We start from the raw sequence: 565356 nt of genomic DNA, 5'->3' as shown, positions 1-565356 counted from the left end.
GTGTGTGTGTGTGTGTGTGTGTGTGTGTGTGTAGGTATGCTATGTTACATAGAGAAACTAACATCCTGTTCTTCTGGAACCAATTTCATTGTCTTCTAAATAGTATATGTTCCAAGCATTCGCTGGGGAGACTTGAATGCCAGAGTTTATGGTAATCATCATCCTTAGTTTACATTTATTGAATGTTTACTACATAACAAGCACTATCCTAGTTGCTTCACATTTATTTTATTAATTTGTATAATCTTCTTAACAACCTGGGAAGTAAATACTATCATCCTTATTTTACAGACAAGTAAACAGAGGCACTGAGATCCAGATCACACCTTAGTAGATCATAGAGCTGACATTCTATCCAAATCAGCCTCACTCTGGTCCTGTGCTCATAACTGCTATGTCATAGTGCCTCTTAAAGGCTCCATGAAGACACTGTCCAAAAATAAATTCTTACATTTGTATATATAACATTACAGTGTATAAATGGCTTTTATATTAAAATGCCCTATTAAATTAATGGTTAAGTTACTATTATTCTTGTTTTACAAATGCAGAAAAAATTCAAAGATTAATGGGCTTATTTACCAAGGTCATTAAACTAATGAGTGGTGAATCCACATCTCCTTCCATGCAAAGAAAATTTAGATCAGAAAATCGTTTTCCCATGGGCTCATTCTGTGGAGATAAATGTTTGAAACTTTGATGAAAATAGCTGGTGAAACTGATTCTCTGTAACTTTATACCATAAATGGCATCCTCTGGGCTATCTGAGGGACATCAGCATTAATGATCAATTAATATCATTATTTATTTTATTTTTATTCTTCAAATTGGTACTCTGGCCTCTGCTGAAATTGTGTCCTTCCTTAAACACACTTTGATTTTCAAAATCATTACTGCTGAGTCGGACTCCATAACTGGGTGGGTGAGAATATGAGGAGATTACAGCACAGCGAAGTAAAGATAGAAGGAGATTTCACCAATTCTTTAACTCACCTCTATCTTTTCTTTGTCAAATCACAGGTAATAGAGAAATAAACCCAGGCTTGGCTTTTTTTTTTTTTTTAACTGGGAAAACAAAGGTCTGGCTTTACACGACTCTTGATTCTATAAAGATTCACACCCTCACCAAACAAGCAAAACAAAATACCCCTTGTTATGGGTTGAATTATGTCCCCCAGAGAGATATGTGGAAACCCTAACAACCCCCAGTACCTCAGAATATGACCTACCTGGAAGTAGAATGGTTGCAGATGTAATTAGTCAGGTTAAGGTGAGGTCATACTGGAGTAGGGTGGGCCCTCAATCTAATACCACTGCTATTCTTATAAGAAGAGAAGGAGGACAAATAGAAGGAAGATGACCATGTGAAGACCAAAGCAGAGATTGGAGTGATGTGGCCACAAGCGAAGGAACACCTGGGCCTCCAAAGAGTGAGCAGAAGCAAGGTAGGATCTTCTCCTGGAGACTATAGAGAGCATAGGCCTACCATCACCTTGATTTTGGACTTTAGCTTCCAGAACTGTGAAAGAACAAATTTCTATTGTTTAAAGCCCCCACTTTGTGGTACTTCATTATGGCAGTCCTAGGAACGTATCACACTTTTTTTGTCTTCACATTCCTCCTTTTATTTCCATATTCAAAATATTTTCAGAGTATATAAATATATATATAATAAATACATAAGATGTATTATATAACATGTTAAAAATATTCATAAGTATTTCATAAAACATAGAGTATAAGATTTCAAGAAGAAGCTTTGGATTCAGGCATAGAGAAAAAGAATGAAAATTTGGAGAAATGGTTATTTATAATTTCACTTTTGACAAGGAATTAATAGAAGCATAAATCTCAGAGCACCTGGGTAGCTCAGTCTTTAAACGTCTGCCTTCAGTTCAGGTCATGATCCCAGGGTCCTGGGGTCGAGCCCCGTGTCGGGCTCCCTGCTCCGTCGGAAGCCTGCTTCCCCCTCTCCCATTCCCCCTGCTTGTGTTCCCTCTCTCTCTGTGTCTCTCTCTGTCAAATAAATAAATAAAAATCTTTAATTAAAAAAAAGAAGCATAAATCTCCATTTAAACTCACACAACGGGGGGCACCTGGGTGGCTCAGTCAGTTAAGCGTCTGCCTTCGGCTCAGGTCATGATCCCAGGGACCTGGGATTGAGCCCCGCATTGGGAATCCCTGCTCAGTGGGGAGCCTGCTTCTCCATCTCCCTCTGCCATTCCCCTGCTTGTGCTCTCTGGCTCTCTCTATCTCTCTGTCAAATAAATAAATAAAAATATTTTTTTAATTTTTTTTTAAAAATTAAAAATAAATAAATTCACATAACTGCATATTTTATTTAGTTGGGGGGAGCCAATGACAGTATTCAAGACAAAGTCCTAGATAAAATTACTTTAATGACTTTGAAAGACCCCACTCTTTTCCCTAGAACTATTTCTACTTTATTCCTGCTGTGGTTTTTTTTTCCCTGTAAAATTAGTTTCCTTCAGAATAGCCAACCTTTTTTTTTTTTTTTTTTTTTTAAGATTTATTTACTTATTTTAGAGAAAGAGAGAAAGAGAGCATGAGCAGGAGGGGCAGACGGAGAGGGAGAGAAATTCTGAAGCAGACTCTGGGCTGCGTGCTAAGCCGGATGTGGGGCTTGATCTCAGGACCCTGAGATCATGATCTGAGCCGAAACCAAGAGTCAAGCACTCAACCGGCTGTGCCAACCAGGCACCCCAGAATAGCCAACCTTTACAAATAGACACTCTTTGCATTCTTGATTTCAACTGCTTGATCTGAAAGTTAGGTAATGAACAATGCCCTTTAAGCTCTAAACCAGACTGATTTCTGGCACCATTATTCAGCTTCCAAGATCTTGACTCCCACCCCTCTTTGCTCACCCATCTTTCTTCAGCCTGTGGGACAAACAGCCCAAACTTGATATGATCATTAGACTCTGAGTGTACGAGAGACATATGGGCATCATAACAAGCAGTTGTCTAATTTGAAATTGGTCTATGAGAGTGCTACATCCTGGCCTCACTGCTTCTATTTTTTTTTACCTACACAATATGGGAGAACTATTCGATGAATACACTGCATTCCCTCCTGCTATAGCAAGCAAGATGCCAAACATCCTTCTTTATGTTAGCCAAACAGTTGAATTTTCTCTGTCGATAAAACAAATAAAGGCTTTAAGCATTGGACTCATCAGTTCATAAAAATCAAAAGGGGTTGCTTGGTCTCATTTACATCAAAATTGGTAACATCTGGTAGGCATCCTCTAATGTTTTAAAGACATTTTCAAATAATACCATTCAACAGATTTAGGTATGTTATGTGTATTTTGCAGCTAACTCTTGCTGGCAAGGTTATCAAAATGTAGTTCTGCTTAGAAACTGGACTTTCCACAGGTAGAATAAACATTTTCTGGCTAATTCAAATCCATCATGCTCCGTGGTTACATTAGCTAGGCAAATAGCAAGATTTGGAAAATATATTGGCCCTCTCTTCAAGTGCTATAGCTGCCCATGACTTTGCTAAAGCACACAGTGCTTTCTGAGTGGATGAGAATGTAAGCTGGACTCTCAGAACAATTGTGCCTCACTCCCGTCTATGGGTTTCTGGTTCAGAATTGTATCCTGAAATTGACTGTGATCCAGCACTTAGAAACGGCCTGCTTAAAGCATCTGAAATTTGAGAGAGACTGCCCAGGGGATTTGAAAGCACTTCCTTTTCTAGATTCCCCCAGCTCTATGCCTGTATTAAGCCAGATCTTCAACAAGTAGAATACTTACACTTTATTATCTGAGCCCCCTTAGGAATGCCTTCATTGAGTAATGGCTTAATATCATATCCTCAGCTTTCAAAGAGGACTGAATCCAGAAGGGTCAATTTGAACAATGTTTCTCTAAGATGAAGCTAGAGTTGAAGACATTGTTTACTTTATTATTAAAGTCCCCATACAAGGATCCACATAAAAAAGTCTCTTTGAATTTACATCCTAAGTTTTTTCTCCATGTATAGGCTTGCTTGTGGATTAGACAATGAAAGTTAGGTAATGAACTTATTTCCCTCTTGCCTTAGATACCAAAAAATTTCAAATCAATTCAGTTCAATGACCAACTAAAGAATTTGTTTATTTACTATGCCCAGTGATATAGCACCTCTGTTCCTTTCTATACTTGTTTTATATAGCTGTTCATATTTGTCTTATCACATGTTATGATTCTGTTTTACAAGGGTCTTCAAAATATTTTGGATATAGGATGGTAATCAATCTCAAAAACTAGAATGCCTCTCTCTCTATTTTTTATTTCCTTAAAAAAGGAGTTCAGAAGATCCTCCGGGGGACTACAAGTAATAGTCTTCCCTGAAAGTACAGTGATAATGGAAGAACAAAAATTATCCCACTACTGTATTATACAGCCAAGTAGCAATGATAACACTAAGTACCATGCCCTTTTTTTTTTTTAATCTATTTTTTTGGTCTTGGTAATTCCCAGAAGTATACAAAATTCAAAAAGAAACTGAAGATAAACTCATGCTTTTTGCTCTCTTCCATAGAGCATTAATAGCTTTTGGAATTGAAATTGTTTTATTAATTTGATTAGGTTGAAGGAAAATCCAAGGCTTTTATGAATAATTCAAGTTTCTGTCAGATCCTAGAAAGCTTTATGGAAAGTACTGTTATACCTCAAAAATGCCCTCACAGTAGACCATACATTTAATTTTCAATAACATTGATTTATAGTTTTATAAAGAAAAATAATAAATATAATGAATTACCTCCATATTTCCTGATCTCAGTCACTATAAAATAACTGCTGTAGTTTTACATTTCCAGTGTGAAATATTAAATGCATAAATCAAAACAAAATTATTTTTCATCTTAGAGAGACTGGTTCCTGAGACTGACAAATTCATTTTATTTTAAAATTAATGTTTTAAGAAAAAAATCTTCATTGAATCCCTACCAGCTTTAAAAAGAAAAAAAAAAAAAGAGCTTACAATTTACTATTTTGCCTATGATATCTTCCACCACAGGCATTGTGTCTAAAAAATTATTAAAGTCCCTAAAACTCCAAAATTTATCAGGAGCCACATTATACTTCCTTACATGAATCATTTTCCTTTCCCACTTCCTTTCTCAGGGCTTTTCCTTTTTCCACAATTGTCTTACCCTAAGTTGCCACCCAAAGATAAGCGTCATGCACAATTCTCTAATGCCGCCAGCCTGGCACTTTTGTAACTCACATACTCCTTTACAGCTACTACTAAGTCATCATGTAAGGAGAAGAACAATATCAAATAAGAACAATTCAAGAGAGATGCAGATTTTCCAACAGTCAGAAACAGATGCATTTACTTTTACATGTTCTCAAATTCATCCCCTAAATTTCATTGAGAACAAGAAACAGTATTTTGCATCCTTGATTAAAAAGAGTAAATCTAATTAAAAGTATTCATTTTCACATTTAAATACCTCTCAGCTTTTGTGAGTGTTTGACATTCAACCACAAGAAGTGTTCAGAAGGGGTGATGACGGCTGAATACTAAAGAGTGCCAAATCCTTGAATAAATGGGCAACTCTGAGCTAATAGGCCAAGAAGAAAAATTAAATCACCTAAGGAGCATGATATTGGAAACCTGCAAACAGCGTAAGTGAAATATTGTCTCTAAGGCTCAGTTTACATGCTAAGAACAGATGCACTGAAATCAACTTTGTTATGGACTTGCAAGATTCCTAAAACCATCATATACATTTTTTGGTCAATTATGAATACAGTTCACTCATTGATTATAAAACCACGTAAGCTTATAGACAAATCTTCTCACTTAAAAAAATTCTCTTTGTCATGTGGCTAAATACAAAATAACTCCTATTAGAAGAGAATTAATGTGAATGAGACAAGAAATCAATACCTTTATTTTAATCTTTACAATAACTCGTGTAGCTTTAATGTGGTGTGTTTTCTGGGGAAGTTTCATAAAGAATCTCTGGAGTCTTGAAATAACTGTCTGGCAAAGATCTGAACAAGCCTCTCTAAAAATAACAATGGGCTGTAGACTTCATAAACATTTTTAGAAATTAAATAGCTGCTAACTTGTTCCATATGGAAGCAAATTCACAGAGTCCAACATGTTGTTCGTTGAGATCATCAGAACACATATACCAAAGGAAGAGGCAAAGTTGTGCAGCCATTCACGAAAAGCCAGCGGAAACAGATTGATCCCGAAACCTCTTAAAAAAATAAAAAATGAAAAGCAAAGGGCTCTGAAAAACACATGATACTCTTGCCCTAAAACTCCCTAGAGTTTCTTAGGTCAGGCAGCCTTTGAAGATCTCCAAATAGTTATTATTACTCATTAAATAAGGGCACTAACAAAACTGCTAACAATTTTGGGCAATAGTCATAAGAGCTAACCCATAAATGAAGTTAAATATCTTTATTCAGACGGGAGCGGTCATATGTCATAAGTGTACTTGCGTAATATGCTGAAGCCGTGAAGAAGCTTAGAGATTTAGAGATGCTGATGAATTGATTGTTTGCCTACAGAGTTATTCAGAAGGCCCCATTTGTCCTTTGACTCTGAATTCTAAATAGTCCCGAGTAATCTTCCCAAACCCTGTTTCTGTTTTTGTTTTTGTTTGTTTATTGTTTCGTTTTGTTGTTTTGTATGCTCCTCGTATAGTAAAAGAGAATGAGGAGGCAGAAAACGCCCAGCACATGCTCGCATCTGTTGGTCTGTTTACCAGTGTTTCAGCGTCAGCTCATGTACGCCGCGGGTTTATTCACCCCAGCGTTATGTGAGTAAATTGGGAAAATTGGTTTCCTCTGGTAAAAAACACTTACACTTCAAAGTATTTTCCCTACATTCGTACTCCTAATTTTCCCTTTTTGATCTTTACATCTGTTGTCGTACAGATCCAAAAGCCCCAAGATCCTGACTTCCCCTCCAACCATCCCAAACACATGGTTAGTATTTAGCATCCAGAACTTCATTTTTGTTTTTACTACTTATAATTTGGAATGAAACTATCACACGAAATGAAATTCAAAGAAAAGATAATATCAAATATGTCTTTAAGACTAAATTTATTCAGGGTTTTATATTCAAATCAAATTGGTTTTTCTATATAAAAGAGGGGTTAAATTTCTGAGGCTGTTGCCTTGGAGAAAAGTAATAGGAAAAATCTATAGGAAAGAAATTTAGGAAGTCTGGTGCAGCTGATTGCATTCACACTGGGGAAACACAGCAGGGCTGTGATATTATTACCTATATGATCGCTGTAGCATTATTTGTTCCTGGATACCAGCAGAAGGATAGGAAATATGTCTGAAGAGAAGGGATAAGATAAATATGTAAACCTTTGTTACGAAGATTAAAATTACTCAGAGTTAAAATTTGCTCTGAGTTACTGTTTGGATGTTTAGCTCAGCAACAAAAAGCTTAAATTAAACTACTTTGATCTGATGGTATAGAAATCAAGTGGTTGGTCTTTTGTGGGGTGCAGGGTTGAGACAACTTCTCAATGTTTGTTTCTCAATTTCAAGACCATTTTGTAATAGTTGGAATCGATGGCCACAAAACTGTGAAAGTGTATAATTTGAAGGGAGCATTCTCTGTCTTAAAATATTTCCCCAGCAGCTACTGGCACCTGGAATTTTGTCATTAAAGGTTGATTTTATATAAGAGCCTTATAAAAGTGTTTACTTGTAGGAGGTGTAGGAGGTGATATAGAATATATACATATTCTTCTTGGTGTGTATTATTTTTATTTTGAACCATGTGAATGTATTACCATATATTACCTGTTAAAAATAACATTTTTTCAATTAAAAAAAAAAGATTTTCTTGAAACTGTGAAAGTCCTCTGGAAGTTCCACTTGAAATGTAAATGCTTCTGGGGAAAAAAGGCACATGTTTGCAAGAATTAGCTGATAGTGAGCTGGGAATGAGAGGAATCCTTGACCCAGAATGATCCTTCCCTATCTTTGAATTCTTCACTTCCTTGCAGAGCTTGCCCAGCCAGCCTGATTCATCAGAGCAACCCTGGATAGCTATACTTAGGACTATGGATGTCATAAACAGCACAGTTTTGAAAGTGAAATAAGAAGGCTTGGTAGTGGGCAAAGAAATAGATGAAGGGGTCACTACAAGGAGAGGTAGAAAGGAAGCCGCCCGCTCTACTCCACTACCTGTAGCTGGCTCCGTCTGGGTCCTCCTCGTGTATATAGATACTGTGGGTACACACACATACACACATACACATACACACACTCATATACCACATAGAGTGCTCTAGAATCCAGTGGAGAACCAAAGTCACTTCTAGGCAGAAATGTATGGTCTATTTTTAGCACTTTCTGGTCTCTTTCATAAGCAATGCCTCCCTTGCTAAGTGTTCACTGATCCCATCACGATCTAGCTGCCTTCTTCCCCATCGAAGCATGTTCTAAACAAGTCTTGGAACAAGAGAAGAATAGATACGTTAATATAGATGTCTCTGAGTCTTCAGGAGTTATACTAGCTGCTATAAAAAAAAAAACAATCCCCGAATCACAGTGGCTTAACAAAATAAAAGTTTATTGGTTGTTCACATCACAGTCCAAAAAAGTTGGGGAACTTCCCTAGGCAGGTCTCCCCTGAGTAGTGGCTCTGGGATCAAAGTTCCTTCCATCTTTGTTATGCTACTATCTTCCATTTTCACCAAGGAAAGAGAGAACATGGACAATGATACAGGAGATTTTATGGCCAGGGCTGGAAGTTGCACACATCATATTTGCCCACATACTATGGCCCCTAAATAACCTCAAGGGAGACTCAGGGGAGACTAAAAATGTATTTTTCTTTTGTACTTAGGAGAACAAAACAGGATTGATGAACATCTAATCAGTCTGTTACACAGATTCCTCTTCTCTGTAATCAAATATCCATTTCAGTCTTCCTCCCACACTATCTTCTGGTTACTGCATTAAGTGCAGAATCCTGCATCTCTGGGCAAGCACAGTCCTCTCCCCAAGGCTGGATATGACTAATGTAGTTGCTGCTGCATATGAACTGAAAAGACAAGTTATCTGTTCCTGATAGGCACATTCCCTATACAGTGATGGAACAGGGGCAGGATCACTGCAATAAACCACTCCCTTTAGAAAGAGGGAGAACGGGAATCAGAGAGTAGTCCTTAATGGTCCTTTCCAGTCCCAAAGTTCTGCTAAACAGATGGAGCAATTCCTTAAATTGGCTTTGATTCTGTTCACTGGGAGAACTTCTTTGTCACTTGATCCCCAAGGCCCCTGATTCCATCTTCTGGGAAACCTCTTCTTCCCCTTGTCCTCCTTGGAGACATCTGATGAGATGTTCCGGAGCATGGCCTCTTTGGAGGCTGTAGAACATTTGAAGCCTTGCCTGCTATTCATGGAAGGTGGAAATCTGTCTTAATATGTGTTCCCTAAAAATTAGACCCTTGCTCAAGGATTTAGTTGCAAGTACTTTATCTGAGAGGTAGTCTCAAGAAGCACAGTAGACTAGTGGAATAGTAAGACATGGAAGGAAGGAAAAGTTAGTAAAGGGAGCATTTAAGAGTAGGTGGCCACTGGAGAGATTTTCATAGAGAAACTGGAGCTCAAGACCTCTGGGGACCCTCCAAGGGACTGTGGAACATGATTTCCATGAGAGATGCAGAAACTCCTGCCTGTCATTGATTTAAGGTGGTTCCTGGGGCATTAATTCCAAAAAGTCCTGCAGGCAACCAAGTCCCCCAGAGTAGAGAGGTAACAGTCACAGGATGTGTCTGCGGTGTCCCGGGATAGGCCAAGGAAATAAGCTTGGTGCAAGGACAGCATCTGCTTGCTACAGGTCCCAAGAGTTACTTAAAATTCAGCAAAGGGATCTTTTAGTGTAGATTCATTGTTTCTTTGGCAATACAATTCCCTCAACGACTTAATAGGCTTCCCATACACTTGCCATGAATAGGTAAATTTGTAACTTTCTTTCTGAAATACAGTTCCTTAATAGGCTTTGTTGCTTGGCTTTCTCACCCTGTACCGCTCTCCTCCAAATGAATGACGGCTATCTTGAGGCTATCTGCCACCTGGAGGATGAGGTCATCTTCCTTATCAGTAAACCACCAGCCACAGTTAGTTGATAGCTAAGGGAGGCACACACTCTTAATCTGATCTGTGCCCTAAATTACTTAATTCAGCTAACAATTTTTTAAACGCAATTTTTCCTGTGTAGGATTTAGAAGCAGCTTTTCCAACCAAACATTTCTGGACTCCACCTAATCCCTCTCATTTATGCTGGTACACCAGACCGTTCTTTCCTGAGCCCACCTCTTTTTGTAGTGCCTTGGAAAATACAGCCTAATCTAGCCAGCCCACACTAATGCTCTGATTCATTTCAGCTATCACCCCTGGAGTTGCAGGCTGAGTAGGGACTCATTCTGACCTCCAATTTATTGACAGTTGTATAAATATTTTGCCACTGTGTCACTGGACAGCCTTCGTTCACTACTCACCTATCCATAGTTAAGTCAATGCCTAGTTTAGCTTTTCAATGGCAGTACTTCACTTCTGATATAAATGTCTCTATTAGGAACACAAACATGGCTGCTATAATAAGCAACCTTAAAATCCCCAAGGCTTCACAATGAAACGTACATTTGTCATCTGCATGCAGTCTGATGTGAGTGGGAAGCTTCCTAGGGTGAGCTCTCGGGGATTGTGGCTGCTTCCATTTTGTAATGGCACCATCTTCAATATAACCTTCTCAATCACCAAGGTAGGAAAGAGATCTTGGAAGACTGAGCAGGGTGTTTTAGGTCCAGGCCTGGAAGTGGTAGGCATCCCTTCTACTGACATTTCTTTGGTCCACACCTAACTGCCAGGAAAGTTGGAAATGCGGGTTTACATTACCCAGAAAGGAGAAATGGGGGTTCATCTGGCTACAGTCAAGTACAACAGGGCAAGACTAACCTTAAAAATAAAGAAATTACTATCTTATCCAAAAAACTCCACATTGATTATAAACCAGATTTGGGGGATAAGGGATTTCCTGACATCCTCTCAATTACCCCACAGTCATTTAGATTCTCATTCAATATTTAAGTCTGTTCCTTTATAAACTATCTCGAGTCTCATGGGAAGTAAATAATCAAGAAGAACTGAGCACAGATGCTCACTTATTTGGGTGACCTCTCTTAAAGTAATGGCATATGTAGGTTTTTTTTTTTTTTTCTGTTAATCTCCTAAAATGTGGAAACACTGCCAGTCTCCCTTAAAAACAGATACGGATAAGAGAATATCTGTTTTTACTTTCTTAGAGGTACCTTTGTTAAAACTGCTACTCAACTGGCTATAGTATTAAAAACGTTGGAAAGCAAAGTAGCCACATGTTACATCACCTTTTCCCTCTTCCCTTTCTTCTGAAAAAACATATTGGTCTTTTGGTGTCATCCTGCATGAAAAGGTTTGCAGGCTAGGAAAAAATGATAGAACATGCGGCCCAAAGAATAGAAATAAGCCCAGGTCTAGCCATGGTTTTAAGAATCACATAATAGGTGCGTTTAACTTAAGTGAATTCAAGTATCCACACTGAAGAATCAGTTTTAAATACTACAAAATGCTATAAAATTACATTTTGCATTTGTGCTATTTTTATATACTATTTATTTTCCATATATCGTAAATATACTATGTAGGGTTGCATGCACAAAACCATCTATATTATACTTCATGAGGGATAGAAGGGCTTTTTAAGGGCAATTTTGACTGTAATTTTTCCAAGTGTGGGGTTTTGAATCTAATGCCCCAGTAAAATACAACTCCACAGTAATCTTTCTGCACCTGACCTGCCTCCTGACTCCGCCTCCCTGCACTCTGACCTTGTTATCTCTTTGCTGGTTCATCTTCTGTCCTGATCCTGGGCCCATCTCCAACTTAGAAACAAACATCACTTTTTGGACAATCCTTTTGTTTGACAGCCTGGTTTGGGCATTGTGTAAAACAATATACCAGCAAAGACTTGAACTTTGTCAAGTGTTTTCTAAGCCAGTCATTTCCTACAGAATGGCAAGATCTTGTCTAAAGCAGGGGTGTCGATGGTGCGGTAGGCACATCGGGCATAGCCCTGGGGCTCGGAGCCGTCTCGGAGATCAGCTCAGGCCACTACCGCTAGAAGAGAAACCACTCCTTGGCTGCAGCTGCGGGGTCCTCATCAGCTGCTCTGCTCTTGTCCGTTTGGGTCTCTGCCATACTTTTCAAGGCCCTCAGGACATCTTACCATAAACCTTCCTTTGCGAGAAGCAGCCTTCATTTTCAGCAGCAAGAATGCACTTGACCATGGTCTTTCAGCTCCCAGTTCCAGCTTTACCCAGGAGTCTGTCGGGTTTTCCCTTTTGAATCAAGAAAAACTCAGGATGTTAATAAAAACAACAGCTCCCACTTACCGAGTGCTACTACGTGCCAGATACTATACTAAGAGCTTCCCATGTATCAACTCATTTAATCATTACAACAACCCTGTGGGGTAAGCAGTATTATTATCTCCATCTCATGAATGAGGACATCAAGGAAAAAGAAGTTCAGTCATTTGCCCAAGGACACAGTGCCTGTAATAGTGGAACTGGGACTCAAACATTCTAGCTCCAGAGTCCGTGCTGTTACACATTTCCGCCTTTATGGAAGACTCTAGTTTTATCCACTTGTTTGTAGTAGCCCTAGGATTGCTGTTGGCTATAACAAAAATAGAAGGAAATTAGCATTTTACCTAAAAAAAACACAAAACCTTCCTTTCAAGATTGATACCTTCTGGATTTTTAGACCTGAGTAATTTCTAGGATGTTTTCACATTGATTAACTGAGGGTGATCACTCAGTCCCGCATTATTATTTCAAAAATTACTTACAGCTATTTACTCTGGCAGAAAATCAGTAGGAGTTGTCATTATTTAAATCTTGTTGCTGAGGCACTACACTCATGGAGCTATTTCCTGAGTGGGTGCTCAATGAGGAAAGACAGATATTCAATCACCTGGACCCCAGAAAACAGAAGTGAAAAATGCAAAGTTGTGTAAGACTAGGTCACAATAGATAAGCAATTAGCTTTGGACATCTATCCCTTGAATTGTCTATACAATGGCAGAAAAAAAAATCTGTTAGTTTGCTCATTCAAATCAGTCAAAAATTCAAAGTATGAAATTATAGACTATTTAGTAGCACGTAAGCATAATAAGATAGATGATAGATAGATATAGATAGATGATGATGATAGATAGATAAATAGATAGATGTATGTGTATATATGTTTATTCACAAGACTTTGTAACTGTTTATTTGGGTGTTTGAGAAATTAAAGAAACTTAGAATATCATTTCTACAGGGGGTTTCATGTGTTATCGTTACATGTGTGGGTGCTTTCATTCATATCATTTGGTGGTAGAGAGAAGCACCTCACAGAGAAGAAATTTTGTAAAAAAAAAAAAAAAGTGTCCAATTATGGAGAAAGTAAAATAAAAACAGCACAAGGACAGTGAACTCAATTTAAGCTCTTACTATTCAGGAGGCAATTATCAGAGTGTGTTCTATTTAGGCTCCTGGGTGCTTCTTCCTGTAAGCCTGCCCTTGGGACAATACTTGAACTCCCACCAACAGAGTTCAAAGACAGGGGACAGTAGGCGGTTAGCTGTGTGATATAACCTGAAAGATATGACAGGTATGTTTGTACCGAGATATCTGCCCTCCCTGTCACCCACACTCTCCCCATCATGAAATTTCTACTACTTGCCTTACTTTTTCTGCCAAAGTCATGTCTGAACACGGACTTTATTCAACCAAATGCATTACTTGTGAGGTATTAAATCTTAACTCTGTAATGGTCATTTATACAGTTACCCAACGTTTACTTAGCAGACCAGATAACATGTTTCCTGGCAGAGCTCCAGGTTCTGAGGGAATGTGACGCCAGGCAGGTCTGTTTGATAGGGAGGAGAGGGGAGAAGGAAGAAGGGGAGTAATGGGAGCCAGCCAGAACATGCAGTACTGAGCTTGGGCATTGCTAAGGGAGAGGACCGTCAGGATCTAGAGGACAACTCCAAAAAGGGCCACCAGAAGGGTGCCACATAACTCAGCTAGGTGGGGGTGGGGAGAGGAGGGTTTAGCTCCTGACTGCTGGATAATAGAGGAAGAAAGGAAAAATACATGGAAAAAATATACAGTTTGTGAAACTCATTCTAAAGTTTTACTGGGAAAGAGATCAGAATATAATGATTAAAAACATTAAAATTCATTATCTTCAGGTCATCCACATTTTTATCTTCATGAATGTATTCGTTTCTTTGGGCTGTCATAACAAATTACCACAAACTGGGTGGGATGTATTCTCTCAGAGTTCTGGAGACCAGACGTCTGAAATCAAGAGGACAGCCAGGCCGGCTCTGTCTAAGGCTCTAGAGGAGAATCTGTTTCATGCCTTTTTCTTATCTTTTGGTGTTGCTAGTCATTGGATCAGGGCCCACGCTAATTGAGCATGACCTCATCTTAACTTAATTACATCTTCAAAGACCTTATCGGCGTGTAAGTTCGTATTCACAGGTATCCAGGGTTAGGACTTCAGCACATCTTTTGGGCGGGGTGGTGGGGGGAGACACAATTCAACTGACAACAATGGGCTTTTCCCAAAAAGCAACCATATTTAAGCGTTGGTTATCATTCTTCCCAAGTTCAGCCTTCCCACAGTTCAGATGGGATCATTCAGCAGAGGAGCAGTGGCCACTTCACTCAGGGAGGAAAACTAGCACTGTCATTATGAGATTGAACAGTCCCTAGAAATGTAAGACCATATTCTTATTATGTTCTTCCATTTGGAGCTTTACCAGTGTCAGCGCTTCCATAAAGTTTTCAGAGTTTCACCCTTGGCACTAATCCAACCCATGAGCACAACAGTAAGGCGTTGTTGGCACAGAGGCATGAAGGACCATTGTTAGGATGAGGAGTGGCAGCCGAGGAATAAGGAAGAAAGAGAAGAGCTAATCTCAGAGGCAAAGTAAATTGCACACTGAATCAGTGATATCCATAATACCAAACAAAGGGAGGCTTAAAAGACAGGTTCTTGTTTTTTAAACAAGAAAGAGAGAGAGGTTTTGAATAAGCTGACAGCCTGGATATAACAACTGGATATAATTAGCATGTAAATATAGTTTTGATTCTATAATTTTACTCATCTTTAATTTTTACTATACATGTACCTGGGTTCCAAATAATGCAAAGAAACTAATTAATAAATTAGTCATTGAATAAATGAAACTTGGGTTATCCATGGCATCCATTGAAGATGGGCCAGCATAGCTAGAGAGTACCATGCCGAGTGAAATGAGTCAGTCAGAGAAAGACAAATAGCACATGATTTCACTCGTGTGGAATTTAAGAAAAAAACAAGCAAAGGGAAAAAAATAAAAGAGAAAGAGAAAGAGACAAACCACAAACAGACTCTTAGTTACAAACAAACTGTTGGCTACCAGAGGGGAGGATGGTGGAGGGATGGGTGAAACAAGTGATGGGGATTAAGGAGGGCACTTGCGATGAGCACCGAGCACTGGGTGATGTATAGAAGTGTTGAATCACTATAGTGTACACCTGAAACTAACAGAACACTGTATGTTAACTAACTGGAATTAAAATAAAAACTTAAAAAAAAATGGGCCAACCTTAATACACCTACACATCCACACCAACCACAATCAGCTAAGACAAATCAGTCTACTGCCCCTTAATATTAAAGATGTCTAGCCATTGGGAAGTTTCAGAACAACACTCTTAAGTGAAATGGAGGTACTATTAAAATCAGAATTGTTTATTAACAGTGCAGTTTCATCACACCTAAATTAGAAAACCTGAGAAACTTTAAAGGTCTTAAAGGTAAGAGTGGTCTCTCAACAGTTTAAAATTGGATAGGAAAAAACTTTAAGATCTGAATCTACACATTAACTGATAATATTGTAAGAACTTAGGCTGATCCCCCAACTTTCAATAAAACTGGCCCTTATAATTTTTAATTTATGAACTCATTAATGCTAAGGCCACTGGACATTAAGTCCTGAACTGCTTTCTCTGGCTTCATTGCCAAAAGACAACAAAACTTGAGGACCTATTATGTGCCACACACTGTTATATAAGCTGCTGATTCAAAAATAAACAAGGCAGAAAGTGTCCTTACCCTGTGGAGATTACATACTAGTGGGTGACACTGACCAGTATGTCTCATCTCAGAAACAGGTGTCTGATTTGGGGGTTTTGGCTTTTTTCCTACTACATAAGTATTTTAATATAAGCTACTTCTAGTAACTAGAAGTTCATTCTGGACTTTAGCATCCTTTTATAGGCACCATAGAAATAAAGGTAAAGATGTTACAATATGTTTCATAAACTATATTGGAAATCTTGAAAAATAATCTTAAAAGGTCAAAAATTTTGACATGCTTTCATTATTTGGTGCCAAGAAAAAAAATTAGCAGTGTTTCAAGTGGAAAAAGTCACAAGCCATGAGACAGGAAGACCTGTGTTCTCAGCCTCGACCTCTTCTGTCTTCCCAGATTCCCTCACTGGGCTTTAATTTCATCATCTGTGATACTGAGGATTAATTTGATTCATCATTTTCAAAGAATTATTCAGATATTCCTCAGAGAAGCTTTGCATTGCACAAGTTTTTTTATTTAAAAACTTAATTTTTCGGGCGCCTGGGTGGCTCAGTTGGTTGGGCGACTGCCTTCGGCTCAGGTCATGATCCTGGAGTCCCGGGATCGAGTCCCGCATCGGGCTCCTTGCTCAGCGGGGAGTCTGCTTCTCTCTCTGATCCTCCCCCATCTCATGCTCTCTCTATCTCATTCTCTCTCTCAAATAAATAAATAAAAAATCTTTAAAAAAAAAAAAAAACTTAATTTTTCAAATAACTTTAAAACTCTTTTTAAGATACAGTAAAGCAAATAATACAGTCAAATAATGTCTTATGCCAAATTTTAGCCCATTGGAAATGACCTACCAACATGATAATTTATGCATACAGGCTAACAAATGTTTGTACAGGCCTCATAATGATCTCTGTGCATACATTTGAACTTCTTGAAATTGGATTATTGATAAAGTAGGTTGTAGCTCTGACCTGGCCTCTCAATAAATTTGTTCCTTCCTACATGCACTTTGTGAAAAATGATTTGAGGAAATACCTCGTGTAGCACAGGCTGTCTGTGCTCGGTCCATGGCAGGCCAGACTCAGCCAGATCCGTTTGGGGTACCTGGGACGTACACCCCAGCCACAGCATGAGTCAGCTAGGAAATGATGAAGAAGCGTAACACATATCCTGTCATACCATAATGTAAGTAATCTTCACCTTTTCTTTGTTTATTGCCTTCCTTTTATATTCATCATAAAGAATGCAAGTATGTTAGATATTGATAAGAATCCAAATTTGTAAAGATAATTAACCGTTGCCCCACTTTCAAGTTTCTAGGTCAGTTTATTGAGGAAAATCCTGAGATTTCAAGGTGAGCTGTTAAAATTGATTACCATTTGCACCTATTTATTGGTGTGAGTCGAGATTTTCTTTTTAATATTGTGCAAACAAAGCAAAATACAAAAATAAAACTGAAGACTGAGACTGCATCTATCATCTATAACCCAGAGTTCACATTTCTGTGATCATTAAAACAGCATCATTTTTCTCTTAATTTGGCTTTATAGTAAGCAAATGTTACAAAAATGAACTTTTACTATAATTTTTCAACAGTAGCACTGCTCTCACCTCTTATGTATGTAAGGGGTTTTACATGATAATGAGTTAGAAATGATTCTTTTATGAAAAATGTTTTATAACTGTTCTAGTCCGGGGTTGTTGATTTTCAAGAAGCAGAAACCTACCCAAGCTAGCTCTAGGTAAATAGAAACAATTACTGGACTATTATTATTGGAAAACCCAAGCAATTTCAATTTGCCTGTCTGTAATGTCCTTAGCATGGCCTTCAAAGCCAGGTGTACTCTCCCATCTACATACCTCACTGATCTCAAATTCTACCAGTCTCCTGACTCAGTCTGCTCCAATCAGGCTGACTTCCTTGCTCTTCCCCAGTACCACCTTTGTTCATGTCCTGGCGTTTTCTGGGCTCTCTCCTTGGAACTCCCTTTCTCTAGCTATCAAGGTAGCCTACTTTCTCACTGCCTTCAACTGTCAAATGTCACCAAAGAAACTCAAACCTCAGTAGCCAATAAAAACACCATCACCGGCATATATATTTCCGGGTCATTGGCCTTTGACCATTCTACATTTTTCTTCAAAGGAGTTCTAATTCTCTCTCTCTCCATATATATATATATAATATTTTTTTTCCTTCATTCTTTTCTTCCTTCCTTCCTTTCTTCCTCCCTCCCTTCTTTCCTTCATTCTTTCAGTTTTCACTTCTGAATTATAAGCTGCATGACAAATGTATGAACTTTGTTTACCACTGTATCTGTAGAACCTAGAACAGTACAACACAGAGCCCCCAAAGAGGTTGCTCAATGATTATTTGTCAAATGGACAAATGAACAAGTGAACGAGTGGGTGAAGGGCCAAGCAGGACACTCAGTCGAGTTACCGAAGGAGTGAAACTGGCAAGTCAGAAACTGAGATGGTTTCTTTCATCTGTTGCAGAGCCCCATGTGGTTGTCGTCACTGTCTTCTTCCTTCTGGGGCTGCTGCTTCCTCTCTCTCTCTTTCTCCTTTTTTTTCTTGATGTTCCTTCTGCAAACTTGCTTTTTCTGTGTATTAGTCACTTTGAACATAGCTGAAAATTATCTCCAGACTCAACACCACCTGCAGTTCAAGTGCTCGTTGTTCTCTTGTTACAATTCTATCCTGTAGTGTAAATACTCAAGTGAGATAAAACATTGGCTCAGCTTAGCCTCTGGATTGACTCAGCCTTTCTCAGGTCCCCAGAAGCGGTGCCAGGAGCTCAGTATCACTTGGAACCAATATAGCCTTCTATGTCCACCTCTTTGGCAGGTGTCATCAGGGAGATTCGTGGCAATTTAAAAGTAGAGCTCCTGCTGGGCCCAAGTAGTGTCTGCTAAAAACAACAGCAACAATAAAACATCAAGGAAGATGACTTCAAATCGTCCCACCTAACTTTGACGCCTTAATGTCACAATAGGGAAGTTAAATATCTTTTAAGAACTGTATTGCTTTGTTTCCTTTTCCACTTATTTTCATCTTTAGGATCCTTTCCATTGCAAATTATTGAAGCCCCAATTCAAATTTGCTTACGCAAAAAAATGAAATCTCCCGGCTCATGTTATTGCATTAGACAGAGGTATTCTGGATTTAAGCAAGGAATGCTGCAGAGCTGGGATGGTTTTACCCATGATTGTTTTGTTAGTAGCTTTGTTTTTGTTTTTGTTTTTCACCATTTCTCAACTCGATGTTCTCTATGTTGGCTCCATTCTCATGACTTCAAGCTGCCTGCCAGAAGGTCCCATGGCTACACCCTCGTAAGTATTCCAAGTATTCCTCAAAATCCTAATGGACTGATATAGGTCACATTTGAATGTAAGTGTTAAAGGAATGTGATATGTTGATTAGCTTAGGTTTGGGTCACATGCTCTACTGCTGGAATTGAGAATGCAGTCAACTCTACCAGGTTCCCATGAGCTAAAATTAGGGGAGAGGAAGTTCTACCAATGTATAACCTGGATGCTAAGCAGCAAAACAACAGATTTTCACCATAGTTGAATTTGTACTCATTTTTGTTGGATACCTGGAAATAATTTCATACAAGACAACGAAATCTTTAATCTTCTGATTTTGCTCTTCTAACCTTACATGAACAGATATTAACTATCAAAACCAAACCATTTTTTCAATGAGCTGTAGATAAAACATTGTACACTTCATATTCATGCTTTAGCCTTTACTTTTGGCTGAATAACTAATTCTACCGATCAACCCTCAGTAAAACACCCGCATGACCTACTCTCTAGACATGTGCATCAGGAGGGGAAGTGAACATTTAATCAATTAATATTTGCTGGCTAATGCTTTGACATTTACAAAGACTGGACACATCTGCATGAAACTCTAAAATAAAATTAGGAAAGTGATCAAGAATAAGACTTGATGAAAAGAAGCCAATTGAACCCAAAAAATAGATGCATTGCTTAACTATTATGAAATTTCAGATGATACTCACTGTCTCCCCATTGTGTGAAAACTGTCAGTTCATTCCACCCGCCACCAACCAAATAACTCCATTTCGTGGACTCACGATCAAATGATTGGGGAAATATTTCAATGTTCAACAGATTGTCTAAGCATTTTGTGGAACTATGCCTAAACAGACAGAAAATTCAAACCCCTATTTATTTGTGCTAAGACTACTTTTAAAAGAGCAGTCGGCAATTTTTACGTAGAGAGGAAATATGCCATAGAGGTTGAAAAGTTGGGCTCTAGTGTCAGACTGCATGAGCTCCAATTCTAAATCTGTACTTATTCATCATGCCTCAATTTCCTCATCAGAAAAAAAATGAAGATAATAATAGTAGCTGTCTCATAGGGTTGCTGTGACGATTGAATGAGTCAATCCACATGAAGCTCTTAGAAGCTCCTGGCAAAAAGGTTGTGCCCAAGGGTTGTTGACTATAATCTTTTTGTTTTTTCCTTTCTCTGTCTCTGTCTCTGTCTCTGTTTCTCTCCCTCCCTCCCTCTCTCTCTCTTCATTTTTTCTTCAATTAAGAAGTGCTATTAAATTGTTTTATGGACACCTCACTTCTATACAATGCACACTGCAAACTGGCCCAGCCATAATTGAGATATAATCACCAAAGAGATGCCTTTGACAGAGATGGAGTAGCTGACAAGTTGCTAAACACAATGTTAAATTGTTTGTTATTGTTGAGGAGTGGGAAGCTTCTCTTTTAAAAGACTCCCAAGTTTAAAGCCCACGTGATTAATATTCACAGCAGACAGACTAGTTTATATAGCCAGAGACACTGAGGTCAGCCTGGATAATGGAAGAGCGTGCTCATTCCTGAGCCTGTAGTGACATATCCTCACATCTCTACTGAGCCCAGCCATCTCAGGCTTGTCAAGAAAGGGTGTGTCCATAAGGTTGTAAAGATCTGAACCTTACAAATGCACATCATGTAGTCATAAGCATCCGGATGAGTCATGGCTTACTTTATGGGTGTAGCTCATCCTCAAAGAAAGATTGAACTGACCATGAACATCAGATCATGGAACATAAGCTTTTCCAAAGGCTCCTCATAAAAAATACAATAAAAATAAATACAGTTATTGCCTAAAATTCAAAGTCTCACACAGATTTATTGTGAATTGGACGCATCATTGCTCATCTTCTCTTTCTGGATATCTATACCACTGAACTCAGTTTTTAAAATGTTGATAAAGCTGTGTGTGTTACTGTACATAATCAGTTATAGGAGACAACCTCAGCGCAGCATGGGACCTGGGAGAATTGGAAAACATTTGCATTTTCACTAGATTTTTCAATTTTCATCTATCAGGAATCTTGTTGACATATATCAGTTCTCGGCCCCTCGATATGTAATCTGACATGACATGACCTCAATAATACCCACGCTTGAAGTGGCCAAAATGCCAAAGATTTCAAGATAAAAACAAAAATGTATTTAGGTAAATGTCTGAGGGTTCTCAAATATCACAGAAATTCGAAACTTTTATTTTTTTTCACCAAACTTGCATTAGTCCCTCACATTTGCCTCCTTAGGTGTTATCTTCAGCTCTCAGCAAAGAATACAAGAAAATAGCAAAAATAGTCAAAGTTCGAACATACATTTTTTTCAATGTGTAGTCCACCCTGAATTTTCTCAAACTAGATATGAAGACCATTTTCATGAAAAATCTAAATGCTGTTTTTGATAACTCTCAGTAAATATGAAATCAATACATACTGTTTTAGCGTACCTTTTACTACCCCAGCACCATCTAGGTTCTGCAGGAAATTTAGAATAGCTATGAGAGGCAATCTCTGCACCCCAGGAGCTTACATTTCCACGGGAAGATTATACTATGTGCAAACAACATCAAACATCGTAAGGTAGGCGATAATTTAGTGGAGTTTTTTTGGTATAAATTATTGTCAAGGTTTAGAGGAGAAGAAGAGCAAGGACGTAAGTTTGGTAAAATTCAGCAAAATTACATGGAGAAATGTCTTGAACTGAACTAATGGATTCAGAGGAAAGGTGAACAATGAATGAAGTCTCTTGAGATGGGATGCCAATAGGGTTATTTAAGAGATCAGTCTAAATAACAATAACATTTTCAAAAGATGAGTAAAGAATAGAGTCAATTCTAGGGGCGCCTGGGTGGCTCAGTTGGTTAAGCGACTGCCTTCGGCTCAGGTCATGATCCTGGAGTCCTGGGATCGAGTCCCGCATTGGGCTTCCTGCTCAGCAGGGAGTCTGCTTCTCCCTCTGACCCTCCCCCCTCTCATGCTCTCTCTCTCTATCTCATTCTCCCTCTCAAATAAATAAATAAAATTAAAAAAAAAAAAAAGAATAGAGTCAATTCTTAGAAAAATCCTCTGCTTTCCTTGATTAAACAAAAGCCTAAGTCGGGAGTAACTCCACTATTTCAAATGTGGGTAACCTGGAGAAGACCTTTATGAGAGACACGGGGAGTTAGAAAACAGAGCTCAAAGGCAAGAGAAGTTTCATTTAAAAGATACTACATTTGAGGGGCGCCTGGGTAGCGCAGTTCGTTGAGCATCAGACTCTTGGTTTAGGCTCTGGTCGTGATCTCAGGGTCATGGGATCAAGCCTGCCATCAGGCTCCGTGCTCAGTGCAGAGTCTGCTTGAGTTTCTCTCTCCCTCTGCCCCTCCCACTTGTGTGCTCTCTCTCTCTCTAAAATAAATAAATCTTTAAAATAAATAAAAATATTACAGCTGAGATGACAGTTAAGATGTCTCATTGTTAATGTCTGGCACACAAAGGGAAGCAATACTGAGAAGAGTTTGGGAGAGAGAACTGAGAGTCATAAGATGAAAAGTATAATAAAAAACTCTGTATATGCAGCTTACTCAATAGTTTCCAGTCTCTTCCACCATGCCCCGAACAATACTAGAGTAACTTCTTTTTAAATGAGATGCATCCTACCACTCTGAAATTATTTACATTTTGTCTACATCTAGAGTTATTTAACTAGCGAATTATAGCCAATCAAGCCATATTTTTCCAAATATCCCTCTCGCCCAGTACCCATGGAGTTTTTCAATATCGTGCATTAGATATGCCAGACTTTATGCTTTCTATGATGCCAGGCATATTACTATCAGCTCATCTAGTGTGATTCTGAAGCATTGATATTTTACATACACTATTATTTCATGTAAATATATTAAAGCACAAGAAAATTTCCATGTTTCTAGTTTTTCTTATTCGTATTTTTTGAGTCTTAGCAGTTATGCTGAAGCCATTTTATAACATCCCTATTATTGGGGCACCTGGGTGGCTCAGTTGTTAAGCGTCTGCCTTCGGCTCAGGTCATGATCCCAGGGTGCTGGGGTCGAGCCTCACATTGGGCTCCCTGCTCAGCGGGAAGCCTGCTTCTCCCTCTCCCACTCCCCCGGCTTGTGTTCCCTCTTGCTGTGTCTCTCTCTGTCAAATAAATAAATAAAATCTTAAAAAAATAATAACATCCCTATTATTAAAATCTAGAATGTGTACCCCCCAAATATACAGAGAATTATTTAAAACTATATTGTATTTTCCAGTCCTGGCCGATTTACTTGAACTTCCATTAGATACTCAGAAGAATCAGAGATGGATGCCCTGGGTGGGTAAAAGCAAACTAGGGGATTTAGTGAATGTGGGCAAGGATTGGGGAGAAGAATGTCATATGAGCGGACCGTAAGTAAAGCATTTTGGCAAATAACATTTCCCCACATGCTTTATCATGGAATCTTGGGCTCCTGGGCTGAAGGGTACGTTAGAGATCCTCCAGTGCTCACATTTCTTAGGAAGGATTCGGCCTGGGGCAATTGCACAGGGATTCTCTCAGTGGAATATCTTTCCTGTGCTGTTCTGCTCCCACTTTTGGAACGTAAAGTTAGGCTTTGTATTGGAGTATTTGGAAAAGATAACATTCAAAAATTACCACAAGGTCCTGGTTACCACTCTTTTCCCTAATGAAACTCGAAAGGGTTTTTAAAAAGAAAGAGGTCACAAAAATAGGAACAGAATCAGTAAGATCATTGTTCCCTTTCATAGTTGACACTCCTAGAAGGCCTTGGAAGGAACTCTGGCTACACATGGATAAATGCAGGGCAACTGTCTCTAGCTAGCTACCTGCTCAGCCTCTCTAGATCTGTCTCGCCTCCGTTGAGCTAGGTGCTCTTAAGTTCATATCTAGCACCCACATTCTATAATTCCATGCATATTTTCAGACTGTTTCATGAAACCTGTCAAAAGGGTTTATGATGGCAGATTCCTGATTCACTTTATCGCCAAGACTACAATTTGGCGATTTTATGGGCATGTGAATTACTGTCAATGCTTCGATGATAACTCCTGAAACTTAGAGAAGCTGCTATCCAAAGCATTATTTAACATTTGATTAATTCATAAGCATTATATAATAATCCATGAAAACAATGTGCATGCTGGAAAAAATTAAGTGTGTCTATTAACCTACAGATGGTAATTTTGATCAATAATATATAGTCCTATGCAGGCCTAAGAAGGAACTTATTGCCATATATTTTAATTTCACTTTCAGTGAGGCAATTTGCTTCAATATCCAAACCATGTCGCTAACTATAGCTTGCAGGTTTCTGGGCTATTTGTTGGCATTTAGGAAAAAAAGCAAATTGGGAATATATTCAATTATTCAATTCCTAGAAGTTCCTTTTTTTTTTTTTCAGGACCCAAACCACTGGTTCTGTAATTGTTAAATAAACTCCCTTCTCCCCTGCATCTACTAATATATTCTAGGGAAAATTATAGAAACCAGGGATGGTAATCATCACTAGAAGTTTTTGTTTATTCATTTCATTGCCTTGAAAACCAGATTGCCAAATTAGGCCCTTGAAGTGTATTCTTAACATGTGTCAGACCAAAGAAACATTTGAAAATAAGATTCTGTATTTCCCTCTCCTCAGTGGTTCCCAATGACAAGGGACCCATCTCCAGCCTTTGAACATTTCACATCTCCATGGCACTTGCTGGGTAGCAGCTGAGTCTGCGAAAACGGCCATGAGTCATAAGAGTAAGGGAAGCCCTGTGTCAGCACACGCCGAAAACAGCAGCAGCTGAATTCCTGTCCACACTGGTAGTAAGACAGACTACGCTGGAAAAGTGTTTTACCACACCCTGGTAGTTAGCCCTGCTGACTAAAGGTCAGCTTTTGCCTGCTCGTTCTCTAAACTACAAGGCATGCTATGTCCAAAGAGCAGTTTCTTCCTTGGTAGTTTCTCTGGGATTCTGGAATGTTTTGCAGTTACTTCCTCACCAGAACAGGCAGAAGGGCTACCAGCACTGTTCATCCTCTTGAATTTTTAAGTCAGCTCAGGGAGTCTCTTTCCTCTTTAACACACTTTCCACAATTTTCTGACTGGTCTCTTCTCACTTGGAGCTTTTCAATTACTGCAACCCCTAATCTATCCACACCTATCTAAGTTAGGGAAAGATGGGTTTAAATGGTGAGCATCTCTCCAACAAAATCATTACTCTTCGATATTGAGCAAGAACCAATAAAGTAGACGGCCCATTCAGGCTCAAAACCAATGTCTGACAAGGACAAGCTTGCTCCAACTCAGCTCGGATGATGATAAACATGGATTTCGACATTTTAAACTCTTGAATCTGGAAAACAACTCAGCTGAAATTTATATACAGTGCGCCGTGTGAAGCTTGGCTAAAAGCAAAGCTGCCCTTGGAAAAAGATAGACGACTTTAAACAAGGCTAATTTAAAAACCCAAATCAAAGATAAATCAGCTCTCCGAACTTAGAGGCACAGCCTCCAAAGCAGAGGTCCACGCAGCCCGCCCAGCGGAGGAAGGAGTCTCGCTCCCTCCCTCCCTGCCGAGAGCAGAGGCCGGGGCAGCGGGAGGCGTCCTCGGCGAGCTCTCTCTGGATGCGGCAAGGTGGCTCCGGCCCTTGTAAAAGGCATTCATCACATTTGGTTCCTTGTACCTGAGAAAAAATAGCAATCTCTGGGATCTGATTTTTTGTGTTTCAAACTAGAGAAAGCTTTTATGATGTCTCTTGATGAAATATACCCACTCTCTCATTCTAAGCAGCCTCTAAATTCTTAAATGTGTGTAAATGGAAAACATGCTGTGGGTCTTTATTCCACTGAGCAGCAAGAAATAAATCAGAACGCCCCCCTCCTGACACCCCCACTCAGTCTCTCCCCTGATACCTCACAGATGTGCAGCGTTAGAGGGAAGAACATAAATGCTTTATAAAATTAATATGTGGAAATTGCTTTATTTACCATAAATGCCTAGCCTGGGGCTTTCTCTATAGGGCCCGGTCAAGATACTAAGCTGTGTTCTTGCCTTCTGCGTACCAAAAAGTCTGCCTTCATTTCTGCCACACAAGAGGGTCTCCGTTCTCCACAGAGAAGAGGCAGTTGGTGGCAGTGTGGTGTTCACCGTCCAGGGTGAGGTGGTTGCAAGTGAGAGGTAAACAAAACATCTCATCCATGAGGTGTGAAATGGGTAAATCATTTTAGGACCCTGCTGGGTTCAGAGGCCTAAATAAATATATAAATATCCGTCGTTACCATATTTGATATTAAACTAGATGCCGTAGACCCAACAGATGAATGTAAATGCTGGAACTTGCCTCCGCGGTTCATTCATATCTAAAAATATGTAGAAGATCTACCACAGAGCTCATGAAAGGCTTTTAACTGATTTTAATAGCAGTCATTACATTAGAAAATGAGACTTCCCCTTGTAACAGAGATGAACTGGGAAGAAACAAAGGAGGAGAGGTAGCTAGTGCAGCGCCCCAGTGCCCTGCCAGGATTACTGCTCATCATTCTTGCTTTCAACAGTTAGCCAGCTCCTTTTGTCAGAGACTACCACCGTCTAATGAAACAATTAGGGCTTGACAGTTTAAATATGCTATTTTGTTCTTTTCAAGCATAAGTGCCAGCCACTAAGACAAACGATACCCACCACCTTCCTATCAGCGGAGCCATTGTTATCCCAGATAGAATGCCCTAAAAATAAAATCCATTTTGTATGTGAAGCTTCATCAAGTCAGGTCATGTCTGCTCCTCAGGGCAGACTGCAGTGTACTAATTTCATTATGCTATTTTTAAATGTGGCCTCCTTGGATCTTTTAGTATGGCCTACATAAGCTCAACAAGGCCCTCAGTGAATGTTCAGGGCTTCCTTGCTAATCACCTCTGCCCACCCTGCCCTCAACCCCTAACCTCAACCACTTCTCCAGGCCTGTAGGGTTAACGAGAAATAGGCACACTTGTGGTGTGTTCACACTTAGGTCAGCATCACCTACTGGGCCTTGTCCAACACGTGAGCTATTAGAAGTTCAAATTGGCATCGGTGTCTTCAGTTCATTATTAAAATTACTCCAGCTTTTTAAAAAAAAATTCACCAAAAAAGAGAGAATTGCTTTCTCAGAGGTCATCGTACGAGACTTCTGAATCTCCGTGTACCTATTTCTATTTTGGCTCTTGTATCAGGTTTATGTTTTTCAGTTGTAAAATGAACACATTCATAGATACATGAAAAGTGTAGAAGAAGGGCAAATCATTGTTCAGGACTCCTCTAGTTTCAACTCACAGAAACTCAACTCAAAATTGATACACAAAAAAGGGATACATTGTTCATGTAACCAGAGATAGAAGTGGCTTAAGGGCACAACTGGATTCATTATGGTTCAAATTAATTCCGTTAAGGATGAGATTTCTCTGTCCCAATCTCTCAGTTCTGTTTTCCCTGGGTCAGCCCGTATCTCCAAAGGCACTGCTCTCCTGGTGGCGCATGGACAGCCCCAGGCTTACATCTTAACAGCTGAGAAACGCGGATGAAATGACATCTCCTTCTCAACTGTTCTAGCCCAAGTCCCAAAATTAAGTCTCAATAGCATGGCTTGGTGTGTGCCCATCCTTGAACCTATCAGGGTTCAGTATGGCTAGAGAAAATCTCTGATTGAGCAGATTTCTGTTATATGCCCACTCATAAAGCCAGAATTTTAGATCAGCCTCAGATAAACCATTTGCTCTAAGAAGGAGGGAGGAATGGTTCCCCAAAAGAACACCAGGTTTACCATCCTAAGAAGGAGTAGATGCAGAGCAAATAACAACAGACGTCTGTGATAGAGACTTTTGTCCTCACAACCTGAAACAAGAGTCACAGATACATATTTAATCCTCAACGAGATGGAAGGTCCAGAACTATTTTTGAAAATGTCCATGAATTTGTACTAATTGAAGTAGTAAAATATGTCCCTCACAAAGATTCGGAAATTATCAGGAAATGACAATGTGGTTAATAATGAGGAAATCATACAAGATATAGAGAGAAAAACAAACATGATGTGAAGTCACTGGAGAATAACGTCTACAAATTCCAGTCTCCTATTGCACACTCTCACATTGAATATGGTGTCCCGGTGTGGCCTCCATTGTTTCTACCGAAAAGCTAGTTATTAATCTTATTGGAGTTCTCTTGTACATGATGAGTCATTTTTCCTTTACTGCTTTGAAGATTTTCTCATTTTCTTTGGCTTTTGACATTTTAACTATGATGTGTTTAGGTATGGCTATCTCTGTGTTTGTACTACTTGGAGTTTGGAAACATAATGGCTGAAAACTTCCAAATTTGATGAAAAATACACTACATGTCCAAGAAGCTCAACAAATACTTTTTTCTGGCAATTTCTCTCTCTCCTCCTTTAGTGCTCCCTTTACACATACACTGGTATATAGATGATGTCTCATATTTCTATGAAGCTCTGTTTATGTTTTTGTCATTCTTTTTGCTCTGTGTTCTTCAGATTGTATGCTCTCTATTGATCCCATTCAAGTTTACTGATCATTTCTTCTGCCAGCTCAAATCTACTTTTGAGTCCTTCTAGTGAATTATTTGTTTAGGTCCTTTCCCACTTTAGAATTTCCATTTGATTCTTTTAAAATTGTCAATCTCTTCATTGATAGTCTCTATTTAATAAGACATTGCCATCATACTTTGCCTTAACTCTTTAGACATGGTTTACTTGAGTTCTTTGAACATATTTTTAATAATGCTTTGAAGTCTGTTTCTGTTAAGTTCAATATCTTGGCCTCTCAAAGGCAGTTGCTGTTGCTTGCTATTTTTCCTGTGTGTATGTGTGTGTCACACTTTACTGTTTCTCCATACATCTTGTGATTTTTATTGAAAACTGAATATTTTAGGTAATATATTGTAGCAACTCTGGATACTGGTATCTCCCAGGAGGTGGTGGTGATTGTTGTTTGCTTGATCATTTTTTATTTGTTCAGTGACTTGGTTGATAACTCTAAAGTCTATTTCCCCTGTAATATACAGTCTCCAGCGTCTCTGCTCAGATTATTTTCCCCTTGTTTTTATCTTTTACCTTAGCTTCCTACAGGTGGCTCCTGAGTCTACTTATTGGTCAAAGGTTATTTAAACCCCCATGGTCAATTAGATTTTACCCCTTACCATTGGATCTGTGTGGGGTTTGGATGTGGCTGCTATCATAATTCACGGCTTACATTTTTGCCCCACAATCAGCCAGGGACTAGTAGCTTAGAAGGTCCCTCTCCAACTGCTCCTGAGATGGTGTAGTGTGGGGCATGCACACAGTCTTCCAAACTACCAGGGATGCATGTGATTTTAAGCCTGGCTTCCTAGGAGTTGCCCCTGGACCAGAACAGCTTATTGTTCAGCCTTCATTCGGTCAGAGGTTGTGTTTAATTCCCTTGTGCCTGTAAGGCTTCCACCCTGTGTTGATGGATCTGTGTGCAGCTTGGGGAATGGTTTCAAATCAAGCCTCAACTCCTCCTCTGATTGCTTCTGAGTAAATATGTAGCTTATGGGCACAGCCGTTCTGACCCACAGAGTTGGCTGTGATTCCAGGAAGGTTATTCTTGGCTCTTTCTATGGTTTTCTTTATAAAACTTCTGGCTGTTCTGCGGTTCCACTTCTTGTTGCCAGTATCGTGGAACTACCAAACCCTCGTAATTGTTCTGCACCAGTATCTCCATTGTTTCCAACAACACCCTTAGGCCTGGAATTCTGTAAGTTCTCTTCCAGATACAGTCTGTCCCCTCCCAAAGAGCTGTTTACAGACTGCCTCTCACCCTAGCAGAACCTCTACACTGCTGCACAGGAGCTGGGAACAGGGGACAGTGACCTGCCTCTCCCTAAGTGACACCTCTACTCTATGAGTGGGTGATGGAGCAGCTCGCCGCCCACCCCCACAGCATGGAACCTCCACACTGCTGGGACCCGGGCAAATGGGGCCCCAGTATTCCCGGCTTGCCACACTCAGAGTAGAGCTTGTGCACTATGAGCAGCGGCCAGTAGCAGATGGGAGCCTCAGGCCTTCCAGCCACACCTGCCCTAACTAAAGGTTCTCTGCGGCACAGAGTGGGGAAGATAATAACCGGGACCTACAGACTGCTGCTCACAGGGTGGAAACGTAGCCCAAGACTGGGAGCTGGGGGAAGAGGGAGCCCCCTCCTCTCCACTCCTACACACCTTTGTCTTCTTGGCCATACTACCCAGAGTAGAAGTCCCAGGAAAGTTTTAAACATGGAGCTGAGGGGGAGGAGGAGGGAGCCTATAATTTAAACGCCATGGAGTTCCACTGTTCTTACTGAGATTTAGTAGATTTTCTTGAATAAATGTTTCTCCATTCGCTATATGCCCTTCAGATAATTCCCAGAGCTTTGTAATGATTTTTTTAAAATAATTTTCATCAATTAAATGGTTGTTTTCCTGGGAAAATGGTCTGCCAGTCTCCTCACTCTGCCATTCTGGAAGTTCCCCTATACTCACATTTAACTACAGTTGCTGTTAGTTACAAATCCACGAGTCATAAGCCATTCAAGAGCTTAAAAAGTTATCTAGTCTATTCCTTCTGCCTTTGAGCAGGATAATACCTTAGCCAGCCCAGATAGATGAGAATCTATACCAGTTTTGAAAACCTCCAGAGAAAAAAAAAAATTCACAGCCTTCCTTAATAACCTAAATCAGTGCTTAACAACCCTCCCTGCCAGGAATTCCTTTCTTGCATATAACCTAAAGCCCATGTGGTACAGTTTAAAGGCCTTTGCTCTTCATCTGTCCTGGAGGAGATAAAGAACAGCTGGTCACCACACAGCACACTTCCTCCTCGGGAGGTGCAATCTCCAGCCTCGTTTTTAAAAAAATCCTTCTTTGGCGCTGTCATTGGAATAAAAAATCTTAATACTTCCTCATACTGTTTTTCAATCTGTGGACAACCTTTGTGCCCTCCTCTGAAATCTTTCCATTCTTGCCATTATCCTCTTGAGACTGGAAATATTTCCCAAGTGAGGTCCGAACGCTCTACACACAATTCTCTTAAGAGCTCTTGTTAACTATGCAGATTCCCCTGCTCCACTCTAGACTCAGTGAGTCATAATCCCGGGAGGCTACAGATCTGGGAATCAGCATGCCTATCCCATTTCCTAGGTGATTCTGATGCACTGAAGTTTCCGATCCTCTAGCTACATTGCAGCCTGTTCTCTGCCATTGGATCACAGGTTGCAACACCGTGTCAGCACAAAAGAATCACGTGGGAGCTTTTAAAAATCCTGATGCCCGAGCTGTACCCCAGTCCAGTTAAATCAGTCTCTAGGAGCGGCACCTGGGCCAGCAGTCCTTTTAAAGCTCCCCAGGTGAATTCCAAGGGCAACCCAGGTCGTCAGTTTCTCCAAGGCAAGGGCCAGTGGTGTTTGCCTCCCAGCACCTACTAAGACAAAGCCTAATACAGAGAACAGTAGTTCTCAGTGTTGTGAAGATAAATCTTGTTGTTACTCTTTGTCTTGGAGAAGAGTTATTGGAAGACGAAGAGGAAGGGGGCAAGGCTTCTAGCTGGGAACCATACATGATGGGAAACGCTGAGGGAGGCCTGTAGGTAGACTGCCGCTAGCCATTGTGAGGCCGGGAAATAGGGACGGTGAGTGCTAACATCTTCACAGTGACTGATGTTAAGACTCATTTCATGTGCCACTTCTGATCCACTTGGCCTATCCTGACTCTCATTCCATCATCCCCCTGTGGGACAACTTGCAAGTTCTCCTGGCACCACCAAGCAGCGTGTCCCTTTAAGCCCACATCATAAGCCCCTTTCCTCCCACCTGAGGCTCCCCCGGATGACCCAGAGAGAAGGGATAAGGCAGACCCCCTCGGCATTCACATCTGAGACACCCTGAAGTGTGAAGAATATAACATTCCAAGTGGCAAATCTTGGGAGATGAGTTTGTCCCCCTTTCTCCACAACCTTCCAATCCCCATCATGTAATGAGCTGAAACAAAGGTTATAAAGCCCCTAAAGAATGGTTCCAGGGAGGGGGCATCATCAGTTACACTTAACATTGGCCAACTCAGTAATATTTCCTTGTATTTCTCCTCTCCTACCCTATTTCATTGCCCCCCATCCCTCATTCTTAATCCCAAGGATCATGCTCCCTCTCAACAGTGGCAGATAAGGCCCAAAGGCCCAAGTTAAATAGATGGTGTTGAGGTATGTCCTTCATTTTTATATCCTTACCTATCGGAGTGCCTGCCACAAATTTGGTGACCAATAAATATAAACTGACGTGGAGCCGAAAACTGGATAGAGGAAGGAATGCACCAGAACTGTCCATCGTGAGAAAGTGTTTTGGTGAGAGAATAAACAAAAGATTGTGACTAAAATTTCCCCACTATTAGCTGTGAGGCCATAAACAAACCAGCAACCTTTTGGATATTCAACTTCCTAACTTTATAAAATGGAATTCTGAGTTGTAGCTAAACCTCATGAGAAAATAATGATGGTGGTTTTCTGAAAATGATAAAATGAAAGTGTTAAAGTTACTGCTTTGGTATAGTAGGCTTATATGGTAGCTTTTTTCCCCTTCAGACATGAAGGCAGCTCCATATGTTAGCAATTAACACGCATTAGAAAGAATTTTGAATAGCTGTATGAGAATGAGATAACCATAATAAAGATTGTGATTACCTGAAATGCACATTTTCATTTTTGCTTCATGCTATATTTTTTCAAATACACGATACAGCATTATTAACTGTAGTCCATGTTGTACAAACCCAGGACATAGTAACTTTATAACTGGAAGTTTGTACCTATTGACCACCTTTGCCCTATAGCCCACCCCACACTCCCAACCCCTGCCTCTGGCAACCAGCAATCTGGGTGTGTGTGTGTGTGTGTGTGTGTGCGCACGTGCATGTGGGTGCACACGCACACACACACACGTGGATATGTATGGTTTTTGTTTTGGGGTTTTTTTTTTAGATTCACTAGTCTTTATCTTTCTGTGACTGACTTCACTTAGCTTAATGCCCTAAAGGTCCATCCGTGTTGTCACAAAAGGCAGGATTTCCTTTTTTATGGCAGAATATATTCCAATTCTATATGTATATACCACACTACTTTATCCACTCATCTGATGATGGACACTATGTTTTCATATCTTGGCTATTATAAATACTGCAGTGTAGATAGGAGTGCAGCTGTCTTTTTTGAATTAATGTTTTTATCTGTATAAATACCCAGAACTGGAATTGCTGAATCATACTGTTTTCCTCCATACAGGTTTCCATAGTGGATGCACCAACTTAAATTCCTATCAACAGTACACAAGGGTTCCCTTTTCTCCACAGCCACATTTATTGCTTCTTGGTTTTTGTTTTGAGTTTTTAAAATTTTACTGAAGGATAATTGATTTACAATATTGACATATAATATTGTACTAGCGATTCACTATATGCATTACAAAATGGTCACCACAATAAGTCTAGTTACCATCTGTCACCATACAAAGTTGTAATAATATTATTGACTATACTCCCTATATTGTACATTATATCCCTGGGCCTTACTTATTTTATAACTGGAAGATAGTAATTCTTAATCTGCTCCACATATTTTGTCCATCCCCTTCACCCCTCTCCCCTCTGGCAACCATCACTTTATTCTCTGTATGTATGAGTCAGTTTTATTTGTTCATTTGACTTGTTTTTTACATTCCACATATAAGTAAAATCATATACAGTATTTGTCTTTCTCCGTCTGACTTATTTCACTTAGGATAATACCCTCTAGGTCTATCCATGTTCTCACGAATGGCAAGATCTCGTTCTTTTTATGGCTGAGTAATATTCCAGTGTGTTTGTGTGTGTGTGTGTGTATGCTACATCTTCTTGATTCATCATCTATTGATGAACAGTTAGGTGCTTCCATATCTTAGCTATTATAAATATTGCTGTGATAAACATAGGGGTGCATATGTCTTTTGGATGAGTGTTTTCATTCATTTCCTTCAGATAAATATCCAGAAGTGGAATTGCTAGATCATAAGGTAGTTCTATTTTTAATTTTTTTGAGGAAACTCTATAATGTTTTCCCTTTTTCTTTTTCTTAAGATTTTATTTATTTATTTGACAGAGAGAGAGCCAGAGAACACAAGCAGGGGAAATGGCAGAGGGAGAAGGAGAAGCAGGCTCCCTGCTCAGCAGGGAGCCTGATACGGGGCTCGATCCCAGGACCTTGGGATCATGACCTGAGCCACCCAGGCTCCCTTCCATAATGTTTTCCATTGTGGCTACACCAACTTACATTCCCACCAACAGCACACATGGATTCCCTTTTCTCCACATCTTAGCCAACACTTGTTATCTCTTTTTGATACTAGCCATTCTGACAGGTGTGATGTGAAAACTCATTGTGGTTTTGATTTACATTTCCTTAATGGTTAGTGATGTTGAGTATCTTTTCACACTCCTACTGTTGGCCATCATGTCTTCTTTGGATTGTTTGGTTTTTTGATACTGAGTTGTATTCTGCATATGTTTTAGATAATAACTCCTTACTGGATATATCATTTGCAAATACCTTCTCCAATTTAGTAGGTTGCCTTTTTGCTTCATTGGTTTCCTTTGCTGTGTCAAAGCTTTTTAGTTTGATGTAGTCCCATTTGTTTATTTTTGCTTTCATTGTCCTTGCATGAGGATGTCTCCTCATGCAAAAAACATTGCTAAGACGAATGTCATAGAGCTTACTGCCTATATTTTCTTCTAGGAGTTTTATATTTTCAGGTCTTAAAATGAATCAAAGACTTAAATGTGAGTTTATTTTTGTACATGGCATAAGTGGTCCAGTTTCATTTTTTTGCATATAACTGTCCAGTTTTCCTAATATCATTTATCAAAGACTGTCATTTCCCTGTTGAATATTCTTGCCTCCTTTGTGATAGATTGACTATATAAGCATGGGTTTATTTCTGGTTTCTCTATTCTGTTCCACTGATGGATGTCATTTTATGCCATTGATTACTAGTGGGGTGTTAAAGTTATCTACTATTATTGTATTACTTCCAATTTCTCCTTTTGTGTCTGTCAATATTTGCTTTATATATTTAGGTGTTTCTATGTTGGGTGCATAAATATTTATAAATGTTACATCTTCTTATTGAATTGGTCCCCTTATCATTATGTAATGTCCTTCTTTATCTCTTGTTACAGACTTTGTTTTAAATTCTCTTTTTTCTGATAAAAGTATAGCTATTCCATCTTTTGATTTCCATTTTCATGGAATATCTTTTTGCATCTCTTCACTTTCAGTCTGTATGTGTTTTCAGTTCTGAGGCGAGTCTCTTGTAGGCAGCATATAGAAGAGTCTTCTTTTTTAATCCATTCAACTATCTTATATCTTTTGGGGTTTTTTAAAAGATTTTATTTATTTATTTGACAGAGAGAGGAGAGAGAAGAGAGCGAGCACAAGCAGGGGGAGTGGCAGGCAGAGGGAAAGGAAGAGGCAGGCTCCCCACTGAGTAGGGAGCCCGATGTGGGGCTCGATCCCAGGGTTCCGGGATCATAACCTGAGCCAAAGGCAGATGCCTAACTAACTGAGCCACCCAGACTCCCCTATCTTAAATCTTTTGATTAGAGCATTTAGTTCAGTAATATTTAAAGTAATTATTGATATGTATTTATTGCCATTTTAATTGGTTCCGGGTTGTTTTTGTAGTTCTTCTCTATTTTCTTCTCTTGATCTCTTTCCTTGTATTTTGAAGACCTTCTTTAGTGTTATCTTTGGATATCTTTCCCTTTATTTTTTGTGTATCTATTACAGGTTTTGGATTTGTGGTTACCATGAGGTGCATATATAACAACCTATGTATAAATAGTTTATTTTAAGGTGGTGGTCACTTAAGTTCACACACATTCAAAAAACACTTGATTTTTGACTCCTCCCCCCTACATTTTAGGTTTTTGATGTCCTATTTCATATCTCTTTGTGTATTCCTTAGCTCATAATTGTAGATCTAGATTTTACTGCTTTTGTCTTTCAACCTTACTATTAGCTTTTTAAGTGGTTGATATACTACCTTTATCATATATTTGCCTTTATCAGTGAGATGTTTTTCTTTCATATATTTTCTTCTAGTTATGACCTATTCTGCTTAAAGAAGAGTATTTCTTTAATATTAATATATCTTCTAACGTCAAATTAGTGGTGATGAACTCCTTTGATTTTTTTTTTTTTTTTTACATATCTGGGTAAATCTTTATCTCCCATTCAATTCTGAGTAATAACCTTGCTGGAAATTCTTGGTTGGAAGTTTGGAGGTTTGTTTTTGTTTTTGTTTTTCAGCACTGGCTATATTATACTGCTTTATTCTGACCTGAAAAATTTCTGCTGAAAAATCAGTTGATAGTCTTATGGGAATTCCCTTATACAGCACTAATTGATTTTTCTCTTGCTGCTTTTAAGATTCTTTCCTTGTCTTTAGCTGTTGACATTTTAATTAAAATTTGTCTTGACCTGGATCTCTGGGTTCATCATGTTTGGGACTCTTTACTCTTGGACCTGGATGTCTGTTTCCTTCACCAGGCTAGGGAAGTTTTCAGCTATTATTTCTTCAAATATCTTCTTCCCTTTTCTCTCTCTCTTCTTTTTCAGGGACCCCTCTAATGGAAATGTTGATATGCTTGATCTTGTCCCTATTGTCAGATTTTTAAACTCTTCTCTATTTTTGCTGTTCATTTTGAGTGATTTCCAACGTACTGTCTTCAGGGTTGCTGATCTATTCTGCATCATCTAATCTGATGTTTATTCCTTCTACTGTATTTTTCATTTGTTAATGTATTCTTCAGCTCTGATTGGTACTTTCTTATATTTTCTGTCTCTTGGTTGAAGTTCTCACTATGTTATCTATTCTTCTTCCAAGTCAGCATTTTAATGACCATTACTTTGAACTCATTACCAGGCAGAGTGTTTATATTTATTTCATTTACTTCTTGTTTTAGGTTCTCTCTTGTTCTTTTGGTTGGAACATATTCCTCTGTCTCCTCATTTTGCCTAGCTGTCTGTGTTTGTTTCTATGTATTAGGTAGTTCAACTATGTCTCCAGGTGTTCAGAGAGTGGTCTTATATAGGGGATGTCCTGTGGAGCCCAGAAGTGCAATCCCCTATGACCACCAGAGCCAGGTGTTCGAGAGAGATGTTCCCTGTGTGGGCTGTGCACGGTCTCCTATTGTGGCAGGGCCATGGGTGCTGCAGGTGCACTGATGGGTGGTTCTGGCTATGAGGCCTGCCATTGGATTTTGGATAGAAAGTGCATTGAACCTGTAGATTGTTTTGGGTACTTTGGACATTTTAACAATACCAATTCTTCCAGTCCATGAGCACAGAATATCTTTACATTTATTTGTGTCTTTTTCAATTTCTTCAATCATTGTCTTAGAGTTTTTTAGTGTACAGGTTTTTCACCTCCTTGGTTAAATTTTCTAGACATTTTATTTCTGATGCAATTATAAATGGGATTGTTTTATTAATTTCTGATTTTGCTAGTTTATTATTAGTATATAGACACACAACACTCTCTTGCCTATAGATGTTGTATCCTGCAACTTTACTGAACTATGATTGTTTTCAACAGTTTTTTGGTATAGAGTCTTTATATATAATACAATGGCATCTGAAAATAGGGATAATTTTACTTCTTCTTTTTCAATTTAGATGCTTTTTATTTCTTTTACTTTCCTAATTGCTCTGCCCAGGACTTCCAGTACTATGTTCAATAAAAGCAGCATGATTGGGCATTTTTGTCTTTTTCCTGATCTTAGAGAAAAAGCATTCAGCTTTTTACTGAATGTGATGCTTGCTGTGGGCTTGTCACATACGGCCTTTATTATGTTGTACATTCCCTCTATACCCACCTTGTTGAGAGTCTTTGCATACATGTAAAGTTTTGTCAAAGGCCTATTAAGATGATCATATAATTTTTATCCTTCATTTTTTAATACGGTGTATTACATTGATTTTGGACATGTTGAACCATCCCTGTCTCTTGAATACCACTTAAATATGGTGTGTGATCCTTTTAATGTATTGCTGATTTTGATTTGCTGATATTTGTCGAGGATTTTTACATCTATGCTTATCAGGGATATTGGCCTGTAATTCTCTTTTCTTGTGGCATCCTTGCCTGGTTTTGGTATCAGTAATGCTGACCTCATGAATGAGTTTGGAAGTATTCTGTCCTCTTCCATTTTTGGAAGAGTTTGAAAAGGATTACTATTCCTTAAATATTGGGCAGAATTCACCAGTAAGCCATCTGGTCTTGGACTTAAGTTTGTTGAAATATTTTTGATTACTGATTCAATCTCCTCACCAGTATTGGTCCATTCAGATGTTTTATTTCTTCATGATTCAGTCTTGATAAGGTGTGTGTTTCTAAGAATTTTTTTCTAGGTTGTCCAATTTGTTGGCATATAATTATTCATAGTCATCTCTTATGATCTTTTTGTATTTCTGTGATATAACTTGTAACATCTTCTCTTTTGTTTCCAATTTTGAGGTTTTCTTTTTCCCTTAGTGAGTCTAGCATATGGTTTGTCCATTTTGCTTATGCTTTCAAAAGACCACTTCTTCGTTTCATTGATCTTTTCTATTGTTCTTTTAGTCTCTATTTCTGCTTTGACTTTATTTCATTTTCTAGTTCTTTAAAGTGCAAGCGTAGATTGTTTGAGATCTTGTTTCTTAATGAAGGCATTTATATCACTATGAACTTTCCTCTTAGAACTGTTTTTGCTGCATCCCATAAGTTTTAATATGTTGTATTTTCATTTGTCTACAGAAATTTTTTATTTCTGTTTTGAGAACTTTTTTTGAGAACTGTTTTGCCCCATTGGTTGTTCAGTAACATATTGTTAATCTCCACATATTTGTGAATTTTCAAGCTTGATCTTGTAGTGCATTTTAGTTTCATACCACTGTGGTTAGAAAAGATGTTTGATAGGGCTTCAATCTTAAATTTGTTAATATTTAATAAATTTATAAATTTATTAAAATCATTTTGTGCCCAGGGTGCCTGGGTGGCTCATTAAGTGCCCAACTCTTGGTTTCAGCTCAGGTCATGATCTCAGGGTCCTGGGATCGAGACCCACATCGGGCTCTGTCCTAGGCATGGAGTCTGCTTGTCCCTCTCCCTCCCCCCTGCTCTTCCTCCTGCTTGCTCACATGTTCTATCTCTCTCTCTCAAATAAATAAAATCTTTAAAAAAAAAAAAAGATTGTTTTGTGCCCTAACTTATCTATCCTGGAGAATGTTCCATATGTAATTGAAAAGCATGTGATGTTTTTGCTTTTAAATAGAATGCTATATATATGTCTGTTAAGTTCATCTACTCTAAAGTGACGTTTAAGGCCAGTGTTGCCCTACTGATTTCCTGTCTGGATGATCCTTCCATTGATGAAAGTGGGCTGTTAAAGTCCCCTGCTGTTATTGTACTGCTGGCTATTTCTTTCTATAAGTCTGTTAATATCTGCTATATATATTTATGTTGGGTGCATATGTATTTACAATGTTGATAAACAGGTCAGTCCAGCAATGGCCTTTGTCTTTTATTACAATTTTTGCCTTACTCTATTTTGTCTGATATAAATATATCTATCCAAGCTGTCTTTTCGTTCAGTGTTGATGAACTATCTTTTTCCATCCCTTTACTTTCTGTGTGTATGTCCTTATATCTGGTGTGATCTCCTGTAGGCAGCATATGGTTGCAGTCTTATTTTTATCCACTCAGCCAAACTATGTATATGATTGGAGGATTCAGTCCATTTACATTTAAATTAATTATTGATAGGTATGTACTTACTCTCATTTTGTAGTTTTCTGGCTGTTTTTTAACTCCTTTGTTCCTTTTATTGCTTTCTTGTGATTTGATGATTTTCTTTAGTGTTATGTATAGATTCCTTTGTTTTTTTGTGTATGTACTATAGATTTTTGCTTTGTGGTTACCATGAAGCCTACATAAAACAACTTAAAACCGTCTCTTTTCAGTTGATAACTACTTAAGTTAGAACACATTCTAGAGGTGCCTGGATGTCTCAGTAGAATGGGCATCTGACTTCGGTTCAGGTCTTGATCTCGGGGTTCTGGGATCGAGCCCTGTGTCTGGCTGTCCCCTCAGTGGGGAGTCTGCTTCTCCCTCTCCCTCAGCCCCTCCCCCTGCTTGTGCTCCCTTGCATGCTCTCTCTCAAATAAATAAATAAAATCTTTTTTTTTTAAAGAACACATTCTAAAGCACTGCACTTTTATTCCTTTCACCCTTGTTTCATGTTTTTGATGTCCAATTTTTTCCTTTTTTCCCCACTTTTATTGATATATAATTGAAATACAGCATTCTATAAGTTTAAGGTATACAGCATTATGATTGGACTCCCATATTTTGTGAAATAATTACCACAATAAGTTTAGCTAACATTCATCATCTTATAATGATACCAAAAAAAATTTTTGTTTTTTTTTTCCTTGTGATGAGAACTCCTGGCATATACTCTCGTAACAACTTTCAAATACACCATACAGCAGTATTAACTGTAGCTATCATGATGTACATTCTATTCTTTGTATTTATTTGTTTTATAGCTAGAAGTTTGTACCTTTTACCATCTTCATCCAATTCCCTCTCTCCAACTCCCCACCTCTGATAACCACATATCTAATATTTTTTTATTACTTTTTAAAAAATATATTGACTATTTGAAATCTTATGGTATTTGTCTTTCTCTCTCTGACTTACTTCACTTAGCATAATGCCCTCAAGATCCATCCAGTTTGTTGTAAATGACAGGATTTCCTTTTTATTAGCTATATAATGTTCTATTGTAAGTGTGTACCACAAAATCTTTATCCATTCATCTGTTGGTAGACACTCTGGTTGTTTCTGTATCTTGGCTATTATAAATAGTGTGACAGTGACCATGGGGTGCACGTATCTGTTCAACTTGGTATTTTTATTTTCTTGAGAAAAATACAAGTGGAATTGTTAGATCGTATGGTAGTCATATTTTTAATTTTTTGAGCAACCTCTATACTGTTTTCCATATGACTGTACCAGTTTACATCCTAACCAGGACTGCACAAGGGTTCTTTACTCCACATTTACGCCAGTACTTGTTATCTCTTGTCTTTTTGAGAATAGCTATTCTAACAGGTGCTACCTTGTGTTTTCAATTTGTATTTTCCTGACAATTAGTGATAATGAGCACATTTTCATGTAACGGTTGAACATTTGTATGTCTTCTTTGAAAAAAATGTCTATTTAAATTCTCTGCTCGTTTTTTAATCAGATTGTTGGGGGTTTTTTTGCTGCCTAGTTGTAAGAATTCTTTATGTATTATGAATATTAACCTCTTATCAGATATGAATTGCAAATATTTTTCCCACTCTGTAGTTTGCTATGTTACTGATGGTTTTCTTTGCTGTGCAGGTTTTGTTATTTGATGTAAAGAAGTTTGTTGCTAATAAGTTTTTCTAGGAGTTTTATGGTTTCAGGCATTGGACTGAAGTCTTTAATACATTTTGAATTAGTTTTTGTATCTGGTGTAAGATAGTGGTCCCATTTCATCTTTTGCATGTGGCCGTCTAGTTTTCCCAGCACCATTTATTGAAGAGACCATCCTTTCCCCATTGTATATTCTTAGCTACCTTGTCATAAATTAATTGACTGTATATGTGTAGGTTTATTTCTGGGCTGTCTGTTCCACTATCTATGTATCTGTTTTTCATGCCAGTACTATACTGTCTTACTATAGCTTTATAATACTGTTTGAAATCAGGAAGCATGATGCCTCCAACTTTGTTCTTAAGATTGCTTTGAGGGATGGCTGCCTGGCCCAGTCAGTCGAGCATGTGACTCTTGATCCTGAGGTCATGAGTTCAAGTGTAAAGCTTACTTATAAAAAGATTGCTTTGACTCTTTGTGGTCTTCTGTGATTCCATACAAATTTTAGTATTGTTTCTTCTGTTTCTGTGAAAAATGCCTTTCGAATCTTAATAAGGATTACACTGAATCTGTCAATTGTTTTCAATAGTATGGATATACCAACAATATTCTTCCAATCTGTTAAAATAAGTTTCCATTTACTTGTGTCTTTTTTTTTTTTCCATCAATGTCTTAAAGTTTTCAGTGTACAGATCTTCTGCCTCCTTGGTTAAATTTATTACTGGGTATTTTATTCTTTTTGATACAGTTACAAACAGGATTGTGTATTTCTTTTGATAGTTTGTTATTAGAGTATAAAAATGCAATAGGTTTTTTAATACTGGTTTTTGTATCCTATAACTTTTCAGAATTAATTCATTCTAACAATTTGATATAGTCTGTAGGGTTTCCTATATATAAATAATGTCATCTGCAAATGTCATGACAGTTTTACTTTTCCAATTTGTATGCTTTTTATTGTATGCTATTTATTGTATGCTATTATTTATTCTAATTTTGAATATTAACACCTAATTAGATACATGGTTTGCAAATATTTTTCACCATTTTGTAGGTTGTCTTTTCATTTTGTTGATCATTTGTTTTGCTGTGCATAAGTTTTTTACTCTGATGTAGTTCGACCTGTTTATTTATTTTTTTATTTTGTTTCTTGTGCTTTACATCAAAAAACACCTATCAAAAAACAATTGCCAAAACCCATATAAAGGAGTTGGTTCATATGTTTTCTCTTAGGAGCTTTTGTGGTTCCTAATCTTAAATTTAAATCTTAATAATCCATTTTGTCAATTTTTGTGAGTAATGTAAGATAGAGGTGTAGTTTCATTCTTTCACATGTGAATATCAAATTTTCCCAGCACCATTTATTTAAGAGACTATCTTTCCTCCATTGAGTATTCTTGCCTCCCTTGTCAAATACTAGTTTATCCTATTTGCATGGGTTTATTCCTGTGTTGCCAATTCTGTTCCATTGGTGTATGTGTCTGTTTTTATGCTCATACCCTCCTGTTTTTAATAGCTTTATAATACTGTTTACAATAGCTTTATAATATAGCTTGATATCAGAAAGTGTGACACCTCTGCCTTGTTCTTCCTCCTCAGGATTTCTTCTTTAATTTCTTTTATTAACGTCTTGTAGTTTTTAGTGTAGAGATATTTCACTTCCTTTGTAAAGATATTTCTTTTTTTTTTCCCCCCAAGAGAGAGAAAGAGAGCAGGGGGAGGGGGAGGGGCAGGGGGAGAGGGAGAGAGAGAATTTTAATCAGGCTCCATGCCCAGCATGGAGCTGGACACGGGGCTTGATCCCATGACACTGAGATCATGACCGGAGCCAAAATCAAGAGTCCAACACTTAACTGACTAAGCCACCCAGGCACCCCAAATATTCCTAAGTATTTTTTTATTTTTGATGCTATTGTAAATGGGATCATTATCCTTACTTCTTTTTCTCCTAATTCATGTTAGTGGATAGAATTGCTACTGATTTTTGTGTCAGTTTTCTATCCTACAACTTTGTTTATTAGATCTAACAGTTTTTTGTACAGTCTTCAGGATTTTCTGTATATATTATTTCATCAGCAAATAGAGCAAATTTTACTTCTTCCCTTCCAATTCTGATGCCTTTTATTTCCTTTTCCTGCCTGATTGCTCTGGCTAGGACTTCGAATAGTTGAATAGGAGTAGTGACAGTGGGCACTCATCTTATTCCTGATTTAAAGGAAAAATATTCAACTTTTCACCATTGCGTATGATGTTGGCTATGGGTTTGTCATATATGGCATTTATTATTTTGAGGTATGTTCCTTCTATATCTAATTTAAGAGTGTTTTCATCAAGGAGTATTGAATTTTGTCTAATGTTTTTCCTATATCTATTGAGATAATGTGATTTTTTTTCCCCCTTGCATCCTATTAATGTGATATATTCATTTTGATTTTGCAGATGGTGAAATATTCTTGCTTCAAGAGGGATAAATCCCACTTGAACTTGGAGCATTATCTTTTAAATGTGCTGCTGAATTCAGTTTGCTACTATTTTATTCAGAATTTTTACATCTATATTCATCAGAGTTACTGGTCTATAGTTTTCTTATAGTGTCCTTTACTGACTTTGGTATTAGGGTAATGCTGGCCTCCTAAAATGCGTTTCAAAGTGTTACTGCCTCTTCTGTCTTCTTGGAAGAATTTGGTAAGGATTGGTGTTCCTTAAACGTTTGGTAGAATTGACCAGTAGGCCCTCTGGTCTTGAACTTTTGTTTGAGAGGTTTTCTCTTACTGATTCAATCTCCTTATAGTTTTAGTCAGTCCAATTGTTTTCTGTCTTCATGATTCAGTCTTGATAGGTTGCATGTTTCTAGAAATTTATCCATTTCTTCTAGATTGTCCAATTTGTTGGCATATAATTGTTCATAGTAGTCTCTTATCTTTTGTTGTGGTATCAGTTATAACATCTCTTTCATTTCTGATACTATGTTTTTCTCTTGGTGAGTCACAGCTATGGGTTTGTCAGTTTTGTTCATCTTTTCAAAAAATAGCTCTTGTTTATTTTATTTTTTTTTTTAAGTTTTTATTTATTTATTTGACACAGAGAGACACAGCGAGAGAAGGAACACAAGCAAGGGGAGTGAGAGAGGGAGAAGCAGGCTTCCCGCTGAGCAGGGAGCCGAGCAGGGAGCCCAATATGGGGCTCAATCCCAGGACCCTGGGATCACAACTTGAGCCAAAGGCAGACACTTAACGACTGAGCCACCCAGGCACCCCAAAAAATAGCTCTTGTTTAAATTACCTTTTCTATTTTCTTTTTAGTCTCTATTTTATTTCCATTCTGATCTTTGTTATTTCCTTCCTTCTATCTTTGGGCTGTTTTTTTTTCTTACTCTAGCTCCTTGTGATGTAATGTTAAGTTGCTTATTTGAGATCCTTCTTGTTTCTTGATGTATACATTTTAACACTATGAATTTCCCTGTTAGGACTGCTTTTGCTGCTCCCCATGTTTTGGTATATTGTTTCCATTTTCATTGTCCAGGATAGTTCTTTATTTCCCCTTTAATATCTTCATCGATCTAATGATTTTTCAAGAGAATGTTGTTTAATTTCCATGTCTTCTTGCATTTTCCAGTTTTCTTCCTTGTATGGATTTCTAGTTTCATACCACTGTGGTCGAAGAAGATACTTGATATGACTTCAGTATTCTTGAATTCACTAATACAACATATGGTCTATCCTATAAAATGTTTCATGTGCACTTGAGAAGAGTGTGTATTCTGCTGTTGTAGGATAGAATGTTCTGTGTATGTCTGTTAGGTCCATTTGGCCTATAGAGTTATTCAAATCCACAGTTTCCTTACTGATTCTCTGTCTGGATGAGCTGAGAATGGGGTATTAAAGTTCCCAATCATTATTGTATTTCTGATAATTTCTCCATATTGCTTTTTATATTTTCTGTACACATTTAGGTGTTCTAATGTTGTATATATAAATACTTACAAATGTTACATATTCTTGATGGATTGACACCTTTATTATTATATAATGGCCTTTGTCTCTTTTGCCATTTCTAGTTTATTTATTTATTTATTTTTAAAGATTTTATTTATTTATTTGAGAGAGAGAGAATGAGAGACAGAGAGCATGAGAGGGAGGAGGGTCAGAGGGAAAAGCAGACTCCCTGCCGAGCAGGGAGCCCGATGCGGGACTCGATCCCGGGACTCCAGGATCATGACCTGAGCCGAAGGCAGTCGCTTAACCAACTGAGCCACCCAGGCGCCCTTGCCATTTCTAGTTTAAAATCCTTTTTGTCTAACTACCCTTGCCCTTTTTTTTTTTTTTTTTTTTTTTACATTTGCTTGAGATATGTTTTTCTATCTTTCACTCACAATCTGTAAGTCTCTTTAAGGCTAACATGAATATCTCATAGACAGCATATCTCTGGATTTTGTTTTTTAATCACTTCAGCCTTTCTATTTCTTTTGATTTAAAACCTTAATCCATTTATATAAAGTAATTATGATCATTTTTTTTTGTTTCTGACTCTTTTGTAGATCCATTGTTTCTTCTTATCCGGCATGTGTGTGTTTTGATGTCTTTTGGTATCAGTATGTGGACTTCTTAATTATTTTTTTGTGTGTAATTTCTACAGGTTTTTTCCTTGTGGTTACCATGAAGCATACACAAAATATGTTAAAAATATAACACCCTATTTTAAACTAACAACTTAACTTGGATAACAATTCTATACCTTACACTTCTACTCTCCTCCCCTTCATATATTAGGTTACTGATGTTACAGTTTACATTTTTTTTTTTTATATTGTGTGTCTAATAACAGATTGTGATAGTTATGGCTATTTTTTACTACATTCAGTTTTTAACTTTTAAACTGAAGTTGCAAGGCAATTACACACCACCATTACTGCATTACAGAATCTAACTCTGACTATATATTTATCATTACCAGTGAGTTCTAGGCTACCTTCTTAAATTTTCATGACCTAAATTAGCATCCTTTTAGTTCTACTCAACAAACCTCCTTTGAAAATGTTTGTAAGGCAGATCTAGTCTTGATGAACTCCCTCAGCTTTTCTTTGTTTGGTAATCATCTTGCTTTCATTTCTGAATGATGGCTTTGCTGAGTTTAAAATTCTTGGTTAACAGTTGTTTTCTTTCAATATTTTGAATCTGTCTTCCCATTCTTTCCTAGTCTGAAGAGTTTCTGCTGAGAAACATGTCTGTACCTTCATGTGAGGTGGGGGGAGAGGGGCTCCCCATATTTAATTTCTCTTTTCCTTCTTTCAAAATTCTTTGTCTTTGAATTTGACAGTTTGTCATGTGTCTCAGTGTAGCCCTATTTGGGTCCAACCTATTTGGGATCCTTTAAGCCTCATGGATCTGGAAGACCATTTTTTTCCCTCAGGCTTGGGACATTTTTAGCCATTATTGTTTTAAATATACTTTCTGTCTCTTTCTCTTTTTCTTCTCCTTTGGAATTCCATAATATGTGTAGTATTTCTTACTATTGTGTCCAATAGTTCCCATCAGGTTTCTTCACTCTTTTTCATTATTTTTTCTTTTTGATCTTCTCACTGAATAATCTTGGATGTCCTGTCTTCTAGGTCATTGATTCTTTCTTCTGCATGGTTGCATCTTTTTTGAAGCTCTCTCTGAGTTCTGCAGTTCAGTCATTGTATTTTTCAGCTCTAAGATTTGTTTGGTTGTTTTTTGTTTTGATGGTTTCTAGTTCTTTGTTGAACTTCTCATATTCTTCATGCATTGTTTGCTAATTTCATTTTGTTATCTGTATGTTCTTGTAGTTTATAAAACTTCTTTTTAGAAGATTCTTCTGAATTCTTTGCTTTTTAATACGTATTCATTAACAACTAAAACTATAGTTCTAACTATATAACCAAAACTATGTAACTATAATTATAGTTATTTTACTACTTTGTCTTTTAACCATCATACTAGATTTATAAGAGATTAACCCACCACTTTAAAACATCAGATTATTCTGAATTTGACTATAAATTTACCATTACCAGTGAGATGTATACTTTCACATATTTTCCTATTATTAATTAGCACCCTTTTGTTTAGCTTTAAGAAGTCCCTTTATCATTTCTTGTAAGTCCTATCTAGTGGTGATGAGCTCCTTTATCTTTTGCTTGTCTGTAAAACTTTTTGTCTTCTTCAAATAAAGGACAACTTTACCTGGTCGTGTATTCTTGGTTGGCAGTATTTTTTCTGGGAGTACTTTTCAGGACAGAGGGGTGGCATGATATATGCAAAGTTTCTGCTGAAAAATCTGTACATAGTCTTATGTATGTCCCCTTGTAAGTAACAAGTTGTTTTTCTCAATGCTTTTATGATTCTCTCCTTGTCTTTAACTTTTGACACTATAGTCATAATGTGTCCTGATGTGAGTTGCTGAGTTCATCTTATTTTGAACTCTCTAGGCTTCCTGGAAATGGATGTCTGTTTTCTTCCCCAGGTTAGGCAAATTTTCAACCATTATTTCTCCAAATGTGTTTTCTGCCTCCTTCTTTCTTCTCCTTCTGGGAGAGGTAAGTTTTGGATTCTCCAACATCACCATCTTGAGTCAACTCCTCCCCCCACTTTTTTTCTGAGGCAGATAGAAGAAGTGCTTAACAAAAAATATCAGGAATGGAACAATTTCTCTTTATTCTTTTTTATTTTTTAATTTTTTTTAAAGATTTATTTATTTGAGAGAACACAGAGGAGAGGGGCAGAGGGAGAGAGGGAGAGAAAATCTCAAGCAGACTCCCTGTTGAGCACAGAGCCCAACTCGGGGCTCAATCCCATGACCCTGAGATCATGATATGAGCCGAAACCAAGAGTCGGATGCTTAACCAACCGAGTCCCCCAAGCACCCTCTTGATTCTTTTTTAAATTACAATTTTAAAACTTTGGGTAATAAATCTCCATTGGATTAAGCATGGAAGTGGGACTGAATCTTTGTATTTGCACCTAGTAGCAATGTTTGCTTGCTTGCTTTAGTTTATACCTATTATATGTCTATTGAACAAATGAATAAATAGATTGAGTGATTATGCTATGATTTTTGCTGGCTGTTACCAAATGCTTTTTATGGTCAGGGGCCATTTCATTAAGTGGCAAAAGGATGGAAACAATGTTGAGTCAGAAGCATGCAGAAGGGCATAACAGGCATGGCAGAAAACTCTGCACAGTGTTAGCAAAAATTTGGGACCCATACCCCTACCATAATTAAAGATGTTCCTAAGTGGTAGATAAACCTGACATTAAATAACTTTGAATGCCATATGAAGAAATGCATTTCCCTTACAAAGGTCTTTAGGCTTTTAGAAAAACAGTTGAGACTATAATGTCTCTTCCAAACTTGTCAATTTATCTCTCTCTCTCTCCCCTCCTTTTTTCTCTTTCCCCTTCTCTTCCTCCTTCCTATTCCCTTCCTTCCTCCTACTCTTTTAACAAATAGTAAAGCTAGGGCTTAGAGCATTTGACAGCAAAACTGCCCAGCTAGAATTTACTAAAATTGGTTTAGTTTCATTATATTTACTCTTATAGTATCTCAAGACAAGTGATAGTGATTTGTCCCTTTATAGTAGTAACATAAATTTTCCTTTAAAAAATATATCCCCCCAAAAAAATAAAAAAATAAAATAAAATAAAATATATATATATATATAAAATCTCCATATCCAGATTTTTTTAACTAGACCATTTAAGGAAAAAATAAGCAAATAATACAGATGGTATATAGATTTTAAAAATTTGGAAGTAGTCCAGGACTGAAGTTGAGAATCATCATGTAGACCTCAGCAGTGTGCCTATGCTCCTGTTCTTTGGCCTAGAAAGTAAATGAATGCAATCTTCCTTGTTTTCTATGCCTGTTTCAAATTTTAATATGAGTAGTAAGAAAAATAAGGTTTTTTAGCATTTACAAATACATAAGTTTTCTTTTCAAATCAGTCTTAGAGAGGTTTCAGTTAGAGCTTTTATGGATTGCATCTATTAAGGATAGCACCTCATTGATGTGCATCAGAGAAAGTTCAGAATAGGAATGCATCTGGTACTCTAGGCTTAATTGGATGAGGACCTCCATCATGTTCTTTAATCTATAAGATTGTGCCTATAATATATACACCTAAATACATATTATCATTGTTCTTTCTATGTCTTCTTTGCACTCTGACAATTTATGTACAGAGATCTACAGAGGCTAATATGAAATAATAAGGGAAATTTTCACAAGCTACTAGCTGGTATAGAAAAACATGTTAGGGAGAGGTGATTAATTCAAATACTTTTTTTTCAGACCACTAATGAAATAACTATGTGCAAAACACACATACAAAATACAAACTTATGTGCTAAACCATACATGTATTTATTTATTCCTTAACCACTTTTTTAATTTCTCTCCTTGTTTGAAATTTACATTCTTACTTGTCATGTGTCTTCTATCTGGTCATTTAAATATGCCAGATGTCTTTAAATAGACCAGAATACATGGCAAATAAAGTTATTCACATAGCAAATAATTACAGAAACAAATTTTTATCAAGTGCAAAATCTGCCTGAACCAAACAACTTTTTTATCAGTAAATCTAGACAACTCCGTGAATAAAGAAGCAGTTTAGTCAGTGTTATGAACCACCTCAGAGATGGCAAGATTAAAGGATAGATGGATTATTTGGAAAACCAAACGGAACAGTTGAAGTACTTCTAAGAGTCTAGACAAAATAAAATAACAGAAAAACTGCCATCACTTAGAAGAAGATGAAGGATGAAGTAGTAAATGAGATATTTGGCCTGATTATTGTAATCAATTACTGATGGTGATCAAATTCACTGGACGAGTATCGACATCATTTTTCTAGTACAGATATAAACACAAGTTCCTATGAAACCTTGAGTAAGAAGACCTACATTGAACCAGGATTGACTTGGATGTTGCTACTGGTGGTTTCCATAATCCTCTTTATGACAATTATTGTGGGATTAGCATTTTGAGTTTAAACCCTCATGGGATATAAACTGGAATCACTTATTTAAAATTACAAAATTGTGAAAAAGACCCTTGGAAGTAGTTTTTTGTTTGTTTTTGTTTTTGTTTGTTTTGTTAAGCCAAACCACATTTATACCAACCTGGAGAGTCCGACTAAGGGCTGCCATGAATGCCTAGAACGCCCTTGTGTAAACAGACAACGGCGCTTTTTCCAACGGGTTTACGCAGCTCCGTTTCACAGCACCCACCTAGACAAGTGGGGTGTAAGCTGGATTTCAGCCCTCATTTAGTCCCTCCCTTAGCCAGTAACGTGCACAACTAACTATATGGAGAAGCCCTGAACAGAACCAAAGAATTCTAAACCACCATAAAGAAATATGTATTTGTGTGCCCTTTTTTGACTGCTTGTTTCAATGTTTAACAACAAATTTTATCAAAAAATTTTTTTCAATAGTTAACAAACTACCTTAACAGTCACTTACCTCTTTATATATGCTAAAAAACGCTCCTAATTTTTTTATTTTTTTACAAGAAACCACTGCTGGTCTCTTGTGAAAAGGGGATGCCCTGTTATGGCAATAATCATTGAAATTTTCCTCAAGGAAAGCAATGATTCAGGACTTGAAATGATTTCATCATTGACCCAGTGGCCGGGGAGCACAAAGCCTCAGATAAGGGCAGAGCTTATGTGGCAATTCAATTTCTATCAGGTGGAATTATACTGTAAGTCCAAAAGACAATAATGGTTAGATCCATCGAATTAACATCTATGACAATTAATACAATAAAAACATCTTTTAATGCAATTTGCTCTGCCAACCCAGGATGCAAATGTGATTGATTTTAAACCTAAAAACATCCTTAAAATTAGATTTTAGGAATTAATTCTACAGTTCCCTAAAAGTAAAATGGGGGAAAATAGATTTAAAATATTTTGAGCTGATTTAGATGTCATTGAGCATTGGATATATTTTTCTTTGTTCCAGATCATTAGGAGTCTCAAAAACATTTTTTTGTTAAGCAGGGGGGAAAAAACAGAATCGGGAAAGGAGGTGACCTTTAATTTTAGAAGGCTAGAATTACCATATCATGTGGTGTATTAAACTTGCAGAAATGCAATGTCCTCATCTGGCTTGCTTTTGGGAAACTAGTAATCTATAAATTTGACATTATTTGTATAAAATACATTAAAACAAAAAAATGTAAGCTGAATTGTTATTAAATTTGTGCAAATGCAGTCACTAAATTTTAACAATCAAGCATTATTATGCAAATCGGAGCTAATTTTACAATATCTCTATCTAATTGTTTACAGTGCAGTAGAATTATGGCACTGTTAAGCAGGACAGGATGTGTGAAAGAGTGTGTTTTTAATTTGAACCATTTTTACTTCCTGTGATTTTTTTTTTTTAATAGTAAGCATGGAAAAGGGATTTAGCATGGAGAAAGCAAGGGCAGATGTCTCCTACATTGTGTACTCAAGGACTTAGCTAATTAGTATTCTCTATGTACTTGCCATGCGGAGATGGAGATGGGCTCTCTTCAGAGGTGCACAAGCTTCCTCTTTTCAGTCTTCATGAGATGTCAGATAGAACAGTCGACAAAGATTCACGCCAAGAAATAGTTTTAAGAGATTTGTTTTGAGAAGAAGGGCTACTTGAGAGTGCAGCATCCTAAGTGGTCCTAAGCTTCCAGCTGTTCCTTAGCAGAAGGGGTTACAGAAGACTGCTGCAATGTGACAGTACAGAATTAGATCGGAAACAGCACTTAAGGAAAGGTTTAGGGAAGAAAGCAAGACCACTCTCGATCCAGTGGAGAAATCACATTGAATAAACAGTTTCAGCAAGAGGTCAATGAATGCAGCCTCAAAGGAAAGACCCTTCATCTTCTTAGATAAGCAAAAATCAGTGTCTGGGATTCATTTGTGGAGGGTATACTGCTTCCTGTTTCCCTTACAAGCCTTATTTTATCCTCCTTATTACTCAGCGATTTCATATAAGCTAAACTGTCAGCATATGAGAAAGCTCTCTGCCAATGAGATGACTTTTTTTTTTCCAGAAAGCCTTGCCAAGTTTATGAGCCAAGAAATAGCTGAATTATAATGGCTGGAACTTCAGAGAGAAAGAAGATTGAAAGGTATTATAATATTTTTGTAAAATTCCTGACTCTCAAAATCAGCAGGGGCTGATCGATAAGAGAATAACATAGTAAATTTTATGGATGGGAAAGGGAGGGAGGGGTCTTACTATCTGGTGATAAGAAGGTGCCCCCAGGTGGAGCCTTCCTGCCTAGTTATTCTGCATCCCTAGAGGGAAAAAAAATGTGACTATAAAATTCAAAGGAGAAACATGTCAGATGAACAGGATTGTGTTGTTTTTCTTTTGCTTAGCACAATTTGTCCTGCTGATGCGACCCACATTTTTTTGTTTTGGAATCTTCCAGAAATCTTAATTCAAAGTCTCTTGATCACTCCATTTATATGAAAATGACCCAGTGTATTAATTATCTTATTAGTTGTTTATTTGGTGTGCTCTCCGTGACATCTACAAGTGCCCTTTTTTCCACTTTGAGGACTTTTATCTCTACTTTTGCTCTCCTTTGCAAAACCTGCTGTACCTAAATGACCTTCAGCTCAACAATGTTTCCTCTCCCGGGGGACTTTGCTCTTCGAGAGAGATCAAAGCTTAAGACAAACAAGACTCACTGCCTTCTAAATTTAGACAGTAGTGAGTATTTTACTTCAGATCTCAATTAGGAGCTACATCTGACTGCTAGTAATAGAGATTAGAAATAACAATGGCTTAAGTAAGGGAGTTTCTCTCCCAGAAAGGAAGTCCAGTGATAGACAGTCCAGGGCTTTGGGTGCTCCACAGTCAACAGGTGACCTTTTCTGCCTCTTTATCTGAAAGTATAATTTTCTTCCTGAAGTTGACCTCATGGTCTAGGATGGGCTCTGTGGTGATTCCACATCTAGGCAGGAAAGAGGGCAGGGAGGGTGTGGAGCTAGAAAGGAGTCCGAGCCGACTGTACCCTTTTATGCTGTTTCTTCAGAAGTTCCCCCAAGCAATTTGGACTTACATCTTACCAACTGTAATTTTTAGCTTTGGAATGTCTCTGCCAAAAATAAATACAAGGGTTTTGAAATTAGGAAAAGAGGACAGTATAATTATTAGATAGATGACTAGAAGTTTTTGCTGTCCCACTTAAATGCAAACTCCTTGAGAGTTACCTACCTACTTTAGTTATGTCCAAGCCCAGTCCTCTTTGTTGGTCCATTTCATCTCTCTCTTTTTTCTTTTCTTTTTTTTTTTTTTAAGTAGTCTCCATGTTCAACATTGCAGCCCAGTGCAGGCCTTGAATTCACAATCCTAAGATCAAGACCTGAGTTGACATCAAGAGTTGGACACTTAACCAACTGAGCCACTCAGATGCCCCCATCTCTTTTTTAAAAGAACTGAATTGTAGTTAATCTATGGAATGAAACAAATGGTGCCATAATCAAGAATGTGGCTCATCCCTTATTCTGTTTTATTGAGAATATCCAGTTGAGCATATTTATTGCTCATTAGTCTTTCATGATTAGGCAACCCTTAATTTTTCACAATAATGGGACACTAGATTATCATGGGTAACAACAAACAAAGGCAGCTGGAGAAATGCCCAAATTAAACGGTAATTTTCAGAATTAAAAAAAAATTTTAATTGTCAGTCGAGTTTCACACATATGAAAGCAAATGAAGAAACCAAGTAACTTTTCTAAATCTCAAATTCTGTGCTGGTAGACAAACCTATACATGGGGAAAAAAATAGTTTGTGAAAATTATAAGTGAAAAAGACAGAAGGAATTTGTGTTGTTTAAAGGAAATTACAAAGAAAAGTGTCTTAATATTTTAGTGTGCTAATGTGAATTATGTAGCAGCTAGGGATAAACAACTAAGGTAGTATCTTTTGAGTTTCTCTCTTTTGCCTTTTCCTGTTTAGCATAACAAAGTGTGGTTAGAGAGGGACCAAATGATAAATTCCAAAGAGAGCCAGAGTCAAAGACTGCCAGAAAGAACATGGGTAATGATAATCCAAAGGAGCAATGAGAGGACTTACTCGAATCTACAAAGTGTTTCATTAACAACCATGAAACTCTTGGATTGGCCACAGAGTATTATCGAATCTTCCCCTTATTCAATTAAGACCTCTCCAGAGGTCAGTCAGTGACTTTGGCTCAACCCAGTTTGAGTCACCAGGCCCTTTTGGTAGATTCTGGATTTGTGTTCACACACAGCTGGCTTCAAGTCCTGGCTTTACTCCTTAGGAGACTTTGGGCAAAGGACCCCCAACTTTCTGGGGCTCAGAGAGACAAAATGAGGGACAGACTTGGCACATAGTTGTGGCTTGAAAATTTGTTAGGTGCTAGAGAGACAAGAGGAGAACTGGAGACCAGTTGGAGACTTAAAGACAAAATCTTATGTTCTTGTGCCTTTTATGGTTCCCTGGTGGGACATGATGGTCAATCATATGTAATGATTGAAATTTGTTCTATATACTGTACATGAATCATCAACGTGAATGATCAATTTTGAGAGAATGTAGTTAAAATAAAATATAGCTAATGCCACAGCTATAATGAACATCATTTTAAATTAAGCTATAATTGATATAGAAGTTTCAGGGGTACAATATAATGATTTGATATTCATATACTGTGAAATGATCACCACAAGTCTAGTTAACATCCATCACCAAACATAGTTTTTTTCTTACAGTAAAAACTTTTAAGATCTATTAAAAACTTTCAAATATACAATACAGTATTATTAACTATAGTCACCATGCTGTACATTATATCCTTGTTACTTATTTTATAACTGGAAGTTTGTATATTTTGACCACCTTTACCCATTTCACCCACCCCCTAATCCCACCACATCTGGCAACCACCAGTCTGTCCTTTGTATCTATGAATTAAGGTAGGTTTGTTTTGGCTTGGTTTGGTTTTTTAGGTTCCATATGTAAGTGAGATAATAAGATCTTTGTCTTTCTCTGGCTTATTTCACTTAGCATAATACCCTCTAGGTCCATTCGTGTTGTCTCAAATCGCAAGATTACATTCTTCTTTATGACTGAGTAATATTCCATTGCATGTTTTATGTATGTGTTTCTATGTATGTGTATTTATATATAAACCTCTTTGTCTACTCATCTATCGATAAACATTTAGGTTGCTTCCACACTATTGTAAATAATGCTGCAGTGAGCATAAGGGTACATACATCTTTTCAAATTAGTGTATTTTCTTTGGCTAAACACCCAGAAGTGGAATTGCTGGATCATATAGTAGTTCTATTTTTCATTTTCTGAGGAATCTCTGTACTGGTTTTCATAGTGATTACACCAGTTTATCTTCCATCAACAATGCAAGAGGATTCCCTTTTCTCCATATCTTTTCCAACACTTGTTACTTATTGTCTTTTTGATATTAATCATTCTGTTAAGTGTGTGGTAATATTTCATTATGTTTTTTAAAGATTTTATTTATTTATTTATTTGAGAGAGAGAGGGAGAATGAGCAAGCAGGTGGGGGAGCAGAGGGAGAGGGGCAAGCCAACTCTGTGTTGGGTGTAGAACCCAACATGGGGCTCGATCCCACGACCCTGAGATCATGACATAAGCCAAAATCAAGAGCCAGACGCTTAACCGACTGAGCCACCAGGGAGCCCTTGTTGTGGTTTTGATTTGCATTTCTCTAATGATGAGTGATGTTGTGCATCTTTTCATGTGTCTGTTGGCCATCTGAAGGTCTTCTTTGGCAAAAGGTCTATTCAGGTCCTTTGCCCATTTCCTTTTTTTTTTAACACTGTGAGCAAACAGTTCTATACATTATGCAGTATTCACCAAGATAAGTGTAGTTACCACCTGTCACCATACAATGTTATTACAGTATTTTTTTTAAATCTTTTTTTTTTTTTAAGATTTTTTTTTTTTTTTATTAGAGAGAGAGAGAGAATGCACAAGCAGGGGGAGCAGCAGGCTGAGAGAGAGGGAGAAGCAGGCTTCCCGCTGAACGGGGAGCCTAATGCAGGGTTTGATCCCAGGACCCTGGGATCATGACCTGAGCCGAAGGCAGACGCTTAACAACTGAGCCATCCAGGCGCCCATGTTATTACAGTATTATTGACTATATTCCCTATGCTACACTTTTCATCCCAGTGATTTATTTATAACTGGAGGTTTGTTCTTATTAATGTCCTCTACCTATTTTGCCTATCACCCCACCCCTAGTAACTACCAGTTTGTATTCAAGAATCTGTTCCTGTTTTTTTGTGGTTAGTTGGTTTTGCTTTTTAGATCTCACATATAAATGAAATCATATGGTATTTGTTGGTCTTTCTCAGTCTAACTTACTTCATTTAGCATGACTCTCTCAGTCCATCCATGTTGCAAATGGTAAAATTTAATTCTTTTTTTGTTTTGGCTGAGTGATATTTAATTGTATGTGTTTCTATGTATGTATGTATATGCCACATCTTCTTTATCCATTTATCTATCAGTGGGCACTTAGGTTGCTTCCATATCTTGGCTATTGTAAGTAATGCTGCAATAAATACAGGGATGCATATATCTTTTTGAATTAGTGTTTTTGTTTTCTTTGTGTAAATACCCATCAGTAGAATTCAGGTCCTCTTCCCATTTTTATTGGATTATTTGTTTTTTTGGTGTTGAGTTGTAGGAGTTCTTATTTTGGATATTACTTTTTATCAGATATATCATGCACAAATATCTTCCCTATTCAATAGGTTGCCTTTTTGTTTTGTTAATGCTTTCCTTCACCATGCAAAAGCTTTTTAGTTTGACATAGTCCCAATAGTTTATTTCTGTTTTTGTTTCCCTTGCCTGAGGAGACACAGAAAAATGTTGCTAGGTCCATTGTCCAAGAAAGTATTGTCTATATTGTCATTTAGGAGTTTTAGGGTTTCAGGTCTTACATTTAGGCCTTTTATCCATTTTCAGTTTATTTTTGTGTATGGTATAAGACAGTGGTCTAGTATCATTCTTTTGTTGTCCAATTTTGCGAACATTATTTACTGAAGAGACTGTCTTTTTCACAGTGTATATTCTTGCCTCCTCTGTCATATGTTAATTGACCATATAAGCATGGGTTTATTTCTGGGCTCTCTATCGTGTTCCATTGATCTGTATTTATTTTTGTGTGAGTACCATACTATTTTGATTATTACAGCTTTGTAGCATAGCTTGAAATCTGTGATTGTGATGCCTCCAGCTTATTATTAAGATTTCTTTGTCTGGGAGCATCTCGGTGGCTCAGTTGGTTTAAGAATCTGCCTTTGGCCTAGGTCACGATCCCAAGGTCCTGGGATCAAGCCCCGTGCTGGTCTTCATGCTCAGCAGGGAACGTGCTTCTCCCTCTCCCTCTGCCTATCCACCCCCTCTCTGCTCATGCTCTCTTTCTCTCTCAAGTCTTTAAAAAAAATTTCTTTGGCTGCTCAGAGTCATTTGTGGATACATACAAATTTTAGAATTATTTGTTGTAGCTCTGTGAAACATACTATTGATATTTTGATAGAGACTGCATTGAATCTGTAGATTGCTTTGGGTAGTGTGGACAGTTTAACAGTATTAATCCAATCCATGAGCATGGTATAACTTTCCATTAGTTTGTGTCATCTTCAAATTATTTCATTGTCTTATAGTTTTCAGAGTTCAGGTGTTTCACCTCCTTGGTTAAATTTATTCCTAGGTATTATACTATTTTGATGGAATTGTAAGTGAAATTGTTTTTGTAATTGCTCTTTCTGATAGCACATCATTAGTGTATAGAACCGCAACTGATTTTTGCACATTGATTTTGTATCCTGCAACTTGACTGAATTTGTTTATTCTAACAGTTTCGGTGGAGTCTTTTTTGTTGTTGTTTTAAAGATTTTTTTTTTTTTTTTTTACTTATTCATTTGAGAGAGAGAGCGCACATGCATGAGTGAGAGCACAAGCAGGGATAGGGAAAGGGAGGAAGGGCATCCTTGTCTTGTTCCTGATTTTAGAAGAAATGTTTTCACCTTTGAATGTGATGTTACCCATGAGCTTGTTATATATGGCTTTTTTTAATATTCACCTCTATACCCACTTTGTTGAGAGTTTTTATCATAAATGAATGTTGAATTTTGTCAAAAATTTTTTTTCTGCATCTATTGAGATGATCATATTTCTATCCTTTACTTTGTTAATGTGGTGTATCATATTGATGGTGGATGTTGAATCATCGTTGCATCCCTGGAATAAATCCCACTCATGCTGTATGATCCTTTTAATACATTACTGAATTTGGTTTACTGGTATTTTGTTGAAGATTTTATTATCCTTATATTTAGCCAGGATACGGGCCTGTAATTTGCTTTTCTTGTAGCATTCTTGTCTGACTTGGTATCAGGGTAATGTTGGCCTTATAAAATAAGTTTAGAAGTGTTCCCTCATCTACTGTTGTTGTTGTTTTTTTGTTTGTTTGTTTGTTTGTGTTTTTTTTTGAAAAGTTTGAGAGGGATTGGAATTAATTCCTCAAGTGTTTGGTAGAATTTACCATGAGAGCCACCTGGTCTTAGACTTTGGTTTGTTGGGAAGTTTTTTCTTACTGGTTTAATCTTACTAGTAGTTGGTCTCTTCCATTGTTTTATTTCTTCATGATTCATTGTTAGTAGGTTATCTGTTTTTAGGAATTATCCATTCCTTAGAAGTTGTCCAATTTGTCACTTACAACTGTTCATCGTAGTCTCTTAAGATCTCCTGTATTTCTGTGGTATCAGTTTTAATGTCTCCTCTTTCATTTCTGATTTTGAGTCCTCTCTTTTATTTGCCTTGGTGGGTCTAGCTAAAGGTTTGTCAATTTTACTTATTTCCCAAAACCAGCTATTAGTTTCACTGATCTTTTCTATTGTATTTTTAGTCTCTTATATTTATTTCTACTCTGATCTTTTTTATTTCCATCCTTTTACTATCTTTGGCCTTCATTGTTTATTCTTTTTCTAGTTCTTTGAAGTGTAACGTTAAGTCATTTATTTGAGGTCTTGTTTTTGTTTTTGTTTTAAAAATAGGCATTTACCACTTGAACTCTTAGAACTGCTACATACCATACGTTTTGGTATGCTATATTTTCATTTGTCTCAAGATACTTTATTTTTTTTATTTCTTCTTTGACCCATTGGTTATTCAGTAGCATGTTGTTTAATCTCTACATATTTGTGAATTTTCCATTTTTCTTCTTGTAATTGATTTCTGGTTTCATACCATTGTTGCCAGAAAAAATGCTTAATATGATTTCAGTCTTCTTGAAACTATTAAGACTTATTTTGTGGTCCTTACATCCTGGAGATTGTTCCTTGTGGGCTTGAGAAGAATGTGTTTTTGGATTAAATGTTCTGTGTATATTTCAAAGGCCATGTGGTCTAGCATATCTTTTAGGGTCAGTGTTTTCTTACTGATTTTCTATCTGGATCGTCTATCCATTGATGAAAGTGGGGTATTGAAGTCCTTTATCTACCATTATTATATCACTCTCTGTTTTTCCCTATAAGTCTGTTAATATTTGCTCTATATTTTTAAGTGCTCCTGGGTTGGGTGCATATATATTTACAAATATTATATTCTCTTGTTGGATTGCCCCCTTTATCATTATGTAGTCATATTTATTTCTTACTATATTCTTTGTCAAAAAGTCTATTTTGTGGGATGTAAAGTATAGCTACCCCAGCTTTCTTTTTGGTTCAATGTTCATGAATTATCATTTTGCATCACTCCATGTCCTTACATCTAAAGTGACTCTCTTGTAGGCAGAATATAAATGGTCTTGTTTTTTATACATTTAGCCACTCTTTTGATTGGATAATTTAGTCCATTTACATGAAAATTACTGATAGGTATGGAATTATTGCCATTTTTTAGTGCTTTCTGGTTGTTTTGCAATTACTCTGGGTTTTGTTTTTTTTTTTTTCCTGCTCTTGCTCTCTTTGTGGTTTGATGATTTTCTGTAGTGGTATACTTAAGTTCGTTTCTTTTTCTTTTGGGTATGTATTATGGGTTTTTGGTTACAATGAGGCTTACATAAAACAACTTATAAACAGTGTATTTTAAGTTGATAACAACCTAAGTTTGATTGCATTCTAAAGTTGTAGATTTTTAATTCCTCATGTTTTGTGCTTTTTGATGTCACATATTTTTATTGTGTGTATCCTTTAACAAATTATTGCAGTTATATTTTTTCCTACTTTGTCTTTTAACCTTCCTACTAGCTTTATAAGTGATTAACCCACCACCTTTAACACTGGATTATTTCGAATTTTACTGTATATTTACCTTTACCAGTGATATTTATATTTTCACTTTGTTGACCAGTCTGGTGGTAAGGAACTCCTTTAGTTTTTGCTTGTCAAAAAAACTCTTTATCTCTCCTTCACATAAAGGACAACTTTGCTGGGTAGATTATTTTTGGTTGGCATTTTTTTCCTTTCAGTACTTTGAATATATCCTGTCATTCTCTTCTTGCCTCAGAGTTTTTGCTGGAAAATGTGCCCATAGTCTTTTTTTTTTTTTTTTAAAGATTTTATTTATATATTTGAGAGAGAGAGAATGAGAGACAGAGCATGAGAGGGGGAGGGTCAGAGGGAGAAGCAGACTCCCCGCTGAGCAGGGAGCCCGATGAGGGACTCGATCCTGGGACTCCAGGATCATGACCTGAGCCGAAGGCAGTCACTTAACCAACTGAGCCACCCAGGCACCCCAAATGTGCCCATAGTCTTATAGGTATTCCCTTGTATATAACAAGTTGTTTTCCTCTTGCTGCTTTTAAGATTTTTTCCTTGTCTGTAACTTTTAACATGTTAGTTATAATGTGACTTAATGTGAGTATCTTGGGAACATTTTGGTGTGAGTTTCTTCTTTGGAACTTTCTGGGCTTCCTAGATGTAGACATCTGTTTACTTCCCAAGTTTAGGGAGGTTTTCAACCATTATTTCTTCAACTAAGTTTTCTGCCCCTTTCTCTCTTTGTTTCTGGGGCTCCTAAAATGTCATCCCATAAGCCCCTTAAGCTATCTTCATTCTTTTACATTTTTTTCTTTGGCTGCTCTAATTGGGGGAGTTTCATTGCCCTATCCTTGAGTTCATTTTTCCATTCTTCTGCTTCAACTATTCTGCTGTTGAACCCTTCTGTTTTTCAGTTTAGTTATTATATTCCTCAGCTCTATTACTTCTGTTTGATACTTTCTTCTGTTTTCTATCCCTTTAATCAAAATTCTGACTGTTCTCATCCATTATTCTCACAGGCTAAAGGTGAGCATTTCTATGTTTGTTATTTTGAACTAGTATCAGGTAAATCACTTACCTTTGTTTTTAGTTCTTTGAAATCTTAGCTGGTTCTTTTTAAAGGGACATTCCTGTTGTTTGATTTTCCTTGACTCTCTGTGTTGGTTTCCCTGCATTAGATAAAACAGCCACCACTCCCAGTCTTGAAGTGGCCTTGTATAGGAGATGAAATTTAGATTCAACCTTGCCCTAGCTCTTGGTTGTCTCTCAAACCTTTGTGATTGTTTAAGCAGCCTACTTTATTTTTAGTGGCTCCCAGTAGTTGAGAGTGAGCCAAGACCTGTCCCAAAGGCAAGGATCTCAGTCAGCACCTAGATTCAGGCCAATTGGAAGCCAGACTCTGAGGCATCAGCTTTTAAAGCATGCAAAAATACCTCTTTTAGGGGAAGACTGAGAGATGAGCATTTCTATCTATTCCCCCTGCACTGTTCCATGGGGTGATCACCAGATAAGAACTGTTTGTTTTTTACCATTCCATTGAACTCATGAGCATTAGACCCACTGGCCAGGTGATCAAGGGGATTTTGTGTGGTACACAAAAACCCAGGTACCATATATAAAAATGGGGGTACCAGGTACAGGTACAATCTCCTTTCTGGGCCTTTCTGGTGCTCTGTTAGAAGGAGAAAACAAAGATAGCACTTGCCTTCTAGTGGTCTCTATAGAGAGGATTATGGTCAGCCTTTAGATATGTGTTAAAACTAGAAGTTTCTCAGGACACAGCTATGAAGATAAGCTAATAGGCCCTTTTAATAGAAGGACTGGGTGCCTTGGTTTGTTGCCTCTGTGCTGCACCCTGAGGGTAGTAGCTGATAAGAACTTTATCCTTTTTTTTTTTTTTTTACAGTCTTGCGGGACCTGCAAAGGTAAACCCTGCTGGCCCCCTAAGCCATGTGATCTGGAGGTGTCCCCTGGGTGATAATGTAAAAATCAGGGTGCCAGATGAAGGTACTGTTCCTTTCTAGGAAATACTGGCAACCTGGAGCAAGACAGAGAAAGTGCAAAGATGGTACCTGCTGGCCTCTGTCTCTGGACAATATTTCAGTTGGTCCCTCTTTGTGTGTTACATTAGCTATCTGACACTGAAGCTAACACTTTAAGAGAAGCAAATAAGCCTCTTTCATAGAATGTCTGGATGCTGTTCAGTCAGCTGCCTTTGCCCTTAGTCCTGAGGTGGGAGAGTCCACCCATGCGAGCCCTTTCAGCACTGTTTCTCAGTTCACTAGAGCCTTATGGGTCTCATGGACATGTTGGCTTTCAAAGCTAGAGGTTTTGGGGGGTCCTTCTCTCAGATGCAGGTCCTAAAAGTCAGCAAACCAGATGTGTGCTTCAGAGCTTTGATGCCTCAGGGAAAAGCTCAAGATCCAGTTCCCTTCTGATTTGGGGGTCACAACATCCAGGGCAGGGTTTATGGTGAGATTGTGTTTCAGTCTTTCTTACCCCCTTGGATATGGGTCTTATCTGCCCAACGTGTAGGAGTCAATCAGCTAGTTTTTGGAATTTTTTTTCAGAGGAAATTGTTCAGTGTACATCTGTAGATTCAGTGTGTCCTTCAGAATCCACCCATGTTGCCATCTTGAACCAGAATCTCCATCATTTATTTATTTATTTAGGATGGGTCATAAAGTATGTGATCCTGTACAACCTTGGGATGACCATGATTATAGGAGATTTTCATTGTACTGCCCAGATAAACTGGTTAACAAAGAATTCTGGTTAATAAGATGCCCTGGAATGGAAGTTCGCTATTTTCTATGTGATCTGCTTCCCTGTGCCTTGCAACTATTATTAACTAGTTTCTAGGCCAAGATGTTTCCATTAGGTCACAAGGACTTTTGCACAGCATATAAAATGCACATCTTGAGCTGATGAAAAGAAGAAGTCGGATCCATTCCATAGTAAACATTCTTAATTGCTGAATTTTCACACATTTTTCATTACTTGGTATACTACAGATGTGAGAAACATTGCCATCTCTGGGTTTATCAGGGTGACTATAAAGTGATGACTGATGATTGTGTGTGTATATATGTATTTTAAACAAACACAAATGGAGTTAAACAGCCAAAATAGTTGTCCTTCAAAGGAATAACTTTTGCGTTGGTGGTATAGTGGTGAGCATAGCTGCCTTCCAAAGGAATAACTTTTGAAACCCATATTGATCCCAGAAATACTGAATTTATTCAAAATATCTTTGGACTTTCTCTCGGGAATTCTTAAAACCCATGCAAGAAAATTACACAGATGCTTTACAAATTACATCTCATTTTGCCTAAAAACAGTACTACCCTGATGGGTCACCCTCTATACTTAATTAGTTTTGCTTTCGAGGACTTTTGGCTCTTTCTCAAAATTAAATGCACCTCCAAAGCACAAAAATTAATCATCACTGAGGACATTGAAAAGCATTTTAAAGCAATTACAAAAGGAGAATGTTTTTAGAAGTTTTGTTTGTTTTTGTTTTTTAAGATTTTATTTATTTGGGAGAGAGAGAGAGAACCATTGGGGAAAGGAGCAGAGGGAGGGGGAGAAGCAGACTCCCAGCTGAGCAAGGAGCCCAGTGTGGGACTCGATCCCAGGACCCTGGGATCACGATCTGAGCCAAAGGCAGGTGCTTAACCAACTGAGCCACCCAGGTGCCCCTGTTTTTAGAACTTTTTTAAACAAAGTTAGCAACATGGAGAGTATGGCTAGGGCCTCCAGAGGACTGTTTTGGAGCAAGAGACTCTAGTTTGGAGAGACAAATTCTGATGGGTGTCTTTTTATAAAGCTCTCATCTCAGGTATACCATCTGTTGAGCCTTCCTGATTGTCTCTGGAACATTTTCATCATTTCCTCCATTTTTAGGGAGTATGAGAAGTGATAGAGACTAGGGTAGAATTTGGGAAAGTTATACATTTGCATCTCAGGTTAAAGAAAAAAGGAAGGTAGAGAAAACAGGTGAAGATACACAGTAAAAGGCAGTAGAGGGAAGTAGTTACTATGTTCAAATATTTCAGAGGTATTATTTCATATGTTCTTGTGAGTGACAGTTACTGAGCATTTACCGTAAGCATATGGCCATGCTTATTACTTGACATACAATAACTTCTATAACTCTTCCAATAACTACATTTAAAGTAGGTGTCCTTACCACCTCTTCATGGATAAAGAGGCAGAGAAATTTTTTCTTGTAAGTAAATGACCTAGACCAGATTAAAACTTATATTTCTCTGATTCCAAAGTTAGTGATTTCTGCAGTTGTACCAAGAATCTAACAGAAACCAGCATCTCACTCATGATTTTTAGGAAGACAGCAAGTTTGGACATAACTAAGACACTCTCTCGGGAGATCAGAACAAATTTTTTGTCACACTGAGCCTATCTCATGTGATTTCTATTGATTCTACCAGGTACTTGTATTTTAGACTTGGCGCATCTTTTGAGATCTCAAAGCAGATGCTTCAGATCAAGGGACTCACAATCAGGTTGAAACCAGTTTACCATTGTGGTACTACATGGTAATGTTTTATTTGATTGATTAACTTTGTTCTGTTTTTTTCCTTAAAGATTTATTTGACAGAGAGAGAGCACGTGAGCACAAGTAGGGGGAGGGGCAGAAGGAGAGGGAGAAGCAGGCTCCCCGCTGAGCAGGGAGCCCGTCTCGAGGCTCTGTCCCAGGACCCTGGGATCATGACCTGAGCCGAAGGCAGACGCTTAACCAACTGAGCCACCCAGGCGCCCCTGATTAACTTTGCTTTTAAAACTGCATAAATTTTTGCTACATAGGTTGTTGGTCCATGTCTGTTATTCCCATGACCTTAATACATCTATGCCATGACAGGCCACCATTAGGAATTATCTTAATTAAATGCCTGTCAGAAATAGTTGACATAGACTAGCACTAATATTTCCCTATAGATCATTATTGCCTTGGGTTTTCCATTCTCCCCCCTGCCCCACCATCCCACACATCCCTTCCCACTCTTCCTTTGAAAACTGAGATGAAAAGAACAAGAAAGCAGGAAGTCTTCCTTCTACTAAATTTTGGACCACAAATAACCACACAAACAGCTTGTTTTAATTGTCTGGTTTCCTCAAGTCTCTGTCAGGGATGCTTAATCTGTGGATTTAGACATCAAGTCTTTGATAGTAGAACTCATGTCCAACTAAGCATTACACAAAGCTCTTGACACAATGCAGTGACCTCCAGCTGACCAATTGTAACCATGCTACACTTATCAGAAGCAAAAGTTGGGCCCCGGGTTCTGCTCTTTGTCTTAACATTGTGATGTTTTTCTTTTTTTTTTTTTTTTGTCCTATCAGCAATTACTGGACAAAGTGGACAAGTATATTGTTGGGGCTCCTGGTCTATTAGAATCAGATACATTGTAGGGGCGCCTGGGTGGCTCAGCCGTTAAGCGTCTGCCTTCGGCTCAGGTCATGATCCCAGGGTCCTGGGATCGAGCCCCGCATCGGGCTCCCTGCTCAGCGGAAAGCCTGCTCCTCCCTCTCCCACTCCCCCTGCTTGTGTTCCCTCTCTCGCTGTGTCTCTCTCTGTCAAATAAATAAAATCTTAAAAAAAAAAAAAAAAAAAAAGAATCAGATACATTGTAATTAGAATGTACCTACCTAGATCTCAGCTTTTGCTTGCCATTAACCTTTTTGTATTGTATGATCAAAAATAGAAGGTTGCTTATTTTTCACTAAGAGACTTGAGTTTTTGCAGCTAGTAAGGTAGCATGGGCAGGGATTTCCTTCGAAGGCTACTTCTTAGTCTCTTTTCTATTAGGATTTCCTTCCTCTTCTTTTCTCTCTTCTGCTTTTTTCCTTTTGAGCTCTAGCTCTGTTCCAAATTCCCTGGGGAGGCAATACAGGGTCTACCCTGTGGGAATCCAGTTTCCAGTGATTCTTTTTGCTCTGTGAAACACCTATCATCAGTTCCTCAGATTTTAATATCTAGACAGATATATGTGCTCTATTAAGGGAGAAGTGCTGTGGAATGTGATGTGTTGTGTGCCAAGACTAATCTTCTATTCCGTAGATGTTGGTACTCAGTTAGTCTTGGTTGACTGGGCAATTCTCATGTAGCTTTTGCTTAATGTCTGAGTAATTGGAGGGAGAAGGACTTTGGTCTGTCTTTGTCCTTTTGTGACTTCCTCTTTTGCACTTTATTTGAGATTACGAGTGAGTGTGATTTCAGATGAGGAACACTTAACAGTGAGTCAGGGAGATGAAATTTCACCGAGATGCAGAACACAGGAAGAGAAAATGTGTGAAAAATCACGTTGATGGGGTTGTCTTGGTAGCTAGTAAAGCAGAGAAAGGAAATTCCCGCACAGCAGGCTTTAATAAAGTTGGCAGGCAGGGATGTTGGACTGTGTGAGAAGACTGGTGAGGAATATAGAGATGGAGAGCAAGTACAGCAATCATGGGGGCCTGTCGGACATTCTTTCTCTGCACCTAATTTACTCTTTAAATGAGTCTCCAGATAAGAATTGTTTTCCCATAAATTTGCATCAGTAGATTTAAGAGCATGGTTGTGTACTTCCCAATATGGGGGTAAACCAATTACCGAGCGGTATTATGGTTTGGTATTAAAGATTTCCAATCCCAAGAATAGTTTATGAAAAATGGACATTTATGTGTGTGTAAACCATACTTAGTGTGTAGAAATTCAGATTCCCAAAGGAGCTAAAGCAGGACATGGTCATCACTTAAGGAAGGGATTCATCATGTAATTCTTTTAAAGACCTACATTCATATAAACACTGCTGAAGTGCTTTAAAAATCATTTGATTTTCATGTAACTTTTCTGGAATGTTCATCTACCACATCAAGTAAACCCTATTACCAAGATAAGTGTAGGGGTGCCTAGGTGGCTCAGTCGGTTAATTTTCGGGCTCAGGTCATGATCTCAGGGTTGTGAGATCAAGCCCCACTTCGGGCTCTGTGCTCAGCAGGGGTCTGCTTGTCCCTCTCCCTCTGCCCCTCCCCACGCTCGTGCGTGCACACGCACTCTGTCTCTCTTTCTCTCAAATAAAATCTTTAAAAAAAAAAAAGTGTGGAAGTACTATTTTCTTGTTGCCTGGGCCACTTTAAGGATCCACCATGTATGTGTTTGTTTGGCTTGTTTTGTATGTTGTCTTTCCACCTACAAGTGTGTCAAATTCTTGTGAAAGGGCCATTGTTTTGTTTTGTTTTGTTTTGTTTTGTTTTGTTTTGTTTTTCTTCAGAGAAACGCCATACATGCTTAGAACATTTCATGGCATATAATAGGTGCTCAGTAAATATTTACTGACTGAATGAATCATCTTGGGAGATCGGGGAAAGTTTGCCTTACATGAGTAAATCACCTAAGCCAAAGGTGGCAGCTAGCCCAGAACTCCTTGATCTAACCCCCCATCATGTCAGTGGCTGTCCTTTGAGGCCCTGCCAGGATTTTCATGGGGAAGGGTGGTTTGCTCACAGGGCGGGCCGCAGGAGGCCAGGATCTGGGACATAGAGTGTCCCTACGTACCAGGGCCTGGCCGGCTCACATAGGGCTTTATTTGCCTTCAACATGAAATACTGGCAGAGGTAACAACTTGAACGTTTACCATTTAGAAACCTCTGCTTAAGGCCCTCCTCAAACTGAGGCTGGTAGCTGGTGAGATAGTCTGCAGCTTTCAGAGCCGGCCCAGCAACTTGAGCCTCCACCAGCTGCTCTTTAACTAGTAACTGGGTAGAAAAGGCAAAGCAGCAGGGTCTGCCGGTGACCCACAGCTGAAATCACTACTGCCATTAGAAGCGGAAGGTCGCTTGATGGCGGTGTCCGTCCCTCTGAACTTCCTTTGCCTCCAGAGGAGGCCGTGAGCTTAGGCACAAAGTAGGGATAAAATGCCTATTTTAGCTGATGATATCTGTTAAAAGAAGGGAGGAAAATAGGCTAACCCTCATGCCCCTGCTTTGCCCTTGGTTCTGGTAGAGAGGGAGGAGAGACCCTTGGCTCCTGCTGTTCTCAGTGGGGTCCCTCCAAGAGCAGTTCTTGTATTAACCACTTCACTGTTTTGTCCCCAGCTCGTTATCTGTTCTTGTTAGAATCTTATTATTCATGGATGCAAAAAAAAAAATCCCATCATTAAACCATCATAAATATTCATAACACTTTGCAATTGTGTGCATTTCATTTAGCCACTTGGCAAAACTTCTCTGAAGTACCAGAGTTTTAAGAAAATCTGGCTAATGAGACCAGAGCCCAGGAAATGCAGGGTGGCTTTTCTACTTTATGTTATTTGATTTTAACCTGAAAACAAATGTAGAGTATAAATAACAATTAAAAGAGATAAGCAGGGGAGGCGTTCCCTTGCAGAGAGGAGCCACACATTCCTCGGCTTTGTCTTGATTGTGCTTTTGTGTCAAGCAAAAGATAAGGGTAAACACTGTACTACAAGAGAGGGAATCATGAGGCTGCAATGCTAATGGGTTTATACAGGAGCCTACAAAGGCCAGATAAACCCCCTGCTTTGGTTAACGGGACCTCTCTTCTCATGTTCTGTATAATTACTGACGTCAGGTTGGAGTTGAGATAAGCACGGCCCTTTTCTTGGACTTACTATGGCAGGCGGCCATCCCGTTTTTAGTGTCGAAGGAAGAATTATAGACATCTCTCTCTCTCCTTCTAATCCAGTTTATCTAAACCGTACAGTACGGAGAGCTTTTCACGGGAGTGAAAGGGAACCCCGCAAACTGCGGCAGCCAGCAGCCAAGTGGAATTGCAACAATGTGCTTCCCCACGGCCACCCCCTCCCATTCAGAGCGCACAGCTTTAAACCAGTGGGGGCATTCTTTTTGTTTTGTTTTGTACCACAGATTCATGCCTTGAAACGTTGCTTTCCTGTCTTTTCAGCTTGAGGATTGTCACCACTAAAAAGGATTTTTTAAACAGTACGAGCTTGTAGAGAGAAAATATTTACACCAATATGTGTTGTGGCCCTTGCCTGCACTTGTTTAGGATTTCTCCATGCCATTACTGACGGCATTTGTGTTTGATAATGAGACGGCTTCCCGGCATAACGGCTAACAGGTGCTGGAAAATATTGGTAACATTCAAGACTGCTCAGCAAGTTCTGCTTTCCCCCCGAGGAGCTTATGCCAAGTAGAAACAAGTTACTGCCAATCCAAGTATTAGACTAGCTGCTCGGGTACATCACTTTGTTAGGAAAGGTCACATGCTAATGGGAGAGCACTCCAGGTTCCCAAGCAGAGGACCAATTAAGGGAAGTTTGCCTTGGTCCCCACTCCTGTGGAATTAGAGTGGGTCCCGTTTTTCCACTGTTTGATCCTTGAGCTCATTTGTGGTGTGTGGCCTTCGTCTCATTGTTGGTCGGCGCATCTCGAATACTCTCTAATTAGAGTCTTACTCTGGTAACTACTCCCTGTGCCAACTGATAGGGGAGACCAGCAGGGAGAAGGGGTTCTACTCACCATTTATTTCATATTTGACGCTGTCAAGGAAAAAAAAAAGTCTGCATCTTTGAGAAAATCAAGTATGTCATTTTATAGAATTCATTGTGTCGATTTAGATGTAGTGACCTTTGAAATACGGCAAATTTCTTCAGTACTGTAACATACTGAAATTCAAAATCAGGTTTTTAAATTCTAGCAGTGTTAATTACTCCCTCTGTGCTTCCACGGCACTCTCTTCATAGCCCTCTTATCCTATCATATTTGTTTAATAGACTATTTTGCTTGCAAGGAACTTTGATTCACTCAGGCTAACTCAAATAATGAGGGCTTATTTTAAGGCTGCCTATGCCAATAATGGAGTCAGAATCTCATGAAAACCTTAAAATAGAAGCCAGATAATGACCAGGCATTATAGTGACTGGAACTGGAAAGTGGTTCTGGGTTTCAGCAAAAACAGCTCTGTGGAACTGAGCAGGTACAAGTTAGGGCTTTGCTAGAAGAAATACGACGAAGAGATTTTCTGTGTATCTGTTCCTTTTTTTGTGTATCCCCCTCTCTTCTGACTCATTCTATTTATATTACCTCTCAAGAGGGACATGCTGATTGTCCTGGGTAATTACAAAACAGCAAGTAAGAGCAAAGATATCTTTTCCTGGCCAGAACACATACAGGATGCTGATGAGCCTGCGGATTGGTTGCCCCTGAGTCAGGTGCCCACTCCCTGTCCGTTCAGCTACGAGCACGGATGTGATGGCGTGGTATATTACGTGGCTTCCAGGGCTGCCTCTTTTCTTTTCCTTAAAAGGGACTGTGTATGTGACAAGCTCCTGAACTGATGTGTACAACCCCATAATGACTGGTAGCTTTAACTGGGTGAAGCCAGTCTCCTATTAAAAATGCCCAAAGTGTTTAGCACAGGTTCTGACATATATTGGGTGCTCCATAAATTATAGCTAAAAGAATAAATGAATCTTGGGATGCCCGGGAAGCTTAGTTGGTTGAGTGTCTGCCTTCGGCTCAGGTCATGATCCTGGGGTCCTGGGATCGAGCCCCGCATTTGGGCTTCTTGCTTAGTGGGGAGCCTGCTTCTCCCTCTCCCTCTGCCCCTCCCTGCTGCTTGCGCTCATTCTCTCTTTCTCTCTGACAAATAAAATCTTAAAAAAAAAAAAAAAGAAGAAGAAATGAATCTTTATATTCTTCCCTGCTGCTGTGGGTGAAGTGAAGTAACGTGGAATCTGCATGTGATTTGATACCATTTACTTGCCAACAGCAGGGAATTAGAAGGTTATATATTCATTTTAAGACATGGGGTATCTTACTTTCCCTCTGTGGTTGGTAGATTTTTTTTCCTTGATCTCTAAGAATCAAGCCATTGTGGTAGAGACAGTAAGTCAGTGTTCTATGAGGCTCTCTTAGTCAGCTGGAACTGCTGTAACAAATATCAGAGACTCGGTGGCTTATACAATAGAAATTTCTTTCTCTCAGATCTTAATCCCAGACTTCCTAGCCTCCAGGTGCCAGAATGCCCAGGTTCTGGTGAGAGTTCTCTTCCTGGTTTACAGATGGCCGTCTTCTTGCTGTGTCCTCACAAGGTGGAGAGCAGAGCGCTGGCGTCTATCGTGTCTCTTCTTGCCTCCCATCACAAGGACTCCATCCTTAGGACCTAATCACATCCCAGAGGCCCTAACTCTAAATATCATCACATCAGGGATTAGGGTTTCAACACAGGAATTTTGAAAGGCACAAACATGCAGTCCCTAATAAGGCTAATTTGCCTTTTAAGAAGAGAAACTAGCTGTGCCTCCAGCTCTCCTCTCTAGTCCTCCAGAATCGCCCTCTGTAGGACACTATAGAATAAACCCACTAGCTTCCACAGGAAAAAGCTGTTTTTAAGAATACCGGTTAGTATTCTGGTTTCAAGTGGGTCTGGGACTATTTCTTGAGAGGGAAGGCTGGAGATCCCTCCTCAGAATATGAACTCTTTCCACTAAACTGTGAGTTCCTCAAGGCCATGGGCAGACATCGCAGAGGTTGGGCGTCCAGGTTAGGACAGGAGGCATATGTCCGCTCCCTCTCATAGGGACTGCAGGCACACTGCATGACTACTCCGGCCCGTCTGTAGATTTCCCAGTAGGATTGTCTCCAAATGACAGTAGCACCAAGATTCTGTAACCACAGTGGGCAGTGCAGACGTGCAGCACCAAGTACGGGATTATGCTGGACAAGAGCCTCTTCCTACCTGGGCGTTCCTCTGATCACATAGTCGTCACTCAGTTGTTCCTGCCTGTGTATCCATAAACCTGATCGGGGCAGAGAATGGCCATAGAAGCAGAGGAAATATTGTAGTGATTGGAAAATCAATTGTCCCTTTTACAAATCTCCCACCAAAAAAAAAAAAAACAACGAATGTCACTTCCTTTGAGGTAGGTTCTTGGTTCTTTCCACATTGCTCGAAAGGAGAACTCTCTAGTACTTGGAGGTGCTTCTGAAAGACCGTACATACCTGTTGCATATAATAACTGGGTCTCCTGATAACAATTACCTTTGCTTCTTTATCCACTGCCTCGTTTGCTTCCTTCTAGCATTTGGGACAGTTGTGGTTGATTTCTCTGGAGAGGTAGTGCTCACCCACATTTTCTTCCTCCTCTCTATGGAGCGGTCAGAGTTGGGGCTAGAGCAGTGTGGTATGTGAGCCCGCTGTGAACAACGTAGTAAAGGAGGTTGGTGTCCTCCCTAGACAGAGTAGATAATAAGTCTTGTGGGCAGGATCGATGATAAGAGGAGGGGGAAAAAAGCAGAACTAAGAGACGAGGACGGCCAAACAGATTCCAGCTAAAACTGATTCAGCTTGCTAATGAATCCACTAGCTAGTACTGAATTCTTGATACTCTCCTCATTTCTCAAATCAAGTTAAAAAATTGATTCCATGCCAGTTACAAGGGGCAGAGCTGTCACTTACCAGGGAGATTAACTTGCTTTGTTGAATACTGACAGGGACTAGAGAAGGGCAAGACCTACACAGAATGCAGGGCACTCCAATCTGTGATAACCTCAAAATCTGAAGTAGAAGTAAATTGGGGGTTTGTAATTTGCACCAGTGTCCCGCCTAATAGGTAAACCTACAGAGGGAATTTAAGGAAGTCCCAAACCAACATGAATTTTTGTCATCTCTGTGGATCCTTTTGCCCAGACTGGCCAGCGCTTTGAAGGTACAGATCCTTGCACTCCAGTGCTCAGAGTCTGCACACTCACACTTAGCGGTCTGCACTGATCAGGAAAGGTGGGGCCCAAACACTGGTGTAATGGCTCTGCCCGGTTCTCGAACACTGGGGAACTGTGTGGGTGGGGAAGTCAACTGAGTCGAGGAAGAGACACCAAGGATTCAGAATACCAAGTGTTGCTGCCCACCAGTGCAGACAGTTTTTTGTTGACAAATGGGGCTCTAGGAAATTCTAAACACTGTAGTCACATCTGTGAACACCACAGGGCCTGGCTGGCCGTCCCTTAGCTGGATTGCTTTTCACCACCACATTTCTGCCCTATGGCTTTAGATATTCATCAGACTGATGTTTAAATGTATCTGAAGTGACCCTCAGTGTCCTTCCAAGTATCACACTGCTCAGCATAGACAATGCCAAGAAAAAAAAATGCTGTGAATACATCACATTAGAAAACATGTAGGAGTGTGAGTGTGTGTATGTGGGGCAGGGGAAAACTGAGAGAACTGACGATACAAATTGTTCATCTCTTAAATTCTACCTAAATTTTTAGATAAGTTTGTCTATGCACAGAAACTGAGGCATCCTGAGAAATTACAGAATGAAAGTTACATTTTATAATAAAACCACTGACTCACAGACAAAAATTGGGGAAGTTGCCCAGTGCCCCTCTCCCAACTACATTGCATTTGAAACTTAAGTCGGGGATAATGCATCATTTGTTTTCCTGAAGCTGGAGCTCTTAATCAAGTTCTTAGGAATGAAGAGGAACAGACTGGAGGCCTTTGTCCAAATCTCGGATCAACTTGACTTCGGTTCTTTCCCTGGGCTACCTGAGTTAAGTTGCTTTCTTCTCTGTTTCTTCAGGGAAGAATGATGACAATCCTCCTTTCCAGTTAATTCTTCCCAAGCTTGCTGGAAAGAGCCATTAGTTTATGTTTTATTCTTTATGCTTGTGAGATCTTGGGATGAAATACTCTCGATAAACCACTAAGCCTATTACTATTTTAAGTACCTGCATCTTCCAGGAGAAGGAACACGCTGGAGAAATAAATGGAGTCAGCTTTCTGGCTGGCACACTGTCTTTAGGAAAAAAATAAAAAAAGGCACAGATCTTCTTGTTCTGTCTACTGCAGAAAATGTGTCCAGATCTAGTAAAGCAAAGCACACATTTCAGGAGAGTTACATGTTCCACATTCTGTGCTACACAAATTGGTTTTTTGTTTATTTTTTGGTCCAAAAGAACAAGCTTTGAACACAAAAAGGAGAGGATACTAGGGTGTTGATGAAACACGTTTTCTAAGCTGGGTGTAGGAAGAAACATGTTCTTTCTCATTTTAGTGTCTTGTTTTGTGGCTGTGAAGGAAAGAAAGTGATGTCGGCTATCTACATCTCAAATGTTCTGTGCAGTTTGTGGGAGCACCTGCTACTTCTGAACAAAACAGCATGCAAAAATATTTTGTTCTATTTTCCCATTGTAATCACTCTAAGATTTTTTTTGTTTGTTTTGGTCCCTCTCTTTGTGTTCTTGTCAAGACTGACAAGCATCCATGTGTTACCCAGTGACATGAAATTCTTGCTTGAATAATCATGACTAAAATCCAGGATATTTCAAAACCTGTTACTGACTCAGACACCCACTAGATTGGATTCTTACGAGTTAACTCTGACTGGCCACATCAGTGAGGTAGTCCTTGGACCCCAAACTCTCAAGGCCTCCCTTGTCCCTGCTCCAGCTCTGGTGTTGGCATCCTCATCCCCAGGGCGTTATGATATGGGTGGTGTTGCTTAAAAGGTTTCTTTAATTAACGTTGCAGAAAACCCCACAGTTAGGAGTTAAACCAAGTCAAAAAGTAGACCACAAGAAGGGGAACTGAAAGGAGGTGGGTGGACTATTCTGTTGACTTTGCCTCAAGGTGGACCCTAACTAATACCATTGCTGGGTGGAGGATCGCAGAACTCATGGGACCCTTGGAATGGAGCTGGGGATGGTTGTTAATAAAAAGTAATGAAATTGTGTTTTACTCTCAGCATGTACTGAGGTTCTTGGGAGGAGAGAGTGATAGTCTTTGATGGAAATCATCGAAAGAGTCGTTGCATTGGGATATGCTGAACATGAGGCCTTTAGACCCTTCTCTTCTGCCTACTTCTAAGGGGTGGCTCCAGAAATTCTATATGAGAAAGGCTTAGAAGCTATGTTCCTTTTGGGAAATTCTACTTGCTTAGAAGTAGAATTTGTAAGCCCTTTGTTTACTCAGATGCTATGTATTTTTTTTTTTTTTTCCCTTTTTTAAAAGCGTAGTTTGGTTAACCACCCTTCCCTCAAAGCAAAGGAACCCTTGGTGATACCCTTAACCAATTCCTTGGGCAATGTGATTCCCTGCCTTTTTCTCTCTCTTTCTGTCTTTCTTTTCTTTATTTTCTTTCTTTCTTTCTTTCTTTCTTTTCTTTCTTTCTTTCTTTCTCTCTTTCTCTCTTTCTTAAAGCTTGTGCACTCATTTATCATCTGTATAAAAAAAGAAACACAGTTACTGCAAATTTCCTGCTCACAGGGTCTATCTGCAGTTACAACTCCATTTTAATAGGCACACAGAGGGGCACCTGGCTGGCTCATTTGGTAGAACATATGACTCTTGATCTTAGGGTTGTGAGTTCAAGACCCACATTGGATGTAGAGCTTACTCAAAAAAAAAAATTAAAAGAATAAAAAAGGCACACATATATATTTAACCACTGAATGATTGGACTTAATATAGCAGAATGTGTCAAACTAAAAACTGATAGAGGATATTGGCCTGATTAGTTATTTATAATCATTTTCTAAAGCACTTGTTTTCCAGAGGGGCTGTGTAAAACTCATAATGCTTTTCACAGCATTTTTGCCAATGCTTTCCTGAAGAATGCTTCTGTTATCAGAATATGAAAGTAAGCTTTGCAAACGATCTCTAAGAAAATGTTTTGCAAACAATTCCTAAGAAACTATTAGAACAATCAGTGAATAATCCATCAGAATCACCTTGAAAATTTTTATGACACCTAGATTTCATACATTCCCATAGTAAGAGAGGTGATTCTCATCATTATCGCTGAGATAAGAGATCCAAATACAGGTGTGTTTTATTCACTCAAATTCACCCTGTGATTTTTTATATAGCACCTTTGATGACTCAAGTATTCTAAATACTTGTTGCCAAACAAATTGAAGTGTGGTTCGTGCAGCACTGCTCATAGTCCCATCTCTGGTCCAGCCTGCTTTCCCATTAGAGTGTGCAGCACTGTCTGTTGGGAAGTGGCCTCTTCATCAGGGAGTCACCGTCACTTTGAAATTGTATTAGTCCCCGATGTTACATGTTCTACACTTTATCCCTTTCCTCTAATCTGAGTGTTATATAGCCTACCCTTATGCTGAGGTCCTAGACCTCTCACAGTCTGGTGTAGATACCGTCTCAGATTCAGAAGAGCAGCATGAGCTTTGTTTAAGGCAGAATCTGAAATTGTCATCTTTTCATCACTTCCCTCCTCTGTTAGGGCACTAGGGTGATTTCCCTGTACTAGTATCTTCATAATTTGCTTCAGTGACACTTCACCATTCTCTTATTAAAGCCCACAGTAGTTTTTAACTCACCAAGTTTCCTGTTTTGTAAGCAGCTCCTAACCCCCATTTTGACTATTTGTAAAGATGATTTACTTTCGCTCTAAGCTTCTTAATCTTCAAATCCCAATCCCCTCTTACTTATGCATAATATAAATGTTTGAACTTTAGATTTCCTCTATGAATAGTTACTATGTTATGCTTACACATAATGTCTGCCTTTTGTAAACTTTGAAAGTACAAATTGTAAACATTAACTTCATTCTGCACAGCACTGAGCACAATGTCATGATCACTTAAATGCTTTTGATGATGAAGGTGAAGATGATAATGACCACGTAATGCTGTTCTGGTTTGAAAATATCACATAGGCAGTCCAGTACACCTTTTTCTTTTTCTTTTTTTTTTTTAAATATGAGTTGTTCCTCATTCTGTAAAGCTGTCATTCTTCATTAGCAAAAAAAGGTTACAGTAAGTTATAATTAGTGTTTAGTGCCCTGTCAACTAATTAAATATAATAAAAAGCTTTCAGTGAGTTTAATGTTAACATGGTATAATTAAAGCCACGTCTTGAAATGCATTAGGTGTCTATTATATCAGATATTTGATGCTTTCCCCCTCTACAGATGAGATTTTCAAATTGTGCTTATAGTAATGTCATCATCAAAGACAAAAACTCACATGACTGAGATGCCAAATGGGCTTTGCGGTGCCCAGCAAGGGCAATATTCAGAAAACCAAATCCCTTACATAACTCTTATTACTTAGTGATAGGGAAATGGAGTCCCAAAGATACTGTGTGACTTGCACAAGGTTACATACCGGTAAGTTAAGTCTTCCTTGATAGCACTAACCTTCAGTGTTGTACTGAAGTGATTACTATTACTGTCATTATTTCTCTCTGAAGTATGGGATGTTTGTTGGAAAAATGCTTATTTTGTCTTTGTCTTGATGGGGTGAAAAACTACAAAGTGAAAGAACATAATTTTGTACGTAGCTCTTGGATTTAAGTGGTTTTAGGATGCAGGGCTTGCCATAGTGCCTATTTTAAGGCTCAAATACAAAGACATGGCTTGAATTTCACCATTTTCTCATCAGAATAACTGGAATGTGCCTAGATACCGGGCCATTTTCTAACCCTGCATTCTTTGAGTTTGTCTCAGGCCTTCTCTTGTACGTATTATCTTCTCTATCCACAAAGATTTGGAAAAATCAGCAGAGTATAAGTAGCCCCTGAAATAAAGGCGTCATTCAAGGAACAAAGAAGTAGAAGGAGGGCTCCAATTAAAATGATGAAAATCTTTAATTTTTATTTAGGTATACTTGTACGGACACGTGTATATACAAATACAGATTGTATGGGTTGGTTTGTGTGTGGGTTTTTTTTTTTTACATTTTTTTGTTTTTTTTTTACGTTTATATAATGTCAGCATTTCAAAACAGCACTCGATGAGTAAGTGCAAAGGAACTGCAAAGCAGGGCAGTACAAGCACAGGACCACACAGAGCTGGACTTCACACCCAGACGCACACACAATGAGTGGCTTCAATGGGGTGTCAAGAGTAAGCATGGAAAGCGGATTTTGACTCATGGGTAACCTCCAACATGCCAGCATCTATTAAACTGTACAGACAATGGGAGCAAGCCCATTGTAGGGAGATTTGTCTCACATCCGAGCAGCTCTTGGGCAAATGCATGGGAAGAACTCAGTGATGCCAAACCAGAGACAGACCTGCCCATTCACGGTTCTGAAGGAAAATAAAACGTGGGAGGAAGGCAAAAAGACAAAAAAATAAAATAAATAAACGTAAGAAATAAAAGGGGGGGTGGTGGTAGGCAAACGGGGGTGTTGGTGGAGGTGGTTTTCAAAAGAAAAACGACTGACCACAGCTCTGAGAGCAATGAATGGAGGGGAGTTTAAATGGTTTAATTAATTTTGGGTAAACTACTAAAAATGGCTGCTGCCGTTGCTAAGGCACCAGAGAAAAACAAAGTCCCTGAAAATCCACAGGTACTGTACGACTCTTCCTTTCACAATGGCAGAGGGAAACAGCCCCCATTTAACCTTCCTAAATGGACTGGCTTGAAACCTTTCCCATGCTTGGGCCGCGTGTGATACTGGCAACTCTTCCTGAGGAAAAAATGAAACCATCTATGAAAACCACCACAAACAGAAAATCAAACCGAAGTACAGAACTGTTACCAGATTCCCTAAACCTTTTTAAACCAACATGCCGGGGGAGAAAAAACACCACAGGGCTCCAACATCAGACCTTGAAAACATTGAGGATAAAATATGGATCAAAAAAGTCATGTTGTTCCAGGTCCCAAGATGGTGGAGTCTTAAGACTGGGAGGGCGATGACCGCACATGAGTCCTGTATGGAGCAGTGTCTTAGCCATTTGTGACTCTTCTCAGCTACGTCTACAGTGGATGTTTCAAAGCCTCAATGCATGTTTTGTATCCTGAAAGATTATTGTTCTCACTTACAAAAGACATAAGAATCAAATTAATACTTTATTATCAAACACTATATACAACAGAGGTCGCTAATAATACAGAATTTAAAGAACGCAGTTTTTTTTTTTCTTTTTAACGTTTTACTTTTCTTTCCTCTGCCACCCAAGAAAGTACAGTACAAAACAATAGTCTAAACTAACACGAACTGTTACCTGGTCTATTAAAGGATACACGGTATCCACTAAACAGACAGATCCTTATTTCCCTGCTTCATGTTGCAAAGACCTTGGCAACCAGGGGCAAAGGTCGCTGGGGTTTGACTTACTGGGGCTGAGAGGCAGCTAAGGCTGCCCTTCAGACTTTGAGTTGTTGTTGTTGTATAATTAAAAGCTGCTACAAAATTGCATCGACATTCTCCTAAGCCCCCGGAGGGTTGTAACACCACCATAAAAGGCCACCAGCACTTTCTGGACAAGATGAAAACTCTCTGATACCAATCATTGTCTTGGAAACTCTGTGGCAAACATTACCTACAATTCCATCACTTAACGGTAGAGAAGCACACTGTCTACTGGTGTGGATAGTCTTGCCTTTTTTTTTTTTTTCCCCAAACTTAATTTGTAGTGGCATAATGAAGTAAAGGGGTCTAATTTCACTGTGAAAAATGAAAGACAGTGGCAGAGAGGGCCATGAGTAATTATTTTATCATTTGTTAGAGACGAATGCTAGCAAAACCACAGAAGTCACCATTTCTAAAATGAAATTAGCACTGCTAATGTAGTTATGACTAACTGGAATCTTTACAGGATCATTCGATTTCCTTGTGGTTATAGAACATGCAGTATTATTTTGGTTCTATTGATCCATTTTAGCAGGTATCCTCCCCCCACCCCCACTCAAATCCCACTGGACCAACAAGCCTGTAACTATTAATAAAAAGAAGTATTACTGGATATTACTGAGAGTACTGAGCATATAAAGAGTTAAAGGAAAAAAGAATCCAATGCTGTGAACTTCTGTTCCAGTGAAATGGTGGCTGCCTTCTGTGACAAGACTCGGTCACTCCAGAGGAGTTCCTGGTGTCTGGGGAAGCAGCACTGATTGTGTCTGTGAGGCCGGCGACCCCACCCCCGGGGCTCCAAGCGCAAAGAGACCCAGCAGTAACGTCCATTCCAAATGGATCAGGTAAGCCCAGATTACATGCCAACATGTGTACAACTCTCCAGGGTGCAAGTACCTTTACAGCTGCCTTTCATTCACACATTTTTCTAATTCAGAACTACTCACAATTCGTAGCAAATTCCCATTCACGAAGTCTGTGCATAATATGACCCCTCTCTTTTTTTCATATAGACATTTTAAAAAAACAAATATACCTATTTTTAAAAAGCCTTATTTTGCTGGAATGCTTCCAATTTTTTGTAAGCTACATAATCACTGCATTTATTTTTTGCTCTGTTCTGAAAGGCATGGTTCCTACTGACATGTCGTGCAATAGTAAAAAGGCTAGATTTCTTTTCCATTGGTCTGACACTTTTCCCTGTCTAGGCTTTTGGAGTTCAAAGTTGGTGACAGCCTCACCAGTAGTTAAGTAACCCCCAAGGCTTGATTTTCCTGGTAATCAACTGGAAATGGCCCTTGTTGGCCATGCTAAGATTCCTCAAACAGGGTCGTCTTGTGTTTATTCTCCTTCTGCCCCACCCCGACAATGAAACAAGATAGCCCCCTATATTTCTAAATGTATCAAGGGATACCACTTTTTTTCTCACAAGTTTAAATAGGACAAGCATATATACTCACTCTCAGCATAAAGTATATCTAAATAATGTATTTTCTATTCTAGTGGATTTTTAAAAAAATATTTTGTTAAAGTCTTTGGGACTCCATCTTGTTTATCTCCCACAGATAAACACATGTTCCCCCTACGCTTCAGGCTGTGTCAGAAAGGGAAAGAATATAAAATCAACACTTGAATTTTTTATTCCAAACTTTGGAATTTTTATTCCAAATTTCCCTTTAGCCCTCCCAAGTAGTGCTGACTGACTCTCCTGGTGACAGGGGTGTGTGTCCGAGCCCCTGTAGTTGTGGAGTGTGGAGCGACACGTGGGTACTAGGGTGGGAGTCGGGGAAAGGCCACAGCACACTGGCGCTCCAGCAAAGCCAAATCACATCTCCTCTGGCCACTGACCTCCTTTCCTTGGTACATATTGTCCCCCAGAGGAGTATCCAGAGCTATTCCATTATACACTCATCAACCCTGGCTTGTCAGCCTTGGGGAAGGTCACTTTATTCATAAAAATGCCTCTTTGAGTTTCTTTTTAAAAAAAATTATTGTAGCACCATGGTGATCTGTATTCCAAGGGAAAAAAAATCTGGTGTGCATTGCCCAGTCACCAAAAAAATTAGAGGCACTCACACATACACACCCCCACCAAACCTAGTTTTCTCTGTTTTCACCCTTGCTCTGTGCTAGCTAGCATTCCCGCACCCGACCTGCTTTCTAGAAAAAAAGGCTTCTTTCATGGAGCACAAGTTTTGCTGTCAAGAGTGCTTTAAGACAGTCATCGTAAAAAATAACCCCCAAAAAAACAAAAAAAACCAAGAACCAAAAAAAAAAAAAACCCAAAAAACAAAACAAAACAAAAAAAACCAGTGTCTCAACCTTTGGGAAGCCTGTTCATTTATGTACTCCTAGAGGAAAGGGTGTAATATTATATCTATCCTTACTACCTCCCCTCTGGACTTGACATGGTGACATGATGCCCTGCACGATCATCTTACAGTCCTGAATGAGAAGGCATAAATATTGTATGGGAGAGGAAAACCCCCCTGGGCCTTGCCATCACTAGCCGCATCTGCCACCGTTCCTCCTTGTCCATAGACCGCTGTCACAGTACACTAACGGAGGTGGGCTCTTAGAGGAGACTGCACAGGCGCTGACGACCACTGGTGTCACTATTGACAATTGGGCATTTTCATCTGGAGTCCATTTAATTTGGAAGGGATGAGAGAAGGCAAGGGCAAGGGCTGGGGGCGGGGGGTAGGGCAGGGGAGCAGCAACTACTTGAGCCCCTCCTGGCCCCAAGTTGTTGCTTAGAATTCAGGCTGAAAGAAAGAAAACAAAAAATCTGACATCTGCCAAAAAACCAATAACAAGTCCCTTCTTAGGATGAGCAGTTAGGTGGATCTCCGGTGTTCCAAGACCCTGATGCTTTCTGTGACAGGTGACGGGAGGAGACTGTGCTATAACGTCAAAAGCATCGCCAGGAGGAACAGTAGAATTGCCAAAAGGCGGCTGGGTATCCTTGGTGTTTGTGCCGCGTTCTCACCGCGGGATGGCTCGGCTGACTCATGTACGGTGTCATCTGTTCAAATAGAAAGCACACATTCCAATGAGATTTCACATCCTTAATAACTCTCGCAGCAGCCTGCTGTTAACAGACCTCGCCACCCTCTGCAAAGTAGGGTAATGAACCTTGTGCCACCATTGACTTTCATGTCTGCATAATCACTCATTATTTACAGCAAACAAAGGAGAAGCAGAGAAAATTGGACTTTTTCAGCAATATTATTACATTCCTTAAAAACTGAGGGGAAAAATTGTACATAGACTGTAACCTTTGGTATGTGTTTACTACTTTGGTTTGCTAGCAAACACACCTTGCACAAAGCCGAGATGTCTGAAGGTCCCTTTTCAACCCAAGATGCCATGGAGAAGCAAGTGACATGTTGGTGGGTGTGTGTGTGTGTGTGTGTGTGTGTAGTTACATTGGCATGTTAGTGGTTGATCAGAATGGGGCTGCCCGTTTTTCTCTTTGCACCTGTTTCACGGGATTAGTGTTGAATGTTTGGTGGTTGGTTACCTACATAAATTTTCAATTAAGAAAAATTAAAGGCCAAAACCGCATTTATTTATTTTTTGCCAGAACGGCATTTTCAATTAACTATACGTAATGCCCACTAGACCTCAGTAAGTGGTGCCCACTAGTTTGCCTACAATTGGGAATCAATGATGGTGCTATTTCCATTCCAAACCCTGTATCCCCAGGATTAAATTACTTGAACTTAACTATTTTTATTTTTATCAGGCTGAAGCTTGGCACATCAATTATCGGCGTGGATGCAAATTTTCCTCTAAATAAAAGGGCTTAAGGGAGGTAAGCTTCTTTTATTTAGCTATAAAGTGTTCTACCAGGCTGCCTCTGACTTTGGATAGCCTTCCTGATCTGCATGATTAACAGGCTTAACTTTGAAACAGGAACTCTGCAGCAATTAGTACCCAAAGATAGATGGGAGTCTTGCCTACGAGCCATGCTTTGCTCCAGTGTTGCCGGTCTTCTTCCTTCCTCCTGGCTTAACTTGTGCTTTCAGACTACATGTTCTCTGAACCACATGTTCTTGGGGCCCAGGGTGGGGTTCAGTGGTAGATTTTTATTTCAGCATCAGGGGACCTTCCTGTAAAAGCTCAGGAGACTGTCATCTTATATTCACTCAACGGTCAGAGAGTGGAGACAAGTGAGACTCTAGTGAGGTTTCTCAATTTTGTAGACCTCAAAGGATAATCCCTAAGTATCCCTACATGACCCACTTAGAACCCCTTAATGGACCGTTGAGTTCAAACTCATTTATATCTTCACACCACATGTCACAATAAGGATGCTTTCTTTTTCACTATGTATCGTCACACTCCCTATCCTTTGTCTGAAAGTGGCCACTTTGCAGGTGCACGGGCTGGCCCCTGCTTCGGATATGTGCAGGTAGGCTATCTCTGTTTATCACATCCATTCCCAGTATGAGCTAAGCGATCTATCTGCTCCGTGTTAAGGCTTCTGCCCTGGAGTGCTCTTTGCCTGTCCTCCCGTAGAAGCTGCTGCATTCCTGTGTCTGATTTGCTCCCCTCCCCTGGACCTGAGCAAACCTGTGTGGGGTGGCGATCGGCTTAAAAGACTAGAGAGAAGGTTAGGGAGCAAGAATGCAAAGTTAAAGGAATGCAGAGGAAAAACTATAAAACCCCCCCCCCCCCCACCCCCGTGGTGCCAACTACTTGTGGTCGCTTCTCTCTGTTCTTCTTCAGCCTGGCAAATGTATTCGATCTGGAGGTAACAGGAATTAGATATAAATGCCCTGAAGAGCCCTGAAATTAAAATCCAGATCACCTTAAGAGCATCAATATGTTGTCAATCAGAATAATAGAGTGCTTTGGGTTTAATTTGTAAAAACTATAAACCCTGAGGCTTCCTTCCAGATTTCATTTTGAAATACCATTTATATTTATACACCTGAAATTACATCAGCTCTTGGGTTCTTCTCCATCTTATTTTTACTACCAAATTACCCAATCCTCTTCCTTGTAAAGTCTGGATGTGTACTGATAAAAGTTATTCCAGTCCTAAGTAGGTAGTCAGTGTGAACTGGAGGGCGAGATGCCTCCCTGTCCTTCCAGGATGCTCAGCAAGGGCTAACCATTGCTCCAGGCAGCGCAAGACAGGGTGAATGACCTTGCGGGACACGGAGAGGAGGAAAGCTTTCGTTTTTCATACAAGTGAAGCATGAGGTTACGTGTACTTTTCAGTCTTCTAATCATGGATGATTTTTCAGAGTAACCCTCTTCTAAGCAACCAGCCGGTAAGTGTCATTTTACCCTCAAAGGGGGAAATCTGTCCCACTAGGGCCATACAGTTCTTCTCTGCTCTCTGTAACATGCTGGTCCTGGCTCAGGATTCTACAAAGCATCCTTCAATTCTAACAGGGCCTCAATGTTGGAAGATTCTACGGCCCCTGAGAAGCAAAATGAGAAACTAGCTGTCATTTGGGTAAATCTGAGCAATTTCAGAATCCTAAGGAAGAATTCATAAGCAAAATCTCGCCCAGTGGAAATTATATCTAACCATCAGAGACTTCCTAAGACTCATGATGGTAAATGTGGCTTGAAGGAAGAAAATATTCCTCCTCAGAAACCAAATCAAGTCTTGCCTCCTGCCTCCAGGATTCCACAGTCTGAGGGTTTCAATGGTTAATTGAGAGAACACTAGCAATATTTTGGAGCATATTCTGTGGCATATGTCTGCCCTGAGATCATCCTGTATCCCTGATGATAGGAAACTGGCAGGCAGAGTGTGCAAGCAAACAAAAAAGACAAATACATTCCAAAGACAGGTGAGTTAGTACACATTGCCGAGAACATGCAGTGGAATCCTTTCAGGCTTTCCGGATTTTTAAAGTCTAGGTCTATACTCCACCATCCAACACAGCGGTGGGTGTAAAGCCACACGTCTGACTGAATTTTGTGAGGAATAGGACAAAGTACTCGAATTTATTATTGCATTCCTACAGCCAGGGATGGTAGCTCAACCTCGTCTTACTTTTTTAGCGAAGATGCTCACAAGAAAGCCTGTAAATACAGTCTTGACTGACTGGAGGAGCTTTTCCTGCCTATGTACCCATGCATGTGCACCTGCATTTCCACTCCCCAACACACACACACCACATTCTATCAGACTTCTGCAAACTTCCATCAGTTCTATGTGCATAGATTTGGGAGCCATCAAGGATTTTAAATGCTCAGGGAAAAAGAGCCTATTTCCCAAAGACAGTGACATATGCTCACGTACGAATGCATCTTAATATCTTGCATTTTATCATTAGTTGAATTCAAAGGTAATTTTCCTAGTGTCAGAATAGTCCTCAGTGTATCTCTTGATGACCAAGAAAAACATGCAATCTGTTGTTTCTAAACAGCCTCTTGCTTTCTTGATAGGCAATGGAATTTACCTGGAAAAAAGATTATTGGAAAGATATGCCTACATTCTACCACAACTTGCATCAAAAAATCGTAATTCAGGATAACTTACGTTTACAACACGCCTAACTCGGTCCGTCATTCTACACATGACTTATTAAATTTCCAATAAAGTTCTCTTTATGAAGATCTACGTGTCTACTAATGGTAAGAGAATCCTCCTTTTCTACTCATGTTGGAATGGGAGTCAAGAAATTTGAATATTAAACCTGGATCAGTCTCTTACTAGTGATGAGGCCTGGGCAAGTCTCAGTTATCAAGGGGAAAGTGTAGACTCTGTGGGCCTTAGGAGAGACCATCTAACTCAAAGATCCTAAGATGGACCAAGTCTTTGAGCTTTGGAAGGAGTCTGGTACTTTGAAAAGTCCCAGTAATGCTTCCAGATTTCCAGGACTCAATTAAAATATCTCCATGTCAGCACTCATTCCTTGCAACTTTCTAAAGCAGCTAACTGATCCCTGGGGAGTCAAGAAGGCCTCTCAGAGCTTTATTGTACACACCTCCCATTTGTGCTGGGGTAAGATGCCTGCCTTAGGTTTTTTCCCCAAGCATTCTTGTTTTTCTAACTCTTCCTGTCAGTTACAATGTGAAAGCTATTGTATGCCTGAAGCACCGCATTTACTCAGGGTAAGTTTCCCTAAGGCTCCCTGGCTATGTCCTAGTAACAATACTCAAAAGATAAAGTGGACTTCACAACCCTTTAATTTCTAGGGCCATAAAAAAGAGAAGTGCTGCTACAAATAGATGAAAAAAAAAAATCTCTGTTCACATAAGGTTGGGGGGGGGGGCTCACATCTTTCTGTGAAGAAGAAATCATTTTAATTCCATTAAGCTTTGAGATGGATGCGGGAGTTGGGTAAGGAAACCAGTCAAGATCTCAAGCAGGTAGGGCAAAGAGAGGAAACCACAGGAAGGTAGGTATACAGGGGCATCAAGGCACGGTCCTCAGTGCACAGTGGATAGAGAGCTCCTATCCTAGTGTCTAGTTGAATTTCTAACCAAATGGATAGTACAGGGCCACTTCACCCACAGTACACTACAGTGTAAATGTTTCAATGAGTGCTTGTGTGGGTTTTAGGTTTCTTCAGTGACGGGAAAGTTTGGGTGTGTGGAACGTAGGAGTAGAAAAAAAAATTTCTCCTTAATACTTATTTTGCCTCAGCAGTCAAGGATCACATTTGGTTGGACAGACTACTGATTCATTTGTGCGAGTAACACGTGTGTGAATTTGTGGTGTTAGGCAACATGATTGCACTTCTCCAGACCAACTGCTATTGATATCAATAGCACAAATAATATCTGAGATGTACTAAAGGTCTTTAGATCAGTTCAATGATGCATGTGAATTGCCAGAGAAAATTAAATACGTTGAGTTAGCTGCTATTTTGTGCAATAGTCTTAATTACTGGACATAATATAAAAATATAAACAATAGAATTTTTTTTTTTTCTGTCTTCGATGAAAACAGAGCCATTAATATTCACAGTGATTCACCAGCATGCTCGGAGGATATGGTAAAAAGCAGTGAGATTTTAGCATTCTGATGGGGCTTCTATGTTAGGATACTGCATTATATCAAACCCATGTCCAAAAAAGAAAGGTCATATTTTATCTAACATGCATTAGACAAAGATACTGGAGGAATGAGGTAGAATATAAGTAATATTAGCATCGCTAGCAATGAGCAAAAGCAGAGCAACTATAACATGCAAACATGCGGAGAAGAAAGGAAAAAAAGTACGGAAGCACCAAAGAGAGATGCATTTGTTAAAAGAAGAGTCTCTAAGCATACTAACCTGCTGGTTCTAATGAATTTTCTACTTTGTCGTTAACATCGAAAACACGATCATGAACACCTATAGTTTTCATACAGCTATCTATAACAAAAATAGAGATAACAGCCAAATATGTTAGTGAAGACACCCTTAAACTCCCATTTCTTTTTTTTCTTTCTCTCTATTGTCTCCTTTAATTTATGTAGAGATTGTTTTACAATCAATGGCATGTATCCAAATGCCAATATTGTTCCCATTTGCTGTGCACGTACAACAGTCTAAGAAACAACAAGTTAGCAACTGCTGTGTACTTCAAAATAAAAGCATCATGAAGAATGATGAGAAAAAATATGATGAAAACTAAAACATGGATGCTGATATACAAAACAGGTACCACACAGGATTTAACAGTAAAAAAAGTTGTACCGCGGTGAACCAGACCACACGATAAAGCATGCGCGGTGAAGCCACCTTCTGAAGCTCATTCTAGTCAACTTACTTGTTGGTCTCACAAAGACTTTGAGCTTTAGACAGGACCTTCTGCCATTATCTGGGATTGCAGAGGCTGTGGATGAGACAAAAAGAGAAAGAAAGGAGAGAGCAACAACTGATTATTCTTCATTTTCAAATGCAAACGCTCTACAAGACATTCTTTCATGAACTACAGGAGCATACTCTAATTTTTCCCAGAAGTTAAAAACAAAAACACTTTTCAGATTGATAAAGAATGCTAGAAAGGGCTATTTTCCTGTCCCTGGCTTTTCTTTTCAGTACAGTAAAGACTCATGCAAGAATGTTGGTATAATCTACAGAAAAATACTTGGGATTTTTATTTCAAAGGCTCTTCCATTTAACTTGATCTGTTATCAATTTTCTCGAAAATAAGAAGATAATGCTTGAGCCCTCCGGCCGGCAGTCACAGAGCCACTCCCCGTCTCCTGCAGGAAAAGGGGCCCAAGGTGAAAGTGCTGGCAAAAACCAGTAACAAATAGTTACAAGGCCAACTTAAACATGACCTATTTTTGCTGGGGAAAGCAAAGCTTTGTCTGTCCTGAAAGCCTGTCTGTCAGTGCTTTGCAGGTAATTCAATTAGAGGTTTTACTCAGAACTTGGCTCTGCATTCTATAGGACTAAACTGAGCCCAGCAACTTCCATCATGCTATATTACAAGTACAATATGCTATTGAGAAAGCACTACGGTGCAATGGTACATTTATTTTTAAAAAATTTGCCACAGAGAAGGATGGAAGTAATAAAGTGGGCTTACCAAAACATAACATAACATGTTTCAAGTTATAATTCATTTGAGGAAGAAACTTTCTTCTTCTCTTCAAGATAATAAGACTGTAAACTTTCTCCGCGCTGGAAAGATTATCTCCCCTCAGTACACATAGCATAATGTCAAAGGGATTTCCATGGGCGGTAAGACCCTTAACGATCTCATCCGTTTACTAAAGGCATTCTAGAGAGGACAAAAATGATAAAGGAGTGCTGCACAGTTTCCTCCCCGTGTGTTTGCCTCAAGTGGTTTCTTCAGAAAATGCAGATGACAACAACAAAAACTCTCAGTGAGGCTTACAGTGAGTTTGGTGAGACACCCGCAGTGACAAAGACAGGACCCGCGGTTGGTACGCTTTCTCTCTCCTTTATTTTTATCTTCTGCTATTCCTCGTGGGAGCCCAGACAATGAAAATGCTTATTTCTTAGGTGAGGGGATTTGAGATGCAAACTCTAAACTAATTTTACATGAATCTCCTCCGGTAACTCCAGGATCCCTGTGCTGGGAAATTTATAAATTCACCACCTAAAAGATAGATATCAAGCTGTAAAGGACCCCTAGTGTCGCTATTCAACACCTGTTGAAACCTCTTAATTCTAAGACTAAAGTATACAGAAAAGAGGATTTTGCCCCTCCCCCTCGCCCCTCTGACCAGCAGTTAAGAAGTGCTAACAGCTGGCTTTGCTGTAGGCTTTCATTAAATCAAAGTCGGAAAAACCCCCTCTACTGACATTTACAGTAACTAGTGTGTTATTTAGGGCACAGTATTTGCACTCTGTGGTTGGATCCAGGAAACGCTGTCCTTCCTGTGGACCCCGACTGCAAATGTGCATGTCACAAACACAGTACACACAGGTGACTCCAATTCATTAGGAAAACCACGGCTCTTGAGATAGTTTATGTCTCATTATTCACATGAGGTGGTGTGAAAAAGTGACACATGGATATTTACACTGCCATTCTGTGGATTTTTGAGCTGAGATGAACTCCCTAGGAGCCTGAGCCTCGAGCGTGAACTCGATTTGCCCCATGCAAGAACGGATTGTACCAAAGACACTGCAAGATACAGTAGGCTCATGGCCACATCAAGTGGGGGTACTTCTTGGGAATTTTTACAGGTCTTTCAGATTTATAGGTAGCAGAAATCCTGTAAGTCCAGTACATAAAAATCAGTGTAGGGCGCACTGGAATAACCGAACAGCAACAAATGATAAGCTCTCTTTAGGAAAAACTGTGGAGAGTTCCCTCACCAGCTCTGAGAGATGGACAGTTAGCTTTAGCTCCAGGCTGAGTTACAGCCTTCTGTAAATTAAGATCATAAAATATAAACATACATAAAAATATAATGTACCTAAATAAAATAAAAGCCTCTCTCGCCTATCTCACTTCTCCATGACTTCTTCCTCTCCTATCACCAGAAAAGCTGTTAACTATAACATGACTGACACTTTATACTGTTTATACTCTAATCCTTAGAAAAACTCATGAACAAAGAATAAAAACATATAATGTGAGTACACAGTGCAGGTGACATTAAATCAGTTAACTCCACAACCTCTGGGCTGAGCTCATGAAATCAATTCTTAACCCCTACAGCTAACCTGAGAGGGTAGGTCAGGCCAGGGCAGTATAACTTGGGCTCCTCATTTACCACACCAAGAAACAAAAATCAAACCGCAAAGCATAAAAAGTTTTTATGCAAGATTTTAAAAAGTAAGAGTCTGGCTTTATTCCACATTATGTTCCAGGTTTCTTAACCCCAGGCCCCCGGGATGACAAATGTAGGATGCCTTTGTACAATGAACAAAACACTTAGGATTATTAATTAGTAATATTTGAAGATCTAAAGTAATCTTAAAAGTGCTTTACCAGTCACAAGTAAACAAAAAGCAGTGGACCAAGCATTAGGAGCAGCAAATAACAGAGGAATTGAAAAATGTAACAGTCACACAAGTGAGGTTACAAAGAAAATCCTCCCAGGATCAATTAAGAGCTGCAGATGGACACGAGGGAGTAGAAAACTGAAAATGTGCCTGGCTTGTCTCAGGAGTGTAGGTAATATCCCTATAATTCTAGAGCCACACCAGTTTATAATGACCAACACTATCTTAGTTAAAACAAATTTTATTACTTGTTATGCTACTTTCCTTAGAAAATTAACAGGGAAGATTTGAAAACTGATCATAATTACTAACCACTTCACCCATCCGTTCAAAAGCTTTAAAATTCCTGCTATGCTCGGCTTCCCTGTTAGGTACCAGGGGTACAAAGGTGTGTCAGATACACGGCTCCTGTCCTTGTGCTGTGCTTACTCCAGCTGGGGACGTGAATGAGCCACATGAGGGATCGCTGCGGTAACTGAGGTCTGCATGGACTTAGCTTGGTCCGGGAGGGGGAGGATGTCCCAGACATGTCTATCAGAGGGAATTTTATCGAGGCTTCAGAGCCTGCAGAAGCCAATCAATAGGAACTGGGACAAAAGAATTAAAACATTTCCTCCCTAAGTTCCCACACTGGAGCTTCAGCAACCAAAGGCAGCAGGAGCTTACCTGCAACAGGTAAAGAAAACCTAGACTTGAACTCTTCCCATAAACATGCATGGATTTTCTAACAGAATTTGTCAAATTAAAATGTGAAATGCAACTCCTGTCTTAGCCATTTGTCTCATAATCCAAATCCATATCCCTTTATACAGTTTACTGCTGAAAATGTACATTTGGAGTCCAGAAGCTGGCAGTAGGGGTACGGGACCATTAACACAAGTACAACCTCCCATTCCGTGATCTTAATAGCAACTTTATAAATCCAACCACAGGGTCCCTTCCCCCTAATGATCCGCAAAGTACCAATCAAAACCTCACAACACATAATGAAATATAATGTGAGGGCCCTCTGGTCTCTGTGTTTAGGGTATCATCCTAATAAAGCCATGAGGGCTGCTTAACTTCACTCCGTTCCATGACCTCAGACAGGCACCCCGACTCCAGCCATTCCTGAAAACCTCTTTCCTTGGTCTCCCGGGGTCAGGTAAGCTCAGCTCAGCTCTTTTCAGCCAATTTGATACATAAAGGGGACCACATTCCATGCCCCCCCCAAATCAGTACTTCCATAAGCTGTATTCAGCATTGTAAATATACACAATATTCATGTCACAGTTCATTCACTACAGGCTTATTAGTCGGACGTGCCAAGAATATGATGGCATCACGTTTTTGATAGGTAGCTTCTGACCTGCCTCCGGTTACCCTCACTTGAGAGTGGGCTGGACCTAGTTTTTTGCTTTCTAATGAGTAGAATACAGCCAGTGTGAGAGGATTTCATTTCTAGAATTATGTTGCAAAAGACTGGGACTTCTTTCTTGCTAGCGCTCGCTCGCCTGCTGTCTCCCTCTCTCGCTCATGAAGCAAGGTGCTGTAGTGTGAGAATCTCAACCCAGAAGGCCGGTGGCAAGGAACTGAGGGAAACTTCCAGCCAAGAGTGCCCACGGACCTGAACTGGCTAACGATCTGGTGTGAGTGAACTAGAAAGTGAATGCTTAGCCTTTAAAGGACTGTCACCTTGTGGGAGACCCAACCCAGAGGACTCAGCTGAACTACCCCTGGATCCCTGACCTGCAGAAACTGTGAATGCTAAATGGCTTAGCCCCACATTTGGGGGTAATTTGTAATTCAACAGCTAAATGATACAGTGCTGTATAAAAAACACCTCTGTGCCATCAAAGGCTTCCCATGGCCGACTTGAGGGAGGCCTAAAGACTAAGGCACTGGGGCGTACTCTCAGAAGGACCACCAGGCCCTGGTTCCCACGGGGCCGCTCTTTTCTTGTTCCGCCGCCATGTCTACAGAACTGGATTGCTAGCTAGCTTACTTTTCAAGCTACTGTTCTAAGTCTGCTTAAAATAGGCCTTGAAGAGAAGTAATTATAAACTGCTGTTGAAGAAATACTACAGGATGTATGTATTTGTTTTCACTCCAGCACTTGAAAACGGGTTTTCATTTTCCTTCCCAGGCCACTTAGTTTGTTTTTGCTAATGCAGCCAACCTGTGTGGCTCTGTGCAATTATCACGATGTCTCACTTTAACTCCCAAGTTGCTGGGTGAACTTAAATGAGCTTTGATAGAAAATGTAAACTTAGATCCTAAGACAGAATGCCCTTCCTCAAACAGGAAAAAGAGAATATAAAGGGGAGCTTTAAAACACGTGAAATAAAAGGACTGTAATAATAAGTTAAAGCTTCTCTCCGTATCGAGAAACTTGAATCAATTATCTTATACACAGGCATTACATGAAATACAAATATTTTGAGATTTCAAGCAACTCAAAAGTAGGCAAGGCAGCAAACGTCCCTCTTCATGAAGAACCAGAAGCTTAGCAGGTGGGGTTGATGCCCTTGTATTTTTTTTTTTCTCCGTATTTTTAAGCCCAATACCATACCCGTTAGTCAACTTCAACATATCTGCGAACCTTATTCATCCCCAAATCTTCATTCCAAAAGCCAAAATCCTTCTCCTTTACAGTGTCCCCTGCCAGTCTAGTCTGGGTACCCCGAGAAGTTTTATTTTTAAGAATAGTCGGCCACTTTCTTCTTTTTAAAGAAATGAGTGTGTGTGGGAGCATTAAAAATGCAGTTTTCCATTATGTTTGCCACAGGCAATATTTCTCAATTTGTGCAAGTCAAAAGAAAAGATAGGCTATTAGTTGTTAGCAGAGCCTAGTCTTTTCTCTGTAGGTTTTCATGTAGTTTAACACACAACACAGATATATGCAAATTAGACAGGCGACGGCAGATTTAAGCATTAATATTCCTTTCACAATAAATGCTCGAGAAGTAAAGCCCGTTTCAAGAAACGGTACTACTGAAAATGTCTTCTAGAACATAATGAATCAAAATCCATTTTGTATATGTGGGTGGAGGGCGGGGAACAGAAGAAGTGGTGGGTATAGGATAGAGATTCACCCAAGCCATATGGGCTTCTTGGAAAATGGTTACCAGACTTACAGAAAAAAGTCTTAAACGTTAGGCCTCTTGTGAGGAAAGAATATCCCAGCCACAATTTGCAACTGGCTATCTGCCCTTTCTTAAAAAGCAGAGCAGCAGAACACCTAATTTTCATATCAAGAACAAAAGGACTAGTTAGGATGGAATACATTTCGCCGCCCTACCTTTTGAGATTTAAACTCACGTGTTTGCATAACCTGCTCTTGGCCCCAGGTTTCTTCTGTCCTAAGAGCAACTACAGGAGCTGGTTACAGATGCGCACATATTTCATCTTTCCGAGCCAGCCGTGTCTCAAGACTTAAATCACTGGCACGTTAAGGTCAAAGCCGCAGATGTAACACTTGTAAAAGAGGTTACCCAGTAAAGGTAGGAGCCTTGAGGAAACTTAAAATATCATGTAAATATTAGATTCTTTGATTGGGCTCTGGGGATTTTCTAAAAAAAAAAAACAACTAGGAAAGGAAGAGGGGTGTTTCCCACTATATAATAAGCTCATGTACTCCATGAGCTAAAACTTGGGTTTCAACACCAGGGAACTGTAACAGGGACAAATAATTAGAGTATTAAGTTCAGGGAGAGGGAAGTAAAATTAGTTCCAGCTGTGCAGCCTCAGACAAAAGAGAAAAATAGGAGGTACCACCCATCACACCCATTGCTCCCCCTCTGCCTGCTCTCTACCCCCTCAGGCAAAATTCTCACTGCAAATGCTAACTTAAGTATTATTTAAATTCCAGGGGCTAAGCCTCGGTAGATCAATTATTTTTTCTTAGCAACCTCAAATAAATGGCTGAGGACAAGTTTCTTTCCACTGATTTCTAGGAAAACAAATAGGACATTATCCTGCTTTTGTACACACTTATTTCAAGTGTGGGCAAACTCTTACTTGCCTTTTAAAGCTCAGGGACAACAAACTTGTTCCTACTGCTTTATTCAAGAGGGTATGACCTGTCCCTTAGACCGTAAGGTCTATTAAGGCATGACCAAAAAATAACATGGGTTTCAGAGAATGCTTTTATTTATTTATTTATTTATTTAAGATTTTATTTATTTATTTGAGAGAGAGAGAGAGAGAGAGAGAACCCAAGAGGGGGGAGGGTCAGAGGGAGAAGCAGACTCCCTGCTGAGCAGGGAGCCCAATGTGGGACTTGATCCCGGGACTCGGGGATCATGACCTGAGCCGAAGGCAGTCGCTTAACCAACTGAGCCACCCAGGCACCCCTCAAAGAATGCTTTTAAAAACATCCTCTATATAAGAAACATTTCTAATTCTTTTTAAGAAAAAATTATGTCAGCCTAAGTTTATCTCCTGCCATGATGTGACTGCAACAATCCAGTCCACATAGACACAGAAAAGCAAGATAATATTTAGATAGCATTTTAATTGTTAACTATATTTCCTTGTGTTTAAGGTTTTGTTAAGTTCCTTATTGGATATTTTACATTTCAAAAAAAAAAAAATCAATGAACAGTTAGGAAAAGTAAGCCTCCTGTTCTAAACAGTGTTAAAACTATTTTCTGAGACCTGGCCTTGCCTGAGGCCACACTATTGAAATGACTGGCCCAGGTCATTGAGGTCGGGCAGTTCCTTCTCTCTTGTTTGTGGTGATTTTGGTGAATTCTGCCTGCTGTACCAGGTAAGTATAATGCAGTATAATAAGTATAATGCAGATATGCAGAATGGTTCACTCACAAAAACTCTTCTTCAGCTAGAAGCCACATAATAAAGGTAATAAAAAAAAACAAAACTCAGACAAAAGGTAGAATTCTTAGAATCCCAGAGAGGAGCTCTTTATACTATTCCTTCTCCACAAGCTCCTTGTGCCACCTCTGTGGTCTGTTATTGGGGTTTCTGTTAACTGGTAAGCAATGAAAGCCACAAATCCATTACTCATTTATACAGTATTAACAGCAACAGTGTTGTTATCCTATAGCACTAAACATAGCAAGACAGTAAATTACTAATAAATCATCAAGTTAATACAATTCACAGGAAGCTCCTGGATACAAGCTATTATTTCTCTGAAGCTTTCATAACCACTATCATCCTTATCTTCCCTGATGAGGGGCCTGGGAACGGACAAGGTTTAGTGGTTTGAATACATGCATAATGATGATCTGAATTTTCTCCCTGGTCCACCTACTCTGCTGTCTGTGGTGCCTTTCTCAGCTGCTAAACCTACCTGGGCCTCTCTTTCCCTATGAAAAAAAAATTAAGTCTGACCTACTTTAGAGGGGCAGTAGACTGTCATATTGCACTTGGAAACTCAGGTGACAGATCCCCTTAGATCTAGAATATCAGTTCACTCGTCTACACATTGATGGCATGAGCTCCGTCCTGCTCCCTCTGCTCCGGGATTTCCCTTAGCAAGCCGACCCCAGTTCTGAGCACACATTTACAGAAAGGGGAGGAACCAGGTTATGGATAGTGGTGATCAAGTTCTTCATCATAAGGACACCCAGGGGGACAAGTGTGACCTTTTATTTGTAGCCTAAATGAGAAAAACTGCATTCTACCATAGCTCTGAGGCGGACGTGGGGGGTGAAGGGGTTTTGTGTGAGGATGTGCACTTTGGCAGGGGTGAGAGTTCAGAGAATTAGAAAGGGCACTGGATGACCTGTTCCTTTAGAAAATCATGCTAAGATTCTGTGAGTTCTCTTTTCAATCCACGTGGAGTGTGACGGTGCTATTATAGTAGAGGGACACCGACCGGAGATGAGGCCCCGCTGAACAGCAAGCAAGCTGGGTACAGAAGCGGGGCGAAGCCTGGCGCTGACTGAGAGCAGCCCCGAGGAGAGACCTGGCCCACACCAGGCCAGGGGTAGTGTGTGGCTGCGAAGGGTGCCTGGGCCTGTCTTCAATATTCTTTTGCATCATATTTGGGTAAATATCTATTTACACATGTCAATGATTTGTTTTTCTTAGCCAGTAGGCCATGTTCTCCCGATGTCTGCTATTTCTGGAGCTAAGATTAAGCATCTGGGCAGGGTGTATTCATTTGGGTAGCAGGCCCCATAGAACCCTAGAGGCCTGAAGAAATTCATGTTCCCTCTTTAGAAAGCTAAATTCGGGGCACCTGGATGGCTCAGTCAGTTAAGCATCTGCCTTGGCTCAGGTCATGATCCTGGGGTCCTGGGATCAAGCCCCTAATGTAGGGCTCCCTGCTCAGGGTGGGGAGCCTGCTTCTCCGCCTCTCTCTGTCCTCCCCCCCACTAGTGCTCTCTCGAGAGCGCTCTAATAAATAAAATCTTAAAAAAAAAAAAAAAAAAAGAAAGAAAGCTAAATTCTACCAAAGAGGAAGTCTTTTAGGTACCAGGACGGCACATTTCATTTCACACCAAAAACGCTTTCCTCGATGAAGGTTTTAATGTTGAATAAAATCAAAGCTAATGGATAGGAGGGACTAAGTTCTGGTCTGCTCTAGTTGTCTCTAGGTAACAGGACCCTTTCCAGGAAAGTTACTGACTGCGCATTGCCGGGCGGCACCGTGCAGACCAGCAGAGTTGCCGGTCTTTCACCGTCTGCCCCAACTTTGATTTCCTTCTTTAACTCTCCCCACTCTTCCTTGCTTTAATCCACACTAACAGCTAGTCCCAACAGCATTCCCTCCCAGAACCTCCCTGTCTCCCTTTTCTCATGTGACCTTTTTCCTTTGCCTCTCAAAACCCCCCCTCTCTCGGGCCACTTGAGCTCTTTCCCCGTTCCTACAACACAAAAACCCCTCTTTTGGGTTCTGACATGGACCTGTGTCTATCAGGTAATAAAGAGCACGTCCCCCATCCTGTTGTGTCTTACACACACTGGCTGTTAACACTGCATCTCTGCTACTGGAATTGAGAAGCCCCTGCAGGCAGGAGCACTGCTGGGTTCTCAGTGCCCCGGACTCTACTGCTTTGTTCAGAACATGTGTTCCATAAAGCTTTGGAGAATGAGTCTAGAGGCAACAAAAATCTGTGAAGCCCTTGACCAAACATGAATGAAAACTCAGGATTAGAATAAAAAAGAAAATGGGGAAGCCGGGTCAAGGAAAAAAAAATCCCTTTTCCTGGAAGGCTCCTCCCTCCTCTCCGCTGGCTGCTTCTTATGGAACCATCTTGGAAACTGTGACCAAAGAGCCCAAACCTGGGGACACACAAAGTCAAGTGTGTATTATTGTTATATCTGCAAGTGTGTGGGCCAAGAGATAAGATGCAAATGAAAGGAATGTGGGCATTGTTGGAGCCAAAGATCTGCAGAATCTCCAGTCTGGGTAGGAGTTGCAGGCCCCACCAGGAAATAGGAGAATAAAGGCAGAGCAATTCGAGAATCCGGTGACCTCAAGCTCCTTTAAGGACAGAAAAGTGACACTGGGCCATCGTAATCAGAGGTGAAGACTGAAGCCTTCCTCGCTGAAATCCTCTAGTCATTAAGAAGGCTTGGCAAGTTAAGGTACCTCAAACACTAAATGACACGTAATCTCAAAATTGTGTTAAGGGATATAGCTGTACTTTAGGCACACGGCTGAGTTTAAAAACTAAGTAGAGGCATTTTTAAGGGCATCAAAACCATACACCTAGTATTTTTTTGTCTGTGGAAAAAAAGCATCTGAGAATGTGAAACCTGAATGCTTTCAAAGTGTGTGACAGCTTTGGCCATTCAGAGGAACCGGTCAGACACGGAATTCCAATCTAAAATATGTAATGGAGCAACTGATTTAGACTTTTTGACTAAATGACATCTTAGGTTTACATACAGTTTTAAAACATTTACCAGAATTAAAACATATGTTTCATTTTAAATTATGATAAGAATTACTTAAATACTTGGGAAGGTTTTATAGTTAAACAATTTAAGTTCTTAAAAAGGAAAGACTTATCGTGGCGAGCCCTGACTAATGTATAGAATCGCTGAGTCATTCTATTGTACACCTGAAACTAATATTACACTGTATGTTAATTGTACTTCAATTAAAAATAAATAAAAAGCCAAGAGAGTATGTTTTATCTTTAGTGGTTAAAGGAGTTTAATGAGCCAAGTTTGTAAATGGAGCTAAATATTTAAATTTTCTAGACTTACATAAAAAATAGTAAGATGTATAAACTAATTTGAATAGGCTACATTTGAAATTTTACAGATTTTTAAAATTTGTTATTTTAATAAGTCAAATATCAAATTTGAAATCCAAACTAACCCTTTAAATAGTCTTTCCTATGGACATAAACTATCTTCTGTGCAACCAAAAACTCACACTTGAGACTTCCTTTCGGGCCCTGGGTCAAATGCTGCCTCCCAAGGGAGGCCTTCCATGATCACCCGACTGAAAGCTGTCTTCTCTATTTTTCTCTGTCACTGCATCTAGCTCCTTTTATAGGTCCTCGTGTAACTGGCAGTTAGAGATTTGTTTGTTTCCTGGCTTATCGTCTATCTCCCAATTAAACTGTAAGCTCCAGGAGCAATAACTATTTTTTAATACACCACAGTGTTTCCAAAACCTAATATAGTGCTTGGTACAAAGCAGGCACACAAAAAGCATTTTTAAAGGAATGAATAAGTCAATCAAGTAGAAACTGAATACAGCAGAAATACTCAGGTCCACACATTACAAAAAATAACCAACAGAACCAGGGTGTTGTAGGAACCCGAGATCTTCACAGATTGATTGGCTATGTTTTTCACTCTGTGAATATTACTTTTATATTTCCTCTTGCTAAAATACAGAGCAATTCCAAAGCTAGATGAAAACCTTGTCCACTTTATTGCTGCGGCAAACTTTCTGAGAGATTTGTCTACTATTTGATTTGCCAGAAACCCTAGTTTAGCAAGCAGATAATGCATAGATAGTACCAAGATGTATAATAAAAGGTTTGATAAATTACAATTACAACTTTAACAGGAAGTATATTAAATCAATCAGTGATGTATTTTTTAGGAGCTTCTCGTATTTGAGGAGTACATAGAATGGAGAAAAGGATTACTATACTTCAAAATATATTCCTGTTTCTTAAGAAATCTGTGAAGCTAGCATATAAATACAAGCACTCTATCCACTAGCTATGATATTAATACCAGTGTGCTATTTAAGTTTTAAGGAATCATTTACATTTTGATGCTGACTCTACATGTCATATAAATAGGAAGATTTTTTGTATAGCTTAGCATTTTGGGCAAAAAATTCATTCTATTTTTCTTCTGCTTAGTGCAAGAAAAAGTATGTACTCTTGGGTCAACTTATCTTTTTAATCTAAGAGGTCTCAGTCGAAATTGACTTTGAAGTTTGCTAATTACAAAACTCAACAGGGGTTTTTCCTTATTTGGTATAACTCATATTTCTATTCATTAACCCCAGTTTTAAGAAGATTAGAAAATCTGAATAGAAACAACTTAAAAGTTTGAAGAATAGCCTCTCCCCTGTGATATCTTCAGATACTTCAAGTGCAAACTTCCCCTCATCCGATCTAATTACAAATCTTTTGTGGTCGTGGAAGGGGGGAGGTTATATTCATGTATTTTGAGCTCCCTAACGACACAGTGCTGCAGGGAGGTGAGAAATCAGTTGATTTTTTTTCATTCCATATATTGGGAAAATTTATGTCTACCTGAGTTATGAGGAAATCGGGGTTCTGACAGGCAATCCTGCCAGCTGCTTCTCGTGGGGCCAAGCCACTGGGTTCAGATGCTTTCATTGTGGTGAAAAGATCATTACCAGGCGGCTCCGGGGAAGTTGGCCCTCCTGTAAGTGCGCTCCTTTGTTATGAATATGGAACAGACGGAGCCAAATCTATCTGCTCCGTAGGAACAAAAACACTTACAACCCAGCTCTCTCTATTAAAGACTCTACTTAGCTCCTTTATACCATTGGCTTTCTGTGCACTGCTGTGAGGTTTTGACTTTATAGAAAAAGGCACTTCATAAAAGCAACAGTTCTTACTCTTAAACCAAAGTGGCCTAAGAACTAAAGAAGATGAATACATGGTTTCACCCACAGGACTCCTTGGAGATATGCAGATATTCAATTAGGGGTGTGTTTGTGTGTGTGTGTGTGTGTGTGTGAGAGAGAGAGAGAGAGAGAGACTGTATTCAGTTCTGGTAAATATCTGCTTTAAAACAACATGAAAATATAAAGGAGAACGATGAAGATGTCATGTTTCTCATTATGAGGATGGCATCTAATTGCTCTAGCATAATAAAATGCCAGGATTTAATTTTGTATATATGTCTGTAAGGCTAGCGAGGACTGTCTTGAACAAAAAATATGGCTCTGCACAACAAAATCACGCGGGTAAATATAATTAGTAATTAGGACCACACTACAAAACAAAGGCTATATATGAGGCTTCCTCACTATGAAAAATAGTAATAATTACCTTCAGTATCGGGCCAATTTGCTTTTATCATCTGCAAGATGTAAACACTGAAGGTACATCCAGTGCATGTGCTTATTTATCATGCTGATGGGCTGAAACACATCCAAGGGCCATACCTCCAATGGGCCCTTGCCAAGGTATGTGTGTGTTGACAGGTAGGTGGGGGAGGCTCACAGGCTTCCGGGTGTGGATGCACAACTGGATATGCACCTTCCCTTGACAGCAACAGGGGGAAAGGAGTGTCTGCCTTATTTCATTACATTTATTATACTGATACATTTAAAGTCTGGCTGCCTCTTCGAAGATAATTGAAAAAAGAAATTCTGTGGCAGGAGGCTTTGATTCTGACTCAATCAAGTCTTCGGGCAAATTTCCTCCTGCCAGTGGAAGCACAGCTTGCCTGAAGTCGTAACCTTTGTTGGAGGAAAGGAACTGGCCTTGAAGCAGATCATGAAGCAGATGTTTTATGCCAAATCAGAGTCTGGGGATACGTAGGCTACTGCAAATAAAACTCTTCTTCTGTCTGTTCAATCATTTCAATTCCCTGCAGTGTGAAATATGAACTTGCCAACAAATGGCCAGCGTGCTGTGCCTCGCAGCAGGGGGGAAGTGCCACAGCTGTGCCAGAGACTGGAAAACTCAAGACGCGCATGACATGTTCATTAGTTCTGTAGAGCCAGGGTCTGCGCCAGACCATCCTCCAGAACCCAGACGCAGGGCAGGAGCCGGGACTGCCTAGTATACCCGAGGGTGAAAGACATGATTTCCACCAAAATGAGACACGCAACTTGGACTGATCTCTTGGATGACCCCGGAAGGTTAGTCTTGACAACAAGAACCCAAAGGGCAGATCTTCTCTGGGTAGGAACAGATTGAAAAACTGGGTCTGCCCGTGATCACAGCTTTTTTTTTCCCCCTGATTTTATTAGCAGCCTGCTCTGTGAGCAATAAAAAAAAAAAAAAAAAAAGGGCAATAATGAAATACACTTGGAGCCTCAAAGCAACTACGGAAGATTGAAATGGCCCAGTGAAGAACTTATCAAAAAGATATCTTGTCTTTATCAGGAAGATGGCATCGTGGAAACTGTCTGGTGTACTTGTTGCAGGCAAATGTAATTCTAGTTCCTTCTAGTATTCTGCACTGGCCTTCTAGTTCATTCTACATTACAGGTTCCCAATAATGAAACAGTTAATTTCTCTAAATTAAAGTAAAATTAACATGTTTCAGTTGGAGGTCCTCTGCAGCATATTGAACATGCATATTCACACATATCCTTATAGCTGTAATCCCAGATTATAAATATCCCATATTCAGTTCTATTGTGAGATTTTTCAAAGGTTATTCACATGCTTTCTAGTGCCACATTCTTTCAAGTTTTAATCATGAGCTCCTTAAATAGAAGTCATTTGCATCTGTAAACATTCCCTTGCAATAGTATTTAGCAGTATATTCTCTTTGTGCAGAGCTATTTTAAAAGGAAAATAACCTTAATATGGAATAACAATCAAGCACAGGCAGAAAAAGATAAATTAGAGGCTTGAGGAGCCTCTGTTACCCCTTTATGCAATTTCTGGAAAAAAAAAAAAAAAGTTTGAAGTTTCTCAATCTTAAAATAGCCCGGAATCATAGTTTATTTTGGATGATGGATTATAGGAATACTACTCACATAATCCAAAGCATGACCTAAATCATAAGGACATTTTCAAGAGAAGAAATGAGTGTGAAATCATTGTTTTGAAAAGAGGCCAAATAAGTATACATGGTTCAAACTCAAAATGATAGACCATTATCACAACTAATGGCCAAGTTCTCATTAATTTAGCATTTCTAAATGAATGCTGTAATCAATAAATCTGTCACAGAATGGTTACAAATGATTGTTATAAGGGATTAATAACAAGACCTATATTTTTATTTTAGGATTCTTTTGGCACCAATTACTCTAGAATATTATTTCTCCATAATGTTTCTTTTTCTCTATTTAACTTGACCAAATACAAATTAGAAACATGAAATTATTTCTTAATTGATATGGAGCTTGGTGGGAGGGAACTTCATTTCACGATGCATAATAATATACCATTTATCTACTATTTCTACCCAGCAGGCACTGTGCCAAGTTTATTAAATTTAATCCTCAGAACAGTTCTGGCAAGGCAGGTATTATTATCCTCATTTAAGAGATGAGGAAACTGAGGCTTTCAGGGATCAGCAGTGAGCCGATGACATACATAGCTGTGTATGGCACAATGGATATGCAAACCCACGTCTTTCTGAGGCCGGAACTGTACAACCTCAGTTTATATTATAAATCATGCTTTTCTTCATGGCTGCCCTACTTCAAATATTTGTTGCATAATTTCCTAGAAACTCTTAAAAGTCCTTCCAAAAAAGTCTGGGAGTAGGTTAAAACTTGGTAGAACTTTGTGTCATCTTAAGCATTTGCAAGAGATTTTAGTAAGAAAACCAAGTGCGGTTTTGCCTGCAGAGACGTGCCCTGCCCACATTTCCTAATCAGGTGCTTGTCAAGGAAAAGCCTTTGATACTGTATTACTGTAACTGATGTACTACTCCTAAGTACCCATATGCACCACTGTAGGAGGAAACACAAAACAAAACATAGTAACCAAATGTTCCAAAAAGAAAACTGGGAAAATTGGCAGCATTCTTGGTACACACTCCCCTGTGACAGGAGAGATTTCTCAGCCTGGCACTGCTGTCTCTGACCTCCTGGCATCTTGTGGGATTTGAGCGGCTCTTGCCTCCTCCACCCCTGGCCCCCCACCATAGTGCCTTAGTCTTGGTCTGGAGGAGAAGTAAATTAGGTGACAACGTTGTGGCACAAGAACCCAAATTAACATGTAAAGTAGAAATTCCTCCTCTCTAAAACCCAACTGAGAGGGCTCCATCTGGGGAAGGGGCCTGCTGAACTCAAAACCACCTGCCTATTTACATATAGACAGAGTCAATGGCCTTTTTGATGCCTCGGGGGGGGGGGGGGGGGGGGAACAGATGCAACAGATTCACTAATTTTTACCTTAAATTCAATAAGGATAGGAGTTCATTAATAAGATACATGAAGGGTGACTTTGTATCTTTCTATCTTTTTCTTTTTCTCTTGCAATGTAGGTATCTGATCCACGAATGTCTACTCAACAGTATATGTAACATTTCCTGCACCATCTATTTCTCAAAAACTCTTCCCCTTTAGTGGACCAAATCCAAAGGATCCCACCCAGCCAGAGAAACAAAGGATTCTGCTCCACTCCGGACAGGTAGACAAGAGTTCAGAGTGATCGTGGTAGAACCTAAGTCAGATCATGTTCCTTCTCTGCTCAAAACCCTCCAACAGCTCCCATCACACTGAAATCCGGGATCAGCCACGACCCCACCTCCCAATCCATCACACACACTTACACACAGTTACAGAGCTCTCTGGGGTTCATCCTGCTCCAGCCATGCAGGCCCCCAACTCTGCTCAGGCGCTCGGTGTTTTTCCGTTCCCTCTACCTGGACAGCCCTTTTGCCAAAGAGACACATGGCTCGAGTCCTCACTTCTTTTAGATCCCTCCTCAGTGTTAACTATTAGAAAGACCTTCCTGATCTACCTCTGTAACCCCTACCTACTTCTCTATATCATTCTATATTATAATTATACAGATGGATAATCCTTTAATATATTTATATACTCATATATAAAATAGCAATTTCCCTACCTTTATATTCCCTATGCTCCTATTTTATTTTTCCATCATAGCATTTACCAACTACCTGACATATTTCAAATTTATTTATTTGCTAGTTTATCCCCATCCCCCCCCCCCCCCAGCTCCCCAGCAGAGTGTAGGTTCTATTAAAGCAAGGCTTTTGGCTCTTTTTTTCTCAACTGTACTCACAGAATCCAAAATACATCTGGCCAGCACTCTGGCACTCAATAATATTGTTGAATGAAGGAAAAGAAAGGATAAATGAATGAAAGACAAGGTCACCCCAAGAAAATGCTTGTTTGCTTACTGATCTAGTATAAATGCCCACAAAATCACAAGTTTAGGGGAGAAAAGTAAAATAAAAAAGCCAATAACTGAGTAGGCATGTGAGTTTCCTGCAATGTAAGTAGGTCCTTAAGCTTGCTATAAATGTGAGTAAGTGGCTTATTTTTCAAGATAGAGTGGTTTTTTTCCCCCACATTCAATTAAGATGCACTAAAACATATTTGTATAAAGCAAAATGATTTTAAAGTACTTTTGAAAAAGCTTCTACTAATAACCTGGTGGTTGTTTTCAAGGCATTCCTGTGAAGGGTAAAGGCAAATGACAGCAAAATATCAGCAAAGCATTAAGTCCAAGAAGGAGGGCAGGTTTTTTCTGGTGGCCTTTATTTGGAGTAACGCTAAGCAGCAGCAGCCCCGATTAGCCTGAAAATGCATAAGGGGGTAACTCTGGGCCTGGAGACAAATCTCATCACCATCATCTATCATCCGCTAAACACTGAGCACTTTTGCCCCCTTACAACCAACCTGCATGCTGACGTCACGGAATCACAAAACTCAAGGGCGCAAACCCTGGGAACAATCTAGTTCAGTCTCCTTGTTTTACAAGTTTAGAAACCTGAACTTTAGCATTTCAGAGACACCAAATAACCCATCAAGGTGTATCTTATGGCGGGGGGGAGGGGGGGGAGGATGCTGAACAGGCTGATGCGGCCCAGGGACATTCATCGTAAGAAAGTGTTCACTAAAACTACCATGGACAGAATTAGGGCAAAGAAATCATCCCCAAAGCTCCTCTTAAATACAAAGAACCAAATTATTAACAATTAAATATTTAACGAATTCATAGTATAGCTAGTTCTGCTAAAATTTATGAAATAGTTTAGTTGAACTTTTCATTGGCTGAACATATTCTTTAGAGAGCATGTAAAATCAATGTGTATAATACATTTATATCCTTTTTATAGAAAAGAGTATAATTTTACTATTTTAAATAACCGTGGAAGATTATGGCTACTGCATCTTTGCCACTGACATCGGGTTGGTCATAGTTATGATTTATTTTTTCTCAAATATATGGTCAGAGGTACAGTCTCAATTAAGATATTACTCCTGGAAGAAAATGGGACACACTTTACAACTCTCTGCTTTATGATTCTATTTCCAGAAAGCACAGTGGTGAAAAGTGGGAGCTGTCTGTGATACTAATTTGAAAAACTAATGAAGTTATAGAACTGTTATTTCTCATAAGTAGCTACCAACCCCTATTGTCTGCACAGTATAAAACTGTCTACAACTCCAGTCAAGGCCAGATCTACTGCCACGACATACCCTAAGCAATACACCACACAAATACCCCACAACCGCGCCTCCCACTGCCGTATTAGCAAGGAAGAGATGCGTAAACTTTTCTCAATTCTCAGGCGCTGAGGATTTCATTGCACTCCCCAAGAAATGTTCTTCCCACTCACCTACAGCTATCTTTTCCAAAATTTCCAACTACTTTTGCCCCTTGCAACCAATTTGGTTCTAAAAAGTATACATAAACTAGATTTTTAGAAATCAAATCATTTAAAAAATGCTCTAGGGTTATTGAAAAGAATTCCACTTCTGTAAATGGAATGATCGCTCTGCAATTTATTTTTTGTAAAATCCTAATTTTCGTATGTCATGCTTGTTTAAAATGACATAGACCTGTTCAGATTTCCTCAAGGGGATAAAATCAACACCAATTATTTCTTTCTACCCCATTTCAGTTGAAAACGTCCTCTAGAATAGAGAAAATTGTAAAAATACTTAGCATTGTCTGCCGTGTCCTCTTCTTTAAATATGCATAGATCAAAAATTCCATAAAGCAGGAATCCTCACTGTCAAAACTTTGGGGGTCTCCACTGGAATCCCCTGGATTTTCAAAGAGGTAGATGGGTCCATCCTTTATCTATCCCCCTTCCTTTCCTTGTGCCATTTTGTTTACAATAAGAAAGAAGAGATACACAGTCCCTGCCTGCAGGACCTTACATTTTTATTTTTTTTCAAGATTTTAATTTTAAGTAATCTCTACACCCAATGTGGGGCTCGAACTCACAACCCTGAGATCAAGGGCTGCACGCTCCACCACCTAAGCCAGCCAGGTGTTTTGTGATCTTACATTTTAGACAGTAAAATCCAAAATTTGAAATTGTCATCATCGTTTTGAAGGAAGAAGCAAGAAGTGTGACAGACAGAAGTTGGAGGCTCTGTATCAATTTTGAAGTAAAGGACCTAGTCCGATGCGCTAAATTCTATATCAAACTTGGGCACAAAGACATTAAAAGCCTCCAAAGGGGCAAATTCACTTAGGGCCTTTTGGCAGTTTGGATACACTTACTGACCTAGAGTACCAGACACAAAGCAGTTAAAAAGCATTTATTGAATACCCACGCCACGTTCACCCTAGGAACTCCATGTATTGGGGTAGGGACTATGTCTCACTTCTTGTTTTTAGATGATCAGTGCAGGAAGCCCCTATATGGCTACGTCCTAGAGTAGCTTCCAAAGATATCAAGGCTTTGGGGACCCTTGGGGCCCAGCAGATAGAACTTAATGATTCAGAGCACTGGGGCGAGGGGGGGCACTTTCCACACAGGCCTATGGGGGAGCAGGACTCAGGAGGTTGCACTGGGGACGATGTAGCGAAACAGCCATGTAGGTGGCATGATGCCTTTTATATAAGAGTAAGATGGCGGATGAAGAGATTATGACGTAGTACTGGAAGTGCAAAGCTGCTTCATTATGGGTTGCAAAAACAGGACTAAACAATGTTTAGGACCGACGGTGAAGGCATATTAGGGAGTGCCTCCCTTCCTCTTGCCCCATCTTAGTCACTTTCAGGGTAATTACTTACTTTTCAACAAGGGACTTGAGATAGATTTGAGAATAGGTTTATAAATGGAATTATTTGAATGGGGTAACTAGTTCTTGAAGACAACTAGTGAAATGGTACCTAAAGTGGGATCAAGTTCAATACAATCAATGAAGAACAGAAGAATAGCAGACTCTAAGCAGCACAGGTATACCTCAGGAAAAACAAAACCCACCTAAGCTGCAAACTGAACTTGCATCATACTGGTCTACTTCTTTATCAGATCTGATCAAGTGCTGTCTTCATGTTTTGGATCTACATTTAAAGTAAGACTTCAGGAAAGTGACAAAAGTTATTTTAAAAACTTAAAACAACTTTCACAGGAACAGCCAGAGGAATTGAAGCCGCACAATTCACTACAAACACATGAATCCTGGAAGGAAGGGACAACTAGCCTGTGTTTGTTGCTCACCTCAACAGAGGATTGGATGCAAGGCTATGGGTTCAACTATACAGAAAGCCTCATATGCTAACTACAGAGAAAGGGCTGGATGATGAATGGTATTAAAATAGATTTCACAGGGGCGCCTGGGTGGCTCAGTTGTTAAGCGTCTGCCTTCGGCTCAGGTCATGATCCCAGGGTCCTGGGATGGAGCCCCACATCGGGCTCCCTGCTCAGCAGGAAGCCTGCTTCTCCCTCTCCCACTCCCCCTGCTTGTGTTCCTGCTCTTGCTATCTCTCTCTGTAAAATAAATAAATAAAATCTTAAAAAAAAATAGATTTCACATTTTTCATGATTAGGAGAAGCATATACTTAGTATATTTTAAAGCTGAATGGGATTTTATAAATAATCTAACCACCTTCCACGGAAGCCAGGTCCCTCCAGATGCTCCAATGAAAAAGAGTTTCCTAAGTCTAATAAGTTTGCTGAAGAAAAGAGATCATCTCTCTCTCTCTCTTTGGAGAGTTGCGATGCATGGCATTACATTTAAGGCCCCAAGAAGTCTTGCCTTCCCTTCCAAAGAAGAGGAAAAGAAATAACTTTAACCCAGAATTTCACAAACTTAAACTTGATGTCAGAAATTCTAACATCTTTAAATTCTTGTTCCTTGGGATCTCCAATCTAGCTCAACTCCTTCATTTTACATTGAAGACAGACTCAGTTACCTGACTGATCCCATATCTGACTAGCGCTGGACAGGGCCGGAATGGGACTTAACTCATTCTACTGCCCATTTCTCATATTCTGCTGATGTCAGTGAAAGAAAGCTGTAAATCAGCACATAAGGATATTTCCCATTATTTGTCTGGAGTTTTTGCTTTTTCCATTAAGAGGAAAAAAAGCAATTGAATGTGAAGGAAATCCTAACTGAAAAAGATGAGTCACATTCTTTAATCTGTTGGAACATGGTAAAGTGTGCAAAAGTACTAGACAAAGATATATTTTTACTATACAGCAAACCAGAAATATAAATGTTAACTAGATGCTCTGCCCCTGTTGCACTTAAAGGATTTGCCACATAGATTTTCTACTTGTTTTGAACAATCCCACATATTCTCCACTACTGTTCAACAATGAAATATACCCTTGTTTTGGCCAGTGGTTGTTTTTGCTTATTCAGCATCCATGCCTAGCTTCTGGAGGCTAAAAACCAAACCACTACCACAAAAACTTGGAAGAACTACTCTTTCCTTATTTCATGCAGTCTTGGTGGCATTGTCAATCAAGGGCCTCTTTATTCTTTTCCAAGGATAGCTATCTATGCCAATCAAATTCCTTCTCCCAGGAACTGGAATCCTGAGTACAGGGACACAAGGAAGGGAGAAATGTTAGAGCTGAGAAAGTCGAATGGCTGGGTCTTGACAAGGTAATTCTAATTATCCACTTGTTTCTAGGTTCTGGATCCCCAGCACTGCCTCAGTTACTGTTCATCCTGTGGTCTTCAGTTAAATGCATCAATCTCTTTAGTAGGGAGAAAGTTCCTCTATTTTTGTTTAAGTTAGCGAGAACTGATAAATACTGTTTGCAAGTGGAGAACCTTAATGAATGTAGTACCCATCTATGGTGCACTTTGCAAATGGATGAGGCATTACCAAATAGTCATACTTATTATAAGGGTCACACCATTGGTAATGAATTATCCCAGAAAGAGAGAGGACATAAAAATTACAAGTAATATTAAAGTAATGTAAGTGTGATAGGTAAAAATATAGCTGCTAAAATACCTGAATTAAATAGGCATTTTGCTTATTTTATCTATAAACAAGGTGTCAAAATTAATATATATATATATATATATATATATATATATATATATATATATATGGGTTTGATGATACCAATCTAGGGCTGTGTATTGATTAATCTGTTTCTGAAGGTGGAAAGAATGATACCATCTTGTGTCATTGTATAATTCTATCAGGGAAGTGACAAGCCTCGCTTTTCAGAGACGCCTTGAACTGAAGTGGAGTGTACAGTAAAATACAGATTTCCTCAAATGAATTGCCAAAACCATTAATCTTTATCTAAGGACCCATAATAACAGTTTGTTCTCAGTAGCAGGTGGGGGAGGGAGAGAAAATGTCTTCCAGAAAGCACTTTGGCAGTCAATCTGGTTGATAATAAAACTTGATGAAACATCTGTGATTAATATTAATTCTAATTCTCCCTTTAATGGATAATTGTGAAAAAGATAATTTATCCCATTTCATTTAGACTACAGCTGAGTTTTTCAATTTAGGAAAAGAACATTTTTCCATGTTTCTCAGGTATGAAACTCCACGGGGAAGGAAAACAGGTGCATAAAACCTGCCAGTGGCAATGTGATTTTCCAGTTAGCCCTGGAAAATATTCTGTGGGAGTTCGGCTGACCACTGCAGTCTTGGATATGACCCACGGATGGCTCTCTAAGTGACAGACTGGTATTTCTGTATCTCCACCACTGTAGAACATTCTAAATAAACCACAGTGAACTGACAATATATTTTGATCATATTTGACTCTGCAAAGAGAGAAAAATACCCTTGTGAGTAAATGACAGTAAGCTATTTCTGACCACCAGTGTATTTCAAACTAGTTGATGATAGGAACTATTTTTGACACATGCAAATGTATAATTCAAAGTACCCATAAAAATTTGTCATGGAAGCTACCATTAATTTTGACAGAAACTAGGAAAGTAACTAATTGCCTTTCAAATATCAATATTAAGAATACCATTTATTAAACTAGCACTCTAACTCACTTATAAATGGGAAACGTGAGGTATGGGTTGAAGCCCCCTGCCCAAATTAACACACCTAGTAAATAATGAAGTCAAGACCCAGCTCTCCTCATTCTTGTCCCCTCTGCTTTTTTATACTTACTAATATTTGAAAAGGAAACTATTAAACAATGGTCTTATTTTCTAGGAATCAGGATATATTATATGGTTAAAAACATGACTGCTGTCTAACCCAATCTATAAGTAGTAAAACAGTGATTAAATACACATCACTGTTGACCTTTAATCATAACCGAATCATGGCTCCATTTAGATATACTCCTTTTTTCATCAGACTCTAACTAAACCCTGGGGAGAAGAAAACATAAACTGTCAAGCACGAAAGGTCACAGACAATAGGCAGCACCCACTTCTTCAATGTACCTTCCAAAACCCTGTGTAATGGAATTAGAATATTACAGGAACTTCTCGCTATTCTTTCCTTTTTCCCCAAGTACACATTTTCTGAACTGTTGGTCCAAAAGAAGTATTTCTTACTGCTTGATATTGTGCCTGTTTCCTATTTTTATGTGGCTTTCTGATTCTTATCCACACTTTCACAGGTTGCCACTTTGCAAAAGGAATTCATTTTATAACAAAAATTTTAAAAATTGTATAAGAAATACAAAAACCCCAAAGGATCACCTGGTTCTTGTTCTCATCAGTGGGGTAAAATTGAATCTTATTTATGAATGAAGCAAGTAAGACAGTTTGTGTAGTGAGGCAGAAGGAAGGATTTGTTATTATGACCATTGTGAATGAGCTGCCTCCCAGGATTTCCGTCTATCTTAGTCTTTATTCTTAGACTAGCTTGATCTCTTTTTAACCAGAGCTCCCTGGGTCATAAAAACCCTCACATGACCAAGACTGCCTTTTCTCAGCTGTTGTTCCATTCGTTCAAAGCTTCCAGTATCTACTTCTTTGTGGTCTTCAATTTAGACCCCTTTACTCCCACTTTAAGCCAATGTTCCCAAAGTGTGGTATGATTATCACTGTCAAGAGAAACTGCTGGAGAGCATGTTAAAAATGAAGATTCCCTACTGCAACCTCATAAAAGTTAATGAATCAGACTTTCTGGAAGTGGGTTCCAAGAAGCAACATTTTTACCCCCCTCTGTCACTAAAATTAGGATGGTGTCTTATGCCCTGAGACCTGAATTTCACCTTGCCCCTCAAGTCAGCATGTCACGTCTTTAATGTCTTCCCCCTGAAGCAATCCTCTCTCTTTTTTACGGATGGTGTCAATCTCATAATTTACTTTATTTCTTTTTGCTGTTATTTTCATGGATATATTTTGCTCACATTCAACTGCGAGCTCCTGGAGGACCAAGAATACATCGAGTACTTCCTATTGTCACTTTAAGGTGTCTGCTACTTTGGCCTGACGGCTAAACACAGCTCAGTAAGTACTGATGGGTTGACTAATGAGAAAACAATATATAATACTGAAGTGTATCCTTCTATAGCCACTGTAGATTTTTCTGTAGCCACAAATTAATGACATATAAGTACCAACAGCCCATGTAGAGTTTAATAAATGGTTTTATATAGCATTTTTTGAATATAAATATTTCAAGAAATAGCTGCAATAAATCTTCTAAAATGGTAAACACATCCTATCAAAAGGTCAGAAATTCTGCTATTTGATTAAATAATCCAGCAAATGTTATTGATGTAGCAATTCTACTTAATAAAAACATCACTAAAGCCTATGCAAAAAAAAAAATTAACTCTGCTCCTATGACAAAGAGGCTGAATAGACACAGAAGGCAATATAGAAACAACAGAAATTCAAGTAAAGGGTATTCATTTCTCTGAGATTAGAATAATTTCTCCTTAATACTGGTCCTTTTTATGCAGTAAGCTTCCGAACATTACTTGTCATATATGAAAAAGAGCTAGAAGCATGAACATTGGAGTCAGAACGTCTTTTCTCCACTCTGGGCTCCACCACCCATGAGCAGCGTGGTTTCAGACAAGCTATTTGACCTGTCTGTGCCTCAGTTTCCTCATTGGTACGATGAGAACAGTAACAGTGCCTAACACAGAGCCGTGATAACGAATGGATGACACGGTGCCCGTAAACGTGCGGAATGGGTAAGTGCAGGCCCCCGGCCAGCTCCGATTCTATAACCAGCCAGCATCTAGCCCTGAGGTAAATTACTTCAACGTATTTCTAGGATAAGGCCCAAATGAGTTTCCCCTTCAAAAACATACTACACCCTATTGCCTTCTAGGTAAGTGCTAAATTCCTCAGAACAGAATTAACAGCCCTCCCTAATCTGGCCCAATCTACCTACCCACTGTTATTTTTCAAAACCTTTCCATTCCAGTCAGACCTGTCTTTTCATTGATTCCCAGAGTCTGGCTGTTCTGATTTCCTTATCAGGAGAGGGGAGGCGGCAGAGGAGGAAGTCCATGGGAATGCTGTGAAGCTGGTTCTCTGGGGGGCTGCTGGGGGGTCTTCCCAACTCTGGAATCGTGCTCCTGAGCCAGTGCCAACCCCCCTCCCCCTCCCCCGGGTAAACTCCCGCGCTGCACGTGGCTGCGGCAGTTCCTCACCTTCGTTCTAGAGATGCTATAAATTCTCCAAGGGACCCTTCTCCTCGTGGAATCTCTACTCCTTTTCCTCGAATTTGCAAAAATGTGTTAAAAACCCCAAGTCTGTGAAAACGGTGGATTTTAAATAACAACAACACTACAACTAGGAATAGTAATGGAAACACTCACTAATTTGCTGCCGTGCTGCTTACAAACAAGGTAAAACAATCCCGAACATTTCATATTAACGGGGCTGAGATGTGGAAACAGCTGGTCACAAGGCTTGCCTCCATTGGGCTATTGATTCTGTTAATCAGATTTAAAGCTCTGAAAAATGACTCAGGGTACCAAAGAGACATACACTTTCAATAGTCCTGCTAATCATTAAATGTTTTCATCACAATTGAAATAGGGAGAGTGAATGACACATTTTACTCTGTTTTCATGTTCTGACCCCACAAGCCACTCAGTAGTGCTCTCCTGTGTGAAGCTCAGGGTAAACGGACATGGAACATCCCTCTACAGGTACACGAGCCATTTTTAGAACTGGGTTTGCCTTAAGTTCCAGGGTGTAGGTAGGACTTATACAAAGACTTGCCAAGAGTGCTTGAAATTGGTCTCATTTTAACTTCTTTCATTTATTTACTTTTTAAGATTTATTTATTTATCTGAGAGAGAGAGAGCATGCGTGCGTGCGAGCAGGGGGAGGGGCAGAGAGGGAGAATCTTCAAGCAAGCTCCCTGCTGAGCATGGAGCCTGACTGAGGGCTCCGTCCATCTCAGGACCCATGAGATCATGACCTGAGCCAAAACCGGGAGTCAGAAGCCCAACCAACTGAGCCACCCAGGCTCCCCTCATTTTAACTTCTTTAAAAATATTTATCATGGGGGCACCTGGGTGGCTCAGTCAGTTGAGTGTCTGCCTTCGGCTCAGGTCATGATCCCAGGGTCCTGGGATCGAGCCCCACATCAGGCTCCCTGCTCAGCTGGGAGTCTGCTTCTCCCTCTCCTCCTTGCTCGTGCTCTCTCTCAAATAAATAAATAAATAAATCTTTAAAAAATAAATAAAATAAAATATTTATTATGAATTAAGTGAATAAAGGGCTTAGACTTGGAGTCAAAGTATGAGGGTCCGAATCCTGACTCCACTACTAAGGACATAATCTCAGGCAAGTTACTGGACCTCCCTCAGCCTGTTTTCCCATCTATACAATGGGGATGATAATAGTACCTACCTCACAGATGAGGAGTCAACCAGTGAAAAGTATAGTGCTTGGCACATAGTAAAATTGCAATAAATGCTAAATCACTGTAATTAGGGTTATCAGAACTCATACCTATCAGCCAAGGTATGAGTAAGCCTTTAGCAAAAGGCTGCTTTTACAATAATAACTGCTCTGAATGAAATTTCATTTAAATCATTGAAGTATTCATTATATGGTCTCAAAACTGACTGAACTTCCTGATGTATAAGCAAGACCTTTAAGCAATCTCTTAAAAGTAAAAAACAAAAAACTGCCTATTCATATTTTTGGTTTTTATTTTACTCTTCTTGTTTAAATTTGTTTCTTAAGAATTAGGTCTAAAATAAAGCAAGAAGTTCGACATTTCAGGTTGAGGACCCACTGAAACTGTTAAAGCAAAACATACAGGAAATTGCATGGATTCGGATTTAGCCAGAGCCTGTCATAATGTAGTTAAGGAGAAAATTAACCTGAACAAATTTTTGTAAAAAAAAAAATTAGAAAAAGCAAATTCACATTAGAAACCAGATAGTAGAGCTAATAAAAACTGGTCAAGTTTAAATTAAAAACAAAGTATATTCTCTATTAATGACTCAGAGACATTATTTGGTTTTAAGGATTTGGGGTGTAAAAAAGGGAGTGCTAACTATAAACTAAAACTCAGCTAACATTAATGTAGATCAAACTAGCTGGAAATACTGTACCTCTCTGAAAAGAGTAAAACAAAAAGACATTATCATTTCAATTTCTAACAATAATAGACTGGCTGGCTATTCTCCAATGTGTGATATTTCACTTCTGGGGCTCAGAATGAATTAATATTTTTTAAAGCTTTAAATTTTAAAACCAAACCTGGATATACCACATATATTAAAGTTCTGTTCCTAATGTGAATTTTCTACAAACTGCCTAAAAATGGTCAATGGTAAAGGAAGCCTGTTGCCGAAGTCCACACATTTCCCCTATTAAACAGAGGTAAGCCATAACCCCAAGAAACCGTATTTCAAGCCCACAGGTTACTCATGAACTAAAATAATGAATGATAATGCCTCGTTCCCTGCATTAATATTAAAGAAAAGAGAAAATAGAAAACTTTATAGCCACTATCAGCTCTCTGAACCATAAATCTCAAGTTTTGAGAATTGCTTCCCAAAAGGGTAGGGAGCAGGGATGAGCTGTGAGAGCACTTTGGAGCCTAGAGATATTTTTTAGCAAGCCAGCAAAGCACTGACACAAATTTCTACATATCTCTGGCTGTGAAAAGTCTCATTTGTGGTGATTTATATTTGCTCATAAAGAACTCTGTAGATAATATAAGCCTGCTGTGATGCTGTATGACAACTTTCAAACCAAGAGTTACACGACCATTCTGTTAAAATAAAGAATAGATGAGTGGGGAAATCTGTAGAAATAGTATGTCTTCTGATGAAAGCCCAGAATCTGCTCCTCCAGCATGCACAGGGTTGAGAGACTCACCTTTCACTCTGTGTGTGTGTCTCCTGGAGAACATTTCGGTCGTCCATACAAGAAAGTAGTAGTAGTATTTTTTTTTTGCAAAGATTGACTAAGTGCGTTTGGTGTGTGCATGCTTGTGTAATTTACAACAAACAACACTTAGACAGCATCACACTGGAGTTCAGTTGCCTTAATAAGTTACTAAGGGAAACATGGAGAATAGCATGCTGACAACCCGAAGTCAATGAAGTATAAACACTGTTATTCCAAGTGTCACTGGCGTGTTATTTCCATTTCTCCTGGCATCTGCTCTATGTAACACTGCACATACACGCAATGCAGCAGCTCATTAAACTGTTTTCAGTTAACTCTGCAACCAAATTAGTACATTACATGTTTATAAGGCTGAGAATTGCTGCTTCCCTGTGAAATTACACAATTAATCAGGTGCGTTATTTCTTTGGGAGATGTGGCCACTTTTGACATTTAGGGATTAAAAAAGCCCAAAAAAACAAAAAACCCAGTCCTTTCATTTGTTCCACTTCGGCATTTAGTCTCAGTGTGGTAAAAGGAAGCAAAAGGTGGCATAATTCCTTCCTTCCCCTTAGGAGGTCAGAACTCTACATGTTCCCTCAGTCTCATAATAGCATTTTAAATTCTTAAAAGGAGCCCAAATAAAAATTATTGTTTTTGAACTTCTTATCTGAGTGTCACAGCCTTTGAAAACTTCAAACAATGCAAAGAGTACTTAAGAGTCTTTAGTTTCTTATGGCTTATACCATGAATTTCCATCAAGCCCCAATTATTCAACAGCTTTTAAGCTCCCTTTGCGAACTTTAAGGCGGCTCCCAAAGTCAAAACCTATTAAGCAGGGATGTTTGTTCCAGTTTCCTTTTTCACAGACCTGGCATTCATTTTTCTGATTCTTTTTAACAGGACCTCATCCTTTAGACAAGTCATTTACCAGGGCATGCATTTCTTTTTTAAAAATTCTCCCCACCTGACCAAATAATACTGCCAACTTTTAAAAAATAATAAATTGTTTTAAAATATCCTAAGTTCCTATTAATGCCTCCTCCACCTTTGGTTCTGCTCAGACTATCTGAAACACGGGTCAAGCATCCACACTCCAAGCATGCCTGAGCTGATGCCAAGCATTCTTCATCAGAAGGTTAACAGGGCGTCTGGCAATAAACAACCGTTTTCGTAAGAGAAACTTACAATTAACATAGAAAAATATCCTGAAGTCTCAAAATATCCTCTTTTACGTTCTTTATTTAACCTTCATTTAAGAGCCCTTGAAATTCATTCATGCTTTCCTAAAATACGGCTAGGGACAACGTGAAACAGACACAATTCTCTAAACTCATTCTTTAAATGAAAAGGTGCATTCTTGCAGGTTCGCTAAAGACTACTGAGGTACACAAAGGAAATAGAACAACTTTTCAGACAGAAATCTGATGTAATCTAGACAAACTTCCAGTGTCCAAGTGGAGAAAAACTGTTCCATTGGATGTTCAAAATAAAGCAAAACTTAAAAAAAAAAAAAAAACTAAATAGGTTTGAGTGACTACAATATACTCTGCACCTGAGCAATTACTCTTTGATGTTTGTGCCATATGCATTCTTTTGCACTTTAGCAAAGATTAAAATGTGTCAGTTTCTTCACACTGCCCTTAAACTCCTTTCTCTAGTAATATAAATATGCCTTGATGAATACTATGTTCTGAGTCTACATATTTAAGAAATTATAGGAGATGAACTAGTATTCGAGCACAGTCCTTCTGGAAATTCCAGTTCTAAACCCCTTGAATCTCAGCTGAAGTATATGCTAGGGCATTTAATGTAAACTAAGACGCCAGCAATCAAAAACATTTTTCAATAATAAAAGCAAAATGTGTGCGCGTGTGTGTGTGCACACGCACACATGCACACTGGAGCAAATATTGAGTTGTTCATTTTACGAAAGAACATGGTACTCATAGGTCACCTCCCCTACAAGAGTAAAAGATGAAGATGGAAAAGATTACCTCCTGCTTTGATAAATGTGCTGTTTTGACACTCTTCTATTTCAATAAGAACAATTCAGAAAAAAGGCGGATTGGTGTGAACTGACAGGACCAAAATAATTCTTAATGTACATTACTAAGGTAAGCTGCTGAAAAACTGGACATCCAAAGAGGAATGAAGACTTCCTTAGGCAGATGTAATCCTAGCATAACATTCCTTCAGAATATAGGGCACATACTTAAAATGTGAATCTTCACTAGGCATTTATGAAATTTTTTCTAAAGTATCAACAAGGGCTATTCAAGGTGCCGTAACTTTTCAAAGGACACACAAAAGTTTTTGTTGTTGTTATTAAGATTTTATTTACTTATTTGAGAGAGAGCACGAGAGAGAGAAAGAGAGAGAGAGAGAATGAGCAGGCAGAGCGGGAGGGACTCAGGGCTTGATCCCAGAACCCTGAGATCATGACCTGAGCCAAAGGCAGACTGACTCTTAACTGACTGAGCCACCCAGGCGCCCCTCAAAGGACACCCAAGTTTTTGGACGTGAATTGCTGAAGTCATCTTTTTGGTGGTCCAACTGGTCCTTTAGAAATATTTATTTGAGGCTTGGGAATAAGAAACATTGTGATAATAAACTATTATTATACACCCATTTTATAGATGAAGAAAGTGAGGCTCAGTGAGGTTCAGTTTCCCACAGTCACATGGCTATTAAGAGTAGAGGTAGATTCGAGGGCGAGGCTGCATTCACCAGAGTCTGTGACTTTTTTCTTTTAAAACCATATTCCACTCTCCCTTTTGATGTAGCATATCCTCATTATATGATCAAAAAACATTAATAAGAAACCAGGGAATTGCAGTGGTGGGTACAATAAAACCCAGGGCTTCCAATTTATCTGCTTTTCTTAAACATCAGCATATAAGGAAAAAAATTTAATTGCTTTTTTGCCCTTGGTTTACTATTACGGCATTTATTTATTCAACAAATATTTATTGAACACCTATTCTAGATGCTATTTTCTATTATTTTTCCATGAAAATATACCATTCTAAATTAATATTATGGTTAAGCAGATTCTCCACATTATTATGGAGAGCTTGCCTGATTTTAGAAACACTTCTGTGAGAAACTATACTCTCAGTTCCAAACAACCCACCTGCAAAGAAGCTTTTGGAACATAATCAGTTGGCAAGTGAGGGACTTTCTTTATGCTTGTATTCTCTGGGTTTACTGAATATTCTTATATCTCTTAAAAGGATAGTCAATAACTGTATTGTACAATCAATGATTTTTGAAGCAGATCCTGATCATTTCAGCAAGATATCTCTTTAGAAGTTAGGTTACTTATTTTGTCAGTTTTAAAAATTGTGTAGTGCATATGAAAAATGCCTCATAGCTTAAGACTGTAAACTTTTAATTAAAGCACATAAAGCAGAGAATTAGCAGTTAACCACACACATTTGAGTAGTTATATACTATGGATTTAAGAATGATGTCCATAGTAACATAGACTGTCCTCATGATTTTAATTTTGAAAAATATGTATTTCAAAAAGACTGGAGCAGAAGTGTTCAGCTCCCTGATTGTCTTTTCATTGATGTTTTCAGGATTCTAACTTCAAAGAAATGGACATTTTTTTCGGCTCTATACTTCTATAACCATATCAACAGGAAGGATTAATACTAAAACAACATGTGTACACAACTTTACTTGCCAGTGAGCTTAGGAAGAGTGTGTTCCCTAATAATCTCTCAGAAACTCCTGGATTCCTTCTGGATGCTCTGACTATAAACTTTTACTGACTACCTTCTTTTGAAGAAACTTAGATGTTTCTAACTTAGAAGATTTCTCTACCTTTTTGGCATCATTTTCAGAAAATGACATTTGTCTTCTTGACTGTAGGTCTCTCATTCCTAAATCAAGTGTGCAATCATGATTCAGTCTAAAGGCTGAATATTCACCGGATTTAAGAATTTCTGTGACCCAAATTCTGGGTCAGAAAGGTTATCGTATTAAAAGGGTCACCCATCTGGGAAGATACAGTTGAAATATCGCTTGGAGATGGAGGAGTATTCTTTGGAGAGCTGAAATTGCATACATGTGTTTAAGATCTATCTTGCTACTATCTGAGTTGGGGTTTCCAGCAGAGTTTATAAAGTAATATTCTCTAAACAGTAGTGCTCATTGTTTTTAACCTTCTGGTAAAAAAAAAAAAAAAAATACAAAATAAGGTATGTTTTTCCTTTTTAAGCACAGGAGCCATAGGACTTTATCTCTTCAATTCCTGTGAGTTGTTTACTCACTTAATTTCCTCTCAGATCCGCCACTTCTTGATCTGTGTGAACTTGTCTCTGGTTACCTAACTGTGCCTCTGTTTCTTCCCCTACACAGTGGGACATCAGGACAGAACCTCCTCCGCACGCTGCTTTGAGAATTGTAGGGGTTTAGAGCAGTGCTTGGAATCGAGTGCTATGGAAACACCAGGGACCTTCACTTACTATGTGCCAAACAATGTATCACAGGACATAGAGCAGGTGGGGCACAAGCAAACAAGCGTAAATACAGTGTCGGGGTGATGAGCGCTTGAGAGATAATAAAGCAGGGTAAGAACATAGAGGATTACGGAGATGTTATCTTTATATAGGGAGATCAGAATGCCTCTCCGATAAAGACGTTTCTTTAGAGCCGACATAAGGAAAGTGAGAGCAAGGGAAGTAGATGCCTGGAGCAAGGAGAGCCCCAGGCAGAGAGAAGATAAAGTGCCAAGGCCCTCCTGTGGAGTTTGGGGGTGGGCACTAGCCAGGAAGGAGGGACAGGAAGGAGGGCTGGTGGGGGGGGGGGGCTGGAGTGGAGACAATAAAGCGAGTGAGAGGACAAGAAGTACAAGAGGCAAGGGTGGGGAACGCAAGGGTCCCGCCTCAGAGGACCTTGTTGGCCAAATAGAGACTCAGGATTTTGTCTTACTCAGACAGGAAGCCACTGGAGGGCTCTGACAGGGCAGTGACAGGAGTGGGGGAAATAGGAGCCTGCTGCACTAGTCAAGACCACGGATGACGGGGACTTGGATAGGTTGCTGGGGTAGACCAAGTTTAATAACGTTAAGATGCCTCTCCACTCTGCATTCGCCCTCAACATATCCCTTTAACTGGCATTTACGGACCACCTTCTAAGTAAGGCGTTGGGCTGAGACACTTTATGGATGTTATTTCTTACCCTGGTGTGCAGACCTTTAGATAAAATATAGTAAGATTAGGATATTAAGGCTCCAAGAAATGTTAAAAACCATCTACTGCAACTACGTCATTTTACAGCTGTGGAATTAGAAATCCAGAGAGATGAAATGATTTACCCAAGATCATACAGTTAGTGAGGCCAAGAGAAGGGCCCAGGCCACAGTTTTCCTTCTTTTACAAAAGAGGATTTTCAAAATTAGTGTTTTACTGACTTATAAAAATAACTGAAAGTGCCTTAAGTTATTTCCCTTCGCCTCTTCTGATTTAAAAATAACAGCAGCAAAACTTCTTTCAAACTTGTTCTCATTAGGTTAATATTTATGAGAATCATTTCTAAAATGAGTACTTCTAAAGTTTCTAAAATAACTCTTTGCCTTAGGAAGTCTATATAAATGACTATTGCCATAATCTATTGACTGGCAGTTCTGCAAATCTATCACTGATAGAAATACCACCGACTTTCTGTAATTACTTTAGTATGCCAATCTCTTACCAAAATAACTTCTGTAGATTAAAAACAGTATTTGTCATATTCAAGAATGGGCTCGGTCTACCTTAGCAGTATCAGCGATTATAACAACTTAATATATTGCCCGTTCCCAAGGAAAGGAGGACATTGCACAGAGTCCGTCTTGGGGACAAATAAAGGATCTAGAACAGTGAAGGACATTTTATTTTGAAAGTAAACAGGAAATTTCACATATTTCCAACTACTCTGTTTTCTTAATTTTGTATAACTCAAACATATTAAGAAGGAAATAAATGTTACTGAGGATAAAGCAGAACTTGATAGGAACGTTCTAAATTGTGTCCTCCCTGAGTAAGTGATGAGTGGATTTTCTGATAATGAAATCCTCCTCTCTTTCCCCAAGGCCAAGTGTGTATTTGAATTTGGGTTCTCACCACTATACTCAACCCTTCCTCTAGCACCCTAAAGCAGGTCCGCCAAAGGGCTACAGCTTTCTTTTTTCTCTTGGAAGACTTGTTAGAGATTTTAAGCCCTCGAGGATCTGAAACGATCTAAGAACATTTTATAAAATTGACCGGTGGGCGACTAGTCAGGCTTGTTCCCTAGATCGGCAACAGAGCTTCTTGTAAGGTAATAAGTGTGAAAAGAGCCATTTCCCAATCATCTTGTTCATTCCATGCATATTAGGAGAGAGGAAAATTCAACTGAGGGCCAATTCTCCCCTAAGAATCCTTTAGTTTAATTATGACCACAGTATATTAAACGTCTGTAGGACATCCACGTTAGCTCTGCCACTCTTGCTCTCAGCAGTGAAAGGAAAAGAGAAAACCCTTTCCCTACTAAAGACAGGGAAGGATGCTCTTGTGGTTCTAAAACATGGTTGAAAATTCAATTTAACTGACTATGAGGCCACTGTGCTTCTTATAAATGAACATCTCTTTGCCGCTAATTTTGTGCTATTTTACCTTTCATTAAAAAAAGTAATTCAGGTTAAACTCAGCTGAACAGCAAAAAGCTCTTGATATTTTGAAGCATTTTGGAACAATTACTTTGACAGGAGCCCTTGACAGTTAAATGACTCTGTTAAATGAATGTTATAGAAGACACATAATGATTTTTAGTGAAATATTGAATTTAACCACAAATGAGGAAAAAACCAGTCATAAGCACTATGGGTATATTTGAATAATAACATCTTGCTTGTGAACCTCAATGGATTCTATAATTTCTAATAATCATGCAATCAACTAGTTAGCTGGTATGTTTCCTATCTCAGTGCTCTCAATTCAGTTTTGGTTTTTGCTTTTGTTGTGTTTTAATCTGAGAAATCAATATGTAAATTGTGAAACTGGCAATGATTTCCTCTTACATCAGTAGGATATTTTAGAATTAGGCAATTAATGAACGCCGTCCCGCCACTAACGTCTCCCTCTTTCCTTTTTCCCATTTGCTGAATGAGATTCTTTCACAGAGTAAAAAATCAGGAAAAGGCAGAAGCCTGCTGCCTGAGAACATGTGAAGTCAATGTAGGTCAGTGTTTCCTCCATCCGTGGGACTCAATATTCCTTTTCTTATTTTATGGATTGAATGTGAGATAGTATCAAGACTCTTACGTGTTTTCTCATGACTAATGACTAAAATATGTACTGAGATAATAAAACTGGTACTGTTCAATTTCCTTTTTAAATTCAATCTCAATATAAGTGGGAGTGCCCGTGTGATAGTGAAATCTGGCTTAATATAACATTCTGTTTTCTGGAGAAGAGGAGCTAGATATCCTTGTAGACTTAAAAAAAAAAAAGTGGGTTAGGAGTCTGTGGGGACATTCAGGGTGAAGAAACGAATCAGAAAAACAGGAATGTTCTTTATCTTGCTTGTCTGGCAAGGAGGGCTGAAAAGTCAATGCTAAGCATACTGGGTGGTATTGCTTGGATCTCTCCCCACTGTGTGCAGCCACACTTCCTGATTCTTTCAAGGAGTTGAGGTACGTGTACCCTTGTACCCACTGCTCCCTGCATTTACCTTCCTTCAGCAACCGCCTATTTATTTGCCTCTCCTCCCCACCAGATGGTCACTCCCTGAGGACAGGAATGTCTTTTGATCTTGCGCCCCCCCAACATTTCTGAGCCATGAAAAGTTCAAAAAATGTACTTCTGAGCAAAAAATGTTTAGCTCCTTCAGCTGATAGTGAAAATACTTGGAAAAGGCCAGATAGTTTAAATATTTGATACTAGCGAAGGAAAAGTCCAGATATACAGCAAGCTGCCTAGATTAAATGTTACCTGTAACCATCCTAACTCAAAGAGTGGTCCATAGACCAGCAGCATCAGCCGTCACATGGGAGCTTTATAAGCATGGAACCTCAGGCCCCACAGCAGACCACCTGAATCAGATCTGCATTATAATGAGCTCCCCAAGTGACTTAGGAACAGTAAAGTTTGAGAAGCATTTACCTAGATTATATGACTAGTAGGATGCACGAAGCAGTGGTGTACGTCACGGACGGAAAACAAGGCCACGGCAATATGATTAATGCACAGGTCAGCTGAGAAAGTTTTAGAGCTCTCTCAGGACAGAGTCACAGGTGGGAAACTCACTTATACCAGTTCCTTTGGAACCCTTTCTAGATACTTCTTCATGCTCTTGCCTGTTTAAAGACACAGCTGCTCTTAATAATTGTCTCTTCTCCTTGATGCAAAGAGAGTATTTATCGTCAGCATGCTGACATTTGCAGTTTTGGCTTTCTCCACTGCAAGTGTGGATGATTGAAAGGATATTGCTGACACCTGAATAAGAAATCCAATGACTCCAAGCTATGTAAATTTAATTATTTCCTTTAATTTTTTTTTTTTTTCAGGAATCTCTTTTTCTTTTCCTCAGCTTTGGAGAAGTCCTAGCAATTTTCATTTGAAAGAAATACAAGTCAGCAGTGGTTCACTGAACAGGCTGACACGCAATTTCATAGGGGGAGAGGAGCTGTGTCTTTAATCTAATTTGTGCTCTCAATTCCCAGCTAATGTATCTGGGGATCTTGATGTATGCATTTACAAGGAGACATCTGTAATGCAGAGTCCAGCTCTCTGCAATTCTCTGAAACATGGGTAAAAAATTAGTCTGGGCGCTTGCAGCTGCCCCACAACACAATAAATCTCTGTATACTCACAGATGTAGAAATATTCCCGGCCGGGCCTGAATTCAAATCCCAGAGAAAAGGGTGTGAAGAGCTGGAATTTCTCAGAGAACTTGAGCGGTCCATTTGGAGAGTGGGGCCGGTTACATTCCCATCTCTTGAACCCTTTGGAAGTATGGTCGCAGGCACTGTACCCATCGAAGTTCACCATGTACAGGACGTAACGCTCAGTCTTGTCCTCTGGGACCGAGTCCTCATAGTGAGGGCAGAAGACATCCAGGTAGTCGTTGATACACACGTCAATGTGGTAGTCCCCTCTCTGGAATCTGTGGGAAGAAGAAGAAAAAGATGAGACTATTCATACAGAAAAGACTTCCTGCTCAGAGTCATCAGTGGTGGAATAATTTTAATAACGCTGGTGCTAACAGATTTATTATGATAAGTTTTTATTGCATCCCATTAGGATGTAGGATATGTGACTGTTCCAAATCTCAGCAACAAGAGTTTTACAGAAGAATTCATTTACATTGTTTTCAAAACACCCTAAATATGGAACTCCTCGCATTCATTTTCAGTCGGGAAGAGACTGACTTGCTGTGTTCCTTTCATTCTTAAAATCACATATATTGAAGCAAAGTTTTGATATTTCGAAACAGCGTTTCATTTAATGAGTGTTTCTGAATAAATGAATAAGTCATTTAAAGAACAAATGAATGACTGAATTGTTTTTGCTATAATTGAGACCATTCTCAATTTCCTATGCAAATATAGAGAAGCAGAGTCATAAAATTGAGAGAATTAGGATCGTAAAATTTAAAGGTTGGAAAGAAAATTCCTAGAACACTTCCACATTAGAGAAAAATAAAAACCTAAGGCACAATGATAGAGCAGTGAGTGACTGAGCTAGATCTGGAGCGGTGACTTTGGGTCCTAGTCAGCCATTTCCCTTAGTGAATCTGCTTATGTCACAGATGCATTTCAGCTGATCTCTTTTGAGGCCCCATCCTTTTCTATATTAAGAAAATTAAAACCAGCTAAATCAAATGAGCTCCTCCCCCCATTTCTTTGTGTTCTAGGGCCGGACTAAAGAGTAGTGAAGGTAACAAGCCAGACAAACACAGCAAAACCCAGGCCCCACTTCCATCCTGAAAGAGGTAAAATACACAACGCACACACACACCGCTGTATGCATCACACCGTCTGCTTCAGCTCCTAACCTTACAAAGGTTTTGCTTATTTGTGGTAACTAATAATGCCTTTCCCCACCAGATGAACAGACTTCTCAGGAACTAATGATGTGTGAAACAGGAACTGTTATGTATACAACTTTCTAAAACCAGGACAGAAAAGCCTACAAAACCCTCTGTTTTCAGCTAATGAGGAAAGTCTCTGAGCCCTTAGAAGGTTCATCATAAAATGGTGTTACTGCCAGAACACAAATGCCCATCAAGTCATCTAGTCTTGCGAACACTTTCCAGGGGCAGTGAGCTGGTCTACTCCATTTTGGGGCATCTCTAAATTTTAGCAAGTTTTTTCTTATATTGAGCACAAATCTGCTGCTGTGCAATTTCTCTCCAGTGATCCTGCTCCGGCTGCCTGACACCACAAAGAACAAATCTAACTCCTCTTCCATCAGGCAGTCCATAAAACATTTGGAGTTGTCAACTACATCTCAGTATCCTCCTTTCTCCATACTTGAAAATCCTGATTTGTTTGGTTATTTCTGCTCCCAGGCTCCTCACATTCTAGATTCTTAACTCTCCTCATGTCCTCTAGTTTCCCAGTGTTCTCCTTAAAATGCAGCACCCAAACACAACACACACTTCGGACAGGTTGTTGTGACCAGTGCTCAGCCCAGGAGATCTACTACCACCTTCACTCTGGATACTAAATAGTCATTGATGAAGCTGAGATTCCTTTCTGAAACAGGACATGATACAAGTGGAAACTGCTCATTTTAGTGAGCAGACCTCGATTTAAGGACTAGATTGCTATTGGTTGAGCGCGAGAGTCATAAACCATCTGAGCCTCAGTTTCCTCAAATATGAGTTGGAATGACAATGAGAATCTGCCTTGCTAACCTCACATGACTGCTTCAAGTCAGAGATGATGAAATGTATGAAAAGCACCATGTGAGGGGCGCCTGGGTGGCTCAGTAGGTTAAGCATCTGCCTTCGGCTCAGGTCATGATCCCAGGGTCCTGGGATCGAGCCCCACGTCGGGCTCCCTGCTCAGCAGGGAGTCTGCTTCTCCCTCTGCCTGCCACTCACCCCTGCTTGTTCTCTCTCCCCCCGCCCCATCAAATAAATAAATAAAATCCTTAAAAAAAAAAAAAAAGAAAAGCATCATGTGAATTCACAGCATTATTATTATGAGGATATATTGAAGCATATTAAAATTGGTAACTAACAAAATATTAACTTTTCAACAACAGCAGTAAATGTAAACAAAAATAAAAATAATCACTGTTTCCCTTTTTAAAAATCCCTAAAGATGGGAAATCATATGAAAATCCTAAATTCTGTCCTCAACTATCAAATGATCCACAGAAACTTCATTTGATCAATGCTTTTGAAAAGCAGCATGCTTATTTATACAAGGAGAACAAGGAAAGATGACCAGATCACTTTTCAGAGGATCTCAAAATGCATGAACATTTTTTTAAAGATTTTATTTATTTGGGGGGGGTAGAGAGAGAGAGAGAGAGAGAGAGAGAGAGAGAGATAGAGAGCACAAGCAGGGGGAGTGGGAGAGGGAGAAGCAAGCTCCCCGTGGAGCAGGGAGCCCAACATGGGGCTCGATCCTAGGACCCTGAGATCATGACCTGAGCCGAAGACAGACGCTTAACCGACTGAGCCACCCAGGTGCCCCAAAATGCATGAACATTTAAAGAAAAACCCTTGGAAGTATTTATTTCTTTATATTTACAATGATCACGGAACTAGGTTTACTTTTTCTTCATTACCAGCAGACGATGATTTGTCAAGATGCAAGGAAAGCCTGTGTTGCTTTTAAAAGATTTCTGAACATCAAGGTAACATCACTGCCAAAGTACAAAGAAAAGACACTGCAACATTCAGATAAAAGGGTGCTGGGATATGAATCATCACCACTCAGAGTAGCTTGACAGTTCTGGATCGGAGCCAGACGAGAACTGCAGCAGAAGGCAATGCCCAGATGCACTTTATATTATTATATTATTATTATAGATTTTAAAGACATTCAAGGGGAAGTTTTTCCTTTCCCTAAGTGTCACTCATTTTAGCTTCTATTAGCACTTGACACTGCCTAAAAGTGGAAAAAAAAAAAAAAATTAAAACTGCCACTGTCCTGACCCATTCTGTTTTTTGATGCTTCGAATTTAGCTTCCCTTTCCCAACTTTTATCCCTATTAATACTGCTTAAGTTGTAATAAAACAAGCCATGAGCTTGAAGACACATTTTACATTGGGTTGACCTTATCCCTTTCTGATGACATTTTGCTTTGTGTGGGGTGTTAAATGAATCACCATGGAGCCTAATGTGAACATGTGATCACCCCAGTGATTCCTACCCTTCTATCCATATGACAAAGGTGACGATTCACCACACAATCAACTTAACCCGTTTCAGATCTTTCATTTGCACAAGTTAGTTTACTAAATCAATTTTCAAAGAATGGACAATAGGACAATGTGAACATAAAAACAATGATAAACTAGAACTCATAAAAGGCATTCCTGGGACATACTCAAGTACAATCCAAAGAAGATTTTAGGGTCAGATATTCTAAATACTACCCCGGATCATGCTCTTTGGCTACGAAGTAGTACTGAACCATTCTTTTCTGGCCCTACTGTGAAGAGGCACACATGTATGGCTAATATAATTGAGTATTTATTATGTTACATTGAGTACCTCGATTTAATCTCCATCACAGATCCTATGGAACAGACACTATTAGTACAGCCCTTTAAAAATGAGAGTTTCGAGACTAAGAAATCAAGCAATGTGCCCAATGTCACACAGCTAGTAAAATGTGGAGGCAGAAGTCAAGCCCAAGCATTCAGACCTCAGAACTAAAGTTCTTCACTATTCTACTTCCTGAGAGATAAAATCGCTAAAGTTCATAAGTCTATTCTTTATTCCCACAGAGGGACAATTCTAGTTCTCGATGGGGTTCCAGTTCTCTGCTTCATTCACTGATGCAACAAACACCTGCTGCATCCAGGATCTGCCATGTTATGGCTTTACCTATGTTGTCATATGAAATCCTCACTAGGTAGTTATAGTTAGTTTTATTTTCCCAACGAGGAAATGGCATTCAGAGAGGTTATCATCCTCTTAGTTCATTTTTTTCCCATAGGAAATGAGCAGCAGAGTTAGGATTTCGACCTGAGTCTTATCTGGTCCTGAAGCCAATTCTCTTTGCTCCTAAATGCCACAGTTCCAAAGTTTTTACCAGTTGTTGTAATTCTCCTCACCTGAAGGAGCCCTTTTAAGGGTTTTGGTGCCATTGGGTTACCTTATGTTTATACTGACCTTCTAGGAAAGGCGGGTGCAAGGTGTCTGGGCCCTGCTCCCTCCCCACAACACTGGTCCCAAACTCCTAAACTGAAGGGTATGTTGACATCCAGAATGCGTCTCACACAGCAGGGTTAGCTCCTGACTCAGGCACAGCAGTCTGGTTTTTCACAGAATGAAGTGCTGTTAGGCTCAGAAGCTGCAGCGATAAAGGATCTCCCCCAACCCCCCCCCTTCAGGAAATGGCTTTCATGAGCTTTCGTTCCTATTAAAAGAGCAAATTCAAATCTAGGAAGAATGATTCCATATGCCAGTATTTACAAATGTCATGGGTGGCACGGCTGCTGCTTTAAACACATTTGCAAATCTCTTGGAAATTTTCTTGTAAAGGTCTCCCCCTTACTCCTTATCTTTAATTCCATCCATTGTATCTGTGGTGCTCTACCTCTCTGAAATCATTGCGTATTATGAATTTCTGGCTGCACACCAACAAGCCAGCAATAATTACAATACAATCTCTGCTAAATTATCACAGTGGTTTAGTGTAAAAGCATGCACAGTTACCACACTTAGAAAAGTGACTCTGTTTGAGTAATATGATTACTGCCCTGTGTTCTCATTATACAAAAGTCTCAAAAGCCGGGAAACATCTTGTATGCCTAGAAAGATGGCCCTTGCTCTCCACTGACCTGCGCGGCTACTAGGGTCCGGGCTCCATATAACATATAATAGTATATATAACTCTGTGAAGGCATGAATACATTGTATACGTTTACCAAAATTTGACAGTAGACTGGTTGAGAATCAATGTCATTCATACATATTACGAAAGGGTCATGTTAGTTAATTAAGAGGAAGAAAACTCAGTATGGCAACTAGTTCTTTGTTACCAATGCAATTATCAAGCATGAATTACGCACTTTATGATAGTTCTTAATGCCCCAGAAGCTGCCTGGGAGGGTGGATAAAAAGCACATTTGAAGGCCGTTGATATAGCAAAAGTAACAACTGCAGTTGGGATTTTAGTTAGAAGGTCTACTTGCAGACATGTGTGTTTGTCTCAGTTTGTCTTCAGTGTTTACCTGAGGACATCCCTCAGCTAACTACAGTTTTGATCATAAATTTAAAACAATTCTTAACATCTATCTCCTTATTTGACCTGTCTGCAGAAAATGATTCATGACTTGAAATCAAATGAAATAAAGACCCAGATGAGGTAACCAGTCAAAAATTTGCCTTTTCACTTAGTGATCAACAGGGCCCCAGCTTTCTACCCAGACAGGGACCACACACGGCTTCCTGACCAGGGTTAGCAAGAACCAGGAAGACGTGGCTCCTTCTAAACTCAGTAATTTATTTTCAAACAGAAAGAATGGACATGTAGTTCTCGAATACTCTAGTCCTTGACCAGCTTCAAGTGGAAGTTCTCAACTTACTCTGACCCTGCCCTCGGTTCCTCCACTGTGGCAAGTAGATCTAGTTGCCTAGCTTTCTTTCTCAGTGGGTGGATCTTCGTGTCATTGCCCTCACTACCTCCTCTACCCCATATGCTCTTGGGCTGTGGATCCTGACTGCCAGGAAGGCCAACCCCAAAAGGATGTGTAGGCCGGGCCTCTGGGTTCCGGGCTGTAGAGAAGCAGCATCCTAACCTTTCTTCTCTGAGTTCATCTTTAGCCACTGTCCCCTATGGTGTTGCTCCTCTCCTCCCTTCCTCATCTGCTAAAGCCAAAACGCGTTTCATTCTAGGAGCTGGAAAAGGAAGGGTATGGTGCATATTTAAAACGTTCTAAATTGGCCTTTAGCATATGTTGCTGGCACAGCAGAGAGCCTGCTTCCAGGGAAATATGTACTGAGGTATTTTGTCAAGCAGCTCCAGAGCGAAGTTTCTTCACTCCATAAATATAGAAACAGCATTAGTGAAAGAAGACAGAGTAGTTATTAGAGGTTAGGAAGCTGCAAGACACTCTTATCCCCCTCTTTCATTTAGTGTTTTAAAGGATTCAATAATGAAAATGTTATTTCTCATGAACTGGATAGTTGATTATTACAGTTTAAATGTATTTTACTCTGTCAAAGAGGTGATTGTTTTAATATTCCTATTTGAACAGAACTACAATGTCACTTCTTTAATTACAAGGCAACTTAATATATTACATTCTGAAATTGAAATGTAAAAGAAGGATATGATTTATGGTCAAAGATTAAGCAAATTTATCAGCTTAGGGTTACTCCCAAATTTGAAATCTAGAGTGAATATATCTTGGCAGCCCTGTCTTTTGCCTCTACCATTATTGATTTAAAGGCTAATTTCAGAGTAAGATGTCTCTTTCTAACCAGAAGAATGTCTCATTTGTCCTGGAAGTCCTAACGGGCCCACAATAGACCTGGGGTTTGGCTTATAAATATGTTTTGCGAGGAGATGGGCAGGACAGGAGTCTCTGTTGCGAACACGTCTCTCCTCGTCTCCTTCTGTTATTCTCTCAGCACAGAATGCAAGCCTTATGGCTTTCATATCCTAAGTCTGAAGATGCTCTTTTTGTTTTGTTTTGTTTTCCTGCAGAGGTTAAAGCATGAAATACAAACAGCAAATCAAACAGGGTAGATAAATAATAGCATCACTGGGGGCTGAAGGAAGATTTGTTTTGCTGTTTTTTAATGTCTTCCTTCTCTCATGGGCTGAAACATGTCTGTCTTCCAAATATATTGGTAATTGACCTTCATTTTCAGCTCTGAGATAGAGTCCTGGACAGTTTCACCACTACCAGGCCAGTTGCTAAGGCTAAATGAGGAAAGTCTGAATGAGGTTTGATGACCACAACACATCATTTCAGGCAGTCCAATCCAGCTCTTCCAGGCTCTAGAACATACCAATCACAACTAAAGTTCCCACAGAAGTGAAGATTTACAAGTTAAAAAAAAATACTCCAGGATGAATTTCAGAGATGTTTCTTACCTTATTTTTGCCAGTTGAAATGCTGTATGTTCTAAACACATACACTTTTATCCAATGAAGCACAAGATAGTGACAAAATATTTAGAACCCAGGGTTGCTGTTCTATCCATTAATATCAATTCCAATAAAGTTCTCATGCGTGCACGTTTTGGTAATTATAAAGTCTGCAGCATAAGAGCTTTGCCTTGAATTCAGTAACTGCTGGTGATGAGAATAAGACATAATTTACTTGGCCAGATATTTAGAATTCATTAGTGGTTTAGTACAGTAACCTGTCACCTTTTTTCTTTCCGCACGTGTATGTGTGCATGCAGGTGTGCATGTGTTTTAAAAACAGTCTAAAAATTTCACAATTACTACCAACTACTCCTATCAACCAGATGGACAGAAACCTCAGCTAGCTCTCCTTTGTTGCTTTCCTAGTACAAGTCACATCAGTCTGAATGACTTTTTATTTTTTATTTTTATTTATTTATTTATTTATTTTTAAAGATTTTATTTATTTATTTTGACAGAGAGAGAGACACAGCGAGAGAGGGGACACAAGCAGGGGGAGTGGGAGAGGGAGAAGCAGGCTTCCCGCGGAGCAGGGAGCCCGATGTGGGGCTCGATCCCAGGACCCTGGGACCATGACCTGAGCCGAAGGCAGACGCTTAACGACTGAGCCACCCAGGCGCCCCTGAATGACTTTTTAAAATTGGTATCTCCCAAGAGTAACACCTGTTTCAAATACAGGGCCCACAAAATCCTCTCTCCTCCAGTGTTGTAACTCATTTGGAGTTTGTTTTATTAGCTTGACTGAGGAGCTCCAAAGGAAACAAAGCATTAAATTGGCAGAGCCTAAACAAGACTTGCCTTTAGGAAGGGACTGGGAGCTTTGGGTGACAGTCTAATTGCTTCTAAGCCCCCGAAGCGGCCTCAGGCATGGAGTAAGAAAGAATGTGTCAACATCAACAGGCTAAGTCAGCCAAAGAATTAACCAGGCGGAGTGCTACACACCCAACACACTGCAGATCACTATAATAGCTTTCCAAAAGGGAGTAAAATCAAATAAAGAATTATTGTCTGGCATATAGTGTGTGTCCTAGCAGAGGTCACTTCCATAAAGCAAAACAGGCTCTTTCTTGATTCCTGCTGGTCAGGAGCTTCCTGACAAAGCTGCCCTTCACACGCTAAGTTATCCAGAGTTCGACATCATGTCAAGCACACGGAACAGAGCACCTGCCACATACACACAGGTCCAAAAGCAGATGCGGGAAATCACCGAACAGGTTATCCAGCCACTGTCCTAGGAGAACAGGATTAAACAAACTGATTCTGTTCAGGGGATGCAGGAGTCAATCAAACAAATAAGCCACCTGCCAAACTGCTTACACACACGTAGCCCTTTTGTATCCTATGGGGATGGAGTTACCCAGCAGAATTTCAGGCTATTCCCAGTCTTAAGAGTAATAACGATAACCAAAGAGCTATCATAAATGTCGTTTCTCTTAACCAATTCAAATAACGATTTAGTAGTTTTTAAGTACTGGTATGCAAACCCTGAAACAGACATTTATATTTGGCTTGATCATAACTTACGGGACTCATTACCATCTAAGTCTGAAATTTGGCCCTGCCTTCTCAAAAGTTGGGGTCGGGTATCTGAAACCTCTGTGGCCAGGAACTAATCTCTATTAATTTATTGTTAAACAAACAAACGAACAAACAAAACCAAGCTGGTAAGAAGGAAAGGAAATAACAGCCTCTATGTTTGATCTTCACACTACAAGGAGAAGCACAGATTTGGTAACGCTAGGGCAAAACAATAATGATAATAGTGTTTCATACAAAGCTTTAGGATGCAGAGCAAACACTGTTGCTGTTCCTATGCAAATTGGCATGTGAGAAGTAGTTACTTTTATTTGGTGAGTTTTAACCCTGTGAGCAGGTGGATACAAATCTGGACCCTGAATAGAACCCAAGGTGAGAGAAAAGAGATCTGGGGCCATTAGAAACGAGGCAGTAGGTACGGTCATCAAAGGTAGTGAATTCATTCAAGGTAAACGTGTAGATTTATAAGGAAAACTGGGACTGTGCTGAGCAAATCACTGTAACAAAAATAATGATCATTCTTGTATTTTTATGTAGACCTTTTTTAATAGAGAGACTTCCTTGATGATAGTGCTGGTGTTTACTCATCTCCGCACCCCCAGCACATAGCACAGCATTTGCACGTAGCAGTGACTAGACACGTGTCCAAGGAAGGAAACTGTAGCTGCAGGATATTACAGGCAATGCTTAAAAACAGAATAACCGTGTAGAGTGCCCCACAATCTCCTTCTGTGTCCTGGGTCCCAGTATCAAAATCTGAGAAGAGCTAAATAATATTCTAAACAAAGGTCAAGATCAGAAAACAAAATAATGGCCGACTGCAAAAAGGAAAATTACAATCAGGACTGTTGTTCAAGCAATGCTAGAAAGTTATGCCTAGCCGAGTAGACAACTTAAGCACCTAAGGCAGAATGAAAGTTTCTCTCTTGTCATTAAGTCCTCTATTCAATTACCATTTATCGGGGTAATTAAACACTGGAAAGTGATGCCAGGCTAATTGTTAGATTATGATAATTACATGTCTTTGCTATGCTACAGCTGATCGAAATAAGATGTGGTCCCGTGCACTTAGCTAAAGCTGCTCTGTAATCGTCAGACTTTCGTAGAGCGGTAGGCCATTTATTACTAATTCATTACAAATCAGGCGGAGAAGCTTATTATTTGTAATGCTTCTTTTTTTCCCCCCCACACACAGTCTCCTGGAACAAGACTCCCAAAAGGTTAAGCACAAACTGTCGCCTCTCATTGGCCCACTGCCATCCCAATTACACAGCTGAGCAGCATTAGGTGCCTCTATTTGAGAGGGTTCATCAGCCCGCTTCACAAAATCCTGCAACCGCCCATCACACTGGCAGCAACATCCGCCGCTCCCTTTCAGCCTCCGCCAACCACTGTTCCGCTCTGAGCTGTGTCCCAGCAACCACGAGCTGGCAGTCCAGAGGGTCTTTTGCTTCTGAGGCTCCCTTCTGCTCGGGCCAGGCCTAGCCCAGGTTGGGATAGGCCCAGGGTGTGCTCCAGCCAGCAGAAGTCATGGGGAGTAGAGACTGCGCCCCCTCCTACCAGGACGTCGGGTGTCTGCTCCTCAAGCCAGGGTCAGGAGAGGAAAGCAGCTTTCTCAGGAACCGACCAGAGTCACCTCAAAGTTCCCAGACGCAATCCTTATTGGGGAAGACTGGGACAAATCCACTGTCTGGGGCTTCCCCGGGGGGTTAGAAATCTGTCCTTCCATCCCTCTGCTAAACACTCCAGGTCACTGTTGGAAGGTGGGAAGGCAAATGGTATTTGAGATTTGGGATTTTTTCCCCCTATTCCTTGGGCATTCTTATTGACTGAATGCTTGCACCTCCCCCCACCCCCCCACCCAAATTCATAAGTTGAAGCTGCAACCTCCAATGCCAGTGACTGTATTTGGAGATAGGGCCTTTACGGAGGTAACTGAGGTTAAAGGAGGTCATAAAGGTGGGGCCTTGACCCACAGGGATTAATGTCCTTCTAAAACGAGTGTCCCCTCGCCCCTCTCCCCTGCCCCCTTCCCTTCATGTGCCTCTGCAAGCCAAGAGGAGAGCTCTTACTAGAAACTGACCCTGCTAGACCTTGACCTGGGACTTCCAGCCTCCAGAACCGTGAGAATAAATTTCTGCTGTTGAAGCCAACAAGTCTCTGGTATTCTGTTATGGCAGCCTGAGCAAACTAATACGGGTAGTTTAACATTTAATTACTGGAAGAGTTTGGGGTGGGGAGGCATTGAATTATATCACGGCCAGAGACTTCAGAAATCCAAAAAAAACTGATGAAGAACAGGAAGGTAACCACGGCCGGGAAGGAAGGGGATGGGAGAGGGGAGCCAGTGCTGACGCCCCCCACGACACCCTGCATGTGGGAGACACTCAATCTCCATCTGCCATTCTGAGCAAACAGCTGGTCTGAGGGGAGAAGGCACCTTATTTTCCTAAGTAAGGATAGTTTCACCTCTTAAATTAACTCATGGCACCATGAAAACGACTGTATTATCACCCAGCAGCGGTGTAATCTCACTGTTTCAGCAAGGTTTTCACCCAAAGATAGAATGAAGGGTGTTACAGAGAAGTCACAGGCTCTATTTTACCCTTCCTCGACCCTGGAAATTAAAACAGAATATGCCACCGCCTTTCAAAAATCATATTAAGTGCATTCTGGGGACAAAACAAACCACAAGGTACCTTTGTTAACACCAGAATACATAAAACTGTCATTTTATGCACACATTTACTGGTGGCCTGTGGCTTAAGACTGGGGAGCTGGGGAACAAAGGTACTTCGGTTCATCACATAAAAATGGTTTTGCACTACTTAGTATTATTATTTCCTCCCACACTCATTAAAAGGATATTCATTCATACAGCTGGATCCTCTATTTACTTTTATAGCCTGGACCACAGAAAGATATATGCAAGAATAATGCAATCATAAAAAATAAGAAACTAATTGCCCTATCCCAAGGAAACATAAGGGGGAGAAAGAAATAAACAATTCACCATTTATTTCTCAGAAATAAATCTCAGCACTTTAGGGGATTCTCAAGTGCCATTATATCCCTACCTACTTAAATGCTTGTCTATCTCCAAGTCAGAGAATATAGTTGTTGTCTCTCCCCTTCCCCTTTCATTTTAATAAGCTCTCTTTCAAAATGTCTACCTTGGAAGAGAACTACAGTTCAAAGCAAATGTGCATGACCCTCCTCTTGAACTTTCAGAATGTTTGGTCCTGCTATAGTCTCTGAATCAGCCGCTCGCGGGGACTGTGAAGTTTCAGAGGGATGGTTAATGCCAAGACACAAAGATGATGAACTAAGAGGGTGATAACGGGCACTTCATGCTGGGTGACAACTCAGCATCGCGAGCCTTGAGAGGACAGGGTCACCACTGGCTTTCTTCAGCACTCGGTAGTACAATCCCAGATCCCCAAGTTCCTTTGACACGCACATTAACATTTTATTGCCCTTCAAACTGTTCAAGTCCAAAAGAGAGAGGGAATGTGAGTTGCGGGTAAGTTACAAACTCAGAGCGAGGAGGAGCCGGTCAGAAAAACAACAAAGCAGGCAGAAGCACACAGGGGCTGTTAGATGAGCCCGGGACTCAGCACAGAATCTGTATCTAGCGTGAGGACAAATGGCGTGATATCTCACTGATCAATCGATTTACAAAAGAGGACGATTTCATTTACTGATGTTTTAATTCGACATACAGGCACCTACTCTGTGCATGCCAGATATTTAATTAAAATCAGAAGCCATTTTGTATTCTAACAGGAACTTCGATTTTTTTTCTCATCCCACAAACACACAGTATACTTTTCAACCCTCCCTGTGGGAAACGGGGGTGTGGGCAAACCGGGAATTTATGTTGGTACACTCCGGATTTTCTGTCGCAGAACACGCTGTAGCTGAGAAAAGACTTGCAACAGCTAAGACCCACCCAAGGATGTTTTAAGAATTCAGTCATTAAATGAAAAGCCTAATAAGTCTTGGTCACTGAAAGTGCTGGTTACTATGGTGTTGTGCGCACGACTAGGGTAAGTAACGTAGGACCCGCGCCGGCCGAGGGGGCAGCTTAGAAGCACCGTCTACGAGGCTAATGGAGAGCACCCACACTGTTGGAGCTTTTCAGCCGCCCGGAAGCACGTACTGATAGGGGAGGCTGGAGGAGGGGGATGGGGATGGTGCCCAGGCTGAAAGAAAAAGAAGAAAGAAACGCCTTTTACCTTCTGCAATGGCGTGTGTATACCACACACGACTGGGGGATATCAATCTGAGGCTTACTCACACTTCCACAGGGTTTTGAATCGTAAGAAGCTACCAAGTACTCTAAGCCACTACAGGAAATGAACTGAAAATTAGGGATTATGGGAAATGCTTTCTAACAAATTTTTTTTTGTTGTTTAAATACGAGTTTCTAGGATAAAAGCTGAAGGAATACACTTACATAGGCACAGCGGCACTTCCTGGTAGCGTATTAAATTTAATGTTGTCTGTTTTTTTTTTTAAATCAGGGTGGTGGCTTCAAGATATAATTGATTATCTAGAAAGACGTCAGAGATGTTTGGAAGTGTATGGACACATAAAATACTGCTATTCTCTGTTAGACGATTACAATATTTAAAAATTTATATCACATGAGAGGAAATTGTTGGTTCTCATGACCAGAAAAATTTACAGGGAAACTCAAATTTAGATCCATCACTCCTTTTTTTCTAAATGGCATACTGCAAGCCAGCATCCCCAAGCACTCATGGAATTAAAAGTGGAATTCTCAGCATTGTATTTGCAGCTAATACTTATGTATGCTATTGAATCTATGAACTTCTCTCACATAAAACTTTCTATAATTGGTTTTGACTCAACAACAACCATGATCAGGTTACTAGAGTCAAGAGAGGCAAAATCCTAACTCACCACTCCCTAAAAACACCAGCTTATCTGCCTTCGTACTCCTAGACACTACTCATATTTACTAGTCTTACCCTACAGTAATTATAAATTCCTTAAGTCACGGAGCACTCATGACGTAGGCTTGTAAAGAGATGGCCTCTAGTTCTCCCTGGGTACACAATACTTGAAGATAATTTCACAAGAACACTGCTTCTGCATCAGGACGATAGAGAGACACACCAGTGGAAGGAGCTTGGAGGCACCATCTCTTCCAGCTGTTTCCTTTCAGGACTGTTAATTATCTAGTCTCTTTTAAAAAAATCTCCAGAGAGAGTTTGAGTCTTAAATAGTAGCTCTTCCCAGGACCTGTAGATGTCATTCAAAATTCAATGCATAAGGAAATTCTCTACTCAGGGGCATCCAGCCCTCCAGTGTCAATCAGAGCATTTTCCTCACCCCTGCCCTGTAAGAAGATTTGAAAGAAAAATAGAGGAAATTTAGCTCAAGTTTTCCTAGGAAAGTCAAGCTGATTGTATTATTGTCTACTGTATTAGCAATTTCCAACTGAATTACAAACTGTTTGCCTGCATTATATTGCTATTGTTCAGTACTGTTTTCATTGCCCTAATGAAACAAAGCTATAGAATATAACCATAAAGTACTGATTACAGTTAACCACAATGGCAGAGAGCTAAGGAAAGTCCTATTTTTAAAATATGCACAGAAAAAGATAAGAAATGCTGATACTCAACAGACATCTTTTTTTTTTTAAACTCTTTTTGGCTTTCTGGATTGAGATCAAAACAACACTGACAAATTAATTCTTCTTTCTTTTCCAACAATACAGATGGTATTTCCCCTAAAATAGAATTTCTAGAAGATTTCCCAAAGAGCGAAAGTTCTCTAGGTGCTAAAAAAAAAAAAAGTAACACCGTGAATTTTACACATATCTTAACAAGTGCCTACTTCAAACCAGAGTATCCCCTAATATCATGAAAGAGGATATCCAAATTTTCCCTGGAGTGTAGATTTCTCCCCTTCTATAGGTGAGCTCTTTGGAGAAGTGCCATTATGAAACCAGAAGGGTATTTTTTTTATTCAACCAGCAACACAAATGGTCGGGGTGCAGTGCTGAGCTGAAGCTGTCCGAGTGAGACAGCAAATCCATGGCTGAGATTTCTGCCTTCTAGCAAAGGCAGTGAAGGTTACTTGGCAGCCCCTTGTATACCCAGTTCCTTTCTCAAAGACAGAAGCAGTAAACCAAGAGTTGGAGGCAACACGAAGAAAGAGTAGAGAAAATTCTCGGATGTTACTAATTATATTATGGCTACAAGCTGTCATGTCAGACACTTGCTCCCCCCCTTCTGATATTTGTGCCAGAGCTACCAAACCCCCAAACCCCACCCCAACCTCCCGGATAGAGTGTAATTGGTATAATGGGAAAGAGAGCTCACTGCTGTCACTCCCCAAGGATTCCTTGACTCCAGCTGGTGATGGTTAATGAAGTTACTTTAAGGTGCTGTAGGGGCAGATGATCTGTGACTGCCCAGGTCCTAGACAGCCAGCCATTCCACGTCTGACAAACCCTTCCTGCCATTTCCTTAGTGGGTAGGGTATAAATGTACACTGGAGCACATTGGAAATGCCCGAAGGTCAGTCTCTTTAAGACAAACTCTGGCCACAGAGCAGACCTTCTGGAGATCTTTGTATTTGTAGTGTGATGAGCAACAGTGACGACAAGGCCATCCATGTGGACACAACATGCTGAGTTCTACATACTGCATTTGATACACTGATCTGATTTCAGTGGTTCAGAACAGCCACCTCAATGCTCAATTTACTTGCATTTTCTAGTTTCGGCACCCCTGACAAAAAGGTAAAAACCAAGGGTATCTGCGAGACCTCTTTCAATAATGTGTATTGCTTGAAAAATGGAAGAGAACCTGCATTTATCTTTTCCTATTAGAGTGCTAATTTATGCAAGTTCATTTGCCTTTTGTGTCTATTGATTGGATTCTCGTTGTCTCATCCCCTGCACTCCATTAGATTCCTCGCTGACTAAACAATAATGCAAAGCCAGACAAAATTTGTACAGATTTTTATATGCTCTTACATCTACAGCTTATTTAGAAGTTTGCATAAGCCAAACAGTGTAAGTAGAAATTATGGGTGACATGAAAAAGTATTTCACTTCATCACATCAGAAAGAGAGTCTCAGCGACGATGAGAATACTCAATGGTAGACCTTCTCTTTTCATTTTTAAGTACTCATGTCTGAACATTTGAAAAGAATCCTGTGCTGTAGGCACGCTCAAGTTAAAATACAAGCACAATTTGAGATTACAGATTATAAAACCAGTAAGTACAGCTGCCATATGCAGGGCAGGAATGGCTCTCCTTTTCCATATCCATTTGTGGAAGACAGTCAAACCTCCAAGTAAAATAGCCTTTACTGCAAAAACTAGCAAAAGGGCTAAATCCCAGGAGGAATGATTTTCAGACATGGTCTGCTATTTATTTGTTCCGAGTCTCAAATAATGCTTTTATTTAGTGCTTCATTCTGGAAGGAACAAAATATATGTATCTGTACATTACCACATATTTTTCAATATTTATTAGTCTAAATGCTTTCTGTTTATGGGTTCAAGTAAACAAGTCTAATTTTAGTCTTGGGACTAATGATAAAGTAACTTATTTAAATATGAAGTGATGCAAAATCTGTTGATAAGACCAGAGAGTACAAAAGTTGCCCTTATAAGATACGATTTTTAAAACCCAAAGAGTATTTTAATCCATCTTGTACAAAGCACTCATGTGCCCTACTGAAGGATTTCTAACTATTTCTTCTTGTTTTCACCTCGCTAATCTACCCATGTCCAGAAAGGAAGAGAGAGAAGGGAAATGTGGAAGTCCAGTGAGCCTCTGCTCGCATCCTCTTCTGGGATGATGACAGGCACCCAGGTTCGAAAATGGAGAAATCATAAGATGCTGAGCCTCTGAACGGCTTATTGAGCATTCTAGAATTGCTCAGCCAGGGATATTCGACAGGGGCAGAGGGACACCTGGCAGGTGTGGAGTTCAGCCACCTAGACCTCTCTAAGGATGGTTGCAAATCGTACAAGATGTCCAGAAACACTAATAGGCATTCTCTGAACCACTCGGGAGGTGTCACTAATAAAAAGTGGAAATCAGAGTGGAAAGAAAATTTCATTTCTAATCCTCCTTGTGGCACCTGGCTTTTTCAGCACATATGGTTTGTAAAGTTTGCTAATGTCTGGTGGTTATCAAGGAAATCAGAGTTGATTAAAGATATTTCAACTTTATCTTCATTTTCCAGACTTTGCAAGCATCCATCTGATAATGGAGAAGAAACAAGTATCTTATCGGCGTGGCAGGCAGCGCAGGAAAGAAGTCAAGAGGAAAGGATAGAGAGCCATCTGCCTAGCTTCAAACCTGGGCTCCGTTACTAACTCTGTAACCTTGGCAGGTAACTTTACCTTTCCATGCCTCAGTTTCCTCAACTGTAACATTGGAATAATAACACCTCACTCTTAGGACACTATTTAGGATTGCATGGATAAATTATATGAGCAAACAAGGACTGAATGGAAAGTGCTTAGACAGTGGCTTGACAAATAGTGCAGGTAAGAGGAATATGGACAATTACATTACTTACATAACTAAAAAAAAAGTATTTTTTGACTAAAGACAGAGTTTTACTACTTTGAACAGTATCTTAAGAATCTCAAAGATCTTTAGAAATAAAAATTCTGATAATCATTGCAACACCTCGAGTAGGTAGAATGTCATTATAACAAATTTTTGTTGAAGTAATGAAAAGTGATTTCTGAAAAGTTTATAGAAATGGGGGAAGAGAATATACTGACTCTTTGGAGAGGTTGCCTCTGAATATGCACACACAACACAGGTGCCTTGTATAAGTGTGCTGGAGATAGAAATACTCTAAGCATAGATGGGCAGTTGCCTTTGTAGTATGATTTCTGGACACAAAAGCCACCTTTAAACAAAAATGCCTTCTCAAAAGTGAATTTCAGTTCTTAAATCTGTGTAAAGTGTTATTTTGCCTGGAAGGGGAATAATACTTGCCAGCTAATGCATTAGCATACTTTCATTTCCCTGACTCATTAATACCTGTCACCTTGCAGAGTTAAAACCCCTGAGAGACTAAAGCACATGGTGGGTAAATTCCAATGAGATTTACCCACTGCAGGGTTAGGAGAAGAGGCTTCAGGAAAGGGATACCAGACAGAATGACTGAAGTGCAAGGTGACATCCTAGAGAAATACTTGAGACTTCCCAATTCTGCTGAGGTCAGCTCTACTGATGAAGTGTCATCACAATGCATTAGAATAAATGACATTTCTCCATAAGAAGGTCTATTTTAACTTAAACTTGAAAATTACACTTCACTTGAGTAATATGATATTAGATTGACCTTCCATCCTTTCTTAATTTGATTGACTTTTCACATATTTATGCCCAGCCTCTCTTAATTAATTCGTCCAATGCATTGCTTGCTTCCTGTAACTCAGGCACTGTACTTGAAGGTGGAGAAATAAAAACGAACCCAGACATAGTCCCAGGCTACAAAAACTGACAGTCTAGTTGGGGAGACAGGCACACAAATAAATCACTGCAGTAAAATGTGTTCCAAGAGAAATGTGTACCAAATGCTGTGGAAAATAAGAAGCAGCAACAGACTTTGAAAGAGTTCAGGAACACCTCATAGGGGAGCCAGGTCTTGGAAGATGAACAGAATTATCCCAAGAGAAGGGGAAGGAATGGGCTTTCCAGGCAAGGGTGACAGGTGAAAAGCCAGAAGGCTTGAAAGCAAAGAGCTTGCTGAGAGGGCAAATGAGGCTGCTAAAGGAGGTGAAAACTTTACTTTGAGAATGGAGGTGGGCAGGCAACTGAGAACCAGAGAGTTTTAAGAAGGTGTAGAAAATGATTGGATTTGTAATTTTATCTTATTTTTTTATTTGTATTTTTATTTTTTTAAAACACTTATCTATATGAGAGAGAGAGAGAGAGTGAGCGAGCGCACGTGTCGGGGGAAGGGCAGAGTGAGAGAATCTTCAAGCAGACTCTCAGCTGAGCCCAGAGCCCGACGTGGGGCTCGATCTCGCGTCCCATGAGATCATGACCTGAGCTGAAACCAAGGGTTGGATGCTCAACCGACTGAGCCACCCAGGTGTCCCTGGATTTATATTTTTTAAATGATGATTTTCTTAGCCCTGGAGGAGACAGCCTGGGTGGGAAGAAAGCCTAGAGAAGGAAGATCACAAGGACTCTACTGCAACAGACCAGGCAAACACACACACAGAGAGGTGGGCTGCAGCTGAGGATTTCCTGACTCCCCTGCCACTGACAACAAACTCTTCACCCACTCACCCACTCACCCACTCACCCATTCAGCAACTATTTGCAGAGATGCTACTCCACGCAAGGCACTTTGTGTTGTGGAAACTACAAAATAAGTCAGATACAAACTCTTCACTCCAGCTTCTTATGACTACCTAGGCATGAGGAGCTTGAAGTAGAGCATTTGTGGGATTAAAAAAAGGTCATGAACAAGAGAGAAGTAACAGAGAGGCAGAAACATCAGAAGAGGGTTAAAAGCAACCGCTAACTTTTGTTCATTACTTTTGCAATGCTTAAGTATCACCAAATGTGTTAAAAGTTAATGGAGAGCGGCCTAAAGAACAATGAACGTGAAATTAAAAGATCTGGGTTTAAATACAGTCTTTGCTTTAAATATGGTGTGGATTGGGCAAGTTATTTAATCTCTTTGTACCTCACTTTCAAAATACGTAAGTGGAAAACTAGATGTCCTCAAGGTTCTATAATGCTATCTCAGTTCAGCACAGGGATCATGCAGAAGAATTGGGATTTGAAATAGTTCAGAAATTGAATGCCAAGACTTGGTAGAATGCTAAGATTACACCCAATTCCACTCCAGATTTCCATTCATTACACCCATTTCAGTGGTGTGAGGAGCAGCTCTAACCACACACACTCAAAGCTGGTACAACACCTTGCACCCAGGGGACCCAAGGAGGTCATGATGATTGTGTATCTAGTGTCTGGTATGGAAAGTTGCAAAGGGGAATAATATGGCCAAAACCATGAAAAGGATTCCATTCTTCCCACACAGAAAGTGGCAGAACTCGAGATCATTTAGGTGGTAACAAATGACAGAAATGTCCCCACTGATGAAAAGCTACAAGGGAAGCTACAGTTATGGGTTATCACATGATCACCCCCCCCCCCCCCCGCACACACACACCAGCTTTCAAACCTACCAAGGGCTTAAGCTGCACAACAGGAAATGGCAAGCATATGATGAGAAAAATTGGTGAAGTCACCATTTAGAAATCCTCTCCACCAGGTATCTTCTGAACTGTTTTGTGGAGTCTCCTAACTTCTAAAGTCCTTGAGGAACTCTCTGGGTTCCAACATCCCTGTTACAGGGATATAAATATATAACGTGCACTTAATCAAAATTGTTTTACACCTGTTCCGTCCTACTAAAAATGACAGAAAAAAAACATCTGTATTACCCTCTCTGGACAGATAAAACTTCTCTTCCAAAATCTTTTGGAAGGTAATTAGGTGCCTTAAGTGAGGGGGTAATTTAAGATTTTGTCTCTCTCCAAAACTGTTGACAATATGTTAAGCAGATGGAGGTCATTTCTTTTATTTCTCTAACTTTCCCTTTTGGCTCTCTGATGAAGGATATGCTGACATCAATGTTTTGTTGTTATGCATGGTAGATAGACCTGCAGGTCCCAGAGGTGAGGCAAATCATGTCCTTTCAAATGATCTGTTATTTTTGGCAATAAATTTGGATTACCTATGACAGAAAGCCTTAAAATACTTTATATGCCTCAACTTTAGTATTAGGAGGAAGGAGGGGGGTTATAAGAGAGGAAATGGGATATGCCAAACAGAAATGGTTTTTGGTCATTTTGATTCACTGAAACAAAACGGCTCTTCAGGCACCCTGGGATCTCTGTATGTTTGGGTTTAGGATTCCAAAGGCAAAGTTCTTGGCTTTTCTAGATGACAGCAACGTCTTCACTTCCTGGAAAACCTGTACTATCAGCTTAATTGTGACTTGATTTAAATTAAGTCACAGGCCTTGAATTGTGAACTGCCTTCTGCCATTCTCCTGCTCGTCTTCTTCCTAAACTAGTTCTGCTGACTAAGTATTCCCCCCTCCCCGATGTCTTTAAGCATGTTCAAAGCTGTAATTCATACATAACACTCACGACAGCACATTGCTTGAAAGTATTGCTACATAACTCAAATTTTCTTTCTACTTTTGCTCCTTAAATTTTGCTTCTAATTGATAAAAGCATGAAAGACTGAGCAATTAGAGGGCTAAGGGTAAAAACCAGGGCACTAAATGTATGTGGTTCATCTACTAAATCCTCCAACAAAGTATTCATTATTTCACATGAACTGGACTCTGTTTTCTAAGACACACTGGGGGCGTTTAGAATTCTGAAATTATATACTTTTGCTGAGGTCAACCAGAGACCACTCAAACCAACCAGGATAAGAGAGTTTTGCTTATATGTCGCAACTCGTAAGTAATATTTAAAAAGCCACGATGCTTTATCATTTGTTACTTTTCTTAAGAGAACAAAGGTAATCTGGAGGCTTTTCATTTTCTTTATACAACTGCAGGAAACCCAGAGTGGTGTGGCCTTGACATCTGATCCCTCAGGGTTAATCCCTTGGGAAGCCAGAGAGCTCTCTTCGCAGTGTATAGAAGATCACACTATTCTATTGCATAAAAGCCATAGATCTTACCAAGACGGAAAGCCTTAAATATAGTTTATTAGACTATTAAAAAATTTATGACATCACTTCTCTATTCTCTGGTGTTCATCAATAAACCCCCATTGATCTCTATAGGAATCTCAACGTAGCCTCTTACACAGTAATACCTATGTGCTCAAGTGTCAAAGACCCTTTTACTTCACATGTGCAATTTGCCCACTTGTTCCTGCTGAGATAATACTCCTGGTTTAATTGCCCATAGAGCAACTGGATAAATCGGCTACTTTGGTTTGTATTAGCTGTCTCTGCATACGTGTAAAGCAAAAAAACAAAACATGCAAGATGTTCAAGCTATAAACTGCAAAAATGAATCACAAGTAAATCCAACAAGTATATCTAAATTTTGCAAAATGTAAAGAAAAAGAAACCTTAAAAATACACTCGGAGACATCAACCACTTTACTGTTTTGGAGGCAGAGAATTAATATATGAGAATCATATTGTATATATATAATCAATATGTTTATATTTGCAGATTTCTTTTCATAGGAAGAATGATGGTGAATGAATCAATGAATTTACTTTTTCAAATTTCACTTATTTAAAATGAAAGCTTAAATGAGTGAATAAATGTATGCATAGAGAAATTATATAAATTACCCAAGCCTGGACCTGTTTAAGAAATGTCAGACTCATGAAGCTGACATTTGCTTGTTAAAATTGCTTCATTTTTTGAATCCTCATTTTCATTTAATGATCAGAACTATGATGAAAGAAAAATCTCTTTATATAAAACAAATTATAATCTCCTTATGTATTAAACCCTTAAAGAATCATTTTCTAATTGATCCTCCCTGTTAGAGTCAAAATATAAGAATTAGAGGGCATACACATGAGATAACTCATGAACACCCAGATATGTACACACACAAAGACCTAACTCAAAAACATAAAATTAATATTTTAATAAAGCACTTTAATCTTTCAAATAACCAAAAAAGAATTCTTGTTTGATTTCCGTTTGTTCTTTCTATAAAAATTTATATGAATGTTGTATCCTTATATAAGAATAACAAGTCTCATAACGTTTTTGTTTTTTAAAGATTTTTTAATTTGTTTATTTGAGAGAGAGAGCAGAGCAAGAGGAGAGAGAGAGAGAGTGGGCACAAGCAGGGGGAGCGGCAGGGAGAGAGAGAAACAGGCCCCCCCTGAGCAGGGAGCCCAATGCAGGGCTTGATCCCAGGACCCTGAGATCATGACCCAAGCAGAGGGCAGATGCTTAACTGACTGAGCCACCCGGGCACCCCAAGTCTCACAATGTTTTAAAATAAATCTCGGGGCGGCTGGGTGGCTCAGTCATTAAGCATCCGCCTTCAGCTCAGGTCATGATCCCAGGGTCCTGGGATCGAGCCCCACATCGGGCTCCCTGCTCAGCGGGGAGCCTGCTTCTCCCTCTCCCACTCCCCCTGCTTGTGTTCCCTCTCTCCTGTCTCTCTCTCTCTCTGTCAAATAAATAAATAAAATCTTTTAAAAAAATAAATAAATAAAAATAAAAATAAAATAAATCTCTAATTCATCTTCTGGCTTCAATCTGGAGATGCTTTACTTCTAAATGATAATACAGCATTTAAAGTGGATATTGAAATAAATGGTATATATTTGACTATAAGACCTTGGAGCATAGTTATATTCTAGACTGAGTTCTAAAACTGGAAGAATGCTCAATTAGAAAGATATGAAGGCTATTTGGACATGGTAGATATTAAAAGAGTTGCTAAAAGGCATTGTCTTTTTGGGGGGTGCTTGGTGGGCTCAGTCGGTAGAGCGTGCGACTCAATCTCAGGGTTGTAACTTCAAGCCCCACGTTGGGTGTAGAGATCACTTAAGAAAACAAACGAAATCTTTAAAAAAAGAAAAAGACATGGCTTTTTTGATTAAAAAACTTCTAGTATCTGGTAAATTCAGACAATGACCAGACTAATAGAATAAATAAATCTTCAGGGCGCCTGGGTGGGTCAGTCGGTTAAGTGTCTGCCTTTGGCTCAGGTCATGATTCTGGGGTCCTGGGATCGAGCCCCATGTTGGGCTCCCTGCTCAGAGAGGAGTCTGCTTCTCCCTCTGCCCCTCCCCCTGCTCATGCTCACTCTCCCTCTCTCTCTCAAATAAATAAATAAAATCTTTAAAAAATATATGAAAATGTATTATTGCCAAATGGGTTTTATGTCATTCTTATTTAAGTAAGGCTTAAAATACAGTAGGCCTATTACATGTGGGATTCTGTCTTATGTACTACATCGACATGGATTTTACATAGGATACAAACTCTATAAATTGAGTACCACAAGTATGTAAGTACAGAAACAAATGGAAACCTATTTATAGGTAATTGATTTCATGATTTTTGGAGCTATTGACTAGGGGATCTTAAAATGGCACTAGCAATGAGGGCTGCCAAGTTTCTACTTTTGAAAATTTCAATACCTTGTGGTCTCAATTTAAAATAAACAAGAACTCACAAACTCAAGCAATTCTAGAGATGAAAGGCAGACCCTAACGGCTGCAGGTGGAGCAGAGCAGGTACTACTGAAAACTTGTTGATATGATTCAAGGGTCCTCAAGGCCATCTGACGCTAAGGGCCACACGCGAAATCAGCAGAGGTCTAACCTGGCTAATTGTCTCCCCCTGATTGTGACGGGTTTTGATTAGAACTTAATCAGCTCTCAGCAGACTGTAGGCAAAAATGCCAACTGAAGGGTGTGTTGTGTGTGTGTGTGGTGTGTGTGAGAGATGGATGCACAGCTGAATGAAGGCAAAACACCATTAACCCACTCTTCAAACATTAAAGGGGTTCCAATATGAACAAAAGTAATAAGTCCCTTCATAATAAGTGCAAACATTTTCTTTCTGTCACTTTGCAACTGCTTTTATACAAACTAAAGCAAATGCCAATATTCAGGCTTTCTAAATGTAAAAATGTGTTCAGATTTTGCCACTGAAATTTTGAAGATTGAAAATTGAAGTCATACGATTCCATAACCCACTTTTGAGTAGTTACTTTAAGACAGTTTGTGCTAAACTCAATGAGGAATTGTTTTAAGATAAATAAAACTTTTTCCTTTGCTGTTTCTACTCATTTTATCTAAATATTGATAAAAATAGAGCTATATATTTTTAAATAGGATAAAGAATAGACATTTAATCACCCAAAATGCTACGTTAAAATCAGCTCATCATTTGAAGCCTACTTTGTGATCTTCTGCTTCTTGCAATTTTAAATTAAAATGACTTCAGCCTCTCATTAGTTTTGTGCAAAGAATTTTGTACTTGGAATGGTAATCTACTTCAACTACTATTCTTATGTTAGAAAATTTTAAACCTCAAGATTTAGAAATGGAAAACTTCCAGAAGTTATTACACTCCTAAAAGTAAAAATTTAGGGAAATTTTGTAATATGCAAATACTAACATTTTCAGTACCCATAATAAATTTAAGGTCATTTTGTTAGAGTAAGAATATAAAATGTATTATGTATATCTTTATTTGCTCACAAATTTATCATGTTTAGTATCTTTAGAGATGGGCAGGGATAGAATAGGGCAGAAAACATTGCAGGAAAAAAATATTTTACACCTGTTTTTTAAATGTAATTTGTATTTTTTAAACTTTCTTCACATTGCGGCTATAAAAATGAGACAGTGCGAGAAAACAAGAGTGAGCGAGCAAGAAAGAGCTAAAACTAGATTATTTTAAGCTCAACTCCGTGGTTTTATCTTCAGTTAAGTGCTTAAAGGCATGTGATAACATTAAATGCAGATTTTCATCTACCTGATGGACTCGACAAAATCTCAAACCCTCAACTCGTGCCTCCAAATGTAACTGTCAGTCAGCTGATGTCAAAACCGAATGTCTTTGCCATGGCCTTACACATCTGGTCCCCGTCAGTGTCAAGAGGGTTTGTAGGATGTAGTGTTGTGGCAGGCAAGATGATTTATATGCACAGACCCAAAGATCTCGGAGCGCATTCGGAGGATGCATTTCATCCGGTGTACTTGCCATCAACAAATGATTGACTGAAATTAAACAAAACCTTATATCCTGAAACTTGAGCAGTCTCTGCTCCTCCCCTCATTCAGCTCATGAACATATTTAGTCAGCCAAGGAATTCACAAAAGACCCATGTCAACAGTCTATTAGTGAGATAGAAAAAAAATGCGCATTAAACACCTCCATGCTTTAGCCTCTGACCTCCTTAAGCTGGTACATTTTTAAAATTCTTTGCAGGATAAGGATTTACTAACCAACCACACTGGGAACTCATGAATAGATGGCGTTCAAAGCAGACCAGCATTTTCCTTGAAAATCTTTAACTGAGAGGAGATCCATCATACCATGTATGTATGTATCTGAAAAGCAGGCATTGCTTTTAACAAATAAGGTATTTAAAATACTGCATCAGATTAGGATGGAAAGTTCCTCACTGTCTTTAACCTCTCTAGAACAACACACAGGCTTGTAATATAAGACACCCCAAATGCCTCTGTTTCTTTGTTGTTAAAGCTCACTGTTCCAACATGGTGACGGATAATGCTCTCCACTTTACTCAGTGTGAATTATTCTTTTTCACAAGCATCACAGTGATCTGTAAAACGAACACTTTGGTCCAGTTAGCATGAACATCTGTTCAGAACAACTTTAATGTACAACCATCCTGACTGGGTGCAACCAAACTTCTGATTTTGAATCCTTCCTGCAGAGAAATGCCATCCACTGACTGGAAATGCTCCCCACTCGGGTATTGTTTGACTAACCCCATTTTAGTTTTGGTAGACATAATAGAAACGAGAGACATTAACTGTCACTTTACCTTGGAGCCCTTAATTGAAAAAGAATTAGGAACCCGGCGACCAGCTACAGGTCTCTAGTCCACATGAGGAGGGCTGAGTAAGAGCTCTCGGGTGGGGAGTGTGTGGTTCGGCTCCTAACAGAAGGTGTCCATATTTACAACCTAAAGTTAATTTAACCTCCCCTAACTAGGGTGTGACATCTATTTTTATCCCAGTGCTCTAGGCCATTTCCCACATACTTCTTCTCTAACATGCAGAAACTTGCGCTGACCGAAGGAAGGAAGGAAGCGGAGACTGTTTAGGTCACATCGGGGCAGGGCACATCAGCTCCTGAAGAAGGCCCTGTTCCCGCACTGTCATCTCTCCAAGTGGGCTTGTGTGAACAAAGCAGTGGCCTCCAAGTGCTTTCTGTCTAGGTAAAGAGGTAAAAAGTGGCATGTGCCGCAGCCAGCACACAGAAGCAAAATCTTTGCAGATCTTGCAAAGCCTCCAGAGAGCTGAAAAATATTCCATTTTAAGACAAGATGTTCTGACACCAGGCGCTGCTGCAGCTGGGCTCCTGGTCTGTGGCAGGTGACCACGCCACTCGTGTCCCAGCAAATCAGTCTGGTCTCCCCACTGCTCCGGACACGGGGCGGGATGGGGAGGGGGGGGCGGTGTAGCAGGGCTGATCCCGCACTGCCCTCGCTTCCGCTTCCTCCCCCCTCACCTCCTATCCACAAGAGCGCCCTGGCTACTCGAGCTTTCCCCAGGTCCATGACGGCCCTGCAAGAACTTTGCGGTTTGAAAATCCACTTGCTTTAAGAACAAATGCTACCTGGAGTTCAGAGAGCCTCCTAAGAATCTGCATGACCCTGGATGGGCAGTGGCTCGGCCCTCGGATGCCGTTTCCCTTCACACTCACTGTGGATTTCCGGTTGGCGAGTCCCCTCTCGGCAGGTCCAACACCCCTTGCTCTTTCCCCTTCGTCCCGGGTCCACAGGGCCCACAAATTCACAGGCCCTCCAGTCAACCTACCAGTGAACAGCCCTGGTGATGCACTCAAATGCACTTGAAAACTATCCCCCCTTTTGTTCTACAACAGACAAAATGTGGAAATTCTAAATTCCAAATTGAAAGAAACACATCTTCCGTGACTTTCCCTGTTTTGACTTTCATTGCTGACTTGTTATGGTCTAAAGTCATCTTCTCCCAAAGGAAGTTCATTTGCCACTTAATACTGTACTCCATAGAGATGATAGAAAATGACCAAATAGTCTTTAGAGATAAAGGCATTTTACTTGGCTTCTGACCCTATTAATTCCGTATTCAACTTAAAACCCCAACAGTTAACTGCTCTAAAAAGTAAAGTCTATTAATTTAAAACAGCAACCAAAAAAAACCACAAAAAACCCCATAGTGATCTTCTGGAATATGTCACTCTTGAGCAACAACTATATTCACTTCATATACATAAATTGGTTTATTCCTTAGAACAACTTTATAAAGTAGGTGTTAGTTATTCCCATTTTGCAGGTGCAGGAAAGGAGATGAAGAGAGAATCTAGAATTTGCCTAAGGTCACCAGTAAATAGTGGAGCTTGGATTCAAATCCCTCTCTTGCTCCAAATCTCATGCTGCTCCCTCCAAACCCTACTGTTTTCTACTGTATTTTGGCCACACTGGATTCAAATCCCTTTCTCTCTCCCTCCAAATCTCATGCTGCTCCCTCCAAACCCTACTGTTTTCTACTGTATTTTGGCCACATTATATTTATTGTTGGGCTTGGCTGCCAAGCAGCTTAGAGCTAAATTTGATGCTCCAAGAGAGTAAGGTATTACCTTTGATACATTTGTTTTCCCTCCCTACTTTACACTTTAACAATTATTATTATTATCATTATTATTACTGTCTCATGTGATAAGCTTTCAGTTAGTCATTCAGAAGCCTTCACTGAATTTTACCTATATTAGGCATTATGTTGGACATGAGGTGGTAAGATGAATAAAATAATTCCCTGTGTTCACAGAATTCATCCTAGTCAGGGTGACTTGCAATTATATTTTGAAATATAAAGATGGGATCCCAAATAGATCCTTGGAGATAAGAAAAGCCTTCCTAGAGTCAAAGTTTGAACAAGAGTTATTTCGAGTTAGCAGAGGCAATCCAGGCAGGGTGGACAGCATGAGGACAGCAGAGAGCACAGAGGTGAGAAAGAGGATGCATGGAACATGGGCTCCTTACGCCTTTTGGGAAGCAGACAATAAACCATGGTTATAAATAAATATTATAGCAATTTTGTGATGCAGAAAACAGAGTGCTGGAAAACCTTAGTGCAGGTCAGCATCATGAATTATTTGCGGAAATCATAAGAGAAACTAAGCACTGAACTCCCTTCTGCTTCAAAACCCCATTTAAAATATTTGTTAAAGTGACCAAGTCTCTCTGTGGAAGACTAAGCTTTTTAGGAAGTTTTGCTTCGTTTTACTGCCTCTGTGTTAGGTGCAACAGAAACTTTTATCATTCCTTCTACCTCAGGGGAGAAAACAAAATAATTTTCATTTTTTTTCTTTGGAAATTTCAGGATATTACTGATATTTAAATACATTCCAGATCTTTGTTTTTAGAAGTCTGCATCTTATAAAGGCTCTCTAGGCATAAGTCTTACTTTTTATCTTGAACTCAAAATACACTTTTTGGTAAATGCTCATCGACAAATCTTTGTTCTCTGACCTAAGAGGCATCTCTTCCTTTAAGAGTCTCAAGCTCCACCGACTGAGCTAGCTGGGTACCCCTTGCATCTCTTTCTTTAAATTTACTTTTCAAATTAACAGTGTTTCATTTTAGGACTTCAACTACCCATTAAAACACATGGAGTTTTGTTTGTTTGTTTTTTGCTTTTTAAGGCACAGGACACAAAAAAACCCGAAATGTTTCTGGGAACAACAAAAGTTTAGAACTACAGGCAGATGGACAGTTAAAGTGCAGAGGGCCTCGGGGGTCACTCATCCTATTGCCAGGGTTTACAGCTGAGCAAGTGACACCCCCAGAGGTGGAGTCACTGGGGAAGATCACCAAATTTATTAGTGACTGAGCTCAGAGTAGAGTGAGGTCCAGGACAAAGTCGCAGAAACGACCTCCTGGAGTTCTGGGAGCGCCAAGGCGTCGAAGACCCTGGGAGGTGCATGTCTTCTTCCCCAGGAAGATCATCAGAGACAAGCGTAGGAGGAGAGTGGTCAGAATTGAGCTGTCAAGAGACGCCACAGGGCGGAGAACGTTCCAAACTCTGAGTGTGACTGGGGGATTGACACCACTTCCTGGGTGGGAGTGCCCCACTGGCATCTCCCGGGAGGAGACACTGGGCGGATGGGGGGCCCTGCAGTCGCTTCACCGGGTCCTCTGTAGTGGCCCCACCTCTGCCTGCAGCTCCAACACACCCCAGAGCCTGCAGGACACGCAGGGCTACGGGTGCTGCCAGGCGTTCCCTATGCTTTCTTCTCCTGTCTCACGAACTCCAACGCTGGTCCTTAGGATTGTTTAGCTCCTGAAAAGGTAACATTTCCCAGTGCAGTTGTAGCTTTTCTGGTTTCACGCTGCTTTTTGATTTAGGACAGACGACTGTGCCCCACAGACGGCTACTAGAGCCAATAAAGAACTGCATGCAGGAAGGTCTGCTCTGTGAATCAGAAGACACAGAGACCCTTTCTGTCCCCTCCTTTAACAATCTGTATTACAATTAAAGCAGAATGGCTGGTCAAGCTTTGTAAAGTATCTGTTTTTTGATTTTGCTGATGCCATCCTCGTATTGACGACACCAGAATTAAAAAAAAACAAACAAACCCACTCAAAATGAATGTTACAAATGGACCCAGCACCATGGAGCAAAGGATTATGGGCCCTATCCATTTGTGCTCCTTGTCTTCTATTATTGCCTGCTGACTATTTCTGCTCATAAGGGACCGTGAACTATCCATGAGTGCAAAATGGATACAGCACAAATTGATTCGGTAACATCACACAGACATGTATGAATAATGAGGTTCAGTTGCAGTCTGTCACACGGCAAGCATATCAGTGTAACTGATTTATCAAAACTTGACTGGATAAAGTCTCATTCTTGGGAGAAGGTTATCAACTGTTTCTTTACTTTTTTGGTAAAAAAAATTTTTTTTTATTTTTGAGCCAACTTAGACCCTTTATAATTTAAATATAGAAAAAACTGAACTGGCACAGAACTGACCTAGTTCCTCTTTCTTAACCAAAAGAGGAGGAAGAGGAGAAAGGGGAGGAGGAGGAAGAGAAATGATACCAACATTACCATAAAGCTTGAAGGCTCATCAGAGATGCTAATCAATTTCAAATTCCCTAAGGATAGCTGCGTCTTCGGCTCTGTATGGGTGTCTAGGACTGTTAGGAGAATATAGCTAAGTCATTAAAACAAGAGAAAATGCTTCCCATTAACCCCTCCTTTAGAAATATCCTAGGATAGTCAGTGAGAAAAACAAAAAGACACTCTGCATTCATTCCCCATTATTTGTCATGCAAATACGGTGGGGAGAGGTGTCAGAACCCCAAGGGAACAGTGACCACCTCAGGCACAAGTCCAGTATCTCCAAAAACTTGCCTGGTAATCCCCTGTGTTTTCAGAGGAGGGAAATTTCAAATTCCCACCATCTGCCCATTTAAATGAAAGAGGCAGGAACCAGACTACCCGACTCCTAAGGTTTCTTCCAATTCCCAGGTTCCAGGAGACCTTGAAGTTTAAAAATAAAGATCGAACAAGGAAGGTTAACGTTTTCTGAAAAGAGAGAGACTGAACGTAAAAGCATGGGTTAAAATACCCATAATTACATCACACAGCTCTATGCAATTGTCAGATGAAGCAAGGACAAAGTATACAGATGTAGAGACTGAACTTGCCTCCAAGTAGAGAGAAAGCTATTCAATAGAATTCTTTAAGGGTACAAAGGTACCACTTAGTAAGTCACTGAGTTCAAGCCCCAAATAGCATCTTTGTGAAGCCAGTTGATACACCCCTAAAGAGAGGCCCTACATGCCAGATATTACACACAGAGAAAAAAAACCCTTTCTACAAGTTGTAATCTAGGCAAGAACATGTGGGGAAGAAGGTGAAGTGCACTCAACCGAACGGACCCGCAACACCTTACAGACGCAGCATGGCTTCCCCAGTCTAGGGTTTCATTTTGTACAAGGATAACAGAGGATCCTGTTACTACCTCTTTAAACACGGCATTCTAAAAATGTGAGGGAAATTAAGCAAATTCAGCAATAACTTGATTAACATATTTAGTCACATTGGTTCGTAAAAAAATCAATTATTTAATATAGGCATTAAGTAAAAAAAAAAAAAAAAGCATCTGTAATTTATTCACTTGGCCCTAGGGATATCTTTGGAATCAAAGACAGCTTAACTGAGTTCTGAAGTTCTCACCAAATACTTGTACACGTTTTCAAAGGGCCTTGAAAGCAGTTAGACACTTTCTGCTTCAGGCTACACATTAACTAAATTCCAATGTGCCCCGCACAGAGCAACCTCTTGATCAATTATTTCCTGCAACTCTTCAGAATGTTCTTTCTGCGGAGTGTGTGGTTAGGCCCTGGGATCTGTGTAGAGATTCTGACAATGCCAGGACACACACACACACACACGCACATATGCACACACTTGGAAGCTCCATGGTCCTAAGACCCATGCAGCTGTCATCCTCACAGCAAAGAGTAAAGAGTGAGAGAATTCAGAATTCACAAGGAGGACACAGTGTGGGAGGGGGTTTGCAGAAAGAAAAAACCAGAGAGGAAGAAAGACAAGAAAAGCAGAGAGTCAGGAAAAAAGAAAAAGAGGACATCTTCTGTCTGTATCAACAGTTTCTGGATTGAGATCTTTCTTCTGTGTTGAGAAACCAAGTGAACAAATGGGACAAATGCTATCCTGAGGACGTGCTATCACCATTTCAGATAGAAACTCTGCCCCACAACATACACTCACAATGCAAGAAGCCCCATACTCAATGGCTCCAAGGCCACACTATGAGCCAGACCTAGAGCTTCGCAGACAGCTAATACGTTCTTGAGTCACTAATTTAAGTGACTTAGTGAATTTAAGTCACTAATTCATTGGAAACACCCATCCCTACCCATCTGTGCAACAGTCAAAAAACAGAGATGACAACACCTGGCAAAGCATAAAGCTGTGTCCTGCTGGGAGGGATAGAATTACCCAGAATCGCAGCTTCCTATCACTGAGAAGCTTGGCCACCTGCCCAATAAGCAACCAAGTTTGTGTCCCTCTTTCCTCTGCTCCCAAACCCACTGTCTGCATGGTTCACTCCTTCATTGCGCTAAGATTCAAAAGGTTCATGAACCTGAAGTTCACTCGTGTGTGGAAAGTCAAAACCCGTGCAAAGGTGTGTACTGGAGGGAAAACACAGCTGGCTGCGAGGTAGGAGGCTTGGATTCCAGTCCCTGTCACTGACTTCCAGTGTGAACTTGCCCATGTCCTACACTGTCCAGAGCTCCCTTTCCTTATCTGTGAAGAGAGGGTGCTGAAATGAGATGGGGGAGGGGACAGTTGAGGGGCTCTAGTCCTACATTCTCTAATTCTAAGGTGGCACACCTTTTATTTTGCTCCAAAAATAAAACCATAATTTTTCTCAAAAGATTTTGAGTTTGGTCATTGCTCTAGTAAATAAATAACTGCCTGTCATATCACTAAATGAAAAAGCAGATTACAAAAATAAAATAATTTTGGTCATGTTAGCATACACATACATATATATCTTAAGCCCTATCTAAGAAAATCTACACCTTGGATGGTAGTATTGGGAATAAAGTTCATTTTTATCAGCATACTTTAAAAATGTATATTTCTGATTTCCTTCAATGACAATGAATTTCTCTGAAAATCAGAAAAATAATGTTAGAATTAAAAAGCTAAGCCACCACCCCTAGCTATTTTCAGAATATCTTCCAAGATTTTCCCAACACACATCTGTGACAGACAGATCATGGATATGTGAGTGTGTGTACATAATAAAAGCACTGAGATTCAGTGAGAGGAACTGTGACACTTAGGGGAAAAAAAAGTGACCTAAACATTTTAGAGAACAAAAATTAAAACCTGTGAGAGGGTTTAGAAGAATTTGGATAATCAACAGAGTGTTAAACTCAGGGCCCCCCCCCCTTAAAAAAAAAATTAAAAGCATTGCTTGAATTAATTTGGGGAAGCTCCAACTCTGAGAATTCTCTTCTAATCAACTTATAATTCATTAAGATTGGGCTTTTCTAGATCTTTTCATATGCTTCCATATCTTCTCTTTCCATAAAATCGACACCACTTTGCTTCCTGTGAGGATGAGTTGGATTTGCTGATGCTGACTTCAAAGGCTTGAGGCCACCCCTGGCCACCTATACCAAAGCCCCGAACTGTGAGCAGGCTGCAGGTACCACCAACCCTCTCATAGCTGATGAAGGTTAACTCGGTAGGAGAGCAGGAAGGGAAATGGGCTGAAAACATTAAGCAAGTAATTTTAAAGCTCAGTAAAGCTCAGGAGAGCCTTGAGGCAGTTGGAATAACCATCTCTGAACCAGAAGCCATGATTACAGAGAGGGGACGACAGGAACTCTATCAGGTTGAAATAGGAGGCAGCGACTATCCCAGGCACACCTGCCCTGACCTCCTCACCTTGGAGACTCTGGCTGGCTTCAGTTCAGCCCCAGGGCCAGCTTATCAGTGCCCTCGAAAGCCAACAAGAGTGTCTATTGTCCTTCGGGGATGTGTCTCAGCCTGTCCCTACACTCTTCATCACCTCTGTCACTACTTGGGCCCCGGGATGCCTTCAGCTGAAGATGAAACAGGGTGTGAGCTGCCCCCACCCCAGAAAAGACTAGAGCAACGCTGTGCTCTAGCAAAGGTGGGGGTAAAACACGGAGGTGATGCTGCTTCAAAATCTATTGTCTGCACATCCTCAGGGGACGAGGGGGAGACATTCTGCACAGAATTTTCCAGAGAAACAAAGCATCACAGAGGATTCTGGGCCCAGATGCTCTCCTTCCCTGCTGCAACTCCTTTCTCTGGGGTGCTAAACAGTTTCATTTCCTGCCTGAGCTTTCTACAGTGAACTCGAATAACTCAGCCCTCTGCCATCCTGACAGTTTAGTTAAACCCACAGAGCAGACTGTTACAAATAGAATCCCAGGCAAGAGGGGAGTTGCCCATAGGCTCAAATTAACTACCAGTCCCCAAGTAGCTAACCTTCACTTATCACACAGAAAGAACTCTGAAGCAAAACCAAATCCATGAGCAAAATTCATCATGCTAGGAAAGAGAAGAGGAGAAAATAAACATCTCAAGTCCATAGCTGCTGTTTCCAACTCTCCCTCCTGACTCCGGGTCCTGACAGAGACCGTGTTCATAGCTTTCCCTCTGCCTGGAGAGGTAAATCTGTTTTTAATGCAAAACTTCTTTTTTCTCTCTTTTTTGTCCTTGAGACCAGCAGTGAGCTCACTGAGGAAGCAGGGCCTAAGGGTTTACACCTGTGACCCAAACTTTCCATTCTGTGTGAGATTTTTTAAAAAGAAAAATAATTCAAGGCAAGTTTCTGAACCACTGCTTTTCCTTAGGCCAATGGTTACCAACAGCGATAGCAAAACTTTTTTTTCCCCCAAATGTGACCTAAATTATGACTTAAAATACACCAGACTTCACCTTCACTTCCTTCCAAGTCCCTCCAAAGGCCATCTCATCTTGCAGATCTGGAAGGGGTGAACATCAACAGTTAAGCCTCTAAAGATAATGGTTGACAGTTACCTAAAATCACAACTCAATGTCATTTCCTTCTGTTTCTTAGATCTTGCTCTGTCACAACATATGTAGACTACTAGAAGAATTAATATGGCCAGGGGTGCCTGGGTGGCTCAGTCGGTTGAGCGTCCAACTCTTGATTTAGGCTCAGGTCACGATCCTAGGGTTCTGGGATCGAGCCCCGCATCAGGCTTCGCGCTGGGCATGGAACCTGCTTGGGATGCTCTCTCTGCCCCTCCCCACCAACCTGCCTCTCTATCTAAAAAAAAAAAGAACTAATATGGCCAGGTGAATACTAAAAATGAGTCATGAATGACTCCCACTAGGGCAGAACACCAAGGTTCTGTTTTATTCCGAAGATACCACATAAATATGTGGCTTTCCCTCATACAGTGTGAGCCAATATGACAGTGAAACCAGGATGGTGTTCAGGAAATTATGGTAGTTAGCTTATGAGAACTTAAGCCCAACACAAATGAAAATCAAATAAATAGGTAGCTAAATAATTATCAGAGGTTTTATTCCCCAGCAAATCCATCATAGTGGCATAAAAAATGTAATGAACGATAATAATGATCCTCTTCTTTCCGTCTCTGGCTGTTCCACTCTGTTTGCAGAAATGTTCCCTCATTTTAAATGTACTGTCATGGTGTCCATTAGTACATTGGGTAAGGGGGGGGGCACTCCCAAAGGTATACACAGAATCTCAGCAAAACAGAGCCTGAGATCCTCATGAAAAAATAAGGAGGGTGGAGTGAGCCAGGTTTCATGACTGCTGGTGTCAGACTGTGCCGTGTGCTCCACAACCCTGCCTTCTTCCCGACTACCCCCAGCAATAACTGGAAGGAACGACTGTTCCCTCACTGTCACCTCCAGCTCCCCTGAGAAAGTCTGGAGCGCTAGGAGGCTAACTCACACTGAGTCACCAGCTTCTAAGTGCAGGACAGGGATCCGACTCCCGGCATTTCTGACTCCAAAGCACTTTTCATGGCACCGCGATTCCAGAGATGGTGCCTGAGGTATTCTGAGCTGCCTCCCTTTGCTAAAACAGTTCATCCTTGCACTACCCACGTTTCGCCGGGACACCAAAACTCCACTGTGGATTCAGAGACAATGAACAGCTCATAAATTGTGTTAAACCATAGTCTGTGTCAAAGGAGCAGGTATTAAATGCTGAGTCACTGCTATGCTTTGCAGAGATAATACTTTATCCTCCCTGTCCACATGTTCTAGCCAGTCAGCTAGGCTTGGAGAAAAATAACTCAAGCGGAGCTGCGCATCAAAGCTGAAACGATGGAAACTGTTTCTCTGTCCCGAAATCCCTTCCCGCCTCCCACACCTCGGCAAGCCTCGGTGTCTGCCTGTTTTCATGAATCACACACAGGAACACAGCTGATGTCACTGGGCCTAATTTGGGTGAATGGAATGCTACCCTCCCCAGCTGTGTTGCATCAGGAATATTCTTGCGAAATCAACTTAGAAAAAGTTGCTTTGTGACACTTGCCCTTCCTAGTTTCTGTCCCGTCAGTGAAGTCAGGTCTCCTGTTCATATACCACTCCCCGGGTGTCTCCTAGAGGGGATAAGGCAAGCTCACAACTGGCTATAGTGCAGATCAGTGTGGTGGGTTCTGCAAGCAAGATCCACAGAGCCATCGACATCTGGGGGTAGACTATCAGGGGAGGGCACTTGAGCCCAGTCTTGTAAAAGTATGACAGCCGGAGTTGGGGGAAACAAGCGAGACTTCCCCAGGCTGAGATACCCAAGAAGAAACTACAGCCCCACGTTCATTGCAAAGAGTATATGTTTGTCTCAAGTCCTTCTTTTATTCTTGCACAGCCCGGATCTCTAGCCTGTGTCCTTCTTTGGTGGAGCCTTAGTCTTAATAAGGAAAACCAATCTTTAGAAGACTACTAAGAGGTTACAGAGCAATTTACATTTAAATAGGTAATTACTGAACAAAATCGAAATATAAATCTAAAGGAATGATTATAATGGTGGAATCTGAGACAACAGGACAAGTGAGGGGCCCTCTCAGCATCCATCAAATCTGACCACTTGAGGCAGTATTTTCAAAGTGAATGATCTAGACCTCTAGCAGTATTATGAGAACTACAGGTGATACGTAGATAGAGCACTAACAAACAATGAATCATATAATAAGAAAATTATTCCCGTATGAACCCTCTTTCAAAGTAGTCAAGGAGAAAATCTCAGTATGGTGCTAACAGATCTTTAACAACTCTCTCACACTGGCTAATCTCTACTTTTAACAAAGAGAAAGTAGGCTTGAGGAGTAGAGCTTTGTCTGCTTACTTATGGCAAGTAATGTTATTCACGGCAAAGAGATGTTGAGGAGGATATACAATTTCCACAGAAAACTATTAGGGTCTATTTAAAAATATATATTAAGTAAATCCTGGCAATACATGCACATAGCCAACATCTTGAAGGCAGCGCATGGATGACCGTAGCTGGGGAAACCCTGTCTCATAGCCTGTTCATAAGGCGGCTTTATCTTTTGGCTTTACTGACCCAGAAGTAAAACCCAAGAGTGAGAACCAGAAGGAAAAGCCAGCACTGAGCATTTAGTGGCAGTGGGACCCAGAGGCAGGGCACGGAAATGCCACCGCGTTGGCTTTCCCAGGCAGAGGCAGGAAAGAGCTGTGACCCACTGTCCAAAGTCCTTTTCTTTGCACGGCAGACCAAAAATAATTAGAAAAGTAACTAACCTGTGTGCGCATACATACAACCTGACGTCAACCTTGGGCTTTTGTTTTTTTAAGGTAAATTCATAATCATGCTATAGTCATAGGAATGAAACATTTAAAACCAAATTTTGAAATGCAACAGCATTTTGTTCCTTTCCTGACCTATTTATGCTTCATTTAATGCTCAACACCACTGACATTTTTGTAGAACTGATAATACACAAAGCCATATAACTTTCCTTTTTAAAAGCAGAGTTATGTAAAATGTGCTTTAAAACATGTGTAAAGAAATGCGAAATCACAATTTTTTAAAAGGGAAGAAATCTTGACTGTCCTTTGTTTTGTCAGAAAGAAAGTTTATCACCCAATAAAAAAGAAATTATACTTACAGCTTTAAATGGGCAAGGCGCACATTGTCAAAATGCACATATTTTGTTGAAAACAGTCTCCCTTAGGCAGGAAAAACAAAATTGCTTTTAATGACAAAACTTTTTAGATTGTACTTGGGGGGGAAGAGTGTTTATGAGAAATAAAGCTAATGAGTCACAGAGCAAAACAAAATGAATGGAGTCGTTCCTCACTTGTCAGTGCATAACTTGATAAGAAATCAAGCCCTGCCAAGAGGAACTGGTAAAGGTCCATTCTGCTCTGTACCCCTGCCAGGTGACCTCCCTTAGAATGTGCTTTTGAAATCTTCCAGGTCTAAACAATCTCACCTGTAGAAATTAAGGAATGCGCCCCAAGGTGTGTGCTGAAACCTCACCAGTTTTGGTATTCCACCAGCTTCAACAGTTCTTTTGGTTGAAATATACATTAAAGCTTCTGAAACTAAACTCTTCATTAATCCTTCGCATTTCAACATAAATTTATAGCCTACATTGCATACAGTAATACCGAGTTGAAAAGTAAAAAAAAAAAAAAAAAAATTAGGTCAAACAGGTTATTTGGCATCATGTAAGCACTAGGAAATACAGCTACTTAACGCAATGACTTTTTTTTTTTTTAAAGGAACAAGCCTGCAATGTTGTCAAACCAGTTTGTGTGTTGATAAGAGTACAAAATTTAATTACTTATGGGTGGTTGAGGAGAATCAGGCTTCTAGTACGCTTGGTGAAATTCAAACCACGCTCATTGTGCTCAGCAGGACCCATTACACAATTTGTGGGGCCTAGTGCAAAATGAAACATGGGACCCCTTATCCAAAAATCATTAAGAATTTTAAGATGGCAGCGTAACATGACCTCAAGTGCCAGGCTGTGTGGGACTCTGCAGGTCCAATATCCGGGCGGCCGGTGATTCCTCCTTCCAGACCCTAAAAAAGTTCTTTGCAAACCAGAGTCAGAGAGGTGCCCATCCTACATTCGAATGAAAATACACCATCCAACGCCCCAAATGATATTTCCCTTAACAGATTCAAAGATTGACATAATTCTGGTATTTCCTCTTTCTGTCAGGTTCCCCCCCCCCCCCTTCAAGCCTGAATAAAGACTTCTCAAAATATTTCCGTTTCCTGCTGCGGAGCTAAGCCAGGGAATCGCGTGGCTGTGAACAACAGGCAGTTCAGTGTATTGTAAAGGAAGATGTTAACAATCATCTGAAAGTCAAGGCCTGCAGCCCACCACTGTCTGGATGACCTTGTCACAGTGGCGTCTTTCTTTTCTTGTTAATGTGTCTTTCAACACTCAAACAGGATGTCAGCTATGAGAGAAAGCGACTGCCCTTTTCCTCCCATGAACCCCAGAGCTCTTTCCATGCCACACAGGGATCCCTGTTACTTGCCAGGGATCAACTATGCATTGTGGCTTAACCTCCAAAGGCGGCAGATGCATAATACCTTAAAAGCAAACAAACCCAGGCACACGCAAACCCCAGAAAGAGAAGTCATTCTACAAATCCTGCCTCTGAATTCTAGCATCTTTTCTTGTTTCTCCATTTAGAAGCTTCAAATTATCCTCTCTGAGTTTAACAACTCTTTCTGGCAATGAAATATGAAGAGGTGATGATTTCCTCCAAATTAGGAGGACATTAACAATTAAGTGTTAATGCGAACACCGTTAACAGTAATGCAATTATAACTGTATTCCACAAAGGGCAATAGGAAATAATTACTCTGATTCTCAAGTGATAGTTCTAGGAGAATGAGATTCTCAGTCTAAAATTCATCAGGAGGGGCTCTGAAACTCAGAAGCGCGCCTATGGCTGGAGGAGCCTCTCTTTCCCGATAAGGATAACCCCATCGGTGCCAACGCAAGCGCGCGCTCTCTCTCTCTCTCTCTCTCTCTCTCTGGCCGTCTGCTTTTGTTCCTGAAAAAATGGCTGCGGTGGGGGTCCTGGGACCACTAACTTGCTGCTCCTGGGGCTGCCCCATAGTCCTGAACAAAGCTTATCTGAATAGTCAGAGATGCTGTTTGAAGCCTCCCAGCTGGACCCAAAGCAAATGACACCCAGTCATCATTGTATGGCTTCTAAGGACGATGAAAAGTGTATCCCAGGAAATGACTAATCTCCAATTACCATATGCATGTCAGCATGGAGACTTGACCAGAGAGAGTAGTATAATAGCAGATAAACCATTAATGCCGGTCTCAGTCTTATTTGATTAAAATTGGAGAACTAAACAGAGAAGCTGATAGAATCAGTCAATTGCTAATGTTTTCTCCTAATGATGCACAGATGGAAGTTTAAAATGTGCCTCTCAATTCCATAACAAACTTCGATTGTAGCAGTCCTTCCTTCAACAATCCATAAATCCTTCTCCCCTTCCATTCATCAAAGATTAACATTACTAGTAATGGATAGAATGTATTTTTTGAAATTTCACTTCTCTATTCCCTACTTTCTGATGGGCTTGTCCACAAGAATGACAAAATGAAATCAGGGGAAAGAGCTCTTATTTATTTATTTATTGGTCTCTTTCCTTCCACACAAGCTCATCTGTTAACAAATTCTGAAGATTTCCTTCTTCACTGTCTTGCTCAGAGCTATCAGAGTCCATTCTAACATGGCAGGTTCATGTAAGGCCTTGCTGTCGCACATGTGGATAGTGTTCTTGCCTCCCAGCCGGCTCCCTTTTCCTTCTCTGTCCTCATCTCCCGGTTCATTAGGACTGCCCAGATGAAGAACCCCAACAACTCCTTATTCTGGAAAACCAAATCTAACCCCTGCTTGGGCCTTCCCAGGCTCCATGTGTGAGCACCTTTCCAACCTCCACGCCCAGGACTGCTCTGCCAACCTGGTCTTCTTGCCTCACCTGCCAACTCCCACCTTCAGGCCTCTATTGATTCTTTCTTTGCCTCCAATTCCCTCACTGTTCCCCTGGGCTTTTTTCAGTGGCTAAGCTCCTCTATAGAGCTTTCACTACCTTCAGAGTCCACAAAGAACTCTTCCCCTTCTGAGAGCCAACAGGACTGAGAACATTATTACATGGGAAACATGTATTTATAGAGATTATCTTTTCTAAATCCGGGGCGTGGTCCCAACTACACTTCACATTCCTTGGCATCGATAAGGATCATGTCTCCATCTTCTCTTTGTACTTCATTTTAGGCTACATAGTCTACAAGTTCATGCTAGTCACTGAGGATAGAAATTGCAGCCCTCTAGACTGAATAATTCAACCTGGATAACTGGTAATGGACCACTTCTACTATTAGTCCACTTGCAAATTATGGGTAAGGCGAAGCTGTGTCTCTTAGTGGTGCCAGACCATGAATTGTCATGATTCAGGACAGCATGCCTTCCATTAAAAGGTGCTGAAAGGATGTACTTGGTGATCAGTTTCGATGTAAATGGTAACCAGTGAAAACAGAATCTAAAAACCAAAGAATTCAGTATTTTCCTTCACAGCTTCTCATTATATCTATAGGGAATAATGAAGTCATTAATATTACATGTAAAATAGTTTTTACATACAGAAGATTGCTCTACTGTTTCTTTCAACATTTAATAAGTGACTTCTTTGTCAGGATATTTTAGAAATAACTGCTATAAGATATCCTAAGCAGAAAGTCAAAATAAATAGCCCTAACTCTGGGCTCATAAACAAAAGTTCTAGAAACTGCAGAAAAAGCTATAGCTATTCATAGAAAACACATACACACACGCACAAAACCATACGCACAAAATATAAAATGTAATTTAATAATTTATGACTCCAGAAAAAGAAGAAGAAATGTAGATGTTGAAAGAAATAAACACAAATCCCAACTTTACAGTGCCTGGGGCTAGTTTCACCCACAGTAATTGGACATCTTGCAGATCTCAGAACTAGTCAACCCAGTTACTTCCAAACACTTGTTTTAGTATGTGTTTATCACTATCCCACAATAGTCACTGCAGGGTCTATGCTTGCAATGAGTTAACACTATGTTTCTCTCAGCTACTATAAATAATAACATTAGAAGTATTAGTAATTATAAAAATTGTAATCTTTTGAGTGTTAAAACACTAGAAGTTAAAGACCCCTTGAGATATTTTTTCTTTCTCAGAACCTGAAGGAGAGCATGAGACAATTTTTACATTCCTGGTTCTCCATTAGCAACCATCAGCACTCCACAGCTTTCACGTTAAAAGCATGGGCACTTAAAGACCTTAGCCCATCATAAACTCTACCCAAAGGACATGAGCAAGAAGCATGCATCAGGTGAAGGGACAGTGCCTCCCAGGACAGGGGGATTTGTCACACTGTGTAACAGGATCCCACGGACCTGTCTCAATCAAGTTAATTAGAGACATCTGCAGCACAGAGATCAAGCCAGGCTAGCCCTGGCAGCTTATTTGCACCAAAAAGGTACAACTCACGTGGGAGGTAAGAGGGCTAGAATGACAAGCAGATAGCAATCAGTAACAGGAGCCGGCTCAGTCATCTGAGCATACTCACTGCTGAAATAAAGCTGGTAGGACCAAGGGATGCAAATGTCGAGCTGATGAAAGGGCTGAAGGATATTTGAATAAACCTTTGATATTCTTAGCCCCTGCAGGAATCTCAACACTGTAAATGGAGCCCCCTCCACCCCTCCACCCAGCACCTGCTTGAACTCTTTATTCACCTATGCATTACCTCTCAGGGTTGCTCACATTCATTCCAAGGACCCTGACCACTGTTTTTCTGCAAACAACTCTGCCCTCTTCCAAGATGTTGTTACTGATGGAGGGAGATATAGCTCAGGGACATGCTGTGTTTGAAGTTGTAGCCTTTGTACAGCTGACACTTTGAAACTTTGCCTCTAGAACTGACACTCTATGTATCTCAAATGCTGGTTTCAGAAAGCCCCATCATTCCCAAATGCTGCCTTCCAGGCCTGTTTTTTAAGCAGCCTGGCCCTACTGAAGTTAGTAGAATTTAAGTCTTCAAAGTATTTCTTTTGGTCATCCTCTCTGTTGATATCATTCTTAAATTCACCAAAATGGTAGCAGCCAGCTTCTCACAGATCCCACTGGATTCCTTTGATTCTGCTTTGCATACATACACTGAGAAGAGCTAGGTGTCTTCACCTATGACAAACAGGCTGTTTTCTCTCGGTTACAGTAGGATACTGTCTTGTGTTAATGTTAACGACACACAGCATACGAGAGAGGCTGAAAGAACTATGCCCACCATCAAGAACTGTAGTTATGATAGACCCAATTCTCAGAGCTCCATAAATCTGAAAATACAGTTAGCTTAATCATCTATAATTTGGTGCGGGATGGATGTCATATCCTGACACACTCTTCCAGCTCCAGAACATGTTTTGATTCAGTGTTCTAAATTATTAACAATGATATCTTCATCTACAGAGTCAATATACCACCATCAAGGTTTACACATGAATCTCCGTTCAAGATTATAAACTGGTGGCCTATGGACCAATTTCCGCTCCGTACGTGGAAGTTCTGGCCAGCACAGGGTTTCTTCAGAGTAATCAGAACCAATATTTAGAAATCCAAAGATTCATGTAGAAGTATGCATTTCTGCCTTCTTGTGAAAAATTAGAAGATCTGACAACATTGGTTCCGTTTTCTTCATCCACGGAAATATTCTGCCAGAATGGGTGAGCAGCCATCCCTCTCAAGAGGGTCCCTACTCTACGTTGCCCTTAGGGTGCAGTTTAGACACCAGGCCTGATGGTAGATTTGTGCCTGGCTGCCGTAGCCAACCTTCTGCAGGAAGGTTGCATCCCCTGCAAAAAAAACCTCTTTGTCACTTCTCAGAATCTGCCATGTAATCAATAATATTTTACAGATTGTCTTCTACTTTAAGAAATATTCATCAGCATAGAATAGCCCGAATAGAGTTTTCAAGGATCTCAGTCTGAATTCCAGTTTTGAATGTAAAAATTCCCCAAAGGATCAGCAATCCTTGTTGAGTTTTCCTACAAGCATGACTAATACAATACAGGAAGGTGTTATCATGCAACCATCCATTTTTGCCCTGGCAACAAGCAATGCTCAATTCTCCCACCGATATGATAGCATCCCAGGACAGCTTTAACGTGTCGGAGAGCATATCTCTAGGCCCCCGACTTTGTCATAAGGTGCCAAGCCTGTTGGTATCAAATGTTGGCTAATAGAGGGACCAGCACTTCAAACTTATTAAATCTGTTTTGGAGTGTAAATTACAGATATTAGGCCACTCTGCTCCAGCCAAGAGTCACTCAGTCTTAAGACAGAGGGCAGGCCAGCAATTGTTCCAGAACGATGCAGACTGACCTGGCAGTGGGGGGGGGACAAGGAGAAGCCAGCCATGCCGATCAAAGACAACATAGTTGTATGACTATTTAAAGCCACTGCAAGTGAAAGGACAAATTATGGCAACTCATAACTGTCTAGGCTACAAGCGTTCCAGGGCTATTAAATTTCCATAAAAAGCAAGGTCTATTACAAGAATTCTGCCCCAACGTTAAGACAGTGATTGTGAAGTGAAGCGACTTCCTATTTCTGCGCTATGCCTACACCTTACTAAATGAACTGGGCAAAGAGGTTTACTTGACCGGGAAATGACTAGTCGAAGGACATATCATCAAGTGACTATCTGTGGCTTTTGTAACACGTTCCCTGTCGAACAAAGGTGTCACAGTGGCATGGTGAATAAATAATCCTTTTCTTTTCCTGTAAGTTATACAGTATTAAACGTTAATAATTAATTTGTCTCTGTGAATTAACACACACGATCTTTTCAAACAGGTCCTGGTGTAACCTCACCCCTCTCTCTGCGAGGTGGCTAATCATCTCCTACACTTCACACTTACCCAGCTCAGTATCACTGACCTTAGCTAGCTACGTGTGAAACGGCAGATGGTTTGCAGGGCTCAGTAACGCCCTATGAAAATTCGGCACAGGGAAAGATAAGTTTTTGGAGGAGGACAGTGGCCTACGTGAACTTTCCAAGAAACTCCAGAGAGACAAAATGCCACTCCTGCCCATGTCAAAGGATTTGGTGAGGATCCTGGGAGACAAATGTCAAGAGATTTCAAGGCTTTCGGCAGCACAATATTTTCAAAGGGTTTCAGAAGTTATTTTAATCTGTTGCATTGCTAAAAGGGGAACAGAGCCTGAAAAGCCAGTATAATTTTTAGGGCTGCTCAAGGCCTGTGTCAACACTATGACCTTGCCGAAGACTTTCTCATCTGAAGATAGATTTGTCTAGAGTATCCACAACCTTATTACATATTTCTCATGAGAACATCCCACTTACAACCCCCCAAAGTAAGAAAGCTCTTCGGATTCTTCTACTTGAGATTACAGTACTTCAGAGTCTCAAAATGCCCAGGCTGAATGGTTTCTGAAGCAATGTGATGTTGTTAATTAATATCAACACTTTGCAGATCCTTTAAAATGTGTAATGTTGAAATATTTTACAAGAGTGCATTTCAAATTGTGTGCATGTTTTTCACAGCATGGCACCTGTCTGAAATGGTATAGTTTGAAAATCAATAAAACATGAGATGGAAGGTATCAGGGTAGCTTGAGAGTTTTTAAGGAACTACACTCTTGAGAACAAAACAGAGTACATAACTTAGAATGAAAATATGTAAACCTTCACAAGTCTCTATTTTCCTAGCTCCCTCATGAAGGGATCCAGGGCTGTTTTACTGATAAACAAAGCCATCAACTGGCTTGTTCAGAGTTTCAAAACAGACCCTTCTATTACTGCTGTTTCTTCCTTCTGCTTTAGTTAACTATAAAATAAACAAAAATGACCAGTTCAAGGAGAATATCTGAGTAGAATTTTTTGGAGGGGAATACTTCATTACTTTTTCATCTAGGCCAATTTTTAGAATCTTCAGTGTCAGGATTCTTTTTTTAACTCTAACTCCCTAAATAAATATTTTATTCTTAGTCCATTTAGCTGCTTTAAAAACTGTTTATTTTCTCTGCCTCTCTGTCTCTCTCTGTCTCTCTCTCTCACACACACACTGACAAACATCTAAACCATGTTATTACCATGTAACAGAGGCATATTCTTTCCATGTTTATTATTATATCCTGAGTCCTTCACAAAATGATTTGATATGGTTCACAACTAAGAATCAGACCTAATGAAACCATTAAACCTTAGACAACTCAAAGACAAAAAGCCAAGTACAAAGAGAATGGGAAATTATTTCTAATGAAAAATGACTTTGAGTCACACATTTGCTGGCTGAGTGTCTATTTCTTGAGCAAGTATTACTATGTGCTAGGTGCTGCTGGCCTATGGTAGTGAACAGGAGAGGCTGTGTGGCCAGTGGACATAAAACCTAGCTGAGTTTCCAAATGGCTGGAACAAAAAAGGAAACACAATGTATCACACAGTTTCAGAAGGGAGGTTACTAGCTTATCAATAAAGTTTTTCTTGGTAAGAATGTTGGTAAGAAGAGAAAGTTAATGAATAGGTCAATACATATATGTTACTAAACATAATAATAATATTAAAATGTAGATATTTTTGTATCTATCTTAAGGCTTTCTCTTCTTCTGAAATAGATGAGATAATCTGAAATCTTCTGAGCTAAGCAATCAACAGAGTAAAATCTGGAGAAACCTTTATCTTTCTGGGCTGTCTACAGCTGCAAATCTATACCTAAAATTGCATGTGGGACTGAAAGAGCAGAAAGGGCATATGTAGGAAAAGGCCTTTATTACTAGAAGTAATACTTTATACATTTCTAGAGGTATTACTGCTCTAGAAAATGGCCTATGTTCTATTTGTAATAGTAAAAGAATCTCTGGCAATTGCCTTTCTTACAATCCCTTGTTTTTCAGGTGTCTCTGGTGATACACGTAATTTTTTTTTTTTTTTGTAATTTCTCTATATAATCCTACTTTCTTTTGGGTGGACCTGATAGTAATAACCAAGCCATCAGATGAAAGGTGTCTCACAGTGCGGCTTAACTAATTTCTACCTGAACTGTTTCCTTTTTACAGGATGGTTCCTATGTGACTAATCTAGGCCACAATATATGAATGGCATTTTTTTTTAATTTAGGTAAGAGTAAATGTCTCCAGATCTTTAATTATAGTACTTTATTTGCTAAATTATGCAAATCAATACACCCTAAATCAAATACATACCTACTCTAAAGAGAGTAATCCTTGGTTTTGAAATTCACTTTAACAAGCTATCAATCATCGGCTGATATTTAGAGGTAGCATAACTGATTGGTAGCAGTGGGATTTCTGGCCATTTTTAGTGATAACCACTGCAATATAAGGTTTTCAAGCCCTAGGAAGGATAAAGCCTGACTGGAAAAAAAAAAAAAAACCCAAAACCCTGACAGATATATAATGCCATGATGGAAATACTACTCATTATGTCATACCTAATAATCCACATGTGCCTCATCACACAGCTGTTTGTTACACCCTGTTGCCAAAGAAAACTCCTTGCTTCTCTTCCTCATCTACCAATTAATATGCACATCAAGCACAGTGGCCAGACATCCACAGAGAAAGAAGAGGCAGGCAGGGGATCTGCAGGCATAAAGACCTAGGCCAGTAATATTCTCAGCATTATTCAGGAATGTTTAGTTGCTTGCTCAAATTCATCATTAACAAAGGGCCTATTTCCCAAAGGTTTGCACTGTGTAATTAGCAGCAACAAACACTGCCCCTGCTCAGGTCAACCTATGGGATTAGTTACAAAGGTTTTGTAAATTTCAGAAGCTATCTACACAGATGTCTGGGAAAAAACACACAAACACACAGACCAGCATAATGGATGCAGCCACAGCCATTAAGTAGTTTAGGATTTGTGAGACTCAGACAACCAATACATTTTATGGGGGAAGTCATAAAAGTCAGACAGGAAAATATATACAGCATGCAAGTTGCAAACTTTTAGACAGCAAGTAAAAAATGCTGAAAAGTGGCAGGGGCAAAGGAATAAACATACCAACCAGAGCTCATCAGTCTTAATGAATAAGACAGGGTCACCTGAGTTTACTCCTGGAACCAACAGAAGTCCCTTAGTATTTAATTATTTTTGTAAAAGGACTGAACTTTTTTTAAGCTCCCATTTACTGTTGCCATTAGACTGGTTCATACTTCATTAGTCTGCTTTCTAAAATAAAACTTTCATTTTATTTATGAAGTTTTTATACTTCTCTAAGACTGCTCCAAAAATATACTTAAGCAATGCTCACCTTTCAATCACGAAGGTATGCTATATTAAAAGAGATGCAAATACATGTTGACAATTCATATTGATGAAAAGGACTCAAATCATCACGCTGTATACTTTAAATATCTTACAGTTTTGCCAGTTACACTTCAATAAAGCTGAAAAATGCCTTCAATTAAAGAAAGTAATTTTAATTTCAATTAAAATAATTTGTAAGTGACGGGATCTGAAATAACATTGTAAATAAAAGCTAAGGCTAGTGACCTCATCTTAGCAATGAATTACTCTACTTTGTAGAGATTTGTTTATCCTTAGTAAATAACGCTGCTCATTTTTTATGATGGTTATTAGTATTTAAACAGGTTGGCAACTTTCAATTCAGAAGTCAAAACTATTGTCTTGGTTGCCAACAAAATTAATTAATAAAACGCCTCTAACCCCAGGGTAAAGATGTAAGCAAATGCATGGTAATGGATAATAAAAACAGCATTTCCTTCTACATCTGGTGCTAATTAAAATCCGATCAGAGTAATAATTGAGCAGTGCCCAGGCTACCCTTGATTTTTCTTGTCAGATTTCAATTGTTCGACACAAATGCACTGACCTCAATAAATGAAAACATTAAAAAAATCCTAAATTACAGCTATCCTTATTCAGGATAAAAAGTGATTCACTGTCCCACAGGGTTTAGAGGCTCCAGGAGACTTAAGTTTTCTAGGGGGTCACTCACTGCCACTATTGTTCATGAACTAGAAAGCACCAGAAAGTCCATGAGACTTGTCTTGAGGGGTTTCCCCACCAAATACACAACTTTCTCCCTACAGAAATCCCAATTAAAGCAGAAAAATAATATCACCTAACATATACTGAGTGAATGTGTGCTAGACACTCTGCCAAGAGCTTTACAGGTACTATCTCAAATCTTCATAGCATCCTGATGCGGTAAGATCATTCCTGTCCCCATCTTACAGATAAGGAAACTAAGTCTTAGATAATCTGATTCCAGAGTCCTCATTCATAGGTTGCATACTATCTTAAAGTAATGGAAAAAAATGCATGCCACTATATTTTGAAACGCAAGATAAAGGAAATACGGTTTCCAGAGAACTGAAATAGTACTGATTTAATTCATAGTGTGATGACTAAAACCTACAAGTGTCTGCTTATATCAATTTTTTTAAAAGTTACTAGAAAATATGGAGTAATAAGTATCTCCATGTCCCAAGTGCCCTACAGATATGCTTCACAGACACAAGGCTCTAGCCAAATTGGAAGAGCCAACATGACCACTATTTTGGTTTATTTAATGAAATGTACACTAATGCTCAAATTATTTTTCCATAAATCAACTTATTGCTAGAACTGTCTGCATTTTTATCTGCTCAACATTCACTCCTTGTATTTAAAATGAAATTCAACCACATTTGTGTGAACATACTTCTTGCCTTCTGAAATGGTACAAAGATGTCTCAGAGATGCTCTGTGTTCCTAAGGAGTTTAATGCCAACTATCACATTTCAACTATAATATATGGTAGAATATAATAAAGGCTGGAATTTAATTTTTAATGTAATGCACCAGGCTATACATAAAGCAATGTCCAAGGTACTGTGTGATGGATATTGAGACTAAGGACACAGATTCTGCTCTCCAAAACTTCTGAGTGGGAAAGAGCAGGTGTTCAATAAACCCGTTATATGAATACCTGGTTCCCTTTGACAAAAAAGGGAAAAGCAGAAAAGCCCAACAAAGCCTTTAAGGAGAGCTTCATGGGGACCTTCTCAGAAGCAGCCACAATTAAGACAGCACCCAGTTGTTGGGACTCTGGGAAGATTGGGTCTGAGTGGGAGGAGACAGAGGGCGGAGAGTGAAGTGAGACGGAGAAACAAGGGCCAGACTGAAAGGAGGTTTAGCTGCCATGAATCATGAACCATCCTGGCTCTCTTACAACAGCAAGTGATCTGATGCTTTTCAAAATATTCAGGTTTGTGACCAGGAAAGCAATTCTGACAGCAGAGTTGGGGGAAAGATTCCTGGAGCAAGCAGTCCAGGGAAGACCAGTTGCTGGTTTACACCAAGGCCTGGTGAGGGTTGAGAGACCGTGGGGGAAGCCTACCTCCCAGGCTGGGTGACCGCTGGGAAGTGAGCAGAGAGGAGAACTTGGAAATGACTGAAATCTGAATCAAAGGAAGGATGCAAGATGGCCCCAAAAGACAGAAAATGAGAAGTCGGTTGGGCAGACAAGAGAAGTAGGTGTGGTGACAGACTTCTTGAGTCTGAGGAGCTGATGGGGGCCATCCTGGAGAGTCAGGCACTTAATTCATTCAGCATATATTTACTGAGCTCCTACTACACAGCAGGCACTGTTCTAGAATCTAGGGATACAACAGTGAACAAAACAGACCTAAGAGAGGTGCAGCAGGCAACAGGGAGTTAGCAGTTCCTGCTGAGAGGCAAAAGCCAGGAATAAGGACTGAGAAGTGTCCAACTGTAAATAAGGAAACCCTGTGGCTTTCCTGGATTCAGAAGAGTTTCAAAGAGGGAGAAGATAAGCATGTTACACACTGAATGATGGAGTGGAGTGCGGGTGACAACTTGGCTCAAGGAGAAGTGAGATCAATGGATCTGATAATAAAGATGTTATCAGTTACAACGGAGACAGCCTTCTCCCCAGGGCTGGGCCAGAATCCAGTGAGGAAGAGATAGTAGTTGCAAGTGAGCCTTTCAGAAGTTTGATGATAAAATAAAAAGAAAGAGGATGGTATCTTTATGCATAGTTTTTGTTAAAAAAAAGAAAGCACAACAGGCCCCACATAGAGTCACTTGTGCTAAGCCCACATCACCAAACCAAGACTTATACCTAAACTAACTGCAGTTTCAACCTCTCCCAGGAATGTGATCTTAAACCAGTCCATCTGGAATTTCCTGGTCAGCACCAGTGACGTAATCCACCTGATAGACCCCTTCCATCCCCCAAAGAAAGATGAGGTGATCTGTTCCTTCCTTGTCCCTGCCCCCTTCTGTCTAGAAAGGTCTCCCATTTTGTTCAGCTCCTTGGACCTCCTTTCTAGTTGCTAGAGGGGATGCTGCCTGATTCATGAATCACTGAATAAAGCCCATCTGATCTTTAAATTTAATCAGTTGAATTTTAACATTTTATACCTGCTTCTCTGAGAATACACAGAAAGTACTGATTCATTCTAAGAAACCCACGAATGCTTACGGGAGGAAGAGAGGATGCTCCTTGTTTGGCACAGTATACATGGGTAGAAAAGAGATGATGGCAAGAGTTCCAGCAGAGTTCACCTACTTTCTTAATAACATACTTCTAAGTCAAGATAAATTTCTGAAAAAAAGATAAAATGTGCCACCTTAGAAAAAGAAAAGCTTACTATTCTAGTCTACACTAAGTAGATAAATTCATCTGTTATTTGGGCAATAACAACTTAGTCTTGGCTGGTCCTCCACCCAGAAAACATGTGATTTTAGGACAAGAAAGCAGTAAATCTCTTGTTTGAACAAGGGCATCAGAAGTTGAGCATGGCAGGTGCCTGACCCTGCCCCAACTCTGGGTCCTCCTGGCCTGCTCTCCAAAAAGACCCAGCTCCTGGGAAACAAATTAAGGATGCATCCACTGAACTGGGCCTCACCACGGTGGGAGCTGCCAGAGTGCTTGGAGCAGCGGCAGGAGTTCCTCTGGGCCTTGTCCTGACATCAGTTGCGCAATGTAGCCTGTGACGGCAGAAAATGAAGCTGGTATTTATACAGGGTATTAGAGGAGGACCCTCCCGCGCCAGGCTTAAGATGACAAAATGTCAGCCTCAATCATCTGACAGGCTTTGGTCTCCCTCTGTAACCTCTTTCTTTTTGGCTGCTCTTTTTTTATATACATATGACACTAACAGAAAAATAAATTGAAAAGAGCACTGAGGCAGAGTGTATTTCACGCACTGGTGCCAATGTTTCATATCTCATGAACCTCGGGAAAACAATTCGTAGAACTAATTAGTTTACAGTGTTTAAGCAGCTTGTTTCTCGTCTTTAATCTTCTTTATGTAATACTGTGAACAAAGCCATATTATCTTCTGATTTTTTTATACAGTTTAACAAATATAATCTCCCTTTTCTTTCTAGAGATTACTTCATTTAGACATCAAACTATGTTGTTGTTGTTTTTTCCTGGGGAGAAGGGATATAAATAAATTGACATCTGTTCACATAGGTCTCAATGGTCTACCAGATCCACCCAAGCCCTAATCCTCTTTGTTGTCATGGGATCCACCTGGCTTAATTATATTTACAGTTTTCAACCACACCTCATGGCACGCAGGTTCTTCCTCAACCCTGAACATCTTCCTGAATCCTGGCCATAAGTCACATCTAGGCTGCTGTCTCTTTCTCAGATCCTGGATGATAACAAGGCAATCTTTGTCTTGCCTGAAACGAAGCATTGGGTTCCTTAAAGAACAGAGTCCCACTAAATCTCCCCTCAGGTATTTTTACAGCCCACTGCAAGAACATGATTTAAGGGACCTCATGACCTAAACCCAGTGAATGGAAACGGATACATGTGTGCACAAATTAGTTGGGGGAAAATCAAGGAAGTACAGAAACCTTAACCTGGGAAAGTTTTATCTTAAAATATGGCTCATGGAGTATGACTTTTGAGAGAAACTAAACCCTTCTGTGCTGTCCTAGTCTAGAAAGCTGTTTAATTGCTAAGCTGCTGTGGCTAGATGAGTCAGAAACCAGGCAAATGAAATTCAAACTCTGGTTAAGGCTAGTGTTGAAATAATCATTCTTCTGGTAGGCGCTGCCCAACTACGTGCACTACCAACGATCTGAAGCAGTGGTATTCTCTGAGAAAGACCCCTTACAAGTGGCAGAAAACCCACTCCAGATTTTTACTTAGACATTTGAAGCTATGTTTTCCAAGAAATGTTTTAGTTTTGGTAAAACACAGTACTCGGTGCAAATTTTTATTTTGCTTACCTGAGAACTCTTTACCGTCCCATGGTACCAATCTACCTTAAAGTTCACTCTGTCCTTAATTGTCAAGCAGATTCATGGTAACTCCTAATTAGTGCAAAACAGGAAACACAGCTGCGACTTTGCAGCCGCTGAACACCTTTAGCATCTCTATCAAGCTGAGCTCAGGAGCTCTCTGTGCTCCCCCACCAAGGTTAATGGTTTCACGTCTTCGGAGAATTATGGAGTAGGTGCCCACAGTGAGATATCTGGTTATCCAAACCGTTGCTTCCACTACTAACCGAGTCAGCATAAGAAGTTGCCAGGTTTCAGCAACAGTAACACAGGAGAAATTTCTTTCTCACTGCACGGCCTCCCAATCATGTTGAAGATCTGACTCAGAACTGATATGGAAGATTTTTATTTGTTAAAGATTTTATTTATTTGACAGAGAGAGAGACAGCGAGAGAGGGAACACAAGCAGGGGGAGCGGGAGAGGGAGAAGCAGGCTTCCCGCGGAGCAGGGAGCCCGATGCGGGGCTTGATCCCAGGACCCTGAACTCATGACCTGAGCCGAAGGCAGACGCTCAATGACTGAGCCACCCAGGCGCTCCTGATATGGAAGATTTAAATGAATCCACTGCCACAGACATTGTGCACGTAGACACACTGGTATGTGGAGGGACTTGTCAAAAAGCTCAAGTGGCACCAGATGTTCTCTGGAGAATTCTGAGTTTAAGATACAGGAGTCAGTGACACACACTATGTAACTGTCCCACGATTTTACTCTAAGAGCCTTGGCACTGGGAATAAGACCACTAGGAAACCCAGCTCTGTCCCTTTCCTGCTGTATGATCCCAGGAGATATGCAGTTGACCCTCAAACAAGACAGGTCTGAACAGCATGGGTCCATGGACACATGGATTTTTTTCCGATATGGTACAGTACTATAAATGTATCTTCTCTTCCTTTTGGTTTTCTTAATAGCATTTACTTTTCTCTAGCTTACCTTATTGTAAGAATACAGTATATGTGACACATAACGTACAAAATACGTGTTAATCAACTGTTTATGTTATTGGCAAGGCTTCCAGTCCAAAGTAGCTATTAGTAAAGTTTCTGGGGAGTCAGAAGTTATAGGTGGATTTCTGGCTGCACAGGGGAAGGGAGGTCAGCACCCCTAACCACGAGTTGTTCAAGGGTCAACTGTAATTAAGTAGGACGGTAGTTAAAGATTAAAGATGGGGCACCTAAAGCCCAGGGCAGGGGCACCTGGGTGGCTCAGTCAGTTAAGCGTCTGCCTTCAGCTCAGGTCATGATCCCGGGGGTCCTGGGATCAAGCCCCCATCAGGCTCCCTGCTCAGTGTGGAGCCTGCTTCTCCTCCCTCAGTCCCTCCCCCTACTTGTCATGTCGCTCACTCTCTCTCTCTCAGATAAATAAAATCTTTAAAAAAAAAAAAGAAAATAAAATAAAGCCCAGGGCAGCTAGGCAGGACACAGGGAACGTGACGAGCTGTTACTGTCATGACAGTTATGACTATTTTGCATTTGAGACGTCAGTGTGTGCAAGCAACTGCAGTAACGGCCCAGTGGAGGTGTAGACAGAAAAGGACAGATATCTGAAAAATAAAGGCACCAAAGAGAATGAAGAAGTAGCAAAAGAGAAGATGGGAAAGAAAGGAACAAAAACTTCAGGAGGAACGGAATGACCAGGTAGAAGAAAAAAAGGAATAGGGTGGGAAATAAGAGGAGGGTGTAAACTCCTAACCCTGTTCTTTTCCCTTGACCTTCTATGCAAATCCCTCTTCTGCACCCCACTCTGTCTGCACTCTGTGGCTGCTTTGGCCCAGCTTCGCCTTGCAGCCATCCCGAGGCAGAAAAGACTAGAGAAAAGAAGTTTCCTTCTCAGCCCTGAAGAATGAAAAATGGCCAAATGCAAATTCAATGTAGAAAAGAAGGCAGGACGACACACACACTTCAGAGGAGCAAATTCTCAAGCAGACGTGGAGCCAGCAAGTAACCCCCCCGAGGTGTGGGGTCCAATGTAAGTGTTTCACATTTGCAGGATAACAAATCAATAGCTAGTCTTGTTACTACTGAATGAATCTCTCTTTTTTTCTGGGCAGAAAATGTTTGTGATGGAACTGGTCCTTGAGAATGAAAGAATTGATCCGTTAGCTTTTTGTGTTGGGCCAGAAATAATTATTGCCATACCCTTTCCTATGGATTATGTTCAAAAGCTACAGACACTCACTTATTCTGTCTTTATTCTATGGGGAACTAGTCGGAAGTGAGGTTTGCTTCACTGACTCTCACTTATTTTAAAAGTCAGACTTAGTAGGGAAGAAAAAGTCAAAAAGATTGACCAAGAAAGGATGAAATGCGCAGTCTGGGTAAGCAAACACTGTTTCAGATAAAGTGCTCTGTGGGTCTCGACCTCACCTTCTACTGCACATGAATTCATTTTGCAATATTCCTTTTTTGAAGCAGGATCTGTGTGTGCTTATTTTCAACAGGGGATGGCAACTGATTTGTTTTCTACCGAACCTCGCCAACCGGATGCCGAAGAGAGATGGCATATTTAGATGCCCTTAAACTTCCAGATTCATCTTTAAAATGTGCCAAGGCAATGTCACATTCAGGGTAAATGTTGCACACCTTTTGCTAGGCTGGGATGGGAAATGAAGGTCCCACAGGTAAAATGACATTAAGGGCTTTACAGTAAGACAGACTCCCAACTTCTATTGATTCATTTAGTTCAAATCAAATCCCAATCATCTGATGGACATGAAATCCCAAACAAAAAGAGCAAATCAGATGATTCCTGGGTGTGTGTAAAAGAGCACCTAGGCCCAGAGAGAAAAAGAGTCAAATCTGCCAAATTCAACCCAACGTGTTTTCACAAGCACCCACTTAGCTTCCTTGCTTGTCCTTCAGTGTCAGGACCCCTGAGGAACAGTAAAAGTGAAAAGATAGAGAAGACCCAACTGTATCCTTGAGAACTTACCAGGTTCAGGCAGCTAGAGAAACTGGACACACCTGTAAGAAATAACTAGATGATAATTCTAAGGAGAGTCATTATTACATCGTAGAGAGTGTATCAGGTAATAGGCAGAAATCCTGAGGAAATTAAAAAAGACAATAGACGATGGAGTGGTAGGGGTTTGTAGAGTTACCCATATCCACGTTCTTCTCCTTTGGAGCACCCTAGCACGTTCTAGTTTGGCAGAGCTGTCAGCGAGAGGGAGGCAAGTCACTTGGGGGCCGGAGCAACACCTTCATGTTCTCCTGCCTGCAAGCATGTGTTGAGATGACAAAGCCACAGCACTGAAGCAGCCTCCCCAAGGCTTATGATCACTGAATCTCTGCACGGAGAACAGTTACCTGCAGTCAGAAATAAACTTGGCGCCGCCTCTGAGATCCCGGGCTGTCTGTTACGGCGGCACAGGCTGTCCTGGGCTGAAAGACGTAGGTGTACCAAGACAGGGACGATCCAGGGCAAGTGCCACTGAAAAGGACTTTAGGATCTCCTCATTGCCTTGTCCTCTTTGGCTGGGACTATTCCAGCACTCCTGCCTCCCTTCTCTCTCACTCAAACCCTCCACACTGCGGCCAGGGCGTCCTAAGACCCGCATCCATTCATACCTGTGTTTGAAGTCCCACAGGGCGATTTCCCTGACAAAAAATAAAGAACAGACTCCCTGGCACAGGAGGCAAGGCCCACGATAATCTGGCTCCCCAGATCTTGCCAGTTCTCTTTTTGCCCACTCGCTGCCCTGCTCTATTCCTGCCACCAGCATCTTGGCGAAGCAGCGTTCTGCTGTGCCTCCACCAGCGGCTTCCCACTGTTTCTGTCTATGATGCTCTCCCCTCCCTCTTCTCCTCGGTGAGCGCCTAATCAGCTTCTGGCAAGGTTCCCTTCCTCCGCCAGGCCTTCATCCCCTCTGTGTCCTCCCAGCACGTGCTGCATTCTGTTACAACACAACACACGGTTCCTTGAAAACTCCTCTTCTTGTCTCTGTCTCCTCCCACTAGACGGTGCATTGCTCAAGGCGGGGATTGATTCATTTTTGTCTCCCCCAGAGTACAAAGCCTAGTATCTGACAAGCAGTTGGTATTTGCAGAAATAATGAATGAGTAAAGGAAGGAAGGAATGTGTGAATGGATGTGTTCATGACAGTATTAGGCAGAGGACAGGCGCAGAGAGGTCTGCTGGATAGTAGCACAACATAAATTTAGGCAGCTAGGATGGTGTCAAATTATGAAGACTGGGAATTTTTTATTTGATTCAAAACGTGATAGGGAGTCATTATAAATTCTTGAACAGAGAAATGATGAACATTTTATCCAGGCTCATAGCACCTTGTGCCTTGAGTGACAGCTATGTTTGTACCACTCTTATCCCCCTTTGACTGTAAAAGCTCCCTGAAAACAGGGGTTGTGCCTTAATCATATTTGTATCCCCTATAGCAACAAGCACAGTGTTTGTATAACAGGTGCCAACAAATATTTGCTGAATTTAATACTAGAAAAATTACTCCCTATGCTGGGAGGTTGGAGAAACCAGCCAGCAGGCTCTTGTATTAAATACAATATCAGGAAATGGATTTAAAGGGGGTAGTGCCCATGGAAATGTGGAAATAGAAATCCAAGAGAGTCAAAAGTCCAACTGTCCACTTTCAGGATCTCTAATATAAATGAATGTTTTGAGCCTGGGTTCCTATAAAAAATCATGGTATATTTAAAACACAAATGTTGGGAGGAAGATTTGTTTTTCCCACAGAGTAGACGAGTTCAGTGGTGAAGATGCAGCTTCTAAAGTGGCAATGGGGCAAACAAACAAACAAAAAGTACTATAGCTATAAGCAGCTAGAAATACTAATTGCTGTATGCAAATTTTACCTCCCATCTTGGGGTGTGGTTAAAGTTTTATTCATTAATTGATTCATTCATTTGTTCATTCACTTAATATTTACAAATTACTTACATTGTGCAAGGCAATGGTGCTTCCAAAGCTTATTCAAAAGTCTATTTGGATTTACTGTCTGTTTCACATTGACCTTTTTTACTTATTCCCCAAAGGCAAAGATGAGGCGTGAGGTAAAAGAATGATGTGCCTATTTCTTCTATGGCGTTCGGTTTCCCAACTGTCCCAGTTGTTCACTATCAGACAGGGCTTGCAGGGGCTTCTTGCTGAACACTTTTTTGAAAGCTTTGGCCGTCAACATCTAGTCCTACAGGCATCTCATTATTTTATGAATCTCAAGTCAAAAACGGAAACCATTCAGAAGCTATACCTGGATTTATTCACAAGCATACACATGCACACACAATGATCTAGTGGAATTATATCCTTAAAAAACATATTAAGAGTAAAAAACAGACTATCTCTCTTAAGAGCCCAACAGTTGAATCTGAGGGACTCAGTCTCCAATCTTCCAAAGAAGATCATGTACTGGGAATAGAATTCAGGGTATACATAATATATTGTCAATACCTTAAACATTACCATTGTTACTCACACATTCAATATGTCATTTCATCTACAGTAAGCCCGTATATTGAATGAAACAAAACTTAAACAAAAATTCACAGATTTAAATGTGCCTTGGGTTGATCTTAAGAGAACAGCTGAGGCAGTATTATTCCAATGTAAACCAGAACTTCTTTCACTGGACCCTGAAGTTTCTGAGCATTTCTTGGTTGATTTGACTCTCAGCTACCCCCACAAGGTCCAGTAGCAATGTTTTCATTCCTCCAAACGAACATAATCAGTTTTTCAAACAAGTTGTGATGAAAGGAGAAAAGGACACACCCGTGGCGAGGCCCACGCTGTCCCAGGATAGTTGTTTTTAATGCATCCACTCACACTTTAATTAAAGTTATTCTTTCTCCATGAATTGCATTACACCCTCTAAGAAGGAATCACCAAATCAACCATTTCAAAGGAAGCCAAGCATTTCCTGCACCCTTACTCTGCGGCACTTAGATGTCACTGAGGGGGTGCTACGTTCACCTCACCTGGGGCCTGGGGCCGGCCACCATCTACACCACAGAGCCCAGCAGACATGGGGGTTTCTGGGGGCTGGGGGGAGGGGGGCCACAAACTGCTGACTCAGGTCTGTCACGACATTGGTAAAGGAAGCTGATACAGGTAAGTAAGTCTACATGTGCACACACATGGCCAATGCATTACAGTGGATGCTCAGATTCATCTTCACTTGCTGGGCTACCATTCATTGAGGACAAGAAACACAGTACAAATTCCAGTTACCCAAACTCTAACATGACATTATCTCAACCATGCTCTGGCAGTGTCACGTAACCTTTCGGGGATACTATTCATTACACATCTCAAAAACAGAATGAGATTTCAGTGACCCTTTTACTCGATGATCTTAAAACCCAGCTCCGGGAGAGCAAAATGGACTGCATGCCTGCTTAAGGCTTAAAAACACGTTTTACATTTATTCTCATTCGTACCATATCTTGACATGATTTATGAATTAGGGAGCACAAGTGTTATCAGAATTCAGTTATCAAATATTTAGGGACTCTTGGCTTTGTCACCATTGGGTATAGGACACATGCTGGGTCTTATGTGGTCCAGCCAAACTGCCTCCAGGGTAGTGGTGAGAGAGGACAAGGCTCTTCCTATGGGCATATTAAAAATCATGAGGTGGCTTGCGCTCCAAGCAACAGGACTCTTTAATTCTAGCGTTTTCTCAATAGGGATGCAGAAGACTTCCATTAGTCTTTCTTTTTTCTTGAGGACCAGAATAAGGGAAGTCTGCAATTTTTATGTCTTTATATATATATAACCGTGAAACCTATGAACAAAAGTTCCCACTTGACAGAGGAACTGGATAGCTGGAGAACAGGAGTGGGAAAAAGACTTATTTTTCACTGTGTATCCTTTCATAGCTTTTTAATTTTGTATCATGTCATATACTACACACTCAAAAAATAAAAACAATTTAACTTCAAAGGAATAAAAACAAAAAAACACCTACAAAAGTTTCCTAAACTATGTTTAAAGGAAAACACGCTATCTTATAAAGTTGTACAAACTTAAAAAAAAAATTCTTAAAAAACAAACCAATACAATATTCACAACCGATTTTGTAAAAATGCTTCAAAGACTTTTTACCTAAAATGCTGCACTTGGGTAGACACTATTAAGAAGAGTCATATGTCATCCTTTTATTATGATTACTATTCAGCTAGAAAGTCATTACCTACTTCAGTATTATAAAAGTTAGACGTTTAAAAAAAGAGATAATGTGTTTTAAAAGCAAAGCATGTTATTTTTCCCTCTAAGGTATTCTTGAAGAATATTCAGCATTTCAAGCAAATATGTATTATTTCCTTTATCTATTGTGATCATCCTATTCTCTTCAATATGACCCGAGAACTTCTTCATGAATGTGCTTTACCACATCATTCATTCTCATACACTAGGATCCCATTAAAGGAAATGGGTGGTCTTCCTAGACAAAATTAGGCTGCTAAGTCAGGTGCCTCAGTTTCAGCTGAAAGAAAATTAGCCTGAGGCCTATTGTGTTCGATTTTCAACTGGAGAGCCGAAAAATGCTAAAAAATAATGAAATCGAGATTTGAAGCCACCAACCAGGGAAAAGTAAATATATCCTATTTGTTACTAATGCCCCTCTGCAATAATTACTTTTATTTGCTCATTTTCTGGAGCAGACACAATAGTTTTGTCTTTATCTTTTACAACCAAACACTTTTTAGTAAACAGGAGATAAAAGACCAATAAAACCTTTGTTCTCCCTCCTCTTCAGCCAACCCCTGAGGCCTATTTTATCTCCAAAGTTGTTATCTAAAGTGAATTACTGATAAGAAAAATTAAAGGACTCCTGCCTGTGTGAGGTAATTGCAGAGTGCTCCCCACACCGTGCTTCTGTTCCACCAGGCTCCACCTCGGCTCCTCACATTCTGACCAGCTGGTTGTGCAGGCAATCAAAGGAAGTCGCCCAAGGAGAATGGCTCCAAGGCCTGAATTCCTTCTCCAAGAAGAAAAACCAGGTAAATACCAAGACTCTGGGAAACCCAAGTCACACTTACACTGTACTTATTTCGATTTGCCAACTCTTAAGTGGCTGGATAATATTAACTTGCACTTTTGAGGGACCTTTGTGTGCAAACCCATCAGCTTTCTTTTCATTTTTTTTTTTAAAGATTTAATTAATTTATTTATTAGAGAACGAAAGAGAGAGAAACAGCATGAGAGGGGCGAGGGTCAGAGGGAGAAGCAGACTCCCTGCTGAGCTGGGAGCCCGATGTGGGACTCGATCCCAGGACCCCGGGATCATGACCTGAGCCGAAGGCAGTCGCTTAACCAACTGAGCCACCCAGGCGCCCCCATCAGCTTTCATAATAACATGCACAAACTCTACGAAGAGTTATTGGCCCTTGTTTCTGACTCCCTTCGCCATAGCTGGTATACTTTGCCTTCAGAATAATAATCAGTAGCGTATGTTTAGTGAACACAGGCTGAGTTCTAAGTGCTTTCCATGTATCAACTCATTTGATATTCACAACAATCCGTGGGCTTCCGATGATTATGATCTCATTTCCTAGATGAAGAAACTGAGGCACAGATACTTACCCAAGGTCATGTGGCTAGTTAGTGCTGAGACTGAGATCCAGGCCTTCGGGCTCTAGAGTCTGCATTTGTAAACACTATTTTGCAAAGAGTTTAATTCTCTTAAAATGACCAGAAACAGTATAAAACAACCTCTTTCATTTTTACCTCAATAATCTTTTTTTGCGATGTCGGACTCAGGCAACAAACACCCACAAATTCCTTATGCGTTAATATTATTCATTTTAATAAGTATTTATTCAATCTCTAGAACATGCAAAGTCTCGTGTCAGGTATTTGAGAAGAATATGACAAAGAACATGTGTCATCAAGTAGTTTGAAACGCCTTGGCCCCACCTCTCCTTCAAAAAGGCATTAAAAAAAAAGAAACATTAAAAAACACATTTCTAGTCATTCTCGGGAGCCAGGTTCTTCTAATACACATGGCCTTTGGTATAAAATGGCTCCTAGCCTGGTGTTGACTGGTTGCTGGGTGAGTTGAGGCAGGTAGGCTCTGCGTGTCAAAGGCAGAGGGAGAGCGCTGCCCTGAGGTGAGACCAGGAAGTCCATCTCCCCACTGGTTGTCCACATCTTTTCTTTCTTTCCTACAATCTCAGCATATTCCCCCCAAAATTAATTTTAAAAACAAAACAAACCAAAAAACCCCACAGTTCTTTGCCACAGGTAAGATGAAAGGGTCTGGTTCATATCAAGTTTCTGAGAGGCAAGGTCTTGGTGAGTTTTTCTGTTTTTAGGCTGTTTGTATTTCAACAGAGGATGATCATTTACCCTAAGGAGCCTTGTGAAATCCCTATCACAACCCTACCTGCACAACAGGTAGGCCCTACCCTGGTCTTCCTTCCCACTCTCACAAAAACAGATTTGTAGCAGAAGAGACAAACACGCCTTTCTTGGAGAAATGTTGCCAACCCCTGCTCCAGACAACAGTTTTGGGCTTGCCAAGGAAGAGAATGCACTTCAAGAAAAACTGCAACTCCCTACCAATTCCTAGGGAGGAACGTGCTGGAAAAGAAATCTGGGTCAGCAAACCTATGACAAAAACCAGATCAGGGGTAGGCCTTTGGCTTCTCCTTCTCATCCCAGGCCATAATCTCTCCTGCTGAGATAAAATGGTTTTAGGAAAGAATCCAGTAGACACTCCATGCGGTTCGCTTCTAGGAGGGAGCCCTTTCACTTTTAGAGCGTTGGATTTATGCTAACCTTTGGGAGACAATGTCTCCTGGACCCCTGTGGAATGGCTCACTGTCTGCCCTCCTCCTGACCAGCTCTCCCATGGGCCCAAAGTGGGCCCCTGTGGTTTTATGTCCGCTCCCTGAGGGCGCTTTCATTTATTAACACTTAGTAAGCGGGTTAGTAAGTTGCCTTGGGTGAGAGGGCAGATGGGCTTACGTGACATCTATCATGGGTGAAGCATTAGTCTGGCAGTGCTTCTGTCTGTGGTCGCAGGCACGAGTTTATCAGAGAACTGTTGACATTCATGAGGGCAAATGTATCAACACGCCCACATCTCCTAACTCATTTGCAGGAACAAGTACACATTCTGCTGAAATGGAGAAGTCAGGAGATGGTCAGAGGCAGAAGCCCCGGCAGGGAGAGGTACTTTATAATGCTACTGGGCTGGTAGAAAATTCCTCTTTTTGGTAACCACATCTAGCAGGTGAAAGGACCCTCACACATCATTGGCGAAAATAAGAGTCATGAAAAGATATACTGCCTGAGCATAAAGTCTGCCAAAGTTTCTCTGAACAGGTAGAAACTCTGAAATGCGGTAGGATCTAATTAAATGGGAATCTGGTCAATCCTTCGCATCAGCTGAGACTCTAAAGAAGGCACGGATGTAGGTCCGTTTGGTGTGTCTGTGTCTCCCTGGCTACCTGGGGAGCATTAGGAGATCTTAGCATCCTATAGTGAGAATACAGACCACCTGAGTGGGTCCCATCACAGAATTTGCAGGACAGGGTCCAAATCAAAAAGGCCCCGTGTTCAAAAAGCAGGAAAAAGTGCCATTAAGGGCACTAAAATATAAAGCTTTTTCCTTTTTCCCTGGTCTATTTCTCATGGTGTTATTTGCTATTAAATGTTGTTCTAAATAAAGAAAAATTAAGCTATTTAATTATTAGCATGAATTTTACCATTCATCTTTATATGGTATAATGACAGTTTGAAATGTGAATGTACGAACATTAAACTTGCACGTGGAATCATCAGATGACACAACCCGTGTGCTGTAGTTCACATAAGCATACCTACGGTGTTCTCACTACAGCGGTGCAAACACCTCAGGAAGCTAACTCAGCTTTTACGATTTCATTTGTTGATGCATACATATTCTACCCACACGCCATGGAAATGGGCCGCTTTGATGACATGCTTGCCGTGGAGTCTCCCAGAACTCACATACATCACATTCTGTGTTTATGGGGCAGTGTGAACACTATACGCAAACTGTGCCCCAAGAGGCAAATTCTTCTCTTATACCCCTTCACGCACACACATGCTCCCCTTACAGAACACTCAAAGACAAAACTAAGAATTCTGAGATGGTAACAGCAAAGCCTTAGTTAAGCCAAGTATGGGGCCTTTCTGAACCCAGGGCCCTGTGCGACACACTGCTTTCCATGATGCTGGCCCTGCACCTCAGACCCCCTGGCCGTTTATCGCGAGAGGGTCTATCCCGATCACTGATAACAGAGCCTTCCAAGGACTTGGGGTTGGTGGCAACCAAAGACTGCAGGGGATTGAATGCCTATGGTGATTACCCGTAAATTACCTGTTCATACAGTTTCCCAGGGTTGCGTGCTTAGGCCTATAATTATATAAGGCTGTCTTCCTTAAGGAGGCTCAGAATGTGGCCTAGCTGCTAGCCCAGGAAACAATCCAGATAATTATTTATAGCAGCCAAAGGAATCTGTGAGCTCTTCTTTCCCACTGGTAACAGAGACAAGCACATACTTCGCTTTCTTCTCTTTGTCTCAATATGCCATCACCAAGGAGCAAGCGCATACATTTTGGTTAGTCATCTGACATCAAAAAGGATGCAAAAAAGTATATAGGAAGATACTGAAATAACAGTAGGCAAAGAAAGAGGAGGAATATCTTCACAAATCAGAAGAAAGTAAAATACAACCCAGATACTTCTGTCCCCCAGGAAAGACAACAAGCAAGCCAGCCCTGATAGGGGCATGGCCATGAGCACACCCCCCTCCCTTCTGGTCTCAGATCAGCAATGGGTTTCAAACAGTGTGAATTAAGGAGCCAGGCTGCATCTGCAGCCAACAGCTGGAATTCAGCAACTGTTGTTAATCCACCTTAATTGCTTATTATTCTATCAATTCTTGTTTGTGCTTTTGTTATTCAAAGTAATTTTCCCGGGGCGCCTGGGTGGCTCAGTGTCTGCCTTTGGCTCAGGTCATGATCCAGGGGTCCTGGGATTGAGCCCCACGTCGGGCTTCCTGCTCCGCAGGGAGCCTGCTTCTCCCTCTCCCACTCCCCCTGCTTGTGTTCCCTCTCTCGCTGTGTCTCTCTCTGTCAAATAAATAAATAAAATCTTTAAAAAAAACAAAAACAAAAACAAAGTAATTTTCCCTCCACACACAACCAAGCATGGTTTTTGCAAGCTGTGGCCAAAGAATTCTTGTGTTACAATCCTAGGGCTGTTACTGTTTTGTTTTGAAACAAAAGCATATTGACAGCAGATTAAAATTAAAAAACAAAAAAGCAACAACCCAAAGTTAGTAGTGATGCCCACAGATGGACTAACGTGGGCCTACATGTACACAGAGATGCAGGTATTAGCCACCTCTAAGTTAAGAACAAGGCTTCTTTTGGGGTTTTAATTAGAGTCACAGTTAGCATGGTTGCTATTTTCCCTAAACAATTCTTCCCCTCCTCGCTTTAGGGAAGGATTTTCACTCCACCACTTTATTGCACTAGTGAATAAATGAGATTCCAGGGTTCCAGGAAGAAAAAAAATTACCGATATAAATGCATCAGGTGCAAATTACCAAGGTAAATAGGCCCGTGGAGACTGTAAAGCCGGCAACACCAACTGGAATATGGGAGAGGGGCCAGCAGGAGAAAGCCCACGGGTCATGGGCCCAGTTCTGCAGTGTGTTGCGCAAGTTTCAACTGCAGCCCAAAGGAAGGAATCCACAGCACAAGGCAGTTGGGACTTGGCATTGACAATGTTCTCACTCAAGCTTCAGTGACAGATTTTCTCTCTCATTCTTTTTAATTCTCCCAAATGCCACTGTTGAGTAGCATCTCTCAAGATCCCTCCATCCAAGGAGACCACTGCAATATCATCTCCATCTAGAAACTGATCCCTAGTCATAATTTGTATTGTGGGGCTCTGTTTATCATCTGTAATGAGGCAAAACTAAGGCACATTTATTAGTAACCTCGATCTGGAAGTCAGGAAGGCTGGTATTTTCTATCTTCCCTACTATTTATATGTATATCCCCTAAAGAATGCATTGTGGCTTTGCATATTCTCCTCAGCATAGCGCTATAGTGCAAAGTCTTTCTCGTTCTTCAATGATTTCGCCAGCATCAGCCCAGTCCCTCTGTAAGCACAGTACGAAGCAGAGACCTATGACATACTTGTCTCTCCCACAGCGCCTCACAACTGACTGAACTGAATTCAATTTCCTCCAGACAAGTAGAGACAAGGCTCTCTGGTAGCCCGTTCTTGTGTCTCCCTGGCACGGTCGTCCCAGGGTGTGGCTGTTTTACTCCTCACCTTCTTCTACGTCTGACCTGCACACGCACTTGTTAGTGTTATTTATTTCCCTATTTGTGCCACTGAATCACGTCCCTTAAAAATTAGCCTGTTCTGCCCTGACTGGAACGTGAGACACTGCGGACAACCAAGCATATGTTCAAATATGATAAAAGAGCTGTATTATGACAAAGGTCTTTAGGTGATATTTGCCTTGTCCTTAAATCACCTTGACTCTGTTTCTTCACATGACAAGAGCCTGAAAAATGTTTCTGGAAAAAAAAAAAAAAAAAAGAGTTTCCTGGGAATGTTTTGGCCAGGATCATTCATCCTGGAGCCTACAGGGAGAAACCCATGAACCAGTGGGAGAATTCACACTGGAGTCAGGTACAGTTTCCAACTCCTACTATTTATTCATACCTGATGTCGCCTTAGTTTTACGCTTCCTGTTTCCGAGCCCGTGCCAGGTTAGGTAGGGAGGTATTTATGCACAATATAAACTAGCTTGAGAAGATGCTTACAAGCCTTCTTCAGCATACCCATCAAGTGTCATTTCCTAAAGACCACAGACCCTTGTTAAAACAATGTATTTATATAGGTTAAGCCTCATTCACAGAAAACCAATCAACTATATGATTCCTAAATGTGTTTTAAGAGTATTCCTTTGCTCATGCAGGGTATTTCTTACTGCTTTCATAATATCAACTATAGTATCAGCAAAATGTAGCCTTTATCTGTAAATTAAGCCTCTTACTCTATTTGTGTAACAATTGTTATGTGGTTTGGTGATGATCTGCATTTTAAATACATTATATCCTATTATATCAGAGATGACATGTAAATGCAAATATTATAGCTTATTAAATCAGCTTCACATTCATCAGTTCAGCAGCAATGAATCAAATTGCCCTGATCAGCAGAGAAATTCCCAGAAATGATTTTTTTCTCTTTCAAGATTGGTGATTTTAACCCTTTAAAATATTTCAGTACTTTATTCCAGTACTTGTATATTCACTATTTGTTCAAAATTTTTAAATTATCATAATACTTTAACACAGTCATTATTTACTAAAATTCAAGGTACATACTACAGACTACATTTCTGTTGTGGTATCTTAACCCTCACTTTGCTGGACCTGCAAGGATTTTCATAATGTGAATTAAAGAATGCTGATTTTGTACGTGACAGACAGGGGTGGAGAGAAATTCCCCTACTTTAATTCATGGCATTAAAAAAAAAAAAAAAACCCATTATGTCAAAATGATAGGGCACAACTAGGTGAAAAAAGTAGTGGATCTAGTATCTTACGAGATTTTATGAAACTTAACCTCTTTCTTGCCTTAAAGTACTGCAGCTGGCATACAATTCTGAACCCCCCCTCCCAACATTAGAAGCTGAACTCAGTGAGAAATACTTCATATGATGGGTTTCTAAGATGACCCTGGGCATCTCCTACGGAAGCCCATTAATGACGCCAACTGTGTGGTTAGCGCCCAGGCACCACGCCACCCCTGCCGCCCCCAACATAGGGTAGAAACGGATCCTCTCCCTTCACTGATCTAATTGCAGTTTTCAAGCACTCTGGCAATCCGTTGCCTCCTTCCCTCACCTTCCTCCTCCGATCCTTTCGGGAAAGGAGACGAAGCTAATTTATGTTCGTTTTATCCATTTCCCCTCATGCCTCGCTGCAACAGGAAGCTGCTGTCTCGGCGGTGTTTAGACCGGTCTCCTCTTGGCCATGAGCTAACGAACGACACCATCATCATTTAGAAAGAACCCTCATCGTAGCGCAGTCAGCATCAAAACTGTTCCCCAACATTCTAAATTTATCTAGCACATCTTCCCCATCTGATGCAAATGAACCGGCAATAATTTCAGTGGAGGAAGCAGGGCTTTAAAGAATTGGGAGCTTGACACTGAGGAGGTTTACGCATCACATTATGGAGCACAGCACAGCTGTATCCTGTTGTTTGGTCTGCGGGGCTTTTGACAGCACACGACTATAGCTGCTGAAAAGCATGTACACAGGGTTGATACATACACATATACGTGCATACTCGGGGCGTGCAAAGGAGAATGCGGCTGTGCTTTAAGTGTATCAAACTATGACTTCTAAATTCCTTTCCATCAAATGCCAGTAGAAGCACTTGATAAATGGCCCCTAGGAGAGCACTTCTCATTGCCTCAGGATGGAATGACTTGCAGGCATACGACACTCCATCAATATAGAGAGCTGGCAGATTGAAAGGAGGGAAGGACTATCCCTGATATGGTGCATCTGCTTACTAATAGCAGCGGGTTCCAATCCTCTTCCCATTCATTGCCTACAGAAACCACTCCTCCGAGAGGCACGCCAGTCAACAGATGGTCTCTGGCTAAGGTGTAATCAGGAGCAGCTTGCTAAATTTACCCAAAACAAATAGAATTACAGGCTTTTGCCCGAGTCTGAAATTGAATTGAGAGCTGGGGTGGCGGATAATGGGAACTAAAATGGAAGAGCTCAAAATGTGTCACATCACGTTGGGAAAGGGCCAGCGTGGGGAGAAGTCTCTGCTGCAAACTTCACTATTTCCTACCCAGTCCTCTATTTCCGAAAACCTTGTCTACCACGCAGGGTTGTTTGCCCTTACTATCACAGTACTCAGAATCGGTGCCACAATCACCAGCTAATGAAGTCGTCTGCCTTTATCAGATGTGTAGTGAACAAAATTCTACCCGGTATTTTGAATATGTTTTGCCCAGTTACAGAGCCTTCATTTTAGCATCATTGTAAAAGGGCAACAGTTTCAACCATTCCTGCAACAGAAGGTAAGTGTTGTAAAGGGCTCTGGACAATCTTAATCTAAGCACTGGTGTTATTAAATCTATCCCCCACCCCGGAATTGCTCACTGTTTTGAATTATGCACTGCTCAGAATAATGGCAATATAAAGCCTTAGAAATTGCCTGGGGCGGTGGGAAGGACAGCATAAAATTAAGAGTAAATCATTTAATCTATGCCTGGGTTTCACTACCTATATAGTAAGAACTGTGCCACTCACACATATCCCTGTAGAAGGACGCCGTAAAAGTAAATGAGGCAAACTATGTAAAGACAGTTAAGTTCTAAAGAAATAAGGTCTTAAAAGGTAAGGCCATTTTTAACTCAAACTATCAGCGATCACTTTAAAGCTATCCTCATGATCATTGATATTTATCACTAGAAAAAATTGTTTACCCTTTAAAAAAAAAATCTAAAGATTTCAATGACAGCATGCATGAAACTATTTTTAAACCAATAATCAGACAATTCTCCTCATTCTTCATGATTTAAAATGTCACATTATGGAAAATTTCATTTTCATACATCAGTCAGACTAACATTTTCAAACATCAGTTATATGAGAAGTGTCTGAAGAGCTTTCTTGGTTAAGTATTTTTGTTGTAAGGAACTCTGTGCCATGCAGAAAAGGAATCCCAAAAGAAAGATCTGTCTTGTGGCAGGATGAAAGTATTTGGGGAAGGGAATATTTTAAAAATTATCTGAATAAGAGCTTCATTCTTCAGGTTTGCATTACAGACTAATAACAGTTAAAGTATCTTTTAACATAATTGTTTTAAAAGGTGGCTGTTTTAAAATGAAACTAACTTTTTTGTTAAATGTAGCCCATTAATGAATTTGACAAAATGTGTCTCTGCTCTCAAGGAAGGACACATTTCTAGTGACATGTTATAAAAAAATGAGGTGCAAGACCTACCTTACCAAAACATGTACCTTCTCTATGGGGAACTTGATCTGCTATCCTCTCATCTTGTATAGAGATAGAAATGGATTATAGAAGTACTAGTAATATATATGCTTATAGGAGTAAACATTTTGAGCAGAATAATCTAATGAACAAAACAGATAACGATATCTAATTACTACATAACCCTGGGCAAATCATTTAACTGCTCTGTGATTCAATTCATCCCTCTGTAAAATCAGGGGAACAGGCTCCCTACCTATCCCCAACGTGTCTGGTGAAAGCCCAGGAAAAAGAATTGAGGAAGCCTATTCAGACACCAAGTCTAAAAGGTCTGGCACATATCTGTGCAAGTACAATTATAATGGTTTTCATTGTTATTCTAGTAGACTCTGAATTTTAATCTTTAGGAATAATTCTTACTAGTTTATTTTAAAATGTTTCAAAAATATAGCTATAACAGGAAAACCTACCATATAATTAGTAGTAAAATTATGGCTCTATAAATATTATCATATTTATTATTCAATTATTGCTTCAATAAGCTACTCTATGTATTAAGAAGTAGCTCTTTGTTTTCTGTATTTTTAATGCAGTTTGTTCTGAAACACTACTGTGACATTAATAATAAAAGGCAAGTCCTGTAAAGAGAAAGTGGACTTGGCAATAATCTCAGTTTAAGGCAAAAATGCTATGAATGTTAAGATGAGGGACCTGTTATATACTAAGCAAATATTCATAGTTCATAATTTGTGAAGCAGCGGCATTGTATATCCGTGAGGGGGAAAAAAAAAAAAACCATTCTTCATTATATGAATGGCAATTTTAACATAGTATCAAATGATTTAAGTTAAAATGACTTAGGAAAGCTTCATGGCATCCCCATGTTATTAATTTCCTACACATTTCATTAAAGAAAAACAGTCTCACGCAAATGCGGGCCACTATAAGGCACACCGTGTACTGATCTCCAAGCAACAAATCCGCAAGCACTGCTTAGGGCATGCTGTATCAGAAATCTAGGCAGCTGGAAAGCACAGCAGACAAGAAGTTTCAGGTCATTGATCTCAGAATTGAAAAATTTCCCCTCGTGAGCCAAAATGAATCCAGCACATATCATTGACACACACACATCCCTCCCATGCCCTCAAACAAGCAGCGCAGCACCGAGAGGTCACATCACTGAGAAGTATCACTAGAAAATGTAGGCTTCCATAACAGACAAAGGGTATGAATGCAACTAATTGATGGGTGGCATCGTGCAATCATTCAGTAAATATTCAGTGAATACCCTCTATGTGCAAGGCACTGTAAGAATCAATAGTGAGAGATATAAAAGTAACAATTACTAAGAACTTTCTATTCTAAATTCTTTACTGAATTTAACTCATCTAAAACCCCCTCCTCCTTCCTTCTACTCTTTCTTCTTCTAGCTTTCCCTACAGTAAATTACCATCCGCCCCATATTCCATTTGAGAACGGAATGGAAGCACACAGTGACTCAACAACATGCTCAGGTTGATGGAGCTAAGTGGCAGGGCCAAGACTGGACATCTGCCCATCCGACTCCAGTCCGCACACACCATCGCTACACCACATCGCTGGGAAGGAGGACCATGAAGGAGGCACAGGAAATGCTCCAGGCTTTTCAGCATTCATGCTTTATGAGCGCAGTTCCCACCGCCTTAAATGACTCCCAGCTTAGAAATCATCAGCCCCATGGACCCTGTCCAGATCTCCCTCAGGAACAGCTGTCCACTCCCTCCTCTGGTCCCTCAAGGTGCCCTGCACACATTCCAGATTTTGCACTTATCCTATCCATGTTTTAACTACTTGCTTACCTATTTGCCCTTTTTATGTTTGGGGCCTGGCCTTGAATCCAGCATCCAATAGGGCAGTAAATAAAAGATTAACCTGTCCTTAGAACACTGCAACTTAGTGGGAGAAATAGTCCAAAATCTGTTGGAATAAATGTTTGTGTTTGTTAAAGGCAACATGTGATCATGACAAATAAGAGTAAGGCTTATGTCAGCACAGGCTGCTAAATTATGGATTAGGGTGAAGACAGGTCTTGAAACTGACTCTATCTAGCCTTAAAGGATGGGAATGATCCTGATAACAGGAGGAGAGGAGAGGCAGTCTGGGGGTGTGGGGGGGAGGGCAGGAGAAGATGGGCAAAGGCAGAGAGAAAGGATTGCCTGAGGCATATCTAGATGGGATGGGCAGACCAATCTGCAATCAGAAATGGCTGAGTCACGGGGGACTCAGTGCAAGGAAAAGTGAGGAAGGCAGGCCAAAGGGCCAGCTTGAGCAGCCAGTCCCTTTAATGCCAAGCTAAGGAGCCTTAAATGTATTCTTTTGGGCACTGAAGGGTTTCAAGCAAGGGGAGGACATGACCAGAAGAGCAAGGTAGAAAAAACATTTTGAGTTGAGGGAAAGTTAAAGGTGAATGAGGAAAAATATGCACTATCTGGTTTAAGGGTGAAATCCACTCAGAATTTCTTCAGTAAGAAAAAAAGGCGGCTGAAACACTCACTACTTGCTGAAATATCCCACCTTTCGTCACCAAGTGAACTATAACTAACAGTTTTTAATGTAAGTAAAAATTCATTTAACATCCATTGCTACTTTACGATCTTTTGTGCTAAGGATACAAAAAACAATGCCATTGTCTTCCGGGATAGAATCTCAATTTTTGAAAATGAACAGAATATGGAATACAAAAGACATTCATAAAAATCATCACAGGTTGTTTGTGCAAAGGTCAGCAAAGGAGAGCTATTATTCTTCTATAATATCATCTGTCAAAAGAAAAAATGCATTTGTTCAAAAACAAATTATACAATCACAATGGGAAAGGACATGAGAAGTAACCTAATTCCACAACATTTTACGGATGATTAGATTGAGAGGACCAGAGAAGTTATGCAATCATGCCTTAAGTCACACAGAAGGTTGCTAGTACAATATGCATTATAAACCTAGTCTCCTAACTGCTTTGCCTCTGCCATCTCTTAGAGCTATAAATGTGACTACACTATAAAAAGAATTTCTAGTATATTTTGACAGAAAATAAATTTTAACTCTTCAGTAATAGCTATATGAGCTTTAGAAGTTTAAAGCAGTAGAGCCAATGAAAATGGAACATTGATTCATTCATTCATTCAGCAGCCTACATTACAAACCTAGCCAGGCAATGCAGTCAGTGGTAGAGGAGGGCTCAGAAATCAGTAAGTCAAGAGGCCAAAGCAAGCCCTACTCTCTGGACGTTCACATCTCTACTATCTGTTGTAAGTGTAAAATACACACCAGATTTTGAAGACTTATAAAAAATATAAAACATCTCATAGATATTTTTTATTTTGATTGAGTGGTGAAATGATAATATTTTGGATATGCAGGTTAATTACAAAAATAATTTCACCTTTTTTTTTTTGGCTTTTAAAAAATTTAATCTATGAGAGGGACGCCTGGGTGGCTCAGTCGGTTCAGTGTCTGCCTTTGGCTCAGGTCATGATCCCAGGGTCCTGGGATTGACCCCCACATGGGGCTCCCTGCTCAAAGGGGAGCCTGCTTCTCCCCCTCCCTCTGCCTGCCACTCCCCCCCGCTTGTGCTCTTTCTCAAATAAATACAAAAATCTTTAAAAAATTTTTAACTATGAGAAAACTTAGAATTATATAGTAGTTCATTCACATTATATTTCTACCAGACGGTGATACTCTGGAATAAGCAAGACTGACCAGCTGTGGGCTTTGGCATGCCTAGGAAGTCCAGGAAAGGAGATGAGATGGAATCTAACCAGTGTAGAGATAAGGATCTTAAAAAGAAAAAAAAAAGATTTGTCTTCAGGGCTTATGTTATCTCACAGGAAAATGAGGAGTTACCCATGAGAAAGGAATCTCTCCCATCATCTGTGGAACTTCACAGTAGAATGCCTTTGGCCAAATCAGATCTCCTCCCTACTCCCACTGAACTAAGCGTGCACTTTATCTTTCTGTTCTCCGTGGAACCGTGAGCCAAGTGAAGTGCAGATGGAAGGCTTCTTAGAATATAACTGAAAAAATGCCAGTCCTTATGTTCAAAAAGCATCCACCTTCAGTGACCACAGTTACCATGTGAACATCCTAGGTTCTCAGGCACAAGGTCACCAGATTACAGAAGCAGCTCTCTGGATATTTCAGTACTTAAGTGTGAGGACACGCCGCGCGCGCGCGCGCGCACACACACACACACACACACACACACACAGAGGCACTATAGATATCACAGAGTTGTTAGGTGCAAAGCACTATTTCCATATATGTCTTATGCTGCATAGTTTCTTCAGTTGCTTAGTATGCTTTTTAAATATAAGCCCAGGCCTCATCTATATTATGACAGCCTCAAACACACGAACTGCAGACAAATGTTCAGAATGGCTTCATGGTTCTCAAAGTGGCAAGAGCTGAAATATCAAGGTCAAGTTTGCCATTTTCTGATCATCTTTGGCCACTGAGAAACAGCAATAGCCTTAATTAGCAAATTCTTTTTTTTTTTTTTTAAGATTTTATTACTTAATTCAGAGAGAGAAAGAGAGCCCACGCTTATGGCGGGGGCGTGGGGCGGGGCGGGGGAGGCGGGCAGAGGAAGAAGCAGACTACCTACTGAGCATGGGACCTGACCTGGGACTCATCTCAGGACCCTGAGATAATGACCTGAGCCGAGATCATGACCTGAGCTGAAATCAGGAGTCGGACGCTTAACTGACTGAGCCACCAGGTGCCCCTTAATTAGCAAATTCTTAAAATTAAGGGTTAATAAGCAAGGTAGAGCCAACACTGTTTTCCAACAGAAAATAGTATACGAAAAGCTAGTAATACAAGTATGTGCAATGAATAAATCCTGTTTTTCTATATTAATGAGAAAAAAGTTCTACACTTACTTTTACTTAAAGGTGTTTCAATATTTATTTTTAATTAATTTAATTTGTTTTCTCATTTCCAGTATCATTAAGGAATTAGGCTTTCCACTACTTAAAACATTTCATTAAATCATTCATGTGTTTATTTTTTGTAGTATTTCTTTATTGTATGTCATAATTATTCTGATATTCATACTTTCTCTCAATTAAATGGATATTTTGAGTACTGTAGTCTCAATTATCTAGGAGCAAACTTCAATTTTTTTAAAATTGTATTTGAACAAAGTGCTATTCTTATAAATTTATTTGCTTTCTCTTGGGGAACTAATCAGAATTTGTGTCACTTACATAACACATAACAATGTGGACTAGCATGACATGTTAGTCTTTAATGAAATTTTGCTTATTTTATATCCTGTTAAAACCTAAGACTAGATCTCTTTTTATACCCCTTTCAGACTCTTTAATAACTACTAGTTCTTTTCATCTAAAAGAACCAACACAAAGGAATACACATGGTGCCAACTTTTTCTACATTCATTAAAAAAAACACTCCTATACATCAGTATGGTTATCAAATGATATTAAAATGTATTTGAAAACACTGGAATGTGTCTTCACCAGGGCAGAAATTTTTGCCTCTTACATTCTTTTACTCGATCACTAGACCCTAGATGAGTTCTTGACACACAGTAGATGCTCACTAAATATTTCTGTATTGAATGACACATAATAGACAGTCAAAATATAAATGGTTAATGACTGAATAATTCATGGTAATGGTGAGGCCATTAGTTATTAAGAATCTGCTATGTGATCACCATTTCACTGTATGCTACAATGTGAACACTCTGGTACCTATCAGAAATTATTAAATGTTAATGACAAGTAAGTGCTTAATACATTTTCTTGAATAAATGGATGAATAAATAAACTGTAAAGACTGGGTCAGGGTTTAGAAAACTGAGTCCTTGAGACACCATGATTTCAAAACTGCATAGTTATTTTAAAAAGGCGCCGAAGACCAGAATTGCCCAAACTTCATATAAACCTCCCTGGATGCAAGCTTTAAAACATGGTGTTCAAAAAAAGCTATGATCAGGTTTTCCAAAATGATATGTAAAGACCAGAATGACAATGAACCATCCAGTCAGGAATCTGTCAGGATCAGAAAGCTCTTCTTGATTTAGAGTATTCTCAGATACCAAAACTGATAAACTAATTGGTAAATTCAACCATGTGGGTTACATGGTCATCACAACGATTATATAATTATTTCAACATAACTGCATGCCTGGATATAACCCTCTCACACAGTTTGGAAAAATGATGTTGATATCAAGGATGTTTTGAACTCCTAAATGGTTTAATCCATCTTGCAAAATACATTTGCTTTTGATATGTATTTTGCTGTACTGACTTCCTATGCTTGTCCATTTATAACATTCTATAGCCCTTTATTTCACAATAAAGTACAAAATTCCTTTAATTTAAATTTACATCTGTGAATTACCTTAACTGTCTGATGGCATAGCCCCAAATTCATCCTTACCACAACTGCCTATGTAACATCAAAACTGTCCATTAAAAACAAACTCAGAAAAATGGAGCTACCATCTCTCCACACATACATTTATTACTTTCTTCAAAACAACAACCAAGCTGACTATAATGTGGCTCCTATCGTGTAGGGCTGTGGTCTGTTCAAAGGGCAAAGAAGCAATCATAGCCCCATCCACTCCCAACGCATCGTAAGACTACAAAATTTTCATTTGAAAAGACCCACTTTTCCTTAAGCTCCTGCGCACAAAACACCCAAAAGGTGCATTTTGGGAAAATGAAGAAAATGCCATGATGCTATCTACGGTGCCTGCAACAGTTGTTCTACTTGCTTTTGTAAGAAGCAGAAAGTCAAAGGAGATTTCGAATGGTGGGAAGATGTAAATGGCATTTGGCTGAAAAGACCTAAAGCAGCATTCAACAGGGAAGTCCCACCCCACTGAGTCGGTATAAATGCTCACTCCATCTCTGTTGTAGTTGAACACGGTGCTGTCAATCAATCCACGCTCTATAGTTCAAGAACCCCACGTAGCCTCCTCAGTAGGGTGTAAATTGCTCCAACAGTCTAGGTAGAAGCAACTGATTTGCAAGCTGAGGGGGAAAAAAAACCTGGTTTTTTTCTTCACATACTTTGAAGTCAATGCTCCTCCCTGTTTTCTATCTTCTCTAGAAGCTTAAGGATCTTATAGGCCCATCATACAGAAAGCCAAAGGAGACACAAAGCTGAAATCGCTCACTCAGGTTAAGAAGTTGAGGACACGGTGCAGATTCTTAATGATGACTCCATTAAAACCAAGCAGTGAGGTAGAGTTTTGTCAAACCAACACAAGGACGGAGGTGTTTTCACCCAAGTATGTACAAGACCTTAACTCTAGGGTGACAGCTCCATCTTACTGCAGTAACCACCAAGAATGCTGTTCTGAATACAAAGGTAACCTTGCCAACCACTCTTTCCGAATAAATCACTTAACCTCTTGTACAACTCAAGTTGTTCACTCTGAACTACCTCCACATGGGTTGCTTACCAAGTAATAAAAATAATTGTGAAGCTTTTTGAAGACCTAAAATTGCTGTAGGGAGAACCAACTGTGAATTTAAGTCTATGTTCTTTGGTGAAAAAGTCACCAAGTGAGCTAGTTTTGATTACGTCTCTCCTTTGGGCTGTTTCTGCTGTGAGTGGCTCTGCCCCCTCGTTTGTGGGCATTTATGTACACAGTAGCCGGGAGCCAAACCAGGACCCGAAGAGAGGACTGGAGCCAGGGCCCAGGCTGGGGACCCTCACCCACCCACGGTGATGTGTGCTCTCTCCGCTTGCCTTAAGACCCTGTTTCTGGGGCGCCTGGGTGGCTTAGTCGTTAAGTGTCTGCCTTCAGCTCAGGTCATGATCCCGGGGTCCTGGGATCGAGCCCCGCATCAGGCTCCCTGCTTGGTGGGGAGTCTGCTCCCTCTGCCTGCTGCTCCCCCTGCTTGTGCTCTCTCTCTGTCGAATAAATAAATAAAATCTTTAAAAAAAAAAAAAAAGACCCTGCTTCTGCAGCTCAAGTACTTCAACCACGCGCCAGTTCCAGCTGCTGTGCTTTAAGCACAAATGCAGTCAGAAATTCTGGACTGGAAAAGGGAGGAGGCTTTTTCCAGAGAGGCAGCTTAGTACCCTCCTGAGCCAAGAGGAGAGAGTGTTAAACTGGATCAAAATAAAATGCCTGTTGAGATTTACAAGGAAACGCTTACTTGGGAGCTCAACGAATAATAAAATGTGATGAGCATGTTGGTTCTGTGGGTTTCGTTTCCAGTATGCTTTCATATCCTTTGCTACCTAAGTGCCCCTTTCCCCCTTTTTTAGAGCATTCCAGAAACAAGTACTGTCCCATTGCAAAGATGGGGAAATTAGTCCAAGTGTCCCTATTGTCTAGCAAGTGGAAGCCAGATGTCAGAAGCCGTATGCCGGGCAGATGTTAGAGTTTTAAAATGAGAACTACCTGAACAGCCCTGGAAGAAAACATGGTGTTCTAAAAATAGGACACAGACACCCCACTGAAATCAACTGTTCATTTATTTATTTTACATGACGGGTGCTGTGGGGCACCCGCTTCTTGCAAGCCTGCAAAACTCCACTCGCGGATTCGTAAGATGCTTCTACACAGAGAGGCAAGTGGTACCTGCCCATTCAAAACAGACTTGCCAGCGAGAGACAGTGCTCCATATGGTTTCCCTTTCATTCCAAACGCTCCGATGGAGGGACAGAAACGCTGGGTGGATAAGCAGAGGGGAGATGGAGTAAGTGTCGCATGTAAGCTGATCTTCGAGGTACAGGAAGAGTAGAGGATGTTGCAAAGCAGGCCTGGGTCAGTGTCGCACCAGTGCTGGTGCTGGAACTCGTTTCCTGAACATCTGTGCTCAACCCGAAAACATCCAGGACCGTGGGGGCGACGTTACAACACAAGAGAACACAGTCCTGGGCTGTGCTGTGCCTGTCATGCTAAACGACATCCTTGTCCCCACACTTAGCGGTTTCCCGCTCCTTCATAAAACCCCAAGCCACCTTCCATTCTCTCCTAGCACCAAGTCATCAACACCCCTGATCTCTCAGGGTTAAAGAAACAGTGCTGAGACCAGCCCCCACCGCCACCCCCAGCAGGGGGAGGTTTCCTGATCGGAATATTCACTTGTGAATTCAACAGAGATCCATCCGAAGGGAAATTACAATCAGAAACAAATCTGTGTGCTTTTCTGCTTCTAGAAGAATGTGGAGAGAACGTAGTTACTGTTTCATGTGAAGTGAAGTCCCCTTTCTCGTGGTAGGCAGAGTTCACACTGGCCTACCTAGAATGGAAACATTTGTGCAATGCTTGTGTTTAATCCAAACTTCTCTATGACCTGAAGAGAGACATAAAAGGGGAGATTTAGTTTTCCCTAAGAAAGGAACCATCCATGCAATGGCCAGTGGTAATCCTAAAAACAGGAATGTGCCAACCATTTTTATTGACAAGCACAATAAAACAAAACAAAAAAACCCAAACTCATTATTCTTCACACGGGGAAGAGAAATGCTCAGAACCCTCCGCTGAATCCTGCCTCATACAGAGTGAAGGCCTAAGACTCCTCAGAGGGCCTGGGAGGACCTGCTTGACCTGACTCTCCAGTCCCCTCCCTTCCTCACCTCTGGCAATCTCCTACCCAGCCTTCCACCCCCACCTGCCACCCCCCCTTACTGCAGCCACACTAGGAACATGCTCTGGCCCCAAGGCATTTAATTGCACCATTCCCTCTGCCTCCAAGTGTCTTTCCCCAGAAATCTGCATGACTTACTTACTCCTGGCCTCCTCTGAGACTCCCTAGACTTCACCTCATCGGAGAAAACTTTCCTGACCATGAAATTAAGATGGCTGTCCCATGGCCCTCACTTCATAGCTGTGCAGCACACAGACTCGCTCACTGCTGCATTCCCCACACTTAGGACAGTGCCTCAGAAGAGGTGTTCAAGAAGAAGTTATTTTTGAATGAAAATTTACTATTTCTTGAAAAGAGCATCTCCCCAAATGTGATTCTACTTTCCACATGAGAGCAAGATATGGGCAATGGCTCTCGAAGTGCTCTATCTACTCAAGGCCTGGACTCCACAAATCAAATCAGTGAATTATAATATAGAACTCTGGGTACTTCCTAATCTCATAACCTGGTCCTACTGATGCTCATGCCCCAAAGGTATCTATCCATCTACAAGATACATTGTATACAGGAAAATCCAAGACAGGGCAACTGAAAATCATTGCAAAGTAGTTTTAAAATGAACAAAGCTGATTTCATTATGTAGCTTGTTATATCATCCATTTGTTGAATTATCCTTTATGTTGTGTTACTTATCCTTACAATTCAAATGACCTACAGTCCTAGGCATTGTAGAGTCCTGTTTTTTTTTAAGCAGTTAGAATACAAGGAATTAAGAGCCTAATTCTCAAAAGTAAGGACCAATGTCCGGCTTGTATCTACACAATGCCCCCAAAACCTGTGGTTCTGCTAATCTGTTAATTTAACTAGTGTTTTAACTTTTAATATAAGAAATAATGCCTTCAACTTATTACTTTCACAGTGTTAACAACTTTTGCGCCTCTCCAACTGTCTAGCTGATCTGGTACATATACAATTGTAAAATGAAAGGATGTCGTAAATAGCATGAAGCCTTTATCCAAACCCTTAATTATCTGGGAGGCTCAAGATGATGATGATGGTGGTGTGATGATGATGATCCCCTCAATGGTAAACTTCAGAGCTCCAGCAGGACCACCTAACCCTGGTGTGATGGCTATAAACCACAGCATTTAGTAAAACTAGAACCCCTGCACTCCTACGGATGCAGGTTTAGAAGACATTTGAAAGATGTCTGAAAATAATGAAACATTTTACATACATAAAAGTTCAGAGTCTAGAACCTCAAAAACATTATGCTCAGTGAGAGAAGTCAGACCCAAAACAACGTGTTGTATGGTTCCATTAATATGAAGTGTGCAAAAAAGGTAAGTATGTAGGGACAGAAAGTAGATCAGAGGTTGCCTGGGGCTGGGGTGGGAATGGGGAAGGACTGTAAATAGGCACAAAGCTTCTTATTAGGATGAGGGAAACATGAAATTAGACTGCAGCGATTAGATTGTATGACTCTGTAAATATACTAAAATTTACTGAATTACACATTTAAACCCCTTGAGTTTTGTGGTATGTAAATTCCAGGTCAATAAAGCTGATTTAAGTAAAGGGGGGGGAATAGTTCAGTATCTATAAAAGTGTATAATTTATAGTGTGGAGGGAGAGACGAGAAGAACTGATGTGTCCATCGTGCAAATTATGGTTTCTGTTCTTCTCCCCACTCCTGTGTATTCATGATGAGCCAGAAGAAGGTTTGAGGGGTGTCGGGCACAGCACAGGGGCAAGCTGAACCCTGGGCCAGATGGTCTGAGTCCAGTGGGGGAGAAACTTACTGCTTGGTTCTATGACCTCAGGGCCAGTCACTTGAAGGCACGCCCTGTGCTTAGTTTCCTCATCTGTAACAGAAATAATAATAGCACCTACCTCATAGTTGTTGTAAGCACTCAATTCAGTATTGAAGACATTTAAAGCGCCAGACACTTCCCAAGTGTCTGCTATTGTCACTATCGCCTTTAGCCTCTTCCAGTGCGCACTATAAATATTAGAGTTTTCTGTGCATGCAAAGATAGGAGAGAAGTCGGGAACCACTGCACACGGATCAAACTGCATAATGCCTGAACCATCTTCTATGCTAAGTCATATTGTAAGCGGGACTATTACTCAATGTATGCGATAACGTGTGAGAAAGAAATTAAGGGGGTTGCATAAAAAGATTTTCTCAAAAACCAGAAGGTTGGAAGTCACTGAGAAACACATTCCTAAGGATCTAGTGAACTCACATTTTCATTATAGTCTAGTAAGTGTGAACACTATAGAAGTACTTTGTCTACTCAATTGTCAGGGTCAAGGTACAACTGGGTTGGGTTTATTGGTGTGTCTTTTAAAAATACTGTATTTTTTTCGTGTAATGAAGTGCACCCAGCAGGGATCCAAACTATACATGCAGCTACAAAACACGATTAAAAGCTTTTTAATGAAGGCACTGTAAACAGCATTTTCCTTCTGCTTTAGAATATTTCAAATACAAAATTAGCAAGCCCCAGAGACTGGAATTTCTGCTACAGGAGAGATGAAAGGTTAACTGTCTAAAAAGGAAAGAATATGTTTGACATATTCTATTTAGAAAATAAAAGAGTTTCCTAATAAAAGGAGAGCCCCACTTGATGCGCCTAATGCTCCCTCAGTGTTTGCATACACAACCAAGTAATTAGAAAGCCCCACTCCAAAAAAAAAAAAAAAAAAGTGAATAAAAAGCCATTGCAGACATCAGTCCCTTGTTTACCAGGCTTGCTGGAGGCCCCCGGAGGTCAGCGTGATTGACAGGATTTTGGTGTTGGTAGAAAGGTTGATAATGCACACACATCTCTTGAGAGGAGAACTCCAGAGTCCTGACCATACTTAATAGAAGGGCAGCTACTATGGAGAACAATGTAACAGGCAAAGCCTGGGGGACTGGTGGGCGGAAGGAGGTTCAAGGATTGCAAGTGACATTCCCAGTCAATTAGTACCCATTGGGAAGCTGAGGTACACCGGGCCAAAAAAAGACAACTAAAAATTCCCAGGGCAAGGATCTTCCTTTGCCAGAGGCAAGGCACCCTGTAGCCATTTCCATTAGGTGCACTTCAGTAACCCCAGCTCTCAAAAGCATCCTTATGAGCTGCTGAAGCTCCAGACATTTCGGAAAAGCAACACTGGTTTCTTTGACATGTGGCAATGTTAATTTCATTAGGCACATCTGAAAGGCAAAAAACCACAGCCTTAAGTCACAAAGCCAACTTTATCTCCTTGTCCTTCTTGAATTCCTAGAAACCCAATGAAAAGTCTTTTCTATATTTCCAGTCACTAAGAGGAACCATGTGAGTTATTCCCAAGATCCTTACAGTTGAAGATCCCAAATTTAACAAGAACACCCCACCAGTTTTGTTTGATATAACGATGTTTGGGATATGTGGTTACAGAGAATAAAACTATTTCCATGATCTGTTATTAAATTAGTTTAATGAAGGCGACTTCAGCCAAGGAAGAGGTCACTCTTGTAGGTCCACAAACACAGCTGCCATCAGAAACTTGGGTTTTCTGGTCACTATGCTAGATTTGCACATACCAATGAGACCACCTTTCAGCTGCTGCCCACTTGAATTTTTAACCATCAAAAAACCCTCATTTTACCAGTCAAAGCCTGGTAAGTAGAATCATGGCCCAATTGCCGATTCTGCTTCATAGGATATCAATTAAAACTATGGGAGTATATACGTTGAAATGTAGATTTTCACAAAAACGGAAATTTTCCTTTTTGTGACTCTTTTACCTGAAAACTCAAGCCATTCCAAAGGATCAAAATAATCTTGTCTTGACAAGGTCACCCTAGGTTTTTCCTAACTTAATCCTTTTGGAAAACTTCTCACTTAATCTACTTCATCCTGTAGAAAGCCCTGTTCAGAATTTCAATATGATACTAAAACAATAAACAGACATGTAGGGTGTCGAAGATCTAAGGGGAAAAAAATACACAGAGGGTTTTTAAAAAAAGAGTGTTTTTGTTTCCAAATCCAAAAAAATGAGTTTGAGGGTATGGAGTGATATGTTCCCCTTAAAAAACCCGCACTGCAGAAAAATATAAAATTACACATCCAACTGAATGCCATAAATACACTACAAAGCAAGTATTCCAAAGACGATCTGAGTTAAAAAAGAATTCAACTTGGCTTACGTGCATTTATTTGAATATTGTCACTTAAAAAAATAATCTTAAGAAAAGAAAGGGTTGTTCAAGCATTTTCATTCTGAGACCCCCCAAAACTGAAACCCCTTGCAGGAAAGCTTCCTTTCCCCTTTGAAGTCTAAGCACTGCTCTGGGGTGTGAGGTGTGACAAAGCATAGTGACTCACTTTCCCACTCTCTCCTGATTTCTCATTCATTGCTTTGTTTCCCCATCCCAAAAAGGGGGAAACGACCCTCCATTCATGCGCCACAAGGTCCACAGAACCATTTCAGGGCTTGCAGGGACAGTGTGTCACCAGGACAACTGAAATAAACATGAAAGACAGATGTGAAGGCCGGAATTCTTCAAAGGCAAGAGGGTTTGACACTTCATAAATCACCGTGTCACTCTGGTATAACAAAAGCTGTTCTCATGTACTGTACTCCAGGCTTTCTCCTGCCATACTCACTGGTGGAGTCTGTTTGCATACCACATCTGGCTTGTCACTAAAAGCTTTATCCAGGCAACAAATCAGCGCGCCCGAGAAAAGGGCAAAGCTTTTGTTTGTAATACAATAAAGCCTTCTTAATAATAAAGAATCCAAGGAACCAGTTACTTCAAAAAATCAAAATACTCAACTGTCTCAGGTGTAAAATGAAAATACTTTAAAACAGTATATTAAAAAAAAAAAAAAAAAAGCCTGGACACACAGTCAGTACATTTGAGATGATAGTATTCTCGAGAGGACAGATACAAAATACTGAGCATCTACTGGTACCTGTGTTCGGGTTAGTCCAAATCAACTCTTCTGTCTTTTACCTGGTAGGCAGATGAAAACTCCTAGTGAGTTTTTTAAAAGACTCAATAAATGTTTGTCAGATTGAACTGAATAATTCTGTCATCGCAAGACTTTCCTCTGAACAGGTACAAGAAAAGCTGGCCTTCAAACTATAATTAGCAAGTTTTCAGGAATGTGTGAGATCATGTTTCTGCCTGCTAAGTACCATTCAGGTGTGCCCAAAGCACAGTGAACTGATAGTAATGACTACAGATCAAAATGTTTCTGCTATTTCTTTTAAAAAATTATCTTTACAGTGATAGCTCAGGGTAGTTAGTAGTTATTCATATCCTGGCCATACAGTCATACACAATATTTAAATGAATCATATCGAATAAAACACCCTTATTATCTATTTTCTAAGCTTCCCACCCTCTTAAATTTAGTCCATAAATATTACTTATCAGATAAGTGTAATGGGATTTGAATCTAGGGGAATAGGAATGCATGCATTTTATCATTAGACCTAATATTGGTCTATGCTCTCTTGTTCTGATAGAAGGGTGGGCCAGTCAGCCTCGTGCAGCAGAATGCATCTTTCAATAACTACCATACAGCACTGGCACCCAATCTTTTCAAGAATGACAACTCCGACATGAAAGCAGTTGTGTTTCTTTGATCTCAACACTAAAAAATGCAGAATGACAAAAACTACTCTCCGTGTGGTAAGTTTTATACGAGATCGTACTTTGTTAATTCCAACAGCATGCATATTTGTTTCAAAATGATGATATGTCTATCTCCAAGACATATATGCACATACTTCATGGTCCACCATCACATTTTGTGGTACAAGGGGATGTGAAGACCCTCTTGAAACATCTACAAGTCACTGAGGGCTCTCTGCCCCCCAGAGCCACTCAAACCTGTATCTTCTGGCTCTTTCTCATGTTTTTGGTCTCAATTCAAATATGACCAGCTCAGAGTCATCATCTTCCCTGACCACCCAAACCATTTTAGTAGTTTTCCTCCACCTCTTTTTTTCTATCACATCCTTGAGTTTTATTTCCTTTATTTCATATTCATATCACCACTATCTCCAATTCTCTTGTTTGTTCATTCATCTGAAGATTATTTTCCTCCCCTCGCTCAACCATCCAAAATGAAACTCCATGAGGGAGGGACCCTGCCTTGTTAACAGAACAGAAAGAAGGATATTCCCAACACCTAAACAGGACTCACTGAATTTAAGACCATTTATTTTCTAAGGATACAGATTCCAGAAGACAAAGAGAAGGGACAAAATGGCTTACTTTACCAAGTAAGCTCCATCAGTGCTATTACTTTCTTAAATCAACAATGGGAAATCTTCACACAGCCTCAAATATTGCCCCTTCCTTCATTTACTTATTTATTTATTGACTGATTGATTGGTTTGTTCTTCCTTTGCTTTATAAACAGTTCACATACTCCAGGCCCCCTGGAAGGGCAGCTATCTTACTATCTTCTAGAGTTAGGAAATGGCTAAGGTACCAATCAGCTGCAAACTGAAACTGTGTCCTTCCTTTATTTTTTAGAAATAGTCTCAGATTTTCGATTTGTGTGTCTTCCATTTGTTTAAGTGCAAAACAATCTAAAATGTGTTTAAGACTCTTGCTGTCCCACTGCTTTGCGGCAGGCACACGGCTCACAAATGTGCCCGGCTCTTTGTGTGAATGCCCAAAAGGCTACATCACTCCAAAGCTCCGGTTCACAAGGGGGCCAGCAGGTGGAGAGCGAAAGAATTAGCAATGAGTTTGTGCCTCCCGCCTGCTAAGAAGCAATGAGGTGGCATAAAGAGAGGATTATGGTTCCAGGGACAACATCAGTTTGACCAAGAGGCTCCATCATTAACAGAGAATACAGAGATATTTAGTACCCAAATTCGACAAGCTTGCTGTAATGCTCAGAAGGTTTAAGTGCACTTATCTGTCATCCCTTCACTCTCTTTCTTTATTGAAATAAATCCCTTTGCAGTAACAAAGAGTTTCCTTCTCCTTATGCAGATGAGCAATGCATGGGTGCTTTCCCATTTGGTTGGTAGGGAAGAATGACAGGTAGCAGAAGCGGACTGTGGATTACCACTTGCAATTAACAAGAGCAGATATATCTCCTTTCTTCCAATTCCTTTCACTCTTCTAATAAGAAATAATTAAATTGTGCAGCAACTTAACGGTAACAGGTTGGTTTCTGAATATCTTTAAGGGGGCACAAACAGTGATTAAAAGCTGCTTTTTTTAATGCTGGTGGTTTCAGTCTTGAAAATCAATCTGGTTTGGGTTCTTCAGTTTTGTAATTCATGTAGTTAATCAACCAAAATAATACTACTTAACCTCTTTCTGCCCACACCAAACCTTACCGTAGGTGAAGTCACTGAGCTGTGCAGTCTCTAACCTAAAATTACTGTAAGTGACTCTTTAACTGGAAGTTACTCGCTATGTTCCCAATGAACCAGATCTGTGAGCACAAGATTCACTGGATGTAACCGAAAGGCCATTCTTGGCATCAGCTGTTCCAGTAAGAACAATTACTCAGTAGGTGGGAAGGGATATTAATAATGACAACACACTTGTTTGCCAGGTCAGAAAAAGGCCCAGGGCACACACAGGTTGAGTGAGTCATGGCCGAGCACAAAGTGCCTCAAAACAGACAAGCGTCTGAGCATGTTAAAAATGCAACAACAGGCTTAAGGTAGGTGAAAACCAAAGACTATTCTATAGAACTTACACATCATCCACTATTCACCTCATTAATGTAAACTTAACTAAACGCAGCTCTCATGGTACTGACGATCCACTGAAGGTAGAAGGAGAACTTGGAAATCCTTTGCTTCACAAAAAAGCCCAACTGGAACTCTGTACGTTAGGTATAGTTGGACCTCACAATTCAAAATGAGGAGAGGTAACTTCACTTGGCATCCTCAGTGAGCCAGCAGAAAATCCACACATGCAGAAGAGACCTCCGTGGGACCCGTATCTATCTATCTTTGCCTGTACTGATACCTCGTGACATCTTTCATAACTCTCTGAATAGGTGCTCCATACTCACAGGAGGTCATGCGGGGAAGTTCGATTGTAGTAAATAAATTCATAAGAAGTAGTAGCAACAATCCCATTGTTGATTTAAAAAAGTTTAATTATATCCATACTGTTAATGTTGATGAGGCATGTGTGTGTCATACACAAATGGCACTTTTGAATTATATTTATTAACCTTCGAGTAAGAACACAGTGTAAAGGAAAAGAACACGAGCTTCGGAGTTGGAGACGCTCTGAAGGGATTTTTCTGTCCTATCCAGCACTGCCTACGGGACCTCAGACAGAAAAGGTAACCTCTCTCAGCTCTGTTTCTTAGGTAAAAATGAAGATGGTTATATTACAATTTGCGAGGGTCATGAGATTTAAGATTAAGGAGGGGATGTATGGGAGGAAGCACAGTTCTCGGCACACGGTGGCTATAAGAACAGCAGACACAGGGTGGATATAAACATGGTGTATGTGGCATATTCAATATATGTTGCTTTATCTCCTCTTCCCCTACTTACATGTTAATGTGGATATTTCAATTTCAAGGGTGTTTTTTTTAGGCAATGATCACTTCACTCAAATTTGAAGCAATACCAAGTGCTCTGATTTTCCTAAAACCTATTACTAAATTTTTTCCCCAATGCTTTTGTTTCATTAGCAATCAAATTTATATTGCCTTGCAGAAAATGTTTATAACGGACATGCAAAAAGACCAGAAACTGCCCCAAAAAGTCAACCAAAAGACACGATACTATACTGCTTATAGCCACCAATACAGGATCACAGAAAACAACAGAAAGTTATTTAGTTTATCCAGGAAGTTAATAGGATAAAGAACTGTATCATTACCGAATTATTCTAGAATCTAGATTCTTGATTTTAAGAGGAAGACATTGGTTTTTTGCAGTAACAGTAGATTGCACCCAGAAGACTCAAAGACTCAGAAGAGAAGCCTGATCTCGGTGGTAGCTCCATGAGTCTATGGCCAGACTTACATTTTCTCTCCATCAATTCATTCCAACATGAGGTTTACATGGAAACACTCTAACTGAAACTAGTGCTGGGCTCTACATGGGATTTTTGCTCACTCTGACAGGACAAAGCAAACAGCCCAGACTTGGCTGGATGTGAACATGGATACCCTCTGGCACGGGTTACTCTGCAATATCCCATAAGGCAAAAGCTACATGAGTTCTGCCTTTCTAGAAATCATCTTTATGTGTGCTTTTATAGTCAGTTATGGATTATAAATAGATTCTCTGATTAAATAGTTTCCCAAGTGAAAAGTGCATAGAGAATAACAGAACAGGATTTCCTTCTGAATGTGAAAGTACATTATTTTATTCTAACAACTAAATCAGTGGAGTAGCAAGTCATCCCAAGGAGATCAGGAAAGCAAATTCCTAAATAATAAGGTGTTATGGTAAAAAGAGGAGTACGAGGGTAAAGAGGAAGTACAATGTGAAATTCTAGTTTCATCAGCTATAGTAGTACAATAGCTTAGAGTGCCAAGAAAACTCTGTCAAGCCATTAGAAAAGTCTCCAAGTTATGACAAGTAGTTCAAAGTGAAAAGAAAAGAGACTCTACCTACACTGTTCTTTTAATATAATGGACATAGGTCCCACGTAGAGTTACGCTCTCGCTGCAGACTAGCCAGCTATATTCACTAGAAATACCAGCTTTCCACAGGAGAAAAAGATTTTGTGCTGGGAAAAATCAGTTGTACGCCCTTCCCCCCCCCCCCAAGTTTCTGGCCTAAAAATGTGGCCTTACATTTTGTCTAAGAACTAGAAAACCCAAACATCCCATGTTCTTGTGGTTATTCAGATAAACTTTATTTTCTTCTAAAAAGACTAAGATTCTCCTACCTCTGTGTGTGTGTGTGTGTGTGTGTGTGTGTGTGTGTGTGTGTGTGTGGTGGGAGAATGGAAGGAGGAAAAATAATAACAATTTCAATACCGTTATATCGATAACATTAATTTACCTTTTCAGGGTATTCTCAAGTACATGCTCTTATTTCAGATGCACAACGACCATATATGGCAAGTAGGCAGTTTTCATAATAACCTCGTGTAACAGATGTGAAAACTAAGGTGGAGAAATGTGCAGGGTACACAGAAGGTCAGGTGAGGACTGACAATTGCCACATCAGGCAGCCAGGTAGGATTCCGGGGCTTCTCCGCCCCCGTGGAACATGAAAGACGCTGTTACTTTCACCCCCAGAAGTAAATGGTGTTCAGAGCATTCTTCACAGATGTTCTTTCAGAAACCAGGAAATAAAAGGACTTCCAGGAAACAAAGCCTGGTGAGTAGATGGACTAGAGGAAACAGTGCTGCCCCTCCTGTTAACACAAAGTCTTATCTCTAAATTGACACGGAGCTGTTAATTTACAGAAAGGCCAGAGGGCGTCATATTCTTAGCCATCTGTGAGATGGGAACAGTAGGTACCCACTCTGCTCACCTCTCAGGCTTGCTGTGGCAACTGACTGGGATGACACAGGAAAACATCCCTCCTCACTTGCAGACCTCAATGTTGAAACTAAGCCCGAAACAGGACCTCGGTCCTTATTCTGTGGGACATTAGTTATGAAGTGAAAAATAACAATGGCTTTTACTAAGCTAGAGACACACAGCTTATTCATGATTAGGAACCAGTTCTGGGGGTTTGTTTGTGTTTGTTTTATTGCCATCAAAATAAACATCAATTAATTTACTCAGAGCATCTCCTAAGTGCTCTTAAAAGTCCATGTCAAAAAAAAAAAAAAGGCAAAACTCAGAATTTAATAAAAATGGAAGGATGTAACTTGCTTGACCACTCCAACTATGGCATATTATGTATGTAATACAAGTCTGAAGTGATGGTCTCAAAAACAAGGAACCCTCTAGCTAACCTCCATGCACTTCTATCCTTGGCTGCATTAATAGTTCATTAATTTTCTCTCTCCATCTTCTCACAGCTGGATCTTCCTAAATACAACAGTAAAAACCATCTGAAAATTAAGTGTTTAGCATTTCTCTCAATCATGTTACTATGGTCAAAAATATTGCCAACAAAACTTAAGATTTTTGTCATATCGTATACAGAGATTTAGGTTTAAAGGGATGACATTATGATATACAATAAATTGCTATAGATAGACGAAGGCACGAGATATGTTTTAGGCTTTTCAAAGCGTGGATCATGACCTATTAGTGGGTAGCAGCTTTTTTAAAAACAGAACTGAATGGCAAACAGTCACACCGAATTTCAAGTGGATTAGGGGATGCAATTCAACCATATGTCTGGAAGGTAAGAGAATCAAAGCCTTTGTAAAAAGTCTCAATAACCACCGCAGATAATGTATGGTGTGAATTATCTCTAGTCCAGGAATGTTTTGTTCTCAGTCTGTTTTCCATTGGCCTGCTGAGGTTTTGAATGGCCTCTGTCAAATAGTGAGGAATATGGGAACTTATCTTAAAAGCAAATTAACATAAACAATTTAACACAGACACCAAGGCAGAAAGAATGGCAAGAGAGACCGAGTGAGAGATGCGGGCTTGAATCCCGGTTATGCAACTTCCTAGCTGTCATGGCCTCATGTAAGTCACTTCACGTCTCTCAGTTTGGCTCCCACACCTGTCAAGGGGGCAACAACAATATCCACCTCATACTTTTGTTTCAAGGATGAGAAAGAATGTGTGTGACGGTTCCAGGCTGGGACTGGCATGTAGGATGCACTGATAAAAGGCAGCTGGCATGGCCTTGCTCTGGCATGGCCCTGCTGGTGAAAAGGCATCCAGGTGTATTATTTCCTTTTGCCTTATGTGTATATTTTACCAGTATAGATGCTTTAATATAGAGAATTTTAAAATTAAATTTGCCAACGAATCAAAACTGTGAAAGAGAACAGATTTATAATCAGACAAGATGCTCTTGGATAAAGGCCTTTAAAAAAAAAAAAAAATCCTGCACTCAAGATTCAGAAAATTCAGCTACATTAGAGCCAAAAGGGAGGAAAGTTTCTACCTTAAGTAAAGTTCCTGTGAATTAGTCTGAGGGATTATGGTTAACTGCAAGCTCACCATGAACCAGTGAGACGGGGCTGTGCCCTAACCTCTAGAGGCTGAATCAAGAGATAGGACCTGCACCTTAAACTCTATATAGCCAGATCACTCCTACTGCAGGGCTTGGGATGCCCCCTTGAAAACCTCTACTGACAAATGCAAGGGGCAGACAGGACGGTGGGTCTGCGGGAAGCATGACAGGTGAGGAACAGCTGACGAACCTGGAGAGGTTTAGGCTGGAAGAGAGATGATGTCAGGAAACAAGATACCTACTCTCCACTCCCTGAAGGGTTGTCATACAGAGTAGATCTTTTTCTGTGCTGCTCTAGAAAACAAGAGGAGGATGAAGAAGGGGTAGTAATTACCCCTGGACTGCTGGTGAGATCCTGGCCAAGTAGAGACCACCTGCTGACCTGCTGAGGACGTGGAAGCCCTTCCAAATGGGCAGGAGCTGGGGCTTAGAACATTTAATGTGCTTTTTTTCCAACCCTAAGCTTCTATTAGCCTTTGGATGTGATGTGCTTGTTCTAAATAGGCATCCTCTCCTTTCCTTTTTAATAAAGACATTATAAAAATAATAATGTAATGTGCAGGAATTCATTTACACTGCTTATGCTACAGAAATCTTGATTTAGTAGATATCCCTTCAGGTTACTATTTCTGCTGTTGGCTGCAATATAATAAAGATGCTGACAGTTGTGAATTACTTTACTGAGTTCTACAAATTATCAACTCTAATGGTAAATAGGAGAGAAATAAAAGGTAAAGTAGGTGGCTAGGTCAACGAGGGTGATGCCTGCCTTTTCTGCATAATTTAAGGCCTCCTGAAAATGATGGCTAATAGATGCCTCTTGCTGAGGAAGAAGAGAAAGCATATATGCCTCTAAGTTTCAGGACATAGAGGTTAATGGAAAATGGGAACGGCTCTGTTTTATGGGCCCTACTGAAGATGGATGACTGGAGAGATGGGCAGGAGGAATTATTTCTTATCTAGAAGAAGCTGAGGTTAAGAGATGAGGCAATGGCGTGTGAACGCTGCCCGGGACAATTATTAGAGGAGAGCTCTGACTAAAGGTGAACAGCCTTCTGGGAGAGGGGAGACATCTGATAGGTAAAGTCAGTCTTGCCCGGGGGCCATGACCTCATTAATAGTTAAACAACAGCACTGAAAATTAATGACCCACACCTGACTGCCCCGTGAAACGGCACTCCTCTTCACAACCGTCCGGAAATCCTCGCATGCACATTCCAGCAGGAAGTCTGGCCGCCATGGTTACAGCGATCCCTTTGGGAACTAGCTGGGTTAAATGAGTAGTGGCAAGACAGATGAAGAAATAGCCTCCATCCGGCCTCCACGACGTAATGTGGGATAGAAGAAGCCTGGAGTTTCTAAGAAGTAGAGATTGACCATATTGAAGTTATTTAGAAAGGAAGAACCATGAACGCTCCTCTGTCAGAATTGGACGTGTGGACGAATGGCGCTGATCTGAGTGAGGAAGGCTGGGCACCACAGTGACCTCCACCCCATCTGCCATATGGCTGTCTGACAAAAGCAATTCGTCAAGCTTCCTGGTTGCCAAATATGCTGGTTTCAAATTGCCAGGTGGGTGGGTGGGGGGTTAAAACATTTTAAAAGAGCAATTTAAACAACCTCATAATTTTAAATCGGAAGACTTCTCTCCTTGCCGCACACAAGATTACCTAAGGTGTTCACACCACCGTTAAGGTCTGAGGACACAAAGACCATCCCTACCCCCACCCCCCAGTCTCCAGGTTGTCTTTCTGCTTTGTGCACAGATTTTTGAAAATAGAGTACAATAAATTCTATGCACGACAGCTTACTGCAGCTAAAGAGTGAGCTCCTGAGATGCACCTTTTTATTTATTGGGGTTGGGGAAAGGAGGTGGTAATGTTTCCTGTATTGGATGCCTTATACTTTGCAGACCTTTGGGGACTCATCTCTGCTGAATTCTTTAACAGCTGAGATGACAGGGATGTCCATTACCCAAATGGACAGCACTCTCTATTGATCAGGGCTCCACTTAGCAATCTCATTTGTCATCCTATTGTCTCTCATCTTCACTGCTCTCCCTATGAAGGGGGAATCTTTTTTCAGGTGTGAGAGAATTAATCTACATTCCAGGCACAACTGAGCAATTAAAACATATAATGAGCAGAACACTTTAGTGCTTCACCTACAGAGAAGCCTGAATTGGGCTTCTCCCTATCTCCTCCATACAGGCCATAGGAAGTTAAAGAGGTAATCCACCCCTGGAAAAGCCCAAAAGAATAACTATAATACTCTTCAAACCTTAGCTGTGTCAAGTGCTTGCTTTACCTCCATTTCTGCTTTCAGAAACTCATTTTAAGAGATAAAAACGAATATTACAGGAAGAAAGCCCAAATCCCAACAAAACAAAGGAAGGTCTACCTAATCTTGCCAGTTAATCATTTGGGGAAAGTCTTGCTCTGCATCTAATTAGATCTATGCAGTTAAACATCCATCAAGAATTCTCCTATATAGAGTATGTTTTATGTAGTTCTCATATGAGGGATTAAATTGGGCATGTGGAGAGCAAAGTTGATCCACTTAATGGACTCCCCCAAAATACACATCAGCATCTGTGTCATGGAGCTAGACAGCTTCTTTATCCTTTCACCAAAATGCAGTAACAGAAATAATTAAACATCTCTCAGACCTGAACCGCATAGTCATTAGGCAACAGTCAATGACTGGAACGGCCACAAGAGCCTGAACCACACTTCACCCTGGCTTTTCTAGCCATTTCTATTCGGAAAGCTTTCCATATCCGGATTTCCCCTGAGAACCATTTTATGATGCTATAAAGACTGTCAACCAGAGGCGGGAGCTCCCCAACACCTGAGCCACACACAGAACTATCAAATAACATTTAATTGCTCGATGACACTGTGTGTCTGGGCTTGAATTCTGATCTCCAAATATTATCCATGCAACTGTCTGCAGAGATAAGGTTGTTATGATAACAGCAGATAAAACCAATTAAACCTGGGAGCAGCAAATACTTCAAGATCTTGCTTTTCCCCATAAATAGAGTTTGAGAACACATAAACTCTAAGAGGTCTGATGCTATCTCCCTTATGTAAGGAACATTACTTGAGTCCTATTTCCTTTCGTGTATGTGGGTGATGTTTCCATGTAAACCCATGAACTAAGAGAGCGCAATACATGCAAATTGCATGAGCTATTAATTACTTTTACAGCCAGTGTTGGAAAGCAAATGATGATAAAGAATCTAAATCTAGTTCATTTTTAAATACATAATACCAGTTACGGTTTCACTCAGACTCAAGCATGTGATCATAAATACACTAAGCACCATTTTCTCCTTTTCACATTTTAGAGGCTTTCCTGCTTTTTAGCTGACAAGATTCTACTAATGTCTCTAGCTGTTTGTATACATATTATGTCTGCTTTGTGATAGGTTTGCAGCACCAAAGCCAAAACACCAGGAGGAAGTGCCAAACCTTAACCCCAAGTTACTTCTGGTAGACCGCAGATAAGGAAAACGGTGCTGAATTGGGGTGACATGAACACTGTATGTGAGCTCCCCAGAAAGCTTATCAAAATCTGACAGCTAAACAGGACACTAGGAAACTTATCAACCAAATGATGTTCTGAAGGAAAACAAAATTGATAGAAAGGGGAGTGGTACAGCTTCAAAGGAAGCCTGATTACATAAAGCGTGAATTTCTTTCATGAAAAATAAATAAATAGAAGTATAATGGAAGTTTGTCACTAAGGAAAATATTCCATTTTCTTTGTAAAAATGACTTCCCATACTTTTTGCAAAACAAACAAACAAACAAAAAGTTGATATGCCCTCCTATATGTATGCTTTTCTGAGAAAAAGGGAAAAGTATTAGAACCTATTTCATTTAGCTGTCTTCTCATGCCTGGGGTATAAATAGAGGACAATAATGTGTATTGTCCAAGAGAGGAGGTAACAGCAGAGTGGCATTCAATAGTGGTGAGCAGGTAGGTAGACAGAGGACTACAGACTGAGAAACAAAAAATAATGTCTCATATACCAGTTGGATGACTACTTGTAGATACAGGAGAAAAGAGACTGGAGGCCCAATGGCTGCCACCTAACAAACAAATAACACCATGTACAGTTTAAAAAGAAAGTAATTTACCAGTAGTATCAGATGATCAATACTACTGAACAACTTTAACGTCACTGTCTTACAACGTATGAGCCTGCCTCTGTACCTTTACTAAAACTGTGATGATTCTAAAGGAAAAATATAGAATAACTGGAGTCAAGAATAAACCAGTTTTCAAAGACTGGAAAAACAGAAGTCATACATTAGTAAAATTATTATAAAATTTGAATAGAAAAATACTGATCTTCATGACATAGAAACATTGTACAGAAAAGAGAAACCAGACATCCTTAAATTAAGGATGAAACACAGAGTTCTCTCATTGCAGCACAAATAATTTTTCCTAGCTGGAAGAAGAAAATCCCAGATTTGGAAAAGTCATATGCAAAGAATGTAGTATCTGGTCCATTCTCTTACTCAATGACTGTTACCTCTTGAAGTTTTGTTTTGGAGCGAAGAGTTAGCAATTAATTTTAGTCATAAAGATCATCATTATCATTACTCACATTTAATATTTATGGAACAGCCACTGTGTGCAAAGTGTAGGGGAAATGCTAACATTGCTTGTTTTGCCAATAGCCAGAATTCCTCACGATGTCTCGTCTACACTTCTTGTCTCTCTGGGAAGTTCCTAATTCATCCTCGGGAGCCCTTCCTTGCTCTTTCAGGGCACACTGCACCCCATCTTCTCCTTGGACCCCACAGCACCTTCTACTTCCTCTTCTTACTCACCCAACATCATCAGTAGCAGAGACCGCTGCTTGAGCAAGTCTGCACAGAGGGCACAGTGTAGCTCACATGGAAGCGGTAGTCACCGAGCTTCTAATAAGACTCAGGTGACACCATACGGTTGTTCTACTCCCCCTCTTTGATTCCTTTGCAATATCCATACTGCCAGAGAAGCAGCTAGTTTTTAGTAAGACATTAAATGATAGCACATGGAAATCTTCAAAGAGTCTGTTCATTTCACACTGTTCACCTACAGCAACAAGGAGCTGACTCTCTACACAGAAAAGAAAACCTCATTTAATCAGGGTAAAGCCCAAGTATCTGAATTTTAGGGCAACTCAGGTGATTCTAATATATAACTAGGGTAGAAAATTACCAACAAAGAATTATAACTTCTTTTAAATCCTTTCCTTCATTTCCTACCACAAGCCACTCAACTGCATCTTTATATTGCTTGTGGTCATGTATCTTGTTAATAAAAATTATTCTGTATTTTAAAAATTTATTCCAAGCACACCTAGGACACTGTCTATAATCTATCATTTCTAATGGATGGTCAACGTAGCAACCTTGAAATGAAGACAGACAATGTGCCCAAATTCTTAAGTCAGAGAGTATTTCTTGTTAAAAATATGTAAAACTGAAGCACCAAAATCTTCCCATCAGCCTACTAATATGTCATTCAAAGCAAAACAAAACAAAACAAAACTATCTTTTGGTATTTTATGCCAGGCATGATTCCCAGTTTGGGGATACAGAGAACACAGAGTGTTCCCTCAAGAAACTTATATTCATTCAGTGGGATAAGGAATAGATTTTTTTTAAGTTAACAATTAGCAACAGTAATGGTTTTTTTCCTTTGGTATACTGGTTTACAATTTTAAAACATTTGCCCATCCGTAATCTTATTTAACATTTGTGACAATTTTGTGAGAGATTATAATGACTTTACCATTGACAAAGCTAGGTTCAGAGAGGCAGAGTGATTTGTTCAGTTCACACAGTTCTTAGGTAACATAGCATGTAAACCAAGTTTCTAAATGCTTCTCCTAAATCCAGGGACAAACATCATGCTAATTACTGGGCTGTATGCAAAAGGATTAAACGATGGTCCTGAGACCTCGCAGGAGGCTGCGATCTAGCTATGGAAGGGAGCCAGACACACACAAATGATGAGAATATAATACACTGCAGTATTTGCAGACACTAAATAAATGATGGGGGAGAATCAGCTGTTCTCTAGCATGGCAAAGAAGGAGCAGATTGAGATTAGAAAGATGGGGAAGCCTTTTTTTAAAAAAAGGTGAACCCTGGGCTGAGTCTTAAAAGGATGGGTCAAGTTAAATAAGCAGGAAGAGGGGAGGCAGAAGCTCTATAGGATAATGTGTCTCATTATAGTCAATTTCGAAAGTTCAAGCTAAAAATAATTCCATGAAGTATGCATCACCCATTTTCATTTAGTATATAATTTGAAGCCAAGAAAATTTCACCACCAGAGCCAAGTTTACTCAATATAGGGGAACACCTGGATTCTTCTCTCAGAGTTATCCATTCAAATCCATTTTCTTAAAAAAAAAAAAATTAATCATTGAGGTATTTGTTGACCCTCTACTATGTGCAAGGTAATATGCTTGCCACTCTGAGAAGTACAAAGCACAGTTTTTATTCTCTAACAGTTTACAATCTTGTTGAGCACAGACACAAAAATTTAGATGCTCATATTAATTATCACATGACTAAAGAATGTAAGAATGGCTAGAGCAGGGGCGCCTGGGTGGCTGAGTCAGTTAAGCCACTGCCTTTGGCCCAGGTCATGATCCCAGGGTGCAGGGATCAAGCCCCGCATTGGGCTACTTGTTCATCATGGAGCCTGCTTCTCCCTCTTCTCCCCACTCGTGGTTTCTCTTGCTATCTCCGTCTCTCTCTCTCTCTCTCAAATAAATCAATAGATAAAATCTTACAAAAAAAAAAAAAAAAAGAATGGCTGGAGCAGTAAGCACAATAACCTTACAAAGCAAAGGGATTTAGATGCACTGGATGGGGGCCAGTTAACTGCACAGGCTAAGGTGACAAGGATGAGATGAATAACATATATTCAGTAAACTCATCTGACAGACTGAGCAGGGTCTACTTTGTGTAGGAACTGTGGAAGGCAATGGAAATAACAAAATTACCAGGAATGTAGAGCAGTAATAGAAAGTTCAAGAAACTAAATCGTTACTCTCTGTTATGTTCATAATTTTGAATTCCCTCAGTCCTGACTCAGCTGCAGTGACATCCTATAAACGTCTGAATCTGGGTGTAGGGGTTGGGGGGGAAATGTATACCTTTCTGGGTAGTGGTTCCTTTGAGACACTCAACTTTTCTCTTTTGTTTGATATGGTTTCTGCATTTCCGGTTTATACAATTAATAACTGTACACATTTGAAAGAGAGCCACGGTCACAACCTTCACAGCATAGTACACAGAATATATACTAGTAAACTAATGGAAAGTCAATCTTTAAAATCCCATTCATGCCCAGAAAGGTCACAACACACTGACACGTCCTTGAGAGTTGCCTGGGAGACACTGGGTTCTTTGAATGTAGCCCGGATCATTTTCCCAGAAAGATAACCATGCCTTCCATGCCTGGGCTGCTTTAAGGCCACATGTGTTAATTTAATTTATAGCGTTAAGAAGAGCTGAGCCATTTTCAAGGGGAGTGGAATATGAAGAGCTACTTCTGCATCCACAAGGGATTCCCCTGCTCCTTTGAACCCGAGGGAAGGTAGAGCAATGGAAAACACTAACCTTGGTCTGGTTGCTGGTAATGTACTTAATCTGACCACTACAGGTGTGGAGACAGTGTTTGGGAGGAAAGTCAGGTTTAAAGGGGGAAGAAGGAAATCAAGGGATTCTGAAAGCTCTGAAAAGGATTCAAACCAGTCCACATACCATCGGAGGAAAACTCTAGTTAAAAGAGACGGGGGAGGGGTATCCCCCCTGAAAGAAGCACTAGTACCAGAGTTAGAGGTCAGAACAGGCTTTGGGATGTGGCCTTTGAAATCACACCTTAGCCAATGGCTTCTTGCTGCAGACAAGACAGGGATTGTTAAGGCGGTTAAGTCTGCCTTTCACACAGAAACGCTCATCAGTTTTTCTTTAGCCATGGACTATTTGTTCAGGATGATTCTGGGAGGGCGAGGGAATGCTAATTCCTCAGACAGATGACCAGACAGATGGACTCAAGGGAGGAGAGAATCTATCCTGGAGGAGAGTTGAGGGAGGGGGCAAGAGTCAAAAAGCAGACAAGAAAAACACAAAGGGCATGCTACTCTTTTAAGTTTTATGAACATACATAATTATACCTATAAGCAAAATACATAGTCAAGACAAAAGAAGCAAAAGGAGTCATTCTAATGCATAGTCTAAAACCAGATTGAGACTGCATGACAAAACCTGTTTATGTAACAGTTTGCTACTATAAAAAAAAAAAAATCCTGTTTATTCTTTCACATATTAAATGAAAAAAAGACTTATCAAAATGAAATGTCACCGAAAAAAGTTGATTATCCACAACCTTTTTGCCCTAAGTTTATGAAAACATCATTGCAAAGAATATGAACACTGAAGAACTAATGCAAATGTAGAATACACAAGAAAATATTCCTTAGTGAGGTAACCAAAGATATGGAAAGTCACTTTTGCTACAAATTATTAAAGCAAATGAAAAGATCACTCAGTACTTTTAGATGCTTTAGGACTATAAATGTGTAAGAGCTTTATTAAACGCAATTAGGCAAGATACACTCAAAATCTTCAAATGTTCATAGATTTTGACCAAGAAAGTCCAATTCCAGGAATCTATCCTAAGGAAATCACCAAAATATGGGAAAAGACTTGTTTCAAAGTTGTAATCAAGAAAAAAACTTTTATAAAGATTTTAATGACGTGCAAAAATATTTATAATTTTAAGTGAGAAAAATTAAGACAGAATTATATTCCCATTATGATTACAACTATATAGGAAGAACAACAAAAATCAAAGTTTTCATCATATGTATATGGAAAAAAATATCTGAATGTTAATACACTGAAACACAGCAATAACCTATGGATTCTCATTTTACTTGTAACTTATTAGAATTTTACAAATAGATATAAACAATAAATATTATAATCAGAAAAAAATGTAATCAAAGCCCACAACTACAAAAATAGCAATAAAAATTACTACAAAGCTACTCCATGAACTATTTATGAAGGAATAGCAGAAAACATTGGATTAGAGCAGATACAGTCAATTTTCTCTAATATAACACTGATGTGAAATGGTATTGATAATAGATTACAGAGAGAGGCCTAGGGCATTATGTCTTACCATTTGTTTACACACACACACACACACGCACACACACACAGATTAAGGCAGGAAACCTCAAACTCAAGCCCAAAACTATGATGAGGAAAAAAATATAATTTTATAAGTAGCCGGAAGCCAATTCTATAGATTTTGTACTTGAAAAGGGAATAAGGAAAATATAAGAGCTATTCTTTGGGAACCTGACTGAATTACACATGGGGAATTTTCATGGCTGACCTATACAAACAGGCCAGCCAACATTTTAATTATTCTATCTGTTCTACTGATATCTGCAGACACCTAAATTATTTTTGTATTATAAATGTTTGGTAAATAGACTGTACTTTCTTCTTTTAATTGCTGTTGTTATTGGATAGAGTGAGCATCCTTTAAAGTCATATGTTCTCAAGCAGATGAGATAGAAAAAAAATTTAACAATGAAAATTCTTCAAGAAAATTAAATTTCCAAAAACATATTAACATTCTGTTAAAATCTGATTCCACCCAAACCTTCAATTTCCCATATGCTCAAGGAATTGAGCACACAATGGTGGCCATACTTTAAGGAAAACAAATATACTATCGCACCAAGTCTTCTTAAGTCTTGCTTAACTTAAAAGTTCTTAGTATCATAAGATTGCTTATAAAAAGTTCCAGTCTTGAACAAGAAATGAGAACCCCCAACTCCCGAAAACCTTACAGAAAGAAAATTACCAAAAAGAATATAAAGTCAACTCTGATAAGAACTGCATTCTCTCTAGTACTGTGGGCACGGTAAGAAATTTCCCATGGAAGGGACTAGTACAGCTGGTGGCAAATTAGTAAAAGATGGAGATGAGAGAACATAGTTATTTAGGGTCTGTCCTTTGAAAATAAAAATGATGAACTCTGATTTTCAAGTACAATAAGCAGAGTTTGCTGCTTGCATTCAGGCTGCTCAGAAACTACCCACTTTGCTTTACTTTTTCTATCTGTGTCATTGCAAAATCATGGGTGGGGTAGGGGTGAGGGTGTGCGAGGTACAGAGGGCCATGCCTTTTCTGTTGGCAAATATGACTAATGTGTGTACTGGAAGGAGGAAAAAGGCACTCACCTGGTTATCAGCTGGCCTGACTCACGCCTCTTGGCATGTTAGAACACCAAGTATCCAGAAACTCTAGTTGGTGTTTAGAGAGATGCCTATCAGCTTTCCCAACATCTAGACTCTGAATGCACTTCTAATCATTTGCAGTCAATAGCAGTTCAGTTCTTGGAAGTATTTTTAATCACCTAAGAGGAAGTAAACGTGCTTGCCTCACAACCTAACAGGTAGCACATTTGAGACTTCATTGTTTTTATCTGGAATTGCTAAGTTCAAACGTTCAGAGGGCAGATGGATGGTCACAAGTGAAAACAGAGGCAGTGACCTAATACCAGGCCCACTATTTCACACTATTGCTACACAGCCTAGTAGTCCCCGGAAGCCTGTGCACCCAGGAAATGGAAAAGGCCAGCAGGAAGTACCCATGAGTCCACTCCAAGACCTTCCTGGATGGGGCAGCCCAGCAGAGTTCCAGGATTTCTGACACATGTGATGCACATTCCTGGAGCCTCTCCTCTGGTAAAAGACAAATTTACTTCTCAGTCTCAAAGAACAAAGTAGAAGGGAAAAGAAGTTCAAGACTCCAGGTTAAAAAAAAAAAAAAAAAAGAAAGATTTTCAAAGCAACTTCTTCAAAGGCCCTTTTACATTTATTTTAAGGAGACATTTGAATTTAAGTGACACTGTCAATCATTTCCTTTTTCAAATATGACAATGCTATTCTACCCCTAAGTCTTTCTCAGGGCTTGATGGAAATGAGGGGGAAGTTTTTTTCTTACCTAGAAATTCATACAAAGAACATCTTGGCAGGGGCAAGTAATTCAAATGTTTTATTTTCAGTGTTCTTTTTAATTTAGCTTTTTTTTACATTTACTTACGATTAAACAAACTTTTATAGAGAGACCATACAAAATTTTCTGAGGATATCATCTGGGAATACAACAGACTCAAAGAAATGAAGAACATGGAGCTCAGAGAGTAACAAAGTGGTGAATACTCCAAAGTACCATTGTTTTTTTCTTATAATTTCCAACTTTTCAGAAGCCATGAAGCCATTAAGCCAAATTGCAAACTCCAACTATAACTATCATATCCTAAATATTACCAATGGTTAGACTATCACTTACGTATTTTAATATTTAATAGGTTTTTAAAATGGGATTAAAAATGCTTACCATAGAAGCATCCCATTCCTTTTGAAAATTAAAACAAAAATCAAAAGGTACAGAGAGCAGCTCTGGGTCCCATCCCATAAGGGGGAAGGAAATCAGGGGACAGTCCAAGAGGCTCTGAGTTCTGGGCAGTTACAGGTATTTGAGAGAGAAGAAGCTTGTCAGGTGGGCCCTGGAGGGAAGCCCATTATAACTGTGGGGGTCCTGACATTTGGGGTAATCTAAACCTTGTTACTGTGTGAATCACTCCTGGTGGGAGGGAGATTTAGAATGGATGCCTCTTTACCCAAGCAATTAAGATCATTTAGGAAACAGAGAAAATGGGCAATAAGGATCTCCCTCCTAGAGAGCACTTGCTGGTGTTCAATCAGACAGTTTCAATGACAGCTCTCGATGGCAGAGATGCAGCACTTGCTGAATGAAGCACCCGGATAAATGCTGGGGCTCAGCTCCACAGAGGGCTCTGAAAACTCTCTTAGAGGGTCCTGCACAGACCATCAGAGAGCTGTCACCTTAGGTCTGCGGTGTCCCTGAGCACCGGAGCACCAGGCAGAACAGGGACGGTTTTTCCAGGAGTGACCTCTGGTGGGTATCAAACACACAGCCTCGAGCAAGTTGGTCCTCAGAGGTGTGCTGTGAATGAAGACAAAACACTGAACTCCAAGTCACACAAAAGCAGCACTTGGAAAAAGCAAATAATAAATCCTTGTAAGCTCTAAAAATTATCTTCAGAGCCTACACAAACAAGGTGAAACGATAAGAGCAGCTCAGGGGCTGGTCCCACAGAATTGACCACTCCCTCCTCAGCGCTTCTGGAATGTTCCTGTTACAGCACTCCCCAAGTACCACAGGTATTAATTTATTTGCCCTGCTCCCTGCATGTCTTGAGAGCAGAGAATGTCATTTTCACAGCTTACCTCCAATGCTCAGCACAATACATGGCACATTTTAATTGCTAAATAGATGGTAAAAAAAAAACAAACTCAAAGAACTTTCTCAGGTATGTGATAAACCCTAAAAGACTACCATCATCTGATTGTTCCTCAACTCACAAAACGTCTACACATCATTTTAGGTATTACTGTCCACTTCTGCATCCTTGATGGGGTCTTTGAAGCCACGTGACTTGTAAAACTATCACCAATGTCAAGCGTAACAGACAACTTCTAAATGGTGAATGACAAGTGAAAACAAATGTTTTCTTCTCTCCCTGCTGAAGCCCTGCCCAGGTCTCAGCTGACTGAGGAAGTCAAAGTCACACATCGAATCTTTTACTTTCTTTAATTCATCAAAGCCCCATCTTCCACAAACATTACTTGCCTGCCACAGTATCAGGGGCTTGGCCGAAGGCCTTAGTGTTGATTCAGTAATATTGGCTGTAAGCCAGATGCATCCAGGGCTACGGGCCACATTTTCAAGAACACATGCAGTATTTCTGATGGTCTTATAAGTTGGGTATATTGAGTATGAAATTGTTTTTCTACCATGATTAAAAAGAAATCACCCGAAGGAAAATATTCACGGAGGGACTGCGGGAGCAAAACAGAGGCCACAGAAGCACAGGGAAAACATTTCAGCTCCACCTGGGTTTGGGCATGTCAGTCCTAACACTGTCTCATGGGTAAGCTACCTCGGCTTCTACACTTGCATCCATTCATTAAGAAGGAGGATTCATTTTCTTCCCCAGATGCCCTTGGAGGACCATGCGGCTCCTAGATGGTTAATTACTTCAGGCCGGGGTCAAGAACCTGCGGTTGGAAAGCCACATGGAGCTCCTCAGCAGCTTGTATTCGCCTCTTCAATCTGTTGGCATCAGACAGTAATTTTCAACAGTACACAAGTGCAAAGGAGTTTTGTTGGCAAGAAGGCCCTTTGATGGCTCTGTAATCAACTCAGCTTCAACAGGCCTTTTGCACAAACTGAAAGCAAGTCAAACTTTCAGAAAGCCATTAGTTTCCTCCAAGTAAAACCCTGTCTTTTGCCTCTCCTAATGTGGTCCTTGCAGAAATAACTTCCATGAACTAAGAGAAAATTCTGTCCGTAGCAGTTTGAAAACAGATCAAATGACACTGCTGTAATCCTGACATCAGGTGTTTTGTTTTTAAGTGACGTTGGAACTCAACATCAAATAACGTATTTAATGATCAGGAAAGAGAGAGGGTGGACCTTTGGAAAAATGGATTTTTGGTAGATTTAACTACACAGAGAGACTGAGGTTGTTCTCCATTTCCATTAAGCTATCCCAAAGCGGCAGTTTTTGAACAAAAGCAAAAAGTAGAGAAAGGCAGTCTTGCTTCTTGTCCCACAGTATAGGAAAGAGCTAGGAGGCAACAGTCTCAAAGGATAACACAATTTGTAGGGGCCGCCCTCTAGCACTAGCGCCGCTGCTCTGCTCATCCTCACGGATCAATCTGGTCGAATCCAGCACATCTGCTCGTGCGCTGACAAATGATGAATTCCATCTCTGAATCCATAAGCAGAAAGAGGCCAGCTGATAAACAACTATGAGCGGAAATGTATGCACCTTTCATAAGCAAGACAAATCACTCATTCTCACCAAACGCTTCCAACAGGAACACTAATTTTGTATTTATTTGCACGGCATATGTACCGCGTCCGAAGCAGTGCATTAAAAAAGATCTCAGGCAGCCAATTGCTTTGATTACATTTATTCATTGCAATATTACAAGGGCTCCATGACAGAGCAATGAAATAGGAAGCTAGTGAAGACTGAAACACCTCATCAATGGCTTGTCAGGGTGGGAGATATTTCTGGTGCATAACATACATATGCACACACACATGCACTCATCCCTGATGTAGGGAAGATTTTTTTTTTTAAAACAAAATACTGTGGTCATGCATCTTAAATGTGCCAGATGCCTTCCTGTCAACCAGCAGTTATTTTTATTAATAACTGCAAGAACACATTGTGGAATTCTTTTTGTTTTCAGATCCGGTCATGTGACTCCTTTGGCACCAGAGAACACTGGGTAAATTGTCATGTTCTAACATGCCAATGAATGGTCTCTTTCAAAGTCAAGTTGGTGATGAATTGATATTTGCTAAGGCCTAAGCAAGCACAGGGCACTATATATATACTCCTTCTTCTATGCTCTCTGCCATGATGGATGGAAATAAGAGGTAGAGAAGAAGTCACAGAGACAAGCTCAAGCTGCCAACCAAGCAACTACAAGTAGATTGTTTTAATCAAGCCTAAAAAGAAATGGCTTTTTGTCTTACTTACTGTGGCTTCATTCTCCTACTATACACATAGATCATGGGTATACTGTACCACATCGGCCTGGCTCAAAATTGGAATGCAGTTAAAAAAAAAAAAAAAAGCAGAGAAGATACAGCTTCCTTTAGGGCCCTAGAGGAAGGTTGTTTGGGCAAGGCATTTTCTCAGAGATGCCAGAACTCAAAGTTCATACTCCATCTTCGTGAGAGATCTGACTTTCTAAAGGAGGCTCAAGATGGGTTTGTTGTTGTCCTTTAATAATCCTGGCTCTTCCCCAAAACAGAAACCTCTGGAACCAGGATAAAGGTATGATGGTATCACACAGCATCCTCCAAGCCCTCTAACAACAAAGCTCCCTTGGACAGAGGTTTTCCGTTTATAGTTTGAAATGTTAGGGCAAGATATTGATGGTGTTAAAGAAACAGAAGCCTACCTGATGAAACCAATGCATGCTGTGCAAATAAATACAGAATTAGTGTTTACTCTTGGCAGGACATTTTTGGTTAAAGTTGGCTGCAGAACATTAAAAAAGATATTAAATGGATTATATATTCACATGAAGTCTCCTGTGATTTTTAGCCATTAAAAAAAAAAAAGAGCATTTCTGATGATGTATACTAATTGTGAATGATTACGAGATGTGACTGTGTAATTGTGGTTTTTTTCCTCCAGAAATTTCATGGTAATATAATTTTGGTAGAATAGTTTAAAAGAATCCGCTATTAAAGTAAGTGCTTTGGCTTAGATGGAATCACTATTTTTTGAACAAACAAACAAAAATCATACCCTAAAACAGCACTCCATTTCAGAGAAAGTGGTTAATTATTTATGTAGTAGGCTGCAAGTTCCTAAGACAGTCTCTATAAAATTCTGTGATGGTAGTCTCAGTTAAAAGAGCCACAAAAATCAAGTGGTCTAAACTTTGATTTTACAATCAGGAAAATGAGAAATAGAGAAGCAAACTAACCTACCCAAGAAAACATAGCTAGCATAGCTGAAATCAGAGTCAAACTCAAACCTCAAAATGCAATTCATTATTTTAGTTGGGGCAAAAAGCTAGCCATGTTTTCTTTCCTTTCAATTCTTTGAAGTTTAGAACCAACAAACTTTATGAAACAATGGACTTCTAAAACAATCTCTTCTTTTCCCACACTTGGACTGTATGGGAAAATTGGATATCACATACGCAAATGCTACCATTAGCGATCAAAATATTTTTTCCCAGAATTTTGCTTCACACTTAACAGGAGATGATTATTATTTCCAAAAGGGCAACAACCAAAAATAAAGAAATGTTGTGGATACGGCTTCAGACCTTTTTTTTTTTTTTTTGTAAAGAGAATAAATTTCTGAGAAGATTAACAGGTAAAACTTGAAATTTCGGTAATACTTGCTTTGAGTCCTATTACACCATGGACTGCAAGACACTGTCCCATAAATAACCCAGCGCTGAGATGTACAGCTGACATGAGATGTGAGTAGGAGTAGTCTCTGGCAGAAGTAAAGACACTGTTGCAGACTATCTGTTGAATCAGTCCTTTGTTTTAGGACCAGATATGCAAAATGTGAGCCCACCTGGCCATTACCCGTTGGTAAGAAGTGATCTTTCAACAGTGTGTTGGCTTTCATGGATTGTGGTGGTGTAACTAGTACTCCACCAAGTTCAACAGTGCAAAGTGGAATCTGGCAGAGATCTAGCCAAAAAGTCCTTGAGAGAATGCGCTTCAGATAAGATTAAAAAAAAAAAAAAAAAAATCTCCCACCTGTAGTGGCTGAATTAAGTAAAATGACATAATTCACACACTGAGTGAGGAAAACATCACACTTGTGCCTCACACTTTTTTGCAGGCTGGATATTTTTCTTTACAATAAACTCAAGGAGAGTAAAAACTTCAAAGCTTGCCAAAAAACCATGTTTCCTAAAAGAGTAATACTGATACCTTTTAAAGAAAAACAAAGTGAGCCCAAATGGTAATTGGTTCACATGACAGTTTCAGGAAGGCTTATTTTCTTTTTGATTAACAATTAACAGTGGTCAAAAGGACCGAGGCTTTCGAGTATATAGGTACCTTAGCAATCTCCGTGTGCCCAGTAATTAATCAGGAGAAAATTTCATGCCATAATCCTTCTACTAAGATAAAGCAGGCATTATTTCATTTGATCCTCACCAAGTCTTTAAGACAAGGCCAGTCAAGAATTATCCGTATTTTACAGGTGAGGACATGGATGGTCATAACTGCCAAACTCAGAGCTAATAAGTGCAAGCTTTTCAATCTCCTTGAGCAGATGGAAAGTAAGAGATAAGCATCTAGTGCCTAAGAGCAAACTGAGGTTTTCGTGAACAGATGGGCCTAGACTATCATATTTCGTGCTCATCCACATTGAGCATCCACATCTTTTAGCGTCTTAGGCAAAATGAGATCTTTTCAGACATCATCTAAAACAGGCTGGGTGCCAGGTTTCTCATGGTGGTAAGAGAAACAGGTGGTCCTATAGAGTCCTTGCCACAGACTAAGGTGTGGCCACCCTGAGCCCTGTTCTCTCTAGTCATGAGGAACATGCAGTCACCTTTCTAGGCCCCCTAGACTGTCAAGATCCTCATCACCCACAGGGCTGCCTGCCCGAGGCAGAAACAGTGCCTTTCTCAAATGTACATAGGGACTGCTTAGTTCTAGTGGCGCTCTGGAAACAGAAGTCAGTCCTTGTAAGGTATCTGCCTACCTTTCAGCTTTTTGACTTCTGCCTCTTACGCACATTCTTCGGACGGCAAGCTGCACTCAAGTAGGGGACTGCTTCTTACAGGGTCTTCTTAGAGCAGAAAAGATATTAGCAAAGAATACTCTAAAATGACTCTCATCACAGGCCAAGTGCTCTCACCTGATTCCACTAAATGCAGAGATGTTTTTAGATGTGCTCTGATTTCCAATGGGTACACAAAACTGCTGGTCCTTACACAGAACTCTTGTCAGCAAACCTCTCAGAGATGTCAAATATCAATTTAACATAGAAATATTTAAGAAACTTCATTCAGAATATTTTAATATGATTGAATTCAATGGTACTAATAATAATTTACCATTTATATAATCTATGAGTTTCTTCACATATTAAGAGGCAGTGTAGGGATTTTGAACACAGGAAATTGGAGGGTATTCCTCTTTCATAGTGCTGTAGAGGGGAGTGTTTAATGTGCTTACCATTTATGCTTGAGGCAAATTGGCTATTCTGTCTGGGTTCCAATTTCTCCCTCCATTCCTCAAATAAGAAATAAAATCCACATACCTTGCAGTACTGGCCTGAGAGCTAAATGATAAAATGTATGCGATGTACCTTAATTATAAGGCACTTAGAATTTTTGTTCCATTATCTATTTTGCAATAAAATGTATGCATTTTATTAGACATTGATACAAATAGAATACCAAATTTTTCAGGTTTATTTCAAGTTGTCCACCACCGTAAGGGAGCCCAGTGTCAGCTGAAGCCACCTCAAATGCCATTAATAATCTGCAATGTGACTTCCACAGTTCAGGAATACTTCTGAGCCATACCAGTATTCTGGCATTCTAGGTATTCTATTCTAGGTACAGTATTCTAGATAGAAGACTATAGCCTTCCACAGTAGTATTCCTGCTGGGTGCAATGGAAAATACAGTCAGTTTCTGGAACTGTCCATTTAGCAATTTTAAAAGCTTTAGAATGTAAATATCAGATGTTATAGAATTAGAATCCTATATAAGTTGTCATTTAATCCAACAGTACCCTACATTAGCAAAGTACTTTAATAATATCATGTAAACCCTATATAGCCGTTGATACATGTATAATTACGTGTATGAACTCATTTCACAGTCTTGGCCATCCTACGACACTGGTACTATCATCATCTTCTTTTTACACGTAAAGAGACTGAGATACAGAAGGTTCATTCACCAGTCCAAGGGTTCAGGAGATGGCACAGCTAGGGTTCAAACCCAGGCCAACTGGTATGAGTCCATGCTGAAGACCAGGAATCAGCCAGGTTTTGGTTTTGTTTTCTGAAGGGCCACAGAGTAAATACTTCTGGCTCTGTGGAATACATACGCTCTGCCACAAATAATCCATAAAATGTAGTTTGCCAACTGCTGCTCAAAAGCATTACACTCTGCTGCCCCTCAACTGCTTAATGATTTTCAAAGTAGTTTTATGTGTAACCCATCTGATTCTCACTACAGTCTTCAATAGTGCTGACATGTTCTATCGTTTCCCTTCGGTCAGCAAGACAACCGAGGCCCGATGTGGGTCCCCCATGGAGCAGCAGCTACTGAAGCCGACAGGCACAGAGACCACATGCCTGGACTCTGGATTTAGGGACCCGTCCATACAAGGACTCCTTCTGATCTACCTTCCCAACTCCCTACAAATCTCCATATTCTTCTCCACCAGACGGTCCACTCCTGAAACAAAATTATCAAAGTGGCGATGACGTTGGTCATTTTACTCTTCTGCAGTATATGGATTCATTCCATCCCTCTGCTATCCCATCAGAAGGACGGAGGTCTCTGAACGCTTATTTTAAAATTTCCCTACATAATTTGAACAAAACATGTACTGAGAAATCACCTAAGACGTAATTCTTTTAACTCTGAAAAGGAACTCTAAGCAAAATATGTAAGCTAAGGAAGAAAAAAAAAAAAAAAGCCTGCTTGATTTAACAAAACTGAAAGAATCCCTTACTACTCTCCCCCCTATGACCAACACATTCAGCTAAAAGGGTACTTTCCTGACAATCTTTCTCTTTCTTTAATTTTTTAAAAATTTTTAATTGAAGTATAGTTGACATATAATATTAGTCAGGTGTGTAACATAGTGATTAGACATTTATATACATTACAAAATGCTCTCTACCATTATGCAGTATGTATGTGTGTGTGTGTATATATATATATAGTATAGTTACCATCTGTCACCAAAGTTATTCCATTATGATTGATTTTTTTAATTGAAATCCAAACATTTTTTTATTAATATTACCAAATACATCTACCTTAAAAAAAAATGACTGTTTTTACTCTGGCTCTGACAGAGATATGCAATCCCGGCCACTCACTGTGGCCCAAACACTGAACAGTGTTCTCATGGTCTTTGGTAACTACTGCCGGGAAAAAAATGAGAAAATGCCCAAGAGGTTTCCACTTCCCAGCTGCATGGTGCGTGACAGAAGCAGAGATGTGAGGGGAGAAAACTATAGTGACAATAATGATACTGAGAATGATTAGAATAAATGTCAGTATTAACTGATGGCTGGTGATGAGGCAGGCATCATTCTAGGCATGTGTTAAATCATTTGATCCGTAAGCAACCCAGAAGGGAAGTACTAGTCCCACCCCCATTTAAGAGGAAGAAATGGAAGCAGAGAAAGGCTGGGTAATTTATGAGAGAGAAGAAAGCTGGGAAGAGACCCAACTCAGGGTGCTGGCTCCCAGACTTGAGGTCACCCATTCTTACTGTTCCATTGATGAAATAGTAGCTAGGGTTTACTTAGAACCAGGTACTATTAAAATGCTGGCAACTCAAGTTATGCAGTCCAAAAACCATTCACATAAATGGGCTTCACCCTATCATGGAACTCTTCTTGCAAAGTTCTCTATTTTACAAAGCCAAGGGAATGAATGTCTTAAAAACCCAGAAAAGAATAGGCTGTGCTTCTTCATTGTGTTGTTTTTTATATTCCACTTATATGTGAAATCATATGGTATTTGTCTTTCTCTGTCTGACTAATTTCATTTGGCATAATACCCTCTAGGTCCATGCAGGTTGTCACAAATGACAAGATCTCATTCTTTTTTATGGCTGCACAATATTACATACCCATATATACCACATCTTCTTTATCCATTCATTTATGGAGGAACACTTTGGTTGCCTTCTCTATCTTGGCTATTGTTCTCTTTGGGTAAATATCCAGTAGTGGAATTACTGGGTCATATGGTATTTCTATTTTTGGTGAAATATGTTTTGATGTTGTTCATGGGCACCCGATATTACAGATAACCATCTATGGCAGGGTGCAGTGAAAAAGACTAACCCCCATGTCTTGGAAAAGTTGTTCAGCGCCCAGTTTCTGGCCCTACCATGTTTAGCAACATGAGGATGGTAATAATTTCCTTCTGAGAGTTAGTCTGGGGTATAAAAGAGACCACGTGTGTGAGGGCACTTTGTAAAGTGTGAAAGGATGAATAACCAGTTATATTACTATTACAGTTCTCCTCTCAGGAATTAAGTTTTAGATATAAATTTCCCTCTAGAAGGGAAGTCCATGAGGAAATACAAATACTCCAAGAAAGAAGGAGTGATGGGGAAAAGAAAAGAATTGCCACTGATCCAATTCAACTAAATACCCCAAAACTTAAGACAGCTACTTGGTTTCTCCCAGAGACCTTATTACTCTGTGGGCAGGCACAGCCCCAACTAGAATGGGGTGAGCACTAAATGCCAGCTCTGGAATCCCCAGAGGCCTGGCTGGAGCCTCAGCGAAGAAGAGTCTATGAAACAGGAAGGGGAAAGATGGAAGTCAGGAAAGATCTCATCCCTACTCCACCAATGCCCTGCCGCCTCCTGCTTACTAAGCTTGATGTCTCTCATCGACTCTGAAAGGTCAAGGCTACAGTAACCCCAGAGAAGGTAAACCCATCCATTAGATTTTATATCCCTAAAGGAGACTAACCATCTCCATTTCACATCTCCCCAAGGTATAGTAGTTTTAACGTTCAGAGGAGACCTTGACCTTGAACAGAAGCTCTTGTTGGCCTAACACAGACTGCCTTCTCCTAGTGGTAGAGCAATTATCTGGCAGGGTACTATACATTGGGCCATTGCTATTAACATTAATTTATCTTCTTCGATATCCAAGGGAATTCTACAGAATTCACCCAATACATACCAGAAAGGAGAAGTTGATTTTTTTTATGGTTTTCCTTCTACTAAATGAAGTATACTAAATATTAACTTTTTTTTCTAAATTATATTTATACACATTTCAATTATTCTATGGGAGTAATTCTTTATAGTAGTGAGAAAGCATTTAAATGTTTTAGTAAAAAAAAAACAAAAAAAACCAATCCTACACTATCTTACACTAAAAGGTTCTTCGACACATTATTATATTTTCTGTCCATTTTTGCAGGGTTTTTTAAATTGCTTTTTATCTGGGATATGAAAATATCTCTTCTAATAATTTGTAAAAAAAAAAAAATTAACCCTAAGAGTTCAGAGATAATTCCTTTAAAAGGTAGAATGATTTTATAATAAATTTCATATGCAGAATAAAGAGTTATTTCAAAGAAAAGGCAAGTTGCAATTGAGGTCCAGAAAGCCAGCTGGTCACCCTATAATTTGTTAGCACTGTTTAAAGTGGTATGGACAATAACCACTCATTTACTGAGGCATCTTAGTATTTTTCCTATGAATTATTTCAAGGTTAACAATTTACAAAAGGGGGAAATTAATTACTCTGGAATATAAACAGATGTATATTAAAAGCATGAATCTCATTTGTATTAGAAAGAAAAATAATTAAAGCGTTGAGCATCTTTTTCAGAATCCTACCATTTTGATGTTCTAGTTGAAACTTGTACCCAAAATAAAAGAAGTATTACTGCTGGCAATTTTTCTATGTCACTGATATGGGAATAATGAGTATTTTCATAATACATGTAAGATCCTAATAAAACAAAAACATACTAATATTAGGTAATTGTGCAGTTTCTCTGTTTATCCTCATAGAAACAGTAAGTGGAGGAGAGAGGAACAATTGCAATCATTTCAGAAAAAACGTGGTGGGAAGAAACGAATTGACAGGCAAAGAAAAACATCAGTGATGTGCACAGTCCTTGATTTACCTAATCCTTCGCTTACACCTCCCAATTATCATGTGCCAAATACCGTGAGATGAGTTTTAATGCCAACAATCTGAGTGAGGCACTATCATCCACATGTTGCAGATAGGAAAACCGAGTCTCAGAAAAATGACCTATCTTGGCCAAGGTGTCCAAGTGCTACCCTTCTCCGGAGCCAAGATTCAAATGCCTACACCGCACACCTCTGAAGGGACACTTGCCATGAGATTCTGCAATAAGCAGCTTCTGTCAGCGGGGAGGAACGGAGGTCAGTGCGCTGTCTGCCGAGCAGCTGGGCATTTCTCTAGCTGAGCTCTGAACAACTGAGAAATGCTGAACTCAATCTGGTGCTGGGCCTCAGTCACTCTCTGTCACCTCGGCCCTCTCCTGGGTCCCCCAACTCTCGTTCTACGCAGGACATCTTGTCTAACATATCCTGCAGAGACGATGTACAGAGTGGAGCAGCTTAAAAAATAATGAGTCTTGGCAAACTCTTGGCTTATTAGCCCACACACCAGTTCAGGATGACTGGAATTCTCAAATCAGATTACCTGACAGGCAATTTCATTATCTTGCTCTGGTACACCTTCCGAACCTTGAGATAGCCAGATACACATCACCCATTAATCTGTTTGGTCGGTCAACGTGCAGCTTCATAATCCTGTTTGTGCAGTTACCCATGTTCAAGGTTTTCTTAGTGCCCTTGTGTCTGTAGTTAGATGTTGTTTTGTGTATGGAAGGGGAGTGGAGAGTTTCTCATATTTTTCAACATAAAGTCATTATTTTTTTCCACGGCAACCGGGTCTTAAAGTTATCGATTTAAATTCCTACCCGTTTACTTCCTCTCATCTAATCATCTTAAACCGAACGTTAAAACACTTGGCCATATAAGGTAAATGCTGACCACACATGAGTTTAATTAACCTGTGATAGAAGAAAGGAATGCAAAGAATGGCTAAGAGCTTCCAGTTAGATGTGAGATACACACATTCTAGAATGGGAGTATATACAACTCATCTGATCTTAGGACAACTCTTCATTAAATCTCAAGCTGAAAATAATGGAAAGGAACTTCTTCGTAAGATACCAAAAGAGTGCAAAGCTCCATCTTAAAAAGAGAGTGAACAATAGCTTTCTTTCCCGTCTTTCCTCCTCTTCCATTCAGGAGGCTGGGAAAGGAAGGAAAGCTTCTTTTGGGGTACAGGGTGAATGTTTTGGCCCCTGTTAAGTATCATCATCCAGCTTACCAGTCAACACTCCCTGTAACAATCAAGCATTCCAGGAAATCAAACAACTTAGTCTTTGCTGCTGGACATACTTATTATGTTCTTTCTTCGTCACACCTTTATTCCCCTCGAATATTCCCTTCCTGAACCCCTACCCCACTTACTGCCTATTTGGTAAATCAACCCAATAGTCCCTTTTTGGCCCCCATAGATCACAAACTGCCCTTTTTGTGGATCAACATCCTATGTCTATCAAAACCTGGTGTTCATGGTGTCTTATCCACCCTGGTTTCTCCCATACCAACTAGGAACAAGGAGAACAAAATTTCACCAGTATTTTCTATACACCAGGCACTGCATGACATATATATATATATATATATAGTACCATATATACACACCTCCTTTCTTAATCATCACAAGACCTCCTTTCTTAATCATCACGAGAGTCCTATAGATTTTTACCAAAAGATCACACAAGCTCTGTGGTGTGACAGAATGCAAAGTAAAATTCACATTTTCTATCGTTCAACCTGGAATTCTCTTCCCTTGCCCACAAGAGTGTCAAATACATTTCTCAAACCTGGTGGTCTGCGGCAAGAGGCAGTTACCTGAACCGATGCCCTCCTGAAGCTAATTCATCACTCCACATCCCACTGATGAAAAGCCCCAGGAAGACATATTTTGATCAAATTTTGATCTTATTCAAATCCATTCAGCACATCTCATCTGCCCTCAATTATCCACTGTGGGGGAGATGGGTCTCATCAAGGTGGTGACACAGGAAGAAATTAAATGACTGTCCCAGATCCCCCTCTGTTGCCACCTACCTCTCCTTCCTTTATTAATCTCAGCATCCCTAGAATTTTACATCCCTTTGTGTGATGATTTCCTTAATGCCCACCTCCCTACTAAATTTGCAGCCACATTAAGGGCAGCTGCCATGTTTGTTACCAGTCACATTTTAGCCCTCGTCCCTAGCACAGCGACTGGTATATAGGTGCCCAGTAAATGTCTGTCAAACGAGAAGGGATGGGAGAGGGAAGGATGAAGGTCAGGTGGCAAGCATCCTGACATGAATCTGGACCAAGTGCTATCTCAAGAATCATGCAGCCCAGTGGCCAATGCTGAGGGATGACAGGAATTCAGAAGCTGTGTCGCCTAGGGCAATATGGTAAAAGTTATTTTGTTTCCTCCTATCTCAGTGATGGTATTTGTCAGCTGACACACACAGAAGTAAATTGTCCTGAGTAGCTGTGAAATTCTCTTATGTTCTGCCAGGACTTCTCTCTGCATGCTGCAGATCTCCTCCATGCTCTAGGGATTAGGAAAAGAACCTCTTAATATCAAAGATTTTGCTTAATAAAATAATAAATGACCTTACTCAGAGTTCCGTTAAAAACAAAATAGTCTGTATATCAAAGTTTTGTTACTACCGTATGTGCTTAGAAATGAGTTCACCTTTGAATAACTGAAACATTTGGCTTCTTTGAATAATGATGTAGTAACAAGGCAATCAAGCATAGTGGTTCCTAATGCAGACTTCCAATCAAAGAAGCTTGGGTTCAAATATTCACTGAAATGTTAGGCAAGGTAAAGGAAGAACTGAGTTGCAATGATAGGATAGTACTTAATGTACAGTGTTGCTAGAGGGATTGAGTGACCAAATATAAGGTGTTTAGAAGGGGGCCTGGCACATGGTAAATATAAACGCTTGCTATGATCATTATTTTGTGATTTAAAAAAATGTGAGCCCTAAAGAGATTAAGTGATTTGCCCAAGTTTACACTGTAAGATGCTATCTCAGATAAGGCTAATACTTAGGTCTCGACCCCACTCCTGACTCCATCAGACATGGATTATGCTGTTTAAAACAGACATATCACCAGCCTTTTTTCTTTTTCCCTTTTCTTTGCATTTTACACTGAGCAAATAATTTCCTGACTTTCAGGAAATTGTCATTTTTAAATGCTTACTCCCTGATTATATTCATTAAAGATTTCCAAATAGTCCTGAGTCTAGCAAAGTAGAAATCTTACCATGATTATGTTATTACAGAGCTGAGGGAAGAGAATGTATTTCTCTTCCAAAACTTCTGTGAGAGTCAATATAATTCCCATTATACTTTCTATGCTGTTTTATTATCCCTCTCTTTATTAGAGGTTTAGATTTGAAGCTGCTCTAAGAAAAAGGATAGGAATGGAAAGAGATTTAAATTGCTCTCTGTCCATATTAAGGCCAAAGCTTTAGCAGATAAGGACAAAGGGAAGGTTAAGTCACAATGGTCAAATGCTGTGACCTAATTATGTCTTGACTAACTTGCTTTTTGTCCTTTCATTAATGAGAATCATCCAATTTAGACTCAGTTATTCTGCAACAATGAAAGCCATATATGTTTAAATGTATAGTTTTCCCCTGATGTAATTACTTTCTAAATGGGAAATATTTATGGCGAAGAATCTGGGTTGTATCTAAAGGAAGAAAACAACACAAAGTGGGTTGATAGGTTTTTCCCCTTGTAGATGTTCTGGTACTTCTATGTTTTAGCAAACTACTGGAAGTAGCCATGAAGAGAATTCTGCAGCCACATGGGTACCTACATGGCAGAATGGCAAGAAAAGATGTTAGAGATAATCTTACGATTGAAGGAGTAGACACAAAGGTTCAGTGAATCACCGGGGTCATGAATGGCCAAGGCTGGGCCAGATGCCCTAACTCCCCAAGCAGCAGACCTTCCTCCTGGCCCCCACGGGGCTACCCACTTCTCCTGACCTCCCCACTTCAACAGCCATGCTCTGTCCCATGTTCTCCAAAACTCTTCTTCATGGTGACTTCTGCTGAGAACTTATTTTCTGATCATTTATTGTGACTCTTCTTAAATGGTCGTAACTCTCACGTATATGGTAGGCCTATAAGCACTGAGTATTTACTGACAGAAGAACATGACGGAATGAATGAATTCCTCTCGACAATAATGATGTTTGTACAGAGCACTCTCTAAAGGCCCCCCACGTGATTTTTCTCTCCCACAATGCAATTCTTGACAGAAGGGTAACTTTAAATTTGATCAAAGACAAGATTACATTTATTTAAGCTCACTTCACTACACAGTTAAGTTTTAAGTGATATGCACAAATCTAAAGAATATTTATATTTTCTCTTAAGGAAAATATGGTGTTAAATCAAGCTGTTTAAAGGTCATTCATTACATCTCTGGAAGGAGTCTTCCTATAGCCATCCTGATGTCAGCAGTGAACTTACTGAAAGAAAACAGAAATGTACCACTCCGCAAAGATAAATATTGAAATATACATTGATGCCTCTAGAAGAACAATTATTCTTTAGGGAGTTTATTTGCTTTAAAAAAATACTTCTTTCTGAATGCTTCCCCCCGCCAAATCTGAGAACATGAATATACTTTGAAACAAGGAATTGTGCATATATATTGCTTTGCTTAATATGTGCTCTGAAATTGACTAATAAAGGAACAGGCTCGCTGTGAGGATAATATATTCATATTGGATCCGATCTCAAACTTGTTACTGTAAAACACTTTGGTATTCTGAGTATTAGAGTAGTTATATAAAACTAGATACTCTATTTTCTCAAATGCTACAACACTGAAGGTTCAAGTGTTTTATGCCGAACATTTATTTTTAAAAGATCACTTTTACATTGAACAAAGAATGAATTACTTTTGACTTCTAATTTTACATAATGCTTACCATCCAATATATGAAAGATTTTCAACTTTTACTTAAATATAGTCATTGGCTATGTTGTTAAAAATAACAGGCCAATAGAAGCTTTTCAAGTAATATAGAAAGGGACAGGGAGAAGAAATGGTTACTGGATTCCTTAAACAAGGTAACTAGTTAACTGATGAAATTTCCTCTTCTGTTTAGGTACTGTGTAGTCTCCACCATCAAGAGCAGGTGAATTTCGTTCTTTGTATAAAAACATAAGTGAAAATACTCTGTTCCTATGTTTTGATGAATCAAATACTCACACTTCTAATATTACCCACTTGTCTTTATTTCTACTCCACTACATGAGCCATCTCCCACCTGCGGTTTTGAAGGTGGCTCAACTTTTGGCTGGTCACAAACGTAAGTCAAGCTATCTACTTTTATACATTCTGGTTTCCTATCTGCTACACCCTAGATGGGTGACATGGATGTGTGGCTTTAATGCCCTTGAATATCAGATTCATCATCTGTCAAAACAGGAGTTGGATTAGAACTGGGCTCCTTTCCTTGCCCTGGTCCCCAACCACCCTCCCATACAATACGTGGCGATAGCCCTCACCCATGTTAACAGCTGCTTGCTTAGACAACTTCTGGAATGAGGCTCCCTGAGATGAGAATCTTAAATGTGCAGCAGAGTTAGCCATCACTGTGAGGCCTAGCCCCCAGGGCTGCAGTTATGTATGGGAGTGCTACCTCTTTATCAGGTTTCTAGGGACTATGCTCTTTTTTCAAGCAATGGAGGATAACTGCTTTAGACCCTATGAGGACTCAACTTCAATTAACTCCTTCCATGAAAAACAGGTGAAGCGTTAGTTAAACAGATGCAGTCCAAGGGATTGAATCCCTGTTCACTCTTCCAGGTTCCCTAAACTCCATCCCTTTTCAGGCCAGATGACCCAGTTAAGACCACTTGGACATTCTCAGCACACTAGAAAACTCCAACCACCTGTTCCCCTGCAATGTCTTCTCTGAATTACAATTCAAAGCCATGAATTTGGTCTTTAGAGTGTCATTAGTAAGAAACAGCATAAAATACAATTACAAAACTCAAAGTAAATTCTGCTGGCCTACATGGTCCCATTTATACTAAGACCCATGTGACAAACACCTTTTGGTCATGAGAAAATGACAACTATATAAATGATCAGGTTTCTCTTTTCCTATAGCTACCAGAAAGCTAAGAGTCACATTTGATGCTTAAATAGATATTCTGGATTCCTCCACTCGATTCTTCCTAAAATATTCTCATCTAAATTTCTGACCTCTTTTATAATCTTTATCTCAACTGACTTTAAAAAGATGCATCTACTGCTTCAAAATATACTTGGAAGTAAGTCAAGATATATAAATATATACTAATATGTCAGCCAGTCCTCACCCCAGTATGCACACTAGAGTCATGAGGCTCAGAACAGTGGCAAAACAACCCAAGGCAGTGTGAACCACACACCTTCCCACCCAGGCTGGTGTAATCTGCCACCCACAGCAGCTGTGGCCTGGCCACCAATGAGGAAGGCTTCCCCAAGTCAGGAAGCAGTCCGTGGATTCACTGCTGAATTACATGAACCACACCAGCACTTGAGACCACACTACATGCAGCAAATTTTCTTTCAGCTCAGCAGTGTTGTTTCTTGATCCCTTGACAAAATTAATGATGGAGCAATTCATTACTGACAAGGCAAAAAATTTTGCCACAATGTTTACAAGCTCTAATAAATTATGGATAATTTACCAAATTAATACCAGTGAAATGAAGCCCGCCTTTTTAGATTTTCATTTATCATTCTATCAAGTTCTTTCTTCCCACCCTGTCTCTGTCTCTGCATGTGTGTGTCTGTCTCAGTGTGAGTCTTTGTATCTGTCTCCATGTGTGTCTGTGTCTCTCTGTGACTCTGTCTCTGTCTCTGTGTGTGCATGCGTCTCTGTGTGTGTGCATGTCTCTATGTGTATGTCTGTGTGTGTCTCTCTGTCTCTCGCTGTGTGTCTCTGTGTATGTATGTGTCTCTGTCTCCTGTGTGTGTGTGTGTCACTGTGTATGTGGGTCTATGTGTGTGTGTGCACGCGTGTATGTGTGTCGCTGAGTGTGTGCGGATTTCTCTCTGTGTATGTTGATGCATGTGTGTGTGTGTCAGAATATAGCATAATTGGCGTGTTCTATTCTGGTTCTGTAGATAATAAAAAACTGGAGTTAGACTTAAAGTAATGAACAGATTCTATAGGAAGTAAATGAGCATCCACATTTAAAAAAAAAAGAAAAAGAAAACAAAAAAGAAACATTTTCCAAACCCAAACTCACCAGACCACAGTGAGCACCAACCCCTGCTGAGTAAGACTGTGCAGAAGACGGACTCTTTCATCAAGAAATTTTTAATCTCGTACAAGAAATAAAATTGAAAGAAGAGCTTCCCTTTTGTGTTTTTTTATGTTTGGGTTTGGAAAGAATATACTGGTGTGTGAACTTATAGAGCCGAATTATTCTTAGCCTCCAGATAATTTCTTGTGGTAATAATGGGAAATTATACTCATAATGCAGTATTTATATTGGAAGAACCAGCATTAAATTACTGGGCTGAGTGTTTGAGTTGTAAAATGTGAGGGGAAAGGCTTCATTTTCAGTGGATTCACAAACCAACAAGAAAGTGGGTGGGATACGAAAATAATCTCCCTCTGGCTCTGCCACCGCGTGATGAGGTCATGAGATGGACGCAGATGGGCTCGTAAAGATGTACCCAACTCTGTGAAAAAAACAGATTCACGGTCCTTTGGAGAAACAGGGCTTCATTAACAGTTCATTCTCTTTACGATGAAATCTTTTAAAAGAGATCGCTCTTATTTTCCATTTTTGATGAATTCCACACTAACACCTCGTCCCTAGCTTTCTATCTGAAGTAAAGTCTTACTTTCTCCAAACACCCCCATCCCCAGCTAGCTTCTTCCTTAAAATGCGGACGTCACCACCTGCTCCTTTTGTGCCCCCATCTGTGGGCAGATGCCTCCTCTTCCAAGTCCTGAGACCCCTACTTTCCTCTCCTTTCTAAGGACCTGTATCCGAACTCACATGCCTCTGTCTTGCACTTCTGCAGCAGCCTCCTCAGTTGGCTTTTCATGTCCAGTCTCTCCCTACAAGATTACTCTTTCTCAAGAGCAATTCTCAAAACATCAGAGTCCTGCCCAAAAGTCAGCAGAGCTCCACACTCCATTCCTGACGCAAACAACTCTCAGTCTATTGTCTGAACACTTCCTCAATGGGCCACTGTTTACCTCCACCATGTTCTAGTCAGAGCATCTCAACCACTGTGTTCCCAAAGGATTACATCTCTGGAGAGGGGGGTGGAGAGGGACATTTTGCAGGACCTGTTGCTTCCCAGCCTTGACCAGCTGGGTCTATTTACCCAAGTGTCTTGCATTAATCCCATCCCCTTCCCGGAAGATGCTCCAGGCAAACTGACCTGACAAACTATGGTTAAAGGCAGACCTTCTTGTCTCTCTCTGTCTGGGCTCCTAACCTTCCCTCCATTCTGAATTTCAAAATCCTAGTATTTCACACCCATCTCTACTAGGAAATCTTTCTTGACCTCCCCATCACATGAGACTTTCTCTTTCTTTAAATCCCAGCAGCATGTGATATATATTTGATGGCATTAATTATATTAGTCCTGCTTTTAATGAACGAAGGTCTACTTGTCCTATTCCCATTATTAGGATATAAACTGCATTGTACTCCCAAAGGAATACTGTAGGCACCCAGTGAATGTTTGTCAAATGTCTCGCTATTGAAGGTGGTTAAAACCACAGCTGAGATACTCTTATTTGATTTGCCATAATCAGTTTTCTGATCTGCTGCTCTCTATCAGATGATAGCCCGACCTAAGTCTTCTGACAGTACCATTAGTAATGACTCAGGCAGGTCCCCGTAGGGCCTCTTGCCCTGATCCTCATCCTCTTCTAGTTTCCTCGAGGGTCCTTTCTCAGGTTTAGCATTATTAATGAGCTAAGGATACATAATAGTAAGCATCTAGCACTCATTTCCTGTCATCATCTGATCTAAGAATCAGATCTTTGGCTGGAGTAGTTCCCTAAATGTTTACTATTAAGGACTGAACATAAAAAGCCCACACTTGCCACTCCTCGCATCTTCCCAAGAAACCACACACACCACCACCCCCTTGCCACCCCAGCATGTGTGCTTGGCCACTAGGTACGTTGTATGTGACCTTTTCAGGGATCTGGTGCTAGAAGATGGAAAACTTGAACCATTCTGGCCAATGTGAAGACCAATGATATGGTATCCTTCCAACAGAAAGCCACAAAGAGAGTCCACACTGGAGCTAATTGGCAGCAACCAGGAAGTGTGATATAATACTCTCCCTTCCACTGAAAACCTTCTGTGGTTTCAGGGTGAGGATGAAGAGAATTTTTTAAAAAAATAAACATAATATGAAATTTAAACCACACCAGGAACAAAAAATATGGACTGCAAGACCACAGGGTAGTATTTTTATGGGTAACTTTCAATTTTATCAAGATAGAGTCAGGAAAATAGTAAATGTAGCTATGCTATGAGACTTAAAAGCCAAGTTTTCATTTTGTTTTTACATTAATATTAGGACTTCTCCCATTTCATCTCTGTTTATGTTTACATAAATTACATTAGTATCAAATCCAGATCTGGAGCATCTCAGCATAAATAACTTGGTTAATTCTTACTAATATTTTCACAGCTCAGCTTTTGATTTTTAGTGTTTCTCTAGGAAATACCTGTGTGTATATATTTAATTACTATATTGCTACATTATGTTTTCATCATTTGCACAAGAAAACTTGTTCTATCTAATATATAATTTATGCCCATCTAGAAACAGGTATTTTTTCCAATTTACAGAAACATTAGCTAGGTATATTGAACACACAAGTACCACAAGGAAACTTTTCCCTTTATCACATTCTTTTGTAAGTGTTAAAGGGGGCACCATTTTTTTTTTAATAACGTACGTGTCTAAATGATTAAAGTTCTGTAAATCACAAAAGACTTGAGTGACATCAGAAAAATAAGAGCAGAACCAACTAAGAGGAGGGAGGCGAAAAGGTTAATTTTACATGATGCTGCATATTTTAATTTAACTGCTGTTTCATTCAGTGTCTAAAAACACTGTTTGGAAATATCCTTTTGTCATATGTACAGAAGGGCTTTGCTATTGTCCCTCACGAAGGCTGGCAGCTGGCCCTGCTCTTTGACCTCCAGCCCTGCCTCTGCAAGGGGTTCACTGCTATTCCCAGAAGCTTCCCTCAATGGAAGAAGACCATTTAAAAAAGAAAACCCCACCTCAGGGCTGGTGGTCCTCCCACTCCCACCCTCTGCCCCTGCCCCCCCTAAGTGGTGGCATGCAGGTCTAGTCAAGCCCAACAATCCCTGGGCCTTCACAACCTCACTATTTTTCATGTATATTTGATGGGTCCTTTCCCTCTTTTTCAAAGCGGCTTTCACAGTCATGTTAGTGGGTGAGAGCCTTCTATTCTAGACTTACATTTGATTAATTTGTGGCATTCATGTGTCTAATTCTCCACACACAAAGGGAATGAACTAGCTCGGACTCCATCAACAAGCCATTTCTGCCAGGAGAGTTCAAACGTAAAGGAAAAGGCGAGGTCAGTGGAGATGGTTTCCAGCTTGCTAAAACCAGCTTGGAATAAAACACAATAAGATAGTTTAGCTTAAAAACAAAACAAAACAGAGCTATCATCTCCCATGCAAATACCTCAATGCTGCATTCCTTGCCACGCATACGTCGACGTTCACAAGAGGGAGCACGCCCAAAATTACTGCAGCTTTACAGACATCACACACGTACCAAAAAAGACTCCCAGCTTCCTTTCAAATCCTATCAGTCAACTTTTATCAACCATAGGGGAAGCAGAGGACGATAAACACTGCCTGCAATATCGTTTCACTTTTAAGCTCTGGGTCTCTTCCAGTTAGGTTTACAAAAGTGTGAAAGTATTAAGGAAAAGAATATTGATCAAATTCCTTATTCCTACTACGCAATAAATACTTCCAAGTACCTCCCTAAACGCAATCCTTTGTAATTCCCTTAATTAATCTTGGCTAATCCTTAAAGAATAATGATAGCAAGAAATTCAGGGGCCACAATAAACTTCTTACTACAGTTTCCCTTTGTAAGTTTTCATTTGAATTTGATCAGTCAATACTGGCTTTTTAAAAATCCACAGAATTTTATTCAATGGCTACTTGAACTTTTACAAAATGTTTAAAAGAACTTAAAACAAGATACGTGTTATCTGAAGTAGGCAGGATGAGAAAGGGTTGTCCTATGTGTATCACAACCTGCCATGTGTCCTTTAATAAAAAGCAGGACTCTGGTCATTCCATGATGTCACTGATACTCTGTACAAAAAAGTCCCCACAGACCAAATTCCACTTCCTTTCTTTTATTGCCAAAGATGAAATAAATCTTTAAATTTCGGGGGAGAAAAAAAAAGTGTAATCAGTTTTTTTTTTAAAGAATATATGGGGGGAACCTGCAGGGAATAATGAAAAAAGAAATACTAAACTTAACAACCCTGGCTTCCACTTCTGCCATTTACGTCCATGACCTTGGGCTTACCCTGCTGCTCTAAGTGGAATGTATGTGTTGTACACGTGTGCGTCCACATACTCAGGGCCTAGGACCTGAACAAGTCATCTGCCAATTCTGGAAAGGTGAGAGAACACCATGCCAGCTAAAGAGGGTTTGACACAAAGCACCCCGCTCCTGTCCCAGGCTGGGATACCTGAAACCAAGACACCCAAGGCTCCCAAGAAAGGGAGGACAAAGGCTAGACCCTCCCACACAGAGCTCCAGCAGCATGCTCTTTGATCCCAGAAGGGTAACAGAACCACTCATCTTAAAAGGCCAATAACCAGGCTCCATGGAGAGCATGCAAGGGAAAAACCTAGGTTGATGTCTATGTGGAATTTCTAGGCTACACGTGGTGGCACCGGGCACTGGCAGGGCACGCTCTTAGGCAAGGAAGAAAGAGGCTTAGAATGAAGAGTGTATTTCCAACACTGATATTCAAGTTTGCATATAGCCCTTTGCATATATACATACCTACCCACGGATATAATCTATACACCCACCTTCCTACAGGGGAGGGGAAGAGAAGCGCAAGAGACAGAAGAAGAAAGACAAAGCTCACAGGGAGAGGACAGCCCATGGGAGAGCCAGGGAAGGGAACTGGGAGATAGCTGGGCTGGGGCAGAGCCTGTGAAGTTCCACAGAGGGGACATACTGAGACCTGCAGCAAAGGGGAAGGAATGTCCATGAGCATCGCTGCACAGATACAACAACTAAAAGGTAAAAACAAAGGGAAGAAGGAAACCAGAGGGCCCCCCACAGCTGCAGGCCTCAACTGCCTTAGCTGAGAGATGCAATCACTCCTTCCCTTGCCCATCCTCAGACTCAGGTCAGGAATGTGCCCGAGTACCTCTGAGCGAGGTTGCCCTGGACAGAGAACACGTAAATTGTAACACGTGACAGAAGCACGAGTGCCAACATAAATAAGACAAGAATCTGCTAGTTTGAGGCTTGTGATGATAATAACTACTTGAAAAATGTTTTTTTAAAACTTGACCTAAAGTATATCTTTTCCACAAAATAAAACTTCAGTTTCGTAAAACTATTGCAAGCCCTGCGTATTTTTACAAATCTATCTTGGTTTCTAGATTCAGTAGCAGATCTGTGAGGACAACCGGTGTTAAGAGTCCTTACAAAGGACAAGGTCAGGACAGCCAAAAGTATGACTTCCATCACTAGTTTCTCCTATCCTGATTGTTTTCCACCTAGAGACCAAGTCCTTTCCCTCATAATAAACACATGCATATATACATATATATATACATATGCATATAGACATCCATGGTATGCATGTGTTCTATAGCGGGAGATAGCTCTACATATATATATATATATATATCTATGTATATAGATATACATATATGATTAAGTCTATATTTCGCATCTTAACTCCACGATGGTCATACAGATAATTAGGATGGTGCTTCTACTAGTCACAACAGAAGTCAGCTCTAGTGAACTTAAGCAGAAATGGTGTTGCCTATAAGAAAATGGACTCTCTCAAACACTCTACTAGGGGATTAGACAGAAATGGGCCCAAACCTAACGAAGCAGCCATGGAAGCTAATAGCTCTGGCCACTCCTGGATGCTGCCTGCTGAGCTGTTGGACTCAAGACCCCACTGCCATATCTGCCCCCAATTAGCAGACACTGAAGGCCAGTTGCCAAGGGGGGGAGCTCTCAAGTGTCCACAATTCTCTATACCCCTCTCTCTAGGCGCCAAGTCCCGGGCAGACACACCAAATTGGTGAGTGTAGGCCACCTGCCTGTGCCCCTGGCTGCTAGAGATCCCAGGGAACAAGAATCGGGCTTTCGGAGCCTCCTGTACCAGAGGGGAACCCTCATTTCCTCGGAGCAGTCTCCCAGGGCGGATGTCCCAGACCTCTAGAAGGGCCTTCAAGATGCTAGGCACCTCCAAACCCCACCCCCCCCCAACCAAACCAAAACAAAAAGGTGACAGCTGCATTCTCAGAGGCTTACACATTATGAAGCAACTCACCACTACTGTTTTTCAAGGAAAAAGGGTGGTATTAAACTTATTAACAGAGAGCACTGCCAACGACCTTTTTAAAAGAATACAATACTAGAGGAAATGGTCTGCTAGAGAAGGACAATGAACTATTAAATTCCCCTCCCGAACCGAGTATATACTAATTTTCACTTTGAATTCAAACATTAAAAGATCTCTGACAGGGAGAAAAATAGGCCAGAATTACCTGGATTCTTGCCCTGCCTCCAGAAACTTGATGCAACATAATCGAGACCTATTTAAAAGCTGGTTCTATCTGTTTAACACAAACTCGGCGCAGAAAGCTACCTCCTAATGGTTAAAGAAACTGTTTCCACTTTCTGAGAGGCAAGACCCATAAAGGAAGGACCTCTAATTTCTAGTAATTACCCTGGTACCTTAAAGTCAGTAATTACATGGAGAACCATGCCCTGAACTGGCCTTCAGTTTGTTCCAAACCCAGCGCATGTAATTAGCCTTGATTAATATCCCACATTTCACATCAACAGAAACAGTGAATCCAAATGATCCCCATATTCTGCTGCCTCAGGAAACCTCACTGTTCAAATTCTGTGCCTTTATCAAGGGAACATGCTGAGCAAATGGGATCAAATGATGCCTTGGCACCTACCTTGGTCTAACTATTCAGAGGGAAGCAGCAATGCCTTTCATGTAATCATCTTAATCCCTTGTATCAACTAATTAATACACAGAGAAAGCTTTTACTTGCTTGTGAGCAATTATAGCAAGTTCCTGGTCGGTGTCCAAATGGATTCACAATATAATTCATGAACAATGAGGCTCTGGGAAAGACAGCTTCCAAAGATGACTTTTAAAATGAAAAGGGGTTGGGGGTACAGAAATGAAATGATTTTGTTAAAAGGAGGAAGAGAGAACCAAAAAATGTCAGTTTCTCAAAAAAAAAAATTCAATTTCAGAACCCTATTTTACATACGACTTGCTTAAACAGGTCAATTTATGTGAACAAAAGTAAGACCCAACAGATAGTAAAGAGCTTGGATTCAATGTCCTTACACAGCTGAAATACCAAAGAGTTACTTATAACTTGGGGCTTGAAAACAAAGAAAACTTGATGCCATTAAATAACTAGCTTCAGCTAAAAATAAGCCAAAATAGACTCACTGCACACAGACTTTTGAAAGGCAACTTGAGCTCAGTGATTTCACATTCCTCCCGGGGGGGCGGTGGCGGGGGTGGGGGCGGGGGTGGGGACCAGTGGCATGGGCTTCCCCTTCCCCCCACCAATTCAAAAGACAGTGCATCAGTATTTGCAGCAGCCTGAGAACTAATCCAAGAATTGGGAACACGGGGCAGCAGGGGTTGGGGGGCAGGGAGCAAGTGAGTGGGGAAGACGGCATAGACGCCTGCACAAAAGGACGTGCAAAGCATCAGCACCTGCTGTAGGGTTTCTGCTCTCGTGTCTGCCCCAGCCGGAGTGGGAATCGCTCCAGCGTCGGGGCAGCTTGTAATCCAAAGTGGAGCAGAGGGCACAGGAACCTAGTGGCTCAGGCATTCAAGAAAAGGCTCAGTAATGAAGCACCGCATTGTGGTTACAAGCCCCGGGTGTGTGCTGCGAACTTCCCCTGTGCAGATGGCTCGCTGTCTGGGGAAAGCATTACCCAGCATAGTCCAGGCAACAAGGACACTGAATCCAGGATTCAAGACACAAAACACTTCCTCAAATCACCCCCTACCACCAGACTACTCGGAAGCTGCTTAAAAATTGCCAAGGGTCGTCCTCTTTTTTTTTTTTTTTTTTTTTTTTTTTAAGAATAAGATGCTAGTCACATAGGTTTGGGCTCTCTGAATTAAATACTGTACTGAGCCACCCTGGGAACCAGACGGTATCCTCCCGGCTACAAGGCTAAAGAATGAGCAATCACCAGCCCGTGGAATTTTCATGATCCAGTTTCCCCACCTTCCCGTTGCATACCCACTGGCAGGAACCAAAGGGTTGTCACCCTGATGAGAGAAAACAAAGCTCTGCAACTGCATTATGAAACAGGTTTTTCCTTTCCCATAGACATTCCTTTATGGCTAGGTCATGTAAAACAGCAAAATGCTCAATGAACACACTCGGTCCTGTTCCCTGCAGGTGACTGTGCCCTTCAACTTGACCTGAGATACGCGGAGAGGGAAAGAAAACCACTCTCCAATTTCTAAGTAAAAGGTGACCGACCAGACGGCAGCGACAGCAAAGCACACAGCCTACTTGTTCACAACAAAAAGAAATTGAAAACAGCGATGTGGACAGCACAGTCATACAGGTGTGGGCCAGGACCTGAGAGGGCAAAATAAAATGCTTCTGGAGTCGATTCCAGGGCCAAATTGACTAAAAAGGCCAGCCTGGCGGAGAACCTGATTTGGAGTTGCTCTGGCACAGAGAAACCTGTTCTTATCTGGCAAGGGCACCCCCTGCTGGCCGCTGCGCTGAACTCCGCCTCCTGGGCCAGCTCCAGACAGCCTGCAGATAACTTCGGAGGAGGCCAGGAAGGGGCAAAGAGCTCAGGCAAAGCAAGTCTCTTGTAAGGCTCACAAAGGGAGCAAAAGGTCCCGTCATAGCACAGTCACTGCCCAAAGCCACACTCTTTGTCCAGTCACGGTTCTGTGCAGTCAGATAAATTCCAAGCAGGCTGAAAAGAATGAATACAAACCTGATTGCTGTTTTGCATGTGAGAAGTTTAGAAAGTTAGGGAGGAGGAGGGGAACACAAAAGGGACCATCAAAAGATTCTTAAGTCACTTGCATATACAGTGCTTTTTCACTGGAGGAAATCTTGACTACCCTTTTAAAGGCAAGAGTTTATCATGACATTCTTAATGGTAATTATTTAAATCCTTGGCCCATAACACCGCGGCACTGGATTAAAATGCATTCAAACATTAAAGGCAGAACTTACTGCCAACAAAATAGAAGACGAAAGTCAGTTTTGCATTCCCCTTGTTTCTGTTTTACGGGATACTACCATACACACAGCGATTTTCATGTTCCTCCCAAGTTTTTACTCCCCTTCCTTTTCATCCGGTTCTTTTCCATTTCTTTTGCTGTTATGCTCTGACAAAATCACCCTAATGTTATGTCCTATCGGCTCACTGCCCCCTGCAATGATTCCCCTCAAAAATCATAGCATCCAAGGTCTTCGGCAGAAAATCCTATGTAACACAGGCTTCTGTGTAAGCTCATTTCCAGTGTCACCAATTGGAGACGCTTCCTTAAGGAAAACTGCCAACACGTTCAGCTAGGCTCCATTGACTAAGACAACCAAAGAGGAACCTGTTTATAAAGGCCCACTGGGTCTCTCCCCTACTGGCACAAATGTCAGACTTGAGTATCTTTAGCTCACGTTATCTGCCCTTAGTCTCTGTGAGTTCACCAGCTCAGGCTGAACTTGGCTTCTCCCTGGGACCTCAATCTCATGTCTGTTCCCAGCTCTCAACTTCAAACACAGGGGACAGAGAAGGCGAGGCATCTAGGCGTGAGCAGAGAAATAGAATGGGCAAAACAAACATGCTTCATCTCCTTTGGGTCATTTGGTCTGGTTTTCATTTTCTGGTTTACATATGAAACCAGGGGTGTAAGAAGTACCCATGGAATACAGGACCCAAGGACAAATGCTCTCATTTCAGAATTTAAAAAGAATTTCCAAAAGCTGGAAATCTCAATGCTTGCTGTTTATTTAATCATCTTTGCTGAGATTTTTAGGTTTCATTTCTTCACGTTCCTGAGGCAACCAAATGATTGTCCAGGTAAAAAGAGGGTTGGCAGTCATTCTTTTATTTTTATTTGTTCAGTGCACATTTATTGACTGTTAGATGTGTTTGTGCCAAAATATCCTATGTGGACAATATATAATACAACAGTGGCTTTTATTCACCACCTTTTTTTTTTTTTTTAATTTTTTTAAAGCTTGTACTATAGACGTCTATCCCCAGGAATAACATGATTATTTGGGCTTCCATGCTGTGGTTTAGAGAGTTCAACCTTTACCTATCAAAAGGTCTGAAAGTGAGCATGTGGGTCTATTTTTATTTATAAGAGGGGAGAGCAGAACTGTTTTAGAATGAACAAAATCAATCCATACCAGTTTGGGGAATAAGCCTCTGCTTTGAATGGAGCTGTCAAGGCATTTGCAATCTGTTTGGCCCTGTGTCCAAGGAGGCTGAAGATTTCATAATCAAAATGTAAGGGATTTTTATTCTTTACCACTCCAACAGCAGAAGCCTCATTAGACTCGGTATGATTTTAGCTGTTCTATTATACCCTAAAGCACAAAAATACACATCTATATTTATACTCACATGCACATGTGTACAAAATAATCTAGAAGAAAAACAGAATCTCAGGCTCACCACTACTTTATTTCAGGTGTGGGGATAAGCATGATAGCTATCAACTGGCCCTCTTACTTCATTTAAGACGTAGTCAAACTTTTCTTAATAAGGTCTAGTAGAAAAAAGTTGCCTGGAAAGACTCTGAGGATTTTTATCATGGCATCAAACATCACTAAATGATAAGTGACGCATAAGTATGAGGGAAAGTCCTTCACGAATCTAAACCTCTTTTTTTGGATACTGTCTTTTTCTCATATTGTAACAATACTAAGACCCCTCCCTTGCAAAAAAAAAAAATCAATAAATAAGCTCTGACTGATACCAAACCCCTTTAGATTAAGCTCAATATGCCATTAATATGAAAAGAATTTGACAGTTTACATAAGGGATGTGACCTGGTGCCAACAACCTCTGGCTTCTCCATTCTCCAGATGGTAGCAGATTAGTAGGCAGCCTTTATTCTCATAAGAAGATTTTTATCCCCCCATGGAAAAACTATAAAGGCCAATTCTGTTCCAAACTTCAAGTCTCCTTCACAAATGTCTACTCAATTCTGGGCCTTAACTAATGCCTATTAAAAGAAGCCCTTGGGCTTGAAGCTGTGGAAGGGGGTAAAAAAGACTAAGGCAAACTTAACTCTAATGCCTGCCTTTAAAAGATCTATTGACAGAAGCAGTGGGGAGAGTTTGAACTAATGTTAACTTAAAGAAAAAGCTGGTGAGATTCAATTGTGGATGTGAATGCTTGCTTGAGTTTGATCTTGACGGGGCTTAAGATAAGGGAGATAAAAACCTAAGCCTACTTACATATTAAAAAATGCAGTTGTGCTAAATTCACTACATACCACTGTTCTCAATTTGATTTATGCCCATCATCACCAAAGACGTTGAAGGACATCCCTGTCTAATATGGTAAAAAGCCACAGCAGAGGGCACTTGCTCTGCTTTGCTATGCTAACATGAAAAATCATTTCCTACAATGCATGATGTTCTTTCCCATTAATTCTTCAAATGCAACAAAGAATAAACACAATTTTCCTTTGGTCCCATGCTGGAGGTAGAAATGTAACAAGTGGTTAATCAAAAAGATCCGAGGGGTAAAAACCAGCCCTTAATCTATAAGAAATTCTTCCCCTGACAGGAAGTGATCTTGAAGAATCAGGAAAAATACCATATTTTATAAACAGACTGACCCCAGTAAAATTTTTAAGAACATTCAGCTGCATTTAAAATGCAGAAAGCTAACTAAATACCTCCCCAGAAAGTCTGGCTTGTTCTGAGGTCCCCAGGACACATACTATATTTTTCAAAGGGAAAAAAACTGTTTCCTAGGAACCTTTTGAACATATGTAGACTTCTTTTTACCTATTAGTTCACAAAATGTTAGAGATACTTTGTTAGGTAGAGTTTATTATTTCTATTAATATTTTCATAAGTTGGTGAAAATGTAGTAAATTTTGCTGGATTTTTTTTCCCCATGCAAGTGAGTCATGATCTCTGAGATCCTGAAGACTATAAAACACTCTATTTTAGGCCTATTACGCACAACGTAAACAAATAATACAGCACACGGTCCCTACCCTCAAGGACTTTGCAGCCCACCAGGAAAACTGGACCAAAGAAATTAAAAGTTGTAGTAAAAATTCAACGTATCAGGGAAGGAGAGATCAAAAAGGAAAAAGAACACAGGTCTAGGATTCCACCTATTTAGCATGACCTACTTCTACCAGTTTCCAAAATCATTTAGTTAAGAGAACATCAGCATTTGCCGATAGCAAATACACTTAGCCGTCCCCAGAAATAAAAGTTTTCATGGAAATCTCCAAGGCAATAAAAAGAAGAGATTTATTTAATTTCTTCTCTGTGAACTGCCTCATTTCCTTAAGGAAGAAATGCCAGGCAAGCAGTAACTTAAATGATCGTTGTTAAACACTCACCCAAGAATACCTGCCCAAAATGACAACAGCCCGGAACTCGTCTCAAACAGACGTGTTGTTGTCCAAAGGCATTGCATGGTACAAAATGGGTTGTTTTCAAAGAATGTTTTCTTGTGTCCTATTCTTACTACAGTATTCTAAGAGAATGTCCATTCTATGGTCAGTATCATATTCTTTTTAACTGAGAAAAGTTACATCCAGTAAAGGAAGTATCCATCAATCCAATATGTGGGACCATCCTGGCAATCATATAACAAGTTTAGGAAACGGCTTAAGGAAATGAGCTAATAACTTGACTGCACACAAGCAGATTATCTCTGATTGCTACAAAGAATGCTATTAGGGGGCACTATGTTTTCAAGTGATCATTTTTCCAGCCTGTTACAGAAAGGTTAATCTGCAGCCATATTCGTAAAATCAATTTTGAATCATGCTAAATACAAAAGAATTACATTAAAAATACATCATCAGGAACTACGCTGACATTTCTTTCAATTGTCCTAGAAAAGACTAATTCAGCTATTGTCCTGATCATAAGCTTACCCCTGAAAATAAAGGCTGTATAGATGACTCTATCAATGAACAATCTGTTTACCTATCAGGTTGGAGTAGACTTGAGCGATAGGAAAATACAACGTTTTTTCCTAAAGGCTCTTATAAAGCTGTTCATCTCCAAGTTCTTTAGTTCACGAAGATGAGGGAACATGACCAGAGAAACTTGCCTTACTGTTATTTACCCGCCCCCTTCCCTCCCCCGAATGCTAAGCCTCCTTCCTTCAGAATCTCAGGAGAACTGCTTGGATTGTACAATTAAGTGGGATGAAACCCTTCCTCTGATCCCCCACGTGATAGTTACATCACAGTGCACATCAACTTCCCTCGCTCCATAGGTTCACATTCCAGGGTTATCTCCGGTCCAAAACACAGAACCCTGTTTCAACCTGCCCACCTATCTAAGCATTAGTCAGAGAATTTTACCAGAATACCAAGTATGTGTATTTCACTCTTAGTTCAAAAAGATCCAGTGGCCAGTTGTACCAGTTTTTTCACCCTTGGCTGGCAGCAGATCACATTGTGAAATGGAAATCAGAATACCTTTCACCTGCAAAATAACTAACATAAATGCCAATACAGATTTCCTCAGGCCCTAAGGGGGTTTTCAGAGGCACTCTGGCCACCTGGTCACTCTGAAGCAAGTTGATTGTGAACATAAAACTCAAACCTTGCTTGAGAAAGGAGCCTGGGAAAATGGGAAATCTGCCATTCCCAGATGAAGTCAGTTTCTCGGCTGGGCTGTTTTGTCTATGAACAACATTTCGTAGTTCCTATGAAATCTAAATATCAGCTATTTCTGCAGGCCAAGAAAAGAAGAGCTATGTTCGCCTTTCAGATAGGGAAAACCCAGTGAAGTTTTAACGATAAGGGTTAGATCCAAATGGCACACCGCAACGGGGAAATTTTAGGATGCCCCACTCCAGCTGGATTACATCCAACACCCACTTATCTGAGATAGAATTAGACCGAATGTCAAGAGGAAAGAATGGGCAGGCTTACCCCTTCCCGTGTATCGGGAAGAGCCGGTCGTGGTGTTCTGCTGACATTTTAAGTATAAAAGGGTCTTATTGTAAATTCTGGACCCCCAGAAGGGCTGTTTCTAGAGAACTCTGAAAGGAGAGATTAGTTGGGAGAGCTTCAGCATCGGATTCCACCCTTCAATCACGTTAGACACAGAGCTTTAGCCACTTTTTCGCTTAAAGTCATGCATGTGGTCAAAAGTTTAATTATATCACCGGCTGCATCAGCAAGCATATTGTCTGCCATCCACAGGAGGGATAAAACCTTTTTGGAGCACTGGGGTTCAGACATGGCTGTGGAAGGCTTCCCAAAATCTTGGGTTATGCCTGACAGTTGGTATTTTTTCCCTTAACTGATCAAAGAACATAGCCTGGATCCTGATAAGATTATAAAAGGTCTCCCTCAAATTCTGAACTTTGGAGAGAGAGTAGGGGCCTTACCCAAATGGCTGGTTTTTTCATGGATTGAGTCTAAACATAATCAAATTGGCACCTTTGACATAACTGACTCATTCTTTGCCAGCCCCTCATTCCTTCATTCAATCAACAAGAATTTATTAAATCCTTAGGTGTTGAGAAGATGCAAAAGGAGGCCTCTCCCAGAGAAGTGTGCGATCCAAACCGGCCAAAATACGAAGTCATTAAACTAGTTAGGAGTCAAACTTGTTGTGCATGCAGACTGGGCACAAATCCATAGAGTCTGAAGTAACCATGAGTTTCATTCTGAATGTTGAGAAATGCTGACTAGAATCAGTTTTTGGTTGTGGATTTGAGCGGTACCAGGCAAGAAGAAGCTGCTCTGGAAATCAGCTTCCGATCCAGAGAGGACCCAGAGGGGTCCACACGAGGCCAAAACCAGCTGCCAGTTCTAATCAGTAGAGAGAAAAAAAAATAGAAACTACTCCAGACCTGTCCATAAATAAGTTTCAGTATGAATACAAACGGTCTGAAAGTTCTAAGATATGTCAAATACCAGAAAAAATAAATGATAAATGGCATAAGCCAGACTAATCAGTCAAGAGCCATCCTTATAAGCATCCATTGTTGAGAACATCTGTCCAGCTAATACCAACGATGACAGATTTTCGTTCCCAGCAAATACACACACTTCACCCATACACATTTGTGGAGCAGAATTCACATTTCAGTGAAAGGACAGAACAGCAACATGATCCACAAAAGAAAAAGCCATTGCTCTGAGGCTGAGAACCAGCCTGCGATGCTATCAGCCGACTTATAATTGGGCATAGTAGGCCCAGTGCCTAGGGCCCATACAATGTTTTAATTTCTTTTAAAATAAAAGAAAAAAAAAATGACTAAAGTCCAGCTTTGATTATACTCATCTTTATACCAACACAGTCGTAAGATAGAATTTTTAATATATATATATACACACACACACACTTTTTCTGATGATGGGGCCCATGAAGGCAGAAGTGCTTGGGGCTACGTAAATCCTATTGTGGCTCTGATCACAACGGCCACTTTCTGCATGCCTCCTGGATGCTCTGAACTCTACATAACCTCTCTACCCAACAATTCCAGAAGTATTAAGATCGTCGCTCTTTTATCTATGTGGATATTGCGCTGCAAAATGCATAAGAAATCTTGACACAGAAGAAAGAGCATGCATTTTAGAGACCAACACAGCTGGACTGGAATTCTGGCTCCTCCATTAAGCAACTACAGATACTGAACAAGGTACAACCTTCCCCGGCTAAGAGAATTAGATAAAACGTCTGCAAAGAGTCTGACACAGAACAAGTAATAAATAGTGGCTATTACCATAATCATTATTATTGCCCAAGGTTAAATAACTAGTGGCTGAACCAGCATTCCATCTCAGGTCTGCTCTGAATTCTTTGTTTCTACGCCACTGTGTCCTCTTTAGACCCACATAAGGCACAAGAAAGCCCCAAGAATGCTATACTGTATGTGACCAGGTCTTTAAAAAAAAAAAAAAAAAAGCAAGATACCATCCTTAAATAAAGTCATTCTATGCAGAACAGAAAAAAAATTTAAAAGCCACAGATAATAGTGCTAGCCTTCCCACTCCCCTCCTGAACAGAAATCAGCAATAGGACTTGGTAATTTCAGTTCAAAAAAATGCAGCATAAATTAATTGTTCAGTTAAAATGCTTTCAAAACCCACCGAAGAGGCTGTGCCCTTGATTCACTTACAGCAGAACTTTTTACATGCTCCGCCTTAACCACTGAGCTGTGCTTCTGACCTTTGTGTCATTCAGCGATTTCACTTATTAGTCAATCCAACTCTTCCCAGTTGTTTACAGTATTTCAACTATAGAAGAGGTAGAATGTTTAATCAACCACAACTCAGAATATTTATCATAAAAGTCTTTATCCATAAATCGCTTAACAGTTTGTCGTTGTCCATAGCATTTCCTGGACTTTCAAGGCTGATTTTATAGGCCTTTGACGAGGACTTTAAACAGTAACTCAGTCCCTCAGAAAGGTGTATTAGAGGACTGCATAATCACACTTCTGAAGGTACTTGACAAGTCTATATCGCTACACAGAAATTACAATTTAAAGAGCTCCTTTCAGTTACCAACTGCCACTGCAATTGAAGACACTTAATTCTACAAGTTAAATCTCTGACCACATGAACACCATGAGGAGTGTTCCATTTAGAGAGAAGTGTGATAATACACCAAATTCTGTATTTGACTTTATTTGCATGAGAGTAGGGTCTATACATTAAACTCATTTTCTTCTGCTATTTATTTCCCTTGCAGGGATCTTCTTTTTGTGATTATCTGAAATGATGATAAATTGGGGTGAGCAACCACAAAGCATAAAGGCAGACAGAATTCATACCCTTTCCCAGAAAAACGAGAGATAGAGAGGCAGACAGACAGACAAGCACACACATATGTTGTACCATTCCACTAGCTGTGTACCCCCAAAAGCATGGCTGTTGAGGTCAATTTGTTGCCTTCCAAATAGTAGGCATCTTTGACCTTAAAATCAGCATGTTGGGAAAAAAGAAAAAAGGAAAAAAAAAAAAAAGAAAGCCTAGGGAATTTCCTAATCTCAGCACTGAGCTAGTATATTGAGAATAATTTTTACTGTAAATTTGTGCTCTGGGGTAAAACTGGAAAATGACTTCAAACAAGACATTTTTAAGATGTGTGTTTGTGTACAAAATAGATCTTATTACAGTTATAGCAAGATCCAGCTAAAATTGAGCAATTCAGGCTGTGAACAAGAGAGCCAGCCAGCCCATGTAACTCAGGCCCAGCCCCTTCCTCCCCAGCACGCTTATCTGCCAAAATTCCATTAATCGCTTCCAAGACATCGCATTTTTCACCTTGGAACAAATGAACACAGGGTAAACTGTTTCATAGACAGTACTGAAAGAGACTTTAGGAATAATTTAGTCTACCTCCTTCCCCACCTGCTAAAGTTTCATTCCCCCTGTGATACGATCCTGAGAGATTATTCATTATCCTGGTCCTTTACCCCTGCGACATATGAAGAAATAACACAGAGCAACTGAGACACACTGTGCCTTTAGGGATGGTAACAGCCAAAAACAGTAAAACACTCCACTAGTCAAGAGCACCTTGAATATCTGATTAAGCTGCAGGACAGAATTATACTTCAGTTCCAACGAAAACTGTTTAAAATAAGTTCCAAAGCCATCTACATTGGTGACCTGGTGCCGAGGCAGCCTCCACCGCCGGGCCCAGGGCTGGGATTGAATTTCCCCAGACAGTTCACTACTGCAGACAATAACAGTTGCCACATTCAAGTTTCATATGTTATAACACCCTGTGATTTAGACTCAGGTTCCACTGGTACAGCTGCCTGCCTCCACGTGTAAATAGGAACAGAGAGTCGAGTTGAGGTCCCCAGCGCAGGCAAAACAGATCCTTTTAGATCTTAAGAGACAAACTTGTTGTCCCAGGCCTCATGAGAACCAGAACTCTTTGTATCATTTTAGCAGCCAAAACATCTTTGCTCGATATTCAGAAAAGGATGTCCATGGCGTGTGGTGGGTTCTCCTTAGATCACTTCTGTCAGTCAAGGTCAATGCCAACAAGTGAAAGGGAATTGGAGACAGAAAGCACCCCAGATTTTATCTCTTTAAAAAAAGGGAGAAGAAGAATCACTTTCTGCCTGTACCTGGACAGCCCTGGGGGCACAGAAGTCTCACCTTAAATACAGGAGTAAAAATTTTATCATTTATAAGTAGAAGATGAGGGTGAAAAAGACAGACTGAAGGCTTCTGCAAAGATAGCCTGATCATAGCTCTCACAGAGTCCTAGTGTATCACTTACAAGTCCATTTTCACTTTTAATTCGTGTAGTGTTATGTGATGCTGAAATGCTCAAGCATCCACTGTAGTACCCACCCTGGCACAGAGCAGGTACTCAATAGACATTGGTGGGTTGAAGAGGTATTTTTAAACTAGTAGTATTTATAAATCCTTCAACATATCTGCACAGGAATTTAAATTCCTCTGTGACTGGGATTATTTTGTTCACTATCTGTAACATTGTTACAGATAGTAAGTGACTTAATAAAAGTTTGGAGAGCAGAATATGTGCCTTCTGAAGACTTCCAAGACTTGTATATTACATATCTTTCGCCAGTTTAGAAAGTTAAGCCAAAAATGTTTTGGTGTTGCTCAACCTAGTAATTTTCCACTGAATTCTGCTACGGGCCCTAGAGTATAATATTTGGGAATATATAAATGACTCCCCCATTATTGTTCACATAGTTCTTTCAGTTAATTTTTAAGTGTTATTTTTGTCTTCATCTAGCCCCCAAGAATGAATAAATGAGAATGAAAGTAAGCATGATTTCTAAGAAATTTAGGAAGATCTTACACAAAAAACATACAAGTGAAAGTAAGTGACCTCATTCTCTTTTTCCTCTCTTCTTTCTGTTCCTCTCCTCTTCTACTCTCCGCCCAGATCAATGTCAATAAATTCCACATTCCATCTCAAACAACAGATGAATAGAACATTAGCTTTTCAAGGAAACAGCTGTAAATAACTATAATCTAGTTAGTAGGATTCCCTATGGCTCAAAGGTTAAAACAACAGGAGTCCTAAGTTTCTCTGATCAAAAATTTTAATTCCCTCCTATAGGAAAACAACAGGACATCTAAAATTTAAAAAGAAGGTCATGTATATAAGATTTATATATATGAACTAATAAGAACCAGGATAATTTTAATCCTTTAAAATTCAGCTAAGTAAAAATCCAAGGGTCTCATAACTATTTTCTGAGAAAAAGTGAGAAGCCAGCTTAAGGCGAATTAAGTACTCCTTGTCCTAAGAGTGACCCTCACCCCCAAAATGTAGCAGCCTAAGAGAATGTCCAAATAAATTTGGCTAAGTTCAAAACAACTCAAAATGAAGTAGAAATAATTAATTTGGCCAAAAATGCTCATTCATCTTAAGTACCTAAACAAGGAAATATGAAAATACCAGGTTTTGATGAAACAATAATTTGGACATCAAAATAATAATTGTGCACAACTATGTACCAGGCATTGGCAAAGCAATGGGAATATGAGGGATATAATTTCCTCACTCTTCAATGTGAACTTGCTTCTTCGGATGTCTTTCCAATGAATGAGCACTTTGATGGAAATGCTTGTTGCTTGTTAAGATCAGGGAGGGCACTCTGTAGGACGGTCCCTTAAGAGCACCTGCTCCCTGAAGGCCAGCATGGGTCATACCAGGGCTGGAGAGCAAAGGCAGAATGGATACAAGGGAGGAAAGGAATAGTGGGACCTCGACACTGCCACGGAAAATCAGTTTGTACCTTATTTGACAGACACGGAAACTGCTTATTACCAGCAAGGACCTTATGTGGGAGAAGACAGCTCTTCTCTAAGTAGAATGAAGTATGTCTTTCATTTGATGATTCAATAAGGCACAGATAAATTGAGTATTTTCAATCCTTTAACCACCAACTCTGGAAGATACAGCAAACCAGGTATGATAGATGCAGGTCAAATACAGATAGATCATTTGAGAACTATGGAGCCACACACTTAATCTACACCTCGGAGGAGAGGTGAGGGCCCAGTTCCAGAAGACAGTCCACCATGGATCCAGGCAGCCTCAATGTCCATGAGGAGTCACACATCTCTAGGGAATGACCACATGCAAACATTCCCAAAGGTTCCAATTAGTTCCACGGGAATACTACAGAGTTCGAGGCTGCTCTGGGAATATTAGGATTTTCCCCACAGAACCAATCAGAATCCCCTTAGGAAGTCTACAAAACAGAACTCTGTCCTTAGGAGACCAATGAACTGGGCACTAAGCCAAGAACACGGCTGGGGTTTTCTGAAGCAACCTCAAACTTTCGAGGTGACTGGAATCCAGGAGTCACCATGTTCTCCTAAACCCATGGCCTCTAAACACCAGGGAGTCGGGCTCACTGAAAATGAACCACTCCCTTTTCGATGTCCTTACAGCTAAGCTGGCTGTCTACAATTCAGTCCTTTCAGGAAACGGAGCCCAGCCCAGGCACAGTCCAGGCGGCTGGCTGCACCACTTTCCCTAAGATTTATATATTCCCTAAATTATTTAAGAATTAGTAACCTTTAAATACAATAACTGAACATTTTTATTCCAAATATAAGGAGTCTTTCATCACCTTCTGAACATTGCCAGTCTCTCCTCTCATAGTATAAAACTCAACCATTTAATGGGCACAATTAATATCTGATTTTTTTTCCTTCCCAATGGAGAGCATTTGCTAATACTTAACTGCTGATAAGGAACTTATCAATTTTCATAGTTGCTCTTGCTTACTAGCTACACTCATGTGAATTTCCTAGTATCTAGTAGGTATTTGCGGAATGAATGAATCAATCAAGTTACTGCTAGAATACTAGAAGGCTCCAAATGTAGAATGTAAGGAGGTGTCTGATACGTTGAGGCCTCGAGGACTGTGGGGTAGAGCAGAGGTGGTGGTGCTGGTGAGAAGGTGATCAGAGTGGTCATCGTAACAGCAAGTCTTTTACTTATTCTACTGTGGGGGGAAAAAAGCAGATCAGATAAAGAATATTGCCTGGTTTAGGAGGAAGTCATCTTCCAATGAATGTGGACAAAAACGGGATAGGATTTGAAGAACAGCTTCACACAATATCCATCGCAATAGGTAGTGGGTACAATTTCCTGCTTCTCACCTATAACATGAACCACTGAATGGAAATTCTAAGTTAACTTCAATAAAATACAAAAGTCAAGGATCTCTCGCAGGAACCCAAGCAGCTGGCTCAATCCTGCTGTGCCACGCAGAGGCAAAAATGGTTTTCCTCATATCCTTAATCTCTTCCCTTTTTTTTTTTTTTTAGGATTTTATTTATTTGAGAGAGAGAGAGAGCACGAGCAGGGGGAGGGGCAGAGGGAGAGGGAGAAGTAGACTCCCCACTGAGCAGGGAGCCTGATGCAGGGCCTGATCCCAAGACCCTGAGATCAAGACCTGAGCCAAAGGCAGATGCTTAACTGACTGAGCCACCCAGACGCTCCTCTTCCCATTTCTAATAGCAGCAACGTAAGTAGGAAAGCAGTTTGAGATCTGGAAATATCAATTCTTCCAAAATAAAGAATGGTAGTTTAGTCACCAAGTTAGGGTATGGATAAATTCTAAATAGTATCAGGCCATATGTAAAAATAGAAAAAAATCTGTGAATAGCATCTTTTTTGTACCTGAAAATTGCAAATACAAAACACAGTTTCATAATGAACCTGGGATGAATCAAACAATGACACCAGACCTGATACTACATCCACCACCCAAGAGAGGTGAAAGGAACTACGGGGCAGGGGTGGCAGATTTTACCGAGTTAGTGAATTCTTTAAAATCAAATCAATTCTGGGGCGCCTGGGTGGCTCAGTCATTAAGCGTCTGCCTTCAGCTCAGGTCGTGATCCCAGGGTCCTGGGATCGAGCCCCACATCGGGCTCCCTGCTCAGCGAGAAGCCTGCTTCTCCCTCTCCCACTCCCCCGGCTTGTGTTCCCTCTCTCACTGTCTCTCTCTCTCTCAAATAAATAAATAAAATCTTAAAAAAAAATCAATAAAAATCAATAAAATCAATTCCTCAAATATGAAAAAGATAATTCTCTTCTCCATAAGTTGAGACCGTGCCCATGGCACAAACTAGCCCTAAATATTTCAGATCTGTGGCTAGAAGTTAAGTCCCATAAGAACATCTGATGGTGATAAATCAATGAAAGATATTATATGGCATAAAATGAAATTACATTTTGGGGGCAGTTTAGTTCACTGGTATGTTTAACGCTTTGGGTAGCGTGATAAGTAAAACTGCTGAAATGAAGACTCCAATGGAAAGCAGATCACTCAAAGAGAAAAATCAGACTGACATGAAAATCCCCATCAAACTAATGCTGGAATGAATACAGTTTTTTAAATGTGACTTTTCATGCCACTGGACTGAAAAAATAGTATGTTTACAGTGTTTCCTTTTGTTTCTGAATTTTTTTGGTTGACTCATGGAATTGCTCAAATTCAGGTATTTTTGTTTTATTCAATCATGCTTAATTAAGAGTAGAGCCTGCCTAAATAAAACTCACTACATAAAGATCTGCAATTATGGAAATAATTGCTCACAGCAATGGCTTTTAAAGGCACCTCATACCTAGAAATCAGGAAAAGCAAGCTAGCCTTTCCTATAAAGAACTAAACAAAAGATGGTAAACAAATCCATCTCCAGCCCTAATTAGGGCTATTGAGTAAAATGAAATAGCAGTCCTCATAAATTCGTCTTTAGAAAGAACAGCTAAAAGCCTGAGATTGAGGAAGGGCTTAGAACCATGAATAGAATGTAAAAATGTAGGACACAGTGCTCTACCTATGCATCTAGACCCACGAGAATATACCTAGTGCGCCTGTATTCCAGGCATCCCTAGAGTGTTGTTAATTGATGACTATTTTTACCACCCCTCTCCCAAAAATAATTATTATCCATTAATGTATACATCTTAAATGTACGGAGTGGTTTAAATGTGGTTTTCAATTTTACGATCCAATTGAATGGGAAAATAGCTCCAATAGCCTTGTATTTATAAACTGCACCAATCTTAAAGGAACACATCAACTCCATAAAGTGAAGCCTCTCAGTTCAGAGAGGGAACCGAGAGCACGCCTTCCAAACTTAGATATTTTAAGGGAAGAATTTATATTAAAAATTAGAGACAACTTTGTCTTTAGAAGTTTTTAGCTTTTAAGCATATCAGTGCATTACCAAAGAACACTGCAGAGTCTCTCTTTCTGGAAAAATAATTTTAAGAGTTAACAACTGCCTTTCAGAGAGGCCTAGGTGTAATTGTACATGGACATGGAAGGATCAACCAGATTATTTCTTGCAGAACATTTTCAGAGTTGTATGTCAATGTAGATTAAATGGATACACCAAATGTCTTAGAGATCACATTTATTTTCACCTGTGTCTTACCAAAATGTGGAAGGCAGGGGAAAATTAGGAGACATGGATTAATTTTCTAAGTAAAATCCTAACAGCATTCAATAGCCACGTAAATGAGTCACACGTTGGAAACAGACCAACGCCTGATAACGTGCTTAACCAAATCATGCACTTGCCTCCTCTTCTCTGCCTTCCTCATCTCCTCCTTTTGATGGAAAGTTAGGGAAGTCGTCAAAGTAGAAGCCTCTTGGCCTCCAAAGAAACTTGAAAGTTATTTCAGGACTCTCAGAAGACTTCTTGACCTAGTTGTATGCTGGGGGGTGGGAAGGGGCGGTGAGGAAGGGGAGGGGACAAAGGTAGCAGAAATAATCCATAAGGTTTTTAGAGGTACGAAAAATCAAGCATTTACACTTGAAACTGTCTATTAGCAGTATTGATGCTCTATACCACTCCGACAATGCCATCCGTTTTTTTCCTGGTCTTTGCCACCTCCCCTTTCAAGATAGGAGGACTGTGCCTCTCTTCTGGGGTGGCCATGCTCTAATGACCTGAAAGACAATGTAGGCAGCAGGAGATGCTGAGAGAAGACAGTAAACTCATGACCACAGGCCCCACAGTGCCAGGCATCAGGCTGAAGCCCAACGCGCACAAGACAAAGTCACCAGAACTGGACAAACCACAAGGGCTATCTAACACGTGCAGCGATGAAGTTCAACACTCCAGTGACCTTCTTCCCTGGCTCATGCCGGAACTCATTAAAAAATATGGGTTGGCAAGAAATTTGTCAGACAAACCCCGTCTGGGAAGAGTGTTCAAATTCTACTTGCTGCTTCTGTGGTCACAATGAGCCTTTAAAGCATCCAGATTTTATTTTCATTAAAAACAAACCAGCGAGGCAGCCAACTAGGCCTTTTGGCATGTTGCTCCACAGTTATAAGAGGGAGCAGGGAGGCCCGTTCTGATCACCTCAACTGTATCCTCATGTCCTGGAAAAGAATCTCCTCATGATTTGTCTTTCCGTCAAGTGATGTTTGTCACCTATTTATCCTGGTCTCTCTGCACTGACACTAATCTGCCTTGAAATTGGCTGATTCCGCTCAAGCCATGTTTACAGGGGAGCGAGTTACATCAGGCTGTCCTTGTTCACGGACCAGTTTATGCTCTATAGCAGAGAGATTATTAAAAACTATATATTATGCGCACACACTTGAAAATGACTCAATTTGGGGAAGATAACTGTATCCTATCTGCATTCCATTGCTTGGGTTGTAGAAAGAGGCCAGGTAGCGTTAAAATCTTGAATGGAAATTGGTTCCTAAATATATTATCCTCCATAAGACAACTCTTAACAACTGTTAGTGCCCACGAGAAAAAGGCTAAAGGGAAAAAAATATGTGTAACAGAACGTAGAGAGAGATGGGAAGAGAGAGGGGGAAAGCCTCATTTCAATTATCAAGCTGAGCATTAACCACAAGGAGAGAAGAACAAATGTTCTGTTTTGCACACACATCAATTACGTCTCGTAATTTAGCTGATTCCTCTCACCGAGCAGGTGCTCTGACTGCAGTGCAATGTGAAAGCCTACACACCACCCTGGCTTCTACGAAAGGGACCAAGGGTCCTCAACTTGCTCTGGAAAAGATTTCCAACAGCCCCTGGCACGGACATTGCTGACAGTTTTTGCAAAGCCCCTACCAAGTCTGTGGCGCGGGGAGAGTGAAAGCTGGCCTGCAGACAGCCTCCGGACTTGCTGTTTCAAGAGGCTGCCAAAGTGGGGCACAGAGGGCACCCTCAAAAGAGGAATCTACAAATGGCCATGAGTTTGGGCACATGAACCCCGAGGAGATGTGCGTGACAAGGAGGGGCAGGACAATCAAACTGAGTCCACAGATAGCCACCAACTCGAAACATAAGCAACAGATTTCACTTTCGCATAGACTAAGCCCGCATCTGCTTCAGGAACAAGCAGCTCTCGTCTGAGTTTAATTCCCAGGTCGCCTGCTATTCAGACTGTAAACAGCAAAGCGACCGAAAGACCTAAAACAGGTAGGAGGGGAAAGATATAATCAAGGGCCCTGCGAATATCCAAGTGAGTTAGGCAGCCTCCAAAAAAAATGAAAAATGATCAACATAGACACACACCGGTAAAGAGAATACTCTTTCCCATAATAAGTATTTTAAAATTGTGAAATGAAGTTGAACTACATGGAACTTCTTCAGCAAAGAGGTACAAAGCTAGTAAGTGGAACATATTCCAAATGGGACTTGAAATAAAAAAGGAGGCTGTCTGCTTGTGTCTTTGTTATTTTATCATAACCTTTAAAAAAAAAAAAAAGTCCAGAAGAGATCACCCTTTAACACTCTTTGTTTACTTTTTACCTAAGTGATTAATGTTGATTCCAAAAGAAGAGAGGGGTTTCTTCCGTGAAAGAATCGTCTTAGGTACTAAGGCATCTGCTGGCTTGAACTCTACCCCTTCCTAAGTGACTTGGGTTGTTCTCGCTTTGCTTGTAGTTCCTGATTCCTAAATTTCTCCCTCTATAAACCCTGCCAGAAAAGGAATTCCTTCAATGCTCCTGCCTTCTCTTGATGATGAATGGCTATATTTCCTTGTCTTATACAAATATATGACCGACCAGTATTTATATAAAACCTGGGCATATAGCCATTCATTCTTCCTGGCCTGGCTCCTTGGAGTTCACAGCTCTGCACACCCCAGGTTACACATATTGGAGTGACAGTGAGCTCCAACAGGAGGGAACCCCAGGTGAGGTGGCCCAGAAATGCCTTAAGGATGTTACCTTGGGATCTCCTTGGAGACAGAGATCTTAGAGAGACATACCAGGCTTCCATATCTTGGTTTCCTCACCTGTACAAGAATGCCTTCTACTAAAGCAGTTAAGAGGGTAAGTGTAAATGACTAAGGAAGGCTACAAAGACCTTCACAAAAATGCTAAAAGGAACAGACCTAAAAGGCCTAACTCCTCTTCTTTTTGGACTGGTAGCCTCTTCTTAGAACTCTAAACTCTACCCTCCAAACCACAACCTTAGGAGAAGGACATTCTTTTTTTTTTTTTTTTTTTAAAGATTTTATTTATTTATTTGACAGAGAGAGACATAGCGAGAGAGGAAACACAAGCAGGGGGAGTGGGAGAGGGAGAGGCAGGCTTCTCGCGGAGCAGGGAGCCCAATGCGAGGCTCAATCCCAGGACGCTGGGATCATGACCTGAGCCGAAGGCAGATGCCCAACGACTGAGCCACCAAGGTGCCCCGGAGAATGACATTCTTGAAATGCTTCCAAAGAAGTTCATCCCAAGGGAGGAGAATTTATAGGTTTGTGTCAAATGTCAGTGATCGGAGATCTCTAGTCACTGGCCTAAGACAAGAACCTCACATGTTCCAGGGCCAGAAGGCTGGACCCAGCTCACGGCCACCACAACTGCTTTCAGAAATTGTTTTGAGAAATAATGTGACCAGAACTCGTTTAGATAGTCATTTGGATAGTTTATGTGCCCATATTTATGAGCATTTTCCACACCAGTAATCATAGACGCTTGGAACCAGTTTGGTTCTTAATGCAAAAATTTTAACAGTTGTGTGGGTGGGTCAAGAGGGGAGTGTCTGTGTGGAGTGAATCTATCATTGTACATATTTTATTACCATCTGTTGTTTCAATGATTTTTAATTACTTAACATGCAATTCTCAGTGTTGAGATTCTATTTAAAAGTAAGCTACCCCGTTTGAATAGTTTCCATGTGTTTGAGGTAGAATGGGGAGCAGGGACAGAGCTACAAAGACCATAGGTCACAAAAAGTCCTCAACCTACGCACACGTTTTACTTGGCTGGCACAGATTTTTTTTTTTTTTAATTTGAGTCAAGACTTGAAAGTCAGTAGTGAATTAACCTAAAAATCTAGATTACTAGTCTCTCATAAAAATATGGTAACATCTGGCAATACTGATTAATATTCATGCCCAGCCACAGAGCTGAATAGAAGTTGCCCCTTGAGGTAGGGCCTGTCCTCTCCAGATGATGACAGTCCCCATTTCCTTCCACAGCACCTTATCTTCATCACTTCTTTGTATCACCCACTCGGCCTTTATTGGCATTCGAGTTTGAAACACCAGATCGAGATCAAGAAGTTTAACACATGGCAAGTGCTTAATAAAGATCTATTGAGTGAATGAGTCAATGAAGAATTAAACTTTAAAAACAGCAGAGTAGACCAGTCCAAAATATATTCCAGTCTATTTATCAAAGCAGTTACCTTTTCCACTTTCAATGTGATAGAAGCATTAAAGTATATTTTCAAAGTGGTTTCCAACAATTAAAAAAGTTTGAATAGAAGAAACTTCAGTTCCACCGATGTTCAAACTCCACTAAATCACAGCACACATTCAGAAGCCAAATCTGACCAAGAAGTCTGTTGATGGATGCAAACACAACCCTCATTCTTGAGGAAAGCTAAACCCAACACTGCCTAGTTATCTGTAACACAGACAGGCTTCAAATACTCTAGGAATCTCTAATTCTTTTCATCTGTAAAGCTGACCATACTCAAACCTGTTTGCTGGTCTTGATGTAGGAGGAAATGAGGCAGACCGACAATATGATTTCTTTCAGATGGCTTTAAACTTACTCCACGCAGGTTAAGGGAGCACCAGACCCCAGTCAGAACACTACTATCAAAGAGCTGCAGAGACAGGCCCATCCAGAACAGGACCCCGTCAGATGGAGAGGCCCCCAGAGATGGGATAGAGCCCCTTCAACATGAATGAGTCTGCATCCGAGAGCAGTACTTGCTGGGGAGCTGTACATGGCGAGGGAGGCAAAGTGAAATCTGCGACGGCACCCGAACCAACACACTGCCTAATTTCCCCACCAAAATGACAAACCAGAAGGCCCTCGGCCATGTTTTTCTGTGAACAAGTCCGAACTCACCAGCCATCGTAGAAACAGGAAAAACCAAGCTTCTTTTGATTCATTTTTCTGAGTAGCCATGAGAAAACATCAAGGAAGTAAAATCTGTCAAATGTAATGTTTCACAAAAGCAGCGGCGAAAAATATTAAGAGGAATGCGAGAAACTAACCTCTAGAAGTTGTAGCACATGATCTCTGCTCTGCTCCTAATTCCTTGTGTAATTCCTTGCTGTCCAAGGATGTACATTAGCACCGGTTTTGAAACAGCTCCGAGAGCAGCTGAGTGAACCCATGATTGGGAGAAGATACTCATCACAGACAGCTTACGGGGCCATTACGTGCGCTCCGCGCTATCAGTCACCCATCCGGGATGGTGAAAACAAGGCCAGGCTGTTTCCCGGAGGCAGCGCCTTCCCAGCACGGGGCTGGACTTCCTCCTTGAGCCCTTCTGTGACTGTGCACCAGGAGAACAAATCTGCTCTCCCTGGAAGGAGACGAGATTCCCAGCCAACCTGCATGATTACTCTAATTGTGTCGATAATGCTGAGACCACGACGGAGACACTGCACTGCCTTTGACTTAAAATCCAACCTACCCCATGGTTCTTAAAGCATGCCCTGCTTTGTCAGAGATTTTTAAACCTCCACAGCAGAGGTTCTCAATTCTGGCCGCAATTAGAAACACCTGTGGGGGGGGGCTTTTAAAACCGCCACCACTCAGGCCTCACCTGACTCCAATTAAATCCGACTCTCTAAGGGTGGGGGTCCTAGTATTCGCTCCCCTCTACCCAAGGAGGTCCTGAATGTGCAGCTAGTATTGAGAACCACAGATCTTGGATGGTTAAAGTGAGAAAAGGCAACAGAACCGGAAAGGAAATGCTAACTCAGAAGAGAAAGACAGAGGAAAACATGGACTGTTACTAGAAAAGGCCCCCCTCCCCACCAAATAGTTACAAACCTACCCTTGGTCTCCCAGGCCAGCTCAGATCAAATTCCTCTCCTGACCCAGCTATCAGCCTCTTTCCTCCTGAAACTCCTTCAGTTCTTTATAATCTAGGTTCTTTTAAAGCTGCTAAACTAGAATTATCTTCTGCCTCCTGGAAAATACTTGCTTCTAATAAAACGGCTATTTAATTAGTAAAAGAGGTAAAACAAAACAAGGTATGCGCTCATCTTCCCGTTGCTTTTCCTTACTGGCTCTCTGAACAATTAAACTTGAATTGGAAAAAAGAAATCCTTTTTTTTTTTTCAAATAGCGTTGTAAGCTTGGGTCTATTTGCCTCGTTGATACAACCTGCTTTGTCTATCCTGAATATGCCAACAACATCCATGATGGGTTTTGAAGACTGTGAGGTTCTTTTATCGGAGACCAATTCAGAAGGTGAGGTGCTTTGTTAAAGATTATGTGTGCTGACACATTGGTAATTACTTTCTAAATAATGTTGTAATTGGATGAGTCATCAAAGCTACCCCAAGCTTATAATGGGAGTAAAAAGAGGGGCTATCTGGTGGTGGAAGAGAGAGGCACGGGGCCAAGAGAGGGAAACAGGAAGGCAGGCAGGGCAGGAGGAGAGGGAGTTAAAAATGAGAAGGGTCCCAGCAGGGTGTGACAGCAAGGGGTTTGGATATCTGAGCCAGCTGCTGTAATCACCACCATCCACAAGCCAAACCCTTACACATAAGCTCAGAGATTCAACTTTTTTCAAAAGTTAATTTTTTAAAGCAAAACCCAAGTTAATAAAATGTTCCAGTAATCCCCTATCATCAAATTTTACTCAATTTGCGGTATGGAACTTCATTTATTCATATTTTTAGCTACAAAGCCAGGGCCAGCTCTCTTCCAGCCATTTTCTCATCCTTCCCCTCGCACAGTGCCACAGACAAGCCCTGTGGTAGGGCCTCGGCAAATGGCAGTCCCCGTGCAAGGCTGGAGATGCTGAGGCGCATGGCTTGAAATCAGGAAAACAGAAAATCACGGAATACGAGTTATCACCCCCAAATACAGACGACATTTAGGCCTTTTCCACTGTTCATTTCCGTGACCTGGATACTAAAGGACCCTTCTGGCCAAAACGGCAGTGAGTGGGTGGGTCACTTCTCTTATTACTGTGTCTCATATCAGTTAGTTTCATTTTGTGCAATTTGCGGCATATGGTTGGATGACAAGAAGAAACAAAATGGAATCAAAGAAAATAGGGAAGAAGAAGGAAGTGGAGTCATTGGTCCCCCTGTTTAGTAGCCAAGAAAGTACATTATAAAAACCAAGATTGAACCTTTGGTTTAAAATTTTTTTTAACTTCGATTACACAGTTGGGTTGGTTTGTGAATATGGTAATAAGTATAACCTTTAGAGTGGAAGGCAGGATGAGCAGATGGAACCTAATTAATAGTGAAAAATCATTAATCTGTCTTCCTAAGAGAAAGTAAAGTCAGTCATACTTTACCAAGGAACTTCTCTGTACAATGTAATAAAGGCACTCACTATATGACTAGGGCCTCGTTATGAAAGGACTATGTTTAATATAAGCCCGTACCAAACCCCGATCATTAACACCACCTCACCCTATCATATAAAGCTTAAAAATACGATTGACACAAAGCCCAGTTGTTATATATCGCCATGTACCCTTTTAAATCCATTATTCGATAAATATCGTTTACAGAAAAAGAAGCAATAACTCATTTTGGGGAAGCTGAGAAAGGGAAAGATAAACTTAATTTACTATGAACTCAACTGTATAATTTCTCAGAAATGATAAAACTTTATTTTAGAGAAGGGTTCACATCGGGGTGGCCTCCCTCCAAAGCCACAAGTAACACCCACCCCACTCAATGTCAACACCACAGCGTAGGGATTAAAAGCATAAGATTCCGAATTGGACAAACTGAGATTTCATCCCCAGCTTTGCTCCTGGCAGCTGTGTGCCCCAGGCAAGATAATCAAGCCTTCCAATCCTCTATTCTCTGATCTCTAAAACAGGGGTCAAATAAGTACTTCCAAGGGTCTGGAACATGCATATTCAATAAATGATACCTACTGACAGAAAATGATATGTAAACCTTAAAAAGTAAAAGTGAAAAAAAAAAACACAAAAACGGCACTTGCATTGCTAGGTGGTGATCAGCAAAAAGACTTCTGTTTCTACCAGGTGATAATCAAAAGGCTCCAAATATTTATTTTTCTTCTGTTGTCTAGGAAAAAATACTTCCTGCTTTCTATTACTGCTTGTCAAAACAAGATTGAGAAATAATATTCAAGGGAAAGGAGAAAAGCTACAATTTTACTTATAGCTATTGGGTTAGAAGAAAATGTAATTTTCTTAGTCAAAAGTGAAAACAAATGTCTTCCCTTTTTTATTAATTGTTAAAAATAATTTTGGTGCTTTGGAAGAGAGCCCACTTTATCTTTGGCCTCAAAATGTTTAAAAAATTATTCAGCTTGTAAAATTGACATTTATCTCCCAAGCAATAGGAGTCATATGGAATTAGCAGGCTTTGTCCACACTCCCCCAACCTCTCCTGTCCAAAGTAGACAAGGGTAAAATTCTGGGGATTCTATTTTTGTCACCACTGAGACTTCATATGCTGGGAAAATCAACAAAAGTAAGTCCTAAAGTGAACTCTCACTGGCAATTCACTAGAAAGACCAAAAAAAAAAAAAAAAAAAATCAATCAAAAATTGGATCAGATAGATCAGAACCCTAGGACTCCAAGATCCAACATCTAGCTCTGCTACTTATTTAACTGGGTAGACTTGAGTAAGTTACTTAACTTCTCTGAGCTTATTTCCTCACCTGTAAACTGGGGTTAATAATACTTTCAATAATTAAATGAGAGAAACAGCCAGGCGCACAAAAATTATTTTAGAAAACAGCTCATTGATTTAAATCTAATTTGATTTAAAATGTTTTTTAAAACACCAACGAAAAAAGAATTCACTGAGAGAAGAAAAAGCTACTATTTTAATCTTTTTAAAACCTAAAATTAACTATCAAAATGAAATTATATCACACACACACACACAGCATAAGGTATACATGAGTAGGCAAAGGCAGATAACATATATAGCCTCATCTTGGTCAAATTTGGTTTCTATCAAACAACCTAACAAATTCCAATGTAAGCTTCTACTCAGCCAACATTACTTGGAAATGGATTCATCTTCCGCAAAATTACTTCCTTCCACTGGCACTGACCCATCACCACAAACATCATCTAGTTTTTTCAGAGAACTGAATCAGTAGCTGGATGCAAGAGCTGAAGAACATCTTGAAACACAGCCATATTGTATCACACAGAATATAGCTTGGAAAAATATTACTTTTCACAAACAAAAAACTTGGCTAGAGAAGAGGGGAAGAGAAGATTAAAACAAAATATCTCCAAGTTAGAAGTGTAAAAAAGGAATTGAAACAAAAACACTGAGAATTAAGTGTACTCAAGCCTTATGCATTGTTGCTGCTTCCAGGAGATGCATTTTGAATATAACAAGATGAGTTTCAACAGACCATGAACCAGAGATTTTCAACATGATAAAGAGGAAACGATATATATTCAATTTTTACAACCACTGAGTGAGCAGAAAACTGAAAATTCTTCAGCTGCTGATAATGTGCTGATAGAAGTGCATCCCCCAACAGAATTCCTAATGAACTGCCAGCAAAATGGAGAAGTATTAAACAAACTGCAGAGAACAAATGATTATATCATGCTAACCTAGATCTCTAACAACTTCTATAGTCATTTTCCTATTTTTGAATGAGAAAATCATTAAAGATCATTCAAATAATTTATTCAACCGTTTACAATAACGTTTAAGAGTTCTCAAAGACAACAGAAATTCATAAAATAACATATGTAGGAGATAATGTAGAACATCCACCATTTCTACTATTTAATGAGCACCTAGCACACGGTCGGACACCATGCTAAGTACTTTACATCCCTCATCACTACCCACCTTTCAACAGCATGGAAGAGAGATGCAGTGTTAGTTTACATTTTACAGGTGAGAAATCAGAGGACGTAAGTAATTTTCCTTACCTGGAATCTTGCCCTGGGTTCTGCATTATTTTTAACATCTTATCCACAATGATTGGTTCAGATATCAAATGTAATGGGATAGTAAATACTCCAAAAGGATGGATGATAAGCAAGAAACTGAATTCACCTCGGAATGATGGAAATTAAATTCTGGGGAAAGACTAGTTATGCTTTAAATATAGAAAAATCAAGATTCATAATGGACCACAAACTCTTTGTATAAACCAGATGTGATGGGAAATACAGGAAAAAAGAAAAACTGGAGAATAAAACAGAATTATCCACTTGAAAAGTTTACAGTCAGAATTCAGAATCAGAATTATGAACCTGTCTGACCATTATACTAATGACACTAATTTGTTGCTCATCCAGTTAAATTCTCAACTCTTAAACTGCAATAGAGGGGCACCTGGGTGGCTCAGTCGTTAGGCGTCTGCCTTCGGCTCAGGTCATGATCCCAGGGTTCTGGGATCGAGCCCCGCATCGGGCTCTCTGCTCAGCAGGAAGCCTGCTTCTCCCTCTCCACTCGCCCTGCTTGTGTTCCCTCTCTCGCTGTGTCTCTCTGTGTCAAATAAATAAAATCTTTAAAAAAAAAAAACCTGCAATAGAACATTTTTCATTTTTTTTTTCTTTAAAGTAGCCAACAATCTCATTAAAATGTTTTAATATTCCCTGTATGGCAAAATACCACAAAGTTGAACTCTTTAAATTCACTTGAATATGGATTACTTCTGAATTATATTGTCTTTTAGCTCAATTCACTGAGTTAAAGATGCCCAAAGAGGCCAGAATTAAGACTCAAAGGAAACCACAAGAAGTCTGGATTGAAGGCATCCTACAGTTCAAGACATTGCATCCCTAGTCAGGAAGTATTATGGATATATTAAAGCAGATAAAAACATCATGCTTACTCAATTTAACAGTGGCTTACAAGGTCTACGAGGAAACGGGCAAGGAAACAGGATAAAAATCAGTAGGTATATATTTGAAATGATGTGTGTACAAGGTTATTCACTATAGCACTATTTATATAGCAAAATACTGCATACAACCCAAGGGTCCATCACTAGGGACCACCTAAATAAACTATAGCACATCTACACAATAAAATGGTATGAAGTTATAAAGAATAATGAGGAAGCTTTCTTAGTACTGATATGGAAAGATCTCCAATTTAAAAAGCAAGGTACAGAACAGAGCATATAATATGCTCTGAATATAAGATGCTTTGAGGAAGAATGTGGGGCTTTTCAAAATAGATATTTGGATGTGCTTGTAGTATTTGCACAAAAATAGAACATTTGAAAAACTAATAAAAGGGATTCTCTTGAGGGGATAGTGGGGAACAGGGGAATGAAGACAGCAGTGGAAGGCAAGACTTTTCAATATATATCTTTTTTATATCATGTTGATTTTTGAAACCCCTGAATGTATCAACCATCAAAAAGTAAAATAAAATAGAAGTTCTATAGATAATTAGAAATTGACAGTCAAACTATACTTCAATAAAGAAATTTTTAAGAAACTGACAGAAAATTTTTGACAATATGTAGCAAATGTAAATAGCACTGCAGCCCAGAAGGACTTATCAGATATTTAATGAAAATTAGCTACCTAGAGAGCACGTGACAAGATGCTGGAGATTCAGTGAGGACAGAAGGATAATTGCCAATGCATGTTTCTGGGAAAAATCTTACTGTAGTGACTTTGCTATAAAGACTCTGGTGAGAGCTCTCATTTGCAGAAATGCATCTCCCAGGGTACGCCTTATGGCCACTCAATGGCAGCTACCTCTGGGAGCAGACCTGGAAGAAACCTGAAAGGATCTGCTACCGTCCAAAGCAGCAGCTTCCCTTCAGGACTCTCACCAATCTCTTGAATCCCTTCCAAACTCAGTAAAAAGGAATATGAAGTAGACAGACTCAAGAAATAATTACAACAAAACCCAGAATGACAGAAGAATTTGGATGCTGATGTCCCTGGCCATCCGGATGATGAGTATGAGTTATCAGTGTCAGTCAGGGTTAATCACAGGCTACTTCCCAGAGGAAGTGAATTTGCGCCAAGGTTTGAAGGTGACAAAAGGTAAATGAACGCCAACTTGACAAGAGATGAATTGCAGTTAAGATTTCAGAGGGCTATGTGAAGAGACAGAACAGTGGCACGGAGCTGAGATGTGGGCAACTGTAATGGCATGCATTTAAGGGAAATGAATATAAATTACACTTGGAGGATGATCAGTGGGCTACAAGGTGTCAGTTACAACCCAAAAAGAGGAACTGTTGACCACTGATGACTATTCACTCAAGATTACGAACCCATATACTGCTGTAGTCCAAAGGCCAACAATAACCTGAGGGAATCAGCTCAATTACTAGAATATTTCCCTCTTAAAGTACAAACCTAAAGTACGCTTACACCTTGTATTCCATCTCAAATCTGGATCCTACCACCCAAAGAGCTGGACACAATTCAGAGGAGAGATCCTATGGCGATCAAGATAGGGAGAGGCCCGCCAAGACCTACAAAGATTAGAATCCCTTTGTCTACAGGAATGCAAGCTGAGAAAAGCAGTGATCAGGTTCTTACTACCTTCAAACCTGGTAAATATGAGAAATTAAAGTAAGCAGTCTTTATAAACTACATGGAAAAGTTAGAGAACTCATTATCCCTGGAGGAGGTTCGGGCTGAATCTAAAATTAACTTCTAAAAAGCTTTAGATTGTTTTATGGGAAACACATTCACAATATATTATTACTAGAAGGAAGGATCATTTGTAGTATAATCCAAGGGAGGGAATCTTTATCCACAATCTTTTGGCCCCGATGGCAAGCAAAAAACTCACAATGCAATCCCACCCACCTCTATCTCAGCGGTTAGGTCCCCTGGCAGGGTGGACAGAGGGGAAATCTCAAAGGGAAATCGCCTAAACCACAAAGCACAGCATTACAGGAGCACAAGGTAATTCCCTACCAGTGTCTGCTCACCAGTGCTTTGGGCCGCCCCCTCTTCTCAGGACTGCAGAAATAAATGCCACTCTGAAAAATCAACCCAAACGAATCAAGTATACACAAGTTCACAAGGTTAGGAAACCCCTATGGTTTGATCTCAAGATGACTGCAAAAGAACAAGACAAACTTCTCAGCTGATTAGGAGAATAAGGCAGTGAGCATCTTTTTAAAGAAGAGTCCGTAAGCCTTAACGACAGAAAAGATAGCCCACAACTGACGTGAAAAGCCTTTCCTAAGGGACAGTGCCTGAACTGTGCACTTAACTAGTTGCTAAACACTGTGCCAGGTACTCTAAGCTCTTTAACGTGATTTTTTCATGTTTTCTCCTTTTACTTTTGGGTTAATACCCTGACAGAAACAAGGAGGAAAAGTACCGAGATAATGTGTGGGGGTAAGCTGGAGTCCTGAGGATGTGACTGCCTGGAGATAATTCACCGAAACAATAAACCTTGCATGCCAAAACACTCATTAAACACATTCGATGTTTTCTCAAAAACCTATGTGTGTGGATAGAGTCACTCACAGCTTTCTGGGAACTAATTATTTTTCCCTTTCTAGCCTTAATGCATGTATTTAAATTTCCTTAATTTACTGAATACTTACAATGAGCATTACTCTGAATTTAACACTCCAGTTAATCTTAGGAAAGAGATGTGAGCTCAAAAGAAGCAAAGAAGGAATGAGAATTTATGATCACTCAGGAAATGTGCACATTATTAACGGAATTCAAAGCAAAGACTATTCAATATGAGGAATAGTCTTTCACAGTCTGTATTTAATACAGGAGTTAAATTTGGAAAATCGACAGACACTTGACTTAACTATCGAAAACCCGGCCTTTTCTTAAATGTTAGTAATTCCGAATATTGTGGAGGGGTTAGTGGCCTAAGGAGGCTTCCTTACTTCTATGCCGGCCTGTTAATATATGTGGATGCGAAGTCCTAACAAATCACCATTCCAAGAAAGAGAAAAGGCCAAGAGACGTCGGGCAAAGACAGAAAGTGGAGCGTTTTAGAAGGGAAAGTGGAATTGCTTCTTGTTTGGGGGTTAAAATTTAGTCATGAAACCCAAAACATCAGAAACAAAACAAAGGAATGTTTAAACTGAATGAACACGGCCATTACAAAGCCCATGTACTCTATCAGGAAAGCGGTGAGCCCTGCTCCTCCTCCTCACCAAACACCTCACAGGTTGGGGACAGGACTAATAATCTGACTTAATTATATGGTAATTCTTATCGGGATTCAACCAAAAATGCTCAAACTGCTCCCGGGATTATAAACAGAGAAAGGAAAGAAAAACCAGCCTGGGATCATGGAAGTAAGAGCTGGCTCCCAATAGTTAAAAGTGGCAGAGGAGAATAGAAATTATCAAAAGGAAGCAAAAAGAAAGAAAGAAAAAATAGCTAATTAGAAGAGCACAGCGACCAGAGGCTGTGGGCTTTGGGGGTACAGAGCCCTAGACACTGGCAGGAGGCAAGAGAACCAGCCATCTGGGAAAAATCATTAAAAAGTCAGGCTAAACCTACAGACCTCACAGTCTCCCAAGAGCATCCCAGTATTACCAAAGACTTCAATAACTGGTGTTCTTAATGAGGGTCCTGGTTCATTGAGAAAACTCACCATACTCTACCAGACAACGTCTGGTAATGACTGTGACATTTTAAAACCATTTGCAATGAGAGCGGTTATAACTGTTTCATTGTTTAAGGGATTAACTAGATTTACGCAGAACTTCTCTTTCCTGAATACTCTAGATTAATCAGTTACTATAAGGAAGGTTGTAGTTCAGGTGTATCTAAGAGTCACTCTTCTTTTTAGTGGAACCCCCACCCCCACCAATTCCATTTTTAGCTTAGAAGGAAAAGAATACACAGAATTAATTATGATTCTTCAAGAAAACATCAAGGCAATTTTTATCCCTTACTTCCACATAAATTTACAGGGTTTCCGAAGCAACAGGATAAATCACTGCCTCTGTTACATGAGGACTTATACTTAACAGAGATTAATAGGCCGTACCTCGGGAGAACAGCGCTCTCATTCGCACCATACACAAACCAAAGGGAAAGTTCGGTTTCAGCCATTTACTTCCATAAAATGCAAGTTAGTCATTTCAATTACTGCCATGACTCACCTACTAACTACTGGCCTCAACAACATTAAAAATATTAAATCACCAAGTTTGTCATCAGTGTTTTTAGACACATTCCCCAGGCTTGGTAAAATGCAGAGAAACGTTAATAATGAAAGCCTACTATCTACCCCATTCTTGTCGTCCTGCCACTCTACCCATGAAGAGTTAAGACTTATGCTAGCACGTGAAAACTGGGAGGCATGAAATTTCTTTTATGAGAGCAACCAAAATGATAGCAGAAATTTACTTCCTATGTATAGTTTTTCAGAGCTGCTGCATGGTTCCTGCTCATAGAACAAAGTGAGCTAATCTACTTTGCAAGAGACAATGACCTTTAAAGCAAGCTGTGATAGGTTTATTCCTTCCTTTACAAAAAAGACTATCAGTTCTTTAGCAGAATCATGAGGACAAGGTGATTCCGTTCGTACTAATTCAGGTACTCCTTTTTCAAGGTGAAGTACACACATTTCTCTCATCTCAGAGGACACAAACCAGTAGCATTCTGCATATATGCAATGAAATTCAGATAATCAATACATCTTGAGGAAGTCATTATTCGAGAGTTAAATATAAGAGAAAGACTGTTCTCTGTCACTAACCCTAACTTCATTTTTTTTTAAACTGGACTAATTTCGTTTTTTAAAAGTCACAAGAAAAAGCCATTGGCTGTGTGAATTTCATGTCTTACTTCTCAGCAGCCATAAGAAATAAACAGGAGCTGGAAGAGAGAAACAGAACACTAGTTTCAGTGAAGGAAATAACTTAATTCAGTATTCTGCCTGCCCTAGAAGCATCTGTTTTTGGCCTCACTGTATTTAAAAAAAAAAAAAATAGCATGGGAGAGAGAATGGAGACATGAATAAAACACACACACACACAAAATAATCTAGAACTTTAAAAAATGAATATAATAGTACAAGTTGAAACCCACTTCCCAGGAAGACATGTTGGAACACAAATCTGTTTAAGTCTACACTCCTCACTCCCAGGCTTGTTAAAATAGAAGATGAACATAAGGGAACAAGTTGGGCATGCGTGCGAATTTTTTAAACACTCTAGATAATTCTGATATGTGATCCTAGGTCAAACCACGTATCGACAAAAATCACAGTAGTCCACTCAGTGGCTCATAAGTCTAATTTATTTGGTCAACTAGTTTCATGGAGTGCTTAATTGGGGGATATTTTGGTAGGTCGACTGGCACCAAAGTGGGTTCAGACTTTGTTATAAGTCTCTCCCAATCTACAGATGGGATCTCCTTCCCATTCATTGGCACCTGCAAACCAGCCACCCAATGACAGTGAACCTAAACTGGTAGACTAGTTGATTCTTCCTAACTGCTTTTGCTCCAACAGGACAGCAGGGAAAGGGACAGCAGCTCCACTGGGAGGAAAGCCATGTGGGACAAATTAGGTGCTGCTGCAAGATTTAAAAGCTAGGGGGGAAAACAGAGCTAACTAGAGACAGCTGTTAGGATGTGGTTTCTGTGTTTATATTCTTCTCCTTCTACCCTAAAGCCTCTTATGGGTATTAGGAAGGAAAGCATGTGTATGACCCAACGAAGAGGATCAGCTCTCTTGACTGTACCTTGTCCATGAGGCCAGAGACCGTAACTCAGTCTGTTAGAGACAAAAGTTACCTGCCAGGAGAATGAGGTAAACTGCTGTAAACCTTTGATAATTTTGCAAAATCCTCTCTTATCTAAATACAGTAATACAGCAGAAAATTGCACTAGTAGATTGCAGTCGTGATAATGAAGAGAAATCCTACAGGAGCAATAAACCTGAGCTAAGGAGAGATTTAGGGCTGACCTACCGGTCTGCAAACCGTACATCCTGTTGCTGTTGTGACCTTTGCACTGCCCCCCCCCCATTCCACCTTCAAATTCTCAGCCCAAGATTTCAGTATGGCTCATTGCCAGCACCTTTCTCCTTTCTTGGGTGCAAAAGTGGTTCTGTTGATCCATACATATTTCAAGAGGCTTTGACTTTCGGCTTTAACTGAGAATTAATGTCACATACTATTTAAAATAACACAAAGAATGTATTGTTCTTACAAGAACTTCCCTTTCCCCTGCCTGCCCTGACCTCTCTTCCCTTCAATATTGTCCTCAATAACGGGCTTTCTTCCCTCCTTGTAAAGCCAATATGGGCAACCGAGAGGAAGCAGGGGGAAGGGAAGTATTTCTATTTCTCTTGGCACTGAATAAAATGGTTTTCTAGGGGATGGAGTATCACTCCCATTTTAATAAAACTCCTGTTTCCTACATAATATCACTCAGGTCACTTCAAGGTGAGAAGGTGATCAAAAACAGAGACAAGAGCAGAAGACTACACTTGGGAATAGTAAACAACACAGCCCACATGCTGCAAATTAACGCAGCACGACAAGCAAGCCCTCTGCCCAATGCTCTAGCTACTCAAACACAGCAAATCTAACACTTTCGTGTACTCAGAAAAATAGCTATTGCAAATGTCTAATGCAACTAAGCCACATCATACTGAACTTTAAAAAAAATCCTTTTACTTTCCCAAACTCTAGTATTACCACCTGTAACGTAATGAACATCCATCAAAATTGACTTTTCTCTGGCTCCTATGATTCACATACGCGTAAAGCTTTAATGCAGAATAAAGAATAGACTAGCACAGCGTTGGTCTTAACTCTCAAAGTAGCTTTTCTCTTCCCACTGGGTGAATGAGTAAATGAATCCACTTGATTCACAAAGGGAGACTTATTCCTTCTTCCCTCCCTCTCATCCATCCATCTGTCCATCTTCCTGTTTGGTTTTGTTTTTAATTGCTTTGATGCTTCAGCCCCTGCTACTCTACCATGATCATAGATACACAAATCCATGTACAACACACACACACACACACACACACGCACACACACACAGATAGCTAATAAGATGGTGTGGCAGAATTTTTTACCAGAACCACATACTGGCTATATGACTTTGGCAAGTTACATAGTTTATCTTCAAAACCTCAGTTTTCTCCTTCCATAAAATCAAGATGATACCAACTACTATCACTGCATTGCAATAGTAGGCACTCTATAAATATTTTGTTCCCGCCTTTCCCCTCCCCCCAGGCACAATGCACTTTAATGTCCTTTAAATATAGACTTTACAAATCAATGAATAAGAAAGGATTTCTTCTGGAGTTTGCTGATGCTGGGAAAAGTCCTAAGCTTTCTTTCCATTGTCAGTTTCTTATTTAAGTACTTCTTACCTCTTCTTTCATAAATCTGTATTCTCAGTGGATTGATATTTTTTCTATTTCTCTAATCTTTCTTAAATGTAAAGAAATCTAATATAACTATATTAATAAGATACCAGTTTGAGACCAAACCATGAATATAGTCTTCCTGTCATTAGCCCTGAGTTTTAAAGCTATGTTTAAAATGTTAAAAACTTCCCACTGCATGAAAGCCAACAAGAAGTTTATGCCCTAAAAGAGACTGTCCACAAGTTCAAATGAAAACAGCTCTGAACCAGAGCACTATGGCTAATAACATTTCGACACATGAGGATAAAATATGGGAGAGGTCTACAATATTCTCCCACCTGCAGAAGGAAGCCTGCTCACATCCTTAAATAAAACAGTGAGTGGGCTAACCCGCTATCTGCTAGGGATGGTGTTACATGCATTTTTTTCTCCTTCTCCAAACATTTGCAGTAGAGTTTGAGCCCAGTTAATCAATATCTTAAAAAAACTGTTTTAAGACAATACTGTCTATTTTACTTGCTGGCCATTTAATGTACAAATGTTTAAAACTAATGATTTCTTCCCCCATGGATTTCAGGTTTTACTAACCTATATTACAAACAATAAGAAAAAAATCTGGTGTTACATTTTAAATCAATATTCATCTTGACAGAGACAATGATATTGGGTAGCTGAACTTGCATCTTTTCAGCTGAAAATTCGAAGTTGATCTTATTTTTCTTCACCTCTCAACAAAGTTGGGGGTGGGCGGAGAAGAGTCAGGGTGAGGACACAGGAGAGAAGAAAGTGAAACACAAGTAAATCTTCCGTGTCAAAAAGGGCCTCACCTTGCTTACCACGCATGGTAAGCACATCTCAAAAAAGGACCTGGACCAGACCTGTTCCAACCCTCAATGTGGACTCGTCTCCCTAACAGGCCTCCGTCTTGCCCCCCACCCAAGCTACCACCTTCACGATAAAATGCAGAGAAGCTGTCAGAGCCTGGTGGTCCAAGCCATCTACTAGCCATCTGCTCACAAATTTCACTGACTTTTTAAAATTCAGCACCAGAAGAGGAAAACGGCATCAGCAAAGCCAAAAGGAACACAAACCCAGTTCTCGTCTGAAGAGGGCTGGCAACATGCACCTCACTGCTGCCGCAGTTAATTCTGAAGCAGGAGTTGTAATAGAGAAATGTGGAACTTTCACTGAAACCAGGGCTTCACAAACACTAAATGACTGATGTTGGCCTCTAGGTGTCTTGTTTGCCACTCAGAACATGTGCTTCTCAGTTCAGTCCCCAAAGCACTGGGCACTGCCTCACCCGTTCCGTGATTCACACTGTCGCCCCTCCTGAGCAATCCTATTAGGAGGCTTGATCTAACCATCCATAGAACAAAACAAAGCCAGATTCCCATGCTGTGGCCTCCTCAGCCTTATACACAATTTAAAATGTTAAGCCTCATTTATGGTAGAAATACACTGCTCAAACCCTAGGCTTCCCTCTCGCTCATGCAGACATACTTTCCAATGTTATGTCCCATACACGCAGGTGCTTCTGCCTATTTCAGCTGAATATGCTCTTTGCCAAATGTTCTCTTTGTGCCCTGCATGTCACCGTGCCAGGAGGCCACGAGCAGCGGGGTCCCCGGTTCCCAAGCGAGGGGCTCCCCGGAGCATGAGATGGAGGCTCCGAGGCCTAGCACAGCCTCTGGACACACACAAAGCCAAACACAGCTCCCAGCAGAGGACTCGGAAGGGAGGCAGCTACAACCGCTTGGCTGGGCATTAGCCCCCTGCTGGGTGAGACACAGCCACGCCTCCACGCGGGCTCGCCCTGCCCTGCACGATATGGCAGCGGAGCCCTGCGCGGTCACAGCTTCCCTCCCTCCTCCACCATGGCGCTAATCATGGCCAGGAGTAGGCCGCTCTGGGCGCGGCTGATTCCAGAAGCTGAACCAGGACTTCAGTACCTGTGAATGTCCAAATACCCAGCCGACAGAACACTTCCCTAGAATTGGGAGGGCTCTAGGCTTTTTAAATTAACCCTAACCGGGGCTTTCTAATTGCGATATGCTCCAGTAAATGGGCACTATAAAACTTCCTGGTTGTCTTCTTCACACAGCGCATCCTGAGGGTAGTATTTCTTCTTGTGAAACATGGATTTTATCCATTCCATACACATCTATGTGCAGCTACGCTCATTTATAAAAGAAAGAAATCTCAAATAATCAAGTGGCTGTTAAATTAAGTAAGAAGGAAATTGGAAGGCGACCAACTAAAATTACACAGTGTAATTAAAAGGGTGTCCTCTCTAAATTTCTAATAAAATGCACTCGGTTGTCACTGTTTATGGCTGCGCACAGGTTTTATGCCAGCATTCAGCATCACGCAAAGAAACAAAAACAATGAAAATTTACTATCAATAATTTCCATTCGTTTCAGCAACAACCGAAATCTGTCATTACTAAAATTACCTATAAAACTAGTCATTAAAACTAACGGTCTGCCATGCCGGCCCAGGCCGCCCTCCTCCCCTTTTCCCGGGGCTTGGCCGCCTTTGATCTTTCTCCCCTGGTTATTAACATTAGTGGCAGGAGTAGTAGATTCACGTCACAGTAAGAAATATAATTCCTAAGCGGGAGACGGCTTACAGTGCAGCCAGCGCCCCAGATGCTGACCCGCGCAGCCCGGGGGAAGCGAAGTCACCCTGGAGCCCACTGGGGGCTCAGAGGCTGCACCACCACAGCCGCCTCACCCCGTGTCCCCATCCCACCAACAGCGTTAGGCAGAACGAACGGATCACGGTTAGGGTGATTTCTCCCCAAATTTACCTGCTTCCCAAAGCCACAGGCCTCCAAACAGACAGCTCTTCTGCCTTCCACGCTAGCACTCCTTGAGCCACTGGGCCCCTGCTGGCTAATGATTAAAACAGGATGACTGAGCGGTGCCTCTTGAAAGGTTGCGATAACAAATCCAATTTACAATTCTCAAAGGGACAAAACCAAAAGGTGGTAGAGTCTGAATAAGTGAAAAATTGTATTATCATTTAATTTTATTCATCAACAAGATCACGTCTCATTTAAGAAGCTAGGCTAGATAGCGATGTTCAATAGAATGGGAAGGGGGAAAACCGCAGGGTGGGGGGGGGGGCGGGAGGGAATCCCGTCTTTCCTTCGAAGTATAACCCTGAGTTAAATTCTCCTCTATTATTTCCGTCCTTAAAATAGTCAGATAGCAAGATGTTCAAAGAAACACAAAGCAGTATAGTAGAGCTGCCTTCTTTCAAAGGGCCAGGGCGGCGATTTGAAGAGTTATTCAGGTCACAGAGAAATTACACTTCTTTATGCATCTATAAAGAATTCAGAGTTTTCCATTTTTATTAGCATTATTATAATATTGAAGGTTTTCAGGCATATCATGAGAGGAGCATTTACAGAGAAATGCTGAGCAGACCAGCTTCACGCAGCTCCCGCCTCCCTTTATGAGGCTCCACAGCCTGGCAGACATTTTGAAGAGCCTAATAAACACATAGAACTTCAACTGCAAGATCTTGTTAATTTATACATACGTATAACCAAACGCTTTGTGTGAAAAAGCAAATGAGTTATTTTTGTCAACCATTAAGACACAACATGATACTTGTCTTTATGAGCGCAGACTATTTGGGGCCACCCTATTTTTTACAGAATTGTCCTGCTATCATTGAATCGTCACACACACAAAAATGTCTCTTTTTAAAATCCTTTCTTAAATTTTGCTGTTGAAAAACTAGAATGATCTTTTGATTCTTTTTCAATGCTTATGGTGTCCAAGTCCCACGTTTCTGATACAAATTCCATGAACACTGAAAAAAATGGACACAATTGTGTCACCAACTGCTCATTTTATTCACATTTTTCCTGCCTTCTCCCCAGCACTTTTTATGGGAGCCCTGATCCTTCCATAGCGGCACTGAGACATAGGCACATATTCAAAGGTGAAAGACCAAAAAGGTCACACGGCAAGCAGAGAATATTCCAGCAACGCAGGTTTCGATCTTTTGCTATTTCAGTGTTATTCCTGCTGAGCCTCGCGTGCCAAGAATACCGCTGGTGCCGTTCAGAGACACTCATGATGACTCAATGGAGAATCAGGAGACCTGGGCACTTAACTATGCGCCTATTCCCAATGATATTCTGTCTCAACTCATTTCCATCCTCATAGAAACATGAAAGTGGGGCAATGACAGATATGAAGCCCAGCATGAATTGCCTGGCAGAACTCTGCCTAGCAACACAGCTTTATCACTCTACCACACATATGAGGCCAGAGTCCGTGGGCAGAAATAATGACATAAAAACCAAGCTGGAAATGCCATAGTTTAAGGAGACGCAACAAAAATCTTATCACAAAAAGAGAGTGTTTAAAAGTTTTATATTCTATCAGTAAGTACAAATGAAACGTTAGGAGATATCTTAACCCACAATGAACCAAATGCTGTATCAGCATAGGGTTTTTAGCTATATTAAGTCGTGCATTACCTACAAAAACCGAAGTGTGTAAAAATTCCATAGAAGACAAAATAAAACAACTTGCTCAAGCTTTGACTTACACTTGGCCCGCCATGTAGGAAAAGAAGGTTGAGGTCACGTCAATGATCATTCAAATTTTGTATGTAAATATATTAGGTTTTCCTTCTTTCTTTCTTTCTTGTGTTTTCTTTATTCTATTTTGTTGACAGACATGTCAAGGTTATTTCTTTGAGTGTGGCTGGTTGGCTTGTTTCAAGGATTCTAGGTTCTAACTGCAGAAATGTGAATACAACAGTTCACAGTGCACGAGCTTACAACTTCTTTGTTTTTATCAAGGAGGATATGGGTTTGTGGTGCTGTAGTCACACTGATCTTTCAACTGGTTCCAAAGATAAATACTGGTGAGTGAGCAGGTCAGGGCTGGGACAGGCATTTTTAACCTTGGAAAGGAATTTAACTAGCTAGTCAAATGCAGCCTGAATCCACATCCCTGACCTGATTAGTAACAAGAAGCACTTTAGCAGAAACCAAGGAACAAATGGACATTCAAGGTGTAGTTATTTCAAATTATTTTCTCTGCTAAATTTCATTTAAAGAAACTGAATGGGTAGCTGCTTCTGTAGTAGGCCACACGACGGTTCTGACAACATAGTCACATAACATTAACACAGGTTAGGAAGTGGGGGGTTAGGGATGATTGACAGGCATCCTTCAAATATACCTATTTTTCTCAGAGGTTAACAAAGAATTTCACATAAAATCTACATTAATATCACCATTCTGTAGGGAACTTCAAGCTATTCTTTGCTATGCTATATGTTACATACAAGCACCTGCATGAAAATCATCTCAGGTTATTAGACTAGAACTGTACTTCTCTTAATCATTTCTGATGTTGCTTAGGAAGTAACTTTTACTGGTAAATACAAAACTCGTTTAATTGTAACTTCCATGCCATGTATAATGAGAGGTTATTATAATAGCTTAATGAGATTGTACAGAATCAGGAAAATACATGAATCACTGAGGAATGCCTAATAAGGCCATCTTACTACATATATATATATAGACTCTGGTCTCTTACAACGAGGAAAACCTGTATGTTATCAGAACCTGCATTCATCAATAGCCCAAGCAAGCAAAAACGTTGGCTGAGAACATGAAAATTCTCTTTTTCAAAATAGACTTTGAAACATAAGTTAAAAAAAAAATAAAAGCTCATCCTAAAGATTTACCTTGATAGGACCTTAAACCTGCTTGGTAGCTGCTGTAATTCTAATACACAGAATTAGTATTAAAAAGTTATCAAGGAGAGCCTGCTCTTTGTTTCATCAGGAGATCGATGCAAAGAGAAGCTCTCACTGCAATACACAGAGAAGATCTGGAACAAAACTGTATGCAGCTCTCCAACAGAAAGGCCCCGGTTGTGATATTCCTGTCAGTCACTTTATTAATACAGGGGAAGCCTACTTAAAGAACTGCTGGGAACGGAAGAGAGCCACTGTGAGAATACATTTTCTGTTTACCAGACTGTAAAATCGGCAATAAGATCCCAGAATCCTCTTAGATGAATAAAAGTTAAAGGAAATAACTTTCCAGACATAGAAACTCAGGGGCAAAATAGGAGAGTAAAACAAACTGTACAAATGAAATTTCAGAAAGACTCACTGCTTTGGCAAAAGACACAAAAATTTGCTCCATCTTCTCCAAACAGTGATAAAGTAAACACAAACAACTAAAGATCATTTTCCTAAAGACTTGAAACTCTATAACTTCAACCATTTTCTTTTACGATTGAAAAAAAAGAAAAGAAAGATGAAGGTAAACCCTTGGAAAAGCTGTGATTTTGTTCATCTTGTTAACGGAGCGATGTAAACTTGAATTATATCACTAAGTTTATTTGCTAGTTACTCATTTCTAAGTGTCTCACACTAATAAAAATAAAATCTCAAGTGTTTTACAAAAATAACGGGCCTGGAAAAACTGCTGAGGGTATTTTTTAATATCATGTAAGTTTCTTTTCTTTTCATGCCTTCGGGGTTGAAGAAATGGCATGCAAGTTATTAACTGTAATGTGGCCACTGTAATTACTACCACCAAATTAAAATAAACAATCTTCAAGATGTTTCAAGTTTCCTAAAAAGGAAGAAAACACTGAAAATCCATTATAAATTCGTGATTGGATGGCACAGCATGACCCTTGCTGTATGAACTTCTGTTCTCTCTCCATTTCTTCCTTGCTTCTGCAGTGAAATAAATTAAAAACAATTTTCACCTGATTGATAGCTTTTTAAACACAGCACACCTTGAATGAAATCATTTACATAAAGTATTTCGAGAGTTACATCGCTAAGTTAAAAATCAAAGTAATGACCCCAATAAGAGATTCCTGAATCACGAAGCAATTTCAAATAAATGAAAAGAGAATGAAAGGCATTTTTCTCACTGGATGATAGAGTCCTGATTAAATCTTCTTCTGACACTAAAGCAGGCCTTGTAGTCCTAACCACTCTTCCTTTCAACTAAGGTCATCATGAAAAGAATGATTATCAAATAAAGCCAATCAGAAAAGACCTCAAAATTTTCAGGGCCTCCAATTCCTTAAGATTTCGAAGGCATCCTGAATGACAGTCTTGTAAAACATAAGGGTAATTAAACTGACATGAAAATCACTACCCTGCATAAATCCTAAAAGCAGTTTATCTAACCTTTTGATCCTTAGAGAACTCATAGTCGTCCTAGCACCTGTTCCTACTAGCCATCCAATGACCTTCATAAAAAGATTAACACCCAACTATCACACCCTGTATAGTTTACACACATAATCCACATCCCCCACAGCACCGTCGCTGCACTAATTATGCAGATAATGCTTCTTGCTGCAACTGATTCTCAGCAACTTCAATCTCCTCCCTCGGCATGAGATAGAACTAGATGGGTCTTCCAGATGGAAGCTTTGTGATGTTCAGATAAAATAAAAATTTTATTTTCAAACTATAAAAGACCGGATATTTAACATATTAACGTGGTGTTGAGAGTGTTAAAATTTCAAGCAGTTTCACAAAATCAGGTTTTAAAGAAACTCAAATCATATCGAAATTATCTAATGTAAAACCTGCAATTATTTTTTAAGTTGCCACTGAAATATACTGATTAAAAAAACAGGCTAGCCATATGTGGAAAACCTTACCTTTCACTGGCTTTCTCCCAGGCAGAAAGGTGTTGAGACCATATATCATGTGTTCATTTATAATTCTGCCTTATGGTGAAGGCAACACACACACACACACACACACAATCTTTGAGAACCTACAGCTGATTCTAGATAAGGACCTTTTCTCTAGTAAAGAACAATGGTTATTTTAGCTTTCAGGAACGCCACGCAGATAAATTCACGTCAGCTTCCTGTGAGATTCCTAATTGTCTAAATATTCTCTCTCAAAAATCCAGAAGCAACTACTGAATATTTATGTGATACTAAAGCAAAATAGGCACAAATCCCAGAAATATAAACAACAAACCTCATTAGGAAGTTATACTATTATGAACAATATACTTAAATGTTCTAACAACTCCCTAACAACTTTTTTTTAAAAGTGATACAAAAAACAAGATGAAACCCTATGCGAGGAGACAGCTCAACTTTCATTGCTGTTTTTTTTTTCCACATGAGGTTTTACTTTATCTTGTTCTATTTTGAATGAAAACAAATTATTCAAGAGCCACACTATTTTAATGTTGAAAAACACCTACGTGAACCGCCAAGATAAAATCAGGTATCTACTCGATTTTCATGCAAAAAAACACTGAGAGAAATAGCCAAGTCCTGCTTCTAAAAAATATTACCACTAACCTCTTTTTCTTCCTTTTGTTTTTTAAATCTTGAAAATGACAAGGTAATCTCAAATTTTAAGGGGCACCTGACTGGCTTGTCAGACTAACGTGGCATATTAACTACACTCATCGTGGCACCACTGGAGTCTTAGTTTTTACCATTTTGATATCCCCTCCAGGGTTTCAATCTTCCCTCTTGGAGCTCAATCATGCTCTGTGATGCTCTATTCCTACATGAGGATGCGACAGAACTTCTATTTAAAAATACATTCGGGGGGGGGGTGTCAGGCACAACTGATTGAGAAGGCATTCCATGATGATCCCTATTTTCAGTTAAAATGCGCACTTATGGTTTTGGATTTAACACCCCTGCCTTTGCAGTCAGACAGTCATTTAGCTGGAGTCAATCAAGCGTGTGATTAGAAATAATAACTCACAAGCAATGAATTCAAAAAGATTAGATCTTTGCCGAAACGCACAAGTACAGCATCCCATTATGCATCCTTTCCCTCTCTGGTTTCTAGAGAGCAGACTGAAAAAAAAAAAAATCAACCCCCAAAATTGTCTTGTACTCTAAAAGCTGACTTCTCTTAAAATCTGACTAAAAACTCTTCTATCCTGGGATCAGTAACCTCAGTCTGTTGGAGATATAATCAGCACAAGGGGGGGGTGTCTCTATTTTTTCTATGTCCCCCAATGATGCCGTAGGCTATGTTTTACACCAAATAGGTCAGAAACTGGATACACCTTATCTTATTAACATGGAATAAGAAAGATAGAGCATGGCTAAAGCCTCAAAGATGGTTAATATCCAAAACAACAAAAAATAATTTTCCATTTATAAATTATTCTTCAAATTATTCGCCACTTCCAGATCAAGTATTTTACCTAAGCAAGGAGTTAGAGAAGTAATTAGAGAAACTATGTTTGGATTTAATAAGCATTATACTGAAACCAGTAACCCAAGTTCAAGCCAACCTTTCCACACAGCATCTTTGATCAAATCAAAGGATTTAATTTCACTAAGAAAGTTCGGAGAATTAAAGTAAATTATAAGATTTCATATTATGTGGTGTTTTATCTTTAATCACAGCACATATAATTCACAGTCAACAGTGTTAATAATGGGTAGGATGATCCCAAAGGGAAAAAGATTGACAAAAATGATGAATACTTTGCCTTAAGAATATAATACAGAGGGGATGGGTTGATTTGCCTTCCCAGCTATGCTTGGTTTAGGCTGCTGTACGGCAGCACACGCTGATGACACTAACATAATTCATAGAAATGAGGATAGCAGAGAGCAGCCTGGGATTTGACAAATTTCTGCAGATAATTCCCAAGGCTGAATAAACCACATGTGGGTAACTGGGAGCTAATGCAGTGTAGGAGATATAGATGAATAAAGTCCACAAACATTCCTCTTTAAAAAAATAAAAATAAAAAAGTGAAAAAGCTCCAGGGCTTATATATATTTTTTAAAAAAAGGAAGAAAGAGAAGAGCCACATTTCAGTTGCTAATGGAAAGTATCTTGCCAATTAAGAAAGCTGAACATGTTGATCAGTTAGTTGCACCAATAAAGGCTTCTCTACATAAAGATCCACTATATTCATTCCAAGTTGTGGTTCTAGAAAATACCACCAAGAAAACTTTTAGGGGCCAATTCTTTTTATTTGACAAATGAAATTTAAATTAAAAAAAAATGTTAATTTGGGTACTTTTGACTATATTTGAGAACAGCCAGACCTAACAACTTCATTCTCCTCTAGGAGCCAAATAAGGGATCAATTTCTACCCCTTTGCCTGATCTTAACATCCAAGGGCAGAAGGCACATCCGTGGTCCTGTGGAGGAAACTCTGACCCACCACCAACGTACTTTTATGGAAGGATCATCAAGAGCCACATCTAAAAAGGCTTTTGCACACTGCGTCTCTCCAGCTTTAACACAGGGAAAATTAACCCTAACTCAGCAGATACCACTACTGTCCATCCTACTATACCATTACATTTCAACCCACAAGAAAGTGACCATCCTTCTCTCTCTCTCTTTCCCTCTCTCTCTCTTTCACACACACTCTCTCTCACACACACACACACACACACAGAAAATAGATCGGGAGCAGGGTTCCCTATTCCTCCAAACATCAAGGTTAAGGTTCCATTTAAGAAACATTTGTTCAGTACTAACCAGATGCTGGTCACTGCACCAGAAACTGGGAGAAATGCTAAAATCAGTAAAATAGGTTTTCTGCTCTTAGGGAAGTTTACCTCCTAATCAGAGAAGCCGGTTCCGAGTCACCTCCCAGCACCACCACTTGCCCAGCTGTGATCTGCAGCTTTGGACCTTACAATGACAAGAGGCTAAGAAAGTAAAATAGAAAGGAAAAAACCTCATAATAAAGGCAAGTTTGTCCCAAAGAGTTTGCATCTGTTCATAAGTAAGGAAGAAGAATTGAAAACCACTACTAAAATTAGTGCCATTCTTCTTTTCTACCATCTCCAGTAGGACTCTGAGACACGTAATGCAGGATGAGCACTGAAGTGCTCAGCTGAGGCCTGGAGAAATCAAATACAAGTGAAAACAAAATACAGTTTAATTTTCTGCCATAAAGAAAAACATCCATTTAAAATAAGTGAACATATTAAATATTTAGATTAAAAATCATGCATTTCAAGAAGAAAAAAATACATATATATCCCCCAGCACCCTACCCACAATCCTTCCTTCACGCATTAAACAGATTTGCTGACCTCCTACTATGTGCCAAGCCCATTTTAGGTACAATATCTTCATGTGTGTGATACATATGCAATCCAAAGATTTCGTCTTTAATACTGTCAGAAATTTCCCTCTGTCTCTTAAACGAGTAAAAACCACAGAAGGAAAACTTAAAAGCTTTTGGTGCTAATTCAAATAAAATCTTGACGTATTTTGGTTACTTCATATTGGTAAGAAAATGTGTGAGTGTGAAATTCATTTTAAACAAAATTCATTATATGAACTTGTGACATTCTCATGCACTGCTTTTTTTCCCTCCATTTCCAAACACTAATTGACAGCACTTGAACACAGTGATTCAGCTTCCGCGTGTCATATGATTCCTGGGACTGTAGCTATATTCCTCAGGCCAGTAGACTGACAAATCAAAAGATAAGAAGTACCTCTCAGCTTGAATCAACTGAAATGTGTCAGAAAATACATTTGGCATAATCTTCAGAAATGTCAGGTTTGGCGATGACAGGATAGGCACCGTCTTCCTGACAGTTTTAGCACACCAAAGTTTCAGAGTCCAAGTTAGAACGAGGAGGGAAAAAACACTTTTGTCTGCTATTTTGGAGAAAACTACTACACGCAACAAGAGGAAATGTATGACACACCACTTGAGTCTCTGACAACAATATGATAAAATGCCTGACTGCCTAATTAATGAAAACATACCACTTGGAAAACGTCCACTAAGATGAAAAGGATTAAGGTATCTTTTAGTATGGTTGTTTATGAAAACCATCCTACCTGCTCTTCAAGATGTGCCCAGCTTCATCTCTCTTCAGATTCCCAACGTGCCTTGCACCAATTGGGTGCTCTTATAAATGTGTGCCGAATGCGCGAAGGAACCAGCGGCATCCAGCGACAATGTCAAGAAACCAAGACTGAGCTGAGTATATGACATGACATGCCTCTACTGGACCTTGCATGTCCCCTTGCCTTACCATGCCTTTGCCTTGGCAAATAAAAATAAATTTTAAGAAGCAAATGAACACACACACAGGCGAATTCTAATACACATCAGGCTCCATTATGATGTCTACATGAGCTGGACTTTCCTCTGTCTTTCATCACCACCAGCATCCCCCCAAGATGCATACTTATACATTCATATTCTACTAATTGTGGATAAAAGAAGAAACAACTTAACCAGTTCTACAAAAGGCACTGCACAGAGCCAAGACCCATGTTTCTACCTCTGGCTACAAAACCCTGACTCCTCCAATTTCCCATTTGTAAACAGATCTCCAAAGAAAGTCAGCCTGAGGGCACCGCGTGGCTGGAGCTCTCTGTAGGAGCACCGCACTCTGACAATCACGAAGCCCTCTGAGCGTCTCAGATAGGAGGCGCAGAGTGCCTGATTCACACACATCCCTTCCAAGTAATCTAACAACTCCAGCGCTGTCAACCTGCATCTGATTATCTTATAAATGAAGTCGCACAAATCTGCAACACTGAAGACTACTGACAAAATCTTTACCACTTGGCATCTCTCGTTTTCTAAAAAACAAAAACAAGAACCCATTTGGGCAACTCCTAATTGTGCTGGCCATGTTTCATTTACTTTCACCACCAATTCAACAGCAATCTGTCAATCCTGGTACTGTAAATTACCAAATCCTCTTTAAGTTGATCGTACATTTACATATTTATGAATGTTACATACTGAAAGTTAAAAATCATTTCTTTATTGCCTAAGTCTATACAGTCTCCCAAATGAGAGAGATACCAAGTCAGTTAAAAGATATCTTAAAAATACACTTTTTTGACTTAATATGTGTCTTGTGATTTCAGCATGGTTTTACAGTCTTCTTCCTTCTCAAAGGAGCAAAGTCAAATGTATTTTTCACTATATCAGGCAAATGTAATGTAATGTTACATAACACATCCCTGCAAGTCTCTTATTCCACTATATTCCAAGATTTAGTTCTTTCAAAATATATATTCTTCAGTAAACATTTATTGAGCATGAACTCTGTGGCCACTACCATGCTTGATTAAGAAACAGAGTAGGGGAAAACAGACATGGAAAGTCCCTACTATTAACTTACAGGCAAAAAGAAAAGAAAAAGGCACATAATTACGATATAAAATAATTAGTACAATAATAGTTTTGTCTGTAAAACTTTAGTTGCATGGACGCAGGAATAACTAATACAGCCTGAGACCTGAAGTATAAACAGGAACCAATAATGTGGAGAAGAGGGGTAAGAACGTTCCAGACTTGGATCACCATGTTTGAAAGGGGGTAAGAAAGTATGAAACTTTAAGAAAAAGGAAAGTAATGTGGAATGTCTAGAAAACAGTGAGTAGGAGGGAATGGTAAACATCAACATGAGAAGATGGGGTTAGAAGATAGAGTCATTTTCCAGGAAATGTGGAGCAATCAAAGGTTTTGAAGCAAAAGAAAGATGCAATGCCCCAGGGGCGCCTGGGTGGCTCAGTCATTAAGCGTCTGCCTTCGGCTCGGGTCATGATCCCGGGGTCTTGGGATCGAGCCCCGCATCGGGCTCCCTGTTCCACGGGAGGCCTGCTTCTCCCTCTCCCACTCCCCCTGCTTGTGTTCCCTCTCTTGCTGTGTCTCTCTCTGTCAAATAATAAAAAAAAAAAAGATGCAATGCCCCAAGTTCACTGCAGCAGCAATGAACAGTACCCAAGATAGGGAAACAGCCTAAGCATCCACTGATGGATGAATGGATAAAGAAAATATGGTCTACACATACAATGGGATATTATTCAGCCATAAAAAAGGAAATCTTGCCATTTAGAACAACATGGATGGACCTAGAGGGCCATTTCATCCTAAATGAAATGAGGCAGAAAAAGATAAACACCGTATGATCTCACTCATATGCGGCATCTTAAAAAAAGAGAGTTCGTGGATACCTGGCAGTTGCCAGAGGCAGGGCTGGGGGTGGGCAAAATGGGCAAAGGGGATCAAAAGGTGCACACTTTCAGTAATAAGATAAATAAGTCCTGGGAATGCGATGTGCAGCATGCTGACTATAGTTAATGATACAGCACTGGATATTTGGAAGTTGTTAAGACAATAGATTTTTTAAAATTTATTTATTTGAGAGAGAGAGACAGAGAGAGCACGCACGCACAGGTGGGAGCAAGGGCAAAGGGAGAAAATCTTCAAGCAGACGCCCCCAGAGTGCAGAGCCTGACGTGGGTATGGATCTCACGACCCACGAGATCATGACCTGAGCGGAAATTAAGAGTCTGACGCTTAGCCGACTGAGCCACCCAGGCGCCCCTAAGAGAGTAGATTTTTAAAAGTTCTCATCAGGGGCGCCTGGGTGGCTCAGTCGGCTAAGCGACTGCCTTCAGCTCAGGTCATGATCCTGGAGTCCCGGAATCGAGTCCCACATGGGGTTCCCTGCTCAGCAGGGAGTCTGCTTCTCCCTCTGACCCTTCCCACTCTCATGCTCTCTCTCTCTCTCTCATTCTCTCTCTCAAATAAATAATCCTTAAAAAAAATAAAAGTTCTCATCACAAGAAAAAAATTTTTGAAACTATTTATGGTGATGGATATTAACCAAACTTACTGTGTTGATTATTTTGTAACATATACAAATATTGAATCCTTATGTTGTACACCTGAAACTAATGTAATATTACACATCAATTTTACTTCAATTAAAAACACACACATACACACATAACAACCACAAAAAGGAAAGAAAGATGTGATCAGATACATGTTTTTGAAAGATAACCAGACAAGTAAAGCCAGATAACCTGGCAAAAGATAACTTCAGCAGAAAAAATCTAGTAGAAATGTCTTAGGGGGCAGGAGTAAAGACAAAGGGACATTAAGAATCTACCTCAAGCAAGGTTCCGTGTTCAGCTAGCTTCTGCTTCCACCCCTCGAATCACTGACAATTGTCCTTGTCCCAGGAAGCAGGGTTGGGCTACTCTCTATCCAGTGGGGGTCACTCATCACGCTAGAGATGAGTGCCTGAGTCAATGTCAAAAGAAACATTAGTGTCCAAACTTACTACTTTAGTCTTCTCAACCAAAAGAACCCACCTAACAGTGTGTCCTGGCTAAGGGGAAGTCCACAAAATGTAAAAACTGATCATGTGTAGAAAGCGAAGGAAGACAAAGGTTGAGAGCACGTGTTTGGACGAAATACCTCGGCTGGCTGTGCTCCTGCCTGACCATGAGGGAGTTTCTTCCCATTCTGTTTTCTTCTCTGTCAAGTAGGAATAATACCTAATTCACTGGTTTGTTATGAGAGTTAAATGAGGAATAAATTAAAAACACTATAACTATCATCTTCATTATTAAATTGGGGATAAGAAAGAGTAAGGAGAAGAGGATGCCACAGGTACTATTTTGGGAGATTTGAGTTGATCTTAAATCAAAAGAAAAAACAAGGTTAATGTGAGTTTGGTTTTAGATGAGCTGTTTTTCAAATGAAGAGAGTCTGGTACTGGAGACAGAGGAATTTAGATAGGAGATAATAACCTCCTCGTATACCTGGACTTTCCCTTGATTTGATATTGTTTCCAGAATTTCTACTGAATCCCTGTATCTCCCAATTTTTAACTGAATGCATGGCTGCCTGAAAACAAACAAAACCCTTCATCTTATAGGCTAGCCCCGCCACGCTTGCTGATAAATGATTAAGTAATGACCAATGTGACACAGCAGATGTATGCATACGGGACTTTTTAGAGTCAGAGGACATGCTCCTCTTCATTCTTTTTTCTATCCTGATGCCCAGAAGGTGACTCTGATGATTGGAGCTTTAGCAGCCATTGTGAACCATAATGACTGCAAATTACTACCTCCGTTTTGCCACTGTGGTAAGCAAATCATTTCACATTCATTCTCTAATTCAATCCCTATAACAACACTCAATATTATCATTTTATTTTTACTTCCTGGAAAACCAAGGTGTATTGAGTTTGAGTAACTGACTTAAGAGTCCCACAGGTTAGTAGTTAAGCCCAGAACTGACCAAATCAAGGCAGTTCTAACCACTGCACAGTCCTGCTAGTGTTCAAGCCCAGAACTTTCTAAACCCAAGGTAGTTCTCCTAACCACCACATTGTAGTGCCTCTCCAGGTGTGTTTTACTCAATTTCATTTCATCTAGGGGTGCCAGTGAAGGCACGAATGAGCAGTAAAATGATGAGAGAGGAAAGAGAAGGAGGAGAAGGTGGGGGGAGGGGAAGAGCGGGAGGAGGAGGAGGGGGGAGGGGAAGGATGATACTGGTAATATTTAAGGCCAGTCTCCTCTGAAGAACCAGTAGTGAACCTTACGTCTTGGGTCCTAAAATTTGCTCAACAATGAACCTAACTGAAAATCACTTTCCTTTAACCATTATGTAAAGCTACTTAAGTAAAGGTTTACATTTGCTTTCATGTAAACTTCTCTCTAATCTAGATCCAGAACTGTACCAAGTTCAGATTAAATTCCAAAATGTGAACAGAAGCACTGAATCCTCACCTATTTTCAGCTTCCTGGTTTAGAAATATAAATAAATCATGTGAAATGCATAGAAAAACTCGACTCTTTCTCTCCTAACATTTAATGATAATTTATAGCCCTAGAACATTTGTAAATTTAACAGCCCATCAAAGTGTCTGAGAGCACACCAGTTCTAAGGACTCATTAAGTGACATTAAACATAACTTTCCATGAAGTACTGTAGAGCATGAATGGGTGGGCAGGCTGGTGAACAGCCACCACTACAATAATTTATCGTTTGTAATTTTGCCTTATTACCTGCAAAAACATTTGCTAAAGGGAGGGCAGTCACTTACAAAAAAAAGTACTTCACTATTTTGTCAATGCTATAAATTACAAAGGCAGAGAAATCCTTTATGATCCTAAGGATGTGTGAATTCTTTCTCCAGCCACCCAAAAATGAAAAGGAAGAAATTTTTGGTAAAGTCTTACAGGATTTTAAAAATTCATTTCTTTGATAAGGGTTGTAATGTTTCCAATGCATCGCCCCCCGCCCCCGCAATTTTAAAGAGCATCCATAAAATGAAACCAAAAGCACAGAATTTTTTCCCAGTATGCAAGTGGGAGACTCTCCTAACTTTATCCAACTCCCATCCTTAAAATGGAATTTCTTTTGCTCCATAATTATCTAAAGAGATAAGGCCTGAAACAGACCTTTATCCAGTGTAACGGGATTTTACAATACCACAAACAGCTACTATAATTTTGTCAAGGCATTCATCTTACCTTTAATAAAGTCAGAACAATAACCAATGCTATAAAAGGGAATATTAACTTGAAGCTGACAGTGATCAGAGACGAAGTTATAATGACAAAATCTGGGTCAAAGTTTAGCATTCCCACTCGCATTAAGAAAAACCTTTCTTCACAGGTTTTCCTTAAAAGAACCCAACCAGATAACCAGGAACATCATGGAACTTTTATGCTTTTCATTTTTTCACTAAATATGACTACAGACTTAACAAAATTCAGAAGTTTTAACTATCAATGCATTAAGCTTAACAGAATAATTGTGCTGATAGCATAATTTTTACCACTATAAAGCAGATCCCTCATTTGGTTTAAACTTAGCTTAAAAAGACTAGGTTTTCTTTCCCCTCACTTTCTAGACATGTAGTCCCCAAGTCCCAGCACAACTGTCTGTATTTCTTTTTTTTTTTTCAAAGATTTTATTTATTTATTTGACAGAGAGAGACACAGCAAGAGAGGGAACACAAGCAGGGGGAGTGGGAGAGGGAGAAGCAGGCTCCCCGAGGAGCAGGGAGCCCGATGCGGGGCTCGATTCCAGGACCCTGGAATCATGACCTGAGCCAAAGGCAGACGCTTAACAACTGAGCCACCCAGGCGCCCAACTGTCTGTATTTCTTTGCCAAATTCTGCATATCAACTTTACTAACTTTGTTGACTAAAAAAATTCCCTCCATAAATTTCAACAACTTAGTGGTGAATTTCTGCAGCAGAAATAGTTCTCCTGTATGAAAGTTAAGTAATGGGATAATTTCAACTCAAAAGAGCAGTCATTTTGAAAATGACCCCAACAAAGTCACAAATATCTCACCTAACTCACTTTATAGTGTTCCTATACATACGTGACATCTGTGATACTCCCAGCAAAATTGGTGGCTGCTAAATGCAAGGTGATTAGTTGTTTACCTTTCAAACTTCCTTTCCAAACAACACTAATATTTAAGGGGATAAAACACAGTTTTCACAAAGATTATATTTTATACAGAAACATTCACTTGCCAACCACTGAATATAGTCCCAAACAGTTCAAAGGTAATGACAGTGATTTATATTGGGTTAATTTTAATGTTTCCATAAACTTTCTGTGCTTAGATGTAGCATGCACAAGGCTGGCCCTCACACAACCCAAAATGTGAACATCTAAACACAGCTGACAGATTCATCAACTGAGAGAAGAAAAACTCTCACCAAAACAACTTCCAAACTTCTGCTGCAGCAACCAATTTTTAAAAATTCTACTCAGAGCTAACAAACAAGGGAGCTCTTTTTTTTTTTTCCTGAATAACCGGTTGACTCAATCGAGTGACTCTGGTTGGTTGTTCTGACCGTAGGTACCTTAGCTGACATACGCTCCAACTTGGCAGGCGAGGTGTTCTGAGACTGTCTCACGTGCATTTCCGTATCTAGCAACCACCAGTAAGTTAGCATGGTAGCGAAGTTCACAATTAGCCAATTTCTTCCATCGTATATGTACAAAGCAGAACCAAGACAAGTGAAAAAAATCATCTTCAGGCAGCACGCCTTCTTCTTTTCCTGTCACTAATGCCAATTTATATAAACTACATAATGTGATAATTTGAAGCACTTTGTTCACATCTGAAATTCTAATTTTAATTCCTTATTAATTGGTGTTAAGTAAGAATTACCAGATTATTCCAAAGCTAATATTCCATAATAGCAAGTAGACACAGGTTGAGCAGTCATCTAAAATTAGCTTATTCACTGTAAAATAAAGATTGAATGTTAAGGTATAAAATTATTCTAAATCCCCAAACACACCAGAACCAATTGTGAAATTAAATGTGACACTTTCCATAATTCAAACTACAGTACTTGATTTTCATCTTTCTCCTCAGCTACCTCTAAATTAAATTAGTCTTATTGATTATAACTCAGAAATCCCTGTCTTGTTACCATGATTTTTAAATTTTAATAAAATGTACAATTCAGTTGTACATAGCTAAGTTGGTTTTCTTAAATTATAATATAGGATATTAGGTATAGCCTCAATGAATATCTCAACACTACAGTTTACAAACACAGTGAAAGCCAATTTCTTGGCTATCTTAAAACAATTGATAAATTCATGCACCACAAGCCTGTTTTCGGTCTACCATGGTAGATGATCACTCATTATTGAAGTAAGATCTTATGAATTGATGAGTAGAGTTATGTAACTAAGCACTGGCTACACAGAGGCCCTGGAATGAAATAGAAGCCCTAGTCCAATTAAGATATGTTACTGTGTACAAATGATGGTTAATAACTTTAGTAAAAGCAGAACCACCCAGTTAAAATTTACAAGTTATCCTAAAAAACAGAAGAGTACACAGTATATTTTCCATAAATTTGCTAATGAGAAATCTATACCATGGACAGCAGCCTTGTTGGCCCCCAGAGGCCATATTGGGTAGTTGGTCCTGATAAAACATTTCTCTGGTGTTTGCACACATAATCAACAGCCTCAAAGAACATATTTATTAAACTCAGACAGTTTCGGCATTACTTTCAATGTATTGGGATTTGGATTTGGTTCTGATTTTTTAACTTCAAAGAAAAATATTTCTTAACAGCATTTCCTAGACAATCATAGTTGATGGAGCCCCTGAAGCCTGTTCTTTACTAAGAACAGAGAGGATCTGGTAACCCCCTGCCTCATCTCCAAACCATTCCTCCTGCCTCCCCAGGCAAAGCTGTGCACCAATTCTCAAGCCGTCCTTATTTGTAAACAGTGCTGAGATGCCTCTCTTCATGGCTTAGATTTTATACAGCATCATCAAACATGCTGTAATGGTTCCTGTTACTGCATTAACTGTTGCTTTTTTCTATTAAAGAATAGATGTGTACCCCCTTTTCAGCCTTTTTGTCATAGTAATATTTAGGTGACTTATTTCTAGCTTTTATTTTTTCTGTTTAACTTTGGTGAAATTAATATTAAAATAGTACCAAAGAGGGATGTTAGAATACCTGGATGAATTGATTTGAGCTCTCATCTCTCTTCTTCCAACTAATAGGGATGAAACATCCATTTTCTCCACATAGATAAAATAATAAATGTTATTAGCCCCTTTATCACTTGAGGAATTGTCACCAAGGGAATGTTTAGCATGCAAATGCCTGTATCAGAGCTACCTTTTGCCTCAACAGAATGCAAGCCAAGGCTTCATTAAATAGTGCCTGGTCATTTACAACACACACCAAAAATCACTGAAGATGCCACGTAAGATGAGAACACATTAGCAGTTAAAGAGCCATTGTTTCCGTGTCATAAGTCACCAATTCTCAGCTATAAACACAACTATACATTTAAGTGTAATGTTTCATTTATCGAATCACGTATTTTATATTATGATGGATTTCAATTTCCATTACCACAATGATGTTTACACAAGCTGCAAACATTTGTTTTTACTAGAGAATTTAAGTCCTATTCATTAGCACTGCTCACTGTCAATTTATGAAATACATTTATTTTCACCATCAGAGCTATACAATATTTAGTTTCAAAATATATGTCACTACTCAATGAGAATACACTATAGTAAAGCATCAAGATTGAGTAGGCTAGATCTACAATAATCCACCAGACAAATAATAAAAATGAGTGCTTATTAATTTCTTACAATGTGCCACGCACAAAACTAAGCACTTTACATACATTAACTCAATGTCATCTGTAAAATAACACTGTGAGGTAAGCACTATTATCATTCCTGTTTTACAGATAAGAAAAAATGATTCACCAGGAAGTTAAAGAACTTGCCTAAGACTATATCGCTAGTAAGTGGCGGATAATTAGTTCTAGAGCTTACACTCTAAATTCTAAAATAAGTCAGCATGTCATGATGGCTCTTAAGAAGTCTTACATGAATCAAATGCTGTGTATTACCAGCTCCAACGAAACTTTGATTTTTAAAATAAACTAGTAGGTTTATTAAGCTATGCACATTGTAGTACTTTAGAAAGTTCATGCTAGGCACAGTCTCCAAAATGTACTAGCATAAAAAATGAAACTCAAATCACAAAGTGACTTGAATAAATACTTTGTATAAATTCAGTACCTCTCGCTCCACTTTCCCAAATCCACTCATGATGAAAATTTGCCACTAGGTATATACAATATTGAAACTATTTCTTTTTGTTTCCTACTTAGGCTGCAAGCTATTCGTGGTCTGGAAAAGCAGCTAATCTATACATTATTGAAAATGCCACAGCATATTGTACCCAGAGAACCTCTGATAAATACTAAATATTACACTGACAATGAGTAATGGCAACTGAAAACAAAATTACAATGTAACTCAAAGATGAAATATGATGCTAAAATAAAATGGATGTGAGTCCCATTCAAGCTGTCCCTTAGTCTTCTGAGGTCTGTGGAGAGAGAAGTCCTTACTTAGGACTAAGGAAGATAATATTTTTGAGGTCTGGAAAAGATAATGACAACACTCCTGATTAATTATACAATACTGAAAAATGAATCATGTAAGAAAGACGTGAGGAAGGAAGGATAGACAAGCCATCTCATATAATTATTTTCTGCATATATAGAAAAAATGCAGGACTAGAATATTATCTGAAAATGTGGGTTTTAGGTCTTCCAAATGATTAAAGTCTCACTTATTTGTCTCTACTGAAAGGAACAAGGGTAGAAAGAAGGAGACATTTTCATTCTGTACCTCTGAACTATTTTTGTGCTGTTCAAAAATTACTCTGTGCAGGGCGCCCGGGTGGCTCAGTTGGTTAAGCGACTGCCTTCAGCTCAGGTCATGATCCTGGAGTCCCTGGATCAAGTCCTGCATTGGGCTCCCTGCTCGGCAGGGAGTCTGCTTCTCCCTCTGACCCTCCCCCCTCTCACGTGCTCTCTCTCTCTCATTCTCTCTCTCTCAAATAAATAAATAAAATCTTTAAAAAAAAAAAGTACTCGGTGCAATTATTACCTATTGCTTTAATAAAAATAAAAATTTGACTGTCAATCTATACTCAATCAAAAATTGATATTTAGCAAATTCTACCTAGTTATTTTTTTAAATTAATAATTAGTAAATAATTCTAAATATTCTGCATCTAAAACAAGAGGCCAGAGGGAAAAGTACAAAACTATATTTAAAAAAATACATAAGGGCTATACCTTCCATATTTATAGAGTATATATAGGCATATATATGAATGCATATACATAGCTATATATCTATACGTGTAGTTATATACACGTATGTAAGTATATATATATACACACACACGTATATAAGTACACATATAGATGTATATTAAGTACACACATATATATAAATTTTGCCTGTGGTAAAATTTTTAAGAGAGTGTAATTGTAGACATGCACCTCACAAACACAGTTTTCCTGGACACCAAAAAAATCACTATTTTATATGAAAACACAAGAACAATTCTTCCTATAAAACACTGATAGATATGAAATAAGTAATTCCTATCAAATGTTTATTTGGTACCTACTTTTTTTATACAAGTGAAGTATAATTTGGTGATGCAGAGATGTACATTTTCTAATAAAAAAACGAAGACAAATATTTATTTACATCCTCTTAAATTATCTCTACAGCACAAAATATTTTAACCATCTTCAATTTAAGAAGAATTGACACAAAGTATTAATTTTCCCCTGGAGAAAAAAAGGAGAGGAAAAATACAGTTATCAGAAGAGCTTTTCAAAGCTTTAGCTGGGATCAGATTTCACCAAGTAATACATGCATCTGGATGTTTTGTGTTTATTTGATATTTCTTAGGTATCACTCTGATTTTCTCCCCTAGTCTATAATGGGCTGGGGCCCAGTTCCTAAAGGAAGCAAGGAACCAGCCTCTTGAAAGGGAGCCCTGCACCAGCTCCCAGGAGGCCTTGGGGAGGCGGTGGCCTCACCACCCAGTCTTCGGGCCACCAGCACCCAGCACGTGGCCCAGAGAAGGAAGGACAGACAGGGTGCCGTGAGGCACAGCATGGTACAAACAACTGCCTGTCTCACTCTGGCCTGTCTCTTCTCGCTCTTCTTTTCTTTCTCTCCTCTCAAGGGCCTTGTCTTTTTTCCCATCTTCCTGTGGCTCTTCTTGTTTTATTCCCATCTTCCCGTCTCCTCTTGTTCTCACTAGTGAGAACTATTTCCACTACTTCCTTCTCTGGTGTATTTTTTTCTCTCCTCTATTTCCCTTAGATGTAAACCATGCCTGTCCACAAAAACTTTGGCATACTTGCAAAAATACACAAAATTCTAATACTTTGGGGAAATTCCAGGAGGAAAAGTATAGATACAGTACATGAGCAAGACTAGCAAATATTGGATCTTTCCTCTCTCTTTGCATTACACCTGCAAGCCCCATCTTGTCAATTATCTACTTTTTCCCTCATTTTTTTAAAAGATTTTATTTATTTATTTGACAGAGAGAGAGAGAGTGCACACAGCAGGGGAAGCGGCAGAGGGAGAGGGAGAAGCAGACTCCCCACTGAGCAAGGAGCATGATGTGGGACTTTATCCCAGGATTCTGGGATCATGACCTGAGCCGAAGGCAGACGCTTAACCGACTGAGCCACCCAGTGCCGCTCCCTCATTTTAAGCACGCTATTCTCTACCTTCCTGTTTAGCCTTTCCTCTAGCGTCCTTTCCCCCTCCTCTTTCCTCTTTGTTCTTCTCATCACTTTTATTACTCTCATTGGAGAACATTATTTCACAGTTAACCAAGTGTTCCACACCCTTCCCCTTCCAATACATACAAAATTTCACCGAATTCTATCCAGGAAACACAGTCTTCACCCATCCTTTCCCCTCTCCTTAGCAAGCCTATAGCAGAAAATCCAGAACATATGTCTCAAATGAACGCCCTCCCAGGACAGAAGTAACACTGTACGTATCAAACTTTTTAGCCCGCCATAGGAAATCTCCAATACGGGTGTTGAAGACATCCACTGAAAATAGTTTCCAAGTCTATTCACGTATCCAAAAATATTTTATTTAAATTAAGTTTGAAAATTAACAAATTAATTTGGCCAAGATTTCATTTTAGAATTCACCTCAAAGTTCAGTACTTTATGTCTCTTTATTTGCCTTGAAATCTGCACTAAATTCATTCTTGGTACAAGTACACTTTTAGAATATTTTCCATTTCTTGCTTTCCAATAAATGCATATTGAGTTATAACAAGAAGGAAAAGTCCTTTAACAGTCTAAATTGAGTTCATTTTTTATGCACACTCTCCTTTTAAAAAATTTCTTCCTGCTTTCATTATTTGTAAGTCATTTGTTAATCTCAGTACCAAACAGGCCAAGACTCCAGGTCCTTTTCTGAAGTGAACTCCTCTTCCAAAAACATCATAAATGTGTTTTTCATGATGAATTACATGTAAACCAGCCAGCTCTACTCAAGAGCCAGGACCAACATGCAATTAGGCTGCAGAAATCTGATGTGCTCTTTCCACCTTTCCTGTTCCTCTCTGCATGGAAAAAGCAAGAAAGGAAAAATTTCCTGACCAGATGCCAAATGAGCCCTGAACTTGGGAGGTGTCCTGGGTGATGGGCAGGGGCCCCGCTCCCACTCGGCCCGGCCTCTCTGCACTGCTGCGGCACATTACTTCCGCTTTTCTAACTTTTCCACTTCTGAGCACCATCAATTATGCACTAGAATAACAGAGGCCTGGCAAGGCAGTGTAACATAAAGGCCGATTATGATGATAAATAATTTAAACACCTGCGTGCCATGTTCCTTTTACCACTGATAGGAGGCCAGGGGCATGTGATGCACGCCAAAGATTCAAATGCATCAAATGACCAGTGTGGAGAGAGCAGACAGTCCACTCACCAGTGAACCTTCCTGTTCACTGTCCACTGGGAGGAAAGGGGCAAAATAAACCCACTGCTCACAAAGGGACTCACACTTGCAAAAACTGATTAAGAATTGTAGAAGACACAGATCCTAACAAATGCCGTGTATTGGCACTAGGTACAGCCCAGCAAGTGCAGGAAACAATATTGGAGATGTCTGTGGCATCTTTCATCTTCCAGAGAAAGGTAAACAATGGCAAATATGAAGATTTTAAGAGAAAGGACACACTGTTTTCATGTAAAGTTATTCAAACTTGAATGAATTCAGAACTGGAGTGCTCTTCACCACAGAGTTTATACGTTTGATGATAAAGTACAATTGGGAGCTAGCAGGAGATTAACAGATGTAGAGATTCCTGGTCTCACATCTTTTTTTAAAACTACCCTCACCATCTCTCAACTGTGATTCAGAAACTCTTCAAGTATCCTTATTATCCTTCCTTATTCTATTTTTTAAATTGTAATTTGAAAGTTCACAGCTGAGAAGAAACTGTTACATGTTCAAAAACTGTAAAGAAAACAAGTTGCCTCCCCACACTACTCTGGGAAGCTCAAAACTCAGCAATGTTGCCAGGATCTGAACGCCAGAAGGACACTGTTCCTTATCCGCCACAGGCAAACGAAAACTGGGTCTTTAACGGTGTACACCTAAACAGACAAAGACAATTTCAATCTGAAAAAAAAAAAAAAAAAATCAGAAAACTACCAAAATATAATGCAACATTTTCATGCTTAAAAAGGGTCAGAATAATCACAGTAGTCCATGCAAGAGTACAAGGGTAAAGAATAAAACTAGGTTCCAGTAAGGATGTTGATAAATCAAAAGCTAACCTTAAAATATATGAAATTCAGGAGAACAGCACTTAATTCATGTCAAATGATACTCAACTTCATTTTTGGAATGAGGCTCCCATTATCTAGAAATATTCCAAAATTAATCCTTAGTCTACATGAGAGCTAATATTACATTTCTAAATGCAAATTGACGAAAACTCTAGGGGGAAAAACCATTTTGAACTGTGGTTTCCAGAAGGCTTCAGGTTTAGTCATGTCAAATTAAAGGGGAGCAAAGCTTCTTAAAATAACATTCTTCTTAAATCACATCCATATGATTTAGCAAATTGATATGGCCAAAGTCAATAAATCATGATGCAGAGTTTTTATTTTAATGTATGAGTGCTTTTATTTTATTTTTTGCTTTGAGCCAACTCCTTATGATTTTTAGCCCAAAGCTGGATGTATATTCTTGTCTAGGCAAAGCAAGATATTGCTCACGTAATGGGTTCCTGCTTTTCAATGTCAACCGACCACCAGTGAAAGAAATCATCCCCAACAGTTCAGCAGGGCACAGAGCTAGCTGCCTCTGGGGTTGCACCAACATGCGAGCCATTAACTGCCTTTCAGTGGGCAGTATTTAAATGTGTAGATTTTCACCACCGTTCAGTGTGTAAGTACTTCTTTTTTCTTAACCCCAGGGATTTCATTTGTGCTGACACATACCCAAGAAGCAATCTCCATGAAAGTATCCTTTTAAGGCAAGCATTTTGTGCACTCCTTAATGATGGGTGTTTAAGAGAAATGGTAATTATGATAGATTTTGAGCCTTAGGTAACAGACAGCCTCACAGTGAGAGGGTTCACTACATTTAAGACCAAACTCCTCATTAAGAAATGTAGATGTATCAATTCAGGCCTGTGCAGACACACTGACAGTGAAGTCCATGTTAGTAAAAGCATTCATCCTTACGATGGATGGTCTCATGAATGAGCCAACACTCCACAAGGTCATGCTAGTCTGCCCAGATTGTGAGCAAATGAAACTTCTTGGGGACAATTAAATGTAAGGGATATTGGTTGGAAATATTATTAAAAACATCAATGATTTGAATATCATTCCCCTTTTTCTTCCTTTTCCTCCCTATGACTTTAAAACTTTTTTTGCTTAAAAGTGTCATGTAAGCTACCACATTAGATCATCTGCATGCTACAATTCTGAACATAGTTTCAGACAACAGCAATTCACATGCTCTTATCTAATACTAGTAATAAAACTACTATGAAAACACATTATACATATGTGTGTATATACTTTGTATATGTACTTCTGACCTAGAAGACTCTCTCAAAATACATTCCAGGTAAACATTACTGTTAAATGAGGCGGGGAGGGGAATGAATCCTTGAACCAAGCTGTCACAATCTCAACCCCTTTCCCACCCACACACATGGAAAAAAGTTTTCCTACCCAGCTTGCCTACAGAGATGGCAAACAGCATTTAATTTTTCATGGTGCCCAAAGTATAAAGCATGTTCAAACTCCATACAAAGATATGCTTTATCTCATCCTTTATAGATTAATAATCTAAAACTCTAAGTAACTTCAGAAAGCCAAGACAAGTTTCAACCAGAGGCGCCTGGGTGGCTCAGTCATTAAGCGTCTGCCTTCAGCTCAGGTCATGATCCCAGGGTCCTGGGATGGAGCCCCACATCGGGCTCTCTGCTCAGCAGGAAGCCTGCTTCTCCCTCTTCCCAATCCTCCCGCTTGTGTTCCCTCTCTCGCTGTCTCTCTCTCTGTCAAATAAAAAATAAAATCTTTAAAAACAAAAAAGACGAGGTTCAACCAAATGACATGTAAGTTTCATCCAGCACCTTCAAGTTGTTAATGAAATGGAAAATCTGAAATAAAGGATTTATCAAGTTTACTTCAAGATCCTTGTTTCAAGAAAAGTTTCTATATCAAATTACATTATTTATTACAGCTAAAATAACTTAGAAGCTTATCCAATTCTTGCTCCAGAGGGTAAGGTCATGTTCTCTAATATGGATGACATAAGCCACGTATCTTGCAATGCACACCACTTCTATTAGAAAATTTAAAAGCCAAACCCCATGAAGACTGTCTAGAAGGGAAAGAATGAAACGTGGGCAAACACGGTCCCATAAAAATCAGCAGTGAAGGTTATAAGGTTCTGGCAGAGGAAGGGGCATGATGATACTGATACAGGGCAATAAGAAAAGAGCATGAGAAGTATTTAGCATTTTATAAATATTTGAGAGCAAAGCAAGCATTTCTGGTTTAAATCAACCAGATTTTAAACTTTCTGGTTTTATAAGAACATCCTACTATAAATCTTTCTAAAATTCGCCTGCTTTTGTTTATTTTATTTTATTCAGGCCAGTAATGACCACGACAAATACCTAAATGCTGAACGAAGCAAAGATTCTATCCCCAAATTTTATGTGGGAGGCTTAAATTTCTTCTATAAAGCCAACGACAGTAAATTAGTTCATTATTGGTCACTTTCTTTTTGTTAAACCATAACCAAAAAAACAAAACCTTTATGGTTCATAAGGGGAATCAAAAGTCTGGAAAAAAACAAAATTATTGCCATATTCTCTCCAATCCTTAATCCATGCCCCAAAAAAGATTTCTGGTTAAAAGAAGTCTTTTCGATCTATAATATTTAGAATGACAAGAGAAGTCTTGTGACTCTATCCTGCTTCCAGCATCTGTCAAGAAAATCACAGACCTAACTCTCAATTCATGGGAGAATGCTAACAAGGGATGAATAATGCTTCAGAGGGAGAAAGCATATTATTAGAAAGGTTCAAGACCAAATGTTCACAGTGCTGCAAAGCACTTTTTTTTTTTTTTTGCTTTTCAAATAAGAGCTACGGAATTAAAAAATACAGATGACAAGTTATTTTTAGTGGCTAATCCTCAAAATAGAAGAAAAATAGGAGAGTATGTGATATAGAATGAGATACATATAAACACACTTGCATGTGTGTATCTAGTTTAAAATTTTAAAGTCCCGAAGGAGAAAAAGACTAAGCTAACAGCTTACTTTTTTAGGTCATTTTTGCATTTCAACTACTTTTAATCATAAAACTGCCTTTATTAGCTCCAACTGTCCAATCTATACAACAAATCTTATCAAAGATATTCACTGTTGAAGCACAGACCCTACACTGCAGGTGTTAAGAAGCCAGCCTTCATTTGGAAAGTGTTTTTTTGAAAGCACAACATGTTACTTTGGGGATTCAACACTCCCACTTTGCTCCAGCCCCTATCCGCACAAACAGAATAACATGCTTAAATAACATGCATAAATTGGGATTTTACGTATGGGATGTAATTTACGCTTTCTGGAATATGACTACTTTGAAAATGGCAGGGGATGGGCTGCAGTATCTGCCTGGTAAGTTTAAAAATCTGACATAGAGCTGTTTAAATAATAGTGGGAGCAGCGGCAGCACAGGAACCGGGCAAAAACGAGTCTCTGGAACTGACCGCCGGAGTTTATTATCCCAGCTCCGCCGCTGGCTGACCATGTACCCTCCATCAACATACTTAATCTAGGTCTTTGTTTCCTCCTCTGTAAAATGAAGATGGCAATAATACAACTGGTCTCATTATCCTAATTATATGACCTAACGTATGCACCCTGCTTGAAAAGAGACTGATGCAGGGTAAGGGCTATGGAAACGTTTTCTTATTCGAAGACTGCCGTGCAGACTGTGAACACAGCGCTCAGCGAAGGGCCCGATCCGGCACCGTACTGGCCAGTAGCGATACTTTTATTCTAGTGGCACAGGTTCAAAAGGGCAAGCTTTACCGGTTATTAGTGCCTTTATAAACAGTGAACACATAAATAAACAAGCATCTCACCTCACTGATAATCAAAGAAATGTATATGAAAACAATGGCTCTTTCTTGTTTATTAAATGAGAGCCTTAAAAATAAAATACCTAGGTTCTGGTAAGAATATAATGAAACTATAAAGCAATCTGACATTATCACCAAGGATTATGCAATGTTTATGTTGTTTGACTCAATAATCCTACTTCTCTACCCTAGAGAAAAACCAAAACATGAGGAAAGCTTTTTAAGCCGAAAAATCTGTTTAAGTTATTTATGTGTCATTTATACTACGAAAAAACCAGAAATAACGTATATGTCTGATAATAAGAAATAATAATTCAGTATTTTTAGGTAGCAAGCAGGTTTGGAATATGCCACATGTAACTAGATTTTTCCATATTGACCGGTCCATGATTATCCATATATTAAAGGTACTGACTCGGACCTAATGCCATTTCTTTAATCCCGCATTTCCCAAACATACTAATTGTACTAGTTAATATGTACTATTTCTCATTAAACTAGAGTGCCACGGAAGGGGGTAAAAAAATATTGGTTAAGTAAGTAATGGTTAATCTTCTTGATGAAAATTTACGCAGTCATTAACAAGGACAGCTTTCAGTACTATACTGGCTGTTTCCAGCAATAATGAGAAGACACTTACTATATAAGGTTAAGGGAAAAAGGGCTAGACTCAACCAATTAATTAACAGCCAAGCATATGAGAAAAGCTCAAATGGAAATATCCCAACACAAGTTGTAGAATTATGTGTACATATTTCTATAATGCGATGCTACTTCTCTACTGAAAACGAGCTCATAATAAAAATAAAACCAATGTGAATCAGCGGTATCAAGTCCCATCTTCCTTCTTCCCGATTTAGGAGTGTAGTTTGTTTGTTTATCTGGTTGTTACTGTAATAAGGCCTGAGGGGAGAATCCTTACTGAAAGTGACCTGTAACAAGAAAGTAGAAAACAAACAGAGCGATCATTCAGCTTCACCCGAGGAATACGTGGAAGCAACCAGCCCTGTCAATTTGAAAGAGGCTAATGAAACATTATCTGCAGGTGAGCGGACTGTCTCGCAGCATTACAACTCTAAGCTACAAATGATTTCCTAACCACAGAGGTAACCACTATGCAGGTACTTTGAAAGACAAATGAGAATGCTGCCACATGCAAGGTCAATCACAAACCTCCCAGACAACCTGGCTGTCCCTTCTTCCCCAGGAGAAGATGATGTGCGGGAGCCTGTGGGCACACCTGAGTGAGCAATACCACAGTCACTTTCTGAGTGTGAATCTCAGCAGCCTGCTATACATACCGATTTACATTTATGTATGTAAACTAAAGCTCACACATACTTTGAAAACTGTGATTTTCACTGTGTTGGAGAAACGAATAAACAACAACTTCCAATCCTTGTAATTGCCTGAATGTGGTTAATACCATTTCAGGCAATAGAACAAGATCCTGGTAGTCTACGAACTAGGGGGATAGAAAAACAAAACAAAACAAAAAGCTAATCAAGGATGGACAGTTCACTTTTACCTAGGAACTTTATTAATATATCAACTCCCAATGTTTCCTGGGATCATGATTTTATTTGATGCAATACATCCTATTCAGGGATTTTTTTTTCTTTTCTTTTTATAACCTAACAATGCATTTAGTTTTTAATTAAATTTTATTTTAAAGTATAGAGTATGTATAAAAGCCAAAGCAAGTGTGCAGCATCTGTTCACTGCATCTGCACTCACTACCACAAAAATTAACCTTAATCTAAGGAGGCACAAATGGGTTTTTATGCCATCAGGAGGCCCGAGTATTTAAAAATCAATGACTGTCCACCCAGACAAAGAACAGCTGTTTCTTAATATTGCAGCTCCACACTGAACCCATGTTCAACCCCCAATGACTAGCCTACAACTGCCCACACTCTTGCTTTCCCCAGCTGATAAACTGACAGAGAAGGACACTATCTAAAAGCCATAAACTGGACTAAGTATACACAAGACAGAGTGGACCTGGCCTAGACAGACGGCATTTTGAGAGGCACCTTCTACTGTCAGCACTCAATACTTTAGTAAAATCCTACTCCATCTTACTTCCTGTGTCCAGAAATCTACTTAAGGAGACAATTTACCCACCTGCAGTAAAAAGGCCAAGGAATGTTGAGAGTAGTAGACCGATTCCCAATCCTCTAAAACAGGGGTTCTCTCCCTAGAACCCATGAGACTTCTAAAGACTGTCACATAATCAGGCAGTCATAACATTCTCTGAAATGAATGTGCTTTTACTTTCCTGAATGTTAGGGAGAAAGAAGGAAAATTAACCTGTGCAAAATACAAAAAGTAAATGAGGACGGGGGGAGCGGCCACAGTTGTCCTTGGCACATGGGGCTTTTCTAGAAATCCTTTCAGGGATCACTTTAAACCCAGAATTCCATAGGAGAGAGGAGGAGGGAGAAAAATCTGAGAAATCACAGAAGATAGACCCGTGTTCTGTGTGACATCTAAAACGTCATTTTGCCTCCTACCTCCTCCACCTAAAAACAAAACACTAAATTAGACAATCTTGAGGAATAAGACACCATCTTTATGCAGTTTTGCTGATTGGCTCTAAAAAGACACATATTGGGATAAATGACTAGGTAATATAAGAAAACTACTAGGCAGCTTTCAAAAAGAATTAAGGAACAATAACACGTTTCTCTTCTAATGTGGAGGCACTCTGTACCACCTGACGTCCCATAGGCTCAGCTCTTAAATCATGCCTCAGGAGATCTAATGAATGAGGTCCTCTTGCCATCTTAGTGTCCCCACCCTACACCCCTCACCACACAGGTTCTGATAAGCCTTAGACCATATGACTTGAATGGTGGCATCCATGGCTGGTCATAGACTCAGATCCAGTGATTTAAGGAGCACGAGTTAAGCGGGTTGAGAAATCATGGTAAGTACCCTCTCCTGACTACACAGAAATCCATCCCTCCACTTTCTTCCCAGTCTATCCTGAGGGGCCCATGGACTCCCCACTGCAGTGATCTTCTGTGCCCCTCGCGTCCTGGGGTAAAGGCTGGACACAACCATCTGGGCCCTGAAAGGGACCACAGTCCTTAGCCTGAATGGTGATTGTCTCCAGAAGCGTCTTTACTGTGTTTCAAGCATCAGGGCTTATTAAAAACCCCGAAGGGAAGTAATCCCTGAATGCCACTAAAAGATCTCCAGCTGCTACCGTTTATGAAGTAGGCTTGACAAGAGAGGCGGGAGGAAAAAAGGGAGGAACAGGAAGGACGGGAAGAGAGACGAATTTAGACAAGGGCAAGTTATCCAAACAGAGCCCCCATCAAAAAAGAGTCATGTTTTATCAGCTTAAGCTTTCCTGCCTCCTTTCCCAAAGGTATTTCCCGCCCTCAACTCTCATTAATTCTTCTTTATAGCTGTCTGCTTGCTTTAAAAAATAATAATAGTAAAAGCAGAACATGGCTAGACGAAGTCCGCAAGTGTGTGAAAATCAGAAAGACGAGCTAGATGAATTACCTGGAAACAGGACTGAATACGCCCTCCCTAAAAACCTGGGAAGAAAATGGTTTTTTCATGGAAAAGCATTAGAGGAGTTCTCAGTATCTGTCTCTCCCTTCTTCATTCTTTTGAAAAGGTCTTTTCATCTCATTAAGTTAAGCTGATTAATAAAAATTCAGCAGTTTGTCCATGGATCCTTTAGAAGTGGTGATACAAGCTGAAAGATGCAGGCGGAAGGTTTTTGTGCTGGAGACAATAAGGGGGATGACTTCTTAAATCCATCGTTGTCATCCTCCATTAGAGAGAAATAGTCACCTTGGCTCAGATTCATCAGAAAAACATAATATTGCTACTTGTTATCTCCAAGTAAACTTCAGAAAAAGTTTAGTGCTTACTTATAAATAAAAGGAGAGAAAAAGAAACATTTAGGAAAAAAGTACAATGAGAATATTTTGTTTCATTTCCAAGATTATTACACAAATTAATGAACAAAACATAGCCTGTAGAAAAGGGTTCATTAAAGGGAAAAAGCAATGTCATCCAAAGAAATTTCATATGCAAATAGAAACTTGTACCTTTTGCTGTAAAGCAAAGCAAGCAGATAAACTTGGTTATTTGTTCATGAATAACTGTTTATTTTGTCACCAAAAATATTTTTGTTAATTGCCTAGTGAGTACCTAACACACAGCAGAGGCTCAAGAGTTCATAAATGAATTCCCTCAACAAATTTTTAAAAACTGTTTAAAGATGAAAAAATTGCCAACTATATATATAACATCATGACCTGCAAACATTTTCAACTATGCAAGTATGAGGTAAATTCATCCAGAAAAAAAACTACAAAATTATGAAATGTCTATTATGTGACAAGCTCCACATAAGGGGATAGAAAGATGAGTAAATCTGCTCTGCAGGACTTGAAGCATTTTCTTCGCCACCTTTAACTTGCATTAACCCTAAACTGTTTGTCTTTTATCCAAAGCATTTTTCCCAGCTGACTAAATTAAATTTATACTACCATTCACGAAATTTTGTTTAAAAATCCCCCTAAATGGCATTCACTATTCACATGTTAACAATGCTACCAAATTTCTCTAAAGTCTTGTATATGTGTGACAGACAGTGTTCTCAGTGCCATCTTAACCAATGTGCCCACAATATATTGGACCCAGTTTTATAGTCAGCCTGGTTCTATCATTAAATTTGCCCTAAAATACCAGGCCAAATAAATATTTTTGCACTTCAAAAGGATTTGGGGGGAAATTTCTCTATTTTACTCGTATGATGTGGACATTGCACATACTTACTTAGTCATCAAGTCTTTACAGCATAACCCCCAAATATTTCAAAGTGTTAGGCATTTTTAAAGATGTAATTCTTGATTTGAAGACTGCTAAAACAAACACAATAAGCAACATTAAAGGCTCATCCTACAACTTTGACCAAATCAGCTATTTAGCTATTAATGTTTTCTCTACATAAATCTGGAGGATTCAGTACATCAAAAAAACCAAACTCATCTGACCACACATTCTCTGTGGCCAAAAGCCTATCAGCTGCTTTGCCATCATCAATCCATCTCTTCAAATATCTAGGAGGCTGAGATCAAATAATCAGCTGAGAAAAACAAGGAATAAGGATCTATTTACACTTCTACTGTGAAGAATAATCATAGGTTAGCTGTGGCTTACAATTACCAAATAAAAAATGGATTAGCTAAAGCAGAGCTCCTTTTTGTGAAATGAAAGGTGAGCAGAATCTAAACTGATATTATATGCTTAATGGCATCATCATTCTCCTATTTTAAAAATTCTACAAAGGGCCTACTATGTGTCAAGCACGCTAACTATAGTCAACACAGATTAAGAAGCTGTGACCCTGACACCAAAGTCATTAGTGAGGTGAGACAGTTATTACTGAAGGATACCACAGGGTAATGGGGAGAGGACACTAAACATTGTGGTGCTAAGTCTTCCTTTTACAAAATCTACTTGAGTTCCTAGGTGTCCCTGAAAACAGACAGGAAGGGTCACGCACATTCACTCACGCTGTGTATGTCATTTTGAAAGAGGTAGCTGTTGAGAGAACAGGAAAACGACCGCTTCTGAAAAATAAAGTATTCACTTGAGGGGTGGTGGGTGGGGAATACTGTTACTTACTGCCAGTGGGTACTGTTACTGAACATGGTTCTTAAGGTGGAATTTCCTTGATTCCAAAGAAATGTGAAAAAAATCTTAGTGAAAAAGCTTCATCATGTAGGATTTTGGGTGCATGTAAAGTATACATGTTGGAAATCAGTTCTCCAAGTTCTTCCAAACATAGTAATTTTATTATATAAATTCCACTGAAATGGGGATTTTTAAATATTACTACCAGCACGTTGTAAGCAGCTAATAAGCATGTTTAAGTTAAATATATATATATGATAGTTATAATATGCATAATAAGAGCCCATAATAGAAATTAGTTTTTTTTTTCCAAAATAGGATCTTTGTGATGTTATTATTCTGGTAACAATGTGTTAAATACAAGCAAATGATATAGCAGATAAGATAATTAGCAGGAAGGATAAAATGCAGTTTATGTATGTATTTAAATAAAAATTATCTGTTTTGCATATTAACTAATACTGACATGTTTCTAACTTATGCAGTTCTGGACACGGGAAACAGACAAACTTCTCAGTGTAAGTATACAGCTACTAAAAATACACTTTCTTCAGCATCTCACAATTGTGTCATAGGTACAACTGTCTATAAGGGGTTAATATAACTCAAAATTCATAAAAAAGGAACATAATTTAAAACACAGTCCGATAATTAGCACAGTCCAATAATTATTTTAAGAATGTACTTCAATAAAGGTGACTATATTGTTAACTAGAAATAAATATCAGCAATGTAAATCTACTTTAATACTAATTTTGATAATTGAAAATCAGAGATTACAAAAGTATAAGCTGATATAAAAAAACAGATTCTATAAAAGTTAAACTTAGATTCTTAAATTTAGTCAGACTGCTTTTATTAGTGAACAAGGAAGTGGAAAGCATTAAGCTCATGTTCAACAAATTACTAGATGCAGAAACACACCGGCAAACCCACATCCCACTGTCGGTAACAGCAGCTGCTCACTGATCAATCTACTTGGATGAGAACAAGACCTCACCTCTAAGAGGACACATCTTCGTGCTCTGTGACTGTGATGAGTCCACTGGAAACCCACAGTGCCACAGGAAATGGGGTGAAGCCAGTCCAATCTACCCATGAAACTGATTAAGAATAATTTGACTAGAAACTGCTGAGAAAATAGACCCTGAAGTGGGTCAGGCGTTTCAAAATAAATGAGACAATTTTTTCTCTGTAAGCAGGTCTATCCAAAGCAAGGAGACCACAGAACAGGTGAGTTAGGTGATAATTACTTATTACTATTTATTTACCTATCTCTACATTTACCATCGTCTTGATGTAAATGCATTTAATAACTTACTTAAAAATTTCATTGATTTTTCTGACTGAATCATTCTTGCTTGTGTAGTCAACTGGCATCTTAAAACTCATTTTAAAGATTCAGCGTGTCTTGTCCACTTAGGTTTACAATGATTATTAAAGTAATTTTTGAAATGTTCACTTCATATTACAGAGTCTACCATGATGATATTATTTTTAATAATCATATAAAAATAAATATGCAGGGGCACCTGGGTGGCTCAGTACGTTAAGGGTGTCTGCCTTCGGATCAGGTCATGATCCCAGGGTCCTGGGATCAAGCCCCCCATCCAGGGGCTTCTCCCTCTCTCTCTGCCCCTCCCCCGATTGTGCTCGCTCGCTCTCTCTCAAATGAATAAATAAAATCTTAAAAAAATAAATATGCAAAATTAGACTAGCTTTATCAAAAAAACAAAGGATTGTGACAGTGGAGTAGTATTTATATAACTTATGATAAAGATTTATATTATATAATTGTATGCTGTGTTCTAATACTTACACATTTACCCAGTTTTCTAAAGACTTCCCTATTCTACTTCCTATCCCCCCCCAAAGACAAAGGAAAAACAAATGAAAACCAAACAGTTTAAGTACATCAACTTATGGTAAATCTTATAGCTGTGAACTAAAAAAAAAAAAATTTAACTTTTTTTTTTTTTTTTTTTTTTAAAAAAAGTTTTTTTTTTTTTTTTAACTCTTCTGAATTTTTAGAACCAAACTAAATTGGGAGTTTAATCAGATACAATTCAGTAAGATTTCCCTGTGTTAAATTTTAGGATTGGACTCATCAACTTGGATGAGAGTGGCTGGCTAGTTTGGGTAGTTGGATACATGCCATATGTTATTTCTCTTACTGATTCACTATAACATCAGTGTGGTTTTCCATGAATCCTTAAAATAATGTTTAGAAATAACAGGAAAAAAAAAACGTTTTAAAAATGCCTTTTTAAAAAGTGTTTGAAGGTAAAAAAGCAAAATAATCTGTGTGTTCTCTTCAAAAGTTTATACATGTTATAGGTACATATGTATTAGTTCCACTGTGCTTGTAAAAAATGGAAACAGGATAGGGAATAAATTATGTTTTAACTAAGGAATTTGGAGACCAAAAAAGATTCATGAAAAGTTGAAAATGACCTCCCAGAGGACAATCCTCTCATTTCACAGATGAGGAAACTCAACTTGACCAAGGTTAAGTAACTTGCCCAAGGTCAAACAGTTAAGTAGTGTCAAAACCTTGACACATCTCAGATCTTCCGAATCAGATGTTCTAGCCTAAGAGATCAACTAATTCAATCACCTTGTTGTAAAGATGAAAAACAGAGTCCCAGAGCATTCGGTGATTTGCTTAAGGTCAAACATCTAGTTGGTAGAAAAGAAAAAGTGACATCCACATCACCTGACTCCAGGCCTTGGTGGGTTTTGTTTTTTGCTTTTTGTTTAAGATATCGCTTCATCTGTCAAACTGACAAAATCAGAAAGAAGAATTTTCACACAATTAACACATGAGTTCAGCTAGGTTACCAAAACATTTGGCAATAGGCAGGCAAGAAAATGAAATGAATTAAGGAAACCTATGGGCAGACAATATGTTTTATAGGTTAATACTCAAATGATTAATTCTCCAAATTAATTAATCAGAACAACAATAATAATGAAAATCATACCTAGATTTCACTGCGGGAATATTATGAACCAGGCATTTTACATATGTTTACTTCCTCACCGACTCACCACAAATTATACATCCTCCCTATTTTACACAAGGGCAAACTGAAGGTTAGAGAAGAGAGTTGGCATTTGAACCCAGGTCACCCCAACTCCACAGTCAATGCTCTCTCCTTGCCATACTTCTGTATCATTATAAAATTCTTTTGTACATAAAAAGATAATGAAAAAATACAGAAATTCATTCAAAAGCATTACTAGTTAACATTTTACTAACCACATACTCTGTGCCAGGCACCATCCTAATTTAACACCTCATTTAATCATCACAATAAGTCTACCAGATAAATACATCATTAGTTTCATTTACAGAGGAGGAAGATGAAGCAGGGAAAGGTTAAGAAACTTCTCTGGGACCTCAGGCGGCATCTAGTAAGTGGAGAAGCTGAGAACCATACCCAGAACCTGCCTCGGACTCTTAACCATCACGGCCCAGCTCTTGTGTATAGTGTTTCTGCAGGTACACTGAATCCCTGACCTCAAGAATCCTATGAGCGAGCGAAGGCAACAGAACATAGACAAAATTGCAGACGGCGTACACAAACTACACTATTATCCACATACCAACATTATTCATACAAACAACTAAAGTGGAAGAAGGGGTGGCAACTTGCACCACAGAGGCACAAAGGGTTGTGCACGAGGGATGGATCACCTAACATGTTCAGGCACACGTTTCAACTCAAAGACCCAGGTTAGTCTAACAAAGCAGATGTCCGTAATGGATAAGGTGCCAAAACTCTTTCTTTCCCCTGCATGTTGTTCTTCTGGAGATTAGGTGGGAACCTGATCCACCCACATCCTATCAGGAGACTTTTGTCTTTGAAACTAATCAGGAATAATTTACTGGCTGTTAAGCTATATAGGGCAAAACCTCCTGTGATGGAAGGAAGCAACAGGAAGGGAAATGAGATGGGGGGCGGGGGGATGGATTTGGAACACAAAAGAACATAGAGTCAATTCAAGCATTCATATTCTGCTTCCTATAGCTTAAAAAACACTTATTTCTTGCTGAAGATGTGTTTACTGCGAAGTAGGCAAAGCTGCCATTTAAAATTTTTTAAATAAATCCATATTGTTACTATGTAAATCAAAACCGACTGAAAGAGCAGAAATTTAGATTAAATATAGGCAAAAAGTTCCTGACCATATGATTGTTAAACTCTGAAACTTTTATTCAAGGAATATTCAGAATTTCTTGTGAAATTCTTTAAAAATAGCTCTGTCCCTTGGCCAGCCCTCCGAAATCAAGCGTACCTGAATGCTGAGGAGGAGGGCCAGCTGACGTGTGAGCGGCCTGGCAGCTGGATTATTCTTCCCATACAATACACACGGTATATACATGAGGCCTCACCATTAGCTCCAAAAACCCAGTCCACAAAACATTGAACCTCTGGCTGTACAGGTTACCTGGTGTGAGTGCAAAGTTGTGGTCTGCTACCTCTCAGTTCATTAAAACGCTCAACAAGAAGGAATGTAAGTGTGCGTGTTTAATCCTCTTTTCAGATCAGTATACATACAGTCCTCCATCATTCTCCTCCACTGTGCCTCCTTGGAAATTTGGCCCCAACATCACCTTTTAACATTTTGCTGAGTTCTGTTAGACAAAGTGTGTCACTCCACACAGCCCGCCTGAGGGGTCACAGGCCACTTCCTGGCCAAGTTCAAAGCATCTAAAACTCAGTTTTCTCATCTGTAAAACAACGATCATTGTAATGCCTCCCTCATATACGCTGTTGTCAGGATTAAATAAATGATAATGAATGTGAAGTCTCGGTAATGGTATACAACAAGTGCTCAATGAATAGAAGCTATTCAGGAAGGCTTCCATTTCTAGAGGGGCACACACAAGTGCTTCTGTGGCCTATAAAAGCAAAAGTGAATCCCTCCTACTCACCTCCGAATAGCCACCAAGGTGCTATTTAGGGGTTTGGAAAATCTCATTCAAAGAGCCATTCAGGGTCTTCATAGGCCTCTCAGAAGCTTGGGAAGAGAGGTGGGCAGAGCCCCAGATCCCAAGCTTTCCTAAGTATAACCTGCTACTTTATTGGGTGGTTTTTCCTTTTCTTTCTTTCTTTCTTTCTTTTTCTGTTTTACATAATAGGTTTCTGCTAATGATTTTTATGACCAATGTTTTTTTGGCTAAAAAAGAAGTTTGGAAACAACTGCTCAGTCCATAAATCAGTGAAACAACTCAGATACAATAGAGCACCCCCAAGTTCTGTCTGGAAATATTAAAATTGTCCTAATTTTTACCACCTTACCATCTAACCACTTACACAACAAGCCTAATTGGAAGAACATAAGCATTTCCAGTATTCAGTACTATTTACAAAGCAATTAAACCGTGGCTAAGATACACAACCGTGCAGTACAATTAGAATACATATGAGAACCCTGTTAATTCATCCACTATAAAGAGCAATTCATCGGAATGACCCTACCCCTTGATATTAGAAACCCAGCCTCACAGTGACACCTTACAACATGGCTAACCCACCTTTCTGTCTCAGATACTTTCCCCAGATCCCCTTCACTCTGAATAAACTACTTTCAGGGTATCCCCCAAATCCATGTACACAGTTATAGCCAGCAGGTCTTTAGTCCAGTTGCTATGGATCTCTGTAATATTCCTCTATTACTTCTCCCCCATCTCTATTAAAATGATAACCATCAACCAAAGACTAAATTATTATTTTAGGAAGTAGTTCCTTTTACCCCTGAACAGACGTTCTTTCTCTCTGTCCACAGCATTCCATGCTTTATTGTGACATTATTTGTTTTGTTGTTCATTATTAGTAGCCTGAGTGAAGCAGAACATTTTGATCACTGCCTTGACAATTAATGAATTTTTCTAATTGTCTTGGCATTTGCCTGCATGTGGTCTTTAGCACTGACATGTTCACATCAAATATCACAGAAGACCAGGCATTTAAGATGAAGGGGTGCTTACAATATCAGTCAAAATGAGTAACAATTCAAATACACTGTTGGTTTTACTGTATATTTATTAAAAATCACTTTGCAGTCAGGACACATGAGGATTTCCTTTTAAGGATGTTTACTTTTCCAGTTAGTAAATGTACTGGGGTGGTTTTCACTAAAACATAAGTCAGCCAGCTGTTTGTTTGGGTTCTTGAATTGAATGGTAAAAATACAGGCAGCTTTTACTCAAAGTACTCCACTTTAAACAAGGGAATCTGTTCCATATTTAAATGATTTAATTTTCCTTGCTCAAAAAAAAAAAAAAAAGTAAAAAATTTTCATATAATAAGAACATCCCCTCTTCGGAACTTCAGAACTTTCATTTCAGATGGCATATGGTTCCCCCGCACCCATCCGATACCCCGGGGACGCCGAAGCACTTAGGAGACCCAAGAGAGTGTGTAATCTGACATGACAGCTGAAGGAGGAAAGGCTGACAGAAGCCTCAGAACAGGTACCAGGGAGGGAGAAGGATTCTTCTGGAATCCAGGTTTACCCCTCATCTTTCTTTCAAGTCCACCAGAATGCGACATTTCATTTGCCCTTGAGAAGACCCCATCACTGGCAGGAGGGTTTCACTCAGAGATGGGAGGATGGACCCACCAAGACCAACAGCTTCATGTACTGTAAACTTCTCCGAAACAGATACGGCAGAGAGTGCTTCTGCACTTCAGTCTCTCAAATTCTCTGTAACCCAGCATAAGCTCCTGCCGGCTTTGTAGTCGGCTTCCCTTTCCTCCACAGGGCGCGCATTTACGAGTTCAGCTGTGGGCCCGCTTAATTTCCCTCCGCAGCCTTTCTTCTCCTCCTAACACATGCGCACTTGAGCCTGGCTCTGGGGTGCTGACTGAGGAGGAACAATGGGAGGCTTTGAGCAGGCCTCAGCTCCAGACCCAGTCAATATTTACTTCAGTTTGGAGCCACCGTTTTAAAGCTCCTTCCAAGCAGAACTCAACAGTGGGGGGGGGGGGGGTCCCCGGAGGTTTCTAGATTTTATTTTAACACAGGGGCAAGGGGTAGTGCAGTTGGTAGAGACAGAGTAAATAGATTACTGTCCAAACCACTTTCTCAGAGAAAATAAGGGAGGCTGTTCCACAAAACAGGTTAAACTTTCAATACTAATTAGCAATTTATAACAAGAAAAACCAATCGTCTTCCAACACTGATTACTGCGGTCTTAAAACTCCGTATCAGGCTGAAGTGCAAATCCACTTAATGTGACCCCTGTATATTTTGTGAGCAGGGGTCTGATCTTATCAAGCACCCAAAGCTTGCCAATATTTGCCTACTCTGCCTGGAGCGGCAATGCAAGGACCCCACGTGGTTAGTCCATATTCCTTGACTGACTTCCAAACCAGATCTTATGTATACTACCAATCCAAGTGTGTTCTAAAATGAAGTTGTGATTCTCAAACACTGTGAACTAAGAGTATGCTAAGGTAAATACCATATGATATTTACATAGAATGAGTACATGTGTCTGCTATCTGGGCAATATCGGGAAGGCTGGTCTTTGCCTTTGAAAAGAGTAACTGGAAAAAAAAAAAAAAGTCAATCTCCCCAACTAGTGAAAGTGGCTTACTACAGGATGGCAGGGGGAAGATGGGTAGGAAGGGTAGATAGTTGGCTGTAATACTCCATCACAGTCAAAGGAGTTTGCCGGTGGATTTACACTGCCTTTTGTTGAGATAAATGTAGAGATACTCACATAATTAAAAATAGAACTATTTAACTGTAAAGTTTTATATTTGCCCAGTTGACTTAATTTAAAAAAAAAAAAGTCAACTGTAATAAAACTAACCTGAAGTGACAGTGGTGACATTTTACTAAAATGATTAAGGCCATATAAAATTACTAAAAATTCCAGTTAGATACCTGAGGAAAGAAATTCATAGTTGTCTGCTATAACCAATTATAAAGCTCATTATTCCATTCAAATAAAAAAGTCATCACCACCGTCTATATTCTATGCATGTAAAATACATTGACATAATTTGGCATTTCACAAAGAGAATAAAGAAAATTCAAATCACCCCTCCTCCAAAAAATATGAGGTAAAAGGTTAGGCATACTAGGATTGGCTTGTTCAGTTATGTTTGTCTAAATCCATCAAATGCATCGGAATATGTTCAGCTCTAATCTTTACTACATTATTTACTGTATTAATAAAAACTAAATAATTAAAATGCAACTCAATTCAATCATTTCAACATCTTAAGGAATTACTGGATTGCCATACACTCAATTTGATCAATCAGCATGCTCTCGTGGAAAGAATATACTAAGCCAGCCTAGCTGAGATGAAGTCTCTGGCTGATATTTTTGAACTGGTATATAAGAGTATAAGGAATTTTTTTTCAATAATACAAAGTGTCAATAAGTAAGTCATCAAAATTTAAACTTCTTGAGTACCCTTTTGCCAAGAAAGGAAGCCTGGAACAAGAGAGGGATTGTAACCATTAATCATTCATCAGACACTGAATCCAAGTAACACAAAATTACAAAGTTTTACACTTGAAATAAACACACAGCAAGCTCATTCCCTTGATAAATCTTAACTTCCAATTTAGGGAGGACAAAAGAAATCCGCTTTTCTATAAAATGATGCAAGAGTAACAAAGGTCAATCTAACATTCTAGTGAGCACAGCAATTCTAAATATCAGAACACTGAACTTCTAAGGAAAACCAGTTGTGCACAGTTATCAGTGCTCTTTCAAATAATTTGTTATTCAATATTTTTACTTTTATTGCTACTTGCCAAGTGCTGCCCTCAGTTGTCACTAAATCTCTGGGTACAGCACATAGGATCATTGATAATTTTCCTTATAAATTACTATTTTTGTTTTTTTTTTTTTTGGTCTAAGTGAGGTTTATATCTTCAGGAGTAAAACAACATTATAAGATAATCGTGTAAGTATATGATTGCAATTTTAAAACAAGTAACAGGCACATTTGCTATTCTCCTAAATAACTATAAACATATGAAGTAAAACCTGCTTTGAATAACCACCAGACAATTCTACAGAAAAGTGGCCCTTTGACAGTAATGGGTTACTCAGGTTTCAATGCATTAAAATATGTGTTCCTTGACAAATTCTGTTTCCTTTCTCAGCTAGATGCTGTTATGATCTATTTATGTTCCTAACATCAGTGAGTGTATAATTAATACGTACTAAGTTTAAAAGCAGTCGATAACAGGAGTTGTTTAAGCACAGAGGCGTCAAGAGGCTAAACCCTGTTCTTCTGGCAGCAGGATTCAGAAGAATCCAAGGATCCCAGGGATAGCTGGGCTGCCTGTAAGGAACAGCCCCAGACAGGAATTGATTTGTTTCAACAAGTTCCTCATTGGAAATACAAGCATTCTCCAAGAGGGTGTCGGTATTCATTAATTTCTCCTTTGAGATGGAGATATCTCATTATACCTGTGAAGTCCAAAGCAGAATATTAGGGTTTTAAAAGTCAAGAAGAAGCAACATAGAAGAGACAGAGAGGAGACGAGAGGGCATTAAAAATAAACTTGACCAACGTTACAAAGGAGATCCAAAATTCCTTCCCGGGAAGAAGGGCCTGGCAGACCTGCCTCTCACGTGTCATTATCTGGACATCATTACCCTTGTAGAAATCACAAGATAAAGCCTAAAACATAAAATACAACTCAACCTATCTTTAAAATAGTCACCTCTACCATGATGCTCTGAAATGAAGTTTTGATTTGTGCTTTCTATGCAACACACAAGACTGCACAGAATTACAAAGATGCACCAGTACAAAGTGAGGCGGCCTCTTCAATCTCTACTCTTTTTATAACTCCATTTTCAAAGTCCTGTCACAGACGTACTTTCCTTTAAATTTTCACAAATCTGAGTGAGACATTATTTTTATTGTGCCCATTTATTGATTAGGGTGAAGAAACTAAGACTCAGCTTCATCACTATGAATGGCATACTTAGGAATCAACTAGAGCTGAAATTTAGCCAGATCTGAAATACAACCAACAAAATGTTTACAAAGACAACTTAAAAATCCAATCTGATGGTAGGTTTTTAAATATCTCACTCTCTGAGCTCTTGCCTATACAATACCACCCAAGCCCACTTAAAGCCATGTTCACAACAGCTGCTATTATAAAAACTCAAAACAAAAAAAGTACATGAATTCATTGCTTTTATTTTATGCAGTCAAAACAGTCTATAAATGTATACATATCAGTGTTCCTAAGAACTTGATTACAACCTATTAATCTGATGACAAATCACTGTTAATGAGTTAAATAAAAACTATTTAATGTACTTATTTCCTCCCTTTTCTAAAATGAAGGTCAACACACAATAATTAGAACTATTCAACATCTTCTACTTCACCTGAGCATGGCGATGAGCACAAATCTTAGGTGTATCCACTCATTTTGAACAAAACCATTCTTTAGAGATATGCAAATGACTTCATTTTAATCAATGAAGATATCCTATTTCTAAATGTAATAATCTTCTAAGCACATAGTATACTTCACTTTTAGGAACCACATAAGTTCACACATAATCACAGAAGATTCTCAAATTCCTGTATCAGTGAGAATCATAAAACTAGAAACTAAGCAGATGTCATTTCAAAGTCATTATCTCTGAATGCTTACTTATATGGTGAGCATAAGAATAAACCTACAAAAAAAACCCCTGAACGTTAACGTTCTTATTTACTATTCTTAATAAGAGTCATAGTTCTTATAAAATGCTACCCAGTGTTTTAATTAAATCCATTTTGTCAAGGATTTAAAAATGAAAAGATTTGTTTCTGTTTGATAATTATAAAAAATGTTGGCAAAAACTATTATAAAAATAAAAGGATACCTGAATTAAGAGGGCCCACCATCCTTTCCCTCTTTTTTTGTTTTTATTAAAATATAGCTGATTTACAGTACAAACGGCTCCATCTTTCTTTTTACAATTGTTCCATAGAGGTAATTTTGGTTAAGTAAGTCAACTCACTGATGCTTTCAAAGACTTTAAAGTTCACTTAGGAGATTAGTAATATTGTATTTATACACACAGAGTGAAGAACAAAAAGGGTAAGGAGGCAGAGTAATCTGAATTTAACTAGTTCCATCCTTTATTTGTTAATACTAGCATCCCATGATATTTGTTCTGCAAATCAAATGATATACAGACTGAAAAATGTGGAAGTGTATTTACAGACTTTATATTACCTGGACTGTGGAGGAACAAAGATTTCCCACAAAGGACACTAGAATCAGAGAATTTTAAAGCAGGAATGAATTTCCCCCCAAGTCTCTTATAACTCCATTGGAAGCATAGGCTCCCGTCAGAGCCACCCACAACACACCCAGCCAGTGGAAGCAGACACACTATTAGTCATCTTCTCTGCTGAATGTAAAATGAACATTTGGGGTTCATTTAAGCATTCCAATTTAAATGGGAAAGTGTTAAAAATCTGTTTCTGAGGTGTAATTCTGGCATTGCCACATAAAATACATCTGGGGAGGGTTTGCAAATAAATATCCTGAGACATTTATGACAGGATCCTCCTAAAACTTTTTGGACCAAGGCAGTCTTTTCACTCCAATAGAATCTGTCTAAGCAAAACTTACAACAAAATCCCTGGCCTATTACTTTTGTTCGTGGTGGATTTTTAATGACGCATACACCTCGATAGGAAAAGCTATTTGATTTGAGATTTGGGGGAAAGTGCTAAAAATGAAGACTACTAGGTCTTAAGACAAATCACTTTCCCTTGTGCAAATACTAAGCCATTTTAGAAATTATAGAACTATATAGGAAGTTCAGGGCAAATAAAACCAAGAGTCCTTGATGAGGAGCCGGAAATAATCTCTCTCCCCACTGACTTACCTAGAAACTTGCTGCTCAAACTGTGGTGCACAGGCCAACTGCATCATATAACCTGGAGCTTGTTAGAAATGCACACTAGCAGGGCCCTGTCCCAGATCCGCTGAATTAAAACCTGTATTTCAGCAAGACCTCCAGAGGATCTGCATGCAATTAGACTGTGAGAAGCAGTGATCTAGAAATTGCTAACCGAATGCTTCATGCAGGGATGCTGTTGATACTGTTTACTGTGATATCTCCAGTACAAGAACAATACCTGGCCCACAGTGGACACTCAATAAATATTTGCTGAATAAATCCATGTGTGAACATCTCTTATAGTACTATCTACTCTGTCTATAAAATTGTTGTAACTGCACAAAACTGCAAGTTCCCTCAGGGTACAGATGCTGTCTTCATCTCTGAAGCAGCTGTGGGCCTCACAGTGCTTGTATGTATCACTCAATAGATATTTCATCAATTGTCACTTTTAGATATTCAATACAGGAATGTATTATTATGCTTAGATATTAGCTATAATATTGCTTTAATGTGAAAACTTTGGAAAAATAAGTTAAAATCAATATGTAATTCCTAAATTCACCCATTTGGCTTTGATTTTAAGTATACTACAGAGAATTCACCCAAGGAATCAAGACAGTAACGGAAAACATTATCTAGGGCCAAGTCCCAATTCCACATAGTACCAGAGAACAGGGATGGCACGGATGATTGAAATCCAAAATTGATTCCAAAACCTCATGTTATTCAATAGCCTCAAAGTCTTTTCTTACCAAATCTCACACCAAAGCTGACCTAAGTTTCAGAAATGTCATTTTTTAGTTTTATTTTCTTTCTCAAATCCACCCACCAATCGCACAGGCCCAGAAATAGTAAAATGGCCAAAGCCATCAAAAGGGAAAGACTGTGATAGAGAGATCTACATAATAAACAAACTAGGTAATTAGTTCTCAAATAACCAGATATCAACACAAAATCTAGAGCTAGGAAGTAACAATTTATAAAAGAGGTAACTGTAAGAAATAATCAGATACATTAACAGCATCTATAGATGTATCGATAACAAGACCATTCCAAAGTAAAACTCAAAATAATGAGGTATTCAGAGTCAAAATTACTGCTGGTTCTCTCAGTCCATATAATAAGGGAGGGATACCAAAGTAAGGACTCTCTCCCTAATAAAGAACTGCTTTGTTTCTTTTTAATTAACTGAATCAGATGGTCTTTTATGCTTTTTTGTTTTTTTTCCGGGAACACAGAGTTTCAAGTTGGGTCATCCGATATGTCTGACCCCATATGTATATATTCATATGGAATATCCTATATATGTATACACACCCCACCCAACACACACACTTTGTCATGTTTTTGTTTTCCCAAGAGTATAGTTGACAATGGTGATAGCTGAGTGTGTAATTAGTTTTCATTGTTCCCCTGACAGCTATAGTTCCATACAAGACCCTTTTCTTTTGATGTTGTAAATGCTATGGAAAAAATACACTAATAACAGGCATTTAATTATGGGTCCAGCAACCATAATGGGAACATTGCCAGAAGAGAAGGGAACCTCTGGAACAGCAAAAACATATATTTGCAGGGGAGGAAAAAAGGTTAGTTCTTCAGTTACAGTAATTCTCAAAACATTGATGACAGGCATATGATGAAAAAATTTTGAATTTTTCCCTGAGTCTCTATTGACAATAAAGTAGGTATAAAATGCTCTATGGATCCTAAAACCAAGAATACTACTGTATCTGTGCTAAAATATTAATAAGAATAAAGGCATTGTTTATTAATAAGGGAAATACTCTTTAGAATAGCTTGTTTTGATATATCAGTGAAGAGTACCAAGATGCAGTTTCAAATTTTGCTTTTTGCTTTGCTTTTCATGGAATTAAATTAGAACTTGTGAAATCAAATATCTGGGTGCTCCATTCCCTGAGGCTTACTTTAATTTGTTTTATACAGTATTTAAAATAAAGCATCCCCCCGAGTTGCTGTCATGGCAGACACCAGATCTGTCACTGAGGTCCTTTCTCGCCTGATTAATTAGTAATTGGGAGACACATTTTGGCAGCTTTCATTTCCCTATTATTTTCTCTAGTTTGACACAAAACCCTGTCAGAAGCACCACGATTTGAACTGTACCCTTCTTAGTGCTGGGTCACTAAATTTTAATAAATGGAGCCCCCGCCAGAAAACTACCGAAATAGGCATAAAAGTTTATTGAAGCAGTAACAGTAAACAAATATATGAAGAAAACACTGAATGCCACAGTATCTAAAACATTAATGGTCTGTCTGAACCCAAGGGTTACTGGCAAGATTGCAGGACAGAAACTAAAAGAAAAGGCCTTTAATAAAACCAGCGCTTTCATCTGTCTTTAAAATATAGATATTAGTTAAATAAAGCAGACAAACGCTTTGGTGCAGCAGAACATACATCTGCGCCTCCTCCATTATCCCAACCCGACGAATGAATTTATTGGGAGGCAAAGATTGATAGTGGCTACAGGAATACAGAACCCATCCAGAAGTCACAAAAGCTCTGTCTGAGCCAAACAAAGAAACATTTTTCATAAAAGGTAAGGTGAGGAACTTAAAAGTGAAGCTAAAAAGACTGATACTTCAGAGACCTGCAAATAGCTACAGAATCAGTTTCAGGTTCTCCATCTCAAAGTGTCAGTCACTTCAAAAAAGCATCCTGCTACTATGGTGGCTCAGGACACTTGTGTGCCATGGCAGCAGCCATGCTGTGTGGGTCAGAGGTCACAGCTTCCACATTCCGACATCTGTCTGTATTTTCTTGCCTTGAAACAATAGAAGGGGAACGAGGCTCATTTGCTCCCACTTTGTTTAACCTAATTGTTAAACACAAAGGATCATTTCCCCATATTTAGAATTAGTCTTCCTTTTCTTTCTATTCCCATTTGTTTCCATAAAATTAAGTACTATAAAAAAACCTAACCAAGAGGTTAAGCCCCCCCAACACACACATTATTAAAGTTCGGTAAATGTGACAAAGCCGTATGTCCCACGGGTGTCTGTGGAACATGAGACACCAAGTATCATGTCTACCACCATCAAAATCCAGATCACAATTTGCACTATAATTATCCAACCAAAATAAGCCATGCCTTGATTTTATTCAAACCATAAAACTGCATTTTAACATGACAAAAGAGTTTCCTAATATGTATTTTCACAACACGAAGCAAGAGCTAGTTGTTAACTATAGTTTCTACATACATAAATAAGTCACTAATAAGACTTAGAATGGACACTCTGACAGCTTAGAAGCAACAAGAAAAAACAATAGTATTTATTAGTCCATTTAAAACAAAAAGGTCACTTTGGACACTCAGATATTCTAATCTTCTCCATCAGCCAAAAAACAAAACAAAACAAAACAAAAGAAAAATGGATGGATGATGGATATCAGAGGAAAGCTTTGCAGTACAAAAACTATCAGCTCATACCTGGACTTCAAATAAGGAGTCTAGGAGATGTATACCATTTCCTAAAACATGCATTTTATTTATCACCTTTATATTGCATCTGCAACCACCAAAAATCCTACTTCTAATGAACTGAAGCAATCTGTGACATAAGTAGTTTTCAATCTGTGCCCAGTTTAATCAGACTGACTGAGTCAGGTTACTCTGAAATTAATCTTAAGGAAGTTCTGTTTTTACTGCAGTTCATGGGAATAATGTTCCCAGACATCATCAAACAGATGCAGTAGCAAGAAGTTTACTATAAATTTTTGGTAAACTTTACTAGGCCACATGTTCTTCCAAATGTATCAAAAAATACAAAACGTGGTGGAAAATATGGCAGACTCGGTTGATATATTCTCATAATTTTTAATAACAAATATGAATCTACTTCCAATATAATTTTCTATATTTTCTATACGAACCCATAAGAACAGTTTAGTAATGAGAGAATGAAAGCCTATATTTCGGGACAAAAAGGCTCTGATCTCATATAATGCTTCTGAAAGCATCCCAAATGTTTCATTTTTAAAGATACCTATACTTTTATCAGCACCTCTTACTAGAGAAGGATTCTTGGTACTGCTGAGTGATTTGCGGAAAAAAAATACGTTGGTTGACATAAAAAGGCCTACTTAGAACAATCAAAAAAAGGAAATCAGGATTTGGGGGGGTGACCATAGGAGCTATTAATATACTACTTTGAAATTAACAACAAATTATAAGCTACAAAACAAAAATACGTATGTAAACATGGTACAGCCCAACATTTAACATTAAAATGTGCCTGGATTTAAAATATATTATTACTAAATTAAAACTTCCCTTTTTTTCAACTAAATACAAGAAAATAGCATTCTAATGAGCTCACAAATAATTTGAGAGAGCTTTAAATGTAGAGCCCTGCCAAAATTATTATAAAGTGGTTTAGTCCTTTTCTATCATCCATATTCATTTCCAGACCATTTTCATGAAAGAAATAAAATCGGTCTTAAAACAAGATGGCTGCTTCTAAAAAAAAAAAAAAAATCTCTGATTTAACAGAAAGCCAAAAATCTAGCTTTTCTAAATTGGGGAGCAAAACCTTAGTCATCTTTTTTCCCTAATCTCCAAGCATGTATTCACACATTGCCACATGGAAACCTATACCTTACACTGTGCAGTTATTTAAAATTATTAATAGCAATTTTTTAAAAAGGTCTGATCTTTGTGTGCCAATAACATAACTGTCCAATGCATAAAGATACAGATATCACATGACCAGAATTCCCACGTCACAGCAGAATCATGATCATCAGTCATGGAAAACGGGTCACTTGATAAATAATTACAGGAATAATACTGATGTATTTACATCTCTTAAAGAATGCCATCATAAAACATCCAGTGATATCTTATTACAAACACAACAACTGTATTGGACTTTTTAAAGTAAACAGCCTAGGAACTTAACTGTCAGAGTCTCTCCTTGAATTGCACTTTGCTGACCTTCCCTGAAGCAAACGGCAGATTAATTCTATGACTTACATAATAAATATTAAAAGCATTCCCCTACATTTTGAAATAATTTTTAAATAGATTTTCTTAAAAATCACTCAAAATTATTTTTATTTCTCACTTGACTGGAAAATAAGACCTGACAGTAACATTTTCTTCAACCTGTCAACTGTCAATTGTATGAAGGATGTTTCTAAAGATGACAAAGGTTTATTTTTCCTTATTGAAAATGATAGAACTCTACCTGAATGAAAGCTCAGGTAACCATGACTGTGGTACACTCCCGTCTCCCAGCAACTAGCTAACTTAAGTAGGAGTTTTCACTTTTTTAAAATAATGTTTTTATTGAAATCCATGGCTGTTTGAAAACTATACTCAAAAGCCTCAAAACCAAGAGTTTATATCCACACACATTCCGCATTACAAAACAGTGCACAGATTTCAGTAGTTTACAATAAATCCTTCAAAGTGCAACAAGGAGTAGAGATTATCAAGAATTCTAAGATACAGGGAACTTTTTTCATTTATAATCGAACTATGTATAGTAGTTATAGTACAAAAAAACCACCTTATTACTTTTTAATTCTAAACTAAGCGGTTCTATTGTCTTTGGGCTGCCTTGTTTACTACTGACTTAATTTTAAAGACCTAAATGCAGACAAATTTAGGAGGAAATAGACCTCCTGGTTGTGAGTAATATCCCATTCAAAACACTGGAAATTCAAATTAATCACAAGAAACTTTTCTACAAAACAGGTCAGGATATAGGTTCAGAAGCAAATGAAAATATAAATCTAATAATATAAATCAGGCCCTTAAAAGAGACAGCCATTTATTGATGTTTAGCTGTCTAAGACCACCATCATAAGACAAATTACTAAAAGTGAATATTAATAGATCATTTCTTATACTCCTCTTTGAGGTTTTTATACCTGAATATGAAGGTGTTATCCGTCACAAATGATCAAAAGGCAATTTTTTCTCAGTTCGGAAAACTGATCCTGTCTGAATATCCTGGGTAAGTGGCCAGGGCCTTCTTCACTGTACTTAGGGACACACAGGCTTCCTTTCCAACATGAACATTCTAATCAGAGCTGTTATTTTAACAGTTTATATACTGTTTCTAAAAAGAAAATTGGTAATATGGAATCAGTCAACATAGACTGGTTCCTTACTAAAAATAAAATGTAACTTTTAAAATCATCATTGCTACTGGAAGTTATTCAAAACAAATACAAAAATGAAAAGGGTTGAGTTGCATCTTTTTAAAAAAACTATTAAAGCAAATGATTTATACTGGGGAAAAAACCCACTAAACAATAAATAAATGCTACCCACATGTAAAATTCTGTTCTTAACATTTTCTTAGTTTTGTTCCACTTTGTATTTTAATGTATTCTCTTCCTCAAAGATACATTCTTTTAGCATATTCTTCTCCCAAGCTTGCGAAGGCCAGGACTCCTGAAGGACTAATTGTATTTATTCATTTTCTTGGCCCAGCATGAAGCTGGTAGCTTGCGTGGTTCATAGCAACAGGGGAGAAGAGAAGGCGCTCATCTTTATCTGTCCCTATCCAACAGGAAATCAGGCCAGTGGACAGAATGCAATGTAATGCCTGTTCAGAAGGCATCTTGCAAGATTAAATGGCAAGAAATTCACAAGGTTAATTTGCCCCCAAATAACTAAGTGCTCCTTCCAAACCTGATCTTCAGCCTTCAAAGGTGGAAGCCTCTACAGCTATTGATTATCAGCCAGAACACACATGGCAACAAGATATTCCTTCAGTGAGCCAATGGTTTAGTTAATACCACTAAGATCAACTAACAGGGAGTAATGGACAACTGAAGGCTCTCTCTGATTCTTTTAATCACAGGGAGTTTATTGACCTTGGTCTCATGCTGGAAATGCCAAATTAGACCGTACAGCCAAGTATGCCTCAAATAGCACTGATGTTCCAGTCACCTAAAAAAAAAAAAAGACAGTTGACTATTTCTGAGAGCTTATTATGAATATATAACTCATAAAATGGATGGAACAAACATCTCAGTAGCTAATTTTTCTTTTCAAACGTTTACAGAAAAGTGCCCCAAAACAAGAAGCATTACACCAATTTGTAAAGTAAAAAAAAGGGGGGGAGGATTCACTTCAGGTCTTTTGCAAATGGATCAGGGTAAAAACGGGATATATAAATCTCTGTCATACTGCTTTATTTTTATCCGGATGTCTACATAAATTCTGATAAAAAGATCAAAATAATAAAATTACCCAATTATATCTAATACATTACATTGAGGCTCAGAGTTAATAAAGTTAAAAAATTCTAAATAATGCTTTTTACTGGAAGAACTTTTAAGTTTCTAACATATAAGTTATTATTTAAAACATTTAAAATTTCAAAACTAAAGTTAATCCTGTACAAATTTGGTGATAAAATTCATTCAAAACCAGGATCAACTTTCCATCTTTCCAAATTCTTAGATTTGAATCAAACCAATTTCCTTTATTTGTCAGTGGAAAAGGCACAGTGCTAGAATATTAGTATATACATAATAAAACACTGATGACTCCAATTTTAAAAAATAAAACAAGTTTATTTTGAAAGGAAAAAAATAACCAAAGGATTATGATCGGGGGGAAAAAAAAGGTTACTACCTCTCTCTACTTAGCCACATACAAATGATCTGTCAGCCAGAAAGGTTTGAGAGTACTGACCTAGAATTCATAGCACTTTCACAACTCCAAGATTACATGTTAACAAAACTAAATGGTGTCAATTACCTGCTACTCTAACATGAAATGTTTAATTTACAAGTCCCTACAAGAATTTTAAGAGTCCAAAGAAAACATATGATTAGGTTAAAATTTAGTATACTCTGAGTGAATTATAGAGATTTTTTTTTTCCCATCAGAGCATAACACTTTAAATTGGTGATACTCAGAACCCAGCAGAAGCAAAGCATTAAGTGGGGAGAATCAATATTCTTCAAGTACGCTGGTAGTATTTGCCACTGTATTATTTTACTATTCTACCCATTAATGCCAATTAGTAGGAAACATGCTTAATTATCCTATTATCATTTTGGCAACTGGTCAAAAGAAACCAAGAACTTTTCAATATACACACAATATTTAAAAGAATATTCTCATTGGAAGCACCGAACTGTTTACAGCACGCTTCAGATTAAGAGGCATGTTCTTATATTGAGTCATCTCTATCTTTATAAGTGTAGCTGTTTTGGGATAGTGTAAATAAAGTTTTATTACTGAAAGTCTCTTTAAAAGTTACTTAAAAGCTTTTTACATTCTTAAAGAAATTAAAGACAAATAGCTATATTCTCCTTGATTTAGATATTCATTACTCAAAGTTACTTAGTAACATGCTGGTTCAGAATTCAGCCTAACATTAGAAGGGTCACTCTATTACTATATTTAGGTGAAATCCAGACAACTTTCCAAATTTTTAAAATATGGAAGATGCATTTAGGCAAATGTTATCACATATACTTCTATTCAGATTGATAGTTCTCAGTTGCTATTTCAGAGATTTGTGCCAATTCAAAACATAAAATTGGTTTTTGGCCCGCCACCCAATAAGTACTAGCAACTAAAAAGTTACCAGCATTTGAAAATTGAACATCCACTTTCCAGAAGCAAATACCTAGGACAATAGATTCTATCTGATAGCATATAAGTTTAATATTTTTTTCTCTGTTAATCCAGATCTATGGATGCTAATGGTATAACAGAGTCATTAATGAAAACAATAAACTCCTAGGACTACAGAAGTTACAATGTAAGATATTTAAATCCTGTGATCAAGATGTAATACTTAATTCTAATTGTATTTAAACATAATTTCAAATTCACCTCCATTAGTATAAGCTAAAATATATTTACTTCACTTTGCCACAGAATCCCTTATTAGGAGCTTAAGTGTCTACTGAACTTTTCTTATCTAAGAAAGAAAAAATTAATCTGTTTAAGTTGCAATCAAAGTGTTCAACTTTTTTCTAAAAGATTAAGTCTTCTGATCTTATTAGTTTAACAAGTCCTAAAAAAATAGGATTTATATAAAATCAGAAGGCATGATTAGCTTACTTTACAAAACAACATTATTACCGAAAATAAAATGTAAAACATTGAATCTATAAAATTTAGTAAACCCTTGAAAATTTTCTAAAATGTTTCTTCCCTATCTTTTGAGATAAACTGTGCTTATTTCTAAACTAGTTATTTTGCATTGGCTGTTTTTAAATCACATCCAAGCTGAATCTTCTTAATACATCAAAAAAAAAACCCATCTTATTCAACATTTCAGAGAGAAATCTGCCTACCAGGCCCTACTTTCACAGTTACGTTAGTTTTTTAAAGTAAGTTTTACTGTGACAACATATGAAGATAAATGCACCCACAAACCCCTAAGAATACTAAAGTTAGAGCTGAATCTCTTGGAAGAGGGGTACATTATCCTTTCTTTTGAACATCATCAAAATGGTAACGATCAAATAAAAAGGTATTTCCACAAGCCTCAAATTAGAATACAGACTTGAGAATACCCTTGGTATTTTAAAATTCTACAGATTAACTTTGTCTGGGCAGGTTCAAAGCCACCATGGCATCCTGAGCAGAGTTTTCTACAGGCAGGGCAAATCTATTAAAAAACATGACCTGTGACAAAAATCAATGTGCTAATCTCAAACCAAACAACAGTATCAAAAGCATAAAACAGAGATAACCTAAGATAAAATGTCCTCAAACTAACTCAGACTAGCTTGACAGGTTAAGAAGGAGGGGTAAGTGGGGGTGTTGCTGATTCTTTCTGTTTTAACCTAGGATGACTGGAACACCCAAGTATCCAAATAAATTAAAACTGTGAGGAAAAGATCACACTGTGAAGTTTGGAGTGGGAAGGAAAAGACAACTAAGCACAAAATGTCCCACATTCAACTAACCAGTTTCACTGTTATTTAATAGGGCGCTAAAGTTTAGAAATATAAATTCCTGTATTTCGTATATGCTGTTTAATAAAGCCCAGGGGGGGAATAAAACCAACCAACATAATGAGACTTGCTTTTAACACCATCACAACTGGAAAGCTTGCTCTATTTGTCTTGTCAGCTTTAATAAAAGGCATCTTCTCTGGCGGGATGGCTTCCCTTTCTTTTCCTAACAGTGGTAAGTGGCATGTCAAAGAAGAAATAGCTTCCCATCCCACCACCCACCTCCAGAAGACATTTTTTTTTTTTTAACCAAACTTTCAGGGATGTCTCCACTTCTGCTAGGCGGTGCAATTTAGAATTTGGGCTACCTGGGTGTGACTATCTCTCCTGGAGTAGCGGGGGGGGGGGGGGACTACTCTCCTTTCGGCAACCGGTCGACCGCTTGTGGGGAAATCTGCCCATCTTCATCTGAGCTGACACTACTTCAAGCGGGGACTCCCTCCCAAGCCTGAATTAAGGGGGAAGGAGGGAGGCCGGTGGACACGGCCACCCGGAGGTAGGAAGAACTGGAGGCGCCCGCCAGCCCCCTCTCTCCCATACATGTTGGGCGCGCAGCCACCACAAACTATCATCCCCTCGGCCTCCAGCCTCTCTCCTCCCAACTTCCACTCCAGCCCAGAGAAAAACCTGGGATTTCAAGTATAATCGATGCTATTTCCCTCTTAGGCAGGCACCGAAACCAGCCCGCACCTGGAAGCTGGCCTCGGTCCCAGAGAGCCAGAGCATTATGGGCCCAGTGGGGCCGACTGCTGCCCACAGGCCGGGGAGAAAGTAGGGCTCAGAGCTGCTCTGGATCCGGAGGGGTTCGCCCGGCACACTGGACAACCCTCACTCCTCCCCACTTCCAGAATCCCTGAACAAGGGACGTCTGCGGGTGGCCAGAGTCCAGCAGGCGCGCTAGGGCGGCCCCAGGCGCCCATCTCTAGCCTTCCGCGTACCCGGAGGGCTTCGGGGACGCCCACAAAACGGTTCCAGGTAATTGCGCGTGTTCCTCCGGCTTCACACCGCCAGGCCGTGGACTACAGGGCTCCCACCTCCCGGCTCGGCCAACTCCAGCAGCTCGCTCCGCACACATGACGTAACCCGGCATTAGATCAAACTTTCTGGCACCTTGAGCCCACGGGGGGTAAGGAGGTGGGAGAATCCTCTCCAATGCCAGGCGCGCCGGGCCGAGACTGGGCTAGGGGCCGGATGATTGCCTCCCAGTTAGAAGAAAATAAAAGCCTAAAGCTTCCGCTTCCCAGCACCCCCCTCGCTTCTCGCAGCCCGTGCGCTCCCTGAACGTACCGAGAAAAAGGAAGAAAAATTTTAAAAAAACAACAACTTTGGGGATGTTTGGCGGGTTCTCCCTGCAGTCCCTGCGCACCCACGCTCCAGGCGGGAACTCTTAGCTGCGCGCACCGGGAGCTCCCGGTGCCCAAGCGCTACGCCCGGATCGAGATGCTGGCCGGCTTGCCCCGGTGAAGAAGCGGAGAAGTCTCGACTCCCCAGCTCCCGCCTTTTCCGAGTCTCCCCGCGCTCCGCAGAGGGAGCGGGTCTGGGCTGCCCCGGGGACTCCCAAGGACTCCTGGCCTCTTTGAGGCAGCTTAACAAAGAGAGGCGCGACGGGAACGCTTCCCGTGGGCGCCTCGAAAGCCATCAGCGCCCTGGCGACACAGGCTCCGAGGGTGCGCGCCGCCCGCGGCTGGTGCGCACAGGTCCCCGCCGCCACCGCCGCTCCTTCCTTAGGGCGCCGAGGCCCGAGTATCCCCGCTTTCCACTCCCCCTATTGCCTTACCTGGGGTTGCTGCTGTTCCAGTAGACGGCGTAGCGGTCGGCGACGGCCTTGGAGCCTGGGTCCTGGCTGAACACACACATCCAGAGCACCAGAAACACCAGCGTCAACATCTCCACGTGCAACATCACGCCTGGCCAGCGGCGGAGCCCCCGACAAGCCACTCCGGGGAAAGAGCAGGGATCCGGAGGGAGGGAGGGAAGGGGAGAAAGAGAGCAGGAGCCAAATAAATATGAATAAATAAGAATGAAGAGTGGCGAGAAAAGAAAGAGGCGCACACCAAGCTGGGGAGGGGAAGGAGAACGAGAAGAGGAGACGGGGGGGGGGGGTCGGGGAGGGGGCAAAGACAAACTCGCACCCCCACTGGAGGGTTCAGGAGGAAAAAAGGAATCACAAGATGGAGAGAAGCATGCGTGTGTGTGGTGGCGGCGGCGAGGGCGGGGGAAGGGGTGCCAAGCTGTGTCTCGAGCGGCGGCGGCAGGCCGGTCACCCCGGGAGGAGGAGGTGCGCACCGGGCCGGGCGGCGGCACCGCGGGTTGGGGCAGGCGGCGGCGCACGCTGCACAGTCACCGGGAGTTGCGCGCCGCAGTCGCGGGGAGACATACACTGGCCCGCCGGGCCCGGCTCAGCGTCGGCGCCGCGGGCTGCGCACGGCTGCGCCGCCGCCCAGGGCCCTCGCAGTGCGCCCCGCTTCGCTCCAAGTTACTTTGGCGGCGGGTGAGAAACTGCAGGAGGAGGGCTCCGTGTGGATGGAGGGCTTCGCGCCTGTGGCCCCGGAGGTGAGGACCCCCTTCCCCCGCCTCCTCTGTGCCTTAACCGGGAGACCCTTGGAAATCTCGGAGGAGTCGTAGGTGCTGCGGTTTCGGGGCGGTGCGCCGAAAAGGGTGGGGATCCGGGGCCACAAACCCAGCCCCGCCGGCGTCCTGGAACTGCTTAAGCGGCAGTTAAGCTGGCGAGGAGCGGTCTTGCCTTGAAAACCTCAAAAAAAAGTTTGGCTCTCCGTGTCTTCCGGCAGGTCCCCCCGGCGGAGTCGGACTGCGGCGGCAGGAGACGACACCCCTGGCGCTGGCAGAGCCTCGGGGATTTCTCGCGCGTGCTTTTCTTGGCCGGGTGTGGGTGCACCAGAGTGAATGAAGAGCAGAGGTTACGAACCAGCCAGCGAGGCGGAGCTGGGATGCCCAAACCTGCAGGACGACGCCAACCCAACTGTTAGGCTGGAGAGCGAGAGGGAAAATAATCACTTTTTAAATGAATCCCTCCAACTCCTGGATGGGCTGATGTCAGTCTCCGATCGCCTTCCGGGAGCAAGACTGAGTCCCCAGACGCGGTGCCAAGAGCCTCGGGTGAGCGCTCAGAAGTGTCCCTGCGACTCCGACGGGTCTTGCCCCAAGCCCGGCAACTTGTAGAGATGCATCAATCAGTTTGAAACGGGAAAAGAGAAAAAAAAAGAGAGAGAGAGAGAGAGCGCAGGAGCGAGTGGCACCTCCCCGATGACTACATCAGAAAACCTTCCCGATCCTCCTGCAGCTGCTCCTCTTTCCCTCCTTGGGCACAGCAGCAACAAGAGGTGAAAAGCACCAACCGAATCCTAAAACCTCTACCAGGCGGGAAAATAAACTTGAGTGCAGCAGCAGCAGCACGAACAGCCCAGGAGGGATTGAAATGACTGGCGAGAAGTGGAAAGAGGTAAAAGTCAGTTTTGCAAAAGAGAAAAAAAAAAGAGAGAAAAAATGCTTTATGGGAAAAAAATCTCCTCGGGCACGCCCCCTCGTTAATGACCTGCGTGTAAAGCCGACAGCAACGGCGACCCAGCAGCAGCCGCCGCCGCCGCCGCCGCCGCCGCACCGGAGCGCAAGGCCGCGCGCGTGAACGTGGACGTGGGCGGCGCGGCCGTGGAAGGGGGCGGCGCCCGGGCGTGTAGCGCAGGGCGCGGGGCAGGCGGGCTGCGCGAGCGCGGGTGTGAGCTCCGGACCTAGCAGGGGGAGGCACCGCCCGCCCGCGCCCAGCCAGCGCCGCTGCCGCCGCGGCCCGGATCATGTGGGCTGCTTTTTTTTTTTCTTTTTTTTTTCCTCCCCATGCAGTTTACTTGGAAAGCGGGGGGGGGGGGGGGGGGGGGGGTTGGAGCAGCCAGTCAGTGAACGGCCTGCTGTTTGCTTACAGGTCGGGGTTTTTTCCTCTCTCTTCACTCCAACAGGATTGGTTTGTTCCAAGAGAGAGAGGCGTTTTCTTAATCTCCTCCCTTCCCCACGCCTCCTAGCCCCCTCCTCGGCCCCACCTTCCAGAAACCTGACTAATTGAATTACTGGGAGTGCCGAGGCGCCCTCTCCTCCGCCTGAACCCAGCAGCCGCGCGTAACCCTTTGGATGCTGAATTCCGTCTGGGCTGAGGAGTGATTTGACATCTTTTTACCTGAGAGTGCGGTTTTTCAATTACACAGGAACCGGTTCCCATCCTGTAGCCGGCAAGCCGAAAACTGTCTCCCAGGCCCTGCAGGTGACTTGAAGTCCCAGCAGACAGGCTGGCAGGGAGCCTCAATGAATTCGTGTTCTTGTAAATCTGCGCTGTTCACGACGCGCATTGCCCAGAGCTGGGTTATCTTGGAAACCTGAGCATCTCTCATGTGCCTTTCAACTCGCCTCTTCCTACCAGGGACTTAAAGGTTCATGAGCAGGAAGCAAGACTTTTCTTTAAAGTGATGCTCTGAAATACATTTTTTTAAATTGAGAAAATCAGTGTAAAGTGATTACAATTCAGTGCGATCCTTCAGCAGGAAGGAAATGAATGCGGCAGGGGAGCCCATCAGAAATACATTACACCTTTTACATTTCTACCCCGAGGTTGGTTCACTGCCCACTCCCCAAAGGATAGATGCTTTCAACGAACCCGGTGCGGGAAGAATCGCAGGTCGGGGTGGGAGTTCCTTTATTATTTGAAAAGGCCTCGCGTACCCGGACTTCTAGGACTTCTAGAACAGGTTGCAGCGCCTTGGTCCCCAGCGGCCTCGGAAGCACGATCGCCTGACAGCAAGGCGGTCCGAGCGCCTTGGGACGCGTCCCCCGTCCTCCAGCGCCCGGGAATCTAGCCAGGAACTCGGCGCTGTGGGGCACCAACCCCTCGGAGACTTGCCCTTGCGGAGCTCAGAGGGCTCGGGCCTTCATATTATTCTCTCCTGCCCTCTAGGGAGTTGGCTGCCCCGGTGGGAAGGGCTGATCCCACGAAAGAAATCGGTTTAGTTTTGCTCCCAAACCTTCCTGTTATCCCCTTTACTTATTAGCCCAATAAAATCAAATATCACGTTCTCCCTCCTGTGCTTTAGTTTTCTAGATCAGACTTTCCAGGAGCTTCGGAATTGTTTGGAAGCGTCCAGACGCCCTCCAGTGGTGGGCCTGAAGTCTGCACCCAGCGGGGGTATTGCCTGCAGCTCAGTCAGGATTGAGTTTGATGGAGAACCTGGGGTCAAGATCAATAAAGACTTGAGGGAAAAGGAAGAGCTCACATCGGCATGGAATTACCTGGACATAACGAGCTCTTGCCTAAAAGTTGAGTCGTTCCTCAGTTACGGAAAATTTTCCTACCTGAAGAGATCCTGAAATTGTCCTAGGAGAGTAACTCCTCTATTTGTGACTAGGTGTAAATTGCAATCTGTATAATTAGACTTCATGACAGACCACCGCAACAAACCAACCACATTCCTAATTTTTAAAAAATGTAAATTCAGAATATTAACACAAATACTTGTCTACCATTGGTATATTTCACAAAATTCCTGCAGTGAGAAAGTTGGAAAACTTAAGCCAGGGAACTAAAGGATAAGCATTTATTTTTGAAACCAAATTTTTATTCAAAGCTTGATTTACTTTTACCCCCTGGCCTGTAATCTTGCTGATGTTCAAGTTCTTGGCCTATTTTAGGGTGCATTTGTTTTTTCCTTTGCAGGAATGACGCATTTCTTCCCTCAGCCTTTCTGATAGTAGCTCTAATAAGTGCTCAAATGACTGAGGCAGTTTTGCAGGAAATATTCTGGGCTCTTTTAAGGGACATGTGTATCTTTAGGAAGAAGAGAATTCACACTCCTGTCTTGGGGAAAATGCTGATCCTCATCAGAAAGTCCTTTCAGTCAGGGAAATATCAGGTATCAGGGAGTTAGCAAGCTGGCTTCCTGTGGCATCAAAGCCAAAGGAGTAAAGAAAAAGAAATTATATCCACTTAGTTCCTATTTGAAACTCATACTTCAAATGTGAAAATTCAACATATCAAAGAATATAGATGTCCTAATATTTTCAATATCTCTAATTTGCTTAAAGTCTGGATAGTCCAATTTTAAGCAGGAAAAAAAATCATACATGATGGTCTTCCTTAAAATGATTCAGGGAGTTGGAATAAGACATTGGAATTTGCAACTGTTTCAGAACATAACTCAAATGTCTATGTGAAATAGTTCATAAACCTAAATCAAATGCCTCCTTCTGGGATGATATACCTTTGTAATTATTGATATTGATATACCTAGGTAACTAAGCAGCAATATGATAGATACATACTTAGATGGACTTTGAAGAGGTATTATTAACCGTTCACTTATCGCTAGACAATGTGACTTTGTCTCTTCAGGAAAATATTTAAGGGATTTGAATTTATACAAATCAGCATTATATAAAATAACTATATTATGATTACTCCAATGTCACAGAGGCAATGACTCTTAAGCTGGTCTTTGAAGGGGAAATGGCATTCTGCCAAGTACAGAATGAGGTTGAGGTATGAGAGAAAGAAAACAGCAAGCTAAAAACACAGAGTAAAAGGGTAGGGAGTGTTAGAAGGCTCTGAGTTGACAAGACTTGAACAGGGTTGTAGGGAGCTGAGACCTGAAAAGTCTGTTAAGAATGGACTGTAGAAGGGCTTAACTGCAATCTACAAATGTTTGAATTTAAATACAGGCAACCAAATGCCCTAGTGGTTTTATTTTTTTTTAAGATTTTTTATTTTTTATTTATTTATTTGACAGAGAGCACAAGCAGGGGTAGCTGCAGGCAGAGGGAGAGGAGAAGCAGGTTCCCCGCTGAGCAAGGAGCCAGATGCGGGACTCGATCCCAGAACTCTGGGATTGCGACCAGAGCCGAAGGCAGATGCCTAACCAGCTGAGCCACCCAGGAGCCCCCACTGGTTGGTTTTTTTTTTTTTTTTTGGTGGTTTTAAAACAAGTGACAAGTAATAATCATTATGCCTCAACATACAAATAGGAATGGATTTACTTGTTTGTTTACTTATTTGTTCATTATTTTTTGGCTTTGAACTATCTAGATTGATGTTCTAACCTTGGCTACAAATTAGAGTCACCTAGGGAGCTTTTTTATTTTTTAATTTATGTATTTTTTAAAATATTTTTTATTTGAGAGAGAGAGAGAGAGAGCATGAGGGGGGGAGGGGCAAAAGGAGAGGGAGAAGCAGACTCCCTGCTGAGCAGGACCCAGGGATCATGACCTGAACCAAAGGCAGAGCCACCCAGGCGCCCCACATAGGGAGCTGTTTTAAAAAGAACAATGCCAGGACCCCACTTCTTGTTTTAGTTTGTTAGGGTCAGGGACCTGGAATCTGTAATTTTTAGAAGCTCCCCAGGGAATTCTAAGGAGCATAGAAAACTAAGAATCACTGATCCAGGTAATTTATTTTTACCTTAATTACTTCACTAGTTCAGGCAAAAAAGTAAATTCTGTACTTACTTGTCTGAAATGTTTCAATTAACCGTCAAGGCAAGAATGTTGATACTTTAGAGAACTGAACTTTATGATCCTCTTTATTAAAATGAGTGATGCTTTAAAAGTAGTTTTCATATGGCATGAATGAGAATGCCATCTCCAAGATGGGGTTGCAGGGGCAAAGCTTGCTTTCAAATATGGGTTAATCTTTTTTGGACTAGTTTAAACTTCATTTTGGCATTAGTCGTCTCCAGGTTGAAGTAGAGTTCTGTTGGGTCAGGTGTCCAGACAAAGAAATGAAACAAGCTGGTGAATCAAACCCCACAGTCCACAGACTGTAGTTTAATACAGTAGTTAAACCAGAACTGATACCCAGAAGAAATAATAAAGGAAACAAACTCAAGAACAAAGATGAAAGAAATAACAATTAGACACAAAACTTTCTCACAGATGACTAACAAAATGGTATTTAATCTAATCCTGCTATTTATCTTCCTAAAAATTTAGAATTTGTTCCAAAGCCCCAAGAAACCCAGGTTCTATCACCAAACTATTTAATAAAGCCTTTGCACCTCCTCACCCCTTTGTACAATAGGTTTCTCAGAATCTTTTAGAAATAACTATTTGCTAGCATTTCTCTCCTTGGAGACCTAAGGAAATGCTCCTTTTCTATTTCTGATCTAGCTGTTTCTTCTGTGTACAACCTAAAAGTGAAAAAAACAAAACAAAGCAAAAAAAACCTGTCTACTAAAGAGAGTGTCACGTCTCTACCTTCTGTCTTGTGACCTTCAACTTCCATCATGAATTTTCTACTTTGCTCATTCTTTTTTTTTTTTTAATTTTTTTTTGAAGATTTTATTTATTTATTTAATTGACAGAGAGAGACAGCTAGAGAGGGAACACAAGCAGGGGGAGTTGGAGAGGGAGAAGCAGGCTTCCCGCCAAGCAGGGAGCCCGATGTGGGGCTCGATCCCAGGATCCTGGAACCATGACCTGAGCTGGAGGCAGCTGCTTAACCAACTGAGCCACCCAGGTGCCCCTCTACTTTGCTCATTCTTTCTTTACTTTCTGGGTGCTTCCTGGAGTTTGGTTCACAGCATCCCTTCTCAGAAAGTCTGTGGATAAGTAGGAGTGTGTGCATAAGCAGGAGTTTTACAAGTTGCTGCAATATTCTGAAAAAGTCATTTTTTAAATTTTTTATTTATGAACTGTCATTGTTTTGCCTGTTTGAAAACATAGTTTAAATAAGATCTACAGAGCAAACTTTTTAAACATACAGAAGCTTGGGCGGTCATTTTGATAAACAACTAAACCCTATAATTAGACATATATGAAAATATGTTTTACGTTCCTATGTACTACAGATGACTATGTGATTACAGGTAATTTAAAAAGAAGCCAGCAAGAACTAGTTGATTCAACCAATTTCCATATCACTTTTCATTATCTAAACTTCATTCTATAGACCATAGACTTATGTGACCAGTTTTTAACTATAACACTGAAATTGGTAAGTGATTTTATTCCCCTAGGAAAGTTTCATGTTGTCTTTACTACTTGAACTGAATGTACTTTTCACTGCTCTGTATCCCCTCTTCAAATTTTTAAATAAAAATCACCAAATAAAATGTATCTGCATTTTACAAATCTAATCCATCAACTAGCATAAAGTATACGGTCCTAAAATGTTCTTTGAGAATTATTAAATAACACTACATTCTTTCCTTAAAAGAACATACATGGTGGGGGTGCCTGGGTGGTTCAGTCGGTTGAGCAGCCAACTCTTGATTTCAGCCCAGGTTGTGATCTCAGGGTCAGGCTCCGAGCTCAGTGGGGAATCTGCTTAAGGATTCTCTCTCTCTCTCTCTCTGTCTGCCCCTCCCCTCACTCCCACACTCGTGTGTGTGCGTGCACACGCACTCTCTCTCAAATAAATAAATCTTTTTTAAAAAAAAAAAAAGACTATACATGGAGATGAATGCATACTACCAAAAGAAGCTTGTACTTATGTTTTATTACAATGGCAGGCATAGACATCTACAGCATAACTTTATTTATTTTTTGTAAAGATTTTATTTATTTGAGAGAGAGAGCACCAGTGGAGGGAGAGAGAGAGAGGGAGAAGCGGACTCCCCACCGAGAAGGGAGCCCAACACAGGGCTCGATCCCAGGACCCTGAGATCATGACCTGAGCCGAAGGCAGACGCTTAACCAGCTGAACCACCCAGGCACCCCAGTATAACCTTATTTAAATAAAAAGAATATAAGGAACCTTTTCAGAAATAAAGTTAATTTGTGCTTTTTTTTTCTATATTCAGACCGATAATTAGGATACTTTTATCCCATTAGCTTAAACTACCATCATCCAAAAAGCATATAAGTATGCATTTTTGTATTCTTTTACTTGCTTAGGGACTCAAAAGAAGCTAAAATATCTATATTTTACTTCACTGAGGCCATTTTATATATATATAAAATTATCCATATTATATATATATATATATATACACACACACATACATGCATAGCATTGATATGAGCATATATAGAGACAGAGAGAACTTGTTTTTCAATCAATTTTCTTTTTTTTAAAGATTTTATTTATTTATCTGAGAAAGAGAGAGAGCACAAGCAGGGGGAGCGGCAGGCAGAGGAAGAGGGAGAAGCAAGCTCCCTGTTGAGCAGGGAGCTCAATGTGGGGCTTGATCCCAGGATCCCAGGATCATGACCTGAACTGAAGGCAGACACTTAACCAACTGAGCCATCCAGGCACCCCCAATCAATTTACACCCAAGACTTTCACCAACTTCTGGGAGAATTCTATTTAAAGACAAGTAAAAGATAAAATCCTTAGTCAGTGAACATGATTTCATGAAATAGGAAATGCTGTTCCTAAGCCCCTTTTGAGCTTTGGCATTACTTTTCCCCCAGATCTAAACTGGCTAAGCAAAGTGTAGAATTATGGCAAACTAAGAAAATCTTTCCTCAAATTATGTGCATTTTTTCAGATAAAAGTGGAGGGATTTGGGTCCTACTATTTGGGAATGTGCATTTTTCTTTGTAGTCACCTAAATCATTGTCTCGGGTTACCCCCCCCCCCATTTATCTTGGCCACAGTAGAGATGATATTTTTAAATATGCTATTAATTTTGGGGGAAAATTGTCCTCTTACAGCAAATTTATAACTCTATTCTGAGACTTCCACATACCTTATGCCAACATTGTAAATTTTATTGTGATGCTGTAAAGTTACAGTTAAGGTATAATTTTTTAAAAGCATTTCATCTTGTAGTTTGGGATAATAGTTATAAAGCTGGTCTCTATAGAAACCACTGTAACTTATGATCTTAGAACATCAGATGATAACGCAGAGGGTTATTGGCCAAAACTTCTGTTAAATGAGAAATATTTTACTGAATTAACCCTTTTGAAAATCAGGTCTGGGGAGGAAAGTGTGCTCTTAAGATCACAGCCTTCTAATCAGAGATGCTCACTCTCCATTTCTATTAGTCTACTTTTTTTTTTTTTTTTGGACATATGCTGTATACTAAATTAAGTAGGATTCATTGGTTCAGCTAGGTTCTGAATTGCTCTCTTTTCCTGTGGATTAGGAGAGTGCATTTCTTAGCCCTTTTCCTTGAAATCCACCAGGATTTTTATGTGGACTATCTAGTATTCTGCACACTTTCAATGCTTAATAAATATTACATTACAATATTAGCATAATAATAAATCATCTTAAAGTACTACATGGGCTATTAAGTGAGATCCTATTCAGTTTGAGCCAAGACATCAAAAAGTTTTATTTTCTCTATACGCATACAAAGTAATTTTAAACTCTCTTTCCATGAAATGTCCTTGCATCTATAAGATGTCTACATATTACAAAGTGAAGTGGTGAAGTGTGTATCTTCCATTTATGTATTCCATTTGTTCAATTTATTCTGGGATCCAAATTTGCCATTTTAATAAGAAGAAATTTAAAACTGGGCAGACAAAAACAGAAATAGCACCATTTGTCAAGTAAATGCCTTTTCCCAATGGCAGTTGTGAAATCTTTATATAAGATTAGTAGGCCAACAGCTAGGTAGTGTTCCTTTCCATTAAGAAGTTCAGCTTTGTCTGAGATTAGTGGTGTCTCACAGACCTACACTAACAGCCACTAAAAACATGAGGATTTTCTTTACACTTAAACAAAAATGATGCCAAAGATATTCAATTAACACAATCTCATCCTAACTGGTTGCTTTGAGAGAGGTTCTAGTTTGATACTGCCCTCAAAGCAAAAAATGAAAAGACTTTTCCTTCCAAAGGTATCATTTAAATAGTATACATTTTACCTACCTATCTGTAAGACAAATAAGATAAGAATGATGCATCATCTGTGGTAGATAGCAAAATGGCCAATGTCCTCACCCTGCTACAGTGTAACTTTGTAGTTCACCCCTCCCATCAATACATGGAGTCGGTTTTTCTACTCCTTGAACCTGAGCAGACCCTGTGGCTTGCTCTGGCTAACGGAATGTGGCAGGACAATGTTGCGCCAATTTTAAGGCATGCCTCAAAAGGCACTCCATCTTCCACTCTTTATCTGGGAAGCTGGCCTAGTTGCCAGGTGGACAAGCCAAAGCTAGCCTTCTGGTTGATGAGATACCTAGAGCTCCTCTACCCACATTGTCCCTACCAATCCCCAGAAGCAGAGCTATCTAGCTGCCTGGCAACTGCTGGAAGATGCATGAGACATTCCCAGCCTAGGCTAGAAGAACTGTACAGCTGAGCCCAGCTGAAACTGCCAACTCACAGCATCATGTTCTGAATCAGCGGTTCTTGTTTTAAGCCAATAAACTGTGGGGTGGTTTTACAGTAATAGATAACAGCTACGTCTTCTTCTTAAATTATTGGGAATAAAATTTTGAATATTATTCAGCCCAAATACATGTTATTCTTTTACAACTTTGATTTCCATTACTGAGTTACCCAGTGTTAAATATGTAATTGGCAATCAGAATTTCCTGAATATTTCTAACAGAAATGTTTGTGTCCACTACTTTATAAATTTCATGGGGAATCTATTTTTTTTTTTTTTTTTTTTTTTTTTGTCACAGAAACTTAACATGGGACCCTAAATGAACACAGTTAACATCCAGGCCCTTCGGATCCTCTTAGGATAGTATCATTTGGTTAGAATAGCAAATCTGAGCAGATGATTTACCCAGAGGTAAATCATTCTTCTAAGAATGTGGTGCCCAGCAGGAAAAATGAAAAGGTAAAATCAAAGGAAGCTATGTTTAGCTTCATCTCAAATCTCCACATCACTCACGACTATTGATTTAACATCATGGCACCTCCATATTTCAGCAGGAGGATCTGCCACAGGACAGAAGCCGTAGTGACCCTGTAAGGGTCATCCTGCTGTCAACCTCAAATTACGACATCTCTGCTTTTGGCTGACAGCCATGGCAGGACAGGGGAAGCACAGCTCTCTTTCCGTAGATAGAATAGTTGTGCTTCAAGGAAGTGAGATACAAAGTGAAATTTTATATATCGAGTCTTATCTTCCTGTAATTTAAAGTTCTAAATGGGAGGAGGGTTTTGTCAAGGTCCCTAATGTGCACTCCCTCTAAGTCTGGTGACTAGACCAGCTTTATAATGTGTGCCATCTGGGGTGGAGACTACTCCACTAGCCCAGAGTTGTCTTTTCAGCCTTCATTGTATTTCCATCCTCCACAGGAACTAAACCATTGGCCACCCTTCCTTCTTGAGACTTTCTTATCCTTTGCTGTTTGTTACTCCACATTTTCAGAGTCCTCTTTTTTCATCTTCAACTAGCTTCTTCTGGCTGTCAATTCTGAGTCACAGCCCAGGGCCAGGTACATAGTGAACACTTAGTATTTGTGGAATGAATATCCATCCCTAAATATAGGTATTTTCCTTAGCAATCTCTTCCTTCTTCCCTAACATAATCTTGAACAGTCATTCATACTCCCAGCTCCAAGTAGAGTCTCTTTGTGGAAGTCTCCCAAGCCTTCCGCTTTAGCATCTATTTTTTTCCATCATCAGACCCACATTCCCAGCCTTCTCGTTTATTTTTCTACATGACTGTACTCTGATACCTCCAAAACAGCAAGCCCCAAAAGTGCATCTGATCATTCAACACACCCGGACAGCCCTTTCCTGGTGTGCTCTCTAGCATGACAAGGTCAGGATAAAGTCCTTCATCTGTTCTCAGATGAGAACTTCTAGCTGACAGACTTGATAAAACAAAGGACTCAGTATTACATTAAGAAATGCAAAAATCAGTTTCCTAATTTCTCATTTTTTTTTTGAATTTTAAAAAGATTTTGTTTATTTATTTGACAGAGAGAGACACAGCAAGAGAGGGAACACAAGCTGGGAGATTGGGAGAAGGAGAAGCAGGGTCCCCACTGATCAGGGAGCCCGATGCGGGGCTCCATCCCAGGACCCTGAGATCATGACCTGAGCCGAAGGCAGACACCTAACGATTGAGCCACCCAGGTGCCCCTAATTTCTCATTTCTATACCAAGTTGGCTCCTAACTGGTCTCAGACATCCATTTTTACCCTTGTCCAATACCTGCTTCATTCTGCCGCTGGAGTGATCTATTCCAGAGGGAAAACAGACGTCATCCTTCACCACTTAAAGGCTTCACATGCCTTGCCCCGTAAAGATAAAATTCTCAACATGGCTATAAAGCCCTGCATAAGCTGATCCCTACCTTCCTCTCTGACCTCATCTCATAGAATCCTCCCCACACTCACTAACTCCAGCCACTCTGACCTTCTCCCACGCATTTCCCTATCTCTGGGTCTTTGCTTATGCTATCCCCTTTGCCTGAAACATTTAGGCTCCCACCTGTTTAACTTGTATTCATCCTTCAAATCTCAGCTCAGATGTCACTTCCTTGGGGAAATCTCTTCGGATCACATAGAATAGAGGAGGATTCTTCTAAATAACCACATGGCTCCTTTTCTTCATACTACCTGTCTCCTGATTTAAATTGAGTATTTGTGTGGCATTTTGTCTGCTTCCTCTTCTAGTCCAATTGCTCAGGTTCACCTCTCCAAAGCTTAGCATTGTGCACAGCACATAGTAGACTCTCTGTTAATATGAATGGAATGAATGAATGAAAATACCATAGTAGTACTTTACATTGTGTTTTCCCATGTGGTTTCTATGAGGAACCAGATTTCAGAGTTATACAAAGGCAGTGGGTATAAGAGGGAGGAAATCAAGTGCCTCTCATAGATTTGGAAGTGAAAAGTTTCCCTTGGAAGTTTTAAGCAGAGAAGCTGCACCCAATAAATTGCCATCGAAAAAATATATAACCAACCTTAAAGAAGAATTTGCAACCTAGAGCCAGACCTACCTCAAGGTCTCTCCATTTCTAAAGAAGGGAAGTGCCAACCTCAAAGGGAGCCAGTCAAAGATGTACAAAGAAAGTGACATAAACTGAGACGCATTCTCAGTTCTATTCCCCAAGCTGTGGTGGGGGTAGGGTTTGACACGTAAATCCAAATTATAAATGGCTCCCCCCAGCTGTCTCAGCATACCACCATTTAACCCACATCGTGCCCTCTTTTGTTCTCAGGCTGCCAAACAAACTTAATAATTTGCCTCCTATGTAGCTTGACATTCATTCATTCATAAATTTATTAAGCATCTAATAATGAGTATGCCTTGAGGATACAGTGGTTAGCAAGACAAAGCTGGTCCCCGCCCTCATAGAGCTTAAAATACAGTCTTTTCAAGTGACAAGAAAGCAATAAAAGTGTTGGGTCCTAGAGCAGATGAATACCTCCTGTTTGCCTAAAATTCTTTCTTTGGAGAACCTCTCCTTTCTCATCCTTCTGATCCTGGTGAAGCTATCCACTGCCATGAAGCAGATAGCATGCCGCCCCAACATGACTCCCCCATCACCATTATGGGGTCAATCAAGCAATCGGGGTTCTTTTTTTTTTTTTTTTAAAGATTTTATTTATTTGACAGAGACACAGAGAGAGAGGGAACACAAGCAGGGGGAGTGGGAGAAGGAGAAGCAGGCTTCCCGCTGAGCAGGGAGCCCGACGCGGGGCTAGATCCCAGGACCCTGGGATCATGACCTGAGCCGAAGGCAGACGCCCAACGACTGAGCCACCCAGGCGCCCCAAGCAATCGGGGTTCTTGCTAAATTTATAAATGGAGCTGGGATTGAGAAGGCTTCTTTGGGGACTTTGAATTCTGTGGGTACAGGTTTGGGGCTGACAGCAACCATCTTTCCTACTCAGGAAAATAGGATTGCTAAACTTCAACAAATAAAAATACAACAGCATCAGTCTGGACGTTTTTCTGAGAATCCAGGGTGGAGCAGAAACAGACCGTCAGAAGGCCTCATGTCAAAGATGTTCTCGGACAGTTGCTATTATCATTAAGCACACTGTATCTACATTAGGTAAGTTCTACATGTCAGGATTTCAGGATTACTATTTACTTTCTTACTTTTAAGTATTTTTTTCTTTCCTTAGTACCATCTGACTTTGAAGTGCAACACTATACAGGTTTGGGCTGAGGAAATGGTTACAGAGATATTTAATATCGATAAATGATCCTTCTCCCAGGATTTTAGTTTTAGAAGCATCCACGAAACAAGAAGGGAGATTTTAAACATCATCCTTATTCCTTGACGTCACAAGTCAAAAAACAAGCCCTCTGCAGCCCAAGGGCAAGTTCGTTGCTGGTTCCTGCACAGGTGAATTAAGGCTCAAGGAGTAATAAAAAATTCTGAACTACTAAATAACTTACACTGAAAAAAACAAGAAGGGAGGAAAGATGCATGAGCTTAGGGAAAGGATTTTATAATGTACCCCAGTCGACTCAATGATAAATGTACGTGATTAATCATAGACACCATTTTGGCAAATGATATTTTTAAATGATAGAGGCAATTATCTGTACAATTACATATGCACAGGAATGCATTATTTTCTGACTTTCAACAAGCAGCTTACCTTACAGAATAAGTAAGGAAGACTCTTACTTAATTTAGCATTCTAATTTGTAACCTCAATCTAAAGAGGCCTTTTTTTGGTGGTTAGAGGAGGTTCAGAAGAGGAATGTAATGATGTTAACGTCTTGGTTCTACTACTAATATCTTTGTGTGACTATTTAATCACTCAAGGTTTCAAACCACAAAATGTAAATTATGTACTCTCTCTCTCCCGCAATCTGTAAAGGAATACAAAATAATTTTCTAAATGCCTTTCCAATAAATGTTCTGGAAACAAATTAAAAACCTTGCAAAAATAAAAGAATATTTGCTACTCTCAACTAAACTATTCTGTCTAGTGAAATCAGAGAGAAAATGTCAACAACTACCATAAGTGATGGTCTTTTTTCTAACTTGATAGAATAAACACAGACTCTGCTATTTCTTTAGCCTGATGGTCTTATCTTACAAAAGCAGTATGGGATGGTGAAGGCTTCAGTCTGGACTCAGACAAACATAGTTACAAATCTGGCTCTGTAATTCACTATGATTGTAACCTTGAGCAAGTTACTAAACATTGCTAAGCTTCAATTTCTTTGTGAAAGTGAGTCTGATCACTACAATCTCAATAAAATATGCGGTGAGCAGTACACGAGATAATGTGTATCAAGTAACTGATCTAATGTCAGGGACTCAACACGTGTTCAGCTCTGTAGGTATTATTAATGCTAAGTCCTCCCCCTCAATGAAGTTCCTTAATATCTTATCCTTCTAAAATAAATCATAATGTCATCCTATCATTCACTCATTCTACAATGTGTATTGAGTGCTCTGCCTACATAAAAGATATCAGTATATAAATGAAAGTCATTTTGGATATAAGTAGGGAACAGATGGGTTATTCAGAAAATGGCTGGGAGTGACTGGTTAGTAATTTCTATCTCCAGCTTTGATGATCTAAGACTGTGTTGTCCAATACAATAACCATTAGCCACATGTGACTATTGAGCACTTAAAATGTTCTATTTTAGGTTGAGATATAATAATATGTGAAATATACTCCAGATCCTGAAAACTCAGTAGAAAGAAAAGACTGAAAAATATCTCATTAAAATTTTTTCATATCGATTACCCATTGAAATGATATTTTGTATATCATGGGTTATATAAAATATATTATTAAAATGAATTTCATCTGTTTCTCTTTACTTTTTTATTTTTATTTTATTTTATTTTTTTTAAAGATTTTATTTATTTATTTGAGAAAGAAAGAATGAGAGACAGAGAGCACGAGAGGGAAGAGGGTCAGAGGGAGAAGCAGACTCCCTGCTGAGCAGGGAGCCCGATGTGGGACTCGATTCCGGGACTCCAGGATCATGACCCGAGCTGAAGGCAGTCGCTTAACCAACTGAGCCACCCAGGTACCCCTCTCTTTACTTTTTTAATGTAGCTACTAGGAAAATTAAATTTTTGTTGCTCACATTTGTGGAAAGCATTATGTTTATATTGGGCAGCACTGGTCTAAATATTTACAACAGGAAAGGAAGGAAGAACGAAAGGGAGAAATAGAACGAGGGGAGGTGGCGGGGAGGGACAGAGGGAGGAAGGAAGGAAAAAAAAGAATCTTCAAGAACTAGAAGATATAAGCCTTAGGGGTGCCTGGGTGGCTCAGTCGGTTGAGCATCCGACTGTTGATTTCGGTTCAGGTCTTGACCTCAGGGTCCTGAGATGAAGCCCTGTGACAAGACTCTGCACTCAGCTGGGAGTCTGCTGGAGATTCTCTCTCCCTCTCCCTAAACCCTGCGTCTGCTCGTGCTCTCTCTCTCTCAAATAAATAATTTTTTTTTTTTTAAGATATAAGCCTTAAAAGATATTATAGTGGAAAAGTCCTTTCTATGCATAACACCAATGGCAGAAAATCTAAGAAACTGGGATTCTATATTTATAGCACAGTGCCTGGCACTTAGCAAATGCTCAGTAAATGGTAGCTTGTATTATTTATAAGTTCAATGATTGCCTCTCTTATTTTAGGCCACATACTAGATGCTAGAGTTACAGTGACAAACAAAACAATCCAGTGTAATGAGTACGCAGCCTAATATGAATTAGTAACAAGAAAAATTTTGCAAACTTTTATATTTTTTATTTATGTTATTCTTATGGAACTATAAGACATTATGTTTCAAAGAATGTGTATATACCTCCCCACATCTGACCCTTATTAGAATAAGAAACAATCATTTCTGTTTTGTTATTGTGAAAATTAACAGTAGTGGGATATTGAAAGGCATTTTTAGTTCCTTCGGTGAAAATTTCATTTTTAAGATACTGTGAATGTGTCAGTAACAAAAATTAATTTCAAAACATTCCACTGGCATGTATTTCTATATCATACATATCATTCTCACACAAAATGATTCCCGAATCCTTCCACGGTATTTCATGACACCTATCTATGGCCCTCCTGTAATTATGCTTGTATATATGCATATATACAAATACGTTTGCATACCAAGATGCAGAGCAAATAAGTTCATTTTTGAGCCATCACAGCATTTCCCCAGCTCTCCCACCCCCAGGCTCTAAGAGGAAAGAGTCTTGCTGCTCAGACAGCTTCAGGCCTGGCCTTTTGTCGTGCTGATTAGAATCTGAGCTGAGCTGCAGGATTTACATCTTAAAGGAAATGGAGCCCCAGCCCCAGAAACGGGTCCCAGAAAGGAGGAGGAGAGAGAAGAAAAGGCTTCCAAGAGGGAGTTGGGAAGCTGAGTTTGGGGGAGTGGAGAGAGAGAAAGGAAATAGAGAATGGTTACCTTGGTGAACCGTGCTAGGTATTGAGATGTGAGATGAAATTGAAATCCTGGACTATTGATAAAGGATGCGGTACAGAGATTCTTAGAGCGAAGAGAGAGGAAGGCGGACTGAAGCCTGGCTGAGGGTTATATAATCCCTCGGTGATTTTCTGAGAGGCTGAAATGAGGATTTAGAATGCTTTTCATTAATTCTTGCCTGTCCGGCTGGTGTTTCTCCTGACTGTGTCACCACGGACACGTTGGTGAGAGCAGTTCTGGTAAGTTAATTCAACAAGGAGGCCGTTAGATGGGTCTGGTTCTAAAGCCCCAGCGGCCTACCGAAGCAACCCAAACCTAAGCCTGTAAATGCCTCCCAATTGGGAAATCAAAACGCTAAGGACACCAATCAAGAACAGTCAACCAGGCTTTAAGCCATAGCCAATCAAAGAATTTCCTTTCTTTGCTTCTGCAATTTCTTTACAGAAGTCCTTCCCCCAGCTCCTGCCACGGAGTGCTCCTAACCACCTCTGGCTTGGCCCTGCCTCTCTCTGGTCAATTTCTGCTCAAACTCTTAAAAAAAAATTTTTTTTTAATGTGCCTCAGTTTACCTTTTAACAGCTCAAAGCAGCCTGGCTCCCTCTGGGTCCCACTGTCTTGGCAGTGACTTCCGTGAGTCCCTCTGGAGCGCAGCTGCAGTCCTTAGCACCCTAACCCAACATTTGCTCCAGAAATATGGGTTAAATGAGAAATCTGTGTGGTCTGAGGGTAGACTCCATGTTGCCGTCTCCAAACACTACATAGGTATTGCCACCAATTTAATAAACGTGTCTGTGTGGCTCTAGGTAGTGATAAAGCACTGGCCCAAACACGACTTCTTCAGCCTTCAGTTGTGGGATGCCAAGAGCCGTCATCCGCCTGGTTAAGGGATTTTGTTCAGGTTTTGTTCTGTTTCATTTTTTAATATTCAATTGCTCTTGGCAAGAAATACACATTCTCAGCTTAAATACACAAGCTCACTGTACTTCAGCCCCTACCTCCTCCCGCCCCAGAATTGGGCAGGTGGGTGGGGGTGGGGAAGCAGGGAGGAAACTCCCTAGTTGCAGGGCGCTCACCACCTTGTCAGCATAGGCTAACACTGGGGAGAGGGAAGAGCAAGCTACGGTCCCCTAGAAGCCTGGGAGAAACTGTTGCCTTCTGGTTAGGTTGCACATTAGAATCACCAGGCAGCTTTAAAAATTAAAAAAAAAAAAAAACCCTTGTTTAGGCCCAATCCAGAATAATTAAAAGTAAATTTCTGGGCATCTGTAATTTTTTAAAGTCCCTGGGTGATTGCGAGGCTTAGCGAGAAATGAGAAGCACTCTCTCTTTCATCCTAACTGAGCTGGAGTCTCTGCTTTCTACATCATAACACAATAGGTTCAGTCTGAGGCTTTCAGGCCTCTAGGATGTAGTCAGTAGCCTGGGGCCCTGAAGCTCAAGGGAGGTTCCTTACTTTGTCTTTAACTATTGAGACATGAGGCACATTTGCTAGCCAGTCCCAGGTCCTGCTGGGGTCTTGGAAAAATTACTGAGTTTCCTCTTTCACTCTTGGAAGAGTACAGATTTGGAGGGTGAATTATATGGTCCCTCTACACATATTGAACAGGGAAAGCCCAGCCTAGCCTAGGGTAGTATTTTCTGAGATTCCTTCCAGCAACAATTTTAATATTCTTTTACTCTCTTCCTGCCTCAAACGTCTTTCTTTCTAGTCCCTTCTTCTTTCTCTTGCATCAGATAAGGCTTAAACACCTTCCACACAGTCCATTTTCTCATTCTCCCACCCCACCCCCTACCCCCATATCCCCAAGAATTTTTTCCCTTTGCCTTCACATTTGTAGACCACAGCTGGAGGCTGCAGCTTCAAGATTTTATCTTGTTTGTCCTCTTCGGGGGCAGGGAGAGGCGGAAGTGACCTAAAGTTCTGTGTGGTCAGACCACCCCTTGCTTTTCTCCAGACCTTGGATGACTAGAAAAAAGGTCTATCGAACACCACATTCATAAAGAAATGGAGACTCACTAAGGCGTGGACCTCAGACTACTACAGACAGAAGAACATGGAGCCCCACAGGTCTTCTAGATTCATCCAAATGACAGACTTTGCCCAGGGGAACGCAGAGGCCAGAACTGCTATCTACGTCTTCCCTGTCCTGACCTTTCTTCTGGCTTGGCTCTCTGTACCGTGGATCCTAACGCTGTATCTGCCCCTCCTCGTGTTTTGGTACCAGCTTTGCCTTGCCCTCTACCTTTGCCTCGTATCATAATTCCAACACGTTATCATCCTCCCTCCTCGGACTGACTCCTGGAGCTCTGCCCGGATTCCATTTCTAATTCTGGTGACTCCTCAAGAACGCAGGCCAGGACTAGAAGCTACCATTTGGAGCAAAGATGATACACAGAGAGCTTCTGATGTGGCCATAAATGTCCTTGATTTTTCTTCATGTTTACTACCTGACCTGTCTTCTCCTCACCAAAGTTCAGAAGATTTCTGTGCAGGGCTGATCCGAGGAAGCAAATCTGTTTTCACTTTCAAGTACAGTTCTTTTCATGACTCCTCCCTCTCCGTGCATTCAGTCACAGTTCAAGTTTCCCATTCTCCTCATCACCTTCCCTAGCAACCTCCTAAACTGTCTCAGCTCTCCATCTTTCTTCACATATGAGTTGCTACATTGGGTTAAAAGCCAAAGATTGGGTTCTACTAACTACCAAACATTTGCACTTGCAGAACTTAGTTGTAAGGGAGCTGGGGTGGCAGATCCAAAGGTCGCTGAGGGCAGCCTGGCAGGGTGACTGAGTGAAGCAGGCTGGGCATGAATAGGTAGGATGGTGTGCACCTGTGCCTGGCAAAAGTGTCCAGCAGCTGTTCTCTTGAAGTGAACTGCTACCATGGGGGAATACTGGTCCCAAGGGCTAGCTCTCTCCATTTTTCAAGAAAAAAAAAAAGAGAGATCCGGATTCTTGTGAGCAAGCTATTAATTTTTTAAATATTGGCAAATAGGGGCACCTGGGTGGCTCAGTCATTAAGCGTCTGCCTTCTGCTCGGGTCATGATCTCAGGGTCCTGGGATCAAGCCCCGCATTGGGCTCCCTGCTCCTCCGAGGGGAAGCCTGCTTCTCCCTCTCCCACTCCCCCTGCTGGTGTTCCCTCTCTCGCTGTGTCTCTCTCTGTCAAATAAATAAATAAAATCTTAAAAAAAAAATATTGGCAAATAATTTTTAAAAATCTAAGTTCTCTCCTGGTTAAACAAAATGCATCTGTGCCTAGGATGTGGTTCTCTGGCTGCTGGTTTACAATGGCTTTTCTAGTGCATTCATTCTCAGGTAAACTTTTGCAGAATGTGATTTTAAGATGGAAAAATCATCAAGCCAAAATCAAGCCAACGTGAAATCAAGGGGTGTGAAATTGTAGAGGATATCCTGGAAATCTATCGATGCTGGTATTTATACATAAAAACAACGGTAGAAACAACAGAAATTCCTATTAAGTGACAAATGGCCACTTAAGAACATCTTTTAATGAAAGGAGATTTTAAACATTCTCTAAGAGGTCCACTGTGCACGCTTTTGAGCCTGAACACTTCATTTTTCATAAACAAAAAGCCTCTAATTGTCTTCCATTTTAAAACATCTTCGTCAGCAAAGATATTAAGGAGGTAGTTAGAGGGGAAAATAATGACATTATAAAAGTTGGCAGTGGAATCAGTTAATCTCTTATCCCTTATGACAGTTTACATTCTGAGTGACAACTAAGGTTTTCTACTTTACAAACATGGTAGCTTTATTCTTGAGCAAGGTAATAAAAAAACACATTACTTTCCACCATTATTGGGCATTAACTTTAAAAAAATCAAGACACAATGCTTTAATATTTCAACAAATGCAATATTTTGAAATGCAAAAATGGCAAAAATGGCTGAATACTAAATCTTTAGAGCCTGATTTCTCAACCTCAGTACTATTGACTTTTAGTGTCGGTTAATCTTTTGAGGGGAGGGCTGTCCTGTGTACTGCAGGCTGCTTAGCAGCATCCCTGGCCTCTCGCTACTAGAGGCCAGCAGTACCCTCTCAACCCCTGTTGAAACAACAGAAAAGCATCTCCAGACATTGTCAAATATCTCCTGGGGACCAAACTTGCCCCTCGTTGAGAACCATTGCTTCAGAGGAAATTCTGTATATCACAACTTGGATTTTGATTCTTCCAGAAAGTCTTAAAATGGCACTTCACACGAGGGGAAAGATGCTGGAAAAAGCATCACTGCTGACTTCATTTAAGTCCTCAGGGACTGTGGGGGCTGGGGAGGGAAGTCTTTGAGGCAAAAGCAGTGAATCTACACTGACAAGAGAGTTGCCATGGAGGGCAGACAGTGTTGGCCCTAAATGTGAAATCCACTCTTTTCCTTGACAATGATGCATAGAGAAGCAGGATCCTAACAGAGATCTATCAGGCCAGGCAGCAGCATCTGGTAGATTCCAAACTCAAGATGGGAAACTCCAGCCTTCCTCTGGCCAAATCTGAAGTGAAATTTCAATATATTGAAAGATGAGTGGATATTGAACAGTTAGACATTTAATTTTTTTTTTCTTTTCCATCTTGGAAAGAAAACATTTTTCCAGAAAAACAAGAAAGGTTATAATAACAGTTTGAAATCAGTAACTTTCAATTTTTCTGTGGTTATGGAAGAAATCATCAATTCCATTTCTCAATAGAGCCTCATAAACACAATAGGCCAAATGCCAGAACAGAAATTAAATGGCTATGTGATCCTCAAGGGAAGACATACTTTAACTATGAAGTATTCACACCAAATCTTGAGAACAGTACACGAAAGAGAATGAGCTAGAGTATGTGGTGTTCATGTTTGCTGTTTTGACAGCACTGTTTATCAAAATAACTACAATTTTCAAAGAAAAGACTACTTAATTTTTACTATATTGCTTTTCTGTCTGGTAGGAACTATAAAGAATAAGTTCACTAAGTTTTTGGTTGAGTTTGAGTTTATTTAACTTGTTTCACCAGTTAAATATTTCAAAATGGTTTCTTCTAGCCTTCTTTTTATATTTTGTTAGCATAAAATCTGTTTCGATAATGTTGTAATGGTGGATACATGTCCTTTTGCCAAAACCTGTTGAAGGTACAATACAAAGAATGAACACTAATGTCAGCTATAGACTTGACCTAACAATAATGTATCAATATTGACTCATCAATTGTAAAATATGTATTACACTAATGCAAGATGTTAACAATAGGGGAATCTGGGGAGGGTGCATAGAGGTGTGTGGGTGGAGGGGGGTATATGGGAAATTTCTGCTCGCTTTTCCTATAAAACTTAAACTGCTCTAAAAAATAAAGTTTATTAAATGTTAAAAGTCTGTCTTGTAAATTTTATTTTTATTTATTATTTTTTAAAGATTTTATTTATTTATTTGACAGAGAGAGACACAGCGAGAGAGAGAACACAAGCAGGGGGAGTGTGAGAGGGAAAAGCAGGCTTCCTGCTGAGCAGAGAGCCCAATGTGGGGCTCGATCCCAGGACCCTGAGATCATGACCCGAGCCGAAGGCAGCCGCTTAACGACTGAGCCACTCAGGCACCCCTGTCTTCTAAATTTTATAATAAAAAGCCCAACAGTTTAAAATTCTTTGTGTCTTTTTTTTTTTACTAGGCCTTTTGGAAATTGATCCATGCCCTGCTTATTCACTGCTAGAAGATGATTGTTCAAGATGAAGTAGAGGGAGGACAAGGCTTTCTTCCTTGTCCATGCCTGGCCACAGAGTGCTGTCATTCAAACTCATTGACAATACTCTTTGAGCTTTGTGAATAGTGGGCCTCAAATTGCATTATATTTATGCATTTTCTTCATCTCAGCAATTTCATATGCTTTTATGTTTTCTTCTCACAAAATCACTTTTAAAGTAAAATTCACTCAGAATGGTTTACAATGCATTTCACATGATAGGCCAAATTTGTTTCTAATTAACAGCATATAATATTGGCTAGAGAAACTATAATGATGAATCAGAGAGCTTTTTCTTGAACTTTATCTATGTAAACAGCAAACAAGTGGTTGTGCTCAAATATAGAGTAAATATGTTTGCTCAGTGACATTCTCTTCACCTTGTCATAAAAAATACTGGTCCCAGTTTAATGGGAGATTTTTCAACATAGAAGCTTCTTGGATGGTTGTGAGAGGCTCTCCATGCTAACTGGACCCTTACTAGTCATAGGAGGGCTGACCAGGGCTTCATATTAGATGTTCTGAGGGAAGAGGGCAATCTAAAGAAAGTTTTAAATGATCCTGCATTCAGAAGATATATAGTCTAGTTGGAAGGCAAGAGCTTTCATTGATGACAAACATTAAGAATACACCCAACGCAGCTAAGAGTAAATGCAACTGAACTCAAGAGTAAGCTAGTGCAAAAAGTGCCAAATCCTTAGTGTTAGGAGGCACAGAACAAGGTCATAAATTCGTGGGCTCTGGGGGCTCTGGACTGTTAAAGACCGGGGTTCTACTCCCCGTTGTGGAACCCTGGGCATGTTACTTCCCCTCTCTGGCTTTCAAATCCTGCATCTGTGGAGCAAAGCAAGGTGAGGTCATGTCTTTCAAGAGCTAGATTCATGGCAGGTGTGTAATAAGTAGTGGTTTTATCATCATCGTTAGGAGGAGGGATAATGGTAACAATAGTTAAGTATCCTGAAAAAGGTGCATGTTTCCAAGAAGGCGAGACATAGCTCTATGAAAAGTAAGGAGACTGGATTTCAAGGCAAAAGTTGGTATTTCCAAAGCAGTAGGAAAGAATGAGTCACATTTTGAAGTAAGACTAAGAAAGGGAAGTTCCTTTGCGGGATTTATATGAAATAAAATCAATGCAGTGTTGACATCGTTTAGGAAATAATATCTGAAGGTTCGGTGGAGGAGAGCAAAAGGTAGAAAGAGAATTGTTCAGGAGTCAGAAGACCTGTGTTCTAGACTAAGTTTTATTTTAAAGTCTTAATTCCTCTCCTGATAACTCTGTGACTCCAGGCAGAGCAAATCCTCTCTGGGACTTCAGTTGTTCACCAGTGAAATTGGATGTGTAGTCTCTGAGGGTCACTCAAGACCTGTGGCAAATAAGAGTTTAAGTTCTTGGGCATAAAAGTGGCATGATTAAACCAGGAAAAGAGCTGCTCCTCAAGCTCTTTGCAGAATGTGTTGGAATGGGAAATAGACAGAGGAGGACTAAGATAGACAAAGAAGCCATTTTATTTACGAAGCCATTCTCACAACAGGGCATCAGGAAGGACTGAATCTGTTAAGTTGGTGCAGGAATGGATCTTAAGAGGCCCATGAGTTGGGAGAATGAGAATGACATGAAAATTACTGAAATTGAGAGATGGTAATCATTTGTAGAAGAAAAGGAACATGATAAGCTTATTTTTCAAAGAAGTTAAGTGTCAGGACATGGCAGGATATTATTAATATTGACTAATGAGCAATAAATTAGATTTAGTGATTTGATATAAGAATAGATTATATTACACATTTTAATTACCACTTTATCATTTTAAAGATTTTTCTAAAAAATGATTATGAAATTCATATAAGACCACAAAGTTCCAAAGATAGCCAAGACAAATTTGAAGAAAAAAAAGAAGCAAGGATTTGCTCCATTAGCTATCACGATTAGTGTACCACTATAGCAACTAAAATAATGTGGTGTTAGGGGAAGATCAACCTATCAGTGAATGGAAAAGAAGCCAGACCTATCAATGAATGAAAACACCCAATCTTACATTGGACTTTGATGCATGCAGAGGTGACCTTAAAAACCAGCAGGCATTTTAAGTAGCTTCACTATCCATATGGAAAACAATATAATTAGAATCCTACCTCTCATACTTCCAAAAAAAAAAAATTCTAAATGAATTCCAGTGGTTTAAAGACATAAATGTGAACACACAATAAATATCTTTTTATCAATTATAGAGGAAAGGAGTTCTTAAACCAAGCTCAGAAAGTAAAAATCATAAAGGAAAAGATTGGCATTTCAGGTTATTATTGGTGAGATTTAAATTTGGAAAGCCTACCTCGTAGTATCTAGGAAAGCTGAAGATGCATGTGTTCTAGACCCAGAAACTCCAATTGTTGTTGTAAACTTTAAAGAAACTTGAACATTTGTACATAAGGAGATGTGCTGTACAGTCTGTAGTAGTGGAAGATTGGAAGCAACATAAAGACATACTAGAGGAATGGGGTAAAGTAAGTAACGATGGAACTCCCATATCTGTTAAATTTATTTAACCTTGATCTACGTGCATCGATATGGATAGAACTTAAAAACAAAATAATGAATGAAAAAAGCAAGACTGAAGTATGATACCATCATTTATGAACATTTTAAGAATTTACAAAAATACTATCCATATACCAATTATGGATTCATATACATGTAGTAAAAATGTATACAATAGGTGGGCAGGGTATATTCCTACTTCAGGACAGGAGTTATTCTGGAGAGAGAGAGGAAGAGAAATAACACCAGGAAAGGGTTTAAACATTCTTAAACTGTATGTGCCTACGTTTATTTTTCTTAACAATAAAGAAAATCTGAGTGATGGGTAATGAATATTGTATTACTATTTATGTATTTCTGTATGTTTGAAATATCAAAATAAAGAATTGGTGTTAGTAAGGTAAAGTGGGAAAATTGTTATCACTCTATAATTTAAATATTACCTATGTATAACTGTTTGAATTTTAACGAATTATAAGTACTGTCTTGACAATGTGTGGAAATTTTACTTCAAATTTTCAGAGTTTTGTTTTTCTCTTCTTTCTTTCTTTTTTTTGGTTTTGGTTTTAGTTCTCCATTTCAGAAATTGTTGAATAAAAATTACCTTGGAAGTGAAATTCCATAAAGCACTGATAGCTAGATCACAAAAGCGTTCTTAGCTTATAAAAATTCATTGAATGGCTCCTCTTAATTTTGACCACTAATTAAATGATCAGAGGCCACCGCCAACTGAAAGTGCGAGGGGGTTAATAAAATTCAATTCACTAAAATGTACTTTCCAATACATTTCAAACATGCAAGTGCTGTGTAAAATGAGGGACACCTGTAAATTCCAAAGTGTAACTCAGGCTCCTGGGACTAGAGACCCCTTTGATCTTGTCACAAATTGGCTCCTGGAAACCAGAAGGCCTCCTGGACTCAAGTCTCCAGGGACCTTACCCCTGAAGCATCTCAAAACAAATAAAGTGGCTGAGACAGATGCTGGACCCACACAGAATGGCAACCATTTCACAAAATTAACCCCCAAACGATGCGAACAAACAATTCTCCCCATGTAATTATGGCTTTTGTTGTTTTTTTCCCCATGAAAGCATTCTATTGCTTTGACTTAAATGCCACAGATAGAGGTATTCAGCTTCAGCTGGCAATATTTCTGATCCATATTTCAATAGATTATCCTGAACTGGCCTCCTGGAAGCATTTATGCTGACCCATTCTGAAAACCTCTCTGTCAGCCCTCACCCTTACCTGCTAACGCCCAGCTCTAATGGATGAAAGCAGGGGGTGATGATAATCACTGTCTGCCCAGCCCCAAGTGAGCGCAGTGCCTGAGTCTGCAAAACAGCCCGTCTGGAGGGGAAACACACACACACACACACACACCACGGAAACAAGGAGAGTGTAATTCAATGAATACTTGGGAACCAAGTTTGAGGTTTTCTTTTTCCTTTTAAAAAAGGAGAAGTGATACCAGAAACAGGATTATGAAAAAGAAAGAGTTAGTAAAAATAGGATCTTTGTGAATTAGAATAGCAAGGCCATTTCAAATTGAATTACACAGGATCATGGCAATTAGAATTGAAAAAGATCTCTCAGCCTTTCTCTGTCAAAGCATGATTACTCCCAATGGTATATTCTCCCGAGCTTAGTCTCGTCCAATTTTAAATGATTCAAGTGATGGAGGCTTCTCGGCTTCTCCTGGGATATCACTTCACAGTCTAAAGTAGCTAACTACTACGGGAGCCCCCCATGTATATTTTTGCCTTATTTCCATTATTCTATTTTGTATTTCCCCAATCTACCTTAAAACTAATTGAATTTAATTTTAAATGGGTACAATCTACATTTAAATAATCAAACCCAGCCGAGTCTCGGTCTTTTTGTCTAATGTCTCTCTCTCCCCCCTTCCTCCCAAACCCCCATCTTAAATATACGTATACACACACACACAAACATACACACATCATACATGTACACACATATACACAATTAGAAAATATTACACCGCTGCAATATGTTTATGAGAAAAATTAATAAAGATCCCTAAGTTTTAGGTCACTAATAGATGAAACAATTATCAATTGCTTTTAACTGATAAAGGAGCAACAAACAATAAACCTAAATGTTATTTCACTTTGTGAATATTATACTTATTGGGAATGAGTAAAATAATACGATCTTTTACTAGCGTGTTTACTATAGCTTATTCAGTGTAAATAATACGGATACACAATTAGGTACTAATGCCATAAATATAGTTATAGAAATTATTTTTTTTCAAACTTTTTTTGCACTCATTGAAACAATAGTGACTCATTTTTTTTGTGGATGGACTCATTCTTACACTAAATTTGGTTTGAGCTTTGAGTAAGTTGGAGAGCCTGAAGGAACAGCTTGGGGTGTTCAAGGTTAATGGAGGTTGCTTAAGGGTATTTAAATTTGATCAAGGAATGTATACAGCTTTCCCTGTCCTTGCCAAAGAGCTTCCCTGAAGTGTTTTTCACACCTGTCAATCAACCAACCAATATCCAATCAGGTAGGAAGATGGGTACCCTGGAAAAAGGAGAAAAAAATGTAAATAAATGATCTGAGGTTTCTTTAGACAGATAGAATTCACCATTTTCATGGGCATGATTTGTAATGTCACCAATTCATAAAAATTTTTGAGCTGGAAGGAATCTTAGAGCTAGAAATCTTTGAACTAGGATCATCTATCTCAGTGATTACACAGTAACAGTCTAAGAAATTATAGAGAGTCTGTGCTGCAATTTAAATTTTTAAATTTGTATTTGGAGGAATTTTAGTTAAATATGTTGATTGAACATGTTTTTACATCAAATTCCTCCATAAACCTTGTAAAAATTACAACAAAGACACTTAAAAGAACAAAGAGAATGTGAGAGAAGACAATAGCTAAGGAGACATGTCTACTCATTTTTTGGAAGATGAAAGCAAATGGAATGGTAACTGAATGGGTTGAATAGAGAAAGCTAATAATAGCTAACGATTTTTGAGCACTTATCATGTGCTAAGCATTATATAAAAGCTTCACATAATTTAATTCAGTTAAGTCCCACAACACTGTGAGGTAAGTCGCATTATTCTCTCCATTTAAGAGGAGTGAGAAGTAGCACTGACTCACTGGTTGAAAGACTAGAGAGAAGAAATTTAGACCACTAGCTCCCCTTTACCACACCAAGTGAAAGGAGATTTTAAACACCCAAATGGGTCAGAAGATTGGAGGATTCTTAACAGCAAAAACTGAATGGCCTTGAAAAAATACAATAACTGACATCGTAGGTTCCCATTAAAAAGCCAGATAGCCACCCCGTATCACACAGTGGTGCCTGTCCACAATCCCACCCACGTACGGAGAGCTTAGAGTCAGATCTTACTGCATCACTCTTGATGTTTGTTTCTGTTGACTGCTTTATCTCTTGTTCATAAGTTGCTTTTCCCTTGGGTATGTGTGTGTGTGTGTGTGTGTGTGTGTGTGTGTGTGTGTGTGTGATTTTTGACTGAATGTAGCACAGTATATGCAGAAGACCAATGGAGACTAAAGACAATTTTGTTTGAATACCCATAGGAAAAAAAAATGAACCTTGACTCCTACTTAACACCACACGCAAAGTTAATTAAAGGTGGATCATAGACCTAAATATAAAACATTTAGGCTTTTAGAAGTGATAGGAAAATATATTCATGACTTTATAGTAGCAAAGATTTCTTAAAAGGCATAAAAGGCCCTAATCCTAAAAGAACAGATATATTGGACTTTATTAAAACTAAGGAACTTGGTTCATCCAGAGACACCATTAAGAGAGTGAAAGATAAAGACACAAACAGGAAGAATATACCTGTAATGCAGATATCTGACAAAATACTTATGAGACCACACAAAAAACTTCTTCAAATAAATAAAAGACAACCTAAAGTAAAAATTAAGTGAAAACTTGAAAACAAACATCACAAAAGAGTATATCCAAATATCCTATGAGCATAGGAAAAAACGATTGACATCACCAGTCATCAGGGATATATAATTTAAAAAGACAGTGGGAAATCACTGTAAAGCCACAAAAATGGCTTAAATTAAAAAGACCATATCAAGTTTTGGTGAGAATTATGAGCAATTTGAACTCATACATCACTAACTGACAAAAGTATAAATTGAGGCAACCACTTGGGAAAACCGTTTTGCAGTACCTATTAAATCTAAATACACACTTATTCTACAAGTCACCAATTCTACTCCTAGCTATATACCCCAAAGAAGTGGGTTTATATGTCTACCAAAATACATGTAAAATAATATTCATAGAGGGGCGCCTGGGTGGCTCAGTCGGTTAAGCGTCTGCCTCCGGCTCAGGTCATGATCCCAGGACTCTAGCATGGAGCCCTGCATTAGCAGGGAGCCTGCTCCTCCGTCTGCCTGCAGCTCCCCCTGCTTGTGCTCTCTCTCTCTCTCTCTCTCTCTGTCAAATAAATAAATAAAATCTTTATTAAAAAAAAATATTGAAACTTTATTCACAAAGACCTTAAATTGGAAATAATCAAAATAACCATTTGTGAGAAAATGGATTAAAAAAGGGTAGTATACTTATATGGTGAAATAGTAAACAGTTATTTAAAAAGTTAAAAAAAAGAATAAATTACTACTGTATGCAATGACATCGATAAATCTCACAGGCAATATTTTTAGTGAAAGGCAGATATAAAAATGTATATATTACATGATCCAGTATATATGAAGTTTAAATACAGGCCTAAGTATCTATGATCCTACAGTGAGAATAAGGGGTGGAGGGGAGTCTTATCTGTGGTAGTGGAAGTGCTCCATACCATGACTGTGTATTGGTCATGGGAATTCAGGCATGTGTAGAAAGTCATCAAGTTGTACATTTAATATCAGTGCACGTTATTCGAATATACGTTATTCTCAATGAAAAAAATGTGGAAGTTTTTTTTAATAAGTGTCAGCTAGGATCTTGACATATTTGAAGAAAATCTCTAAGACAGAACAAGATGAAACAAAACAGACTATCATTTTTTCCAGCGAGTCAGGAGGATATATACATCTATGAAATAGAAAGCAGGAATTAAAAACTAAACAAAACAAAAAAACAAAGAACAGAGAACCAGAAATAGTCTTTGAGGAAAAAAAAATAGGTAAAATGTAAAAATTCCATAGAAAATAAAGTTAAGGAAATTATCTAGAAAACAGAACAAACAAATGGGAGATAGTCAATAAAAGTTAAAAGATGTTTAAACAACTCAGTCACTCCAGGCAAACATGCTCATTGCAGGCCACAGTGGTCCTTGCCTTCCAGAAGCTCAGTCTGAGCCTGGGAAGCACCTGTCGTGTTTGGTAACAAGGCTGCTCAGTGACTGCAACACTGTTTTTTTTTTGTTTTTTCAGGTTTTTTTACAAGATTATGTCAACTCATCTTGGTAACAACTATTTCCCCATGAAAAGTGATTGACAACTATAATTTTTTTTGAAGAAAATTGAGAAGACACATTAATTAACCTTCACTTAATTTTATTTGGTAGATGAAACATTTCAAAACATGAAGTCTATAGGAGAGGGAGAGAGTGTTGTATGTAAGCGAGGAATCACTGACTTCTACTCCTGAAACCAATCTTGCGCTGTATGTTAACCCACTGGCATTTACATAAAAATTTGAAGAAAAAAAAATTAGGGAGAGAATAATAAATATGGTCCCTAGTGGTTAAAATACAAAACAAAACAGTAAGAGAGACAGTCTTTTGTAAGTAAGAGACAGGTCTTTTGATATATCATAGCACTTTTTATCATTTAAGCCTCTGTATTATCCATTTTAGAATACTGTATGTGATCACTGCAAAATCATTTCCGCTTCCCTATTTCCTTAGATAAATCATATACATTGTAGAAAATTTGGGAATACCGTAAGACACAAATAGAAAAATCAACCATGATTATTCTGCACAGAGATAATCACTATTGATATTTAGTTAGGAATTTTTTTTTAAAGATTTTATTTACTTATTTGACAGAGAGAGACACAGAGAGAGAGGGAACACAAGCAGAGGGAGTGGGAGAGGGAGAAGCAGGCTTCCCGCGGAGCAGGGAGCCCGACGCGGGGCTCGATCCCAGGACCCTGGGATCATGACCCGAGCCGAAGGCAGATGCCTAACGACTGAGCCACCCAGGCGCCCCTAGTTAGGAATTCTTAAAGTCTCTAATCTTTCTCTCTCACCATAAATACATTTTGGGGGACAACATTGAGATCATACTGTATACACAAGCTTGAACCTTTTTTTCACTTAATAATGTATTGTGGTCATCTTTCTATATATATAATCATTTTTAATTCGTCATATTTCATCATATGGATAGTACATGATTTATTTACCATTATCTTATTGTGGGACATTTAGTTTGCGTCAATTTAAAAATGTTATAAGTGCTATAAATTATAATAACATAAAACATTTGTACATTTTTAAGGCATCTGATTCTTATTGCCAAACTGCCTTTTAGAAAAGTTATCTAAATTTACATTCACATTAGGCTCTGAGTGAAGTGTCTTTTTCATGGAGCCCAAGCCAAATCTGGAAATGTTCATTTTTATAAAATCTTCAACAATCGAGAAGAAAAAAAATAACATGGCTTTTTAAATTTGAATTTCTCTGTTTATCATATTGTTGGACATTTCTTTGTGTGATTATCAGCATTTTTATTTTCTTCTTTTCTGAATTGCCCATTCATGATATTTTCCCCAAGTATCATTTAGGGTTTCCTTCTTTTTCTTATTAATGTGTAAGAGCTTTAATAAATTAAGGTTATTAAGATAAATGATGTCTAAATGCTTTTTCTCTTTTTTGTTGTTTTTCTTTGACGAATTATGCATATCTGCATGAGGGAACGTTTGTGAACAGAAAGATTAAGTGGAAGAACAGGGTCAAAGGAATTGACAGAAAGCTTATACTACCTTAATGAGGCTACATTTGAAAAACATAGCTGAAGATGGCATCAGCAAATCAAGAGGGGGAAAAAGGCTGGAAGAAAATGGTTCTCATGTAGGACATATATTTTAGAGAGTTCCCCATATATTTGTATTATGTAAGCAGAGCATTAACAAGATAAAGTCTCTCTCAAAAATCTACTCAGAAGTTAATTCTTTGAACCATGATAGAAATCTTTCTTTTGCAGAATGAATAAGTCTTTTGGGCTAAACATGGATGAAAGCTTTTACTCAACGTGGCATAATAACTCTAGTAGGCTCACAGCAGCAGAGCTAAGTCTGCCTCAAAGTGTCTTATTACAATAAAATAAAATTTAACCTCTTAAACTCAAGACATAAATCACTCGCTTTTCTTTTCTTTCAAACAGTTTGTGAGTGTATTATCATAAGTGCTACCTGTCACAAGACTGATAGCTGTCAGTAGCTCAAAAATATGAATAAAGTGGAAAATGCATTTGAATATGAAAACCATGATAGCATTTTGTAGAGAGGTGACAATAATAAGAGATTATGGCAGACAAGAAAAATTCTCAGGAATAGGGAAATCAAGAAAACTTTCTTCAGATTAAATAAGCTGCTAAATCAGTCTTACCAGACTGGTATTTCCACCAAACATAAGAGTCAATAAAATACTCATTGGCCCTTTGTAGTAGGTAGCAATAGCAAATTGAGTTTACGTTATAAATTTTCATATTGAAAGTATGTATCAAGTTGCAGAGCATAATTTCAAAACTGCACAATCTGAGTTTATATTTCTTTCCAGATGATATCTGAAACCATCAATATTTCTCCAACAATGTAAAAATTAATCTCACCTGGATTTTAAAATATACTTTTAATCACTAACTAGGATGAATAAACCCAGATGCCTTTTAAGAGAGTCAAGTCAATATATTTCAGATAAAAGAAGTTTTATGCAAATTTCAGAACTCCATTTATATCTCTTTTGCCATTTCTGACTTAAAAAACACTATTACATGCAACTATTTGGATTTGTCTCAAGGGTATTATGCTGAGTGAAAAAAAAAGCCAATCTCAAAAGGTTATATACTTTATGATTCTATTAATAGAACATTCTTGACATGACAAACTACAGAGATGGAGAAAGATTAGTGGTTATCAGGGGTGGAGGTGGGTGTGACTAATAAAGGGATAGCATAAGGGAGTTTCTTTGTGTTGCTGGAACAGTTCTGTATCTTGACTGTGGTAGTAGTTACAGAAATTTTTACATGAGATAAAATTGCATAGACCAATACACACACACAAACACACAAATAACTACTCATAAAAACTGGTGAAAACTGAACAAAATCTACAGTCTTGAATAGTTTTGCCCTCAGGTCAGTCTTCTGGTTTGGATATTGTACTATAGCTACATAAGATGTCCCCACTGGGGGGTACCTGGGTGGCTCAATCAGTTAAGCGTCTGCCTTCGGCTCAGGTCATGATCTCAGGGTCCTGAGATTGAGTCCCACGTCTTCGGGGGGGGGGGGGTCTCTGCTCAGCAGGGAGTCTGCTTCTCCCTCTCACTCTCCTTCTGTGCTCTCTCTCTCAAATAAATAAATAAAATCTTAAAAAAAAAAAAAAGATGTCTCCATTGGGAGACACTGGGTAAAGTGTTCATGGGACTCTGTATATTAATTCTGCCATTCCTTGTGAGTCTAATTATTTAAAAATAAAAAGTTTTTTTTTTAAATATGACTGCTACTCACGCACATTTTAATATTATATGGGCAATTGTCATAAAGGAAGCAAATTAGATTATTAGCAGGCAAATTATATCAGAAAATCCATGCACTAGTAGTAATTAATTTTACTTATTAGAGAATTCCTCAGGTTCTCTTTCAGTGCCTACTTGTTCTTATTTCAAACACATTTCTAATATACTTGGTCATCTGATTTCCACAACTACAACAGATACATTCATTCAATCAGCCATTCATTTATTCATTTAATTATGTTTATTCATTCACAATATCTTGCTGGTTGTACCAAGTAATGTGATAAGTATGATGTTCTGATGAATTACACGATTTCTGTCCCCAAGGAGTTAAGGCTTAGAGCAGTGATTTCCACATAAAGAGGGATGAGGGAATATATATCAGAAAGTTACAGGCTTTTCGAAATACACACTATCCTATCCCAGAAATTCTTATGTATCCCTTAGGAAGACATCCTCCCACTTCCTAGAATAGAGGAAAGATGACAAATGGGAAGTGAAGAGGGGTGAAGATAGACAGGACCAGAACAGGAAGAGACTTACAGGTGGGAGCTTTGGATTTTATCTTTAAGACAAGAGGGTGTTGGGGCACCTGGGTGGTTCAGTAAGTTAAGCATCTGCCTTCGGCTCAGGGCATGATCCCAGGGTCCTGGGATCGAGTTCCACATCGGGCTCTCTGCTCAGTGGGGAGGCAGCTTCTCCGTCTGCCTCTGCTCCTCCCTGCTTGTGCTCTCTCTCTCTCTAATAAATAAATAAAATATTTTTTAAAAAAGACAAGGGGGCGTTATTAAAGGGTTTTAGGCAAGGGGGTGGGGTGAGTGATCAAATTTAGTTTTTGTCTTTTTTTTTAAACATTCTATTTATTTATTTGACAGAGAGATAGAGAGAGAGCACAAGTAGGCAGAGCGGCAGGCAGAGGGAGAGGGAGAAGCAGGCTCTCCGCTGAGCAGGGAGCCTGACGTGGGGCTCAATCCCAGGACCGTGGGATCACAACCTGAGCTGAAGGCAGATGCTTAACCAACTGAGCCACCCAGGCACCCCAGTTTTTTTTTTTTTCAAGACTACACAAGCTTCCGTGTGCAAGTCTAGAGGATAGATGACTAGTTAGGAAGCTGTTGCAATAATTTTGAAATGATTGAATAATGGCATGGTGATGAAGAGAAGTAGATAAACTTTTGAATTCATTAGGAGGATGAATTAACAGGACATGGTGAGCAATCATTGCTTGTATCCACAGAAATGGAGGTATCCAAAGATGAACCAAAGGTGAATGGCTTCATGAGGATCTTGGAGCAAGGAGGATTTACTAAATGAATGGCATACTCATGTTACATTTAATGGTACAGTTTAGTAGAAATTGGACATATAGGCTGAAGTTCAGGAAAAAGATCTGGGCTGGAGATATATCATTGGGAAGTCGACAGTCTGTGGGTCAGTGGTTGTCAACGCTGGTTACACATTAGAATCACATGGAAGAGCTTTGAAAAAGACCCATGACAATACTCTACCTGAGGCTAAGTAAAGCTCTGGGAATGAGGGGTATAAGCAGTGATTTAAAAAGAATGCACATCTGTCCCCAGGGATTTTTAATATGCAGCCGCTGCTATAGATGGTAATTAAACCTCTCAGATGAACGAGATCACCCAATGACACAGTACGGCAGAGCCTCTCAACCCTGGCTACATAGTGGAATCCCTGCAAAGCTCCAAAAATGATTAGCGTCTAGTTTTCCTCCCCAGAGAATCTGATTTAATTGGTCTGGGGTGTAGCCTGGGAATCAGGATTTGTAAAAAATTTCCCTGATGATTATAATAACATGAAGGTTGTCAACTGCTAATATACATACAAAAGAGAAAAGGGCCAAGGTCAAAACCCTGTTGCTAGGGACTGAATTGTGCGCTCTCCCCAACCCATTCATTTGTTGAAGCCATATGTTGAAGTCACCCTCCAGTGTGACTGCATTTAAGGATAAGACCTACAAGAAAGTAATTAAGGTTAAATGAGGTCATAAGAGTGGGGTCCTGACCCAACAGGATCAGTGTCCTTATAAAAAGACACACCAGAAATAACAACAGTGCTTGGGTGAGCACTCGTTGCATATGTGATCTCTTAATCTCTCTCTCTCTTTCTCTCAATCACTCTCTCTTTCCTCTCCCCATTTCCTTCCCCTCCGTCCCTTCTCCCTCTCTCTTCTCCCTCCTTCCTCCTCTGTTCCACTCCCTTCCTCCTCTTTATCCCTTTCCCTGCCAAGTGAGAACACAATGAAAAGGCAGCTGTCTAAAAGCCAGGAAGGGAGTTCTCACCAGACAATAAATTGGCCAGCACCTTGATCTTGGACTTCCCAGCCTCCAGAATTGTGAGAAAATAAATATCTGTTCTTTATTTTTTTAAGTAAACCCTATACCCAACATGGGGCTTGAACTTACAACCCTGAGATCAAGTGTTGCATGCTCTGCCGACTGAGGCAGCCAGTTTCTGTTCTTTAAATCACTCAGTCTATGCTGTTTTGTTATGGCAGCCTGAGCTGATTACGACAGAGAAAAGGGGTGCTGCTATAAGAAATACCTAAAAATGTGGACATGGCTTTCAAACTGGGTAAAAGATAGAGGCTGGAGAAGTTTTGAGTTGCATGCTAGAAAAAGCCTAGATATCTATAAACAGAATGTCAGTAGAAATATGGATGTTAAAGGCCATTCATTCTGGTGAGATCTCAGACAGAAATGAAGACCAGGTTATTGGAAACTGGAAGAAAGGTAATTCTTGTTATTGAATGGCAAATAACTTGGCTGAATTGTGTTTTAGTGTTTTCTGGAAGGTAGAAATTGTGAGTACAGGAATTGGATCTTTAGCTTTGGAGATTTCTAAGCAAAGTTTTGAAGTCATGGCTTGGTTTTTCCTGACTGCTTATAGTAAAACAAGAGAGGAAAGAAGTGATCAACCAGAACTTGATGGATGATATGGAAAATTCTCAGCCTATCCATACAACAAAAAATGAGAAAGGTGGCTGGAAAGAGGACACTGAGAGTGTGGCTGAACAAACATTTGATAAAAGAGATTGTAGGTGCAACTCACGGACATCGCAGCAGAAACCAGGGCCAGAAATAGGAATATACCAGCAGAGACATTGTCAGGTTGAACAAAAGGGTACAAAGAAACTAGAACAGAATGAAGGCAGGCTGTCAGATTTCTTGGATTCTCCGTGATGTGACCATAGAGCTTTTTGGCTATGAATGTGCGCTAGTTTTCAAGTAAGGGAAGAATGACCCAGAAGGCAATTCAGAGATCACATGGCTGCCACTCCCACCACAGGTCCAGGGGCAAGGCTGTGGCTTTTAGTGGACCTAGAAGGTGGGACATGTAGCCAAAGGGGATTATTCTTGAACCTGAACATCTAACCAATGGAATTTCCCTTGCTAGGTTTGAGATTTGCTTGGGACCCATCAGCTCTTTCTTCTTTCCTATTTCCTATTTGTGACAGAAGTGAGATCATAAGGTAAACCACTGGCCCCAAAACTGGAGAGACAGACAGGAAGGTACAGAGAATCCCAACATACTGGAACAGAAATTCATGAGCAGAAACCTCGACAGAACCAGTACCAGGGTAGGAAAACCAAAACTGTAATTCACAAATTGCTGGAGGCTCAGTGTGGATAAGTCTGAGAGTTAAGAAACTCCAAGAGACCTAGCCATAGATGGTACAACACTTTTGTATCTCCAGGAGTTTTACCAGGTCCTAATTGTGAATATCAGAGAAAAGTCCCCTTGTGCTTCTGGCAGGGAGAGGGGAAAGGTAATCATTTTGAAATACAACAAAGCATTCTGTTATTCTTAATCCAGCCTGCCCTCCAGAGAATCAATTTTACTAGACCCTAACCTGCTAGGGTATTATTAGAGCCTAACTTATCTGGGGGAAGGGAAATGTCTAACTCCAGACCCATCTGGCTATCCTGCCCCACCGAAGGAGGGGAAAAAAGAGAGAGAGAGAGAAACACTGGTGAAGTACACAATCCAGAGAAACAGGCTCACCAGAGGATAAGATCTAATCATAGGACTATAAAATGCTTTCCCTCCCCTACGCCTTACGTCATATTATTAAAGGCCTGTTTACTGCAGTTCCTTTCCCAGCACATCATGTCCACCATTCAACAACAACAACAAAATTATAAGTCATTTAAAAGACAAAAACAAGTCTGAAGAGACTGAACAAGCACCAGAACCCAAGTAAAATATGGCAAGAATGCTGAAATTACCAGAAAGGAATTTTTTAAAACTATAAATAACATGCTAATGGCTTTAATGAAAAAAGTAGACAACATGCAAAAACAGATAGATAATGTAAGCAAAGAGATAGAAATTCTAAGAAAGAATTTTTTAAATGCTAGAGATCAAAAACAATGTATCAGAAATGGAGAATCCCTTTGATAGGTTCTTTGGTAGACTGGGCATGGCTGAGGGAAGAATCTCTGAGCTTGAGGACATGACAATAGAAACTTTTCATAACTGAGAAGCAAAGACAAAAAAGACTGAAAAAAAACCAAACAAACCCCCGAATATCCAAGCACTGTAGGACAACTAAAAAAGGTGTAAGATATGCATAATGGTACTATCAGAGGGAGAAGAAAGAGTAAAAGGAAAAGGAGCAATAATGACTAAAAATTTCCCCAAGTTAATGTCAGACATCAAACCACAGATCCAGGAAACACAGAGCTATCGAGAAGGATAAATACAAAAAACCCCTACACCTAGGGATACAATAGTCAAACTAGAAAGTCAAAGGTAAAGAAAAAATCTTGAAAGAAAGGGGAAAAAACACCTTACCTATAGAAGAGCAAAGAATTGCATCCAACTTCTCAAACACTAGGCAAACAAGAAGACAGTGGAGTAAAATATTAAGTGTGAGAGAAAAAAGAACACCCAACACCCTACAAAAGTGTCCTTCAAAACTGAAGGAGAAATAAGACTTTGTTAGGCAAGCAAAAATTAAATAATTTTTTTGCCAGTAGACCAGTCTTGCAAGAAATGTTCAAAGAAGTTTTTCAGAGAGAAGAAAAATGATGTAGGTTGGAAACTTGGATCTACCTAAAGAAAGGAAGAGCACTGGAGAAAGAATAAGTGAAAGTAAAATGAAAACTTTCTATTTTTCTCATTCTTAATTGTTCTTATAGATAACAGCTTATTCAAAATAATAATAGCAACAATGTTTGAGGATATATATACATATATCAGACTTAATTATGTATGTATCATATGTGATTATGTATGCTTATGTATAAGTGAAATGAATGACAACAGTAAAACAAGAGAGAAGAGGGAGATACTAGGAATATTTTTGTTATTATAGGGTACTCACACAACCCATGAAGCAGTATAGTTTTGTTTCAAAGTGTATTTGGATTAGTGGCAAATATATATGTTAATTCTAGGGTAACCACTAAAAAAGTTTTTAAAAAAGTATAATTGATATGCTAAGAAAGGAAAGAGAACGGAATCATGTAAAATGCTCAGTTAAAACCATAGAAGGCAGGAAATGTGTGGAAAACAAAAATAGGCACAAAGAACAAAGGCAACAAATAGAAAACAGTAACAAACATGGTTGATATTAATCCAACCATGATTAATTATCATTTTGAATATCAGTGGTCTAAATACACTAACTAAAAGACAAAGATTGCCAGAATGCATAAAAAACATGACCCAACTATATGGTGTGGTTTTTACAGAAAACCCACTTTAAATATAAAGACACATATAGATTAAAAGTAAAGGGATGGAGAAAGATATACACTAGTCAGAAGGAAGGGGGAGTAGCTATATTAAAGTCAGACAGGACAGACTGTAAGTAAGGGAAGTTTTTAGGGATAAAGAGGGGTGCTATAATGACACTGGCATTAATATCTCCAAGAAGACATAGTAATTCTTAATGGGAATGCACCTAACAACAGAACATCAAAATACCTGAGGTAAAACAGAAAGAACTGCAAGGAGAAATAGATGAATCCACTATTTTAGCTGGAGACTAACACCACTCTGATAGAAATGGACAGATCGAGCAGTCAGAAAATCAGTAAGGATATGGTTGAAGTCAACAGCACCATGAATCGTCTGGATATAATTGACATCTATAGACTACTTTATTCAACAACAGATGATTTCATATTTTTTGCAAGTTTGCATGGAATATTCATTAAGATAAACCACATTCTGGGCCATAAACTACACCTTAACAATTTTAAAAGAAGAGAAATCATTTACGTCTGCTCTCAGACCACAATGGAATTAAACTAGAAATCAATAACAGAAAGATAATTGGAAAATTCAAAGGATTTGGAGATTCAACAACATATATCTAAATGACATCAACATCAAAGAAGAAATCTTGAGAAAATTTTAAAATATTTTTAACTAAACAGAAATGAAGTGTAAGTTATCAAAATTTGTGGGATACAATGAAAGCAATGCTAAGGGGGAAATTTAGCATTGAATACAGTATTAGAAAGAAAGAAAGATTTGAAACCTACAATCTAAGTTTCCATCTTAGAAACTAGAAACTAGAGGGGTGCCTGGATGACTCAGTCATTAAGTGTCTGCCTTTGGCTCAGGTCATGATCTCAGGCTCCCCTGCTCAGAGGGGAGCCTGCTTCTCCCTCTCCCACTCCCCCTGCTTGTGTTCCCTCTCTAGCTGTCTCTCTCTGTCAAATAAATAAATAAAATCTTTGAAAAAAAAGAAGAAGAAAAGAAACTGGAAACTAGAAAACAGAGCAAATTAAATCCAAAGGAAGCAAAAAAAAAAAAAAATTAGAACTGAAATCAATGAAATTGAAAACTGGAAATTAATAGAGAAAATCCACAAAACCAAAAGCTGGTTCTTGGAAAAGATCATCAAATTTATAAGCCTCTAACCATGCTAACTAAGAAGAAAAGAGAGAAGACACAAATAACTAATACCAGAAATGAAAGAGGAGGTATCACTATAGATCCCATGGACACTAGAATAAAGAAATACTGTGAACAATTCTATGGCCACAAATTTGGCTACCCTATTCCTTGAAAGACACAATCTACCAAAAGCCACACAAGCAGAAATAGACAATCTAAAAAGACCTTTATCTATTAAAGAAATTGAAACAATAATTAGCCTTTCAAAACAGAAAGCACCAGGACCAGATGGATTTGCTGGTCAATTGTACCACACATTTAAGGAAAAAATTATACTAATTCTCTATAATGTCTTCCAAAAAGATAAAACAGACAAAATACTTCCTAACTTATTCTATGAGGCCAGCATTACCCTAATACCAAAATCAGACAAAACTATTACAAGAAAACTACAGACCAATATCATGAACATAAACGTAAAAATCTTCAACAAAATATAAGCAAATCAAATTCAACAATGTATAAAAGGAATTATACACCATGATCAAGTGGGATTAGCATATCAGGTATGCAAGTTTGGTTCAACATTCAAAAATCAATTGACATAATCTATTACATCAACAGGTTAAAGAAGAAAAATCACATGATCATACTAACAGATGCAGAAAAAGCATTTGACAAAATCTAATACTCACACATGATAAAAACTCTCAGCAAACTAGGAATAGAGGGGGAGCTTCCTCAACTTGGTAAGGAATATCTTCTAAAAAATCTACAGCTAACATCATATTTAATGGTGAGAAACTCAAAGCTTTCCCACTAAGATCAGGACTAATTCAAAATAAAATAATGACATACCACTACACACTTACCAGAATGGCCAAAATCTGCAATACTGACAGCACCAGATGTTGACAAAGACATGGAGCAACAGGAAACCTCACTCATTGCTGGCAGGAATGCAAAATGATACAGTCAGTTTGGAAGACAATTTGGTAGTTTCTTACAAAACTGAACATATTTTACCATATTATCCAGCAATACCAATATCTCCTTGGTATTTACCCAAATGAACCAAAAACTTATATTAACACAAAAACTTGCATGTGGATGTTGATAGCAGCTTTCTTCAGAATTATCAAAACCTGGAAGCATTCATGATATCTGTCAGTAGGTGAATGAATAAGTAAACTGTGGTACATCCAGACAACTGAATATTAATTATTCACAATAAAAAAGAAATAAGCTATCAAGCCACAAAAAGACATGAGTGGATCCTAAAAGTCTATTACTAAGTGAAAGATGCCAATCTGAAAAGGCTACCTACTATGTGTTTCCAACTATGTGACTGACATTGTGGAAAAGACAACAAAACTATGGAGACAATAAAAGGATCAGTAGTTCCAGGGGTTAAGGAGGAGGGAGGCATGAATAGGCCAAGAACAGAGGATTTTGAGGGCAGTGAAACTACTCTGTATGGTACTACAATGGACCCATGTCATAATACACTTGTTCAAACCCGTAGAATGTACATAGCCAAGAATGAACCCTAATGTAAACTATGGGCTTTAGGTGATACAGATGTGTCGGATGTGTCAATGTAATTCCATCAATTGTAATGAATGTTCTACGCTGGTAGAGGAAGTCAACAGTAGGGGAGGTCGTGTGGCATAGGGCAGGGTGCAGAATGTGTCCTGGAACTCTGTATTTTCTGCTCAGTTTTGCTGTGAACCTAAAACTGCTCTAAAAAAAATAAGGTTTATTAATTTTAAAAAGTAGTTTCAGGAAACATTCCAATTTTTACACTCACATTTAGATCTTCTCTACACATTGAACTATCTGTGAAAACTAGAAAGAGATGGCTTTATTCAATTTCTTTTGGAATCATTAACATCACGAGGTCTCTTATTTTTTGAGCCTTAAGGCAATAGTTCTTTTCATAGCAGAAATACAAAGAAATTCTCTTCTTATGCTACTTGAGAGTTAATATACATCCTCTTCCATTATAATTTAAAAGATTTCCATTTCATATTTTTATATAATCCTCCATGATTTTTAGAGAGAAAAATATTTTATTAACTGTCTTAAAACTAGCTTCTTGGTATTTCTACCAAGGCTGTAAAAAGAATGTATGTTAACAATTATTTTATTAATCTCTTTTATTTAGGCTATCATGAGTATAAAACCATATGTAATTTCATTTTAATGCTAATACATAATACACTGTGTTTAGATTGGTTATATAATGAAATCTTTTTTCAATGTGTTTTTTAAAAATTATCACAGAAGGAGTAATTCAAATACCAGAAGAAAAACAAAGTATATGCTATCAGCTATATTTTTTGATTATCTTCAGGTGGTAATGTTTATGAAAGACTAGGCAATTTTTTAAAAAGTGTTCATCCCTGAGCAGACCTTTCGCTGTCATCTCATCTCTGCCTCCTTCTAACCACACCTGTTATATTCAGAGATCATGTTGCATATAATGATATAATTATCTATTTTGGGAGATTATTGACATGTTATGAGTGAAAGATAATGGATCAGTCACTATGTGTGATTATAACTTTATAAAAATATTACCAATAATATTTGGACAATGAACTACATGGAGAATGAGTAGATATCTATTTTCAAGATTTAGGGAGTCCTGAGAACTAGTGAGAGACACATTTAAAAGGACTTCCCAGGGTCTCCAAGGCAGAAAGATCCTACCAACTCACTGAGAACTTTTTCACATAGGATTTTTTGAAAGTAACTCCCAATAAATTTATAGAAATGATTATCTGGTGTTTCAAGATTCATTCTTCACTAGAGAATATTTCCTTCATACCCAATTCACTGACCTTATTTCCAATTATTTTCAACCTCATTCTTTTCTGATTTTACTTATCTTTCATCTAAAGAATTACTATAAATGGTCCTAATAACTATCTTTTACTTATCTGACATGATTTTCAACTACTCTTTTATGCATTACTCTCTTTTTCTGGCTCTGTGGGATAATAAGCTCCACGCATTGACTCACCTGCTCAGGTCTCATGAGGGATGTCTGAATGTCACCACGGTGACGGCGTACCAGGGTCAGGTCCCACCGGGAATGGCATAGGGCTCAAGGGCTGAGGCATGTCTAACAGCATGAGTTGAAGTCTTCTTAGTTGGGAGAGTAAGAGGTAGACAGAGGTATACAAAACTACATTCTGATGCTGACAGGCCTTGGAAGCCAAATTTAAGGCACTATTTCAAGGACATAATCTTGGATTTGCAACTTATCTCTCTATTAAATGAAAGGGTGGTCAAAATTCAGGCCCCAGAAATATTGTTGTGTCATCCCTGTGTTAATGAGCCTGGAGGGGTATGTGTGTGTGTGTGTGTGTGTGTGTGTGTGTGTGTGTGAGATACTGTAATGCTCTCAAATAAACTAGGCTTAACAATAGGTTCTGAGTCTTCTATATGTAATTTGGGAGTAATTAGTGTTAGGGGGATAAATTATTAACAACCTCCTTATATCAAAGTGACCTATCATAGGACAAATAATGTAGCCATTTCTCCAAAGACTGATTTTAGATCAATATTGTTAAGAGGTTGCCACAAATGCTGAAAATCTAGGGAAATCTGCTTCATTAAGAGTCTATAATTAATGATGCAGTAACATATTTCACAACTGTGGGCTGGCAGGTAGAAAAAATTTATCTCAAAATCTTCACTACAGATTTAAATGTAGGGTTTTTTTTAAGATTTTATTTATTTATTTGATGGAGAGAGAAACCGCGAGAGAGGGAACACAAGCAGGCGGAGTGGGAGAGGGAGAAGCAGGCTTCCCACTGAGCTGGGAGATGGATGTGGGGCTCGATCCCAGGACCCTGGGATCATGACCTGAGCCGAAGGCAGACGCTTAACGACTGAGCCACCCAGGTGCCCTAAATCTAGGTTTTTCATTACAAACTTAGAAAACAAAATTCTAAACAATGTATTTTCTAAAATGTCGAAGCTTTTCCAACAACGTTCTCAAATCGCTGCAGAAGGTGGAAAGAAGAATCATTTATTGATCAAAACCAAGAAAAAAGAAAATGACCTTGCTAAAGTGTACAAGTCAGTGGTTCTTATTCACAAAGTCGCACAATCATCACCACTATCTAATTACAGAACATATTCATCACCATCTAGAGAGATTTTAAACAAGGTTCTGATAATGGGTTCTACTCTCAAGAGATTCTGATTTAACTGGTCTACTGGGTAAAGGCATAGCGTTTTTGTAAATTCCTCAAGTGATTCTATTGCCTAGCTAGGGTTGAGAACCACAGTTCCTGCATTTGGTTACAGACCTTCCAACCCTGTTTAAGGAGTTAATACCTATTTAGGAAGTTTCACTGACCCTGTCAGATGTTGTAAATATAGAGGAACTAACACACATTATGTCTAAACTCCTGCCTGTCCATTAAATGTGTTCAACAATACCAGGGAAACATCATCCCTGACTTCTGGTTCTTGGAGCAGAGAGCTGGGTGGCCCTGCACAGAGACTTGGAGGTGACCCTGGTGCTGAGCCCAGCTCTACGGGTCTACTGCATTTCCTTGCAAGCCAAAGCCGAGTTTGAGAGACTGCAGGAGCCTCTGGAAGGCTCAGTGGGCCCTCAAAACGACCCAGAGCTGCTAGTAAATTTTTAAACACTGGCTTCTATACTTTTAAGAAGCCCATTTTGTAGACACCTTTGGTCTGACGTTGTTTCAGTGTTGGCCTTTTGCTGATTAAGGCACAGAAACAGAGTTTGAGTCTCTGGTCCTGCAATTGTTAATGTCAGACTTTGTATAAAACTTTCTGAGCTACAGTTTCCTAGTTTTGTAATATTTCCTTCCTCCCAGAGATCTCTGTGATTGAGGAAAATAGTGTATTGGGCATATTCACCTCTGGAGAACGGATTCAGTGGAAAGATCATGAGATTTTTATGTCACGCAATCTGGATTCAACCCTTGGTTCTGGCCCTTTCCACTAATGTGACTTGGGCAAAATGGGAGTGTTTACAATCTATAAAAGGAGAAACCAATAATAATACCTAACTCACCTTTAATAATACCTTTACATATTTTTGTGAAGATCAAATCGTATAGTTCAAAAAAATGGTATAGTTCACATGAAAATGCTTTACATACTATGGCACCTTATAAATGATTATGCTTTAGGATATAACTAGATGGACAGACATAGGAAAGGAAGGAGAATGCATAATTTATAAATTAAGTTGATTTCTTTTGATGTGTAGACAGTTTGAACCTTAGGACCTCAGGAGCAAAAGGCTACTTCCTCCATAGATCATTTAAAAGTAGCTATTGCCTGAAATCTGGATAATGAAACCTCATTTAAATGTTTTACAGAGAAGGAGATCCTAAGTCAGTATCCTTTAAGTAGTCTTTTTTCCCTCCACTTTCCCTTTTTTTTGGGTCTTTGCCTATATAGAATTGAGTTAATTATGCTCTTTAGTTCTCAGCACTTAATTGGTCCATGCAAGTTCTTGCCTTTTAATTTATTCTTTTCCTTCATCCTTATCCCTGATCCCATTTCCCATCCTTTCATAAATTCCCCATTCTTTTATTTGCAATGTGAATAGTTCCAATCTACTTTTATACCTTTGTTTACGTGTATATAAGTATAGCTGTAAAAATATTGTTTGGTATGTGTGAAATTGTTTTTTAGAAATTTACACAATTGTTATTTTGCTATAAACCTCATTTATTTCATTTATTTGACTGTGGTAAGAACATTTATATGAGATCTACCTTCTTAACAAATTAAGTGTTCAATACGTTATTGTTGACTATAGGTACAGAGTTGTACCTAGATCTCCAGAGCTTACTCATCTTGCTTAATTAAAACTTTATGCCTGTTGATTAATTGATCCCCATTTTCCTCTCCCCCCAGTCCCACAACCACCATTCTACTCTTTGATTCTATGAATCTATTTTAGATATCTCATGTAAGTGGAATCATGCAGCATTTGTCTGTCTATGACTGGCCTATTTCACTTAGCATAATGTCCTCAAGGTTCATCCATGTTGTCACTTATTGCGGAATTTTCTTCTTTTTAAAGGCTGAATAGTATTCCATTGTATGTATATACCATTGTGAGATCCAGCCGTGCTACTATATGAAGATCTAACTCATTTTCTTTTGACCACTGCATATTATTCCATCTTAGACAAGTACTCAATTCTATTCTTCCCCTAGTGAAGGACACACATGTTGCCCCCAACTCCCACCACCAAAAATAATAATGCAGTGTCCTCCTTGCATGGCCCCTGTACACCACTGTACCAGGAGTGGAGTTTCGGAATCACAAGGTATACACATACTTAGGATCACTAAATCCTGCCAAATTGCGATCCAAAATGGTCATTCCAGCCTATGATCCTACCTGGTTTGCAAGAGGGTTCCATATTTTTGCTAGCAGGTAATATATTCAATGCTTAAATTTTGCCAATATGAATAGTATCAAGTGATATCTCCTATAGTCTTAATATATTTTTTAATTATAAGTGAGATTAAACATCTCAAATGTTTTTTTTTTTTCCTGATTAAATTTTCAGTGACTTGCCTATTCATACCTTTCATCTATTTTTCTGTTGGGTTTCTGTCTTTTCCTGGCAGATTGTTGAGAATTCCTTATATATCCTAGAAACTAATGGTCTGTTATAGATGTTGTAAAGATCTTCCAGTATATGAGTCACTTTTAAATATTGTATATAGTATTCCCTATTCAATAGGAACTTCAAATTGTTTTGATATAGCCGAACTCCATCCTTAATTCTTTTTAGGGATTATACTTTGAGGGTCTATTTTAAAACATCTGTTTCTACCCTAAGGTCTCAAGTGTTCTCATACAGGGTCTGTTTCATAACTCTGTTATTTATTTTTCATTTGTTCTTTTACCAGTAGTATATTGCTTTAACTATTATAGTTCTTCTTAATATCTGTAGTATTTCTTAGTATCTGCTTAGGTCAAGCTCCTTATTTGTTCTTCTTTTTCAAAACTATCTTAGTTGTTTATGGGCCTTTATTGTTCCATATTAATATAAGAAGAAGTTTTATCGAGTTTTCCCAAAACATTCTGCTGAAATTTTTATTGTAATTGCATTGAATTTGTAGATCAATTTGTGGAAATCTATATCTTTAAATTGTAAAGCTATCACATCATTTATATGTCTGACTTTCCATTTATTCAAATCTGCTCTCTTCTTTTAAATTTAAAATTTCCTCTATAAAGACCTTCATTAGGCCAGTTCATAGTTTTTAGTATTTGAGTTATTGTAAATAATGTTTTATTTTCTATTACATTTTCTAATTTGTTATTGCTGGTATAAAGGAATGCTATTTGTCTTTGTTTAATGATATTTTTATTTCTCAACCTTGCTGACTTTGAACTCCCTTCATTTTCATAGTTTGTAACTTCTCTTGCATTTTAATGTAAATTATTATATAATCTACAAACAATGGCAATTTTGTCTTCTCCCTTCCAAATTTTGTCCCTCTTATTTTAATTTATTGTCTAATTGTACTGGCCAAAACCTCCAGTACTATGTTGGTTAGTAGCATTCGAAGAAATTAGCCTTGTCTACTTCCAGACCCAGTCATACTGTGGCACGAAATCCACTATCATATATTCTTGGTTAAGAATGTGGTAGTTTTTCCCATAAGCCTTTCATATGCCTGTGGTAGGGAATGGGGAGGAGGCAGAACCTGGCTGAGAAAGAAATACATGAAGAGTCCTAATAATACTTACAAAGTCAGGGACTCATACCAAAAGCTGGGTAATTATGGTAAAGATGCATTTTGGTTTTATGTGTACCTGAGTGGTTACCATAATCCAAATTGAGTCCCCTTCCTTCTTTTCTATTCTCCTAGACCTTAAAAGTGCTCTGGAAAAAAGTGCTATCTTTAAACACCCCCAAACTCTTTCTCAGCATGTGCCCATTGGCTTTCCTGTCTCTTCCTCTCCCTATCCTCCTTTCCTACTTGATTAGGTAGCATAACTTAGCTCTCAGAGAAAAACAACCAACCCTTCCTTTTTGGGAAGCAGAAAACAGAATATCCAAATAACAAGTGAGAACAGAAAAAGGGCGATGAACATTCCCATTGGTAATTTGTATCCTTTCTGCTTACCTGATTTGGCACACTGGGGCAGATCATTAGATATGCAGGTAGAAATACTTGCAAAACTTTAGTTCCTTTGGCTCTATATGCTTCTGCCCTACCAGCCTAACCATGATTTGTTCAATATGACATCTGCCTCCATCACTGTTGTATCCTATTTATGCAATCTAATGTAGCTTTATTTCCTTATTTATTTATTTAGACAGCTGTATTACCTTGCTAATCCATTTTAAAATTACACTTAACTTCTAGTGTTACCCAGTTATTTGTATAATTAGTTTTTGGATCTAATTCAAAGATTCTACATTTGTTCTTTTTAAACTTCCATTCTGATGCTCTAGCTTATGAAGAGTTTTAGAGACTTGTCTCTGTTATCCAACATTCTATCTAGTGCTCCAATCATCTTGTCATCTGTAGAATTTGATAGGAAGGCCATCAGTGTGCTCATCCAAAGCTTTGATAAATATGTCAAAAAGGACAGGGCCAGGGAAGAACCCCGAGGCACACCACTATAAAATTTCCTTCAGGTTGACATGGAATTAGCATTCTTGGACATGACTTTTTAATTATTGATGAAGTCACCTGACTGTACTTGCATCCATTCCACATTTCTGCATGTTATCCACAAGGATTTCCTGAGAAACACTGTCAGATTCCTTGCTGAAGTACTAACACACGGTGTGTGCAGCATTTCCTTGACCTACCTGATGAGTAAACCCACGTATTATTCAGTTCTGCCTCAGTTTCAAATGACAGAATTTCAATTTAAACTAGATTAGGCAAAAGAGATCATTTATAGGTTCACCTAACTGTATATTCCATGCCATCAGAGCACTGGTTCTCTCTACCATCCTCTGTGTTGGCTTCATTCTTACGCCATCTCTCCATTCCTGAAATCAAGATGGCTACCAGCAGCTAGAGGGTTTTTCTCCCAACATCTATCATTTGAGAACCTAGTCTCATTGTCTCTGACAGGATCATGAGCCCATCTCTAAACCAAACCCAGGGATGTGATGATCTGCGTGGCCAGCCCTGGGTCACTTGAAGCTGCTCCACCCAAATTACAGGAACTGAGAAAACCTCAAAGATAATGATGCTATCAAAGGAGGAACAAATGGATATCTCCTATACCTAAGAAAAGTGTTTTACTTCTCAGTGGTACCTCCTGATCATATTGTTCCAGAAAGTTATCTCCTGAATATACTGTTACCCACAGTTCAAGGATCATTCACATTATATCTACATTTATATAGCCAGTTATTTTATTTATCTATAACTACACACACACACACACACACACATATATAATTATTATGCAATTGGAAGTGATGCTCTTCTTGGATAAACAATGTATCATCAGAAGTTTATTTCTATAGGAATGAGTAATAAGTGTTCTCCATTCTGCAGCTGGCCAACTGACTTCAAACCCACTCACCACAGAAATCTGGGCAAGAGAGTCATCTACAGATGAAGGATGGGGATATCATGTATGCATTTTGTGGTGAGCTGTCCTGCTATGAAGAGATAATTTCTTGGTCCTGATTCATTTGGATGACAATGGTAATACACGATCCAGAATATAGTGGTCTTAAAGCAAAACAAAATGCCAGGTTGAAAGCTATAAGAATAAGAGCTATATTTTGGCTTTAATATAAGTATTAGAATCTATTATTAGATGGATCTACTATTGGATGGATTCCCTAAATGCATGTAATAGTCTAACTGGTTTTTCACCAAGGCACTTTTCCACGCACTTAATTTTATATGTTCTGACAACATTCAATCCATGGAGAAGTCTCACTCACTTAGTACAAACCTGCTAATGAGAAAATGCCGTGGTGAACATTGGAGAAAATGCTCTTAGGAGACATTAAGGGCTGCTTTTGGAGGAGAAAATCTGGGAAATTTTTATATCATGGAGTTGATCCAGAATCATTTGTAACCAGACTCAATGGTTAAATGAGGACATTTCAGCCCTGACTGCCTGATGAGAACAGCTTTCTTATGTCTATGCTGTCAGGACCCTACTTCTCCTGCTTGACTACCCCAAACAATACAATATGGCCATGGCCTGAATTGCATACCTCTATACATACCAAGTAGTGTCTGTCTTTTTCCTGTTCTTACTTTATAGAATGTCCTGATTTTGTGTGAACTTAATGTTATACCAGAGTCCATACCTGGATAGTAACAGAATCATTATATCTTATTTTGAAGGTAGGTAGGCAAGCAGCAGAGAAATATCAAGAGGACTGCCAGTTGTCAGGAATATATTACACTTTCACTGAATATACTAGATGTGAAAATAAAAGCAAAAATCTGTTGGGAATTTTGCTAATATGCTATGCATAGTAAGACATGAGGGACTACCCTCAGAGAATGTAGGGAAAATAGTGGATATTTCAGGAACCCAGTGGAGAAGACTAACAAGCCACTTTTTTTTTTTTTGGACAAGCTAGAGCCAAGCCATATAATCATGGGAATGTTAGGACATCCTAGCACTTTCCAGACTGATCAATAACATTAAACGTTGCAGTTAAGTCTGACAAAATGAAACTAGCAAGAACATATCCGTGAACACAAAGAATCTGATCATTATCACTCCTAGGATGTAAAGAACAACAACAAAATTGTAATTTATCTGAGTGTCTTGCCATTAGAAAATAGGGCTGAGTCTTAATTTCCTTTCCCATCTTCACTATAAGAAAGTCAATCCAGTGCTCCAGGCACTATTACATTAAATATTGATATAGCATCACTGTATAGTAGGTTTTCCGTCTAAGAAATTGATAAATTCTTAATGAAGAGTAGGGAGACAGAGCCCAACATGAATGGATAATTCGTTCAAATACAGTTGACTTTTGTCTTTAGAGTTGTTCTTTTTCCATATTACATAATGAATGATTTTCTTTGGAATTTAATTTTTCTGACACTAAAACACATACTTAATAAATCTTTCTGGATTTTAAATGAACATTCTTGGAAAGTTTTCATTTGGCACAAATAAAGATGAACAAAACTTAGCAAGGAACTTCCTTAAAATCTCTATTTTTAATGTGAGGCCAAACTATCAATAGCCCCTACTTAGGAATAAAAGAAAGTATCTGGGTGGCTGCATGGCTACTGCTAAAGCTGCTTTCTGAACATTTTGAGGCTATCAATGTTCTCTGTGCTCTAGATGCATGCGAGAAACGGAGACTTTAGAGTTCTGAAACTAACAGGGTCTTGAGATGTCCATCTATAGCAAAGCTACACAAAACCATTCAGATGCAAGGCTGTCCCTTTCAATTTTAAAGATCAGCTCCATTCACTTCAGCTCCACAGGTTTCCATCGAACACTTTAGCACAGAAGTGTAATGAGAAAGCTAGAGACAAGAAAGGTGCAGAAGACACAATTTCAGTCTTCAAGAGGTGTATCATCTAGGAAATATTCAAAGCAAACATGAGAGCTACATAGTCAAGCTCACTATGTGACATTTATCAAGCTAGATGAAGAGATTCCAAGTGGGTGGAATTAACTAAGGGAGATTTTTTGGAATATGAATTGAACTGTCAAGAAAATGACAGGGTCACCTTTTGGCCTCAGCTAACATGCACTCACATAATATCAGTGAAAGAGCCCTGATTCAGCTACATGGTAGGAGCTGTCTTTGGATGAAGAAAAGCACTGGGGAATGCTCTTGATAAGTTAAAAATATGTGTTTTCTGGAACTGGATGTGTATTTTTCTAGAGATCCCATCAGAGCGCTGCTCAGAGGATGGCCACTGAGACATTCCAAACAACTTCCAGATGACCTCTAACCAAATAATCAGCAACTGGAGGGTAGCCCAGACTGTCCAACAGAACCAGCAGTGGAGTAATGAAAAAGATCACTTGGAGAATGAAACATACTGGAAAATTAGACAACCCAATAAAAGTGAAACCGTATACTGTATTTAGAAGAAGGAAAGCGAGTATCTTCAGAAATTCTGAAGGGTCTTTTGAATGAACCACAACTCCAGGATTAAAGTTTAAGGAATTAAAATAAATTAAGAAAAGTAGCTAGGAGCAATGATATGCTAAGATTAACAAGCATTCCTATTGATCAGTGCCAGACCTTCTGGCTGTATCTGAACAAGAGACATTCAATCCATGCTGTGAAACAACTGAATGAAAAGTTTTGGATTTGCTTTATGGCTCTGGTTTTGGTATTGTGAATGCCTTTGCTTTTGAACATTTCTTTTCTCCTGTGTCCTTCCCTGCCTGATGAAAAGAAACTATAGCTCTATATTTTAGTTGCATTCATCCGTGGGATTTCCTTAGTCACTCATCACTTCACATGTGTAGATTCTTTCAGTATTTAAACCTCCCTCTGGTTGGCTCTTCAATCTCTTACCAGCATCAAGCTGTAGACCAGGTGGTTGACAGTATGACGTTGGAGTTAGGCTGCTATCTCTACATCATAACTCCATCATTTATCATTTGTGTTACATTAGGCAACTTATATAAAGTCTCTGTCCATCTGGGTCCCTAAATGAAAGTAATCATAGACCATGCTCATACATGAACATGACAATCATAATGTAAGCAACACTAAGCACAATGCCTGGTCTACAGTAGGCTCTCAGAACTATTTGCTATTATTACCATTAAAATAAAAATAATCATATTAAAGTTAATTAACGGGCACCTGGGTGGCTCAGTCGGTTAAGCTTCTGCCTTCGGCTCAGGTCATGATCCCAGGGTCCTGGGACCGAGCCCTGCATCGGGCTCCCTGCTCAGTGGGGAGCCTGCTTCTCCCTCTTCCTGCTGCTCCCCCTGCTTGTGCCCTCTCTCTCTGCCATATAAATATATAAATAAAAATCTTTAAAGTTAATTAATTTGGTTACAAAATGAGTATTACTGTGCCACAGCTGCAATTTCTTTATGTCATCATCAAGCATTCCCTGCCTGACTGCCCTAATAGTGGCTAACAACTAATGCCCTGTGAACTTCCACATTGTTTTAGGTCTTTTCTAAGTCTTTTAAATGACAATTGATTAAGATCTTGACCTGACTTTTGAGGACCTACCTGAGTTTGACCTTCATTTCTTCCAAACATTTATTGCTCAAAAACTGACATGGCCTTTGCCCTCATAGAACTTACAGTCTGTTGGAGTTGACATAATTAATTAAATAATCACTCAAATAAATGTAAAACTACCTTTCCTTAGGAGCACTTAACACAGTTAACAGATGCTATTAAAAATGTGTATGAGGGTATTCTACCATTCTTATTTACTAAGCCCATGATAGCTCCTTAAAGTCCTGTGACTCCCTCCTGTTTTGGACACAGTGGCTTACAGGAATCTTTACTAAGACTGTGAACATGGTCTCACCTCCTAGATAGACCCTAAAGCCACTGCTTTTTTAAAAAATATTTTATTTATTTATTTGACAGGGAGAGAGAGCACAAGCAGGAGGAACGGCAGGAAGAGGGAGAGGGAGAAGCAGGCTCCCCGCTGAGCAGGGAGCTGATGTGGGGCTTAATCCCAGGACCCTGGAATCATGACCTGAGCCAAAGACAGACGCTTAATGACTGAGCCACCCAGGCATCCCAAGCCATTGTTTTTGAAGTCTTACCTCCTATGGGGCCGTTGCCATGGAGGACACACTCTATTCCCTACCTCAGTAACCTTGAAGCCCTTTTCTAAATCTGAAGCAATCACCTTCTGTCTCTTTTAGCTACCTTCAAAGTCTTCAGGGAACTCAGGTTTTAAGGAAGTGCCTTACAGGCACCCACTAATACAAACTTTCTTACTAAGGAAGAAGAGAGCCAAAGGCTGGACTGCCTTTTCAGAATGGGGAGGAGGAAAATGGATGGGGTAAACCCTGTTAATTAATATCTCAAAGTGTTTTCCTGCTGCACCTGGATATTTGAAATTTTCCTTATTGACAATAAGGTGAAATAATTCTTTTGATAATAGATTTTGGATGGTTTGGGGAGGAGAAGGCATTATTGGGAAGCCAGTTAGAAGTGTATTGCCAAAATCTAGACATGATGTGAGACTTAGTGGTGGCAGTGGACATGGGGAGCAGAGCAGACATTAGAAGCATGTAAAGAAGACTTTAGGGGGACCTGGGAAGATGGCAGAGTAGGAGGATTCTAACCTCAGTTTGTCCCATGGATACACCTAGACCACAGCTATATTAGAGCAACTAACCCAGAAAATAAACCAAAAACTGACAAAACAGACACTCCACAGTTAATGGTAGAGAGGAGGCCACACTGAAAACAGCAGGAAGGACGGAGTCCCAGTTGGGAACCAAACTAACCTGATAGACTGACCACAAATGGGAAGGACAACACAAACACAGAAGAGGGACAGGAGCAGACCCCACACCAGCCATCCCAGACATGGGGTACCTGCATGGGAAGATGAATCCCCATAACATCTGGCTTTGAAAACCAGAAGAGCTTAACTTTGTGAGATTTTACAGTCACTGGGCCTTACCAGTGGGAACTTTACAAATCAGCGGGCTTAGCTTTGGGAGATCTGGAGAGTGGTAGGAAACTGAGTCCCTGCCCTAAAAGAGCCAGTGTAACAAACAACCCCTCTGAGATACAACACAGAAGCAGCAGTTTGAAAAGCACCTTGGGTATATGGGAAGGAGATTTATTTACTAATCCTGATGTACTCTGGAGGGGCAGGGATCCTTAGGAGACATCTTCAAGAAGAGAAGGGCTGGCAGGTGCCATTTCCTCCCTTCCCCCTAGCCTAGACTCCTGGACACCTGTGGGAAACAATACCAACTCTCCCAACATAGCTTGCTAATACTGCACACCCTGCCCCTGTGTTCTCCTGCAGATCTACTCCACTGAACCCACCCCATTTGGCAAGAGTCCCTCCGAATGGATGACTGACATCTCTCATTCTGCAAGCAGCTCCAACAGTGACCAGCCCCACTCCAAAGTGACTCTTTCCCTAGGCAGAGGGGAAGATAACCATACATGCCAGTTCAACTGCAGTCCCAGCAGTGGGCTGGGGGGGCAGACATCTGACCTGACTGCACACCTTGCCCACTAACAGAAGCCTCTCAGGGTACAATACAGGGAGAATGCCCTGTAGTTCAGTGCAATTGCAGGCCTGGCAAACAGGCTGAGGGCAGGCACCTGGTCTGATCCAACTACAAGCTCATGGTGGCCCCAGACTGACCCCTTAACAGCACAGGAACCAAACCTTGCCCACAACAGGCAAAGAGGGTCATTGCAGCTGACTGCACTGAAGGCAAAAGTGGCTCCACCACAATAGTAGAATGCACGAAGCACACATAGGAGATATCCCTGAAGCTCCACGTTTGGGTGAATAGGGAACATTGCAGTGCAGGGCACTACAGGACCTCTTCTTCATAAGGCCACTACTTTCAAGATCAGGTGATGTAGCTGACTTTCCTAATACACAGAAACAAACACAAAGAGTTAGACAAAATGAGGAGACAGAAAACTGTGTCCCAAATGAAAACAAAATCACAACAAAAGAGCTAAATGAAACAGAGATAAGCAATATGCCTGATATGATAATTCAAAGTAATGGTCATAAAGACACTGGACTTGATAAAAGAGTGGAGGATCATCAGGGAAATTCAAATCAAAACCACATTGAGATACCATCTTACACCAGTTAGAATGGCAAAAATTGACAAGACAAGAAACAACAAATTTGGAGAGGTTGTGGAGAAAGGGGAACCCTCTTACACTGTTAGTGGGAATGCAAGTTGGTACAGCCACTTTGGAAAACAGTGTGGAGGTTCCTCAAAAAATTAAAAATAGAGCTACCCTATGACCCAGCAATTGCACTTCTGGGTATTTACCCCAAAGACACAGATGTATTGAAAAGAAGAGCCATAAGCACCCCAATGTTCATAGCAGCAATGTCCACAATAGCTAAACTGTGGAAAGAGCAGAGATGCCTTTCAACAGACAAATGGATAAAGAAGATGTGGTCCATATATACAATGGAATATTACTCAGCTATCAGAAAGGATGAATACCCAACTTTTACATCAATATGGATGGGACTGGAGGAGATTATGCTAAGTGAAATAAGTCAAGCAGAGAAAGTCAATTATCATATGGTTTCACTTATTTGTGGAACATACGGAATAGCATGGAGGACATTAGGAGAAGGAAGGGAAAAATGAAGGTGGGGAATTGGAGGGGGAGATGAACCATGACAGACTATGGACTCCAAGAAACAAACTGAGGGTTTTAGAGGGGAGTGGGATTGGGGGATGGGTTAGCCTGGCGATGGGTATTAAGGAGGGCATGTATTGCATGGAGCACTGGATGTTACACGCAAACAATGAATAATGGAACACTATATCAAAAACTAATGATGTACTGTATGGTGACTAACATAACATAATAAAAAAAAAAAAAAAAAAAAGAGGAACTTTATGGTAAAAAAAAAAAAAAAAAAAAAAAAAAAAAAAAAAGAGTGGAGGATCTTAGTGAGACAATCAATAAAGAGAGAAAACATTAAAAAAGTACCTATCAGAGATAAGCTCAATAACTGAAATTAAAAATACACTAGAGGGAATAAGAAGTAGATTAGAGGAAGCAGAGATCAGTGAGCTGGAAGACAGAGTAATGGAAAGCAACCAAGCTGAATACAAAAAGGATAAAGAATAAAAAAATGAGAATAGGTTAAGAAACTCAGCAACATTATCAAGTGCAAAATCATTTGCATTATAGGGATTCCAGAAGGAGAAGAAAGAGAAAAGGGGCCAGAAAATTTATTTGAAGAAATAACAAATGAAAAGTACTCTAATCTGGGGAAGGAAACAGACATCCAGATTCAGGAGGCATAAAGAGCCCCCTCCCTCCAAAATCAGCTCAAGGAGGTCCACAAAAGTAATGGTAAAGAGATAATTTTATTGTTTTCCAAAGTTTTATTTAAATTCTAGTTAGTTAACATATAGTATAATATTGGTTTCTAAAGAGAGAATTTTAAAAGCAACAAGAGAAAAGAAAACAGATATATACAAAGGACACCCGATAAGGCTATCAGCTGATTTTTTTAAAAGATTTTATTTATTTATTTGACAGAGAAAGAGATGGCAAGGGAGGGAACACAAGCAGAAGGAGTGTGAGAGGGAGAAGCAGGCCTCCTGCTGAGCAGGGAGCCCGATGCAGGGCTCGATCCCAGGACCCTGGGATCAAGACCTGAGCCGAAGGCATTGTTTGCGCTTAACAACTGAACCACTCAGGTGCCCCATCAATTGATTTTTCAGCAGAAACTTTGCAGGCCAGAAGAGAGTGACATGATATATTCAAAGGGCCAAAAGGGAAAAAACCTGCAACCAAGGATACTCTATCCAGCAAGGCTACCATTCAGAATAGGAGACATAAAGAGTTTCCCAGACAAACAAAAGTTAAGAAGTTCATCACCACTAAACTAGCCTTATAAGAAAAGTTAAAGGGGGGCACCAGGGTAGCTCAGTGGGTTAAGCATCTGCCTTCAGCTCAGGTCATGATCCCAGGGTTCTGGGATTAAGCTCCACATCAGGCTCCCTGCTCAGCGGGGAGTCTGCTTCTCCCTCTCCCTCTGACACTCCCCCATTCCCTCCACTCATGCAGTCCCTCTCACTTTGCTCTCTCTCTAATAAATAAAATCTTTAAAAAAAGAAGTTAAAGGGATTTTTTTTTTTTAGATTTTTTTTATTTATTTGAGAGAGAGAATGAGAGAGAGCACATGAGAGGGGGGAGGGTCAGAAGGAGAAGCAGACTCCCTGCCGAGCAGGGAGCCTGATGCGGGACTTGATCCAGGGACTGCAGGATCGTGACCTGAGCCGAAGGCAGTCGCTTAACCAACTGAGCCACCCAGGTGCCCCAGTTAAAGGGATTTTTTGAGTAGAAAGAAAAGGCCACAATCAATAGTAAGAAAATTAGGAAAGGAAAAAATTTCACAAGTAAATGCAAACATAATAAAAGTAGTAGATTAATCATTTATAAAAACCAGTACAGAGGTTAAAGCACAAATGCAGTACAATTAATTATATTGATAAACATCAGTCAAGGGATTCACAAAATAAAAGGATGTAAAGTATGATATCAAGTACATACAACATGGAGGGAGGAGTAAAAATTTAGTACTTTTAGATTGGTTTCAAACTTAAGTGACCATCAACTTAATATAGACTGTAATATGCATAGGATTTTATATATAAACTTAATTGTAACCATGAATCAAAAACCTATAACAGACATGCAAAAAAAAAAAAAGAGAGAGAGAGAGAGAAAGGAATCTAAGCATATCACTAACGAAAGGGAAGAGAGCAAAAGAAAAAAGGAACAGAGAAGAGCTACAAAAACAACCATAAAATTAGTAACAAAATGGCAATAAATACATTCCCATTGATAATTACTTTGAATGTAAATGGACTAAATGCTCCAACCAAAAGACACAGGGTGATTAATGGATACAAAAGCAAGACCCATCGATGCTGCATTCAAGAAACTTATTTTAGACCTAAAGACACATACAGATTGAAAGTGAAGGGATGGAGAACATTTTTCATGTGAGTGGAAGGAAAGAGAAAGTTGGGGTAGCAATACTTATATCAGACAAAACAGACTTTAAAACAAAGACTGTAATAAGAGACAAAGAAGGATACTACATAATCATAAAGGGGACAATTCTACAAAAAGATATAACAATTGTAAATATTTGTGCACCTAATATGGGAGCACCCAAATACAGAAAGCAACTATTAACAGATATAAAGGAAGAAATTGATAGTAATATAGTAATAATAGGGGACTTTCAATCCCACTTATAGTAATGAATAGATCATCCATAGAGAAAATCAACAAGGAAACAGTGGCTTTGAATGAACATTAGACCAGATGGATCTAACAGAAATATTCAGAACATTCCATCCTAAAACAGTGGAATATATATTCTTTTCAAGTGCACATGGAATATTTTGCAGAAGAGATCACATGTTAGGCCACAAAACAAGTCTCAACAAATTCAAAAATTTAAAATCATATCATGCATCTTTTTCAACCACAAGGTATGAATCTAGAAATCAATCACAAGAAAAAAAAAACTGGACAGAACACAAATTCATGGAGGTTAAATAACATGCTACTAAATAATGAATGAGTAAACCAAGAAATCAAAGAGGAAATTAAAAAATAGAAATGAAAATAAAAACACAACAGTCCAAGATCTTTGAGATGCAGCAAAAGCTATTCTAAGAATGAAGATTATAGTAATACAGGCCTACCTCATGAAGCAAGAAAAATCTCAAATAAACCCTTAAAATTAGACCTTAAAGGAGGAAAGAAAAGAAGAACAAAGCCCAAAGCCAGTAGAAGGAAGGAAATAGTAAACGTTAGAGCAGAAATAAATGAAATGGAGATTTAAAAAAACCAATAGAACAGATAAGTGAAACCAGGAGCTAGTTTTTTGAAAAGATCAGCAAAATTGATAAACATTTAACTAGGCTCATTAAAAAAGAGAGAGGGAGGGGACTCAAATAAAATCAGAAGTGAAAGAGGAGAGATAACGATCAACACCACAGAAATACAAAGGATTATAAGAGAATATTATAAAAAATTATATGCCAACAAATTGGACAACCTAGAGGAAATGGATAAATTCCTAGAAACATCTTAACTTCCCAAATCAGGAAGCAATAGAGAATTTGGACAGACTGATCACTAGCAATGAAATTGAATCAGTAATCAAAAAACTCCCAAAAGACAAAAGCTCAGGATGAGGTAGCTTCACAGGTGAATTCTACCCAACATTTAAAGAGTCAATACCAAATTCATTCCATGAGGCCAGCATAACCCTGATACCAAAACCAGACAAAGACACTATAAAGAAACAAACAAACAACTACAGGTCAGTATCTCTGAGGAACATAGATGCAAAACCCTCAACAAAATATTAGCAAACCAAATTCAACAATACATTAAAAAAATTGCCTACAATCAAAGGATGCAAGGATGGTTTAATTTTCACAAACCAATTGATGTAATACATCACATTATAAAGAGAAAGGATGGGGTGCCTTGGGGGCTCAGTAGGTTACATATCTGACTCTTGATTTTGGCTCAAGTCATGATCTCAGGGTGAGATCAATTCCACATAGGCTCCACACTGAGCGTGGAGCTCGCTTAAGATCCTTCTCCCTCTCCCTCTGCCCCTACCTGACTCATGCTCACACACATGCTCTCCCTCACTCAAAAAAAAAAAAAGAGAGAGAGAGAGAGAAAGGATAAAAATCATATGATCACTTCAATAGATGCAGACAAAGCATTTGACAAAGTACAGTACCCATTCATGATAAAAGCTCTCAAGAAAGTAGGTTTAAAGGAAACATAATACAATACAATAAATGCTACATATGAAAAACCCACAGCTAACATCATCCTCATACTTTTTCTCTAAGATCAGGAACAAGACAAGGAAGTCCACTCTCACCACTTTTATTCAACATAGTACTGGAAGTCCTACCACAGCAATCAGACAAGAAAAAGAAATAAAAGGCATACAAACTGGTAAGAAAAGTAAAACTTTTACTATTTACAGGTGACATGATACTATATATAGAAAACCCTAAAGACTCCACCAAAAAACTATTAGAACAGATAAATGAACTCAGTAAAGTTGGGAGATACAAAATTAGTACACAGAAATCTGTTGCATTTCTATACACTAATAATGAAGTCACAGAAACAGAAATTAAGAAACAATCCCATTTACAATTGCACCAAAATAATAAAGTACCTAGGGATAAACGTAACCAAGGAGGTGAAAGACCTATACTCTGGAAACTATAAAACATTGATGAAAGAAATTGAAGATGGCACAAACAAATGCAAAGATATTCCACGCTCATGGATTGGGAGGACCAATATTTTAAAATGTCCATACTACCCAAAGCAATCTACAGACTTAATACAATTCCTATCAAAATACCAACAGCATTTTTCACAGAACTAGAACAAATAATCCTAAAATCCGTATGGAACCAGAAAAGACCCCAAATAGCCAAACGAATCTTGAAAAAGAAGATTAAAACTAGAGGTATCACAATCTCCAACTTCAAGATGTAGTACAAAGCTGTAGTAAGGAAAACAGTATGGTACTGGCACAAAAAGAGACACATAGGTCAGTGGAACAGATTAGAGAGCCCAGAAATAAACCCATGACTATATAGTCAAGTAATCTATGACAAAGGAGAGGATAGACAATGGGAAAACAGCAGTCTCTTCAACAAATGGTATTGTGAAAGCTAGAAAAATACATGCAAAGGAAAGAAACTGGACCATTTTCTTAAACCATATAAAAAAAAATAAACTCAAGCTAGATTAAAGATCTAAAATTCCTAGAAGAAAACATAGGCATTAATCTCTTTGACATCAGCTATAGAAATATTTTTCTAGTTATGTCTCTTTTGGCAAGGGAAACAAAAGCAAAATTAAAGCACTGGGACTATACCAAAATAAAAAACTTTTGCACAGTGAAGGAAACCACCAACAAAACAAAAAAAATAACTTACTGAATGGAAAATATATTTGCAAATAATATAGTCAATAAAGGGTTAATATCCAAACTATATAACAAACTGATACAACTCAACACCAAAAAACCCAAATAATCCAATTAAAAAATAGGCAGAGGGCCTGAACAGACATTTGTCCAAAGAAGACATACAGATGGCCAACAGAACGTGAAAAGATGCTCAACATCATTCATCGCCAGGGAAATGCAAATTGAAACCATAATGAGATATCACCTCACATCAGTCACAATGTCTAAGATAAAAAACACAAGAAATAAGTGTTGGCAAAGATGTGGAGAAAAGGAGCCATCATGCACTGTTGGTGGGAATGTAAGCTGGTACAGCCATGTGGAAAACAGCATGGAGGTTCCTCAAAAAATTCAAAATAGAATTACCATATACCCAGTTGTTCCACTACTGGGTATTTACCCAAAGAAAATGGGAACACTGATTCAAAAAGATATATGTACCCTATGTTTACTGCAGCATTATTTACAATAGCCAAGATATGGAAGTAATCCAAGTGTCCATCAATAGATAAAGGCATAAAGAAGAAGTGGTATATATACACAATGGAATATTATTCAACCATAAAAAAGAATGAAATCTTGCCATTTGCAACAATATGGATGGACCTACAGGGTATAATGCTAAGTGAAATAAGTTAGAGAAAGACGAATACCATATGATTTCACTAATATGTGGAATTTAAGAAACAAATGAAGAGAAAAAGAGACAAAAATAGACCCTTAACTCTAGAGAACAAACTGATGGTTACCAAAGGGGAGGTGGGTGGGGGGATGGGAGAAATAGGTGATGGGGATTAAGGAGCACCCTTACCATGATGAGCAGTGAGTAATGTATAGAATCACTGTATTACTCGATTGTACACCTGAAACTAATATAACCCTTGATGTTAGTTATACTTGAATAAAAATAAAAAATTTAAAACAGAAGACTTCAGTAACTGATGGGATGTAGACATTGTGTGGGAAGGAGGAGTCAAAGGCAAACATGAGCTTTCAAGTCTCAGTGAAAGGAAAACATTGAGTTGGAGGGATGGAAGGGGACACAGGGAACATGATAGGTAAGTGTTAGCAAGACAGCCATTGATAGAGGGATATTCAATTAGATGATCAAGTTGTGAGGTTGAAGCTGTGAAAAAGTGCTAGGGAAGAAAATTTGGGGATTCACTTGAAAAAGGTGATAGTCGAAAATGTGAAGATGAATGAGAACTGAAAGAAAGAAAAGGGAAACCCAAACAAGGCTGGGCACTAGAGTTGGATGGTGTTTGGGCACAGACAGCTAAAATCCAGAAAGTTGTCTCATGAGGAAGAAGAGAATCTCCTCAGAGCACTGTCCCTGAAGCTTCAGGGTCAAGTTGGAGTCAGTGAAACTGGAAGCTTTAGGGAGGCTAGAATGAGAATGGCCAACTCCTGAAGATTGTTAGGAAATAATATTAAAAAGTGATTAGGTGGATTTCTTGAATCTTTGTAAGAACCATTTAGTGGGAGGACAAACAAGGAGTTGAGGAAAAAATAGGTGGTGAAGAAAAGGAGACAGGGCTCGTAGACCCACTCTTTAAGAAACCTGGCAATTAAAAGTATGGCGAGAAATATGACAATAACTAGAGGGTGTTGTAGAATCGAACAAAGGATTGTTTTCTCTTTTCACGTACCTTAAGAAAATTTATTTTCCGAGGGGCAGATGTACCAGATTGATACTTTAAAGGAAATAACCAGATTTCTATAACATGTGGTCATTTGTAGATAGTCATAGTAGAGGTTTTTTGTCTAGGTTATTTGGCTTGGGCTCTTTCATGACTCAGTAAATGTCCATTTTTATGACTTTCTGAAAGAGACATTCACCACCATGGCCCAGTCAGCAAATAACAATGAATTCTTTATTCTCTGTTGCCATCATGGTCATCAACGTTGACCACTCCTGCCCAGTGGCTGTCAGTTCTGCTGCAGAAAGAAAATGAGAAGCTGGAAAGGAAATGTATACTTCAGTCCCACACAGTGATCTAAAGGGCTGGATCTAGGCTTGTGCTCTTTTCAGAATTTGGATTAGAAAATAGGCAGGGATGGCATCTTGGAGAACAGCGCTTCTGGCATTATGACTCACTATTTGAGGATTTCATTAGGAGAGGAAGTAACACATCCTTCAGTCAGTCATCAGGAAATCACGACTGCCTGCTTATTCCACCAAATCCTGCAGAATTTAGCTGGAGAGGGGAAGAGTCTGGGGGTGGAAACTTTGACACTGTAATGATTTCCTTACCTAAATCCAATCTTTTCTATTTCAAGTTGTGCAAACACATATTTTTAGATGGATTGATAGACATACACAAATACCGAGTGTATGTATATTACCTTTTCATAAACATTTACCTGTCAATGTCTGTAACTTAGGGTGCCTTTAAATAAAATCTCAACTGAATTAACCTAAAATAAAATGTTCTCTACACAAGTTCCCAAAAGAAGATGAACCCTAAGAAAGACTACTTAAATTCATTCCAGAGAAAATGGGGAATAAATGAGAATACCAGGTAGAGTTAGAGGGTTATTTTGATGAACTGATTTCTATATAATATAAAGGAAGATTAGAGCTCATAGGGTTCTGCATTTTAAAATAAATCACTGCATGGAAGCAGAGGAAATATTACTAAGAATTTTGCTCTGATGCCTGCTTAACACTTTCCTCCCTTTATAGAATTCAGAATTTCAGAAGGAAAGCACAATTTAGGCAGTCCTTTTACTCATTCAGCATAAAAGGCATTGAGGGCCTCCCATGAGCCAGGCACAATGTTAGGCTCTAGAAGATGGTGAACAAAAAGAGACCTTTCTCACTCATGGAACTGAGAGGCTAGTGGGGATGGGAGAGCAGTCAACCAATCATGGCACTGATGAATGCATAATTACAACTGAGATAAGTGCTTTAAAAGAAAAGAATGGAGTCCTATAAAAAGTAAAGAACAAAGGAGTCCAGGTGGGGTTGCAGAAAGGGCTCTTTGAGCTGAGATCTAACGAGCAAGGTTGAGTTAAAGCTAACAGAGAAAGGGGGGGAGCACTTGAGACCTGGGGAAGAGCATACCCAGAGGAGGACCCCACCCCCACGCTCAACCCCCACAGGGGCCTAGCCCAAGCAGCTCCTAGTTAAGGATTTGGTCTTTATTCCAAGAACAGTGGGAAGCCATTCAGGGGTTTTCAGGAGGTTGGTGACATGATCAGCTTTGTGTTTTGAAAAGAGCACTCTGGCTGCAATGTTGAAAACAAATTGGAAAGACATTGTCTAAAAGCCATTGTTTCACTGAGTAAACGCTAAGGCCTGCAGCTGTCACAATCACTTACCTGTGGTCAGCTGACCCCACGAATATTTTCCTGCACCCCTGTGGACATTTGGAAGCTATTTTAGATGGAGGATTAGGAATTTCTTGATCCTGGATTATTATATGATTATGTCAACATTTGGAAGAGAGACACAATGCCTTTCTGTCTGCTCAGAATTTTGACTGGCATAACTATCATAACTGTTCTTGTCTGAGATAGTACGAACAGGCCTAACAGACAAACTTCTGCAGTTTGCCGTCAGGGGCCATTGCATGTCACCCTCTCTTCCTTCCACCTCTGTCACTGTACATGCTCCCGGTCTTTCCAGTTTCCCTCCTGCGCTTTGACTCTCCACGTGTCCAGGACTCATGTCGGACTCCTCTTGTCTCTGACTTCCCTGGTTTCTCATCATACCTAGACCACCCCACCCCCACCCCCTGGCCCCGGTCAGTTATTTCAACAAGATGCCTGAATGCACAGGGCAGGGGGAGGAATGGCAAGAGCAGGGCAGAGCCTTGGATAGCAGGCAGGATCCAGTCATCCTGACCAGTCTGTCACTTTGCCTTAGAAAGGCCTGACTGCAAAGGCCCATTTACCAAATTTCAACTAACAGGGACGAAAACCATGAGTGAACAATTGCCCTCATCAGAGCCCCGAGTCACCCCCAGGCTACTTTGGGAGTAGTCCTGAAGACTGAGGCAGTCTCAGCGAAGTACATGGAGGGGAGCAGGGACAGGGAGCCAGGTGGGTCCTGATGACCCCACCCTGCCCTTCACCATACCTGCCGCAAAATGTTGCTGGAGAGCTGATATGCATAGAGTCCATCCAAAACTACGCTCTGCCATGTGTAAAACTCTTCGACATTCCAGTCAAGTGTCCATCACTTGGTGTCACTAATATGGCTTTGTTAGGTCTTCCTTACATGGAACCTAAGCAGACTCCTTTCTTGACTTTCACCTAACTTAAGCTAATTACAGCCTCTGCCACTGCCCAGAAGGCTACTCCTTCCTTGACAAGATGGCCCATTAATACTTTAAGCATGGCATTGTGCTTCCTCAATCTTCTCCAGGCTGAGGCTCCCTATCACCTTGTAGTGATGCTTCTCTGGTGAGGTTTCCAGGATCCTGTTGTCCTAGCTGTATTTACTGGATTTGCTAAGAGTTTGAGAAATACCATTCTTAAGATGTGTGTAATTGACTGATTAAACAATCTTGCCTCAATTAAGTTTATTCTTGTATCCATTCTTCTCAAACCAGTTCTTTTCCATCAGGTACAAAATCTGAAACAGACACCATAGCTTTTCTACTTTGGGAAATAATATTAGTTCCTTTGTTTGGGAACCACAAATCTAAGAACTTTCTAACTCCAGTCAAATCTACCCCAGTTTAATTAAAATTCCACATACATGTCCAGAAGAGATTATCCCCTGTTCCTGCTCAGATCTAACTCAGTCTTTGAAGCGTGGAGTTGGGGGACAGAGTACGATTGTTTCCTTTTCCGTATCATAGCTCTTCCTCCTTCATCCTAGCTGCTGTTTTTAATCACTCCAGGATTGCACTGGGGGAGAAAAGACTAGGGGAAACTGGTTGGTGCAGTTAAGTCTGTTGATGACTTCTAGGCATAATGGATATGCAAAGCTTATTCTTTCTAATATGTGGTATTTTCACATGTTCCTCTGAGATGCCCTGCTTGTGACATCTAAACTTCTCAAATATGTGGTCCACAAATGATGAAGTTATTATCACCTGGGAACTTGTTAGAAATAACATTTTGGGGCCCCTCCATCCTAAGGAATTAGAAGTTCTAGGAGTATGGCCCAAGAATCTGTTTTAATAAGCCCTCTGGGTGATTCTAATGCAGGCTAAAGTTTGAGAAAGTGGTTCCTCTCCTCTGGCTGACCACTTACAACCTTGCTCATGCCCTAGGTTTCTGGGCACATTGCACCTCTAGTTCTGTGTTTTCCTGCTGAGATGAGCCCACAAATCTCCTGTAGCCCAAGATACTACTCTTTCCCTACAGCTAGTGACAGTAGAGTTCCCTCCCAACATTATCTCCTCCCTTTTCTTCTACTGAGGTGGGTGATGGGCTCATGTTGACCAAACTGGACTTATGGTTTCTTAGCATTTTCCATAGAAGTGATCTAGCATATCCCTTTGGGATATGGGAGAACTTGATACCTCTTCTATTATTCATGTCTTTGATGCCTGTTGCTAAAATCCAAGAGAAGAGAAGAGTTATATTTAATATCATTTGGACATGGCAACCAAAACTCAATCCAATAGGATGGTTGTGCTTTATTCTGCCTGCTACTTTTAGTAATGCAGTCCAAGTTCACATTGGCTACATCATGTCAATGATATATAAGGGATATATGTCAATTCCCTTAAATCATTTAACTTATGCTCCTGTTAATTCATGTCTCCCCAAATTTATTCTTAGCTAGGGCTTTGTGTCAGTTTTAAAATAGATTTATGCTTCTCTTCTACATTTACCATGGTTATGTGCTTCTCCTATCTTCTTATATTCATATATTGCTAAGCTCATGGAACTTTCCAGACACTGCCTCGCTTAATATTCAGGCTATCTGTCCAACTATGCTACATACTTTCAGGTGACATAATCACTGTTCCTGATGATCAGAATTAAGAAGAGATTACTAATTCCTTGGTCAATTCCTCTATATATGACAGATGAACTTATCATCAAAGCAAATGAAGAATTTATTGAATGTTTTGCTGTCATTGCATTAAATACCCTACAGATGCTCATTATGCATATGTGCTATTCATCCTTCCTGGCTGGGCACTCACTGCTGTTTGGCAATTGATTTCTTACCTGTTCTTTATTGTTTTTTCATGGAGCTTATACCAGATTTTTACCCCTTAAAATCCAACCACCATTTATTCCCATCACCCACCCCCCACAGGGGACTCCCCATCCATTTAACTAAAAGTATTAATGTTAGACAATATGAGCTCCCTCAACTTCCCTCTTCTTGACCTCATTTCTCGGCGGCTTTGGGACTTACATTTCTTTTGAGTCTTTAATGTGTCACTCTCTACTAGCCCTATGATGTTAGCCAAAAAAGTTTAAGTCTCACATCCTACAAACCAACTAACAAGAAAACATCCCTTGACCCTCAAGTAGCCATCATGTCACTTTCTTTTGCTTCACCCCTATCTACTCATTTTTCTCCATTCTCCTGATAACTTTCCACTCAAAGCTAGTCAATGATATCCTAATCATCAAATCCAAAGGCCTTTTCTTATTTTTCATTTTCTTGGAACCTTAGCCTTGTCATGTTACACTTTATATTCCTAACTGTCTCCTGGACACATAAGTCCTCAATATATATCAGTCCTGTTATCATAATAGTGTCAACTTCAAAACTGTTCTCCCTACTGATAATCTCTCTACTCATCATGTGTTCCATTGCCAGAGTTATTTTCCTAAAGGAAACTCAACTTTGCTTAAATATCTTAAATAATTTAGCCCCAGTATCCATTTCCAGCCTTACTGTCTAATGTTCCTTGACATATCAACCAAAGTGGATGGCACAAAATGGAATCATTTCCTCTTTTCCAAAGAAAATGTTTTCATTTCTTCAAGTTTTTGCTTATGCTGCTTTTTCACTTGGAACTTCTCTTCCTTCCAAGTTCTTTATGTCATAGTACTACTTATTCTTTAAGATCCATCACAAATGCCACCTCTGTGAAGCCTTGCCTGGTTTCTTTAAATGATAACTTCTTTTCCCTCTAAATTTCTATAGTTGATTGGCATCCCTCATGGTATATATTCGGATACACAAATGTGAATAATTACTAAATTTAGAGAGCATAACATCTTTCCAAAATGACTACATTTTTTCTACGCAGGGAAAACAATATGAACCACCCACCTTTCTTGTCTTGCATTAGTTTAGACAAAACACCATCTGAGAACTGGGAAAACCATAATTTTCTTTAATGTTTTGCCTGTAATTTGTAAAACAACAGAAAATATTCCTGTGGACATGTTTAAAATTTTTCCCAGATGCCATAATTTCAGTACTGTATGGCAATGTCTTCATGACATCCACTGAACATCCAGATGCTGAAAGAGTCTGGAGGACCGGAACAAAAATGATTAGCAATTTTGGAAATAGGCTCTATGTGGAAGTAATTTATATATGAAGAAGGAGGAGGAGGACGAAGACAAGGAGGAGGGCAAATTATCTGACTCAGAAAGAAAAGGTAGGGGCAGGAAATGTTAGCAATTAGTTTCTGAGTGTCTAAAAAAACTATTATATGAGTGACAGTGAGCAGCTGTTTCATGTTCCTACTTAGAGGAGAACAAATGCTTTGGGCTCTTGCAACAGAGATTACAAAGAAGACATTAGGAAGAGTTTCCAAGACTCTAAAGTTCGGAAAATTGTGGGGCATGATAGCATGTTGTCAAAGAAAGGAAGAAGAGACATCTTTCTGTGGCTGGAAGAAAAGACACTGGAGATAAAGCTCATTTAGGGTTGTATTTCAATGAGGTCAGACATATGGAGAAAGAAATAATTCTACCTCACAGTATATAAAAAGCTCTTTCATGAAATATAAGTTAGGAATCTAATCTCTCCTCAAGGAAGGAAGAAAAGTTCTAAGAATATGACATTGTGGATAGGTGCACAGTCTTCAAGATGATATTCTGGTTACTTCCCCTAGATCACCCACTTCCTAGCTTTGTGACCCTGGAAAAGTTATTCAACTGCTCTAAGAATCCATTTTCTCATCTGCAAAATGGGGATAACAGTTGTGCCTCCTTCACAGAGACGTGAGTAGTCACTGAAATGATGTTCAATAAATGTTAATTTTTATTATTTTATTACATATGTAGAACGTTTTAGATACTACATTAGGCATATTCCCAATCATCTCCTTTACAGAGCTATCATCCAAGCCCTGTATAAGATAGGATGATATGATGACTTTTCACCAGAGTTCTGTTCTTTAATTAAAAATGAAAGCCCTAGGTATCAAAGACCAGCCTGCTGAGTTTCCGTACCTTTCCCAACCATGAGACATTTCCCTGATGTCTGCAGCACGTCTTTGACGTCTGGGACAGAAGACCAATTTGCCTCCACCCCCACGTGGCTCCACCTGTCACCATTATTATGTGATCTTTATAAAATTAAGCTGAGAATGTACCAACTTTTTTTCATTATGCTATCAACCAAAGCCATTAAGCTTACAAATATGGTGTCTGGTTAATAAAATGAATGGATATAGGAAAGAATTCCTGTATTTAATTTCACATCTTCAAAAACAGTATTTATACCAACTAATGTATTCATGTTCAATTTGAGCTATAATGTATTTCTCATCATCTGATGAACTTTTGATAGAGGGTCTATTTGTAGACAGTGGTTAATAAACAAAGAATATTTTCCTCTTGGTCATTGCCTCTGTCTTCCTCTACCATTTACCTTCAGATAAAGCCATTTTCTCAGTATGTGAATCCTTTAACTCTTCTCTGTTTATGTTAGGTGAAGACATCATCATTCTGATCTTGGCAGTAGTTATTGTATATCAATATAGACACCTGGTAAGATTTCAATTCCCCATTTGAGAGTCAGTTAAAAAGCAGAGAATGCTACCTATGTGGTTGTATTAGAGTTTGTGTGTGTATGTATGTATGTGTGTGTGTGTGTGTGTGTACATAAATATTTCCTTTTTTAAGGAAAGTTTGGATTCTCAGGAACAAGGATAATGAGGCATATGTTCCATTCTTAGCATAACAAAGAGTTCAGTACAAACTGTTATATATAGCTTAATATGAAAATATATTGATGACTATCTCTATGCTAATAGTGAAATTAAAAAATCCAAATTATAGGATTGAATTTATATGGCTGAGTCAGAAAGAGGCATCATAATTGGAATTTCAGCAACATGTTGGGTGATAGAAATCAGTGGGGCATGATAAGCTTTCCTTTGGGTTATACATAAAGATAGCTTAGGACTGGAATGAGACATACATGATGTATAAAGGAATCCTTCGACACTATGAAAATAGTTTACCACTGTGAAGAGAAAAGGGGAAGGTTAAATTACTTTGGCTCTAAAACCCCATGTAATGCAAAAACCAATTGAACCAACTTTGTTTTCCAGATGCCGTTAGAACTGCATGATTGCCGAAGGTGGAGGAGTATCTGGAGATTTCAGGGTATGCATTATATTTTGCTACCGAAACAGCAGCCATAATGATACATGTCTTACATTACCCTAGGCTGGACAAGGGAAATACTATTGCATAGATTTAGTGAAGCATTCTTTTATAGAAGTTGCCTAAAATGTCAGTCTTTGGAGTAAGGAACATTTGAGTCAAGCCCTAGCACCACCACTTCCCCGGCTGGACCTCAGGAAAGTCCTTCATCTCACTGAGCTCTTGGTTCCTGGTCTTTAAAGTGAACACAATAATAAGCCCGACTACCTGGGGCTGATGTGACGGTTCAGTGAGATATGAAGAAAGCCTGAGCACAGGTTTGGCAGCACAGAGTAAGGGCTCAATAAATGGCAACTGTGATGTTGTAATGATGAAGGTGAAAATGATGGAAAAGGGGAGGAGGAAGAGAATGAAGAAAAAAATCAGCAAGACCCAAATCTATAATCCTTTTAAAAGAGACTCCTGAGACAGGCACCTGGGTGGCTCGTTGGTTAAGCATCTGACTCTTGGTTTTGGCTCAGGCCATGATCTCATGGGTCATGATCTCATGGGTCGTGAGATTGAGCTCTGTGCTCAGTGGGGAGTCTGCTTGAGATTCTCGCCATCTGCCCCTCCCCCTGTGCATGTGCTCTCTCTTTCTCTAAAATAAATAAATAAATCTTTAGAGAGAGACTCCTGAGAAACAATTGTCTGGTAAAAAAAAAATGGGAAAATCCTCTTTTACTAAGGGTAAAATGTATTATAGTGCAGCATTAGGTGTATTCCTTTCCCTGTCCTTGTAGAAAAATAGTCACTGTAAAATGGCGCCATATGCACTTTGTCAGAATGAAAAGAGGAATTTTTTTTTTTTTTACCTAAAATTAAGAACAAACCTTAAATGCAGTATACTAAAATTTCTGTCCTTTGGCTAAAACCCTATATAGCTAAGAGTTTATTAAAGAAAGCAGTTTCTTCACTCTCTCTAGTAGAGTGGAGTGTGGCAGATCAAAAGTTAAGGCTCAATGAACAGGCTTTCTTGAAATTGACAAGCTGATCCTAAAATTTATATGGAAATGCAAAAGACTTTGAATATTTGGAGCAATCTTGAAAAAGAAGAACAAAGTTGGAGGACTTACACTACCTGATTTCAATATTCTGGGAAACTACTGTAATCAAGACAGTGTCATACTGGCATAAAGATTGACAGGGCAATGGAACAGAATAGAGGGCACAGTGATAGATTCCCACTTAGGTGGTCATTTGGTTTTCAACAAGATGCCAAAGTCATCCAGTAGGAAAAAGACATTCTTATCAATAAATGGTATAATAAATAAAAGGAAATAAATATCAATAAATTGGATATCCACATGGAGAAAGGGTGAACATTGGCCCTTCCCTCACATTATACACATAAATTAATTCAAGATAGATGCTAGGCCTAAACATAAAAGCTAACACCATAAACTTTTAGAAGATAAATTTTGAAAGATAGGAGAATATCCTCATGATTTGGGGGTAGGTTAATTTTTTTTTAAGATAGGATTAAAAAAACACTAACCATGAAAGAAAAAAATTGATAAAGTCAATTTCATTAAATGAAAAGTTTCTCTTATCAGAAGACACTGCTAAGAAAATGAAGAGGCAAACTGAAGACTGGGAGAAAATATTTGTAAAGCATATAGCTAGTGAAAGACCGGTATCCAGGATATAAAGAACTTCTACAACTCAGTAACATGAAGTCAATCAACTCATTAAGGAGGGGGTTTGAAGACACTTTCCAAAAGAAGATACAGGAATGGCCAAAAGTACATGAAAAGATGCTTAATAGCATTAGTCATCAGAGAAATGCAACTTAAAACTACAATGAAATGCCATTATATATCCACAAGGAATGCTAAAATTAAAAAGACAAACAACACCAAAAGTTGACAAAGATATAGAGTGATCAGAACTCTCATATGGTATTGGTAGGAGCAAAAAAATGGTACAATCTAGAGTAGGTACAAACTACTTTATGTCTACAGAAATTCTACTCCTAGGTATTTACTCAAAGAAATTAAAGCATGTGTCCACAAAGTCATCTATGATAATGTTCACAGATTTATTCATAATAGTTAAACACTGAAAGTAGGTCATCAACAGAATAATGTAGAAAAGAACTCTGCTCTATTCTTACAATGGAATACTACTTAGCAATAAAAAGGGAGAAAACTAAGGGGCGCCTGGATGGCTCAGTCGTTTTAGCGTCTGACTCTTGATTTCAGCTCAGGTCATGATCTCAGGGTCATGAGATCAGAGTTCCATGATGGGTTCCGCACTGGGCATGGAGCCTGCTTAGGATTTTCTCTCCCTCTCCCTCTGCCCCTCCACCACTCACGCTCTCTCTCAAAAAAAAGGCGGGGGGAGTATATTGAATGAATCTCAAAATCAATGCTGAAGGAAAGAATCCTTACACAAAGATTCTACTTACAGAAATTTTAGAAAAGGCAAAACTAATATATGGTGGAAAATGTCAGAAAAGTGAGTGCCTGAGCTAAGCAACAATATACTGGGAATGGGCATTTGGTGACTTTCTGCGTTGTTGGTAATGTTCTATATTGGGATAGGGGTTTGGGTTAAACAAGTACATACATTTGTCAGAGAACGTTTACTTGGGATTTGTGCATTTCATTATATGTAAATTTTGCCTCAAATAAAATTCCTGTAAACAAATACTGAAACTCAGCTAATGATATGCACGCTGAAATGTTTGGGGAGTCAGTTTGAACTGGCTTTGTAACACATCAACAAATAAGATGGACTGATAGATGCATTGAGGGATGGATAGATGGACTGTTCTGTGATAAAGTAGTTATAGTAAAATGTAAATGGCATAATCTAAGTAGAGGGTATGGGAGTGTTCACTGTAAAATTCTTTTAACTTTTCTATAAGTTTGAACATTTTCTTAATAAAATATTGGGGGAAAAAGTTAAGGCTGAATGGGTAGCCAAGACCCAGATGAGTGAGTTTGGTCCTTCTTCTGTTGAATATAAAATATGGAGCCATGACGGTTCTAAGCAAGGCAATGCTATAATCAGATTTACGTTTTGGAGAGACCTTTCTGCCTGAAGTGAACAGGGTGAATTATAGGCATAGGGGTAGGAACTAATTTCAGGCTAGGAGACCAGTTAGGAAGCTATTCCAGTATCTTTGTGAGAGATTTAACAGGGTAAATTCTATAAAATGACAGTTGGTAACAGTTTGATATTGGGGGAGAGGGCAAGGAAGGAGTTCAAGATGGCTCCTGGTATTGTTCACAGAGTGAATGGCAGTGACAGCCTCTGAGAGAAAACAGAGACTAAGCAAATGAGGGGTTGGGTGCAGGGGATGAGAAAAGATGTTTCATTCCATATTAGACATGTTGACTTTGAGGTTCCCTGTGGTTCTCTGAGGTGAAGATGTCCACGTGGCTTTAGTAATATGGCTCTAGTGTTCAGAGAAGATACCTAGGTTGGAGATAAGGACTTTAAAGTCATCAACTAAATGATGGTAGTTGAAGCCATGCCAATGAATGAGACTGTACAGGGAGAGAACATAAATGAGAGAGCCCTGAGGTTACCGACACTTTAGGGGTTAGCTGGGGAAGAGGATAAAGCAAATGAGGCCAATGAGGAAAAATGTAGAGAATTATCTGTGGTTCTCAAAAGTACAAATGACAAAATTCATATAGAGGAGGGTACAAATAACTCTGTTATGGCTTTTGGGGTAGGAAGGAGGCAGGTCAGGGAAGTTTTCACATAAGAAATGTCATTTGAACAGGGTAAAGGGTGAATAGGAGTTTTCCATGCAAACAAGGGAGATAAAAGAAAGGCAAAAGGAACATGATAGGCCTGAAATTTCAAAGACTATTCAGGGGATTTTAGGCCATGTCTTTTGGACTCTCATTTAGAGACTGAAATGTGGCATTTTCACCAAATACGAGACTGTTGGAATATAGTTGTGGGGTTTGGGAGGATCAGCCTTTGTACTTCTCCCTGATTTAAACCAGTAGTTTTCAATTACTACACAACAGAAGCCCCTGATGTTCTTGCTAAAACACAGATTGCTGCATCCCACTCCCTGGGTGTCTGATACAGTATGTGTGTATCGGCCTGATAATCTGTATTTTTAGTAAGATCTCAGGTGATGTCGATGCTGCTGGGTCCACGACCACACTCAGAGCCACTGAGGATTGCAGGAAAGAAGGGGTGCCACACAATTGTCCAGAGTCAGCTTCTCAGGGGAGGGACTAGTTATACCAGGATAAGGGACAATTCCCCCCACATAGTCTTCACATCCTTCTCAGGGTTTTGTTTGCTTCTTTGCTTGTTTTTACTTTTGTTTTTTGTTTGTTGTTTGTTTGGAAAGATCCTTCTTATCTAATCTTCAATTCAGAGGAATTTGGGAAATTTTTGAGACTGAGGTCTCTTCAGCAAGATAGACTCATACTCATGCTGAGTCCCAGGGCCTCCTCTGTCCACACACCGTGGTGACACATATAAGAGGAAATGATTGCCATGCATTTCTCCCCATCCCTGGCTGCTCCATGGAACGGATGGCTGGAAGAGATTAGCTGACTGAGCCTACCTGATAACAATATTTGTTGGGTGTTTTGTACATTTTAAAGTACATTGATATCAATTCATCATTTTACCTTCTTGATAAGCCAGCAAGCACTGTTATTACTGGTAGATTTTTTTTTTTTTTTTAGAGCCAAAAACCAAACAAGCACGAAGAGATGATGATGTGTCAAAATCTCTACGATAGTTCCTGGTCTAGTGGTGACCCCATTGACACCATAAGCCTCTCCTAGAAAATGGTGATAGTTTTTGTTAATTTCAAATATATCTCTTCCACAGGTCTGCAACATATCAGCAACACCATCTAATGCAAATATTCCAAAGTTACTCAGGAATTGTATGTGGTCGCAGGGCAATGGCGGCAGACTGATGGATTTCGGCAGCACACCACCTGTGGGCTGGAGAAGTAGTGCAGGGTGACACAGGATTTCAGAACACCCGTAAAGAATTTCTTCTGTGTAATCTCTATTTCCACTTGCAACAGTGTCATGACTACTTCTATATTCTAAATGGAAATATCTTTGGTTTTGCTTTAGCAAAAGCACTAAAGCTCACTCCCAAAAACTTCTGCCATTTTAATATCTTTAAAACCATCTGTAGATGATACATATATTACCATAAACTAATAAAAGTCAACTGGAGAAAAAAGTGAACAGTTTGAGTCATGATAAGGTCAAGGGACACTCATTCAGTCTCTTATTCAGTACTTATGAGTACTTCATATGTCAGGCACTGTGCTAAGCACTGCAAATATTGAGATTAATATTAATAAGCTACAGTCCCTGTCTTCAAAGAGTTTATAATTTATTCCCGTTGGTTAAAAACAAAAAATACACAAGATTAAGAACCACTGTGCAAAATGAACCTAAGAGAAGCCTTTCAATAGTGACTGAGAGTCTACAATTCTATAATTTTTGGCATGGTCAGCAGCAGTGGCAATAGCCCAGTGGACAAATTTAGTACAGACAAGAAACAAAAACAAAAACACACACATAAAAAACACTCAGCAGCCTAGAATCAGCCTTGAGGTTGCATAAACATGTTGAGTTAAAGGCACTGAAGGTCACTATACTTTTGAAAAGTAAAGTGTAAGGGCAAGAAAGAGCAATCCCTGTGTGATGAAGTAGAGAGATGATTTCTTCAGAAAAAAAAAAAAACAACAAAAAACAAAACCCAGAAATTCTATAAAGTAAAATATAATGTAGAAAATAAAAACCTACCTGGCTCTAATTATGGTCATCATAGCATTAAGCACATATATTAAATTCAGATGGGATGGGGTAGATAAGCAGATGGTACAAAAGATAGATTGTTGAGAAACTTTTTGAAAACTACGTATTGTAGTTTAGAAGCTGGATGAAAAAGTCTGTTGCTAAAGATAAATTTTGCAAAGAATATGATACAAAGCTGAGAATTCAAGAGATGAAGTTTCAACAAAAGAAGCTTAAGGTAAAACAAAAATTTCTCCTGCAATCATTTTTCGTAAAATGTTGATGGAGAATAAAGTCTTCCAGGAAGTCATTACGTAGCACTTAAGACATGTAAGTGTTTCAACTCTCTAAAGCCAGATGGTATTCATTGTGGGGTCCCGGGAGGACTCATATGTGAATGGCCATAGCATTGGTCAGGACATAAAATACAGCCTCAGTGCTGCGTTCTTACCTAAACATTGGGCTCCACTGGGAGTTTTTTCTTGAGTAAAGGTTTAAGAATTGGGTCCCATCATCTATTAGCACAGAGGGATTATTTCTGGAAATTACAAAGGTGTTTTGTCCTCAGGAGATGCAAGAACTCTGAGCCTTTTGAATTCTAAAACACTTGCTTCAAAGACTAATTGAACCAATATGCAGCTATAATCTTGATATATTCTGAAGCAAAAAAATGAAATCAATATTCAATTTAAATTCTTTCTGGGGAAGTACAACAAAATGGGGAGAATATAACTAATCCAACATTACTTTCTAGAAGTGATTTATATTTTGCTGTTTTTCCCCCAAATTTTCTATTATGAATATGTATTATTTCTATAATCAGGAGAGATGGTTGAGACAAATAACTATGATATGCCAATATTAAAACATTTCTTAAAATATTTATCTTTAAGAGTATAATTAATCATGGTGGCTTTACTCAAAAAGATTTAGGATAGTCAAGCATAATAAGAGTTAAGGTAACCTCTCTGGATTAAGACTCCAAATAGAGACTGTAAGATGGATGGTCCAATACACGGTATGAAATTGAACAGTCTAGCATTATTTTATACTAGAATAGAGAAAAATTATTAGAGCCTTTATTGAGCTATTTAAACGCTAAATGAAATCTGAGCAACTCCGCATTTTAACCTGTGTTAAGGAGGAAAAGGGACACTATGAAATTAATAACCAAAAAAATTAGTAAAAATGTAAACTACTTTTCACTTTGCATAGAACTAAAATATAGAATATTGTGCCAAAGATTACAGTAGAAAAATCATGGTGGTATATATTTTATGATCATTAATTATATTTTTCTCCACAAGTATAAAAAATTATTCTATCAATCTCTTATACATAATCCGAAGCTATCAAAAACAAGGGGATCTTAGTTGAGTACCTACAAAAGAGATTCCATTTATTTCCCTTGCTGAGCAATATCACACATACCCATCGGTTATTGTATTATGGGGCCAATGACCAACTTATTTTGGTATTATTAAATATTGGCTAAGAATGAAACAGGACACCTGGTCTGGGGACCATATATTTGAACATTTATGGGAGATCCCTATTTTTCTTGCAAGATTTTTCTTTAAAAGAAGTTCCTAGTCTTTGGTTGGGAAGACCAGTATACTTTCCAGGGAAATGAAAGCTCTGTGTAAAATAACCTCTATTAAGCATGAGATAACATCTGTCTCCAGGTCAAAGAGATGATATACAGTGTTGCAGGACACCGGTTCCTTTTTGTTCCCCTTGGATTAAGATAAAGTCAGATAGACATTTGGCTTCAAGTGACTGCCTGCACCTATCTTATATCCCAACGTTTACCCATGGCCTAGTGTCAATCAACAGTCTGGAGGGCAGAAGCTCTTTCTATGTAACAACAATACTTCATTTTTAACTGATAGCTGACAGCCTCCTTAAGAGCTATTAGCACACTCAAAACTTGCAACAATTAACCTTGGTGGGGGGTGGGGAATATAAACAATTGTGATTAATGTCTTTGCCAGGGTCAAGGACTACTGTTTTATTGTGCTCATACCCTTAGTTAGTACATAAATTTTCTATTAATTTGCTGATCATGTATGAACTTGAGACAGTGTATATATTTAAAATTTGTAGAAGTCGATTCTATGAAAAACACTATCCTGTGACAGCTTTAATAGAATGAAAATGACTAAACAGCCCTGCCAATGCAATTCTTCCTTTGCATATCTGACTTCTGAAAAACACACATTCTCTTTGTAGTGCTCAAGCAAGTGGCCTTGAGCTGGAAGCAAGAGTGAAGGTCAAATAAGAAAGGAAATCTCAAATCAGATACATTTCATTTTGCACCAAGAATTTTCCATCACATTTACCTCTATCAGAAAAATCAGCCTATTTTTACCGTTTACTTTTTACCTGGAGTAAAAATTAGAGTTTACAAATTGTAAATAGAGGGGAAAAGATAATTTAGCACACTGTTTTATCGCTGTCAACTCAGTGGTTTTCATAACCGAATCCCACATATTTTGAGAATGTCATTACTGCTTTGCAGGGTTTATAGAGCAGAGTGGAGCTAAGCCCACCTCCACCAAAGGTCAGAGAGAGAAACCAAATGATCCAGTGAAGGACAGAATGTGACCTATTCGTAATTAAACCTGCTAAAAAAGATCAATTGAGTTAGGATAGCAGCCAGAGCGGGAGGGAAGAAAGATGCACATTTAGAGCACAGTCCCATTGCCTGGGCCTTTTTATCCCTCCACCTACCCGGATGATGCCAAGTTGATAACTGCTCTTTAGGATCAGGGCATAAATGCTCTTTCCTCAGTGCAGTCAGTAAGCCGGGAGAAGGTGAGGTTCTTGTGTAGTGATGCTAAGATGCACATCTGTTTATTCCTCTGTACTCAGGGACAGAAAAAGGCAAAGGGAGTCTACTCTGGGTTTCAACATCTGTCAGTATCCCGGTAGAAATTTCCAGCAGCTGAAGTCAATCAGTTTCTGGAAAGTGCTAAGCAACCGTACCAAGTGCTCCCAACTAACATTACCTCTGAATGTGCATGACCAGGCATATTTCAATGTGCTCTGCCAGGCGGTGTTAGTAATGTGAGCAATATGCAGCTCACTTTACTTGCTGACTGGCTTAAAAAGAGAAAATTAAATACATTTCTCATAAGGATATTTTGTGGAATTTTTCCACATCATTAAATAAAATGTAGCCCTGGTTTAGAGGCATTTCCTGAGAGAAAACATTTCTTAACCTAAACTAACTGAACTATGTGAAACAGTCTGCCTGTATACACCATCATATTTTTTTCCTGATTACATATAATGGCTCTCCTATCATCCTGCAAGCTTACCCATATCATTGAATTGTTTCATGGCCATCTGAAAAAATTGAGTGCAAACTTTTTAAAGTGGTTCTCGGGAAATGGGCGGTTATTCAATTTTCTCCTCAGAGTTACAAAAGACTGGATGGTATCAGAAATGACATTTCTGAAATAATTAAGAAAAATAACGACATGCTTTCTTCAGCTAGGTACGTGCTTCCTTCACAACTTCGACATAACAAGCTGTAACATTGCTTCCTTATGGCTAGAATAAGGACGATAAGCTCAAATGTGACAGAAGGTAGCAAACGCTCTCAGTAAGTACAGAGTCAAATGAAAAGCTTTCTTGTTTGCCATCAGGATGCGTATTTTCACCTTCTTCCCAAGGAAGGGGCTGCACGTCCCTAGTGATGCTTAAATCCATTCAGAGTTTGGTTTTGCAACACCCATTTAATTACTTTATTTTTTTTATTTTATTTTTTTTTTAAAGATTTTATTTATTTATTTGAGAGAGAGAGAATGAGAGACAGAGAGCACGAGAGGGAAGAGGGTCAGAGGGAGAAGCAGACTCCCTGCTGAGCAGGGAGCCCGATGCGGGACTCGATCCCAGGACTCCAGGATCATGACCTGAGCCGAAGGCAGTCGCTTAACCAACTGAGCCACCCAGGCGCCCCATTTAATTACTTTAGATCCCCAGTGAGGTGAGTCGCCACTCCCAACTTCCTAAGTTCATGGTTCCTGCATAGGGACCGAGGTGCTGTACAGGATTTGCATTTCTTTTTTATTTTCCATTGGAATAGCCACATGAGATGTTCTGATTTTTCAACAGACTCTCTTGGCCTCCGTCTCAGTCAGAAATTTTCTATTAAAAAGAAAGAAAGAAAAAATGATCCTTACAAGAAGATACCACACATCTTCTGTTTAATCCCAGGAGCCCTCGAGCCAATTTGAAAGTCAACATCAGACAGAGAGGTAATGCTTTTTTGTTTTGTTTCAATCTGAACTCTCACAGTTGTTCAAATTGAATCAAGAAGCAAGAGTTCCAGACTAAGTGGGGAGCTAAAATAAAACCGGGAGACATCCGCTCTACAAGGTTGTGTGGGAGAACTGCTGAGTACACCCTGAAAGAAACAGAAAGGAGGGGTAGGCTTCCATAGGAGGCTGCAGCCATACCACAATCCGCAAAGCAATGTGTAGGAAGAGAACATACATGCCTCCTGCAGCCCAATCCACGTCGCTGTAATGCGGCTTGGTGAAATATTTCTGCACTGGGGTTTTGGAAAGAACTCTGTGAGTGAGATGCCCTCAGAAATAAAAACAAAGTCTGGTTCCAAGAATTTGAATGATTCTCGTCCCCATCTGGCAACACTCACTCACACACACACACACACACACACACACACACACACACACGGTAAATGCACCATAGGGACAAGGGTGCTGTGTCTAAAGAGAAAAATAGAATGACTTTCTCTTTGGGATGCTGGATCAAATTCCCAGTCTCCTAACTAGGTTAGGACTTTGTCCCTGCTCTGGGCATTGCCTTGTGGTGGAGAATAACCTCCTGCTCCATTCCTATTCCCTGAAAAAATAAAACCTTCAAGAAGAAAGAATGTCCTATTGTTGGAGCAGAATTATTCCTCCAGCTTCTCAAAGAGGAGGTATTTTTGGCATCTGGGAAGAGATTGTGTCCAGAGGGGCTTCTTAGTTTTACAGCTGGGTCCACTCAAACCAGTCCAACAAGCCAGCATTACAGAGAGGAGCCCAGCCAAACACAGGCACTTCAATCACGCTCAATTCACTTGGGTTTTGGTAAATGAAATAAAAACCCAAAGCCTGGCTTTTTATTTTTCTTAGGGCAAAGTCCATTTAGAATTGATATAATCGCTTGCTATGGTTACATATGCCACATTTATTTTTAAATAGCTCCACATCCCAAGGGCTCCTGATTTCCATCTACACGGCAGGTAGGAAGACTGCAGGAAAGTAATTTTCAGCACAGTCTACATTTTACCGGGCTCAGAAAAAGCACATCTGGAGACGCACACCTAGGTTGATAAGAAGCTGGGCTGCTCAGTGAATGTGCCTCGCATTTTGTGTCCTGCGAAAGGGCCCCCAGCCAAAGGCACGGCTAGGGAACAAAATCCATCCCGTCATCTGTTGGCCAAGCCGAGCATCCTGTCATGGGGTTGTAACCGCCTAGACGAGGAGGCCTTTTTCCTGCTCTGTCAATACGTCACCCACGTGTAACCCTTGCGCACGTGGGGCTGTGTCCACAAAGCACCCGAGAGGCTAATGTTGGCACTCTCAGAGAACACTCAGTAGAGTCGGGATCTACCGGAGGAGGTTTCTCTGCTGGGGGAGGGCTCAGGTGCCAGACTTTTCTCAGCCCCGGTCAGAACCCTAAGTTGCAAGCAAACTTTGGGATTCCACACGAGCTCTCCCAACTCTCTTTGCTCTACTTCCTGGCTAAATGGTACTTCGTGCTTCTTGTAAAGCAGTTTACCGTGTGTTGCTTAAGCTACCCACGTTTGACGCTTTCCCTCTCTTCCTCATCCATTCCTTGCAATAGGGACTCGGTCACACTCATCTTTGAATGCTGAGTCTTGCTAGTTCATGTTTCGTTGAATTGAGAGATTGCAAACTGTGGCCTGCAGACCCGTCTGGCTGGTTGTGTATCATTCGACCCAAACAGAATTTAACAAATTGTGAATTCGATTGGATGTGTAACATGGATATTTACATTTATGAATGGAGAGATTCCACATTAAAATTTGCACTTCTAGTTTCTTTGGAAAAACTGGGAGTGCTCGCAACACTGGGCTCTGTTTCTCCCATGGCAGCGGTCAGCCAGAGCAGAGGACCTACTGCCCTTTTTGTTTGACCTGGTATGTTCTCTAGGTCATGAGGTGAGCACAGTGCCCTATTCCTCCCTGTGCATTATCTGCCTTGCTCTTCTGGGCATATGGTTTAATTGAACAGGAGCCCATTGGAATAAATGATCCAGTAATCTCCCTTATATTCAATTAGTGGATCCAGTGCTGTAGCACAGAGGCCATCAATGGTTTTTCTTCCTTCTCGTCCCAGTAGATGACTTTCACACGGGCAACACACCCTCCAGGGTGCTGTCAGGGTTATTCTAGCTGTAACAAGACTAGGAGATGGTTTGCTATAGCCTAGAAAACTCTTCTTAGAAAAAGAAACCAAATACTTTGCAAGCTTCAGAAAAACTATTACGGGTAACAAATTTCTTGTGACATCTCACAACCGAGCACGACACACCTGTGTGGAGAGTGCACTGAGAACAGTTCCTGTAGCTGAAAGAGGAAAAGCATAAATAGTTTGGAGAATTGTGTTTATAAAGCATGACAGAAAAGAAGCATCAACAAGACCTCCAAGTAAATAATTTTAGGTCAGGGTAAATACTAGGTTTACTAACTTCAATTCAATTTCCCACACATATACTTATGGCCGGGGCCAGCCCACCGCATGGGAGAAATTGGCAGCCACCTTCTTCTTGTGATTGGGCTGGGGAGGAATCTCTACTATTAGACTCATTTCTAGGATTTAGGTAAAGACAGGGTATCCTCTCTAGGAGACTCTTGAGGACAGAGAAGGCTAGCGGACTCCTTCAGATGCTCTCCTAGAACTTGAATTAGGATTGGTGTCTTAGATTAGTAGTTTGTATCAAGAGAGTGGCAGGAATCTTGGGTATGTTTCAAGAGAGGTGGGGGAGGCTGGGAGCTCAGTGGCAGTAGGGAGGGAGAAGCAGGAGGTTTGAAGCAAGGGGTGATAGAACCGGTGAAGGATTGACAAGAGAGCCCCGGGCTGCTGGGAACAGATTTAGGGAAAGAGACCCAGGAGATGAGCTTTTGAGGAAGAAGAATGGAGTCGCGGAGAAATCCACGGGGGTTCATTACTCAGTAAATTCTCTCCAAAGTTGGCTTTCTTAGTGATTTTGAAATCCGCCAGTGTTATCCCAGTTCATTTAAAGCATGGTTGATGGATCGCATATGAAGCCAGTCTTCGCCTGTGGAATAAATGGAAAGTCAGAGGCTAGCCCCTAATATAGAGTGTGGTTTTTGTCTTGATCACCAATCCGTTTTTCAGGATTTTTAATAGGGTGACTGGCATTTTGCCTGAGAGCAATAGATTTTTAGGGGGAAGTTTTGAAAGTGTGATGTTTCGAGGAATTAGATTGTTAACGGGCACAGTAAACAGATCAAGTAGTTCATTTTTCTTTGTAGGCTGGATTATTTACAAGTTGGCCTGAGCAATTTAGGAACCATCTATCGAGAATTAAGTATTTATTACTCTGCCAAGGTTTCTTCAAATTCAGAGTGGAAGATTTTTGAAAGAAAAAGAAGGATTTCAGAGGCTTCTAAAAATGTCCTATAGGCTAACAGTTTCAGTCATAGCTCTTTAAAATGTTTTTACCACCTCTCAGGGGGATTTAAATTTCAGCTATCTGAGGCTAGCTAATTACTGAGGTAAAGTTAAAAGTTGTTCTGTGCTCAGGGAGGACGGGGAATAAAAGCAGTGAACCACAAAACTGTGTCAGGAAAGTTTACTTTTCATGGTCATTGAATTAACGAAGGAACAAGCCAGCTCTGGTCCACCTCTGTCGCCTTTGCATCACCCTGGGCCTCCCTGGCACAAAGAGAGAGACACTTGTCAGACCCAAACCCCTTTTCCACCAGAGGGGAGCTGGCAAGAGAGAATGCCCCTTGATTAGAAAAAAAGGTAGGAAATGTCTAAATTTCACTTTCCACCCACTTGCTTAAAATGTGACAAGTGTGTTTCTGGGGTGTCCTTCCATAGACACAAGGATGAGGAGTCAAGGGGCAGAAAACACAATGGCTGCCATTTCCCCCTCTGTCGAAAAGGAGAGTGAGCAGAATGACTTGCAGGTGGCCCCGTCTTCAGCCGGAAGGAATGCAATGGTTTTGGAAAAGAGCTCTAGTTTTTTTTCTTTTTTTTTCTAATTGCAAAAAAAGAATGAGAAGAAAAGGCTAATAGTTGCAGCTAAAAAATATGCCTGAGAGAATGGCCTTTATCATCTGCTTTTGAAGTAGGGGCTGAGAGAGAGATGAAGCCAGGCAGAGAACTGAGAGGGCCGATCAGGGGCACAGAGCTCTGTGGACACCAGGACACAATTGATACCTGAGGGAGAAACTTTGCTGTAAAGTCATTTCAAACTTGCTCAGTGATTTAGTAGAAATAATTTACATGGGCTCCTAAATGGTATATCCCTGTTTCATTTCCAGACAAGAACGCAAGAGATGTTTATAAAGATCCCAGCCTCTGTTTAGGGATGTCTAAATACATTCTGGTAATTAGCTTAACTTTGATCCAATGCAGTGCTTTTTCTTGGTAGAATAAATAAATCAGTGAAAAGTTCTGGAATACTCTCCCCTTTGACATCTCCGCTCATTAATATCAATGGATATTGTTAAATTTGATGTTGGTTTTTAAAAATCTCAGGTCTGGTCGTCCTGTTGATACACAATATTTAATATTTATTACTAAGAGTTTGAAGTGAAAGACTAATTTATTAGCACAATGCCTATTTTTTTCCTCATCAAACAAAACCTAAGAGTGTTCTATGTAAGACTGTCCACACTTTGGTAATATCCTCATCGTAAAATGCATCCCGGTTTCTCACTTTATTGTTAGAAATGCTTCATCATGTGGCACAGGCAATAAAGAGAGAAGACAGAGTTCACCTTCCATACTAATGAATGAATTACGTTCAACTCCTTTTGCCATTTTTATGTATCCCTCTTCCCTGAAACCCAGAAGGCAGAGTGAGATAGAATTGCCAGGTGGCTAAAAAGTATTCCAGATATACTGTCTCCCCTTCTCCTTCCCATTTCCTGGCATTCCCTCAGTTGTTGTTATCTGTGAAACAGGCTGGCCCCATATTCAACTTGGAAATACAAAAGCAAGTATGATTCCTCTTATTGTAGGGGGAGAAACAAATAGATATATTTAAGTATTTGATATGAACGTCAAATTTCACCAATATAGAGCATGGTCTCATTATATTAACAACTGATATCTTTTAAAGAAAGATTTTAGAATGCTATTTCAATTTGTATAATGATAAGAGTTTCTAGAGCAACATTCTCCCATAAAATAGCCCTGGCCCCAAAATGATAATCAAAATATACTTTAAGGAAGAAAATTTATTTGTATCTACCACTTAAAGGTAATCACAATGAACACTGTGAACTACTCCCTTTTAGGCTTTTTCTATGCACATTAAATGCCATTTTTCTAAAGTTGGGTTCCTGCCATAAACACAATATTGTACTCTGATTTTTTATTCAACATTAAACCCCTTCTCCCATGTTATTATCATATTACTTAAAAATTAACATTCACTTTTTGTAAATGAAAATTATACCTTTCCATGATGGGGAAAAAAAACATCAATTCACTGCAAATTGCGACACGATGGGAAGGAACTCTTCTTCCCTTCGTAGACCTCAGCTTTGCTCCCCAGAGCTAAGTAACCATGTCAACAGTTTCTTGTAGACATCAGCTTTTAGTGACTGGGCCACACTTTCTTACTAAATTATCATCACACTACAGCAATGAGCAAAACATCTCACAGAATTTTAGTTAACGAAAAAGGGGAAGTTCCCATACTGTACTTTTAAGATGATGCAAAGACAGGTTCATTGTTAATGTCAGTAGGATTGCTGTATGTGACTGTGCAGGGGAACAACCAAAAATCTATAGAGGGAAAAGCACACAGCTGTGGAGAGTGTTGATATGGTCAATGGGTTAGAGCAGCCAGCAGACCTGGCCCCTAACAAAAAGACCACGGCACCCACGAGGAACGTTAAGATTTTGTCACTCTTGATTTAGGATGCCATACCCCACATTTCTTCCCAGGCATGCTCTCGCATCTCGAAGATCACCATCTCAGGTGCCTAGTGGCCAGGAGAGGAGTCTGAGTCACTGAAGAGGGCAGGTGACAGAAGTGAAGAGGCAATGGTGGGAACCACGGTGAATAGGAATGAAGGGCACACGCTGTGGGGGGGGGGGGGTAGTTGCTCCTCAGACTACTGCTTCATGGAAATGCAGCCTAGTGTTAACTTTTGATTTCTTAATGTGATGTTTTTAAAAAAAAAAACCCTAAATTTTCATATAAATGTGCCCAATTTTTAAATGTTGGCAATTTGTTAACAGATTTAACAACACTGGACTAATGAAACTTGCCTATAAGCTTCCTTAGAGGATGGCCTTATTTTTCTCTCATAAAAACCTCCTAGTAGAGGACACCCATTGCTTTAACTGTACAAGTGCTGACACCCCCTACCCATCTCCATCCCAACGGGAAGCCTGCGAGACACGCTGGTGCTGATGGAACAGCACAGCACAAGTGTAAGCCTACCCCGGGGCAAAAGATGAGCAGGACCTCGGGACAGGGGCAGAATGAGGAGAGTCCCAATTTTGCCATAGACAGAAAGGGGCATTTTGACCTCCTGATCCTGCTGCTGTGATAATATAAGGGGACCCCTAGAGCTATAGGGCTATGATTAGTACCCTCTGTCACAGCACCTGCCCTGTTCCTCCCTGGTAGAATGTTAGTTCCTTTGACAGGAGCACTCAGGCCAAAGCAGTTGTGGGTGAGAGATCGGAAAATGGTCTCATTATCCTTCTTAAAAAAATTCACTTAAGATGGTCTAAAATCTTTTTTCCCCCGTTCTAAAATATTCTTTCTGAAATCCACCCAACTCCCTTTAAGTTAGCGGATTTGCCCTTGAGTATGCCTGGGTGAGTTTATTCTGTCACCTAAGAGGCAAAAGAAAGCAAATTCAATTTTACATAAGTAGGGAAAGAAAAATACCACCAGGAAGTTTCAGGGCAGCAATTGTAGATGTTTTCCACAAAGGGAATTTGAGAATGTGCTTTGTAAAAATGACAAAAGGTTGCTACCAAGAGTCAACAAACCAGTCTGGAAGCTGATGGCCCATAAACATGGTGGCCACTTGGCTGGGAATGGTAGCCATAAAGGGCATTGAAACATGGTGTAGACCTCAGGTCCTATTTTTAACACAAGCAGACATCAGTTTACTCAAAATGGTTTACAACTGATGTCCTTGTTCTTGTCCTACTTAAAGGGGTCCCTTACTGTTTGAATATTGAAACAAGGAATCAAACAAACCTATCAATCTATTTTTTTCCAGTAATTTATATTTCAAATTAGTTAGATCTTTTAAAATATTCATGTTCTCTGACTTGGTAACACCACTGCTCCAAGGAAACAATTCTAAGCAATACCAAAAATAGAAAACAAGTTAAATATCCAATAATAGTGGAATGGTTAAGTAAACCCCAGTTTATGATCTCAGTATAATGTTACACAACCATTGCAATGATTATAAACATTATGCAATAATGTAGAAAATACTTATGCTAAAATGTAGTTAGAAAGGCAAGATGCAAAATTCTAAATAAGCATGATTATATATTATAGAAGCCAGCAGGCCAGCCAGACCTTCCCCCACCCCCACCCAAAAAAGGCAGAAAAAATTCCTTTGTAGAGGAAATACAGAATTAGAGAAAATTTATTGGAAAGCTAGAAGTAGCTGTAGCTGAATGAGAGTACTTTTTCTCCCTCTTTCCTTAATTTTCTGCATTTCCTCGAATGAGCATATATTACTTTTATAATTAAAAAAAAGGTAAAAGTTTAAAATGGGACTAGCCCTAATGCTACTTTAGAAAATGACAGCTAACACCAAAATGAAACAGCCTCTTCAACAAAGTGGATTTCAGGTTGTCATGAACAGGATTTTCTAAAGCAAAAGGTTCATCCAGTCAATGATGATCCAAAAGCACTGCTTCTGAGGAGGGAAAATAAATCCAACTCTTCCTCGAATAACTCTGCCAACACTATGCACAGAATCAAGTTAATCATTCCAAGGATGGTCTACAACCCAAAGCAAGAGATTTTCTTATTTTTTATCATAATCTTAGCTAAAGCTTGTACAAGTGGTACAATCAGTCAGAAAATTAAACTTATTAAAATCCAACTACAGTATGAAGTCAGGGCTTTCCATGGAAGCAGATTCAGAAGGTTGAATGAATGTAATGTGAAGTGGAATTTCCTTTCACTTTGTACCCCCTTCCTTCATAAACCTCTGCCCTTCAATTTCATCAAGTGATCCTTTGTTCTGACATTCTGGGCAGGAAGTATGGAGAGAACTGATCAGCTTTCCTAACACCTCTCGTGATTTTTGAATATACACGTGTTTGCATACATCGAACACATCTGCTTCAAGACAGTCCATGCTGAATATTCTCAACATGTGTAATTCATATACCATGCCAGCTCCCTTCCTCGCCTGTCCCCTTTATGTAATAGCAGCTCACGCATACACACACTAGTTTTCCCAGCCTGATTTTTAAAATGAAGGAAAATAAATTTGCAATAAGAATGTGCAAAGAAGTATGCTTCTATGTCCAAATAACCACAAGAGCGAAATAAATCAAATTCAGCAAAGTAAGAGGAGAGATGGGAAAGGCGGAGAGGACTGGGGAAAAGGAGAGAAATCTGGGCTGGAAATTCCATTGTGTAGGTTTTCCAAAGGCTCTTCTGAGCTTTCTCTTCTCCATTATCACCTTACAAATAGCCCATTGAGTAGAAGAGAATACAGATATTTGTTTTGGGGTGTTTTGCTATCTTTTTTTCTAGAGCTCATGGAGAACATTTTTAAAGAAGATATTTTATCATTCCCCTATAGTTTTTGCTTTATTCCTTTGTCATGGCAAAAACACACAAAGTGAATGCACAAAACAGCCATTACTCTTGATGCCACATTGACTTACTTTTTCATCTGGATTTCTTGGTGTCCGTGGCTCAGAAAAATGTACTGATTGGTTGACAGTTATTCCCAAGGCCCTTCCATAGGGATGTGTATGAATTAAGTTTGCAGGTTTAAGAATTAAGTTTGAAGCAGACCAAGTTCATATTATCTTTCCCCAGTCATTATCATCTTTCCTTCTGTTTGTCCAAATTAAATACTACATACTCTGTCCCTGGCCTCTTTCCCGATTTCCTTGGTTGTATCTGAAAAGCCTTCAAACTTGCCATGGCTTATCCTTGAAGGAACAGAATCACTGGCCTTGAACATCTATAACAAGGCTTTAAATTTGGTTCTGAATGTAATCTGGGAGGAATTATTTTCTGTCCTTGGGCGTTAGTTTACTTATTCGAGTCTGTTCCAAAAATAAGGATAACTGTACAGAGCTTATTAGAATAGAACTCCTAAGAAGTTTAGTTGCACATCATTTATGGAGAACCACCCTCAGTCCATCCTCCCATCAGCAACACTTAACACGGGTGAGGATGAACATCCTACCACAAATGCTGCCTCATAGCCCCTGGTCCTTCCCTTTCCTGACTGGTATTCAATTCACAAAGAGACCCGATCTTTATGGTTTCAAATTTCCTTTAAAAGTCAGGAAAAAATTATGGCAGACTTCATTAAAATGTCTTATGAAAGCCTGCCCATTCCTAAAAGCTGGTTCTTGCTTCCCAGCTTCTCTCTTCATCCACTTCCAATGGGACTTGGAAGCTCACTCTAGTTACCCAAGTCACAGTGGAAGTTTCTTGCCATTTCCCACAGATTCCTCTGACCAGAGCGTGTATTTCAGATAGCAATAGCTTGCAAATTTGAATAAACAATTCCACAAGAGTTCCAAGTGCCCACTAGACTTGGGGTTATTAGGGGGCATGGAATGGCCTCTAAAAGTTTGGTAGACTGGCACATTGGTGTTAAAATCAACGCAGTGTAAATGTTCCTCAATGAGTTATTTCTCAGTTAACAAACAAACAAAAAGAGGGTTCCAAAGTTACTGTGCACTGGGTTAAGAACATTATGCATTGCTTATTCAAATCTTGAGAGATCCCCTGGCCTCTATGAACCCTTCATTTTTCCTCCCAGGCCTCCCCCCCAGAAGGGATCCTGCTCTGTGTGACCCTAACAGCCACCCCAAATCTTTCCTGGTCTCAGCTCTTTAGGGATTCCACTAACATCCACCTCAAAAACTCTGACACTTCCTTTTATAATGACATTGGACAGACCATCTCTTTGTGATTGTCCTAATGAAAATGGAATTCAGCTAGAACACACACACACACACACACACACACACACACACACATTCTTCTCTTGCTTCCCAACCCAAATGCTTTCACTTTCCTTTGATTTTCAGCATGCCTCTTTGGGAGTAAAGAGCTACATTGTTTTAGGCAAGTTTCAGTGAATGGATCATTTCCCTGCCTTATTTCTGCATTATGAACACACTCATGATAACAATTAATGAGAGGAAGGGTTTTTATGATAGCGCCTAGCATCCGGTTTTCAGCTCTTAAATTCTCCCTATATGCTCACGGATCCTATTACCTCTGGGAGAGCTCTTATTAATCTCAGTGTCAGAGCTGTTTCAACAAATCTACTGTAATAATGAAAAGTCATCTTATCACACTTTGCTCTCAGTAAATTTACCATTCTTTGATAAGGTTGCAAACAACTGGGAAGTAATTGATCTGTAATTAGTGTGGCAACTGCTGAAGAAAGTCTGCGCTGGGATTTCATCATTTATCTGCCCAGCGCAGCGCATCCTGCTTGCGAACACTAAATTATTTAGCACTCCTTTCAAATACAAATGGTCTCAATGGGTTCTCCATTATTTTAAGAACTTTCTGAAGAGGAGGCTAACATTTAAATTTGTGATTATCTGTCACCAGTGCAGTGCTTAAAGGGGTGGGCCGGGAAGGGGATCATTTTTCACCCATGACTCGCCCGTGGAAGCCGCCTGCTCCATGAATGGAGAAGGACAGGGGCTCTTTGATCTGACCAAACTCGCACAATTTATCTTTCAAATGCACTAAAGCTTTTGATAAATGTCAATTTGACAATTAAATTCTTCAAGGGCCACAATATATCACCATCACAGTGTCTATTTTTGAGGGGCGGTCAGCCGTAACATCTTTCAGTGCACTGCGGCTAGCAGAAGTCAGAGGGGAAACGACAGCTCTTGGGCCAAGCTCTTTCTGCACATGGTATTTTTATCTCTGGCTAAGTAAAATAGCTGTGATCTTTTTTTCTTCAAGACAGGGTGCAACTCCAGTGGCAGAGTTTAAGGTCTCTCTTGCAGACCAAAGGGATTGCATTCCAGATCTGTTCTCGATCATTTCTTGGATAGTTCAGGGTTGAGATGAACGAACCCTCTCCTATCTCAGGTGCTCTTTCTGACAGTCTGTTGCTATATTCCTATCTCTATTTTTCTCCTCACCCAGATATTTTCCTTTGTGTCTTGCAAGAGACAAGCTAAGGCGGGGCTGTCGTTCTCCCGTGTCTCGGAGTCGGTAGGAGGAGTGGAAGTTGTGACTTTGGTTTGATGTTAGACCCGGTGTATCCTTGGATTACAGAGGTCACGGCTGAAGTCAGAGACTGTAGAGTGTAGCTGCAGGTCGGAGGGGATGGAGAAACTAAATAGGAGGCATGAAGGTTTGAGGGCAGGTTTCACCTTGAAGGCCATTCTAGTCGTTTAGGGTACAGGAACTGGGAAGTTATTTCATGCCAAAGCTTGGATCCTTCTATGCCTCTTTGAGAACTCAAATAGCTATCAGATCATGAAGAAGGATTGGTCTCTGACTTCTCAGGGTTTACATTCAAAAGCTCTTCTCCTCTTTGCTCTTTTTGCTCCATGAAAATTCAACCCTCTCTGGAAGAATCACAATAGTAATGTGACATTTTGAAATGTTTCACAGGAAAGATTATTTTGAATGCCATGGTTACGAAGGAGTTTCTGAAGAGCTGACAAAGGAGCATGCTCTGGACACAACAACAATGCCTCTGTGATCACCTTTCAGGCTCGTCCATCATCACAGATCGCGTCGCCATGACCCAATGCAGCCCCACCACCTAGACATTCGGCAGAGATGTGATGCTCTCTTTTGACAACACCGACATTTCAGTATGATTGTGAAGAAAACTAAAGCTCCCAGATCAGATAGCTGACCTGCTGAAAATACAGACATAAGATGCTGCTCTGATGTCCGCGTGGTATCTTTTCTCAAGGACTGAGGAGAATCACTATAATCCTTACTATCTCTAGGAAAAAGTGAAAAAAGGGCCAACGGACTGAGTGTCTGGAGGGCATCTCACTGTTTCCAACACAGATTAATTTTTTGGACGGTCTATCATGCAGTATTGTCGATCAAACCCTCCTAGAACGTGACATTAGCCCTCAGTACAGCCGGAGTCATGAGGGCTGAAAGGGAGCTACAAAAAAAAGAAAGAAAGAAAAGAAAGAAAGAAAGAAAGAAAAAACCCCAAAACGGAGGTCCCTTCCCTGACCTTCAAAATGTTTGCGGTCTCTGACTTTTGTAAAGGACTGAGACTAACAATTATTCTATAGTTAGGGCTACGAGAGGATTTTGCCATGTGCCTAAAGTTATTTCGTAATGGCAAAACTGGGTGCAATGACGGGGAGGGGAGAGTCATTTTGGTGAATGCCATTTCAAAGTACAGTTCTAAGTAGCGGCAGCAACTCCAGATAACATTTACCAAGTCGTCATTTAGCTTTTCTATGACAGCCATATGATACTGAGGTCTTTGCTCGGCCATCCCTCTTAATTTAAGGTACAAACCTACCCTGTTTTTCTCCAACTCTATCTTATTGGATAGCCTTAAAAAACCAGTGGTTAGGTAAATCTCTGTTTACTGATGGATAAACAATCGCCTATTTTAAGTACTGATATTTAGACATTCCTATGTATCATAGTATGGTTTTCTAAGGGATTGGCAAAGTCCTCCGCAATAATATTGCAGGTGTAATGAACTTCTGAAATATCCTTCTCTGGGTAAATTGGCTTCTGAAATATCACTAAATGAATCATGCACATTAAACATATGGAAATCAGATTGACAAATTAATCCATAATTGAGAATTTCACATTTATTCCAAAACAGTACTTTGTAAATACCTCCTGGTATCTAACAGTCTCTCATGCTTCCAGAACTGCCCAGAGCTTTGTTCTTTGCACTGGCTTTTGAAGTCAAGCGTGTAGGATGGGCCCATCCCTACCATTGGTGGGTGGGGTCTGAGGCAGGAGCACAAATGTAGGACAACATCTTTCTAAATATTGAAAAGTTACACATTATGTCTAAAAAGTTACACTAAAACTAGCACTCTTAATAAAATACGTCTGCTCTTCTATCTTGATAAATAAATGTTCATAATAACAAATTGAGTAATAGGTAAAAAGGCATAGTTTTTATAGGACTAAAAGTCCACCAAGTACTAAAAAAATGACAGAATTCAGTTCCTTTTGCACATGTCTGGATGTTTTGCTGATTTGTTGCTGATGTTTGGATAAATAATAAGACATACATAATTCATGAATTATTATATATTTATCCCCTAAAATTCTGTTCTTGCCTTCCTTTCAGCAACATTATCTTGTTTTATTTATTTCTTAAAAATTTCATTTAGATGAAATCCACATAACATAAAATTAACTATTTTAAAGTGAACAATTCAGTGGCACTTAGTACATTCATGTTGTGCAACTACCACTCCCATCTAGTTGCAATACATTTTTATGACCCCAAAAAAACCCACACCCACTAAGAACTTACTCCTCATTTCCTACTCCCCCCAGCCTCTAGCAGCCATGAACAAAAATATAAAATAAAAGATTTTCACATAATTTTTGTTCTATTGCCAAAAATGATCTAAAGTGTTAAATGTAAAAGGTAATAGTAATCAAATAGGAAATTTGAATACATTTTCATCAAAAACTTTAAATCAAACATAAACATTTAGTTTTCATAGATTTCTCAAAGAAACTAATTTTCTTCTACAATGTTAAAATTATATATTAAAATTAAAAGGCAAACTATAAATCATAATTATGGATATAAGAATTTTAAGTAGGGGTGCCTGGGTGGCTCAGTCGGTTGAGCGCCTGCCTTCAGCTCAGGTCATGGTCCCAGGGTCCTGGGATCGAGCCCCGCGTCAGGCTCCCTGCTCAGCGGGAAGCCTGCTTCTCCCTCTCCCACTCCCCTTGCTTGTGTTCTCTCTCTTGCTGTGTCTCTCTCTCTCAAATAAATAAATAAAATCTTTAAAAAAAATTAAAAAAAAAAGAATTTTAAGTAAACTTAATTTTTTTATTTTTTTAAAAGATTTTATTTATTTGACAGAGAGACACAGGGAGAGAGGGAACACAAGCAGGGGGAGTGGGAGAGGGAGAAGCAGGGTTCCCGCTGAGCAGAGAGCCTGACGTGGGGCTCGATCTCAGGACCCTGGGATCATGACCTGAGCTGTAGGCAGATGCTTAACAACTGAGCCACCCAGGCGCCCCAGGATTTTAAGTAAATTTTAAAAAATAATGTTCACTTTTAAATTTTTTTGAAGTTTTGTTATTTTTACAAAAATTAAATATACATAACCCTAACATTCAAATTTAGTAGTAGCATTAATTATTTAATATTCCAAAATGTTCCTCAGCTACCATATAAAACTGTTGCAAATACCAGGCTAAGTTGTGGGTACTTCCAGAACAGTGAATAAGGACATAACTAGAAGAAACAAAAATAAATACTTCTAGCCAGTGGTGTGCTGCTAAGCCAGCAGAGGGAGGGAGGGAAAGTGCCCTGATTAGTAGTGTTTACCAATTTCCGTGGTGTAAATGTTCGCACAATGGCTAATTTCAGGCTATCAGTGATTTAAAGACTAGCTTGCAAAATTCCGGCCTTTTTAACAATTGGCTCTTGGGAGCAGGTATGAGCTAGCCCTGCCACTTTGCAGTTCAGCACCTTGCAAAATGATACGTTCTTATGCAGGAATGTGTAACATTCATGTTATCTGAGAGGAAGGACTTGTCTTTTCTTACAGCAAGCATCCTCAGCTCAACCTCAGAAGTAGTCTCCATCTATTTCTTTATAATGATGTGTCTCTTTTTTGACCATTTTGGCTCAATTTTCTCCGGTACAGTGGATGCCCATTCAACTGATAGAGTTATATGCATGCTTTCATCATGGTGAAAACATTGAATTAGATCATCAAATATTTATTTTTCCATTACTGAGTTTATAATTTTTGAATTCTAATTATTTGCCTGGTGGATCTCCCTTGCTTATCTCCTGTATCTATCTCTACCTATAATTTTTCTTTCCAAATGCTTTTTAACTCTTCCAAAATTTCTAGTTTTTTTCACTCTCATTACTAATTTATATTCTCTTATTGTCTTTTCTTCCTTGGAATCCTTCCAATTTTATTTTCATTTTTATGAGAGTTTTGCTTTTTCTTCTAATGCCTCTTTTAATTCTGCCAAGTCGTTTCATCTCTCTGTTGGCTCATGTCTTTCTGTAGTTTTTACATTTCTCTATTGTGATCTCCCTGGAGGCAATTTTTTCTTTAAATAAAAAAAAATAGAAAAATATTTTGTAACCATATTCATATTCTCTATGGAAAATTGTTTTGCGAATGTCCTTCATCTGTGGTATATCAGCTTGCCATGGCTATCCTAACAAAATACCACAGACGAGGTGGCTTGGACAATAGAAATTTATCTCTCACCATCCTAGAGTCTGGAAGTCCAAGATCAAGTGGTTGACGGGTTTGGTTTCTCCTGAAGCTTCCCTCCCTTCCTTCCTTGCACATGGCCTTTCCTCTGGTATCTCTTCCTCTTCTTACCAGGACACCAGTCCTATTGGATTAGGGACCCCACCTTATTATCTGTTAACTTTAATTACTTCTTTAAAGACCCTATCTCCAAATACTGTCACATTGGGGGTTAGGGCTTCAACATAGGAACTTGGGAGAACACAATTCAGTCTGTTATGGTTGTTGCTGCTATTCTCTGCCTTTTTTTTAAAAATAAAATCTTTATATTGATGTTGGGCCTATTCCTATTTCTTATTACTGAATGAGTTGGATTTTTCTGGATCAGCTATTCACTTGTATAGCTTCCTCTTTTTCTCTGAATTGAAACCAGCCCAGTAGAAGTCTATGCACAGCTCCCATCCATCATTCCAAACAAAGAATTTATAGCTTGTCTTCTTCTAGATGAGTCTCACTTTCAGAAAGTGGATTTAAAACTGAGGTGTAATTTACACAATGAATGCACAAATCTTAAGTATTCAAGTTGATGAGTTGACAACTGCTTATACTTTATACTTGCAACCCTTACCTCTACCAAGTTATGGGACATTTCCATCACACCAGAAAGTTTCTTGGAGTTTCTCCCCTGTCAGTCACGACCCTCTCCCACCTCACTTTCTTGTACATCAACCACTATTCTGATTTTTATCAGCATAGATTAGTTTTGCCAGTCCTATGATTTTGTATAAATGGAATCACACACTATGTACTCTTTTTGTACTTGGCTTCTCTCACTCAGCATAAATTGTTTAAGATCCATTCATGTTCCTGGGTAAAACAGTAGTTTATTCTTTTCTATTGAGAATTAGGGTTGTATTATAAGAATATACCACAAGCTGCTTATGCATTCTCTTGTTAACGGACATTTGGGTTGTACCTAGTTTTGACTATTATGACTAAAGCTGGTATGAAAACTCTTGTACACATATTTTTATAGAAAAATGTATTCATTAATTTGGAGTGGAATGCTGGGTCATATGTATTTTTAACTTTATAAAACAAGGTTTTGTACAATTTTATATCTGCCCAGGAAATCTATGAGAATTCTAGCTGGTCCACACTCACAACAATACTTCAAGGTGTCAAGTCATTTTCATTTTATCCATTTTAGTGGATTGTAGTGGTTCTGTGGTGTTACTTTGCATTCCCTGATGACCTACTGATTTGAGCAATATTTGGTGTACCAATTGATCAATCACATATCTTCCTTTGCAGAGGGTCCTTTGCTCTTTGTCATAAAAAAGTCACCAAAGAGAAATTCTCGCCTTTGTGCTTGTTTTCTGGGGAGTTATCTACTATACCTGATAGGAATGTCTTTGTTTAGGACAGGAGTGCTGGCCACCAAAAGATCAACCTATGAATAGAGGGTGGGTGCTTTGGGTCGTGTGGAGTCAGTTCACCTATAAGCTGAGATCAACCATGTGGGCAGTCAATCAATCATGCCTATGCAATGAAATAAAAACTATGGATCCCAAACTTTAGATGAGCTTTCAAAATTAACACTACTCTATGTATATTGTCAAGTATCAATGCTGGGAGGGTAATGTATCTTGGGGACAACAGAAACCTCACATTTGGAACTAACCCAGACTCTGCCCTAGCAGTCTCTTTCTCTGGCTGATTTTCTGTATTTTTTTTTTTTCTGTAATGAATTATAACCAAGAGTATAATAGCTTTCAGTAAGTTCTGTGAGTACAACCAGAGAATTACTGAACATGAAGGTGGTTTTGGAAACCACTCCCCACCAAACTTGAAATTGGTGTCAGAAGTGAGAGTGGTTGTGGAGGACCGTGCTCTCAGACTTTGCAGTTTAGCTAACTTTGGGTATACCCATTTTTTATTGGATTATTTGGCATTTTGTTATTGAATTATAGATGTTCTTTACATATTCTGAATACAAGCACTATGCCAGATATAACTAGGGCAAACATTTTCTCCCTGTGTGTGGTTTGTCTATTTATTTAACAGTATAATTTGATGAGAAGTTTTGACTCAGAAGAAGTCTAATTCATTATTTTTTTCTCTTATTGTTTTCTGTGTCCTGTCTATGAAATCTTTCCTTGTCCTGGTGTCATAAAGATCTTTGCTATGTTTTCTCTAGAAGCTCTATGCCCCTCATATGTATCCTAGAATTTGATTACATCTGTCTCCTATCTTCTCACTGAAAATGATATTCACTGAAATTTTATTTTGTTTACTTTTACTTTCTTATGGATGAAAGGGAAACAATGCTGACCTATGCTCTCTGTTCATACCAGGAGTCTATAGCAATGTAATTTTAATTTAGAAAACCAATCCCAATATTCCATTAATTTTGTATACTTGGGATCTGTTCCATTACTAAAAGGCATGAATTTTTAGATCTTTTGAAAGTAAAATTTACTCCAGGAGATTATACTACCAGCCCCAAGTAGGATGGGTGTATGATATTGAAAGAAACACTTCACTCCTTCTGAGAAGGAGGAGACTAATGGTGTGTGCTTTTGACAAGGGAAATGGGGAGACAGAGATCTCCCATGCTCAGATATCATCAAATGGCATTGGGGTAAAGGAGGAGCAATGGAAGATATAGGACAAAAGAGTACATGATCAATTTTTCAATGTAGATACTTCTTTTCTTAAAAAATATTTAGAAAAATCTATAATCCCTGTCTCTATAATAAACTCAAAACTCCCTCCTACAGCCCTGGTGACTTTTAGAAATGTCAATCTGGTCCCATCAGAGGAAGGTGAATGGAATCCACTCTACACAGAAAAGAAATACTTGGAAAACACAATCTAGAATAAGATTAGTAAACTGAAGTCATAAATATATATATATATATATATATATGTTGCAGTCTAGCTCAACTTAACACTAATAAAATGTAAATGGGCTCAGAATTTCAGTCTTGAAAGAGCTTAGGCAATGAGTTAGTAAGGCTAATGGAACGTCTATTAAAGCAGACTTAACTATTACTGAGCATTGCAGACTTAGGTGAGATCACGTCAGAGTTTACGGCTGTGACACGGTAATCTAACAGCATTGCTGGGAAACATCTTTTACATACAAATGGCACCTATATGCATGGATATAAATGTGAATGAAGATTATGTGTAAACCTGTACATGGTTTTCCAGTTCACCATTTCTTATCTAATAATCTAGGTCAAGGACACTGTCTATGGGGGTAAAGACTAAGTAGTTCTCTAATTTTATTTATTTTTTCCTTTTGAACTTTTTATGCTAAAGGTGGCTAGTTCTAAAACCAGAAATGTTATATGAGCTTTTGGTTCCATTTGCAAGTCTTATGATATTTAATTCAGACTCTTTATTACACCCCCTCTTCTTCCTAATAGTACAGTCTGAAAATTTGTTTAAATAGGATATAGCCTGGAGTTGGCCCTCTTGTGAAGGCACTGTAGGTATTTTGTATGATCTCCCTGTGTTTAGAAATGCAGACTTAATTTTTGTCATTGGCTATAAAATAGTCATTTTCTTTCACAGACAGCTGCTGAAATCACTATATGCAACAAAAGAATCTTCAGTTGGTTCCTGCTAATGTAAGTTCATGAAAAATATGAAGCATAACTCCTTGGAAAATAGAAAATGTTCTTTCTCTTTTCTCTGTACAAAATGACAAGAGTATCAATGAACTGACAAATGCGCAAAGTACCAATTTCATTTGAGGATTTCACTATTTCAGAAATGCAGGTGCAGATTAATATGTCTTCAGATTTATATTTCAAGATGAAATTTTAACACTGCAATACCCTTGATATATAATAAAATATAAATAATATTCAGCTGTTATGTTCCATGCTGAAATTATCCTATCAATGCTCATCATTTATCATTTGCTTCTAACTATAGAAATCTGTAACTCTTAAACCAGCAAGTTCTAACTCTTTCATTTACTTTGAGACTGCAATTGTGGCAGGATTCATAAATTTGTTTCTTACCTCAGTTCAGGGGCCATCTATAATCTCTATCTGACATATTTTTAATCTCCTAATTTCAATAAAAAGGTTCTTTAGGAATAATACAAACAAAATAAGTGCATTATATTCACATCCATTGATTGTCTTCCAGGTTTACCTATTAAAGCTACCACATCATTTGAACTTTAATAGAACTGCATTCTGCTAACACTGCTTGCCTTCTAATTTCATTTTGCAATGGAAAAGCCTTGTAGCAGTTTTTTCCAAAGTGTTTTCCTTAAAGTATTAGAGTCCTGGAGGATACAATAGGTCTTCGGCCAAAATAAAGGGAGGCATGATTTAATAAGCAAGTGTATTTGGGAAATTCTGGGTTAAAATAAGGTAAGTTTTCATTGTTTACTACAGAATTCTCAAGGTTTTGAATATGCCAATGTTATTGTGACTTCCTAAAAAGGCCATGACCTTTAAAACTTTTCCCAAATATTGGAGATTGTAAAATCATTCAAAAATATATTTTAAAAAAATGAAAACAGATTGTATCAGGTTAATCTCCAAGTTCCCTTTCTGTTGAGATTCTAGAATCAATCTTAAACATGTGAATAGAGGAATAACTAAATAAATTACAGAATGCACAGTCGAATATTATACAACCATCAGAAATAATTCTTTAAAGATCTTTTAATGGTATGAGGACATGTTAATAATATAAGAATATTGAGTAAGGATAATATACTACTAAAGAGAATTTGGCAATATTACTGCAAGTTACTGCAAATTAGAAAATTACTGGAAGGAAATTACATTAAAAATGGCTCATGATTTTATGACTAATTTTTTCTCCCTTGCATTTTCCTATAAATTTCATTTTTTAAAAATTAACATGTATGAATTTTATAGTATGATGAAAGTGACAACTGTCTCCTTCATTTTGTTTTCTTTTTTTAAAAAAATATTTTATTTATTTATTTGAGAGAAAGGGAGAGAAAGAGAGAGAGCATAAGCAGGGGGAGGGGCAGAGGGAGAGGGAGAAGCAGGCTCCTCACTGAGCAGAGAGCCCGATGCGGAACTCGATCCCAGGTCCCTGAGATCATGACCTGAACTGAAGGCAGACGCTTATCCGACTGAGCCACCCAGGCACCCTCACTTTGTTTTCTTTACCAACATCTGCTAATCATTATTTTTCATCTAAACTATTGTAATCGACTCTATTTTCTTTTTACCTCCAATCAATCCTTCATATCAGGAGTTAACAAACTATGGCCAATAGGCCCTGTTGGGATGCTGCCCATTTTTTTTTAAAGATTTTTATTTATTTATTTCAGAGAGAGAGAGCAAGTGAGCAAGGGAGCGTGGGGGGAGGGACAGAAGGAGAGGGAGAGAGAATCTCCAGCAGACTCCCTGCTGAGCAAGGAGCCTCCAACACAGGGCTTGACCCCATGACCCTGAGATCATGACCTGAGCCAAAATCAAGACAACTTAACCAACTGAGCCACCCAGGCGCCCCAAAGGATGCTGCCTGTTTTTGTAAATAAAGTTTTATTGGAACATGTTCATGCCCACTTGTTTATATATTGTCTATGGTTGTTTTTGCTCTGTGATAACAAAGTTGAGTACCTGTGATAATGACTGTATAACCTGAAAGTGTAAAGTATTTACTATGTCACAGGGCTGGGACTAGGGAGGCAAATGAGGCCATCAGAGGGCACTCACTCTCAGGAGAGAAGCACTCACTCTCAGGACAATTATGTGCTCAAAAATGTGTAGCACTGAACCATCTGGTACATGCTTGCATCAGTTTGGGCCTGTGAGGAACAGATGTGATGAAAGATTTAGATATGTGAGGATTTATGCCTGTCCTAAGAAAATGCCTGTCCAGAGTAAAGGAAAGAAGGAGCAGGAGTAGGTGCATGCAGAGGTCCTAGATTATTATGCAAGCCTGACCCTTTTGACAGGAGAGAGGGACAAAAGCTGAATTAGGAGCAGCCTCAGAATACAGTGCTGTTCTGTGAAAATCTCAGCCTGGCCAACAGGAGCAAGACTGACAATAGAGGAGACCCTCAGTGAGCAGGAATGACTGGAATCTGATACTCCTGTCTTAGCACAAACACCATGGTGGGTCCACAGGTGCCAAAGCTGGAGGCCATCAACTGAATATACGTCCACAGAAAGTTCTTTTGAAGAAACATCTGAGTAGTACACCTCCATGGCCACCACAGTGCTTATTAATATTTGCTTATGTGACTGGAGGTGTGTGATGAACATTGTGATTTATTCCTACAAATCATTACATATTCTCCCTTCATCCCCTCTTCCCCACTCCCCACACTTTCAGCTTGGTAGAGATGGACTCCATTTTGGACTAAGGCAATCAGGACTATGTCATCCCCAGTGCCATAGTGATTGGTGCATTGATGGTTCAATCAGAATGAGGTTTAGGACTTTTAATCATTGGGTACAGTTAGTAGTAGGTTCTGTCTCCTTGGATGTAAACAAGGAAGCACACAACCCCGGTTGCTGCTGGTGGGGCCGTACTAGTCAAGAATACTTTCAGTGAAAAGCAACCAAAATACCTGATTAAAGTAGTTTGTTATTGTTAAAAAAATAAGTACATCAGGGGTGCCTGGGTGGCTCAGTCGTTAAGCGTCTGCCTTTGGCTCAGGTCATGATCCCGGGGTCCTGGGATCAAGCCCCACATTGGGCTCCCTGCTCAGCAAGGAGTCTGCTTCTCCCTCTCCTGCTCCCCCTGTTTGTGTTCCCTCTCTAGCTGTCTCTCTCTCTCTCTGTCAAATAAATAAATAAACTCTTTAAAAAAAAATAAAAACAAGTAATCAGAGATAAGAGTTTGCTGGCTAAAGTTAGATGGTTTTTAGGCAACATCTCCATGATTCATTTGGCCTTATTATTGCAGCAGATCCATCCTCATGCATTTGTATTCAGCAGCAGGGGCCAGAGGGGACACAAAACACAAAGCATCATTTCTCCTCACACATGCCTTCCTCCCATCAGGACAAAAAAGGTCATTCTCAAACACCCCTAAAAGAAGGACTGGGTTACACACCTACCTGTAAACCAGACCGAGAACCATGATCCCTGAGATAAGGGGATCTCTATTACACACTAAACAAAAGTAGATTTCCACCTAGTATAGAGGTATGAAGGGGTGGGAAATGGCTTCTGGAAGGGTGACAGATAGAATCACCCACTTAGTTACCTTGCAAAGACAGACGAGGATGAAGCTAACACAAGAAAAAGAGCTGGGCAGACAAAGAGAAATGGAGCCAGAGACCCCATCAAACCACACTTAGAGTTCATTCTACCTCAGGAATTTTCTGTGATGTGAAACAACGTAACTCACTGAGGGTCCAGTAAGCCTGAATTGATTTTCTCTTTCCTGCAACTAAAAAATCCTAGTTGACTGAAGGGAAGAAAATTTTCTTTGTCTTTAGAATTTTCAAGACAGAGTAGCAAAGTTGAAAGTCAACTGAGGGGGTTGGGTTGTGTTAGTTAAGATGCTTTCAGTTGTAAGTTACAAATGAACAGATAAACAAAAATCCCTAAGTCAAAGTGATGAAGTAACAACGTAATGTATTATTTTTATAAAAGAAAATCTAAAATAGGGCAGAATCCAAGAATTCAGTGGCTCAAGAACATCGTCAACAACTTAGATTCTTAACAAGCAATTGGTTACTAAGGAAATCAAAGGGGAAATTAAAAAAATACCTTGAGATAAATGAAAATGGATATACAACATGCCAAATTTATGGGAGGCAGCAAGAGCAGTTCTAAGAGGGAGGTACATAGTGATAAATGCCTACCTTAAGAAAAAATCTGAAACAACCTAACTTTATACCTCAAAATACTCAAAAAAGAAAAATAAATGAAGCCCAAAGTTAGGAGGTAGGAAGTAACAAAGATCAGAGTGGAAATAAGTAAAATAGAGACCACGAAGACAATAGAAAAGATTAATGAAACAAAGAGCTGCTTCTTTGAAAAGACAAAATTGACAAACCTTTTGCTAGAGTCACCAGAAAAAAAATAAAGGGCTCAAATAAATACAATCAGAAATGAAAGAGGAGAAGTTACAACTGATACCACAGAAATACAAAGGATTGTAAGAGACTACTATGAACATTTTTATACCAACAAATTGGACAACCTAGAGAAAAATAGACAAATTCCTAGAAACATACAACCTTCCAAGAATGAATCATGAAGAAATATAAAATCTGAATAGACAAATTCTAGTAAAAAGATTCAATCAGTAATAAAAAAAAGTTCAGGACCAGACAGCTTCACTGCTGAATTATGAAAGAAAAAAAAAAAATCAAAGAATTAATACCAATCCTTCTGAAATCCCTCCAGAAAATGCAAGATGAGGGAACACTTCCAAACTCGTTTTACAAGGCCAGCATTACCCTGAACCCAAAACCAAACAAGGACACCACAAGGAAAGAAATTTGTACGCCAATACGCTTGATAAAAACAGATGTAAAAATCCTCAACAAGTTATTAGCAAACCAAATTCAACAGTACATTAAAAGGATCATACACCAAGATCAAGTGGGATTTATCTGAGGGATGCAAGGATTGATAAACATCTGCATATTAATCAATATAACACCATATTAACAAAGTAAAGGATAAAAATCATATGATCATCTCAATAGATATAGAAAAAAGCATTTGACAAAATTCAACATCCGTTTACAATAAAAACTCTCAACAAAGTGGGTATAGAGGTACCTCAACATAATAAAAACCATATATGACAGGCCCCTAGCTAACATCATACTCAATGGCAAAAAGGTCAAGAACCAGACAAGGATGCCCACTTTCACCTTTTTTATTCAACATAGTATTGGAAGTCCTAACCAGGACAATTAGGCAAGAAAAAGAAAGAAATTGGAAAGGAAGAAGTAAAACTTTCATTATTTACAGGTGACATACTTAGAAAACCCAAAGTCCCCACCAAAAAAAAAGCTATTAAAACTAATAAATAAATTTAGTAAAGTTGTGAGATACAAAATCAATACACTAAAATCAGTTGCATTTCTATGCACTAATAACAAACTATCAAAAAGAAAGAAAACAATTCCATTTACAACTGGATACAAAAATAATAAAATACTTAGGAATAAATTTAACTAAGGAGGTAAAAGACCTGTACACTTAAAATACTAGGACATTGATGAAAGAAATTGAAGAAGACACAAATAAGTGGAAAGATATTCCATGCTCTTGAATTGGAAGAAATAATATTGTTAAGATGTCCATATTTCCCAAAGCAATCTACAAATTCAGTGCAATCCGTATCAATATTCCAATGGTATTTTTCACAGAAATAAAACAGACAGTCCTAAAATTTGTATGGCACCACACAGATCCCTAATAGTCAAAGTAATTCTGAGAAAGAACAGAGCTGGAGTTTCATGATACACTCCCTGATTTCAAACCAGTAATCAAAACAGTGTGGTATTGGTATAAAAAAAGAGATGAATGGAACAAAATGGAGAGCCCAGAAGTGAACCCACAGATATATGGACAATTAATTTATGACACAGGAGCCAAGAGGAAGAAGTTTCTTCAATAAATGGTGTTGGGAAAACTTGACAACCACATGCAAAAGAATGAAACTCCACCACTATCTTACACCATACACAAAAATGAACTCAAAACATATTAAAGACTTGAATGTAAGACCTAAAACAATAAAACTCCTAGAAAAAAATATAAGCAGTAAGCTCCTTGACATTGCTCTTGGCAATGAGTTTTTGAATCTAACTCCAAAAGCAGAGGCAACAAAAGGAAAAATAAACAGATGGGACTACATCAAACTAACAAGCTTATGCACACAAAAGGAAACCATCACTGAAATGAAAAGATCACCTACTGAAATGGGAGAAAATATTTGTAAATCATTTATCCGATAAGTGGTTAACATCCAAAATATATAAAGAACTCCTACAACTCAATGACAAAAACTCAAACAATTCAATTTAAAAATGGGCAGAAGAGCTGAATAGACATATTTCCAGTGAAGACATACAGATGGCCAACAGGTACATGAAAAGGTGCTCAATATCACTAATGGTCAGGGAAATGCAAATCAAAACCCCAATGAGATATTACCTCACACCTCTTAGAATGCCTATTATCAAAAAGACAAGAAATAACATGTGCTGGTGAGGATGTGGAGAAAAGGGAACTCTTGGGAAGTGTTGGTCAGAGTGTAAATTGGTATATTCACTATGGAAACTGGTAGAACATTCCTCAAAAAATTAAAACAGAACTATCATATGATCCAGAATTTCACTTCTGGGTATTCATCCAAAAAAAAACTAAACACTAATTTTAAATATATATGCATCTCATGTTTTGAATATTTTACAGCATATTTTCAATAGCCAAGACATGGCAACAACCCAAACATCCATTGAGAGATGAATGGATAAAAAAGATGGAGATATATATATATATATATATATATGATAGAGATATATATATTCTTTATATATATAAAAGATGGATACATATATATATATCAGTCATAAAAAAGAATGAAATTCTGCCATTTGTGACAACATGGACAGACCATGACAGCATTATGCTAAGTGAAATATGTCAGACAGAGAGAGACAATACTGAAATGATAGCCTCACTTATATGTAGAATTTAGAAACAACAACAACAAACCAAACTCATAGATATAAAGAATAGATTGGTGGTTGCTGGAGGTAGAGTGTGGGAATTGGGAAAAATGAGTGAAGGTAGTCAAAAGCTACAAATTTCCAGTTACAAAATAATTAAAATATGGGGATATACTATACAGCATGGTGACTACAGTTAATAATAATTTGTTACATATTTGAAAGTTGCTAGGAGAGTATATCTGAAAAGTCCTTATCTCAAGAAAAAAAACTTCTTGTAACTGTGTGGTAAGAGATGTTAACTAGACTTACTGTGGTGATCATTTTTGCAATATATATGAATATCCAATATATATAAATATCCTAAAACTAATGCAATGTTATATATCAATTATACAAAAAAAGGAGGAGGAGGAGAAGTGAGATTCTTTCTGTCTGTCCATTCTGCCATCAGCATCAACTTCAGCCTGAGGCCAAGATGGCTGCCTTTGGCAATGGGAGCTACACCTCACATGAGAGAGAAAGAGCAGAGAACCCAGGTCTTTCTCTTTAGTTTGATAGGATCAGCCGGGACCAAAACACATAAAAACAAATGACTGCGTAGAGGAGGAGCAGGGATGAGATTTAGGAATAGCTGAAATGTATATATTTGCGCATATACACTCATATAGCTAGTGTCCTGTTTCTTCGGTTTGGAATAAATCTAGTCTCAAGTACTGCTTTCATCGTCATAATTACATAAACTAATAACTGCTAAGTGTTTACCATATGCCAGGCACTCTTCCAAATATCTTTACATGCACTGTCTCATTATCCTCACAACTGCAACAGCCCTTTGAGGCTGCTTTTATCATCCCTGCTTTACAGAGGAAGCAACTGAAGCCACAGAAACGTGAAGTAATGTGGATGAAGTCACACAGCTAGTAAGTGGCAGAACTGGTATTTGATTGCAGGAAATCTGAGGACAAATTTCAGTATCCAACACTCCTGGATTTAGATCCTTCCCTCTATTATTTCCCAGCTGCGCAACCTTGGCAGGTCACTTCCCCTTTCTGAGCTTCATGTTCCTATTCCATGCAATAAGATCATATGATAGATGATGATCCCCATCATAGATACTCTCATCACTGTGCTAGAGTTCCCCCAAATTCAATGATTCAAAGGACTTAGAACACAGAAAAGCTGTTTTACATATGGCTATAGCTTATTATAGGGAACAGATACACATTAAAATCAGGAAAAGGAGTATAGGGCAGGTACAAGTTTCCTCTCTCAGTGGAGTTTACAGACAACGCTTATTTCTCCCAGTAATAATATGTGACAACATGTACAGAGTATTGCCAACCAGGGAAGCTTATCTGAGCCTTGGTGTCCAGGGTTTACCATCGGGAATTGGTAATGTGGGCCTGGAGTACCCCACCCTTCCCAAGGTCAAACTGATACAACATGGCCCAAGGCCCCCACCATGGATCACGTCATTAGCATAAACTATCTGGCGTGGCCCAAGGCCCCAGGTATACAAAGGGCCTCTTATCAAGCAGGATATCCCAAGGATTTAGAAGTTACGTCCCAGGAGCCAGTCAAGGACCAGGTTTTTTCTTTAGAATATGAAGAGTATGAACAACCCAGGCCTGGTGGTTAACCCTTTACTACAAAATGAGATTACATGAAATTTGTAACATTTCTTGGGTCAATTTCTTAGGCCTGTCTCATGGCTGTCACTCAGTTCTCCTTCCTTTACACACCCATCCTCACAGCCAGAAAGCAGCATTTAGCAATTCAGGACTTGAAGGGGATCCATCTAGTGTAAACTTGTTGATTACTCTTATTCAGAGATTAAGATTTGCTATTTCTGGCCCCACAATTCATAAATGTCAATAAACTGCTATAATTTAGAATCTTAGAACCCACACTTTTAAAAATGAAGATTTCTCAAAAGCCAATACACTTACCATAGCAAGAAATGCAAATGGTTTGGAGTTACACTGTATGATAAATATATCAAATACATCAGATTGGTTCCTTCTGAAGTCAGATAATCTCTTTTTATTTTATTCAGGAATATGTAGACAGATCCAGAGGTCTATTTTTCTGTTTGGACTCTTATGCCAGTAATCTCAAGATTTTTTGATCACACACACCCTTCTAACATAACTTCGACCTAGCCCCTCTAATTTATGTGTATTAACTTATTTATAAATTATGTACACCTATACTACTTTGCTAATATAATGCAAGTATGATAAGTTACACAATAGAGATCTTAGAACGATGAAATTGAAAAGTAAATGTAAGTAGAAGTTCTAATACTATCTTTCCTTAATTGAGTGGATCATTTTGCGAATCACTTGGGTACACACCTTCTATGTGGATATCATTATTCTCCACACTGAAACCATACCCCAATTCCTTAATATCACATTGCTGGTTAGCTTGGATCTCTCTGAGGTCCTCACTTCAACATTATTGTAACAGCATTATATTATGGAGGATAGGATTTGATAAGGTAGTAGGAGCAACAATCGATATGTATGAAATAGTACATGGAATGCTAAGCTGTATGGCAAGGAGTTGAGGGAGTCACGGTAATCTCTAGATGTTGGATTTATTGGACAAGGATAATCAGGAAGAGTCCACAAAAGAGGGAGGCATATGGCTGGCTTTTGAGATGAATGGAATTGGGTTGGGAGGTAGAAGCATAAAGTGAGCAAAGGCCTGGAGGGAGGGTCACTAATGTGACCACAACTGGGGAGAATGTGAGACCAGCCCAGCTGAAAGACCCAAGCATGCCAACCTTGAAGTTTTGACTTCCTCTGCCATTGTGGCCATTAAAGTGATTCAATCTGGTTCCCTTCCTAACACTCAGGAGCTCTAGAGGCTGAAAGCTGTCCTCTCAGACCTCAAGGTAATGAAGTCCTGTCTTCTGTTCTCACAGGTCAGCTCCCTGCCACCTCCTTTGCCAAACCTTATAGCCTCTGGCTGGCTTTCAGGCCCTTCCTCAAGTAGTCATCAACCACAGGCTTGCTCTAGGTGGGATGAGGTTGGGTAGGTGATAGGAGGGCAGTCTCAGTCAGGGGTAGGGCCTCCCTGTGATGGTATGCATTTCATGTTCTCAAGTTAAAAGTCCTGCCAGTAAGGTATGTCTTGTGCTGTGTGTAGTTTTCATTCAAAAAGTGTGTAGTGGTCTGAGAATGAAATAAGATTCCACTGATACCTCAACTCTCTCAGTAAAGTTGACTTGGGATCATGCCTTGTGAATGTTCCCTCTCCCAAGCGTAGGTCTGAAGGAAGCTCACTGAGAAGAGAGCAGGGATGGTGGGTGATGTGGCAGGAAGTATGTGTTAATGGAGTTAAAAATTAATTGGCATGTGTGTGGTAACAGGAAAAATGAAAGGAACAGATGTTGAGGAGAGGCCAGTTGCCAGCACACTGGGATAAACTGCCTGTCTTTCTGCTGGGGCTCAAACCGAGCTCCTAGGAGAAATGGTTTTGCTACCTCAAGGCCTTAATGGAACATTAGTCAGGACTGTGGGGACTGAGCTTTTGCCAAGGAGATGTCATCCTCAACCAGATTTCAAAGAGTCAGTGCGAGCGTGGGGCTCTGCTCCTTGTACGCTGTTTCAGACCAAGCTCTTCCAGGCCTGTCTGCTCCCGTAGCACCTTCACGAGAGCAAAACTCAAGAAGCCTGTTGTTTTCTCTCGCTACTCATTGCCCATGGTCCTTGACACATTCAAGAGCCACCAAATCTCCAGATTCAATCCAGCCACACAAGAGGCCTCAGGCTGCACCTGTTATTCTTCACAGCATTACGATCTGTTAGGGCACTGGGACTTCTGCGGAAATAGGTTTCCAAGCGTAATTGTTTTCATTCGTTAATTCGCAACAAAGATACAGTGTTTCCACTGTACTTTATGCAAGCACTTGGTTATGTACCGGAGATCTATAAGTGAACAAAACAAATATTCTTGCCCTTATGGAGCTTATATTCCAGTGGGAAATGATCATCAATAAACAACAGAATAAGTTATATATTATGATGGAAGGGGTGTACACTATGGATAAAAAGAAAAAGCAAAGCAGAGTAAAGGGGATAGGGACTGCCAGGGAGGAGTGAATGACAATTCCAAATCAAGTGATCAGGGCAGGCTTCTACATTAAAGGGAGTGTATGGATATTAGGGGGAAGAGTATCTAAGTCAGTGGGAAGAGCCAGTGCAAAGCCCAAAGTTGGGAGGTGCATGAAGAGAAAGAGCGAGAGCGAGAGCAAGAGTGCGAGAGAGGAGTAGGAAATGAAGTCAGAGAAGAACGGGGCCTGAACACCAAGGACGTTGTGGGCAATAATAAGGCCTTCGGCTTTGGGTCTGGGTGAAATGGGAACCACTGCGGTGTTTTCAGCAGAGGAGAGACAGGACATAACGTGTTTTGAAAAGATCTATCTGATGGCAGTGTTGCGCAAAGGGACAATTACAGACACAAGGAGATGACTTAGGAGATCATTACAGTGATCGAAGCAAGAGATGATGGCAGCTTGGACCAAAATAGGAAGAAGCAATTGGACTGTACCTATAGGTTTTTGGGACTGTGCTCTGCTTTAGTTATGCTGGAGTGTCCCAAGGCATAAGCTCCTGCATGGCCTTCTCCACATGCTAGGGATGCGCTCTATCTTGAGTTTCCCAAACTTACTTTTCAACACTGGATAGCAGTGTTTTCATGTGTAAGCTTCAGGGAAAACCATGGTGACCATCCACCTATATCTGGTATAAAGTGTTTTTGTTTTTTAAATGGAGCTAGCATTCTAAGAGTGAGAGATCTACATAAAAACCTGAATTCGTAGCTTTACTTTAAAAATTGGAGTATCTGGCATTGCATTTTCTCATGATGATCATCAGCTAGACCTGAATAGCTATTCCCACTGCACCCTCTAATTCCCCCAAGTCCCTCCATGGTCCTTTTTACATGCTGACATTGCATGCCTAGACCATGTAGGCATTGGGGGTTGTGAAACTGCTCTGGGCCAGAAGGAGTTTTGAGGACCAGGAGGCTCAGTGATGTCGAACAAGACCACAGATGCTACTAGGCCGATAGACTCTGGGGAGTGGGACACTCAAGCAGGCCAAGAAGTTTAAAGCTCATTTGTCCACACACATATCCTCTTTGGATTTTTCTCTAAAAACGTTTATCTCCATCCCTGAGTCCCTCCGTCCCCTCTCGCAGAGTTGGTATGACAAGACAAGGCAGACTTCTTCCAGCTTGTGACAAAGACTGCTGCCCTCCCTCTCTCCCTTGTAAAGAGCCCCGTGGGTATAAGATGGGCTTCAGGTATCAGAACCCATGGAGTAGGTGGCAGAGACCACATACTCTAGACTTTAGGAAGAACACTGCTGTCTCTTGCTCTTGTATCTACCATTTTCTGCCTTTTATTGTCTTCTGACTAGTAAGATCTGGAGGACCAACACAAGTATGAGGCTCTAAGTGACATGCTTGATCCACAGACCGTGGGCCCTCCAGCTTCCCAGGGCCAGGTGCTCCGTGCAGCCCTCTGCAGTCAAATTCCTCTAGTCATGAAATATGTGCATTCGCTTAGCGTTTCCCTTGTGAACCTGGAGTGTCTATAAGCAAATGGTCAATGAAATGGTGACTGGGGGTTCTGGCCATCTCTCTGCATAAGAGATTTGTGGCCCTCAACTGAGAATATGGAGTCAATGAAAAATATTTCAAAGGTTTTATTTCTGCACCCTTTAGAAAAAAAAACAAGGACAGACTCATTCTTCTTTCCCTCCCCTCTTGCTATGGATCCTGAGGATGGAGCAACAAGGTCTACATTACCCACTGTACAATACAATGTCAAGCACACTACTGCATGACCCTTACCAAAATCATCCACATACTTGATGAGGCTTGAAATTCCAACAGTCTTTCATTTCACAATTAAAAATGAGATTTAACATGCAAACCATAGAAGCACCAGCCCTCTGGTAGCACTGGTCCTATTCAGGTTTCAGGGTAGCACAGAAAAGGTAGAGATGATAAGACGAAGATTCCAAGTGTGTTTACTGACCATCTTTCACCAGAAAATGAGACTCAAGCAATATCTTTGTTCAGGCGGGACCCAGGAGGAAACATCACAAAGGTTTTCTTTTGTTTTTGGGGGGTTTTGTTTCTTTTTTTTTTTTTGCATCTCCTTGACTTTTCCTAATTTCCACACTCCCATCACCATGGCAACCCACGTTATAAAGGCAGAAGAAGCGATTTGTGAATCTTAGCTCCTTGACCTTCAGGCTTCTTTAAGTTTTATTCTATCTTTTTGAAGACCGTAAGTTACCTAATTTGTACATTGCAAGGGAGAGGATTTCTATGGAATGATGTGGGAAATAGCATAGAACTTCTAAATGGTTAGGTGGAAACAGCAAGAGAGCCATCACACTAATGACTGACCACTCAAGGCTATTCCAGCAACAGAGGAGGATGTCAGGTCCCTAACTGAGAATGGTTGGGGCAGAGGACTAAAATGTTTATGACTGATCTAAGTTCACTCTTAGTTCTGTTTGAATGTTAGACCTTCTTACCATTGAAATTTGCCTCTGCATACTTAACTTATTGTTACTGATGAATAGCAATATCCGGGAGAAGCTATATACAGGTTTTAAATTCTAAGGTAGAAATGACTGACTCCGTATCACTCCTGAAGAACAATTTTAAGTAGAGGACGACCAAATCTAAGACCATATATGAACACAATGGAGATAAGAAAATCAACTAACTAGGAGTTAGTAGGCAATAGGTACAGAAAATGCTGGAGTCTATCATTTAAACAGTTTACTTTTAGATGTATGAATTAAACTTGAGCATAGAGTGCATTGGGGATGTGGAGTTTTAGGGTCCTTGCCCTCACAAAAGAACTTATGTAGTGAGTTTGATAGGGGTTTTAAATTCTAATGCATGTCCTTAACTGTAGAGAACAAACTGATGGTTACCAGAGGGCAGGTGGGTGGAGGGATGGGTGAAATAAGTGATGGCAATTAAGGAGGGCACTTGTGATGAGCAGCAGGTGATGTATGGAAGTGTTGAATCACTATATTGTATACCTGAAACTAATATAATACTGTGTGTTAACTATACTGGAATAAAAATAAAAATAAAAATTTTAAAAAATTCAAATGACTGTCCTGATTTTGGGTGAAATAAGGAGCTTAAGTGGGTTTCAGCCTTAAATCATCCCTGGTATGAGGCGAGTCCGTTCAATGTGTTTCCCAGCTGCCCCTTAACAAGCTCTAATTCGAGCCAGGTGCTCAGGCCTGGTCATTTCCTTATACCTAAGTCTGAGCTATGGCCCAAGTGGCATGTCCAGTTTTCTGAGCCCAAAGAGGCAGCAGTCAACGCATTATTGAGAATGCTAACTAGTGGCCCTGGGTGGGTCTGGCGCCGTCTTCTTGCTCCGTGCCACATTTATCATTGACCACAGCTCAAAGAACTGGTTTTTTCTTTTTGTTTAATTTTTGGCTCATTTGAAATCTGAAGAAGGATGTGGACCTCAGGATGTAAATGACAAAATGCACTTTGTACCCTTGTAAATGGTTTGAGCCCCCTAAATTCTTCATGTTCTAGTCACTGACGGGAGGACAAAACATCCCAAAGAACAGAGATATTCTGAGTCCTCACAGAGCGATTCCTGTGGACATCCTGCTGGTCTCAAACAACAGCGGCCAAACAGAGAAACAGGAAAACAAGATCAGCCATCCCGGAAATCAAAAAGACATGGGGTGGGGGGGGCGGTGAGGAGGGGTAAGAAAGCAAACATATGGAAGAGTTTTCAGTTATGGAGGAAGGAAGCCAAACACAGGGGCCATTATTTCAATTTTCTTCGGTTTTCGACCTTAAGAGATGCCCAGGAAATACTTTATGCTAATTCTCTTTTCTTAAAAAGCTGAAAAATCTTTCACAACTAGAAAGAAGTCAATGTGGCTTACAACTGGTTTGTGTTTTTTTTTTTTTTCCTGTCCTTCAAAATAAACCGTATTTCTTCTATCCAGGCGTTAACTAGTTCAAAGCTGTTGCATGAGTGACAATTTCACTAAAATTACCAGAAAATATCTGCAAGGCAGAAATTCTCATGAAGTTAAATACTGCATGGGACCGTTTTATACAACACTGGATTCATTCACTTTTGAAAATCCTGGACACATAGAGGATACCTTCTATTAAGAAGAGCACTCTGGGCTTTTTTTAATTTCCATGGTGTTTCTTGGCCTATTTTCACCTTTTTGTCAGTAGCATTTTCTGTAGAGAAGCAATTTAGCTGAGAAAAAATAAACAGACCAGAATTTAAAGAACTCTTTTATCTTCGTAAGCCTCACATGGTTTCTGACTGATATTTCAATAAACATAGTCTAAAATTTTCATGGGGATAAACAACCTTTTGTAATATTTTTCTCACAAAAATTTTCATACTTCTTTTCAGAAGTTAATTAACACAGCCATCAATGTGAAAATTGTACGATTTCTATTATGAAGTCATTGTAATCACTCAAGATACATAAGCTGCTGAGAGTTTCCTTGGATTGCAAGACAAGTCAATCAAAGTAACAGAGAGTAAAAAATAATCTCAGGTAAACAGGCCCCAGGATCTTTTCATACACAAGTGCAAACTTGTGAGTGTGTGTGCATGCAGGGTGCATTTTAGAACAAGTCTGCATTCTCTCAAAATGTCACTTTAAAAACAAAGCAAGATTAAAGGTGAAAATCTGAGAAATTTTATCTTAGCGATAGCTCTATCTTTATGTTTAGTAATAGTGCCACATTTTAATGCACAGTGTTGCCTGGAAAAGAATTCTCCTAAGAGTCTTGATCTTAATATTCATATATTAAAATTAAAAGTATACCTATTACTTATACATCTATCGGGTCACAAAAATCATTGTATAATTTGCCACAATCAAGAAATAAACTAACATTATCTAAAATAATAAGGAAAATTGGGATACTCACAGTCCCCTGGCTATGAAATCCATTGTACTTCCCCAAATCCTTGTGGTATCAGAGTAAATCCCACTAGAGGCTCTGGAAAGAACCCTACCAATCCTGGAACAAGCATCCATGGAGCAGGTACTGAGCCACGGGGGCAGGAGTGTGGGTAGGGAAGGACATGTGCTAGAAAATTCTCAGAAGTTCTGCCTCTTGTTACAGAATTGGACAACCCAGCAACCAGAGTGTGCATTCCTACCAGGAAATATGAGGCTGCACTGGAAGGGTCCTGCCCCCTTTAGACCCGACCGCGCATGGTCTGTCCACCGTGTCTCATACCTTGCCTATCTCACTCACCTGTTAACTTCCTCACACCTGTAGGCATTTGAGTTGATGCTGGCCTTTGAGAATACATTACCCAATATCCTTTAGCTTGCAGAATTCCACCTGTCTTAGGTGTCCTCATCTCCTGGAAGCCTTCCCTACTCCTCTGAAGACAGGTCTAATGTCTTAATGGCCACAGGTTCCCGTACCTATCTCTGTCATTGTGCTTTATAATGATGGCTTCATGTGTTTACTGCCCCGAGGTTTGTATGTAGGCCCTGCAGGAATACTAGGATAAGCATGTTCCCCAAGCCAGGAAGAGATACAAGATGAAATCGGTTAAGGGCCATATTCATATCCAATTAAGGAGACCAGGAAGGACTTAGAGCCACTGATATCCAAAATACTTTGTGAAGGTATTTGTGGGAAAGATGAGGCAAGGGATACGTTCCAGGTGGAAATGACAGAAAACGGAGAGCATTTAGGGATCAGTGAGTTGATAGGGTGTGTCTAAAGCACAGGGGAAGACTGTCCGTGCAGGGCTGAGAAGCAGGCACTCAGGCAACTAAACAATGGGAGCCCTTTGGAGGTCTCTGAGCGGCTGAGTGACATCATCAGGGCCTGACTACGGTAGCAGAGCAGCAGAAATCAGAGGGGAGAGACGCGATGTGAGAAACAAGCACTTGTGAAGTATGCCAGACCTGCGGTGTTTGCTTTTCATCTGTGATTTCATTTCATCCTCACAGCTCTATGAAGAGGTTGCTAGAATTCTTGTTTTAATTATGGAGGGGAAAGCTCCGACAGAGTTGGCCAAGTAAACTGCTAAGCTGTCTCTGTGTCCTTGACATCTTGCACCATAAGTGTTTGTTGCCGGTGTATAGACAAAGAGGAACGCATGAATGAAGAACTGAATGGAGAGATGGATGGAGCCAGTGCTGAATCAGTTGGGACACGCTAAGCCAATGTTCTTTACCTCCCACTGATCGAAGAGGTTTCCATGGGCAACAATAGGCTCAATAAGGGTCTGAGCTGAGCTGTGGTCTTGAGAGGAGATGGAGGGGCCGGCAGGAGAGGAGCTGGTGAGTGAGAGCCACAGCATTAATGAAGTCCCTTCTAGGAAGACCAACCACCCTGATTTTCCTGCAACAAAGGGGTTTGGAGGTAACATGAAACTTTCAGTGACGTAACTGGGACTGTTGGTTCTCTCACAGGGATCCCAGAGGAGAGAGTCCTACATCACAAAGGTGGGGAGGCAGAGGTGCCAGGAAACCTTTGGAAAAGAGGTAATGCCAGAACTGGACAGCAGGGGTTCTAAAGCAGTAGCGGGCACAGCATCCCCGAAAGGCTTGTTGAGACAGAGTGCTGGACACCACCTCAGAATTTCTGACTCAGTGGTGTGGGGTGGAAGCTGAGAATTTGCATATATTTTTTTGAGAGAAAATGTGTGTACGAGTGGGAGTGGGGGGTGGCAGTGGAAGGGCAGAGGGAGAGAGAGAATCTTAAGCAGGTTCCATGCCCAGAGCAGAGGGCGATGCAGGGCTTGATCTCAAGACCCTGAGATCATGACCTGAGTCGAAACCAAGAGTCAGACACTTACCCAACAGAGCCACCCAGGCACCCTGAGAGGCGACCCTCGGCTCTGGAATCACACTTTGATAGACACCGCTCTCCAGCTGGCAAAACTCTTCTCTAGGCCTCAGCTCCTTCGCTCCTCATGATGACCTTGTGGGGAACTCCGGGACTGTTGGGAAGGTGAGGGTAACTGATGGCCTGCACACCTGTGCCATCTCAGACCAGGGAAGAAATAAAAATAGGTGTCAGACCGGACACTGCCTTCGAGTCCAGTCCCTGGGGATTTATCTGTACTCCCTTGCAAGATCAACTCTGATGCTCCAATAACAGATACATCCTTACACCCCCAGAGAATGTACAGTGAATGCTCTCCTTAAGTCCCAGCATTCATGAAGGCAGTCTCGTAACTAGACAGACTCCTCAAAGCCCTGCCTTTTCCCCGTGCTATGTATTGCTTATCCTGTGATCCTGAGCAAATGGTTTCTATTTCCCAGGAGTGCTCTTCTGGAAGCTGCCCTGTTCTGGTGTTTACAGAGATGCCTGGCTATAGGAGAGGAGCTATTTATTTGTAATTAACAATTTCCCAAAAGCACCCCTAAGTCTTTATCTGACAGTTTGTGGATTAAGCCAGAGGTTGCTTGCATTAACTTTTATGCCTAACTATTGAGGATGCCAGTTGGATATAGGCTACCAACTTTTACAAAAGAGATTAGAGGCCAAAAGCTTATTTGTGTGTATTCCTTATAGTTTACAAAGTACTTGCACAGGTCATGTCTAGTTAATCCTTACAAAATTCCTCTGGGTATCTTCCACATTCTATAGATGAAGAGGATAAAGGATGTATCCCAGGGTTGTCAGCTAAGAAGCAACGGCATTGACACCTCTTCTCTTCTACCCATTGTCTATCTCTGCCAGTCATAAAGGCAGGAGGGCAAACCAGCTGCATTCCTCCAAATGGACATCATGCAACATACATTCTTTCAGATGAATGTCAAGCCTGTGAAATATTCAGATACTAGCCAGTGCTTCAAACTCATTGTCTCTGTAGCAAAGGCCCCCTTCTTTCCTGTAGGTCTTCGACCACTTTGAATCATGAATTGCACATATACCTGCCCATGTTCTCCAGTTCCACGATCAGACCTAGCAGACTGACGTCTTGCATTCCTTCCCTTCTCGCCCGGCCCGGGCAACGATGCTGTGTATGTAGCCGGAGCTCTGTGAGCACGTGCTGAGTCGTTGCCGACTAGGACCCGAGAAGCCAGCCTTTGCGCAGTTCTACAAACACCAGGCAGAGTGAGATGGCTTTTAGTTTCCTACTGCCGCTGTCACACGTGGCCACAAATACAGTGGTCTAAAACAACAAGTTTGAAATGGATTTCATGAGGCTAAGCCCAAGGCGTTGGTAGGATTGCTTTCCTTCTGGAGGCTCTAGAAGAATCCCTTTGCTTGCTGTTCGCAGCCTCTGGAGCTGCCCTGCCTTCCTTGCCTCATGACCTTCCTTCCATCTCCAAAGCCAGGTCGAGTCCTCACACGGCATCGCTCTGCGCTCCTCGTACGCTGCCTGCCTCCGCTTTTAATGACCCTTGTGATTACATTGGGTCCACCTGGATAATCCACGATAAAATCAGCTGATTAACAATCTTAATTCCACCTGCAACCTTAATTCCCCTTTGCCCAGTAACATAACAAATTCACAGGTTTCAGGGATTAGGATGTAGACATCTTGAGAGAGGAAGTGAAGCTTATCCCGCCCGGCAGACTGAGGGAGCCAGAGAGAAAAAGGTGTCCAGAAATTGGTAAAATTCACACAAACATAGCTCACTGAGAACACCGGCTGTCACTGCCTCCTTGTCTGAGCATCGCTTGTAAGGCAGCTGTCTCTGCGCTAAGGGGCCGACGTATATTTTGCGCATGCATTTAATCCTTACATCCATCTTGTGAAATTGGTATGAGCCCCACTTTTAGATTAGGAAACAGAAGCAAAGAGAAATTATGTAACTCGCTTATGATCCATAGCAGCGCTCAGTACAAGCCTCTTCACACCACTCCACCCAGCCTCCTGGGGTCCTCCTCAGTTCCACGCTGCGGGCCACACACAGCTCTGCATTTTTATAGGCCCCCTTTCCCTATCTCGGAGCCCAGATTCCCCCCCACCCCCCCACCCCCACTTAACTCTGCAGGAGGTAGGGTAAAAGGAGACCTGGCAAAACCCTCCAGCAGGTAACTCTTAAGGGATTTGTTTTCCCTATTATTCTTGTTGTTCAAGGAGACAGATGATAATTAAAATGTCAGAGCCCTTCATGCTTCCCTGATCAAGATAACTACTTTACCACAGGTGATAGAAAGAAAAGGAGGAAAATGTCTGTTGTGGGGAGCAGAGGTGAGGATTCCGAGAAGGGGGCAAAGCTGGGGAAATGGATCCCCTCGGCTCAGGGGAGAGCCAACCGGACCACAGCTCCAGCTGAAGCACAGTGAGTGCTCCCACCTGAGGTCTGCAGGGGGCTTCCCTCTCCATCCCGCCTCCCAAATCCCCATCTCTACCAGCTTGAAGAAAGCCAATTCCCAGCAGATCCATCCCACGGCTTGCTAATTCTATCCAGTCTCTCCAATTCAGTTAATTCCCAGTTTCAGTAACAGAAGCAGCAGCTGTGTTCTTTGTCTCTAGCTCTACCTCTCTGCCTTCTCTCTCTGAGTTAACTCAGTGGATCACATTCAACCTTCTAGGGGGGAAAAGGGAATAAAGGTTCTGGATAACATGAGAGAAGAAAGGAGAAATGAACTGGCAGGAGCTTCAAAGTGTCGGGTCTGCTGGAGACAATAGAGAGAATTCTTCCCCAACTTCCAAGTCCCAGTTTCACATGAACAATCTCCTCAGTGCCCACATGCTCTTCAGAACAGTCAGTTCTCAAAGTTACCATGACAAGGAAGCAGCTCTGGACATTCCAGTCCGTTGCAGACCGACACATGGTTCCACTGCGCCTGAACTGTGAGCAAGCTCACGCCACGTGTGACTCACCCTGCAGGACAACAATACCTGGACTGGCTTATACCGTGCTCAAGAGACCATATGCATGGATGTCAGGCCAATGTCAAGTGGCTATAAAGGTTCCTACACACTCTCCGTTTCTGTATTTATCTCATTGACTAAGCCACACTGTCCTAGTAGCCTCATTGAGACAGTGTGATCTGCACAAAGACTTGAGGCGCATTAGCCTGGTGAATTTCTGGAGGGAATTTTAGGGAGAAGAAACAGCCAGAACAAAGGTGGGAGACCAGATGGCTAGAGTTCAAGGAGCGAGGGGAGAATTTAAAAAGATGAGGTCCTGCAAGTAAGGGAGATAGGAGGTCATGTTGGGTCCTGTAGGTTGTCGAAGGATTTTGAATTTTTTTTTACTCTGAGTCTGTATTTTAGGATTTCGAGCAAAGGAGTGGCATGATCTAGGTTCAGTGTCGGGGGCAAGGCTAAAGGCAGGGAGTCTAGTTAGCTGCTGCAATAAATCAAGCAAGCAATAATGAAGGCTCAGACCTGGGTATCAATGCTGGAGGTCCAACAAGAAGTACAAAATTAGACATATTTTGAACATAGAGGATGGATAGGGACCAGAGAATGACAGAAGCCAGGGATGGTGCCACTGCTTTCGGCCTGAACAACAGGAAGTGTGGAGTTGCCGTCACTGAGCTGGGAGGGCATACCTGAAGTGGATTTGGGTGGGGGGAGAATCAAGAGGGCAATTTTCAACATGTTAAGATGGAAATATCCAATAGACCTCCAAAGAGATGAGAGATGCTGAATGGCAGTTGGATAGATAAGTCTGGGGATATATATATGGGGACGTATGGGGGAGGAAATAGAAGTGAGGGAGTTACCAGTATTTCAAGCCATGGGGTTCAGTGAGATCACCAAGGGGGTAAATTTAGAGAAGAAGTTACTCCAAAATTAAGAGAAGAGGAGGAAGAGGAGGAATGGGTGAAGGGTGGGTAGGAGGGAAACCAAGAGCATATGGGGACCCGAAAGCCGGGGGCATGTGTTTGAAGCAAGGACTCAGGCAAAGTGCTGAGCTGCACTTTCTACATCTGCTAAATGGGAATATTAATGCCTCATTTGACCTCATCGTCAGGATTATGCGTTAATCCATGTAATAAATAGATACTAAGTGCAGTTGCTGTTCTCCCTACTTGCTTTGAGTAACAAAACTCCCTACCTCAAATAGGAGGTTACACATGTATGAGCTACCTGGCTCGATGCCTGACCCCAGAAGCTGCTCAGTAGATGATGTTACCTCTCTGCTCAGAATAGTAATTGCCTATGTGTGGCCGATGTGGACCCACACTCTCCTCTGCTTCCTGAGACCAATTAAAATACTTAGTGCTAATTACTCGGTATGGATAAGCAAGAGAATCTTTCCTTTCTCTACCACTCCAACCATTTCAGTCTAAAGCTCTGATACTCCATCGGTTATGTGGATTTTTTTTTGTGGTTAGGGAACAAGAAGAGTCCACTTTAAGAATTAGTAACTAGTCTTTACATGGGCTGACCCAAGAGCCTTCGGGGCCTGAGGTCACCCCCGGGAGGCCGGCCGCCCAATCCCACCATGTACACAACTCAGCCTGATGCCTCACCTCCCAAACCGAGAAGGAGCTGAAATAAAGCAGAGAGTGTCCAAAAAGGGAAAGGAAACAAGGAAGGATGTGGCCTGGAGGGCAGGGTTTTACCCAAGGCCCACGGAGAGGCTAGGGAGCGTCCACTGTGTACACGTTCCCAGAAAGTGCACATGGGCTTATGTATGTAGGTGAGACTCCTTTATTTCCCCACAAGCCAAGCAGCCACCTCCTTGTATTGTCCACTCGGAGTATGCCGGCCGCCGGCAGGCGGGACCGGTGCCTTCTCCTCCCTCCCCTGCCCTCTCTCCAGCCCTCCTGTTACAGGATGGATCTGACACTGGGCCCCCGCTCCCTCGGGCCGGGTAACCAAGGCAGCCAAGAGCCCGCAGAGCCAAGGCAGGTGTCCCCGAGGAAGCAGCCACGGTGGGGCAGCTCCCCGAGCTGTGTTCTCTCTCCCTTGCCGTGGTCCTGCCCATCGGGGCTGCGCTGAGGGCAGCCCCTTGGGGCCTGCTGTTTTCGGCATGACTATGACATGGCACACACGCTCCAGTTTCTCTCACGTCGCCTTTGTTTTGATCTACAGAAGTCTGCTGAGTTTCTTTTGGGCCTTGTCATGTTAACAAAAACAAATGTAATAATATGCACTTGAAAAGGCTCGCATGTCTTGATATTTTAATAAGCTTTTGATTCTATAGGGACCTCTGAGGCTTTTAAAAGTTTAAAGTTAATAAAGAGAGTAAAAGAAAAAATATGAATTGTTTTTAATTATTATGATACAGGATTAACCAAGCCAGTTGTGTATAATTAGACAGTAGCTACCTTGCATTGTAGAGGCAGTAAATAGGCCCACAGGGGGGCTGCCTGAAGGCTGAGGTGTTTACAAGACACTGGAGATGTTTTCACCAAGCACATAATCCCTGTTGCCGTTACTATTGCTTTTATAATGGATGTGTTCATTACGACCAGAGACTAATATGTGGATCTATCATCTTTCTAGCGCAGATGACTCTGAAGTGGGGGATGACAGTGGAGAGTGTACAATATAATTTGGTGGTGAAATTATTAAGAGAGCCCATTAGCATGTAGCTTTTTTTGTGGTTTTATTTTTGTTACCATGGCTGAGAGGCATTATAAGAAGTTAAATAAACAATTGCCAAAGGAGTGATGATTAAGATATTGCTAAGAAGGTTGTGGCGCTTTTTTTTTTTAATACCTCCAGCAGTGAAAGCAATGGGCCAGGAGTGCCAGGCCTTTGTTATGAACCAATCCATGACTTTAGGGAATTCATTCGTTAATTTAACACTTATTGAATGCTGCCATATGCCAGGCATTGTCTTAAGCACTGGAGGGAAATAATGAGTAAGAAACACTGGATCCTTCTACCTAGGTGTTCTCAAACAGGGATGTCCCTCAGAGTTGCAAAACACACTCACAGACTTAATAGAGCGGGTAGCATCTCCAGGATAGGACCCGGGCTGATGCATTTTGAGAAAGTGTTTCAGTAATTTGAAGGTTTCTGATAGGAGTGGGAGAGAATATAATGAACCAATAAAATATGATGAGTGCTATGAAAGGAGAAGTGTTTGCTCTCAGCTTCCGGTCCTATATTTTTATAATGGCAATAATACTTGTCCTATATAGCTACCTTAAGTCAGGTCCCCGAGGCAGCAGACTCCAAGAGCATGTGGGAAATTTCTTGAGGAGTGCTCTCAGGAGAAGCCATCGTTGGGAGTGAAATGGACCAGTCCTCGGCTCCTCCCTGGCAAGGACGTGACTTGGGCCCAGGCAGCTCACTCGAGCTCTGAGCCAGTTCCCGGACTCAGCTGCCAGCGCTCAGCTACCACCTCCAGCCGCACTCCCACTAGCAGAAGGAATGAGACCCCTCAGTCCTGAATGGCATACCACAGCATCCCCTACAGTATCCTACAGAAATAGATATGGCAATGGAGATTGGAAATTACTGCAGAAGATAAGAAGTTACTCATTTTCTATTATTAACCCATAAATATATTTGCTTTTGATAGCGGCTTTTGAATTTTATGCATTTTCAACGTGAGAATGATCTGGCTGCGGCATATGTCACCCCGTGATCCCCCACAGTTGATGAGGCTGAGCTGGCTGGCTGGGTCCCCCAAAGCTTCTCGTATCCTTCTGCAAAAGCTCCCCAACCTGCCCCCTTGGGCTAAGAAGGTACAATTCCAGGGAGAGACTAACGAATCGACTAACAGTTGGTAAGAGACGTAAACGGGGCTGAGCTCTCCTGCTATACACATGAAACCAGCTGACAGGTACCGCTCGGAGTCATAGGGCAACCACATCAAAAGTGGGAGTTCTTTCATTTACATCTGTTGAAAATTTTTCCTACTCAAGGATGAGTTGCTAGAGTTGTTTCATGCATTCAAACAAAGAGCTTACACAATGGTGCTTCTCCATTCCAGCATCTAGAAAGGCTGGGGCTAATTAAAATGACCTTTAAGATCTCTCCGGCTCGAACAGTCTCTGAGCCCTTAAGTATTTATCTGGGGCCGGGAGAACCATATTTCCTCCCAGACGAGAGGAGGCAATGTAAGGAGGCCTCCACACAGAAGCCTGTTTTGCTGTCGTGGAAGGATTGTAAAACTCCTCTAATGTAAAACAAGGCTGCAAGGAGATTTTTTTTCCATGCAGCTTCTCCAGTGCCATCGCTTCTGTGTCCACACTGGAGTTGGGAGGTCAATAAGTAGTTATACACAACGAGGGCTGCAAATAGGAAGATAATACCAATGGGAAGAAAACAAGTGATTGAAATTGGGTACAAAGTTGAAGCCTCCTCCATTGTCTTGGCTGGACATATATTACACTTAATCCTCAAATCATGTTTACCCATGCTATGGATGCAGTTACGCAATCAGGATGGGAAGCATCAATTTTTAAAAACAATTTTACATTTATTTAAAGAGCCATCTCTCGTCAAGCTGCTCCATCTTTCAGAATGGTCAAGAATATTTTAAACAACAAAACAGGCCTCATGCAGCTTCACTGGAGCCTAGAACTCCCTGTTCTGGGAACTGAAAACTGCAGAGCAGTTCTCCGGGGGGAAAGCAAGCTGAAACACAGATGGTCGAGCTCGGTGGGTACTTGGAACTTGAAAAGGCAGATGGTCAGCCTAGATGGCAAGGTGGAGAAGAGTTTTCAATCTGTTCACTTGGGTTTTAGGCCTTTGAGCTTCAGCCACAGGTCACTGGACATCCAAATAGGTATTTGTCTAAATACATGTTTGTATAACATTTACATTGTTTTCTTGCCTCTGGAAGGGAACGGGAGATGAAGCCACTGGGACAACCTGCCAGACCTAGGACCAGGCTATTCTGGGGACCCGAAAAGAACTTAGGAGATGAGTCTGTTACCAGGATTTGGGAACTGGGAAGAATGACAAAATGGTTTAAGAAAAGATAAAACAATTACTTTGGAGCAAAGTTGGCCAGGAGGGATGTTAATGGTCTGCTTTTATTATGGCGTACAGAAAGAGAAATACGGAGAAGCCGCAAAGAACACTCATCCCCATGGAATAACTGTGGGGTGTAAGAGAAGGAATTTAAAAAGAAAAATTTGAGACAGGCATTAGGGAAGAGACAGAACTTCCATATTCCAAGGGGAAGGTGAGCACACTCAAGGCATTTAAAAATTGAGGTTGAATTAAACTCTTGGAACTATTTTCTATTGTCGGCAACAATTCTGGGCTGGCCCACTGGGATGGAGTACATCATCTAACAAGACGTTTTCATTTCTAATTTCTTTAACTCTATGGAAAATCCTTCCTGAATTCTCTACAACTCTCTGTGGTGTTTACTAAGTGAAATAACTCAGTGCCCTCCACAGCCTTCACTAGCATACTACCCACTTGTTCCTCCAAATCAATAATAAACACATTAAGTAACATTGGTCCCCAAACGGACCCCAAATGCACCACATTATTAACCTCCCTCCACTCCAGGAGACCAACTGACACTGTTTCCTGCTGCTTAGCTGGTTTTGTAAAAATCTCCCGACTTTGACTGCTCCTGCCCAGCTTAAAGAAGAGTCGAACTCCGCTCCCATTCTTTCCTGCCTGGCACCGCATTATTATCAGGCTGGGGGCCTGGACTCCTCGGGGTGGGGGGTGGGGGGGAATAACACCAGTCCATTTGATGGGAGACCCAAGAGATTGAGCAAGGAAGGAAAAGAAAATAGAAAAAAGTTTATTGTTCTTGCTGAAAATTCAATTGCACCACCATTTTTCAATCCCATTGAGAAATGTCAGTGTTCTTTCCCACCGTCTGGCAGTGGCAGATTTGACCAGGTGTCTCCACACAGAGTGGGTTCTCACAGTTGGGCTGCGTGTGTGTCATAAAGCTAAATAAGGAGCCAGTTCAGTCCGCCACCCCCCTTTGCTTCTGCCGGCCCGACACACTTCCCCATCTGACAGTCTTATAAATAGCTGCTAAGCAGCTGGTCCTCCTCTCACCTCCTGACTCCATCAGATTCCCCCACCAGAAGCCCCTGACAGTCATGCAGCTGGGAGCACTCCCTTATCCTTCTTCTCCCCTCTGCAGCCCCCACCTGTGACATGTGGCCACCACCTCAGCTCTGTCCACTATAACTACTCAGAGATTGACTTGTGTGGGAGAAGGGGCTCAAGGAGGTGGGGGCTGGATGTGACCACGGAGGCAAGCTGTCACCCAACTAAACAAAGGGATAGAAGGTTGGGAGACACCGCAGTGGGACACCAGACAGCCCGTAGTACAGGGGCCAGATGGCTGACCCAGCAAAAATCCCAGGAATCATTCTGGAATGAGTCAAACATTATAAATATCTACGAGACTCGGCTATGCCTCCATATATGTACATATTTGAGAGCAGTTTGGGGTCAAATAAATATACAATAAAATGCATTGTTATTAAATTTTACAAAGCACCAAGAATGTGTCCTGAGTTCAAATGAAGGATTTGAACTTGAATATTCTAGGATTTAGGATAAGGAAAATATGTGAAAGCATTAAAGATTTGGAAGCCAATAGGTAATGAGGAGATGATAGAAGTGTTTTCTTCCTAACTATTGTTGGCTTTTATAAAAACTCAGGCTCTCCTTTACATGGTATCAGAGCCGCAGGGATGGCCAAAGAGAATATCAGGTCATTTTATAGGAATCAATTGAGTGCCACTATGTGCCAGGCAGGGAATGCGAAGAGATATCCCCTGGCCTTGATCAGCTCCTGGGCTAGTGAGACAACCAGACATGTGAGGGCCAGGAGATGTTGTAGAAGGTGGAGTGTGGCCAGTTTTGTTTTTGGGAAAGAGAGTCATGGAGGTCTCCAGAGAGGAGACCAGGCAGTTTAGGCTATACAGACAGCAGGAGGTCAGGTAGAAGAGAATGTGCAGTTCTGACAGGTCTAGGAAACAGTGAACCAAGTATAAGGTATCACAGATCTTGACTGCCACCTGAAGAATCCTACCATTTTCTTGTTTACCTCACGTAGGCTGACCTGAATATTTAAATCTCTCATAGTTTAAATCTCCAATGAAGGAGTCATCCTTGAACCATGACCCCATCAAGGTTATTTCCCAAAATACCCACACACTTCACTGTAAATGCATACACATGCCTGTCACTGAGGGACCCTTCACAAAGTGGACAAAGTTCTAGCACGCAAGTGTTGGAACAGGACGTCCTCCTGTGTTAACACACACCGAAAGACTGTTTGGTTCTTTCATGGGCAAGGTGAAGGCCCAAGGACAGGTAGGACGGAGATCACTGTGAAGGGGGATGGCAGACGAATCCCGAAGCACTGGTGGGGCCCAGGCAGAGGGCAGGTAGACAGGGCTGGGCAGAAGCTGCCGATGCTTTCTTCAGAGGCCAGCCACATTGCCACATTCTTAAGGAAGCCTTTTTCAGCCCTTTGCTATATATTTTCATCACACCATACATCTTTCTTCACATCCCCACTCTCCTTGTATGATTGCTTATGGATATGTGTTATATGTGTTCCTTTCCAGAGGACAGTCAGCAGAATGGCTTTCTTCTCCACTGAATTTCCTCCTTTTAGCACCTGCCTTGCATATACTAGATATTCGGGAAATAGTTGTTTCTTAAAGGGTTATAAGAGCTGATGTTTATTGTGAAGTTTATATTATACAATTGAACCTTCAACAACCACTTGTGAAATAAATAATATTGATTGATCCCATCTTACAGGTAAGTAAATGGAGAATCAAAGGATGAAGAACTTGCCAATGTTAATGAGTAGTAGAGCTGAGATTCGAATCCCGCTAGTCTGAATCTGGAGTCCATGCTGCTAGTATGACTCTGGAGTCCATGCGTTTCTACCTTGCATGGGCTGGGAGTGACCACAGGGTGAGCCTGGTGGCAGAAGAGGAATGCAGAGTGGCCCAGAGAGAGGGAGGCAGAGAAAATGGTGGATAAAGTGGTTGGGGGTGGGAGGGTGGGAGATAAATGGAAATCCTCCCTTCCGTTTAGGCTTAAGGGGCCTAGATTTCTGGCTTCACCACTAGCCTGCCTCCATCTCAGCTGTTGAGAGAGTATTTTAGCCAGTGAATGAGGCTGGTCGTCCTTAGCAGATGCTGCCCACCGCCTGGACTGGTCTCCCCAACTGCGCATTGCCGAGTTCAAGCTGTTGAATGTTTCCGCAGGTGTCCCCCCAGCAGCAGGTCCCTCCAGCTCCCCACAAAGCCTTCCCTGCTGTCACCCCTGACCTTCGCCCTGTTCTTGGGAACTTCCCCACAACAGGTGAGAAACCAGGTGGCTGGGAGTTCAAGGGTCACAGAGTTCCCGGGAAATGCAGAAGATGGAACTCGCAAAGATTGTCACCACATGGTTAAATCTGCAGTGCCCCGTGACCTCTCAGGGCCTGGGATTTAGATGGTCCCCTGTAAGTCTGGTACTTTCTCTATGTCAAAGCCATTTCTTTACTTAATTTGATACCAAGTGACCAATATTTTGTAATGTCCTGAAAGTCAAGCTGCCTTCATCAGAATAGTTTTTTACAATGAACTGAACCCTTACCTGAGCTAAGTGCTCTATATTTATCGTCGTTTCATGCTCACAATAACCCGATGAGTAGGTATTAGTATTTCAAATTTACAGATGAAGAAATCAAGGCTCAGAAGGGTGACAGTATTATTTAAGGTCATCAGGGAGTGAGTGGTGGTGCTGGGATCAGAACTCAGATCTTTCTAAATGTAGAGTTCAAGATCTTAGCAATCAGGTCATTCTGGGTTATAGTTCATCATGGCTGCCAGGATCCTACATGTATATTTTTTTTCCATTTTGGGCTCTTGAAAATAAGATTTTTTGAATAGTCAGATCCATTACCTATAATATTATAAGGAGTTAGTATGAGGATTTCTTTCTTAATCAACAATTTGATTATTTTAATGACTTTTTTTTAAGATACAGGGAACCAGACTAAAAATCCCATCTTGGTCTACACTCCAAAAGCTAGGAGACCTAAACTTTATCTCTTTGGAGAAAAATGCCAGGGGAAGAAAAAGGGTGCAATATTCTTTGAATGGTTTCATTTGGGGATTCTTTTTTTTTTTTTTTTTTTGGTGCTCAACTGAACAACAGCTTTTGTCTAAAAAATTAAATGTGACAAGAAATTAATCCACATTGTGATCTAATTATTTTTAGAATTATAAGAAAAATGTAAGGTGTCTCAAGTATTTAATTTTGAAAAGTGTCTGTGGAAATTAACTTTCATTACCTTTCATAAAGATTTTTGGTTTTCTTGTCATCTTTAAATGGCATTTTCAATAGTCACTAATGGTGCTATTGCTGTTATTTAAGATCACTAGCATATAAGGTAGGGTTTTTTACAAAGCCTGATTTAAAGGAACATGGGACATGTGAGGGTCTGGGCTTGTCCAAAGTGTAATTTATTAAATGCATGAATCAGAACGTAGAGGAGGATCAGGCCCCCAGGCAGTTTGCTGACTTCCTTCACATCTCTGAAGGATCAACTGTTAAGTACGAAGGAATACCAAACACAGGGAGCTTCCTTAAGGGATATAGCAACTTGACCTTTGAAAATTAGGCTAAATTGGACCTAACATAATGCAAAAGTGGAAGAGAATTACTTAAGTGAATTAAAAATATTTGAACTGGGAAAAAAGAATTCACAATTGTGGCATCTTTATAACAAATGTTTTAGAATTGCTGAGGCCCACCCATCTTTCCCAAACTATGTCCCCCAGTCGTAGCCTCCAGTAACTTAAATTTGAGTATTAAAGTTGATCTTTGGAGAAAAGGCATTGAATCCAGAAGACATCAACCAAACTCAAGAATGTAATCTGGGAAGGAACCTGCTTACGTTGTCTAGTCTTAGGATAAGTGGTGTCTATTGCACCATTTAGGAGAACAAATCACAGGTTAACTGCCAGTTTTGTACCAGAAGTAGCAGAAATTCTGTTGTGAGAAGAGCGAGGGGAAAGTAATGGGAAAGGGAGAAAACCTATGTCCTTCACAAGAGAGGGAGCCACAGAGAGTACTGAGTGGAAAGTAAGAAGCTCCCAGAGCTGTGAGCAGGAAAGGAGCTCCAGACATGGGGAAAGCCAGGAGATGCTAAATTGTATTTACTTAGCACTTCTGTGGGCCCCTCTGCCATTTGAGATCCAAAGTTCAGTGTTAGCACATGGTTGGCTATCTGCATTCTTAAATACCTAGTCTCCTGAATAATACCTGTAAGCCCCAGGGAAGCATTTGATCACATGTCTTGTGTTAGGTCCTCAAAACAAATGGCGCCACATCTGAATGCCATGAAGGTCTACATTCACGTGGGAGATGGAAGGGATGGATTCTGCTCAGAATACAAGGAAGATTTCACCAGCAGAAGCACTTAGGTAAGAGTAATGACAAATTAACTTGTCAAATTTGTCCTCTCACAAAGCTTGAATGCAGTGCGTTCTTACCTAACAAAGTGCCATTTCCCAGTGGTACCAAGTGTCCATTTGCTTGCTTCTCTTCTTACTCCAACTGGGGATTCCAAAGGTACTCACACATTAACATGACATTCACAACAGTTACACATGGCTGCTGATGTGTATTACTCTGAAATTTGTATAGAGGCATGGGTCTATATGTAACATGAATGAAGCATGATGCCGATGCTTTACATTGGCAGCTAGGTGGGAATTTAATAGTAGAGCTACAAATAGTTTTTTTAAATAAAAATATATGATAAGATTTATGTTTAAAAATTAAAATAAAAATCTAGCCTTTAAATGTTTATTTTATAATTATTAAAATTATAAATTATTATAGGGCGCCTGGGTGGCTCAGTTGGTTAAGCAACTACCTTTGGCTCAGGTCATGATCCTGCAGTCCCTGGATCGAGTCCCACATCGGGCTCCCTGCTCGGCAGGGAGCCTGCTTCTCCCTCTGACCCTCCCCCCTCTCATGTGCTCTCTCTCATTCTCTCTCTCTCAAATAAATAAAATCTTTAAAAAAATAAAATAAAATAAAATAAAATAAAATTATAAATTATTATAATTTGTATTGTGCCTTTTAATTTTAATAGGTTATTTTGAATATTTTTAAAGAAAAATGTTTTTATTGTAAAAAAAAATCACATAAAATTTATCATCTTAGGGATGCCTGGGTGGCTCTGTCTTAAGGTTAAGCGTCTGCCTTCGGCTCAGGTTATGATCCTGGGGTCCTAGGATGGAACCCTGCCTGGCACTGGGGCTCCCTGCTCAGCGGGGAGTCTGCTTCTCCCTCTCCCTCTGCCCCTCCCCCCCACTCGTGCTCTCTTACTCTCTCAAATAAATAAAATCTTTAAAAAAATTTACTATCTTAGTCATTTTTAAATGTATGATAGCATTACCATATGCATATTGTTGTACAACAGATCTCTAGAATTTTTCAAATTACAAAGCCCAATCTCTATACCCTTTCAACAATAACTCCCTTTTTTCTCCTCTTTCTAAATCCTGCCAACCACCATATTACCTTCTGCTAAAACAAAAATTATTTTAAAAAATATAAAACAATTTTAACTTTTTTTATTTCTAAGTTTTACTTTCATTTTCACTTTTGTGAAAATAAATTCAAATTTTTATGTAAGCTAATATAATTATATCTTAATATTTTAAGATATTTAGACATTACTCGCAGCAGAACACAAATTATATGAAAATGTTAACTATAACATCTTAATTAGTGATTTTGTTAGAATGAAGGAAAAAATTTATGGAATAAATGTATGATAGTTTATGAATTATGTACGTCTTTATTTTATTATTCATTCAAACATCTTTAGCTCATCAACAGAACACCCCGACATGCAATAACAATTAATTCAGTCATTTTTGACATTTTGCCAACTTTAAATCACATAAAGCCTATAATTTTACTTATATTTTTCAATTTTGTCTCTACAAAATATATTTGTCAGGGAAATAGAACATATTTTAACAGCTTATTAGCTTTAAATATTTAGGCGTATGGTATGTGGGCTTTTATTTGTACTCTTGTCCCAGCCCCCAAAATATGAGCTGCCTGATTGCAAATTACACGCCTAATTATCTGTCTTTACCAGGCTACCATAAATTTTGAAGAAGCAATTATTTGTTTTGTTTATCATTGTATCTCCAGTGTTTGGTATAAACCTGGTATATAATTGATCCTCCTTGAAATGAGCTGCATTTCAGGGTGCCTGGGTGGCTCAGATGGTTAAGCGTCTGCCTTCGGCTCAGGTCATGATCCCAGGGTCCTGGGATCGAGTCCCACATCGGGCTTTCCGCTCAGCGGGGAGCCTGCTTCTCCCTCTGCCTCTCCTCTCTCTCTGTCTCTTATGAATAAATAAATAAAATCTTTAAAAAAAAAAAAAAAAAGAAATGAGCTGCATTTCATTGAAGTCACCTTCACTGATGACAACTCATTGAGCTATTGAGTGTGGGCCAATGTATTAAAAATTCATGGAAGTGCACGGTAAGGGCTACAGACAGTAAGCCTTCCTGAATCCCAGACTATTTATAATGTGGCGATAATAACAATACCTCCCTCACAGGGTTGTTGTGAAGATTCGAAAAGATAATTCCTGTGAAGCACTTAGCACAGGGTTGGCACAGAGTATCCCCCTGATCAATGGTGGTTGGTGGCAGTAATACAGGTCGTAGACACTGCAATGTTAGTAGTAGTTGGGGTGGTCGTAATGGCAGTGGTGGGAACTGATATGGAAGCTTAGTGAACAGGGTCTATGGGCTCAGATGGTCAGAAAAGGCATCATGAAGGAAAACAGAGGCATAAAAGAGTTGAGGTACTTGAAAGAATGTTCTTTTTGGAAAGATATATCAAGGAGTCAAGGAGTCTAAGCTGGCTTAAAAAAAAAAAAAATTGAAGAAAGACCAAGTGGAGGCACCCATAGGTCAGTGTGGCTGGAAAAAGAACAGGGTGCCAGTGCTCTGTGGATCATTCACAATGGAACTGGCATGCAGGGAAAGAAGGCGGGGGAGTTACAGTCAAGGGGTAGCAGCAGGAAGCAGAGAGTACTGACTCAGCCTTCCTGACAGCCTTGAGGCACACTAGATGGGAGAGAATTAATAGCCAGGTCTTGAAAGGGGTAGGGGATGCAAAATCCTTGGGGAAGATCCAATTGTCAATTAAGGGAGAGAGTTAAAGAGAGCACTCTGAGAAAAGAGTATATACCTGTGGGGTTTTTGGGGAACATGGCAATTCTAGACAGCAAGGTAGAAGTGTTGTTGGTGCCGGGGGAGGACGGGGGAGCCAGGGCAGGAGCAAGGAAGAAAACGGTGATAGAGCACTTCAGCCGGATGTGAAGATCTGACTTTGTTGAGAATCCATTCAGTATGGGGCTTATGCTTGCTGCACTGACTGATGAAAACGGGGAGGAGAGGTATTGTGAATTTCTTTTTACCAGTTTCCTTGGAAAGGAGTAATATATCATTGCAGTCCTGTCACCAAATGTGTCTGAACTTAGATAAATGATTCAACTTTCTGTGGCCATCTCTTCATTTAAAATATAAACTCAATAATACTTGCCTTGTGTATCAATGAAAATTTAAATATATATTATATACATGTTTAAATACATATATAACATATAAAATTTTAAATATAATAAAATTTTAATATATATTTAAATATACATATTATATATATATATACACACACACATATATATATATATAAATTTGAAGGCTTGGAAAAGTTTTAAAATGCTTCGACAATATAAGGTATGATTATGATACTCCTATATTAAGTCAGATCATGTTCTCAGTTCTGATATTCCAAATATCAGAAAATTGTAAGTATGCGGAGACCCGTGGGACACCAGCGTTAACTACTTGCTAGATTTTTGTGAGACATAAATGATTTGGAACACTGGTCCTAACAATAACCTCAACCATTGGCATGTTGCAAGTCAAGCTGTCTGTAGAGGTACATGAAGAAAGAGGAGTAAAGAAGGAGTAGAAGCTAGGCCAGACACCTAGATGGTTCCATGAAGCCGAAGAAGTAGTCATGGTGGAGAAGAGCACTCCATAGACAAGGCTCTACTCCCTAACTGGAGCTAGAGCTCCATCTCATGTCACACAATGCAGCGGTCTTGAATGGGGAAACAAAGAATAACTTAACAGGATATAAATTAAATTAGCCACATGGAAGGACCTGAGTCATATTTGGGTAGAACAGTGATAGTACTTCCCTGGCTCTAGCAATATTTTTTCCCCAGAGCTTGGCTGTGTACAGCTTTAGTCATACATCTCTCCAGAAAGTTGTAATTCACGTATTTTCTCACGTGTTAATGTATCACATTGAGTGTTGACAGGCTAGGCATTTAATTATCTGAGGATGGCTGTACTTTCTTTCCTTCTTGAATAATGAACTGGATCCTGTACCAAAGTGTGAGGTACTTAGAACTTTTCTGAGACACCAGGGACTGTTCCTTAAGTTGCATGGGGATTCAGTTATTTACACATACCCCAAGGGGGTAAGTGAAGCAATTATCTGGAGATGTCAGGAAAACTACTGACTTGTCTTAATTATCTGGATATAAGTAAAATCCAATTTCAACAAACTTTAAGACCCTGTCTAATTGCTTTGAATGTTGAATATTGTTTGCAAGAAGTACGTCGTCATTTGGGCATTAGGACTCTTGTTATACTGGCTGTTATCGTTGTAATGGTGTCTGTTATAATCAGATTTAACCACTTAAACTATCTAGAAAAATGGCCTTACATGATCACTTCATTTTTTAAAAAGTATGTAATCCACTTTGAGTAAAGAGAAGCAGAAAACACCCTTATCGTTGGTGTTTTGGCTTGCAGTCCATAAACTCTGCCATAGTCTAATCGTGGTTCTTGCAAAACAATTTATTCCGAGTTCACTGAAATGAAGGCAGCAGTGCATTTGGGCCCCTCATCCTAGTCAGTTTTGCATTCCAGGCTGCTAGTTTAGATCAGCTTGCACCTGGTGGAGTTCAGCTGTATCTGAGCATTGCCTTTCCTTAGCCTGGCCCTTCCTCTGGGCTGGTTATAGGAGCTGCTTCATGTGCCAAGGTCATCACTCCCAGTGCCTGGCTTTCCCTCTGGCCACGTTTAGGCAATACTACAAGAGGGGTTCTAAGTAGTTTCGCTGGAAGCATCTTTGCCCCAAGCATTTTCGCCGGAAGCATTTTTGCCACATAATTAATTGGCTGTAAGGCAATTTTGCTATAAAAGAAAATCACAAAAAATAAAAGGCGGACATTCATTTAAAAGGACGTAATGAAACATGAAAAATGAATTATGAAATTAAAAGGACTATTGCAAAATACAATTATTTGAATACATTTAAAATGTGTATAGATTTATGGCAGTGCTGTGCAAATAACTGATTTTGTTTTGTGTTACCTAAGCACTTGTCTTGAAAGCCCTTCATTCATAGTATTTTACTTATTATTATTTTTTTAAGATTTTATTTGTTTACTTGAGAGAGAGAAGGAGGGGGCAGAGTGGGGGGGGCGGCAGAGGGTGAGGGAGAAGCAGACTCCCCACTGAGCTGGGAGCCTGACGTGGGACTCAGTCCCACAACCCTGAGATCATGACCTGAGCTGAAGGCAGATGCTGAACCAACTGAGCCACCCAGGCGCCCCTATTACTATTATTTTTTCCTTGTTGATTCATCTCCTTGCTCAGCATTGTACTTTGTCTTTTTTGCTGAAGTCTCTTCCTTCATAAAAAGAGGTGTCAGTTTCAAATATTAGAATGTATATTTGTAACTGAGCTTTGTATTGCATTGTGAAAACTTTCTCCGGTGCTCTTTGTTGTTGGCATATTGTCACATGTCCATTGGTAGGTGTTCCAAAGTTCCGTGGGAAACATGGGTTCTAAACTTTGCACCACTGTATAGGCCACCACAAGGGCTAAATGGGAGCACCGTGTCAACGGAGAAATGAAACCAAACTGTCAAACCAAACCGTCAACCAGTCATTTTCTTATCTTTTTACAGCAAAATTGCCTTATGGCCACTTAGTTATGCGGCGAAAATGTGTGCGGTGACAAGGCTGGCAGCAAAGACGTCTACAGCGAAGATGCTTACGGCAAAAATATGGACCACTTACAGGAGGGTGTGAGGGCTCGCAACCTCATATTTTCATGCCATCGAAAAGCCTTTAATCTCTATGAGACCACAAGAGGTGGAGCCCCATTAAGAAACAGAAGAGCAACACACCAAATTCTTACCTGAAGGCCTAGCATAGCATCTTACACACAGAGGGTGCTTGACTATTTACTAAGTAAAGGAGAATGTATCTGTGGTGTGCCCCGCATTCAAACACAGCTGCCATAGAGTTCTCCAAAAAAAACTCCTTCACACACAATTAGTTTGATCCAACTTTCCTTTTCAACTTCAAACCTATATTTTCAACCACCCAATTGACATCAGCATTTTAAGGCCCCATAAGCAGCTCAAAATCAACATTCTAAAAAGCTGGCGTGGTAGGCAGCCCCTAAAATGGCTCCCAGTGGTCCCGATCCTGCCTCCTGGTATTCGTGCCCATGTCTAATCCCCTCCCCTGCAGCAGGCTGGACCTGGTGACTAGTTTCTAACAAATAGAATGTAACAAAAGTTACAGGATATTAATGGTGAGGTTAGGTTCTCAAAAGACTCTGGCATATGTGTTGCTTGCCCACTCTTGCTCCTTCGTCCTCTCTATCTCTCCTTTGTTCATGCTCTTTTTCTTAGAGTCCTTGCTCTAGGGGGAAGCAAGCTGCCATGTTCTGAGTAGCTCTGTGGAGAGGCCCATGTGGCAAGAAACTGGTATCTTGGCCAACAGCCCATGAGAACCTGAGGCCTGCCACAACCACACTTGGAAGTGAGCTTGGAGTGCATCATTTGAGACCCTCCAACAGTCATGTGAGTGAGCCTAGGATGGATCCTCCCGCAGTCCAGCCTTGGGGACACTGCAGTCCCAGCTGACCCCTTGATTGCACCCTGTGAGAACCCCTGAGTCAGAAACACCCAGACATCGTGCCTGGATTCCTGACCCATAGAAACTGTAAAATAATGTTTATTGTTTAAAGCTATAAGTTGGGGGATAATTTGTTATACAGCATAGGTAACTAACACAGCCAGTCCTATGTTTTCTAGCTTATTGTAACAGTCTAATAAATGGTATTCTTGCTCCACACTCTATTTCTTACCACAAATCCAATCATACTCAACTTCCTAAAAATATTTTATGGATGCTCACGGCTCCAAAATTAAAATTCTAAAAATCCCGGACAGAACATCCCAGGTCCTTGGTAATTTGGCATTTACCTGCAGCTTTTCAACCTATTTTCTATTAGTGCTACCACTACTAAATGTCTCTGCTCCGATGACACCAAATTACTTGCCATTCCCAAGCACACCACCTATTTTATGTTCTTTTCTTTGGTCTTGGCTGTTCCCTCTGCCTGGAATGCCCTCTCCACCTCACTCCTCAGCCTCCTGGAAAACTGCTACCCATTCTTCAGGCCCTAGGCCCAGGCCCCAATCTTCCTCTCTGGAAAGCCTTCTCTGTTACAGGCAAAGTGAGGCACTCCCTTCTCTGTGGTCCCACAGTTTTCTAACCCCATCACCCCATCCTGTCTCTGACCAGACCACGAGTTTCTCTCGGGCAGGAAACTTGTTTCTTAGAGCACGATCACTAAAAGCAAAGAATTGGGAGCCCAGTTGACAGTGTTCAAAATCTTGACCCTACCTCTTTACTTAGCTGCGAGCCTTGGACATGCTTTTAAACCTGAGTCTCAGTTTCCAAATCTGTAAAATGAGGATAACAGAACCTACCTACTGGGTGGCTTTATAGTTAAATGAGATATGTGCAAGGTGCTCAGCACAGTGGCTGGTGGTACTAAGAGTTCAGTACATGTTATTATTACTTGTATCTATAACCACAGAGACTAACACATAGTAAAATTTTAATTAACGTTTCATGATTCTCTGAGGATTATTTGTATTTCCAATGGGGACAAAAATAGGCAAAGAAATCAATGTTATAATAGTGGAATTTCAGGCATTATGGACACCTGTTTTGCTTCCTCCTAAGGTTGGCCTTATTAATATGAAAACAGCTAATAAATTACCAGGTAAGAGACAAGAGCAGCGTTCATTTATCCACTGATAACTATTTGTCAAAAGTCTGGAAACGAGAAGATTTTCTCCATTAATGTGATGAAGTGATTGTAGTGTCGAGGATGAAGAAACCATTTCCATTTTTTTGAAAGAAAAATTGCCAAGGAATCAGTTGGAGGGATCCAGCATCTTTGACGAGCTCCTTCAAGCTGTAGGATGCAGTAAAAGGGGCATAGCCGAAAGAGTCTGAAGACCTGAGTTCTAGATCCAACTCTGCACTTACTAATACATGTTGGGGGAGGACATACTCATGCCATCTGTAAATGGAGTTGGTAATATTCATTCTTCCTAATTCACGGCACTGCTGGGAGGAGCAAATGAGATCATGTATTGAAGAAAATGTTTGAAAGTTTAAGAAAACAGAAATGTACAATGTGTATATTTTTGTGGTTTCCTATTTAAATAAGAAATAGTCAAGCGCGTGTAAGGACAGCAATGAAAGACATAATTGATTCTGCTTATGTAAATGTGTTTTTTTTCTTATATGCTTTCCAAAAAACTCAAAAGGAAGTCATAAGACTAAAAGTCATTTTAAGGAACTTTTTTTTTTTTAATTGGAGTAAAAGTGATTTTTCTTTTTTGGAACTAACAGAACACGACTTAAAAAAAAAAGAAAAAAAGAAACCCTGAGAGATCCAATATTTATCACAAAGGAACTAAAAATTAAGAGCCAAGAAATAGCTTCTTTGCTCAGTGCTTGAGTTCTTGCAGATGTCATTGGGCCAGGTAGATCAACTCTTAAACATTAGTAAGTCTCTGTATTTCCCAGGGGTCTATTTGGAATCTGCCCATAGTCACTTAACAACTTATCTTGAAAGGGGCAACTCACCTGATTTTTCTCAAAACCACTGTTGTAAGTAAAAATTTGAAAAAATCAAATGCAAAAGACAACTCCAGGTAATCTAGATAAACACAATTATCCTTAAAGGGCAATTCATTTCAAAAGAAAAAAAAAATGAAAGAAAATGGTAGACAACCAACATGGTCTACATATTAAACAGGGTGTTCCAACTCCAGAGTTATCGTTTTTGATGATCTCTCAGAGATAAAAATCACTCTTCACAATTTGAAACAAAAGTAAATGGAAGTTTGCAATGCTAAGAACCCCTGTGGAAATAAGGCGAAATAAGACAAGGCCTTCAGACCTGTGAGAAAAATCAATCTGATGGAAAATTGACAAACTTGTTCAGCGTGAGGCACAAGAGCGGAGGGCTGACCTCAGAGACCTCCACTGAGACGCCCGCGAAGTTCCCGTCAGTTCCCTTAATCCGTTCAATTACACAACAGCACTGCAAAGGGAACCTTTTTTTTTAACCAAACATCACTTTAAATTAACTTTTTTGCCATTGTGCTTTAAATTCCAATCTCTTTCTCTTCATTCTCTCCTCTATACTAAATTATTAAAATCACCAACTGCTCTAAAATCAAAAATATTTCAGAAAGCAGTGATGCCAAATTTGGATTGACTAAAGTGAAATCAGACAGAAGGAAAGCTATTTTGAACATTTCCACGCTTGGTGCATTGTTTAAGGATACGGCAACAAGTAATTAAAATTGACTACTTGGCTTTCCCCAGGAAACCAACACTAAGCTCAGTGTTTGGCCCCATTATAGCCTAATTCAGACCAGGGAGGCATCTGAGTGAAATGAAACACACTAATGTATTTACAAACAGACTGGCTTTTTTCTTCATCTATAGCTTATTCCTTTTTTTAATATATACATATATATGAGCTGTGATAAGATGATAAAATCAGTAAAATTAGATTTTGATTGAAAAGCCAAATTGGAATAAAAAGACAAAGTGGATAAACTTTCACAACTAGAGAAAGGAAGAGGTCTTGATTGTTTTTAACAGATTTTACCCAAAATGTCACTTAAATGGACCTGTATGTGTAGCTAGCCATCAAAATTTCCATCATCTATCTATATACACATTTATACAAAGAAAAAAAGTATACACAACCTCACAGAGGGAGAATTGTACTCTGCCTTTACACACAAATAAGAGACTCACCTCCACCACTGGCCTTCTTACCTTCTGATGGGTGACCACTGCTGTCTCCAGGCCAGAAGTCTCTGCTCCACACTTGCCAGCTGCAAGCCTGCCCCCTCACTTTGCTATACTGTCACAGTGTCGAGGTAGGTCACTGAAAGACATGACCACCGGCTGGCCCATGAACTGGTTGCAGGCAATCCAAGGCTTCTCACCCCCGTCTCTGCCCTTGGAATGTGGGTTCCGCTTGCCTTTCCCACTCCCAGAGGCTGCTCCACGGCCGTAGCCTTGAGAGCGTGATGTGGTGTTGAGAACACCTGTGTAGTATACATGATTGAACCTACTTAGGGTCTCTGTAAATTTTCCGATTTGATGGGCAGGTGCTCATCTTGCTGCTACCCAAGGCAAGCCTTGTGTGTAAGTTCCTTTGCTTCATGAAATTACCACCTACCAACCCGGAGAGGCGGCTACTTTCTTCGGTCTCCCCCTGCCCTTTGCGTACAGGGGCCAGTTTCAGATTCCACCCGAGAAGCTCGAGAGGGTTGCCAAATAATACATATGCATCTGTCATCACAATGCCATTCTGTTCAACAGCTGAGCTCAACCAACACTCACCGAATCTTCTCTGTGCCAAGCTCTGTGCTGTGTGCTAGATACACAAAAATAGTCCCTGCTGTCAACAATTCATGGAACAGTGAGTTCCTTACAGTTCCTTCCTGGAAGGGCCCTGTACCCCAGGTAGCACCGAGCAGAGAAAAATAGGTGAATCCCCAACTAACAAGTAGGCTTTGTTTAAAAAGAAAAGGGAGGGGAGGGCTAATTGTTTGATTGGAAATCGATTCACATTTTTTTCAGAGACAAAATGGTGGTTGCATGTCGAGGCGTATGAAAGCTTATTTAACATCTAACGTGGTTGAAATTCTCTGGGATGCAGAGCATTTCAGGCAATGAAAGGAAACCGCACTGTTGTAAATGTATATACCATGTGACATATGAGTTTCATCTTTTTTAAAAGTCAGTACTATCAGAGTGTAGAAAATACTTTCAAATATTACCTTGTTTGACCCCATGAGATCAGAGGCTTATTGATCTCAGTTTTTATGAATTAAGAAACCAGGCTCAGTGAGGCCAAGGGACTTGGTAGACAGCACCTGGTTAGGAAGTGGTGGTTGTGGGACTGGTAACCTCCTGCCGCAAGAGCCCATGTTCTTCCTTCTACACAAGACGGTCTCCGGTATCTCTGGGGTGATAGAAGCTACTGTGTTAAAGCACGGAATTTTATTTAAAATTAGAAATAAAATGCTTACCTAGAACTTTCCAGTGTTCCTGGTATATTTGATTTTTTCCTTGGGCCTTCACAGAGCAAATGTCCTTGGGGAAGGACAAATTTATCCCGAAGCAGTTTTTACTGGCAGGGGATGAGCAGCTGGTTAACTGTATATTACTAGGTTTACTAGCTCTTGGTTCCATTTCTAGATAATGACAATCTTTAAGAAAATTTTTCTTTTATAGTGGTCAGGTTTTGAAATCAACATACTGATTAATTTTAAAAGAGAGCAAGGAGCTGCTGCTGAAATAAAAAGAAATAAAAATAAAAGGAAGCTGGTCCTATTTGATTTGGACATGGATCATCTAAATTTTTTGTTTGTTTCTTAAATGCAAGAGTAAAAAAAAATCTCAAGTCAGTCATTAAGGCATTAGCTGTACAAGGGTTGTATATTTTATCAAGCATCTTATGCGAAAGATTAGATCTTCAAGAAAATCAAACTTAAGTACATTTTCTTTCTTTTGGATGGACCAAAGGTATCATCAAACGAGTGACACTTGTAAAAACGGATTTTACAATGAAAACGTCGGAATTTCAGTCCTGTGCTGAAGGTAAAGAAACAAAGGCATTTAGGCCACAGACTGCTAGACTGAGTGTCAGAAGCGAATCTCTTGTGAGGAATGCACTATCTTCTGCTGTTTCTAAGTTCACAATACACCCTCTGTATGAGGACTAACTCCTGCCCCCTCTGCCCAGGTCCATTTCACTTATAATACACACATAGTTTATTACTGTACCATGCAATGGTGACATATTACTTTTACTTTGTGAGTAGAACATTGCACTTTCCCATATGTTCCCAAGCTGCAAGCTTTTGTTAGCTCTCGTGGGAAATTTGTGATGGTGTGAAGTGAACTCCTGTCACCGCTCAATGGATTGCAAAAATAGTGTAGCTCGTGCTAAAGACCTGGATCGTATCTTGAAAGATTGCACTGATCAAATCAATATCTTCTGACAAGATTTGTTGTAGCCAACCTTGTTTCGATGTGTGAAATGGATATAGTATAAGAACATACAGTTGGCTATCTCCTTTTACTGTATTCCTTCTAGCTAATCCTTTGGCGTGGATTTCTAGGCATATAAAATACCCAAGGTAGATATCCCCAAACAGCTATATTGCCACTCTGTGGGCACTACACTGACCATAGCTGGGTTTTGTTGTGAAAAGAAGATATTGTGGAGTCCCTGAGACCAAGGTTCAAAGCCAAGCTCTGTTGCTGAGGAGACATGTCACCTTGGGCAGGCTACCTAACTGAGCCTTGGTTTCCTTCTACACAAAGTGGAAGCAATAATGTCTACACCACAGACTTGAGAAGTACCAGGCACATAGCACACACACCCTATGTGCTAATTTACTCTTTTCTTCTCTACGAGGCACTATTCTCCTTTTGCTCCATGATCAACCCACTTCTCATCTCTATATTATCCCACTCTTGAGTATATCTGTACATTTTTAGGTGTTCTTACAATGGGGGGATTTATGTCTTTATATGCATACCACTGAATGTTGAGCTCAACAGCGATTTTTCCTGCACTACCTTTAGGAATTTCAAAATAACTTCCTTTTTACGTTACTTAAGTCTTTTAAAAATTTTTTAATAGTTTTTTTTTGTTTCCAGTTGGTAAAATCAGTAAAAATAAATATTCTTTTAAAAGAGGGATCCCTGATGCCAAAGTATGTAAAAGGGACTTGTAATTTAAAAAGACAGTCTAAATGAATTCCTTTGACTTGGAGCTTATCTGACAATATGATGAAAAATTAAGCATGTAAAAAAAAAGTGTCTATTGCAAATTTGCTCACATATTAAAGAAAATATTGAATTCGAAATGGGAAAATTTTAAAGGAAAATACTTAGAAGACATGTTAGAGAAAAGAGAGCAGAATCTTACTGAGGGTCACATTCTCCATTTTCATAAGAATTTTGCCCTCAAGATAGACCAGGAAGAGCAAGGGCAGGTAGGGAACAAGACAGATCATGCTAGAAAAAGTCCCAGCGTTACATATTGGTAATATGGTCTTAGAAAGTGTCTGCAGTCCTTTGCTTAAGCTGGGACGTTAGAACACAACTCTTTCAGAAAGCAGGAACAAACGTTAGTGTGCCAAAAGGCAGTCAGATTTGAAAAAACTAGTGCCAAAATTCATTGAGTTTGCCCAGGGCCTTCATCCCAATACACTGCTGCGCTGCACCCTTCAGCTAGCAGGCATTAGGAGCTTCATCAGAGGGATCCTCCAAGAGATTTTTGTTTATTAAGCTATTTTATCCTTGTAGCAGAATAATTCTTGTGAAATTTTAATCAATGTATTTTATACCCATTCAAACACCTGGGCCACTTTCTGCTCATCGTTTCAAGGGAAGGATGCTACACGAAGTGGAAATCAAAATTACATTCCTGGCTTTTGTCATCCAAAAGCCTGGGCTCTTGAGTGTCCTGAGGAGAGGAAGTGACAAAAAGTTTGAGAGCTATGGATTTGAGTGAGAAAATGCAGAAATGTGTTCCTCTCTACCTGTAACTCCTCAGACTAGGAAAAAACGGGGGAAATGGAAAAGAGACAGGGAGGAATCCACAGAATATAGATGATGGTGGCTCCCAGACACAAGGCTCTTTTGGTCCTGTCTCCTGGGCTGAGCCCTGTGGAAGCAGGAGAAGCCAAGGTGCTTTCCCAAGTCTGAGGCCGGAGGGCAGCTGCACCCTTTCCCCGAGGGATGAATGGCAGTTCGGTGAATGATGGCTCTGACATCAAGCATGGCACAGAGCAATGGAGAGATTTGACCCCAGGCCCCCCGGTGAACAGGGACAAAGGACTAAGTAGAGACTCGGGTGGCAGACATTCAAGGACCAAAAGCGCTCCCTCCCACCAGCTTTCCACCTGTGCTCTGTACCCTCTGTGAATCCCTGGCCCCCGATGCCACCCCTTTAGATTAGTGCAGGGTAAATTTCCTCCACCTCAGCAGAGCCAAGGCTTAATATAAAATTAACCAGAGTGAAAGAAAAATACATTCTCGCACACCTGACTTGTGATGTGCCGTCTCATCGAAGCCTAATAAAAAGTCCCAAGATGAAACCAGATCACCTGCCTGAGGGAGAATAGCAGGTGGGAGAAGGAGTAGCCGGAACACGGATGGGGCAAGACCGTCTCCTGCCGTCAGAAGCGCATCTCCCTGCTCTCTTCCCGAGTCTCATTTACAGCTCTGTCTAAGTTTTGAAGCTGAGAGAAAAGAAGGCATGTCAGAGGGAATTGGGGCCTTTAATACTGTGCGCTGCAGTTAGTTCTTGAAGCAGAGGAACTGCCGAGGTGTTTAAAAAACGAAGTGCAGTCCTCCACTCTCAGCGCCTCGCATGCAGGAACTTCAGTGAGCTCACATCCCTTTCACATTTGTTCCAAAGGCTCCCCTTACTCCTGAGGGTGAAGCTCTGGGTTTTTCAACTGTTCAAATGCAGTGTTTAGAGTCGGGCACGTTTCCCTTCCAAAGCAGTAGCAGTGCAGAGTGGAGCCCGAGACACATCAAGGCTTCCTTGCCGGCTCCCCGGCCCCGTCGGCGCCCCCAGAAGGCAGCCCCCGAAGGAGCTGTGGACTCAGACCCTCCAACTGGAGCCGCGACAAGCCCGAGTCCAAAGGGGAAACTCTCTGGTCATTAACACACTGAACGGCTGAGCTGGAAAGACTCCCTATCCTGAAATCATAATAAAGCAGGCTTTATTTTGCAATATGGCATGGGTGTTGGTCACTAATCCTGAAGGCAGCTGACAGATGAGCCATCTATATCCCAGGAAGGAAACAGGACTGGCTGAATGTTAAGCAAAAACCTTGGAACGACGAAAACAAATATGTTAAGGGCTGGCCAAGGGCAAGTCAATAAATAAAAAGGGAAAGACAGACTCCCTGGTGTGGCTGCCAGAGGTTAAGATTGATTACTTTGCATGTGTTGTGAGAGGAGTTGCATGTAATGCACTTCATATTTTTGCTTCTAATCGTACCACTTCTGGCTTTCAGAGGAGTTCTCTGATCCCGGATGCACGCTGGCAGGCCTGGCAGATAAGGGAAATGTATTCCTTCTGGACAACCTCTCTGTAATCTGTGGTCAGAATGAAATCACTCACATTGTCTCAGTATTCCTCTCAGAGTATGGGAAGGGATATGACAAGAGCATCTCCTGGGGTCTGCAGAGTTCTCTTATGCCCGAAAGCAGGGCCTTAGAAGGTACAGATCTACCTGGTAATATTTCCGGGACACCTGGAAGGCTCCTGCCTCCTCCAGTTGCTCCCAGGTGCTCAAAACTCTTTTAAATAAATACAATCTTTCTTTCCACTGCTAGAAAGAATTTCATATTAAGGTGTAAATGACTGATATCAGCTTCTTTTCCTAGAATGGATTTTGATAAGGGGAAAACAGGAGGGAACATGGGGCTATGACTAATAGCTGCAGCTGTGCCTTGGGGAGGGAGGGGGTGCTGTGTTGGGGAAAATGATGAAAAATGGGAAAGGTGAGGCTGCTAAATGTTGACCACTTCATAATTTTCCACGGGGCCAGTCTTATCCAAAAGTAATGAAATGGCTTTTGATGAGCCATGTGGAGGTCATTTAGGCTAATCTATCAGTTGAGAGATCTTATATGTTCCACATTATTAACAACAATGTGGATGTCTATGGAACTCCCCCCAAAACACCTTAAACACACTTGGCCTTCTCCAGCTCTGGCTTTCTGAGTTATATAGCCTTCGAGTAAAACACAATCCTAATATCTGTCCAGCAGAGCTCACTGCTGAGCCTGGAGGGCAGTGGTAGAAAACCATCAGGATCCCCTTGGACCTTTTACAAATGAAGGACCCAAAAGGTTCTTGATCAAAAAGTCTTTTCACCATAAATATCTCACTTCTCCCTAAACTAAGTTATGAATTCAACATGACCTCAGTAAAAGTACTAACAGTTCTTTCCTGGACTTAAATAAGCCAGCTGATTTTAAAGTTCATATGGAAAAACAAATAATCAAAATAACCCAGAAACTTCTGAAAAACAACTGGCCAGAGCAGGGATTTTTAGAGACCAGCTCTAGTTGATATTAATAAGAAGTCCCAATTTTTAAACATTTTTATTTATTTTTTTAAAGTAGGCTCCATGCCCAGCAGGGAGCCCTATGCAGGCCTTAAACTCAAGACCCTGAGATCAAGCCCCAAAAGTCCCAGTTTTTAAACAGTGTGCTGCTGCCATATAAAAAGATAGACCTTTGGAACACAATAGAAATTATAGAAGAATAAAATACATGTATGTATAGAATTTAGTATATGATAAAGATTGACTTTTTATACTAGACATTGGGACCATTGAGTATCATGTGCTGAGGGATAAAACTGGATCCATACTTTATACAATACACCAAGATTAATTATTTACATGTGAAAAATGGAACATAAAAGTACTAGAAGGAAAAATGGGAGAATCCTGGTGTAGGAAAGCCCTTTCTAACTATGACTAAAAATTCAAAATCCATAAAGAAAGAAACTGATAAATTCAGCTACATTTAAAAAAAAAACAACCTTCGGGGCGCCTGGGTGGCTCAGTTGGTTAAGCGACTGCCTTTGGCTCAGGTCATGATCCTGAAGTCCCAGGATCGAGTCCCACATCCGGCTCCCTGCTCGGCAGGGAGTCTGCTTCTCCCTCTGACCCTCCTCCCTCTCATGCTCTCTGTCTCTCATTCTCTCTCTCTCAAATAAATAAATAAAATCTTTAAAAAAAAAAAAAAAAAAAAACAACCTTCTCTACGCAAAAGTAGCATAAAGAAAGTCAAAGAGAAAAAATAATTGCAACTCATATACAGACAAAGCGCTAATTTCTCTATAAAAAGAACCCTTAGAAAAGAAGATAGAATCCAACACGGAATAATGAACAAATAGCATGAAAAAAGACTGTCTGTAGAAAAAAAACCACAAATGCCAAACATATATCAAGATGATCAGTGTCACTCATTACAAGAGAAAAGCAAAATAAAAATGTACAGAGATGCCATTTCTTTCCATGAGACAGACAATAATCCAGAAGTTGGACAACACATTCTGTTGGAGAGGCAGGGCAGGAGGAGACTGAATGTACTCTTTCACCTTAAATAGCAATGACAAATAGAGGACATATTTGAGGCAAAAATGTTTATCCACTGGACCACAGTAGACAGAACATCTGTGATGGTTAATTTTATGTGTCAACTTGACCGGGCCACAGGGTACCCAGATATTTGATCAAATATTACTCCGGATGTGTCTGTGAGGGTGTTTCTGGTTGAGATTAACAGATGAGCCATATTCAGTAGACTGGATAAAGCAGATTGCCCTCCCTAGGGTAGGTGGGCCTCATTTAATCAGGTGAAGGCCTGAATAGAACAAAGAGGATCCTGTGAGTGAGAAAGAACTCCTTCCTGACTGCCTTAGAGCTGGGACATCATTTTTCCCCCATTTTCAGACTCAAACTGAAACACTGGCTCTTCCCCCAGATCTCGGACTAGAATTACACCATCTGCTTTCCTGGGTCTCCAGCTTGCTGACTGCAAATCTCAGGACTTGTCAGACTCCATAATTACATGAGCCAATTCTGGAGAGACTCTTCAGGTTCCAGCCCTGGGACGGGGGAGTCCCAAATCACCTGCAGTCTGGTTAAGTTGAGGAGACAGAGTTCAGATTTCAGAGAGGTTCAACTTCCCAGGACAAAGTACCAGGGAGGTAAGAGCTTGAGGAGAGAACACTTCAGAGATTAGTGTTCCCTTTGAGTCTTTGCCTAAGAACACTCTTGATCCATGAGTTGGTCTCAACTGTAGCAGCCCCTCATGGTGGGAGCATCTTTAAAAATTGTGATCCTTGACTTTAAAGACCATTTTCCACACAATAGAGCCTCTTAGCCCCAACTCCCTGCTTCATTTGGTGCACAACTTGAGAAATAGAGCTCTAGACTGAAGGCAAACGTGTCTGTGTTGGACTCAGTGGAAGACACGTGCTTGTTTCCAGCATAGTGCCTTTCTAAGAGATTTTCGGAGGCCATTTTGACCACCTGCTATTTTCACCTGCTGCAGACTTTATCTCTGTGCAAAATGCAAATCAAACGAAATGATAAGAGTACTAGATTTCGAGTCGCGAGACTTGTTGTAGGCTCCAATCTGTCACATAACCTCTCTGGGCTTGTTCTCATCTTTACAAAAGGAAGTTGCTTGGTTACATATCTCTAAAGACCCTTGAGTTCTAGAATTCTAAGAAAATTTCTAGTAATACATCACAGTTACAAATTTACAATACTCCAAGATAAGGCATAATTGCACTAGTTCTAAAATATATAGTTATGCTACTTAATTTTACAATGAGATTTAATTAATTCTCTTTTTCCACTGTCAAAAGCCCGCGTGGAATAATTGTCTTTGCAAGCAGTGCAGAGATTTGGTGCCCTGATTGGACACTCAGGGTCCCCATTTGCTCTCACAGCAGCAGGAGAAGACCTTGGCAACAGCAATACTTTATTCACTGGAGAAAAGGAAAAGGGAAAGCCACCTCTCTCCCTCTCTTCACAGCCCCAGAAGCCCTTCCTGAAGAGCTGAGGCTAGGTAAACAGGGCCAGGTAAGTGCCATGGGAAGGATTTAACTCCGTGGATGAATTTTGTTCCTTCGACTGCCTTGAACAGGTGAATCCATCTGAAGCAAATGTTCTGAATTGGACTTTTTCATATAGCCTTTTTGAAATAATCAGTGGCCCTAGGCCCCAGAGCCACCAGGGAACGTCTGACTTAACCACGGTTTTACTCATCTTTCAGCTGAAGCAGACCTTCAAACATAAACCCGAGTCGTCAGGGGCATTGAGTGGATTGGTGACCCTCCCTGGAGGCGGTTGGCTCCAAACCCCGAGAATGTGTTATATGAAAAAAATAAATGCCTTTTTTTTAACCATCTGTGAATGAAAAACATTCTTCATATGTTTAACTGTTTTAAGTTGCCATGTGTCACACACACACACACACACACACACACACACACACACACCACACATGCCTGTTTTGGGGTTGGGATCAAGTTGGTTCTACAGGCTTTGGGCTCCTCTTCCAACCCCCTGCTTTTTCTCTCAAGGAGGCTATATAGGTAAACAACTTCCAGGTTTGGGCCTACCCAGAAATAGAGCAATTTTAATCTTAGCAGGGGTGCTACGGCTGACTTTTCTGGAATTTCAACCATCTGCTGTAATTCTCCCCCTCCCCTTTCAACCATTCACTAAACTGCCCTCACGCTGCCACAGAATCATAAACATCTGGGGCTCCAAACCATGGCAAAATAGGGCAATGGCATTTTATGTAGTTTTATTTTATGAGTGAATTAGATGGGTAGAGAGAAAAGGGAGAAGGAAGAAGTTAAAAGAACCTTCTGAATTCAACTGTCCCTCATTAACTTAGAGTAAAAAACACCTAATTGGCTTCTTTCAAAAACTTTGTGTTTGGTTGTTTGTTTGAATTCATTTTTCTGGAAAAACTAACAAACTGGAATTTCTCTTATTGCCTGAAGTTCACCATTCATCTCTCAGAGCTGTTGGAGGATGAAGGCAAAATCCTTAACAGTACCTACTGCGGGATCTGTTTGGATCTGACCCTCCCATGGCGATTAAGGACTTGTTCATGAGCAAGGTGCTAACTCATGGAAGCATTATTTTCTAAATCTAGGAGCAAATAAATCTTCCTATGAAGGACGTTTTTAACTCACAGATATTGCCAAATAAGCCCTTTGATAGCAAGCAACAGGTATTGTTGTTTGCCTACCCAGATCAACGCCCTCCATGACTTGCTGGCACAAATGTTTCTGAATTGCCCCAGAGGGTTGATAGTGATTCCATTCTCCCTGAATAGGGTTTTCATTTAGTCATGACCATGTGACCCAATTCCAGACAAAGAGCTATAAAAGATTTGGAACTTCTGGGGAAGGCTGTTTTTGGAAGACCTAGCTAATGTTCACTAATTTCGGCTTCTCCTCTACTTCCAAATACATGGCAAATTGTGCTTCCCTATTTCCTTGAAGTGAGGCAGGGCCTTGGTAGAGTTCTGGCCAATGAAATCGAAGAGGAAGTTATATGTATCACTTTAGGCCAAAGGATTTGACAACAGGAGCTAAAGTTTCCAACCTTCTCTTCCCTGCCACCGCAAAATCTGAAGCTCTTTTTAAAGTGAGAGCCTCAGTCAGCATGGGTCCGTTACAGTGAGCTAGCAAATCTGTGCAAGACATGGAGGGTGAGAAGCAGTGTACTTTTATTGTCTTAAGCCATTAAGATTTAGAGGTTTATTTGTTACTACAATATAATCTATTTTTTAAAGATTTTATTTATTTATTTGAGAGAGAGAGCACACAAGCAGGGGGAGGGGCAGGCAGAGGGAGAAGCAGGCTCCCCACTGAGCAGGGAGCCTGATGCGGAACTCGATCCCAGAACTTTGAGATCATGACCTGAGCCAAAGGCAGACGCTTAACCACCCAGGCGCCCCAATATAATCTATTTTATCATGACCGATATAGCTTTTCTCCATCTTGAGAAACAGACATAAGATGCAAGAAGGCACAGTCTCCTTTCCTGCCCTGGAGACTATTTGGTGAGGATATGACACTTGGAGCTGCTGCTGCCATCTTGCAACCACGAGGGGACAGACTGGATCAACTCAAGTCAGAGGTGAATGCCAAGACATAAAAACAAAGAAAGGGGGCCCCTGAGAATATCATTGAACCCCAAAATTAAACCTAGAAGAGCCTGTCACCAGACTTCCTCTTATGTGAGATAATCAACATCTCATTTTTATGTTCCAGGAAACAAAACCAAACAAAAGAACTCTGTAGTTTTAACTAAAGCTATACACAGATTTTCTGGCACTCCACATTTCCTCCAAATCATCCCAGGCAGTGATCCCTGGCGCTGCTTTTATTACTGACCGCCTCCTCCAGGAGGCCACACTGAGGCTTCTAAGGTAGTGCCAGAAAGCTGAGGGTCGTCTGAGCCATAGGGCCTCTTTGCTGGCTACTTTCAGCATTTCAGTTTAGTCCTTCTAAAAACACATCTCCTGGGTATAGGCTCTATGTTGGGCGCCCCAGTGGCTGCAGGGAATGACACATAGTCACTGCCGTGAAGGAGAGACGGGGGGCTGGGCAGGGAGGTGAGATGGACAAATCAACGGGCCGCTGGAATGCAGGGCTTGCCACTGTGATCTGCAGATCCCTGCAGCTTCTCATCATCTTCTCTTCTGGACTCCACTTTGCCCACAATATCTGTGTCCAAAGCTGGCTGCTCATCACAGCAGGCTGCGCCTATCTTATAAGCTCCAAACCCTCGTAGCCAACGATTCATCAAGCCCTGAAAGTGGCTTAGCTCTGTGAGGTCTAGACTGATGCCTGGAGGTGGACTGGAGCTTTTCTTTAACTCTCCACCTGCCACGTTACAGCCCTGTTTTGCCCACGTGTAGATAATGAGTGTTTCAGGACAGTTCTTACCTGCAGGTGGCTTCCTGATTAGAAGGCAGTCTTCATCTCTGTCCCTTGATTCCTGGCTCTGGGGCCAAAGATCCTCTCAGAGCTGGAAATGGAATGGATTGTCCAGAAGCAGATGCTTATATAGAGTTTGGGGGTACAAGATTTTCTTTAGGGAATAATGGCTGTGAATGGAAAGCAGAGAAGGTTGGATTAGGCAAAAGAAGAAGTCACACTATGAGGCAGGACCAACCAACCTCCGCCAACCTAGTGTGAGTACTGCCCTTCAGAGGAGATGGTGTTGGGCTGAAATGGCCAGGACTTTATACCGGTCCTCTTGCTCAGTCTCCAAATGAGAGGTGCCCCGGAAAGGGCGTGATCGCGAGCAGGGCACCCTCCACAGCTGAGGCAGACCATGACAAAGCTGGCGGCTGGCACCGTGTCCGCTGTGCTCCCACGGCGGGGCAGCAACTTCTTCCCTAAAAGGGATCTGGGGGCACATCTCAGTGTCCACCACATGCCACCCTTTGAGCTGCTTGGATTTACTTCTCTGTATGTGTTCAGGAATCCCGTGGGCCTCTTTTAGAAAGGGGAAACTAGTGAATAATTACAGCTCCCGGTGTGGTCATCTGAGCAAGGCAAGTGCTTTCAGGGCCCATAATGAGGTTTATTTTCTTACCCTCCGGTCACCCTCAGGGACCACCTTTGCTAACTTTGGTGGCTAGACCCAGACCATCTTCTCTAAGGATTACCATATCTTTCTTTAATGGTGTTGCGGATTCTGTCTATTTAGAGTGACAATTAGGCCAGGCATACAAAGAGTACCCATTGTATTTCTCCCCAAATACAAGGATCCTAAAATGCCTAGACAGCGGCTGTAGTTAGGATTTAATGGGATCCTTGCTGTGTCCCCTAGAGGAAGTCTGTCCCCTTTGGGACAAATTTGGGTTGCAGGAAGTGCATGAAGCACAAAGTTCCCCAGTGGGTCACTGGAAGTGGAGTCCATTCCTACTTCTCTTCCTTGGTTCCTGGACACATGAACTCTTCCTACTGGAAGCATAGTGCTGCAGGGACACAGTGCCCACAAAGGCCTTTTGTTCAAGGCATGTCTTATATCCTGGGCAGTGTGGAATGTAACATGATCAAACCATGGGTCACAGGGTCACATGCCCATTCCTCACGCCCTTGCTATAAAGTGGGTCCCCTGATGGGATGCAATGTTACATGGGTTCCTATGCCAATGGATCAAGTATTACCACACGAGGCCTTGGAGAGTAGTATTAGCTGAGGCCCTGTTGGTAGGAAAAGTAAAGTCGTGCCTAGAATATGTATCTATTTTGTGACAACAGACTGCTTGTTGGCCCTTCTAGGATGAAAAATCCTCAATGTAGTGAACTTACCACTAAGGGACTAGTTGATTTCCTTGAGGAATGATGCCATTTTGGGCATTCAGGGTCAGTCACTGTTGCTGGAAGGTGGGAGGACTGGCAGAGCTGGACAGCCTTGATAAGTGGGAGTCCCTGCTATATGTCCAGCATGTAGACCCCATCTCTGCTGCTGCAGCCCCTTCATTCAGGTGCCCATCAGGCCAGCACCCATGTGGCTGATAACAAAGGCTGGATAAGCTCAACTGGCCTGGTCGTTTTATCTACCTGCTCCTGTAGTGCTTCTGTCGGGGTTGTTCTCTGGTAGGCATTATCGTGTTGTACAACGATCTGCACACTTCATGTGCATGCCTGTGTATTCATCTACGTGCCTCCGCCCCACACTGCCTTATCCTCAACCTTTGAATCTTTTTCCTATTAGGCATCTGACCAGGAAGCCAGCATATTTGCTGTAGCCCACAATATATATTCTAATCTTGGGACAGTTCTCTTCCTACAGTTTGATGACCAGGTATACCACATGAAACTGCCCATTTGGAAGATTTTCTCTTGACACTGTCCTTCAAGGCCATTGCTGATGAGGCTATATCGAAGCTGCCTTCCATTTTTGGTTTAAACCCACATACTGAGCCAGATTCTGGCTCTTCCGCCCATTTCCATCCAATCATACAAGATGTCCCACACATGCATAAGCAAGAGCTGAGGCAAGGGCATGTGCAACAAGGGGATATACCCTGGGTCTGGGCTACCTGGTCAGGTAGTTTGCTTATGTATTCGGGCCTGCTTATGCTTGATCCCAGATGGATCATGTCCCTCTTATTATGGATTGTTGCTGGGCCTTCTGATGTGGTGGCTCTGACAGGAACCAGACCTTGATGGGCAGTGCAGGCTCCATGCACTTAGTGTCCTGTGCTTAGGGTGACCATATTTGCACAGGACTGACGGGATTCCTGTAACAAGGGACTTACTTTCATTGCTAAAACTGAGAAATTAGAAAAGTCTTGGGCAAAGTATGATGCATTGGTCATCCTACCTGTGGTCAGACATTCGTAACTAGTAGGGCCCTGTTAGTATGCTAGAGTTGTATTTCACAAGCTACATAATTCCACAGTGAAAATACCATGGCTTTGTTCCAGAACTTCAGAAGCCTGCACTGTCGTTCTCCCACTGGGACTTGCCATAGATTCTTTGAGGGCATCCCCTCAGATGTTTTCATGTGTCAAGGTGCCAGGTTTCCCAGCCAGGACCCTGACCTTGGGTTAACAGATCTTTCTTGGTTGGCTCATCCACTCTGACTTGAAGTCCTGGGCTTGGTCCTTGCCTTGCTGCACTCTCCAGCTACAGAAGAGGAGAACTTTACTGCAGGCAAACAAAGAGGCCCTAGGCTTTCATCTCTGACTTTCAGTTCCCCGTTACTCGTCTTCAGCTGTTCGTGATCTTTCCTTGGAGTATCAGTGACACTTAGAGTAGTTGTCTAATCCCCCTATCTTGACGTCCACAGCATCCTAAGTTTCAGGTGCCTTACATATTGTTGTCACTAGTACATTCTCTTCCACCAATATGCCATACCAATCCACCACTGAGGAAAGTTTTAACAATAGGACCACCACCTGGTGCCAGAAAATGGGCCCTAATTGCCAGCCAGGTGGTGAGTGATTTGGCATTAAAGCTCCATCTTCTCACCCTCCTGCCTTCTCAGACTTCTCTCAGTACTGAAAGGCTGATTCTCCAGAGGCAGTGGCTGAGGCAGTTTGGGGAGCAAGATATTTATTAAGGATTAATACCCATAAAGGGAAGGGAGAAGAGTGGCGAATGGCCCAAGATGCAGGCCCGACAAAGCTTTGGCCAACCTGGCAGAGTGCTCTGGAATAAATGTTGTCTAGGGAGTCCCACGTAGGCTGCCCTGGAAGAGTGTGACTGGCCACGTGGCTTCTGCAGCTGAGGCTGATGCCGAAGTCGCTGACAGCTGGAGGCTGGCTGTTTAACTGCACTCACTCCCTAAGGCCGGCCGGGAGGACCCTCCATGACCAGGAATCTGCACAGCATGTGTCCATGTCTAACTCCCAGTTCTCCTCAGACAACTCAGACACCTCAAGAAACAGGGCTGTGGCATTGCACAGGGTGGGGGTGGGGCAGGACTTAAGCCACACTGTGGTTCCTGGTGCTTGGGTTCTACAAACCGGACCCTTTATTTTCCCACTGTAGAAGGAGGGGGGAGATGGCGGAGGGGGCCCAAAGAATAACTGTGTATAAGTTAAAAGGCAAAAAGAAAAAGGTACCACAATGATCTGAGGAGAAGAAAACCAAAAGCTTATCACTTTCCAAATATTCTCTTCCATTGTCTTTTCTCCCCTTTTTGAGTCCAAACCCCAGAATAAGAGCATCTGGGCTGGGAATTTCCCTAAAGCCTCCAGGAAGAGAACCAGGCATATCTGTGTGGACCTTTCTTCCAAATTTTTACCAGGAATGTTCACACGGTGGTTGCTTTCCCTTGTACGGTAGTCCCCCGTTACCTGCGGGGGACATGTTCCAAGACCTGCAGTGGCTACCTGAAACCGCGGAGAGCACCAAATCTTGTACATACATGCCTGTGGTAAAGTTTAACTTATGAATTAGGTGGAGTAAGAGGTCAACAATACCTAATAATAAAACAGAACAATTCTAACTATATTCTGTAGTAAAAGTTATGTGAATGTGGCCTCTCTCTCTCAAAATATCTTACTGTATTGTACTCACCCTTCTTCTTGTGATGATGTGAGATGATAAAATTCCTCTGTGATGAGATGGGAAGTGAATGACGCAGGTGTAGTGACGTAAAGTCAGACTATTATTGACCGTCAGATGATTCGCCAGAGAAAGGGTCATCTGCTTCTGGCCCACAGTTGACCACGGGCAACTGAAACTGGACAGTGGATAAGAGGGGGGACTACTGCATTTGGAAATCCAAACGGGAAAAGAGAGCTCTCTTACCGTGTTCCATAAATACCAGTCCCAGGAATCCCACCGTTTGTCCCATTTCCCACCCTACCCCTAACCATCTTGTGCCCTCCACACACTGACCATCCTGTAGGAAACTGACCAAGCCATGACCAGCCGTGCAAATACAGTGAGGCATTTTCTATAGGTCTACAACATTGCATGTTTAAAAAGTTAAGACCAATTTAAAGTGCAAGTATTACTCTGAAAATGCTCCCTAATTAATAAATGTTCTACATTTTTATGTGGGAATGTTTAATATTTAATTTTTCAATAATTTTATCATTTATAATTTATTAAATTTATTTTGTGGCTTGTATTTATTAAAAATTGATATACTTCCTATTTTTTTACTCCAATGTTAGATTATTTTTACGCAAAATGAAAAAAAAACTGGTGCTTTTAAGTCACAGAATTCTTTTTTTAAAGCCTTAATGGCAAGCGTATTAAGGTTCCAATATCCTAGGCCTCCCTTATGATCTCTCTCCCAACATTTTCTCAATGACTATGGCGTTTGTGTAGGTCAGGGGATCAGCAACCCTTTAGAAGTGAGCTAAGATGTTCAGTTTTTTTCTCCAATGATCTGGGAGCAGAGGTTATTGCAGTGCTAAATTTCATGGTGTAAGAATGGTAGGACTTAGAGCCGCAATGGTCCACAGGTCCCTGAAAATGCAGACCCAAGATGTATGCAGATGGGTTGAGTTGGGAATTGATAGCTCAAGTGTGTGTAGTTTGCAGTCAGGTAATATAAAAAGAGGGAGGGGGTGGCAGAAAATACTAGAAGTGGAGTTGGTGGTAAATGTCTCAACCATTCAAAACCAAATGTTTTTAAAGAAACAAAACATGTCTGATGTCTGTGGTCTGGATTCTGCAAGTTTACAGCCTCTGCAAGGGAACCACTGAGACTTGAAACTGACATCTGAATATAGGGCTGTATGTCCTCCTAGGTGGAGGGAATGGTATTATTAAACTTCTTTTCATACTGTGGATGTGGGGCAGCTCAAATTACAATTAAGGTCAGGAGACCACATGTGTGCTAAATGGAGAGGGATACTAGGATAATATTTGGCAAACACATAGCAGGTCCAGTTCATCCAGCGCACACGTTTTTATTGAGCGTTTACTATGTGAACTGCCCACAAGGTCAGATAAAAAAGGGGTGTGAAGGGCATTTTGGTGAGAGTTGGCAGCATGAACAACAGAAGGCAAGTGTGATCTCTGCCACACTGTAAGTCACCCAAATTCTATGAACCAAAGTCCAATAAACAGGGCTGCAAAGTGTTGGGAGTTGCTGGGTTTAAAAGTATGATATAAAACCATTAATGTCAAAATCTACCACTCATCACATTTGACATTTTTAATGACAACTCGTGAACATGTTTCCTCATCCCTGTTAGAACCAAGGGCAGAGTCCACATCTGTCTTGTTCTTATTTCCCGGCATCCTGCACAGTGCTTTGCTCGTAGTAACTCCTCTAAAGATGGGCCAAATGAATCAATGCTTACCCAGACCATCTCTAGCTTGTAAGCCACAGGAGGATAGGTTGTTTGTATTTTTCATCCATATGTCTTGCAAGGAGCCTAGAACAGTGCTTTGCACTGAAGGTGCTGAATGAATGTTGATTTAGTCAAAGAGAAAACCTCTAATACCTAATTCTTTTTCTCATCCAGGCCTCCCCCAGTGCCCTTCTCCCAACCTGGCAATGCTGAGTTGGGTGTCCTTCAGTGCCAAACACTCCTGTGATCTAGCTGCAGAGCGTCTGTAACATTTTGATATAATGCATTAAAACATTTCCTCAGCCAAGTGTTTTACACAACATAAAATATTTTCCTATGCTAATGTTTCTTTTATTGAGTTTTTTACAAAAAAATTATCACACATTCTACAGATATTCAGCAACACTTACTCAACTGAAACACAAAATAAAATTACAGAAACACCAAATACAGACATTCTCTCAAATTAGCCAGAAAGAACTGATTGTTTGTGAGGAGTAAATGCCACCAGGTGAATTGTAGGACAGCCCTTGCCTTGGGCTCTCTTCCATCAGACATCACACTGGTGGGGCACCTCACTGGGGGGGCAGCACTACTGTCCCTTTGTCTGCTGACCCAGCCGGCAGTCAGGACTGAGCAATGCACGGTTACACCCTAGAAGAGGGCTTACACAGAGCTCCCAGGTTCACAAAGCAGACAGATGCTATACCTTGTAGAGCCCCAAAGGAATGGAAATGAGGAGGATATGTAGATGTGGCAAGAACTACCGAGCTAAGAGGACACACCCTGCCAGAGGAAAGTAGAAGTGGCTTCACCCTGGGCAAGGACAATTGCCCGGGAAGAAGATGACATACAGATGTCAGAGGAGAGCAGATATTAAAGGGCTGGGCATGGAGGTGAGATTATGACAAGGAGGAGGTGTAGGAAGCATGTCGGGTAGGAAGTCAGTGAAGGATGGTCATGTGGTGGTGCCTCTGCTCTGGGAAGTGAGGCCCGAGCTTATGTACGGCACTCAGGGAAGACGGAGAGTAGGGTGACCGTGCAGAGCTCAACTTTTCATACTTCCATCTGCAACTGTGAACCACACTCGTTTGGACCCCTGTGGGTCAGAGGCCAAGGGCCAAGGAGCCTGGACCCTGGCCCACAGGGTTAATAGCAGTCGTGCATATATGCATCATATCTGATTCTTTAAATCATCCACAAATTTGTCATGAGTGTTTTCACTTCTACTTGACAGATGAGGAGACCAAGGACCAGGAAGTTGGAAAAGCTTGCAGCTTGTAAAATGTTGTACTCCACAGAGAGAGGGAGACCACGCTGGATTCAGCTCCTCTGACCACTCACCCACTGGTTTGCCCTCTCACTTCATTTATATCTCTGTTCAGATTTCACTCTTTAGGTGAAGGTTTCTCTGATCACCCTTTTTTAAAAGATTTATTTATTTATTTTTACAGAGAGAGAGAGAGAATGAGTGGGAGGAGCAGAGGGAGAGGGAGAGAGAATCTCAAGCAGACTCCACGCTGAGCAGGAGCCTGACATGGGGCTCCATCTGACGACCCTGAGATCACGACCTGAGCTGAAACCAAGAGTCAGACTTAACGGACTGTGTCATCCAGGTGTCCCCATCACCATTTATAAATAGGAACCCTCACTCCACATCAGCACCCATTCCCCCTTTCCCTGCCCCAATACTTATGGCCCTCAGAAATACTAATACTTACTTGTTTACTTGTTTATTGATCTTTCTTCCTTCCCCCACCATAATGTAAACCCAATGCAAGCAGGATTTGTCTGTTATATTTACTGCTGTATCCTCCCAACTTAGAACTGTGCCTGGCACATCACCCTTGCCTAATCCTATTCAAAATGTGTGGACCAGGACCTCTGAATCATCTGGGGATCTTGTGCAAATGCAGATTCTGATGCCTGGGATAGGGCCTGTGGTGCTGATGTGGCTGGTCAGGGGACCACCTCCCATTGATGTTCCTTTAGCTCTGATTGGGTGATGGGTGGAGATGGCCATAGAGGAGGGCAAAGCAGGGATAGAATGGAGGGGAATAATTAAAATGAATCTCTTACAGGTAATTTTCTATTCTTGGTAATTTCTCTGTGATCTCATGAGCATCTTGGATGTATGATATTTCTAAATTCTAAGTCCCATAGCACCTTGACCAGCCACCAAGCCTCAGATCCACAGCCTCCCTCAAGAAGACTTTAGGAGCTGCACTGCAGTTGGAAACCTGGTTCAATTCCTAAGCGTACCTTAAAAACAGAAAAGCCTCAAAGGCTGCAGCTAAAGGAACCAACTCTCTCAAAACAGGGATTTTCTTTAGGGTCTGTTTGGCAAACACGTCTGTTTCTTACTTTGAGGCAGGTCATGTCAGCAGTTTAATTTAAGACATCAAATGAGAAACAATCTGTCTGGTATAACCTTTTGCCGGTGAAATGAACAGCCTCTGAGCCAGCTCCCAGAGAACACTCTCATTATCCTGGTCTCCGTGACATGGGACATATTGTCTCTTTTCTTGACTTGACCTTAACACATCACTGATGCAAAACATATTTCTAGTTTGAAAAATAGTCATCTAGAAAATAAAACCATTTCATCGTCTCAGCCACAGTTCTGAGCCTCAGCACTGTTGAAAATGTTTTATTTGTACCACTAACTGGTTTTAGCCTCTTAAAAAATTAAGGAAATATTTGCGAGCAGAGAGCTACACTGCAAAAATTTATCCTTTCCATTCCAAACATAAGGTGAGCAGACTCAAATCAGTGTGAACATGGATTCTTTGATATTGGTCACCAAAGTTCCTTGGAACCTGAAGGATGAAGAGAGTTTTTTTTTTTTTTTTAAATTTTTTTTTATTGTTATGTTAATCCCCATACATTACATCATTAGTTTTAGATATAGTGTTCCATGATTCATTGTTTGTGCATAACACCCAGTGCTCCATGCAGAACGTGCCCTCCTCAATACTCATCACCAGGCTAACCCATCCTCCCAACCCCCTCCCCTCTAGAACCCTCAGTTTGTTTTTCAGAGTCCATCGTCTCTCATGGTTCTTCTCCCCCAGGATGAAGAGAGTTTTGTTTGGAAGATTCATGATCAAATTAAAGGGAAAAAATATATAAAAGATCCCAAACTCTTTAAAATTGCAAAAATGTGATTTACATCGTGGAGAGTTTCAGTGGGATGGGGGGAGAAAAGTTAGGGACCATTTAAAGTAATGAGAGATTTGCACAGATGAGGAAATTGTGGCCTGGAGAGGGAGACTTGCTCAAAAATACATAGCTACAGTTAGAAGAGGCAGGACTAGAATTCACATCTCCCAGTTTGCAGGCTAAAGGTCTTTCCACCGCAGTTACTTTTTTCCCTGACAAAAGTCCCATACTCTGGGTATACTGGTGTTTATTGGTGCATTACTTATATGAGGGCCTCACTGGACTTACATCATTTAGGATTAGCATCAACTACTACCAACAATGGCTGAAATAAGATAAAAATTCATATTTCACTTATTTGAAAGAAGATTGGTGGTAGGCAGTTCTGGTGGGGGTAACTCCCCAGAAATTAAGAACCACTCTCCTTTTAACTTTTTGCTCCATCTTTCTATTGTCAATTCATGACCCAAGATGGGTGCTGAAATTCTGACCATTATGTTCACACTATATACCGGAAGTTGAGGAGAAATAAAGGGCAAAGGGTCTTTCTTCTGCTGTCTCTTTCTCTCTTAAGAAGACTTCCACAAATTTCCTTCCAACAATTTCTGCTTATATCTTACCAGTCAGAACTTATATTGCTGGGAGACTGGGAAATGTGACTCCATATCAAATTGGGGTTCTATTCCTGAGGAAGGAAGAGAACATGGGTGTTGGGTGGCAATGAGCTGTCTCTGCCATTGTACAGTTTATATGTAGCCCTAAAAGCCCTCCTCTGGTATGTCTAAATTTAGCCTCTTTGAAACCAATACAGTAGGAGTTATGGTTCTGGTAGTAAAAGCAATAATTGGAAAGCTGAAAACGTTAAAAAGGTATTTCAGCTCTGTCAACACAGGCAAGAAAGAGTTGGGAGTTTAAAGCCCTCCAAGTTAGAGGGACTTGGCTATTGTTTTTAAAAATATTTTTCTCTCCTATTCTTTTCTTCTTTTCTTTGTCTGGTCAACTGAACATATATTAGGCCACTTGTACTACAGGCCACTGAGGCTTTGTTCTTTTGCTTCCCTGGTTTTTTTTTTTGCTTTCCATTCTTCAGATTACATCATTTCTATTGCTATATATTCACATCCAGTGACTCTTCTGCCAACTCACATTTGCTCTTAAACCCATATTCAATGAATTTTCTATTTCAGATATTGTACTTTTCAGTTCTAGAATTTCCATTTTTTAAAATATAGTTTCCATTTCTCTGCTAAGATTCCCCATCTGTTCACTCATTATGATCATTTTTTTTTCTCCAAGTACTAGGGCATATTTATAATAGTTCCTTTAAAGTTCTTGTCTGCTAATTCCAATATCTGGATCGTATCAGGCCTATTTCAATTGACTGATTTTTTTTCTTGAGTATGAGTAAGCTTTTCCTTTTCCTTCACATATCTATTAGTTTTTTATTGTACACAGGACACTGTATAGATCATATGTTGCAGAGATTTGGCTTCTGTTATCTTCCTTTGGTGACTTTTCACTTTTTTCCATTAGGCAGTGAGATTATTGGTTGATGACTTTGAACTCATGAAGGCTTTGTTAGAGAGAAAACACAAGTCACCTATAGCAGGATGGAAAAGGGCTATCATTATAGATCCTACAAACATTAAAAAAAAACTAACAAGGGACTATGAACAATCTTATGCCAATAAATTCTATAGTTAGATGCAATGAAAAAAATCTCTTGTGTTTTTCTGATATAAAAGAAAACAAAACAAAACAAAAAATGGAAAACTTTTCCACAGAGAAACACCAGGCCCTGTGATTTCACTGGGGAATTCCTTCAACCATTTAAGAAATAAATAATACCAATTTTACATAGTCTTTCAGAAAATAAAGAAATATTATGAGTTCATAATATAACAGAAAAAATAAATGTGAGAATCTATATGATCATATCAACTTAAAGAACTACTAAAAATAATTTCTTAAGGATAAAGAAAAAGGATATTAGAAGAAATTTATATAAACTTATATAAATATGTAGTATTTATATGCTTATAAATACTTACATAAATATAAAGTAATGAAGACTACCAGAAATAATAAATATGAGGGTAGATATTAAAAGTTGAAGAAAAACGTGACAAAATTCAACACCCATTTGCAATAAAAACTCTCAGGAGACTAAAAATAGAAGTGAATCTTTACAATCTTATGAAAGTCATATACAAAACTCTACAGCTAAGAACATACAATTGTGAAAGACTAAATGCTTTCCCCCTAAGATCAGGAACAAGGATGTCAGCTCTCACCAGATCTATTCAATAATATTGTACTGGAACTCATAAGCCAGGGCAATAAATCAAGTACAGGAAATAAAAGGCATAAAGATTGGAAAGAAATAAGCATTCTGCTTATTATTGCAATTTTTTGGTTTAAAAAATCCTAGGAATCTGCAAAATAACTAAGATGTAGTAGCGAGTTTAACAAGGTTGCTAGATGCAAGACAATACACAAAAATAAATGGCAATTCCATAAACTAGTAGCAAACAATTTAAAAAGAAAAAATTTTTAATTCCATTTACAGTAGCACCAAAGTACATAAACTATATAGGAATGATTTTAATAAAAGCAGTACAAGACTTCTGAAAACTACAAAATCCTGAGAGTAATTAAAGAAGACTCTGATAAATGGAGAAATATGTTAATGGACTAGTAGACCCAGTATTGTTGGTAAGTCTATTATCCTCAACTTTATCCAGACTTTGAAATAAAACCCTAATTAAAATTCTAATGGACCCTTAAAATGGCTAAATTTAAAAGATTGACAACATCAAATGATAGTCAGGATGTGGAGTAATTGGAACTCTCATTCATTGGTATTGGTAGTGGTAGAAAAAGGTATAACCAATTTAGAAAACAGTTTGATAGTTTTTTTTACAAGGTCCATGTTTTTATACATCCTATCACTCAGCAATTCCACTCCTAGGTATTTCCCAAATAATTTAACTCCTAGGAATATATCCCATAAAAAGAGTTGTACAAAGTTATTTATAGCTGCATTATATATAGTAGTCAAAAACTGGTACCAAATGAAATGTCTATTAACAACAGAATGGATAGATAAATTGTGGTAGATTCATACAATGCAATACTGCTCAGCAACAATTGATACACACCATGGATAAATCTCAAAAACAGTCATGTGAGGGAAAGACATTAGACCCAAAGAATACATACTGTATGATTCCATTTATAAGATGTTCAATAAAAGGCAAACACAATATGTGATAGAAATCAGAATAGTGGTTGTCTGTGGTGGGGCGAGAGGATTGGGGAAATTTCTGGGGTGGTATATACACACGTGTGTATATGTATACACAAACACACATATGCATTGTATATATTGTTTTTAATAAATTGTATAGCTTGCTTGTGATGCTTGTTACAAAAGTCTACACCTTTCTCAAAATGCAGAGAACTGTACCTTAATATATGTGTATTTTATTGTAGATGAATTGCACCTCAATTGAAAAAACATGAATTCTCATCAGTTGGATATCTGTTTTGGTTTGAGCAGGTAGAGGAAAAGCCCACTTATCAGCAAAGTCAGGACAGCTAGGTGGCCACTTAATTGAAAAAGTTTATTAAAATATCATTTAAAAGTATATATGTTCATATATTATTTCAATATTTTATTTTAATATAAACATATATATCTCACAGATACACATTTATATTAATATAAAACATACACACATACATATACACCTTCATTGGCTAATCTTTTGATGTATAGCTAAGGCCATTTTTCTTTGATTTGTGTTCTACCTTGTCATTCTTGTATAAATCATCACCATAACATATCAACTATGATTTCTAGTGTCAATTTCTTTAAAAAGGAGTAAGAAATTAAATTCACTGTTGAAGCAGTCTAAATGCAAACTCCTTCTAGGTTTTTATAATTTTTCCCACATTCTACATCTTGTGAGTCCTGTCACTGACTTGAAAGATTTTTTTATGCTTCTCCTTCCATCTCAATTTCCAAAGCATTCGACTTTGTTTTCATAGCAGAGGCGTGACAACTCTCTTTTTCCATTCTTATTTGATTCGTTTACATCATATTTAATTTAATTACACCATCACAATAACCATACAGTCTTGCATTAAAGCACTGCTCAGATCCCTGTAACGTCTCATTTAAGTCCAAGATAATGGCCTTCTTCCACATCCATCAAGATGTAATAAAGTCATAGTCACGATAAAGTCCATGTAATAAAGGAAAGTAAAGCTTTGTCTTTTTAATCTATAAACCTCTTAAAGGGTCCCTCACCTTCCTTGCCCTCTTCGCCTAGCTTTTGCCCCAACAGCTAAAATCCACAGTGATACTGTGGCAATCCTCTTACCCCTTTCCTGTCTATGTTCTTTCTTTTCTCTGAAATGGAAAGGCAAATATTGGTTTAAAGATCTTTGCAATCATTCTTTCCTAAGTGGCCAATAAACATATGATATGGTACCCAGCTTTTTTAATATTCTGGAGAATGCCGACTACAACCATGATAAGATACCACTACATGGCCATCAGAAGCAAATGAGTGATCATGAAGAACTTCCATCCTCTGCCGGGGGAAATGTGAATTGGTTCATTCTTTGGAAAATGGTATGGCATCACCTAATCAAATTGAAGATATGCAAATACTAGCACTTCCTCTCCTTCGTCTGTGTCCTGAGACGTGTGCTTACACCTGTACAAGAATGTTTTTGGCAGCAGGATTTGTAATTGTCCCAAATTGGAAATAAGCCAGATGCTTTTTCAATAGCAGAATGGATAAATGGTAGCATATCCACACAACAGAGTATTAAGTAGCAACAAAACTGTATGAACTAGAGTTACTCACAACAAAATGGATGGATCCTAGAAACACTATCAAGTAAAAAAAAGAAAGTCACAAAACAATACACAGAGTATGATTCTTTCATATAAAGTTCAAAACCAGGCAAAGCCAAACTACATTTTTAAGGATGCAATAGGTAGTACAACAAAAATAACAAGAAAATTATTTCCATAGAGGCCGGGAGAGTGGTTACATCTGGAGGTAGGGTGATGCTTGGGCCGGCGGGGAGGGGGCTTGGAGCGGGGCCTTCTAGGTGCCAGTCATGCTCTATTTCTTGACTTAAGAGGAACTTCCTTCACAACCTTATCACAACTTTACATGTATGTGTTATATTCCCTGCTGTGCTCACAGCAAAATGTTTTAAAATACTGAATGTTTTACCTAATTCATTTAATTTTCCTTGCCACCATCATCTCCCCAGGCTCCCAATTCCATGTTTGGGGATCAGTTTCAAATACATCATTCATCCTTAGAGGCATGAAGATTATGATCACTAATTTTCTTAGATTCTTTGGTTAATAATAAGAAAGAACTATAGCTAGGAAGAAACAGGAATAGTAACATTCAATAGTAGGGAAAAGAAGAGAGAAGTGGACTAATCATTCATTAGCATACATTTGAGCAAACTCAGTCATTTAAATTATCTAATAGAGAGGGGTGCTGCTAACTTAATTTTCACATTGAGCCCAATTATTTAAGTTATCTATAAGGGTGCTGCCCGGTATTTGTCTCTCCACATCCAGTATAGTAATCCAACTTTTGATTTGGAATCAAAGAAACATTAATAAAAGCTCTATTGAAATCCAATTATCAAGATGTCTTTTTTTTTTCACTTAAGCCCATAAGTGACTCAGTTGCAAGATGTTGCTTTAAAATACAGTAGAATCATTTCTATCAACAAAACCAAGCTTGCTGAGATTTTTCCATTAATTTTGGCATTATTTATAAAAATTACTCTTGTCATTAGCCACCCAAGATCATCAAGGCAGCATCTTTTTTTTTTTTTTTTTAAATAATACTTCTTTTTAAAAAGCCCTTCTTCAGGCACTAATTTTTCATTTTCCATTATGTTCATCACTAAAAACTCCAAAGAAGAAAGAACAGAAGGTTGAATAGACTGAGTTCAGTGAGTATCATTTATGATTGGATGTTACGTGTGAGCACACGAGCGTGTACACACACACACACACACACACACACACACACACACACACAGAGGACCACAGCCACCCCATTAGGAGATTCTAGGCTAGAAAAAGGAACTCAGTAAGTGCCCATCAGCCTGTCTAGCTGTGCATTCCCAGGCCACTCAATGTTAATGCCTCTCATCCCCAGATCTCTCAAGTGATGCCAAACTATGGGAAAAGTACAAGAAACATCTATCCATCATGAGGTGAATAAAAGAGCCCAAACAAACACTTGCCCTTTGGGTGTTTCTCTTTTCTTGGGCTAATGGCATCCATACATAGCTTTATTAGCCAAGCAGAATCATAAAAAAGGGGATGCTATTTGGAGTTCTTAGATTATTTTAGTTTGCTGAAGTTTTTTTTTTTTTTTTTTTTTTCCTGGAGATGGTTGTGTTTCAGGGACTGAGGAAGCTATATTGCTGCATTTGTAACTACAAAATATATCAAGAAACTGGAATTAATTTTTATAAGCATGATGCTCCAAACAGAAAGCAACCCAAAATCCACAAATGGTAGCATGGGTAAATAAATTATGGTTTTTTCATATAGTGAAATAGATAGACTTGACCCTAACTGTTCATTTCAGCTATAGGTAATCACATTATCAGACAAGTCTCTGTATTACTAAGAGGTTTGATACCAGATTTATCTGTGTAATTAAAAATGAAGTGATAATGAAAGGGTCCCCCACTGCTTTACAAAACAGTGTAGAGGTCCTTTGATTCCTGTGGTAATGACATGACAGATAGGCCACAAGAATTCTCACAGCTGTCTCAGCGCCACATGGACAGCTGTTCTGCTTAGAATCCCGATGATAGTTGGAGAGAAACCAGGAAGTTGTGCAATGCTATGCTCCCAGCACAGGAGAGGAGACGGGTGAGACTAGTGTGTGCCCCACCTCTGCCACCAGCTTAGACATGGGATTGTGTAAACTCTGCTTCACACAGAGCTAACCTCCGCGACCGAACTGGTAGGGAACCTTGCATCTAGGTTTAGCAATTCTTGATAATCAGTTTAAACAAGGTATACAACCTTTTTCCTTTAAACTTTAAATAGAATATTTGATACAAAATAATTTTTTACATAAACATACATTATGAAGCAGATTAATAAAACAAATACTGGTGAAGCCACTCTTCATCTTATAAAAGAGAATTTACAGATTCAGTTTGAAGTCCTTTGTGTGGTCCTGCAATCCCAACCCACTGTCTGCTCCCCACAAAGGTAACCACCACTCTGCAGTTTTCCAATTGTTACCTTTTTCTTTTTCCCTTTTTATAAATACGTGTGTGTCTCTAAATAATAGCTTACTTAATTTTGCTTGTTTTCACTTGATTCTAGAACACACTCTAGGTTTTCCTCCTTTTTCCTCCTACCTTTCAGGTTATTCCATCTTCATTCCCTTGCTCTTCCAGCCTTCCAAATCTTGTAGTGCCCAAAGACACAAAGAGGTCCTGAGACCTCTTTCTAGCTAAACTAATGGGTTATGATGATTACAGATAGGTTCATGGTTTTAAATGCCACCTATAAACCTCTCTTCCAAACTGACCTCCTATATCCAACTGCATACTCAACGTACTCACTTGAATGTCTAATAAGCACCTCAAAAGTAACTCATCCAAAACTGAGCCCTTGATATTCTCCTCCAAAATTTTTTTCTTCTCCACAAACAAATGGAAACTCCATTATCTCTTTAAATATTGCCTGTCTCCTATTCTATTTTTTCTTCTGCAAGACTAGATAGATAGGTTGGAAAAGTCTCATACTACATCCCATGTGTCTTAACCTCTCAGTCTTCCACCTGGAAATTATCCATACAAAAGAAAAAAGACTATTGTTTTTTTTTTTTAACTTCCTTTTTTACTTTACTCAGATCTACCTTTCAGTTCACAAATCCTTCCCTTAGCTGATTACCAATATTATGCAAGCCTTATTTTAATTTCCATCTTTACATTTTTCATTTCTCAAAATTTTATTTAGTTCTTTAAAAAATATATCTGTTCATTTTTTGATAGTTTTTTCTTATATATGTTTTAAATAACTTTTTATATCTTTGAATATATCAAACTTTTATTTTGTATTATGTATTTGAAAATTTAATATTGAAGCCTTTGAGAATGGGGGTCTATTGTTCGTTTTTTTCTATTGACTTGCACTAGTGCTGGCTTCTTTTCTGTTGTTCTCTGTGATTTTAGATTACGTGTTTATATTTGTTGCCACTCTATTTGTGGGGTTTCTTTTAATGCCTGGATTAAAGGGTACCTTTCTCAAGGGATGATTTTTGTCTGCTTTTGTCAGGCAATGAGCACCCCTGTAATGAATCCTTTTAAAAATACAAATAAGCAACACAAACTATGCAAATAGTGTAGATTCAGGTACTAAACCATGTGAATGGTAGCCAGTGGCTATTAATTTTCAAGAAAACCTTAAAAAAGAAAACAACAAAAAAAACCCCAAGCCCATGAATAGCCAAGGCTGAAAATGACAATTTTCCTTACTGTTTGTGTCTTCAATTTTTGTTTTATTTTAGTTCACTGTTTGTAAAAGGGTATTGCCTTTGGGGATTCTGGCTTTATGTGAGATGAACTCTTGATTTGCCTCCCTATTATTCACTGGCCCGAAGTTTTGTGCACATTCTCTAGGCTATAGTGAACAATATAGTCTCCCATATTTTGTCGGTTTCCAAGCGTCTCTAGAGATAGAAGTTTTAGCATGCATCAGAATCACCCAGAATGGGTGGTTTTCTAAAACACAGATTGCATGTCCTTTGTCACAGCCACTCAATTCTGCTGTTGTAGCATAAAAGCAGCCACAGAGAATACATAAACAAAGGCGTGCAGTTGTATTCCAATAAAACTTTATTTACAAAAATATGCATCAGGCCATGTTTGGCCTGGGGCCATAGTTGGCTGACCCCCTGCTCTAGATTGATGTTCTTACTCTGTTCCTGGTCACAAGAGGTTTCTTTTGCTTTCTTATGGTCACAGCTAGTCATTTAAAAGGACTTAAAAATATTTTACTCAATTCACAGTGCTCACCATAGCACACACCCTCCCCAATGTCTATCACCCAGCCGTCCCATCCCTCCCACCCCCCACCACTCCAGCAACCCTCAGTTTGTTTCCTGAGCTTAAGAATTCCTCATATCAGTGAGGTCATATGACACGTCTTTCTCTGATTGACTTATTTCGCTCAGCATAACACCCTCCAGTTCTATCCACGTCGTTGCAAATGGCAAGATTTCATTCCTTTTGATGGCTGCATAATATTCCATTGTATATATATACCACTTCTTCTTTATCCATTCATCTGTCGATGGACATCTTGGCTCTTTTCACAGTTTGGCTATTGTGGACATTGCTGCTATAAACATCGGGGTAGACATACCCCTTTGGATCCCTACATTTGTATCTTTGGGGTAAATACCCAGTATTGCAATTGCTGGATCGTATGGTAGCTCTATTTTCAACTTTTTGAAGAACCTCCATACTGTTTTCTAGAGTGGCTGCACCAGCTTGCATTCCCACCAACAATGATGTAATGTATGGTGATTAACATAACATAATAATAAAAATAAATAAAGAAAAATAAAGAAAAAAGAATACACTGGGAAAACAAACAAACAAAAATATTTTACTGAAAAGTTTTAGATGTTACATAGCAGAAAATCTTTAGGATCTTCATTCTAGCATACAGACAGAAATAGAAGTTCTGCATTTAAATTTCTACTTGCTGAAAGAATTTCAGGCAAGACTTTTCTAGTGGAAATGATCTTTCCTACAAGTCTAGTCTCTTTAGTAGTCGATGAAGAGTTTCTGGTTAGCCCGTATTTTTCTGTCGAGGCTTTTTCTACCCCCTGCCCCTACAGAACACATACTCTTCTGCTTGACTTGGTTGCCTCAAATACCCTGAACTTGCCTAGCTGTCTCATTCCCTCATGACTTTGCATATATTTTTCCATCTTCCAGGTTGCTCTCCCTTCCTTCCCCACAGTAAGTTTGGCAAATTCCTGCTACTCCTTCAACCCTCATTAAAAGTACCTCTTCTGTGAAGCTCTTCTTTCCCAAAGCTGCCACTGTGTCCTATGTGTTCTAACTATGCCCATTATTACAGCTATTGTACTGCACTGCTATCGCTAGTTTTCAAGAATGTCTCTTTGCTAGGCTATAGGAAACTTGAGGATAGGAATGAGTTTTATTTATCTTTAAATGACCAGTGCCCGGTACATGTTTTTTACTCAATACATTTATTTATTTGCTTTTGAAAAAATGAATAAATGGCTAAGCAGATGAATGAGTCTTTAGGGAATGGGATTTTAAACAAACCCCTTGTTTAAGGTTTTAATCTATCTCAGTAATCACTGGCCAAATTAGAACGTCCTAAACCCAGGCTTGTTTATTATTCTGGTTAGTCAAACCTACATAAAGTCAGTAGTGAAACACACAAGGACATGGACCACGCATGCATCACACCCAAACCAGCATCAGGGAGGCCATTTATTGTCTCTAAAATAAAACAAAAGACACAGTGTTTTGTTTCTCTTTTATTGCAACCCATTGCAAGGTCAAAAGATTCACGGAAATATAGAAACTACAAACTGGGTGAATTTCCTTTATCCACTCAAAAAGACATTAAAGACAAAGGACCAGAATTTTTCACTACAGCAATATATTTCATAGTCTTTATTCTGAAAATACTGTTGACATTTTGGAGAGGATAAAAAGCCCTGCATTAAACGTGTTCACATATATTTATGACATTCTAAGCAAAACAAGAAATTCTATATTGCCCAGAAATCATTTTAAGCCTCATTTCAAAGCATCTAATGAGAACACATTCAACAACCATCACAGGATCACTCAGGTGATGCTTTTTTTTTTTTTTTTTTTCTGGTTGTTTTTTGAGATTAATGCTTTGAGGCTGGATACGATATTTCTACAGATTTCTACAAATATACCAAAGCAGTTTTCCAGGTTATGTTGCATCAGGCTTTCTGGATTAGTCAACATCTTAAAGAATAAGTGCAAGTCCCCCACCCCACCCCACCCCCAAGCTAAAGCATGTTATAGTGCTGTATTTTAGATTCGAAAAATGCAACATTTAAAAAAAAATCAATTATACACTTCTGAAACCGTTTGACAACCAAACTGTAACACTCTAAAGATTATTACAACTTTGAACTGAAATGGCACCATCCATATCATCAATGGCTCTCCCTTCTTTTGTCTTTTTTAACTATTTAAAATATAGTGTGACATATATAAAAATTAAACTTTTGTTTATTCACTCAAGTTACTATTACTATACACACTGTCATAAATTAGTTTTGGATTAAAAACCAGTTAAAATATTGTGAATTAAAATATTTTTCAGTGGTGGGGAAATGAATATGAAAACGATACCACTTGATGTGCAAGAAGAACTTTTTTATTAATAATAAAGTTTTTTTTCCTTACACAAATTTTATTCCGTTCAAATTAAATTAGTAACCTATTTAGTGATGGAAAAAATACCCTTGGTGCTTACTAACTAGATTTTCTTAACTGATTGGGATTAAAAGCAAAAAACATGCCACATCAGAAACATGTTGACATGATCAAAGGAAACAGTGTTTACAAAAAAGGAGTCATTATAAATAAGTGAATGGTATTTGAATGTAAAGCTATATTTTGTTTCTTACAGCTAGTATCATTTTAGCTATATTGGGACTTACCGAAAGTGAAACTCAAACCTTAGTATATCTGCTAAAGACCAAAAAAACAGTTATGTCCACATTGGGGAAGAATAAATAGCAAACTCACAAGGCAGGGTTTTGTATCTAGCTCTACTGTGAGAGATAATCACTCTTTAGCTTAAAAAGGCTCCCTGCTGTCTTGATTATAAATCTAGACACAGGAAAGTTTACTTGAGCCTGAGTCCCTACTATGAATTAATTGTAAAGATGTGTGAAATCAAAACATATATTCATTTACTGATAGATATGTCTTAACTGAAAGCTGGCAATCCTTAAACAAAGAAATGCTTATTTCTGACGAGTGTAAACAGAATCTTAATGAAAATATTTTCTAATTTTTCCTCTTAACTCATACATTAACCAGCAATAGAACTTTGTAATAGCACAAGAACTATTCAAAAATAACATGCATATATCCAAAACACCTGTTCTAAAGCCCAAAGCAAAGCAAAAAAAAAAAAAAAGATAAATCAATAGAAAGATTGTCTACTTATATCTCACTCATTAATCTTCTATTCATGTGACTACCTCCAAATCTCAGGAATATACTTTCATAATTACCAAAATTAACAAAAATAATTAAATGATCTGTAGGGTTTGTTGTTGTTGTTTTTTTTTTAATAACTGCTTACTATTAATTACACTGGTGCCTTTAATGTGGATAATGCTAAGGTTAGCTCCAAATATCATTAAAATATACCTGGACCAGTTACTACCCATGAAATAAAAGCTAATACAATGTTAACATAAAACTTAACTAAAATATTCAGGACTCAACAGAACACATTTACAGAATAATGAATAATTAACTTTTGTGAGCTGGCCAGGGGAGTTCAGGTTGTTGCCTCCATATAAAAACTTCACAGAAGGCTTTATTTCCTTTAGTCCCTACCTCACCTACAGATAGCAAGTCAGCCCTCTGTGGATAGACTGAGGCGGAGCCACCGTGGATGACATGTTCCCTCAGTGACCTGGAGGGAGGCCCCTCTGTCAGAAAACAATCTAGAAAGAAACTGCCCTGGAGTTTGTGCACACATGCACGTGTACACGTATAGGAGGGGGTGTGAGAACCTGGATGTGTGTATGTGCCTGAAATTTTGCAAAGTACCGGTTTCCTGGTTTCTAATTAGTGCAACATCACTTCTGGTCTGGTCATCATCAGGAGAAGTGCACAATTCTATCCCATCAAAAGAGAAGGCACATGCCTTTCTGTCAGGGCATCTTCAAGAGGCAATAATTAGAAGCTCAAAATAATAGACCAAAGTTTTTTGGTTTTACAGTAAAAATTTTTTTTTCTTTAGAGAAACAAGCCTTTGAACTTAAAAACTAAAGGGTCTGTGGCTTTCGAAATCTTTAATTTTTAAGGAAAGAGAAACCAAACCAACCCCAGCTCACCTGGGAACAAATAGCAGTTGCGCTTAGGCGATGCAGTATGCAAACAAGACACAAATATACACACTGGGGTACACCCGTAGACATGGAACAGTTAAAACCTTTCCAAGGGATCACCCACCCCAAATCTCCAGGTCCTCTCCACGCTGCTGAATGCCCCGAGTGGCCGTACGCATGAGCAGGAGTGTTAGGAGGAGGCGGCAGACATGTTGGGGGTCCAGCCCATCTGATAGGCTCTCTCCAAGGTCCTCTTGCAGTCCTGCAGCACGGTGCTGAAGGTGATGTGGGGGTACTGCTGCACCAGCTGCTCCACCGTGACTTCGCTGACCTGCAACCACAGAAGAGCCGCCGTCACGCAGGGACCACTGAAACCACGAGCTGCCCACGTTCTCTGGCGTGCTTATGGTGGCACTAGGAACCCTCGCCGCGTTCCTTCTCAGCAGCGTGAGAAAGCCTTTTATAAGACACGTGTTCCTTTTTGTCTGACCTTCCTGATTTCCCAAGTACTGGCGTTCACCCTTGGGGATTTTTCAAAAAGACGTATATATCATATCAAGAAATCAAATGTGTTTTCTAGAAGCATAAACGATAGTGGCTTACTGAGATCTTAACAATGCCCATTGAAAAGCTAGTGCTTGGGAGAAGAGGCAGCAGTAAGACAGCATTCTTATGTGCATTTGACTTCATCATCGACCTGACAGCTTTTTTAGGACAAAACTGTAGATTGGTAGGGAAGATCCACAGGATTCTAGGTAGAAGTGTTGGGGGAAATGTTTATTTTTCTTTCCTTTAAATGTTAAGGTATTGCAAACTTCCAGTCCCTTTGTGGAAAGGGCTGAAATGTGAGGAATCAATAATTAAAACATACATGGCTGGCAGGTCAGGGATGGCCCCGACAGACCTTAACCATCAAAGATACCACCTTGATTCTTGATTAGACAAGGCAATCAGACAGGCCTAATTAAAACTAACACCTTTACAATTGCTGTGCTGTGAAGGGATTAATTTGTCAATTATTTTTAAGCTGATTGCAGTTCATATCACAGAAGTAGACAGCTTCCTTCATCCTTTAGATAAATAAATGATTAACCTAAGAACCACAACTTTTAGGTAGCTTTATTTAAAATCTTTATTGAACACTTGGGCATTTTCAAATACATCAATATTCCATTTATACTGAGTAAGCTGGTCTGAAAGAAGGTGCTTATGATACACAATTTTGTGCTCCCTCTCCATGTCTGTTCATTATCGGAAAATATCAGGACCACCAGGAAAAACCTGAAACAACATCAAACCCTTGCTGTTTGCTTTGAAAGCCTGTTTAGAAGTATGATGACCATGACATTCAGTCATCTGCACTTTTCTGAAATAACATGATGTTTTCTGGGTGATTTGGAAAACTATGTTATATATAATCTTTTTTTAAATAGGGAATTGATATTTCAACATTGCATTGATGATACTTAATCTGTCAGAATACGTCTCTATTCAAGACTTGCTTGTATTTAAATCAACTTTCATTCCAAATTCAACCAAACCATGTAGTTAATTCTTTTTTGTGATATAGATACAGTGTATAACATTGTTTTCAAAAACAAGAAGAAAATAATCTTAAATAAAAAGGAAAAACTGATACATAAATTAGAGTTGAGAATATGAACTGAGGGCCCTAAGAGGATTTTTAAGCAATATTTTTAATTTTTTAATTTAAATTTACACTCTAAGTCTTGCTTGAGTTGAGGCAGCTTATAACAGTACACTTAGAAGGTCATACACCATCTAGCCCTGCCTATCTCTCTAGCATATTGTTGATACTCCAGTCACCTGACTTAATTTCAGATCATCAAACTGTCCAAGTTTCTTCTGGCCTCAGGGTCTCTGCACATGCTATTCTCTTTCCTGGAATACTTTTTAATCCAGTTTCCCCTAAAAAACCCCTTTGTTATGCCCACTTCCTAGTCATTCTTGAGTTCTTAGCTTCAATGTCATTCCCCAGGAAACTTTAATCACTGCCTGCCCTATCCTTGCTCCCCTCCCCAAGCTAGGTAAGGCTTCCAGGTTATTTATTCTTTTAACATTGCCCACTTTGCCTTCCTAGCACTTATAAAGTTAGTTTATAATTGCTTCATTTAATGTCTGTTTCTCCTGCTCCAATGTACAATCCACAAAAGCCAAGATCATTTTTGTATCCCTAAGTCAGGCCATGTGATTAGTGAATGAACGATAAAATAAATACCAAATGGCGAATAAAAAATAGAAACTCAAAGCAAGGCAAAGCCATACACTCAAATACTAATCACAAAGACCAATGATTCACTGGGGAATTCCTATTTGGCTCAGGAATTCCCTCCTTCAGGAAGTCTTCCCTAAGCAATCCTGTCTCCCAGAGCGGTTGGGTTAGGTATCCCCTTCCCTGTGCACCTGTGGCGGGCACCCTGCATGGTTTTTCTTTTACTTAAGTGCTCTCACGTTGCAATCATCTCTTTACCTGCCTTTGCCTTCCACGTGAACAGAAGCCGGGGACCAGGGGACTGCCTTCTACCTTTAAGGCTATCAAGCTGTGCACAACATAGAGAAGAAACATGGCAACTGTGGTTCATACCATGGACTTCAGAGTCAACCAGAAACAGGTTAGAACCCTGGTTTCACTTTATTTCTTCAAGACTTAGTTTCCTCAACTGTATACACAGAATAAAAGTACTTAAGTCATAGGATTGTTATAAGGATTAAGTGTAATGATATGCTTAACACTGTGGCTGACTTAAAAAGGTCCCCAAATGGTAGCTCTTATTATTACAGCAGGCACTCAATAAATTCTCTATAGCGATGCTCAATATTGTTCAATTTCTGAGATATTTCAGAAATGAGTTCTGATAACATTAGTTGTAATGTTCAAAGTAAAATAATCATAGGGCAAGAAGTAACCTTTAAAACATACTTCATATACAAGCAGAGTCTATTATATCTTATTGTTCTCTAGGGGAGAGTCTAGAACTTTCCTTAATAAAACAGTGCAGGTTGTAAATATCTACTTTTGGAAAATCCTCCCTTTTCTTTACCTGATGTTTCCCATTCTGCTGTTAGGTTACCTTCCTCCCTCCTGCCATCAACAAACCCATAAGGATGCAGGTCTCACTAAGAAAGAACTGAAGTCACTTGGTCAGAGAGGACACCCAGAAAATCTACATTGCATTGCAAGAGAAGAAAGTGTGGTCCAAACCACTTGGTATCCAAGGAACAACTACCTGAAAAGAGATGACAAAAGAATGGAGAAGATAAGACACTTAAACCCACCCTGAAGATGGGGCCTGCCTTCTGTGCTGCATCTTTTCTAATCTCCACATGGGCCTGTATGAAGTCCTATACCTAGGGCTGACAGGCAATTTGTTTTGGAGATTCAATTTTTAAAAACAGAAAATATCTCTATGTGGTAACTTTTACAGGAAGAGAGATACAATTCACCTTAAGCAAACTTGATATTTGAAGATAAATTTATGAAGTACATCAATGAGGGGATAATTGTTCACTTGGTAAAGTCTTTCATGGTCAGGTTAATTTATTTTCTCAGCTCTCCCAACGTCTTCTATATGTCCTTTGATTTACCAAAATTCAATTTACCTATTTCTGTTGCATTAAGTAAGGTCTACCTGTAGCTGAGAATATAGAGTATATTAGCTCTCTGGCTTTCACAGGTTCTGAGCAAGAATGACAGTAACTTGGCTTCATATGGCTGTATGAAAAACAGAACAAGTAATCCTCTGAGGGTATAATATGTCTTCTAAGCAATCTTTTTGCTAACTGCGCTCTGTAAATTCTAGAAAACAAAGCAGAGGGGAAAATGCAAATATTCCATTTTAGAGCTTTGCTGGGTAGAAGCTATTCAGGGGAAATACATGTGTTCCCACTAGGGAAGGTTCTATCTTTTACTTATAGTGTCTCCTGGCGATATGGTGTGACAAATTTTATGCTAAAGTTATTTTCATTTACTCCTCAGAAGTACAAATTATGCTCACCTCTTTGTATAGAACCTATAAGCACTTTGGTGCCTTAGAGAAAGAGTTCGGTGTTAGACACCAGGAGGGTCCAAATCATTTTAAGTCGTTACGCCTACATACACATTTCTGCAGACATTTTGTCATGCACAACCCCACTCGCTAGAATGAAAAGAACCATTCTCTGTTCCAACTCATAAAATGTGTGTAATATAAGAAAGGAACATAGATGAATTTTTTTAAATTTCCCCATGATCCCTGGTTTTCTGTATTCAATTTCTTTTCCTCTTGCTGAAAACTATCAATGGCAACTCCTATATTACACAGGAGATTTGAAAAATGCAGCCTATCTTCCTTAAGAAATATGCAGTGGTGTCATTTGAAGAAATTACTGTGATTAAAGGGAAAAAAGTGTGTACCACAGGTTTTTTTTTTTAAATATAAGAAAAATTGGATTTTATGGTTCTCTCCAAAGACTGCATAATCATAATTTACATTTTCAAAATTATTACAACTCTTTTCAAGGTAGTAGCAATTTGTCTGGTATTTTAATCTATTTTGAGTTAACATCTATTAGCACTTTTTGAAACTGTGAGGTAAATTGCTATGCTAATTAAGGTAAATCACACCATAGTTTCATTCTATTGCTGCTGCTACTATGGAAGGGTGAGGAGAGAACCTTCCGAGCTTCTGAGGTTCAGCTGAGCTAATTTATCTAGACCATCGCACCGCTGTTTCACCTCCTCATCAAAACTTTCCCCAGAACGTTCCAGCTAAGTGTAAGCCCAAGCCTGAAGTATCTCCCCAATGATAACTATGGTTCAGAAAATACTATTTCTGATAAAATTTGCCAAAGAAACCATTTATATTACGTGATTCTTATTTCCTCGTTGCCTTATGTTTTAAAATAGGACTTGTTTCTTATGAGGGAGGAAATATTTGACACCTGAGTATATTAAAATCACACTTATGAGTACACTTATGAATATAACAAACCACTTAAAATCACTTTTTTAAAAATTACTTTTTTCTAAATGGAGAAATTTTCCCTGCAGAAAGTGACCACTACTGAAAATACCAATACCATGTATTGCGTTATTGCTAGACTGTAAGTTCCTTGACAGCAAAGAGTATTTGAGTCATCCCTTTGTTTTCAGTCCTATGCACGCTCCCCACTGTATTCTTGCCCCATTAGATTATGAGCTCAAGAGACAGGAGTTTCTGCTGGTTTTGTTCACGGCCAAATCCCTAGCACCTACAGAATGTCTAGCCCCTAGTAATGACTCAATAAATATTTGCTGGCTCAATTACTGTAGGAGTCATTCATGAATAGGTACTGAGTAAACACAGAAGCACCGATTAGTACTGCGCCAGATAAGCTCACCTTGTTCCCAGACCGTTCCAGCTACGGTGGTAGCAGTCTCTAAAGTCTTGATATTATGGCGGCTCCGAACTCCTTTTGTCCTTTGAAGCTCATACCCAAGGTGATCTTTGTGCTACTCTCCTCTCCGTCTGACATCACTGGGTATGTCTTTCCAGATACACCTTCCCTGGGGTTTCCAACAACTTTGCACAGGAGACCAAAGTAGCTCATGATGGTGCTTCAGCCATTTTTGTTGGGTCATGCTGCTGTCAAGCAGTACTCAGGAAATGCCCAAACTATGCTTCAGTTAAATGATGGCAGCCTTCCTTACTGGAGATCGGGGTTACTACACTGGCTGGATAACACCGAGAAAGATGTTTGTGGTCACTAGATATGAGCCAGTTTCCAAAACTTCTCAAAAACCCACATGGTTCAGAAGATTTAATGCTTCTGCCTACAGCATCAGCACCCTGCTCAGCGTGGTGGACCCGGGAGGGGTCCACAGAAGACTCTGAAATTTTGTGACATTTAAGGTCCGTTCTCATGTCACAGTTATCTGGTGGCAGAAGGTGAACTGTGGGCAAATCTCCTGACTCAGGACAATACTACCTCCTATAATTTCTTGGGCTTCAGCAATTCTACCTGCTTCACTGCTACCTGGGGGCAAATGGCAGTCCGAGGAGCTTTTTGTTGGTGGTGGTTTTGTCATCACAGTGGTGTTTGGCATTTGTTGTTGTTCCAGATAGCATGATAGTAATACTGTGACTCCTGGTACAGTCCCAGACAAGGAAAAATTCTCCAACACAAACTGTCCTATGCTCCCCGCTGAGAAACACTGTACTCATCAGATTTAGGCACTCATGTGGAGGGGATAAGTCAAACACATTTCTTCTCTTTACCATGGTTTACTTTGACAAAATACTTGAAATAATTTGGTAATTTTTCATCCTAATGACCAACAGAAGCAAATCAAAAGCATGTCCCCATTCCAGTATGGAGGGAATGGGAAAAATATTCAATGAGCATCTGCTATTTTCCAGTCATACAAGCATTAATATTCCTTATTACAGATGAACTGTGGCTCAGAAAGAACTGGTATTTCACACCGGGTCATGCAGCTGGTAAATGGGAGCCAGGATCTGAATCCATTAACTCCTAAACACAAATGTTCTCTGCCCTGTGCCATGCTGGCCCCGCACACAGGTAACAGCGAGGAGCAGGAAGTGCCCGACTGGGGCCTAACCAATCACCTGCCCCAGTAAAATGTTCACCGACATGCACTTTCCATCTACATGGCGAAAAATGATTTCAATTTACATATAAATACATTTCAAAGTCCTTTACAATTTCTCCAAAATGGCTGTTCTGTGGGAATGTAAATTCTAATGGATCTCACTTGGCTTGGGGAATATTCTGTTGTGGAGCTGTGGTTGCAGGAGACTTTGAAACGTGACAGAGACATGAGGACTCTGCGGGAGTAACGAGGGACCTCCCGGCAGGGCACACTGCCCCATGACATACACAGGCATTGCTTTCTCTCTAGTCTCCGGCCCATCAAAACACTTTTGTGTGTCCCAGAGGTACAATGACCAACATGACAGATATGGTCCCTGTCCTCTGGGGGCAGGGAAAATGGACAATTACACCAGCCACAGCAAAGCTTGAGAAGTGCTTTCTAGGGGAAGCCTGGGTTGCTGTGGACAGAGGCACCCAGCCTTCTCCAGGAGGGTGGGAAAAGGCTTTCCAGAATTGAATTAATATTTAATTGAACTTCTGAAGGACAAGGAGGCATCGGCCTGTGTACATATGCGATAAATACACACATATTATTCAGGGAAGAAGGGAAACCCATTCGTGAGCCAGAATAAAACACGAATGTGTCCCTTACTCCGTAAGCTTTGTAAGGCGATGTTTCTCCAGCTCATCTAGCTAACTCAAGGGTATAACTGAAGGAGCTCTCACTTCACAAAGCTCTTTTTGAGGAGAGGAGGCGAAGCAAACGGACCCCTCTATCTGAGGTGGGGAGTGGGGAGAGTAAGGAACCCACAGTACACTGTGAAGGTGCTGCAAATAGCACACTCAACTCCTCTCTCCTAATTCAGGGCTCTTGCCCTCACGCTGGTCTGTCACTCTTCACAGACTCCCTGGGCAATGTCACTCACTGCTAACAGCCCCAGAGGCTGACTCCTGGCGGCCCAGAGGCAGAGTGTTGCCTGTCGGGCAATCCGCCTCTGGAATCTGCTTCTCTCTGAGTGTCTTGGCTCTCTGGGAAACTGTACTGGTTATCTGTGGAACCTGGCACTCACAAGGTGTAGCAAAAGTCATCGTGGACAATGCATATTCAAATAAGGCCCAAATGCTCTTTAAGCAAGTGCCCACTGGCCCCAAGATGGGCACATAGCAAAATGGATAAAATGAGGGTAATATGAATCCTAGTAATACGTCAAATTGGCATGTAAATGAGATGAGTCATCTAAGTGCAGTTTAAAATCTCTCAAATAGGATACTAAGAAAAGAATAAAACAGCAGATGATACACTGATTTTCCCGGGACCCTGCACAGCCAACACCATGCACCAGGCTCTCTTCGGCGAGTCTATTTCCTTCACTTTGCAGCAGGACTTCTCACGTCCCTGCTTGGGTGACATGCCATGTCCTGCTGGTGCTGCCCTACGTTAGAACACGGAGGTCCAGGACACCAAAAATCTGGAGCGACTTTTACACTCTCTCACCTCACCTTTCTCTTCAGCAGCAAGGCTAAGCTTCCCAGAAGTCTGGAGGAGGATACAGCAGTAAGGCACGAACACACTGTGGGCAGAGCCCACAATGAAGAGAAAGGGTCTTCCCCAGACTGGTGAGGGCTGTGAAAAGGATTCTAGGTGTGAGCCAAAGCACCTGCTCTTTGTCTCTACTGTACAGGCAACTCCACATTCTTTTCCTTCCCTCCGCCTCTCTCAGTCAAACCAATGAATGTCCTTCTCCACGAACTCCACAGTAACTCACACGTAACAAACGTCTGATATGTGTTTATTGAAGTGGGATGAGTTCAACTGTGTCTGCAACCAAGAACACAAACGAGAATACAGTGGATCTCAGCCCAACTGCTCACCAGAATCACCTGGGGATCTTTTAAAAATCCTGATGCTCGGGGCACCTGGGTGGCTCAGTCGTTAAGCGTCTGCCTTCGGCTCAGGTCATGATCCCAGGGTCCTGGGATCGAGTCCCCCATTGGGCTCCCTGCTCCGCGGGAAACCTGCTTCTCCCTCTCCCACTCCCCCTGCTTGTGTTCCCTCTCTCGCTGTGTCTCTCTCTATCAAATAAATAAATAAAAATCTTAAAAAAAAAAAAAAATCCTGATGCTCAGGTCATATCCCAGACTGACTGTATCTGAATCTTGGGGCACTGGGACCCAGGCACCAGTATTTTTTAAAGCCCCCCCTCCCCCCACCAGGAGATTCCTGTGCAGCTCAGGTTGAGACCTACTGGTCTAAAGGTTTCAACTGAAGAGCTTGTAGAGGGCACAGGTGATTTCTGCTCTTGGGAATCTGAAGGCAAGGTCTGAAATAAGATTATTTAAAGATAACAAGTATGCACTTGCCTCCCATATTGCCCTCTACATTAAACTGAGTCAGGGCTTCTGGAGAAAAGAAACTGCTGCTCCTACAGCTTATTAGCCCATCTTTTTACAAATACTCATCACTACATGAAACACAAGGTACGTTTTTTGAATGTGGTAAAAACAGACTGGTTTCCTCTCCTTCAGCATCAGTATTGGAACTCTAGTTGGGCACAGCCAAAGGAGGCCACCTCCTGACCTTCCCAATAGCTAATGGAAGGGAAGATTCCCTTAAACCCAGGTGTCACATGGATGTATGTAGTGCTTCCTCAAGGGACCACCCATGAGGTGGAACGATGGAGCACACATGACTAAGTATTTAATATAATTTTAAGAAGAAAAACTGATTATCTTATTGGAGACTAAAGGCCACCTGCTAAATATGGGAGTCAGTTGATTGATTATAGGCCACCCACAATGCACTTCGCTTCATGTATGAACCTCATACTACTGGCCTGAGGCCTTTATGGATGTATTTTTTTTTTTATATAGAGAGGCAAGAAATATTACTCTTGGTGGCAAAAAACTCATCTAAAAGTCCCAAAGCTTAGAAAGAGACAGATACTGAGAATGCAATGAACCTGACAGAGGCAGGCTTATAAATTCAGTCAACTTTGTCAAATGCAGTCATTCCATTTCAGAATCTGCAATGATTGGAAGTGCTATGGTCTGTCAATATCACAACAGGCCTGGCTTCATGCTGTCTCTTTTTCATGAAATGTGGGTTGCCTGTTAACACTAGCATTGCTTTCTATTCACTTGAATTAGCACAGTGAGAAAGCAGCAAAGAACCTGGGAGGATGAGGATCACAGAAACGCCTGCAGTGTTAAGTGAGAATCGGGGCTCGCCAACCTGAAGCCTCTAATTAGAGATTAGTGTCACAGGACTCCAACAACCAGACTGTCAGAGAGAGAAATTAGTGACATTTTCATTCCCTGTTCCAACAAGCAATCTTCCACCAAGAAGGATGTTTCAAGTCAAGTGTAAGCTCTATGTATAGCCTTGCGTGTTCCATTCCAAAGCCACAGACCACTGGCCATGGAATTGACCTATTGCACAAATCTATACATTTTTTGTATAGATTTGCATGTGCGGCGCAGATGAGAACCAAAGCAGACCTGTGTGGGACATCAAGGTGGAGAAAGCCACTTGGGGAGTCATCTGCGATGCTCTAAATGGTTCAGCAAAAGATTGACTATTTGAGAAACACTGGCCCTAATAGGATAATTAATGTAGTCAGTAACTGAGCAGTAAGTGCAATGTATTTATAGAACACATCTGGGTCTTTCTAAATTCAACTCTCAAAGTTAAGCTGAAAAACACAATCGAGAAAGAAGACTCTCAGAACTAAAAACGTCTTTTCTTTTATGCTTAATGGCTTTCTTGATTTCAGTTTTTATTTTCTTACATAAAGCCTAGGGCAGTGGTAATCACCAGTGGACACCTAACGAAAAAATACCCTTCTTTTTTTTTTTTTTTTTTTTAAAGATTTTTTATTTATTTATTTGAGACAGAGAGAATGAGAGAGAGAGAGCACATGAGAGGGGGGAGGGTCAGAGGGAGAAGCAGGCTCCCTGCTGAGCAGGGAGCCCGATGCGGGACTCGATCCAGGGACTCCAGGATCATGACCTGAGCCGAAGGCAGTCACTTAACCAACTGAGCCACCCAGGCGCCCGAAAAAATACCCTTCTAAAACGGCGGTTTCCATCAGGTAGAATTGATGGATTTGATCTGTTTCCTAAAACAAATTTATTACCAGCAAAAATTTATTCTGCATAAAAGTGATCTGTAAATCTGTGGATGAGAAAGCCTGAGGGGCGCCTGGGTGGCTCAGTCGTTAAGCGTCTGCCTTCAGCTCAGGTCGTGATCCCAGGGTCCTGGGATCGAGCCCCGCATCGGGCTCCCTGCTCCGTGGGAAGCCTGCTTCTCCCTCTCCCACTCGCCCTGCTTCTGTTCTCTCTCTTGCTGTCTCTCTCTGTGTCAAATAAATAAATAAAATCTTTAAAAAAAAAAAGAACACCTGAAAACAAGTGATATTTTTGGTGTTCAGAAGAGAGACTGTCCATAAATCCGAGCACTCTGGGGTTAGGCTCTGAAGGAACTGGAGTCCAATCATACAGCAGATGCCTGGACTCTGTCCATGACTATCAGGAACCCCAGGGGCTTTGGGCTACACTAACAACCCCCCAGCTATGGAAACTGGTATTAAATCCAAGGTATCAGCTTTTTTAGTCATTTATTTCCCTCTGTCCAGATACTTTTTTTAAAAATGATTTTATTTATTTATTTGACAGACAGAGAGAGAGCCAGAGAGCACAAGTGGGGGGAGCAGCAGAGGGAGAGGGAGAAGCAGGCTCTCCGCTGAGCAAGGACCCTGATGTGGGGCTCGATCCCAGGACCCTGGGATCACAACCTGAGCTGAAGGCAGACACCCAACTGACTGAGCCACCCAGGCGCCCCTCCAGATACTTCTTATAATCTATAAAACTATTAGGAGAAAGTGGGATCTAATGTTTTTCAAACTTGCTTGTAGCTGTACAATACTTCTGCAAACCAAAATAATAAATAAACAAACCAAATAAGTAAACTAAATAAATGAAGCAATGAAAGTGGGGCTGCTCTGGTTGAAGTTAGGTGAGAGGACCAGGCCCCACTCTGTCATTCCCAGAGACTCCTCAGAACCTCCTCAGAACCCTGGAGCTATACAAAATGCTGATGAGAAACACAGTCCATCCATCCATCCTCCAATACACATTTGTTTAGTAACGGTAATGTACCAGCCACTGTGGCCGGGTCTGGCAACACAATCTAGAAGCAGAAATCCATGGATCTTACATTCTAATGAGAGGGAGGGGGATGGGGACGAGGAAGGTAAGCATTCACCGTCACAGCAAATAAGAGCTAATGTTTATTGCTTGCTTTGTGTAAGGAACTTTCCACACATTAACTCATTTAATCCTCTCTATAGTTTACGGGAGAGGTGTTATTTTTATTTCCACTTCACAGATGAGGGAAGCAGTCCGGGAGATGGAGATAGAAAAGCCAGGAGCATGGTGACGTTGAAGGCAAGAGAGAAGCATTCTCATGAAGGAGGACATGGTTACCACGGCGATGCAGCTGCTAGGAGATGAAGCAAACTGCGGACAGAGAAGTGGCCACTGGATGTGGTGACGAGGAAGTCACCGGTGACGCTGGAAAGAGCGGAATCAGTAGCATGGCGGAAAACAACCACAGAGGACCATGGCTGAAAGCAGATGTGGGAATCAAAGCAAGGTTCTTTATGCAGAAGAAATATACTTTGGGGTGCCATTTCTGACAACTAATTTGCAGTCCTACTGCATGTACTATAATTGCCTGCTTGCTTGTCTGTCTCCCCCAGGAGGCGGCGGGCTCCATGGGGGTAGAGACGGTCTTATTCACTGTTTTTTCTGACCTGTCACCTATCACAGTGACTGGAACACAAGTAAGCAACTCAACGGATATCTCTTCAATAAATGGATAAAATAGATGATAAAAATTGGGACAGGGGAGGGAGTTTAGGTTTCTTCTTGAAAAACTACTTGCCAAACAAAATTTTCCCCTGCTGAATGGCTGGGCCTCGCGTGCAGGCTGAGCCGGTTCCTTCCCGAGGGGCTGTCGTCCCTCAGTCTCCTAAGCCACCGCAAGCTGTCCTTGCTTCTACTGTGAAGTCAGGTGCTTAGGAGTTCTGGGATCTAATCTGAGCCCTGTTAAGAAATTGCTGTTACCTTTTCTATTTACAAATTAGAAAAATAATATGATCCTGCAACCTAATTCTTTCATATAATTACTTAAGCCAAATCAAAGTTCCAAGGAGATTATTTACTGCAAAGCAATGACACTCCCGGGTGCCTTCAGGCAAACTCTAACATAACATTCTATTCACCCTACAGCATCTGGGGAACAGCAGACCCTCTCCTTTCTCCTTTCTAAAAAAAAATAAAATTTCACTATACATCAATCCCATAACAGAACTGAACAAAACATAAGCAGTAGCTTACAGCATATTCCCTTAAATAAATGTTCTAGGGGAGATGTCGATTTTCCTGAAGAAGCAAACGAAACAAGTCCCAGCCTGGACATTGCATGCCATCTAACTTGGCAAGTCTTTACTCTTTTCACAGGAAAGGACTGCGACCTACTGGTCTCTGAATTTCTTCTTCCCTTATAAGTGTAATTGTTATTTAATGGGTTTTAAGTACGAAAAGAATAGATCCTATTTGTTCCTGAGAACTGCTAAGTCTCAGGGCCTTGTTTTCTTTGTAAGCTATTAGCATGTGAATTTATATTCACGGCTACAATCTTACGAACCAGGTAGTTCACGTCATGGTTAAACATCACATACAAGATTCCACAACAGATATGTACGTATGAATAAATAATAGTAGTAGTAGTTGCCATTACCGAGGGCTTACCGTGTATGTGATGTTGGGCTAAGCGCTCTGTTGCACTATCTCATTTAATCTCAGAACAACCCTATGGAGTAAATATATCGCAATTTTTCAGATGGTGAAACTGAGGCTTTTAGGGATTAAGCTGTCCAAAATCCCACAGACAGTAAAGCAAAGGAGGTAGAATTTGAAAACCCCGCAGTCTGACAGCAACATGCTGTGTTTCTTGGCTTAATACTTAAATACAGGGAAGGCCTCTCAGGTGAATAGGACTGGAAGAAGAGGAGACGGGAACGCTTGGCTACCGTGAGGTTGTGAGGTTGTGAGGTAACCTCTGAATTTCAGCTGATGTGTCTTTCTGTTTCAATTACCAAGAATAATCAGGAGAGGGTTGTAGAAATGTGTTTTAAAGCGTTCCTATGCGAAAATCACCTGGAGAAACTGTTTTATCAGCAAAAGGAACAAGATGCTGATTCTTCAAGTGAAGGACTGAGGTTCAGATTTTCGAGCCCCAGCCACGCTCTCTAACCATTTTTCACCTTCCCTCTTCCTCTGAGCACACGACGGTGCGCTACCCGGTACGTAACCGGGTAATGGTCACGTCGCCTGGGCCCGGGACAGCACAATCGAATACAGTCAACACCACTCCTGCCTTATTAGGACAGAATGTTTTGTTTTGTTCTGTTTTTCACTTTATTTTCTTTGATAAGGCATAAATTCTCAATTTTCAATTTTGGCTACGGGCAATCTGGAAACAGCTGTGCATGCATTGCAGGGGAGTGGGGAGTCCCTGCAGGTACACGCTCGGTTTCATGCCTGAATTGCTACCAAAACAGTCCTGGACACAGCGCCCCACAAATTATTTTTCCTTTAAACTGATTTTTCCAGTTAGTTCTGTATATTAGTTACAGAGTCCTATATTATTTTCCCCATAGGGCTTTCCTGCTCCTGATTCCTAAACAAGCTGATAAAAACTCCATTTTCTCCACAGAAATATTTAGGTGGTTGAGGCTTTCTCTTACCATAATTACTTCCTGAAAAATGCAGTGGTCAATTTTTCCCTGAATATTTTTACATTAAACTGGGCACACAAAAGTTGGCCCTTGATATTTTAAGGTTGTAAAGTAGATTTCTGGCTTTAAAGAGATGACTGGTTTCTATTACTTGCTTTCCGTGTTGGCTTCTCATTGATTTGATTAAATCTCTCTACCATTTAAATGAGGAACTCTGTGTGAACACAAGAATTTCTTCTGACCTGAAGAAATCATTTCTTATTGAAAGAAATCATCTATTTCACTCCTCAACTAAGTACTTCAGGAACTGGAGCAGGTGAGGAGAAAGGTCTCGGCAATGGCGGTTTGATGAGAAATGAATTAATTCGATTATTTCCATGGTGTGGATCAATAACAGTCAGCCTCACAGAAGCCCCTGGCCTGAAGGCAGCTGGATAATCAATAGGATCACACAGAGGCTTCTCCTCCCCCGGCAGCCTCTCTGATCTTTTCTGGGCGGACTCTTCACGCCTGTGTAATTCTAATTTATGTCAACTAGAAATCAAAGAAATTCCAAGAGGTTTTGGTCATAGGACATTGGGGTGGACCTTTCAAAATCTATTTATGTCTATTCCTTAAGTAATGTGGCCCCCACGACCCTCCTGGCGCCTCTAGAGGCCAAAGAGAAGGAGCCTCCCCACAGAAACTACCTGCTCCAGGCTGAGGCAGAGGAACGGCGTGAGGTAAATCGAGGTATACTTTCTCCTTCCTGTCTACAACTCTGCAGGGACATAAGAACAAATAAGCATTTTAAGCAAAATGCTTTGCCAAGAGTGGCTCCCTCAGTAACGCTCTTTAATGATACCCCAGACGCTGGCATTTTCAAATCAAATGAACAGTGTATAAAATTAGTTCTGCATGAAGTTAAAAAAAAGAGAGAGAGAGTGAAGGGGAGCTTTTAAAAGCTCCAGCATTTCTCCATCCAACTGCTTTTCACAAGGATTTGGCATTTGAGAATTGCTACATTTATGATGTTATTCGCTGCTCATAATTCAGGCCCTCTGTCTCCAAACTTCTGTATTAACACACACTGCAGAGGTTCCCACCACGACATTTTATCACCAAGGTTTTCCACACCAGCCAGGCTGCCTCTGGCGAGGTCTAGTTTCTCAGCCAGCGCCATGCCACTGGGCTGCCTCCCTTCTCATCAACCCTGTTACCCCAAACATTTTCCATTAACCTTGAACACTGTATTTCCATTTGCCCTACAGCTTTCCCATGATTTTTTTGGTCCTTTTCAGTTTTGTTCTCCATCCAAACTGCCTTGTAAGAAATGAGGAAAATATCATATTATTAGAAGAAACAGATCTATATGGAATCTAGAGTTCTATAGAATATTCTATTCTGAAGTTGTGAAAATGATTTCTATGACCAAAGCCAACGACTGTCTATAATCGTGGAAAGCAGAGTAAACATATCGCTCTTATTAAGAGTCCCATTGATTATACAAGCGGTTTTAACTAAATCACCAAATAAATGCGTGTTAAGTTGATAGGTGATTTCGGGTCAACTCTAATTCCCAAGGTCAAGTAAGCCTTTGAACAGTCTTTAAGAATATAAGTTCACCCCAATTCATGAAAGCCGTCTCACACAGCGTTTTCTTCTCTTCGTTCTTACAATGCACTAAAGTTTAGGAGATTAAGTAGCGTCGGTTTTAAAACTCAAAGTAATGCCTCTAACATGCTTATCCATCCAGCAATCAGAACAGCTACTCAAACACGGGCTTCTTAATGCACTTCCTAATTTTACAAGTGCTCAGGGACTGCTGCGTTTGAGGAATGGCTGGAGGACTCCTCCCTAGGAGACACCAGTGTTGCAGCCAAACACATTCACTGCAGTTTAGTTTAGACATTGTCTGACAATCTAAGCATACGTTGCTTTCATTGCAAAGAATACATTTAATGTTTCTCATCTGTTCTTTGTTTACCAAATGAGAGAGAGAAAGAAGAGGGAGACAGAGGAAAACACCTTTTCCTACAACAAATGCATTTTGTTATTTTTGCAATTCCTCAAAAGCCCACGTGAGGAAAAAAAGCTCAAGCTTGGTAAAATATAGCTTCCAAATTAAATATAACTGGCCCCAAATGAAACTGGCTGCATGTGAAAGAAAATATTACTAGCCTTCAATAGGTCACAGAACCACAGGATCACAGAACTCAAGCCCTGGGACACACAGACGTCACAAACCCCATCTCTCCCCAGAGCAGGATCCCAGCGACAACATTCCTGACAAGGGGGTTAATTGTGTAGACCATCAAGGTCTCTTGCCTCTCCTTTGGCTCCAGTTGGTATGCAGAAAGGGGAGGAAATCAAATTGGCGCATTATAATAGGTTAGCAAATTTGGTTAAGGTACAGAGAGAAGGCTGATAGACCCAAACTAGTTTTGGTCTGCAATTATTGGTTGGCACAGATGATCACATTGGGATAGATAATGGGGTCTTCGTCTCCATATCCTGGTCATGATTTCTCTGGGTTTTCTATTTCTCTTCTTATTTTTCTCCATCATTATTACTTTCTTTTTGTTTCCCTGCCTATTTGAATTGTCTTATCTTCAACTCAGCCTTTTCTTCCACTGCAAATCTTTCTTCATCCCTATGCCCAGGTTTGTAAGTTGATTTGAAATACAGAGTGTCCCATGGAGGTATTAGTTTTCCTTTGTCGAATGTGTAGAAAATGTAATTATTGACATCTTAGTATAGAAAATAATAATCTTAATTTTAAATTTAACAGAGGAAAAAGTAAAAGGACAATGTCTTCTCCAATCTCAGTTTATATTTTCTCTCTTTAATTTCTTTTCAAAATTGGATAGCAGGCAGTACAATTTTTTTCTCATTTGGAAATTTCAAATATCAAAACACAGGTTAATGTGACATTGATGATAATAATCAGTAGCACTCAGTATTTTATATACAACAAACATGATTATTCTAAGAGCGTGGTATATTTAAATGCTCACAACAACTCTATAAGATAGGTACTCTTATTATTCCCATTTTACAAATGAGGAAACAGAGGCACTGAGTAAGCAACTGCCCAAGATGACACTATGGAGAGCAGAGTCCAGATTTGAACTCTGGCCTCTAAGTCCGTGACCTATCAACTATTTTAACCTCTTTGCTACTCGAGTCTTTCTGAGTCTTGATAAAAATTTAAAATCTGGAGACAGATTGCATAACACAAATTTTGAAAGCTGAGTAGCTACTTAATCTAGATTTCCATCCAACTAAATCAACAAACAGGCTATTATGTGCAAGGCTTTCCTTGCACTTTGTGGGTGGTTTGGAAGCTTCTTCTGTCCTCTCAGAACCTCTCATGTCTGGCGCTGAGCTGCCGTAAGCCTAAGGACGCCAGGCAGCAAGGCTGGACCCAGCATCCCCCGGGCCAGCCCGCACGGCAGCAGGCTAAGGTCAGGCAGCGTGGTGCGAGAGCCAGCAGCTCTCAGAGCAGCTCACTGGTTGGAGAAAGGATTCAGAGGCCGCCTGAGCAAAGGACTAACACTCTCTCAGGGATACCGCTAATCAGAACAGCCTCCCCATCTCATTTTGGAGTAATCTGCATTTGGCTAGAAAAGGATCCATTCCTTAACTTAAAATTCGCAAAATGCTGGTCAGCAAGTATGTCTGGAATAATCTCCTGTACTAACTGGAACATAAACTTCTACAATTCATCTCTGAAGGTGGAGCTGACCTCAACAAATCTAAAGAGTGTGGACTAGAAATACGGTAATTTCCAAGAATGCTTGTGGATACACAGATATATTTTGAATGCATACATTTTGGTGTCCTTGGTTAGGAGTACTCAGGTAGCAGTTTCTTCTGGCAGACACTGAGCAAAGCTGTTGTCATTGTTTCACGTTTCTAGAATACTCTGTCTACTGTAGACTCTTTAACTTGTTTTAAAAAGAAATCTTCTTTTTAAAAAGATTTTAAGTAATCTCTACACCCAACATGGGGCTCGAACTCCTGACCCCAAGATCAAGAGTCACATGCTCCATTGACTGAGCCAGCCAGGAGGCCCTAAAAGAAGTCATTTTAAGGTGACAGGTGTTAGTAGCAGCATCAGGTTAGTTCGTAGTGAAATTTGAGGGAGACTTGCAACCCCTGGGTCTCAGTGCTGTTGCTTAGTAACAGTCAGTCAGCTTTTGAGGCTGGGCTGAGAATATACAGTAAATTCTCTCTAAACATAACTAGCTGGCAAAGGCCTAGTATAAGTTGGGATTTTAAAGCATTTGGAGACAGGAACTAGGTCAATTAACAAAAATGACATTGCACACAAAGGATTTGGGCCATTCTCCTATTTGCCCCCAAATATGCTACGTTTAGAAAAATGCATGTCCTTGGAGAGACATATATATTTAGTTTCACTCTCTTTTGCTAGATTTGTCCCTAAGCACCATTTGCAAAAGTAGCACACATGTATAAATTATTTTAAGATGCTGGCAAGCTCTGAGCAAGTATCTGAGGTTGATCTTTCCCAAGAAAGCAGTCCCTGTGCCCGGAGACTGCATCCAGGGTGTGCCACAAGCACTGGACCCAGACTCCAAAGACCTGGGGTCAGATCTTGGAAAAGTGGCCTCTGGCCAGTGCCTGGGTCTTTCTGAGCCTCTGTTTTCTCCCCTTCACAGTGCAGATAACCACTTGTTAGACTTACAGGGGAGACATGGAAGTAACAAGGGGGAAAGCACCTCTGTCGTGGCTGGTGATCGGTACAGATTTTTATCAGTTTTTCTTCTCAGTCTTCAAAGGGCCCCATATTAAATGTGGCACAATTTCCCTAACTCACACCCACATCTCCTGGCCAGCTCCATACACCTTCAGTGGGACCTCTGGGACCATTTCTCATCATGTGCTAAAAGTGGCATCTTAAGTGTGGAAAGGTGCAAACTCCCACATAATATCCCCTCACTGGCCTTTTCTTGCCCCCAGATGGCTAGAATACATAGATGCTGAACACTGAAATCACACACTTCAAATTGCGAAAAACCAATTTGGCACTGTTCTTTCCACCTTACTGTTGCAGGAAACTTGGAACCCAGAAAAGAATTTTACTGTTAGACCCTGCACATTGCTGTGTGCCATGCAAACATTTTTAATTTTGGTTCATGGACTTAGGGAGAGGAGGCCAAAATCTAATTTGACTCTGTGTATGACTGCTTTTCCTTTCTGCATAAGCACAAAATTCATTTTTAAACAGAGAAATGCAAAAATAATCTGAGATTCATTTAGAAAACCAGGCATCTTGCAATGCGTAGCTGTAATAGTACATGTATGTGCATGTACACATTTGTACATATAGGGAGAGAGAGTATGATAGAAAGCTATTACCTACACTGATATATAGAAAACAAATTTGAGAGGTAACTCTTACTTTATCGCATCTCATCAGCCCCAAGTATCTCAGGGATTTGCTGCTCTGTGCAATGAGGGTGGCTCCTTGATCTGTAATTTCTTTACACCATCCGACGTCCACAGTCTCTATCGTCATGCTATACCGGCCGATGGCTATCAGCGCTGCAAGGAGGGACAGAGAGAGAGAAAGCAAGCATAAATGTTAGCAGTGTAAGGGGCCTCTATCTTATTATGACTATTCCTCTCATTTCCTCACTAAACTTGTTCCTGAAAGGTTGTGTGTAAACGAGTGTTTTGTAAACGAAATTAAATCTGAAATGCTTTCATAAAGCTGGTCTATGACAAACCCTTTCACAAAGTGAATAATCATTCCATAATTCCCCTTTCGTCGGAACACAACCTCTTATCAGTTTTACTCATTACAAGGTTACCTGTACTTTCAAACATTCATATCTGCAGAAGGAATAAATTAAAACGAATTACATATATAAGGTTACAGAAAACCCCAAGCAGAAAACTAAACTTTACCCAAGATAACGTGAATAATTTTTAAAAAGGAAAATCCATGTAAGCACCATTTTGAGGTGTGTTATAGTGCAGTGAATTTCTTTACCGATTGGCATAATTTTTTCCATTTGTTCATGACCTGTAAAATGTAAGACTACATAATATTTTTCACATTAGTCCTTGGCACTGTTAGGAATTAAGAGTACACTATACATACAGTTGAACTTAATTGGTGCTATGCTGGAGTGCAGCAAAGGGAATGCATTTGTTATGGTGAATTTCCTCACCATTATCGGAAGTCTTCTTTCTATTAACATATAAAATGAAGCCTGTCATCTGCAGACTATCGGTATCTTTAGTCTTCTCGACTGTTTAGCATTGTACCGCTAAACTAAAGTGCAGATGCTTATCCCATAATCTACGATGTGCACTACTTATCGCTGCTCCATTACCCCTCACCCTGTCAGAGCGACCAATCAGTGAAGGTGGCTCTTTGCTATGGACTTCTGATTTGAGAGACGTGCACACCTCTACATTTGTGGAGCAGGAAAACAGACTTCAATACCTCCAGCCAGAACAAGTTTATGGTGCACTGGTTTGTAAATGAAAACCCTGAAAACAATGCCACACATATTAAAAAGGAAAGAAATTGTTTGCTAATTATTTCCTCATTCTAAGATAGGATGCGCTGATTTCTGTGACATTAAAGGCGGATGATATTTTCCAATTGACTAGATTGATAAGAGCAGAGTGAATTACTCATGTAAATAAATGTTAACTCTTAGAGCTCACAGAAAAGAACTTGGCAAAATCTCTTTGCTAGTTACTTCAGTAATTTTTTCTTAAATAGAAAATTCATGCCCATGCATTCAAATATCAAAGCACTTCTAAGTAGTCAGACATTTAAGGTTTACAAAAACAACCATGATCCCAGTGTTTTCCAGTGAAAATGTTACAAAGGACAAATTTTTTCTTCTCCTAGAAGTTCCTCATGCCACGAATTTGTTCATGCTCTCATTTTTGCATGCTACTTCGACATTTAGTTTCTAAAGAAGTGGGAGCAGGATGGAGGGAGATCTGCCAAAAGTTTGCTAAATGCTCTGAGTGATATTTTGTGTGTGGAAGCAATATCCCAGGTTAATCCCATTGGTGTCTTTGCCCTAAGAAAACTGTTATCTCTGGTATTGTCATAATTTTCACTATGATAAATGAAGTAGAAGATACATAAAAGAAATTTCTTTGAATACAGAGTGCTCAAACTGTGATTTCAAAAGACGACAAAGGATTGTGTACTTTTATTTAGGTTTGGGGCTAGAACATGAAAGCCCTGTACTAGCCAGAAAAGGGTAAAAACAAATGATCTGAGGATTGTTCAGAGGCTGCTTTATAAGCAAATGAAGAGTCAATAGCTATTGATTCTAACTGTTAAAAACTCTGGTGTTTAGTATTCCCCCTTTTTTCCCTTTCTTGTCCAAATTAAAATAGGCACTAAATAAGACAACTGAGGATAAATCAGGGTATTCAGTTTTTGTTTTGACACAGTTCTATATGCTAAAGTAAGAATTAAACTTTATTATTCCTTAGTTCCTTCAGTTATTCAGCAAACTCCTTATGAGCATTTTGTCCAATATCTATTGACCATCCACGTTTTAGGCACTGGGCTAAGAATTTTAGGCATATTGTCTCATTTAATCCTCTCAGAAACCTTATGGAGTTTTATTATTATTTCCATCTTAAGGATCAGTCACAGAAAGACTGAATAACTTTCCCAGTCACAAGATACTATGTGGGAGAGTGGATAATAAGCTGAGAATTGGCTCTCAGCCCTGGCCACATATCAGATGTACTGAGTCAGAAGGCTGGGGCCAGGCACTGGGCAATTCTAACATGCTGCATCACTGGCGTGTGGACCTGCGATGTGGCACGTGCTGGGCCAGGTGTACGAGGTGGTGGGGATAGAAAGATGCACAGAGCGCAGAGGCCAGCTGATTGGGGGTGGAGGGTGGCAGGGTGGGGTAGAAATGAGGATCACCCAAGTAAACAGTGACAGTACAATGCTCATCCCCCACCTCTTCCCATTCCTAACTCCTCACTTTTCATATCTCAAGTCAAAGGTCAGCTTCTCAAAACTCATCATCCTATCATTTACCTCTATTGGAAATGTAATTATTAATTTGTTTATGTTGTTGTGGCCCATCTCTCCGTTAGAATGACAGCTCCTATTCCTGTTGTATGCCCAGCATCTAGCCTGTGCCTGGGGAGGAGTTGGTTCTTAAAAACGTTAGCTGAACACACCAATGGCTATAGTGTGGTTTAGGTCTATTAGAGAAGCATGCCCGGGCGGCACTGGAGCCGCTCACTCTTCAAGGGGGAATAGAAATCATGGGAGCCTTCATGGAAGAGCTGAACTAGGTTGTAAGGGATGAGTAAGGATTCTCCAGAAAAATGAAAGAGTGAGGGCAAGTACGTGGGGCTAAGAAAATGGCATACGGAAGGGCAGAGAGATGGGAAAGGATAGGGCAGCTGCAGGCCCTTCTGTGGGGCTGACCTAAAAACAAGTACAAGGACGTGGCGGGATTCCCTTCAGAAATATTTATTCAATGATTAATGGCACTGGGGGTAAGGATAAGAGATACAAAGGGTAGCAAAAACAAGCAGAGCCCTTGATGTCCTGAAACTTATATTCTAGTAGGAGAGACAGATGTGAAACAAACGCAAAAGTATATATAATTCTAAATTGTGACAAATGCTCCAAAGGAAAGGGACTGGTCACTTTAAGAATAACCTTTAAGTGGGGGGCATGAGGGAGAGTCTTTCTGATGAAGTTACTTTTTTTTTTTTTTAAAGATTTTATTTATTTATTTGACAGAGAGAGACACAGCGAGAGAGGGAACACAAGCAGGCGGAGTGGGAGAGGGAGAAGCAGGCTTCCCACTGAGCAGGGAGCCCTACGCGGGGCTCCATCCCAGGACCCTGGGATCATGACCCGAGCCGAAGGCAGACGCCCAACGACTGAGCCACCCAAGTACCCCTGATGAAGTTACTTTTAATCCCTCCAATAGACCAGCAATAACAATACTCATCTGAAGGTAAGAAAATGGAGGTTAAACGCTTCTCCAAGGCCCCACCCCTCATAAGTGGCAAAACCGTGGTGCAAACCACGACAGTTTGGCTCTCAAGCCAGTGCTCGTTCCATCACAGCAGCACACAGGGTGCTAGAGGAGCCTTCATGTGTATGGAACGTATTTCCTTTCACCACCATTCAGGACTTAAACATGACAGCTTATATACCTATAAGCCAAGGACTTACCCTGTGACCATAAAACACCGGTCCAATAGAATCTTTAACTTCCACAATCTATAGAGCAGCTTAACTCTTTGTGACTACATCCTACCTTTGGATATTTTTTCATTGTTGTTCCCAAGCTAGCCGTGAAACTTGTATTGTGGTCTAGTCTCAAATTCATTTCCAGCCTCACTACTTAGTCAATGTCTGATCTCAGGATATTTACCTTTTCTGAATCTCCGCTTCCTCGCCTGGACAATGGGGAAGTTGACTCTATGTCCTGCTTACTTCACAGGGTTGGTTGGAGGTTCAAATGATGTAATACATGGAAGGGACTTTGTCCTACATAAATGTCATGAGCTATGTGATATTTCCCCAAAGCGTTCTACAGTGGTGCAGTTGATATAAAATGAAAAGACTTAAAAGAGTTTTGAAAAATAAAATGCTCTGGGCCAATGAGAGCATTATATAAGCACTTAGTCATTATGTCAATGCCAGTTCCTGAACTGCCCACTCTCCATTGGTGAGCATGAACTCACTGACTGCACCTAGGACGATAGGGCTGTAAGTGTAATGTGTGATTACTACCTTCATTAGGACCTGTCGACACATTACAATGATATTTACTGAGCCTTGAAAAGGGATAAATTATGCAAGACTAATTCCTAAACTCAATGCAAATTTAATATACTTTTTAATGTGCTAAGTACAACAAAAAAAAGTTAAATTCTAAAAAGTTACACAAGTTAAAAACTGTAAATCAGTAACTCATATAATGATCAAGGATATACATTAACCCACCAGGAGGCATTTCCATAGGCATACAGAGCATCTGAAAGCCATGAGAACATACGTACTTAATTTTGACTAATACGTTCCATTTCTAGGAATCTACCCCCAAAATATATTTTAATAATACAAAATTACATATATATATAAGTTTATTCATTGGAGCATTGATTATAATTGCAAAATAATGGAAATGGCCTAAGTACCCATACGTAGGAGAATGGTTAAATGATGCTATACTCTCACAACTGAATACTAGGCAGCTGTAAAAAAAAGGAGGGGGGAAGATCACTAGGAACTTTTAAATCATTCAGTGAAAAAGATAAAGTGCAAGGATTTATATGGTGTGCTATCGCCATATAAAAAGAGAATATAATTAAAAAACACACACACATATGAATCTGCTCTTTTGTGAAAAGGGAATACGGGAAAGATAAACCAGAAAATATGGAGACTGTTTAACTATACGGGGTTGGTTGGGAAAGGGGAGGGAAGAAGGGGGCATGGAATGTAGGGGGTGAGGGTTTCAGGAGGGATGAACACTTCTGGGAGTATCTCTTTGGATATAGCTTTGACTGTGCATCACAGTAACATTTTACATACCTCCCAAAATAAAAAAAATTAAAACCAGCAAGGATCTGGAGGAAAGGGAAATAGAATACAAACAGTAACAAATGAAGCTAATTGTATTACAAATGAAGAGCATGACCCAGACAAATAAGATAACCACACAGAAGGGGATGGGAATTAACAATTAAGTCACTTTGGAAAACATTATTTCGGCAGGATGTTGTAAGGTGAAACCCAAAAAGAACTGTCAGTAAATACTGTACTCTAGTTACTAAATCTATTTCTCACAGGGGTATGAGTTAGTAATTCAGTAACTGCTTTATGTGTAATCTAGGATTATAAATATTGAGAGCTGGTCTTTTTACTGTTAGAGAAAGAAGTTATAAACAAGAAAAGGGGAAAGGCTCATAAAGATCTCAGTGGTACTGAATTGGAATCAGAGATATTAGAATGAACTCATGGTCATATATATATATGTGTGTGTGTGTCATATATATATAACAGATATACAGATATAGAAATAACTAATAAATATGATGTATGTGCATGCATGGGTTAGTATACATACATATATTTCCTATCTTTTTCAGCTGAGAGAGACTAGGAGCAATGATGCTCCAATAGCAGTGATCTACTAGCACCCAGAACTTGGTTTATAAATATCATTCTCCAATAAAAAGAATTAGGGCTTCTTATAGAAATGGTTGATTCCTAGACTGGGGCAGAGAAAATACAAGATGAGTTTGAAACATCTTGTGATAACAGAAAAAAGAAGTGCTTAAAAAAGAATGGCGGCATGTCCAAAGGACATAGGATCCAATCAGAAGAAGCTGCCAATGGCCACAGCTGGAACATTTGAGCATCAAAATAAATAATGAGAGTATTGGACTATACCTGAGAAAACTGAATAAGCATCCACAAGTCTATACTGTAGAGATAGACAGATAGATGGGTATATAGTCAAGGAAGGACAACTCTTCCTTACAGAACAATTCCAATTAATTAGTGTAGAAGGAATGGGGGAAATACAAAACATCATCAGGCAAAGATCACAGTAATAACTGTTGCAGGCCAAATCCACCAATGGATGCTAAAATCAGAAGAGACCCAGCAGCCACCACCTTAACCAAAAGACCAAGGTTCACATCACCGGTAATAACACATACAGATATCATGTACCACCTGAGCATCTCTGCAGTATTCTTGCCAAAATAAATAACCTGCATCTGCTCATAAGGAAACGCCACACAAACCCAAACTGAAAAACAGTCTACAAATCTAAAGGGTAGGGGTAATGGACTGTAAGAGAAGAATGGGGAAGTGTCACAGATACGAGAAGGAGGAGACACCGCAGCTACATACACTGCGAGATCCTGGACTGGATCCTGGAGTAGACAAAAAAATTAGGGGAAAAAACTGGTGAAATTCAAATAAGATTTGGAACTTAGCTATCTCACTGTTTCAATGCTAATTTCCTGGTTTGATAATTATACAATGGTTATATGAGTTGACAACATCAGAGGTAGCTAGGGGAACAGTATATGTGAACTGTCTACTATTTTTGCAACTCTTCTATAATTCTAAAAGTATTTCAGGGTGCTCAGCTGGCTCAGTTGGTGGGGCATGCAACTCTTGAACTCCGAGTTGTGAGTTCAAGCCCCACGCTGGGTGTAGAGATTACTTAAAAATAGACTCTTTAAAAAAAAAGGTATTTCGAAGCAAAGATTTAAAACACATAGATAAGCTAATAACAGATAACGAGTGAATGAACTAAGGAGAGAACTAACATTTTCTAAGTGAAAGCAGGTATTACTTTCACAGTGAACAATCTGATACAAATGTTACCACTAAAAATACATTTTTTTTTTCCTCATAGGAGGAAGATTAGTCATATGAGTGCATTAACAAGTGACCTGCATATGCCATTTTGTCCTTTCCAGTTCTATCTTCTGCTATGGATCTATGTACCTGCAATACAATCAGAAGAAATGCCCTAGTGCTTGAAAGAGCTAGGGTTAAAATTTAACAGTAGGATTAACATCTTTCATGTAATACTTGGATAAAAGCCATTTGCAAGGAAATTTCTTGGCATGGGTACAAAGAGATAAATATGAAAAGTGCTCTTCTTTGTAGAAGCCACAGAAGCTCCAAAAACAAAGAAATGACACTTTCGGAGACATTTGTTGTGGTGTGATGGTCCCCGGGAAGGCTCCCTCTGCCCCGCGGGGACTACAGCAGTGGTTCCTAGCCCTGGCGCTTGCGGAGAATCACAGGGGCCTAGAAAAAGTACAGATGCCTAAGTCCCACCCCTGGAGATTCTGATTCAGGAGAAGCAATAAAAGCTCCTGTGCTCCTCATGTGCAGCCAGGGCTGAGAACTGCTGGAACATAACAACCTACCACTCGGGCAAAGTCAGTCGACTAAAAACAGAAAGAACTTGTTGTTAAGGATAGGCACAGCCATGTGTTCTGATATTTTAATACAACTTTATCTCTCAAACAGTAGTGACTTCTTGTATAGAAACCAATACCTCTAATTTCCTTATTTCTAATTTATATCTTTTCCTTCCATTTTTATACATTACTATTATATTCCTCATATTATTAGGTAGTAACCTGACAGTGACCATATTCTATTTTTCCAGGTTGTCCTTTTTAGTAAGTATTTTCTTTACTTCATTGCACTTATTTATATTTCAAATGCAGCACTTATCAGAGTTTGTTTCATATTAGAATTATTTATCAACACACCTGTCTTCCTGCTAGATTGTAAAGTCTTTGAAGCAGCAAATGTGGAGAATTCTTTTCTAGGACCTCTAAATCTCTGAAAATCAAGTGTCACTCATTTTTTACAGTTTCAATGAACTTTTTGGAAGTATAGCATGCATGCAGAAATTTGCACAAGTCCTAAGGGTACAATTTGATGGATTCTGACAAAGTTAACCCAGCTCTATAACAGTATCCAGATTGAGAGACAGGGCCTGACCACCACCACTGAAGCTCACTCGTCCCCAGCTCCAGTCACTACTATCCTGCCAATAAGGATAACCACTATCCTGACTTCCCAACACACAGATGTGTATTCTTGCATTTGAACTTCATATAAATAGAGTTAAACACCCAGCACTCTTGTTTCTGGTTTTTCAGCTGTCCATTATATGTTCATGAGATCCATCTACATTGTTATGTATACTGGTAGTCCGTTCATTCTCAATGCTCTATAATATTCCATTCTACTGGCTATGATGTGTAATGCTACTATAAACATGAACATACATGTGTGGACATATGTTTTCCTTTCATCCTCCTTGCTCTGGGAAGCGAGGTGGGATTTCTGGGTTGTATGGTTAAGTGTATGTTAATTTCATAAGAAATTGCCGTAATGTTTTCCAAAGTGGCTCTACCATTTACATTCCCACCAGTAATGTATGAAGATTCCAGGGTCTTTACATCCTTGCCAATACTTGGTAATATCTGTCTCTCTGATTATAGCCATTCTGGTGGGTGTGAAGTGCTAGCTTATCGTGGGTTTTAATTTTCATTTCCCTAAGGACCACTGATGTTACGCATCTTGTCATGTTGTCATACACTGTTTTAAAATCCTAGCATAAAATTATGTGCCTTTATCCTTACAAGTACTCAGTAAATATCTATTAAATTAAATTGATAAACAAGGAAAGGCACGTAAGTTTTCTATTATTAAACTACATAGCAAACAGTAGCTTTCTAGACAACAGATAATTTTCCACATAATTTGAGGGAAAGTACCAGTAAAATAAACTTAGTCTATCCTCTGGAGACATGAAAAATTAACTTAAAGTTTCTTAAAATAAGAAAGTAAATTCAAAAAAAATTACAGTTATAGAAAGCTTTCCAAATGCTCATTTATTTGTGGAATTTCAAAGACTGTGGAGTATGCTTTATTTAGGAACTCTAAATCTCTGAAAATCAAGTGAAAAATAAATATAATACAAAAATTGCCCAACAATGGTGGATAACATTAGAGTGAAAACTTTGAATTATGGCAGAATTTTCAAGACACTGCACGTAGGGGCATTCACTTTACAGAACTCTGTTTACTGAGTTCGGAGTAGCAACATGCAAGTCTTATCTGACAAAGGGAACAAGCTGGCTGTGGCCCTTGACCTTTCGGGGAGAAGACTCTCCTGCCCTGTACATCCTGAGATGGAAATGCAACATTATTTATAGGCTGCACCTGCTTTCCTTCCTATGAGATAAACAAGTTGGTGGAAAAGTAAGAGTTCAAGTGAAGAATTTTTTTAAAGGTCTTTAAATTCATCAGAAGCGAGGATAAGTATTTTTTTTTTTTTTTACCTTTTATGCTTTTCACATTATTTTTATTTTAATAGCAGAAAGACACAAATCCGATTGGGTAGGTAGAAACTATTTTTGAGTATGTGACTTCTGAAAATGTAATAAACAAAAGGCATATTTAGAACTAACCTTCATTTAACAGGAATCTGATCCACTGCCCTGGTTTTCAGTAGTGCTGTGTTTGGTAGTAACCAGCGCTCTGAGTGGAATGTTAGGTCCCCCCGATAATCTCTTTATTAAATTTTAGAATCCAGGATGAAGAAGAAAAAAAGCATTACTACTCTTAACATTAGCTGAGAACCTTAAAGTCCCTGGTTTAATGATTCTTTTTTGTTGTAGCCTGCATATATACATACATTACTTATCAAAGAATTATGCATCTTTTTCAAAATCCTGACATTATATTAGATTTCCCCACTTTATGAGAAGTGAATTCTGAGCTTAAATATGTTGGTTCATGGATATGGAAAAGTACATTAGTGTTTCTGTCATACCTCTGCCTTGTCCATCTTTCTGAGCTGAATTTTCCAGACCACCCTAAAGACACAGCATCCGTTTCAAGTGGGCATCAGACACAAATATTTATGTGACCCAGTGCAGGGCAGAGCAGAATGTGACTGCAGCAACTACCACTTGAGAGATACCAAGGCTGGTGACAACAAATGTGTTATCAGACTGCTCAACACACATTGTAGAAGTGTCTTGATACTGAAGGGAAGGAAACCAAAGGAAGAGGGAAGAACACATGGGGATGTCAGCAGAGTGAATATATGATCTCTTCCTTCTTTAAACAAATACTAATTGAGTACTTACTATGCACCAGGGAGTGTTTCAAGAGCTGGGAATAAAGAGATAAAATTCCTGCCCTTGTGGGGCTTGTATTCTGAATACAAATAAATAATGAGAATACATAATTTGTCAGGTGGTGATGAGGCTTTGGAGAAAAACTGAGCAAGGACCAGGGTGGGAGTGCTACAATTTTAATTAGGGTGAGCAGGGAAGGCCTCATGGAGAAAATGACATTTGAACAAAGATCTGAAGAGGTGGGGGAACAAGCCATACAGATATCTGAGGGAAAAGCATTATGTGCAGAGAAAACTTAACGTCAAGGCCATGAGATAGGAAGGTTGCTGGCTTGTTTTAGAATGAGCAAAAGAGCAAGATGGTGAGTGGTGGAGATGAGACTGGGAGAGGTAATGGAAAAGGGGGTGGTCAAAATCATCTCATAGATCATTTTAATGACACTGGGTTTCCTCTAAATTAAATTAGAATCCACTGGAGAATTTGGGGCAGAGGAGTGATATGACCTAACTTAAACTTTCAAAAGCCTTCTCTGGCTTCTGGGTTAAAGACAGACTGTAAGGAGGCAAGAGCAGAAGCAAGGAGACCAAGAAGGAGGCCACTGCAATTATCTAGACAAGAAGTGACAATGGCTTGGCCCAGGGCTATGTAATAAAAACAGGGAGGAGGAGTTGAATTATGACTATTTTAGAGAGGACCAACAATACTGCTGATGGATTGTATGTGGAGTAAGAGAAAGAGAAGAGTCAAGGATGTTAAAAGAAATCTTTTTTTGACACTTAGATTTGAAAGAAATTTCCTGCATGGGATTTTACATAGCTGCTCTTTGTGTCCTCGTGTGTCTCAGTGTCCTTGCAATAGTAGGAATATATTGGTTTCTTCTCCGGGATATAAACTCCAAGAGGGGCAAAGACCACCTTTACTCATCTTTATATCATCATTGTTTAGCACAGAGCCTTCACTTGTTAGTATTCAATATATGTTTGTTTAAATATGTGCATCTTACATATCACAATTAGGGAAAAAACTCAGAAAGGGGTCTTGTTTGCATTCTCTAGAGTTTACACTCATTCTTTTATTCGAAAAGTATTTACTGAATAGCTGCAGTATATCAATCACTATGATGTCCGCAGGTATCTTTGGGGGAGATGATAGGTAATAAACATTTTCCCCTATATATTTCTGCATTTAAAAATTTTCAACACTAGGCATGCTTTGCTTTACAAAGGAAGTAAAAACCAGTTTTTAAAAAGGTGTACTGGATATATTTCTGAATTTTACCAGAGCGAAGGGAAGAACTTAACATTTCTGACAGTGGGGTTTCTCTCTAACCTTAGGCTCCTCGAGACAAACGTATTTACTGGTGCCAAAATTCAATACCTAAAATCATGTGAAATCCTGTGAAAAAAAGCATAAAGCTATTTGCAAACTAAAACTAAACACAAAAAGGTAAGCTCACTTATTCCTCCCTAACTATAACCAGAACAATTATAACTCAGGGGCTGTTGTCCTGAGCATGGATTAGCTTAGATACTGGCAGCAATTTTTGCTTATGGACCTTTCTGCCATAAGAAGGGAAAAGGAAATAAAATCATGAAATTCAAAACATTTCAATTTGAGTTTTTGAAGTTTAGTGGAGAACTAGATTAAAATTCAGAGAACACTAAACTTTCTATATTCTTTTTGTTTTCAAGGGGGAAGAGAGAATCCCAGTTCTGGATCCACTCACCTGCAAACTTGAACCATGCACACTAGTGCACATGCTCACACACGCAGGGAGACGCAGACACAGACCTACATATGTACATACATTATTCTTAGGCCCTAATTCACAGGTAGACTTACCTTGAAGCCACTGAAGGTGAAGCTTCAGGGTCCATCATTTACATGGACCTTCATGAGGACCTGGGTCACAGAAATGTAATCACAGGGTAATGTATTTTTGTAAAATTTGTAAAAACAAGATGCTTTTCTATTCTTTTCTTAAAGAGAGACCTCAAATTGTTTAAACCTCAGGCCCTGAAAAGTCCTGAATTTGTCCCTGACCCAACCGAGAATATTCTGATTCAGTGGCTTTGGAGGTGGATACCAGGAGGCTGTATCTTTTTCTTTCTTTCTTTTTTTCATGCCACCAAGTGATTCTGATACACAGCCAGGTTTGGAAATCACTGATGAAGGACTACAGACTGATCAGTTTAATGAGTCCCTGACAACTAGGTAGTATTTCTTTCTGGAGCTCTGCCACCATTGATTGGGACATAAACCATATAACACTATGTAGTTTGGAAAAAGCTGACAATTGGCAACATTCACTTCCACACTGCAGTGATGAATCACATAACCCTCTGTGCCGAGTAATTAACTATCCATTTGTATGTACTGGCTGTAGCGATAAAGTTCTTTTCAATGAGGAAGGAAGGGAATTTGGACATAACATTAACAGTTGTTAATACCAAGCAAATAGAGTAAATTGGATTTATTAAAAAGAGTATGTGTGTGGATTTTTTCCCTAGGAGTTGATATAATTTGTCTAGCTTTCTAATTATAGCTGGGACAGAAAACGGCTGAACCCAAAGACCTCTCATGGTATCTAATAAACTTTTACTTACAGGGAGAATATTTCTTGGGTTGGAGAATGACAAATAATTTACTAAGCTTTTCCTGAAAGATAGCTAAAGGTGTTTCACCTATATCTAGCTGATGAATTAGCTTTAGCTAATAATCAGTGTCATGAGACAGGGAAGAAGCAGCCTGTAATTACTTTGAAAGGAATGAAGGAACAGATCTGATAAAGAAACTAAATCAGCTAATTCCTCTAGGGGCATACTGAGTGGGAGAGAAGCTTACCTTACTGCCAGTTTAGAGGGAGGCAAAGATAGGGGGCATAGGTGGTTTTCACCTGCCTGGCTTCCATTCCCACTTTCTGGTAACAAACCCTTAATTTTCCTTTCTGAAGGTTCAGTATAGAGGCTGTAATCAAAGGTTTCCTCCCTTCTCCAAGATGCAGGTGGGCATGGGACCCAAACCCATCTAAGCATACTCACTCGCTAGTATCTGAATTCTGCCCAGAATGACTTTAGAAGAAAAGCAGCTGGAGACAACCATCTGGGGGAGGTTCCCAAAAGAGACTCTCATTAGTCTCAGCCACCTAGAGATCCCATGTTCTTGTCTTTCTCACAGCCCAGTTTTTATTTTGATTCTGAGAGTTACCCCATCTTCTTCCAATAATTTCTTTGCTTTTGTTCTGGGTTTTGTTTTCACTTAAAGTAACCTCGGTTGGTTTCTGTAACTTGCAACCAAAGAATCTTAACTAATACAAACTATGCACATGATAACTCAGTTATTTTCCACAATAACAAAAAGTCCAAATGTATTCTCAATGATGCCCAGCTGAAAGAGTCACACTAGCAGAAAATATAAATATGGCTCAGTAAATAAACATTTGTTTTGTTGGTAGATGTTCTGACATATCTGTACTCATTCTTTAGCAGTCAAATTAAAATTTTATTCAGTTCCATGATGTCTTTTTAAATTTTTCAAATAATAACTCTATTGATTGCATAAAAATGGCACAACTTACTGTAAAAATTAAATCAATAAAGGAAAGTACAATAAAGCTTCAAAATTATCCCAAATCCCATCATCGAGAAATACCATCACTAATATTTGGTAAGCATTCTTCCAATACCTTCCACATACAGACAGCACAAGAGAAAGAGAAAAACAGTATCGGAAATCTTGGTATATAATTATGCATGTCTTTAAAAAGTATTTAACTTGTTTTTACTTGAATTTAACCAGAATAAAGAAATTGAATTGAAAAAGAATCACAAAACTTCAGTTAAGTATTTCTTTACCATATAAGGTAATTTTTCAAAGAGTCTACATAAATTAAGAAAAAAATCTATGGGGGTGCCTGGGTGGCTCATTTGGTTAAGTGTCTGACTTTGGCTCAGGTCATGATCGCAGGGTCCAGGGAAGGAGCCCTGCATTGTGCTCCACACTCAGTGGGGAGTCTGCTTCTCCCTCTGCCCCTCCCCCAGCTTGTGCTCTCTCACTCTCTCTCTGTAAAATAAACAAACAAAATCTTATAAAGAAAAAAAAGAAAAAATTATTAAAACCTTTAAGAATATGGAGTCATTTAAAAAATTCTATACTTTCCCTCAGACAGAATCAACTGACTCCCTTCTAGAAAAATAAAAAAAAAATAAGAAAACTGGCAAGCATTTCTCTCTCTTCCTTCTTTCTTTCATATTCATCAGCTATATTACTATTTTTACATTGTCAGGTTTCAATGTTCCCATCTGCTTTTGTAACCGTAATTGTCATGTTTGTTTTGAACTGGTTCTATATTAAATGGACTAAATACAATGAGTTTCCTTCATGATTTTTCTTTTTTCATTCCTGAGGTCTTTTTTCAATTAATCTTTTGGGTGGCTAGATACCATCTTTAAGTAGCTTTCTTTTTTTTAGAAAGATTCATCATATATTCCCTAAATTTTGAATGCTAGAGAAAGACTGTTATGCTTATGTTTAAGGAACAACGTTGGCTAAGTATTAAATTTTGGGTCATACTTTTTTTTTTTTTTTTTTAACCTTCTGAGCTTTATAGACAGGTGCTTCAGTTTTGCTGTGGAGAAACTAAGTTCAACCTGATTTCTTCCCCTTCATACATGTCTTGCTTTAATACCTGGAAGCTATATGATTCTTCCTTTATCTCTTAGGATCAATACCTTTATCAGGACAAGTCTTTGTTATTCTGCAGCAATTTATTTTCCCGGAACATGGCAGATGCTTTTGATTGTTGTAGATTTAGAACTCTTTAGATATAAGATCCATGTGTTTCACTCTTGTTCTGTTGGTCTTACTTCCCCCCAGCCCCACCCCTTGCAAACGATGCCTTCAAATAAAATGCTAGGAATAGATGCTATAAATGGTCCTATGTTTGTTCCTCTCAAATTCTCCTACTTTAATTAATGGAGGATGGCTATCTGTCAGGAATATGGGGATGTGAGTAATAAGCTGGAAGTAACTGAGAATCGTTGTGTCCAGTATCCTCATTACAAGTCTGTTATTTCCTTTATCCTGACACACCTGTTCTCTCAGATTTCTATGTTCAAGATGTTATGTGTTACTGATAACAAAACCGTTTGAGCCATTCTTGTGTTGAATTTTGGCACCTTCTGCTTCTCTCCCTCTTTCACCCACTCCACTTCTGGCAGTCTCCTCAATTCTGAAGCAAGGCGGCAGATGACAAAGATGGCTCATTAACATGGTTTCTCCTTTGGTGACCTCTTCTGTGACATTTTGGAATGCAAAACTGGGATTCTACACAGGCATGGAGATTCATGGCTCAAATGAAAGAATTGCTGGCTGTGCCTCTCTGAATGGGGATACCTATTTCATGTTAATCAGAAGTATCCCCTGATTTTTTTAAGATTTACTTATTTGACAGAGAGAGAGAGTAAACAGGGGGAGAGGCAGAGGGAGAGAGAGAATCCTCAAGAAGACTCCATGCCAAGCATGGAGCCCAAAGTGGGACTCGATCCCAGGACCCTGGGATCACGATCTGAGCCAAAATTAAGAGTTGGCCTTTCAACCAACTGAGTCACCCAGGTGCCCCCCCCCAAAGATTTTTTTAAGAGTTATGAAGTTAGAGTCAATAATGTTGACAAATATCAAGTTATGTAGAGAATTTTTGAATTGTAGGCTAATTTGACTAATATTTATTGGATGATTGCCACATGCAAAATAACAACAGGGATAAAAAGATGAGTAAAACAAAGTCCTTGTCCTTGCTTTCAGTGTGATTAGGGAGAATAAATTAAATAGAAGATATTTATATTATTATGACTACGTAAATACTGTTCACTACTGAGCCAAGTGGTGTACTATGACCAAGCTTCATTTCTCAATTTTTATCTGGAGTTTTTATTTGCCTTACATTTTATTTGTTTACTTTTTGTCTATTATTTTTTTAAATGTTCCTACAGATAGTTCAAATCCCTGTCCATATTTTTCCAAAAGCTCAAAAAATAAATCAACTGATTAGTTCCATTACCCAACCACACCATCCTGTCTCCATGCTTTCTTTTCTGAAGTCTTCTTAACTCCTGCTTGTGGCTGAGTTGCAGGCTATTAGGGATAAGTACACAGTCATTCTAAGGTTTCGCCTTTCAGCTCTCCTATGGGTCCATGTCTTCTCCTTACCATGGTTTTATTCATTTTTGTGATGAAACACAACTTCTAAAGGGTTAATGGGAGACAAAATTTGATCCCTTATATGTCTAAAACATCTTTATTTTACTTTCACAATTAATTAATAGTAAGGCATTGTACGGAATTCTAGATTGAAAACTATTTCTCCTTAGTTTTGAAGGCATTGCTTCATTGTTTTCTAGCTTCCCATATTACTTTTCCCCCCAGCTTTATTGAGATTTAATTGATAGAGAACATTGTGTAAGTTTGATGTATACAATGTGTTGATCTGATATACTTATATATTGCAAAATGATTACTATCCATATTGCTTTTAAAAGATTTGGAGTCACTCTTTTATCTGTAGCAAGGATCTTATCTTCTTTGTTAGGAAACTTTTAAAATTTCCTTTTCATCCTTCACAATCTAAAATTTCAAGATAAATCATCTTTATTTGCCTTCATGTAGATCTATTGTCCTACATGGTTCTGGGCATTTGGTGGGCCCATTCAATCTGGAAACTCATGTCCTTCTTTCTTTCATAGCAGCCTCTTCTTTTTCAAGGATGGAATTGCTTTTCTTATTTCTGAGAATAGTACTTATGGTTTTTAATGTTTTCTTCTGCTATCCGCATTGCTTCTGTTTCCTCTTAGCTTGATTTTTTGGTTTGTTTGTTTTAATATCTTCTTTTATGTTGGATGCTTTTCTCAAAAGGCTGGTCACCTAAGGGTCTTTGACCATATCACTTGGGGTTTCTAGAGTATCTGATGCCTCTGAGGGCTAAGCTTTGCTGGCGTTCTGTAGGCCAATTAGCTCACCTGTTACGGAATCCCTCTCTCAAACCATGTAGTCTATGAGTTCCTCTGCTTTTAAGACAGTCAGCACTCCTTCTGATTTCACTTCTGATTTCCAAAAATGTGTTGACATCGCTCATCCTTTCTTATCTCCTTTCCTATTTTCTTTGTCTTAAAAAAATCCCTTTAACATCATTTTTGCAAGATTTTATGATAGAGAAAAGATTAATGCATGTGGACTGTTGGCAATTTTAATTGGTGAGAAAGAGCATGGGAAATATATGTTCTTTCCTAAGTGTTCCCAGTTTTAGGTGTTCATTAAAAATTGCTTCCTTTGAGCTTGAGTGAAATGTATCATTAAAGGAAAGGTCAGTCTCTTTACATGTGAATGTGTTACACACCCCGTCTATTAAAGGCAGAGTAAAAGCAGGACAACATCAAGGGTGACCAGTATATTCTGGAAAATGTAAGTAAACTTAATAATTAAATAATAATATTGTTTTAGTTATTCCTGGCTCCTGAACTATTATTCTGCTCTGTATTTTATATTACTCTTCTCTAAATTTAGGCTAATTCATGTGGGTAATAGACTGTTTAAAAAAATCTATTGGGATGTACTTTATTTTATCAAGTGGAATACTGTATTTACCACTGAGTAAAACAACATTTGAAATTAAATCCCAGATGCTTGAAAATTCTCCCTATATTCTCAAGGAATAGTTTCTGTGACTTGGATGTTTCCTTCATAATATATTTGGAACACTTTTTCTGATTTCACCAACCCCTTAATACACGAAATATTTTTATTTTAAGATATTTGAAAACAAACAAGTAAACACCTGGTATTTTATGCAAAAGGATATTCTCAGTAAAGAGGTTATTTTTGCTAAAATAAGTGTATCAATATGACTTGCTCAGTGTGTCAACTTGGTTAATTGTAACAAATCTTAATGAAATAGAATTGTGCTTCCATTTACTTCATTCCATCATCTATCCACAAAGTATGTAATAGTCATGAAATTCAGACAACTTTTTTTCAGGTTCAGAGAGAGATGTCTTTAAGAAAATAGCCTATGACTGACATCTCCCTCAAATCAGCAGTATCATAAATATTTATATATACAGTTATAAACAAACTATTATTAGTTTAAGAAATGAAAGTCATCCTCAGTGATAATAGTTTTGAAAGTTAAAAAGCAGAATTTAAACATTTCAGTTCTCTGGAATTTTATGCTTTCAATAAAAATAAATTGTTCTAACTAAAGAATATCAGATAATGTAGTTCTCTATTTACTAATCATTACATTTCTTTTTTTTTTTTTTTTTTTGATATGCATGCAGAATGTAGTAACCACTATGGGG

At 39.8% G+C, this 565356-nt stretch overlaps 3 protein-coding genes across 4 annotated transcripts in view; 1 reads left to right on the top strand and 2 right to left on the bottom strand.

The window, feature by feature from the left end:
* Positions 1-78905: 78905 nt before the first annotated feature.
* On the bottom strand, positions 78906-350155 carry EFNA5 (ephrin A5). Of its 2 annotated transcripts, XM_032403888.1 has the most exons (5): positions 349907-350154; positions 126486-126778; positions 89155-89220; positions 88677-88757; positions 78906-83446 (listed from the first exon to the last, which is right to left on the bottom strand). In XM_032403888.1, the coding sequence occupies exons 1-5, from the start codon at positions 350029-350031 to the stop codon at positions 83325-83327; spliced, it is 687 nt and encodes a 228-aa protein (XP_032259779.1). In that variant the 5' UTR covers positions 350032-350154; the 3' UTR covers positions 78906-83324. The 2 variants fall into 2 exon arrangements, with proteins under 2 accessions (XP_032259779.1, XP_032259780.1); XM_032403889.1 differs by lacking the exon at positions 88677-88757 and having other exon boundaries at positions 349907-350155.
* LOC116631998 lies at positions 350150-351937 on the top strand. Its single transcript, XM_032403543.1, has 3 exons — positions 350150-350175; positions 350241-350682; positions 350919-351937. Exons 1-3 carry the CDS (start codon positions 350150-350152, stop codon positions 351114-351116), a joined length of 666 nt encoding a protein of 221 aa, XP_032259434.1. The 3' UTR covers positions 351117-351937.
* A 172741-nt stretch (positions 351938-524678) lies between these two features.
* The window catches only part of FBXL17 (F-box and leucine rich repeat protein 17), a 512446-nt gene continuing 471768 nt past the window's right edge, over positions 524679-565356 (bottom strand). Inside the window, 2 exon segments of the mRNA XM_032403887.1 lie at positions 524679-527262; positions 546735-546877. Coding sequence (XP_032259778.1) covers positions 527122-527262; positions 546735-546877 — 284 coding nt within the window. The 3' untranslated portion in view covers positions 524679-527121.

This window comes from Phoca vitulina, unplaced genomic scaffold, assembly GCF_004348235.1.
Source record: "Phoca vitulina isolate PV1807 unplaced genomic scaffold, GSC_HSeal_1.0 scaffold6, whole genome shotgun sequence".
Lineage (NCBI taxonomy): Eukaryota > Metazoa > Chordata > Mammalia > Carnivora > Phocidae > Phoca > Phoca vitulina.
The sequence above is the reverse complement of the archived record's forward strand: the minus strand, read 5'-3'. Positions and strand labels throughout refer to the sequence as shown.

What these genes read in the sequence shown, in the direction of transcription:
- LOC116631998 (XM_032403543.1), top strand. Translation starts at nt 350,150, where the DNA reads ATGAAGAGTGGCGAGAAAAGAAAGAG. An exon ending in AGTGGCGAGAAAAGAAAGAG is followed by an intron (nt 350,176 to 350,240) that starts GCGCACACCAAG and finishes GGGGTCGGGGAG; the next exon opens with GGGGCAAAGACAAACTCGCA. An exon ending in TCGCGCCTGTGGCCCCGGAG is followed by an intron (nt 350,683 to 350,918) that starts GTGAGGACCCCC and finishes GTCTTCCGGCAG; the next exon opens with GTCCCCCCGGCGGAGTCGGA.
- EFNA5 (XM_032403888.1), bottom strand. Translation starts at nt 350,031, where the DNA reads ATGTTGCACGTGGAGATGTTGACGCTGGTGTTTCTGGTGCTCTGGATG. An exon ending in TGGAACAGCAGCAACCCCAG is followed by an intron (nt 126,779 to 349,906) that starts GTAAGGCAATAG and finishes TTCTTCCCACAG; the next exon opens with ATTCCAGAGAGGGGACTACC. An exon ending in AAATTCATTAGAACCAGCAG is followed by an intron (nt 83,447 to 88,676) that starts GTTAGTATGCTT and finishes CTATTTGAACAG; the next exon opens with ATGACACCGTACATGAGTCA.